At 35.1% G+C, this 576,716-nt stretch overlaps 10 protein-coding genes and 5 long non-coding RNA genes across 38 annotated transcripts in view; 8 read left to right on the top strand and 7 right to left on the bottom strand.

The window, feature by feature from the left end:
* Positions 1 to 282, top strand: part of LOC141380496 (uncharacterized) — an 11,180-nt gene extending 10,898 nt beyond the window's left edge. For both annotated transcript variants that reach the window (XR_012398549.1, XR_012398550.1), the window contains exon 6: positions 46 to 282. This is a non-coding gene — a long non-coding RNA (uncharacterized lncRNA). The remainder of the gene's footprint in view (positions 1 to 45) is intronic.
* A 1,886-nt stretch (positions 283 to 2,168) lies between these two features.
* On the top strand, positions 2,169 to 3,912 carry fitm2 (fat storage inducing transmembrane protein 2). Its single transcript, NM_001020498.1, is given in 2 exon segments — positions 2,169 to 2,389; positions 2,596 to 3,912. Coding segments are annotated over 2 exon segments (759 nt in total). The 5' UTR covers positions 2,169 to 2,210; the 3' UTR covers positions 3,176 to 3,912.
* Positions 3,913 to 7,284: 3,372 nt separating this feature from the next.
* LOC110439122 (uncharacterized) lies at positions 7,285 to 18,792 on the top strand. 4 transcript variants are annotated; one of them, XR_012398547.1, is made up of 9 exons: positions 7,285 to 7,400; positions 10,878 to 10,969; positions 11,072 to 11,136; positions 11,282 to 11,335; positions 11,714 to 11,753; positions 14,277 to 14,314; positions 14,402 to 14,511; positions 14,880 to 14,972; positions 15,104 to 18,792. It is a non-coding gene; the product is annotated as an uncharacterized lncRNA (long non-coding RNA). The 4 variants fall into 4 exon arrangements; XR_012398546.1 differs by having other exon boundaries at positions 10,878 to 10,984; positions 14,402 to 14,492; positions 15,104 to 16,829; XR_011008479.2 differs by having other exon boundaries at positions 10,878 to 10,984; positions 15,104 to 16,829.
* Positions 18,793 to 20,266: 1,474 nt separating this feature from the next.
* On the top strand, positions 20,267 to 30,511 carry senp1 (SUMO specific peptidase 1). The gene is made up of 18 exons (XM_021473699.3): positions 20,267 to 20,803; positions 21,482 to 21,534; positions 22,894 to 23,090; positions 23,227 to 23,299; positions 23,383 to 23,566; positions 23,758 to 23,905; positions 24,236 to 24,354; positions 25,152 to 25,435; positions 25,523 to 25,586; positions 25,663 to 25,701; positions 25,784 to 25,868; positions 25,941 to 26,084; positions 26,752 to 26,883; positions 27,422 to 27,625; positions 27,840 to 27,919; positions 28,060 to 28,144; positions 29,156 to 29,251; positions 29,350 to 30,511. The coding sequence occupies exons 1-18, from the start codon at positions 20,667 to 20,669 to the stop codon at positions 29,413 to 29,415; spliced, it is 2,190 nt and encodes a 729-aa protein (XP_021329374.2). The 5' UTR covers positions 20,267 to 20,666; the 3' UTR covers positions 29,416 to 30,511.
* Positions 30,512 to 31,497: 986 nt separating this feature from the next.
* rbms2b (RNA binding motif, single stranded interacting protein 2b) lies at positions 31,498 to 91,484 on the bottom strand. 2 transcript variants are annotated; one of them, XM_009296843.5, is made up of 14 exons: positions 91,349 to 91,484; positions 65,232 to 65,398; positions 57,594 to 57,652; positions 54,672 to 54,763; positions 43,525 to 43,682; positions 43,359 to 43,438; positions 43,168 to 43,268; positions 43,038 to 43,084; positions 42,823 to 42,916; positions 41,052 to 41,102; positions 40,863 to 40,973; positions 37,697 to 37,777; positions 37,523 to 37,610; positions 31,498 to 32,551 (listed from the first exon to the last, which is right to left on the bottom strand). In XM_009296843.5, the coding sequence occupies exons 1-13, from the start codon at positions 91,418 to 91,420 to the stop codon at positions 37,530 to 37,532; spliced, it is 1,194 nt and encodes a 397-aa protein (XP_009295118.1). In that variant the 5' UTR covers positions 91,421 to 91,484; the 3' UTR covers positions 31,498 to 32,551; positions 37,523 to 37,529. The 2 variants fall into 2 exon arrangements, with proteins under 2 accessions (XP_009295118.1, NP_001003541.1); NM_001003541.2 differs by having other exon boundaries at positions 31,503 to 32,551; positions 43,168 to 43,277; positions 91,349 to 91,451.
* Positions 91,485 to 112,888: 21,404 nt separating this feature from the next.
* Positions 112,889 to 348,911, top strand: lrp1ab (low density lipoprotein receptor-related protein 1Ab). Of its 2 annotated transcripts, XM_021469971.2 has the most exons (90): positions 112,889 to 113,459; positions 150,270 to 150,392; positions 190,655 to 190,792; positions 207,259 to 207,378; positions 207,496 to 207,624; positions 208,037 to 208,291; positions 233,164 to 233,326; positions 235,481 to 235,703; positions 236,757 to 236,946; positions 237,566 to 237,709; positions 239,297 to 239,533; positions 239,617 to 239,797; positions 242,936 to 243,158; positions 244,661 to 244,850; positions 245,703 to 245,831; positions 245,951 to 246,091; positions 248,401 to 248,526; positions 248,941 to 249,057; positions 249,139 to 249,219; positions 249,302 to 249,469; positions 257,968 to 258,150; positions 260,208 to 260,405; positions 262,408 to 262,653; positions 263,648 to 263,845; positions 266,502 to 266,706; positions 267,665 to 267,829; positions 267,914 to 268,158; positions 270,330 to 270,461; positions 274,828 to 275,055; positions 275,917 to 276,097; positions 277,505 to 277,599; positions 277,686 to 277,835; positions 280,624 to 280,767; positions 281,367 to 281,492; positions 281,591 to 281,722; positions 282,225 to 282,359; positions 282,443 to 282,572; positions 284,416 to 284,542; positions 284,710 to 284,861; positions 285,283 to 285,407; positions 285,482 to 285,856; positions 293,551 to 293,740; positions 294,380 to 294,584; positions 294,739 to 294,928; positions 295,396 to 295,521; positions 295,615 to 295,743; positions 298,023 to 298,142; positions 298,233 to 298,346; positions 298,820 to 298,969; positions 299,078 to 299,200; positions 300,580 to 300,705; positions 303,630 to 303,758; positions 304,813 to 304,935; positions 305,049 to 305,189; positions 308,343 to 308,530; positions 308,627 to 308,810; positions 309,640 to 309,725; positions 309,813 to 309,932; positions 310,262 to 310,449; positions 312,436 to 312,641; positions 315,528 to 315,716; positions 315,795 to 315,943; positions 319,304 to 319,397; positions 319,480 to 319,596; positions 319,686 to 319,805; positions 319,900 to 320,022; positions 320,422 to 320,547; positions 322,218 to 322,334; positions 324,037 to 324,143; positions 325,461 to 325,593; positions 325,689 to 325,811; positions 328,515 to 328,637; positions 328,715 to 328,843; positions 329,227 to 329,364; positions 329,476 to 329,595; positions 331,911 to 332,197; positions 332,282 to 332,460; positions 334,626 to 334,732; positions 334,809 to 334,928; positions 335,406 to 335,582; positions 336,214 to 336,354; positions 338,070 to 338,234; positions 339,032 to 339,193; positions 341,173 to 341,341; positions 341,449 to 341,550; positions 341,650 to 341,720; positions 341,839 to 341,932; positions 344,122 to 344,160; positions 344,769 to 344,913; positions 347,368 to 348,911. In XM_021469971.2, the coding sequence occupies exons 1-90, from the start codon at positions 113,363 to 113,365 to the stop codon at positions 347,503 to 347,505; spliced, it is 13,689 nt and encodes a 4,562-aa protein (XP_021325646.1). In that variant the 5' UTR covers positions 112,889 to 113,362; the 3' UTR covers positions 347,506 to 348,911. The 2 variants fall into 2 exon arrangements, with proteins under 2 accessions (XP_021325646.1, XP_005162276.1); XM_005162219.5 differs by lacking the exon at positions 344,122 to 344,160.
* Positions 140,091 to 144,211, top strand: LOC141380494 (uncharacterized). The gene is made up of 2 exons (XR_012398542.1): positions 140,091 to 144,018; positions 144,078 to 144,211. It is a non-coding gene; the product is annotated as an uncharacterized lncRNA (long non-coding RNA).
* LOC137489127 (somatostatin receptor type 3) lies at positions 287,366 to 290,403 on the bottom strand. The gene is made up of 2 exons (XM_068216907.2): positions 290,075 to 290,403; positions 287,366 to 289,595 (listed from the first exon to the last, which is right to left on the bottom strand). Exon 2 carries the CDS (start codon positions 289,398 to 289,400, stop codon positions 288,387 to 288,389), a length of 1,014 nt encoding a protein of 337 aa, XP_068073008.1. The 5' UTR covers positions 289,401 to 289,595; positions 290,075 to 290,403; the 3' UTR covers positions 287,366 to 288,386.
* Positions 348,912 to 351,597: 2,686 nt separating the features above from the next.
* Positions 351,598 to 445,731, bottom strand: fmnl3 (formin-like 3). Of its 10 annotated transcripts, none has more exons than NM_001346154.1 (27): positions 445,053 to 445,731; positions 403,830 to 403,913; positions 401,135 to 401,215; positions 398,669 to 398,745; positions 388,672 to 388,755; positions 388,240 to 388,374; positions 386,313 to 386,421; positions 386,004 to 386,080; positions 382,736 to 382,829; positions 379,933 to 380,007; positions 379,745 to 379,855; positions 379,176 to 379,325; positions 376,515 to 376,616; positions 374,274 to 374,625; positions 371,977 to 372,060; positions 370,199 to 370,323; positions 369,909 to 370,111; positions 369,593 to 369,827; positions 369,016 to 369,084; positions 368,845 to 368,925; positions 368,625 to 368,754; positions 366,009 to 366,169; positions 365,817 to 365,918; positions 362,223 to 362,315; positions 359,633 to 359,756; positions 357,688 to 357,821; positions 351,598 to 353,828 (listed from the first exon to the last, which is right to left on the bottom strand). In NM_001346154.1, exons 1-26 carry the CDS (start codon positions 445,164 to 445,166, stop codon positions 357,730 to 357,732), a joined length of 3,144 nt encoding a protein of 1,047 aa, NP_001333083.1. In that variant the 5' UTR covers positions 445,167 to 445,731; the 3' UTR covers positions 351,598 to 353,828; positions 357,688 to 357,729. The 10 variants fall into 10 exon arrangements, 9 of the variants coding, with proteins under 9 accessions (NP_001333083.1, XP_009295205.1, XP_005162274.1 ...); XM_009296930.5 differs by lacking the exon at positions 357,688 to 357,821 and adding an exon at positions 356,950 to 356,998 and having other exon boundaries at positions 445,053 to 445,635; XM_005162217.6 differs by lacking the exon at positions 357,688 to 357,821 and having other exon boundaries at positions 445,053 to 445,635.
* On the top strand, positions 437,229 to 440,774 carry LOC108181437 (uncharacterized). Of its 3 annotated transcripts, none has more exons than XR_012398539.1 (4): positions 437,229 to 437,292; positions 438,134 to 438,222; positions 439,032 to 439,171; positions 439,689 to 440,774. It is a non-coding gene; the product is annotated as an uncharacterized lncRNA (long non-coding RNA). The 3 variants fall into 3 exon arrangements; XR_001797398.4 differs by having other exon boundaries at positions 439,686 to 440,281; XR_012398541.1 differs by lacking the exons at positions 437,229 to 437,292; positions 438,134 to 438,222 and adding an exon at positions 438,458 to 438,635.
* Positions 445,732 to 446,623: 892 nt separating the features above from the next.
* Positions 446,624 to 450,666, top strand: LOC141380495 (uncharacterized). The gene is made up of 4 exons (XR_012398543.1): positions 446,624 to 447,352; positions 447,395 to 447,955; positions 448,700 to 449,525; positions 449,697 to 450,666. It is a non-coding gene; the product is annotated as an uncharacterized lncRNA (long non-coding RNA).
* A 2,932-nt stretch (positions 450,667 to 453,598) lies between these two features.
* Positions 453,599 to 492,689, bottom strand: esyt1a (extended synaptotagmin-like protein 1a). 2 transcript variants are annotated; one of them, XM_690519.8, is made up of 31 exons: positions 492,192 to 492,689; positions 488,681 to 488,722; positions 485,385 to 485,519; positions 485,172 to 485,245; positions 482,898 to 482,970; positions 482,735 to 482,824; positions 482,587 to 482,642; positions 482,130 to 482,250; positions 473,166 to 473,342; positions 472,744 to 472,826; positions 472,596 to 472,644; positions 470,457 to 470,546; positions 470,277 to 470,378; positions 470,120 to 470,191; positions 469,940 to 470,026; positions 468,050 to 468,199; positions 467,821 to 467,979; positions 465,202 to 465,378; positions 464,951 to 465,033; positions 461,924 to 461,972; positions 461,710 to 461,799; positions 461,517 to 461,612; positions 461,368 to 461,439; positions 461,199 to 461,285; positions 460,632 to 460,778; positions 458,868 to 458,989; positions 458,657 to 458,755; positions 457,286 to 457,417; positions 457,104 to 457,209; positions 454,454 to 454,503; positions 453,599 to 454,374 (listed from the first exon to the last, which is right to left on the bottom strand). In XM_690519.8, exons 1-31 carry the CDS (start codon positions 492,531 to 492,533, stop codon positions 454,347 to 454,349), a joined length of 3,240 nt encoding a protein of 1,079 aa, XP_695611.3. In that variant the 5' UTR covers positions 492,534 to 492,689; the 3' UTR covers positions 453,599 to 454,346. The 2 variants fall into 2 exon arrangements, with proteins under 2 accessions (XP_695611.3, XP_073795121.1); XM_073939020.1 differs by lacking the exon at positions 482,130 to 482,250.
* Positions 492,690 to 494,095: 1,406 nt separating this feature from the next.
* Positions 494,096 to 495,201, bottom strand: si:dkey-151g10.6. The gene is made up of 4 exons (NM_001423401.1): positions 495,166 to 495,201; positions 495,026 to 495,052; positions 494,490 to 494,512; positions 494,096 to 494,403 (listed from the first exon to the last, which is right to left on the bottom strand). Exons 2-4 carry the CDS (start codon positions 495,035 to 495,037, stop codon positions 494,361 to 494,363), a joined length of 78 nt encoding a protein of 25 aa, NP_001410330.1. The 5' UTR covers positions 495,038 to 495,052; positions 495,166 to 495,201; the 3' UTR covers positions 494,096 to 494,360.
* Positions 495,202 to 499,223: 4,022 nt separating this feature from the next.
* pa2g4b (proliferation-associated 2G4, b) lies at positions 499,224 to 508,788 on the bottom strand. 2 transcript variants are annotated; one of them, XM_073938069.1, is made up of 13 exons: positions 508,010 to 508,788; positions 507,237 to 507,954; positions 506,885 to 506,990; positions 506,733 to 506,802; positions 506,555 to 506,647; positions 505,004 to 505,067; positions 504,842 to 504,920; positions 504,677 to 504,755; positions 504,428 to 504,561; positions 502,135 to 502,229; positions 501,749 to 501,876; positions 500,086 to 500,139; positions 499,224 to 499,994 (listed from the first exon to the last, which is right to left on the bottom strand). In XM_073938069.1, exons 3-13 carry the CDS (start codon positions 506,911 to 506,913, stop codon positions 499,929 to 499,931), a joined length of 891 nt encoding a protein of 296 aa, XP_073794170.1. In that variant the 5' UTR covers positions 506,914 to 506,990; positions 507,237 to 507,954; positions 508,010 to 508,788; the 3' UTR covers positions 499,224 to 499,928.
* Positions 508,789 to 511,851: 3,063 nt separating this feature from the next.
* erbb3b (erb-b2 receptor tyrosine kinase 3b) lies at positions 511,852 to 568,455 on the bottom strand. Of its 5 annotated transcripts, NM_001014826.2 has the most exons (29): positions 568,056 to 568,434; positions 549,607 to 549,758; positions 549,344 to 549,524; positions 544,849 to 544,974; positions 544,146 to 544,208; positions 542,771 to 542,889; positions 542,510 to 542,651; positions 539,537 to 539,650; positions 539,306 to 539,423; positions 537,061 to 537,134; positions 536,867 to 536,957; positions 535,012 to 535,020; positions 532,039 to 532,247; positions 530,001 to 530,133; positions 529,824 to 529,917; positions 527,920 to 528,077; positions 526,399 to 526,452; positions 526,173 to 526,314; positions 524,613 to 524,732; positions 524,431 to 524,529; positions 523,662 to 523,847; positions 522,363 to 522,518; positions 520,866 to 520,941; positions 520,638 to 520,784; positions 520,448 to 520,545; positions 518,415 to 518,597; positions 517,776 to 517,847; positions 515,777 to 516,023; positions 513,035 to 513,937 (listed from the first exon to the last, which is right to left on the bottom strand). In NM_001014826.2, exons 1-29 carry the CDS (start codon positions 568,132 to 568,134, stop codon positions 513,090 to 513,092), a joined length of 4,290 nt encoding a protein of 1,429 aa, NP_001014826.2. In that variant the 5' UTR covers positions 568,135 to 568,434; the 3' UTR covers positions 513,035 to 513,089. The 5 variants fall into 5 exon arrangements, with proteins under 5 accessions (XP_073794515.1, XP_073794516.1, XP_021325477.1 ...); XM_073938414.1 differs by lacking the exon at positions 535,012 to 535,020 and having other exon boundaries at positions 511,852 to 513,937; positions 536,859 to 536,957; positions 568,056 to 568,455; XM_073938415.1 differs by lacking the exon at positions 535,012 to 535,020 and having other exon boundaries at positions 511,852 to 513,937; positions 520,454 to 520,545; positions 536,859 to 536,957; positions 568,056 to 568,455.
* Between the last annotated feature and the right edge of the window lie 8,261 nt (positions 568,456 to 576,716).

Below are 576,716 nucleotides of genomic sequence, written 5' to 3'. Positions count from 1 at the left end.
ATTAGTTTTTACTTCAGTGATTGATTTTGCTGGTCATTTTTGCAGGATCATCAGAAGTGCTGCTGCCCTTTTTCACTGTCCCTTTCCACATCATTTGGCCTTCATCATTTCCTGTCTTGTAGCAGTATTTTCACCTGTTTTTAAAATTGTAATAATTTTTGATGCATTAATTGTTGACTGGTTTTAATGATCAATTGTTTATTAGTGTTCTGTTGCACTGTTATATTGAATTATTGCTACTGTTTTAGTTGGGTTTACATAATAAACCTTTATTGTGAAGTTAAAGTTTCAGTTTCTTTATTTTTCTTGTATTTCTTGAACAGGTAAAATAACACTTGTGCAATTTTTGAACATTTTTACCCATTATAAAGTAGCACTATTAAATAAAATAAAATAACATTTAATAACTGTAAAATACTATACAGTAATAATGAAAGTAACATTAAAATACCGTAGTTCTTCATGGTAAAAATGTACAATAAAATACTGTTTTCAGTTTTGCAGTATGTGTATCACTACTGTAATTGGTGTTACAGTAAAAATCAACAACAGTAAAATGATGTATTACATTTTACAGTAAATGTAATACTAATGTAATTAGTATTACAGTAATGTTACTGTTTTATGAAATACAGCAGCTACTGGATAATTGTTGCCAGTAACTTACTGTTAATTTAACAAGAAATCGTTTACAGTGTAGATATGATATGATATAGCCAGGCACATCTGTTTCTGTAATAGTTAAATTGCAGTAAGTTCATGCATCTAGCTTATTATTTTATAGCTTCTATTATAACATGCTTTATCAATTATTTACGATATTATTTAATATTATTATATTATTATAAATCAACTTTATTCTAATGGAAATACCTAAAATGGCTGGATAACACATATAAACCATTTATTGTGGCAGTCGTGTAAATGACCAGTTAAAGCCTTTTTTATGTTTATTCAGATCTTATTTTCATTCATTCAACTACAGCAAAAGCTGGATTCCTTCATCCATGTTAGGGATTTTCCTGGAATGTTCTACTACTTTTGTGAGGCATCTATGGAATTTCTGCTCAAGTGTGAATGAAACAGGCATTACATGCATTTAAAGTGCTACAATGCCCACATCAACCTATTTTGAGGAAAACTAAAAAAATCTCCCTCTAAAGACATTTAAAGTAAACTTAATTGTTAATATATCAAAAATAGTAGTCTTTTAAATATCAATATTTTGTGAGGTATTGAATTTAGAAATTCCAGTATCTTGACAAAACTAAGGGGCTAAGCCCCTTATCCCTTTCGACCCTAACAAGGCCCTTGATTTTGCCACAGCCCAAAGGTGCTCAATTCAACTTTTAGTGAACTCTAGTAAAGACTTACAGTATTTAATTAATGTTCAGTATATATGTGGTAAGTTTCTTTATTCAGGAAAAAACGATGTCAATTAGGAAAAGTCTCTGTGAAAATGTGCTTAAAAATTGTAGCCTATATTAATTTTTCAGTTGGGTACATGACGTAACTATCCATGCAATCAGTTTTAAAAATGAATTACATGGTAAAGGTTGTCCTTGGATTGTAAATATTTAGACACATTCAACTAAAAATGTTTTCAAGATTACCTGCTGTTCATAAAAGTCTTATCTTTAATATTTTTCACACTCGATTCCTAAATGTATCCAGGCAATGATTAAAAAGATTTTCGTGACTGTGTTATAGTGCCACCTATTGGATAGTTAAAATATATATTTTAAAAAACTGTTACTCTTTCTGGAAATCTACATGAAAATTAATGTTGACAAAACGTATCTTGTGTTTTTACATTTGTATTTAATATCTTAAAACTTTTAAACATGTTCATTCACATTTGATTCAACCAATGTTTTTTTTTCTTGTTGTCATTTATTATGCTCGTTTTGTGATACAAAGATTTGAATACACACTCGTATATGTGATGGCGACTCTAAAGTAGCAATTCACCTGATTCTCGATTGTGAAATATTACGCAACTCATACAAGCCTACTGCTAATACTAGGGCGAAGGTTTTGCTCATGAATAATAATAGGATAGCGCTGACGTTGCTTGAAGATTCTCCAATGGCCAAGGTTTGCTCATGAATATTAAATATCGTGTCACCGTTGAAGAATTGAGCGTCGTGGTTTCTGTTTCCGCATTCATATTACACAGTACACACTCACAACACAGCACACAGAACAACATGGCTGCTGCCGTTGCAGGCAGCTTAGTGGACAAATTGGTTTGTCTTTGGAGACAGCCTTATACACGTATTTATTTGCCGCATTTATTCTTTTGTATTTCGTTAGTTGGCTCGGTTTTGAAAAATGCGGAGCTCGTGCCGGAGAGCTACTTCAGTAGCAGTAGAAATGTTTTAAATCTGTGAGTACAAGTCTAATACCTAGCAAGAACTGACTAATAACTATGTAAAACTAAATTAGTTTCAGTAGATATATGTTATATTAGTGTGTTCTATATAAATGTGTAATAATACTTCGTAATACAATCTTAAATGTCATTGACAACTACTCATGACATTGATGTTTGACTCAAAAGTCGTTTAATGTTATAACTTCTTTTTTTTTCAGTTATTTTGTGAAGGTTTCTTGGGGATGGACCATTGTTTTGCTTCTGCCTTTCATAGCTTACTCCAACTTTTACATCAAAAGCCACATGTTTGCTTTGAGGCGGCTGACGTCATTACTGGTGGCAACCCTCGTTTGGTACATCTGCACTGAGACCTTTTTCTACATTGAAGACATTACAGGTTCGTGCTATGAGTCCAATACCATGGTAGTCATCCGTGGTGAATTTGACACAAAGGCGGCATGCAGGAAAGCTGGCTTCTTCTGGGATGGTTTTGACATATCAGGACACTCGTTCATCTTGAGCTACTCTTCACTAGTTATTATGGAGGAAATGGTGCCCATGTTACACATACAGCCTGCCTACAGAAACCCTCCTCTTGATTGTCTTTATCTAGCTCTTAATGTGATTGTGGCCATCTGGATATGGATGTTCGGATGCACGTCAGTGTATTTCCACGATATTATTGACAAGATTCTAGGGACCTCTTGTGGGATATTGGGATGGTACATGACCTATAAGGTTTGGTATCTGAAGCTTTTTTCTCCTGGTCTCCCTCCACAGCCGAAACAACATACTTAGTATGAAAACTAAACAAACGCACTACAACAAGCTACACATTTCAGCTTTGTTATTGTTTTGTTTGGTCTATAAGTAAAGCGGAGGGCAGCTGGTGTTTCTAAAAAAACAATTTGTAATCTGAGAGGTCACATCTAAACCTGCTGAAGTTTTGTGGCTTCAAACAAAGCTCCAGTAATTTACCTGACAGTACATTCAGCTTTCACATTAGTCTGCTGCTAGCTTTAGTAAACAACCTACAATCATCAGCTGAGCTGCCTTTTTTTTGGAAGACACTGATATTTTACATATTTATAATTGGGCTATTTATTGATTTTAAACGGTTTGAGTTGTTAAGCTCTGTAATCTGTACTTGCACTGTGGACCATTTAATGTGTTCAGTCTGAATGCCAAACTGTTGTGCCATTGTTAAATTAGGCATTCACAGTTGTTGATTCACAGATGAATGTCTGTTCAGTTTTCCACTGGAAAACTGACACCACCTTTAAGTGGAATTTAAAAGTTTCATTTCATATGTAATATTATAAGACTAGGTTGTAGTTTGGGTTATACATTAAGATAAATATTTGACTGCATTTAAAGGGGTAGTTCACCCAAAACTTATTTAAAACCTATTTGAACCTCGTAGATTACAAAAAAAGATATTTTAAAAATGCTGGTACCCATTGACTTGCATAGTAAGTACATCTATTGAAGTCGTCTTTCTGCATTCTTCTAAATATCTTTTGTTTTCAACAGAAGAAAAAAACTTGGGGAAAAAAAGGGTTTATAACTAGATAAGGGAAAGTTAATAATGAGGTGATTTTATGGTTTTGGGTGAATTATCCATTTAAGAAATTCCTATGGGTTCGAGGAACAATTCAGATGTAAATGAGTTCTAAAAACCAAACATGCTGGTTGCGGAGGGCACATCCATTAGTCGTTTCATTCATCTCAATTAAAGCATTATTTTGGTGATTAACATTGCAATTGTGCTTGTTTTAATCCATTAGTATTCCAAAGAAAAACAAGTGTCAACATGATATTGTGTTAATTTCAGCTGAATATGATGACACAGAGATCCTGTTATTGTAACAGCACATCACTGTTATTTGTATTTAAATCATTATTGTGAATAAATAGCTTAAAAGGAAACATTTTGATCTGCATTTTATCTGCTTTAAGTAGGGCTGCATCATTTGGGTTATACGTCTTGTTGCATTGTGTTCTGGTTAAAATGCTTTAAAATGTTTTTTAATAAGATATTGCTATAACGTAGCATTACAGATCGTTTAATTTTATATTTAAACTAGTCGTTAAGAATAATTTATTAAAATAATTAGAATGTAATGACAATTGTATGATTATTATTAGAATATAATAACTTGATGTGACAAACTGTAGGGAGACCAACAAGAGGAGGCTACTAACGGTAAAATTCAGGTTTCAAGCATAATACAAGCTGTTTTTTTATTATACTTGCATATAAACATAGATAGATAGATAGATAGATAGATAGATAGATAGATAGATAGATAGATAGATAGATAGATAGATAGATTTTATCTATTTAATTTATCATGAAGTATTAATAAAAGTACACTAAAACAGAAGTTTTTGTTCACTAGATTGTGCCCTGTTTATTTCGGAGTAAAAATTGGCTTTATTTAAGAGATCACACCAATATCACTCAGTGTAAAACTCACTCACTCACTATCCTTCAGCTTAGCACCCAACTTTTAAGGGATCGCCACAGTAGATTGAACCACACAATGCCCTGGCATATGTTTTATGCAGCAGATATCACTCAGTGTACAGTATATAGCAGATTTTAAGGATAAAGTATAAAAATATTGTTGAAAAGTCACAGTGCAGCACCAAAATACTGTACTAATTAATTTTTTTAGAAATCTTTATATTAGCTGTACTGCATACCAGTAGATTTTCTAAGCACTTTTGCAATCATTTAAAATATAAATTTTAGTCTTTGACGTTATCAATTGTAGGGATAGTTTACAGTTTAACCCAAAGAATGACCAGTCTGGTTGATGAAGAAGCGCCGGAGTCAGAGATTTTAAAAAAATAAATTAAGTTTACTGAAGATAGTTTGCAGTTTCATTCGCAGAAGCCAGCTTCAACACTCTCAATGAGTTCCTAGGCCGCTCTGCTTACAGTTTCAACAATCAAACAATTATACTCTTTACACAAGTCCAGAAAGGGTGGGATCCAGGTAAACAGTTCTCATTGGTTACAACAGAAATAGACAATTCTAAATACATGCGTCAAAGAAACATAGTATCTACTTCCAGATATGGATGGCCTTAGTGTGTGCGTCAAAGAAAGCCTTGTATTTGTATCCAGATATGGATGGCGACCTGATGCCTAGAGGTGAGGTCGCCCTAAGTTATTAGGAACTGATCTCCAACCTGTAAAAAGCTAAACCAGGAACACAATAGACACAAAAGACCATCTGTGTTAAAGACTCAAAGATGTTTCTTGTACGTTCAGCTGTGTTATCAGGCTGGTTCAAGACTGTTTCCATCAACAGTCTGCTGCAATATCTTGGCTACACACAGTCTGTCTCCACACAAAAAGGAATTACATTACTATTAATTATACTCAAAAACAGATCAATCAAACAGCTATAAAATTATAGGCAATATATCAGGACAATAAAACAGGTGTCTTCTTCTCCTCTGTATTGGACCTCTAATCATAAGACCAGATGGAGAGAGAGAGGTCTCCATGACCTATGACCTGGTTTGTGTGTCTCCTGAAAACCAAGTTAAAATAGACAGGCAAAAAGAGAAACAAGGACACAGAACATTCTTGCAGTAAGCAGTTTTAACTTATTCGTTAGTTAAAATCAATTCACAGTTAAATACTGAGAAACAGGATGATGAAAAGGATAAACGTTGGTCCATGATGAGACGGATTGGAAAGCAGAAATCCGAATCCTTCACAATCATAAGGTATTATTATAACATATAAATAAAAAATGCATGACTTATGCATCAATCAAGAGGTAATGCCCTTTACACTTTAGTAGAGTGCCAAATGCATATTTTTACTTGAAGTTGAGAGAGGTACTACGTTTCACAATTATTCTCTAAATATTAATAACTTAACCACCTTTTTTATTTTCTGTTGGAAGCAACTCAACTACATTTTTATCATTGTGTTTTAGTGCTGTAGAACAGCGGTTCCCAACAGGGGGGTCCAAACAGGGGGGCCTCAGCAAGATCTGTGGGGGGTTGTGTCATATTTTATTTTTATTTTTTTTTTAGCAGTGAACATTTAGGAGAATGATCATGTTGCCTTAGTTCATTTTATCCCCTAACTGACCAAAAAATGGACAAATTTGTAGTCTCACTGATTCGCCTTCGGCAGCTAATAGTTAAGACCCAAGCATACAGGTGAGAAAGCTCCAAGCATTTCAGGTTAGCAACACTAGCAATATTGGAAACACAAAATGCAGGAAATAATACCTAGATAGTTACCTGAACTATGGTTTTATTCTATTTTCTTGAAGCAAAGAGTCCCTGACCCAGCCACAGTGCATTATCTGCATCAAAGTTCTTGCTAACAAAAGCATGAGGCCTTTCAAATTCTAAAGACATTTGCAGACGACTCATCCCCAATACTGCAAGGTGCACTCAATACAAATGGCCTACTGATTTTTTGCCTTTAAATTTTACATTAGGGTATTATTTGTGCATAAACATATCTAGATATAGTAATAAACATAGATATAGTAGTAAAGTTTGAAAACAACCTTTTTTATCATACCTACTGCAAACTTACATAAGCGATAATATCATTAAATGTGGAGAGGGGCCTTACAATGTTTTCCAGGGGAAAGGGGGTCCCAGACAAAAAAAAGGTTGGGAACCACTGCTGTAAAAAAAAAAACCTCAGGATGTCTCTGGAGTCTGGACAAATGTTGCAATACTGATGCACAGCTTAATATGCATCATATCAGGATAGGCTGCCACCCCCACTTCAGCCAGTTTAATTGGTACAGTCCAAGCCTCAGTCAATGGCGTTTTAAAACCTGCATGTTGCTAGAATGCCTTTCAGAGTGAGGGAGGGGCTCTGAGCTTTATTTCCGCAGTACAGCATCATCACCATCTATGTTTAGCATCATAGGTTCACTATACACAGTCTCTTGTACAGTACAGCTCTTAACAGACTCCCAAAAATTTTGTGAAGAGTTACATTCAGAATTGTGACCATGACTGTGGGAAAGGTAAGTGCTTTTTAAAACGAATATATTTCTTTACTGTGTTTTAAGATTTGATCATTTATATTTGTCATAATTGCAGATTAAGCTGAAGCAATAGTTTTTGTTGTCTGTGGTTGATATGAATGACTGTAAGTTCTTAAATATGTTGTCTTCTTCCTTCTGGTTTTATCTGTTTATCTCACATTAAATAAGGCTTTGTCATGTTTTATGCATATGTTTCTATGCTGCCATATTCTAGAGCTTTCATCATAATCTTTTTACACATTAATAAAGTAAAATAATTTGCACATTTATTTTCATGTTCATAATACTCCTGTCCTGATTAAACCAGTCGATTTTTAGTTGTTTTGATTTAGTTGAAATTCTGTGGATTTAGTGCTGCTCTCACATGCTAGAATTGAATTCAGCTTCTAATCTTTTCAAGTGGCTTGTGATGTCATTTACATTCAATAAACTCTCCAGTTACAGTAAGTCAGTCCTTGATATGTAACGGCCAGATGAATTACTCTCCCCAGTTACGTAGCACACACTTTTAGATGCCATTATGCTGTCAGGTGTCCATGAAGAATTCCTGATGTAGATGTATGTGACCCTGATCCACAAAACCATGTGTACTTTTGTAGGAATCGTAAACAATACATTGTAGGAGTTCAATATGATTGATTTTTATTTTATGCCAAAAAAATCTTTGGTATATTAGAGTCCCTATTATGCGGTTTTAAAAATGACCTTGCATGCAGTGTGACACAGCTGTAAGTGAATGAAAACATCAGCTGAGGTTAAAATCTGAAAATCCACTGTTTAAAACTACTGATTCTTAAAATAGAGTCGACTCAAGAGTTGAGAATATGAATCGCCCTCTGTTTGTATTGACAATTGACCCTTCACTAATTCCCAACCTCCTTAGTTACTGTTGTTACGCCTGTCAAGCTTTCATGCCTGTCACGTCTATTACAATATGTATTTAATTACAAATTTTTGGCAAACAGGTGAGATATCTAAGAAAGCCAGACAAAAAGGACTGCAGTATGTATTACAGGGGTATATTAATAAACACACAACCAATTAGAAAATAATTTCCGCAATATTGAAGCTAAAGCCATAGCTGCTTCATACACTGACCATTCAACAGCTTGGCTCATGCACAACAGGAAAGGTGAAATTTAAAAATAATCTAATAATAACAAATTAAACTGTGATTTCCCTTTTTTTTTTTTTTTTTTTGCCAAAAATCCTGATAGACTAATTGTTGCGCAATGAAATATAGTGTTACTAACTGACAAGAAAACACACATTGACTGTGCTTCTACATAATTTATTCATAGAAGAACAGCCAGAAAGGTGAAATTGATGCATTTGTGCCAAATATTAGCATCATTGACCCATACCAATGTACAGTACCTATAATTATAGGTACCTATACAGTTTGTTTGTATGCTTCTTTATCCAGTTTCTATTCTAATTTGCAGTTAAGTGGAAGAAATAAATGAATTGAAATACGAATAAAAGTATAAACAGCAGATTTGAACTAATAGATTTTCAGCAAATAATAATCCGACACAAAAAAATAGTAAAGCAGACACTAACACGATATAACGTCGTCACCAATGACTAAATCTCCAAAAGATGGACAAAAATATTGTAGCTCTGACATGGGCATGAGGGATATAAATTACTGAAAAATAGCTGCAGGTGAAGTTGATTGACCGCAAGTGCTCAGTTTGTGATCACATCTATGTTTTGTTCTGTTGATATGTCGTCCAAAATTTTGTAGCTTGAAACGGATGGAAAATTACTGAATTGTGCTGCTTTTATGGCCCCTCAAACATGCCATGCTGGGTTTTCTCAGCTTGGGTTTCAGGTTTTGGAAAGGGAAAAAAATTCTACCATCCTTCCTGTCCAAACTTTTAGGATACCGGGTATTAGATTTGCACAGTCCATATGCACGACGCTTTGGCTTGTTTACCTTGCTCGAAAGCTTGACAGACCTCCTACTCGTAGCTACACTTGCTTAGCCATGATTGGTGTGTGGCTTTTTTCGGGTGTGGCTTAGCAAAGGGTCAATTGGATATATCATCATTGGAAGAGACCGCCACTTAGACAGTAACTTTTTGTTCAGACACCTATCTCGTAATACGTTGATGGTATTCTTTTGGAAATATACATAAAGTTGACTTACACAAAGTTTTTATTGCACAAATTTCAGTAAATGACTAGTTGACTTGATTGCACATCATACTGAATAGAAATGTCTTGTGTATGCATATACTTTATTTTCCTGATTTGGTTTAGTAGTTTGTTCAAATTAGGTGTTTGTTTAGCCAAGTAAGTTACATGTTAAGTAAATTCACACAATGCAATACAATGTAATGATAAATTAATGAATGCAATTTTATTTGTGTATATGGCTCTATATGGCCTGTTTAAAAGAGAGAGAGAGAGAGAGAGAGAGAGAGAGAGAGAAAGAGAGAGAAAGAGAAAGAAAGAGAGAGAGATGTTGCTCCGATAACCGTCAGGCGGTTTTGCTATTTAAGTACTTCATATATGACAGTATTTTATTATCCGGTTTTTTAGCTGTTACTACTCATTTTATAGGAATGGAGAACTTAAATTTGCACATAATGACAAAATAATTTTGAAGAGAGTATGAACAGATTTGCCACATGCTTTACTAAATCGTTTGATCGAAAATGGTTAAGGGTCACATATTTGCTAAAGATTGCTGTCCTGTCAGTATTGTACTGCACTTTTACAGCAAATAACAATAGGTTACTTAGCAAATAAACCTATAGTCTTATTAAATGAATGTAAATAATTGTACATTTACCATAAACTGAATAGCAAAATTGATTTGTTGCAGGTTTCAGTAACAAACAAATTCAACATTGGCTCAGAAGTTCAGCCAATGGCTTCAGCTCCACCAAATAATGAGGAGGAAACTGCTGATAATAGCCTTATTACTTCAGTAAACATCTATTCTTTTCACACTCTGGCAACAGCTATCAAAAATGGTTGTCAATTTTTTAAAAAGTTTAAGTACAGACAAGACAACAACATTGTTATATTGTTTTTTCACCTGATGAGGGATGAAACAAAATCCTTATTTGCCTGAGCATTTTAAGGGACAGAGGACAAAACATTTTCTGTTGAGCACATAAGAAGATATTTTGAAGAATGTTAGAAACCACCAACCTTTGACTTCTATAGTGAAATACTAGAAGTCAACGGTTACCAGTTTCCAACCTTCAAAATAACATCATTTGTGTTCAACAGAAGAAAGAAACTTAAACAGGTTTGTGACAAGTGAAGGGTGAGTAAATGATAACATAATTGTCAGTTTTAGGTGAACTATCCCTTTATTTTAAAAGCTTAATGATATGCACAAAGTGTGTTAAAATACCTGTGGAGATTTGGGGGTCAATGGCATCTAAAAGTTCAAAGCTCCTCAAATCAACATGTTAAATATTTTCATTTGTTTAGAAGGGGGGCGGCCTAGTTATGGTGTAGTTGATCCACCTGGAGATGGTGAGACGCCTTCAGAAACCAGCTCTGATAACCAAAACATCAGGAAGGTATTTATTCTAAAGGTATTGTTGCGTTAGTTTAGTGATCCTACTTTAGAAACTGTAGTGTGAACAAAATAGAGGAATTGAATAATAATAGTTTTTCTACAGATGTACATTTCCTTGATGATCCAGCTTTCTGTCACAGTTTCCTTCATGGTTATTTGCATTTACTGGTAAGTGTGTGTGTGTGTGTGCATGCGTGCGTGCGTGCGTGCGTGTGTGTGTGTGTGTGTTTCCGTGTGTGTCCGTGTGTGTGTGTGTCCGTGTCCGTGTGTGTTAGTTAAGTTTAACAACAAATTTGTCTTGTCTATTTTATAGTGGACCTGTTAAAGAATTTGTTTAGACCAACTATGGCTTGTTCTGGGCAACATAGTAAGTACAATTCAATATTTAAAGAATATCAAATACTGTAGGATTCACCATGTTAGTATTTCATGTTAAAATTAAGTTGATTAATCTTTATATGTTGTAACACATTGTCAACCATTTCTAATATTAATTGTTTTGATTGTCTTTTTTCTCTCAATAGTGTAGTGTTTTGTGCCATATGTCTGATCTCGTGCTGCTGCCGTGAAGCTCGGTTATAATATAATATAATATAATATAATATAATATAATATAATATAATATAATATAATATAATATAATATAATATAATATAATATAAATCTTTTATTTATAATATATATATATATACATTTTTTTAACAACCCAAATCTCAAAAAAGCTTCTCTACGTCTCTTATTACAGGAGGCGGTTCCCTTGGAATCTGATTCTCTTCATAATCTTTGTGAGTATTAATAATAATAAAAATAATAATTCCTTACATTCATAAAGTGCTTTTCTGGACACTCAAAATACTTTACAAATTTTTGGGAGGATCTCCTCATCACCAACAGTGTGCAGCATCCACCTGGATGATGTGAAGGCAGCTATATTGTGCTAGACCGCACACCACACACTTTGGTGGATTGGTGATTGGTGGAGAGGAGACAGAGTGATAAAGCCAATTATGATATGGGGATGGCCAGTGGGCCAGTGGGCAAATTTGGCCATGATGCCGAGGTTGAACCCTTTCTCTTTTTAGAAGGACATGCTGGGATTTTCTAACGACTACAGAGAGTCAGGACTTTGGTTTAACATCTCATCCAAAAGACAGTCCTCACTAAGCAGTATAGAGTCCCCATCAATATACTGGGGCATTAGGACCCACACAGACTGCAAGTTGAGCGCCCCCTGCTGGTCTCACTAACACCATTTTCAGCAGAAACCTAGTTCCCCTTCGGATGGGGAATGGAAATGCTATGTGGAAAATCTTCCACTATGGGGTTTTCGACAGAAACCCATCATCTGAAAGAGTATAAAATCGGGGCAATGAAATGCCAAATGAATTGGCGGCGTCAGCATGCACAGCTGGCGTAAATGACAATCAGTCAAGTATATAAGACGCGGCTAGTGCAATGCTCGACATACTTTTCGCTTTCAGCACGAGCTTCTGAGAGAGTCTTTGAGGATTCTCCAACCTGTGTCTACAGAGAGAGATTGAGAAGCAGCTTCTCCCGGTCCAGAGCGCGTATATGCAGTGGCAGACGGTCGAGCTGGCATTTGTTGGGTCCGGTCCTCCAAGAGCGGTTTGTATATGGGAAAAAAGCTTTCCTAAAGAGCAACACAGTTTTGCAGCGCGTCTTTTTTAAGACGTCGCTTTGACCGTGCGTTTCTGGATGCTGTGATTTCCTATCCCCAGATGATAGGCACGAGCACAGCGTTTCATGTCTGGGGGTCCAGCATGTTAATGTGGTGCTCGCGGGCAGTGCATGCTGTCTCTTTGATGTCATGTCTGTTGAGCAGTTAAGATCGCGGCTCGCTCTTGCAAAAGAGCACCCAGCCCAGTTGTCCCCTGCACTGCGGTTGACACTCGGGCAGATCTGAGGATTACAGTGGGAGTAAATCCGCCGCCTTCGGGCTGCAGACCTCTCGCTCCTCCACGCTCTTTATCCAAGCTTCAGGTGAGGAGAAGCGCTCCCTTTCGGATGGTCATTTTCTCACTTGATGACACAGAGGATCAGATGTCCATCACTGCATCGGAGGACATTGTCTGATGCTTTTTCAGTTTCGTCAGTTCAGTTCCCTGTTCGGTGAACCCTACAGAGTTCCTCCGAGGCCCCCAGCATCTGACTCAGCGGAGTAGTCAGACGTTGGCCCATTACGTTGTTGGTATAGGTGCCTGCTATGCGTGATCCCCTGCGGGCGATCCCATAAGCTCACTCAACCACGGTTTAGTCCCCCTGTGTTAAGACGGGCTTGTGTCTTTCCTCCCCGCTAACCATCCTCTTTGTAGACTCCCCCCCCCCCCCCCCACCCCGTTTACAGAGCTGGGCCAAAGGATGTCACCAGGTCTCCCCTCCTTGCATAGCAGGTGACCTCCTCAGCGTCCTCCCTAACGGGACTGAATGCTCTACCAACATACTGTCGTATTAAAAACCTTTTACTGGGTTATTTTCGACTCACCAAAAAATATAGCTTAATCTGAACAGGTAAGTAAGGTGAGTAATGTCCAGGGGACATTTTGGAAAACTCCATCTCGCGGCATTGTAGGTGCGCTCGCTCTACTGCGTGGTGCACCCTTTGCCAGGGACGCGGTAAGGTGCTTTTGCTGTGGCATTTTCCATAGATTTCCCAAAAGTGGAAGGTTTTCCACATTGCATTGGAGTTCCCCATCCGAAGGGGAACGATACGGTTACTAAAGTAACCCTTATTCCCCGAGGGGTGGAATGGAAATGCTATGTACCTTTGCCACAACGATTGTCCCTTAGCTGTTGAGCGTGAAAGTTTCCTCAGCTCAAAAGTATGTCGAGCATTGCACTAACTGCGTCTTATATACTTGACTGATTGTCATTGACGCCAGCTGTGCATGCTGACCCCGCCAATTCATTTGGCATTTCATTGGCCCGATTTTATACTCTTTTAGATGATGGGTTTCTGACAAAACCCCATAGTGAAAGGGTTTCCACATAGCATTTCCGTTCCCCCCCCTCGGGGAACGAGGGTTACTTTAGTAACCGTAGCGTTTTCCCATGTCATCTCCTATCTATGTATTGACCAGACGCAGCCCTGCTTGGCTTCGGTGGGCGACTATGTGAGAGTTGCAGAGAGTTAGCTGCCGGCTATTAAAACGATCAGAATTATTTGAGTCTTTTCGGTCACCTCAGATAATATTTGACTATTAGAACTACAGCAGGCAAATACTCAGGAACAAGCCTGCATGTTATGAAAGTCTACTGTTATTTAAACATGTAATCTCACTTTTTTCCAGACTCTATCTTTTTCTTACATTATAGGAACACTGGTCAGGTACAGTCTCAAGTATTTTGCTATATGCTAACAACAAACTTTAAGCAGGTTCAATATATATTAAACATTTTCCCTTTATCTTTATAGCTCTGACTATAACATTGCAGAAGTCATCTACTTTTAGGCTATTACTGAGCTGGTGCAGCTTGGTGTTGCCACCTCTGCTGTCCAAACCAAGGTAAGTATTTATTTAACAAGTGGATGGTTCAGCCAAAGATCAAACTTTACTCATATTTTACTTAAGTGGTTCCAATCCAAAGTTTCAGAAGTTTCTTTTTTCTGCTGAACGCTTATAAGCTATTCTAAATAATGTCGTAAACAGTGACCATTGACATAAAGAAGTTTTTGCCCTAAAGAAGTCAATGGCTACAAGTTTCCATCATTCTTCTTTTTTTTGTGTGCATGTTCAACAGAAGAAAAAACATTCAGACAGGTTTGTAACAAAAGGATGGCTAGTAAAAAGATGACAGATTTTTCATTGTGGGTTAAACTGTATTGTTAATTTAATGAATGGAATAATTTTCCATTGAGATTCAAATCATACTAAATGTTTCTCATTTTTCAGACCGACATCACTCTATGCCAAGGTTTGATTTTTGTCATCTGCTCAGTGGTGTTTTGTATTGGACTTGTAATGGTATTCTCTATTATATATTATGTAAGTACTGATGTCAGCAGTTGAACTATTTATCATTTCTATAACATAATTATATTAATTTTAATTTTAAATTTCAGCTTGATTATTCAAGGAAATGAGAATACATTTTCACTAATATTTCTCTTCTACAGCTGTTTTGGCAACCTATTTTTGCTTTTGCAGGAGCAGTATTGTTTACCATGGTAACTATAAAACGTTTCTCAGATCAATATTAAACATGTACTGATGAATTGCAGCCATGTAAAATCAACAGTGCTTGAAGATTTTCTGAATTACTGATTACTGAAGTGACACACACACATAACACTGAAGTGAGTTCTCTTTTTTTCATCTTCTTGGGCTAGAATGAACAAATTCACTCAAATTATGTCCAAACACATCTTGGTGAGGATTATGTTTTGTAAAAGAATAACAAATAACGGGTGTAATATACAATAACATACCGGCAGTTTGTGGTTGCCAGAAGTTCACCGAAAAATATAAGGTTACAATTAGCAATGCTTTACACGATACTTTTTGATAATCCATACATTTGACAGTTGACAAATGAGGTTTGTTTAAAGTAACCTAAATAAATCAAACCTACTGTAAACAGGTTTATAGTAATTTTCTTTAAAACCTATTGCCAACCTAACTACATCCTATTCCCGTAATAAACATAATACAAATGTATGAAACATAATAGTGTTTTTGGTCACACTTTATTTTAATGGTCCGTTTGTTGAATCTAAGTTGCATTGCATCTACATGCCAACTAATTCTAATTAGATTATAAGTAGACTTTTAGATTTGGGTAAGGGTTGCGATTGGGGTTATGATTAATGTTAGTTGACATGCATTTGCAAAAGTTTCTTCTAGTCTGTTAAATATCTGTTGAAGGAGCAGTATCAACAGATATTAAGCAGAAAGTCTACTAATACTCAAATGTGAAATGCTCATTTAACTCAGACTACCAATCTGCCAATCACAGATTAACTTAACAGATTGAAAAAAACGTGATTGACTCTGCTCCAGACTGTCATACAGACTTAAGCCTGGGCTCATTTAACTCAGACTACCATACTTGAAACATGCTAGCAATATACTAATCCATGCTAACAACATACAAATCCATCCATACTAGAAGCATACTAACACCGCATACTAATCGAAGCTACAAACATAGCAACATTCTAATTTATACTAAAATCATACAAGAAACATGGTAATTCATACTTAAATCATGCTAACAACATGCTATTACATAATAAAGCATGCTAGCAACATGCTAACAGCCTGTTAGAGGAAGCAAGAAATATGTCAATCCATACTAGAAACATGCTAACCAATATCCACTTATCTATATATGCAAATCTTTTTAACCTTATTATAAACTACTGCAATTATTTGAACTTTAAACTACTTTAAGCTTTCTGTCTAAACTTCATCAAGCCAGCCTAAAGTTTGCCTTGACAATTTTTTCTAGTTGTGAGTTGATCTGCTAAAAAATATGAATTTAATAAACAGTTTTTTCATTCACCATAATATTTTCAAGAATTTTCTATTCATTGATTTTGTTGACTGGCCTTTTACAGTCATTGACTTGATTGAGATATGCTTTTTATTGTTTAGGCCTACTGTGTAATCTGAAATCTTTTTTTATTTTAAATATTGCATATTATTCCATGTCATATGAAATTTTATATATTTTGAGAAGAATGAGTTGGGAATGATTTTGGGTGAATCTAAAATCAGTAAGGTTAGCAGAATTGACTAAAATAATGCAAAACCGCTGTATTTGGTTTAAAGTAAATGTATTTTTTCCTGTTTGTTGCTTTTAGAATTGAATTATACAGTCAATAAATGACCATAAATGTTAAAAAGTGTTTTCTCTTGATTATTAATTAAAGGAAATGAATCTGAATGAAAGTACTTGAGTTTCCTTTGAGAACAAAAGTATATGAGCAATATTACATGAGTAGCAGTGCGATATGGCTGTATATCGCCACTTGTGAGGGGCGTGCATTGGCAGGAGGCCGCAGGCCGAAAACCTTTGTGTCCCACTAGTGACGATATACAGCCATATACAGAGTGTGATATTGTGTTTATACAATAGTTCAAAGGCATAATCGTGCATATATTATATAAATTAAACAATGAGAGTCTAAAAATGTTTTTGTATGAGGAACTACTTTCTTTCACCATTCTTTCACACCTGCAGCTGACGTCAGAACAGCAGAAACCAGGCACGTGCACACACAGGGCTCAACCTGAGCAGTGCACATGCCCTTTTTAGTCTTGGATAGAAAGTGCCCTTCCAAAATGATCAAAAGTGCCCCTGCGACACACACCCCTCCCCCCTTCAGTAGGAGCGCAACAACACCGCTGATCAGAACGCGCGCAACAAAACCGCTCTTCAGTACGCGAGCGACGAAGACGACGTTCACCAACATCACTTCAGACCTAGTATTTTAAAGATTCTTGATAGCGTAATGTCTAAAGTGATGACAAAACAGGTGGTTTTGCTGACATTTTAAGCTTATAAGGCCGAATGGCATTAAATGCCATCAGTCTATAGAGACAATTCCCAGTATTTCTCTGTTGCAATTGGGATATCACAATAATTAACCCCGAAAAAGCCAAAGCAAAGCCAACACTACTGAATTACTGTTGTATCTCTGCTGTATCTCCAAAATTAAAAATATTTAAAATAGGCACTATCCTTGTAAATAAACTGCATAGTTGCAACTAAACAACTACATTTTTGCCTAAAAAAGCCTCAAAAGTACATTATGTTGTCCAACAGCAGCAATATCTGTCAAACTGTAGTTTATTGATCTGCTGTCACTTTACAGTGCATCTGGAAAGTTTTCATAGTGCTTCGCTTTTCCACATTTGTTTTTGTTACAGCCTTATTCCAAAATGGATAACATGTATTTATTTCCTCAAAATTCTACACACAATACCCCATAATGACAATGTGAAAAAAAAGTTTTTTAATTGTTGCAAATTTATTAAAAATAAAAAACCTGAAAAGTCACATGTACCGAAGTATTGACAGCCTTTCCTCAATACTCTGTTAATGCACCTTTGGCAGCAATTACAGCCTCATATCCTTTTGAATATGATGCTACAAGTTTGGCACACTTGTCTTTGTGAATTTTGGCCCATTCCTCTTTGCAGTACCTCTCAAGCTCTATCAGGTTGGATTGAAAGCTACGGTGTACAGCCATTCTCAGATCTCTCCAGAGATATTTAATAGAATTTAGGTCTGGGCTCTGGCTGGGCCACTCAATGACATTCACTAAGTTGTTGTGAAGCCACTTCATTAATATTTTGGCGGTGTGCTTCAGGTCATCGTCCTGCTGGAAGACGAACCGTCACCCCAGTCTGAGGTCAAGAGCACTCTGAAGCAGGTTTTCATTCAGGATGTCTCTGTACATGGCTGCATTATTTTTTCCTCTATCCTGGCTAGTCTTTTAGTTCCTGCTGCTGAAAAACATCCCCACAGCATGATGCTGCCACCTCCATGCTTCATTGTAGAGATGGCATTAGCCAGGTGATGAGCGGTGCCTGGTTTTCTCTAAATGTCATGCCAGGCATTCACTCCAAAGAGCTAAATTTTACTCTCATTAGACCAGAGAACTTTGTTTCAGATGCCTTTTCGGACTGCTATGTGCCCTATATTAAGAAGTAGCTTCCACCTGGTCACTCTACCATACAGGCCTGATTGGTGGATCGCTGCACAGATGGATGTTCTTCTGTAAAAGTATATATTAAAAAAATATATAACTTAGAAAATTAAACTCAACAAACATTCACAAAACATCTTACATTTTTCAAATAAATCAAACAATAAAATGAATAAAAAAATTTTAAAAAACGATCGATACATGTAGCTTGTGTGGATGCTACTGCGCTACTTGCTTAAAATAATAGCCTCGCTACAGAAAAGCTATTCAATTTAGAAAATAGCGACGCTACTGCCAAGCGACTAAGAAATGTAGTTAAGCTAGTAACGTCACTACTTGTAGCAACGCTACTACCCAACTGATTTCCAGAATTATAAATATTTAAAATAGGCTCTATCCTTATAAATAAACTGCAAAGTTGAAAGCTAAACAACTACATTCTTGCTTAAAAAAGCCTAAAGAAAGCATTATGTTGTCCACCAGCAGCAATATCTGTCAAACTGTAGTGAGTCTATTTATCTGCTGTCACTCCATGTGGGCGGAGTAATACAGAAGGGTGAGAAGGCTGTAGAAGTGCTGAAATTGCAGAATATTGCACAGCTATCGGCCAATCAGATTCAAGAACCAGACAGAACTGTTGTATAAATATACACAGACATTATTTATATATATATATATAATTATTTATAGTGACGCAGTGGCAACAAGGAGGTTGCTGGTTCGAGCCTAGGCTGGGTCAGTTGGCATTTCTGCGTGGAATTTGCATGTTCTCCCTGCGTTCGTGTGAGTTTCCTTAGGGTGCTCCGGTTTCCCCCACAAGTCTGAAGATATTCGATACAAGTGAATTGGGTAAGCTAAATTGTCCGCAGTGTATGTGTGTGAATGAGAGTGTATGGATGTTTCCAAGTGATGGGTTGCAGCTGGAAAGGCATCTGCTGCATAAAAGCGTGCTGGATAAGTTGGCGGTTCATTCCGCTGTGGCAACCCCAGATTAATGAAGGGACTAAGCTGAAAAGAAAATGAATAATTATTTATGTGTGTGTGTGTGTGTGTGTGTGTGTGTGTGTGTGTGTGTGTGTGTGTGTGTGTGTGTGTGTGTGTGTGTGTGTTATAAAACAGATTAACAGATGTATCTCCTTTGTGTCTGTTTTGTTTTAAGAGAAAGAGACATTCGGGTGTTTCATCCAGAAAATAAACAATAAGAAATAGTTTTGTTATAATTATTTATGAGGAAAATTACTATAATGCTTAAAAGTCCTTCTGGACACTATTAATATTAATGCAATTTTTTGCATTACATAGATTAAAACTTTAAAATGATTCAATAACACACACAAAATATTTATTACTAAAGTTACTGGCATACCCATAATATAACCTGCAGAAAGAGACACAGAACGGCTCCCTAAACGGTTTAAATCAATAGAGTGACTGAGATTAATTAATTCCTAGCACCACAAAAGAGAATCTGAAGTGAGAGCGTATGTAAACCACGGACACACAGTGCACTTGATCCCACCATTCTCGTCTCAAAACACTGCGAAGTGATGACGCAATTCCGCTCCCCTCATCCAATGGGAAAGCTCGGTCTTTACATGTGGGCTTCGGCCATGTTCTTCTTTTAAATAAGGAAGAAGCGGGAGGCGTTAATGAAACTTTGTGTACTCAACATCTCATTCACGGAATCACCTGCTGTTTCTGAGAAAGTCGAGTCCGTTAGAAAAAGATAGCTACAACTGATACTAACACTCGCGGGCAGCTCGCCGGAGCTCGTTAAGCACAGTTATATTTAAAGCTGAGCTGTTTTCTCGCGTGTTAGCTGTTGGTTAGCTGGTTGAGCTAAAGATCAGCGCTGTGGGTTTATCTGGACTGGTTTAGTCGTGTTCACCTAGAGGATTCAGCTACTTTTATCTCAACAAAGCTGGTTAGCAGTGGCGTGCGGATGAAGGGCAGGGGGAGCCCGCGTTTGGGACTGCGCTGACAGCCCTGAGGATTTATCCTGCTCATAATCGAGGCTTTCAACATGTTTAATAAGATCTACGAATGGTTTGGAACCGGCTTCGCTAGTCTCAGAAATGGAGCTCCTGCCGGTGCAGTCAATGCTGATGCCGCGAGAGTGGATCAGGACGGGACGTCACGGAGAAAAAGATCCATAAACTGGTGAGAGATTGTTTACGTGTGCAAAGCATAGTAAGATATGTGCTTAACTTATATGTGTAATAATTGGTATGTTTATGCGTTATCGGGCAATACAATAGAAGTTTAGGTGTTTAAATGTTTATTTTTAGTCACATGTAACTGTGTTTTGGTTGGGTCATAGATGGTGTTTTGGTTCGGCCATTTAACCGCGAACTGCTCTGATAGGATGACGCCAGGGACACCGGGAAATATACCTTTTCTGATTTTATGACCCCATTTGTGCCTCTAACTTGCCTTAAAGTTTGCTTAAATTCCTGAATTTGTGTTTTTGTTAATGTTAACGTTACTTAAGAAAACAACATGTTGTTTCTAACTGGGAACATTTAAGTTAAACTGCCTCACTTTTACTCAATCTACAAAAACGTAACGTTACAATTTTTGCTGTTTTTATGTCTAAACTGTTGTGTATTTCTTTTTTGTTTGTTTGTTTGTTTTTTTAGCTTATCTTACAGTATTTTTACGTTTTTAATTTGTCGTTACATTTTTTTGTTAAGTGTACTTGGCAGTAAACTGATTCTGGACTATAATGTTAATATTGTGGGTGCAGTTCTGTTTTGATTTAGGTAAAAATAAATTGTTTAATGTTTTAAAAAATTCACTATGATATTTATCTCTCAATGATTCTGTTTTCCCACATAGTTTAAATGATGGAGACCAGGAGGAGGAGAGAGTGGTGAAGAAATTCAGAATGGGTAAGTTAGTCTATTCTAAAACCCTGACAAAAAGTAAACTATAAAAAGTACATAAAGTGTCCAAACAATTTTGGTGTGTTTGAAACATAAGGTATGAAAAACAGTATTGCAAAAGAAAAGCATGTCAGAATACAGTTCCTTGATTACCTGCTACTACTGCTGATATTCTGAATATGCATTCAGTGAACACTGTTGTATTCCATGAGAGTACAGGAAATTATCTCAGGGAATCAATGCGGACTGGTAGCTCACGTGACAGCACAATATTGCACATTTAGTATGCTTGAATTTCATTCATTCCATGTAGAGCATTTATTAGTTTCTACACTTCTCCATCTAGTAGTAGTGGTATAAAATAAGTTTAATAGTCAGAATCTGTATTGCTTTGAAGAGCTTGAGCATTTAAAGCATGATAGATGATCAAAATGCATAACAGCTAATGTTATTGTGCAATGGTGTGGGGGCTAATGAGCATTTCCAGCTTTATGGATGTAAAATTCGCAGTAAAAACTCAAAACATAAATTCACAGAGAAAATATATGTCAACATTATATTGAAACATCTGTTTATATTTTCCAAAACTACTAACCACCGAGTTATGTGATCAGAAAAATATCAATCTGTAAACATTTTTAATATTCTAATTAAGGGAAATAAACATGCATTCTGGATGTGACTAAAAAAGTCAGTATACAACATACTTTGTAGAAGTTCTGTAAATTTAAACTGCACAAAAAAAAAACAGAAATGTGCACACATCTCGAAGGCAGCTGCTCGATCAAAAATAAACACTGTAGCCAAAAGATCAAAAGAAAATCGGCACACTGCCACTTTAACTCTTAAAAATCTTTAATATCACTGACAACGTTTCGACCAACCTGGTCTTCACCTGAAGAAACTATGCTAATCAAAAGGATAAGAGTTGACTCACTATAGAACATATTTATTTTACAATTTATTTTACATTTATGCATTTATGAGGTAAAAGCTTGGATATGGATGTGTGTGTGTGTATATATATATATATATATATATATATATATATATATATAGACTCATGTGACATTGGCACTTGTGTGACTTTGGTAAATCTAATATAATTGTTTGAAAACACTGACACAGACATCTGCGTGTATTTTTACTGTTCTGTAAAATGCAAGCCTAAAAAAAAATATTTGAAATGGTTTTGCTATTTTGGTTTTTCCATTGCAAGGTTGATATTTGCACGGAATAGCTCTAATATAAGTTTTGCAATCGTTATTATTTATAAAGATTATGTTCATGGTGTGAGCAAACATTTATTATCATGTCAATAAGCCATGAGTCAATCAAGAAAACATTGATCTCTTGTGTTTTTAGGAGATATTATGGATACGGTGAAAAATGCAGCTGAAGGAGTAAAGACCCATGGTTCAAATGTTGCATTTTGGGTTAAGAACAGTGTGAGTGCTAATTCGAGGAACATGCTGCCGACATCACCAGGTCCTCCTCAGTCAGGAATACCATCAGGACCTGCAGCCAATTCTACATCTACATCTTTGTGGACAGAAGACAAGGTGCTTTTTGCTCATCAAGATCACAGTTTTTTTTTCTTTTGTCATATATGTGACATCAGGTACAACAGTAGAGATGACCTGTGTATTTTAAAGTGCATTCTAATTCTTTTCTAATTCTTTTATGTTTTGTGAGCAGCCACATGACAGACTTCAGGACACATTTGTGGCCCCATCTAGTTCAGTTGAGTGGAGGACAGTCACAAAATCTGGTATGGAAAAAATATTTACTTGTCTGCTTTTCTTTTTTTAACGTTGCATATATTGGCATTACAAGCTTTTTGTTATTTGTCAGACTCCTTAAGGACTGAGCACTCAGTGACCATATCAAAAACAAGCAGAAGACAAGTTTGTATGGAACATCCACCCCATGAGATGTACAAAGCTAATGGACACTCTGTAAATTTACCATCTTCCTCCACGCCAAAACCATCCCCATCTCCACGCTTGGGCAGGTCCCTTTATCACCGACCACAAAGGTTGAGTTAAAAATATTCACCTTACATAAATGGACTACAGCATCACTTTTTTGTTAGTAATTGTTATAATTATAGAGATTGATTTGTTGTAAAATGTTTTGCTGTGAAGAAAAAATAACATTTTCCACTTTCAGAAAATAGTGTAATGAAGTGCAAAGATGTGGAATTGAACGAGTTTGTTTTTGTGGTAGCATACTGTCATCGCCTGAAACCAGTTCAGGAAAAGCCACGTACACCAGCCTGTATGAGAAGACCTTTCCCATTCGAGTGGTCCAGAGTTCTTTACCTGGCAGCTCAAACCGTCTTCTCCGGGCCAGAGCCCGCTCTACAGCACAAGAGGTCAGTCCTTCATTATTCTTCAATACGCTTAATATTTTATAAGGATAACTTACTGGTCAAATTATAATTGGAATTCTGCAGAATATCAGAATTAACTATAGCATTGGTATGGTGGTTTAATTAGCAACAGACAGACTGTATTTGTGTGCTTTTTCACGATGAGTCTCGTATTGATTACATGTTGGATCAGTAATATTTTATGTAATTTAATTGTGATCCCGGTGTGAACAGTGCCAAAGTTAAGCAGGGCTTGTGCTTACACAAATATATTAGTAATGAAGTTCTAATTAGACTTTGCTTTGACTGATTTTGTATCTGTGGTATTTACAGTCAGTACGTGAGGAGGAAAAGGAGGTTTACAGGCAGCTGCTAGTCATGGTGTCTGAAGGCCAGTCTTCTTTCCTTCATGATGGAAGTTCTCACTCCAGCATTCGCTCGCATCGAGATTTGTGAGTATCTGTTTTGTGTAACTGTCTAAAAATGTGTTGTCTCGGTTTAAACCTCGGCTGCTTGGATTGTTCTGTTCAGCCTAAGATGAAAATTGTCATCTTTACACACACTCATGTTGATTTAAAACCCACTTTTATAACAGAGTTCACTTATTTAAAAGTTTGTAAAGACATTTCATAATAGTAATCCATATAAATCAGTTGCTTTTAAATGAATGTTTGCATTAAGAAATTCAGTTGATTAATTTAAAATGGATTACTTTAGTTTTATTCAAATATAAACATTTAGTTAACATCCATAGAGCTTATCAAATATATACCAAGGAATCTGCTTGATTTACACGCTTAATTTTTACAATAGACCCTTTTCACATTTCCGCATCTATCAGCAGCAGACGTCGTCATAGTTGGGTAAACTTAGAGCGCAGTAAATAGGAGAAAACAACAAATAATTTTTTTACAGTCGTGTTTGCTGAAATAATAAAAAAAAATTGCCATGAAGATTGGTGACTTTCGTTTTTTGTATTTTGATGCAGAGATGATATAATACATTCATGAATACATATAAATGTTTATATGTTTTAAAAAAAATCTAAATATTAAAAACTTTCAGAAATTTAAGATTGATGACCATTAAGCGCATCATAACAGTCTTGTGAAAACGGTTTATAACTATGTTATCATCCACCTAATAGTTTGCATATTTTTGTAAGCAAATAATGACGGAATTGTAATTCGAGTGAGATGCTTTCAGATTGATTCTCTCACTTACAGCAAAAAATTTGGTCCTGTTTCAGCTCCAGCTTTCTGTCGTCCAGTCGAAGTCTCCTTCATTGTGCCTCTCCAGCAGGCTCTGGTGCTGGTGTTTCATCCTATGGGTTGTCCAGTCCACCACCGAGTCCCCAGCCTGGCTCAAGCCAGACCTCCAGTGCTCTGCCCAGTCCTGGTGCAGCCTCCAGCCTAGCAGAGCCTCCGCTTTGGGCCCATGACCTTGAGCCCAGTGCTAAAGGACCAGATGTTCCCTCCGCTCCTTCTCCAGCGGCTCTTCAGGATACCTCTTCTCAGGACACTCAGTCTTCAGGTGTGGCTCATTTATTCTGCTTTTTAATGCTTGTAATGTAATCCAGTCTCAAAGGTTGGGGTTGATGTGTTCTTTCACTTTCTTCAGCTCATGATGGAGATTCAGTCATTTTCGTGAAGGAGCAGCAGGGAAAGAAGCCAGAGAGCTCAAGGTAGGAGAACATTTTGTTTCTAGTCCCCCCATTGGTTTCTTTGTTCTTTTTCATAACCCTCTCTTACACTTTCCAGTGTGCCATGCTTCCAGGCTGAATTGTGGATCAAAGAATTGTAAGTAGTACTTCTCTTTTTATCTACTCTTTAGTTTGTTAAAGTGAGTAGCTTCTCAAATAACTGTGTATTGTGTTTTCAGGACAAGCCTCTATGACTCTCGAGCTCGGGAGAGACGGAGGTTGATTGAAGAACAGGAGGCTCTGGCCTCTCAGCTTCTACGCCAGGTCAGTTTTTATTTTTAAAGGACACATTGTTTTTCTGTGACCAGCCCATTCATGCTGTCATTTCTTTGTCAGCGCCTCTCTGGAGAAGGTCGAGCTTCCCCAGCAAGTGTTGAGCTGAAAGTTCGGGTTCCACTAGAAAAGGAGGTTCCTATTGCTGCTGTTATCAAAAAACCTCAGCCAATTAAGGAGGAGCCTGAATTCCCAGAGTTAACAGAGGTCAGTGATAAAGGCATAATGAAAATTATAAAGAGTGATATGAAGAGAATTCTGTCATCTTGACATTTTAAACTTGCAGGATGCAAAAGTAGACATTTTGAGAAACAGTTTTAGTCACCACTGATTTCAGTAAAACAGTACTATTTTACAGTAGAAAGTCTTTTATAAAAGTTTGTAATGATGTGGCATTGTTTGCTTTTGCGTGAAGTTCCACTTTGAATTCACTCGTTTCAATAGAAATTACATGTCCAAGAGTATTAGAGAAAATGTTGCATGTTTGTCTCTACCAAAACTAAAATCTAAAAATTAGTTTTATCCAGTATGGTTTCAGATGTTGTGCATTTACCTGATGTTGTGCACAGTGGTCACAAATTCTATTAGCATTTCATATTTAAAAATAAATCGTATGGTGTCAATATATATATATATTTTGAAACATAAACAAATTGAATATTACTATTTTATTGTATTACAAAATTATTTTATGTTGTGTGGAAAACTGATTTTCTGTGAGATCTTGGATGAATCATAAAAACTGAGTCTATAACATGTTGCTAAAAATAAAAATAAAAAATCGGTTTCAAGATGCATTACCCCCGCTTCTTGGGAAGCTGTGCATTGCAGGGTTGTACTTTACTGCTGTGTTTCTGGTTTGCATTGTTCACAGGAAATGGAGAACGATGTGAGCAGAGCTCTCAGAGGTGGCAGTCAGGACGAGATTCTCAGCGAGGGCTTCCGACTCACCATCACCAGGAAAGACCTGCAGACACTCAGCCATCTCAACTGGCTCAATGACGAGGTCAGAGCTGATCCACAACGACATAGTGCATATAAAGTGCCCATATAATGCTATTTGAAAATTAAATAAATGCTTATTGTACAGTTTACAATAACCATACTACTACATTAGAGCATCACTTTTTTGTATCAGAAATGTGTTCAACTCTCTAAACCAGTGGTCACCAAACTTGTTCCTGGAGGGCCAGTGTCCTGCAGATTTTAGCTCCAACTCTAATCAAACACACCTGAACAAGCTAATCAAGGTCTTACTAGGTATATTTGAAACATGCAGGCAGGTGTGTTGAGGCGAGTTGGTGCTAAACCCTGCAGGGACACCGGCCCTTCAGGAACGAGATTGATGACCCCTGCTCTAAACTCTTCCATTATGAGAGCCTGCTCTGATTGGTTCAACTCTATTACACACTCCACAATGGGGCACTCTTAAATGGTTTCTAAAAAGAGCCTATTGCAATAATCTAAAGCTGTTTTTCTGTGGCCAATGAGATATTTTTGATTACATGAATGATATTTTAAGTGAAATATTTTTTTCTCTTCAGGTTATAAATTTCTACATGAACTTGCTGGTGGAGCGCAGTAAACAGCCCGATCTGCCATCCGCTTACACCTTCAACACCTTTTTCTTTCCCAAGCTGCGGAGCTCTGGTTACTCTGCTGTCCGCCGCTGGACCAAGAAAGTGGATATTTTTTCTGTAGACCTCATTCTGGTGCCTGTCCACCTGGGGGTGCACTGGTGCTTGTCTGTAAGTTGAAAACCAGCACCAAGGTCACATTAAGGACACGACACACGCATGGAAGATGTATTGTGTTTCAATTTTTACAATTAAGAATTAATAGTACAATTAGGTTAATAGTACTATAGTGCTTTTAATTAAATTAATCAATAGATAAGTCTGGTTTGATGTGGGTAGACTTCTTCCTGATGTAGCAGTTTCTATTTTTTTTTGTCTTTTGAAGGTGGTGGATTTCCGTAACAAAAGCATCACTTACTTTGATTCCATGGGAGGAAACAACGATGAGGCCTGCAGGATTTTATTGTAAGTGCAGCCTGAGAATTAGATGATGAAACATGTCTGCAAGAAGTGCCTTTTCAAAATGAGTCCCATGATAACCCATTGCGAAACTAACTGCATGAATTATGCACAAGAAGTATCTTAATTGTGATTCTGTATTCCAGAAATTATCTGAAACAAGAAAGTGAAGACAAAAAAGGACAAAAAATGGAAACCTCAGGATGGAGCCTAAAAAGTAAAAGACCCAACGTAAGTTTCTCTTTCTCTCTTTTTTTTTTTTGTCTAGACCAAAAAAGCCTTGACCTATTAAGAGATTAGCCCCTTTCACACGTACAGACCTTTCTGGAAAGTACCAGCAATTGTCTAGAAATGTCTGTATGTGTGAACGGGCCCTTTTTGAACATACCAGTTAATTCGTTCTGGCAGTTTTCCGGAAAGAGAAGTTGTAACATTACTGCTAAATGACTAAATGTAAATGTAAATATACTGGAATGCTGCTCTGTGTGAACGCAGATGGAACATTGCCAGAAAGAGCCCATAGATGCTTAGAACGCGCCGATGTGAGACCTACTTTAGCCAATCAGAGCATTCAGATGCATTCACATCCACGCTGTTTATGAAAGCCTTTGAATATTTTTCCAGACACATTTAGCTGCTAGATGTTAGTCAGATAACATTTCTGTTCCTTCTTAATGCCAACTGTGTAAAAGATTATTTATAAAATGCTTAAGATAGACCTATGTTAGTTTGCTTCAGTTGCATGATACGTGCATGTAAAGTGCTTCGTTGAGCGCCAGGACACACACATTATGTACATGTCGACATGCAAAAGTGTTCCTCTATTTGTTTTCATCGAAGTTGTTCACAACTTATCTATCCACAGAATTTGTGATGTTGTCAAATTTGTAAAAATAGCTGCGGTTCACGCTTCTGCCTTTGGATGTTTCTGGAAAAAAGCAGCTACAAGAATGCTAAAGCTTTTTAATAAAAGTGAAACCATCAACAAAAGTCTGACCTCTATTATGTTTACAAATACATGTACAGCGGTTTATTGGCCATGTCTGGCTAATGATATCAGAATTTACCAGTATTTTGGAATGGATGAGTGAATGATCTTTTCCGGAAAAATTTCAGAACATCCTTGCCTGTGTGAACAGTGCTTATTTTATTTACCAGTAAAGTCATTCTGGATTTTTTTTCAGATATTTACCGTAATCGCTGCATGACAGGGGCTATTGTTTCTTTTCTCTTAATCTTTAGGAGATCCCTCAGCAAATGAATGGAAGTGACTGTGGAATGTTCACATGCAAATATGCTGAATACATCACCAAAGACCGGTCAATCACATTCACACAGGTGAGCTTCCAGTATTGCAATTTTTGTATATATTGTACTTGTATTACTGGTCAAATTTTGTTTTTATTGACTTGAATTTATTTTTTTTTTTTAAACAGAAACACATGCCCTATTTCAGAAAGCGAATGGTATGGGAGATCCTGAACAGGAAACTGTTGCGATAGGATTTTTTTTTTTTTTTTTTGTACAGAACATATTTTTGTGTTGTATTGATATGAGAGATACCCAAGACGAATATGAGGTGCACTCATTCACTGGTCATTTCTATGCTATCTGAATGAAGTTCTCATAAACCTAAAGGACAGTTTCAGTCTTTAAGAGTCAGGGCAGTGCTTTTATGCTCCTTTATATTTCCTTATAACTTGACGTGGATTTGCTCAGCCAGCGAATGTTGTTTGACTGACAATGGAAGGATGCTGTTTTCATATTTTTAATCTTTTCTTGTCCTGCCATTCATTTGCATTCTCTGTCAATTTGAGGCCTGTCTTAAGATGACTACAAACAATTACTGTTGGTTGGCAGGACTTAATTTCCAATCATCTGAAGTCTTAAATGTTACAGTAATATGATTACTGATTTTTAATGCCGATATCTTTTTACTCCGGTACTTGTAAAACACCTGAAATTGACAATCACAAACTTGCTCAGTATATTTGTAATGGAAAACATCCTCAATATTTGTGACATTTTGCTACCTATATTTTTAAATATGAATGCTGTCCAGGTAAAAAAAAAATGAAGATGATCTTTAGTTGTGGATTCATATTTTTTCAAATATGTGAGATTTGTGGTTCTTCCTTTTAAGGGTCATGAAAAGCTCTTGTACTGCAATACTTTGGACTTCAGTATGTTTTTGGATTTGAGTTGTGCCATCACAGTCATATTTCAATCTATCAGTATTTAGTGGCTTTTCAATTACTAGAGGAGTCTTTCATTTTTGGTCCTCTTAAAGACAGGCTGCACTTACTTTTTTTTGGTGGCATATTCTTTACAAACCAGCGTTGTCATACATCTTGCTTTTTTATTGTTTGAGGTTACTCTATTCTTCCTTTTTGTGTAAGAGAAAACTATTTTTGGCAACTGTTTCTAGATTTTGTTTAGTTCTTGCAAGATATTGACAATTATTGTATATACAGTGACTATACGGTAAAGTTGAAGACATATTTAATACTCATTTTGTACCTTTTATTATCTGTTTTTGTATGTGGAACAGATCTTTCTGGAAATAAATTCCTGAGGTTGCGTGTATAAGATGACAAATTGCACCATTTTAAGCGAATTATTGATTTTGTGAGTTGGCTAAATGACGAAGTCAAATCGATTCACAAATAATAAATGAAGTCATTGGGTAAATGAACAGCCTATATTAGATGATAGTTTTGGGGGTAAAGCTATAACTATTTGCAATGATAAAGGTGAAATGTGTTAAGTTCGTTTGAGCTAAATTTTGATTCGTTTACTCGTCGGATTACGTGACAGTGCCTCTTTCGTCATCTTGACGTAACGTTAAACTACAACGTTTTGAATTGCTCAACTCCAGTGTGGACGACTACCTAGAAAGACATTTCTGGCTAATATGGCAAGGTACATGGTGAGTTTACTGATTCGTATTTTTTTTAATTACAAACTTGAGTAAAATATGATTTGTATTAACGTTATTATCATCAAGCGATGGCTTCAGTTAACGTTACTGAAACTACCTCGTCTTTGCTGAGAAGACCGCAGCTCTGCATAGTTTAGCTTTCACCCTAATTAGACACACCTGATCAAACTAATGAGTGCGTCGGGTTTGTTTGAAACCTACAGGTAATGACTAAATTCACAGATGTAGCCTACATTACTCAAAATAATACGTTAATTCTATAATATGCTAAGTTGGCTTTCATTAGCTTTTTTTGGACACTTGTGTAGGCTGTCGTGAAAACTCAATTTGTGAATATTTAAAATGTGTATATGGTGTTTTATCGATTATATTTTGCAAGCAACAGACTTAATTACATTTTAATGCTAATTTCGATTCATAAGAGAATTAAGCCTGTCTTAATCCTAATATATTCGGATATGCAGCATTTGATTTCATACATCACTGAACTGTTACCATGTTCAGCAAATATAAATGTACATTTCAGCATCTTGAATTTATATGTTCCTCTCGCCCAACACAATCACTATTCTTGTCACATAATCTTGTAATTCAGAAGAAAACAAACTGAGGGAGTGTTCTACTAATAAGGGAAGAACTCTGATTTCATTATATTGCCATTTTTATATCCCAGGGGACACAGCCCAAAGAACACGCTCCTCGCTATTAAAGTTCACCAAGGCAAGAAAAAGTCATTTACAGGCCTACATTACAACATTGGTGGATAACTCCTTACAGTGCATAACAGAAAAGACAACCAATGTGTATGAAGGAGCAGGACAGAACCATTGACATGAAAACAAAGCCATAAAAAGTTTATCATCCAAACAGCTTCTCTTTGAAATTTACTTTTAAAAAAATGATCTTCAAATACAAAAATAAATCTCAAACATTTAAACAGAGCATAACCTAACTTACAAGAAAAAGCAGCATTTTGGAAGAAAATGACATTTTTTTGTAGTTGTGAAGGAATATGAGGTCTTGGTTTCAGAATTCAGTCTCATCTTGCTGGACACAAGCTTGCTCGAAACAATGAGGGCATTTACAACACTCTTCATTACAGTACATTTTTCTGTAGATCTATCAAAACGACTTAACTGCTGGTTTAAGCGGGTTCATCCGGATTTCCTTAAATTGATATTCAAGAAAAATGCAGCAATATCTTTGCAAAAAACAGTTTTATGTACAAAATTCCTCCGTTTGCAGCAGACAGTTCAAAAGCAGTCAACAAAATCTTGAAAGAATTTTACAAAAAACAATAATTCAAATTAAAATGACACATGGTGCTGTAACATCGTAGTTGATTCATTCTGGCTTTGCAGAATGTTTTAGAAAATAAAGTTGCTGAAAAATATTTCTCAAGGTGTGTTGGAGTGTGTGTGTGTGTGTGTGTGTGTGTGTGCATGTATGTGAGTCTTTGTGTTTAAAAAAGCTTACTTTGCTTTTTGTGAACCTCCTTGTAGTCATAGCTTTCTCCATCCAAGTCTTTCGCTCACTAAAATAGCTTTAGCTTCATTATCGGTTGGTCTTCTCCAAGAAAAAAAAAAGTCTGCTTTCTTCAAATTGGAAAGAGACGTGCTTCTCAGTTCCTTTTCCAATGTTCGTTTCTTTTTATTTCGGGTTCAAAATCCAAGTCCTCCATCATTCCTATGAATGTACTAAAATAAGAAAAATGAAAGATCATTCAATCAGAATTGAAGCTTTTGTAAAGAGGAATAATGACTAGTAATTTAGTTTAGGTTTAGTAGATACAGTGCTCAGCATATATGAGTACACCCCATTTTGAAAATGAATATTTTATAAATTTCTCAGTGAATATGGGTAATATATATTGGTGCATTTAAACAAAACAGATTTATTAAACATATATTTATTAAAATAATATTTTAGTCACCGTACATCTTCAGAAATGGAAAGATAATAGATTTAAATTCATGCAAAATATTGCAAAAGAAAAAATACAAACTACAACATTTCAACAAAATTGTATATATTTTCTGTTTCTCTTGATTTTTTTTTCTATTTTTGAAAATTTTATTTTACATTTTTTCCCAAACATAAAAAATTTGGGCTACTAATTTTTGAACCATTGTAAGTTATTTTGTTAGTTTTGGGTTCAGATTTAGCTTCAGTACTGACTAATCAAATGTATATCCACTAATAAAAAAATTGTAAAGCATACTATTGAAAATAATCATTTAAATGAGAGATTTGTGATATATATGCTGAGCACTGTATGCCAAGATTATAATTAACTTAATATTTACTTACCCTCATGCCTTAAAGACTTCCTTTGTTTAGTCACAAAGAAGTTACGGTTTTTAAACAATCCAGGATCTATGTAAACCATTTTTACCATCCGAAAAAAAAAGCTCAATGCCAACCATATTTTGAAATATTTTTTGTTAACAGTTATCATAATGTACATGGCTATGTAAAGATCTTGCTGCATGTATACAGAAGTAGGGCTGCACGATATTGGAAAAATGTGATATTGCAGTATTTCATTTTTCTGCAATAAATATTGCGATATGAATACAGTTTCACAAGATAGATTGAATTGCACTATTTGACGTTTTTTAATGAGTCTAATATTATTCAGCTACAGAATTTGAATAATCACAATGAAAAAAGTCCAAATATCAAAAAAATTCTTAGAACAAGTTCAAATATTGTTGTTTTCATTTTCAGAAGAAATAAGTCATAATTAAGAGTTTTTCCTCAAAGCAAGCTAAATTATCTGCCAATGGGGTTAGTAAAATAATCTTGTTTTCACTTTGAAATGTTGATTTTTGTGCTAGAAACAATACACAAATTTTATATATATATATATATATATATATATATATATATATATATATATTAGGGATGTAACGGTATCAGAATTTCACGGTACGGTAATACCTCGGTATGAATGTCACGGTACGGTATTTATTGAATCATTTACAGGAAAAAACAAAACTTATGAAAATACTCCAAAAAAGTGCCAAAAGTGTCAATGACATACAAATTAGCCATCTATCTGTAAGCTTTGAAACAGGAACTTCAATTTTAATAACAAAAAATTATTAAACCATGTAAAAAAAATAAAGTTTCAATTTAGTATTGTTGAAAACTCATCACATTCAACATTTAATCACACTCAGCCCATCTACCCAGATGAGAGCTCTGCTAGTCGGACTTCTCATCAAGCATCTCCCGCTGGATCTAATCTCACTATATTTATTAAACGGGATATTTCATTTATCTTGTTGTCTTTATCTAACGACATATTCCCTGACTTTGGGCATTGGAATCTATTACTTGTTCTCAGGTAACGTGTTTTGGCTGAGCGCAAAGATAAGTTAATGATTAATGTAACCACGTACATTCTGTATATTGACTGATCGCTTGCCTTTATTTCCTATAATGTAAAAACTTATTGTATGTTATACTTTTAAAATGGCCATTATCGATTCTTAAAACTGATACTCAGCAAAAGAGAGGGTGTGTTTCGTATTTTCACTGAAATTGAAAGGAGGCAGTTGTTATCGGCTCCGTTTTGTTATAAATATCCACAGTGAAGATGACGCTCATGCAGCACGGCGCCTCAACATTTCTGCTGTCTAAGTTGCTAATATTAAAATGAAAATAGGCAGTTCCTTAAATCATGTTTACATTTTATTGTTGAGAAAGTGAAACAACGAAGCCAGGGTGATGTGAATGAAGTTATAAAGTACACTGTTCCCTTTGAAGATTTACCCGTGTCCTCGGTATAATCTGCTTTTCCATATCAAACTGAGAAGAAGAGACTGCAGCCTTGATCAAACTTGCGAAGTCTGAACTTACACGGAGAGAATGCAGGACTGAACTGTGCGTGTAAAGCAGGTCGCACACCAGAAGCGACGCTCGGCGGCGCGCCGCGCAGCGCCACGTATTTTAGAATTCTAAACATAGGTTTCTATCAGGATACACACACCGGCGCCGCAAGTCGGCGGCGCCCGGCGACGGCTCAGGACGCAGTTCATTTTTCAGCCGCGCCACAGAGTGCCATCTGATTAGTTTCATGTTAAATATCATTCGAATGTGCGCGTCTGGTGTGCGATACTTTAATCTGTCATGTACGCGCCGTGTCGCGGCGCCGAGCGGCGCTTCTGGTGTGCGACCTGCTTTAGAGTTTTCCAGCTCTTTTCATTCCCGCTTCTAGCAGCACACTCCATTTCCGCATTACTGGATCTGTAGCAACAACAGACCGCAAGGGATGATGGTCAAGCATGGGCTGATGGCAATTGTAGTTTTCGTTACCTCCCGTTCGCTTCATTCGCCTGAGCAAATTTTCTCAGAAGACCTATAGTTTTACCGAGTCATGCGACTTCGGTAATATCGAAAAAAATTAATATTGCGGTATGACGGTATTTACAATACCGTTACATCCCTAATATATATATATATATATATATATATATATATATATATATATATATATATATATATATATATATATATATATATATATATATATATAAACTGTAGCTCCTAGTCAACTATTGAACAACAAATTAATTTAGACTCTACATTGCATATCTTGCGATGTGTCTTGTTGATGTGCATATTGCTATATCAATGCTGAAATGATATTGTGCAGCCCTAGTCAGATGCCCATATAGCAGAATGAAAAACAATGGTTTTATTGACATTTATTAAAACCCTGAATAGATCAAATATTACCAATATTTGATTCATAATATGGTTTCTTAGGCGAATTTTCATGAAAACTTGTGAAATTAAGTTCGTTACTATCTCACAAAGTTTCTTTACATTTAAGTAAAGTAAAGCTAGATTACGTCATACATCAATTTGCATATTGCTGATATCATCATGTCCAACGGTTTCTGAATGTTTAACAGCCTATGGTTATAAAAGGGGTATTTATATTTGCACTACGCTTTATGTTTGCATGTGAACTTAACTAAATTTATAGCTGTTTGAATACAGTATATTAGTATAGATGTGTAGTGAATTTGCAGTAATCTCTCGGTTCCGTCTGTAAAATATACTTCATTGTGAACAAGAAAAGAATAAACGGTCAAGTTAAACTGTTTAATATAATACAAAGGAAAAACAGATCAGTTTAACTGTACAAGGGAAATACCTCACACTTGCGGTACTAAATCATTTGAGGTCGGTATGCAGAGGAGTGATCTGCTCTCAATACGTTTATTTCATGCGGCCACCATTTTAAAACACGAAAGCGAGGCTGTGGTGGGAAGAAACTGAAGTGTAGGATTCGCACTGTGAATATTGCAACAACATGCTGTGCACTACAAACCTCCAGCTGCTGTTGCTATTTCAAAATGCAGAAATGGTGTAAACATCACTGTAATATCATTCAGTTCAATTTAAACAATTAAAAGCATCAAGGCATCAAACAACATCACAGTCTCTTTAAGAGTAATATGCTTAAGGCTTCAGTTCATGGCACTAAGTAAACACAGTGGAGTCGCTTCCCTGCTTCAGCCAATGTAACCCGGTGAGTGATATAACACTGCAGTCCTCTGTAGCACATCTTCCTGTTGTCTGTAATAGTGTTGTCCCAGTACTGAAGTTTTAAAAATGCCCATTTCCTGCTATCATTTAATATCCGCTGAGCGCGTTCTTTACAGATTGCAAACACAGATAGACAATGGAGCACTTTAAAGCCGTGAAGATCAGTCGAATCCTCAGCAGATCGCTCGTCTGTGGTTGCGATCGGTAATGTTAAACATCGGTGAAGTGCGGTGAACTGATGACCTACACGACCAATCACAATCATTTATGTTGAGCATGTGAACACAATGGCAAATCAGCAGTGTTTAAGAACGCCATTAACAGTGCTTAAATGTTAACGGTAAATGGACGTTTTTTTTTTACATTTCAGTACCGAAATTTTGTATTGTGACAAGTCTAATATAGTGAAAGAATCGGTTCATTAACTTGAGTTTGATAAATGGCATCTAAAACGTGTGTCTGGTAAAAGAAAATATTTGCTAGCTAGAGCCATTTCCCTCAACTCAGAACAGACCTTCGGCTCACTCGGAAGGCAGTGAAAGTATAAATTTGTGTCACTTTCTCTTCTCTAATAAGATAAACAGCCAGGTACACAACATTACTGTGTGAGTGAGGCAATAATTCCGGGTTTCTTCCCACCGCAGCCTCGGTTTCACTCTATAAAATGGCGGCCGCGTGAAATCAGTCTGTTAGTGGGAGAGACTGCTGTACGAGGACTGGACCACCTGTCAGTGCTCTGGGGTGGGGGAGGGACCAACGCCATTACCCGCAGCTCGTGAAGAAGAGTAGAAACGGTAAAGTACGGACACACAAGTGTCTACAGAAATCTCCAGTAACACCCCAAAAAAAGTAGCTAGATTTGTTGCTAGACACTTTTTTTGAAAATTTGTCGTTAAATATAGTGACAGTCGCTAAGCTGGCAACCATGATTAATGAAGCTGAAAGAGAAATAGATGTTGAAAAATGATATTTTGGACCATGTACTACTCTGTATGTAAGTGCATTGCTTTAATTAATTATCTAATGGATAAACATTGTTTTCACTCTCTCATTCCATTACAGATCACACCATTTCGAAAGCCACAGGAAGTGCAGCAGCTCACCTCCTCTTCATTTGCCATGCTGGTAGGAGTATGTTGTGTGGTCTGTGGGCGTCTCTATGCCAACCTGCTGCTGCTGCACGCTGTTTTCCTGCAGTGGCATCAGGTTACATTACCGATAATGCATTGCAGGGATTCAGGCTTGAAAACATAATTTAGCACGTAAGCGTTTCCTACCTCGGCTGTAACGCTTGAAGGAGGCACTTGGGCATATTGTGGTATGTAGGTCCCTTGCATAGCTGTGTTTGCAGGCATATACTGAGGACAGATGGACACATGTTGACAAATGGGTGATAAACAGACTGTACACATTAGAGGAATATTTCATTTGGCAGATGAACTTCTTGCTCATATGGTTATGCATAATTTCTGAGATTTTGTAATTTCAGGCTTTACTTGATTACTAGACTTTGTCATGAATGGACTTGATTGAAATGTATACCTTTCAAAACATTCTTTAAAAAGAATAAAAAGTTAAATATATAATATAATATATAATTTTCTTAAAAGCTTTTCTGGATTGATTTGGGATGATTTTCCAACAATATGTTTGCATTTACATGCTTTTTATTGATTATGAAAAATTATGTTTTGCCTGGATGACGTGTAAATCTATTCCTAGGGATGTAAAATTTTGGATTAGACTTGAAAAATAATTCTTCACAATACCCAAATCAAGCTACAAAATTAACAGTCTCTTATTAAAAATAATTGTCATAGGACACATTTCCACTGTTTTTGAAATATTTAATATGACCATAGGACATAGTAGACTATGAATATTAAAAAAACAAGTATACTGCATATTACTATTGCACAGTAAAATAAAAAAATAGTCTTTAATATAAAAAAAACATTATGAAATAATAATAATGTTAAATGTAAATTTCTACATTTTCAAATATGTAACTGGGTATTTATTTTAGCAGATTTCTAAAAAACAAATGTAATTTGGAATCTAAATGTTATTTGTAATAATCTTTGATTAACTAGATATATTAAATATATCTTCTTGACCTAAAAATTGAAATGAAGAACAAATGACAACAGTGAGTTTTTGCTGATACATTTCCTGAGAAACTTTGTTAGATATATATGATAAAACTAAAATAAAATATAAATACTAGAGCAAATAACTAAACCAGGGGTGCCCAAACTTTTTCTTAAAAACTTTTAACTTGATTGAGGGCTGTGGGTGGAAGGTAAATATACCAAACTGCACTGTAAAAAATGTAGGGTTTTATACAATTCAGGTTGTCCCAACACAAATCGATTAAGTTAACAGATTTATGTAGATTAAACATAAAACAATTAGGTTGTCCCAAAAAGATCTCAAGAATTGTATTGTATGAGCTCATTTTACATGGGTAGGTTGAACAAGCAGCAAAAACAAAATCTATATTATTAATAAATAAATTTAATCATATGAAATAATGCAATAGATTTTTTATTGAAATTATTACAATAAAAACACAATTCCTTTTTTAACACAAGGGAGATTAATGCTAAATACACTAGTAAGTAGGGATGTAACGGTATCAGAATTTCACGGTACGGTAATACCTCGGTATGAATGTCACGGTACAGTATTTATTGAATCATTTACAGGAAAAAACAAAACTTATGAAAATACTCCAAAAAAGTGTCAATGACATACAAATTAGCCATCTATCTGTAAGCTTTGAAACAGGAACTTCAATTTTAAAAACAAAAAATTATTAAACCATGTAAAAACAATAAAGTTTCAATTTAGTATTGTTGAAAACTCATCACATTCAACATTTAATCACACTTAGCCCATCTACCCAGATGAGAGCTCTGCTAGTCGGACTTCTCATCAAGCATCTCCCGCTGGATCTAATCCCACTATATTTATTAAACGGGATATTTCATTTATCTTGTTGTCTTTATCTAACGACATATTCCCTGACTTTGGTCATTGGAATCTATTACTTGTTCTCAGGTAACGTGTTTTGGCTGAGCGCAAAGATAAGTTAATGATTAATGTAACCACGTAGCCTACATTCTGTATATTGACTGATCGCTTGCCTTTATTATCCTATAATGTATAAACTTATTGTATGTTATACTTTTAAAATGGCCATTATCGATTATTAAAACTGATACTCAGCAAAAGAGAGACTGTGTTTCGTATTTTCACTGAAACTGAAAGGAGGCAGTTGTTATCGGCTCCGTTTTGTTATAAATATCCACACAGTGAAGATGGCGCTCATCTTATGCAGCACGACGCCTCAACATGTCTGCTGTCTAAGTTGCTAATATTAAAATGAAAATAGGCAGTTCCTTAAATCATGTTTACATTTTATTGTTGATAAAGTGAAACAACGAAGCCAGGGTGATGTGAATGAAGTTATAAAGTACACTGTTCCCTTTGAAGATTTACCCGTGTCCTCGGTATAGTCTGCTTTTCCATATCAAACTGAGAAGAAGAGACTGCAGCCTTGATCAAACTTGCGAAGTCTGAACTTACACGGAGAAAATGCAGGACTGAACTGTGTGTTAGGCTACTTAATATTCAGGAAAAGCCCCAATCAGAGAGGCGAACGTCTGCGTCTCCGTTTTCCATTATCCACACTGAGACATTATCCACACATTTCGAAACGCTCCATTTTCGGCGCTCGAGAGCTCTTTTCATCCCGCTTCTAGCAGCACACTCCATTTCCGCATTACTGGATCTGTAGCGACAACAGACCGCAAGGGATGATGGTCAAGCATGGGCTGATGGGTATTGTAGTTTTCGCTATCTCCCGTTCGCTTCATTCGCCTGAGCAAATTTTCTCAGAAGACCTATAGTTTTACCGAGTCATGCGACTTCGGTAATATCGAAAAAAATTAATATTGCGGTATGACGGTATTTACAATACCGTTACATCCCTACTAGTAAGCTTCACCTGACTCTGCCGATGTCTTCTGCGTTGTCTTCTGTTCATCAGTGACAGTGTATTTTTTTTTAATCTAATCATTTACAACATTAAATTGAAACATTTACAGTTTGCTTTTTTGTAGCTCAACAATAGCTCTTTTTAGATTGGATGGTGGGGCAAATGAAAGGTTACTAAGAGCCAACTTTGGCCCGTGGGCCCTAGTTTTGGCATCTTTAAAGTAAATCTTATCTGATACTAGAAAACTCTTAAAAACTAAAATTGACAATGAAAAAAAGTAAATAAAAAAAACAAAGTCAAACTTAAAAACCAACATAAAAACTTAATAAAAAACATTTATGAAAAATGATCAGTCCAGTACTTTTCTGCCAGACATATTGAAATAGTCTAAAATATTTTCCACTAGTTGGCATTTGGAATGAAATGTGTGTTAGACGTACCGTGCCTGTGGTGCCCAGGGTCAGATGGCTGAGCTGCTGTGTGAGAGGCCCTATTATGGCAGTGGGCTGGATGGTCATGGTGTGGTCGACCGAGGGTGTGAGGACGGTACCCTGCAAAAATGAATGACGATATTAAAAGAATTACTCAGGCACTTTAAGAAATGGAGCAACAGTTAAAATCCAACTTACTGTAGGCTGCATGAGGTAAGACTGGTGATGTATCCAGGAGGGATTGTGTACCTAAAATCCAGAGGAGACACTTGATTAAGACCAAAGAATACTTCATTTTTATGTGCAAAAACAAAAATAGAAAGATTAATTCTAATCAGGTTTCTGCACATTTCACTCCAAAACTTGTGTGTGTTATAATTGTCTTTGCATATTTGTTTTGCATAACTTTGTATATGCATAAAAAACCAAACACTTTAAGCTGTATTATATACCATTTAGATAAATATATTTAGTCTTAAAGTGACAGTTCCTTCAAAAACTGTCATGGAAACATGATTGAAGCTATTTTGAACAGTGGTGAAAACCTATAACTATTGACATCCATAGTATTTTTTTGCTACTACATTGTAAAAGAATATGACAAAAAGTCATAACAATAAATGTTTTTATGTTACTTTATGATATTTTAATTAGGGCTGGATGATTTGGCCTAAAATCAAAATCACGATTAATTGAACGTTTTAACTAGATTACAATTAATGAACAAATTTATTATGTATTTATTACATTTTCTTACCCTCATAGTTCAATGACAAGTTTTGGACTAAATATGCTCACATATTACAAGTGAGAATTTTTTGAATGAAGGGTGCGTTATTGATTTTAAAATGATTGAAGGAAACACACACTGTCTACTATTTATGATTATTTATTGAACATCAATGTTGAACAATCGAAACACTTTGTCTAAAACCAAAAGTCACTCTGTTCTTATAAAAAATGTAAATAAATAGCTTGCACTTTTGGAAACAAATAAATAAATTGTTTTCAAATTTTTTACATTCAAATAAGCAATGTCTCTTCAAAATAAAATAACTCCTGTATATCCAGTAAATATTTTTTAAACTGCATTTATTGCATATTCTGTAAACAAAGATTTTAATGTAAATAATAATTTAATTGTAATGGAAAACATGCCATCTTAAGGCATCTCTGGCGCAGCATCCAGTCAACGTCAATGTATAGTGGTGCAGACGTGCGACATGTAGCTACATTTTTTGAGATGTGTGCTGGTATGCAACCATGTGAAGGCTGCACCAGATCATACCTGTGCATTTGACGCAGAAGTATAAATCAGCCTCAACAGAGCGGGGTCATGTGACTTCACAAGCAGTACGGTAAGTAATTTATCTAAATTAGATAAACTTTAGGTTCTGAATGTATTTTAATTACTTTTCGATGAATTGCCAGCCCTAATTTTAATCTAATCAGGTTTCAACTTAATATTTGTAGTCAGTTTGACTGATGTGAGTTAAGATGACTAGCAAAGTTTGCTTGATTAAACTAGAAAATTTTTGGCAGCAAGATTTTTTTACAGTGTACCAATGTCAGTGGTTATAGGTTTCCAACCTTCTTCAAAACCTTTTTTTGTGTTAAAAACAACAACAACAACAAACTCCAGTTTAGAAGTAAAAGATTGCAGAATTTTAATGGACTTTCGCTTTAAGAAGAAGGGTGGGTATCAATATTTTAATAAATAACTTAAATATCAAAGAGTTATGTTATATAATCAAAGTGTGAAACATCAAACATGAGCTGAGTTATATTGACTAAATTTCTGGTAGTTAGATTTTTTATTTAATTTTTTTTAATTAAAGCTTTATTTTGTAACTGTTGTTCTGTCTGTGATTACACAAGGTAAAGAAATAATAAATAAATGAGTTTCAATTTTGCCCGAACTGTTTAAATCTACACGTTTAGTAAAGAAACATACATAAAGAAAGTGTACCTGGTATGTGGATACAGGCGAGTGCATGTAGGGAGAAATAGAAGTCTGAGCAATAATTCTGTTCGGAGCGATGCTGTAGGAAGGAGAGTAAAACCTGCAGGGGGCGACAAACACACACACACACACACACTATTTTATTTCATAAAAAAATCAGATTTAACCATGCTGTCAAAACGAAAGTGCAACAATTTTTTAGAAATCATTTGTGAACCCACCCATTCTGTAAAGCAGGAGTAGGGTCATATGTTAACGTCATCCCGCCCTGTGTGCGTGCAAACATAAGACAAGCTGAGTTAACACTTGGAGACTAGAAAATAACTGAAAAAAACACAGAGAAACTCTTACAGTTTCACCCTCTCTCGACCACTGCCGTCCGTTCTGGTGATATTTCCCCTGATTCTGACGTTTCTTCTGTCCTCCGTCGGCAAACTTACACAACAATGGTTCTGTAGGCACTTGACAAACATGTCAGTCGTCATTATTTATCTGTTATAATGATAATTAATTACACAGTCTTCTTTACCCATATACAGTACCTGCTACTCCAGGAGGAGTCTTGATGTATTTGCCATTAAAATGTTGAATGATGGCTTCACATTTTTCAGTCGATTCCATCCTAACGGAGAGTAATTGCAAATGCATTATTGATGGCATATTAATGATAAAAATGTCAGGTTATTAGTGTGAGAGTCGGGCGGATACCTGGCGAAACCCACTCCGCGGCTGGTGCCGTTTGCGTCCCGTAAGATACGTGTGGAGATGACCTGGCTGAAGGGCTTGAGCATGCTCTCTAACTCCTGTTCGTCCATAGACAGAGGCAGATTGGAGATGTACAGATTGGTGGGGTCCTGTTCCTGTTGCTGCAAAGAACAAAAAGTATAGTAGGTCTGCATGATATTGAAAATATCAAACATTTCAGTATATTTTTTATTCTGCCACTACAATATGAACACAATTTTACTAAATGAATTGAACCATTTGGAAAGAATTTCTCAGTTTAAATTGATTGAGATGATTCTGTATAGGAGAACATAAAATATAATAAACAATCTATAAGCGTGAATTGGGTAAGCTGAATTGTCCATAGTGTATGTGTGTGAATGGATGTTTCCATGTGATGGGTTGCAGCTGGAAAGGTATCCGCTGTGTAAAAATGTGCTGGATAAGTTGGTGGTTCATTCCACTGTGGCAACCCCAGGTTAATAAAGGGACTAAGCTGAAAAGACAATGAATGAATGAATCTATAATTTTGATAAGTTCAATAAAGTAAAAGTTAATTTTATTGTTTTCCAAGGAGTCAAACTGTTCAGGTATACAGTAATTTAAAAACCAAATGTAAAATAATACTGAAGCAGTTCAATAAAATGTATTGTTAGTAGTTTTTCAAAGTTACAAATGGTACAATTTCATAGGCCTGAATGCTTTTTAAACCATCACACAGTCACAGGCCTCAAAAAAGACAAGCAAAATGATCAGTTATAATCCAGACTCAGCATTGTGTGTCTTTCGGTGTGATTATTGCGAATGATCACATTGCAATACCGATGCTGAGTCTGGATTATAACTATTCTGGGTTATTTTCTATATCTGAAGTACTAAAACTATTAAAGCACACAACAAAATGACTTGCATGCTTTCCTTCAGTTTAATCTCTAAAAGAAACTAAGAAAGAAACTAAAATCTTAAAATCTAAAAAAATCTCATAAAATTAGTACAGACACTACCAGTAAAAAGTTTTTGGGTCAGTAGGATTTTTAAATGTTTTAAAATAAGCTTCTCCTGCTCACCAAGGCTGCATTTAATTCAGCAAAAATAAAATACAAATTTTAAAATTGTGAAATGTTATTGCACTATAAAATAACTGTGTAAAAGTAGTTTATCATTTAATTTAATCATTTATTCCAGTGATTTTTAGGATGAATTTTCAGCATCATTACTCCAGTCTTCAGTCGCATGATCCTTCAGAAATCACTCTGTTCATTTATTTATTCATTCATTTTCTTTTTCGGCTTAGTCCCTTTATTAATCTGGGGTTGCCACAGTGGAATGAACTGCCAACTTATTCAGCATATGTTTTAAGCAGCAGATGCCCTTCCAGCTGTGACCCATCACTTGGAAACACCCATAAACTCCCATTCACATACATGCTGTACACTATGGCCAATTTAGCTTATTCAGTTCACCTATAGCACATGTCTTTAGACTTGAGGAAATCGGAGCACCTGGAGGAAACCCACACAGAAATGTAAAGGGACCCATCCGAGGCTCGATTCAGCAACCTTCTTGCTGTGAGGCGATCGTGCTACTCACTGGCTGTGCCACCGTGTCGCCACTCTAATATTAATTATTAATGTTATTATTATAAATGGTAATAAAGTAATAAAAGCAATAATGACTGGAGTAATCATTTCATTTGAAACAACATACAAAAAGAAAGCAGTTATTGAAATATTTTATAAATAATTTCTTTTTACACTTAATAAATGCCGACTTGATGAATAGAATAATTGTTTTAAAAAATAAATAAATAAACTGACCCCAAACTTTTGACCAGTAGTGTAAATGATATTGTTATATACATACAAGTTTATTAATAATATAATAAAATGGGCTAGGCTAATTGAATTAAAAAAGTAATTCATAAAAATGCAACCTGAAAAATATTCAAAGCACATTACAAAATTTCTAGAACAACAACAACAACAACAAAAACTCATTCAAAATGTATTTAAATAAAATACAAAAATGATGGGCTTTATAAGGTTCAAAGAATATTCTGGTCTATTTTCAATCAGTTTATAGAAAATTGGAAATGCTGTCGTCATTTTAGTGAACAGAAACATACATTTAAACATCATAACACAAAGCAATAACATAAAAAACAAAAAATAGTAACATAAAAGACATTACAAATGCAGAAACAATGCCTGAACAGAAACGTATACATTTCAATTGTTTTTTTCCTAAAAGCTATAGGACTGTATCGATAAAAATAGTGTATTAGTCATTTGGGTTGATATTATGATTCTTTTAGGAGTTATTCACATGTGGAATAAAATAAAATCAAGTCTAGAAGAGCATTATTAAAACAAGTTGGATGCAATATCAAAAGACTGGAGTGAGCACAATGGTTAAACTTCTGTCCAGCTCACACAGAAAACAATGTAAAAGAAGTGCATTGGGATGCAAAAGCCTACTTTGTGTGAACAGCCCATTATTTTTTTGTTATTTTGGGTAAGGCCGGCAGTCCTCATTCACCTCTGGTGAGGTGTAAGTGACATACTTCCTGTAGGTGCCCTGCTTTGTTTCTGATGAATTGATCAGTCTTACAGGCTCAGTAAGGTTAGGATTATAGGAAGGTGAGGTTAGGGCCTTATCAGCCTTTTAGACACAAAGCAGACCAGCCGCTTTACAGATAGTTATGTCACATCCTTTCCATGACCTTCCCAGCATGCTCACATACAGATACCAGGATACAATTAACCAGCTTTACTTTTGTAGAGTCTGAATAATTACTATTGTGTGTGTGTGTGTGTGTGCGTGTTTGTGTATTTGTGTGTGTGCGTGTGTGTGTGTGTGTGTGTGTGTGTGTGTGTGTGTGTGTGTGTGTGTGTGTGTGTGTGTGTGTGTGTGTGTGTGTGTGTGTGTGGGTAATCAACAGTACACCACAAACCAAAAATACCTTATACATGAATATTAATCATTGGGCCTTAATATTCCAAAAATTGCATATTTAAAATATACTGACAGTCAAAAGGAAGACTGTGAGTGAGTTCATGTTTACAGGTAGGACAAACTGCTGATCCAGCAGGCGTGTGCACTGATGTGGTACGTTTGTGTGTGAGATCGGAAAGATAAGACTTGTTCGGCTCCTGCCGACTCCTGCTCATGAATTCAACTGTGAAATATGGAGCTTATTTTGTGGAAGGTCAACTGAACATGTCATTTAGTATAGAGGCTTATTTCTGCCACCAAATAATTTCTTGCAGTTGAGGTTCTCTAAGGTTTCTCTCTGGGAAACATGTTTAATTTTTTTAAGTTATAGTTAGATTCTGGTAAACAAAGAAAACTCAAAATTGTAAGATTTGCTTATAACATAGTCAAAATGGCAAGATTTAAATGTAAACTGAGTAACTGATGTAAACTAAGAATTTCAAATAAATCTAAATTGTGGTCAGAACCACAACGTTTAAACACAGTTCCATAAAGAAAATGCTAAATTGTGAAAGTTAAACCCAGATTTTCAAAAATTGAAGCTCAAATTCTTTAAAAAAAAAAAAAAGGAAACAACTGTAAAAATGTCTGTAAATTAGCAGTTCTTCGTATTTTGTGATTTTTATGTTTTTAGTTTTATTTAATAACAACTGTTAACCTTGAAAAGTTTACTTTTATTAACATGTTTACTAGTTTAAAGTGATATATTGTCTGCATTGGTGTGGTATATTTTTGTAATGTACAAAAGTACTTACAAAACTATAAAGTTTCTGTTTTTTTACAGACTTTTTTCTCTCCATATTATTTCTTATGTGCATATTATTTCAGTCCAGTCCACAAACAAGCAATCAACATCCCATAAAGCAATTTAACATCTCATAAAGCAATTTAAAATCACAGATTTTCTTAACAGTGTACAAGAAATAGGCTCAAAATTCCAAATAGTCAAAAGAGCAAGATTTCAACCCTGAATTATATTTTTTTTAAAAAGAGTCAGAACTTTGACACATAAACTCAGAAATCTAAAGAGACAGGACTGTAAAATACCAGCCTGATCTTACGAGAAAACGTAAGTATTTTACGTTTTGTCAGTTTAGTGGCTAATTTGTACGAGTTCATACAAGTTTGTACGAAAATGTATGATTTTTAAAAGGAGGCGTGGCACCCAACCCCGCCCCTAAACCCAATTGTTATTGGGTGATGAGCAAACTGTACTAAATTGTAGGAATTAGATTGTACAAATTCATAAGATTTAGCCACTAAATCCAAAAGTTACGAATTGCCATGAGATTGCGTTGGAGAAACATAAACTCTGTTGGATAAAGTCTGAATCGATTTAATTTAAATACAAGAAAAATGCAAAAGTATTAATTTACTACTTGTAAAATAAATAACAATTAACCTTTTCTGATTAATTTGTGCAAACAAGACATTCCAATATTAGCTTTGTATTTTTCTCTCCGAAAATACATTCATAGAAAATATTTAAAGAACAGAAAAAAGACAGAATTTCTTTATTTTCTCTTCGTTTTGCATAATTACTCAGGCATTTTAGACATTGAATTGTTTTTTAAGAAAAGGCGTCAAAACCAACTGTTTTCAAGGCCAGCACAGAGTCAACTCATTATCATATAAACACCCAGTTAGCTTCATTTGAAGCTGCAGGCATGACAGCAAATATGCATACAGTAAAAATCACACCTTTCCAACCTCAAATTAACAGATGCAAAAAAACTTGTGCTTGCTTGTCTACTGCAGATTACCCAGTTCCTGCATGAGTTTTTTTTTCTTTAGGAACCCCCTTAATCATATTATGCAGCTCAAATTAATTTAGCTCATTATCATTGAAGCCTGAGCTGTGAGTTTCTTGTCTAAACAAGTCACTAAGACAGTAAAGATACCTGCAAGACAGCAAACCTCCAGCTCACCCCGCTGCTGATTTGCATATTCATTGCTTTGGTGTGCAGATGAGATTAAATTGTGAGCTGTAAATGCATTAGCAGTTCATCTCGCCACCATGAATAATGAATGTCTAATTGCAGTGACCTGCGATGAAGGTGATTTTTGCACTGATCTAATCGTGCCGCGAGACGGTGCCTTCTTCCACAGAGTGAATAGGAGGAGGAAAACCCACAGCAATTGCCTCAACAGACTCTTAAATAGGTCAGGTCACTAAAAGACTGGAAAATGGCTGTAATTAAGACGGGTGCTCGGTGATGCTCTTGTGTAAAGAGGTTGCCCTTTTAACGCTGATCTACAGATTAAATGGGGGAATCTCACAAAATCTTTCTCTCAGAATTGAAATTCTGTATTGTATTGTATAAATTCTTGTATTGCAAAATAATTTTTTAGCACAATCAACTGTTTACATTTTTCATTATTGCAGTAATTATATTGTAGAGAAAAGATTTTAATGTTTAAATTATGCGTATATTTGTGGTACTCTTCTTAATTTGATTAGATTTTTTTGTATGTATTACATAGACTACGTTTACTTGGACATCAGTATTCAAATTATTTGCCCTAATCTGAATAAGACAATAATATGATTAAGGTGTTTACATAAGTTGCTTTTTAAATGTTCCTTTCATAATCCCATTTTACATGTTATATCACATAATTCGATTAACGTCATTGTCTCCACATGCTATCCACATTTCCTCCAGAGTATCTTGTAATTTCAAGTGTTTCATTTTTAATTTGTTGACTTTACCTGCAGTTTGGCACTTTCACTTTCATTGAGGAATTATTCATGCTTGCCCCCTTTGACAAATGAGATATTGGATGAAAGAATGAACTGCTGGAAGAGTGTTTTTTAATAGAATTTGATACCACACGCCAAATGGGGAAAAAAAAAACTGCATTTCGCAATGCAGGTGTCTGTGGTCCTTCACTGATTCGGTAGGTGCAGAGAATCGCTGTTTACATCGTAACCTCTTAATAAGAGTATTGTCTTAATCCAGGGGTCGAAACCATTTTTTCAACAAAGAGCCATTTCTGATTTTTTTTTTAGCAAATATCTTTTTTAAAGAGCCATTTAGATGTATATTTATCTCAAAATGCCTCTTTTAAACATGCATTTACTACTGTATTACTTCTATAAATAATACAGGTTTAAACAAAACCTTAACTTATATCCATGCACAACTTAAAAATAAACAAATATGAAGCATTACATGTTGAGCAAGTGCATGAATGAAAGAACATCCTTTTATTGTTAACAGTTCTTATTAGTTTTTCTGTGAAAAAAAAAAAAAAAACTACAATAAAGAGGGAATTGTAATTGTATTTTCGATAGGAAACTGATTTCTAGTGATGGTTGTAATTTTTAAGCGGTAAAATATTATTAAAGGAAGACAGCTGGAGAGCCACGTATTTTTGGTCAAAGAGCCACATGTGGCTCGAGAGCCATAGGTTTCCTACCACTGTCTTAATCGTATTAAAATCAGATTATTGGTGTTCATGTAAATGTGCTCACTGTTTTTAGTATTATTACATTATTTAAACATTATTGCAATTATTACAATTTTGTCATGTTTTCCAATAAACACAATTAAAATAATATTAAACAAAAAAACCTGAAGATAAAAATATATATATTTCAAACTTGGGAAGAGGATAAGACTTTAATTAAAAAGTCAACAGTTGGCAGGGTGTCTGCAGGGTCTTAAAAATGTTAAATTCATTGAAATGTTGTCTTGTAAGTCTTAATTCATTTTAAACAGGTATTTTCCTTGTTTATGTAAAGCTACCCAATCAATACAACACACATCCAATCACCAACAATACATCTCAATAAAACTTTGAGCAAAACTATAGTTATAACTAATATTATAACAGCCTGTTGTCCATACATTTTGTTTTTAAAGAGTTTTTTTTAAGTTAAGTCTGTATAAAACTGCTTGTTTCTACACTATTTAAAATGTGTGGCTAACAAATAGCTAATTAGAATTAGTTTTTTGTGATGGGGCAAGCACGTTTTTTCTTGCCGGGCCATAAACAAATCCTTAGCATTTACCCCTAAATAAGTCAGAAATTTTATTCTTTGTGGTTTTGAAAAGGTCTTAAAATTTGACTTTTGAAACCTGCAGAAACCCTGGTTGGTTAATAAAAAAGTAATGATCATTAAAATATTATTACAATTATAAATAATAATATAAGTAATATAATATTTATATTATTTAAATAAAAATGTTGGTCATTTTCTTTTAATTTTGCCGTGAAATACATTTAAAAAATGTTTCTTTATTGACATTAATGGTTTCACAAAGAACCTTGTGCATCCATGAAACCTTTCAGTTCCTCCAATGGTTCTTTAAATCTTAGACATTTTACATGTTAAACTAAGAAAAGGATTATTTCAAGAAATGTGTGCTAAATGGTTCTTTAGGGAACCATAAATAGTTCCTCTATTGCATAGCTATGAAAAACCCTTTATTTTTAAGAGTGTATGATCTGGACACGTTTTTTGTGTGATTCCCCCAGCGGGTCTACATAAGCTTCAATAGGCCCATAAAAAGTAGGTGAAATAATGAGAGGGTCTGAGTGTGAGTGTTTGCCTGGGACAGGAGCAGTGCTGGCCTGCAGGGCCCAGTCCTCTATGGAGGGAGTGCAGCTCTACCAGCCAAGCTGCTCAGACAGTGACTCAGCCATGGGTGAAAGACAGAACACACAACCTCTTTGTAGAGCCGGAGCTCCACGCAGGAGTAGAAACGGGACAAACACTCCTCAGGCACTTGCTTTGAACTGCTCTCAATGGCAGATCTGCGTGAGCCTAATGGGGACACCAGCTCCATTTTCATGGCTCAACACCCACAGACAGGTCAAGTGTGCTGAAATAATCATGCCGGCCTACGCTAAAGTAAGTGCCGATATTTACTTTCAACGTTGATTAGCGCCCTCTTAAATCAGATAATATTGTGTTATTGGTGAGAATATCAAAACGGAAAAAAGTTACACAAATACGAGTGCATATCTGTACACTATAATTAAAAATAGACTACAACCAATAAAACAGTTTTTTCCAAAAATTCAAGATCTTTTTTTAAAGGAATAAATAAATGTTTCCTTGAAAATACAGCACAGTAGTTACACTAGATACAGAAAATCTGCATATTGAAATGATTTATGAACAACTATGTGTCACTGAAGACTGATGCTACAGGAATAATTAAAATTATAACATATATTACAGTTACTTTAACATTTTTTTACAATATTATTGTTTATTCTTTATGGTCAAATAAATGAAGCCTTAGTGAGCACTTTTTATAAAAAAGCATAAAAATTGTACCAACCACACTTTTTTTGACAAATCGTCACCTTAGATTTATTAGGTTCTATCTGACATTTTTGTCAAAATTGAGTTATTCTTATTAAATGACAACTTATTTACAATATGGCCTATTTTTTTTTATAAGTTGTTTACATTTTAAGACTTTTCATTTAAAAAAACAAATGTTACACACATACTATTTGCTATATGGAATGCAAAAACTTTAAAGCTCAATTTCTCAAAATCATTCAGAACGCAGATACGTAGTTAGTAGTGTACATCATATATGTATCTTACTAAAAATAAGTATCTTATTACAATAACTGTTTGTAAGAGTGCAGAACTCATTGAGTTGTTTGAATGTTTTAAGTGTTACTATGCTGGTTTATTTTGTCTCATAGACTTATTTAATTGCTTCTGATTGGTCATGACTCGTCTGTGATTGGCTACAGTGCTACGCTTCCAAAATAGCAGTACATCACTAGCAACGCCAAGGTTGTTGGTTTGATTTTCCGGGAAAACATGAACTAATCAAATCTGTACCTTCAATCCAATGTAATTAGCTTTGAATAAAAGTGTCTGCCAAAAGCGTAAATTCAATGAAAAAATAAAGAACAATGTCTAAATAGAAACCTTTAGCCGCTTTTACACTTTATTGGCCTAAACAGTTCTCATTGCTTGACCATGACCATTACTTTGTCAACAAAAGTGTACTGTAACCAGCTCTATGGACCATGATCAGATATTTCTGGTTTGAGGCCTCCTTTCTTCTGTTCACGAGTTCACCATAATGGTAATGTTATAACGAACTTGACTATCTTACCTCAAAATGGCTCGACCATCCTGAGGCTCGAGGCCTGAATTGAGCTATGCATTAAAACCACGTTTTGCGTGTAGTTCTAAAGAGAAAGACTGATTAGGAGGAGGTGGGAGGTGGTGGGATTCCGGACGAAAGATTTCAGCTATCACATTGCAATGGTTGCTGCTTATAAAGCCATGTGATATTGATTGACATGCCTGAATGATTAGACTCCTCTTGAAGCTACATTGTAAATTTTGTATATTTACTTAATTAAATAACAGAAAAAAAGAAATAGCATGCTTTCATTTGGCAGGTTTGAAGAAACTGGCAGCCTGCCAACAGAGTGGTGATGTCACATGCACATGTGCCTAGAATTACGGGCTGAGAAGAATGGTTTGTAGTTGATGCCAATATCCTAGTGGTTAAGTGTGCTGACATGTAGCATTGAGGTGCTCATGTGGACCCGAGTTTGATTCCCACCTCAAAGTCTTTTGCCAATCCTTCCCCTCTCTCTGCTTTCTATTCATTCCTGTTTTCATCTCCTCTGTCCTATCAAACATCAGTGGAAAAAAAACCCTGTGTACTGTGCAAACGTTCTAAGCACTATACAAGACTTTTTTCACAATATATTATCATCAATCGGTCTCTTTTAAAAACAAACAAACAGTAAATATCGGAAGTATGTCCAAAAAACAACAACAGCACAACATTTCCTCTTCAAGCTAAAGTCTATGTTTAATGTGCTTCCCTTGGTACCAAGCACAGCTTAAATTGTTTTGTTCTAATTGCCCTGACATTTTCTGAAATACTGTGCTGTGTAATTTCAGGCTTCTTTTAGCACTTTCCATAGTTATTTTTTAGATTTAGAGTGTTATGTATTTCTTTTTCTGTTCAAGTGATCTCATACAGCCTCTAAAATATTCAGGTCTGGACCCTGTGGAGGCCATTTCATGACTCTCTGTTTCAACAGCTGTTTTCTTTCTCCAAATATGATTTCACTTCAATTAGGGGATGATTATCATCTTGAAAATGAAAACTAATGAAAGAGAAAACTTTTCGACATTCACAAATCTCAATTCAGATAATATTGCTAACAACACTGGTAGAAATGCAGCTCAAACCAGGACAAACAGCCTCTCTCCAACATCATGTCTTTCACATGTCTTAAACGATTAAACCAAAATAATTTAAACACTAACCTAAACTAACTCCTATCCCAACAAACCACACATCAACTGAATGATCCTTTATTCACCCTGTATAAATATACATTTCAAAAAATGACAATAAATGTACACTTTTGACTGGTTTCTTGGTTAGGAGTAACATATATCCATTACACTATCAGTAAAACAACAGATTTAATATTAGCCTAAAACACTTGCACTGTTCTCTATATAAGGGGTGCCCAAAAGTAAATCCTGGACGGCCGGTGTCCTGCAGATTTTAGCTCCAGCTCCAACTAGACACAGCAGAACCAGCTAAACAAACTCTTTCTAGGTATAATAGAAACATCCTAGCAGGTGTGTTGAAGCAAGTTTTAATAACTAATCTCTTTAGGACATTTAGGAGTTTGGGCACCCCTGATATATATTTAAAAAAAGAAAATGGTCTATAGATCATTGGTATTAGAGTGGAAAAGCCGTTTTTGATAGAACTGGAGTAGATCAGAACAGAATGCTGTAGAAATGATAACGGCACCACAATGTAAAAGCAGATTTTAGTGCAAGTTTAACCTGACAGATGAAATTCTAATCTGTTTTTTTATATTCTGTTAAGCTTCAGTCCCTCCTCCATTGTAAATAAAGACAACAAGCTGTTAAGAATTGTTATAACATGCTTCCTCATCAATCTTCATGAGCTGAGATGTTCACGTGTGTAGCACAAATGGTACGTGACGAGTTATGTGCCAAAGTGGAATTCTTTAGCTTATGGGTTTGTTCATATTCCAAACCTAAGTATGACAATTAATATTATAGTGATGTTCTTGTGTTTCAAAGTGCTTCAGCAGATTTGTGTGGAGTATGGGCAGGGTGTTTTACTGCCATTGTTTCTTACCTTTGCCATCTGAGCCTGAACTCCACTGGCCTTTAGCGCTGTCACTGCTTTCTGTGCAGAGGCCGGGCTGTCGAAATCCACAAAGCCATAGCCTGACACACACACACACACACACACACACACACACACACACACACACACACACACACACACACACACACAGGGGATCAGTGATCACTGCTTAGAGTTTAGTTGTTAAGCCAATAGCGTTCCCTATCACTCCTCTGCACCTTAGCTCACACTGGTAATCTCTCTGTACCACACGAGAAAGGAGCTATCATACCAATTTAACTATACAGTCGTGCACACACACAGATAGACACACACACACACACATGCACAGATGCACTAACACATGAATGTAATAGCGTTGGTCCACTTGACAGATGCAGGGTTATGCAATACCAATCTCATTGCTGTTACATCAGCACACATTTGCTAGAGATAAAATACCGTAGATGATGTATATTTAAAGCACGCTCACAAGCTGAAGTTTACCTAAAAAAACGAAAAGTAATTTAATTTGTTTTTAAATATGTTTTTTTGTTTGAGCTTTTTTATGCGTGGAACACATACACACACACAAAAGATTTTTCAGGCTGATTCCAATGTAAGTGAATAGCGACCTGGATTTTGTGCTAATGATGACCAATATCTCAGTTTGTTTCTTGTTTAAGCTATTGTCAGTAACTTGGTCATATGTAGGATCACACCGAATCTGCATGTGCAGAATTTAAGCCCATTGTTGAGCCAATTTCTTTACTTGTGTAAACACGTGCAAATTTATTTTTAATCAGTTTTTAAATTAATTTCAGTTACATTACTGACTCATATGAAAGTGTTAATATGATTTAATTACACTACAGTATGTAAAGTAACATTTTATGGTTTTTAGTAGAGATATTATAAGCGACTTGCTTTGTTTACCAAATAAGTGGATCTAATAAGATTTACACTAAATAAAGGTATAACAATTTTTTTAATTGTATTTCATATTTTATTTAATTTTTAGCTATGATAGTTCCAAAATTATTCCACATAAGTCTGCAAATTTATTTTTTTTTTTTTTACAAAATTCTGTGCAAAAATAGCAAAAAATGTCAGCAGATTCTGTCTGGCCCAAGTCATATGGAACACTTATGTGGCTTTTTAAAAGCATTTTTGGAGGTTGCCAGCTCTTATATTAAGAAATAGAACAGCTTGTTATGTATTTTTCAGTGAAAGAATGTCGTACAGGTTTAAACAAATTGAGACCTTTTTTATTTTGAAGAGAACTACACAAAAAAGATAACATATAAACTAGTTAGAAGATCCATATTCCAACATGAATACATCAAATTAAGACTAATACAACTTCCAAAGAATTGGAAGTTTATGCTTCGAAATGTTACTTTTTTTCACTCAGAATTTTGAGACATAGACTTGTGAAACAAATCTGAATGCACAGATATAAACTTAGTTTTGTATGAATGGCAAGAAAGCTATAAACCTGCATTGCAATAAGTAAAGCTGCAATTCTGAAGGATGAAAGCAGAACTATAAGATTGCAAATCCAAGTTAATAAGAATAAGAATATATAAGAATAAGAAATAATAATAAGAATTTTGAGTTTGTCTTAATTCTGATACGTTTCCTTTTTATCTCAAATGCTGGAATTCATAATTCTCAGAATTTAATCAGTTTTATTTTGTTTCATGCAAATAAAAACAACATTTATGTCTCTAAATCAACTTCATTTAATTCATACAAACAAAATTATTTGTATGGCCTAAAAATGGTTTCAAAAACTGTCCTCTAGTTCTGCACGATATAAAAAAAATTAGATTGCAATAGGGTTGTCCCGATACTGGAATTCGATACCAATTGATATTGTAATTTGAGTGAGTTCGGCAAACTGATGAACTTCACAGCCAATCACAGTCATTTCTGTTGAGCATGTTATCACAAGTGGTAAATCAGTGGTGTTTAAGGATATGCTCAACAGTGTTTAAATGTTAGCGGGGAAGTGGACGTTTTTAAAGTTAAAGTGGCAACCCTACATTGTAATTTTTATGCTTTTGCTATATACATCGCAATATGAAATATATTTTACCATATGTACTGAATAACTGTATTTGTGAAGAACTCTATTTGTGGGGAAGGCATACAAGTAAGAGGAAAAAAGTGCTTTATATTTGTCAGTTAAGTCTGGCAGTTTGACACAAATATTTAAACATCTAATGTAAAATGGCAGTCTTTGCTATAAAAAAAAAATATTTAATTAATCTTAAAGCTACAAATGCGATTGTTTCTAGTGCCTGAATGCATTAAACCCACTTGATTTGTTTGACAGAAAAAACAAAACAAAAACAATTGTGAAATATAAACTTAAATCCACAATGGTTTGTGGTTGTTGCTTGATCAGATATGTTTGCGGCCAGAAGTTAATAAGAATTATTTCTATTGTTTATTAAATTTCCCATTTATTGTATTTTATTAACGTCTACCCCCACCACAACACCTAACCCTCACAGTAGCATAAAAACAGTAGTTGTACCGAGTATTATTTATGTTATCTATTAAATTACCCAATAAATTGTATTTTTTAACGCCTTCTCCCACCCCAACCCTAAATCCAACCGTCACATTACTGTAAAATATTATTTTTGTTATACAGTGTCATAAAAAAATGCAGCTATATAAATGTGCATATCGCACTTCCGGCCGACCGCAAATCCGATCTAGACTTTACCCAAATTTGCCAGTAATCTACAAGTGACAACAATAATCCTTTTGACATTGAAGATCCTGCAATGTGACTATTAAAGATATGCACATTCCTGAAAAGATATATTGTGCAGCCCTAAACTAAGGTATGAATTGCATGTTACCACCTTTTTACAATGTATTCCTTTAAAGATAAATAAATTCAGCACATCTTACCTTTACACTTGTTGGTGGTCTTGTCAAGTATGGCCTTAGTTGACACTATTTTTCCATAGCTGTGCGTTACAAAACAAGAACAACAAGAAACATTTGGTTTAAATGAGCGGCTAAACACCTTAAACAGCATTTAACAGCTTAATAATAACAAATATGACCAAACTCATAAGACTTGCTGATGTGAATCTAATATTTTATAAGGTCAAACACAGTTTGGAAGAGCCAAAGTAATCTAAGACTGTAAACAGCCGAGCAGCAGGGGCACAAAAACCCATAAACGCAGGGCACCAGCGCCGCTCTATTCACAATGCACCACTCAATGGGCCCCATATCCAAAAATCATTTGCATGAAATCTTCATGAGGGTGCCGACGTGGTGGAGAAGCCCTGATCAAATGGTAATGCACTTTGAATAATGGATTCCATACCGTGTTCATGTTGCTTTGCATAACTTGGGGAGAGGAATTGGCGCAGCATGATACAGGTATATAGCAGCTGCAGGTTTCTATGGATTACTGGAGGCTTGCGGTTGTTGGAGGGACGAGGTGGGGGGTAGGTGTTCTTTCTCCAGGCATGTGCTTGCAGTGTAACCTGAGAGTTCTCCTTGTCTGCCCTGTACAGCTTTGGCTGAGATCCACCACAACAATCAACCTACAATACAACCTACAGCTCCTTTCTCAAATATGATTCTGAACTAAATCTAGATAAACACTCAGTAGTTATAGTGAAGATGCAAATAATATGCACTATTTAAACCGTTTTTATTATTATTTCACCATGCAAACATTAAAGGGATAGTTCACAGAGAAATTAATATTTACTGTTTATTAATTATCCCAAGATGTAGGTCATTATTTTCAGGAGGTTGTTAAAAAAAGTTTTTATTTTATAAAACAAGAAGTAAACTCCTGTTGCATATATGGTTATATATATATAAAAAAAACTTTATTGTTTTCCAAAAATATATATCTTCTAGTCCTACATCATAGTAAATGAACAGATAAACTTTATTTTTGGATTTAGTACTTCTTTAAAACTTGTTAAAGAGATAGTTTGCCCAAAAAGTTCTTACTTAACCTTCGCTTATTTCAAAACAATCTGAGTGTCTTTCTTCAGATGACCTCAAAATAAGATACTTTGAAAAATGCTGGTTGAATTGAATTCCATAGTGATTTTTTTTCCTACTATGGAAGTCGACGGGTCCCACAGTGCTTCTTACTGAAACACTTTTTGCCCACATAAATAAATAGTTAATGCGACAAATAAAACAATTAAATTTTTAATAATAACTTAATTATGTGACTCTACACTGTTTCTTTTCAATGGGTTAAAGTAAAATCGAATGTCGAAATAAAAAAGAAATCCACTAATTCTCTTACTTTTATGTTATTCGGGAGCCATGTGCACCCACTGACAGATAATCTGCTTCTCTCTCTTTCTCAAGTTCAAAGCAAACTTAAATGCCAAAGTGAAATGCATATAAAATATGTAATAAATTGATAAAACTGATAAAATTAATCAAATATACAAGGTGCATGGTGGCACAGTGGGTTCGCCTCATAGCAAGAAGGTTGCTGGTTCGAGCCTCGGCTGGGTCAGTTGGCGTTTCTGTGTGGAGTTCTTCCCGTGTTGACGTTGGTTTCCTCTGAGTGCTCCGGTTTCCCCCACAAGTCCAAAAACATGGTATAGGTGAATTGGGTAAGCTAAATTGTCCATAGTGTATGTGTGTGAATGAGTGTGTATGGATGTTTCCCAGTGATGGGTTGCAGCTGGAAGGGCATCCGCTGTGTAAAACATATGCTGGATAAGTTGGAGGTTCATTCTGCTGTGGCGACCCCAGATTAATAAAGGAACTAAGCCGAAAAAGAAATGAATGAATAAAATATACAGCAAATGACAAGTAAAGGACAGAAAAAGGAATAAAAACAATTATAACAATTATAATTATAATACAAGATTAAAATGTGTAGATTATTAAATGCGTTGATTAACCATTACTATAGTGTATGTATATTTTGCAGCCAGTTAAGGCCAGTCATTTCGTTCTCTCCGAATACATAGTAAAGTTTTTCTAAATCGTTTAGATTGAATTATTCAATGTTTCTCTCGTGACTGTGTGTGCAGTAAGCTGCGAAGCCACGCGAAAGTAGGCTTAAATAAAAAGGTAATGCAAAAACGCATAACCACAGCTTTAGAAAGCGAAAGCAAAAGCCGAATCCCGGACATTTTAGAAGCTTCATAAACCCCGGCTAGATGACTTTTATAAGTCCCAAAAGGGCTCTCTGTGGGTCTGCAGAGCATGTGAGATTACCTATGGGAGTGTTAGTTCACACTCGCACAGTAAGAAACAGGTAAAAAAAGAGAACATTTTTCAATACTTAATCAATGGCGGGTTTTCGGTTATATTGGGCAGATAGAGAAATGTGTAAAAGGTTGATAATAATAGTAAAAAAATGTGTCACTATACTTGGGCGGAAATCCGTTGATATACCTAGTAAAGTCTATAGCCGCTTTTCCAATATCGTGCTGAATCGTTCTTTAAGCAGAACTGTTCCATTCCGTGCCAAACCGGGCCAGACAGCACGGATACGGTTTCATTTTCCACTGTCGTGCTGCGACAAAGCTCTTTAAAACATTACACAAACCGCATCAGTAGTTGCCTTGGTAACGCAATGTAAACGGCTCCCTTTGTTCAATTAAAGTTAAATAAGAGCCGAAACTAGTTTTTTTTTTTTCATAAAAGCGAAAGCAACCATGTGACTAAACACTGTTATACCGCTCTATCAAATAGGTGCTAAATATAGGTACATGCACCCTTATTTATCTATACCTTGCGCAGCTCTGGCTAAATTTATTTGGAGGGAAAATTACGAAAATGTACCGTGATGATTGAAAATAATTGGAGGGGAAATAAATAGTATTTAAAATCTCTGAACATAACAGAAAAATAAACAATGATAAGACAACAATAATAGTGCATTTGCATTATAGTGGCAGAAATATAATTTTGGACAGGCCTTGTCAAAGGTAAGCGGGCACTTTCACTAATAAAAACACAGCACATAAATTATTTCATTTTTAACAATTAATTAAATTACACTGCAAAAGTTGATAATGATATAAAATATATTACATTTTTGTTTTACTATTCAAACATTAAATAACGAATGCAGCAAGTGAAATAAAAACGAATATGAAACACATATATATAGCAGGATTTAAAGCATATAAAGCACTATTATATTTAGCAAAATGCTGCTCTATTATCTTTTTATTTTGATCATTTTATTTTTATTATAATTATTTTTTGTGTTCATAATTAACTAACAAGCTGTAGGCGAATTATTACTAGACGTTTTAGAAAATATTTGCGTAGCTATATTAAAGATCACCAAGAACAAAAAAACAAAAACACAGAAACATGTTACATGCCTCATAAATGTCATATAACTTATGTATAACTGAATCATTTAATTGCCTAAAGCTGAAATGATAAAAATTGCTCATTTTATTTTTATCAAACATTTGTCAAAACGTATTGATATTTTTTGAGTAAAAGCAATACTGACATTTAAGAATCCATATTTATTTAATTCATTCATTCTTTTGACTTGTTTATTAGTGCATATGCTATAATATAAATCATACAACAGTACCTTGGACAGTTACAGTGCCGCTCCGTAAAGCTTTCAAGCAATGTCTTTTGGACGGCCGACATTACAACACGAACACGCCGTCCTTCGGGTGGTCTCGCCGGTATTAACAAGCTGTCCTGGCTTTGAATTAAAAAGTGCAATTATTTCCTCGTTGTTAAAAGAGTCTGCAAGTTCGTGTTCCATGGATATGGTGATGTTGTTGTGGAATTTGGACATCGACGATGCGAAGCGTGACTTTATTCGCTTTATTCGATGCGCAGCAGGAAAAAAAGTCAGCAGCGCAGGTCGCTGACATGTCTCTCCCGGATCCGAGCGAGTTTTGTGCTTTAAAATACAGCGCTGCGTGCAATAAACTCACATTCAGGCAGGCGAAGTAGGTTTGTATTCAAGTCAATGAAATAATAACTTTAATGAATAAAATATCTTCGCAAGAATGTGATGAGTTATTCACTTCTCTGCCAGATAGGCTATATATACTGCTCTATGGTTTAAAACCCTTTTCAAACTGTATCGTTTAGACCTGGATCATTATTTTATATTAAATGTACTGTAGTTTATTGAGGATGTCTGATGACTAGCGCGCTTCTGCTGAGCCAGCTGTGGTAGCTTAGCAACCGAGTCGCGACGTCAACACACAGAATCTGTCAGCACAGTTCAGCACGGTTGTCTAACCGTGCCGAGAATTCCGGGCCGAGAACGGTTTGTAATCGTGCCGCGCCGTTCCAGGCTCAGTGGAGAAACAACCGTAACCGTACCGAAGTGTTCTTAGAACGGTTTGGCACGATAGTGGAAAAGCAGCTTATGAGTGAGAAGCACTGGGTTCCATCATCCAGCATTCTTTAAAACATCTTCTGTGGACAACAGAAGAAATAAACTTATGTGACAGAACTCACATAAATTTTTAATTCCACATGAGGGAGAGGGGCAGCACGATGGCGCAGTGGGTAGCACAACTCAATCGCCTCACAGCAAGAAGGTCGCTGGTTCGAGCCCCGGCGGGGTCAGTTGGCATTTCTGTGTGGAGTTTGCATGCTCTTCCTGTGTTCATGTGGGTTTCTTCCGGGTGCTCCAGTTTCCCCCCCCAAGTCCAAAAACATGTGCTATAGGTGAATTTCATTTCCATCATAGAATGTATTTTCATATTTGGGTGAACTATCACTGTTATTGAATTTTATTTTATTTATTTTTTTACATTTTTTGAGTTTGAAATTACTCAAAACATTTGCTGTGACCAAATAAATATGTTGAGTGTATTTTTTAATTAAAAAAAACACAGATGGATGCAGATGGCAACCCAACGCAACTAACATAATAAATAAGTGATATACCTAATGAATTACAGCACAAGAACCAAATAGTCTTAATTTGAAAAGGGTAAAAAAAAATGTAAATGCTTTATTATTAACATCTGCAAAAAAAATTGACCTGAAAAAGCCAAAGATGCAAACAGTGTTAAGAGAGTTAAATAATTATATATGCGGCTGTACTAGTTCTCAATGTTCTTGATTGTGATATTCACAGCATTCACCTCATAAATCAAGCTCTGGTGTTCTGAAACCATTTGATTTGCGTTCTGCTCTCTCGCTTTCTATAAAAGTAACAGGAATTACCTGACCAAACATCCCCTCTGCCAACAGCTTCTTTGCTAAGGAACACCTGATATATTTGACTAACTCTTATCTCTCTCTCTCTCTCTCTTTCTCACACTCCCCAAATCGCAGTTTCTCTCTCCCCGCCCCCATCGCCAACAACTTTTGGTCTCCTCTCCCTCCCAGCTGTTGCCCTTGTTTGTCTTTCCCTTTTCCCCTGGGCTCAGAGTTTCCTGTAGGGCTGGGCAGCTTCATCTCAGCCACTTCTTCCAGAATGCTCAGAATGAGAGGGCCTCCTTCTTTAGTACTATACTTTTTCAAATCGGTGCGCTTTCTTTCTACCCCAGCTTTAATTTATGTGCAGTTCTACGTAAAATTTAATAGGGAGGGAATGTTCTCAAAACATTCTGTGACATTCCTTAAAAGCACATAGCATTATTAAAATAATGCTTTTGGAACATTCTTCGCTCAAAAAATGATTTTTGCTGCTCGATTAAACTACTGGCTTAAAATCAGCTGAAACAACTAAACTTTTGAGTTTTTCAGGACATTTTAATTGTTTTATGATCAATTGTTAGTTTTGCAACATTGCCAGTATTAATGGAATGACCTAATAACATTTTTATAATAATGTTTTAAGAATATTAATATAACATGAAAATTAAAACATCATAACCTCATTAAAATTGAAAAACAACATTATTACATTGTTTAAAAAACTTGCAGTTACTCATACTAATATGGACCAACGATGTTAATGACATCACTCTGCACTTCACCTTGTCATCAGATCTTCTGACCAATCAAATGCTTTCTAGAATCTGAAATGTTCTGCCTCAACAAGGTGCTAAATCTGCAGCTTCTATTCACACAATTACTGTTTTCAGTTTTGTCATTGGCAAATATACGAGCATAAAAGAATTAAAATTTCGGATTCAGTGTGCAACAACCTTTAGAGTATGAATATACTTTCCATTGGAGTAAAAGTGGACAAGCTTCAGCATCAACGCTTGACAGAGGGTTTGTCTAAAGTTGGGGCTGACGCGATCGTCATAGCAGCGTCAGCCAATAAAATTAGTCAGCAATCTACTGTCTGAACTGGTGTATTTGCATACAGCGATCTGATTGGCTGACACTTCCATTGGTGTTTAAAAAGTTGAGAAAGTCCCAAGCTCTGCAGCAAGCAGACGGACCCACAATTCAGTTCCGCAACACTTGACGTCACCCTTTCAAAGTGAATAAAAAGCGTTGACGCCGACGCCCTGTATGAACGGGCCGTCAGACTCTTTGGTTTTGCCCCCTCAGTGGAAATTTATTATAATACTTAATACCTTAATAAACTGAAGAATATATTTAGAGTTGCAGTTATTCTTGAGGTAGCATTATTTAAATACTATTACAGAATTTGTGAAAAGTTTTTAATGACATTTTATTAGGTTGCAGTTTAAGCACAAACAATTAAAGATTTACTTACTGATGAGTGTGCAAACCTTTCTTCAATTATTTCATTCTTTCGTTTTTTTGTTTTGTTTTTTTTGGTCAATGCGCCTATTAGAACATTTTGGTTAGTTTTTGGTTGATTTTTTATCTTACTGTTGAAGACAAATTAAATCAAACCTCTAACACAACTAATTAAAATATATAATGTCAAACTTTTGAAAAGGCATGAACGGATTCAATTAATTTTGTGTACACTTTGGAACCTGTAGGTGCGCAGGAAAAGCAAAAGCAATAATACCTCTTTAAAACCCTCCATAACTTTTGTCATCCCTAAAAGGAAGTGAGGTGCAGGCAGGGAAAGAGGCGAGGAGGGGAACGTCAAGCCTAGTTCTTGGAAACACTGCAGTCGGTCAACCAAAAAAAGAGAGTTTTGTTTGAAACCCAAGCCTCTGTTGAGTTTGTGTCACTACATTCCAGCAAAATGTCCTCTAACATGAAAGCACAGATCTGATAGTGACAAAGCGTTATGAGACCAATTCCCTATCTACTAACAAAAACACACGGACAGAGATCCAATGGCAGGATGAAGAACGAGCGTCCCCCAGGCACTGCACCGAAATGTTACAAAAATATCAGAAAACGCTTCATGAATAGAAATGCATGATTTATACACAACGTCTACTAAATCTAGATGCTGCATGGGCCCATCTAAAAACACTTTAAGTCATTTGCATTCATTTCAACACGATCTGCCAGCAAGACATTTCTAACCTCCTCATGAAGGGTCAAGTCAGGACGCTCAGAGTCTGTGTTTTTCTCTCCCACACACGCCTTCTGTTTTTTTAATGCATTTCTGGTCATATTATACACCCTGAGTTCCTTTCCAACTGCTGATTATGAACCTGACCTCTCTTGCCTCCACCAATCCTAAAGTCATGAAACAAGGACACTCACGGTTGACAGAGTTTGACCAGATCCTGGTCTGTGGTTCCTGGATGGAGTCCACGGATGTACAGGTTGGTTTTGCTCAGCTGGTCTCCACCGCTGCTGCTTCCATTACTACTGCTGGTGGTGTTGGGACTGGGCGGCGCCATCTGCTGGGTGGAGGATGCATACGCCTGCTGTAAAAACGGAGATAAGACAAGATTCAACTCTTATTAGATTCAAATCCCAAAGGTCTTTCCTTTAAAACATCCTCTGCGAATTTTAGGGAAGGAGTGAATCATTTCTAACCATTAGTGACTCAGTCTTGCCACATGTAGAGCAAAACCCTGCATAAACCAAGCGATGATATAGATAAACAAGACAATTTCACACATACTTAACCTTTAAAGAAGTAATTGTAAATTGTGTTATTATTAGTCAGCCTCGTGTCATTTTAAAATCCATATGCTTTTTTTTTTGCACACTGGGATTCAATACATTTTCATGATACAATTCTTCATAATGACAAATAGGATCCATGTGGTCGATACAAAATAGAGGTGTAAACGGAGTCTTAAGCATTTTGAGCCTGTCTCTTCTGCCATTTCCAAAAAAAAAAAAAATGCATTCGATCAGATTGAACATAATTATTATGGGATGTAGAATAGTGTTTATAATATAAGAGGGAAAAAACCCAACACATTCATACCCAGTGGTAATAGTAATGCATCTCGGCTGAATACTTGTGATCGGATCATTGAAAACAAATGATGTTTATAGGGGGGAAAACAGCATGATGTAATGTAATGTAATGTGTATTTATATAGCGCATTTATTGTGAATGGCCGTACACCCAAAGCACTTCACAATCATAAGGGGGGGGGGGGGGGTCTCTCCACACCACCACCAGTGTGCAGCATCCACTTGGATGATGCAACGGCTACCACAGGACAACGGTGCCAGTGCGCTCACCACACACCAGCTATTGGTGGATAGGAGAGACAGTGATAGAGCCAATTCAGTGGAAGGGGATGATTGGGAGGCCATGATCGTAAGGGCCGATAGAGGGACTTTGGCCAGGACACCGGGGTTACACCCCTGCTCTTTCACGAGAAGTGCCATGGGATTTTTACTGACCACAGAGAGTCAGAACCTCGGTTTAATGTCTCATCCGAAAGACGGCATCCACTGACAGTGTAGTGTCCCCTTCACTTTTACTGGGGCATTAGGACTCACACAGACCACAGGTTGAGCGCCCCCTGCTGGCCTCACTAACATCACTTCCAACAGCAACCTAGTGTTCCCTAGTGGTCTCCCATCCAGGTACTGACCAGGCTCAGACCTGCTTAGCTTCAGTGAGTAACCGGTCTTGGGCTGCAGGGTGATATGGCTGTGGTATAAAAAACGAAAAAACTAGCTTTGGTGATAACTTGGCAAATGTTTAATAACAACAAATAATACTTAATTAGCCGTCATTACTAGTTTTTTTGATAGAAAGGATACCAAAAGTGTAAAATGTTGGTCAAAAATGTACATTTAGACAAACTAAATACCAGTTGCAGCATTCAGATTATATATACAGTATATATGTAAATGTCAGAGTAAGGGCCAATCATAATTATACTCCTTACGCCTTTCCCCTACCCCTAATTTTGTGCAGTCAGGTGAAGGGATAGGGGTGTCCCAGTTCTCATTAGCTTAAAGGCGTAGGGCTAATGCCTAGTTCAGACTGCATGATTTTAGCCCAGATTTTGACTCGACGACATGTTTTGAGAAATCGCTGACAAATGCCTGAAATCGCAGGCAAATCGGTGTTTGTTCATGCGGGTAACAATCTCACAAAGTGAACTATCAAAGATGCGATCTGAGAGAATCGTCAATGAGTCGCCTATGCCTGTCAGATATTTGGCATGCTAAATATCTAGATCTGTCTGTGATTCAAATCATGCTGTGTGAAATGAGTTTTTACTGAAAATAACATTGGCGATTACCTACAGCCAATGAGAGAGCAGCGTTCACTAGTTTTTAACTGCAGGCCAGAGGGAGGCTGGGGGAGAAGTTAAAGCATATATTGTCAGTTTATTTGGACCCAAGAAATGGAGGGAAAACTAGTGTAAATTTGGCTGGAGCACGAATGTCTGTTTGACGTGTCATCTGAGCAATATCACAACCGGGTTCAAAAAAACGTTGAGGAGAAATTGTTAATTCCCTTTAAACCCAGGTGAGCAAACATGCACATTTTCTTCCCCATTAAAGGCTTCTTTCTAATTATGTAGTTAATAAAAAAATATATAGAACATGTTTTTAGTTGTGAGATGTAGTTTGAACAAAACTGTCTGCGATTCTTCCTATTGTAAAGTTATGCAGCGTGAAACCCTCTGTCGCCGATTCATCTTGCCGTGTAAACAAAGCAGCGAAAAAACGTTAGCCCAGATAGTCATGCAGTGTGAAAACATTTGTGACACGATTACTTTAAAAATCATGCAGTCTGAACTCAGCATGAGGGGAACGGCTAAATAGCTCTTGAAATTAAGATTTCTCAGGACCACACTCTAAACCAAGGGGTATGAAAATTTCCCAGAAATCACCATCTACAACGACAGCATGGCTGCACACAGAAGTAAGGAGGTCCACAAATAAGTATTTTTGTCATTATTACGAATTTTTACAACAAACAAGCACGTCTTAATACATTCATTACCGTCATGCTTAGTCTATAACTCCTGTATAGTATAGTGCCATTTATAATCTATAACTCCTATATAGTAATCCCACAACATACTTTCATATCTGTCACTCGAGGACACTCAAATACCCTATCAAAAATGCCTAGTGGCTGGGAATGAGCATTTTACAGTGTCTGCTATAATGTAATGTTGTTTTCTTGTGTTTAGATGGCCACGCTGTAAATGCAAAGTACAGTTATGAGCTTATTGCTACATCATATAATTATGATAACATGATACTGTTGCCTTTAGTGATTTCCTGAAGAGAAATACCTAAAAAATAACGCAACTGGAAAAACTACAGCCGTCGCCATCGTCAAGCGAGAGATCGCAATGACATATAATGACGTGGTTTAGTGCTTACCCATTTCTTAGATGTAAATTTTGAAGCCCTTCCCTTCACACTCTATTTCAAGGGCCGAGTGGAAGGGGTAGAGGTAAAAAAAAAAATTAATTGGGATTGAGTGTTGCATCTGTGTTATGCTAATGAACATTTTTAAACACATTTAAATGGTTTACTGTCACAAAAGTGGTTTCAAACTTAAATGTAGACTTATAGACACAAAAAATAGAAGTTAAGTGACAATCAAAAAGTCCACGCAATGCATTTAAAAAACCTGCATTTTGATTGGTATTGCCTTTTATGCATATTTTCATGCAACACGAGTCACTATAGTGTCAATATTTTTGCACCTGCTAAATGGCACTTTACTTTAAACACTCTGAAGTAAAGGTACGAGAGCTGTCACTGGGGTGGTACCTTTTCAAAAGGTACACATTTGTACTTGAAGGGTCCATATTGGTACCTCAAAAGTATACATTAGTACCTAGAAATTTTAAGAGAAACACTTTTGTATATTTTAAGTACTAATACGTACCCATGAGGTATTAATATAGACCTTTTAGGTACAGATTTGTACCTTTTGAAAAGGTACCGCCCCAGCTCTCGACAACTCTCGTACCTTTATTTCTGAGAGTGAAACGTACGAAACTATAGGTCGTAAAAATAGAGACTTTCACATATCAACTCCCGTATTGCAGATAATGGTGCGATATGTAACTTGTTTCCACCTCAAAAAAATGACTAAATAGGTTGTCGTGTGTATGTGGTGCAGGATTAAACAGTTTTACAGAGTGAAATTAAATACTGCAGCAAACATTAACTCACTGAACAGGATGTGACAATCGTTTGATTTAGACGTGCTTTCTTGTCCTCCTACCTCTGCATGAAGGCATTTTTCAGCTTTTTGACACCACCAGTGTCTCAAAAGAATGATTAAATGGCGTCTGATTGATCCATTTCTCACTTATTCAGTGATTCAGCTTTGCACTGTACAGGTTCGCAACAACATGATGAGTAAACAATGACAGAATTTACATTTTTTGATCAACTCTCCCTTCAGTATGTGTTGTGGTTTACAAAAACAAGCGGGTTCTACTAAAGAACACATCTCCGATTGTTGTTGTGTCCAAAGCCAGGGGCTTTCCCTCTCCTGAGAGGTTGTGTGTTAGTTTTCTAATTAACTCCTCATCAGTCAGAGGGGCAGGCAAGAATGAAGTATTTCATTAGTCAAGCCTGTGAAACCCAATCTCAGACAGGGAACAATAGGCCAGTTTAATACATGCCACAAGTTCACTGGCTTGGCTGAGATTGCTGGAAGAAAAGAAAGAGGGGCACATCCTGAAGTGCCCACACAAACGTCATGTCATATATAGGACTCTTCTCTTTTGCTCTCTCCTCTTGAGCCGGTTGAACTTAGTTATAGAAGCCTGTCTAATTGAGATTTGAGCTTGTTAGCGTTGAGCGCTAATCCCTCTCATGTGCTGTGTGCAGTCAGAAAGCGCTGTCTCATTAGGACTGCTCGACTCGGCTAACTCTGCCTCTGCATGGGAAACAGATGACTGAACCACTGCCCCCCGCTAAGCCCATCTGCCCTGCAACGCTGTTCAAGGTTGAGCGCTGCTGCACACCTAACAACACCAGTCTTCCTCACACAAACACTACAGGCTAAAAATAACAACACCCCCTAATGACAACAATCCAGAGAGATGAGTTGTGCAAATCAAAGCATATTAATTAGCAATTTTATCCAAAAATATCATTAGTTTTGTGTATATAATTACCACGTTATAACTATCAAATGCATAGCTTTTTCTACATGTATACATTGGAATGTCTCACGTTGAATTTTATTTTCTTTCTGAGCAAAAAATAAAAGCAGCTTTTAATTTTACAGTGATTTAAAAATATTTTCACAAAAATGTAATTGTACATGAACTTTCAATCTTGTTAGGTGTTTTTTAGAGCAAGAATTATTTGATGATATATTAAAAGACTCTTTCAGGAGCATGGTGCAGCCTCAAAATACTAATTAATTGTCTTTTTAAATATTTATACCTTTCACTATACTTCAAACCACTCAAAATTAAGAGAATAGTTGGAAATGCTATATATTTCCTGCAAAGAACTTTTTTCCCAATTTAAAATATATTCAGAGCATAAAATGACAATTGGTAAAAATAACAACAAAAAAATAAAACATTTCTTAAATTCTTACCTAGTAAATTAAGTACATACATCCAGAGAAACTAATAGTGTTAAAGACTTTTTAAATTTATTTTTCCATAGCTGTACATTAGTATTACGCTTGTTTCTTTGGTTTTAAATTAGGTTTATAATTTATTAAGCCATAATGCTAAATTAATTGCTAAATTGATCAAAAGTGACAGTAAAAACATTTATAATTAAAAATATATTTATATTTCCAATAAATGTCTTTTTGAGCTTTCTGTACATTTGAATAAACCGGATGAACATTGGCCATAAGAAATCTTTCATGAACACCAAATCAGCATTTCAGAGTGATCAATTAAGAGGAGTAGATAAAAATTCTGCCTTTTTATAGATTATATATTGTAAAATATCTATTAACAATTATGTCTCCAATCTATTCTAAACTGTGGTTGCATTCCGAGAAATTAAAGCCAGCTATGCATTTTAAACATCTTGTTTAAACTAAATCTTTATACTACTCTCATGACTTCTCATATGAACCGCACACAAACAACTCCCATTCATGTACATCTGTTAAACCTACAGCCATAATTCCAGAACATGCAAAGCATGTGATATATTAGGTCTAGACATTCCTCCGTGTCCTGACAGTGATTCATGCATCGCCACCGTCCTCACATGCTCCATCTGCCCTGTTTGCTTTGGTGTACCTGAATGCAGAGCAAACCCTTGTCAACAACTAATCAATACCAGCAAAGCTGCCCTTGAACATCTCAGTTTCACTTGTCCACATTTTACACACGTGACTACAGCATTTCAAATTATACTTTGAACTGAGAACCACTATTCAAAAGAACTGAAGTAAATCATGTTCAGTAACAAGGCTGCGCTGCAAACAATCAATACAGTGAAAATCGAGTAAAGCATGATTGACTTTGTGTTTTATTTTATCCATCACAAAAATAACATTTCACTTGGTATTTTAACGTGACATTAGTATCACAAGCATATCCAAAGCTTTTTTCAGATCACTGTGTATAGTTCCTGTTGGTTTTTCCTACATTTCATTAACATTCAACTGAAACATTGCTGCAGAGAGACTTGATTCGAGTTTTGGGATTATAGTCGACTGAAAAGTATTTTGTTAATACTAATAAGTGGCCTTTTAGTAATTGATGGTTGAACTGCGAGAAGAATAATGACCTATACTCAGTTTTAAAAAACCTTCATTGATTCTTTACAGTTTCACCCATTAACTGTTGTCCCCACTATTTGAACATAAACATAAAAATTGTGTTCGATTAAAACAAATGCCAATCCTTAAAGCTTTGGTGATTTAACCTTGGTCTCATTTTAAAGAAGACACTTGTTAAATTATGGCTAAAGTAAAAAAAAAAAAAAGTTAAAAAAGTTAAACAAAAAAACTAAATGTCATGTGCCTTTAAGTTTATGAATATAAAAAAATAATTAATGTATAGTTTATTTTGATTTCATACAATATGTATTTTACAAAACCAATTTTAGCCCAAATTTGACAAAAAAGTAAATAAATAAAAGCTAAATATCTAAACAAATTAAATTCCAAATTTGAAGTTGTTATCTCAAAAAACAAGCTTTCAGTAAGATTTTGTTTGGCCACGTATCAAACATGTCCACCAGAGCGCCCCCTCTTTTTGTGTATGCTTTGAGGAATATGAATTATACTTTTGACAATATTTGTAAAGTAGGTATCAAATTCTAAAGTATTATGGACAGTTTGGTGGTATTTGATTTAACTTTACCTTCTAAAAGCATAAAAAATGTAGATTGCTGTAGCAAAGTATTTTTACAGCTCCTAGTTGCATCTTTTGCATCATAGTCTCAAATTAATAAAAAAAACTGTTGCTCAATTATATCATTCAAAAATCAGCATTCAATTAAGCTTTTAAGTGATATTTATAGTTAATCATGATTGCTTTATGTTTAGACTATAATATTATGGCTTAAAAATGTAACCAAATGGTCTCACAGGTTAAAGTGTGACAATAAATGTATTTTGATCTATTACTCTTCCTAACTAATTAAAGACATAACAACAACAGTAAAATATGTATTGAGAAGAGTTAGACTTGTCCAATGATATATAGTTTGTCATGATTAGATTAGGATTTACCTGCAATATAGTGAAGTAAACTTAAGCATCACACTATCAAATCGGTGAGTTAAGGGGTTTTAAAGGATGTTACTCTTACAATTCACTCTAGAGCTGCACAATATATCGATTTTGCATTGACATTACAATGTACGCATTTCCTATAGACACATTGCAGGATGTGCAATATAGAGTCAGGGTTATAGTTGAGCTAACACAACAGAGCCAAACACATCAATGGAAAGTTTAACCACAATAGAGTGAAAGTTTATTATTTGCATGTCTTATTAACGCAGATGACTTTGAAAGCATTTTTAAGTGAATTGTAAGCATGCAGGCACATTGAAGTATAACATTTGTAGCTTTAATAAAGATTAATTGTATTTAGACACGTCATATGACATATGTGGAGATTTATGAACTGTTTGTAAAAATAAATAAGAAGAGGCAAAGTCTCAAACCCTTATAAAAAATTCTTATAAAAAATTATTTTTATAAATCAGATTCGACCTCCATAGATAATAGTATGCTATGAATATGTAATAATGATGATATTTTTAACTGTCAGCACTGCTTTGGAAGCTGATATTGCAAATTTGTTACAGGGTGTAACATTTTTGTTTCACACTTAACTGCCTAACAAGAAACATCCAAGTCCATGCAAGAAACATGCTAACATATATTTAATATAAGCTTTTTTCTAAGCCACTATGAAGTTTGTCTACGCACTTTACTTTTCTAGTTGAATTTTGTTGCAGTCATGTTCATTTTTGGTGAATAAATTATTAAAAAACTGTTTTGCATTTATGATTGATTATTTGATTTATAGCACTGCTTAAAATGTATCATTTTAAATAAATTCTGGTGTTTTATGGTGTGTGTGGGGGGGGGGGGGGGGGGGGGGGGTTGGGGGGATTTGACAGTAGCTGGAGTGTCGGAAAAAAATTGTGAAATAACATACGTTAAACAGACTTTTTTTAATTTAACATTCGTTATTTTACAGTAAATTTCTGTAATTTAATGGCTGTTATTTTATGTTATTTTATTTCCGGTAGCTAGAGTGTCCGAAATAAAATGCTAAATAACAGACGTTAAACAGGTGTTTCTGTATTTAACATTCGTTATTTTATGGTAAATTTCTTTAAATTAATAGCCAGTGTTTTTTTTCCAGCAGTTGGAGTGTTGGACAAAAAAAAAACATTAAAAAAACATACGCTAAACAGACGTTTCTGTAATTTAACAGCCATTATTTTATGGCAAATTTATGTAATTTAAAGGCTGTTATTTTATAGTTTTGTTTTTTTTCGATAGCTGGAGTGTCGTAAAAAAAAAAGTTAAATAACGCACGTCAACCCGACTTTTCTGTAATTTAACATCCGTTATTTTATGGTAAATTTCTTTAATTTAATGGGCATTATTTTATGTTTGTTTTTTTCCAGCAGTTGGAGTGTCAGAAAAAAAAAAAAATAATAACAGACATTTCTGTAATTTAACATCTGTTATTTAATGGTAAATATCTAGAACTTAACGGCCGTTATTTTATTATGTTTTTTCCAGCAGTTGGAGTGTCAAAAAAAACATAAAATAACGTATGTTAAATAGACGTTTCTGTAATTTAACATCCGTTATTTTATGGCAAATTTCTGTAATTTAATGAATGTTATTTATATTTTTTAAGGCACCCAAGCTGCCGAAAAAAAGTAAAATAACAGAATTTTTTACAGTGCACGCTATGGCTGGCCAATAAGAGCACATCACACTTTTTTTGAAGATTTCAAAAAGACGAAGCGTAGACGTGCAACAGTAATGTTTGGTATGAGGAAAATGTGTTCTTAAGCCTTAAAATGCATAAACAAACACATTACATTATAACATCATACAACCCTTTAAATATTTATATATTGAAGATTACTGTTCAATTTCTGTTCCTGAATACTGTTAAGACTCTCAAGAAAACAAAAAGCACTGTTTTTTTTATTCAGTGCTATGCTGCCAATTAGTATTAGATGCACTCCCCTACAACATCCCAATACATCTAAAACTGAATTATTTCTAATAGGGTTATTCAAGTCATCTGGTGAAATAATTGCATATTATATTGCAGAAAAATAAATATTGCAATGTTTTTTTGTTTTTTTTTTCAATAACGTGCAGCCGTATAATTCACGCAAAGCATCTTGGGCCATGAGGAAAAAGGTGGATAATGAAAGTCGAGAGCCTCCCCTTATTTGCACTTGAGGACAGCAGTACTGCAGTGGAAGCGGCTTCTTCATTTCCATAGATATGCGCAGTGTGGTAATGAGAGCGTGGCAGGGTTTGCACCTCTCTTGATTACTCCATTGCAGTGGCACTAGGGCAGGCTCTTGGGAAGGTTTGCAGAAATAGAGGTCACGGGAGGCAGCGGAGGGTTAGCAGGAGATCTGCCTCTAAAGGGCTGGGACCAGGTGTGACTGTGAATAGAAATAAATGCTCCAACCCGCATAGCTTGCAGTATCGCGAGCTGTGCTTCGGGTTTTGCTGTGGAATATGGACATTTAATGACCTGCCGGCACACACTGCGGCATAATGCAGACTGATGTTGCATGCAGAAGTAACTTGCACATGGATTTCATATATAGGCACTGGTAGAAATGAGTGTCAATGCGGCGACAGTGGTCGGGTTTTTGGTTTTTATAGGTAATGATGTATGAGATAAAAGTAAAATGCACATTATTGAGTAGGTTTTAGTTTAGTAAAATAGAAAATAAAACATATGCCTCAGTAATAGGTGGTTCAATCCGCTGTGGTGATAAATCAGGGACTAAGCTGAAGGATAGTGAGTGTGGAAATTAAATGTTAAATTAAGCTATTTTGGATGTTGTCTTGCTGTGATTTTTCTTCTTGTACACTGTAAAAAATACTATTTGCTGATGATTTACAAAAAAAATATATTTTCAGAATGGTTAATTCAAAAATCTGATTTCGGAAATGATTATTAAATTGAACTTTTTGCTTAAAAAATAAATATTTAAAGGTGTGTTCATCTATGGATATAATACATTATGCTAAATGATTTATTATGTTTTAATTTTTAATATGCATTACTTTTTATTTTATTTTATTTTATTTTATTGAGGATCAATAAAATGCAGTAGTCAAAATAAACAGAACATCTAAACTTAAAATCTAAAAATGTTACCCTTTTTGCCAAATATTCATGAAACATGCAGATTGGTGCTCTGAGCACAACAACCATCTAATTAAGTGAGTTGTAATGCTTTAATCCACTTTTAATTGTAATATATGGTATGTATATCTCATGTCTTCTGAAAGTCATGCCTAGCTTTTTTTTTTTCAAAGAAAAAATGACATAAATCTTCTTATGATGGCTCCATTCTATGGTTTATATATAGCATAAAAACAAAGTCCCTTCAAGGCAAGTCATTTCACTTGGCAGCCATCTTTGAAACACCTCTTGGGCAGTATGCTTGAGCATTCTGTCTGAATGGGGAAACATTTAATTCTGCAAAACTGTTTGCCACGCTTACGATTACATTAAATATTTGGAATCAGCAATAAAATTTAACAACAACTGTCCCATAAGTTTAGTTTCTAAACGTTAGAATCAATCAAAATCAGAATTTTGTTGGCCAAGTTAATGCGCATGCGTACTCGAAAAGAACGAGATCACGACACCAACCTTATTTATGGCAGTGTTACACATTATAATCCTATGATGAGTAATGATTTATCAGATCGGGCTGGTCTTCAGAAGTAATTCACAACTTGGTCTTGATGGCGAATCTCCTCCAGAAATGACAGCAACTCTTTTTTTACAGGTTTGTGAGGCGCTTGAGTAGTTGCTGTCATGTGATGTGAGCTTGACAGGACGGACTGTACCTTGCTTTTGTTTCATACAAATTCCAGCGTTATTGTTGACCACAAAAACTGTCTTAAAAGCGAACGTCTAGTCCAAGATTCTCCCCCGAACAAATGTCAGTCTATAGTAATCGATGATAGGTGGGGCTTCACTCGCCATATTAACCATTACAGATTTACCTTATTCAAAACTATACGAGTGACATATGTTGTATACTCTATAGTCTTTGATAAAAATGACTCGGTAAAGAATTGATAGTTTTTCGGGAATTGTACAGGTCAATTTAACAAAAACAACAGAAACCTAATAGTTTCGGCCATCATTGTATATACAGTCATGGCCAAAATTATTAGGTTTTAGTTGTTAAATGTTAAAAAATGTAACAACAAATTTATTCTCAGCCTTAAAATATTAAATAAATAATGCATTTTGTGTACAGTTATTTTTATTTTATGTCCAGTTAGAATATTATTAGAAATTGTAATTATTGCAATAAACAGTTAGGTCCATAAATATATTTTGTAATTGGGATAATGAGGGAAGAACACACATCAGGCCATGGAACAGCTTTAAAGCCAATTTTTCAATTACTTTTGGACCCGTAACAAGTGGGAGGGACATATACAAACTGTTGTAATTCCTACAGCCTTCACATTATTTGGGTGTAAATACCCTCAAATTAAAGCTCAATTTAAAGCTGACAGGTGAAGCACATCTTGTTTGTTTCATTTCGAATCCATTGTGTTGGTGTATAGAGCCAAAAATGTTAGAATTGTGTTGATCTCCAAATATTTATGGACCTAACTGTGTATATACAGTCGAAGTCAGAATTATAAGCCCCCCTTCGATTTTGCAAGGAAATTTTCACAGTATGTCTGATAATATTTTTTCTTCTGGAGAAAGTCTTTTTTGTTTTATTTCAGCTAGAATAAAAGCAGTTTTTTAATTCTTTAAAAAACATTCTAAGATCAAAGTTATTAGCCCCTTTAAGCTATATATTTTTTTCGATAGTCTACAGAACAAACCATCATTACAAAGATTTACCTTATAACTCTAACCTGCCCAGTTAACCTAATTACCCTAGTTAAGCCTTTAAATGTCTTCTATTCGATAAACAAAAATTGGGGAAAAAATAAACAGGGGGGACAAGACATTGAATAGTATTATCATATAAAATATAGACTATATAAACCATCATTATCATATATAAATTAAATATATTTGATATTGAGATTGTATACCCTAATCCAGGTATACCTCAACCCTGCTCTTCATTCCTATTTCCCAGAGAAATGAGAAGAGCCCTTGTGTCTAAATCATGTATATATATGGAGATTCTTGTGAGATATGCCACTTTCCCCCCAAACACGGCTCACTGGATTAAACAAGGAGAAAAAACCCCCACAATTCTTCACTTCTCCGCCCTTTACAAGTTACACTCACAAATCAGGATCACATCTTGTCAGGCGTTTTCTCAGCCTCTCGGTCTGTATATATCGTTTGGCTGATCAACAGTGTCAGAAAATCACTTCGAGTAGAAAGAATTTGAAAAACAGTCTTTGCCACAGATGCAAGCACAATGTTTGAGAAGGGAATTCCAGGAATTCCAGGTCATTTATCTGAGAAATCTGCATCTCTGCCAAGAGTGCAGGAAGGAGGGGAACGATTCTCCTATGAGGCTGCTTGCTTTTCAGAGCTGTGTCTTTCAGCAGTCATCCGTCCCGTGAAGGAGGATTTCTGTGAGAGTGAACGCACATTTCTGTGGCGCTACCAACAGAAACAGAGCCTGTGTCCAGAAATCTACAGCACGTACTCCTGACTGATTCAAATAGCTCTCTAAAATCACTAACTATATGAGTAAAAGTGCACATGTTACAGTAAAAAGTATTTGTTTAAAGTAAAGTGTTTATTTACTGAAAAACTTCTGTGTTGCTTTTATTATTTTAAATTGTGCCTATTTTTTATCTTTTCATTTTTATTGTAAACTTGTGTCTTTTTAATGACTTCATAATGTTTTATCAGTTGGGTTTTAGATAATTAGTTTTCTCAATATATTTGACCACAATTTTGGGATGAAACAACACAGCATTTTACAGAGTGCGTATTTTATATTTTATTATTTTCTGCATAGTTAAAAAAAAATTCATTAACTTACTATATGACTGTAGACTATAATATTTAATAAAATAATAATATATATTTATATTTAGATATTTATACAACAGTTCTGTCTGATTCTCGAATCTGATTGGCTGACAGCTGTGATATATTTAAGTAATATCAGCACCTGTACAGCCTCTTTACCCTTTGTGTATTACTCCGCCCACATACAACCAGTAACAAGCAGACACCACAGATCTAAAGTGACGTTAGAATCATTAAAAGATGCTTGCTCAGCTGCTTTACTGTCAGCTTATGATTTGAATCCAACGCGGAAGAAAGTAGTTCCTCATACAAAAGGGTTTTTGAGAATTTCCATGTTTCATTTTGTTTTTATATACACAATTATGCCGTCAAACTGTTGTATAAACGCAATATCACACTCATAGCAGTGTACGTCAAATACGTCCCAGGAGCAATGTTTTTTGCAGTTTTTGTTTTCGCAAATCCACCAGAGCCTGCTTTGTATGATTTTTTGAGATCTCACATTTCTCCTGCAAGTACCATTCGTGCCTGCTCCTCTCGCATAAATCCACCAGAGGCTGCTGTCAACTTACTGACTGACTGAATGACTGACTGACTGACCCACCCAGCCAAACACCCACTTCCCTAGACCCAACCGACAGTTTTTAAAAGCAATGCAGAAAATGAAATCCCCTTGCCTGATTTTTCCACGTTTTCAAATTTTATCACATTCTCATTATCTCGTTATTTACTTGTTTATTTTACTTTTCGGCTTCTGTTTTTGTCTTCCCCACTTTCTGAAACCGTTCTTCACCAGACTCAAACACCTTCATAGTCAACTCTTCTCTGCATCTCAAGTTCACAGACATACATGGCGAGCTAACTGGACAAACTAGAAACAGCAGTCAAGCCATCCACGCAGAGGTAAGCGTTCAGCTGGTAAGCATGAAAAAGACTGGCGACATACCGCCCTGTAGCGCTCGTTTCAAAGACGAAATGGCTTCTGGGTACACAATTCGCAATCTCAAGAATGTCCAGCTTGTGTTGCAACCAACTTTATATTTTAAACTCAAAACAGTGAATTTTTTGCAGTTGTTTATTTGAGCTGTATGTGTTTTATAGCTGTTTTTATATATGTTCTAGACTGAGTGATGCTGAGAAGAATAACAAAGAGTTTACACCAGACAAATCAATGCCACTGAAGACACTAGAACACATTATAATCAGTGTTATATCAATGTTACAGAAATCTCAAAACTGTAATCTCCACATTACATTACACTGGATGTAATCCAGTTTCATTACCTGAAAGGTCACGGAATATTTGGGAGACTCTAATGAGCTTGAAATATTCATACTCTGTAAAATGATTTGCCTCATTTTGCCACCCCACAGAGTGTGATTCTCCTGTGGGTTTCATTCAGGCAGAGCTGACAGCAGTGCTTATAGCAGACATGCAGGGCTTACCAGGCCTATCTGAGTTTGGGCCACTTAAGGAACAAATTAGAGACCAGTGGCTGCACGCTTTCACAACTCAAAAAATCAGCAAAAATTCATGTCCCCTGATAACTCATAAGCACAAGAGCTGTGGAAGTAGAGCTTTTTCCACACCAAGAGCGAAGATTCACATTAAACTTTCAGAATGAACGAAAGCATGTGAAGTTGCATTTTGGCTGAATTGTCTTATCGCAGTAGGTAGGTAGTGCTGTCGCCTCACAGCAAGAAGGTCGCTGGGTCATTGGTTCGAGCCTCGGCTCAGTTGGTGTTTCTGTGTGGAGTTTGCATGTTCTCCCTGCGTTCGCGTGGGTTTCCTCCAGGTGCTCCGGTTTCCCCCACAGTCCAAAGACATGCGGTACAAGTGAATTGGGTAGGCTAAATTGTCCATAGTGTATGAGTGTGTGTGAATGTGTGCATGAATGTTTCCCAGAGATGGGTTGTGGCTGGAAGGACATCCGCTGCGTAAAATCTAGCTGGATAAGTTGGTGGGTCATTCGGCTGTGGCGACCCCGGATTAATAAAGGGACTAATTCGACAAGAAAGAATGAATAATAATATTAATAATAATAATAAAATTTGCGCTTACACTTTTTTAAAGGTGCCATTCTGGCTATTAATAAACAATTAACTATGACTTTTGTCATAATAAACTCCTAATTTGCTGCTTATTATTAGTTATTGAGGTAGTAGTTGGGTTTATGTATTGGGTAGTATTAGGGATGTAGACGTAATACGATCATGGGGAATATGTACTTTATAAGTACTAATAAACAGCCAATATTTTAATAATATGCAGGCAATAAGCCAGTAGTTAGCCAAAACTGGTACTTGTATTCAAAGTGTTACCATGCACATTGAAAACACAATGTGCAAGAATAATCAGCAGGGAAAATGTGAAAAAGTCACACAAAAGTTCTGAGAAGAATATAAAAAGAAATAAAATGAAGCCAACTGAATAATATAAGTGTGCAAAGACTAACAGTCCTTTTGCTTAGCTTCAGCATCAGTATCAACAGGCCCCTCAATGGCCAGACTCAATGAGAGCTGCAGTATGACTGCAGAAACACTGTTTGGTAGTTTTACCCACACCTGACATTCTCCCTGTGCGTTTCTACAAAGCCACAGCAACTAAAAATCAATATACAGGCTTTCTTTAGCTTTACAAAACTATGACCAAGACTCTTATAACATATTCCAAATGGGACTGTTGTCCAATCTGGTTTTATCATCCAACTTTCTGGCTCAAGCCCAAAGTCTACTTTTTTTGTTGAACACACAAACTTTTAAAGTATATACTCCATCTGACAGTGTGCAAAACACAAGCAAACGACACATGCACACTAGAAATATTTCTTTTTCTTTTTCAGTCTGTGCTTGTTCAGCCCAAAGGTTATAAGACATAAAGATGTCTTTGCACTCGTTTAATATTGAGATGTGGTTATTATATTATCCCCTCACTAAAGTATATATATTGCTGTCTGTGGGAGATTTTTTTTGTTTCTTGTTGTCAGTTACTTTTCTGACAGTGAAACAATTGCTTGATTTAGTCCTAGCCCACTGGTTAGTTCGCCGAAATACAGTATAGTGCAGCAGTGAACCAGGCGTACCAAGTTCAAATCCCGGCTTGTGGCCCTCTGTCTTTGTCTTGACTACATGTCATTCTACTGTCCGGTCAAATAAAAGCAAAATGTCAAAAAATAAAAGTGTTAACACTTTGGAAAAAATATGGCAGTCCAATATATTCAACTATGGCTCATTCTGAAAATGTATCGCTATTTAAATTTCTGTAGAGTGCCTAATACGTCCCAGGAGCTACGTTATTTTGCAATTTTTTTTTCGAATCCACCAGAGGCTGCTGTGTATGCTTTTTCAGATTTGAAATTTCTCTCACAAGTGCCATTCGTGCCTGCTCTTCCCACGTAAATACACCAGAGGCCGCTGTCGACTGACTGAATGACTGACTGACTGACTGACTAACTGACCAATCAACTGACTCATCCTTCTCCTTCCCTAAACCCAACCGATAGTGTATTAAAAAGTACCGATTGACCAGCACTCACCCACTTCGCTAAACCTAATTAACAGTGTTTTCAACAGCAATGCAAAAAAAGAAAAGCCTTTGCGGCAGCCTGATTTTTACCACGTTTTTAGATTTTAGCACATTCTCCCCCTGTAATTTACTCTTAATTGTTGGCTTGTGTTTTTGTATTACTAGCTTTGTGGAACTGTTCTTCTCCAAACTCGAACCCTGTCGTGACGGTCAACTCCACTCTGTATCTGAAATCCTCCAACGTTCACGATGAGTGACTGGACAAACTGGTAACAGCGGAAAGCCGTCGATACTGAGGTAAACGATCAGCTGGTAAACACAAAAAGAAACAGCGTCATACCGCCCCGTAGCGTTCTTTTTAAAAATAAAGTGCAGTCATATCACACTGTAGGACTGGTTACTCACTGAAGCTAATCAGGGCTGAGCCTGGTCAGTACCTGGATGGGAAACCACATGGGAAAACTAGGTTGCTGCTGGAAGTGGTGTTAGTGAGGCCAGCAGGGGGCGCTCAACCTGTGGTCTGTGTGAGTCCAAATGCCCCATTAAAAGTAAAGGGGGCACTGTACTGTCAATGGGCGCTGTCTTTCTGATGATACGTAAACCGAGGTCCTGACTCTCTGTGGTCAGTAAAAATCCCATGGCACTTCTCGTAAAGAGTAGGGGTGTAAACCCGGTGTCCTGACCAAAGTCCTTCAACCGGCCCTTATGATCATGGCCTCCCAATTATCCCCATCCACTGAATTGGCTCTATCATTGTATTTCCACTCCACCAATAGCTGGTTTGTGGTAAGCGCACTGGCGCCATTGTCCTGTGGCTGCTGTCACATCTTCCAAATGGTGTGGAGAGACCCCCCCTCATGATTGTGAAGCGCTTTGGGTGTATGGCCATACACAGTAAATGTGCTATATAAATACACATCACATTACATTACATACATACTTCTGGCTACATAATTCGCGATCTCGAGAAATGTATATAGAGCTACATTTTCAGAAGGAGCCTATGTTGAATGTATTTATATTAGACCCTGGCCTAATTTCTTGGTTAGTTTGATTTGTTTGGACACTCAATTTGTTTGGATTACTTTGCTAATGCCTCTTGAAATGAACTGGGGTTTAACCTGGAGGAAAGATAAAGTGAAATATCTTGATTCTTGCTCAGTAATACAACAACAGCTACAAATGGCTCGTTTCCACTGACTGTTACAGTACGGTACGGTTCGGATCAGTACGGGTCACCTTTATCAGGCTTGCATTTCCACTACCAAGGCTACCCTTTTGGTGGGCGTGGTGTATGACAGAAAGTTTCAGTCGCATCATTCTCAATCGAGGAACTCTCGACAGTAAAGCTGTACCGCTCCCATATCATATGAAAAGCACTTCTCACAAACAGATACTTTACACACATAAATACTTCTGTATGAATGTTTATTACTAACTTCAATGAACAGGATTTGATTATAACTGCAGATCAATGACACGCCTAAATAGCCTACTGTAAAGTCTGTAATTATATTAAATAAATAAATAAACATATATGAACACATACAGCCTTTTACAGTCTCCGATATGTCACCAACTACAGAAAAACTACACACAGCAGACATTTCGTCCCTATTTAGGTTCAAAACAACATAAAATATAGCCTACAGTCAGTGAAAACCTCTTATCTGTGTCTGTATTCTTCAGCAGCTTGTGTAACCTCTGTTAGAAAGTTATTCTATCATTCCAAGTTCATATTAGTCCAAAAGGTGAAGACAAAAATTAAAACAAGGTAGTTTGTTCACGTTTGCTGAAGAAATAATGTGCGTTTTTTTCCCGCTTCTCCTTTTTTTCGCGCTTCACTCTCGCGTTTGTCAGTGTCTGACGGGATCGGGTTTTAAAAGCACGTCAATAATCAATAATCAAGGGCACGTTATTATCATCAGCTCAAGAAGTTTGTTATTTCAAATATGGACACGCGGCGAACGCAATCAAGAAAGCTAAACGGCTCGCGCTTCATACTGGCTTGTAAAAAACTACGAGGCACAGGGTAGATTCAGCTGTACTCCATGCCTTTGTGACTGTTCATCAAGTGACGACAAGGTTTGTTTGAGCCCGGATCGACCATGGCTCATTATTATATATAATTCCGCTGTAAAAGATCTCTCGGCTGTGTGTGTATTTTAAACATGGCAGGTTTTTTGTTTTCATCCTGGCTTTTTGCTTAGCGAATGACGTATCTCTGTAAACCAATAGTGTTCAGCTGCGTGTCTAGCTCCGGCTTTTGGTACCCTTTCTCGTGTTTGGTACCCTTTCGTAAGGGTGCCGAAAAAGTGGTATGGTACGGTTCAGATCAATATGCCTTTTGACAGTGGAAATGGCCATAAAAGCGTCCCCAAACCGAACTATGCCGTACCGTACCACTTAGTGGAAACGAGCCAAAAGAAATACAAAGCACAAAACATATGAGCTAAATCACAGAATAATAACAGATGTGCTCTGAGCAATGAGATGAGAGTGTGGCAAGTTTTGATCCATTTGCATTTGTTTCCTCTAGAATGAGAACCAATCCATGAAAGCAATAGTTTTAAGTCCTGCATCAGAAAGAAGCAAATCAATCAACGAACCCTAAGGATGTGCATAGGTTTGGTTGGATAAGAATGGACTTGATAAAAAGATAAGATTCTTGTTTGTGGGGTTTAGTTGAATTAATGTAATGCTGCCATCTGAACGTGTACAGTATCTATCACAAAAAAATGACCATATAGAGGAAAGAATGCTACAGCATACATGTTTTCCCATAATACTTGTGTTACAGTTCAATGCAGCTGTCAGAGATGCATTCCCTTGGAGTAGTATGTGTGCGTGAAAGAGAAATCCCTGGTGCTGGTTTGACTCCTGTACACATTTCATAATCTCCTCACAAGTTCTCAATTAAAAAAAAACTGCATCATACATACACATGACATGAACACTAGGGGTGTGTACCTACACTGGTCTCGTGGTTTGGTTAAATTACAATAATCATGTCACTGATTTCATTTAATTCAGTATCATGATGCATTGACGATTCGATGCATCCTAAATTTTGAGTTTTAATTTGTGTATACAGTTTTGCCATTAAATTCAAGCAGTTAGATGATGAACTGTACCTTTTATTTCACCTTCTCAAAGAAAACAGTTTAACAATGAACTATAGGGGATCTTGAGTTCTACTCTACCTTCACAGTGTCAGTGAAAGACTGTCTCAACAAAGAAACTTAAAAAGCAGCAAAAAGTACCCAGATGTAAGCTTTTAAAATAGTTGGAGCATGTTAATTACTTACACACGTTTCTCGCCACCCTCACCATAGTTTGCTGCTCATGTCCCGCTTTCCTCACCTCCAAAAAATCATCAGTACATTATAGCCTGTTAAGGGCTGTCACTCAACCAATACCGAATTGTCCTCATCTGCATCACAATGCACTATAGAAACAATTAATTCTGACATCCCTAATGAAAACAAGCTAACATTTTGAGAGCAATCAGTTCTACAGATGGTGGCATCAACACCTGAGAGGGTCGTGCTGCACATGTAACCATTTGATTTCATAACTATTAAGTTAATGTAATTATTATCTCTACATTATTATTAAGTTTTGTCTTATAGTAATGCAGATTTCGTTACTCTCTACCTTATCTTTTATATATTTGTAAATCACAATAACCACAAGCACAACAACCTAATTACAAAAACTAAATATTAAATATTATGATTTTAATGACACCTCTTATGAAAAACAAATAACCTCAAGACTCATTACAAATAAATGCAAAACTAATATGACTTAATAAAACAAGTTTTTAATACATTCATTTATTCATTTTCGGCTTAGTACCTTTGTCAATCAGTGGTCGCCCAAGCCAAATGAACTGCCAACTTATCCAGCATATGTTTTATGCAGCGCATGCTCTTCCAGCCATAACCCAACACTGGGAAACACCCATACACTCTCATCGAACTGGCAACCTTCTTGCTGTGAGGCAATTGTGCTACCCACTGGGCCACCGTGACGCTCATTTTTAATACATTATAATACAATTCAATATACAAGTTTATTTGTGTAGCGCTTTTTTTTTTTTTTTGCAATAATTATCATGCCAGCAGCTGTACAAAAAGTGCACATTATTACTACATTACAGTCAAAATTAGAAAAGTTAAAGAGTTGTGTGTACGGTGGACAGTATATAAACATAGTAAGCCTGCTGTTTTATAGTACACTACCTGGCAAAAGTCTTGTTGTCAATCCCAGTTGTAGAAGAAAAAAATAATAACTTGACTTCTAGTTGATCATTTGGAAAAGTAGCAGAAGGTCAAATTTCCAGATGAATCATCTGATGAGCTGCATCCCAGTTATCACAAATACTGCAGAAGACCTATTAGAACCCGCACAGACCCAAGATTCTCACAGAAATCAGTCAAGACTGGTGAAAAAAAGATGGTTTGGGGTTACATTCAGTTTGGGGGCATACAAGAGATCTGCATAGTGGATGGCAACACCAACAATCTGAGGTATCAAGACATTTGTGCTGCCCGTTACATTATAAACCACAGGAGAGGGCAAATTCGTCAGCAGGATAGCGCTCTTTCCTTCTTCCTTTCTTGTTTTGTTCCTAAAACAAAAGAAGGTGAGGGTGCTCCAGGATTGGCCAGCCCAGTCACAAGATATGAACATTAAGCAAATCTGGGATAAGATGAAGGAGAAAGCATTGAAGATAAATCTAAATATTCTTGATGATCTCAAGGAGTCCTGCAAGAAGGCTTTCTTTGCCATTCCAGATGACTTCATTACTAAGCTATTTGAGTCATTGCAGAAATGTATGGATGCAGTCCTCCAAGCTCATGAGAGTCATACTGTACACAATATTAATTCTTTTCCCACTGGACCTTGACCTTATATTCTAAACTAATCATTATTTCTGTTAAGTTAGGTCTGTCTTTATTAAATAATTAAAAATCAAGGCATGATCTAATTTTATTTTGGTAAAATAAGCACAATCTAGAGCCCTTTGACTTTTATATAAGCCACTTCTGATACCAAATGATCCACTATAAGTCAACTTATTATTTGTTGTACATAAAACTTGGATAGACGACAAGACTTTTGTGTATGTAACGTAAGAAAAAGAAGTTGTCTATGTGCAAAAGTTGTCTATGTGTAAAATACATGTTCAATTAAATGTATTTGTGTAATATCCCACATATATTCGGTTATTTTTACTACAGAAAATCAATAATAATAGTTGGAATTTTTATAATGCAAGGAATTCTAAACTGATCTTTCATGATCACAATGTTTCAGCTGTTACCAGCTCCTCTAACAAAAAATTTATAGCACTGGCGAGAAAATATAGTCATGCATCCATTTACTCACAGTCTGGAGCCCTGATAACCTACTCAGCTGATACAGCCGCCTCCAGGCTTTTGGCCTACAACCTCTACTCAAACCCAATAAATACTCGTTCATCCGGCCCATTCCAGCAGGTGAAGTGCAACCTGACATCACAAGGCTATTTTTCATTACAAACAGATGCCCAGAATTCAATTCGGTCCAAAATGACTTCCACAAACACAGTCTACCCCCTTCACCGGCATCCCTGGAGTGATTGATAGCATAATATCCACATTCCATTGGCAACATACGACCTTTTGAAGATGACAAACATGTCTTCTTCATGGCCGAGGGATATGGAGCCCACCTGCCCAACACGGCTGACTTCCTCAGCTACTACCTACACTTCCACCTCCAGCAACTCGCCCCGCTGTGCAAGTTATTGAGAAGAGATGCACCATGGGCTCGGACACCTGCCTGCTCAGCGGCTTGGTTGGAGGAAGCACAGCTATCAGTCATTTCAATGTTTCTAGAGCAACACTTTATAAGCACAACATGTCTTTGGTTAAAAAAAATCTACAACAAAAGGACAATGGGAATTTGTGGTTAAACATGCAACCGTGATTTCCAATAGCTGTGATCTTCTCTTATTTCTTCATAAACTACAAGGTCGTATGAAATCAGTGACCCGACAACCGCTTGCATCTATGCGTTGCTCTTGGATTCTGCCGTGATCATGGGCGTGAAGCTGAAATTTAGAGAACATTTAGAGAGCCAAGCTGGATCAGATCACAGTGTGTAGGCTTATGAAACTGTTAATGAGTAGATAGACCATCGTTGTCAAAGATTGCTTTCCTATTCATCTGTTCTCCCTGGTTAAATGTTATCGGCCAGTTATTCATAAAATGATCAACATGTTATTAGTTTTGCTTCAGGTTGTACAGTAATTTTCGTATCTATGATGATGACCTTGTAAGGGCAATGAAGATGGCAGATGATACAGATGGAGAATTTTCATTAAAGCGCACCTGATTCATTCATGGTTTATATAGTGGGCAATTTTAGCTAGTTATAAAAGATGAAAGAGGTTTTCAGTAATGTAACAACAAAAATTAAGCTTATATTCTCAGTACATTAGAAGGTGTTCAGTTTGAGATTCTTTATTCGTTTTGAACTTGAAAAATAGTGGAATTTTGCCAGAATCTCAAAAACAACATATTTTTTACTTTGATTTGCAAAAGACAGCCACTAAGTTTCTTTGTAACAATGGTTTTCATCCTTAAAAAAAGTAATTTTCAAACTAAAAAAATAATGAGTATGGGCATATTTAGACAACCCAGGCTCATTATGAAAATGTATCACTATATACATTTCTTGGAGAGCGCCAAATACGTCCCAGTAGGTTCTTTTTTTTCAGTTTTTGTTTTTGCAAATTCTCCTCGTGGCGCTGTGTACACTTTTTAAAATCTCAATTTTCTTTCACGTGTACCATTCAAGCCTGCTCGTCTCACGTAAATCCACCAGAGGCCGCTGTCGACTGACTGACTGACCGACTGACTGACTGACTGTTAAGCTAACCCACCCTCCTTCTTCCCTAAACCCAACCAATAGTGTTTTCAAAAGCACAGACTAAGCCGCCCACCCACTTCCCTAAACTCAACCGACAGTTTTAAAAAGCAATGCAGAAAAAACAAAGCCCTAGCCTGATTTTTAACATGTTTTCAGATTTAACACATGCTCACGCTATTATTTACTTGTTTATTTTATTTTTTGGCTTCTGTTTTTGTTTTAGCAGCTTTCTGGAACCGTTCTTTGTCAGACTTCATGGTAAACTCCTCTCTGCGTCTCAAGTCCACCGACAACATGGCAAGCTGACTGGACAAACTGGTAACAGCGGGATAGCTGTCCATACAGAGGTAAGCGCAAAGAGAAACTGTGTCATTGAGCCCCGTAGCATTTGTTTTAAGGAGGAAATGCAGTCATACGAACTTCTGGCTACATAATTTGTGATCTCCAGAAATCTATATAGGGCTACATTATCAGAATAAGCCTATGTTGTATTTAGAACAAGAATTTGATTATAAATTGTTTTGAAAACTATTCAACAATCACACTGCAGACCCAAAATTATTTTAAATATTTTGCCATAATTCTTCAAAATATGTTTTACCCTTTTGTAAGCAATAGATTTTTATTATTTTTTATATTATTTAAAATATAATCAGTTTGTATGATCTTTTATTATTTTATATGTTTTATTAAGCACAGTTCAAAATAAGTATACGCTTACATTTTACATAAATTTATATGTTATGCTGAATGACTATGGAGCATTCTTTCAACTATATTTTAACATCTTCAAAAAAGTTATCTGAAACAGTATTTTCCCCATGTGTTATAGAAATCAGGGCTGCACGATATTGTAAAAAACTGACACTGCAATACTTTTTTTCCTGTAATACATATTGCAATATTGAGAGCAATTTCAACAAGTCACTAGAGTAGATCTGTTTGGGGAAAAAATTTTTATAAAAATAATTTTAGATTTTGTAGAGGTGTGCATCTGCATAAAATACAATAAATCAATCACAGATGTTGATAAATACAGTAAAGCAAATATGCAAGTGAAATAAACTGTTTTCTGGGATTGACCCCCCTACTTAACACTTGATCCCCACTGAAGGACATGAAAACAAGATGTATAGGAGGTGAGCCTCTAAATAGTAAGAAATAGCTTTCTCTAATCTATATCTTAAATAATAATAAATAAAAAGATATAATATAAATATACATTTATATTTACATTTTTATCATTTATTATACTTATAATTATACTCATAATTTGTATATTTTGACCTACAGTAACCTCTAAAATAGTCACTAAATAACTGAGGTGTATTTATTTTATTAATAAATTATTTGTAATTTAAATACATTCATAAATTTGATTCATTGAAGAATCTACTACTGAAAAACTTGACCTCCCCCGATCAGCAAAATATAATTTGCACACTGGTTATTATTGTATTATAAACAGTATTATAACATATTCAGAAAAGGCTACGTGTCGTGTTATGTTTTTAGCATCATTTATAACCTAGTCACTTTGTGTTCAAACTAATAAAATTAAAGCTACTTTTGATTAGGAGTAGGTTAATTGACAATCATAAAAACAATCATAACTAGGCTAATATCTATTTATAATATGATTTTTTTCCAATACTCAATAATACATTGCACGTAACCTTTCATCAAACACATCGGACAAGCGTTCATTTCCACAAATATATGCGCTAAAAGCAAAATTCGCAGCTTTTCGCCTTACTATTTTAACCTTTGTCTCTCCGAAAATAAACAGTCGATAATTCAAAGGCATCCTATGTCGGCTTCATTGACTTTCTGTCTCTGCAAAGTCAATCCGAAAGCTAAATGTTTCCCGTCATAGTAGTGGGATTTATAGGGGTGGGGCAAATGACTCAACGTAAAACTTGCTTAAACTAATTTTCTTTCCCCCCTTCAAGACCAATTTTCCTAAAAAAAAATGCCACAGGATGGTCCCGATTAACTGCAACGTATCCTCAAGCGACGGCTTCACCATGAATAAGTATCTATCCGCGAACATTTCGGACCGCAAGTTCACTATGTACAGTCTGTGACTTCTCAGATCTACATTCAGATGGCCACTTTTTAAATACACCCTCGCGTTAACATCGCCGCTTTATCCGGCACGATCGTGCGATCATACACTTCAGTATTTTCACGCTTCCACTTTCAAGGACACTGCAGCTCACACTCATGCAATTACACACACAACAGAGATAAGGCTCGGAAATTTGCGTTTTCCGCCGGCCAGAGCAGCTGACGGCGCCGCGCATTAACAGAGCTTTTACCTTTTTACCGGTTCTGCTGGTGTAGCCGTTATACGGGTTGATTCCTGTCCTTGGCGGCACCGAGAGCAGCATTTTTACAGCAGCAGCAGCAGCAGCGCGCTGTGTGTCCGGAGCGCCTCGTACAGCCAAAACAGTCAGCTGACGTCACCGGGGACATTCAGCCTGGAGTCTGTGGAAGAGATTGAGCTGTTCTTTACACACACGCGCACACACACTGCTCTTCAATAGCACAGTGGGGGGAAAAGGTTATACTATTGAAGGCTATAATACTCTTCCAGTACGAATTTCATATAAACTTTTTTCTTTTGAAAACAAGGCCATCAACTGAAAGACCCTTTCGTGAACTCGGTTGATATTCTATGCTGAATTCTCCCAGCTGTATAAATACTAGCATTGAATATGATATTTACTGGTCACATGTGCACCTATGGAACTGCTGGGGTTTATGTGAGAGCATAAATTCACATGTATTCTGTATTGTGACTCTCGGTAAAAGAATTACAAGTGTGCATGACTGGTGCATCACATCTCATGACGATTACAATTTGCTAACACAAAAAAATAATTAAACAATACTTTGTAATATGCAACACGGTGGCTCAGTGGTTAGCACTGTCGCCTCACAGCAAGAAGGTTGCTGGCTCAAGTCCCGGCTGGGCCAGTTGGCATTTCTGTGTAGAGTTTGCATGCTCTCCCCGTGTTGGCGTGGGTTTCCTCTGAGAGGGGTCTGGCTGCATCTCTGAGAGATGCAATCTCAGCTTGCATCATAAAGGCTGCATCAAGATACTATATTGTTTACTCCGGGTGCTCTAGTCTCCCCCACAGCGCAAAGACATGCGCTACAGGTGAATTGAATGAACTAAATTGGCTGTAGTGTATGGGTGTTTCCCAGTACAGGGTTGCAGCTGGAAGGGCATCCGCTGTGTAAAACATGTTGGATAAGATAGTGAGTCATTCCGCTGTGGCGACCCCAGATTAATTAAGGGAATAAGCTGAAGAAAATTTCATAAATGAAGACTTTCTAATAAAAATGGAACATTTTAACCAATTAAGAATCTCTCCATCATGTTACTGTGTATGTTCTCATGCAAAAATTGAACTTACATTTTGTCATTTAGCAGATGCTTTTGTTCTTTTCGGCTTAGTCCCTTTTTTTAATCAGGGGTCGCCACAGCCGAATGAACCGCCAACTTATCCAGCATATGTTTTACTCAGCGGATGCCCTTCCAGCCACAACCCACTCTTGCATCCACATACACTACAGCCAATTTAACTTATTCAATTCACCCATAGCACAAACCGGAACACCTGGAGGGGAAACCCACACCAACATGGGGAGAACATGCAAACTCCACACAGAAATGCCAAGCTTTGCTAAGCTAACTCTGTAAAAACCAAGTTCTCCCTTTGCATTGAACTTTGAGCGTCTTACATTCAGAGATGCTGTTTATGTTCACACAGCTACATTACACATCAACTACAGTTTAAAATATGAAATCGTAGTGGACCACCCCTTTAACATGAAGCTGTCAGCATTGTCACAATTGGGGGTCTCCAGACACATTTTCATTGTGGTCTGCGCAATTTGCACTGCATTTCTGCATTTGCATGTGTTGTCCAAATTTGAGTACATGTGTTTAGTCAAACTGATGAAGATCTTTTCTCAGTTTGTTAAAGTTTTATTTTAGCATGTGTTTTCTCATCTTGCAGCACATTTGAGCCATCTCAGCCACCGTACTAGACCAGTGAGGCAATTGGTATGTCCCAGTTAGCATATATTACATGCTTTTTTGTATACTGTTAAGAATAATGAAAAACTTCCAGACAGCACATTAATGCCATGATGATTTATTTAATTAACTGGAAAAAACAGAGTGTGTTATGATGGAACTGCGACTGCTTAAATTCGGTTCTTACCAGAGTGGGTGGGGCATACAAAATAACCTCATAAACTTGCTACACTAGACACTTGTGTACACACTGCGTCATTTAGGACAGCCGATGTCTGTGATGGTTGTGGCTGTGGCCTGAAACGCCGTCACCAAATTTTTTACGAGAATACATTCTTAACCACACCTGCCATTTAACCATTTTCTCATTAAAGTGTAGGCAAAGGATCAACGTGTAGCCGACGAAGGCCAGAAGACACTTGGGATGATGAGTCAGAAGCCAGTCATCCAGCAGTAAGTCATCTGATCTCCTCCAGCATCACCGACACTGTTTATCTCAGTTCAGATGAGTGTTTAAATGTAGGAGGAGAGATGTTTAAAACTCTTTCTTTGTTTGACCACTGCGTCGCTTCCAGTTTTCTGTCTGCAGGTCTTCGGCATTTGCTCTTGTTTATGTTTGGATAAGCGTTACGTGCCACATTCCAATAGTGTTGGCACAGCGTTTAATACGTCGAGACGTATTTACACGTTTTGTGTATTTTAATGATTAAAGCCATGCTGGGTGTTCTCAAAGAAATATCTCGGATCAAAACAGCACTGGAAATGTATATCTCCATTTTCGGGAATTATTTATGATGTGGCAAGAGTTCATTTGGGTTCAGTCTTGCAGTTGATTTGAGCTTGGGTAATATCAGAAAATTGGGTTTTAGGGAGAATAATGAGAGTTTGCAGAGCCTGTGAGCTTTTTTGGACAAATGAAGGTCACTGAGCTATTGATTTGCATATGTATACAAGATGATAAACAGTTTGGCCTTCAGCAGTGGAAATCCAGCACTAGAACAGGAATTCTAGTGCCCCCCACCCCCCCTAAAAAAAAATCTATTATGTTTTAAAATGTAAATTATTTATGTGATGGTAAAGCTGCCTTTATTTCAGTCTTTATTCTCAAGTGATAAGTTAGAATGTATATACCTAGGAAATATGTTAAACCTAGAAAAAATATTAAATATAAATATAATTTTGGATATTTTTATTTGTATAGTTATAGATACCTTTCTCAATATTAATAAAAGTAATAAAAAAATGTATTGTTTTTTTAACCCTCATGTGCTGTTCAGGATCTTTTCATCCACACTGAGAAAATTTTGTGTCTTCATTTGGCCATTACTTTCTCTGTGTTTCAGCAAATGGAATTAATTTTTGGTGACAAATCTTATTTTGGGGAAATACACCCTGAGCAAATTATCTATCTTTTTTGTTCTGTTAGTGGCTGTTTTTGCCCCATTGACTTCCATTATAAGGAAATTTTTTTGATTGCAAATCCATGACACCATATAATCATGCATTCTTGATTGCTGCTGGTTTTTTACTGTTGATGATCAGTTGCAGTGCAAATAAAGCTTAGCTTCTGGATAAAACATTATATATATGGTTATATGAAGTATAGTGCGAGTGTGTGAGAGAACACTAACCTTGATGTGTTTGAGAAAAAAAAGCTGATTTATTATAAATATATATTAGCTATAATTATAATAAATATATTTATAATTATAATAACTAATAATTATAATAACTATAACTTGCTGTTTTACGCTATATAACTCGCTATAAAAATTAGAAACTTTTTTGCACAGGCATATCTAAAGAGTTAATGCTGCCAGCTGATGTTCAACAGTAAAAATGAAAAGTTTCACCTCTTCCCAACAAAGAAGAATACCAACCATCAAGAACGCATGATTATTTGGTGTCATGGTTTTGCAATCAAAAATGTCATTATAATGGAGGTCAATGGGGCAAAAACAGTTATGAACATAACAAAAGGGTTGTCAGGAGTACACAAGGTTTAAACTTGAATTTAAAAAATGTGTTTTTAAAAAATAATCACATTATCATATAATTATATTATCATCGTTAATTTAAATAAAAACGTCTAAATTATTGTTTGTGTTTATATTGTTTGTGTTTATTTATAAACCAAAAAGTAATATATTATTATTATTATTATTATTATTATTATTAGTGGTAGTAGTAGTATTATTAGTATTATTAATGCTGATGTTGAAACCTGGAAAAATATTATTTATATAAAACAAAACTATTATTTATATACTTGGAAAAACAGGCAAGGACATATTATTAATTATTCTTGTTTTTGTTGTTATTATTGTAATTATTATTATTTATTTCCACTATACATATTTCACAATTATTATTATTATTATTAGCTATTCATTCATTCATTTTTCCTTCAGATTGGTCTCTACTTTAGATCTCGCCACAGCAGAATTAACCGCCAACTATTCTGGCATATGTTTTACACAACGCATGCTCTTCCAGCCGCAACCCAGTATTGGGAAACACCGATATACACTCATTTACACACACATTCATACACTACAGCCAATTTAGTTTATTTAATTCACTTACATTGCATGTCTTTGGACTATGAGGCAAACTGAAGCACTCCAGAAAAATCATGCAAACTCCACACAGAAATGCCACCTGGCTCAGTCTGTACTCAAAATCAGCAGCCTTCTTGCTGTGAGGTGACAATGCTAAACACTGAGCCACTGTGCCACCATTATTAGCAATACAAAAATATATATTATATTAATATAAGGTCTAATGTAAGGCTACCACTCTACACTATACATATTGTTTTCTGAACAGCTATAAGAACATGTATAGTGACCAAGCCATATTTAAAGTTGTACGTACATATTCTGTGTATTTATTATAACAGTGACTTCAATGTAATAATTGATGTATTTCATTACATTTAATATACAGTTTGCTTGTTTTTCACCTTTAACCCAGCTAAGTCTGAAATGTTGTCGAGATACTGTATGTTGCAGAGGGATCGATGGGGGTTGGGAATTCCTCTGGTGTTTGTGCATACCTTGAATTCTTCAGGTGTTGTCAGCATGGCCATTGCCGTAATTATCACCCCACGAAAGCCTTCCTTACTTCCTAACCCACTATTTAGGACATCCTCCTTTGAAGGAAATACCTTTTCTGGACAGAAACATCATGCATTGCTAACATTGGGTTGCATATTCACTCAAAAAATGACATTTGCTGTTTGTTCAAGCTACTTGTTTAAAATAAGCTAAAACAACACAATTTCTGAGGTTTTGAGCATTTAATTTTACTTAAATTTGTAAAAACTAATAAGTTAAATTAATTCCTTCATGGTGTCCCAACACAAATCGATTATGTGTAACCTAGCATTTTTTTTACAATGTACATTTAGCTTTGTCTCAGAATTTCTATATTTTGTTGCAAACATTTTGTTTACCCCTAACGGGACACGACGAAGCCATCTTTCCAATGTCAATTTTGGCGAAGGCAATCACATTCTGAGCTCAGTGACATCTGCAGTGCAGGGCCGGGAGATTCACAGACCTGATTTATGCAACTATCCATCTTTACTCAAGGCTGAGGGCCAGAGGAGTAATGTTGGCCTAGCAGACGTCCCACAGTCCAAGATGTGTGATGTAATTTACCCAATGTTCACACGCATACACAAACACGGACGCACACTAGAGAAAAGGTCTCGGCTGCTGCCAATTATTCATAGTGCGCTCACACATAAATGAGTGATGCTCAAAGGTACCGGAAAGCAATACAATCTAGTACTGAGACTCATATTTGTGCCTTCATTGGCTAGTTAAAAACTAATTCCATATATACATACATACATACATACATACATACATACATACATGCATACATACATGCATACATACATACAAACTTAAATACATGCATGCATACAGAGGCCTTTCAATAAAAAGATTTGAATGGCTTTTTTAGTGAATGTGGACAATAGTATTCAGTATATTGTATGGTAGCCGAGAGAGCTTAACGTGCTGCAATTTGAAAAACGCATGCAATTATAAAAAAAACACCAGCAAATAAGGAAAAGATCTTCCTCCATTTGCCAGCATACATGCTCTAAATCCTCACAATGCAAACAATTTAATAAAACATGCTGCATTTTCACACAACGCAAACTAATTTTAAAAAGTGCTGCATTTTCTCACAACGCAAACAAATTAATAAAACGCGCTGCATTTTCTCACAACACAAATAAATTAGTAAAACGCGCTGCATTTCTACACAACACAAACAATTTACGGAAACGGGCTGCATTTTCTAACACTTGCAAAAAGAACGAAACACAACAGAAATGTTTCAAAGGAACTAAAAAATGACAGAGGCCACTGTACTGTGACTATAGCTCAGTGAAGTTGTAGGTGAGCTTTGAAAGGTGAGTTTTTTTGTTTGTTTATTTTAACATCTTGATTCTGTGTCTTTAGTATTTTATTAGCCTAAATAACAATAACCTAAATAGCCTGGTCCATCATATTTTAGGGCCCCTTTAAAACATTTCCGTTGTGTTCTGTGCTATTTGAAAGTGTTGTAACAAAATGCTGTGTGTTTTCGTAAATTGTTTAAATTGTGAGAAAATGCAGTGCATTTTCGTAAATTGTTTGTGTTGTAACAAAATGCAGTGTGTTTTCGTAAATTGTTTGTGTTGTAACAAAATGCAGTGTGTTTTCATAAATTGTTTGTGTTGCAAGAAAATGCAGTGTGTTTTTGTAAATTATGTTGTAATAAAATGCAGTGTGTTTTCGTGAATTGTTTGTGTTGTAAGAAAATGCAGCGTGTTTTCACAAATTGTTTGAATTGTGAGAAATTGCAGTGTTTTCGTAAAAATCATTTGTGTTGTGAGAAAATGCAGCGTGTTTTCATAAATTGTTTGTGTTGTTAGAAAATGCAGTGTGTTTTCGTAAATTGTTTGTGTTGTTAGAAAATGCAGTGTGTTTTCGTAAAAATCATTTGTGTTGTGAGAAAATGCAGCGTGTTTTCATAAATTGTTTGTGTTGTTAGAAAATGTAGTGTGTTTTTGTAAATTGTTTGTGTTGTTAGAAAATGCTGTGTGTTTTCGTAAATTGTTTTTGTTGCAAGAAAATGCTGTGTGTTTTCATAAACTGTTTGCATTGTAATGAAATGCAGCATGTTTTCACATAACCAAAAAATAATAATAAAATGCACTGCATTTTCTGCAACGCATTTTTTAAAAATGTGTTAGCGTTGTTACGATTTGCAGCATGTGTGCTGTCAAACAAATATAGATCTTTTCTTTAATTGCTAGTGTTCTTTTTAATTGCATATGTTTCTTAAATTGCAGCACGTTAAGCTCCCTCGGCCACCATAATATTGTTTAATAATATATATTTATTTTTACAGTTCATACTGTTGTAACAGATACAGATTCTAGTCGTCTAACGAGAAGCTGCAAACTAACGGCAACCTACACAATAAATGAATTATATATTTTAGATTACCTCCTTGATTTTTTTCTGTTTATTTTGTACAGTATAAAAGAGTGATAGTTGACTTTTATTTTAAAAATAAATGAGTAAACCCATTGCTTTAAAATTATTAAGTTAATGAACTGTGTGCTTTCCCAGTGTTGGGTTTCAGCTGGAAGGGTAGCCACTTTGTAAAACATACAGTATGCTGGATAAGTTGGTGGTTCATTCCGCTTTGGAGACCCCTGATTAATAAAGGGACTAAGCTGAAAAGAATATGAATGACTGACTTAATGAATGAATGAATGAATGAATGAATGAATGAATGAATGAATGAATGAACTGTGTGCATAATTATCAAATTAAGTTAAATCAACTTAACAGTTCTAAGTTACAATGGGTTTACTAACTTTTTTTGTAAACTTGTTAACTTGTTAATTTTAAAGGGATAGTTTACCAAAAAAGTAAAAATTATTGATACATACTGTATCAATCCACAGACTGACGGCCTTGTAGAGAGGTTCAACAAGACGCTGAAGCAGATGCTCCGCCGGGTGGTGGCAGAGGATGGGCACGACTGGGACCTCATGATCCCATACGTGTTATTTGGAATCAGAAGTTCCCCAGGCATCCACAGGTTTCACCCCCTTTGAACTGCTGTTTGGCCGCCAACCACGTGGGCTATTGGATGTGGCTCGTCAAGCCTGGGAGCAGGAGCCAGCTCCCCAGCGGTCGGTAATTGAACACGTACGGGACATGAGAGGACGCATCGAGAAAGTCATGACCATCGTCAAGCAACATCTGACCGAAGCCCAGCGCGCCCAGCAGAGATTATATAACCGGCCCGCCCAACCCAGAGAGTTCCACCCAGGGGACAAGATGATGATCCTCATACCTACCACAACTTCAAAGTTCCTCGCATCCTGGAAGGGACCATATACGGTGGTAGAAAGGGTAGGGCCGGTAAACTATCGAGTCCGTCAGCCGGGACGAAGAAAAGAAGAGCAACTTTACCATGTCAACTTGATGAAGAAATGGGTTGCAGCTCCAGGTCATCTAGTCGCCTTCTCAGAAGAAACTTCTCCCGTCGTCCATATAGGTGAGCAACTCTCACCGAAGGAAGGAGGAGCTGCAAGCCTTGGTCGGTCAGTTCAAGGATGTGTTCTCTGAGAAACCGTGCCGAACCACCATCATCCAGCACGACATCATCACCCCACCTGGCACCATTGTCCGGCAGAGGCCTTATCGAGTACCAGAAGCTCGTCGGCTGGCTATCAACGAGGAGATCCAAAAGATGAGGAAATTAGGAATCATCGAACCATCTCGTAGCCCGTGGTCCAGCCCCATAGTGATGGTCCCCAAACCCGACGGCACCCTCCGCTTCTGCAACGACTTCAGGAAGCTCAATGAAATCTCAAAGTTCGACGGGTACCCCATGCCTCGGGTGGACGAGCTGCTGGATAGGCTGGGTGGAGCCCGATTCATATCCACGATCGACCTCACCAAAGGCTACTGGCGGTTACCACTAAGTGAAAGCGCCAAGGAGAAAACCGCCTTCTCCACTCCCGGTGGTCACTGGCATTACCGGGTTCTTCCCTTCGGGCTCCACGGGGCCCCAGCCACATTCCAACGAATGATGGACATCCTGCTGAGGCCCCACCAGCCATATGTAGCAGCATACCTCGACGACCTGATCGTCCACTCCGAGTCATGGGAAGAACATCTATCCCGGTTGCGGAGGGTGCTCCTAGATCTTTGAAAGGCTGGGCTCACAGCTAATCCCAAGAAATTCCACCTGGGTCTAGCAGAAGCCAAGTACCTTGGATTCCACATCAGAAGAGGTCTCATACAGCCACAAAAAGCAAGATCAAAGCACTACAAGACACTCCACAACCCACCACAAAGACCCAGGTACGTGCATTTCTGGGGTTAGCAGGCTACTATAAATGTTTTATGCCTAATTTCTCATCCATAGCCAGCCCTCTGACAGACCTGACCAGAAAGGGGCAGCCGGAGAGGATACAATGCCCTGAAGACGGCCCTCACATCCTCACCGGTACTGCACGCACCTGACTTCGGTTGCCCCTTCATTCTACAGACAGATGCTTCCGACTCGGGCCTGGGCGCGGTCCTCTCCCAGGTCCACGGCGATGAAGAACACCCCATCATGTACTTGAGTCGGAAGCTTACCCCTGCAGAGACCCGGTACGCAACGGTGGAGAAGGAGGCCCTGGCGATCAAGTGGGCAATCCTGGAGCTCAGGTATTATCTCCTTGGCAGGAAGTTTACCCTGGTGACCGACCACGCTCCCCTACAGTGGATGGCTACAGCGAAAAACAACAACGCTCGAGTCACCAGATGGTTCCTGTCGCTTCAGGATTTCAACTTCGACGTACAACATCGAGCCGGGGCCTCCCACGGAAACGCTGACGGTCTCTCAAGGCTCTGGTCAGGATGGGCAGGTCTGTCAAGACATTCTACCCCCCCTCTCAATACTTTACCTTTCCTCCGCAGGAAACCCAGGACCAGGACGACACCAGCTGGACCATCATCAGCACTGGATCGCTCACAGCTGGACGTCATCAAGCGGAGAGGCATATAAACCAAGCCCACGCAAGAGGAAGACGAGCTTCATTCAACTAATGACTCCCTGCGCTAATGCTTGTCTCTCTGTCTCTCCCACAGCAGACTCCAGCTCGTGACGATCCAACACCCGACTACTCACTGTCCTTCACCTACTTCCCGGAGCACCAGAGCACCTCACCTCTAAGAAGAGCACCGTATTCACACCCTGCACTTTGTAAATAAAGCACCCTCCGGGGACTTGTCTGTAAACTTTACCAACTGTGTCAGTGTTTTCCCTCTGCCTCGCTACAATACTCACGATGAAGTGGTTCCAAACAGTTTCCTTTTTTCTATTCAAAATACCAAAATAATTTATTCTGAAAAATGTTTGAAAGCTGTATATATTGACTTCAGTAGTAGAAAAAACTAATAATAAAGGTTCCCATAAACAATGGTTATAGATTTTCAGTTTTTTAAATACATTCTTTTGTGTTCAACAGAATAAATAAATTACAGTATAGTATATAATTTTTTTTAAATAAAGCAATATAAAAATAGTTCCAATTTTATGGCTGGAAGGGCATCTGCCGCATAAAACACATGCCAGAGTAATTGGTGGTTCATTCCTCTGTGGCTACCCCTGATAAATAAGTAAGTGAGTGAGTTAGTGATAGTTCCAATTTCACCGTAATTTTATTACAAACAAACCAGATTCGCACAAGCATCCCATCGTAAAAAAGAATATCATTCAAGTTTTTTCTTGGAAATATGTAAGGCCGTTTTCAATCATGCTGGCCACTGTACATAAAACGATGCATGCAAGGAAAAAAAAAAAAAACACGAGGGAGTGATTTGATTCGGTATATCATTAGTTTTTGTAATTTGGCCTCTTGTGCTCGTGACTGTCTGCGGCAGGTTGGTGGAGTCTGGGAACGCAGTCCAGTCCTCTCTCTCTCCCCTCCTCTATTATAAGCGGCTGGGTCTCCGGCTCTGTGGATGGTGAAGCGGGGGATTGTGTGCAGATGTGCTTGGAGACTGGCCAGGCGCTTTGCCCTGAGAGAACATGTGGTCTGGGACTGTTTACGCTGGCACTGTCTCAAATCAACCCCCACACAACATGCTAGGCCTCACAGGACACCACACACACACACACACACACACACACACACAGATCCTTTTCCCCCCTGCTGCTGCTCAGGAGCCATTCTGTTAACTGATCCACATCAATCTTCATGTTGATTGTTGAGCGTGAGGAGCATCCATTGCCTGAAATAAACCAAACGCATTTAAGCGATGACCTAATTTGGCCAAAGTTGGCGTAAAAATCTATTTTGTGTCTATGTGTGCTACAAATCTCATTGGTAATTATTCATCAAGGTGTTGTTGCTGACTCTTTATTGGCATCTGTGGTTCAATGAAAGAGCTTTAACGTGCATAAACCAATCAAACGCAACAAAAGCTTTTAGTGGATATAGGTTAATTGCTCTTCTTTGGGAACTGTTTGTTGAAAGGATCTCTGAGTGGAATCTCAAAAATGGGATCTCTACAAAAAACAGTGTTTGGAAGCTGTATTTATTGTGAGATAAAAAGGAAAACACTTCTTTTAGGTTCATTGAGGGGCATTTTGTAGCAGTGCAATAACAGAACCATTTCTGCAAGTGAACTTTTCTTGAAATAACATTTTCCTCTAATATAAAGAATGTTTTAAAAATCTAACTAAAGAATCTTAGCAACACTTTATGCATACCAATTCTCACAATTAACTAGTGGCTTATTACCTGCCTATTATTAAGGTATTGGCTGTTTATATGTAAAAGCTCATAAATCGCATATTCTGCATGATCTTATACACCCCTAATCCTACCTAATATCCTACCAAATAAATTCGCGAAAACAAAAACTGCACAAATACATACCTTCCGGGATGTATTTCGCAGTCTTCAGAAACGTCCACAGGGCTACGTTGCCAGAATGAGCCTGGGTTGAATAATAATCATTGGTGCTGCTATGTAGTATTTCTCACAAACATTATGTGAGATCTGCTTCCGTCATGTCTGTCACTGTGCTGTTTATCTGACGCAGCCAAGGCAGAGATTGAGGCACAATCTGACAGGCATGTGGGAACAGTAAGCAGGAAGAACTAGTATTAAAGGCACAGACCACAAAAAAAACAGCTATACTGTGTTCAAAGCAGAGGATTCCAATGTTTTGGAAGGTATAATATATAATCTGATGGGTGTTTTGAGCTGAAACTTAACTGACATTATCTGGAGACAAAAGACTTAACTTAAATCTTGAAAAATAGGTGCCCTTTAATAACTTTTAATAAGCAGCAAATTAAGAATTTATTAATTAATGGTTTATTAATAGTGAGAATTGTGTCTTAAACTAAAGGTTGACCAGAGCTTTAACACTCTTAAACATAAAGTTTCTTTATTGGCATCTTTAGTTCAGTGAAGAAACTTTTAACATACATGGAACTTTTTGATTGCGCAAAAAGGCTCTTTAGAGAGTGGAAAATGGATTCCTTTCATTCTTAGAATGCTTCTCACACTGTGGTTCTTTTAAAAAAATCATCACAGTCTGCGTCAAGCTTTTGAAAATCAATATTTCGACCCTTTATATTTAGTAAGAAAAGGTTACGAGATAATTCATACCCCTTGCAAAGCCAAAGGTAAATAAAAGCAAAAAAAAAAGTTTTTTTTTCCCCACAATGACGCCTCTTGTACGTTGCTTTATTATCTATTGGAGAGGACTGTGTCATTTCCAGACAAAAAAAAAAAAAAAAAAAAAACTTGCTGGTTGAATTAAAGTAACTTTAGGTCAGAATTTGCCAGGGGTATAAATAATTTTAGACTTAATTTTAATAAATGAAGGTTCCAGATTCTCCAGCTTTTGTAGCATTGTGATAGAGGAGCCTTTTTGTTTGTTTTATTACAGTGACCAGTGACAATCTGTTCTTTTAATAGCTTGGAACACTAAAAAATTGTACTTCCATGGCATCACTGAACAATAAGCTTTAGGAAGCTTTATTTTTAAAGAGTGTTTCCATGAACCTTCATTTTTACACTCTTTAATATTAAAGGGTTAGTTCACCCAAAAATAAAAATAGGTTGATCGTTTATGAGTGCACTGCTGTTTACCCCAGATGCCTGTGCATGACTTCCTCTGCCTGAAACAAAGCACAGGCACATCAGAGGTAAAAATAAAGTACTCAGGGCTCTCGTGAACATGCGCACTATATTGACACTGAACAGAAGAAACCTACACAGACACATTCTGAAAACGTAGCCCTATATACGTTTCTAGAGGTCGCGAATTATGTAGCCAGAAGTACATATGGCTGCATTTCGTCTTTAAATTGAACGCTAGAGTGGTATGACGCAGTTCCTTTTCGTGCTTACCAGCTGACTGCTTACCTCCGTATGGACCGCTCTACTGCTGTCACCAGTTTGTCCAGAAGCTTGCCTTCGTTGGTGGACTTCAGACGCAGAGAGAAGTTGATCACGAAGACGGAATTCGATTCCAGAACGGTTCCAGAAAGCAGGTAAGACAAGCCAAAAACTAAAATAAACCAGTAAATAACAGGGTGAGACTGTGGTAAAATCTGAAAACGTGGTAAAAATCAGGCGAGGGCTTTTTTTTTCTGCATTGATTTTTAAAACTGTCGGTTGGGTTTAGTGAAGTGTGTTGGGCAGGTCAATCTGTGTTTTTGAAAACACTATTGGTTAGGGTTAAGCTGTAACCATGGGGAGTAACACCAACAACTGAGGTAAGATCCAATTTGCAGGTTTATTCACAGTCAGGCAAGCGGTGGTCAACACAGGTGCAAACAGGTGTATGAGGACAATCCAGAAACACAGTCGAATACAGGCAAGAGGTCAGAAAGGCAGGCGGCAGGCAAAGACAAAGAGGCTAACGAGGCTAACAAGGCTAACGGTCGGTACACAAGATAACTAGACTGGGAAACGCGTTGTAATGCTACTGTGACAGATAACAAGACTCAGCAAACTGAAGGGGTGAATGTGTGGCTTAAATAGTGTGTGTTAATCAGTCTCTGACAGTCCTCAGGTGGTGTGAATGTAATCAGTCTAGATGAAGAAGCATGTGTGAGTGTGACCGGAGTGCATGTATGAATATGTAGTCCAGAAATGGCAGATTTGTAGTCCATGGTTATTGTGGGTGCAAACCAGCGATCTTATGTGAAATGATCGCTGGTAATCGTGACATAAGCAGTGCTTAATTTGTAAATTGCGAGGTCCCGAAACAGATTGCGTTTCAGAGGGTTGCAGAGTCGGAAAACAGAGTTAAGAAGGGGGAGGAGAGGGATAGGTAAAATGAGGTGCCTGGTCAGACTTCAGAGGTGCTGAATCCAAACCTGGCTTTTTCTGGCACATATTAAACCATGGGTTTAGGGAAGGAGAAGGATGGGTCAGTCGATCGGTCAGTCGGTTGACAGTGGTGGATTTACGCGAGAACAGCAAGAATGTTGGAATGACATAATAACATAATTTTCAATTTTGCATAACTAACCCTTTAAAGTTCCAATAGATTTGACATTTTAATGTACAATATTTAAATACTGGCATAATCTACTACAAACTTCCTTAGGTTATTTTCTTCTATATGAAACTCAAAAGGAGACATTCAGCCACATGTTCACACTGCTCTTTTCCTTCCATGACACTGGAGAGTGACATTTTGGTATTTTCACTTGTGTTTGCATTCACAGGAAGAGAATCCTATATTCAAATATACCACATCAAAATGTATAGCACCAAATGACTCTGTGGCATGATTGAATGACTTTGTCACAATTATAATAATTAAATCTGCATATTCAAATCCCACAACTATGTTTTCAGTGTTACAATGTAGAGAAAAATGACTTCAATTTCTAACAAGCCTCTGCCTTAATGTGAGAAGAAAGAAATAATGAATTTTGTTTCTGAATCTGAATTAGTCTGGTCCTCATTCACTTAATGACTGATGTAGAAATAAGGCAGCATGAAAATTCTACTAAATATCTTTTTTTCTCAATATGGATGAAAATCAAGTTTATAAAAAGATAATGATGATGGCTAAATAAAGACAGATTTTTCTTTTTGCATAAACCTTCCCTTCAGTGGAACTCTTGGATGAGATCACATGTTTTGATGTAGGATGGCATAATAACCCACAGATTCGAGATGACAAATCTAATGGAACTGAAAAAAAGAAGTCTGCTTTACCCAAATTGGCGGCCAAAGCTTTTTGTGCGGGGTGGGTTTCAGACGGAGACAGTCAAATGCACAGATTGTCACAGATGCCTGGGGGGGAAGGAGGTCATTAAGCATGCATGGTTGTCATGCTGTGTCAGAAGAAGAGCTTGTTGGATTTATACCCCAATGTACAATGAGCTTTATCACCACCCCCAAGCCTATTCTCCCAATGAAGCATGGGGGAATGAGGGAAGATACATGTCGAGGCACGTGGACGGCCAGACATCCCTGCTATGCTGCTCCCAGATGCTCCACATAGCCGGAATACTGTTCTCCGTCCGCAACATCTGCCGGCTGCACTGCCTCCCAAAAGACTTGACAGGAATGGATGTCCCCACATCACACACTGACTCGTCTTGACCTCTCTATGGGTTGCAGATGTCATTCAGATCAAGAATCCTTTCTGTTTAGTTGTTACTCCAGTGATGAAAGTGGCTGATGTTTAATCAAGATTAAAAGCAGCAGTTTAAGACACTGTAGGTGAATAGGGCAAAAAAATAACTAAATTCATCAGTATATATTTAAAAAGTTTATTAAGTTTTCTGAAATGTTGTTAAAATGCGCAAAAGAGGCACTTGATAATTAAATATGAGCTTTTTTGTGTATATATGTTGATTTCCTTTATTTATTTATTTGTCACCATAGTCAATCATTATTAACAAATTTTCACAAATATATTTATACACTACCGGTCAAAAGTTTGGGGTCAGTAGGATTTTCTACTGATGTTTTAAAATGTTTTAAAATAATCTTCTTCTGCTCACCGATGCTGCATTTTTTTAACCAAAAATATAGAAAAAATTGTAAACAGTACATTTTTTTGCACTAAAAAATAAATGTTCAAAAGTAGTTTATCATTTAATTTAATCATTTATTCCAGTGATTGTAAAGATGAATTTTCAGCTTCATTACTCCAGTCTTCAGTCACATGATGCTTCATAAATCACTTTAATATTAATTATTATTAATAATATTATTATTACTGGTAATAGTAATAAAAGAAATAATGACTGGAGTAATCATTTCATTTGCAACTACATACAATAAGAAAGCAGTTATTTAAAACTTTAATAAATATTTAACAATTAAATTTTTTTTTTTTTTACATTTAATAAATGCCGCCTTGATGAACACAATAATTTTCTTTAAAAAAAGGAAAGGAAAAAAAACTGACCCCAAACTTTTGATCGGTAGTGTATATATTGGTGCTCGACATATACAGTATAAGGACACCCCTGACTCTCTCATTTAAATTCATATTTCCTACAGGATCATTAATTCATTCATTTTCTTGTCGGCTTAGTCCCTTTATTAATCCGGGGTCGCCACAGTGGAATGAACCATCAACTTGTCCAGCCAGTTTTTACGCAGCAGATGCCCTTCCAGCCGCAACCCATCTCTGGACTGTGGGTGAAACCGGAACACCCGGAGGAAACCCACGCAAACGCAGGGAGAACATGCAAACTCCACACAGAAACACCAACTGAGCCAAGGCTCGAACCAGCGACCCAGCAACCTTCTTGCTGTGAGGCGGCAGCACTACCTACTGCGCCACAGCTTTGCCCTCCTACAGGATGCTTTACAATATTATATTTGTGCATATAGTCAGTACTGAAGCCAAATATGGAGCTAATCTAACAAAATAACTTGCAATAATGGTTCAAAAATTAGTAGCCCAAATTTATGTTATAGAAAAATAAATAAAATTTTCAAAAAATAGTTAAAAATCTAGAGAAACTAAAAATATATAACATTTTTCTTGCAAAATTTTGCATGAATTTAAATGTGTTTTCTTTCCATTTCTAAAGATGTTCTATGACTAAAATATTATTTAAATAAATAAATATGTTTAACAAATCTGTTTTGTTCAAATGCACCAATATATATTACCCATATTCAATGAGAAATATAGGTAAAAATATTAATTTTCAAAACGGGGTGTATATATATATATATATATAAATAATGTTGTATAATCAGACAAATTATGTATGAACGGATGTTTCTGTAAAATCTTCAGGACATAAATAAAACTATAAAATTGGTTTTGGACATTTATCGCTCAAAACAGCTACATAAATAAAAAATAAGATATGTATTAATTTAAAATTTGTTATAAAAACAGTACATAGTAAATTATATGCTATTTCAGAATGTATTTCTCACCCCAACATTTATTAAAGAGAAAATCTTCGAAATAAGTTCCCGTGCATATATTAGGCCCACATCGAAATTCCAAACGTCATCTTTCCAAAGTATTCGATCTGTTTACAGATTGCCTGAAAAGGGACCACACATTTTATTTACAGTATTTATTTATCACCTCTGATATGTTATTTTAATCACACTTATCGCTTTTTTTTTTTTTTTATCTATTGTGGAAAAAAGGGTCATTTGCTATTTTTCCATACCAAAGCAAAGCCAACACGCCAAAAGCCCCAACTCCCAAAATATTAACATTGCATGGGAAAAGAATGTATTTTTTGCCTTCGGGGTCTCGCAAATTCTGTTCTAGACTAGCTATCAAATGTTAATGGAATGTTCATTAAACGCTGACTCATCTGATCTATTAGATCATTTTAAAATAAGTCCAGGCGGTATTAGATGCCTCATACTTTCTTGGCTGTGGGTCTATCTTTTACAGTCTATGCTGTAGATGTGAACTTTATAACTAGTGGACACACTTACCGGGGCTTGGACTTCGCTTGGGTGGAAGCTGTAAAATCTTCAAGAACTGTGTGGTGTTTTGTTTAATGTACTAACAGTGTAATGTATTTGAAAGAGAGAGGGGTGGATTAAAACGCACCGACTGGGAGAAAAGGCGAACTTGCTTGAGGACGCTGTAGAGAAAAGTTTTTAGGCTGGTGTTTAGCGCCACCCAGAGGACAGCACACTGACAGAATAAATCCAACATTTATTTTTACTTTAACTGAACATGTAATGTACTGATACTCTTGTGTTTGCCTATTGTGACCAGTATAATAATAATAATAATAATAATAATAATAATAATAATAATAATAATAATAATAATAATAACAACAATTTATTCTTTTTCACATTTTTATATTTCAATTTAATTTACATTTGATCAGAGATCAGCTTTATAAATTGTTTTTAAATCGTTTTTATTTTATATAATAACAACACTAACTTGTGAGTAACATGAGAAAATAAAGCTGAATTTTTTTTTGAAAGATAGGAGGGAAGGGACGCTCTTAATGAAAGTTTTATTGGATTAAATATAATAAATCATTCAATCATTTATTTATTTATCTATCTGTTTAATAAGTTTAAGTTTAATAATTTTAATAAAATGTCTAATTATATAAATATATAATTTATTAGTTTAAATATTTGCATACATACACACACATATTAATGCACACTTTGTATCTCCTATTTACATACACAGCCATTTCCAAGTGTAATAATATGCAACTGTTTGTAGATCAAAAGCATAGTTCACCCAAAACGGAAATATATGTCATTATTTACTCACTTCTTACTTGTTACAAACATGTGTAAGCTTCTTTTTTCTGTAAAACACAAAAGAAGATATTTTGACGAATGCAGCCATTGCTATTTAATGTATTTTTGTTCCTTCTTTGGATGTCAGTGGCTCCACGTTTTTCTAAATATCTTCTTTAGCGTTCAACAGAAAAAATAAATGCATACCACTTGTTTAAAACCACTTGAGTGTGAGTAAATATGGTGAGGAAATGTTCATTTTTGGGTGAACCCTTTAATGTGGTGTTATAAATGTAATAAGTTTGGTTTAAACCCATATGGACAGATCCATGATCCATACATTTTTGTAACAGGATTTTATCAAAATCATTCATTTATTTTTTTTTTGGCTTAGTCCCTTTTTAATCCGGGGTCGCCACAGCGGAATGAACCACCAACTTATCCAGCACATGTTTTACGCAGCGGATGCCCTTCAAGCTGCAAGCCATCTTTAGGAAACATCCATACACAATCATTCACACTCATTCACTAAGGACAATTTAGCTTACCCAATTTACCTGTACCACATGTCTTTGGACTGTGGGGGAAACGGGAGCACCTGGAGAAAACCCACGCGAACACGATGAGAACGTACAAACTGCATACAGAAATGCCAACTGACCCAACCGGGACTCAAACCAGCTTCTTGCTGTGAGGCGACAGTGCTAACCGCTGAGCCACTTTTTGTCACCTAAGTCAGAGGTTTTCAAAGTGGGGGTCGGGACCCCCCGAGGGGTCGAGGGACAATGAAGGGGGGTCGCCTGGTGATTTTCAAAAATCAATTAATTTTTATTAAACCTTAAGACTTAATGTATTTTATCAATAACCTACTGATGAGAAAAAATAGTCGTTTATACTTACTATAAACTATATAGTTACTATAGTAGCTTATAGTTACTAGTTCTATTGGATTGCGACTTCTCGGGTAATTACATTATACTAAAGACACAGCATTACTGTCAGATGCAGCAGATTTTGTAACACCAGGTTAAACTTTCTAGCCCATTTACAGCACTGACATACATAAAAAAAAACAAAGAATAGACTTGGGCCTATTGGTGTGTGTGCGTCATTGCATACAAGGTTTCTGTATTTATAACCACCACCTCAGAGAATATTGGGGGTCACGAGTCACTGGCATTCTGATTTTGGGGGTGGCGGGCTGAAAGGTTTGGGAACCCCTGACCTAAGTCACTAAGTATATAAAATAATAGACATCTTTAAGAATATAATCACATACACAATGGTACTGACAACACCGTGGTGCAGTAGGTAGTGCTGTTGCCTCACAGCAAGAAGGTTGCTGGTTCGAGCCTTGGCTGGGTAAGTTGGCATTTCTGTGTGGAGTTTGCATATTCTCCATGCGTTGGCGTGGGTTTCCTCCTAATGCTCTGGGTTCCCAGACAGTCCAAAGACATGCAGTACAGGTGAATTGGGTGGGCTAAATTGTCCATAGTGTATGAGTGTGTGTGTGAATGTGCATGTGGATGTTTCCCAGAGATGGGTTGCGGCTGGAAGGGCATCCGCTGCATAAAAATGAGCTGGATAAGTTGGTGGTTCGTTCCGCTGTGGCGACCCCGGATGACTAAAGGGACTAAGCCGACAAGAAAATGAATGAATGAATTAATGAATGAATGTGTGTAAATGAGAGTGTAGGCTATGGAAAGGCATCCACTGCAAATGCTGGATAAGTTGGCGGTTCATTCCGCTGTGGTGACCCCAGATTAATAAAGGGACTAAGCCAAAAAAATGAATGAATGAATAAATGGTACCGAAGAGATGTATTATCTGCACTGTGTTCAACAAATGTTCATCAGTCTTTCCTGGATTTTCCTTCAGATCATTCCAGGTTGTGCAGAGGTTTATGTATCTGCACTCTGTACTGTGAACTCCAATATGCTTCCTCCTGGATTAAAACAAATGTTGATTTAAGACCGCAAACAACGATGAATTATTATTTGTCATTTTTTTTGTCTCGAGAATTAGTAAATTGTTTATGAAGTTTTGCATTAACATTTTTAACCACTAGATAGAGCTATTCCATTTGTGCAAGAGAAGAGACAAAAGAAACGGTACCTGAAGATGAACAAAGAAATCCCTAACCATATCGATTTAATTTAGTATGCTATTAGCAACATCCAAAAACAGTGATCAAAAACTATATATTATATAATGTACATATAGACAATTATTGCAAGTTGACTTGCTAAAATTAAGAATGCGTTATTATAGTAAACTGATAGCTAGTAACACGTTTTTGGCGAACTGATTACAGGAATTGGTTACAGAATATATAATCACAAATGTACTTCAAATACAACGATTAAACTATGGTTGTGGACGCAAAACACAAACATGTGCGGTTACTCTGATTTAACTAGAATAACCATGTTTTCTTTGATTTATTTGCATTAAAAACACAGTATGGACAGGCCCAGCCACATAACCTATTTCAAAAGCTGGGAATAATACATCCCGACAATAATATTGAGAATACTTAAAAAAAACAGCAGTAATATAATAATAAGAATAATAATGTATTTTATATATAACTTTAAAAACACTTTACAGAAAATTATCATTATTTAAATTATTGGTATGTTTAATGATTATAAAACTAATATGCCATTTTATAATTATTTTTGTTCACATTCGTCAGCTTTATCTATCATGCTATACTGATACTAACAAAACACACCTTTACAAAAAAAGGGGGTGGGACACAATTTAAATTGATCTGTTCCGTTATGTAACTGTAACCAACTACTTTATAAAATAAAGGCTAGTCACTGAACACACTTACTACGACAGAGCCAAGATGGCTGCCCTAGCGGGTTCAGTTTCCAATGAATGAGGGGAAAACAAATAGTCAGCCGTAAGCTGAGAGGAGCATGCGCAGAATCACAGTGCCGCGTAGAGCACTCGGTTTTTTGGACTCCTGTCGAGGCGGGTGACGTCATGCAGCAGTCCAGCAGAGGCTCCACTTTCCCCCTCACTCAAATTGTAACCACCAGCATCAGAAGATCAGAAGCGGTGGGGCACCGAACAGAAGACACTTTTTTTAAAATAGATTTATATCTTTTTTGTTTATTTGCAGCGAGGACCGCCAATTAACGCTCTTCTTTTAGCATCCAGATCTCACTAAAAGGAATAATTTGATCACAGAAGAACCCGCTTTGATTTTTAGTGCATGTTTTAACCAACCCCTGTTTGCATGCTGGTGTTCAGTAAGCAATATACATGAGCGTGCCATTTTACAACACCTCGCCTGTTTAGGCTGAAGAAGCCTCTTTTTTTTACATCTGTATTTTAATGACACATTCTCTACTGTGCATATTGTCTGCTCAGCTACATTTGCTAGCGTGTGGAGGGCGCAAGAAACAACAGAGCACGGCGGACAATCGTGGGGTTTGGATGAGGTGTTTGAATCCAGCCTTACGTGAACAATTGTTAAGATTTCCATAAGCAATGCCATCTTGCAATGCAAACATGCTGGCTGTTGGATTGCTCTACCTGGGATTAGTTCTTGCACTGGAGGTTGTAGATCCCACCAGAGCCATTGAAGGTGAGTAACCGCGATCAAACGTGTTATTTTCTCCATGCATGCATTCAAGAGACAGTGCGTAAAGTTTTCAGACATGGCCTGGTAATAGTGGCCAAAGCTTACAGTAACGCACTTGTGGGCTCCTGCTCTCGACACCCGCTCGATATATGATCGTTTCAGGTTTGCAGGATCGATTTTGTATAGATAAACACGCCGAGAAGGGCATTTGCGCAGTTTTGTTATCACCTGTGTTTGTTATCTTCGTCCAGACTCGCGCTGTTTATTTATTATCATGAATGATTCGCGTTTGTGCGTTGAAGCCGCGTTTTTAACGACGCGTTTGTTTTTGTGGGGTCAGATTGAAAATGTGGGAGTTGAGTTATTTCATAACAGCTTCGCAGGCCTGTCTGTGTGCTCGCCCGAGTCGTTTATGAAGGCAAACGCCTGTCAGATGATGTTCTGCTGCGTGAATGAATTGTTTCGGTGTGAGTGGAAGCCGAGCTCGCCACAGGTCTATTTTGCATGCGGTGGACATGCTCCATATTCCCGCATATTCTCGGCGGTCTATTCAAGTGCAAGGAGAGGGAAGCACATCCTCTGCTGGCGCTTCGTGCTCGCCCACTAAACATGTCTTGACGGTCCTTTAGTTTTTGTTTTGCTTGACGTTCCGGTAAACATGGTTATTTGAGTAATCCTGAATCCGTTCCATTACTTGCATTACTTGGCACAAGTTTGCTCAAATAGTTTGAGTAGAAGTGACCTGAGCCTTTATACTATGTTTCTGTTTCTTCAATAGCTTTGCTTCAGGAGCCTGATTTAGTCATTGAAAAAATCAAGTGGCATTTCTGTTTATTTAACAAAATTAGGCATTTTATTCTTACATTTTAAAATATATTTTAGTTTTCAAGAAAATTATGAATTGCACAGATTGTTTCTCCTACAAGCAAGTACATTTTCTTCACATTTTAATGACAAACAAAACTTATGGGAAGCATTTTACCTCCCTTTTACAAGTTGTCAAGCCTCTTAGTTATATTTTAATATTTGAATAAGTTATGTTACAAATATTATTACAAATATGTGATTCACAAACTGAGAAGTAGATTACATTATTGCTTTACACGTAGCGGTACACATTCTTATTTGTAGATGTTTTACTCCAAATCCAGTAATCTTGAATCAGTTCCATTACTTGGCACAAGTTTGCTTAAATAGTTTGGGTAGAAGTGACCTGAGCTCTCATGCTATGCTTATGTTTCTTGAATAGCTCTGCTTCAGGAGCCTGATTTAGTCATTAAAAAAATCAAGTGGCATTTCTGCGTTTTTTAACTAAATTAAGCATTTTTTCCCCCCTTAAATTATATTCAAATATACAGCAGTCAACATTTGAAGTGGATCAGAAACTTTCATTACAGTTTTCCTATATCTACTGAACATCAACCATACTTGTCTTTGGACAATTTTAAAAAAACATTTTTTGATCCACTTCTAATAGTGACTGCTGTATTTTAGTTTAGATTGCTTGGATTGCTTTGGATTAGTTTGAATTCTGGATTGCACAAATTATTCTGGCATGTTTTTCTTCAAATTTAGATTACAAACAAAACTTACGGGAAGCATTTTGCTCCCTTTTAGAAGTTGTCAAACATTTTAGTTAGATTCTAATATTTGTATAAGTGATATGTTTTGCCTCTTTATGATGATCAGGAAAAATGTGTGACCCATTTTTGGCTTGTGATTCACAAAATGAAAAGAAGATAATAGTAGTGCCTGACATGTACAGATAAAAATCCTTATTTGAGGTTATTTCACTCAGTATTCAGTAATTAAGTTTGCTCAAATAGTTTGGGTAGAAGTGATATGAGCTTGCATACTACATATTTCATAACTAGCTTTGCTTCAGGACTCAGGTATTTACATTTAAATGTGAAAGTCAAGTGGCATCTTTGTTTATGAAACAAAAAAAGCAGAATTGTCTTATGTATCTGTGTTAGTAGAAAATAATTAATGTCACAGTTTTGACAGCTAATCAAGCTATGTTTAATGTAGCCAGACTTTTTTTTTTAATTGTAGCCTTTGTTATTTCTGAGTACAATTTATTGGGTAATGAATTGGGTAGGCTAAATTGTCCGTAGTGTAAGAGTGTGAAAGAGTTTGTATGGGTGTTTCCCAGTGATTGGTTGCAGCTGGAAGTGCATCCACTGTGTAAAACAAATGCTGGATAAGTTGGCGGTTCGTTCTGCTGTGGCGAGCCCTGAATAATAAAGGGAATAAGCTGAAAAGAGAATGAATGAATGAATGATACAAATTTTGATATCATACAATAGCTTCTGAGAAGCTGTCAAGGCCCCTTACTTCAGTTGTTTTGGAATATATGTATTTATCATTGCTTTCCCCCATCTCTTAATCAGAACAGATCTGTGACCCATTTTTGGATTGCAACTCACCAATTGAGAGCAATTAAAGGGAAAGTACACTCAAAAAGGAAAATTGCCAATTCATTACTTGTCTTAAATCAGCTTGAGTTTCTTTCTGTTGGACACTAGAAAAGTTATTTTAAAGAATGTTGAATGTCGGTAACCACTGACTGCTATGTTTTTTTTCTTTTATCTTCAGCAAAAAAATATGATTTCCCTGTTCATGATTGGTTTGTGATCTACAAATTGAGAGCCACTGAAGTAGATTATAGTAATGTTCTCTGACACATCTCAGGCTCTGTATCGGTAACTCTAGACCACAAAACCAGACATAAGTCAATTTAAAAAAAAAATGAGGTTCATACATTATTTGAACACTGATTAAATAAGGTTTACTTTAATGCTTGGTTTGTGGCTCTTTTGTTTTATGATCAAAATGAATGAGTAAAATTTGGAGTCAAATTAGAAAAGTAGTTCAAGAACAAATATGTAAAAACAGTATATTTAATTCTACTTGAGATTCATGCACACTTTAAGGGTGATGAAAATAAGTGTTTTTTTTTTTGTTTGTTTTTTTTTACTGACAAGATTGACGTTAAAAGCAGCAAAGGTTGCAAAAGAAAGCAGATTTTACAAACAGAGCTTCCAGTCTGTGAAAAAATAACTTGATGCTGCTGCCATCTTTCTGAGGTCATTTTTGTTCCTTGGTAATTTGGCTCCAAATCTCAGGTAAAAATGGTCATTTTGGCGCTATTACTTAAAGGTACACCAATGACAATTAGTATATTGACTATCAAGGCCTTCTGAAGAAAAGTGTACTAAAACATTTTAATGTTTAGATTCAGTTTAATTTTGCATTAAGCATTCTGTTTTACCTTCCTATAATCAAGTGATCTGTCACCCATTTTGGATTGTGACCAATCAATTGAGAAGCTGCTAGGGTAGATTAATGTACAGTCTTGACACATTCGATTCTTCCAAGGTAGTTTAGTTTTTTGTGCATTCATGACACACATGTGTGATAAATAAAGCACAAAGAACTAACCCAGCTATTAATATTATTGGAGTTGTTTTGTAATATGTAATGGTAAGAATCCAAATAAATGGCAAGAAACTGTGCCTACAAAGCACCCCAAATGCCTTTTAAATGAATAATCCACATAGTTTTCTGTGACATATGAATAAATTATGCAACAGTCCTTTGAGTATGGCTTAGAAAACTGACCTACAAATGGCCCACATTTTGAATTATGCAGATCTAAATGTAATGCTCATGCCAGAGAAATAAGTGCATAATGTCGGCCTGATTATAAGACTTTGGTGAATTTTTTAGTCACTTTAGACATAAAATGTAATAGACTGCCATCATGTCATTCCAATTTCATGTCTTCTTTGGAATATCCATGGTAAATATCTATATAATGAAATTGTCCTTATTTTTTGCTGACAAACACTATTTAAATGAAAAAAAATATATATATTAATTTAAGTAAATTGTCTTGACTTTCACTTTTAAATGGATAGTTCATCCAATAATGAAAACCCTTATACCATTTGCTAGGGCTGGACGATATGGCAAAAATTTCTATCACAATATATTTCTTAATTTCGGTCGATACAATATAATTCTGATATCGATATGGACAATATTAAAAGCACAGAAAAAAACTGCCAGACAATAGATGTTTGTACCTACAAATCTCTGCAAAGTGTATATGCAAAGTATAACTTTTATATGCAATATATATTGATATCGAATTATTGTCCAGCCCTACCATTTACTCAACCTCTCAAATCTTTTTTTATTTCTTTTTTTTTTTATGTTGAACACAAAATATGTTGTTTTGAAGCCATTTACATTAGGCCTGCACTAGATATCGTTTCAGCCTCGATATTGCAATGTGATCATTTGCAATAGCCACATTGCATAGATATGGGATTATATTTGAGCATAAGTCAAGAGTTTAAAAGACAAGATTTGTGGAGTTATTGCCGAGTTTAACCTTAATAGAGTGAAATTGTATAATTTGCATCTTTTAAGGCCTGAGAAAGATTAAAGTATTCAGGCACAAGACATTTGACCAATTGAAAGTTTAATAAAGAGTAATCACAACGTATGCACTGCTTATTTCACTTTTGTCTTCGCTTTATTGCAGTGGTCCTCAAACTGTGGTACGCGTACCACTTGTGGTACACAGGCTTCCCTCTAGTGATATGCAGAAGAATTGCTAATTAATAAAAGAATAAGATGAACACACTTTGAACTCTTTGACGTGAATTATAACACTGAGACTCATGTGATCAGACAGAATTGGCTGTTCCCTGAAGCGTACGATTAATATGAAGAGCTTAGAATGTTTACTACAGTGCATCGCGTCATCAGATGTTAAATAGAGCCACAGGAAGAGGTTCGCGGCGCTCATGGAGCAGATACACAAGCGCTAGAGAAGCCCTTCTGCAGACCAGTAATGTTGTTTGGGCATTTCAGTTACTGCAAACTCAGGAATTTCCCCAGGCTGCATCATTGGTAAAATAATTATTACAAATGTGTTAAAACTTTTGCTTGTAGTTATTTTGTAAAGTTGTTTGTTTTGTAAAGCAGCGTAGCTTTCAGTTTAGTTTGTTACCTCAGATTTAAACAAATTATTTTGGATGTGATTTAAATGGCGCAAGACACAGAAGACTCAAACTTTGCCATACTTGAAGCTTAGAGGTAGATTAAAGTTAGTCTCCATGTGCACAGACAAGAGGGATGGCGAACTCTATAGGAGTCTGCTTGGAAACAGTGGTCAGTGCTCGGTAAATGCAAACATTTTTAGGTTTTGATGAATAAGCTGTACATATATTTTATTAAAAGTTTAGCTGTTTTCTTTTTTACTTTTAAAAACAGTGCTATTTGTAATTAATTTAATTAATTACTGCCATTTTTTTGTTGTTTGCAAGCACAGTTAATGTTTAAACCATGTATAATGTTTAAAGTGTCTGACAGTAATACATTTACTTAAAAATAGTAATTAATCTGCCTGGTTTTTGAACTGTGCAGTGCTGTAGCTGCTTAATTAGGCTTACTACGCTACTGTATTTCAATACTGCTCATTATGGTGGTACTTGAAGAGACCATTTTTTATGAGGTGGTACTTGGTGAAAAAAAGTTTGAGAAGAACCACTGCTTTATTGTATTTATCTATGCTTGAAAATTAATACATTTTATGCATGATTCACTCCCCTACAGAACCATCCCAATCAAAATGAAAACATTAGGTAACACTTTAGGGACCATATCTCACTATTAACTTGATATGGTATACATATTCTGCATGGTCTTTTTCTACATCCCCAACCCAATAACTAAACTTCCTTAATATCTATTAATAAGGAGCAAATTAGGAGTTTATTGAAGCAAAAGTCAGTTAATGATTTAAATAGCAAAAATTGAACCTTAAAATAATGTGACTATAGTGCTATTCAATCATTTGGTAAAATTGTATAGATACAGTATCTCACAATGTATATCGCAGAAAAATAAAATATCGCAATGTCAGTTTTTTTAATCGTACAGCCATAATTCACATCCATAGTGAGAAAGATTATTGGGAAAGTCAATGGCTATTGATTTTCACCATTCTTAAAAATATCTTCTCTTGTATTCAGTGGAACAAAAACAACAACTAGGGGTTGGAGATAAAATTGATTCATCAATGCATGGGATTCTCTCTCTAGTGATTGTGTTAAAAAAAATGTGTTAAAAACTTTCCAGTGATTCTGTGTTAAAAAACAAACAAAAAAATTATTTTCCTCCAGCGTCTCGTTTTTAATCTTTAAAGTTTTAATGCTACATTCAGAGTTTGTTCATCCTGAATATATCTTTGTTAATACAATAATTTTTCAGATGGCAGTACTGTCATACATATAATCCATATAAATTATAAACAGAAGCCTTAAAACTTCAGTTTTGGTTAAAATGTCAATTCAAATGATGTTTTTGCACAGCCGAAGTAATAGGAAAAAAATTAGGTAAAGAATCTTATTAGGACTCTCAGAATTGAATATGGTGAAGTCCCTAAAGATTCCAGCCCCTATTTGAAACAAGTGGTGGGTGATCAAATAACAGAATTATAATTTTTTATTGAGTTATCTTTGATCTTTAATAAGGCTGCACGATATTGCAAAAATTTATATTGCAATCTTTTATTTTTCTGCGATACATATTGCGATACAGTTTCACAAGATAGTTGAAAGGCACTATTTGAACAGTATTCAGGTACAGAAATTGAGTAATGGCAATGCAATAAATGCTGTTCTTACTTTGCTTTGTCCCGTTTATAGTCCAAATATCTAAAAAAATCTTGAATGTAGGAATGCACAATATATCCGCGGCCATATCGTTATCAGCAGATAAATGGCATTTTTAATGTTATCCTTATATTTAATGTAATATTAAAATTTGGCGGATATTCGTTTACGCAATTGTACAGAACTGCCTGCCTCACACACACGGGCGGAAATTGTTTAGACTTTTCCTGTGCACTATAACGAAGTCTTCCTCACATTACTTATACCTTCAAAGTCTGTCCTTTCTTTGTGTGGTATTGCTGTGCGTTAACAACCATACAAGTAGCCATGTTACTTATTATTGTAGATATGTTTAATAGTGTCATTGTGTATTGTGCTATAAATTGCTGTCAAGTTGCATGATATTTGCTATGAAGAAAAGGAAACAATTAATTTTTTATCATGCTGATTCATGTGAAATCGCGAATATAGGTCTATATTATCACTTCGCAATTTTAAAATAATTGCTATTTTTGCTTTGAGTAAGCTATTAGGTTAATTAGATCATTTCAACCTTTTACTATAAAAAACTGTTGTTTATAAAAAATATAACATTTTAAAATATTTATATTTATCGGCTGATATATCGGTTATCAATCTCCAAATCTTAAGAGTTATCGGTTATTGATACCGGTCAAAAATCCATATCGGTACATCCCTACCAAGAGTTTTTCCTCAGAACAAGCAAAATTTTCTGGCAGAGTTCACTTTGAAATGTAGATATTTGGACTAGAAACAAAGACAAGTTGTTTTTTTGCATTAATCATATACTGAAAAAATACAATGATTAAATACAATCTTGTAGCTTCTGGTTAGCTATAATTTAGACTTAACATTGCTGCATATCTTTGGAATGTGGCTACTGCAGAATTGCACATTGTGATATTGATGCTGAAACGCTATATTGTGCAGCCCTAATCTATAACCCGTCAAGACACTTTTGAATCATTTCAACTTCCAAAAGGGACAACGAGTTCTGAACAGTTATGTTGTCAACCATATGTTTAAATCGTTTTTACATATTTGACCCACATGTCATTTCGTCAGACGGCCTGTCAGATGATTTTGACTGTCGCAAATGAGTCACCTCTGCCGAGCTCTGATAATAGGTTTAGTTGAGGCCACACAAAAAAAGAAGCAAGCGATCTTCGGCAGACCTCAAATGAACCTTTATCTTGTCTAGACAGGATTTGGTGCCTTAGGGATGTGGGTATTTTTATTATACTGGAAAATAAAGATAGCAATCATAAACAAATATTCTTTATTTGAACACAACTCATCATTGCACACTTTCGAAAGTAAGGAGACAGGACTTTCTTGGTGTGTAATGGGAGTAATGGAGGATTTCTGATAGACAAATGATCTGGAAATTTGTATGGAAATAGTCTGTTGTGTTGTTGTCTTGCTCCACCTCCGCCTTGTCTAAAACATTTGGATAAAGGAGAGCCATTACCCTAGACATTCTGTATAAAAGTTGAGGGGAGGATTGGGAAAGCAGACCATTAGAGACTGCCTTTGGCCCTAAATGATTCAAAATATGTCTACAGAGGCATTCCTTCACTGTTGATTCACATGTAAAGCTAAGTGTTGATAGTTAATGTACATGCTTGCATTGGCTTCATGGATTTTGAAGTGACCCTTGCAGTGGTTCAGGCGTAGGTGGGTGAGTGAGTGGGCCTAAGCTGGAAATGCTGCGCTTACTGTCAGTGACTTCAGCAGAAGCTTGTGGCTTCATGTGGATCATTATTGGAGCAGGGAAACTCTTGCTATTTCTTTCTCAGAGTAGAGTTTAGCAGATGTTTTTCTGCTTTGGACCAGGCAGGAATGTCTATGTGTATTTTGTTTGTTTGTTTGTTTGTTTGGGTTCAATATTTTTTATTCACTGTTAAGAGGATTTGTTTATTACAAAATGAAAATTCTCTCATCATTTACTCACTATTATGTTGTTGCAAATTCCATAAAAATTTTGTTTATCAAATGAACACAAGTGAAGATGTTTTTGATCCAATCTGAAGATTTCTCATTTGCCCCATACACTCAAATCTTTAAAACATTCATAAAGAGATCACAAAATATATCCATGTGAATCAATGGGTTTAATCCAAGTCGTCTGAAACGACAGGACAGATAAGATGGACAGATTTAATTGTATGCTTTTATATACTAATTTTTACAAATTCACATGCTTATTTGTAAATAAAAGTAAATAGACCTTCAGTGGAGGGACCAAAATCTCTCAGATTTCATTAAAAATATCAGGTTTTATTATGGACTGATCTGAACCTTTGTTTTTATTTATAGTATTTTTTAAGCCTCTCTTCTAGGTGGTGCTCAATAAATGTGTATTGGGTACCATATCTCACTTTTTTTTTATCTGACCAGTTGTAAACCAGCTGCCTCATCAAAGTCACTTTTAAAGCAAGTAATTTCACTCGGCAGCCATCTTTGAAACGCCTCTCAGGCAGTATGCTCATGCATTTTGTTTAAACGGGGAAACATCAAATTCTCAAATTGCTTGCCAAGCTTACGATTAAATTTAATATTAGGTATCAACATTAAAATTAAACAACAACCTTCTCTTTAGTTTCATTTCTAGACATTCGAATCAGACAAAATCTGCAGAAATTTGCATCTGGTTCCGGAGACTTGTCAGTCTATAGCATTCTGATGATTGTCTCCTGTACTAGAAGGCGGGGCTTTATTTGACCTTTCAAAGAGCTTAGAATCTCCAAGAGGCGACACTCAATAGAACTGCAACAGCAGCGCCTAGCCAGAGTTCTGCGATTCTGCCATTTTGGAGTGAAATCGATAGGCCGTCCACTGGATCTTATTGCTGTCGCGTTGGCAAGCAGCTGCTTTGTTTTTTATTTATTTGTTTATTTATTAAAAAAGTGCATCAAAGCTGAGATACAACTTGAAAGATGGCTATACAACACTTACTATGACTATCATCAGCACTTTTAATAGTTTTTTTACAGACTTATAACATGCTGTTGTTCTATTGGAATTTTCATTCCAAAATGACACTAGCGGCAACTAGGGGCTGTTTCCTAAACAACAACAGAGTGTCACCTCTTGGTGAATATGCTCTTTAGCCATATTGACTTTTGAAAGGTACCTTTAAAAATTCTATCTCTTATTTGATTTTTTAAAATAGATTTTTTATTATTATTTCAGCCTAATTTTAGTTAGCAAAACTGATTTTAAGACTGCCAAAGTTAATGTGGAAACTTTCACAATGTGGACATTTTCACACTACAGAAACTTTTCTTTTATAGTTTCCACAACCAATTCACAAGTTAACCATACTTGTATTTGTATATCCCAAACAACATAGTTCACCTAATGTAGCATTTACTGTACATTTAAGCTTTACATTTCTCAATAGTATGTGCTTTAACTCATTTGCTCATTATAAATCTATGCAAACCAATTGCCTTTATACATCAAGCGACTCCAGCCATCTAGTAGATTACAGGGAGAATACCAAACAAATAAAACTCATACAAATCGGTATATCTTAACTGTGTTTTTTTCAAAGTAATACAAAGAACACAAACAATACAGAGCAATAAATTGTACATCAAGTTATACTTAACCCCTTGATTAGTAGGTGGCAGTTTGTTTCAGTACATAATGTTTTGGTCTAAACTTGAACTTGAAAGACTAAACGTCACATTGCATATGTTGTATCTTTCAAATCTGAAGTGTTGTGACATTTAAGGGGGTAAATGGGCATTTTTGTATTTAACAAAGACTGTATACATTGTTGCTTAACGTTAATCAGTTTTGAAATAATTTTAATTAATTCCCTTTGTAATCTTCATCTAGTTTCCTCTGTACATTGTTCACAGCATTGACACTGGTTGTAGCCAACCAGTCTTTGTGTGTTCTGCATGATCAATGCAGCATCTGATGTCCACATCTGTCTTTGTGGTTCAGATACTCCGGAGGTTTCTTCAATCCTTTTCTAATCTGAATAAGTCCATGAATCCTCCCACATTCATACATTAATACATGTGTTCATACATTCAGGGTTCATTCAGCCATTGGTTTCTCCCACATCATTTGATGAATGAATAGAGTTACGTTGTAAGCCTCTCTCTAACAGTCTCATTCAGGCTGGGATTTCTTTAGTTGTTGTTGTTCGTTGAAGAGCTTCGCAAAGGCAGAGTCTTTTATGTAAACTTTTATTTTGTGTAAATGCTGATGTGACCACTTACTTAAAGGAATACTCCATGTTAAAAAACTGAAAGAAAACATTTTACCCTACTGGTTTCCTCAAAACCATTTGAGGTGATGGTCGTGTTATCATGAAATGCTTGATTATGCATCTGTTTTTCTAAAAACTTGAAAAAGACATTTGATCAACCTAGACAAATTACTTCACTAATTACTTTATTAATTACGTAAAACAACATTGAATTTTTGACCAATAACCCTATAGATTTGGAGGCTGATATCCAATATTTTTGTCAATATACGTATTTTTTGCATGATTTCTGAAAAACAAAGTGCAAACTGTGAACAACAGATTTTATTTAAAAGTTTAACTTTAGAAAAGTTTGAACTGATCTTTATGAACTTTATTAATCAACTATTCTTTTTTATGACCAACAGATATTGGCTTGTTTGTTTTTGTCTGACAAAAATACACAAAAATATGAAGAAACCAACTCACTGAACATTAACCAAAATCAAAATGCCAATGAAATAAAACATATAATACAGAGATACTACCTAATTTAGCTGCTTGAAGATATGTTTGTCATCGGACCTAAAAGGATAACATTAAAAATTGCATTTATCCAACACCGGTTCATTGGGAAAATGTGCCCTGGGATACATTTTTGAGAACCGAGAAATTTGTGTTTGTGGGTACATATGGGTGAATTTTGTGTGTAAAACAAATTCTATGGAGGTGTAGAAATCCTGGACATTTCTGGTCCTGACAGATTTTCTCGATAGCTCACCACAAATGGTGTCAGACCTGGGATGGGGAGTGGAGCAAGGTTTGAGTCCGGTGAAGAACGGTTCCAGAAACCAGGTAAAACGAAACTCTAAAAAGCTGTGTGACGGCTATGATGGATTTGTTTCTTCTAGTTTGCCTTCGAAAACACTATCGGTTGGGTTTACAGAAGAGGGTTCTTGAATGACAAGCCGACCGCTTTCTCTCACAGACATGCGCGAGGAGAACATTAAAATATGCAGAAATGTACACAGAAGCCTCTGGTGGATTCATGAGAAAACGTGCCCCAAGTAACATATTTGAGATTGTCAAAAATGTACACAACAATGGATTTGTGAAAACCACAACTGCACGAAAACGTAGCCCCTGCTACATATTTCTCAGTTCTCCTAAATTTATTGGTGTGCGCATAATTCCAGTGAGCATTTGTTATTAGCATTTGCATTTAATGGCTGATAGGATATTGTTGATATATACAGATACAGTTGAAGTCAGAATTATTAGCCCCCTTTGAATTTGTTTTATTATATTAATATTAAATGTTTCCCAAATTATCTTTAACAGAGCAAGGAGATTTTCACAGTATATCTGATAATATTTTTTTCTTCTAGAAAAAGTCTTATTTGTTTTATTTTGGATAGAATAAAAGCAATTTTTAATAAAAAAAACATTTTAAGGACAAAATTATTAGCCCCTTTAAGCTATATTTATTTCAATAGTCTACAGAACAAACCATCCATATACAAAAACTTGCCTAATTACCCTAACCTGCCTAGTTAACCTAATTAACCTAGTTAAGCCTGTCGCTTTAAATGTCACTTTAAGCTGTATAGAAATATTATTTACTGTCATCATGGCAAACATAAACTAAATAAGTTATTAGAAATGAGTCAATAAAACTATTATGATTAGAAATTGGTTGAAAAAAATCTCTCCGTTAAACAGAAATTTGGAGAAAAATAAAGACTAGTGTGACTGAATTGTATTAGAGAGAGAGAGTCACCCAGAAATGGAAAATAATGTCATCGTTCTCTCACTCATCCTCCACTTGTTCCAAATATATTTGAACCTCTTTCTTTTGTTGAACAGAAATATACATTAAGTAATAATAAAATATGGTAGCCATATTTTCCCCTGATATGCATGTCAATAGCTATTGTTTTTAAACAATTTTAAACATCTTTTTTTTGTGTTCAGCAGAATAAAAATATATATAATAGTTTGGTATAATTTAAAGGTTAGTTCAATGTTCGTATCAGTTCTTTCCAGTGTGGCTCAAAAAAGGTTACTTGCATTTATTTGCAAATATATGCTCCAAAATAAAATGATAAAAGAATAGAAGACAAATAGAATAGGCAGACAAATCTGACTTTGTTTACTTAGTTTTTTTCTAAAATATTCAGACCATAAACTGATTTAAATAATTCAGAATTTACAATGCTAATGAAAAGGGATAAATATAATCTTTATTATGTAATTCCAACACTAATTGAGTTTGCAGTAATTCTACAGACCTAATAAGGTAAAAAAAACTTCAATTTTAAGTATTTAATAGCGTTGCAAGTGTCAGTATTTTTTGTCAACTTTTTGTTTGTTTCAGATGTTGTCCGCATCCTTTATTATACCCCTATTTGTTCTTTTGTTGATTATTCACGCCGTTGACAGAAAAATCGGAATAATTCTTTGTCGCCATATAAGAATTGACTCTTGAAATCAGAAAAGCCCAATATAATAGCATTAGATTGCTCAGCTGGAATCTCACCACCCAGGGCCTGTGGAGGCTCTAATCTCCGTCTTTTGACCTTCCCTCTGCCCGGGAAACACTGTAGACTCCTCTGTGACTGAAGGATAAACTCAGATTTGCATAACTGACTAGTACGCTCCTTGTGCGAGTGGTTGGAAGCTATGGATGAAAGGACATTGTTGATGGTAGCGAGTTGAGTGTGTTGTAATTGGTGTTTTGGGCTTGGGTGTTAATTTGTACCACTGCTGCACCCCAGAGGAAGAGACTGCATGTAGCAAAACAGAAGAAGGTGCTGCTGTTGAAGTGACACTGACAGCTAACATCAGCGTGTGGTTAGCAAGTTCTTCTGTCAACTGCTAGGACATACTCTTTTGAAAGTAAAAAGAAATGACAGAACTAGTAGGTAGCTAGGAGAAGATAAATAGGAAAAACAAAGGCAAACTACTAATAAAACCTTTAAAAAGTGCTCTGTGAACTAAAATGATAAATGTTTATATATGTGTAGGAGTTTAGTAAATGATTTGGCTTTCTATGGCTTCTTTGCAAGTGGCTTTCGATAAAAGATTCAGCTAAATGAATAAATATAAATTTATTGACAGGAATTGTATTTTAAGGTAGGCAATTTTGATATCATCAAACCTCCTCCCTATTTTACCTTGGTATACGGTATTACCGTGAATAATAAAAAAATTATGACGCAAGGCTCAGACAGCGTCACCAAACTGTTGACTTGTGCCTAATCCATTCAGAAACTAAATACGGAAACAATGACAAAGTAACATGCACACCAATGTTAATAACTTTTATGAGCAACAAAACAGCGAATATAATAGTCAAACTGAATTGAATTAACATAAACATCCTGGGGTGTGTTTCTGAAAACCATCGTTAGCCAACTAAGTTTGCAAGTTGTTTTGTTACAAACATAGTTTGTTGATTTGGCATTTTTCAAATCCGTCGTTCCAACGAACATTCGCAAACTGCATCGCAAACTTCTACCATTGCAACTGCACCTCTGGAGCTGTAGTTAGAAACGTAGTTCTTGGTTGTGTTCTATTCCCAGTTATCCCACCTATGCCCTATTCATTTAGAACATTCTAACATTTAAAATTAGAATGATTAAAAAAAAAAACATTAAAGTCTTAGGTGTAATTTGCTTTCCAAGTGTTTTTACAGTTCAGTTTTAGTGATCGTCATGTTTACAATTGTGCTCCTCTCGCAGTGCACTTAATAAAACATTGATGCCATTTTGAACACCGCCTCATGGTGCAAGCTATAGGTGACCTATTATTTAAAAGCGGAATTTATGTTATGTCTCCAAAGCTTTTGAAAACAAAAAACATTGTATACATTAATGCTTTTAATTTGTAGTAGGTTATTGCTTAAGTATCTGTACTGTATATGAAATGGGCCTGTTGGTTAGAACATGTCTGCTGTGGTTTTAATGTGTCAGTTGTAAAAGTGGACTTTAAAAAACAAAAATTATAAAATATATAAACAATATCCTTCTTAATAATAATATGAATAATAATAATGATATTCAGTAGATTTTTTTTTTCATTTCTTAATAAATAGCCTACTGTAAATTAGTCCTACAACCATTAACGATTTTTATGATTTATATGTGAGATTAGAATACATGTTAGCTTTGGTTTTATATGAAATTGGCCTATTCTTAGTAATATTTGTAAAGGAAACATAAATAGGTCCTATATGTGCCATTTATATATGTTTCAATTAATGCATGTTGTTACTAAAACTAATATTGGTTTTAAAAAGAAATGTGTGATCATGTAAAACAGTATAATTTGCACATAAAATTATGTTTTTTTTTCTCTTATTGAAGTAGTTACTCCTCCTCATTTAGAGCATCATTATGGGCGTTTTTATGTTATAACTAACGTGGTTCAAACGATGGATATATGTGCTGTTTACATATATTTCAATTAATATGGAAAGCGAGTGCATGTTTTTACCAAAACTAATATTGGATTTTATTTAAATGCATGTGCGTGTAAAATGATATAATTTGTACAAAGAAATAATGAGGTTTTTCTCTAAAGAAGTAGTTCCTCTAACCTGTTTAGAGCATCATTATGGGCGTTTTTATGTTATAACTAACGTGGTTCAAACGATGGATTCGCGACAGAGAAACTACGGGTTTTGGTGAAACACTCATCACTACATCGTTTTTTCCCAAGGGATGCATTATACTATGATAGTTCAGCCACGAGTTATGTCGTTGTTTGGGAAACGCACCCCAGAACAGAGACGTGCAGACAAATCAATTAGAATTTACCATGTCCTTAAGGGACTTTTTTTTTTACAGTGTGTGGAAAGAGACCATTTTCTTTGCCAAGTATTTTGTCATTGCGTCAGTACAGGTTTTCCAATGGAGACTGTCTCTTTTGAACTTTGTTGTTTTGAACTTTGTTGTCATTATCTTCGGTTGCCTATTGGTGGTGGACCTTGTGTTCAAGGTATTTCCATCTCTCGCGGTCACCTTTTTGTTGCACAATTTGCAAATTGTCACCTCAATATTTTCCGCCTATCCCTTCTTGTTCGGTTAAAACCTGTAGTACTGCAGAAGTTGTGTTCTTTTTCGAGACCAGTTCCATTGGTGCTCAAAATGAGTGCTTTTAGGCATTAAATATTTTTTTTTGTAATGTAATCTGTGTCTCCTAAATAAGTGCGTTGTTTTTATAACGGTTTTGAAAATTATATTGTTGCTGTTTTTAGATACCATGGTATACATATTACCGCCCAAGCCTATTTTCGGGTGACCTTTTCTTTTAGTACTCAATTCTCCTGTATTCTTTCTGTAATAACCCAGATGAACTCAACCCACTAAGACTTCTGTCAATTGTTTAAAATTATTTCTCTTGCATTTGGACATCACAGAAACTTCTCAAAGCCATTTCTATCCAAATCTTTGGTGCTAAAAGCTGGTCTGTATCACACCCAGAGCTGTGAAGAAATCAGTGCAGTTACTCATTCTGGAGGTGAATGGCAGTTTTACAGCAATGCATTTGATGGTCATGAAAGTGACTCGGGCCTTTATTGTGCTCGGGGCTGACTTGTAATCAGCCATTGTGTTGTTTATATGAAATGACCGGTATTAGGAAAGAAACAGGTGTTGCGTGAACATCATAGCCGCCCTATAATAGTTCTATGGGTGGCTTACGTGTGGTAACATGCTTGGGCAGCTCCTCCAATCTCTGTAAACCCTGTTTGTAGCTCTGAGTGTTACATATAAATGTATTATGGCTAGAAGCTCTTTGTGACTTTTGTGTGTTTAGTGAATAGGCATAAATGAAGGATAATGTATATTAACTGAAAGGAAGTCTAGGTAAATAGTAATTACGTGTTATAATAAAAGGAAATCAGTTGATCAACACAATGAGGAACAGTGAGAGACCTTTTATGAATGGATTATTTGTGAGTACAAAGGAGTAAAAAACTGAATAATATAGTTTTCTAAATGTACCCTCAAATGGCACTGGGTAGACCAGGGTTGGTAATGTAGGATAGCGATGGATATGCATGATCTTTACCTTTAACTTTGGAAAGGTGCACAAAGTTTGCTTTGTGTGCTTGTTTAAATTAAAGAGGTTATAAATAGCAGTCCATTGCCCTCAAGATATTATACATACTCCAAGCAAAAGAGGTCCTTCACTTATATTTCAGTGACCTTGCATTTATATTTCAATAAGTTTCTTTTTTACTAAAAACAGAATATGAGCAGAAGGATTGGGCAATAATCTCATTTCCACTGAAGATTACAATATAATTACTTTGACTTTTATATTTAATTGACTTGAAACCTAACTACAATGTGGTTGATGTTAATAGGGGTGCAACGGTTCAATCTATTCATGGTTCGGTATGCATCAGGGTTTTAGGGTCACTGTTTCGGTATGATACACTTTGTGCTATGCTTAAAAAACTGCCTACAGAACAACTCAAACAACAATAAACATGTTTATTGGGTAGCAGCAAACACCTGACAATACAACCGCTTCACACATATGACTGTAGATTTGCATGTTCTCTCATTAAGTAAATAAAAGTAGGGCATTTAGAAAACTGTTCTAATAAGTTGCTCGAAAATAAAGAGAACAGGCTTCAATTTCCCCTTTTTCTATTTTGCATCTCGACTTGACAGTCTCAACCACTTATCCAGATAATAATTGTCAACACATCTCAATAATTGAGCACTTTAAAAGTGTTGATATCTTCTGTTTACAATATGCTTGCATTACCAAGGCAACAACATAACAAAATCATACATAAAAGTGTGATTCCAGTAGGCTTGGGCGATATTACGGTATTATGGTATACCGCGGGATCTAAAAATAGCAACGGTGTCAGTTTCAATACCGTTATACCGTCATAAAGTATTAAATATCCTTTATTTAATGCCTAAAAAACGTGTGTGATGTTGTCATCACGGGACAGTGTGGAGGAGAGAGATAGAGGGAGGGGGAGAAGGTGAGAGGGAGAGGGAGAGAGGGACAGGGAGACGTGACGTGACGAGTCGCGCTTCAAAGTGTCCTGCAGTTTGGCAGTTTAGACTGAACAGAAGGGAGACGTGGTTAATATGAACGAGAGGTCTGCATTAGAGCTGAAGATCTTTGCCCGAACCCGGCGAGACCCGAAAAAATCCAAATCCCTGCATTAAAATCCATCCCTGCAAAGGTGAAGCAAATTATGACGAAGTAGTAAAAAAAGAGAATTTTGACGGCGGTCAAGCCAGTCAGAAAGAGCGGTTATTCCAGCCGCAGGTATTTAGCGGTCGCTCATACACTGCGTATTACGGTAGAGCCCTAAACAGCAAGCTGACAGGTAAAATGACGAGGCCACTCGCTACCCTGAAACTACGGTCATGGAAAATTAAATGGATGTTCCTGACTGGTATAAGATGAATAAACAATCCTACCTAAAACTTGCAAAATCAGCCAGATCAGAACTCTGCATCTCGGCCTGTAGCAGTAGCAGTGAAACGGTGTTCAGTGCTGCTGGACGCACATGAGCGCAAGACTGCGCTAAAGCCAGTGGATTTAATAATGTTCCTCCACAAACACACGTAGCCTAATCTTGGTGAGTAAAGGGTTTTAAATTATAAATAAATATTAATTAAACCATATAATCATAATGTAGACAGAGTATACAGACTAATGGTGGCATTATTCTTTTAATATTCAGCTTCAATTTAGTTACTGCCAAAATACCCGTCATCATTTAGAGTTTATTTGATTTGTTAAGCAAGATTTCTTTTCATTGGTGTGTTGGCCAATTTAAAGGCTAAGTGCATGTAGACCTATAGAGTGCTGAGATGTTACGATGTTACAGAGGACTTATTTTATTTCTTTGTTCCAACTTTCAAGTGGGATATAGTCTACGTTTGTTACGAATAAATGCTGTTAAAACATATAAATAACTCATTCTTGAAAAAATGCATTAGAGCTGTAAGGGCTCGGGCTTTATAAAGCTGTCAATCAAAATGTACGTGTCGGACTCGGGACCTATCGGGTATAATTTTTATGGCCCGATTACAGCTCTCTGCATTCCCGCGGGAGCCGGCCAGATTTCTTACGGTGTGGGAGTAAATTTCTGAATAAATCGCAGGAGAGATGTGTGTGTGTTTGTGTAAGACAGAGAAAGTCTCTCTGTCTGTCTCTCTGTCTCTCTGTCTGTCTGTCTGTCTCTCTCTCTCTCTCTCTCTCTCTCTCTCTCTCTCTCTCTCTCTCTCTCTCTCTCTCTCTCTCTGCCTAAGGTCGCATAGAAGGTATTCAGTTTCTGAATGGTTCAGGCTCAAGCCAACAGTTTGGTGACGCTGTCTGAGCCTTACGTCATATTTTTTTTATTACGCCGGTAATACCGGGGTAAAATATGGAGGCGGTTTGACGGTCTCAAAATTTGGACACCGCCCAAGCCTAGATTCCAGAGAGCTTCGTTTCACTTATCAGCACCATCGTAGTAAATGAAATTTAAGCAAAGAGAGCGCTCAGCTCTCAGCGGGATCAGCAGGTAAATATCAGGAGTGATCGGGTGCGGAAGAACACCGAGCAGGAGCGGGACTAAAGTAACAGACCTGCTTTATGTCTGCGTCAGTATGGGATACTTCTGGGTCAGGACATGGACCTCGATCCGCCTGTTTGTGCCCACTGATCTAGGCTGTCTTTGCAACAACAACAAAAAATGGAATTCATTATGTGCTTTTGTTTGTCTGAATTTATATCGAGTGTCTGTTGAAACACTGACAGCAATGCGCTGTCATTTGGTCTCACCTGCGCATTTGCGCAGTATCTCCTTCACTTGCCCTGCTGAAACAGAAACTAAACACACACACACACACACACACACACACACACACACACACACACACACACACACACACACACACACACACTGACACGTGAGGAAACGTGATGTCAACAACAGATTTACATATTAATGGGTGAATGGACTGGTCTTCTCAGTCAATTATAATGCATATTCTGAACCACAGATCATCGGGCGCAGTGAACCATGGAAGAACAATGGGACAATACAGTTTTACAAAGAACCTTTGGATCCCTAGACGTCACATTCTTTGCATTTTCATCAGCTGCAGGCACTGCGGACACAGAAAGCACTGCGCAAAGGCAACAATAGGACAATATTTGGTCAAGATAAAACTAAATCTGAACATCTGCAATCAGTTAAAAATGTCTAAATATTTTGGACAAAGCTGTCTAAATGAAATGTTTAGCAATGCATATTACCAAATCGAAGATTGAGTTTGATATACTTTTGTAAAAAAATGACAGTGTCTTCATGGAAAATGATTTTCTTTACTTTAAAATTCAAATGCTGCTTTGAAAAATCAATCATTTTGACCCACGCAATGTATGGCTGCGGTGGTCCAGGGTCACAAATGTGGTCATTCTGTTGAATTGTTTTGGTTTTCTGCAAAAAGCATTTAGAATTTTTCGTTTCGGTCAAGAATTTTCATTTCGGTGCATCCCTAGATATGCAATAAATGTATATGTGTGATATTACTGAAATTATTTATAATTGTGGCTGATTACAAAATATTCACAATCTGCTTTGAAGAAATATTGTAATAAGTATCGTTCTACTGCATAGACATTTTATGAGTTGTTTGAGTTCAAAAACATTCAGAATAACTGTTCAGAAGATCTGGCCACATTACGTTTGAGCTGCAATCCAGTACATGGTCTCAACGCTATTCCATGGCAATTTGTAACATTTTGATTTAGTGGCTAATTCATATGAATTTATACAATTTATAATGATTTGCTCATTTCACAATGATGGTTGGGTTTAGGGCTGGGGTTTTGTGCCGTGCCTCCTTTTAAAAATCACACGAATAGTTACGTTTCCTCACTAAATTAGGCTGGGTCTCCCAGTATTCACTGAGCTCCCCCTCATTGTGCTGTTGTGTGGGCTCACATGCTTGAGTTTTTATGGACACTAGTGTGTTTTTCAAGGTTATTTTCTCTATTTCAAAAGAGGTTGGCCCTCAACCTGCTCAGTGTGATGTTTCTTAAACAGGTCACTGGGCTGAGTTTGGCACTGGGCAGAGAAATCGAGCTCTCTGAACACAGAATATAACCTAATTGCTTTTCCCTTCACCATCGGGTTAACCCATATCCCTTCATAGCGGGCTTTACCTTTTTTCACACTGGAGTAACTTTTTTTGTTGTTACAAGTGCTAATTTTTTGGAAGTGTGGAAGGCGCTTATGTCTGTGTGTAATTTGTCGTATGTTGTTATGCGAAGTGAATACAGACTTTGATGATGAAGCGTTAGAAAATACCAGATCAAAAAAAACAACCAGTATTACAATATTGTTGAGAATGTTTGTTAGACGCGACACGGCTTTGTTTAAAAAAATTTTTCTTTGAAACAAATTTGTGTGTTTTCAGTCTCAAAATTGACATTGTCTTGTAAATGAGCTGGCAGGTTTACAGTTGTTTGCAGAAAGTCTACAGTTAATTTGTTTAATTGTTGAATTAAGACGACAAATTGTTCCTCTACAAAGTTTCTGAGCTTGATTTTACTCTGAAATTGGGCTCGGATGGTGTGATTTACACTCTGTGTTTAGCTTCCACTGTCACCTGTAGGTCTGTGAGGCAGGCGGACATTCCTAAAGGGAGGAGAGCAGTGAAAGCTTGATGAGAACCAGCCTTGCTTCTGATCTCTCCTTTTCTTTTGGTCTTTGTCATTTCCCCCCCTCTCACTTTTTGCATGTTTTCTCTGTATTTTAGGCTACAACTTCTAATTACAAACAGGACCTTCTGGAATTTCCCTGAGAATGTAGAAAACACAAGAGTTTAAAGAGATATATAGCAGTCTTTGGAGAAACCTCTTGAAATTTTCTGCACTGTAATAAAAACAACCCTTATGTACTTGTCATTTAGAACGAAAAAATCTCAACTTTCTGTTCCAAAATTCCATTGTGGGCTCCAAAGACCCAAGTTAAACCCAAGAACCCGTCTTTTACAAGCCCATATCCTCACTGATGACGAGTGTACAGATGAAATCAATTAAAAGGTGCTGGAATGTGTGGCCGAGGCCTGGATCTGATTTGGAGGGGCGGTGCGCTGTATGGGGGGAAGCTGAGACCGAGGGGCTGAAAGTGGGTCACCCTTCTCACAGCTGGCCTCACTGCTGCCACCACATAGAAAGGTTACAGCAGCTGTTGAGAATAGGGAACTCCAGATGAGACGAGCCCAGAAGGTCCTTCTGCCTTTTCCTGTCTGTGTCTACTGTAGTTTCCTGCCCTTTATATCATTCGCCACCCACAACTCAGTGTTGTCTTTCTTCCAGATTTTAGATTAGCAAACTTCTGACTAGGAATGTGTAGAAGTCCATACCTAATAGAATGGCCATATTGGTGATTCTGACTATTTATATAAGACTGCTGAATAGACTTTTTTTTATCAATTCAAATTTACATTCAATGCTACTATGGAGATTTTTGAACTAAGCTTTGAATATGTTGTCAAATGTTTTGAAGTCATTATCCTAAAAATACAATGTTTTTGTAATATAACCTATAATTGTGCATGAGTAAGTACAATAAAAAGATGTTTGCTTTTTGTTTAAACTGCTTATTTAAAATAAGCTAAAACAACACATTTCTTGAGTTTTTTGGGGGACAACTTAATTGTTTTATGTTCAATCCACTTAAATTTGCAAGTTAAATTAATTCCTTAATGATGTCTCAACACAATTTTTTACAGTGTAGACTGCCTGTGAAGGTGTGCACCTCGCTTTGTCTGCCAAACGGGAGAGCAAAATTTGAGTTGATTATAACTTTCAGCAAAGTCTGAGTTTCTAGGCAGGTTTTTAGATTATGCGACCTACTTTTTTTGGTTGCATAATTAAAAAACAAGACTAAGCATATGTTCTTAATTTACAATTTATTTGTTTTAGGGCATCACGGTGCGGTGGCGCAGTGGGTAGCAGGATTGCTTCATAGCTAGCAGGTCGCTGGTTTGAGCCTCGGCTGGGTCAGCTAGCATTTCTGTGTGGAGTTTGCATGTTCTCCCTGTATTCGCGTGGGTTTCCTCTAGGTGCTCCGGTTTTCCCCACAGTCCAAAGATATGTGCTGTTGGTGAATTAAATAAGGTAAATTGGCTGTAGTTTGTGTGTGTAAATGCCAGAGTGTATGGTTGTCCTAGTGTTGGGTTGCGTCTGGAAGGGCATTGGTTGCGTAAAAACATGTGCTGGATAAGTTGGCGGTTCATTCAGTTGTGGTGACCCCTGATTAATAAAGGGATTAATCTCAAAAGAAAATAAATGAAATTAATGTATTCGTTTGTTTTGTATATCTAAGTATTTTTAACACAAATTTAATACAATTATTGCGGTCTGGTGTTATACGTTTTATTGATTAAAATATATATAAAAGCTGCAAAATTAGTTTTTTGAAAAATGCAATATTTATTTTAAATTTTTTTAATTAAGTTTATTGCATTTTTTAAAATGATTTAAAAGCCTTGAGCGAAGGTATAGTTATTATTCAACCCTTTTTATTTTATTTTTATAAAAAAAATTTAAGATATTATTAGTTTTATGATGATGATGATGGTGGAAAAAAAGTCTTTATTTGTCAAATACACTGTTGCATGCAGTGAAATTGGTCCCCTCTGACCATTGAACACCTTTGACTATTAGGGCATTGTTTTGTCGGGGCTAGATAAGATTGTTTATAACGTGTGGGTTGCTGTAAAATTCTATTTGCAAGAATAAAGATTGCATGTCAAAAAAAGGTGCAATATTTATGAAAATTAAAGTAAAATCAAAGAGCTGTTAAATGTTATAAACTTGTATGTTTTCATTCTTAAAAAAATACTATTTTTAAATGCATGTCTTTGAAAATCAGTCACTTGGGTGTGAGCAGAGTAGAATGAGATTTTAATAATTCATAATTGGCCAGCAGTTTGCCATAAAGTAAAACAGTTACGAATTGTCTTGAGATTAAGATTGTATTAAATATCTATTTGGACTAATGATTTCAGTATCTCAGATTTTGAACATATGTACTATTTTATATTAATCCCCAAGTGATTTTATGTAAATAAAGGTTGATTGTTATTTAGTCAATTAATTTGTTTTTAAATTAATCTGCACTTTTTTTCACACATTTTTTAAAAATCATTACACACTTGTTGGCTTTTCATGGCAGAAATGCACTGTAATTGCTGCTGTTGTTTATGGTCTCATATTTGGCACAAGAAAGTCAGCTTGAGGTTTCCAAACAAACCACAATGAGCAAAGGCCCTTTTTTTCTGATCTTCCTGAAATTGTAGGCAAGTCTCTTTTTCACAATCTGATAATGCTTTCCAGCAAACAAGTGAAGGTGCTCCCATATTCCAGCCATATAAGTAACTGGACCAAATTTGTCATTTATCAAGGCAAGATTTGTTTGTTTTCGATATCACATTATCTCTTAACTAGGAGCAAGCCTATATGGACACAACAAGAGATAAACAATGATATGAATTTCTCTTTAAGTCTTTGAAGTGGAGTGTGCTTAAATGTCAGTGTTGTTTTGGGATAAAACAGGCTGAAATCCTTTTTACAACCCTAAACTAGCAACATGCTGCCAGTTGATGACTTTTTCCTCTTATACATTTTTTTTCTATCTCTCCAGTCTCTTAACCCTTAAAGACCTAGAGGTATTTTGTGGGCACCTAATGGGCCTATATTATTATTATTTTTTTAAAGCAGTTTTATTTTTATTTTAGCAGTCAGACTCAAGTGTCATATATTATTTTAAACAGGAGAACCTGTAGTTTCAATCTGTATCATTTAAAGGTCCAGTCTAAAACTTTATTTGGTCCAAAAACATATGAACAGACAGAAAATATTCCAGAATTTTCCAGAAACGATTTTTAAAAAAAGTGGCATTTTCTAGTTATTACAAACAAAACCTTATGAAGTTTGTTTTTCTTTCTTTAGAAATACATATTATGATGTTTTATACTTCCAAAATAAATTTTGTCTACATCCACCATTCCCTGAGCAAGTTATAGCAATTTATTTCAATGTTATTCCAAGGCGTTTTTCAATGGGGGGGAAAAAATGCATTTATTTACTGACAATGTATTTGCCCAAAACTTCTGGGAATGAACTAAACAGAAAAAAAAATGTTACAAAATAACAGAACACTGAAGCAAATTTGACTTTTTCCCAAAAAATATATTTTTAGTTACCATAAACAACACCACTTATAATAAACAAATATAAAATAAGAAAATAATAAATAATGCGTCAAAGTCCAAATAAACATGGTGCAAATCCTCAGTAAATAAAATAGATATAAATATTTACTATACTATAAATAGTTACATAACTAAACTAGATTCAATATGGACCATCCTTAGGTTTTATGTGCCAGCATGGATATGGTTGTCTGCGGATATGTATATGGTTCGCGTGCAATGCAGACAAACAGCCCAACCTTTATTTGCGTCCTTTGAAAACAACAAGAGCAGCACTTCGTCTTTGCTGTGTCACTGTTTTGTCATGTTTTTGTGCTGTTGTGCATGCAAAAGTACTTAGTATGAGAATTATTTCATGCAAAACTTTTTTTTAGCGTTTTATTTAGCCGCGCGTAAATGTGCAGCCTATCTCTCATTCCGTGTTGTTCAAATAGCTGATTGTTGGTTCACAAAGCGAAACCTATGCTTATTGGTTGAGATAGAGCGAGTTTGAACCAATCTGGGCATGGAGGAGGGACAATACATCCAAATATCATGTCTGGTTTGTCCGGAGAGACAAGTGACGAGCGTTCCTTTGTCAAATCAGCGTTGTCAAAGTTTGATGACGTAACCACACTGATTCCGGAGCCTCTGAAAGTCCGTGAATGTAATGTGATACAGCGATGGAAAGCTGAGATTCTCTTCTTTATGCCAATCTTTGAATTGTATGGATCGGATCAGCGGATCAAAAGTTATTAAACATTTAAGAGCAATACTTATTTTTAGCCGCGGGCGGCTGTCTCGGTCTTTAAGGGTTAACATGACATATTTTTACGTGTTATGAAAAATGACTGTTAGTATTATTGAACATTTAATGACATCAATATATGAATGATTGGTTTTAGGCTCATGTCTTTTGGAATTTCACCTAATTAGAAACTGGCCTCATTCTGCAACCAAGATTTGTCCTAGAAAATTAACATCAGAGGAAAAACTTGTAAATCCTCAGCCAGATTTCAGAGAAAAGACCAATGTTTTGAACCTGATGGCTAGATGTAAAACAGTCCCTTTTTTACACAGCCAAAACAATGCGCAAGTGAATGAGACGGAAGTTTCCTCAGCATTGGCCACCTTGTGTGGAAACCGCATTTGTTATAATGGGTCTGTGGTATTTAGAAAGACTGCAGTGAGATGTTGGGAGTCCTGGCTGGTGCACCTTTTTGTGATGCTCCTGATGTTTTGCAGTTGGGTGCAGGCCCAGAGGGACAAATAAAGGCCTTCTTCTTTCACCACCATAGACTCAGACGCTTTGAAATGATTAACAGTCCCCCTTGATTTGCACCTTCAAAAACTTGTCAGTTGTTTGGCTGTGCATTTGGAAAAAAAAGGCTCTGAATTAACAATCCGCATCTCTGTCTGAAATATTTGTGCACTGTGAATGAAGGCAAGCGCTGTGGGAAATGTTGCTTGTGTATTTGGTTTCCCTCATCATCCCCAAAACCTCCAATTAGAGTTGCAGGCTCTCTATGCTGCTGCTTCTATGTGATCATGCGTTAAATTTAGATGCTGAATGTTTTTTTATTGTTGCTTTTAATGTACAATTGGTGGCCTGAGAGAGTTGAGAAGGCAGTAGTCTGGTTAAGAGATAAAGAGCTTAGGAATGCTAAGTCAGTAACAGTGGTATAGACTAGGGCTGCTCGATTTTGGGAAAAATCATAATCACGATTATTTTGGTCATAATTGTAATCACGATTATTTAAAACGATTATCAGTTGAAGTCAAAATTATTAGGGCTTCAGAGAATTTTTTTAAAAATAAATATTTCCCAAATGATGTTTAACAGAGCAAGGAATTTTAACAGTATTTCCTATAATATCTTTCTTATAGGCTTATTTGTTTTATTTTAGCTAGAATAAAAGCAGGTTTAAATATTTTGATACCCATTTTAAGGTCAATATTATTAGCCCCCTTAAGAGATATATTTTTTGATTGTCTGCAGAAGAAACTACTGTTATACAATGACTTGCCTAATTGCTCTAATTAAGCCTTTGAATTGCACTTTAATCTGAAGACTTGTATTTTGAAAAATATCTAGTCAAATATTATTTACTTTCATCATAGCAAAGATAAAAGAAATCAGTAATTAGAAATAAGATATAAAAACTATTATGTTCAGAAATAAGTAAAAAAAAAAAAAACTTCTTTCCATTAAACAGAAATTGGGGAGGAAAAAGGTTGCTAATATTCAGGAGGGCTAATAATTCTGACTTCAACTGCATATATACAATTATTTTCCACCCTGCAAAGGAAAGAGAAATAAATACAATAGAATAAAAATATGAAACAAACTGTGCTTTTAGCATCTTCACTGTAAGAAAAACACTTTAGCTACAAAAATCCTTCAGTCAAGAGCAGAGAGGGATTTTCTCGTTTTGTTTGATAAATGATAAAAACAGGCGGCACAGGAACATCACCATGTCTCTTTAATGGTTTCTCTTTCACGTGTCTTTTAGTACACAACTTGTTTGTTTATTATACAAATGAGGGTTAATATGAATAATCACTAAACATTGCGTTTTGACACTTATTTGACCATTAAAGCGATCACGTTAAGATGACTTTAGATGTCTGCGCTTCTCTGCTCGTCTTAGTGTGCGAATGAGACCGAATGCTGACTGGCCGCATGCTTCTGGCTGTGAGTGCTTGCCACAGACACACATAAGCATGCGATCTTTCACGCTTTTAAGAGCAACAAACGTGAACAGCTGGAAAGGGGATGGTATATGATGCAACAATCGTTTATCTCGATTACTGCTTTTTCATAATCGTTTGAAGCCAAAATCGAAATCAGATTTTCGATTAATTGCACAGCCCTAGTATAGACAAGACTTTAGTGCTAGACCGATAAATGATATTATATGGATTCGTGATAAAATTGATTTTAATAACAATGATTAGCAAAGCTCTGGACTTTTTTTTTACTCTATATTGATCTACAGTAAGAGCCAATCACACAGCAGAAATGTGCAACAATGGGAATCTAAAAGTGTGAAAATATTAGAGATGTACCAAATTTTTGGCCACCGAAAAATTATTGCCTGAAAATCTTATGCCATTTAATGGACCCTCAAATTTTTGTGGCTTCAGTCATTGTTAAAGTACTCTTTTAAATATTGAAGCGTTTACAACTCATATTGAAATATACATCGTTATCATTCAATGTGGAAAATAATTATCGAGAATGCATTTTTGCCATTATGCCCAGCCATACAAGACATAGACAAGTACATCTCAATATCTAGAATTTTTGGCTACATTTATTTTGAATTTGTACTATTTAAAAAATGGTCTTTTCTGTATAATTAGAAGTCAGATTTTCTGAAATTGGCATATATAATAAAGGGTTGGCTGGTTTGTTGGTGTATTTATACAAATATGTTTTTAAAATGTGTATAATACCTTTTTTACCCTGACCGCATTTAGTGTATTAAAGAAAGAGAACCTATCTGTTTTATTAGCCGATGCCTTAACAATTTACCAAAGCAATTAGCTTACCAAAATGTTTATGTTAAGAACATTAGGTCAGTTTGACCTTGTTGAGATTCAGTACAGTTCACCAAAAAATCAGTTGCACTTTTTACAGAGAACAGCAATATTGGGCTAAACTGTTACTTTTACAATAAAATGTGTTTTATATGTAATGTGTTTTTTTGCACACATTCCACAATGCCCAGAATGTCAGAAGAGTTTAAGAAATTATCAATGGGATAACAAGTATTTAAGAACTCAATTTTGTGTACAGGTCAAATTAACTCACAATTTAATGTAAAGGTAACTCAGCACATGTTTTTCATTAACAGTAACACCACTTGTAAATATTTGGCACTGATGAAAGTACATATGCTGAAATTGCTGGTCTCATCACCAGCTGTTCTGCATATTTGAAACTATCTCTTTTACAGTCCTCCTCCACCCTACAGCCTCTGTTTGTGGCTTATAAAGTTTTATGCACTTTCCACTTTGTATCCATCCTCCTCCTAATGCTGCTGACCTGATCTCTGAGAACTCATCTGGTGCACTGGAACAAAGCCTGGCTCTGTGAGCTTGTTTGGAAAGAGATAAATGTCCTAGATGTTGACATGCATTGTGTTTATAGGATTTAGAGAGAAGTCCTGTAGGCACTTACTTTATTATGCTTACTTTATTATGGATTGTACAACCAAAATTCTTCCATGTATACAATTATGACACTCCCTGATGGTAAATGCGGTTGTATTTATGACAGTTACTTGGTATTTTAGAAATATATTTAACAAATCTGGTACATGTTAAATGTCGCCTGGGAAACAATTAGAATTTCTGGTTTGTGAAATTATTTAATGTTTAATTTGTAAAGACACAAGTGTCACTATGTTAACTTAGCAACATGCTAACTTCATAAATTCTAAAGTCATTTGACAATAGAGTCTAAATTCATGTAGAATTTTCTTAGTTTATTTAATTACACATTTCTATTTACATTAGAAACACTCTTACAAGATAGCAAAGCAAATATGGAAGCAAAGATAAAGCTTATAGTCCTCGTTTCACTAGTTAACTAAATGCCCTTTATAATTTCATCCACTTTATCTTTATTATTCTTGGTGGTCTCATGACGGAGATCATCCTTCTACAGACATACAGCTTGAGAAGTGACAGTCATAGAATGGAGGGGAAGGTTCAGCTTTCTCAGTATTTTGATAATGTACCGAAATGTGCCTGAAGCTGCGCACTACTCCCTTCTCTCTTGTGATTGCAGTCACATCCTCTCCCCTTTGCAGCTTTCCCCCTGGTTCTCTTTTTCCCAAAACACCTCTCCTCCTGCCAAATGTGGAGAGAGGTACATGTCAGAGAGATGAAGTCCCGCAGAGACTGACAATCAGATGCTTACCACTGGGCTCTTCTCTACTTAACTGATACTTCACATATAGTGGACACATTGCAGTCACTTTATGGTTTTGGTAATGTATTGATCAATTACAGTAGAGAAGTATGTCCCAATAAATCATAATATGCCTCTATATGGTGGGATTTTGAGGGCCTGTATTATCTAAGTTTAAAAAAAGCCCTGTCAGAGCTGATAAAGTAACACAAATTACAGAAGCATGTACCTTCATGTATTTTGTTATAATCCATGTTGTGCTGTTCTCTATTGCAATTTGTCTAGAATGGAAACAAACTCTAAAAGCTGTTCCCTATTGAAATGTGCACATACTATATTCAGTGAGTTCTGGGAAGTTTAGCTTTTCGTTTATGTATTTATTTATTTTTGGCAAGGACATACCCATAGTTACCATGAATGAAAAGAAATAAGGTTTTGTAAAAATCATCTTTCAATCTGATGCTTGACTGTAGTGGGTGTAGCAATTGATAACAAAAAGCGTTAAACAAGATTAATGGTGTATGCTTAATTTAACAGCAACTTAAATTAATCATGATTAATCTTGCAAAAGAGGTTGCTGTTTTTCTCACTTAGATTTTTCTTCATTTGTTCTTCAGTCCTACACAAACGGCAACCAAAAAACTCAATAGACCACTGTCAAAACCCAAAAAGTTAAACCCTTTGAGGAAACTGATTGCAACAAACCATTTAAGTTCAAAAACTAATCCTAATGAGTACTGTGAACTTAATCCATTTGAGTAAATAAAGCAATTTAAGCACAGTAAAACCCAATAAATGAAGAGAACTCAAACCAACGGAGTGCTGTAAATCCCACTGAGCTAAGACAACTCAAATTGTTTTAGGAGACCGATTGCTACAAACCATTTGAGTTTAAAAAAAAAAACTAATCAATATGAGTATTGTGAACCTACTCCATTTAATTTGAAGTGGTATTTAAAGCTATTTGTTGCTAATGTTATTTGTATGTAAAATGTTAATTGCTTTGTATTCTCAATCCTGATGATAACATGCCATTTCAATTTCAAACAAATATAATGAGATTTATATTATTCATTTGGGGAAAAGTTAGGAATAGCAGTAAATATAAAAGGTTTTCAGATCTGTAGTAAACACTTTTTTTATATTACACACATTTAATATTTTAACTAAATCGATAGTTCACCATTTTACTCATCCTCTTACTTGTTCCAAACATGGTTTAGTTTTCTTTTTATTTGATTGCAAATGAGCTAGAAAAAAACGCTTCTGAGCAATTCTAGCGGTGATGTGAAATTTGCAGTAAAAACTTGAAACATAAATTCACAGAGAATGTATATGCTAATGTTATATCGAAATGTCTGTTAATATTTTTAAACAACTAACGACAGAGTTAATGGATCAGGGAAATCTCAAACTGTATAATTGTGTTTTATATATTAATTTAGAAAAATAAACACGCACTATGGATTTGACCAAAAAAGTATGCAAGTTTAGTCATATTTTGTAAAAATTCTGTGAATTAAACTGCACCACCCCCAAAAATATACTAATCAAAAGGATAAGAGTTTTCTGTCTATAGTATGGGTGCCCTAACTTTTTCTTTTGAAGGGCCATAATCCAAGCTTGATTGAGCGCTGTGGTCTGCAGTAAATATAGCAAACTGTATAACATTGAAGTTTGCATGTGGAATTTCCTAATTTATTTCCTAATATTTATAAATAAATAGAAAAAATACTGTATAATCGTATTTACTAATGCATATTTTTTTTTTTTGAAAATGTACATGATTATAATGAACTTACAACAATAAAACCATTTTAAAAATCCATTTATAAAACAATGTAGTTCAATTCTGAATACACTAGTCATGCTGAAATTGCCTTTGCCTTAATTTGCACACTGTTTTCTTCTGCTTCTTCGTTAAGTGACCGTATATAATAAAAAAAAAAATCTGATTTATTTACCACATTTAATTAAAACATTTAGTTTCAGTTAGCTTTTTCTGTAGCTCAACAGTTAAACAAGCAACACATTCCCCAACCCTTTCCACTCGTTTACCCTTTGGTAGGCCAAATTAAAGAATAAAAAAGGGCCAACTTTGACCTGGGGGCCCTAGTTTGGCCATCTCTGCCCTATAATATACATTTTAGTATTTTATTTTTGTATTTAGGGCTAGGCAGTGGTGCAGTAGGTAGTGCTGTCGCCTCACAGCAAGAAGGTCGCTGGTTCGAACCTCGGCTCAGTTGGCGTTTCTGTGTGGAGTTTGCATGTTCTCCCTGCCTTCTCTTGGGTTTCCTCCGGGTGCTCCGGTTTCCCCCTCAGTCCAAAGACATGCGGTACAGGTGAATTAGGTAGGCTAAAATTGTTCGTAGTGTATGAGTGTGGGTGTGAATCTGTGTGTGGATGTTTCCCAAAGATGGGTTGTGGCTGGAAGGGCATCCGCTGCGTAAAAAACCTGCTGGATAAGTTGGCGGTTCATTCCGCTGTGGCAACCCCGGATTAGTAAAGGGACTAAGCCGACAAGAAAATGAATGAATTTTTGTATTTATATTTTTAATAATATTTATGGGGAAAAAGCATTGTTAATATAAATGTGACATCAGTCCATTATGGATGTGAAATTGGCACTTGTGGGACTTTGATTAATCAAACAAAGTTGTTTGCATTCTTGAATATTTTGCCTGAAAGTAAAGGGTTTTTTTCTATTTTGGTGAAATTTTTTTTTAATGGCAAGTTTGAACATTTGGAATTTGATAACAATACTGCAGTATTTTTGTTCATAGTATTAGTACTATGGATGCCAATGGCTGCTTTTTCCAACATTCTTCCGAAGAAAGAAACAAATAAGTTTAGAACCACTTAAGTGTGAGTAAATGGTAAGAAAATTTTCATCTTTGGGCAAACCGTCTCTTCAATATAAGAGAATCATTAAGAAAAACCAAATATTCCCATTTTTTCCTGTTTGATTCTTTTATATAGCTGCTATTTTGCTTAAATCCATCTTTTATAAAATCATAGGATAGTCTGCATGTGCGTCACGTTGGCTCAGTGGTTAGCACTGTTGCCTCATAGCAAGAAGGTGGCTAGTCAGTTGACAATTCGGTGTGAAATTTGTATGTTCTCCACGTGTTTGCGTGGGTTTCCATCGGGTGCTCCGGTTTCCCTTAAGACATGCGTTATAGATGAATGAAATAAACTAAAAATGGCCATAGTTTGTGTGATGTGTGAATGCCATAGTTTGTGTGTTGTGTGAATGCAGCTGGACGAGCATCCACTCTGTTAAACATGTTGGGTAAGTTGGCGGTTCTCTTAGAAGGTTTGCTGTGGTGACCTCTGATGAATAAAGGGACTAAGCCTAAGGAGAATGTATGTATGAATGAATGAATGAAATCTTTGCATTTGTCAGTGCAGCCAGTGTTTTGTATTTGGACAGGCCTGTGGTAAGTTGTATATGTTCTTGAGCTGCACCCACAGGAGGTATTGGATCTGCATGTGTGTTTTACTGCAGGGACAGACAGACTCAGAATGGTTTAATTACAGCAGAGGTTTTGCAGAGGATCTCTGACTTCTGGCTGAGCGGACCAGTGTCAGCAGCAGGGCAGGACCACGTTACCCAGAGTCCTGAGGCGCTTCTGCGGTTTACCTCAACAATCTCATCAAACTGACTGAGCAAAAATACTCTTCAGATTGCCGGGGTTACACAGAAACTGACACTTACTGTAACCTGCCACCGGTAATGAAAAGACCTCTGTCCGCACATCGAGAGAAAACATCTCACAGGTTATAGAGGGCAAAAGAAAACCGCTGTTTGTGGGCAACACATGGGAAATAAACAAACATAAAAGCACCTATGCTGGGTTAATATTACAGCAAAATTAGTTTTCTTAGAATATATAAAGTGCTCTTGTGAACCTGGTGTGACCCAGCTGTGTTGAAAACCAGCTATCGTTGGCATGAGGAATGATAGATTCAGCAAAGCTTGCGACCGCATCCACAAGGGTTTTCTTCTAAAAGTTTTGTGCTGTCAGAGTCGAGGTGTCTAAATAATTGAGGTATTTGCGCATTTCATAAATCTAGATGTTCTCCTCAACAAAAATATGACTTAGTATTGCTAAAGCATTTAGTGGTTGACCAATGTCGGTTGTTCAGTGGCTGATATATAGACAGGAGACTGGACGACGACTGATTTTTTTGCTAATGTTATACATAGTAGGGTTCAGAAGGATGAGTTATGCTTGAAATAACATCTACTTTTTCACTTTTTGTTGTAACATTTCTTAATAACAGCATGTTTAAAACATTGATAGTTGTTAAATATGTTGTTTTTTTAATGTCCGGGATTTAAAAAAAAATACCATATTTTCTATTACCAGTATATCATGCAACACTAATAGTTTCTTTGATTCAGCACTTTAAAAATATGAAGAGTTCGGATGCAAAAATCTCTAAGTGCCATCTGGAATTTTCTTCTACATCAGCCACGTTTCCAATCCAATTTGGATATGCGCATAAAAAAATCAGTTAATGGAAACGGCAAGATGCACATAAATTTTGAAATTGCGCATAAAAAACATGTGCGCAACAGAGTAGGATAAACGATGAGAAATCGATAAGGAAAGATGCGGTAAACTCCGATGGAAATGCTTGTTCTGAACAAATTGCATTTTGTGCAATAAACAGGTCATTTGATTTTATTATAATAGGGTGTTGGCGGGGTCTTAAAGTATTAAAAGCTTATAAATCGGTTATTAAAGTATTAAAAAGTCTTAGGGTGCTTTCACACCTACACTTTTGTTTCGGAACGTATCTTGTTTGCCCAGTTAGCGCGGTTCGATTGGCATATGTGAACAGGGCAATCGCACTCTGTTCCACGCCAAAGTAATCGCTTCGAGATCGCTTGAGTGAGGTGGTCTCGGCTCGATTGAAACGAACCCTGGAGCGGTTCGATTGCAGTGAGAAAGCGATCCGATCCGAGCGCGGTTATATTACAGTGTTTTATGGATATGTAATAGGCTTACGGCTACATGATGAGAGAATTATGAGTAGGGCGGGAAGTTTCGCGAGTCTCCGGATGCCCGCAAACGAGTGATGATAAGTTTCGCGAGTCTCCGGATGCCCGCAAACGAGTGATCATCTCCCGGTAATCTCGCGTCTCTCTCCCAGTCCTCAAATAGGCATCGTCGCGCACCCTTCTCACCCCTCCCCACCGTGTCTCTCCTCAGACACGTCACGCGCGCGCACCTTGTCAATCACCACCAAACCACCACCTCCTGACAGCTGAGCGGGACGCTGCAAAATAAACCCTGACACTCTGACCAATGTAAGGAGAGTTTACTCGCACGTGACTTGTTTTAGCTCTTTTGGTCCGATTAGAAACTTTGCAGTGTGAAAGCGAACCGCTCCAAGAGCAAAGAGCAACAATGTAACAATTTTAATCTCTGTTTCGGAACAACTGAATCGATTCACAGGTGTGAAAGCACCCTAAATCACATTTTTATAAGGTCTTAAATTTTGTTCAAGCGTTATCCAAAGTGTTTGACTCAAAACAAGCATAAATATATTTAATTTTCTCCGAAAATTGACAGCGGCATGCTTGATCCACGTGACTTGTTTGGACCGGGGTGCATCCAGCCAATCCCCTCCGTCTGGGTAATGTCACATAATTTGTGACAAACAGGGGAAGGTTGTGACGCTCTCCACATGTAGCAAAACCACAGAACGAAACAGATGGGAAAATGTGAAAATGTACGTTTGCACACTCCTGGTTGGAGAAAGACGAGTTTAAACATTGGCTGAAACCTGCCGCTGAAACCGCATAATTTATTCTTTCAAGCTTTGTTTCTTTCGAGCTTATCTGAGTTCTGTTGCATGGTTGTGCTCTATTGATTTATTTGATTACAACTGTTTATTAAGTTAAAGGTTTGATACTGATTAGAACTTGAAGTGGCGATGAGGTCTTAAAATATTCAGAAAAGGTCTTTAAAAAGTCTTAAAAAGGTATTGAATAGGATTCCTGTATATACCCTGTATAAGAAATCATGTGATGCTAAAAATGTGTTTGAATGGACAAACCAGCAAGCTGAGCACATTGTAAAACATCTGAAATGTTAGTTTGGTCATTCTAAAACAGCAGTATTAGTGTTATTATATTATTAATTACCTCCAGAACTGTTAAGAGTGTCTATGTTCTGCGTCTGATGCCTTCAAACGCTACTGTGCGTTCAATGCGTGTCGGCATACTGCCCTCTTATTTGATTTAATCTTTAGATGGAAACATAGCTAATGAGTATTTTCCTTAGCCTCTTATGTTTGTTATTTCATGCCCAATTATTTTATATTAAAATTGATGAAAATTACCTATTCTTTGCCATAAAAGGGAAATTACTCGATCAAGAAATAGGAGCTTGAGAAAAATGGTAATTTTAGAAAAAAATCTCAGACGGTATTAGCATTTGAACTCTTCATATGAATGGTATAATAATAATTATTATTACTGTAACTATTATTATTTAATTATTTTATTGGTGAGTTTTTTTTTTTTTTTTTGCACTTTTCTCTTTTATTATCTGTTGGAATTTAAATTTTAATCCAAGCTTTTTTAGTGATATGACATTTTACATACTATTACAATTCATTACCAATCCATGTGGTAAATAAACCCCGAAATGACTGAATATTAATTGATTAGTCTGAGAAATCTATGTCACTCTTATCATTTCTTTCTTTCAGCCCCGAAGACATGCAGTCCAAAACAGTTTGTATGCAAAGACCAAGTAACCTGCATCTCCAAAGGGTGGCGCTGTGATGGGGAGAAAGACTGTCCAGACGGCTCTGATGAATCTCCTGATATATGTAAGTGCTGGAATTTATCTGTCTCATCATGACACATGCGATGCGATACTTTATCAAGGCAGAGCTGAAATATTTTGACTGTCTCGTTTTGCAATGTTATTAACTGAAGCCAGACGTAGATAAACCCGCAAGTACCTCAGACTTTATTTTGTGTGCGCGCGTGTGTGTGTTTGTGTGTGTGTTTTTTTTTTTTGTGTGTGTGTGTTTGTGTGTGTGTGTTTGTTTGTTTGTTTGTTTGTTTGTGTGTGTGTGTGTGTGTGTGTGTGTGTGTGTGTGTGTGTGTGTGTGTGTGTGTGTGTGTGTGTGTGTGTGTGTGTGTGTGTGTGTGTGTGTGTGTGTGTGTGTGTGTGTGTGTGGAAATGATTTATGAGATTTAATCTTAAGAGCATATGTTTATGGTATGGTATGCATGGTAGGTACAATATAACTGTCAGATAAACTGGGTGGAATAGGTAGTATTGACAGTTATGCAATTAACAATCAGTATTGCTAATAATGGGAAATAACTTGATTAGGGATGTTTTGTTATTTCTGACAGATACTGATAAGCTAATAATTATATTCTTACTAATACACGACCAGTACTAAATACTTGGTTTAGCTTGAATAATGTTAAACTTAAACAATAGAAACTAGAAATTTACTGATATATCACTATGTCACTATTGATAAAGAAGAGATTATTGATGAAGCATATCAAGGGCATAGATTTGCTCTTGATATTTGTGGGGGTATACATCCCTAGAGCGCATATAGAACAACACAAATTCTATTCCGCGCTTTATAAAAATTCAATAAAGGTTTTAAACACTTAATAATAAAAATAACATTTAATGAAGCGTGTCTCATGCTGTGAAAGTCAATTTACATGATTTCACTGCAATCAGGCTTTAAGAGATTACACTGCAGATCTTGATGGTCAAATCGGATTTTGTGACTGTATCCGTTTTTGTTTTGATGACCGGCTTACATCATCTTTTAAAAGTGACTCATATCTTATTGTCTCCATTTACACAGCACATAGCAAAGGCGCAGTGACCAGGAAATAAAAAGAGCGGGAGCTGACTGAAAGCTGATAATAAGAGTACTCTTTTCTTCATTCCTGTATTTAATCTGTTCACAGGGTTGAATTTTTTCATTTCTTTTTGACCAGTTCTTTTACTTTAGTATATGACAGAAAGGTTCTCATTTGGCCATCTTCTTTTAAGCCAGTTCTTTTGATACCAGTAGGAGTTTTAATGTAATGTTCCTGGTGTGATTTATGCAATAGTTTTATATCAGTTTATATTGGTTGTGTGGCAGATATTGCTCTCTCTCGTTAACATGTTTAAATGCTAGTGCTACATGACGATATAAAAGCTTTTTTGGTTTTCGTGTATGAGATTTAAGGTCTGGGCAGTCTGTTCTGAAATTAAGCATCAGACTTGACGTCATTCACTATGGTTTTTTAATAACGCGCGACTTACATTGGCAGGTGAAAATTCTATTTTCCTGCTTACACTGCAGACATGACGGTTGGCCCTGTTTATACATTTCCACATATAAACAGGGCCTGAATCTGATTTGAGTAAATCGTATCTTTTAAATCTTTTAAAATGATTTTTTTCTTACATGTGCATAGGTCATATCCGATCTGTGCCACATGGGGGAAAAAAAAAATCGGAATTGAGTCACTTGAACCATGCTGTGTAAATGCAGCTTTAGAAAGGCATGTGACACAATTTAACCATTTTATCCCGATTTTTGTTTTTTATAATCATGGAGACCAAAATGGAAACTGAATTTCAATCCTAACGGAACTACAGTTGTCAGTCACTTGACGGCCCAAAAACTGCCATCCAATCACACTGTCCTGGGGCCTCATTTGCAGAGGTGTGGACTCGAGTCATGTGACTTGGACTCGAGTCAGACTCGAGTCATGAATTTGATGACTTTAGACTCGACTTGACAAAATATAAAAAGACTTGCAACTCGACTTGGACTTGAACATAAATGACTTGGACTTTGACTAGGACTTGCCCCTATTGACTTGTAAAGACTTGCTGCTTCCCATGAAAAGCCCAACGATAAAAAAGTATGTTGACATGGACCGCTCTCTCTCTCTCCCCGTTTATGTGTGCGTGTGTGTGACAGCATGCGCGCGTGTGTGTGAGCATGCGCGCTTTCGGCATGACGTCCAATCGAAGCACGGTAGATTGTTTTGATTCGACAGTATCCAACGTGACTACTATGAGGCACCAGAGTGGACAAAAGTCAAGCGAACGCAGAGAGAATTTGAATTTGAACTTGAGATCGAGCCAATACTCGCGTGCCAATACTCGCTCTCTCTCTCTCTCTCTCACATACAACATACACCTCTCTCTCTCTCTCTCTCTCTCTCTCTCTCTCTCGTGCATTCAGTCTCTTTGCGTTCGCTTGACTTTTGTTTACGATGGCGTCTCATACCTTTAGTGCTTTTGCTCTCACGGGATCCTTCTGTTAAACTGACCCTTCGCTAAGCCACGCCTAAAAACCGCCACCCACCAATCGCGGCTTACCAATCGTAGCTACGGACAGGGGCTCTGTCAAGCTTTCGAGCGAGGGAAACAAGCCAAATCGTTGCGCCATTGGATTGTGAAAATCTGACACCCGCTATCCTAAAAGTTTGGACTGGGTGGTGGGATTTTTTCCCTTTTCAAAACCAAAGCCCAAGAGGAGAAATGCCAGCGTGGATCAAGCTGTGTGAGGGGCGGTAAAGGAGTTAAGCTAAGTTGGTTTTGTTTTCGATATTCACATTCAATGATAGGTGGCAATAACTCACACTCCTCTTATCCTAAACAGATCTAAACTGTGTTTCTTTTAAAAAACAAAAAAAAACAAAAAAAAAAAAACAAAGCAGGTTATGCTTCCCAGCGGTCTTTTTCTTTTTTTTCCACTCGATATTATGAGCCAGGGCTCGACAATAAGGACTGTCCGATGGCCCGGGGCCAGCGTGCGAGACACTCGGGCCAGTGTACAAAATGTTACTGGCTCGATCGGGCCAGCTGCTGCCTTTTTGCCTGCCAGATCGAGCCAGAGCTGCGTGCTGCGACTGTCTGTCAATTGTGTGCAAATACAATCTTACGGTGCATTCACACATAGACGTTTGTTTCGGAATCTGTCTCGTTTCACCCGTTAGCGCAGTTTTTTAGCATATATCCAGCAGTTGCGCTCGCTTCCGCGCCAAATCAATCAGTCCAAGATCGCCTGAATGAGACGCGGTCTCTGTCCTATTGAGCGTATCGATTGTAGCGAGAAAACAAAACAATGCAACAAACTAACGACCCAGGCTATATCACAGTGTATCATGATCGTGTAATAGCCATATATACGGCTATATGAAGAGGGAATGATGAGCAGGGCGAGATGTCATTACCGGTAAATGCGAAAGTGAAAGCATGCTGAAATATTACCGAGAGCTGTTTGTCCAGCCTGATCTCGGTTTATCCGTCAGGAAAATTGACCGAAATTACTATCTGTTAATTTTTCCATATTTTAATCGTATAATAGGCCTAGGTTGTATTAGGCCTGTTGTTTTGTTCATTTCCGCACTGACAGCTCGAAAGAAAGATTTACATTGATCTGATGCAGTCTCGGTTCATCTGCTACGTCTCTCTATAATTTAAGCCTAAAATACAGAATTATAGTCAACGTTTCTTTAATAGATTGATTAATTCAATTGATCGATTTCTACAAAACCTGACAATTGAAATGAGGCTCTGTATATATGAGAAAGTCTGACCTCGATTTGTATGTGGTGACGATGTCTGTGGGTTGTTAAAATTAAAGTGCACATTTTCACTTATAAAATATTCTATACACAATACACAAAAGTTTGGGGTAAGTGTGATTAAATATGTTAAAACAAGCTTCTTCTGCTCACCAGGGCTGCAATTATTTCATCATAAATACAAATTGTGAAATGTTGCACTATAAAATAACTGTTCAAAAGTAGTTTATCATTTAATTTATTAATTTATTCCAGTGATTTTAAAGATGAGATTTCAGCTTCATTACTCCAGTCACATGATCCTTCAGAAATCACTAATATTAATTATTGTTATATTTATTAATGGTAATAGTTATAAAATCAATAATGTCTGGAGTAATTATTTTATTTGAAACTAAATACAATAACAAAGCAGTTATTTAAAATTTTAATAAATATTTAACAATTACACCTTTTTTACATTTATAAATATAGCCTTGATGAACTGAATAGTTTTCCTTAAACATTTTAAAAATTACCGTAAATATATATACAGATTTATTAGCCCCCTTTTGTTTTTTGTTTTTTCTTTTTAAAATATTTCCTAAATGATGTTTAACAAAGCAAAGAAATATTGATATTTTGTCTGATAATATTTTTTCCTCTGAACAAAATCTTATTTGTTTTATTTTGGCTCGAATAAAAACATTTTTTTAACCATTTTAAGGTAAAATTTATTAGCCTCTTAAGCTAATTGTTTTTCAGACTGTCTACAGAACAAACCATCATTATACAATAACTAGCCTAATTACCCTAACCTGCCTAGTTAACCTAATTACCCTAGTTAAGCCTTTAAATGTCACTTTAAGCTTTATAGAAGTGTCTTGAAGAATATCTAGTAAAATATTATTTACAGTCATCATGACAAAGAGAAAATAAATCAGTTATTAGAGATGAGTTATTAACACTATTATGATTAGAAATGTGCTGAGAAAATCTGTTCTCTGTTAAATAGAAATTGGGGAAAAAAATAAACAGGGGTGCTAATAATTTAGGGGGACTAATAATTCTGAAATCAACTGTGTGTGTGTGTGTGTGTGTGTGTGTGTGTATACACACACACACACACACACACACACACACACACACACACACACACACACACATTCAAATAGCGATTAACTTCTTTTTTTTTTTTTGGTGGGGCCAGTGAAAATTTGGGCTGGGCAAGTAAAAATCAGAACCCAATCGGGCCAGTAGAAAAAATCCTTAGCGTTGAACCCTGTGAGCACTGCTTAGTTTAAACCCTCGCTATTGTAACGCATATAAATACATACACTAATATTTGCTGGTAGGAAAAATCTATTTGTTCACTTCTGTTATTTATACTTTAATGTGCATTTCAATTTTTTTCTTCCACTTAACTGCAAATTTGAATAAAAACTGGATAAAGAGCACACAAACATGCTGACAGTAATAGGTACTGTACACTGTTATGGGTCAATGATGCTAATATTCGGCACAAATCCATCAGTTTCTTAGGTTATTAGATTATTTTATAATTTCACCTCTCCTGCTGTGCATGAACTATGCTGTTGAATGTTCAGCGTATGAGGTGGCTAGGCTAACCTTGCTTCAATTTTGATAAAATTATTTTCTAATCAGTTGCTATTATGTTGTGAATATACCCCTGTAATGTATACTGCAGTCCTCTTTTGTCTGGCTTTCTCAGATATCTCACCTGTTTGCCAAAAATGACTAATTAAATCCTTGGGAATGTCTGACACCAGCGCATACACACTGTAATAGATGTGCCAGGCATGAAAGCTTGACAGGCGTAGCAACAGTAACTAAGGAGGACGAGGCTTAGCGAAGGGTTATTCCAAGAATGTTGATATGGTTTCATTCTTGCTTTACTATTTATTAACAATACACAAAAAACTAAAAGGTTAAGGTAAATTCTTTAATAAATTCTAGTGTTTTTGAGTATTATACTTGTTGTATACTTGTATTATACTTATGTTTTAGGCTAGTATTATTTACGACTTGTTAATTAATGCTTCATAATACAGTAGTATTACCAATAGTGAACAGATAAAATAATACAAAGTGTAGTTTTACTACAGTAAAGTATAGTGATTTGTAGTATAAAATACCCTATATTGTAAAATAATACAGCACTGGGTAATTTGTTTATATTACACTTGTGTTACCATAGCAACTATAGTATTACCACAACTGATCAATTGAAGTTCTTTACTGTAGTAGGCTACTGTTCAAAACACATTACATGCCAATATACGTGTTCAGGGGCCCTGTGGAACAGCTTTCCTCAAAATGAAGAGGATGACATGGAAAATGTCCTCCACAATCTCATCAGCAAAGTGGAAGCCAGCAGACACTAGTTTACTTTATTTTAGCTGCCATGATAAAATGAGATTGATAGTGAGATTTATTTGAAGAGTGAATAGTACAGTAGGCTATAATACCTTATCAAGTGTTTCCTTATTTTATCACAGTTACATTTCTGCTTGCATTAGTTTTTGTTTAAATGCTTTTAAAATAAAATGTATTCTTTACATCCAACATCTATTCCAGAGGTGCCTTATAGTGGTGTAAACCCCTTTACAAGGGGTGTTACCCCTGTGTAAACTCTAGCCACCCCTGTGGCCAACCCGATATGATTTTGCTGTTGACATTATTTATTTAAATCTACTTACATAAATGCAATACAATGCAATATTTCAATAAATAAATAGCAGCCACTAAATTATTGTGGATTGATTGGTGCCACTGACGTAGCTGGCCTCTTCTGGCCCCCCTTAAGCAAATTTTCAGGGGGGCACCACTGGTCTATTCTCTGTCTTTAAGTGTTTGAAACTGAAAATATCTCATCATATAAAACAACCAAAAATGTTATGGTTTATTAGATTAAACATTTAATATGTAAGTCTATTTTAGTATTTTGGTTATTGTTATTAAACAGTGCAGCAATATGAATCATATCAAAAAGCATGAAAGGAAGAGGGAACACGACACAAATTGTGAGTTTGCATATAATCTCTGAGAGTGCTCAAGAAAATTTGTGTGTGAGCAGTGCATATTTGAGAGCGAGAGAAAATTTGAGAACTCGCAATCAGTTTTGTCCACAAACAGAGGAAATCGGTGCACGAGCATCACACAAGGTAGAGAGCAAAGCTCTTCAACGTTATGTGAAGAAAACAACGTTATTGTTTGTATGAAGTAGCCTACTTCATTAACAATATGTGCTACCATTTTACATTGCTGCTAGACGGATTTGCAACTCCATCTCTTTAGCACACACGAGATTCAATTGACAAAATTCCAATTTCACTCAATTTAACTTTGCAGCATATACAGGAGTTGTTGGTCTACTGCTACCACATTGAGGTTATGTAATTTTGGTTAATCACAAGTTGATCACCGAAGACATAACATAGCACAACTAAACTTAAGGAATTAGACAGCAGTAGACCTGCAATTTCTGTGTGATGTGAGGCAAAATGGAGTCTTTTTTTGGTGGAACTCGTTCTTGTGCATTATGCTGTGGAGACGAGACGCAGCACTGTTCAGTACTTTTTCAGAAAATTGCATTTGTATTTTTATATATCTAAGCAATGTTCTTTAATAAAAAAAGGTTTGTTTAATTAATACAGATCTTACAACCATACCTAATCTGTATATATTTTATTTTTCTGTTAAAAAGACTCGAAAAGACTCGAAAATCAAACTGCAGGACTTTGGACTTGACTTGAGACTTGTTGCCTCTGACTCGGGACTTGACTCGGGACTTGCCTGTCTTGACTCGGGACTTGACTCGGGACTTGAGGGCAATGAATTGAGACTTACTTGTGACTTGCCAAACAATGACTTGGTCCCACCTCTGCTCATTTATCAACGTTGCGTACGCACAAAAACTTTGCGTACGCCAGGTTTCACGCTCAGAATCGCTCACGTTTGGATTTACTAACGATGAACTGAACGTGGGAATGTGCGCAGCTTCACGGCAGCTTTCTGGCAGGCGTACGCACATTTTTTGTGCGTGTCTGTTTTATTTCCATTGGCGACTCCTAGAGGCAGTTGTATTAAATTCCTCTCTACAAAGTGTCTGAGCCTTGCAATGGCAGCTGTATGAGACGGGTTCATCTAGCAGGTAAATAAGGTTTCCATGCCATACAGTTAACAAGCCAAACATTAAAGCACAATTTGCAGCGGTCGCCTGTTTTCCCAATGTAATCTCAGCTATCTACTGCACGCACATTGCTATAAATACACTATCTGAAGATGAATTTGCATTCGTAAATCAGAAACATTTCCATTCAATAAATGTGCAAATAAAATATGATGCACAAACTTATTAATGATTCCTACTTGTCTTTCTCGTGATAAATAGTGGGCAAAATCTGATATGTAGCGGGGGAAAAAAAGAAGAAAGAGTTCATCAGACGCTGGATTCGAGCCGAGTTCATGCTCGAACGTGTCAAAACATGATCACATGTGTCTTACGAGCCCGCCACTGAGACTGTTAGAAGTGCTGCAACATTTTACACCTATAAACCACAATATTTATTTTTTTAATGCACTCAGTGCGATGTTCAGACCCAACTGTGTTAACCGCATCAGCTAAACTCTCCCACTCTATTTTTTTTCTTTTGTTGTTAATTCCGGAGAACAAACTTGCAAATAACACCGCTTTTCTCTGGTCTACCTCCGAAAGCAGCACCTCCAATTCACATTCTGTTCAAAGTTTCTCTTTTTGCTTGATTTTGCCTTTGCTTTTTCGTTGGGTTTTGCCATTAGCATAGTCATTAGCATATTCATACGGGGAGGAGGCAGGGAGGGGTTTTGCGCTCGTGCATGTTGCGCTCAGTTTCACGTTCATTTGGATGTACAAAAGAATATGCGTGAGATTCGGCGTACGCAGTGTTTCATACATCTGAATTTTTTTCTGCGTACGCACATTTACAGCTTTGTGCGTATGCAATGTTTTAGTAAGATTTCCACGCAAGTCTTCGTACATAAGGCCCCTGGTGTGTTTAGGGAGGGAGTACCGGAGAAGATAATGTGATTTAACCCTAAGCACATCTAGGTTACTAAGGGTTGATGGAGCATTATTTTATTTAAAGGTGATTAAATTATTGGTAGGGACATTTCAGTAATTGGTGGATATTGGTGAAGACACATCCTCTTCGCCCATGCCAATTCTACACTCTTGAAGAAACTCATTTACAGCTGATAATGAGGGCTAAAACAAACCGATAGTTTATTAATAACTAATAAGTAGGCCCACACAGAATCTAAACATGCAGAAATCTGCAGATTTTTAGCCCATCATCGAGTCTATTTATTTACTTGTGTAAATGTGTGTACATTTATATTTACTCAGTTTTTAAAATAACTTCATTAATATTATTGACTAAGATTAAAATGTGCATATGATTTATGTACAATACAGTTTGTAAAGTAATATTTTCTGTATTTAGTAAATATATTATAAAAGACTTGCTTTGTTTACCAAATAAGTGTATCTATTTAGATTTGCATTGTAAACAATAAATAAAAGTAAAAACCATAAATGTTTTTTATTTCATAGATTATGTTTTTTGTTCCGATACTCCCAAAATCAATCCGCATAAATTCGTAGATTTTTTTTTTTTTTTTACTAAATTCTCAGGAGAAATTGCAAAAAATGTCTACAGATTCTGTCTGGTCCTACTAACTAGTTATGTAATTATTTATTGTAGTGTCTGTTGCATATTCCATTGTTTTTCTGTGATGATTAAATACTCTGTTGGCCTAGTTCAGCTGAATTTAGAGTAGCAGCAAATATTGGTATTAGTTCTTTATTAAAATTGCTTCATGAATCAGCCAATAGTTGTTTATCAAAATTGTTCAATCATTGTTTATTCAAATCAGTATCATTTTTTGGCAGTATTTATTAAAATCAGGAGAAAACTGTATGGTAAAATAGGCCAATAGATGTAAATTAAAATCTGTATCAGATTAGTTATATATTAAGAAAATTCAGTTGTTGTTTATTAAAATTGATAAGCAGCCAGCAGTTGCGTATTAAAATTGCCCAATATTTTTATACAAATTAAATATATTTAAATAAGCAAGTATTTGTTTACTAAAGTCAGTCAGTAGATTTTTTAAAATAATATCAGTATTGTCCAATAGTTGTTCATTGAAACCAGCTTGACTCCAAAGTAATTTACTAATAATATTTAAGAGTTGTTTACTCAAATCTGCCCTGGAATCAGCTATTTTTTTTATATAGAAAATTTTATAATTATATAATTTTATAATTTTATAATCAGCCATTTATTGTTTATTAAGTTTAAATCTGTGTCAGCCAGCCAAGCAAATAAAAATATTGGTGCATCCCTAATACTTGCCTTCCTCATTCAATATCTGTATCCAATGAATCTGTTTATTGTACTGCAACTTCACCTAAAAGTTTGCATGGCGTTATGTAGCTCATGGCGGTTAAAGAGAACAGCAGAACAAAGTGTGTGTTTGAAGGATGCTCTGTGTGCCTCTTCTGAGCGATGGCACTAATTAAACTGCTCTGTTTAGTCTGGCTGAGTGCACACAGTCCCGTCCGGTCGAGTGATCTGTGTGTGTGAGCTCATCCCAAACACAAAAACAGGAGCCTGGCTCTTTTTGTTGAATGCTGACCTGCTCCTAAATGTTTACGCACACACACACAGACCTAATGAAGCCGGTTGCTCTGCACCTCTCTTCACATCTGTCACACAAGCCAGACAGACTCCCAGCAGGCGGCCATGATGGTTCCTCCATCAGCATTTGGGTAGTGCTTTACTGTCCAGCAGGAGAACAGACATAGCAAGTTAAGTGTTTACATATGGCCGTCTGTGATGTAATTGCTGCCGGCTTTTCATCCTCACAGGCTGATAAACAAACCACAAACATGCTCTCTTTGCTATGTACACTCTTCTGTGTTTCCAGCTAATGTTTTCCTTAATTTAGCCTCTTTCTATGAGAATTTAATGGGGAAAGTCGTGGCCTGCTCTTTTCTTTTTTTTTTTTTTTTTTTTTTTAGCTTTCAAGTTTGTCTTACTGTAATTTTTGTAAAGGTGACATCGGATGGCCATTTTACACAAGTTAATATAATTTATTTTGGGGTCTTAATGCAAAGTCTGTAACTTACTTTGGTTACATTTTTCAATGGTACTATAAATTAACATCTTTTACCCAGTCAAAATCACCCCAGTCCACAGCAAGCTGTTTCGATTCATATCTCTTTAAATGCTAATGAGCTACTGCTCACCCTGTCCTGTCTGAGGCTGGATCACAAATGGTTACAGTATTGATCCATTCTTGAGGAGCAGCTAAACCTTCACAGTACACACATAGCAGTCAACCAAGCCTTGAGCTTCTGCTGACTTTTGTCTGTATGACTGACTTGGAGTATTTGATGTTGTTTCCACATTATAATAACCAAATGCTAGTTTGCGCCAGTTTTTTTCTCATGCGCGTAATTGGCAAGAATAATTTCTCATTTCTTGACACTACAGCCTGCCATTATCTATGTAAAATGTATTCAAACAAACATGTATACTTATGAAGAGTTACACTGTTGGATTAATCAAATGTTCAGCTGCACAGTTTCTAAGCTGTATACACTACCTGACAAAAAGTATTGTTGTGTATCCTAGTTGTAATAGCAGCAAATAATAACTTGACTTCTAGTTGAGCATTTGGAAAAGTGTCAGAAGGTGGATTTTTCTGATGAAGCATCTGTTGAACTGCATCCCAATCATTACAAGTACTGCAAAAGAGCTATCGGAACCCATATCGACCGCCAAATCAGTCAAGTTTGGTGAAGGAAATGTCATGGTTTGGGGTTACATTCTGTATTTGGCATGCAAGAGATCTGCAGAGTAAATGGCAGCGTCAGCAGTCTGAGGTATTAAGACATTTAATGCTGCCCGTTTCATTACAAACTACAGGATTAGGCAAAGTCTTTAGCAGGAGACCGCTCCTTCTCATACTTCAGCCTTCACATCAAAGACTCTAAAAGCAAAGAAGGTCAAAGTGATCAAGGATTGGCCAGCCCAGTTACCAGACATGAACATTATTGCGCATGTCTGGGGCAAGATGAAGGAGACTGCATTGAAGATGAGTCCAAAGAATCTTGATGAACTCTGGAAGTCCTGCAAGAATGCTTTCTTTGCCATTCCAGATGACTTTATTAATAAGTTAAGTCATTGCAGAGATGTATGGATGCAGTCAAAGCTTATAGGAGTCATACACAATATTAATTCTTTTTCCACTGCACCATGACTTTATAATCTATACTGTACATTATTTCTGTTAAATGACAAGACAAGTCAGACCTTACTGTCCTAATTAACCGATTAAAAATCAAGACATGATCATATTTTATTTTGGTAAAATAAGTGTTATCTAGAGGCCTTTCCCTTCATATAAGCCACTTCTGATACCAAATGATAAACTAGAAGTTTTTATTTGCTGTTCCTAAACCTTGGATTGGCGACACCACAACACCACTCTGACAAACACAGCTCTGAACATCAAGTATGATGATTTGTTTCTAAACACTAGTGAACTAAAGCTGGTGTTTGATAACCAAAGAAAATTTGTAGTTAAATGTGATTATGATGCATATTGCGTTATGTCTTTCCTATTACCGAGATCTGGGCAATAATCTTTTAAACACACAAGCTAAGTTCATCATGGGAGATTCCCTTCATGTATAAAACTAATCCATTTCACTTTTTTCTTTAGGCTGTATAAAGGTACCTGTAAAATGTTACATCTGAACAGACGCATTTATCGCTTTATTATTACGTTGAGTACGCTGAGTTTATATATTAAGAGGTGGGCACATATGAAGAAGTAAATGGTTACGTTTCAACTGGCACGCAATTCAAACAGACCAAAAGTAGACTCCGAAGTTATGGTTTCTTTAACTTATTTAGGCTGGCAGACACAGCAGAAACTAAACCTCAAGAGTTCACACTTAGATATTGTTTGACAAATGTTAGCAGGTTTGGCATTCTGTCCCGGGAGAGAACCCTGAGCTCGGAGATAGTTGAGCCTAGGGCTCCCGCCTGGTCAATAGAGCATTTAAGGGGAGTACGAGATCAGGTGGTTCTCGAGAGCTCCCCGTAGTAAAGGAGGACAGGAGGAGAAGGGGTGGATGGGGGTTTTCTTCCGAAAAGGTAAGGAAGTAGTTCTAGCTAGGCTGCTTATAGTGAGTTTGGATAAATCTGATTGGCTAACTAATGATCGTAGATGGGTGACCAGCTGCAGTCGATCATATCACGTGCTCCTCTCGAAATTAGTTTGTGAAACTTCACAAAAAATCTCAAGTAAAACAAAACTAAAAGTTTTGAACGAAACAAAAGTAAAAATTTCATTCAGTGTCACTTGTGACGTGCTGTAACAGCAATATGAGATCTTATTGTAATACTAGTCATGGTTCTTTGATTTAGCTGAGAAGTGATTCCAGTTCCAGTTGTTTTATTTAGGCAAATGAAATCAATCATTTTAAATAGTCGTTTTTTTTCTTGACATTGTGGCCGATACATCCGACTGCTAACTGTTTATGTTTAGAAGTTAGATGCAACTAGCATTTTGTTTTTGTTATCTGTCAGAAAAACGCATATCAACATGTGTTTATCTTTCTACATATCATTTTATCGACTTCCAAATATTAGCAATTATCTTTTAATAGTACTGCAAAAGCCTTAAAGTACAAAACAAACACATGTATGTACACAAAGTACATTGTAAAATGATACATTCTCCAAATGAACAACCCATCAATTAGATGCCTTACACAGTCTAACCCCTTGACGTTTTCAAACAAAGTACTCAAAACACGTAAACATCACAGAATTTTCCACCTACAAATAAACGTTCTACTGCAATCCCACCATCTGCCACTCAAAAAGTGCCACTAATATAATTTCAGTGGCACTAATGCAGTTTGGCTCAACACACAAAGGGGGCTTTTCATTAGATGCAAGCTCTGACCTTCTGATTTATCGTGATCTGTTTCTGCCAATTACACACATTAGACACTTAATCCTCTTTGTTAAAGCTATTTCCAACACTTTAGATTCAAGAGAAAGACTTGTACCGGCTGTAGATGCCTGAAATGAGAGTACAGTTTAGAGTTAGTGTGAAGTTTAATCCCGGTCTTAACAGTCATTTTGTTATTAGAGCCTTTGTGAAGTCACTAGGTGGTGTCTGCCGGATGCATTTGATTGGAGAGGATTGACAAGATGACAACAGACAGTTTGCAGAAACTTGTTTACACACTCATGTTGCTTAGGGTTCAGTCGAGACTTGCCTGGTTTTGCAGTTAAAGGTGTGCTGCTGTGTGTTTGAAGGTTGTCCTACTTAGTCTCTCTGGTTCAGGTTAATTTCTAACTAACAGACAGTTCCCACCAGTGCCAGGCTGTCAATTCACATAAATCACTCCCTCTTTTCCTTTTGTTTCCCTCTCACTTTCTCGCTGGGTGTAAATCAGAGATTTCAGCAAGCCTGGCGCCCAATATACAGCCTGTTTATACCCTTAAGTAGGTCAGTATATCATTAAAAGCACAGAGATAAGAGACGAGAGCACTAAGGAACTCCTGTTCTCAATAAAAAGATGATTGAGAAGGGTTCGGCAATGTTATCTAACACAAATCCTAATGCACCTATTGAACTATTGTGTCATTTCTAAATTCAAAGATAGGGCTGTATGTGGAATTAGTGTTTCAGAGGTGTGTTAAGCATGATTGTTTATTATTTCTGCCTAATTACTTAAGATAAAACAAATTACATTTTGTACTTTTAAATAATATTACATGAATACATACAATAATAGTTAAATGTGACCATGCATGGACCACAAAACCAGTCCAAAGAAAGTATTTACACAATGTTTGTGTATTTTCACAGAAAAACACATGAATTGGAGCAAATAGGGCCATACGTTTTAGGCCACAAATATATTAAAAAGTCCCTTCCCAATCCTGAAGGAATAGACAAAATACATTACATGAGTAAAAATCAACTGTTCTTTTATGCCCAAAATCATTAGAATGTTAAGTAAAGTTTATGGTTCATGAAGAAATTTAGCAAAAATCCTGCTGTAAATATATCAAAACTGTATTTTTGGTCATTTGAAGTAGTAAGTTAAATAGTACGTTAGTAATGCATACTAAGAGCTTAATTTGGACACATTTAAAGGTGATTTTCTCAGTCCTTTTTTGCACTATGATTTTTAAATAGTTATCTCTTAGCCATATATTGTCTTATCATAAAAAGTGTACATCAATGGAAAGCTTATTTATACAACTGATAATGTGTATACAATGTTTCATTTCCCTAAAAAGGGACTCTTATGACTGGTTTTGTAGTTCTGGAACACACATTTCAAAGCATGGTAATGGGATGGTTTATAAACGGCTGAAAACCGTCAAGCTACAAACAAGACAAACAAGTGTTTGCATGGCTATACAGACCAAGCAGAATAATATAATGAGAAAATATCAGTTTGCAACATGAAGAGTAAGGTCAATACATTATTATGCGAAAGGTACTATTCTAAATGTTGGTACTCGTGCCAGTCCTTAGTATGTAAGCAAATTTCACAGAGACAGCCTTAGAGGCATTTCATAGTGAGTCACTCTGCTTTTTCATTTAGTCTTGTCTTAATTGCATGACTGTTCCCAGGTGTCTTACCTAAGTTGCAATTACCCTCCAGAGGTAAAGGCAGGCTCTTTCAGTCTGGACAGTCTTTGTCAGGGCATCTTGCTGCCCACCCGTCCAGCTTATCTGACTCATCCTTCCGAGACTGACTCAAAGAAACTAAATGAGATTTTACATTCTGTTTGAAATATATTCTTCTCCAGTTTTTGTCTTTTTACCTCTTTAATTTGTGGCTTTTTTCCATTTGTTAATGTGTTTGTGTTCCGAACCCTTTAATTCCACTGGGCATTGTGGCTGGTCTAAAGTGGTGAATGGTAATAGGGCTGCACACTATATGGAAATGCAATAATGTTGATGTAACAGTATTTCTGACAATATAGCTTGCAATAATAATAATAATTTATTTATGTTATGGTCAAACTAAATAAAGCAGGTAATAGATATTTTTCTAAACTAATTAAATACAAAAAAAAAGTCATGGTGCAAACATTTAGACTTTAAACACCTAGCTAGGTGGCATGGTTGTGCATTAGGGCTCTGTGATATTGAAGAAAAAATGCAGTATGTAAAAGCATGCTATAGTGTTATATTCCAAGAGTGATTAAAAAAATAAAATTATATAACCAACAAATGTTTTGTATTACTTAAGGAAAGAGAATGCAGTGCTTTCTACATCTGTTTTTGCAGTGTCCACAGTTGGTTTGAAAGTGAAATGGTGCTCATTATTTCAGCCATTTTTTTCTTTAAGACAAAAACGAACATTTTCAGCTGATCCTTTTGGGTGGCAGCGCATTCTTATTTAACAGAAGCCAGTAATATTTTTCAAAATAATTTATTTTTTATTTATTTCTTTTTTTTACTTCAGAAGGTACTCATTAACCCACTCAAGTCATTTGGTTACTTGATACACTTCCAACGATATTTATAAATTACGTAGTGATTTAACTGTAATATGAAATGTGCTTTACTGTCGGGCAGTTATGCAGTATGTTGCTGTATTCTAAATTTGCCTTGTGAAAATTACTGTATATTTTGTAGTAGGGTTGGGTGATCTGGCCTAAAATCAAAATTTCGATTAATTGAACATTTTAACTCTATTACTATTAATGAACGAAATTTGTATTTTTTTTTGGCCTCATAGTTCACAGCTTTTGGACAGTAAATATGCTCACATATTACAAGTGAGAGATTTTTAAATGAAGGGTGCGTTATTGATTTTAAAATAAGAAACACACACTATTTACTTTCTATAATCATTTATTAAACATCAACAGTGGATACCTGAAATTTAAGCATTTTGTTCTTATAAAAAAGTGAAAATAAATAGCTTGCACTTTTAGAAACAAAATAAATTATTTTTCATGTTTTTCAGATTAAAAGTAAAAAATAAGCAGTATATTTTCTAAATTAAAAAATAAAATCTTGTATATCCTGTAACTAATATTTTAAACAGTGCGTTCCTTGCATCTTCTGTAAACAAATATTTAAATTTTAATAATTTTCTTGTAGTGGAAAATATGCCGTCCCAAGGCATCTCTGGCGCAGTTTCCAATCATAGTCAGTGTAGTGCAATCATGCTACATGCAGTTACATTTTAACAAAAACTGCATCGGACAATACCCATGTGTTCGAGGCAGAAGTATAAATCAGCCTTAACAGAGCTGGGTCACGTGACTCCACAAGGGAAGTCGGGAAAGTAATTGAGAAAGTTGACCTGGAAAAATTTGATCGATCATATGTTCTGAATGTCGGTTTCGATTACTTTTCGATTTATTGGTCAGCCCTATTTCACACTAAAGATATACATGCACTTCTGTAAATACATTTACAGCCAGATATATGGTGCTGTACATGTAAATATAGTGTTTTTGCTGTAGTTGATTTACAGTAGGTTAATACTGAACTGCTGCCTGTAAGTTACTGTAGATTCTACTGAAAATTGTTAACAGATGCACATTAAAAAATATCAGTGTTTACTGCCATTACAAAGCTTTGGAAAAAGCAGGATAATTTGAATACATATCTGATTGTGTTCATCTGAGAGATATAAGCAGTTGTTGGCTTGTGGGTTTATAAATGAGGGAATGATTCTATTTTGTTTGTCGAACTAATCCTCTAAGGCCAGGCCTGCGTGTGTCAGTTTTATGCATGGAAGAGAAATAATTTTGGAGAGAATACCAACTCTACCAAATGTATTGGTAAATCAGCACTTTTTGTTCCAGAAGTCTGTGGGGAAAGCAGAGGGCTCAGCATGGGGCCATATTGGTTTGAGTGTGTATGTAAATGCTGTCTTTTCACATTCAGATGCTGTTTTAGACTCTTTGATTGAATGGATGAGGAGGAGTGATTATTCACTGTAATTTGCACTTGTGTGAGGCTGTTGCCACCCACAGCCGCCCCAAGGAGACCGATATCTGTCCGGGCCGATACAGCGTTTGCTTGGATTTAGAGAAGTTCATCATTAGGCATGTGACCTGCAGGAAAAAGTGAAAAATGGCTAACTAATTTTATCCCATGTGTGATTTTTTGCACATTGATGATTGTTAAAGAGAGATGATAAATTTTGCTAAGGGTGTTTTTTAATTTAATCATCTATAAATAAAAAAATATATATTTTTGTTGTTGTTTATGGATCATATTTCTAAATACTTTAACTACTTTTTTTCCCTAAAAATTATTGACGGGTCACTTTAATTTTTATTTATTTGTTAATGGCCATTTTAATCAGGGTGTCTGCAAGGTCTTAAATTCTTAATGTCTTAAATTTCAAAAATACAATTTTAGGCCTTGAAAAGTCTTGATTTCACTGAAATATTGTCTTGTAGTTCTTTAAATCATTTTAATCAGGTCTTAATTTTCCAATCAGGCCAACACTCGTCCAATCAGCCACAATGCATCTCAATAAAACCTTGAACAATAGTCAAATTTATTAACTCAGTTTTTTGAAAGTCTATGTAAACAACCAGAGTTTGCTTGTTTTGACACATAATTTAAAATATGTGGCAAAGAAATAACAAAATTTTGATTTTTTTGGAAGGGACCATTAAAAATCGTATCTACTGAACACTAAGCAAAAAAATGCTTAATGTTTAACTCTGTATAAGTCTGAAATTTTATTCATAATGGTCCTAAAAAGGTCTTAAAGTTTTAAATCTGATTCTGAAACTTGTATAAACCCTGCTAATAATTACACTGTAAAGAATTAAATGAAAAAAAGTCATTACAACAGATGTTTTTTTTTTTTTTATGTTGCTTTACCTTAAGTTAATCAGGCTTTAATTCAATTTTTGTATAGCTGTATAAAGTTTAACAAAATGTTTTAGTCAGTTTGACGGATTTAAGTTGAAACGACTAGAAAAGTTCACTTGATTCAACTAAAGATGTAAGCAGGAATAATTATTTACAGTGTGCATCCCTTTACAAAAATCTTACAAAGTTTATCTAATAACTACAGCAATGTCACAGTTTATTATGTTAAAGTATTTTTTGTTTGCAGGTTTTTGAACCTCTCAGAAACAAAAAGCTCAAATTGCAAAGCACAATAAAAATATTAATGTCTTTTATTGCTATAGAAGTCATAAAACAATAAATGTTTATTTTGTTTTATCACTTATTTTAATGTTAAGGTTATCTTTTTATGGTCACAAGCCTTTACTTACCAAGGTCCTGCAATGCTTTCAGTTGCCTTAGGACAAACACATTGTATTTATTTATTTTTGTTAGAGCTGTATAGGATTCTGCCTAAATTGCAAATTGTAGTTTAATTGTTTATTTATTTTGTAAATAGAGATTATAATTCTCCCACAATTCTGAATAAACAACATAATACGGAATTTAGGCTACAGCCTATTAAAATTAATAATAAAAAAGCAGTGTGAAATAATGACTCAAGCTTCTTGTTTCATTTCTGTATGAATCAGCATTCATGAACAATGTCTTAATTAATGGATAATTAAAAATATTTTATTTATGTCATTTATTACCATCTACTTGAGAAACAATGCAATTCATATTTTTAATGTTAGAAGTCAAGTAACTGTGAGTTGATTATTTCACTTGGTTTTACTCACTGTATTTGAAATCAGTGTTAACATTAACTATAAACGTCTTTTCCAGTAAATAAAGGCATATGCCATTTTTAACATTTTATTATAGGTATTTATTTATTTATTTAATGTGTATGACTTTTTTTTCGGACCATTTTTACAATAATCACAATCAGTACTTTGTATTGAGTCGCGTTAGTAGTTGTTTGTGTCTGTTTTAACAAACTTAGATATACTAATACACATGATATTTCCCCAACTGTCACATTAAAAGTTGCATAAACATTATATAAAACCTTGTGTGTTTTGTTGAACCAAAAGTTGAACCACAGTTGAACCAAAAGAAAACTTAGTGCAACACTTTAAATCTCTTTTAAATGTCTTGTTTGTTATTGCTGGAGTAACTGAAGCACTGTATATCTGTATAGGCACTGCCCTCTTCTTCAAAAGGGCAGAGACCAGCAGCTCATTTGCATTGAAAAAAAAGACATACGGACAAGATATTTTAAGCTGAAACTTCAAAGAGGACACCTAAGAATTGTTTTTAAATTTTTTTTGTAAATAATTTACAAAGGCAAGAAATTCATGAATGGAGAGAAAAGGTGTAACAAAAGAATATGTGCAGGAGCGAACTGTGTAAGGTCTGACCTTGGTAGCTAATGGATATAATGAGCATTCTGGATAGCAGAACAGAAGATCAGAGGCGCATTTCAACGCCTGACCCGATTCATCTGTTATTGGGAACAGAGAACAGAAGGTTTGCAAGGACACTGGGTTAATGGTGTGTCGTTGCTGCCACTGGATCAGCTGGTCAAAGACTGCATAAAATTAAGTGTCAAATAAAAGACTTGGTGGCGGTGAAGATAACAGAAGGTCGAGGACAATTTGTTTAAAGAGCCATTTGCTCTGGTCTCAAGCTTTTTTAGTGAGCGCAGGAAATAAATAAACAACCTTTTACTAAAGTAAACAAAAGTATAAACTTAATATAATTATGATACTCATTACCACACAGTTGATATTTGTTATTTCAACTTCATTTAGTCAGATGTCTTTCACACACACAGTGAAACTCTTCTAAATCTTTAAACCAAGTGAAGGCAAAACTTTAACAAGTCTTTCTCTTTACATAAAAACCATTATTGTTTTTAAAGATTTTCTCATTGTAAAGGAGTTTAAATGTTGTTTTTTTAAAATGGATTGGTGTGTTTTTGTAACAGGAATATTTCAACTTTTTAAATGCTGAACTCCAATCACTGATTCCTGCCAAATTACATGTTATGCGCAATTGATTGTTGCTAAGTAATATACTGTAAAACGTTATACAGTAGAAATTAAATGTATTTTTATTTAACAGGAAAATTGCTCATTAATAAACAGTAAAACTGTAAATAAGCCAGAGTTAGGGCCTACTCACACTATACCATCCATACCGTGCCCAGGCCTGTTTCCCAGATCGTTTGAGAAGTGTGAGTGCGCTTAATCAGGCTCAAGTACAGTTCACTTGGCCGGCCCTGGCCCGGTTGGAAGAGGTGTGCCTGAGCCCGGTTTACTTGGGCTTTGGCGCGGTACGTTTGTAGTGTGAGTGCAAAACGTGCCAAAGCCCGAAACTGAAAGCGAGACGTGACTTTTAAGGCACTGTTTCATATGAATTTATTAAGAATTCTTACTGTTCAGTGAACGCAAACTGCAGTAGTTTATTAAAGACGCAAACCTCTCACTGCACGACAGCTGCGCGCCTTCAGCAGACCTCCTCATTCCTGCAGCACGAGAGCTTTATGATTGTTTATGAGCACCAAAAGTGGCAGATCTGTTCGGCGAAATATCTGACTGCGTATCCCCGCATCTCTAAGGACTGTTTGGCGAAAATATTTTACAGCATATCAAACGACTGAAACTATATATATAACTAATGAAATCTCCACTGTGCTGCTGAGTGAGAGAGCGCTTCTCACTGAACAGCGCAGCAGCGATGACGTAAGTGTGCAGATGCCCGTTTGTGGTGTGAGCAAGGGCCGTCTGGGGAGACGGGAGGGGGGACAAGCGTGCTTTGGCCCGGTTCGAGGCAACTGTACCTAGTGTGAGTACGGCCTTAGCCACAAGGGCTAGTTTTTATCTGTTTCCCCCTGCCAGATTTTAAAAGGCAATCTAAAATCAAAAAACGCATCACATTTACAAAAACAGTAAAGTTATATATGACAAAGGGATAAAACATGTAATAATAATTTCTTAAAATGTTAGACAAAAGAATTACACAATTACAAACTTGATTTACTTTTAGCCAAATACGGTAACACCAAGTCAACTAGTTTTCTTGTGTGTTGTCATCTTTTGTGTTAAATAAACTGTATGGTAAGCGGTTTCTGTGAGACTCGCCTATTGCTGGAGCTTTCACCACGAATGTCTTAGCCATCAGTTCTTACAAAATTCTAAAATACTGGTTGCCCTCGGACAGGCACTCTTCTGTTTTTGGTAGCCCGAATATAAAATTAATTAGCCCAAAGAGAAAATAAATTATTTATTAAATAAAAACAAAAACATACATTTACTAAATAAAAAATACATAATGCCATTTTATAGGCTATATATTCATTTTTAAATAGCCAAAATTGTTGTCTTTTTAAAGTTTTTATTTAATTATTTTATTTATACAATAGAGTCTTCCTTTGTGGTCATTTTGGATTATTTTTTTATATAACTAACTTACTGGTGCCTGTAAAATCTGAATGATTTGAGCTCTGAGGTAGAGATGACACAAATTAGGTACAAGACACAATTCACCCAAACTGGAAAGGGTCATTATTTTCTCACTCTTCAGCTGTTTGTGTTTCTTTCTCTTTTAAACATAAAATGTCTTCTTTAAAATATCTTTATCTGTGTTTAACAGAAAGACTGTGTGAAGCAAGGGCGCTGTAGGTAGTGCATGCCACCTCTCAGCAAGAAGGTCGCTGGTTTGAGCCTCGGCTGGGTCAGTTGGCATGTCTTTGTGGAGTTTGCATGTTCTACTCGCATTTGCATGGATTTCCTCTAGGTCCTCCTGTATCCCCCACAAGTCCAAAGACATGTGGTACAGGTGAATTGGGTAGGCTAAACTGTCCGTAGTGTATGTGTGTGAATGAGTGAGTATGGATGTTTCCCAGTGATGGGTTGTGGCCGGAAGGACATCCGCTGCATAAAAAAATGTGCTGGATAAGTTGACGGTTCATTCCGCTGTGGTGACCCCAGATTAATAAAGGGACTAAGCCGAAAAGAAAATGAATGAAGAAAGGAATGAATGAATGAACAGAATGAACTTTAAGAATCCCTTTTAGTTAAGTAAAAAAAAAAATAATCAGACATAAACTAAAACACCCAATAAACTTCCTACCACAAGCTGACTGCCAATTGTTTACCGATCCTGTTGAATAACCGTGAAAAGTAGGCAGAGGACATTAACTTAGCCTTAATTACAGTAACTTATCATGTGTATTCTATCTTTCTTGAGCATGTGTGTTTGTTCTGCACGCTCTCCAGTATGCACTTTTCACGGTGACGTGCGCACTCGCATAGTTTAAAAATGAAAGGTTTTTCGTGACGGTCTAAATGACTAACATATCTTGATCTTAATAATTGCATAAAATTGTATATTTTTTATTTCGCATAGCTTACACAGACCTCATCATGTGAAACGGCTTGTTTACGAGCCCAAAGAAAGATGTCCTATTAAGTTTTACAGTTCTGTACAATTCTGAGGTAAGAAAATAATGTGTTATAAATCATTTGTTTATTTTTATGTTTATTAATTTTAATTGTCCCTGAATAAATTTAATGTTGTAGACGTTGTTGAAGTCATTATTTGGTGCTGGCATGTAAGGGAACGGGATGAATCAGGATGTCCTGTTTATGCTGTTGCTATAGAGACAATACCGTGATTTAAATATGAAACATATGGATATTACATTTAAAACTTAGCTCAGGCATTTGCTGTGTCTGACTTCTATGTCAGTACGATTTCTGAGTGAGTGACGAATGTTTGTGTGCTTCAGTGCCGCGCATTAAGTACAGAACAAGCGATTAAACTGACAGAAACATTGCGTTATGTTATTTGGGAGGTAGTTGATAATGTTGTGGCTTTTCTCCTTTATTATCAACAAGTGAATTTATTTCTGCAGTTTCAGCAGCACAGCAAATACAATTATCAACTTTGTGAGTGAATGTAAAAGCATTTAAATATATTTTTCCTTCCACTGGCCCGCTGGCAGGTGGAAATAGATTTTGGTAGCCCAATGTCCCAGGGCTACTGATTTTTTTAGTTGGGCTACTAAACTCCATCTCCACCTGCCCAGCGGGCCAGGAGGAAAAATAGATCACCGGATTTTGTGAGACCTGGTCATGCTTCATATGTCTTACATCCGCCGGAAGTCAATGATTGGAGAAATATTTCTGTTACACAAACACATCGGTCTGCTTCATAAGACATCTCTCAATCATGTTGGTGGTGTTTGGGTTAGTTTGGCGACAGATTTATGCTCTTTTGAAAGCTTCAAAATAGAAGCCACCCCATTAAACAGCAATGGAAGAACCAGGATAGAAAGTTTAATCTACTCCTTCTGTGTTCGTCTGACAGGAACAAAGTCATGGTCACACTGTAAAAAATATCTGTTAATTAAAAGTTTTCCAATATATTTACGGCTGCAAACTGCTTTATAAGACCTTGATCTCTGCTCTGTTAACTTTTGATTTGAAATTTTTATTAATTTCACTCTACAGTTTAACAAAGTGACTTTAATTGACATTATAGTAGATGAAAATACTAAACGAGACTTTTTATTTTAGTAGAGACTTATTATTATTTTTAAGAGATAATATATAGAGAAATTCGTCTGTAAAATAAAAGAAAATGTACTGGAAGTTTATTACAAGGTTTTTGTACCGTACAACTTCAATATGTTGCATTAAACTATTAAAAATGTTAATAAAAGTCACTTTTTCAACTTTCGAAGGTTAAAATTTGGTGGAAGAAAGATCAAGGTGCAATTAAAAAGCATAAATAAATGGTAGATAAGAGTAATTTAGAGTAAGCATTAAGCATTTTAGAGTAAGACTTATACATGCATCTAAAGTCTTTTAGCATTTATTTGACATGACTTTTGAAAAATGCGTGTAATATGCAAAGGAGTGTTTGGACATTATCGGGGCCGTTGTGTGCACAGACATTGTGCCAGTCAGTATTCTGGGTTAATGTAGGGAGAATGAGACATGAGAGACAGAAACAGGCCCCTAAAGTGGGGGAGGAAATGGTGCATCTTGCATGCACCCAATTAACAAAAGCACAACAGGGAAGCCAAATGGAAGGTCATTATGTAACAAGGGGTAAGGACAGGGTAAGCTGAGTTTAGATACACATATACAGACTGCTCACATAGTATTTAGACTCCCTGCGGCTCCGCTCAAGTGCTTAAGTACAGCTCATCTTGACAGCATGAACTCGAGCTTCACTCAAACTCATCTTTTCCAGCCCTGGGAAAATGCAGAGTTCATTATGATGAAAAAAAATGTTGCCAAAAATAAGAAATATTTTGGATATATTTATGAAATCATTTTTTTTTTCATTTATTTGTTGAATTGATCTTTGTTTATTCATTAACTTGCTTTATGTTTAAATTATAATAAGTTTTTGCATTGTTATTTTTACATGTGTATTATCATTTTCTTTCTTTCTTTCTTTCTTTCTTTCTTTCTTTCTTTCTTTCTTTCTTTCTTTCTTTCTTTCTTTCTTTATTTTTCTCTTTCTTTCTTTCTTTCTTTCTTTCTTTCTTTCTTTCTTTCTTTCTTTCTTTCTTTCTTTCTTTCTTTCTTTCTTTCTTTCTCCAAGGATGCTTTCACACCTAGATTTATGTTTTGGAACCTGTCTCATTTGCCCAGTTAGCTCGGTTTGTTTGCCATATGTGAATCCAGCAGTAGCGCTCGGATCTGCGCCAAATCAATCAGTCTAAGATCGCCTGAATGAGGTGTTCTCGGATTGATTGTAGTAAATAAAGCAAAACCATCAAACGAACTAACGAACCAGGCTATATCACTGTGTGTTATGGTTATGTAGCCATATATACGGCTATATGAAGAGAGAATTATAAAGTAGGGCGTTTATAGCATTCCTACCAACAAATGGGCAAACAAATTCACGAAAGTGAATGAATGCTAAAATATTACAGAATGCTGTTTTTTCCGTTTGGCTGAAATTGCTTGAAATTGCAATCTGATAACTCTTTCATTTTATAATCTTATGATTAAAAACATTTTTGTATAGTTTGATTGATTCAATAGATATCGAACCGCACCAAGAACAAAAATAAACATTGTAATTTAAAATCCTCTTTCAACAAGTTCTTTCTTTCAGTCTAACGTTAGTATCAGATGCTATTCATTTGCTTGCTTGTATTGTATTATTATTTTTAGCAATCCATATTTAATTAAGTAACTAGTTAATTTATATATTTACCTGTTTTTAATACAGCCATTATATTTTTGCATTTTTTTTTGTGTATTATACTTTTATTTATTACCTTAGTTTCTACTTTTTTTTTTTTTTTTGCTTGCATTTTATTTAAGCCTTAATTAAAGTTTAAATTAGCAAATTTACTAAATGATTATATAAATATTTTGAACAAAAATTGTCTACTTTACCTAGAATAATTATTTGTTATGGTCATGAGAAATTGAATGCTGCTTAATTTAGTCAAATATTGTGTTGTGTTTGCAATGTACAAAAAGTCTAAAAACACTCCTTTTTATTAAGCTAAAAATGTCTTACTTTTTTTATTTTGGGTTGAAAGTAAATTAACCATATTCATTTTGGTTCATAAGGTTTATTTACTAACTTAAATGTGTTTGTTCAAATGCTAGCTGATTAGATTAGTTATTTAAAATGTTTATTTTCATTACCAATAGCCTTGTATTTGTTTATCTCTGAAAATCCACCCCATGTGTTCTCTATTCTTCCCTCCTTCTCTTGTTTTTTTCCTCTCTCTTTCTCTCTGGTGTATTTAGTGCATGTGCTTCAGGGTGTCGGTGACAGTGCAGGAAGGAAGCAGTCGTCGCCTGTATGAGAGCGAGCTCCTGTTAGCAAACGGCCAACGACTTCCCAGTTCACTCAAAGATCACAGAGATCTGCCCCCAATTCACCCACACACTCTTTTTCAGAACATCCGTGTGTCTGCTTCCCCAGAGTGTTTCTTTGCCTTTTGTGTGGCAACATCGCCCCTTGTTGTTTTCTTTTCCATTTCTTTAAACAATTTGTTCATCTTTTAGCAATTAGTGATTCTCTCTGAGCAGAATTAGCTGAGTTATGTGGCCAAAAGAACCCCTTGTTGTTCTCTTTTACACTTTTTAAAATGTTTTGGGCAACTTTGAGGAGTAGTTTTGTTTCAGCAGATTTAGCAGAATTGTATGCTAGTATAATCTCATGTTTTGCTTTCCATTTGTTTAAACTTACTGCTCAACGTTTTTGACTTGGTAGTTTTGTTAGCAGGATTATGTGCTAGCATTGCCGGTTGTTGTTCTGTCTTCAAATTCTTTAAATATTTAATTCACTATGAGCAGAATTAGCTGAATGTTATGCTAACATCACTTCTTGTTCCCTTTATCAATTTCTCTTAACTTACTGGACAACTTTTTGAGTCATTAGTTTAGTTTGAGCAGAATTAGCAGAATTGTGTGCTAACATTGCTGCTTTGTTGTTCTCTCTTTTAATACTATAGAGTTTTTGGGCAACTTTAAGGACCTAGTCATTTTCTTTGAGCAGACCTTTATGCTAGCATCACTTCATGTTCTGCTTTCCATTTCTTTAAACTTACTGGAAAAGTTTTTTGAGTTAGTAGTTCTGTTTGAGCAGAATTACCAGAATTGTTTGCTAGCATTGCTGCTTGTTGTCATCTTTTGAATTCTTTTTATGGCACTTTTGAGAGTTATATACTCTATTTGAGCAGAATTGCTATTCTTTTTTGAGTTTAGTTGAGATCGCCCTCTTCTTGTCCAGTCATAGAATCTTTTAACTTGGATTTTCAGAGGAGTAGCATGCTGAACAGACATTTGAAGCAGGATTTAGACTGTGCTTGAATTGTTATCTCACCAGCAAACTGAGTGGGAAGGATCTCAATTTTTCAATATGAAAAGCTCAAAGGCGGTGAAAAGGTCAGAAAGACAGACTGTTGAAACTCTTAGTGGATATTTGTTGCTTTAAGTTTCCTATTTTCACCAAGTCTGCATTTGTTGTATTAAGTACATTAAAAGAATAATATTGTAAAATTATTTTAAACAACTTTTTTTGCTATAGTTTCATGAATGTACACAGTTCTAAAGAACAACATTGTTTTGAATTAAATTTTTTATTTTATTTTTTTTATTTTCTTTGGTCAGTTCAGTGCATTCTTTCTAAATAAAAGTATTAATTTCTGTAAAAGAAATGGCGCAGATTTTTGAGCCATAGATTATGTGGGCAGACAAATTGTGGCTGGAATCTTATCACATCATATCAGTTTACGACACAGTGTAAAACAATATTTGCTCGAGTACTGTTGTGTTTGAGTTACGTGTTGTATAATTTTTGTCGTAGTGATAGGATTCTCAATTTCATAGTCATGGTTGGATCAAAAATTATGTTAGGATGTCTTGATTAATATAATCATCTAGAAAATGTTTCTGCGGTTTCCTGCACAAAGCCTAATTTTTATCTTAGCTTTAAAGGTGCTTTTCGGGGGAATAAAAAGAAACAGAAAGTAGACCAAAGTACATCACAGGTGTGTGTTTTAATGGCACTGCCTGACCCACATGACGCTTGTGAAATAATATATTTGTCCACTGGGCCTTTGCCTTCCATTTACTCTATGCCTGTCTAAAGTAGGCCAAACAATGAGGATGATTTGAGAGAAACTTTTGACGTTCAGGAATAAATAACTTTTAAAAAACACATTTACCAGTACATTTAAAATTAGTAAATAATAGGGATGTAACGGTATCAGAATTTCACGGTACGGTAATACCTCGGTATGAATGTCACGGTACGGTATTTATTGAATCATTTACAGGAAAAAACAAAACTTATGAAAATACTCCAAAAAAGTGCCAAAAGTGTCAATGACATACAAATTAGTCATCTATCTGTAAGCTTTGAAACAGGAACTTCAATTTTAATTAAAGCTGCAAGCAGCGATGATAGGGACCTCGCACCCGGGCTCACCGCCGCCCGGTGGCCTCAGGATGACAGAGAACAGCGAACAGTAATAATTTAAGCCGATATATTTAAAAAATCTGAGAAAATAACAGATTTATGCCAAATTTCCTCCTGTCAGCAGGTGGCGCTATAACTATGACTCACGATTGGCATGTAGATGTCTTCAGGAGAGGAAACTTATCAATCATGTAAAGTTTCAGGCAGATCGGACATTGTTTGGCTGAGTTATAAGCCAAACTGCCTTTTGTCAGCAGGTGGCGCTATGACAGACTCAATGTTGTTATGTAGATGTGTTCAGGAGAGGACTTTTATCAAACTTGTGAAGTTACAGCCAGATCTGACTTTGTGTGGTTGAGTTATACTGCAAACTACCATCTGTCAGCAGGTGGCGCTATAACTGTGACTTAAGATTGGCATGTAGATGTCTTCCGGAGAGGAATCTTATCAACCATGTGAAGTTTCAGGCACATGGGACATTGTGTGGCTGAGTTACAAGCCAAACTACCTTCTGCCAGCAGGTGGCGCTATGACTGACTCAATATTGTTATGTGGATGTGTTCAGGAGAGGACTTTTATCAATCATGTGAAGTTTCAGGCAGATCAGACATTGTGTGGTTGAGTTATAAGGAATTCCTGTTCCATGGCGAAGCGTTGAGGTTTGTCATGCCACCACAGACACGCCCCTCTGCAAAAACTCTAGATCTTCACAATATATCATCGCTAGAGCTTTCAGATGACACCACTCTATTTTGGTGCTGATACGGGAAAGTTTGTGGGAGGAGTTTGTTAGAGTGTCAAACATGTCATTTCCTGTGGCCAGCAGGTGGCGCTATAGCTGTAACTGGATATCGGCACGTAAACCTGATCAGGTCAGGACTGTTATTAAATGTGTGAATTTTGAGGTAGATCGAATATTGCATGCTTGAGTTATAAAGACTTCCTGTTTTGTGGCGAATCATCAAAGTTTGCGAGGCTGCCACGGACACGCCCATCGATGAAAACTCTAAAGCTTCGCAATTTAACATCACCAAGGCTTTAAGATGACAAAACCCAATTTTAGTGTTTATCAGATAAAATCCCTAGGAGGAGTTCGTTAAAATACAACGCCTGGAAATGGCAAAAACGCCACTTTTTCGCCACAGGAAGTTAAAAATATCCGACTTCCTGTTGGGTTTGAGATATGGCTCCAAGAGACTTTTTCGTATGTTTTGCCATGTTTGAGGTGTGTGCCAATTTTTGTGCATGTGCGTGATTCGTAGATCGGGGGCTCGTCCGTTTAATTTTTCTAGGTGGCGCTGTCGAGTCATTTTGCCACGCCCACTTCAATATTGTTATGTGGATGTGTTCAGGAGAGGGCGTTTATCAACCATGTGAAGTTTCAGGCAGATCGGACATTGTGTAGTTGTGTTATAAAGACTTCCTGTTCCATGGCGAAGCGTTGAGGTTTGTCATGCCGCCACGGACACGCCCCTCTGCAAAAACTCTAGATCTTCACAATATAACATCGCTAGAGCTTTCAGATAACACCACTCTATTTTGGTGCTGATACGGTCAAATTTGTGGGAGGAGTTTATAACTCCGTAAATCATGTCATTTCCTGTGGCCAGCAGGTGGCGCTATAACTGTATCTGGATATTGGCATGTAAACGTGTTCAGGTCACGACGCTTATCAAACGTGTGAATTTTGAGGCAGATCGGATAATGCATGCCTGAGTTATAACGACTTCCTGTTTTGTGGCGAATCGTCAAAGTTTGCGAGGCCGCCACGGACACGCCCATCGATGAAAACTCTAAAGCTTCGCAATTTAACATCGCCAAGGCCTTTAGATGACAAAACCCAATTTTGGTGTCGATAGCATAAAATCCCTAGGAGGAGTTTGTTAAAATACAACGCCTGGAAATGGCAAAAACGCCACTTTTTCGCCGCAGGAAGTCAAAAATATCCGACTTCCTGTTGGGTTTGAGATATGGCTCCAAGAGACTTTTTCGTATGTTTTGGCGTGTTTGAGGTGTGTGCCAATTTTCATGCATGTGCGTGATTCGTATATCGGGGGCTCGTCCGTTTAATTTTTCTAGGTGGCGCTGTCGAGTCATTTTGCCACGCCCACTTCCAAAGTCCATAACAAACGTAAATTTTCGCCACTTCTGACGCGTGTGCAAAGTTGCGTGAGTTTTCTGGCATGTTTAGCCCCTCAAAACCGCGATTCATTCCGCGGAAGAAGAAGAAGAAGAAGAAGAATAATAATAAACGGAGCAATTCCAATAGGGCCTACGCACCGTTTCGGTGCTCGGTCCCTAATTAAAGCTGCAAGCAGCGATGATAGGGACCTCGCACCCGGGCTCACCCCTGCCTGGTGACCTTACGATGACACAGAACAGCGAACAATAATAATTTAAGCCAATATATAAAAAAAGATCTAAGAAAATCACAGATTTATGCCAAACTTCCTCCTGTCAGCAGGTGGCGCTATAACTGTGACTTAAGATTGGCATGTAGATGTCTTCCGGAGAGGAATCTTATCAACCATGTGAAGTTTCAGGCACATGGGACATTGTGTGGCTGAGGTATAAGCCAAACTACCTTCTGCCAGCAGGTGGCGTTATGACTGACTCAATATTGTTATGTGGATGTGTTCAGGAGCGGACTTTTATCAACCATCTGAAGTTTCAGGCAGATCAGAGATTGTGTGGAAATTGTGTTTAAAGACAAACTATATTCTGCCAGCAGGTGGCGCTATTAAAGACTCAATATTATTATATACATGTGTTTAGGAGAGGACTTTCATCAACCATGTGACATTTTAGGCAGATCTGACATTGTGTGGCCGAGTTACAAGCCAAAATTCCTTCTGCCAGCAGGTGACGCTATGACTCTGACTCAATATTACTATGTAGATGTGCTCAAGAGAGGACTTTCATCAACCATGTGAAGTTTCAGGCAGATCGGACATTGTGTGGCCGAGTTACAAGCCAAACTACCTTCTGCCAGCAGGTGGCGCTATGACTAACTCAATATTGTTATGTGGATGTGTTCAGAAGAAGACTTTTATCAATCATGTGAAGTTTCAGGCAGATCAGACATTGTGTGGTTGAGTTATAAGAAATTCCTGTTCCATGGCGAAGCGTTGAGGTTTGTCATGCCGCCACAGACACGCCCCTCTGCAAAAACTCTAGATCTTCACAATATATCATCGCTAGAGCTTTCAGATGACACCACTCTATTTTGGTGCTGATACAGGAAAGTTTGTGGGAGGAGTTTGTTACAGTGTCAAACATGTCATTTCCTGTGGCCAGCAGGTGGCGCTATATTTGTAACTGGATATCGGCATGTAAACCTGATCAGGTCAGGACTGTTATTAAATGTGTGAATTTTGAAGCAGATCAAATATTGCATGCCAGAGTTATAAAGACTTCCTGTTTTGTGGCGAATCATCAAAGTTTGCGAGGCCGCCACGGACACGCCCATCGATGAAAACTCTAAAGCTTCGCAATTTAACATCACCAAGGCTTTAAGATGACAAAACCCAATTTTGGTGTTTATCAGATAAAATCCCTAGGAGGAGTTCGTTAAAATACAACACCTGAAAATGGCAAAAGCGCCACTTTTTCGCCATAGGAAGTTAAAAATATCCGACTTCCTGTTGGGTTTGAGATATGGCTCCAAGAGACTTTTTCGTATGTTTTGCCATGTTTGAGGTGTGTGCCAATTTTTGTGCATGTGCGTGATTCGTAGATTGGGGGCTCGTCCGTTTAATTTTTCTAGGTGGCGCTGTCGAGTCATTTTGCCACGCCCACTTCAATATTGTTATGTGGATGTGTTCAAGAGATGACGTTTATCAACCATGTGAAGTTTCAGGCAGATCGGACATTGTGTGGTTGTGTTATAAGGACTTCCTGATCCATGGCGAAGCGTTGAGGTTTGTCATACCGCCACGGACACACCCCTCTGCAAAAACTCTAGATCTCTACAATATATCATTGCTAGAGCTTTCAGATAACACCACTCAAATTTGGTGCTGATACGATAAAATTTGTGGGAGGAGTTTGTTACTCCGTAAATCATGTCATTTCCTGTGGCCAGCAGGTGGCGCTGTAACTGTATCTGGATTTTGGCATGTAAACGTGTTCAGGTCAGGACGCTTATCAAGCGTGTGGATTTTGAGGCAGATCGGGTAATGCATGCCTGAGTTATAACGACTTCCTCTTTTGTGGCGAATCGTCAAAGTTTGCGAGGCCGCCACGGACACGCCCATCGATGAAAACTCTAAAGCTTCGCAATTTAACATCGCCAAGGCCTTTAGATGACAAAACCCAATTTTGGTGTCGATCGGATAAAATCCCTAGGAGGAGTTCGTTAAAATACAACGCCTGGAAATGGCAAAAACGCCACTTTTTCGCCGCAGGAAGTTAAAAATATCCGACTTCCTGTTGGGTTTGAGATATGGCTCCAAGAGACTTTTTCGTATGTTTTGGCATGTTTGAGGTGTGTGCCAATTTTCATGCATGTGCGTGATTCGTATATCGGGGGCTCGTCCGTTTAATTTTTCTAGGTGGCGCTGTCGAGTCATTTTGCCACGCCCACTTCCGAAGCCCATAACAAACGTAAATTTTCGCCACTTCTGAGGCGTGTGCAAAGTTTCGTGAGTTTTCGGGCATGTTTAGCCCCTCAAAACCGCGATTCATTCCGCGGAAGAAGAAGAAGAAGAAGAAGAAGAAGAATAATAATAAACAGAGCAATTCCAATAGGGCCTACGCACCGTTTCGGTGCTCGGTCCCTAATAACAAAAAATTATTAAACCATGTAAAAAAAATAAAGTTTCAATTTAGTATTGTTGAAAACTCATCTCATTCAACATTTAATCACACTCAGCCCATCTACACAGATGAGAGCTCTGCTAGTCGGACTTCTCATCAAGCATCTCCCGCTGGATCTAATCTCACTATATTTATTAAACGTGATATTTCATTCATCTTGTTGTCTTTATCTAACGACATATTCCCTGACTTTGGGCATTGGAATCTATTACTTGTTCTCAGGTAACGTGTTTTGGCTGAGCGCAAAGATAAGTTAATGATTAATGTAACCACGTACATTCTGTATATTGACTGATCGCTTGCCTTTATTTCCTATAATGTATAAACTTATTGTATGTTACACTTTTAAAATGGCCATTATCGATTCTTAAAACTGATACTCAGCAAAAGAGAGGCTGTGTTTCGTATTTTCACTGAAATTGAAAGGAGGCAGTTGTTATCGGCTCCGTTTTGTTATAAATATCCACACAGTGAAGATGACGCTCATCTTATGCAGCACGGCGCCTCAACATGTCTGCTGTCTAAGTTGCCAATATTAAAATGAAAATAGGCAGTTCCTTAAATCATGTTTACATTTTATTGTTGAGAAAGTGAAACAACGAAGCCAGGGTGATGTGAATGAAGTTATAAAGTACACTGTTCCCTTTAAAGATTTACCCGTGTCCTCGGTATAGTCTGCTTTTCCATATCAAACTGAGAAGAAGAGACTGCAGCCTTGATCAAAACTTGCGAAGTCTGAACTTACACGGAGATAATGCAGCACTGAACTGTGCGTGTTAGGCTACTTAATATTCAGGAAAAGCCCCAATCAGAGAGGCGAACGTCTGCAGCCCCGCCTCCGTTTTCAGACGTCTCCGTTTTCCATCATCCACAATGAGACGGAACAGCAGCGTTTCAAAATGAAAACAACCTCTCCTGCGGTTTCGAAACGCTCTGTTTTCGGCGCTCGAGAACTCCGGCGTAGTGTGGACGGTTGGCGTAACCGTAGCAAAACTTATGCGTTTTCAAACTAAAACGCATTAGTGTAAACGGGGCCTTAGAGTTTTCCAGCTCTTTTCATCCCCGCTTCTAGCAGCACACTCCATTTCCGCATTACTGGATCTGTAGCGACAACAGACCGCAAGGGATGATGGTCAAGCATGGGCTGATGGGAACAGTAGTTTTCGTTACCTCCCGTACGCTTCAATCGCCTGAGCAAATTTTCTCAGAAGACCTATAGTTTTACCGAGTCATGCGACTTCGGTAATATCGAAAAAAATTAATATTGCGGTATGACGGTATTTACAATACCGTTACATCCCTAGTAAATAAACATAAAACAAAATGAATGCCTTTGGCTACTGATAAACCTTTGAGGTCAGCATTATTTACCAAAATAGTATTGCTTTGGAAAGGAAAATATCCGAAATCCCTTTTGTAATGGCGCAAGAGTCAGATTTAATTTTCAAAGTTAACCCTAAAAAATCCCAAGCGTGCATTTTCATGAAGTGGACTTAAGTATTCGCATGTAGGCATATACCCACAATAACCGAAGGGTTTCAAGAGTTGCCGTGGTTTGGAATAGTTTAACATTTTCTGTTATGCCACTCCTAAGGTTTGTCTTTTTTTTACATGTTTGTTACGACATGTATCTCTAGCAGAAAATAGCCTCCACATATAAATCTACCCCATGATTCAGGAAACATCTAAAAACAACAAATATAAGGCTGTAGACCTGAACAGTGCAGGGGCTTTTCTTTATATCCACACAAAAGAAAGATATTCAAAAATACTTTGTCAAGTTGTTAATCTGTGTGTGTGTTTTTTTTATTAATGAAGACAGCAAAAGTCAGTAATTTACATTAATTATTTAACCTGACATGCTTACTGTTACAAAATATTTGTAATTGTTTTTTAAAATAAAATATACTGTGTTCAATAGGGAAAAAATTAAGATATTTTAGAGCAGCAATCACCATACCATAAAATCATAAACTTTTTATCCAAAAATCTTTTTAACCAATTCGCACCAGTAGGTTATATGCAATTTCAATGATTAAAATATGCAAATAGTGACGAATTACATAAAAATGCTTGATGTGTTTGCCACAAATGTGCGACATTTACCTCAATCACATCTACTACAGTACAAACAAATTCTACTTGAGCTGAAAATTTGCGTGAAGTGAAAAACACCCTGTGAGTAAACAAGTGACGCAGTGCTCCATGTTTGGTGTGAACATTTGAGCGGCTGTCTGTAGTATTGGTACTAACTTAGTTACCTACAGTAAACAAGACAAGCATAATGGAAACAGCTGATAAGTCACATGGGTGTAATGTTCGCTATGTCAGCTTATTTGACAAATGTGTTTCCATCTTTTATTATTCGCATTAACGTTAAGTCCAATGCCATGTCATGCATGAACGCATCTGTATCTTGAATTGTACCTTCAGGAACCACTGTATTAATTTAGTTTTCTCTCTTTTTTTTGGCATGCAAAGTGCTAAAAACCATGAACTTGCATTTTATTAATCCTCAAGGACTACAATTTCAGATAAAAATAACCTTTTATGTTATTCTGAATAGAGTTGCCTATATCACAGAATGCACTAAGGATGAATTTTATTTCTGAGTGAACTATACCTTGAATAAAAACAATTATGATTAATATATGATTAAGTTTTTAACCCCTGGTCTATTTAAAGCTCTGATGTGTTTCTGCTTTCACTTCCCTCAGAACGGCTGATAGATGGAAGCTGTCATATGATATGAATCAGAACCCTAATAAATATGAGGCTGGAGTGTTAGTAAAAGAGGAAGTTACATGCAGTTCCTTCCTGAAATTTAGTGGAACAGCTGAAAATAACCAGAGCCCTGTTTGGAAAGATTGTGGCTGGTTTTATTGGTGTTGCTGGGAATGTTCGGAATGACAGTTCAAATATTCATTGTGATTTTTCAGAGTTACAAAATACAAGATTATACAGTTATAGAAAGATATTCCATATTTATTGTTAGCATTATTCATTAGGGATGCTCCGATCGATCGGCCAAAATGATTTAATTTTAACGACTTGATCGGTACTCATCAATCTGGCCAGTCTCATGAATCCATCTGCATTTGTTTATAAGGTCACAAGCAGAGAAAGACGCACATGCGCTCCCATATATTATGCATAGCCTACAGCAGCCGCAAATAGTGAGGAGGTATATGATGTGTGGAGGCGTGAGCAATCGATGCGCTCGCGTCGCAACAGCTAAAATATATACAGCCTGGAAGCTCTCCCGCAAGGCTCTCACATATTTGTAGTGTCTCCGTGATCCCCCTAATTTTGTCAAAATACCCAGAAAACTAAAGATATCAAGTGCAAATCCCCCCTCTCATTGAAAGATTTGCTGTCAGTATTGGAAATTAGCAAAAAATTGAAATGATCTTGCATGTATTTAAGCTTTTATATTAGGCATGGGATGATAACCGTGTTTAAGGTTTATCGCGGTTTGGAAAAATCAAGGTTTTAAACCCGTCAAAATTTTCTGCAATACCGTTCACAAGGTATGAGTACGATTTTTTTATTTTGTTTTGGACAACAGTGTCTCCAGCAGAAAATATATCCATCCAAACATGCCGTTTTTAATAAGTCTGTGTTTTTGAAACAAATGAAGACAGCAGAAGTCAATAATTCATTTAAATTGTATGTATATATATATTTAATAATGTTGAAAAACATGTTAGATTCTTCTTCCATCATGTGCAATATTTCCAAATTGCATTCTTTTAATTTTTCTTTGTATTTTTTACATCTCTGTTATGACATGTCCACACTAATGGTTAAAAGAGATGTTTAAGATATTATATGCAGCATCCTTAATTTAATCTAATGTGCTTAATGCATTGTAAAGCTTGAAGCATTAGTATCAGTACTTGGTATCGGTTGATCACCATGACAAAGAATCGGTACTCTTTATCGGCTGCAAAAATCCTGATTGGAGCATGCCTATTATTCATAACGCATTTGCCTATTTTCTTCTTGTGTGGGTTGTTATAAATACCCCCAATCGCCCACTTTCTAGTCAAATCCTAGTGGATCATTTCCAATCCAGCTCTACATAATCTACAGTAAATATCTTTCCATATTAAATTGTCACCTTATGTAATTGTTTAAGCTTTGCAGTGTTGTCTTTGACAGTTAAATCAATGTTGTTTTTCATTGAGCTTCTATTTGATTTCTTGAAAGCACAATTTGAGCTAAAAACGAGAGCTTCATGGACCTTTTCCAATAGCTAGTGAGCTACACAAATAGGCTATTGCTTATTTATTGCTAAGAAGCTCACAATTGATTCTAAACATTCTACATAATCTGCTTCCTACATAGGCAGCTCGCTAGCTTTTGGAGCAGAGCTGTAATGTTGCCCTTGGTATAAAATTAAAGCTCTATTGGGGCCTCCCACAGAAACATTTTTCCAGTCTGTTTTTGCCAAGCTTTAATGAACCAAATAAGCATGTTGGCCCCTTCATTTCCGTCTCAGAAGATACTCACACACACGTGCTATTAAGAGAGCAGAGAAAGCTAATGGACCTTCAAAAGAGGCTGTGTTGTGCTATGTTAACCCAGCTAAAAAAAACCTGGCTTTACTTCTTTACAGGAGGTGAATTCCTCCTCCTTTTTTCTTGTGTTTTTCTAAAATGGGTCAGCAGATGTTATGAGTAGAGGTGGAGGGGAAGAGAGAAAGAGGAGGTGGAAGAAAGAAAAATATCCAAGACAAACAATTTGCTTTGCTGTGTGGGCCGTGCAAAGAGAACAGCTCCAGCTAATAGCAATGGTTTACATTTTTTCTTTTTGTTTAGTTTTTTCTTAAAGAGGAAGGTTCTAATCTTATCTTGCCAATTACGTTTTTAAACAGTTTTTTATTGTCTTCTTTAGTGTTAACTTGTGGTGTTGTGTTTTATCTAAGCGTTCTGGAAGGCAGTTTGGTTTTTGTTTAGCTTGGTAGTGACTGAGGATGTTACTGGTACTAAACATGAATATTTAATAAGACCTTTGACAATAACAGTAAACATTCAAAGGGCAGTAGGAAAAGTTTATTTTATACTTTCATGAGCTATTAAAAAGTTTTTTTTTTAATTGAAATAAACTAAAATAGATCTGGAAAGGAAAAAAATAAACAACAATAAATACATTTTAAATAATACCATGGTGACTTGAAATAAGTTGAAGCAAATACAAGTTAAAATAAAAAAAAAAACAAACATTAAATCAATGTAAAAAAAAAAAAAATTAAACTAAATAAATTGACCTAAAACTAAAATAATAAAAGCTAATTCAATTTATGAATGCATATAGTATTATAATACTCATCTTTGTTATACGTTACACTTTGTTTACATTTTACTTGCTATATTATTTAACAGCAAATTGTGCATTAGTGCTCGTGATATCCCAATGCCAAATTTAGAAAGTGTATATATTGTCTATTACTCTGTCTTTACATTTATTGTTACTTTAATACAAAAGCTCCATAAAATAAAGTGTAGCCGGCAACATATTAATTTAGAACAGTTACATAACATTTTAAGTGTTTTTCCTTATGTTTTTTTTTTTTTTTAAATATGGACACATTTGTTGATGTAGTTACAAGCGGACAATTCAAAATCAGTACATGCGTAAATGCTTTCTGTTGTCTTCCTTCATGTCCATATATAAATTAACTGAGCTTTTTCCGCAATATTAGATCAAAAATCTGAAAAGACCTCTACATGCAGTTACACTAATTAATTTAGGCGACCTTGGGTGTACAGAAAGGCACCATTTATAAATAAAATTAATTATTTTAATGATTATTTATTACATCATGGAGGATAATCTTGGAAAATATAAGATGGTTGGTATAGACATTCAAACTAGGACTGCACGATATTGGAAAAATCTGAAATTGCGATATTTTCGTTTTTATGTTATAAATTGCTACATGAATACAATTTCGTCAGATTACTAGAATAGCTCTATTTGGAATTAAATCATTTAGATTGATTGGAATTTTCTTGAATAAAAAAAATTGCAAGCATAAAAAAATTTAGCAAAATATAGTGAAATAAGTAGTTACTTAGTAGGTACAGTAGTATGACGATACGATATTATGATATTTTGCCCCCGGGTAATGATACATCAAGATACCTGCAATATATCACAAGAAAATAATCTACAATATGTCATTATATCTGTAAATGAAGGGGAAAAGTGCTTCAAAAACTTACAAGATGTATTTAGTTCATTCTTAGCACTTACAGTATATTTTATAGAATTGTATCACGAATGCATTTCCGATTCTCCGTTACGAGAAGCGCCACCGCTTGTACTGTGATAAAGGTAGCAGTGCAAGGATGATAAATTAATTCAGATCTTTTGCACCTTTAAATATCAATACTTTGCTACATGGATATGATATCATGGGTGGAATCATCATGATAATTCAGCTTATCGATATTTGATCACATTCTAAAATCTTGCAATGTGACTATTGTGAATACACACATTGCGATATTGATACTGATATGATATATTGTGCAGTCCTAATTCAAGCCAAGTGATCTGAAACTTAAGTTCACATGCCCTCGCATTGAAACATTATGGATCTGTTGTTAGAGAATCTCAGGTGGTAACTTAGTTAATGTTCTAAAAGGAATAGATCTTGTTAAACTAGTGTCTGAATGGCGCCGCATGTCTTTGTATCGTTGCAATGTGTTGACTTGTGTTTGTTTACTGTGTCTCTCTGCAGGTCATCACACACAGGTGACACAGTGCCCTCCCAATGAGTTTGAGTGTCGAGGAACGGATGTGTGCATTCACCTGAGCAAGCTGTGTGACGGCGTCCCAGACTGCACCGATGGACGCGACGAGGGCCCGCACTGTCGAGGTATCGCATATACGACCACATAATTAACAAGACACTTATTTTAAAAATAATATAAATATCTTATAGATTTTCAGTACCTTAGAGTTTTTTTTTGCAGTCAAATGCACAGACTTTCAATGTATACTATATTTATACATTTATAAATGTGCACAAGAGATTTATGAACTATAAAAATTTTCAAACTAAAAAAATATCTTTATGTTTGTTTGAGGTAGAGGTGTGGATACCTGTTAGTCCCCTCACACAAAATCACACGAGCACTCATTAATGCAGGCATTTGTTGTTTTGTCTTAAGTAGTTTGTTGGTATTTTTATGTTATCTTTTCAGTTTTTTTTTTTTTTTTGACTGAAATTTGTTTGTGTATTGATGCAACGTAGTTGCTGAAAAAAATTTATAGAACATGATGGAAGCACTTTATTTCTAAAAATGCATTAATGCATGCTAAAAATAACATTAACTACAGTTGTTAAATGTTGTACAAATATTGTTTATTTTGGTAAACATCTTGGCTAACATTACCAGATGACTCTCAGGAATACTTGATTCTGATTGGTCAATCATGACATGTTATTCTCAGATAACAACCACTGAAACTAATTACACAGGCTCCTCTGGGTACCACAAATCGTCTTGACTAGGGTATCGTACAATGGCTGAGAGAGCTTAATGCTCTGCACTTAAAAACACCAGATAATTAGGAAACAATGTTCATCAGTGTGACAGAACATGTGTTGCAAATTCTCACAACACAAACAACTGAAGAAACTTGCTGTATTTTGGGCTGATAATTTACAAAAAGCAGTGGAATCGTGTAATCAGAATATTAAAATAAACAAAAAAACTCACATTTCAAAGACCACCAACTACTTCACTGAGCAGCAGTCACAGTATGATAACGCATCTATATCTCAGCAGGGTCCGTCATGTTTTTGGGTCCCCCCGAAACATTTCCGTCATGTTATGTGGATATTTGCAAGTATTGTGACAAAATGCAGCACGTTTCTTCAGTTTTTTAAATGCATGTGTTTTCTTAAATTGCAGCGCTTTAAGCTCTCTCGGCCACCGTAGTATCGACCTACTAATAGCATTGACTTTAGTGCCTGTCAATACAGAAAGTTTGAAAATGTCAACATTTCAGCACTTTTCTGCTGATCTATCAGCGGATTTTTCATATATCTGCTTATAGATTGATCAGCTGATAGACACGACTTTCAAATGCTTTAGTCTCCATATTTCTGTTCTGTTCATGCTTGGTGAACAACAGTAAAGCAACAATAATAATGTGAATGCAGAGACCAATTAGCTGTGTTTAAGAAAGTGCTAAGCAGCGCTCAAATGCTAGTGAGAAATATATAATTTAAAAGATTTTGTATGAATTGGTATCAAAGTTGATACTTTTAACAAACATAACAACATTGTGTCACTGCTGTAGTTTAGTTTTTCTTTCAAGCTTTCTTGCTAGCTTTACATTTAATTAAACAATTAGTAAATTATTGCAGCCAAGATCACAGTTTTCTGTCTAATTGTTTACTTTTGTAACTCTAGTCATGTAATAAGTGTAATAATGTACATCTAGCTAGCTGTTTTTTCAAAGAGTAAAGCCCTTCAGTCTTATATAACAGCCCTCTGCCTCACAAATAGGCTATCAGTATGCTAATAAGCCTGTCAGATTTTGTTCTGTGTGAACAACCGGCTAGATGTATATTAACTATTACTTAACTGTATAGAACTCTGGCACAATGACTCCGTGGTTAGCTCTGTCACCTTACAGCAAGAAGGTCGCTGGTTCGAGTCCCAGCTGGGTCAGTTGGCATTTCTGTGTGGAGTTTGCATGTTCTCCCTGTGCTTGCGTTAGTTTCCTCAGGGTACTTCGGTTTCGCCGATTGCAAAGACGTGCACTATAGGTGAATTGGGGAAAACAAAATTGGCTGTAGTGTATGAGTGCGTGTGTGAATGAGAGTGTATGGGTGTTTCCAAGTGCTGGCTTGCAGCTGAAAGGGCATTCACTGTGTAAAACGTATGCCTAAATAGTTAGTGGTTCATTCTGCTGTGGCAACTCCTGATAAATAAGCTAAAGGAAAACAAATACATGAAAGACTAATGGAACCTTACTGTAAAGTAGAACCAAAATATCAACTAAAACTAAGGATCATATTATTATATATTTTGAATAATGTTAAGAAAAACACTGATTTTAAATTCATATGGTGTCTTTCTTTCAGACAGATATATCATAATTAGATGCAAGGATCTGAACCTGAGGGTGCTGGTTAGCATCATCCTCACATACGTTATCAGACTCATCTTGTTAGTGCCCAAACTCTTGAGAGTCGCCGTTTCATCCAGCTGACATATATCTTTAATGAAATGATCTGCCCACTTAGCAAGTAATTGAAAGAAATTAGACTGACAGTTAAATCAAATTTCAAAAGGGAAGGCTTAGATTGGAGGGTCAAAACAATCCCTGTGATGTTAATCCCGGTCTGTTCAGCACCATATTTCCATACTGAAGGAATGCCAGAATGACAGACCTTAGGTTTTAAAGGCCGGATGATAAACAACGTGCCTTTCTGATCTGGCCCCCGTCTGACGCTCACACACTTTACTTGTCCTCCGGCTCAAATCCTGACCCTTTGAACCCTGAGGTAAACACTCGCCCGCTCTTCCACACACACGTTCAGCACACAAAAACATACACTGGGATGTATTTTCCTGTTGGTGTTTGCCCGTTTCCACTTTCACAGAATGGTTTACAGTTTCACAAGCTTTACTGTGTTTTCACAGAACAGACGCGGAGATTGTGCAAGAATCTCAGCTGCAATGTTTTCAAAACATATTTTGTCAGTCTATATTTCTAAGTAATTAGAGTTGTTGACAAATGGGCAGAGAGAGGGAGGCAGGCATGAGATTATTACCGTGCGATACGTCTGCAGGATAGAGAAATCAGTGATGGGAATGCGAATAACCAAGCCTCCCTCTAATATTAGCCGTGCTTATGCTAGTCTGGTTCCTCATATTCTGGGCTTTGCAAATTCCCTCCCTTGCTGAGCTGGAAAGCGTCTCAATGCCGGTTTGATTGTGTTTTCCCTCTTGGCTGATTTAATTGACTCCCCGCAGTCTTGATTTAATCATTCTGCACTAAAGCCTCTCAGAGATGTTTCAAGGTCTGTCCAGTTTCTCCCACTATGAAGACACGGGCCAAACTCTGTCAGTACCTCTCCAAAACAGCTTTCTGATGAAGATCTTGAGATTTAGAGCTTTCAAACTTGGAGCGGCGATGACAATTTGTACAAAAATGTCTCTGGTCAGCTCTCGTTGCGCCATATGCACATTTCCAACATTTTTTAAAATTAACATTTTTTCTTTTTACTCTTTAAAATGGGTTATTTCACAACAGAGTGGAGGAATATGTTTTATTATAGAGCTATTTCCCAACATCTGATCTCATGTTACTGGCAGTTGATTGGTGATTTTTCTTTTTTTATGGCTTTTAAAAAGGAGGCTGATTTTTTTATTTTTTATTTTTTTTTTGTGAAAGGCATTTTAGTTTTTTGTTTTCTAGCTGTTTTTTTTTTTTTTACTTGCTAGTGAAATCCTCTTTTAGAAAGTTTGATTGTTTTATATAGATGTTAGATATTTTATTAAGTAGTGAAATTATCATTTACAGTTTTGAAGTTTCATTGGCTTTAGTATTTTTAAGGAGTTAGCCATTTCAATCAGCAGTGGAAATTAGACTTACAGTTATGACTAGTTTACTATTTTGTAGCTGTTAGCAATTTTAGTTAGCATTAAAAATCTCATTTACTGTAAGAAAGTTTGATTTGTTTAAGCTTTTCGCAAGCAGTGAGCTCAAATTGCTGTGAAAATCAAATTTAGGGTTACATATTATGATTCGGTTTAGTTTAGTTAGCCTATTTAACCATTAGCCTGTTAGCTTTTTCGTTTAGCAACAGTCTTCACAGTTACAAATTTTATTAATTCAGCATATTAAAGCAATTTTTCATTTCAATAAGCATTACAAATCTTGTTTACATTTTGGAAGTTTACGTTTTAATTAGCTTTTTATCTAACATTAATTGATCAGCAGAGTTGGGTGTTACTGTATTCTAATTACATTTTCAAGCAACGCAGTAATGTAACGATTTACATTTTAAATTTGTCTAATTTGATCACAGTTACTAAAGTAATAGTGTTACTTGCGTTACAAATATAGTTTGTAGAAGAAACTGAAATAGTTGCTGACAGGAGTGGTTGGTGCTTCAAGTGCAAATACAGACAAAAGTTTGGTTTCATTTAGCATAAAAACAAAAATATTGCTATGAAATGCAGTCTATATCCAGTCTCTAAAGAACTTGACCAGCAACTTATTCAAGCACTTGAAGAGAAAGCATTCTATGTCAGCACTTGCCACTAAGGAGGACACCGGCGCCCAATACCATGGTGGTCCAACTCAGCCTAAACAGGCTAAATTGGATTTTTGTGCAGGATAGAGAGTGAAGGTATCTTCTGAATGTGAAGCTGCTTTTGGGGTCGTTCCCATGTTGTGTCTTTTGCTTGCACAAGTTCGTTATTTCCAATGGATTTGTGTGGCTCGAGCTCGCATTTTCCAGGCACACCAGTTGAAAACTGCGAGTCACATGACAAGAACTGACCGATCAGCTTCATACTTTGTTTGGAATATACACATTTCAACACCCAAACCACTGGAGTGCTTTTTTATACTATGGATGTCAGTGGTTACAAGTTTTCAGTTTTCTTCATGACTTCTTTTATGCTAAAAAACAAAACAAAACAAAACACAGGTTTGGAACAATTGAGTGATGAGAGAATGTTAAGTTTTGGACATATTCTTCAAGTCCTTTGAATATATCATGCTACTGGATCAATCAATTGTAATGTTTTTCAGTGAATGTTGAATTTCTAAAAGAGCTACAGTTTAATTTGTATTTGTATATGTATATTTTATGTTTTAAAAGTAACTGCAAAGTAAAGTAATTAGTAATCTGATGACTTTTACATGAAGTAATTAGTAATGTAATCACATCACAAATTTCCAGTAATAGTCTGTTATCTATTACTTTTGTAAATTACCTTACACACCACTGTTGATCAGGTTACAGTAAAGTTGTCAACTTACCCTATAGCATTCAGTCAACATGTAATCAAATTGATCATATTTACTTTTTAAGTTTGGAAATTTTTCACATTACAATTTAAATGCCTTTTTAATGCATTTTTTTGTTGACTTGTGTGCCAACATGCCCATGCTGCCAGTGTTTATCTAGTGTTATGCCTCTGTTAGCTTGATATTAGCTGCCTGTTTCTCTGTTTGCTCATGTTTAGCTGACCTATTCACACAGGAGGCTGTGCACACACACACACACACACACACACACACACACACACACACACACACACACACACACACACACACACACACACACAAACAAACACACACTCGAGTAAATACACATCACTTACAAGAACGATTAGCCCTTTAAAATAGAACTTTGCACTGGTATTGGCAAACGCCACTGTGCCTTTCAACTTTTATCTTAGCTCAGCTTTGGCAAGAGCATATCACTCTGGGCAATGGCTTATCCATTTGTTTCTATTGCGCTGTAGGGCTTCACAATGTTTTCACTGCACTGATGGATGAGTTTGGCTCCGATCGCTGCGTATTATTGTGACAGAACAGGGAGTGCGATCAGGAGTATTGATTGGATAGTGTAGCGCTCAGATAAATAGGATTCCTAATGTTATTTTTTCATTTGTTTGAGTTCATCTTGAGGACACTCTCAAATGAAACGCGGAGAGAGATTTAGTCATGTTCGTAGGCAGTGAACTTCAACGTTGGTGGGTTTGTGTCCCATAAAACTGCTTTCTGAAGAAAGGTTCGGTCCTATCTTTCCCCATCATTACTGAACAAATAAACCACACACACAGACCAAAGCTGAAGTTCATCAACCCTCTGACCTGACTAGAACTCTTGTTTTCAAAGAGAAATGTTCCACACATTCTCAATTATTTCTGAAAACACAGATATATAAACACAAGTATGTAGGAACCTGCCACTAGACAGAGTGTGAGAGCTCAGACATGGGAAATATTACACATAAACATGCCACAAAGCGTATTACGAAGTGTCATAAGTGGTTGAAGTTTTTTTTCTATTGCATCTTGCTCTTGCATAGTGGGGTAATTACTTTCTTCCACCATAAAGACAATGCCATCAAAATATACTGTATGTATTTTTCTCTAAACAGTGTGCAGTGATTGCATATAATTAAACTTTACACATAGTCTTAAAATGTGATCAGTAAAAAGTAATTTTTTTGGGAAGAATTTTATACTTTTATTTAGCATGGATGCATTAAATTGACTAAACGTGTCAGTAAATGCATAAAAAATGTACAAACTAATATTTATTTCTTGTTTATTTCTATTTGTATTCTGAATAGTGGTGTAGTGGATCACAAACCTCATGGTTCCATTTTTTTATTCACGGATTGGACTATTTTTCAGATCAGCCAAAAAGGCGAGGAGACAAATGTAATTTGCTTTTCACTTATTACAAAAACAGTTCTGTAAGACACTTTTGGTTTTAACAAACAGAACTGAGAAGCTGTCTTTTTATTAAAAATAAATGAAGAAAGAATCAGCTGAATAAAAATAAATTGTAAAATATTCAGTGCTGTGAAAAATTCACTGTTTCTACTATTGTTGCTGATAATGCTAAATGTATAAATCCAACATTATAATTTTGTACAACTAAAGCTGCACGATTAATTGAAAAAAGATCTTGATCTCGATTCGACCCCATAGACAATCACTTCACCAGCATTTCTACGATTCTGCCAACTGTTTTCAGGAGTTCAGGAGAGGAGCAAAGGCAGCCGCACAGTCTTCACGTTGTTTTACATACGTTGCTCAGCGACATAGACACCTCCAAATGATGTTGAAAGAGTCACAGGCTGTATTTATAAAAATATATTTTACCCAAAAATGTCATTGCTGTCTTCATGTAATGATGTATTTATGGCCGTGAAATCACACGTGATGTGAGCTGCTGACCGTGAGCTGTTACCACAGAGAGGGCGGGTGCCCCCTAATTGATAGACACGCGTGCGTCTATTTTAATGAACAGATCCAGCATAGACTGTGAATAACAGGTAATAAAATTGTAAATAACATTCAGTTTGTGGCACAGAGTGATCGTTTGGGAGCCGTTAGGGAAGTATGAACTGCAATTAGCAGTGAAAATTAAACCGAAAGCGGTCACATCATTTAAATGATCATATCGCATTTTAGAGGTATGATTACGACAAGCATTTAATATGTTTTGCATTCATATTGAACACAAGTGTTGTGCATGAACTTAAATGTTTAACGGTGTCAGTATAACTACTCTAGCCTATATAATGTTGAATATAATGCAAGAACGAATCTGATAATGACAAATGTCTGATTTTACCAGTGAATAAATGATAATGTTGTCAAAGACAGATTGCAAGCATAAAAATTCAACTTCAGAATTATGAATAGCTGTATTCTGATGTCATCACTTTACTGTGCATTAATGACCAGGAAAAATTTAAATCTATTTAAGACCACTATTCATAACTGAGCATTTTAACCAGCAGTAGACCTACACGTAGGGCTGGGCGATTTTTCAGATTTTTTCGATTAATTCGAATTTACGTTTTAAGACTATTTAATTTTGAATCAAATTGAGAAATCGCGATTTTTAAAAATATATAAATTTAATACATTATAATGGCACCAATGCGCTTTGGTTCACTCTATGAAGAAAGAAGCACACCAAAAGCGCCTCTCGGCGACACGCCGCGCAGCACCACACGGCGCCATGGATTTTAGAATTCTAAACAGGTTTCTAAACACACACAGGCACCGCCCAGCCACGATTCACGAAGCAATTAATATTTCAGCCGCGCGACAGAGCGCCATCTGATTAGTTTCATGTTAAATATAATGCGAATGTGCGCGTTTGGTGTGTGATAGTTTAAACTGTCATGTGCGCGCCGTGTCGTGGCACTTCTGGTGTACGACCTGCTAGACTGCCTGTTAAAGTGTGAAGTCATGTAGGATTTTACTTGTTGCACGTCTGTGTGGATTGTCAAGACATATTCTCTCATCAAGTCGATAAACTCGATTTCAAAATGTATAAAGGACGTAAAAGCCTGCCATGTGAAAAAGCGCACCGATCTTTTGGTTTGAACACGAGCAGAGGTGAGGGCCTGTAGCAGTGAAAATGAAAGTACCCGCCCCCATGATGTCATTTAGCGGACCTAGTTGAAAACCAGACAAATCAGGCAGCAGAGAGTAGAGCAAATTCTCATTTTCGATATGTGATTCAGTTATTCACTCATACATTTTCATGTTTCATTGCTAGATGTGTTATTTTTGAAGAACTACTCAGTGGCATATGTTTAATGGCTGGCCTATTGGTTAAATAATTTTATTGCTGCCTACAACTTTCATTTTTAAGCGCTATTAAATGCATATGACATTGATTTTAATCCTTACCATAAACATCATTGGTTCATCTAAACTATAAGCTGTTATCCCAGTACTTGTTATTTGACAGTTTTTAACCTCATAACTAACTCAAAAGACAACAGACTCTCTTTTGAGTCGTTTTCTTGATTTTTGTGTTTTTCAAACATAGATTTAAATGCAGAGAACTGAAGGATTAATAAACATGCAAATCCGTATCATTTACAGTTCGTTGCGTGGGTGTTGAGATTCTGAACTTTAATGATGAATCGCGCAATTTACATTGAATGCATTAATGCAGGATAAGCAAGTAGTGACAGAAACACCTTCAAAGAAACCCACTACATTCCGAATAACCTACCACATCTTCCTCCATCATCATTGTACTTAACAGGAAAGCCTAAATGCTTTCATACATGTGATTTGAATGACGCAAGAGTCATCTCTCTGTGGTCGTTACAAACGTAGGATTGATTTACCAGTGAAAAAATGTATTTATCGGTGGGGCATGTGTTTTCCGAACTGTGGGTTGTAATCTGTATGAATCGCAGATCAACCTTGATCTGTTACACCCCTAATTCCGATCAAACTCTTCGTCCTGTTCTTCAGACAATACTGAAAAAACAAGCCACTGTTTCCACTAAAATATTAAGCAGCACAACTGTTTATAGCATGGATAATAAGAAGAAGAAAAGTTTCTTAAGCTGCAAATCAGCATATCATTTTCATTTCTGAAGTGTCGTAAGTATAATGTCTGTACTATTTGACAACATGGATCTCAATATGTTATAATATTGATGCTATATATTTTAAATAAATGCTTATGTAAAAAGATGCATGATGAGTATTAGAAAGCTAGTCGTGTAATCTTTCAAATCAACCCGTCAACCAGTACGTGCAATAGACTCACAATAAATGGCTTGACTTTGTTTTGTTTGACATTTCCGCAAAGTTTATTGCCCCAGTTTGTGCTTTTGTAAGGTTCAGTGATTAAATGTGACAAATAAGGTGATGTAGCATTTTGTTATGCTACTTGTTGTAAACACGTTTTGTTAGCGTTTACTGGAACAGATGTGCAACCTACTGACTCACTACTAAGAAATGTTGCTAAGTAAATAGCATCTCCCCAAAGTTGGCCTGGTCTCACGATTGTCTGCTAAAATATAAATGGAAATCACAAATGCCAAAATAAAAAGCATTTTTAGCCACTTCCTGCTCTCCCCATGAAGCATTCAGGATGTTTATACCAGTTCTTTGCTTGTGCTTATTTAGTAACATGTTTTTGAAGGAGTTTTCTTGGTCTAGACATCAGGAACAGAACTGACCCTGGACCTGCTGTAACAGGTTGAGTGGTTAGCATATGGTGCGGTTGAAGACTGATTTTCAGCCTGGCTGCCAGTATTTTTGTAACTGTCTGCTTCAAGAGATTCTGTGGTGTGGCATTAATTCTTCCAAACCTCTTTTACTTTCGGTCTTACTTGTTTTTTTTTTTCAGCACTTCACTGTTAATTGTAATGGAATGTTGGCTGCACTTTTGATTGCTTAAATGATGTTTGATGAATCATTTTTGTTGCGCCAATAAACCACAAACATGTGGGTTACATACCAATCTAAAAACCCACAAGGCAAGGCATGGCTGTGGGAATCGGAGACCGCACTTGACAACTGGAAGTAGATTCCTGCTTACAGGATTATTCCCAGGGTTGTGATGGGTGTGGAAAACCTGGAAATGTCAAGGAATTTTTGAGTGCTTTTGGAAAAATCATTAAAATGAGGATGATTATACAACCTTTTTTACGTCAGGGCCCTTCATTGGCTACAACAATATTTAAAAGCCGTATGACTTTACACTTTTTCCATGACTTATTCCATAAGGAATAAAAAATAAGGACTTTTATTTATGTATTTATTTGTTTTTATTTATTCAATTTTGTTTTTGTTTTACTCAATTATTTTCACAATTTCTTCATATTTTAAAGCTTGGTAAATATGTAGCTATGTACATTCAGTCAAAAAATATATAATTATTTATCTATTTATTCATTTATTTATTTATTTATTTATTAGAAAGCCTCGAAGTTCCTTGGAAGTTTTTCAGTGGTCCCTTAGTTCCTGGTTAGGAAACAATGGTCTAATGGCCGTGACATACCAATGTCAGTCCATCGTTGAGCTTTCGTCAATCCTGTAAGTTAGCTGTTAGCACACACAGCCGAATCAAGGCGACTCAATAGTCAGATATCATTGTGATCCCTAAAAGTGCATCCATTATGAGGGGCTTTTACACTGGAGGAACATTCATTGTTCATAAAATTATTGACAGAGGTATACATTTTTGGTGTGTTTACATTACAGGAACTAGTAACAATTTTGGTTATAGGAACTAGTTTGGGGATCTAACTGACCTTTAAAGTAGGGCCTAACCCAGGGGTGCCCAAACTCAGTCCTGGAGTCCTGCATAGTTTAGCTCATTCCTTCAACACATCTGCCTGGAAGTTACTAGGCTGCGTCCGAAATAGCATACTTCATACTATATAGCACGCTAAAAACAGTATGTGAACAGAGTAGTATAGGATGTGAGAATTAGCTGGATGACTTACTACTTCCGGCGAGATTCTGAATTGTGCATCCTATGCACTCTGCACTAGCCCATGATGCCCTGTAAGAGAATTCATGAATGTCAAGTGAATCAATGCAACTGACGTGGGTAGGTCACGTGATCATGACAAAATGGCGGATATAGTATGTTCTAGTTCCATTCATACTACTCACATTCATACTGTATAGAACGTACTTTTCTAACGGCTGAGTAGTACTTTTAAATTCAAATGCTGTACCTACTGAGTAGGAGGCGCTTTCGGACGGAGCCCAAGTATACCTAGAAAGAGCTTGATTAGCTGGTTAAGGTCTGTCTAATTGGGGTTGGAACAGAATTTTGCAGGACACCAGCCCTCTAGGACAGGGTTCAGGCACCCCTTAGGAACTCCTGCACAATAGAAGCAACATGTGTTGTAAACATTTGTAATCATCATTTGTAATTTAGTGCCTTCACTTTTTGCTCTTTCAGTCGCAAACTTGTTTACATTTCACTCTGTTATTACAAACCCTCAACACAACTACAATAGTTCTCGAGGGAGATAATGGCTAGTTCATATAACTAACCCCATCTGTCCATATATTCTAATATCAGTCAGCACCTCAAATTGTTTCAACTTGTATCTCAGATCAAATAACAAACACTTCATTGCTCCAGAAATTTCTATACTAAATACTGTCAACTGTCAATGCATTTTCAGCTTGTTTTAACAAACTCTGCTGTTGAATTTGCATGTAACCCACAGCATTCCTTTAATAATATGTCACGAGTACATCCATGTGGAATCTACACCTGCAACGGTTCATGCTTGTAAAGTTTTAATTGGTTAAATTCCATAACACTTTACTGATTTAACTACTCAGGAGAGTGTAATACAGCACACATAATTTACCATAATTAATTTTACAAAATGACACTTGTATTTCCTGAAAATCAGTGTATGAAATACAGAAAGCATGTGCAGACTCTGTCTAGACCTGCTTATGACTGACAGCCTTTAATGGCCAGTGTTACACCCCGAACGCCCTTGGCTGTGTTTGGAGTAGTTTGTGGGTGTGAGGTCAGTGTATGAGCTGGGGTTGGATGGTAAGGGGGAATTGATTCGATACAGGCCGTGGTGTTTTGCCTGCACATCTTCCTTTCTACACATTGCACAAAAGTTGCATTGTAGTGCTCTGTGCCACAGGCTTTTGTGTGATGAGGACTCTCATTGTCCCTGGGCGTACATCGGTGTGGTTTCTCTTAGTCTCCTTCTCCTACTCTCTGCCCTCTCTTTCAAAGTTGCAGTGGATTGTGGGCTGACTAAACATCAACTTTGTGGGCTCTCCAAATCAGAGTCCCCTTTTGGAATGTAGTGTCTGCTGACGTCAAGAAAAAGTCAAGTCAACGAATAATTTTATGTTGCTTTAACTTATTTTAATCAGTTAATTAGGTTTCAACTAAATTTTATACAAAGTTTGGTTAATATTTTTAGTCAGTTCGATGCAAGTTGAGATGACTTAAGGGAATTTGATTGAAAAAAATTTTTTATGGCAGCAAGGCTTTTTTACAGTGTAGCTACATTTCAATCCTAGTCCACAAATGTAGCTTGTGCACAAAACTAGAAAATTAAAGGAATTATTTTTAAATGTACTGTTTTCATTATCTGTTCAGGGAAATTGGCACAAAAATAAAAAAATTAAAGTTGCTGCAGCTGGGGAAGCCTGAGTTTTGTTTTAGTTTTAGTTTTCGTTTGTTGTTTTGTTTCATGTTTCATGTTTAATCTTAAATTTTTGTTTTATGTTTTGTTTTCGTTTTGTTTTTTGTTTCATGTTTTGCTTCTTTTGTTTAGTTTAGTTTTTGTTTTATTTCGTTTTTAGTTTTTGTTTTGTTTTGTTTCGTGTTTGTTTTGTGATGTTTTGTTTATTTTATTTTTTTGTTTTTGTTTTGTTTTTTCTATTTTTTTGTTTTGTTTTTTCTTTTCTTTTTGTTTTGTTTTTTGTTTTGTTTTTAGTTTTTGTTTCATGTTTTGGTTTTTATTTTGTTTTTTGTTTTTGTTTCATGTTTTGTTGTTTTTTTGTTTTGTTTTTTGTTTCATGCATTTTTTGTTTTGTTTCGTTTTTTATTTTGTTTGTTTCGTGATTTGTTTTGTTTCGTGTTTTGTTCAGTTTAGTTTGTTGTTTTCATTTTTGTTTGTTTTTTAGTTTAGTTTTTTGTTTGTTTTTTTGTTTTATTGTTTTTTGTTTTATTGTTTTGTGTTTTGTTTTGTGTTATGTTCAGTTTAGTTTTTTGTTTTATTTTGCTTTTGTGTTTTAGTTTTGTTTTGTGGTGTTTCATGTTTTGTTTTGTTGTGTTTTTTGTTTTTGTTTCGTTTCATTTAATTTTATATACACGATTTGAGTTACATTCAGAGCGCAATGTAACATTGTAAAACAGTTATTTCAGAAAACTGACAATAATTGTGATGACAGAATTTAATTAATTAATTATTAAACATTAAATCTTACAGAACATTTAACCTACATTCTAAAGGCCTTCAGCTGTCACTAGCAAAATTTGCCTAGGATATGCTTTCAGTCTAGGCTTTCTCAAACAAATAAAAACATATGTCTATTTAAATAGCTTTTTGATTTTAAAAATAATAGTTTTAATTTTCAGTCTAGGCTGTTTGTACAAACTTTTCCAATCTAGTCCACGATACTAATATTTTATTGCATTTTTGATCATGTTTTTGAATGGTAATGTGCACATCTCAAATGTCTCTAAGATTTATTTTAAAAGGTCATTATTATAAATTTTTCTTTATTTTTGAGACTTTTAAACTTCTTAAAATTAGTTTTTATAGTAAAAATGCCCCATCACTCTTTTGCAATTTGAGCAGTTGGATCATGTTTCATCTGGCAAGATTCATCAGACTGTATTTGCACTGTATTTAGTGCTGTTGACTTGTGATCATATCAACTAAGACGGATGTACCAAGCATAAAAAAAATCCCATAGGATTATGGAGGAGTTCCCTAAGTAAACATTGCCATTGTTATTTTGTGCTTCCTTGAACCGTTCCCACATTAACATATCAAACCAAATCACTGTTTTGATGATTGTGGTTTTCTCAGACCTGTGTGCATCCGGTGGGCACGTGGAGACTTGTTTTTTATCTGAGTGGAGCCGCAGTCTTGAGTTCATGCAGAGGTTGGTGGACAGTGATCCAGTGTTTGGCAGCACAGCAATACCCACAGTATAAAACCAAGGGCACTCATCTGTGTCCACACAAACCTTTTAATCATACGCTCTTCGTGTGTATGTGTTTTGGGTTAGTTGAGCAGTGAAGCCCCTGTTGTGCTTTCATATTTTGCCAAGATGTCCTAAAGGCTCCACTAAGAGCATTAAAAGCTTTTCACTGTACTCCTCGTGCATGGAAATCATGATTATCTCTAGGATAAGTGTCAAGTTTGCACAAAAGAGACACTTGTAACAGAGTAAAACTGGTTTTAGTTGGTTGATCAACTGGACAGCAAGCTGTAGGCATTGAGGTAGACTTGCAAGTGGCCAGTAAACAGCAAATAATTTTTGCAAACAATCCTAATGGCCAATCAGAACTAGCCTAATAATATCAAAGCTCAAAATATGCAAATGCCCATTTGTAACATACATAATTTACCTCACTGTATGCATTATACATGAATTTTTCTTTGTTAACCACTCAATATTAGTAATTATAAAGATTATGTAATCATAAAAAATCATACCTTTTGACATATGATGACACATTACTACCAAACACAAGTGTCAGAACTCAAACTTTTGTGGTTCCTCTGAAAACAGCTTACAACGAGGGCAGTCTGTCAAAACCACAAGTTCTGTACTCTATGATGTAATAGTGTATAAGCTGCACTCCCATAGAAGATTCACCACATATATCACTGCCTATTTAGCAGCGTTAATATACAAAACTGTAAGTCAATCAGGGCAGTTGGAGTTTACTTCTGACTGTACAATCAGCCACATCAATTTGTACAGATTGTTCTGACGAGGGGTCAAAAACTGGATCAATAATAGTCAATCACTTTTAAATGAACATTTTTTGGAAAAATCTTAACATTATTGTGGATCAAAATTACTTTAAATTGACTGACTTTTTAGTAGATTTTTTAGATATAGTTTCACAATAGTTTTCGACAGTTACCATGGAAACAGAAACACACCCCCCCACACACACACGCACAAGGTCTCTCCTCTAGTATCCCTGCACCTCATAAAAGGGTTCTTACTTTTTTTCGGCATCCTGGCACAGCATTTTTCTCATTGGTAATGTAATTATTGCATATGTCAACCCTTTAACCCACCAAATTAAAAAAAGCAACCCAAGAAGCCCAATTAGACAAGAAATCTATGAACTTGGCAACCCTGCCTGTAAGTCAGCTTGGTTAAATGGATGGAGGTCTGGTTATGTGGTTGATTGCATTCTAGATTAAAGGCTTAAAAAAGCTATATGACCTGCTTACAAAATCTGTCTAATGTGAAATTGTAATATACTCTTTTTCTTTCGTTTTAATTGTTTTTTAACAGGATATTAAAATTTAATTAGTAACATCAATATATTTTTTTTGCTATATTGTCTTATTGCCAATTTTTTTTTATTGTTGTTGTATTGCTTTTTACACTGGGAAACACCTATACACTCTTGCATTCACACACATACACTTTGGCCTATTTATCTTATTCAATTCACATATACCACATGTCTTTGAACTGTGGGGGAAACAGGAGCACATGGAGAACATAGGGAGAACATGCAAACTCCACACAGAAATGCCAACTGACCCAGCTGGGGCTCGAACCAGTGACCTTCTTGCTATCAGGCGACAGTGCTACCCACTGTGCATCGTGATGGCCATATCATATCATATCATATATCATATCATATCATATATCATATCATATCATATATCATATCATATCATATCATATCATATATCATATCATATCATATCTAATCATATCATGTATCTTATATCATGTCATATCATGTCATATTATATATATTACAATATATAACAAATATCGTATCGTATTAGATCGTATCATGTATCATATCATTTCATTGTCACATCATATCATATATTATATCATATATATCATATTATGTCATGTCATATAATATCAAAAAATCTATCTTAAAAATTCTGACTTAATTTTTTTGCCTTTTTAAGGCTTATATTGTCCAGTCCTTGTTGCTGGCTTTTTGCTAGATTTTTTTATTTTATATTAACAATAATATTTGTAATATTTATTTGTCTTTCTTTATATCTTGTGCATTTGTAAGTGTATGAACTTCTATCAACAGTCTGTTCTTGTTTGTCTTGTATTTTTTTAGAGCTTGCTAGTAAATGCTCAATCATGGACTGCCAGTACAACTGTTCGGTGACTTTGTCCGGTCCAAAGTGCTACTGCAAGAATGGCTATGAAGTGGGAGAAGATGGAAAGACATGCAAAGGTGACCTGTCAATCAATTATTATTTATTTGTGTCTATTATCTGATATAACGATAGCTACAAATATTGGTCTCCTTTCCTATGACTTTTTTTTAACCATGAGGCTTTCTCTACTTCAGACTTTAACGAATGTGCCGTGTACGGGACTTGCAGTCAGACCTGCACAAACTCAGAGGGCTCCTACACCTGCAGCTGTGTGGAGGGTTACCTGCCGCAACTGGACAACCGCTCATGCAAGGCCAAGAATGGTAGGACACATTTCTTTCTGCTGGTTCATCTTGCTCTCTGTCTGCTCTTGCTCTAAAATTGTCCCCTATGACTGGTTTTGGGGTCTAAGGTCACATATTTGTAATCTATGTACATCTCTATGTATGTGTATGTCTATGTACTGTATGTTCAAAGTCTCTTGACTTCAAAAAATGTATCATATTATGACTGCTGATTTCATTCATCTGAAATGCAGAGGTGGGTTCTCACGCCCTTACTGATCATATTCAGAAATATCAGTAGATGTATTTGTATTGATTCTTTATTCAGACTATCAACAGTAGAATCAGATAAAGTGTTTGTTAATTGTAGTCAAATTAAATTTAAAAATCTGCTTCAACTTCCATCCCTATAATCCAAAATAATGATTATTTATCCTTATCTATGTTTAAGACCCAGTGGATCGGCTCCCGTTCCTCCTTATAGCCAACTCCCAAAACATCCAAGCCACCTCTCTGAGTGGAGCAAACCCTATTACCATCAACGACAAACAGACCACCACAATGGACTTCATCTACGCCCAGGAGACCGTGTGCTGGATCCACATGGGCGACTCTCCCACTGCCTCGCAACTCAAGTGTGCCAAGTTTCCCAATGCCAAGAGCTTTACGGAGGAGAAGACCATTAACATCTCCCTCAGCCTGCACCGTAAGACCATCTTCATATCTGTGTGTTTTAAATCAGTGTCAGCTCTTCATTTGGGATGAAAAATGATTCAATGGAACTTATTTAGGAGGCTTTGAAACTTGTTATGGGATTTAGTTGTTTTTAGTTACCTTACAGTAGTGCTCTGGGGGTCTGACAAACTTTTGAAAAACACATTTTTAACATTGAATGCTCATTTTTTCAGGCCTTCATGGTTGACAAGAAACAAATCAAAATCAGTCAAGCTTGATTTCTAAATGCTGTTACACGTTTTTTTGCTGTAAGAGGAATGGTTTCAATTTAGATTAAGTTTGTAAAGTCGTTCGTTTCAAATGTGTATGGCTTACAGCACCAATCAAAAGTTTGGGGTGTAGATTACATTTAAAAACTTCTGAAAACTTTTGAAAGTCAAACAAAAAATAAAACCATGGCCGCAATTTTCAACTAATGAACAACACCAACAGTCAGTCACAATAAATCTTGCTTTAAAAAACAAACTAGAGCATATAAAGCAGCAAACGACAGGCTTTAGTGTCACATGATGAAAGAAAAATCTTACTGCAGCAAAATCTTTTAAAAATAACAGATGTCTTTTGAAAGGAGAGATTTATAATAATGGACTGGATGCCCTTTTACTTGCAAGCACATAAAAAGGAAACCAAAGCTTTTAAAAAATCCCAAACATCCTAAAAGGACAATGAAAGGATCACTAAAAGTGGTAAATGACTTGCATGCTGTTTTTTAAGCGTTTGTGAGGAACAGACTAGTAAGACAGACCATTTCTGAATAAGGGAAATTTCATTTAAACCAGTTTTGTTACCTGGATAAAGCAATTCATTGAGGAGCTCTGACTCAGAAGAACTACTTGGAACTAATCGGATGTTGTTACTTTTCTCATGAAGGAATTTGAATGAACTCCAAGAACAGTGTGGGCGGAGATGTCCAACTTTTTTTTTGAAGTTTGAATTTCACTTGAATATATGGATCAAATTGAACTTTATGTGAAATTTTGTTTAGTTACATTTGAAGGGATAGTTCACCCAAAAAAGAAAATGTACTCCTTATTTATTCACCCTCAAGTGGGTTCAAACCTCTTTTAGTTTTTTTTCCTTTAAGGAAAAGTAGGAAAAACAAATACTATGGAAGTCAACGGTTAGAGGTTTTCAGCATTTTATGTTATAAATATATCATCTTTTGTGTTTAACAGAAGACAGAAACTAAAACAGGTTAGTGGCAAGTGAAGGTTGAGTAAATTAATTTTCAGTTTTAGGTGAACTATCTCTTTAAATTGTGGTCTGTTTCTGAAATGTAGTAGTGATAGAAGCATATGGACCACTTCTAAAGTCAGTGCTTTTTTTTGTCATTTTGGATCTTATAAACTCCAGTTTACATTCACTTTTTACATTCACAACTTTGAAAGAGGCCAAGAAAGGTCTCAGGGTTAAGTATCAAAACCGGTGCCATTATGGCACTGGTACCTTTGTAACTGGTATTCAACCGGACCGAATCAGATTTGAATTTCGGTGTCTAATTTCGGTGTCATTGGTGCTGTGACAAGGACGTAAGAAGCATTAGAGGATACATCAAAGGCACACATAGGTACGCGTTGTCACACCATCTCTAAATGTTTAATCCTTAACAACTCTGAGGGATATGGACACCATCGGCGATGTCAGGTGCTCTAACACACTTACCTGTAGGTTTCAAACAAGCGGGAAGGACTCAATTAGTTTGGTCAGGTGTATTTAATTAGGGTTGGAGCTAAACTGTGCAGGGATGCGGCCCTCCAGGAATTGAGTTTGACATCCTTGCTTTAGGGAATGCACACACATAGGCAACACGTGCAGTACAGCGCATCCGGTGTGCGAATTTCTTCAGCATGATTGCATTCATCAAATTTGCTTAAATTTGCTAATCGCTCTTAAGTATGATTATCAAATCAAATCACTTTTGTTTTCACATCATCAGCAGCAGAATACTGTCAGAATACAGACAGTGCAAATACAACGACAGTGCAATATACAACAGCATACTCCCAAAAAAACAGGACAATGTAAAATTGACAATGATATGTACAATAAATAGGTGTCCACATAGTTGTAGGCAGTATTGTTTCAAGTATGTTTTTTTTTTTTACATATTGATGGTGTGCAGTGAAGGGTATGGAAGAGTCTGTGTGGGGTGTGTTTAGTGTTCATCAGCCTGATAGTTTGAGGGAAGAAGCTTTCCTTCAGCCGGCTAGTGATTATATTTTTCAAACAATGTTTCTAACACAGCAATGTGAAACAGATGCTTTACAAAAGTCGCATGTAAGGGGGAAATCACATCAAACTTAACAAGGCAGAGGAATGCAGTCTTCGACAACTTGCGTCATCATCTGGCACTATCATCGATTGGGTTTACATGGACACTAATACTCCGATTTTAATATGATTAGGACAATACTCTGATTTAGAGTCTACCATGTAAACATTGATTTTTGATTACCTTAAAGGACCACAGACACCCGCGTCGTGAAATGCAGAGTTATTTTTTTTTTACATTCAGTGTATGGCATCAAATTCCAATAAAACTACCTTCTTCCACCAGTCCTTACTTCATATTTGCATTCAGTACTTCAGTTTGTCACAGGGCATTAACAATCAGCTGCGGAAGGAAAGTGAAACTGTCAAACTGCAGTTGAAAAATTAAAAGTGAAACAACAAAAATTATACATGAATCTCCGGAAGAAAACGCGGATAGCGTGATGACGCAATGATGTTAATTGATCTATGTGCTTTACCATGTAAACATTCAAAAAGCAACTCATGTAAACACCTTACTCATATTATTGTCTTATTCACATTAAGGCAAATATTCAGATTACTGATGTCCATGTAAATGTAGTTACAAGCCCCAACCACCGATCTATATAGAGAGATCAGTGGCCCCAACCCTAGAAAAAATGTGTTCCCTGATTTTCATGACAGCCTTTCCACAGGTTAGTAGTAAGCTATACTACTAACTATAGTGCATAGTGCAAATCTTAAAGTTATGCTAACAAGCAAATAATCAAAAGAAATAGATTAATGCTATTCAATTGACCCTTAACCAAGCCCTGTCCTCCTTAGTTACTGTTGCTCCGCCTGTAAAGCTTTCATGCCTGGCAAGGCTTTTACAATGTGTATGCGATGGTGTTAGACATTGCCAGGGATATAATGCCATTTTTGGAGAACAGGTGAGATATTCGAGAAAGCCAGACAAAAATGGACTGCAGTATGCATTACAGGGGTATATAGGCAACCGATTAGAGAATAATTCAATCAAACTTGAACCTAGCTTAGCCTAGCCGCCTCATACGCTGACCATTCAACAGCTTAGCTCATGCTCAGCAGGAAAGGTGAAATTTTAAAATAATCTAATAAAAACAAATTAAACCTTGATTTCTCTATTTTTAGCCAAAAAGCCTAATAGAATAATTGTTGTGCAATGAAAAATAGCATTACTAATCGACGAGGAAACACTCATGATTTTACATAATGCATTCATATAAAGAACAGCCAGGAAGGGAAAACTGATGGTTTTGTACCGAATATTAGCATCATTGACCATAACAATGTACAGTAAGTTACCTATTACTGTCAGTATGTTTTTGTGCTCTTTATAAATTACTAAAAAAACAGCTGCTGGTAAAGTATATTGAACGCAAGTGCTTAGTTTGTAACCATATCGGTTTTGTTTTGTTGATTTGTAATTTAATTTATTCGTAGCTTGAAACAGATGGAAATACGAAGTTCAGTAAAGTTAGCAACAGATTCACAGATTCGTATTTTCCGGATCAATAACTCATGTCATTATGACCTATTCGCTATTAGTATGACTAACGTTACTATGACGAAGGCTTAAACAAAGCATTAAGATACTCATAATATCTAGCGAAAAAAAATAAAAAAGACAGTTATTAAACATAACCTGCTTTGCATTTTTGTAGGAAACACAGTTTATATTTGTTAAGGGTAAGAGGTGTGCGACTTATTGCCATCTATTACGGAATGTCAGGAATATCAAAACAAAACCAACTCAACTCTGCTCCTTTAGCGCCCCTCACACAGCTTGATCCACGCTGGCATTTCTCCTCTTTGGTTTTTGGTTTTGAAAAGGGAAAAAATTCCACCATCCCGTACAAACTTTAAGGATACTGGGTGTCAGATTTGCACAATCCATATGCACAACACTTTGACTTGACAGAGCTCCTGCGCGTAGCAACGGTTGCTAAACCACGATTGGTGTATGGTGGTTTTTGGGTGTGGCTTAGCGAAGGGTCAATTCAAAAATACAAAATATGAATTAACCTATACTTTAAACTTTAATTATATTGTTCAATCAAAATGATTAAAAGTTTTTTGCCAAATAAAAGATTTTTCCTAGAGTTTTCCACCATAATTTTGTGGCTCAAAAGTATCAGACACAGTTTTGGCACCTGTAACGTTTTAGAAGGATTTATTTAGCACCGCTATCGAAATAACCCCAAACAACACCCAACCCAAAACTCCAGTGTAACATTTTAGAGTAATATCTGGCAACAGCACTTAGTTTGGTTGCTTGTCTCTTAGAAATGCACATTTGAAAGTAGTTTAAGCTGAAAATAGCAGGAGCATGAGGATCTAAATGTAAATGATTTTTAATTAATAAAACAGTACCATCTGAAAAAAAAACAAAAACAAACCTGTAATAGCCTCATCGACTACATTTATAAATAATAATAATAACACTGTCATCTCAGTAGTTCACTTTGCAGCTTAAACGCTTTACCAAATCAACCTTGTTATCTGAGAAATCACACCATCGATCATTTTAATCCACCTAAACATGACTATAGTCAACACACTCTGAATGATGACAGTTTTAGGTGATTATGTGCTGTTTGCCATCAGCAGAGACAAAGAAAAGACTTAATTTGTCTGTGTCCGTATTTATTACTTTTAATTCAGCTCAGTCTATGATCAGCCTTAATGTTTGTCTGGAAAACATATAATTAGTGTCTCATGACGCGGTCTTCACAGTGACATACCGGTGACAGTGACATGTTTGTTCTAGATTGTACAACACAATAACTATGATTTACGATGTCAAGGATACGCTGTTTACCGCCCAAACCGATGTAGCAATTGCTTCGACACCTTTCATAACGTATAACATGAAGCGTTACATCACCTAGACATTCCTGCCCCGTGGGGAGTTTCAGCATTATTAGTTCTGTGTCTTATTTACCGCCCGGTCTGGATTTCTTCCCACTGTAGCTGTGTTCAGACAAGATTAAACAACCTGCAGCTTTTGTAGCTTCCAATGTGGGAAAATATTTCTTTGACAGTTTACTGGTAAAAAAAAAAAAATAAATAAAACGGTTTTCCACAGTTTTGACACCCCAGTCTGCTGGTGCTTAAATGAGCTCAACCACAAAGTGCGTCATGAACATGAGTATTGGGAACAGAGGGCTGCGATGACCTGTACTTCTCCATATAACTTCCTTCCATTGGAATTGCATGCTGACATGGCATTAAATAACGCAATCCTGCATTTTGCATCGTGGCTTATTGTCAGCAAGTACAACGTATTCATGTATGCATGCATGCAAATTTATGCATGGTAGGCAATAGGTATAGCTCATCCAGAAATTCATTCAGCATTTCTTCACCCCAGTGGTGTTCCACACTCTCAAAAATAAAGATGCCAGGAAGAATCAAACATTTTTATTTACAATGATGCTATAGAAAATCTTTAATTTAAATACCAATCTCACTATTACCTCCCTATTGTTAGGAGATTAGTTGATAATGCCAATAAAGAACATTTATTTTTAAGTGTGCATTGCCATATGCTTTTCATTCTTTTTCACATCACACATTTGCTTTTAATATAATAATAAAAATAAACATAGACTCAAAATCAGTTACTTGTTGAAAAAACCTATTTAAAATGAGTTTTTTAGGGTCATATTGATTGTTTTATCATCACCTTGGAATTATAAGGTTCTGTCTGCAGTCTGTATGATTTTGAGATGGTAAGCTTCAAAGTTTTTGCGTTCCATAAAGCAAACAATATGTGTGTAACAGTTCTCTTTCATACAGTAACATTCTCATTCTGAAAAGTCATTTTCCACTTGGAATTATAAGGTTCTGTCTGGCAGATCATTCATTGAAGCATTACTTATCAAGAAATACAATCAAAAAATGAAAAATGTTGTTGTAGAAAAATGTTGATGCTTGAAATTTAAGTTTTCACTTTCTATAACATAAATTTAATGTTTTAATTAATATTTAATGTTTTTTCATGTCCAAATTTAACATACAAGGCTGTGCTAAATGTTTTGTCTAGTGCAGCTGATCATTTTATGTAATTAAAATGGTCATTTTTATTGAATTTGATGCTTTTATATAAGCTATTGAATTTGTCCATTCAATTATTTGTCCTTAAGGCTTAATATCATATTTAAAAACTTTAGTTCAAAACAGATTATGAGCAAATGAGTTTAATAAACACTGAAAACTGTTTCACAGATTATATTTACACAAATAAAAATATTTCACATTGAATAAATTACATTTTATTAATAACTGTTTCTTATTTAACAATGTAAAGTTTAACATTTTATCTCTGTGTCAAAAATGCGTCTACATTTTTATTGTTTTTGTAAAGAAAAAGTCCTGAATTGTAAACAACTTATAAAAAAAAGTCACAATGTAAATAAGTTGTCATTTAATAAGAATATGTGAATAACTTCATTTTGACAAAAATGTCAAATAGAACCTTTTAATTTTAAGATGATGTTATGTTCAATCCACTTAAATTTGTAAAAGTTAACTTGATTGATTTCTTACAGTGTATCTTAAACAACATTCTACTTCTACAATCTCAACAAACTGATAAATGATGTAATACAGTATTTCCTGTGGTTGAACTGGCGCCTCTGTGACATAGTGCAAAGCAAACCTGCGCTTTACAAGAGCTAATGCTGCTTGAGTGAGAATATAAGATGTAAGTGGTGTGGGAGTTTTTGTCATGATAAGCAAGATGACATAGATATACAAGAAAGACAGACTTGTGTGTGAGAAAGCTCAAATGCTTCTCTTCATTTAAAAAAATAATACCACTCTTACATTCACAGATGAAGTAGCCAGAAAATCCTGTGGTATCCCCAGTTGACCTTTTTGTTAAAAATCCATACAAAGTCAATGCTGTATAAGAATAAAATAACATTTTATTTATTGTATAAATTATAAGTATTTTGATTTTGTTTTGTGTACACTGACTTTATTTACTTTATCTTCATACATTATTTTTTGTCAGGCAATATAGTTTATTTGAATTGAATAGTTATTAGTTAAAAGTTAATTTCTCAAATTCAAAGATTCAAACTTAAGAGATTCAAAGTTACGGTTTTAGTTAGGAATGGCTTTTGTTTTTTAATCCTGCAAAAAAGAGTTTTAAAATTATCTATTCATATTTATCTTCCTAAACATCTGCCTCCAAATCAAAGAGTTATTAAATATCAGTATCGGTTAAACATTCCTAATTGGTGCATCTCTAATGTAAGCTACTTACAACTAGATAATATGGAAAAAGTGTTGCAGATGCCTCTGAAAAGAAACCACCATTAGGCATTGTTTAAAGACACAAGAGTATTACAGAATGATTCCATAAAATATGTTTATGTGTATTCCAAGTTTTCAGAGAAATATGATACGGGGTTTGGTGGAAAACAATCTAAAATGTTATCATTTCACTCAGACTCTTTTTTTTGTGAAGGCAGTTCTCAGTTGTGTGAAATAAAGATTAGTAGAAGCACAACCCAAAATACAATCCATGTACTTTCTTCTTTGAGGTAAATATCTTTTGTGCTTGCCGCAACAAGTTTTCATGGTCATCTGTCATTCTTCTGACAACCAGATATTCAACTCTGCGAATAAACTACATGGATACTTTTTAAGGAGTAACTGGCGTTGAATTTCATGTTGCGTTTTGACTGATGTGGATTTATCAAAATGGTGTACTTGTGTGCTTTTCTTGGCAAGTCATAGTGAACTGTGGCACAAATAGAGGTTGACGTGCACAAAGACACACAGGATTTCATTTAAATATTATATATATTATTATAACAGATAAATAATACATCCGTGTTTGCTTTTTAACTTTTATGTACAGCATGCGTCATATTGGATTATTCTGTTATTTTTTTTTTTTTATATACAGGTCACTTTTCACAGCCATTATGGGTTTGTTTAGCCATTTAAAAAACAAAACAGAAAACCTCTATGGCTTCTGGCTAATTACAGTTGAAGTCAGAACTATTAGCTCTCCTGTATATGTTTCTTCCCAATTTCTGTTTTCAGCACATTTCTAAACATATGATTTTGAAAAGTAATTTCTAATAACCAACGTTTTCTTTTATATTTGCCATGATGACAGTACAAAATATTTTTCTAGATATTTCTCAAGACACTAGCATTCAGCTTAAAGAGACATTTAAAGGCTTAACTAGGTTAATTAGGCAAGTTAGGGTAATTAGGCAAGTCATTGTATAACAGTGGTTTGTTCTTTAGACAATCGAGAAAAAAAAAAACTAATACTATTGACCTCAAAATGGTTTTAAAACAATTAAAAACTGATTTTATTCTAGCCAAAATCAAACTAATAATACTTTATATAAAATGTTTTCCAGAAGAAAAGATATGATGGGAAATGCTGTGAAATAATTTCCTATTTGGGGAAGAAAAAAAATAATTGGAGGGCTATTTTGACTTTAACTATATTTACTGAAATCCACTATTTGTTGCATTTAAAAAATGTTTTAAAAAGAGTACTAGCATAGTCACTATGTAAACTGTCACATAAAAAAAGAACTTTAATTATAATGTAACTAAAATAAACATGATATTATGCACATGCAGCTTGGTGGCATAATGAAACAGAGTATGTCTCGGTTACTGAAACATGTGAAATCAGATCAGTTTCATCCCCAAAAGTGAGGTATAATAGATATTTTCACATACATGTTGTGTCTAAAAGTTCTAGATTCAGTGTATCATGACTAGTGTTGGGTATCGTTTGGGGTTATTTTGATATCGGTGCTAAATTGATACTTTTTAAACGGTACCTGTGCCAAAACAGTGCCTGAACTGATATTTTTAAGCCACAAAATTATGGTGGATGACTCTAGGAAAATTTTATTTGACAAAAAATTATTTTTATAATTTTTATTAAGCAACATAATTAAAGTTTAACGTGTACTTTAATTCATATTTAATGGATTTGGATTGAATTGCATTAATCTATTCCTTTTGATCATTTGCTTGTTAGCATAAATTTAAGATTTGCACTATGCATTTAACATTACATTAGCTTACTACTAACCTGTGGAAAGGCTGTCATGGAAATCAGGGAACACATTTTTTCTAGGGTTGGGGCCACTGATCTCTCTATATAGATCAGTGGTTGGGGCTTGTAACTTTGTTTACATGGACATCAGTAATCCGAATATTTGCCTTAATGTGAATAAGACAATACTATGACTAAGGTGTTTACATAAGTTGCTTTTTAAATGTTCCTTTCATGATTCCGTTTTACATGTTTAAGCACATAGATTGATTAACATCATTGTGTCACCAGGCTATCCATGTTCCTCTGAAGTTTCATGTAATTTTGGATGTTTCACTTTTAATTTGTCAACTTTAACTGCAGTTTGGCACTTTCACTTTCATTCAGGAACATATTGTTGATGGCCCGTTACAAACGGAGGTATTGGATGAGAATATGAAGTAAGGACTGGTGAAAGAGTGTAGTTTTAATGGAATTTGATACCGTAAGCCGAATGGAAAGAAAAATATCTCTTAAAGTTGTTTAAAATTAAATGATTATAGATGGTGTGACACAACACATATCTATGTGTGCCTTTGATGCACCCCTTGATGTTTCTTACATCCTTGTCACAGGACTAGTGGGACCAAAATTATGCACCAAAATTCATATGATGATTCGGTCTGGTCCATACCGGTTACATAAATTTCGGTGCCCAACCCTAATTATGACTCCATGCTGGACATGTACTCAGAAAGATTTCATGTTCTTCATTTGTACAAACCGTCATTTCATCAATGGCGTAACCTTTTAACAATTATTCACTGGATACTAAATACTGCACTAATGTGTGCATGTTGTTGATAAGTGCTGGACGTTTGTAGTGATCAATACCTGCTGAAAGCCGCTCAGACTAAATATTAGCTCCTCTGATAAAGACGTTGCCAAATGTGGTTGTGTGTTCACCAGAAATAAAGAAAGAACGCATGCAGAGACTGAGGTCTGAGATGTAAAACGGTCATGTGTGAGTCAAGGAAGCAGTTTTTGCATGAATGGCGATCAGGGTGGGACGGCGAGTTAGTGCACAGTAGTTTATTGTTGCTAGGAATAATCACACCGTTTACTCCTCAGGACGGATGCAGCTAACACCGTTACAAATTTCTCAACGTTAAACTTTGGCATTTAAGTTCACATGCAGAGCTCTTTTCACAATTTTTTAGATGCCATAAAAATAATAATAATAATAATAATTGTTGTTGTTGTTGTTGTTGTTATAATTATTTTTGTTAGGGTTGTTATTAGTAGTATATGTAGTAATAGTGGTAATTAATAGTTAATTAGTTTTTGTAAATTTACTTTTAAGAATTTTACATTACTGTTTTTATTAAATTTTTTTTTTACTGATTTTAATAGTTTGTCAAAGTTTCTTTATTGTTAAAATAGTTTTATTTACTTTTCATATATTTATTGACATTACAATAATTTAATAACAATAATTGTTGATATTATAACTGTGTAATAATAATGTTATAATTTAGAATATCGCTTATTCATTTTTAATTATCAATAATTGTTATATTACCTTATATAAATATGTGCTTATTACACACATTGAAAGAAATGTTAATAATAAATAATAAATTAATAATTAATAATACTATTATTGAATTAAATTAAATTATTATATTATATTATATTATATTATATTATATTATATTATATTATATTATATTATATTATATTATATTATATTATACTTCATATTTTACTGTGGACACCAAAGTCAATTTATATATGCCTAATATATTTTATCCAACAATAATAATGATTCATTGTTATGCATTTGTCTGATTCTTAACATATTTAAAGTAGATCAAAGCTCTCATATCTGACAGTAAGGCAGCGCACAGGGTTTTTGAATAGAGCTTATTGTCTGAGAGAAGTTTTACAGGAAGTCTGGACCCTCTTATTTCAGAGTGATCGAGTCAGTCGAGAGGAAATCAGCAGTCTGAATCCCCCTCAGCGTTTGTGACTTTGAATCTCTGCAGGACAGTGGTTGAGGTGCAGGTCCCCAGCTGGATGTCTGTGACTCAGAGATCTCGCCTACACATCCACTCCTGGTATGGTTGTGAAATTTCCGGACAGTGGTGTGATTTGGAGATGAGATGGGGTCAGCAGCCTGGACTCATTCAGCTCAGGCTTCAGCTGTTAAGCAGAGCACACAAGAATGTCCAACACGGATTCACTTTTCCACTAGCAGCCAGATGGGTGCTTATGCAGGATTTAAAGGAATATATTTTTTAACAATGAACACTATGTCATTGTTGAATGTGGGAATTTTATAATAATAATAATAATAAATAATAATAATAATAATAATAAAAATAAATATTGTTGTTGTTGTTGTTAATTTAATTAAGTTTCATTATTTAATTTAATTAATTATATATATATATATATATATATATATATATATATATATATATATATATATAATTATTTTTTATTTTAATCTATTTTATTTATATTTTATTCTATTCTTTTTAGTCTAATCTGTTCTGTATTTAATTTTATTTTTTATTCTATTTTGTTCTATTTTATTTTTTATTTTATTTTATTTTTTATTGTATTCTGTTCTGTTTCATTTTTATTCTATTCTGTTCCTTTTTATTATGATTGTTTTATTTCATTCTGTTCTATTTTATGTTTTATTCTATTTGGTTTTATTTTATATTCTATTTTATTTTTATTGTATTCTGTTCTATTTTATTTTTTGTTTTATTAATTTTTTTATTATTATAATCCTTAAAAAATATTATGAAAAATAAATTAGATAAGTTCGAATCTGGTTAATTCCCTTTTTATTTTGGACATTAAGTTTTCAGCAGGCGTTTTTATAAATGTTAGTAGTGGTTTCCAGTTTCTTCACCAATTTGTTAAGAGTTATTAGATGTTTGCTTAGTTTTTTGGATCATCAGGGATTTTATTTTATGCTATTTTTATGAAACTGCTGATCCTTTTCAGAAACGTGTCTGAATGTGTTGCTCATAAGTTGGTTAAGTCATTTATCCAAATTCAAGGACTTCGTCATAACAGATATAATTATTGTCATTTTATAGCAACCTGACATTTATATAAATGTTCTAAACAGAAGAAAATAAATTGTATGTAAAATCTATAATGTTTAAAGATTTTACATTTAAAATCACACAGTGCACTTGGAATGTTGTTTCTTGCTAATGACGCTTTTAGTGTACAAGAAAATACTGTATAAAATACATAAATATGATTTTATGTTAGTATTTTCATTTATGTTCTATAACTTATTTGGAATTTATTTACACGGCTGCAGTAATTATAATAATAATAGAAAATAGTAATATTCAGCATCTTGAAAATTTAAAATTATTAATACATTTAAAAGAATTAAAAAATTTATGCAAAGTTTTTTTTTATAAAAGTGCTTGATATTCATCACTTAGCACTTAAGATACCAAATTGTACTAAAATACCTCTTAATATACTACTACTACTTCTAATAACAACAACAATAATAGTAATACTTTATAATAATAAATGATTAATAATCAATAATATTAATAATAATCATGTTTGAGTTTTACATTTAGTCATTCATGGTTCCATACTGTTCATTTAGTAATTACATTTTGTCTTAAGTCTGCAAATTTTGCTAAATCAGTTGGTAAAATTTGTTTTACAAAGCTGATTTGCATGATTCATTCACAAACTCACTGATCACACAGATCCATTCACAGAAGGTAGCAGCTCAAAATAAAAATAAAAATGTTCAAAACTGAGTCCAGCATGACCTTATTAAAAAAAACATAAACTCTTGGAATGCTTTGTCATTGTCCTCCTTTTGACACGTCCTCAGACTCCTGTCCTCTGCTTCACTGTAGCTTCGCTGAGCACCTACACCACCAATTATGTAGCTTCCAGAGCCTTTCACAAAACCAGCCACAAAACTTCCTCAAAGAGGCCATAAATCAGAGCATCCTCATTCAATTACGCTACGTCCAGAGGCCCTGCACCACCAGGCCTGAGATAATTATATGTTATCAAAGTTCTGATCTGATTCTAACTGGACCTATAAATCAGCAGCTTCCGCTATTCAGTGCACAGGACGACTGTTATTACAGCCACACACCTAATGACTCTGTGTGGCTGTTTTGCAGGAGAAATGGAAGGACAGTTCTTTTTAATGAGCACATATTTGCCAGATAGTCCTGTGAGGCGGAAGCTTTATTTATTTGAGATCAAAGAGAGGGAGAGTGATATAATATATATATATATATATATATATATATATATATATATATATATATATATATATATATATATATATATATATATATATATGAATGAGATTTTTAATCTAAATTGAATTATATAACTTCGAAATTAGCAGAAAGAAAATAGTCTGACTTTAGTTTTGTGTAAAACTATTGGTGAACTACATAAAACATCTTTGAACAAACCTGTAGAAGTGAGGCAAATTCATTTTCTGCCAGTAGATGAGCAGTGTTCATGTAGTGTTTTCAGGGTTACTTTTGTAAACAAAGCAGCCCTTCACTTATGAACACTATTTATTGTCAACATCCCTTTAAATGTCTTTAAAGTGCTTCGAAATGTGCATTTTTTTTTTTACGTTTGAGGCAATTTCAACCTAAACACAAAAAGAGGGTGGGACATAGTGTAGTTCCTCCCCTTTAGAAAAATCAGCCAATAGTGTTTTGCATTATCACCGCTCTGCCAGTGAAAGTGGTTGATCTCAAGCGCTTCAAATGTGAAGCATCATGAAGGGGGCGGAGCTTGTCAGATATTAGAGAGCATTTGATTGGGTAATGAGAAACTGAAGTATGAGGTGACCTGGAAAAAAACCTTAGATCCGTTTAGATGGATGTGACAAACTACAAGCGTTACATGTTTATATTAGTTCTATATCTTCTAAACACAGATTTAGTGCACACTAGATAATAGATCTCTTAAAAACAAACAATATTGATACTAACATAAGTTGGTAGTTCATTCCTCTGTGGCGACCCCAGATTAATAAAGGGGCTTAGCCGAAAAGAAAATGAATGAATGAATGATACTAACATCTAAAAAACTCTACCTTAATTTCATGGGATCTTTAAGGCAAGTTGTTTCACTCTTCGCATCAAACAGGCATTCAGTTTGAATGGGAAAACATAAATTCTCCAGAACTGCTTGCCAAGCTACAACTAAATTTTATATTTGGAATCATCAGTAAAATTAAACGTCAATTGTCTCTTTAGTTTCATTCCTAAACAGTAATTAGTCATTTTTAAGTTATGTAAAAACCTTAACTTTTCTGATTTTGATTGTAATGCAGTAATGTGCACATTTTATAAAGCTGCTTTGAAACAATATTTATTGTGATAAGTGCTATATAAATAAACTTAAATTGAATTTAATTTAATTAAATAAAATCCACATTTTACAGGTTACCCAAGCTGATGCACACTCGAAGGGAACAAGGTTTTAAAACAAGCCCCTTTATGATCCTTTATTGTTTACATTTTATACAACATCATGGTCATGCTGATCATCTGAAGTAATTCCCAACTTGGTCTTTATGGTAAATCTCCTCCCAAATAGTCAGCGACCTGTTTGTTTACTATTTTGTGGGCATTCGTGCAGTTGCTGTCACGTGATAGGTGTTTGACGGAACGGACCTTGCGTTTGTTTCACACAAATTTCAAAACCAGAGAACATTTGTTCTTTAAGTGTAGATGGCTCGTTTAAAGGAGGAGATTTTAAGCTTTATGTGGATCTATTTCTCCTGTGTGAAGCAAGAGATTCCAATGTGTTTGCTGACCCCAGAGGAATTATAACAACTGCAGAATCTGTTGGAAAAATCCTGATCTCATGAGAAAATGTTACTATTCTTTATGTTGGTCTGTTTAGAGGCTAATTCATACGAGTTCAGTTGTTAACAAATGTACGGTTTTAAAAAGGAGGCATAATGCTCAACCCTGCCCCTAAACCCAATTATCATTGGAATACGCAAATCGTTCTAAATTGTGCAAATGAGATCATACAAATTCTCACGATTTAGCCACTAAATCAAAAAGAAACAGGTTGTCATGAGATTATTTTTGTAAAATGCGGGGTTTCATTTATTACACTTTTCCTTATTCCACTACACTTTTAGTTTTTTACAGTCTATTTACAGTTGAAGACAAAATTTAACAGAGCAAAGAATTTTATACAGTGTTTCCGATAATGTTGTTTCTACTGAAACAGTAAGTTTAGTTTCTTTTATTTTGACGAGAATAAAAACAGTATTTGATATTTTTAAAACCATTTTAAAGTCAGTATTTTTAGCCCCCTTAAGCAATAGTTTTTTGTATTGTCTACAGAACGAACCACTGATATACAATGACTTGCATAATTAACCTTAAGCCTTTAAATGGCACTTTAAGCTGTATAGAAGTTTCTTAAAAATATCTTGTTAAATATTATTTAATGTCATCATAGCAAAGAAATCAGTCATAAGAAAGAAGTTATTAAAACTATTATGTTTAGAAATGTGTTGAAAAAAATATACAGGAGGTCCAATAATTCTAATGTTTGTGCCCGATATAGGCAAGGGCCGGTATAAGATTCTGATGATATGATAACCTTGGATAAAAATATCACGGGTTCATGATATCACAATATCGTGCTCAGTGCTTTAAAATATATTCTTTTTCAATTTTTCAAAACAAATTTTTTTTCCCCTTTGAAAACAATTTATTAAATTTTTTTGAAAGATTTATAATTTGGAGCAGTAAACATGTTCAAAAGATTCATTAATAATTCAAAAGATTAATTGACATCTGCTGTCTTAACTTGTTTCAAAATCACAGTTTTCTTTACGATCTAAAACTGCATCTTTGGATATTTTGTTCTGCTGGAGATACTGTTGTCCTTAAAAAAAAAAAAAAGTAAATCCTTGACTTTTTCAAACCGCGGTATACCTTAAATGGTTATCGTCCCATGCCTAGCCTGATAACACCGATATTTCATTATCATTTTATTATTATTTGTCAATCTGTTAATATGAGGAAATGGGTGGGTCTTTTTAATGACTGAATATGTAGCAGGCAGTACTGTGATGCACAAGGTTTATGTGATGCTGCAATGGCTGTACTGCATTCACTTGAACGGCCCAGTTAAACACAGAGGGAGTGATTTATAACTGTTGCATGCTGGGCAGATGAGCTCTCCAGATGTGCCCCGTGACCGCTCTCCCCCGTAAAAAGCCTGAAAGCCGAGCAGGACACTCATCTTCATTGTGTTTGGAGGGGTGTTGGGCGAGTGGATGTCCCTGCTGTGACTTATGAACCTAAATGGTGCATATTGCTTCTCTCTTAGTCATGCTTAAGGGTGTCATGATGCTTCATTGGTTCAAGGCGTCCTTGCCGCTGGTTGTGTAAGAGCTGTCCTGCAGTTTTAATAATGGTCTACATCTAGTCCAGATGTATCCGAGTGCTCGAGTCTGCTGGTGTGTTCATTCAGTCATGAAGTGTGACTGATGTGTCCTCACATACATTTAGTTGAAGTCAGAATTATTAGCCCCCCCTGCCTATTTTTCCCCAATTTCTGTTAATGGAAATTAGATTTTTTTTTACACATTTCTAAACATAATAGTTTTAATAACTCATTTCTAATAATATATTTTAAGATATTTAATATATTTTTCAAGATACTAGTATTCAGCTTAATTTTGTATAACATGTCTTTACAATAATTCAAACCCCAATACCCAAAACCTACACAGACATGTTTAGGGTAAAATAAAAATTAACAATAATCCTGATAAAATAATAAATGTATTAATTAATATAAAAAAAGAAATCTAATTAGGCACCAATTCACATTCCACAGCTTCAGACTTCCAAAGCTTCAATAGCTCATTTTTCACAAAGTTCACACAATTCAGAGGAGTTTTTTTATTATTGAATATGTGAGCTTTTCAAGAGCCAAACATGTTATAAGGTTTCTCAACCAAAGTTTAATAAAGAGGCGAATAACATTTTTCCAACATTAAAATTAAACATAAATCAATCAATTTTCTTTCTTTAGTAGACAAAGCACATCTGTGTTCTTACATATTCAATATACATAATCCAGGACTTAATTAAAGTCCTATTTAAAGGTTTCACTATGTTAATTAGGCAAGTTAGGGTAATTAGGCAAGTCATTCAATAATAGTGGTTCTTTCTGTAGACAATCAAATTGAGACAATCGAAACAAAATAATGCTTAAGGAGACTATTAATATTGACCTTAATGTTTAATTTTTTAACTGCTTTTATTGTAGCCGAAATAAAACAGAAGAAAAAAATATTTTAGGAATTACTGTAAAAACTTCCTTGTTCAGTTTAACATCTTTTTGGAAATATTTGAAAAAGAAAAAAAAGGAGGAGGGTTTATAATTTTGACTTCAACTGTATCTCTGGTGTGTTTTTTTTTTTTTTTTACTTTCATGAAGCCTTGCTGCACTTGAGAAATGGCCTACATGTGCTTTAACTGTTGCGGCAAAAGCTAAACTCTTGTGTGGTGTTTTGATAATAAACAATATGATTGATGGGAGTTTAAATTGGATGTTAATAGTGTCGCTAAATGAGCCTGGTGCCTGGCAGCATATTAGCGTAAATTGTTTAGTCAAGTGCTAATCTGCAAATCAGCTGTTGATTTTGTTTGTTTTTGTTTCAGTCGTTGCTTGTGTTTTTGTTGATGAAACAAATGTTGCTGGTGTATTATTTTTGCAACAGTCAATCCCCTTGGGTTTGCCTCACACACTGTAAAAAATGCAGGGTTCCACAGACATGGGCCGGTACAATTTTCTGACGGTATGATTACCTTGGATAAAAATATCCAAGATATGTTTCCCAGTATCACAGTTACTGCTCTAAAATAAGTTATTTTGAAATGTCTTAGTAAAAAAACAACACTAATATTTCATTTTAGGAAACATTTATAATATTTTGGAGCAGTAAGCCTAAATTATTAAAATAAATAATTGACTTCTGCTGTCTTCAATAGTTTCAAAAACAGATTTCTTTAAAACACCTTTACATATATCTTCGGAAGGGTATATCCTAATATTTTTGCGGTTTTATTACCTTGAATTTTCCTGACCATGGTAAACCTTTAAACCGGTTATCACCCCATGCCTAGTAGTTCCACACAATTCATTCATATTGTCGATAATATAATCAATTAAGCTAACTACAGGTTTAACAAATTTAATTGGATTGAACATAAAATAATTAAGTTGTTCCAACAATAGCTCAATAACTGTGTCATTTCAGCTTATTTTAAATAAGTAGTTTAAACAAGCCACACAAATAAAATGTAACTTTATATAATAGTTACAGTAGAGTTTGAGTAGTATTCATATGTAGATGTTGTTGTTTTTAACAATACAGATTACTTGCATGTTTATGTCCCACTAGGTAACAGATATATAGAACCAGTGGTGTTTTTGATGTGCCTAATAACATATACACAGAACTGATATTTCTTTAAGATTTGAATACAATTTTTGGACAAATAACCACAGCTCTGAACTGAACATGCTCTAAATATTTCAGATTTTATGCAAGTACTGTTATTCTGATTTTGTAGGTTATTTTAATGATCTTAATAACAAAAATGTATTTATGTGAGTTGTCAAAAATGTACAATATTCATGTTACAAATTGAGACATTGATTATCAGTAATTTTCTAGTGTATAGTATAACAGATGCTAACACATGCCACAATAAAAAAATTATTTGACATTTACACACAAAATAAAATATTGTCATTATTACTTAATATTTAACTTGAAACATGAAACAATGAAACCTATACTTAAATAACATATAAGATGAATAGGTAAATGGCTAACAGTTAAGCTAATTTTAAGATGGCAGCTTGATTCTTTAATAAAGTTCTTCTTACACAGTAAAAAGTGATGAGTAAAATCATTGCTTTTAAAATCATTAGTTGACTACTTAAAGTGAGTAAACTTCTTCTCAATCTGATATAAAATGAATAGTAAATTAAGTTAAGTCAATTTAATAGTTCCATTTTTTTTACATTTCCCCCCAATTCCTTTTTATTATATTTTAACATGTGCATGCACATTTCCATGTGTCAGATTTAATATAAACCAACAAACAAAATAAAAGGCTTCTTAGTATTTTTTCATAAATATATGCTTCGTCTTTTTTAACTTAATCTCCTTGGGATATAAGTGAAATAAAAAAAATTAAAGGAGACATTGGTATATTAACCTCAAGAATATTTTTTACAATTTCTTTCACGCCTTTCCAAAAGTTCTGTATTTCTTTACATTCTCATATACAGTGATACAACGTTCCTTTATGGCCCCTGCATCTCAAGCAAGTATCTGGAATATTTTCATTATATTTATGCAATAAAACTGGAGTTCTGTAAATCCTCATCAACCATGTATATTGTAACAGTTTCTTTTTGTTTCTATGTATGTCCCCACTAACCAATACACAGTATCAATATTTTTAACATTTAGATTTTGTTTTTGACCATCTGTTTATGTGTCTAATAGTGATAGACAGAACCAATGTTTTTTTAACATAGTTTTTGACAGTTTCCGAGAACCGATGTTCAGTAACAATATTTCATAATAGCTTTTTACATGGTAGCAAGATGATTATGCACACACAATATACACATACCCAATTCACTAACAGGGAAAGTATTAAGTGACTTTACAGTTATTTTACTTTGCACGTGGCTATTTGTGGTGTTGTGATGTGCATTATTTCTAAGACCCTGTTTTATGCACTTTTATCATTTTGACTGATATATTTTTTATATATTATATATTGTTATTTGAAGCATCAGCATTTTATATTCTATACATCTGAGAGCTTCTGTAACTCTTGTTCGTTCACAAGAGTCCCTGCAGCAGCTCCCAGGCCTCAAAGACACTCAACGCTTTGTTCTGCTCAGCCTTCTTATATATCTTGTGTTTCTGTTACTGATATAGTTAAGCTTTACTTTACTAGTAGCTTTGGAACATTGTATTAACTTCCATAGTTACACTTTTATATATTCAGTCACATGCCTGTATCGGCACCCGCTTAGCAAGCAATCGAAGCAATCTTTACTTCCCCTAATCTGTTTTTCCTTACATTTCTTCTTTCAAAATCCCTTTAGCTTTAATTTCACAACCAATCTCAGTTTATAACCACGTTTGGTACCTTTCGCTTTTACTAAAATCAAATATATATTGATTTTATTCTTTGCAAATAATACTGTTGGTTTGACCGTCATGCATGAACACCTGTAGCTGCAGAGTGCGACACACAGGCTAGCTAGACACCAGGTTGTATCTATTTCCCTTTCATCAATCCCCACTTTGTCACAGATGACACCTACCATTAGATTTTAGAGCCAGGATTTACACTTATTGATCGCATACACTACCTGACAAAAGTCTCGTCATCGATCCCAGTTGTAAGAGTAACACATAATAACTTGACTTCTAGTTGATCATTTAGAAAAGTGGCAGAAGGTAGATTTCTTAGATGAATCATCTGTTACATCACAATAATCACAAATACTGCAGAAGACCTATGGAATCCGCATGGACCTGAGAATCTCACGGAAATCAGTCAAGTTTGGTGAAGAAAAATTAATGGTTTAGGGTTACATTCAATACGGGATGTTTGAGAGATTTTCAGAGTGGATGGCAACATCATCAGCCTGAGGTATCAAGACATTTGTGCTGCCTATTGCATTACAAACCACAGTAGAGGGCAAATTTTTCAGCAGTATAGCGCTCCTTTTCATACTTCAGCCTCCACATCAAAGTTCCTGAAGGCAAAGAAGGTCAAGGTGCTCCATGATTGGCCAGCCCAGTCACCATACATGAACATTATTGAGCATGTCTGGGGTAAGATAAAGAAGGAGGCGTTAAAGATCAATCCAAAGCATGTTGATGAACTCTGGGAGTCCTGCAAGAATGCTTTCTTTGCAGTCATTGCAGATATGTATGGATGCAGTCCTTTAAGCTCATACACAATATCAATTCTTTTTCCACTGCACCACGTCTTTAAATTTTATACTGATCCTTATTTCTATTAAGTGACAAGACTTTTGTCTAAGCAAAGTCAGACCTTACTGTCCTGATCAAATAATTGAAAATGAAGGCATGATCCTATTTTATTTAGGTAAAATCTAGAGGCTTTGATAGCAAATTTGTTCCTAAAACTAGATTAGGCGACAACACTTTTGTCAGGTAGTCTGTTTAAAAGCTATGTTTTTGTATCATCTTTTCTTAGAAAGACATATGTTTCTTAATATATGGTGTTTCTAGTAAGAAAGAGAAAAGTTTTATAGAAATTAAGGTTTTAGTAATAATAAAAATAAAATTTTCCACCACAGAGGACTAATAATATTGACCTTAAAATGTTTTTTTTTTTATTTAGAAACTGCTATAAAAAACTGAACTGAATAAAACAAATAAGACTTTTTCCAGAAAAAAAAATATTATATTAAAAAGTGTGAAAAATGTCTTGCTCAGTTAAACATCATTTGGGAAATATTTGGAAAGGAACAAAAATTCACAGGAGGGCTCGTATTATTGACTTCAACTGTATATTTGTAAATGATTTAATGCTTTCATTCTGAAGAAACAAGGGGTTACAGGAAGATGAGTTTGATTTAGCAGAATGAAGTGTCCTGTGGAATAGCATGTCTTGTACAGTTTTGCGCAACAGGTACTGTGGGTGTTTGTTTTGCAGTGCGAGAGGGAGGAGGGTTTCATGTGGCCTGGAGGTAGCTTCGTATTTCCCGGTAGGGCTGCCTTTTACTGGACTTTGTAGAAAAGTGTGAGAACTGCTTATGTCTAAGGATCATTAGTGGATGCTTGCAAAAAAAAAAAAAACTCCAGTCAGTAACAGGAAGTACGGTGGCAGCTGTTGCAACACTAAGCATCATGGGAGGCACCGCACAGCTGGAGCTCTGCACAGCCCGCGCAGAAAGAGTCTTATTGTTGGAGATGAGAAAGAGAAACTCAGTATTTTCGGTGAATTACCATTTCAAACTCTTTTCCCAGAAATGGGGATATCTGTGCAGCCAAGTCCAGCCTCCCTGTGTGGGGAAAGGTGCAGTACTGCAGTGTCAGGTTTTAACAATATACTGTAGCTTTACACTTTTCATCGTATTGTCTTGGTATAGTTTTTGCTTCTTTTCCTCCCACTAGCTGTCTTTTTAATTGCTGTGATGCTAGAAATGGGAAAGAAACACAGAGTGAGTAATTGTCTTGTGACAGTGAGTCAGAGTTTCTCACACAAACACACACACAGACGCATGCATTTGCACAGACATGCATAAAAACCCACTGAGCCGTATTCGTAAAACACAAGCAGAACTAGTTTCTGTGTAAATCATGTGTACAACAGTTTGTTACATAAGTGTTGCATTCAGTTCGGTGCAACGTTTGACGTAAGAATGAATTGAGTGATTTAGATTAATTGGTTTTGCTTGTGTTTTGTAAGCTGGGCTTGTTAATGTTTTTATATAAAGCTTGTCGTGTCAGACTATTCACGTGTATTTACTTTTAATTTGGTTTATCTATTGAAATGTTTGCTGTCATTAAGATTATTTTATTTAACAGGGATGCATTAAAATGGCAAGTGAGATTAAATACATTTCATTGGGTTTCCAAATACTTCAGTTTAAAATAAAAAAAAAATTAAGCAGCATGACTTTTTTTTGGTTTATTATTTATTTATTTATTTTTGTTTATTATTAAATGTTTATTGAACTTTTAGATTTTAAAATTATTATATGACACTGAATTGAAGACTAAAGAAATGACTGTTGAATAAAATAAAATTACTGAATAAATGAAATTTCAAAATACATTAAAAGGATTTAAAATTGTAATGGCAGTGCACAAAATGAGTATTCACATAGTTACTGGAAGCAGAGGGGATATCAATTGAAATGCATTTAAAAATCTTGCTGAGCGCACAATTTAAAAAAAAAAAAGTCACTTTTAAGGAAAACAAATGAAAAAATATGAAACAGAAAGAAAATCACAAAGTTCAACGTGACAAGATTTCAGTAAATGTTTTTGTGGTTTGATTTTCTTCAACATGACATGTAAGTGTTGATTTATTCACTTATATTTTAACCTTAATAATAAAATAGTGTTTGAGAGAAATCAAATAAATCTTAATGAGCAAGTTAATAACCCTTGTTTTGACAAGTATTAAACACATCGTGTTTTTTTCCGGGGAATAATATTTCTAAATAAGCTATTGACATAAATTGACCCACATCTTGGTAAAAACCCAAACAAGACAAACATAAAACGAGTTATGTGTAATAACATTGACACAATTAGAAATTACTGAACTACTGAGGTGTATTTGATACTTTATATAAAAGGTTTTTTTTAGTGAAGGAAGCTTAAAGACAACTGTCATAAGTCCTGTGCATTGCTCTGGTGTGAGAATGTGTAAAAATCTTGATGGTTCTGTGAGTCTCGTCTATCAAATCTGATCTTTAATTTGTATTTTATATTGGATTCAAGTCAGGTGATTGGCTGGGCCGTTCTATAGATTGATTTTCTTTCTCTTAAGCCTATTCAGAGTTTCCTTGGCTTTTGGGTCATGTTCTTGCTAAAATGTTTACTGTGGTTTCATCTTCATCATCCTAGGAATGTAGATGTTTTGTTGAAGCGGCTAATATTCATTCACAATGATGAAGAGCAGAGGGCTGGATAACTACTGAGAGATTTGAGAGGGGTCTGGATGCATTCCTGGTGCAGTGCAATCTGAGTTGAATCAAATGCTTTTTAATGCACGTACCTAATGCACTTACCTAACCCAACCCGTCACCGTGACATCACTCACGTCATTGAGTGCACTGGGTCTGACATTGAATCGCTGATCGATGCAATCTCATCCTGCATCATAAAGGCTGCATCCAGATACTATTGAGAGATTTCAGCTGCTGTCTGGGCTTTCACTGCCTTTCTGCCCCTCCCTTTCTTCATGTGTTCAATACCTTTTCTCTGCGTCATTTAATTTTATTACACATCACTTAATTTCCAAATAAATTAATCTTGTTTTCTTTGCATATGTGTTCAATACTTATTTTCTCACTGTGTATTTTTACAAAAAATGTGTCTGTTAAATGTAAAAAGATAGACATTTTGTCAATGTAGAAGAAAAAAAGTCTGACAGGCTTAAGTTAGTACCATGGAGATTGCAAAGCACAGTGAATGTATCTGTCGAACTTTTCCTCTGATAGTAGCCTGATAATGGGACTTTATTTCACACTCATACACAGATACAAACAACCTGAAGCACTTCTTAACACATACTTCTTCTTGTTTCCTGAGATTTGTGCTCCTTCATGATGCAGCATCTTTCTGCTGAGTCGGACAGGAGCTGCAGTTATGACTAAAATAAAGCAAACTTGTCTCAATCTAACAAAACTTCTCTTTCTTTGTCTTCTAGATATGGAGCAGATGGCCATTGACTGGTTGACCGGAAACTTCTACTTTGTGGATAATGTGGATGACCGCATATTTGTATGCAGTAAAGACGGCTCCATCTGCGTGATCCTGTTGGATATGGAGCTCTACAGCCCTAAAGGAATCGCTCTTGACCCTGCCATGGGGTAAGATGCTGCTGCAAAAAGTGCCACTCACTTTTTCACTTTTGCTCTCTGCACTGTCTCAGCTATGTATTTTTGGTTTGGTGATGTGATGAATTGGCAACATCCCAGTATCAGTTCCTCAACTGGAGATCCTTTTTTCACGATAAAAGCATATGGACTTCTTTAGCTTCCTGTAATAATTAGATGAGTATAAGATAGTTCTGCAACAGAGTCATCTCTCATAGCTCCGCCAGTTCGTGGAAAAAGGGTAAAAAGTCAATGACAAAGAAAGAACAGAAAAAATGAAGAAAGAGAAGCATGTTTAAGCTAAAAACATAAGATGAAAAAGGTATCTTGCTAATAAGTATCAACAGCGCTTAATGGAATTATTATTATTATTATTATTATTATTATTATTATTATTAAATCTAATTTAGTTATTAATTTTTTTGTGTCAGTTAAGTAGTTGAAGTTATTTTAAAACAAATCATTTGGTATTCTGCTAATTAAAAGATATTGGGGTAAAATAATGTTTAATAAAAATAATATTATTAGTTTATTAATTAATTATTTTTTAATGATGATAATGATGATCATTATGATTAATAATATTATTAAAATTATTCATTCATTTATTCATTAATTTTCTTTTTGGCTTAGTCCCTTTATTATTCCGGGGTCGCCACAGTGGAATGAACCACCAACTTATCCAGTTGCAACCCATCTCTGGGAAACGTCCACACACACACTCATTCACACTCATACACTACGGACAATTTAGCCTACCCAATTCACCTGTACCGCATGTCTTTGGACTGTGGGGGAAACCAGAGCGCCCGGAGGAAACCCACGCGAATGCAGGGAGAACATGCAAACTCCACACAGAAACGCCAACTGACCCAGCAGAGGCTCAAACTAGCGACCTTCTTGCCTACTGTGCCACTGCGTCACCTATTGTTATTATTAATATTATTATTTCCTTTATTTCACCAGGAAAAAGCACATAGAGATTAAAAATCTCTTTTACAACAACGTCCTGGTCAAGATTAAGCAGTATACAGTTCACATGTGTTTAACAAACAAACAAACAAACAAATCAACAAAAAAACTGTAACATCATTCATCCATTAAAACACATACAATGACAGTTTAAACTAGTCAGAAAAACAAATTCCAAATCATTTTAAATCTTTAAAAAAAAAGTTTTTTTAAAAAACTTTTTTTTTTTTAGAAAATAGTTAAAAGCCAGGAGTGAAACCAACTCTTTAAACTGCAACTTGTTTGGAGGTTATTCCATGCAAGAGGTGTTGCCTATTTAAAAGCCTTTTCCCCAAATTTCAGTATGCGCCATATTGTTCCTATAATAAAAAATACAAATAAAATTTCTCAGAGTCCGAAAGCTATAGCTCGAGACAGTTTGTTTATTTATTTATTTATTTATTTATTTTTTACAAATTTAAGTTTACAGATATGAGGGGAGTAAACCCAGAATAGATTTAATGATACACTGGGTCTGGACAGAATGACTTTAAATCATATCATGAAAAGTGAAGTTACTAAATGTTTTCTAAAAGCAATGTAAATTATTGGGGAAAAAACTAAATAATAACCAAAAATCCTAAAAAAAAATATCGGGTCGACACGGTGTCACAGTGGGTAGTAATGTTCCTCTACAGCAAGTAGGTCACTGGTTCGAGCCCCGGCTGGGCCAGTTGTCATTTCTGTGTAGAGTTTACATGTTCTCCCAGTGTTGGCCTTGGTTTCCTCCAGGTGCTCCTGTCTCCCCCACAGTCCAAAGACTTGCTTTATAGGTTAATTGAATAAACAAAAATGTCCGTAGTGCATGTATATGTGTGAATGAGAGTGTATGGGTGTTTCCTAGAGCTGGGTTGCAGCTGAAAGGGCATCCTTTGCGTAATACCATATGCTGGATAAGTTGGCAGCTCATTCCGCTGTGGCAACCCCTGATTAACAAAGGACTAAGCCAAAAAGAAAATGAATGAATGAATGAATCTTGAAAATAGAAAATGTTTCACTGTCAAAATTGAGTCATTATTTATTTATTTTTTTAAATATATATTTAAATTAGATTTATTTATATTTCTGTCATGACTTGTTTTTCTTCAATTCCCTAAAGCATACACTTCATTCATAATAATTTTTCTTTTCTTCCAGAAAAGTGTTCTTCACAGATTATGGCCAGACCCCAAAAGTAGAGCGCTGTGATATGGACGGGCAGAACCGCACCAAACTAGTGGACAGTAAAATCGTCTTCCCTAACGGCATCACTCTGGACCTGGCCAACAAGCTGGTGTACTGGACTGATGCTTACTTAGATTATATTGAGGTGGTGGATTACGAAGGCAAGAACCGGCACACCATCATTCAGGGCTTACTGGTATGTCTGAAGTGTCACACTTGTGTGTCTTTGTGAACGCCAAACACATGCCTGCTGTAAAAGATGTGTTTGTTTGGAGCCTTGACCTCCATCTCAGTATGTTACTGACATCGACGTCATTATCACTCATGAGTTTGTGGAACTGAGAGAGTCACACGATCATCAGGACTGAAAGATCAGCATTAGATCATCCGAAACATTGTGCAAGTGCATTGTGTCTGGAAACATTTCAGTCCTGGTTTACATTCAGTGTATCGCCAAAATAAACACTACTTGTTGTACCTTGCACTGTTAGTGTTACAATTGTCCTACTTAAGTTAATATATTTTGCTCTTTTTTATTTTCAAATACATTTTTTTTCCTTAAATATTTCCCAAGTGATGTTTAATGGAACAAGAACATTTTCACAGTTTTTTACTATCATATTTTTTTCTTCTTGAGAAAGCAGTTTCTAAATTTTGTAAACAATTTTGAGGTCAATATTATTAGCCCCCTTAAGAAGTTCTATATTTTTTTGTTAATTGGCTACAGAATTAACTACTAACTTGCTTATTTAATCTAATTAACCTACGTAAACGCTTTAAGTTCCACTTTTAAGAAAATATTATGTTCTGTCTTCATGGCAAAGACCAAAGAAAATAGTTATTAGATATTTTTTATTAAAACTTATGTTTAAAAATGTGTCTCCTTTAAACAGCACTTGGGAATTAATTTGAAAAGATTTTAAATTTCAATCATTTTAACATCAACTGTATCATATCATGAATCAGTCAGTTAATAACACTGAAGATACAGAAACCAAATGTCTCAAAAGCAATCTAGAATTTTTCTGTTATGCATTAAAATATTCTATAAAAAAACGAAGCATGGATTTTAAATGCTTTGAATTGATTATTGAATTAAATTGTCATCATCAATAGTTTGAATTGGTTTAGTTCAGTTTATATTTATATATTTATTTCATTTTTATATGTGGTGTGGCAAACACTATGCTCTGCCATGTATTTAATTAATATATAAATTTTAATCTTTTAATTCTGCTTGTTTTGGCAGATTGAGCATCTGTATGGTTTAACAGTGTTTGAGAACTATCTGTATGCCACCAACTCTGACAACGCCAACATGCAACCCAAAACCAGCGTCATCAGAGTCAACCGATTCAACAGCTCTGACTTCCAGGTGGTCACGCGTGTGGATAAAGGTGGCGCTCTTCATGTTTACCACCAGAGACGCCAACCCACAGGTACAACACAAAAATGCTTTTTTTTTTCAATTTCTAAATTCAAAAATAGGGAAGCATTTCAAGCAGTCTATTCTGTATGTCATGTTTTTTATATTTGATTTTATTGAAAAGTTGGAATTTATTTATTTAAATTCAGCTTAATTTTTATTGCATTTTGGCACAGAATGTTCATAAATGGCAAAAATATTTGATCTTATTTGGCTACTTTTGGGCAAGGATGAAAATCTTCTTTCTGCTGATTGGTCAACCAAAAATCTGACCGTACAGTTCTACATAACAATTTTAAAAAACCTGTGTACACTTACATTTGTACAGGCTATTTTTTTTGTTTGTTTGTTTTTTTACAAATGCATTTAATGTCTTTCACAAAAATTAGACTGAATAATGGATGGATACAAATCGGCTTGACACACTCATTAAGATGTGTACTTTTCTGTACTTCTCCAACTGGCTCTTTTAGTGTCACATTAATTTATTTTATTAAATTTTTTAAACACGCTCTGTAATTTATTAAATACTGTAGTCAGAAAAATCCCAAAGATATTTAGCATTTTATTTACTGTGGTTTCTCCATTGGTTCCTTATGGCAAAATAATGTGTTCTGTCTGTTTTCATGCAGTGCGCAGTCACGCATGTGCTCTGGATCCGTTTGGGAAGCCTGGCGGATGCTCTGATATCTGCCTTCTGGCTAACAGCCACAAAACCCGAACCTGCCGCTGCCGCTCTGGCTTTAGCCTTGGCAGTGATGGAAAGTCCTGCAAGAGTGAGTAAAATGTCATTCTGTCCACCCTCAATTAGTTCCAAACACCATAACCTTGTATGCGTAGTTGACAAATAGGCAGTTTTTTTTTTTTTTTTTCTATTTATGTTTGAAGTCTGATGTTATAAAATGAAATATAAGAAGTCACTATCTTTATCAATTCTTTTAATGTGTTGGTGTTAAATTGTCCTACTTAAGTTAATATATTATATATTTTGCCGTTTTTATTTAAAAATGTTTATAACTTTTTTTATATTTCCTAAAGGATGTTCAATGGAACAAAAACATTTTCACAGTATTTCCTATCCTATTTTTTTCTTCTGGAGAAAACAGTTTCTACATTTTGTAAACAATTATGGGGTCAATATTAATAGCCCTCTTAAGATGCTCTATATTTTTTTTGTTTATTGTCCACAGAACCAACTACTAAACAACTCTTAATAATATAAAAATTGGGTGAGAGTGATTTCTCTTCATTGTTCTACACTTCTCTTCATATAGTGCTATTTATTTGAAATTAAATTATATATTTATATTAACAAAAATATTTTTATAATATGAAAATATTATACAAGAATAATATTTTTAATAATATAAAATTAAAGTAAAAAATATTCAAATAAAATAAATTAATTTTATTTTATTAATTTATTTTTTTAACCTGGTGGTCATTTTCAATAAATAGGCATGTCAAACCAAAGGACAACAGAACTTAACTTTATAGTGGTTCCAAAAAACAGTTAAGACTAAAACAGGTGCACGTTGTGGGTTTTTCACAGGGCTTCAGTCACAACTTAACACAGTCCTTGAACTAATTAAAGTGACTGCCATTTACAAAGATTGTAGTTTGTATGGTATTTATACTGTGAATTATTTGGCTTTTCTTATTTTTATTTTCTTATACTTGGTTTAGCAGTAATCAGATTGTTTTAAACCTGTTTTGCTCATCTATAAATGCCAATTTGCAATTGATGTATTATTTATTATTTATTTATTATTTAATTTATGTATTCATTTTCTTTCTTTTTTTGTCTCTTTTGTTTGTACTGTTCTTCACATTTGTATACTTGAGCAAATGTTAGTAAAAAAAAATAATAAAAAGATAGCCAATTCTAAAATTAGGCCTGAGGTGTTAATGATTTTATGATTCTCTTTTTAATTGATGCTTGAGACTGTCGTAGGACGGTTTTAAGATTTGACTCAAAAATGTAAAATATTTAGTAACATTGTAGTTTTTATAACAAGAGGTCCATGGAAGAGAAAGTAATGTTTAACTGTTTACTAAGTATTAAGTGATTCATTTATTCATTTTCATTTCGGCTTGGTCCGTTTATTAATCTGTGGTCACCACAGCGGAATGAACCACCAACTTTTCCAGCATATGTTGTACGCAGCGGATGCCCTTTCAGCCGCAACCTAACACTGGGAAAATATTAAGTGATGACAATACAAATTATATTTAATTTTGTCATGTGTGATGGTGAAAATGCAATGTCTCTTTAACAACCCATATATTATTGTTATATAACAGTATTATCCATTACAGCTATTTTATTTTTCCATTTATACTTTGTTATATATCCTATACAGAACCAGAGCATGAGCTGTTCCTGATCTATGGTAAAGGCCGGCCTGGAGTCATCCGTGGGATGGACATGCATTCTACTGTTTATGACGAGCACATCGTCCCCATTGAAAACCTGAATAACCCGAGAGCGCTGGACTTCCATGCAGAGACCGAATTCATCTATTTTGCTGATGCCACAAGCTACATCATCGGCAGGCAGAAGCTTGACGGCACTGAGAGAGACATCATCGTCAAAGATGGTGAGTGATGCTGGATGTTATTATTAGGTTGAATTTGATAGACAACTCCTCCACATCTCTTCTTGCACCTCTCTGCTCCACAGGTATTCACACAGTAGAAGGTATAGCTGTGGACTGGATGGGGCAAAACCTGTACTGGACTGATGATGGACCCAAAAAGACCATCAGTGTGGCCAAACTGGAGAAAGCCTCTCAAACACGCAAAACTCTCATTGAGGGCAAGATGACCCATCCGAGAGCCATAGTGGTGGACCCGTCTCATGGGTAAGACCTGATGTCACTGCTTAATTATATTAATTCTAATATTTTATTGGGTATAGGTTTTTTGCAACATTAGTAGGGATGGGTACCAAAACTTGGTACTTTTTCGATATCGGTGCTACATTATAAAAGACTGAAGTATCGATAAGCTCTGACGTTAACTTATAGTTGCATAATTGAACTGATCAACCTTTTCTAATTTGCTATATTTAATATTCGTCTGCACAGTTGGAAATCTCACATCATTATGCCAGCAGTCGATCACCTAAATTAGTAAAACATTAATAGTTAAATAAAACAAACATTTGGTTACAATGAAAACAGCATTTTTTCTGCAGTAGCCTAAATAAATCTTAAACATTAAAAATGCTTTTACATCAGCTGTATTTACAAATATAGCCTATGAATAGTCTAATTAATAAACTATGCTCATTAAAAAATTGTAAAAAAAATAAAAAAAACAGCTTATTTTTACATTGCAAGATGCTCCAAAACTGTATTAAAAACACAGTTAACTCCTAAAACACCATTAGCTCATTTGTGTGAATGCGTTAATAAAACAAAATCATAAACATTATGTCAGGGTTGGTGAGGGGAAATGGGGGAAAAAAGAGCGAGGACTCAAATGGAGGGAAATGGGAATGTATTAAATAATAAAAATAAAATAAAATGCAAATAAACTACCCCGAGGGGGAAAACATTAACAAAACAAATACATACACATACAAACAGGACTGGGCAGGCTGGCAAGGATGAGGACTGGAAACACGACAGGACTTCAAACAACGACATGTGATGACGAACTGGCAAAGGACAGCAAACATGAGGGGTTTATAAATTGTAGGAAATTAACACAAACAGATGAACATAATTAACTAATAACGGGTAAACAAGGAGGGTGGGACTAGACATAGACGGGAGAGAGCATGACACAAAGAGACAACACAAGCCATGCGCCCACATAAAACAAGACTAGAACACACAGCCAATGAGAGAACTCATTAACCGCGTATTCATAGCACCAAAAGCACGCGGTGCATGTAAACACGCACCACGTGCTAAACAACACACACTGAAGACTGAACGAAAGACACAAGTACACGATGAATGAAAACACTCACCGTGCACTCACACACGCAGCGTGCATGTTTCCTCCCAGCGCCAACGAAACTAAAACCAACTAGACTGAGACACTGGGAATGAAACACCACGCTGCAGACAGATGAAAACACAAACACGAGTACAAGAGCACGCGCGTCCGAGGCACGCAGAGCCCGCGCGGCTGCATCAAGCGGGAGTGCGCACACTCTGAGTACACCCACGTGGGCGCGCGCACACACAGAGACACACAATGACAGAGCTAGTGTCCGAGCTCTGCCACCAAGACCAGAATTTACAAGACCAGAGTGGCAGGACCCTGAAACATTATGTCATTTACTGCATTTTGCAATGCTAAGAGGGTATTTTCGACTGCAGGGATGCTTGGTTTGCACAATAAACCACGAAAGGTCCCGACTTCTGCCAGAAAAGGCAAACATGTTGATTTTTCTCCAGAAGAGTGGTTAAAAACTAATTCTTTTACAGGAAAATTATAATTTTTTTTTTTTACAATTACTGGTTTAATTTTATTTTACATAAAATATGTAATAATAAAATAAAGTCTTGTTAATTCTGTTCAATTTGTTTTTGTTTGTTTCATAAAAACACTAAAAAAAGTACCAATAAGAGAACAGTTAAAGTAACAAACTGATAAGTAGTATCAATAAAAGTACTAATACTGTCAAAACCTTAATGGTATTCATCCTTAAATATTAGCAAACCATTTTTACAATATTACACATGTATGTATATTCATCTATTTGTAAATATCTGATTCTAGTTAATAGTATATTATGCTCATAGTACACCCATTTGTAAATATTACCCATAGTTTTCTATAATTGCACTTTTAACTTAATACCTACAGTTGAAGTCAGAAGTAGTAGCTGTCCTGAATTATTAGCTCCCTGTTTATTTTTTTTCCACAATTTCTGTTTAACGGAGAGCAGATTTTTTTCAACACATATAAAATCATAATAGTTTTAATAACTCATCTCTAACATCTGATTTATTTCATCTTTGCCATCATGACAGTAAATATTATTTGACTAGAAATTTTTCAAGACACTTCTATACAGCTCAAAGTGACATTTAAAGGCTTAAGTAGGTTAATTAGGTTAACTAGGCAGGTTAGGGCAACAAGGCAAGTTGTGGGTAACGATGGTTTGTTCTGTAGGCTAATGAAAAAAATATGTTGCTTAATGGGGCTAATCATTTTGACCTTAAAATGGCTTTTAAAAAAATAAAAACGGCTTTTATTCTAGCCAAAATAAAATAAATAAGACTTTCTCAAGAAGAAAAAAACGTTATCAGACATACTGTGAAAATGTCTTTGCTCTGTTAAAAATCATTTGGGAAATATGTAAAAAAGAAAAAAAATTCAAAGGGGGGCTAATAATTCTGACTTCAACTGTATATCCTGCACTTGCGCTCCTGGTTAGACTTAAACTGTATTTCTTTTCTTTGTTCATGTGTAATGACAAAGTTGAATATAATTTAATTTAATCTAATCTGATGTGCTATTCTGTGATATTTTTAAGCTCTATAAATGTCACTTTAAAGGATTAATAAATAGTTTTTGAATTGTTCTGAGTGATTCAAGTAGATTCCACAATGATTCTGTGAATCTATTATTATTTTTCCAAGGTTAATTGCTCGTTCTAAATGGAGTTGGCCCAAAAATTACACTTTGGCTCTGTTTACACTGACAGTTAAATGTGACCCAATTCTGATTTTTTGCTCATATGTGAAACAGATCGGATCTGTTTTATGACCATGTAAACACACAAAAATGCATGCATTTGGATATTCAGAGATCGGTTTCAGGCCTCCTTCATATGTGAAAATAAGATATAAATCAGATATGTGACAATGCAACTATCATGTAAACAGATATATTTCAAACCTGTGGGAAGCACTGTATGTCAAAACTAATTTTTATTTTTATTTTGGATGTGATTAATCATGAGTATTTTTGCCTCAAAAGGGCCAAAAACGTTGTAAACAGATTTGTCTTCATGAATATTGTGGTTTTGTTTGCAGAATGATGTACTGGAGTGACTGGGAGGAGGAGCCTAAGGAGATGAATCGTGGTAGTATCAGGAAGGCATGGATGGATGGCTCAAATGCTGGTATACTGCTTACATCTAAAACTGTGCTCTGGCCCAATGGCCTCAGCCTGGACATCCAGCAGGGTCTTCTGTACTGGGTGGATGCATACTACGACCGAATCGAGATGGTGCTTCTCAACACTACAGAGCGCAGGGTGAGGAAACACACAAGCGTTTATGACATGACTTAATTCTGGAGAAATAATACTTACACTTTAGATGGGTAGAAACAAGAAAACCATTTTTTTATGTGTCAAATTGGCATGGGTGCTTAAAAGGATAGTTTACCCAAAAATAAAAATGTACTTACTGTTAACTTGCCTTTAAGTTGCTCCAATCCCTAATGAGTTTCTTTCTTTTGTTGAACACATTTGAAGAGTGTTGGTAGCTAAACAGTTGACGGTAATCATTGACTTTCCAAGTATTTTTATCTTACTATGGCAGTCAGTTGCAGCCAGTTTCTTACATTCGCAAAAAACGTAAAACACAAAAAATATGAATCCACTTGAGGGTTTGTAAATGGTAAATACAAGTTTAGTTGAAATATCCCTCTACTTTTTACATTTACATTTAAAAAGGATTTATTTATCAGAAATTATTAAATCTAGGTTAAAATAACCCATCAAAGTGATCCGAGTTCTTATTTATAGTTTGCATTTGTTTTTATTTAATTTATTTGTTTTGTTTTTATTATTTATCATTATTGTTTTTATTATTTGTTTTAGTTGTTTTGTATATAAATATTGTATATGTAGTTTTTTTCATTGTACATTTGTATTGCATATTTTCAGTCTTCTTGAAAGTACCTAATAGGGCTTGATTTTTCAGACATATGAATCCAGGCCTGAAAAGTACTTTAAAGCAAACATAGTTCCTTAAAAGTGCTTGAATTAAAATTTTATGGTTTTATTTCAACAATTGTACTGTGCTGCATTCAAAGGCTGAACGTAAAAACTATGAAATTCTTAATTTAAAAATCTTAAATTTCAATCTTATACATTTACTATGACGAATAATGCGTTTTATCAATACTTCAGAAACTGCATTTGAATACTGACAGAATAGAATTCAACTATATAAGTAATAAAGTTCTTTGAAAATTTCTTTGAAATGGTTGTTTAAAATGGTCAACATTTTTAAAAATGACATTCAAAACATCATCATTATGACATTTTAATGTAAATATTAGGTGTAAGTGAAATGTTAAGTGCAGGAAAGACTTTTATGGCACTGCATATGTTGGGGAATTACAAAGGTGCTTGATTGAAAATATCAGTGATTTAAAAAGTCCTTGAATTTAGTGTCCATGAAAGGGTGCGAACCCTATACTGTATTTTATAAATATTATATATTTTTAATGTGTTACATGAACTAATTATGTTAGATTATTGTTAGAAATGTTTTCTGAAGATATTTTTCCCTGGTGACTACCAACGATAATAAAATCTGTTTAAATTGTCTATACATTACTGTTCTTTTACGGCTAATGTTTATTTTGACAAGTAGCATGTTTGTATTTATATGGTTTTGTTTAACTATATTAATCTTTAATACATCACTTTTATCAGCTGTAATTTTAGCATCACCATATTCCTAAAAAAAAAAAAAAAAAAAATAATAATAATAATACTTAAATACAATTTTTCTCTTAATCCAGACGGTGTATGAAGGACAGGAGCTGAACCACCCATTCGGCCTGTGCCACCATAAGAACTTCCTGTTTTGGAACGAGTACCGCGGTGGAGGAATCTACAAGCTGGACCAGAACACCAAGAAAGCCACACTGTTACGCAATGAACGACCGCCAATCTATGAAATTCGCACCTATGATGCACAACAACAGCAAAGTACTGAACACCCTGAGCTTCTTTTTTTTTCTCCATAATTATTTGTATGAGTCATATGTAACATGCAAGCACAAGCTGGCAGATCCAACATAGACTTAATTATGCTGTTTTGCATGTTAACATGTCTGAACAGCTACATCATTTACATTTCTGGTCAATAGTTTGGCACCAGTACTTTTTATTTTATTTATTTATTTATTTATTTATTTATTTGTGTATTTATTTATTTATTATTATTATTATTATTTTTATTTTATTTGATGCTATTTTATTTAATTAAATTTTTTATTGTTAAGTCTCTTCTCATCACCAAGATTGTATACTTGTTCAAAAATACAAATACCATTCAGTAAAATATTGTGAAATCTTTTACATTTAACATGACTGTGTTTGATTCCTCTGATTTAAAGCTTAATTTAATTTACAATAAAATCTTGTGTGTCTACTGCCACTTTTAAGCAGCTTAATTTGGTCTTGGTGAATAAATTTAATACATTCTTTACTTTTTAAGTGGTGCTATTTCAGTTTTTGGACACTTTTTAATACAGATAATAAATGTTTTTTGAGCTCAGTTCATCTCACTATAATAATATCTAAAGGTTTGTGTGGGATTAAATTTAGCTTTATGTGACAGGAATAAAAATGACAATTTAAATCACATTCAGTAAGAAAACAGTTATATTAAATTGTAATAATAGTTTTTTATTTTGATCAAATAAATGCAGTTTTGGTGAGCAGAATGGGCATATTTTTAAGTAAGATTTAAAAGTCTTACTGATCCCAAACTTTTAAGCAAACAACTTAATTGATTCAATGTTTCACAGTTGTATTGTTTGTTTGTGATTTGTGCAGTTATAGGCTCTAATGTGTGTCGTGCTAATAATGGTGGCTGCAGCAGTTTGTGCCTTCTGACGCCCACCGGACGATCCTGCGCCTGTGCTGACGACCAGATACTAGACACAGACAACAAGACCTGCAGAGGTGGGTGTGCTTGGCTTTAAGTTACCACAAACACCCTGAAATGATTCGAAAAAGGCCTGCTGAGATTTGGTGGGATTCGGAGGTGTTTTATTTTTTTTTCGTTTGTTTGTTTTCTGCAGCAAATCCTTCCTACGTGCCTCCTCCTCAGTGCCAGCCTGGAGAGTTTGCCTGTAAGAATAACCGCTGTATTCAAGAGCGCTGGAAGTGTGATGGAGACAACGACTGTCTGGACAACAGCGATGAGACCCCCGATCTGTGCAGTTAGTGTGCTTTTGTCTCATTTTTTCTAAAATATATAATTTAAATAAACCCTTCAGAGGTTCGACGTTGGTAAAATGTTTAGATATATTTAAAAGTAGCCAATTTTTCTTTTCTTTTTTAAAAATAAATGCATGCATGTTGTTTAATTCTTTCGCAACAGCCATGTTCGGTGTCATTTGATCAATCAGAAATCCTTCAAATATCCTAATTTGATTCTCAGGAATGTAATTATTCTGTGGAATAGGTGATCAATTATTATGAGGATTTTTAAGGACTGTTTAAACAAACATGTTTTGGAAATATACAGTGCGTCCAGAAAGTATTCATAGCGCTTCACTTTTTTCCAAAAAAAAAAACACAGTCTTATTCCAAAATGGATTAAATTCAATTATTTCCTCAAAATCCTACACACAATACCCCATAATGACAATGTGAAAAAATATTTTTTGAAATTGTTGCAAATTTATTACAAATAAAAAACCTGAAGAATCACATGTACAGATTATTCACAGCCTTTGCCATCAAGCTCTAAATTAAGCTCAGGTACCTTCTGTTGCCACTAATTATTCTTGAGATGTTTCAGCAGCTTAATTAGAGTTCACCTGCTGTAAATTCAGTTGATTTGACATGATTTAAAAAGGCATACACCTGTCTATATAAGGTCTCGGGGTTGACACTGCATGTCAAAGCACAAACCAAGCATGAAGGTGATCAATAACCCGATGGTCAGGTCTGAGCTTCGGCGTTCTTCTATTGAGAGGAAAACCTTACAGAAGGAAAACCATCTGTGCAGCAATTTACCTATCAGGACTGCATGGTAGAGTGGCCAGATGGAAGCTACACCCCGCCTGGAATTTGCCAAAAAGTATCTGAAGGACTCTGACCATAAGAAGCAAAATTCTCTGGTCTTATGAGACTAAAATGGAACTCTTTGGAGTGAATGCTAGGCGCTACGTTTAGAGAAAACCAGGCACCGCTCATCACCAGGCTAATAGCATCCCTACAGTGAAGCATGGTGTTGGCATCTTCATGCTGTGGGGATGTTTTTCAGCAGCAGGAACTGGAAGACTAGTCAGGATAGAGGGAAAGATGAATGCAGCAATGTACAGACATCCTGAATGAAAACCTGCTTCAGAATGCTCTTGACCTCAGACTGGGGCGATGGTTCATCTTCCAGCAAAACAATGACCCAAAGCTGCCAAAATATCTATGAAGTGGCTTCACAACAACTGTGAATGTCCTTGAGTGGCCCAGCCAGAGGCCAGACCTAAATCCTATTGAACATCCCTGGAGTAATCTGAAAATGGTTGTACACGTCGCTTCCCATCCAACCTGATGGTGGAGGTACTGCAAAGAGGAATGGGCCAAAATTCCCAAAGACAGGTGTGCAAAGCTTGTGACATCATATTCAAAAGGACTTGAGGCTGTAATTGCTGCTAAAGGTGCATCAACAAAGTATTGAGCAAAGGCTGTGAATACTTTTGTACTGTACATGTGACTTTTCAGGTTTTTTTATTTTTAATAAATTTGCAACAATTAAAAAATAAAAAAAAATCACATGGTCATTATGGGGGATTGTGTGGAGAATTTTAAGGAAATAATTAATTTAATCCATTTTGGAATAAGACTGTAAGATAAAAATGTGGAAAAAGTCAAACATGAATGCTTTCCGGATGCACTGTAAATCTTTAAAGAGTACTACAGAAATGGACTGATACCATGAGGAGTGCAAATCCAACAAGAACCAACAATTAGACGAGACAAAGTTGAATTCTGTAAAAAATAGAAAAAGTAACCATTTAATTAATCTTAATGCTTTTGATTATTTGAATTTACAAAGAAAGAAACAAGATCATTATCTAAAAAAAATATTAAAATGTGTTTCCTAAAAAATGTAAAATAAAAAATCAACACGAGCATATTTGTATGTGCTCCGATCACTAGTTTCTGAAGTATAAATTTTTGAAACATAAATATGAGAAAAGAAAAAATATGGAAAGAAAATTTCCTTACCGCAAGGACTGAGAAATATTAGTATTTGCAGTTTGATTACATATGTGTAACTTTAACTATTCCAAATTTGAACGTGATGCAGTAATATGCATCTTTTATAAAGCTGCTTTTAAACAATAAGTATTATAAAAAAAATAGAATTATTATACAAATAAACTAGAATTGAACGTGTCAGAAAAAAAGCACAGATACTGCCTGAACATTGAAATAATTGTTTAATTCATGTATAGGTAATTAGTTTCTAACAATGCAAACCAAACATACAGAGTAAATAGCCCTGTTTGTGACGTTTCAGACCAGCACACTTGTCCTGCAGACCGCTTTAAGTGCCAGAATAACCGTTGTATCCCTCTGCGCTGGCTTTGTGATGGAGACAATGACTGTGGAAATGATGAAGACGAATCCAACAGCACGTGCTTGGGTAATGTGGAACTCCTTACCTACAGTATACTATAACAATTTTCGATAGCATTCTTTAATGCCTAATGCCGTCTAAATTTCTTAATTTTCCAGAGTTAAAACCTCAAAAATGAATCAGTGTTAACGATTTGAACTAGTATTAATGCTGAGGAAAAGCGATATTATATTGTTTCACATTTTCCAGTATCCAAATTTTGATACTTATTAATGATGATTTTTTGCTTTTTCAAATGAATGTGTGTTCACCTGGTCATGAAGTGAATCTAACATTTAATCGAATCAAATTTCATTGTGACTCGAATCGTTCAGAATTTACAAAAAACATTCAAATTGGAAACATATGAATCTTGATTGTATGTACCCAAAGATTCACACTCCCACCTGTAAATTGACTATGTTTTCTTGTGTCTTCCAGCACGCACATGTCCTTCTAACCAATACCCATGTGCTAGCGGTCGCTGTATCCCCGTCTCCTGGATGTGTGACCTGGATGATGATTGTGGAGATCGCTCTGATGAACCAGCATCCTGTGGTATGGCAATCTGAACCTCTTTTTTTGTCACCACACCATGCTGAGTTAGTGGTTTCCTTTATCTTTCTTTATTCTTTTCAGCGTATCCCACCTGTTACCCGCTCACTCAGTTCACCTGTGCCAATGGACGCTGCATTAATGTAAATTGGCGTTGCGATAACGGTGAGTTTACCATACCACTTAAAAGACTTTCATGTCCCAAGTACTTCACTAAAAATGGTTGTCCATGTGTGTGTTTGTTCAGATAATGACTGCGGGGATAACAGTGATGAAGCCGGCTGCAGTCACTCGTGCTCCAGTGTACAGTTTAAATGCAATAGCGGCCGCTGTATTCCAGAGTACTGGACCTGCGATGGCGACAACGACTGTGGAGATTACAGTGATGAGACTCACGCCAACTGTACTAATCAGGGTAGGCTTGGACATTCTCATTCCAAAGATTTTTCTTTTTAGATTTTGGGAAAAATTACTTCAATGTTGCCACTAAGAAACCATCAAATCTCACAGTTATCGAATGACCACTGTTTATATTTATATATATATTTTGTAGATTTTTTTTACTTTACTTTCAGAAGTTTTTATGAAATCATAACACCCAATAGTGTACATCATGTACTGTATATATGTTAACAAAATTATCTCAGTATTGTTTCCTGATAACAACTAGAACATGCACCAAAACACTAGTAAATAGGGTAACACTTTACGATAAGGTTCATTAGTTAATGCATTTACTAACATGAACTAATCATGAACAACACTTGTACAGCATTTATTAATCATAATTGAAAATTTACTAATGCAATATTTACATCCAAGTCCTAGCTGGTCAACATAAGTTAATGCACCTTGAGTTAACATGAACTAAAAATGAACAACTGTATTTTCATTAACTAACGTTAACTAACATGAACATATATAGCAGTAAATGTATTGTTCATTGTTTGTTCATGTTAGTAAATACATTAACTAATGAACCTTATTGTAAAGTGTGACCGTAAATAGTACAGCAGTTGTACAGCACCTTCAAAAAACTCAGCCAAACTAATAGAATACGAAACAAAATAGAATGACATAAAAAAGAAAGGAGAAAAAAATTATTACTGAAAAGAAAATAATTAGTGACATTATTAGCATATACATCTAAGGAAGGGGTCCCATGTTTTATCATGCATCTTCTGTTTGCTAAATCTAGAGAAACGTAACCTCTCCAGCTTGAGGGCAGAAAGTATTTCAGCTAACCATTTCAAAAAAAAAACTTAAAGGTGTCGTGGATCACTCTCTTGGCCAGCACCATGCCAAAAATAATTTTGTAGATTTGTTTTCATTTTATAAACTGTGTAAAATAGTAAGGATGCTCCGATCAAGATTTTTGCCGCTGATACTGTGTACTGATTCCTTGTCATGGGGATCGGCCGATACTGAGTACAGATTCTGATTCATCAAGCTTTTTTATAACTTTGTCATTGCATAAGTACAATTACCCTTTAAGTATGTGATCTTGCCTTACCTAAGATAAAAAATTATGGCCCAGTTTCACAAACAGGGCTTAGATTAAGCCAGGACTAGGCCTTCGTTAAATTAGGCTATTTAAGCCAAATTTATAAAAATGGCCTTGGAAAAATATATTATTGGTGTGCACCTGGTGAAAAAAATGACACTGATGTATTTTAAGACATCTCACCGCAAGTTATTTTGACTTGAGAAAGCTCAAACATGTAATTTAATATTGACTAGCCTTAAACCTTGTTTGTGAAACCGGGGGTAAGGATGTTGCATACATGTAATGGTCAGAAGCAGCTTTACAAAAAAAAAGAAAAATTACTAACGATGCAGGTTGGAAACATTGCTCATGTGTTGCATTTGCCCTGCTGATGCATAACCCGAGTGTGCATGTGCATCTACTTCTGCTTGTAAACTTGTAAACAAACACTTGAGATCTTCCAGATCAACAAGTACCGATCTAGTAAAAAAATGTGATTATCGGCCAATACCTATCTCTGGCTGATTGATCAGAGCATCCCTTGTAAAAATTACTTTAAAGTATGTTTTTTGACAATTTATAAAAGTTAAGAATTAATAAAATAAGTAACTAATACATAAAATAATACAATTAAACAAACATTGTTGAACGAGTTTTGTTATTTTCTAATAGCAAATATCAATTGTAAAATAGCAAATAGAAATCGAATTTAATTTGATAAAAATAAAGAATCAATCCACTTGGGAAACTTAGTTTAATTTTACTTATATGATAAGTGTACACTTTTGATTGGAAAATGAAAAATAACATAATTGGTTTCTTAATTTTTTTTTATTTAAGAAAATTTGAAAAAAAAGTAAAAGTAAGTAAACCAATTCTGTTATTTTTTTTTTACTGAAATAACAGAATAGTTTTACAAAAAAATCTAAACATATATTATTCCCAACAACTCACCATAAAAAAAATTAAATTACAATTCCGAAAAAAGAAATTATTAGAAAAATGGAAAATGCTTAAAAAATAAATACAATTTAAAAAAGCATAGTGTCAATTACTGTGTGTATAAAATATATTTTAAATCATTAACATTTAGAAAAAACCCACGTACAAAGTACGTGCATCAATAAAATAAAGTTATGAACTTAATCCACAGATACTTATACAAAATGCTTAATTAAATTTCTTTGCAATTAAACACCCTAAAGCTTAGATTTATAGTCTGTAGAAGTACTCAGAAAATTCTTAGCAATCCTTTACTAATCTTGTTTTCTTTTGGAAAATATAATTGTTATTTATTCAAGTTTCATTATTAATTTGATAAATTGAATTATCATTTTTACATTTATAAACCCAAATAGAAAAGGTGAGAAATGCCTTTAAATATATGTTTTTTCTTTTTAGACCCTTTTCACATTTCTATGTTTTTCAGTAGTGGAAGGCATCATGGTCGGGTAAATGTAGAGTTCAGTGAATGGGAGAGTACAACAAATAATTTTTTTACAATTCCATTTGCTAAAATAATGAAAGAAAAACTCCTTTGATGTTATAGAAACTTTTAGAAAAAGGAAAAAAATAATGTTAGACTGAAAGCAGCCAGAGGAGAAAATAACAAATTTACTTTCAGCCCCTAAGAAACACCTTGCATAAGCGGTAATTCATTTTTGTAATTTGACGGAAAGATGATAGAATTCATACATAAATGCTTCTAAATGTTCATACATTTACTAAAAAAAACTAAATATTAAAAACTTTCAAAGATTTAAGATTATGATGACCATTAAATGCATCATACCAGTCTTGTAAAAAGGGTTCATTAGCAAACCCGATTAAAAAAGGTGAAATAATTTATCCTCTATGAGTGCAATTTCACCTCCTGAAAGGAATCACTTTTTTAGACTTATTTTTAATTTAAAAGAAAAATCTATGTTTTTTTATTATACTGGATCAGGTTTTATTTACCCTGTTTGTATTACATAAGCTGTCAGCATTTATTCTCTGAAGCTATTTTTGTGGTGTGGGCCTTCTTGAAGTGTCTCTAGATTTTGAGTGAAACCGCAATGACTAACGCAACCGTCAGGCACTTCATTAACTGGAGTAAATCACGATTTCGCAAACGGGCCTGTCATCTTTCCTCTTTTTGTGGCCTGTGGTGAAACACGTAAACCACAAGATCCTGAAGAATGTCTGAGAGGAGCGCAGGAGAGCGAGAGCAGTGTTAATGACTGCCGTCTCGAGGGATTAAACAAGCGCAGAGATGTCAGAACGCTTGACATAAGAGCTGCTCCGCTGTCCACACACACAAGCATTTTTGGGCATCGCTCTTGCTCCCCTTCTCTGTTCCTCTCCACATGTGCCATTCATGTTACTTCATCATTGTCAATGGGAGAGTACACCCAAAAATGATTTCATTCATTATTTTAAAAGTCATTTACTCTTCCTCAAGTGGTTCCAAACCTTCTGTTAAACACAAAAGAAGATATTTTGAAAAATGTTAAAATGGCTATCAACATTCCTCAAAATATCTTCCTTAGTTGTAAATCCTGATTTAAATATTTGAGAAATAATTCATTATTTCATAATTCAACTTGGGAAAGCAAACACTTTCTTTGACTAATAATTAATTTATAAGAGAAACCTATATTTGAATATATTCTATCAGTTTCTATTTTCCCCTCTCTTTGTATTACATAAGCTGTCAGCATTTATTCTCTGAAGCTATTTTTGTGGCCTGAACCTTTTTGTAGTATTTTTAGATTTTAAGCTTTTTGACTCTCAAAAAAGATTCATATTAAACAAAAAACAAGTCACTTAGGCTCAATCCCTTCTATTCTTTTTTTGTACCCCTACCCCTTCCCCTTCCCCTTGGCTCTTAAAACCGAGGGTGAAGAGGAAGGGCTTCAAAATTTACTCCTAAGGATTGGGACTGCACTACAGCTTCTGCACACATCATCATATGCCATCATGATCTCTTGCTTTATATGAGATCAGACGATCGCGACTGCTGTAATTATTCCAGCTGCTTTATTATTTAGTATTTATCGTCAGGAAATCACTGAAGGCATATATTATGTTATCATAACGATCCAATGTGACAATTAGATCGTTATACTGTGCATATAACACATCATCTATGTAAACGCATCAAAAACAATATTAACATTATAACAGACACTGTAAAAAGCCCATTCCCAGCCTCTAAACTTATCTGACAGGGTATTTGAGTGTCACCGAGTGTCAGAATGTTGTCTGACTACTATACAGAAGTTATAATTATGGATTATAAATCGCGAAATGTAGCTTTTTTTCTTTTCTTTTTTTTTTAAGCATCACGGTAAAACATGTACGCTGTTATGAATATTATAGAGCATTTGTTTGTTTGTTGTAAAAATTCGTAATAATGACAAAAAATACAAATTTGTAGATCTCCTTAACTCTGGGTGCAGCTATCCTACCGTTGTGGCAGGTGTATTCTGGGAAATTTTTCTACCCCTTGGTTTCGAGTGTGGTCCTCAAAAATCTTCATTTAAAGGGGAATTTACCCCTTCCCCTTAGCCCTACGCCTTCAAGCTAAAGACAATTAGGACACACCTTCCCCTTTAAGAGAACGCGCAAAATGAGGCGTAGGGGTAAAGGAAAGGGCTAAGGGGTAGAATTGTTTACAAACCTTCTGTTGAACACAAAAGATGATATTTTGAAATATGTTGGTTAGCATTTGTCTTCCTTGGTTGAAAAGAAAAAATACTGTAGGAGTCAATGCTCCAACATTTCACAAAATATCTTCTTTTGTGTTCAACAGAAAAAAGAAACTCAAATATAATGACACAAAATTACATTTTTATTTTCATTTTGGTATACTGTACCTGTCGAAACAACACCAAAGAAAATGCAAATAAAAAAGTTTTTTTTTCATTCACCTGCCCATTTTAAAAATTTGGGTTTTTTATTTGTTCTCTCTCTGGTGGAAAAAAAACATCCAAAATGTACATTTAGGTGTTTGTTTTATTGCTCTTTGTTGATATGTTTGGTAAATTTTCAATAACTGTGCAGACTTTTTTTCTCAAAGTTAGTTTTTCTCTTGCACTGAGACACAAATCTCGACTTACTGCAAGTAAACCTTCACATTCATATCTATATTCTGAAGGTTTTTACAGAGGGATTTGTTAATAAGTAATTTGTCTAATTATACACTTAGCGGACACTTTATTAGGTACACCTTACGGGGTCGGATTCCCTATTGCCTTCAGAACTGCCTTAATCCTTCATGACATAGATTCAACAAGGTACTGGAAATATTCCTCTGAGATTTTGGTCCATATTGACATGATAGCATCATACAGTTGCAGCAGATTTGTCGGCTGCTTATCCATGATGCGAATCTCCCGTTCCATCACATCCCAAAGGTGCTCTATTGGATTGACATCTGGTGACTGTGGAGGGCGTTTGAGTACAGTGAACAACTCATTGTGACAACTCATTGTCACAGTCAAGAAGCCAGCCTGAAATGTCACATGCTTTATGACTCATAAAGTGGCCGGTGAGTGTAAATAGTTATAATCTGCAGTAAATATGAAAAATGTATTTTTGTTTTGGCTGTGGCTTGTATTGAATTATAGACTGATAAAACATTCCCAAAATCCCATCCGTAGAACTACTCTGCCAAAAAAGAGAGAGAACTTTTAACCAATGTTCAGATTTTTGTGCTAGAAGTTCATTCTTAATGAAATAGTGTCTCATTTGCATATTGAAACAAATTATAACAAACTTAAAGTACAAAAAAGTTTGCACGAGGTAAGTCTGCAGATAACCATCTTTTTAAACTTAATTCACCTGCATTTCCTTGCAGTAATTGGTCAATTTTTGGCCGGGCCCTTTGGGGAAGTATGTTTTTGGGGTCTGGGCTTCTGTCCTTCACTTCTCTAATCCCCATGGCATGCTGCTGCTTAATAGACTCTCAGAATCAATGCAGCAGAACCAAGCCAGAGGCCTAATGAGAGTGCAGGGCCTTATGGGAGCCTGGTTTGTGGCTGTGTGAGGGATGTAGATGTGGTAGAGGACAAGCCTGCTTCAGTTGTGAAGGATAGATGGTTCATCATGTCATTGACTGGAAGTTTGCTGTAACTTAGTGTGGGAATGTTTGTTCAAAAGAATGATACGTTTGGTGCAAAAAAGTTGAAGGTGCTGTTACTTTTCAAGTTCATATTTGAAATCAATATGAAGGTTAATATTTAGACACATAGTATAGATAACTTTTTTTTGCAAGTTTGTTTTTAAAAAGAGATACAATTCACAATATCAGTAAACTTTCCAGCTTAAATTCTCTAATCAGGGATAAAAGAAGAAACACAAATTTCTTCATGACAGTAACAGAACAACATTTCCATCTTACATCATTTATACCAGCACTGTTTACAGAAGAAAATGGTGTGGAAGCAATATTTATGATAAAAATAGAAACGTTTTTTGTTGTTATTTTTAATGAAAATAATTAAAAACATGCTATTTACTTGTTAGGTTCAACTTTATTTTCAACTTAATTCTAGAGTACAAGTACGAAGCCAATGAAATTGAGTGAATCAGTGTAACTTGATTAAGCATTTATATATGTAAAAAAAGAGAGATTTTTATATCACATGACCCTAAATTAATAGGTTTTATAATGTGTTAGGATTGGACAATATTCCTAAAACAATATAACTTTTAAAATATGTGGAATTTGTTGGTAAAAATAAATAAATAATATGGTAAAAATAACCTTTAAACTTGTCCGAATTATCTTAAAGTCCCAATGAAACGGAAGCTGCGATCGTTATTTTTTTTTTCGTATTGTGCTGCAGTTCCCTAGAAAAACATAATTTAAAATGAGCAAGCTGTGGGCGTGGCTTGTTTTTTCTACCGTAGACTGAATGGATGTACTAAGGTAAGCATTTCATTCAGAAAGATCAGGAAAGCGGTTTTAAAAGAGTTATTACAACATAACAGACCTTGCCCATTATTTCAAAATTACATGATCTGATCATTTAACAAAAAAACAAACATGAAGTGCATTTTCAGATTTCAATTAAACAATTTTTCTTAATGACATGCTTTGAGAAATGAATTGTTCACCACAAAACTAGCAATAAGTTTTTACAAAATCATATAGTTAGTTTTGATTCCTTGGGGACTTTAAAATGTCTCAAATTTCAAAGACAAAATTTTAGTCCTCAAAAAGCCTTAAATTCACTCAAATATAGGGTCTTAAATCATGTTAAACAGGTCTTCATTTCTCTATGTACAAGTAAAGCTACCCAATCGGGCTGGCACTCAATCACCAATAATTCATCTCAAAACCTTTTTTGTTATATATTTAAGTTTTTTATTGCAAAGAGATACAATTAACAACAGCTCTTGGATATTTTTACAACCATTTTTTTCTAGTTAAATTCCCTATTCAGGAAAAGAAAACTAAAGCAACACATCCCTTTACATGATCCTCCATTAATACGAAACTATTTACAAAAGTAACCAGCCAATTAGAAAAAAATCTTAGTGTTTAGCCCTGTATAAGTCTAAAAATTCATAATGGTCATGAAAGGGTCTTAAAAAGTCTTAAATTTGATTTGAAGAAACCCACCGAAATTTCTGTATTAGCTGTCCATATTACTAATATAAAATTACATAGATTTATTTGCAATAAGAAATTTACAAATTATCTTCATGGGACATGATTTTTACGTAATATTCTAATGATTTTTGGCATAAAAAAAAATCAATAACCATTTTACAACAATCCAATAACCCAGAGAATGTATTTTTGACAATAACTAAAAATACATTGTATGGGTTATTGATTTATTATAAAATGACTATTGATATTTCTAGTTTATTTTTAGTTTTTTTTATTTGACAACTCAGTTATTTAAACATATTTATAAATAAATCTATACGTGTATATACTGTAATTGAAGAAAATCTGGGAAAATTAAAATGTTAAATGTAGCATAATAATTAAAACTATTCAAAAACACATTAAGTTTACAGTCAGACTTATGTATGGATATGAACTATGATGTCATTCAGGCCAGTTCACCCCAGCAGATCCCTGTTCTAGGACACACTTCTCTCTGTTTATGGGACAAGCGGTGGTTTTCCGCTTCCCCCGTCTCCTCTCAGACTCTGCCAGACGCGAACCTTTGCCATGAGGGAAAGCCTTTATGTCCGATGCCTAATGATGACCGTCACTGTGCCAGGCCTGGACCGCTGTTCATGAGAAAGTTTGCTTTGGATCAGAGTTCAGGGTGGTTGTGCCTCACACTAGTTCCACATTTTATCCTTGGGAACAGATTTTTTGACGTCAGGAAGCCGAGCGCTCATTATCGTCAAATAATAGGTTAATAATAGTGTTCTCATGACTGCATTGTGATTGGATTTTTTACTTTTTTTTGCAGCCACGCGGCCTCCCGGCGGTTGCCACACGGATGAGTTCCAATGCCGGATGGATGGTTTGTGTATTCCCATGCGATGGCGCTGTGATGGAGACACGGACTGCATGGACCTCAGCGATGAGAAGAACTGCGAGGGTGTCACGCACATGTGCGATCCTGCTGTTAAGTTTGCATGCAAGGACTCAGGTTAGTAGGTGTTTGTGCTGAATGTTCCTCACATTTATATTCACAGAAAACTAAAAAAATATTGATGATGCACCTTCACACATCTTGTATTCACCCATTTTTGTGTTTCCCCTTTAAATCATTTCACCTACCAATAAATATATTGATGATTTACTTTTCAATCTTCAGTGCTAATGCGTGTTTCTATTTCTATATATATATACACAGTTGAAGTCAGAATTATTAGCCCCCCTGAATCATTAGCACCCCTGTTTATTTTTTCCCCAATTTCTGTTTAATGGAGGGAAGATTGTTTCAGCACATTTCTAAACATAATAGTTTTAATATCTCATTTCTAATGACTGATTTATTTTATCTTTGCCATGATGACAGTAAATAATATTTTACTTAATATTTGTCAAGACACTTCTGTACAGCTTTAAATGCAAGTGACATTTAAAGGCTTAACTAGGTTAATAAGCTGAACTAGGCAGGTTAGGGTAATTGGGCAAGTTATTTTATAACGATGGTTTGTTCTGTAGACTATCGAAAAAATTTTTTTGCTTAAAGCAGCTAATAATTTTGTCCCAAAAATAGTTTTTAAAAAATTCAAAACTGCTTTTATTCTAGCTGAAATAAAACAAATAAGACTTTCTAGAAGAAAAAATTTCCTTGCTCTGTCAAACATCATTTGGGAAATATTTTTAAAAAAAGAAAAAAAAAGTCGAAAGGGGGCTAATAATTCTGACTTCAACTGTATATATGAAATAGTGTATATAAAAATAAAATTGTAATGTACTTACTATTTGCTGACTCTCAATTGGTTCCAAACCTTTTTGGATTAATTTCTTTTGTTGAACACAAAAGAAGATATTTTAAGGAAAAATGAAAACTGTAACAATTGACTTCCATAGTAAAAAACAAATAGTATTAAAGTCAATGGTTACAGGTTTTCAACATTTTTCAAAGTATCTTCTTTTTTGTTCAACAGAAGAAGAAAAACTCGTAAAGATTTCGAACCACTTAAATCTGAGTATGTGGTGAGTAAATTTTCATTTTTAGGTGAACCATCTTTTTAATGAAAAATCATCCAAACTAGATATGAATTTCTTACTTCAGCTGAAGAAAAATCTATGCTTTACAGTAAAACATTCCAGAATATTGTGGAAATGCTTGATACAAACAAATGAAGTTGGCATTTCATTAAAGGGTCTAAAATTCATATTTAGACAACTTCAATATAATCTGTATGACCCTGTCTGACTTTTCCAGCAAAATCTATAATTATTTTAACTAAAAATTCACCAATGAATGTAGAGAAGCGAAAATATTCAGGTTGGTCTCTTAATGTTTTTTAGATCTGTGTACATATACACATTCAACACTGTGTCTTTCACAACCTCTTGTGAACAAAGTCTAAATTCTAAATGTGCATCCTAATATGTCACGACAATCATATGGAGCACTTTGAAACTACCTAAAAATGGATCGTCATTCTCAAAAGTTATCCTGTTCAATTTCATTTGAAGGAAAAAAATTTTGATATGTTTTCCTCTAAAATTGTGGCAGAAATAAGGCACATACCTCTATAGTTTCTTTTGGAAAGCCATTTGTTTTGTTATGAAATAAACAAAAAGCTGTTATTTTGGGTTAGTTATGTGTTTATGTTACAAACATCTGACTTTGCTGATGCTTTAGTTTGCAATATTGTAGTTAAATTTCCAAAAAATGAGATAGTTTACCCAAAACTTAAATTTCATCATTATTTGCTCTTTTTGTACTCACTCTTCCAGTCATATATTTGCATTTTTTTCTACTGTTGAAGATAAGTGAAGATAATCAGAGGAAAGCTGTAAACCTGTAACCATTGACATCCATAGTATTTGTTTTCACTGCTGTGGAACTCGATAGTTACATGTTTCTAACATTCTTCAAAATATCTTCTTTCTGGATCAGCATTAAAAAAAACAACAATTAAAATGACTAAATAGTTAGTAAATTTTCATCTTTGGCTGAACTATCCCTTTAATAGAAACTATTTAGCAAAATAATCTGACTTTTTTGTGTGTGTGTTTTAGCTCGTTGCATCAGTAAAGCCTGGGTGTGCGACAGGGACAGTGATTGCGAGGATAACTCCGATGAAGAAAACTGTGAGGCTCTGGAGTGCAAGCTCTCCCATCACGTTTGTGCCAGTAATGACTCCATCTGCCTTCCTCCTGAGAAACTGTGTGACGGGAAGGATGACTGCCCTGATGCCTCAGATGAGAAGCTTTGTAGTAAGGCACACACACGCTTCACAAACAAGGCCACTTTTAAATGTGTTGGGTGCAATTTGTGTCATTTGAAATTCAAAGATTTAGGCTCAGTAATATATTTAATTAATTAAACTTTTTTTTTTCACCTTTGCTTCATTAAATTGATAAACAAATATATTTTTATAATGTTACTAAAGGTTTTATTTTAAATAAGTGGTGTTTCAACCTACTCTTCATCAAGGAATCGTTAACATGCGTTTACATATTTTTACATTGATAACAATAATATTTTCACATTTTTCACTTTCAATAAGAGTTTCTTGAGCACCAAATAGTCAGTTTAGAATGATTGTGAAAGGATGGTGTTATCATGCAAAACTTTAATAAATTAATAATGATTTAATAATAACTTTAATAATAATAATAATAACTATTATTATTTTTTTAAATAATAATAAATTAAATAAGTGAATGAATTTATAAAAATAATAATAAATTACATGAAATGTGCAGAAACTAATTTTAAAAACTATGTATTAAGTAACTCTATATATATATATATATATATATATATATATATATATATATATATATATATATATATAAAACTATATTTTAATAACTTTATATTAAAATCTTACAAACCTCAATGTTTTAAACAATGTAGATTATCATATAGAGACAATCTATAGTCTCTACAGCTTCAAGCTCCATAAACGTCATATATATACATGTACACTACCTGACAAAAGTCTTATTGTCAATCCCAGCAACAAATAATATCTTGACTTCCAGTCGATCATTTGAAAAAGTGTCAGAAGGTAGATTTTTCTGTCGAATCATCTGTTGAGCTGCATTCCAATCATCACAAATACTGCTGAAGACTTATTGGAACCCGCATGGGCCCAAGATTCTCATAGAAATCAGTCAAGTTTGGTGAAGGAAAAAATCATGGTTTGGGGTTGCATCCAGTAAGGGGTGTGTGAGAGATCTGCAGAGTGAATGGCAACATCAACAGCCTGAGGTGTCAAGACATTTGTGTTGCCTGTTACATTACAAACCATAGTAGAGGGTAAATTATTCAGCGGGGTAGTGCTCCTCATACTTCAGCCTTCACATCAAAGTTCCTGCAAGCAAAGAAAGTCATGGTGCTCCCGGATTGGCCAGCCCAGTCACCAGAGATGAACATTATTGAGCATATCTGGGGTAAGATGAAAGAGGAGGCATTGAAAAGGAATCCAAAGAATCTTGATGAGCTCATGGGAGTCATGCACAATATTAATTCTTTTTCCACTGCAGCATGACTTTTTCAGTATATTCTATACTGATCATTATTTCTGTTAGGTGACAAGACTTTTGTCTAAGCAAAGTCAGACCTTACTGCCTCATTAAATAATTAAAAATCAAGACATGATCATATATTTTTAAATAAAATAAGTGCCATCTAGAGGCATTTGCTTTTCAAATAAGCCACTTCTGATACCAAATGATCAACTAAACGTCAAGTTATTATTTGTTATTTATACATCCGTACAAATTAAAAATTTAATTAAAAAAAATTAAATTCTAGAAGATTGGTTCCAAGTGATTTGTTCTCACTATTTTGTATAACAGCTCCAGAAGTCTTGATGATACAGTCCAGAAGCCATACGGACTGCTTTTTATATAATTTCATTTCATTTAGCCTTTTATGGATCTCGACCGCCCACAGATCTGGTAAAAGATGATTTAAAAGCTTAGATATTGTTGTGTTCCAAGAACGAATGCCATGAGGGTGAGTAAATAATTCCCCAACTGTCATTTTTGTGAAAGCTATTCCTTTAAATCTTTCACAGTTTGCACAAAGCTAACTCGACTTGTGTTTCCCATTAGCGTGAGACGCACACAAATTTCAGGCTCGGATTCAAATAAAATAAGAATGTTCTCTCCATTGTTTATTTCCTTTTTTGTTCAACAGTCTTGTTACTCACAAACACCCTTTCAATCCCGACTTTCCCTTCTGTCTCTTTCTCTACTCTCCTAGATCTTTGCACGGTGGAAAATGGAGGCTGCAGCCATAACTGTACCATCGCTCCCGGTGAGGGCGTCCTGTGCTCCTGCCCAGCTGGCATGGAGCTGGGTACTGACAACAAGACCTGCCAGATCCAGAGCTTCTGCGCCAAGCATCTGAAGTGCAGCCAGCGCTGTGTGCAGGAGAAGGCCACAGTCAAGTGTGCTTGTTATGAGGGCTGGGCACTCGGGCCTGATGGAGAGAGCTGCAAGAGCACGGGTAAGAAAGAAAAATTATTGATGTATTACAGTATCCCTGTTGTTTTCATTGATTTTTCATTCAGGATTTTTGTATATTTTTATATAAAAATGTATGTGTTTTATATTGTATCTTCATATAGTAGATCACAGAAGTGCTCAAACTGTTGAACCAATCTGCAGTTTCAAAGGGCTTCAAATGATCCTAGCTGAGTAATACTGTTGGGGTCTTACCTTATAGCTAAACAATCTGTCATTTTCTAAAAATAAAAGATAAAAAAGTGTTCCTCAGCTAGAACCATAGGTTTTTTTAATCAAATTTTTTTATGGACAAAATCCTGAATTTTTTTTCTTTGCTTTTTTTTTCCCCAAAAGCATATTTTGAAGACATGTACATTTAATTCATATAAAGCACATATATTTTTGTATTCCAAAACAAATGCCATGAGGATGAGTAAATAATTCCCTTTTAGTTACTTTTTATTCCCTTAATAATTACTTTTCATTTCATTATCATTTTTGCAATTTATTTATTATTTTTAATTGATCTTGTCTTGTCTTGTGACTTTCTGGACTTTGTGAATTAGAACCAATTTAAAACATTATCTATAGTATATGACGTCTAAATCTGCCATCTCACTGTTACTTTTTCAATATATCTTTGTTGAAATAAATGCAGTGATGGAGAACATTAAGATACTTTTGAAAGTATTTACAAATTGATATTGACCATGACACTTTATTCACTCCAGAAAGGAGAAAAACTAAAAGCTGCACAAAAGACAAATTCATAAAAACATATGTGAATGAAAAAAATCAGTGCAGAGGTCATTTGGAGAACTTTTTGCTAATTATTTAATCATGTTTTGTCTTTTGTGGAGCTGTACGTCCAACAGATTTGTTGAAGAAGATTTAAATGGATAGATTTTTGTTGTGTTCCAAATTGTAATTTTTTGTTCTGTCTTGTGGCTTTCTGGACTGAAAAAATGACATATTTTCCTGTCCTTGTTTTTTAGATCCATTCAAGCCCTTCATCATCTTCTCCAACCGACATGAGATCCGTCGGATTGACTTGTACAAGGGTGAGTTCAGTGTGCTGGTGCCAGGACTGCGCAACACCATTGCCCTGGACTTCCACTTCAACCAGAGCTCCCTCTACTGGACCGATGTGGTAGAAGACAAGATCTATCGGGGAAAGCTGTCAGAAAACGGAGGTAAATTAGTGTTCTAGAAATGTCCTGCAAGAGTGGATGTTCCTAAACCAAAATGATCGCTGTTTATTCTTGGTAAAATTAAGCTTACAGCTACATGCTGTCAATTGCAATAGGTGATATCACAACTGATGACTTTGCTTATTAATTTAAAATAAAAAAATATTATTTAGAAGTATATTGGTTTAAAAGATGCTATGTTTTTCTTACAGTACATGTTTAAATTAAAAGTATATAGCATCAATGTTTTAATCTAATTGTTAAGAAAATGAAACAAATACATTTTTAAAGTTAACAATAAAGTTTGGGGTAAAGGAACTTCAACTGTATTCTCTTCTTTTAAAGCTTCGCATCAGCTTTGTTGTTTTTCAGTGTTTTCCCACATTGTTCTGTTTCTTTCAGCATACCAATGTAGTCAGTAATTATTACAACTGCTTTTGGTTCACAAAACCACAGCGTGTGTCTAACTGAGGCTGTGTGTGATTCTAGCACAGGATCTCTCTGTCTTTACCCATTTGACTCATTCCTAGTTTGCGTGACTAAAGGCAGAGTAAAAGTAAAGTGTCAGAAACACCATGCTGCTTCCAAACACACACCTACCTCTCTCTGAACAGCTCTTTCCATAGATACGATACCACTGTCCAAGTTCTAGATCCCTGCTGTCGTCTTTGACAGAGTAAAAATATGGCTGTAAAGGCTGCCAGCGCTAAAACAAAGTAACAAAGTGTTGTTTCTCAACCCCCGTCTGAGAAGCTTTGCTGTTTCCAGCCCAACAGAAAGCTGTTCTGGACCTTTAATTACTGCTCTGTATGAGTGTCTCTCTCTCTCACACAGATCAGAGAACTGCTAGCCTTGATTGAGAATGATTTTTTCTTTTCCTTTTTCTTCCACATGGCTGTAGCTCAGTGTGGGGGAATATTTATTGCAGCTTCGACTTGTATGGCTTTCAGCCTGGAAGCAATCAAATGATTTTTTTTATTCAATATACTAACTTTTGGCAAAAAAGCTTCTAGTTTGCAGTTTTCTATTTTAAGGAGGCTGTTTGATGCTATTGTAAAATGCATGAAAATACCTATTTTATTTGTATTTTTTTAGAACAAAACTTTTACCTGCACTTACAGATAAATAACAGACTAACAGTAAAAAGACTAAGCATTATATGTGAAGACTAAGCATGATATGATTTTAATACCTTTTTTAATTTTTATTTATTTTTTTCAGTGTGAAATTGTAGCTTTTTCATTTTCATTTATTTTTCCATTTGGTCTACCTTTACAGCAAGTAAATTTAAAAATTGTTTTAAGGATGAATAATGTAATAATGTTACATTTAGACTTTATCAAATATCATAATACTAGTGTTTGATTAAATACACATTTTTATGTACATTGTTATGTTTACAAGTATTAATGTTCATTATTATTAGCAAATTTATCATTTATATTTACGCTACAATACTGTGACCTATTTAATTTGTAGTAGGTAAAAAGATTAACTTACACTGAAGTGTTTTATAAACTACTGGTCAAACGTTTGGCATCAGTACAATTTTTAAATGTTTTAAAATAAGCTTATCGTGCTTACAAAGGCTTAGGGTTGAGCGATGTTGACCAATTTGGCATTGTACGATGTCTAATGTGAAACATCGCAATGAACAATGGCATCGTCGTCGTAGGCTGCGATGAATTAATTATTTATAATTATTTTATTAATTCATTACAAATTAATTAATTGTAGCCTACAGTTTCAACTACCTGACCCGCATGGTCTTTACCCATAACCAAGTTACACACACATTGCCACCTGTCAATCAATATTTCTGCGCAACTCTGGCATGAATAGGCAGAGTGAGCTGTGTCATTGTAATAGCGTCGACAAACTTAGTTGGTAAAAAAAGGTGCACAACCAACAGTATTCAAGGTTTTTGCTAAAATTACTAAGTACAAGCATAAAAGTGAAAAATTGAAGCAGTGTACTGACACAGCGACACATTGCCTAATAAATTCAGTAGACAAGATAGAGATGAGATGAATTAAATATCAAGTTTAACAACTATAGTGAGACCCGAACCAGCAGTGCATCCTTGATAAACTGTCTGACGGTCACTGCTCTCTGGGGTTGTGTGCTTTAAGCACCTTCTGATTGATGGAGCAATGATGGCATTGTGTATTGACCCTATCGTACCAAGGCTGCATTTAACTCATCAAAAAATGCAATATAAATTGTAAAATTGTGAAATGTTATTGCACTATAAAAAAAATGTTCAAAAGGACTTTTATAATCTAATTTAATCATTTATTCCAGTGATTTTAAAGATGAATTTTTAGCTTCATTACTCCAGAATGAAGATCCTTCAGAAATCACTCTAATATTAATTATTATTATTATTATTATTATTATTAGTATTATTAGTATTTTTAATGGTAATGGTAATAGTAATAAAAGAAATGACTGCAGTATTAATTTTATTTGAAACTACATACATTAAGTTTGCATTTACTTAAAATTTTAACAAATATTTAACAATTTAACTTTTTTTACATTTAATAAATGCCACCTTGATGAACACAATGAAAATAAAACAATAAAACTGGCCCCTGACTTTTGACCGGTAGTGTGTATATATAAATATATAAATTTTCCATGTCTTGTGTTTCAGCTCTGACCAGTTTTGAGGTGGTGATCCAGTATGGTTTGGCCACCCCAGAGGGATTGGCAGTGGACTGGATTGCGGGAAACATCTACTGGGTGGAAAGTAACCTGGATCAGATCGAGGTGGCCAAGCTGGATGGTACCATGCGCACAACCTTACTAGCTGGAGAGGTGGAGCATCCACGTGCCATTGCACTCGACCCAAGAGATGGGTAAAACACATTCAGCCTTTTGATGTTGTTTTTCAATGATATTAATGACAGAATAACATTTTTAAGTATAGAGTCATTAAAAGACATTCAAAGACTCTCATCATCTTATTGCAAATGCCTAAGAGCTGTGTTTGACTCAAAAAGAACAAGTTGACATGTTGCTATAAAAGAGCTGCACTGTATTTTCAGTCATGCAGTACCATTATTTCTGTTACAAAAGTCACATAAGTACTCTGATAAAGTGAGTAAATTGAGTCATTGAATCATTCAAGTGATTTGCTCAAAAGCACGGATTCATCCAGCAATGAAGAAACTGCTTAATTATCTGTAATTTTATCCTTAATTTAAGAGATTAATTCAAAAGCATTGTTTATTTGCAGAACTACAAGTCTATGTTCGTAAATATTGAATCGTTAACTCATTAAAATTCCCACAAAAGCACTCATTTATTCAGTAATGAAGCAATTGAAGTCTTGATTGAGTCTTTAAATAATTAATTCAACAGATTTATTCAAAACTACTGATTCATTCCTTTAATGACGCAACTCTCTTTTTGTATGAGTTATTGAATCATCATGTAAAGAGATGTGTTCAGAAGCACTGATGCATCCAGTAATGAAGTAAATTGAGTTAATTGTTAAGTTCAGATCTACTGATTTATTGAATTGAAATCTTCGAGATGGTCATTAAATCATTTATTTGAAAGATCCAGCAGTAAAGCAAATGAAACCTTTATTAGAGGGTGAGTGAGTCATTGAATCATTCATTCAGGACTTTTTTCAAATCACTATTTTATTCAGTAGTAGTCAATACAGAGTTCCTTTAATGAGCAAGTAATTAAGTTATTTATGAGTTGTTGTTTTTTTTGTTCGTTAACTGGGATCTTTATTTTAAGCAAACAAGCAAAAAAAAACTAAATAAAAAAAGATGCTGGTACAAGTAATGTCTCTTCTTCCAGAATTCTGTTCTGGACAGACTGGGACGCGAGCTCACCCAGGATAGAAGCTGCATCTATGAGTGGGGAGGGTCGTCGCACTATTCACAAAGAGACTGGGATTGGTGGCTGGCCCAACGGCCTCACTGTTGACTACCTCGAGCGCCGTATCCTGTGGATTGATGCCAGGTATGCACACTTTATTGCTACTAACATATGAAGTAACATACATAATGTGATGTATGCGATTTTTCTAAAAATGAACATCTTTAGATCTGATGCCATCTACTCTGCTGCTTATGATGGTTCGGGCCTGATCGAGGTGCTGCGAGGTCATGAACACTTGTCTCACCCTTTCGCCGTCACCCTGTATGGAGGAGAAGTGTACTGGACAGACTGGCGAACCAACACTCTGGCGAGGGCCAACAAGTGGACGGGACACAACGTGACTGTAGTCCAGAGAACAAACACTCAGCCGTTTGACCTTCAAGTATTTCATCCATCCAGACAACCTCAGGGTGAGAAGCAGCAGGAGTTGGTTAAAAAAAAATACATTGAAATAAAGACGGCTCTTTATTTGCACATGTTTTGCTTAGGAATGCCCATTTGTGTTAATTTTGCTAACCGACAACCACTGCTCGTTAATCGAATATTAACCATTAATTGGTTTAAATTATTATTTAATTAAAAAAATAAAATTGTGTCTATTTTGTTTCTGACACATAAATATTGCATAAAATACTGATTTATTTTACATCGCGAAGATATTAACAACAGAACATTTTCAAGCACCTGCAGTTTTTCCAACATCATAGAAAAAAAAGAATAAACTAAATAAAAATAATAAAATAAACAGTTCTGCCCTAGATATATTTCACTTAAATGACGAATTTAGATTAAAAAACAAAAAACACTGACTGATCCTTTTTAAGAACAGCCATAGGTTGTTTTTTCTGTATGTTTTTTGTCTTCCGTCAAATAATAATAGGGGGCTACCTTAAAGCGAGCGATCCATGGAAAATAAGCATTTAGTTAATGCCCTGCTGCTATAATTATACCACAAAACCTTTTTACATTTAAGTACAAAATCATTATTTTAAAGATTATGTCTTGAGTGTCTGGTTCTACTTTCTGAGCTTCAGCTTTTTTTTTTCCTCTCACTCGCTGTTCATGAGCGCACGCATGTAATGACAAACAATGACAACGCGCGCGTATGTTGACTGTTTGTAAACAGTTTTGTTTTGTACATATGATATTGCATTAATTTGCATGCATGTTTTATAAGCTGTAAAATAAATGCCTGTTTGGAGTTATCATTATGCAAAAATCAGGAAAATCTTTGGATTTGTTTGATTCGTTTAAAAATGCAATTTAAAAATGAATATTTTATAAAAACACTTAATAACTGTAATTTTATCAGCATCAGAGGCGATCAGCATCAGCGCTGGTTTGGCTGCATTATTCAACTTCCGTTTTGCTATTCTGGCAAAATATGTCTGTAGGCATGTTTGGTTGCATGTGTTACCGTCCCGCAAATTAACAAATATTTGTTGCAGTTGCACATTTCGGGGCAGATCACAGCGAACACGATTTTACGTTCCAAAAACACGAGATGCATCACACTGCCTTTATCTTGTTGATAAGAAATAAAAGTGTGAGGTGCTCTTTTTTTATGTCACTAGGCGACGACTGAATCTGCTAGGTATTGATTGTGCAGAAGTCTCACTTTTTATGTTGTTATAATTGTACTATTTAATAATATCGTAAAATTTAAGATTTGTATATTGATACAGCCCTGGATAACTTTAAACAGTGGGCAAAAACGTGAGGAGCGCATAAGCAGTGTGCAAAACACTTGCGGGCGTTAGTAAACTATTAAAAAGATGCCCCTCTCAATGCAAAAAGTGCATTCGGTGTGATCAGCCCCTTATGCAGCCAAACTTAAAAAATTGAAAGTTTGATACCAATACCGATAATACTAATACCATCAATCGGTTAAAAACGCACCCTTTTAGTTAACGGTTAATCGGTTATTTTGAGCATCCCTATTTTGTTCCATCTGTAAGCATTGCAAATGGAACAAAATCTTTGAATGAATCTTTATTAATCTTTTAAGAAATATTCACAAATTTAAAATCTTTAGTTAACATAACTGCTGTTATGTTAGCATTTTAAAGATGTATTAAATCAGTACAGTACAATCACGATTAGAAGGTTTGTTTTTGGAGCATAATGTAATAGGAATATAAGTACTAAAATTATTGTATCTAAAAAAATTACAGCTAAATAGAAATGTAAAAATAAAGAACACTGCGAGAACCAAACAACACATTTCTTAAAACTTTAGATAAAAATAAAAATTTTAATAAAAAAATTCAAATTAATTTAAATTAAAGGGTAGTTTAATATATTAATAAATGTTATGCAGCACCCTGATTTTATATATATATATATATATATATAGTAGTTTAAATTAGTATAATTTAAAGATTTCTGTGAATGTGTCTGTGAATAAATGGCTAATTTATTTATTTATTATTATAATTTTTTTGTAAGCTGATTTGTCATCTCTGCTTTTTTTCTCACAACAATGTAATATTAATTTATATAATTAATTTATATGTGACTTATATTTTGCAAAATGCTAAATAAAAATAACACTAGTTAACATGCACTTCTTTCTTTGCAGCTCCCAACCCATGTGCAGCAAATGACGGGAAGGGTCCATGTTCTCACTTGTGCCTCATTAACTACAACCAAACGTTCTCCTGTGCCTGTCCACACCTCATGAAGCTCAAGGCAGACAAACACACCTGCTATGGTAGGCTGCTGGATCCAATCAAATCTCATGTTTTTTTTTGTTTCTTGCTGGAATACCGATTCTCTAATTACAGAGTACAGCACAGTATATTATGTTACCCATGACCTTGGCATTGCAAGCAACATTCTCTGCTGTTTGAGCCTCGGGAACAATATGACTAATGTACCTTGTGATGAAAAAAAATAGTTGGCAATATTCCATGATAACCATTTCAATCAAAATACATCACATGATCTCACTACGCTTTATCCATCAAGTGCTACTATAGCTGCTCCATATAAATAATTTTCATTTTAATCCAACGTAATGGAAGATCGAATCCAATTTATTTTATTATACAGAAATACATGTAGACGTATATTTAATATTGCGGATTTTACCTGTAGATATATGCTAGTAAGTTATTTCAAACAAGTCCTAAGTCTGTAGTTCAAACTTGAGTGATTAGGAAGCTTATTTATGGTTTAATGTATTTATATATATATATTTTTTTTTCCAGATTACCAACTGAAATAATAAAAAGTAAAAAAACAAAATCAGCTAAAGACGAGATCAAATAATTAATTTAAAATTTAATATAAAAAAAAATTACCTACAATCCAATTAAAAACTTGTGGAAACTTTAGTCTCATTTGCTATTTCACGTTTTATTCACTCTATTACTTTGTGTTTGTTTACTAGGAATTTCTAATAGAAAGTTGTGTAAATCTGGAGTTCAGATTTGAGTAATTAGTAAGCTAATTTGCACCATACAGTCCTTCTTGCAGGGTCTTGTTTGTGTTAGCATATAGTTATTAGCATTTCAGTATTACTTCACCTTAAATGTTCATCCGTTAGTATGTTTGTTAGTCAATTTATGAGAGGTGTGCTTCAGCACTGCCGATGGCCACGGCGAGGGCTATGCGTCCATGCATAGGCTACGTCGTACAGTAGCATATGCATGCGCTTGACGCAGAAGTATAAATCAGGCTTAAAGGACCGTTCACACCAGCATGCTTTTTGCTCTGTTTTTCATTGACATTTAACACCTAATGACTAAACAAAGGGCGCTAATGTGATTGTGCAAAACGCCAGCCATAAAAGTGTCATTTTTAAAGAAACCCCTCATGTTCGTTTTTTTTTTTTTTTTTGACCCGCCACATCAAAAACTTTTCCACCAATCAGATTGCCACTTTTGTTCAAGTGCCTGGAGCTACTGAAGTAACAGTAAACACTATTAATCGACATTCAAGCACAAAACAGTGCTGGTGATTCCACTTTCACTTTCATTCATTGAACAAAATGATGCACAGAGGCAAGATTGTGGAGCTTCTTTTTTATTAGTGTCTGAACACAAAGAGCTGTATGATAACCGCAACCACAATAATGTCAGTAGGAGTGGAGAGTAGCAAATAGTATTTGATGGTGAGTTTAATTTCACTTTTCATCATTATTTGCAAGTTCATTAAACGCCAACTAATGTCAGGGGGTGGTTTTGCGTGTTCACTCTATTTAACACCAATGAAAATCACCTGCTTTCGAATGTAGAAAAACATCTCAATAAACTAAAAGCAAAAACAAAGCAAAAACAAAAGTGTCCCGGTGTGTACAAGCCTTTACATTAGTGTCACTGAATAATTATTGTAGTTTTTATTAATCATTTTATTCTGTCTTTTTATTTTTTGTGGTTTAATATATTTATTTTTTGTTTGTTTGTTTGTTTTTCAGATTATTAGCTGAAATTGTAAAAAGTAAAAAACTAAATCAGCTAAAGACGTGATCAAATATCATTAAATATAATAATCTAGTCCAATTAATAACTTGTGGAAACTTTAGTCTTATTTGCAGTTTCATGTTTAATTCACTCTATTACTTCCTGTGTTTGTTTACTATGAATTTCAGATATAAAGTTATTTTTACCCCTTATTTCAGTAACTTTTCCATTTACTATGTTTTTAAATGATCTAATTCTTAACTCATTCTTGAGGACAGGTTGTAAACAATTTTCGACACATCCTTCTTTCAGATTCCTCTCACGTTAGCAATAGATCCCTCAGTGTTGGGTGTTTTTCTTGCTCTGGCTCAGAGTATGTCTGCGCTCTTGTGTGGGCTGTAAATCTCGTTTTAGAATCAAGAAAAGAGCAGCGTGGCATGTCTTGCCGCCCAGATGCAGGATCCGTGTTTAGTATTCAGCAGCACAGCCTTTATTCTGACTCTGAGGAGAGCAGGGTGATTGGAGGAAAGACCTGTAGCTGCACTGATGAATTAACACTGATGTTAGAGAGTGGAAAATGCTTTTAGGTTCTGCGTTCTCTCTTCAGGCTAATCAGTGTGGAGAAAACACATCAGCATTTTAGACAAGACCGTAGTCTCCATTAATCATGGTAAATAAATAAATGAAGGCTGCATTTGATTGATTAAACGTATAGTAAAAATAGTACTGCTGTGATATATTATTAGCTTTTGAAAGAACTGTTTTCTATTGAAATATATTTTAAAATGTCACTTAATGCTTTGAAGGCAATTCTGCATTTTTGTAAATACTATTCTTCAGTCTTCCATGTCACATTATATGTATGTTGCTTTGTTAGTTTTATGATCATGACAAAATTAATTATGTGTTTTTTTCTGCTTCTTTTTTGTTGTTGTTGTTTGATGAATCCTGAAAAAAAGTCATGGTTTTCTTAAAAATATAAAGCTTATATAAGGATGTGTATGGTTTTGATCATATAAATGATCCTCAAACATTTGCCTCAAACCAGGGTTATTATACGTAGTTAAAGGTGCAGTAGGTGATCTGCCAGAGTGCTAGCATCAGCATAATAGCTTAGAAATTTTCAATCCCTCCCCTGTCGTCCAAAGTCACGCCTTCTTAAGTCATGAACGCGCACCTATTAGATATAACACTAGATCATGTCATTCACCAGTTTGAAAACTTTATAAAGACAAACACTTAATCGAGCACAGTTGTCGACAGGCTTCAAGAATCAAAATCAAACTTTACCTCAGTAAAGCTGGTTAGGCGGAAAAGCACATTCACTTATGTTTTGTTATTAAACTAAATCAAAATAATATCAGAAAATAGGAGTGCTAAAAACAGAAATACCCTGTCTTCCTTTTACATTACACTTACATTACCTAGCCAACAAGTGACTTTTCATTTTCAACTGTGCTCGCTCATCCTCAAACATCGCTTGTTTTCATTTCCTTTAACACTTGAACAACTTAGGTCTATTTAACTGACTATATTATTGATGATGTAAAAGGTACTTTATGAACTTGAAAATAGCCAATCTTTTGTTTTCAGTGGCTGAACAACACCCATTCATAAACAAGAACACAATCTACATCAGCTTTGCGTGGCTAAAATACTTTTAAAACAGACCTGTTTAAAAGTAATACTTCAGCCGTGGTGTCATCCTTCAGGTTGTTGTTTTGAACTGCATAACGACATTTCCTTCCAGCAATCAAAAGTAGTTCTGATATTGATTCAGGGTTTAGAAAAGTTTCCGAATTTTTGGCAGAAGCCCTTTCAAAAGCAATCTTTCTTTTCATGGAAACAAGGCCACGCTGGTCTTTCAGAAGGAAGTTCAGGTTGATGCAGAGTTTGCCTGATGTCTCTCTGTCAGCTGTAGATCCGTGCTTTACGTGTACGCGCGAATGATGTATCTGTAGAAATTCAAATTTAAATTTGTTGACAGACAGTTTGAGATGCCTGTCTTAATTGAGTTATTTGTTGGTCCGACAATATTTAATTGGATGAACAGTTTTTAGTTTTATGCCTTACCCAGAATATAAAAATACAAATACATACATTTAGATTATTTACTTTAATCAATAATAATGGAATGTGAAGAGACTTTCAACCAGCACAACTAAAAATATTTCTGAATAGAAATAGCTAAAGCTACAAAAATAGTTTTAATGTTGTTTAAATAATCTTTAGTTGAAGAAGTAAAATTAAATGCAAATTAAAAACTAAAAAAATATTTTTGATAGTTTTAGATTAAATATTTTAGAATTATTATATTTTAGATAGTAAGATTTCTGTAATTGGCATGTAGTTTAGTTTATTTCCTCAAAACTAAAATTATAATTACAAATATATGCATAAAAACTGATAAAGGTGACAAAAACATAAAATTGCAACAGATTCTGACTTAAAAAATAAAATCTGATTAATGATAATAAAATAGCACTCTTACACATAACAGATGACTTTTAAAAAACAAAATCTGAACTTTCATCCAGCACTGCACCGTATATTTGTGATGTACAGTAAATGCTGTTTTATTAACCATCAATAAAATGATTTGTTTGGCTCATTTCTTCAGATGTTTACATTAACATTTGTAGTGATGATGACTCTTGTGGTTTTTCTGTTCAGAGTATCGTCAGTTCCTGCTTTACGCTCGTCAGATTGAGATCAGAGGGGTTGACATTGATAATCCCTATTACAACTACATCATCTCCTTCACTGTCCCTGACATTGACAATGTGACTGTGGTGGATTATGATGCTCTGGAGCACCGAATCTACTGGTCTGATGTTCGCACGCAGACCATCAAAAGAGCCTTCATCAATGGCACTGGTGTGGAGACGGTGGTGTCTGCTGGTGAGATTATAGCTTAAGTTTCAACTTCTCTTATCCTGAGAAAATATTAGCCCCAAAACTATAAATAAAAATGTAAAAATGGATAAATGTCTTTATTTAGAAAGATAAATGACCTATTTTTATTATGTGTGGTATGAAGTAGGGTTACTTTAGTGTCACTGAATACTGAATACCTGGTATAATTTTTATTGATGGTTTGGATTAGTATTTTTTTCATGACTTTAAGTCATTTTATGTTTTTTTGTTTTTGTTATTTGTTATTTGTGGATTGTTTTAAATTATTTTGTTTAAGAATTTTTAGGATTTTAGTTTCAATTAGCTTAAATTGATAAGCATATCCTTGGCAATTAGCTGAAGTAATAAAAAGTGTATATAAAAAGAAATAAATAAACAACAAACCTAATAAATATAATTAAAAAATAATTTCCTATAATCAAATTAATTGTATATGCACATTTTAAAAATATTATTTATTAAGGAATTATTATTTTAGTAATTGTTTTATTTAGCAAGAATTTATTAAATTGACATTTATATTTTATATAAAGTTAAAAAAATATTTAAACTTTTTATTTATTTAATTTTATTTTTACACCCGTTTGTATCAGCATGAGATGTCATTAGATGTTAAAATGGTAAAAAAAAATAATAATTATTGCGTGACCCAAGCGTTTAAACTATAGGGCATATTTGTCAAATTTTCCTTAAGGATAAATTACATTAAAATTATTCATACATTACATGTCCTTTTACTTCCCCACATTTCCAGGAAGATTAAAAACAAATAAAAATACAGTTTAGTTTTGCATTGTTGCATCAGATTTTTTTTGCATCTTTCCTTTTTTTCTTTTTCCATGCCAGATCTCCCTAATGCTCAGGGTCTAGCTGTGGACTGGATCTCCAGAAACCTATTCTGGACCAGCTACGACACCAATAAGAAGCAGATCAACGTAGCAAGGCTGGACGGTTCTTTCAAGAATGCAGTAATTCATGGTCAAGGACTGGACAAACCTCACTGTCTGGTGCTGCATCCGATCCTGGGGTCAGTACAAGTATATACACATGCGTATTTGATAGTTTTGGCTTAGCATTAGCTTTTTTCTTGACATGTTAGCCACTTTTCCTCTCAGCTTGTTTAGTAAGCTCCATATGGAGAGGAGCAGATGTTGTGCCAGTTTGCTGCTGGCAGAGATTATAAAGGGTGTAAATGAGAAATGTGGGCGCTGCTCATGAGTGCCCTTAATTTGCACTCTTCAGTCATTTGTCGTGTGGAAATAGACATGACCAGGTTGTACATACGAGATGCAGAATCAGACACTCAAGACTTACGCATGCATATTTATTGAAAGGGGAAGAAAAACCTATTTGTGACTTGTGTAAGAATATTTTGACGATAAAACATCTTTTAATAGAATGTGTATTTTTAAATGATATTAGAGAACATTTTTATTCAGGAAATATTTTAAGTGAAATGTTTGAAAAGGTGCCTTCGAAGAACTTTTAGAAGATTTATCTTTAATCACACAAAAAGATTGTATATGACTCTTTTCAGTGTTGTTGCTACTTGTATACCTTTTTTTGTTTTGTTTTTACAATGGATGTTTGTTAAGAAACTAATTAGATTTTATGATTATATATTGTATATTTATTAATATATGTTTTTGCCATGAATATAGCTAATGCTGCTGATATGGCACTAAAACCTAAATAAATAAATAAACAAACATTTGCTGTGTGGCTAGTTTAAACCACATGTACTAGCATGCTAGTTTCCATACAGGTTAGGTTTTGATAAATGGAGTGAGATGCAAACTGTAGAAACTTGACTGATTTTTGATTATTTGTTTTATTAATGTTTATTTCTTTTGTTTGACGTTAATATTTAAACTATGCTTCTTCTAAATAATCATCGACTGTCACATCACAAGTCAGATTAAATATTAATGTTATGGATGCCTTTAATTTTTATTTCACAAAATTCCATTTTTATTATTTAATGTTGTGTTTTTATGCTTGTTTTTATCATATATTAGTGTATGGTTTTGTATATGTTGTTGTATTGTAATTCCTAAAAAATATAAATATATTTAAACTGGTAATTGCATAATAAAGTAATAAATAATAAAACAATAATAATTAATGTTTTTTTATTCAGAAAATTTAATAATGGGCATAATTTCGTCACCTTAGAATTATAAGGTTTTATCTGCGTTCTGAATACTTTTGAGATATTGAGCTTCAAAGTTTTTTTTATTATTATTTATTATTCATATTAGTAGTAGTAGTAGTAGTAGTAATAGTAGTAGTATTTCATTAAATATTTAGTTATAAAAATAATCAATTAATTATTACAATATTAGAATTCCTTAGCTGTACGATGACAAGAATGTTATTTTATCAATATAAATCTTTTAACTACATATTCAATCCATAATAAATTTAATTACAGGAAACTTTATTGGCTGGATGGAGACAACATCAGCATGGCCAACATGGATGGCACCAACCACACACTGCTGTTCACCAATCAGAAAGGCCCAGTTGGTGAGTGAGCTGTCTTACATACCTTTTGTTTGCCCAAAGCTAAAAGATGATGCTTTACACATTGATTTTTTTCATTCTTGTGGTAGGCTTGTCCATTGACTTCGACTCAGAACAATTGTACTGGATCAGCTCAAGGAACAGCACCATCAACCACTGTAAGATGGACGGCTCTGGGTTGGAAGTCATTGAAAGCGTGAAAGGAAAACTCACCAAAGCTACAGCCCTCGCCATCATGGGTGAGAGAAAATAGTCAAGCTATAGTCACCAATGCTAGAATAAAGTCTGTTGTGTTAGATTGCCTCAAAGTCACAAGTTATTTGTAACTCATACGACTAGTTTTTTTTTGAAGGTGAATTTATATGTAAAATTCACTTTGTAAGGTGTTTGAACACAGATGTGCGTCAACACTTTGTAAAAAAAGGCCTGCAATGGTAAAAATGCAGCCACTTTTTATAATCCCCATAAATGTGTGTTTCCAAACACCAGAATTGTTTTTATACTGCACCAATGAACATATGACTTTCCAAAAACTCCTGAGCAACTGAGGAAATTGTGGTTGAAATAAATTTGTAACGGTAATGTGCCAAAGAATATTAGTAAAGTGTTATATTTGTGCCAAATCTTTTTTACGCCTGACTGCTTCCCCCAACAATGGCCAGTTCAGAACAACCTCATATTTAAATCAAAAATGTCACCTCAAATTTCGAGAATTCGCTTACTGCATGTGCTTTTTTAACATGCTATGTTGCTAATATGGCTGAAGTTTAGTCTCTTCTCTGACTGATTTTTCCAGTGACCAGAGCTGTGCTGTTTATTAACACACTTTTATTATGAACTATACTGTCCGGGCCGCTGCTGGCCAAAAGGGTGCCCTATGTGAAATTATACTGTGGTGGAACAAAATCACACAAACATATGTGTTTAAACATGTACTTATTTATTTATTTATTTATATATGCATATAGACACTCATAATTATACTTAAACATTTAAATATTTATACATGTGTTCTGCAGAAACATTCCTAATTTTCAACATTTACAAAAGGTAAGGAATCAAACCCTCTCTGTACCCGTAAAGATGGACGGTCCTCAGTGCTTCATCCTGTGTCTGTACCTGTGCAGCTGCTGGTGTCTCTGGAGCAGTTCTGGTCATGCCACAAATTTCAGCATTTAATCTTTAAATTAGTCATTTGAAGAAAAACTCATAACACACCATTAAGACAATGAGTTTATCAAGCACTCTTCATAATGTGTCTAAACTATAACCAAAATGTGGATTTAACCTGCACTTTAATCTATGGTGACAAAAGCTGGCCCTTGCTGTCAGTATAAATCAAAGATATTTGTGGTTTTTAAGAATTAATGAGTGTATTTTTAAACAAAAAACTTTGTTAAAATTCAATAAAAATAATCATTAATTAATTCATGCAATAAAAAGGCCTGTGGCTTTCAGTAGTTTGACTCATTTTATATTATTGATCTTTCAGAAAGCACAGAATATTAGTCAGTTTTGTTATTCCATATTGTAATGTACAAAAATGAAAAACCGGCATAATAAAAACACACCAATCCACTGATATTAAGATTAAAGACACTTTATTGTCATCGCAGTGACATAAGCAATAACAACAGCAGCAATAAGAAATGTATAGAAATAAACAAAACAATAAACAATGATAACTGCAAATAATTATATAATGTATAATCTTATAACATAATAACTATATAATAATAAAAATACATCCAGTGTAATAATTGTGCAGTGCATGTTTATGTACAGTAACTGGTGTGCAAACAGAATTGTAAAGTATTGCACAAGTAAGTTAATAAAAATAATTGAGTTTGTGTAATTATCAGCAACATGGGGAAGAGGGGCAAACGCGAAAAGTCATAGATCATGTCCTGTCATAGGTAAAAGCATAATGCACAGCAGCAAAGCAAGAAACTGAACGTAAACAACAACAAATAAGGAAGGTTTGATACAGTTGTGGAGGAGTTTGAACATTAGCCTCACTAATTTACTTACTAATTTACAACCAAAAATATGTTTTCAAGATTCATGGAAGTTTCCTGAAAGTGATGGACGCGATTCATCTTGTACTTTTTTCCTCTTCTCGGCTCCAGACTGCTGTTGTCTCTTCCTGGGCATATAGCTGCAACTTGCATCAATTATAATTATATGCAGCTAGCAAATGCAAAGCTAATTCGACCGGGCTGCGTGCTCGCGGCTATGCGTGTACACGGAAAAACATTACGTCATGTTTTTTTTCGCCTATTATACAATTATTTTTTAATGTATTTAACAGAATATTATTAATATGTATTTTATTTACACTCAGTTTATGTTGATATTACTTAATAAATATCAATATTTTTTTGAGCAGCCGAGATGGTGCCCCCCTCTAGGCCCTATGCAGTCTGCGTATAGGGAGCGGCTGTACTGTATACCGTATAAATAGGTGACAGACCTTGACGTTTTTAGGAGGATAAGTGAAATTTACTATAGTGTGATTGTGGAGAGGTTAGCATGATCGAACACCCAATGAGGGGGGAGTGCATGCTCAGAGCCCGGCGGCTAATCAGCAGGCCAATCAGAAATAATAAATAACACCTGTTTATTCTAGTGATTGGGCCGGAGAGACTCCCTTCTTAAGGAGAACGGGAGGAGCAGTCGGGAGAGGAGGGAGAGAACACACACACACACACACACACACACACAGCTACTGGTGTTGTGCACTTATATAAAAATAAAAACTTCAACTTACCTTATATCGCCGACCCTGTCTTCTTCTTCCCACACAACAACCAACTTTTTTTGACATTTTATCTGCATGAGATTGGCTTGCTGTGTTGTTTCTGGAGTGTCAGAATAGCATACTCCGCAGCTCCTTTGCATTTAAAGGGGCACAATTTAAAATGCCGTTTTTCCTCAAATCCAAATGTATCTACTTCAAAGTTATGTAAATGATTATGTCATTTAGAGTGACTCACTGGCCTTTATTTTTGTTTGTTCTATGTGTAGGAGATAAGTTGTGGTGGGCCGATCAGAGCACAGATCAGATTGGTACGTGTGACAAGAGCGATGGAGGCAACTGGAAGGTTCTGCGATATCACACCTCACCCATGATGCATATGAAGATCTACAATGAAAGCGTGCATCAGATAGGTCTGTTTGTGATATTTTTGTCGTATTATGTTGTATTTTGATGATGTACACCTAAAATTAAGGTTTCTTTTGGTAAAAAGCTAATTTTTAGAGGTAAAATAAATAAAATATAAATTTAAATAGAAGTAAATAATTATTTAAAATAATAGTATTATTATTGTTTTTATTATTACTTTTTTATTGTATTATTATTTAATTGATTATTTCAAGCATACAATTTTTTGTAGTTTTCAAAATGTGTTATTTTCATTGAATTTTTAATTAGTAATTATTAAACCCAATAATATTGACCATGGTGATGATAATAATAATAATGATAATTAATTGTTTTGCTATTATAAATTATAATATTTAAAAATAATATTTAGATTAATATTTTAACTAATATTTTATTATTATTAAAATAATAATCCTGTAGTTGTTGTTTTTGCTATTGTCAGGAGAAGTAGTAGTAATATTCAAAATTACAATATATCTTTGTACATTTGAATAAATTCTACCTATAGATTTATACAAGCCATAGATCATCCTAAAATATAATGCCAATAATGTAATGAAAAATTAAATAATTGGATGTGTTTGTTTAATATCTCTTTTAGGTACCAACCTCTGCAGTAAGAACAATGGCGACTGCTCTCAGCTTTGCTTGCCAACTTCACCCTCTACTAGAGCCTGTATGTGTACGGCTGGATACAGTCTGAAGAGCGGCCAACAATCCTGTGAAGGCAAGATCTCCTACAAACATTACTAACGTAATCTTCATTAATATATGCTTTTATATGAGCACATTTTAACATTGTATGTTTTGCACTTGTTTATAAAGGAATGGGCTCGTTTTTGCTCTACTCTGTGCATGAGGGCATCCGTGGCATTCCTTTGGACCCATCAGATAAATCTGATGCCCTGGTACCAGTATCTGGTACCTCTCTTGCTGTGGGCATTGACTTCCATGCCGGTGAGTGTACAGATATATTTGTGTACAAGTTTGTGTACAAATTAACATTTTCCAGACCTGCAAACTGTCTGTGAATTGAGAAAATTGATTATTATTATTATTGTTGTTATTTGTAGTCATCATTATCAATATTTTTATTTTATTATTAATTTTTTTATAAAAATATTTATTTATTTTATTATTATTATTATTATTATTATTATTATTATTATTATTATTATGTTGTTATATTATTATATTATTTATTCAAATTATAAAAACAAAAATTAAGATTTATTTTATGATTACTATGATTACTATGGTTTTATGATTACTTATGATTAAATATAGCTGTAGTACTATTAAACTGTGAGGTATTTCATCATAATTTTAAAATATTTATGTAATAATGTAAATTGGTATAGGCTCACGTGACACTTTTTGCTTCTAGTGTTGAGTTTTAGGCCCTTTATGCAAGAATTCAGTCAAACTAAAACTAACTTGGGTGTTTTTTTTTCTGTAGACAATGACACCATCTACTGGGTTGACATGGGCCTGAGCACCATTAGCCGAGCCAAGAGAGACCAGACGTGGAGGGAGGACATTGTGACCAATGGCATTGGACGTGTGGAAGGAATCACTGTGGACTGGATCGCAGGTGTGCAAATGTGCAAACAAAACCATTAACAGCACATTATTACATAAGCCATCTTACACATTGCACTGTTTTGTGGAAAACAGGCAACATCTATTGGACTGATCAAGGCTTTGATGTAATTGAGGTGGCCAGACTCAACGGCTCTTTCCGCTATGTGGTCATCTCTCATGGGCTGGACAAACCACGGGCTATTGCTGTACATCCAGAGAAAGGGTAAGGAAATAGGCCTGTATTTGTAGTAAAGATGTGTTTGCATTAGGGATGCCAATGATTAATCAATGAATCAGTTGTCAGTAAAATTGTCAGAATGGACTTCATTAAATTGCGTATATTTGAGGCATTCTCAAGGTATATCACTATGTCCTATACATATTTGGGAAGAAAATATCACACTTACTTACTGTAAATGGACACACACATGCTTAAGTTGTGAATGTTTACATTTTAGAAGGTGCTATAGATACATCGTAAACGAGTCATTACATTTAATCATTTAATGGTTCCATTAAATTGTCCTTCATTGATTTTGATGGAGGTTTTTTTTTTACAGTAAAACAATTTCTTTTAAATAAAGATACTTACGTTTTGAATGTCATTTGCGCATCCTGTCATACATGATAATGTTATTAGGTAAACTGTTTTTTAAATCAGTGGTTTGCAAAGTGGGGGTGATGATTTCCAAAAGTTAAATCAATTTTAGGCCCTGTTTACACTAATACGTTTTTGTTTCAAAATGATGTTTTAGAACAAAAATGATCCACACTGGCGTTTTAATTAACATTTCTGAAAAGCTCTCCGTCTACACTACACCGCTCAAAACAAACATAACGTGACCACACACACACACTCTGGTGTGTGCTGAAAGCTGCTTCAGTGTATTCTTGTGACTGAGCTCCAGGCCAGTCCATCCCGAATCTTCTAGTGGACCTCATCTCTCTGTTGTTAATTGTGATCTATAATTCATCTTGTGTAGACCTATATCTGACGAGTCGGTCTTTTGAATCTATTAGCCAACTTGTTCTCAGGCTCTTAAGTTAATAGCTATTCATTTATTTAACCACATTCACGGATTCTGCACGTTTGACCGATTACTTTAACTCATTGTGCTTTTATACTCTTATAATTATTATTGATTATTAAAATTGCAGCTGACTGATTATTATATTCAGCAAAAGAGACAGCTATTTCATATATCATCATGGATTTCCTCTGATAATCTTTATTGTGTGCATAGCCTAAGCTTAAATTGCCAAAACCACACAGTGAACCTAATGTTTTCAATGAAAATGAAAGGAGGCAGTTGTTGGTTGGCTCCGTTTTGTTATAAATTTGCATACAATGAAGATGATGGTAATATAAACATGTACATGATGCAATATGTAACTTTTAAGTGTCTGTTTTGTTAATATAAAAATTAAAAGAGAAATTGTTTCATGTCGTATTTTCATGCTATTGTTTACCCGACATGTCCTCCGGGGTTCTTTACAAACTTAAAGTCTGAACTTACAAGTAAAGGATGCAAGATGGAACTTTGTGTACTTTATATTAAGAAAAAGCCCTAATCAGATAGGTGAATGTCTGGAGCCATCCCTCTATTTTCAGTAGTCTCCTTTTTCCCCAAATCCACGCTGACATGAAGCAGCAGCGTTTTAAAACGAAACAGCCTCTTCAACGTTTCCAAAACGATCCGTTTTCGAGGCTCGAATACTCCTGGCTAGTGTGGACGCAAGGCATAACCATTGCAAAAGTTATGTGTTGTAAAACTAAACTGTATTAATGTAAATGGGGCCTTATTAAACTATTCGAATTGCCATATTTTGTTCATAACCCACAGAAGAAAAAATTGGTAGTTAATAGTTACATAAAGAATGAAAATATTTGTATATTTATAACCACTTCTGAGGAATGTGGGGGCCGTGAATCACTGGCATTGTTATTTTGGGGGTCACAGGTTTTTGGGAGCCCTATACTTTAGAATCTGAACGTGTGAAAAGAATGTATTTGTTGTTTTTTTAGTCCTGTGGGAAAAATGGTCTTGGACTGTTTGTGTGTCCAGGTATCTGTTTTGGACAGAGTGGGGTCAGTATCCACGAATTGAAAGATCTCGCCTGGACGGTTCTGAGAGAGTAGTTCTTGTCAATGTCAGCATCAGCTGGCCTAATGGCATCTCCATTGATTACCAGGTTTGTACATAAGCACACACTGCCTTTTTGTCAGCAAAAAGTTCAGTACATTTAATTAATTTAATTATTTTTTACTTAAAAGTTCAATCAATCAATTATTTTTTTCACTAAAACCCATATTAGGCAATTGTTCAGAAATGACTAAAGATGTATATAACTTTACATAGGAGGGCCTGCTGTATTGGTGCGATGCCCGAACTGACAAAATTGAGCGCATAAATCTGGAGACTGGAGAAAACCGTGAGCTGGTGCTGTCTAGTAACAACATGGACATGTTTGCCGTTTCTGTCTTTGAGGATTACATCTACTGGAGTGACAGGTACAAACTCCTTGATCTGTACTATTGCCTATTTCCAGCAAGCATTTTTTGTGATTAAAAGAAGTCTAATCTTGGCTAAAACAAGACTAAATTTGGTCTGTCACTGGAAATCTAATGTCTAAGAATAACATAAAACTAGACTAATTATCAAATAGACTGAAATGAATGAACACATGTAAAGTTTGTCTAATATGTGTATTGTATTATTTTGGGTGGTTTTTTGACATCTGTTAGATTTTGACAATATTTAGCCTTGTTTTAGTCAAGATGTCTATTTTAGACGTCTATTAAATGCATAATTCATTGGTATGATATCACCCTTTGATTGTCATTTCCCTTTATTGATAATAATCGAAGTTCTTTTATGTGTTAATCCTATATTTTATGTGTTAATCTGCTTTATATCTTCTCTTTCCAACAGGACTCATGCCAATGGCTCTATCAAGAGAGGAAACAAGGATAATGCCACAGATATGGTGTATTTGAGAACAGGCATTGGTGTACAACTCAAAGACATTAAAGTCTTCAACCGCGCAAGGCAGCAAGGTGTGTATCTTCCCAAACTTGTCTCTAAAACTCAAAAAATAGTTTAGTTTAAATTGATTTGATATGATGTACAGGAACCAACGTCTGTAAGGTGAACAACGGTGGTTGTGAACAGCTGTGTTTGTTCCGTGGTAATGGAAATCGCACTTGCGCCTGTGCACACGGCATGTTGGCAGAAGATGGTCACAGTTGCAGAGACTACGACGGCTACCTGCTGTACTCGGAGCGCACAATACTAAAGAGCATTCACCTGTCGGATGAAACAAACCTCAACGCTCCCATCAAACCCTTCGAGGACCCAGAGCACATGAAGAACGTTATCGCTCTTACCTTCGACTACAGGGGTGGCGGGGGAAAGGGAGCAAACCGCATCTTCTACAGTGACATTCACTTCGGTAACATTCAGCACATTAATGATGATGGCTCCGATCGCAAGACTATAGTGGACAGTAAGTTTCATTCATTTTTTTTCTTTGCTCTGTATTGTGCAGATCACCTAATAGAAGGTAGCAAGTACTAGCAGTGAGAAATTATAATGAACCAAGTAGTACTTTAAAAATAAATGAATAGTATTTTGTCCAATGCGTATACCCCATTTTAAATTCATATTTGCCTTTGTTTCACCTAGATGCAAATAATGTTCAGATAAAAAAGTGCTTTATTTTTTTTTATGCATAATGTATAAATGCTGAATAAAAATACATTAAAGAGCCCCTATTATGCATTAAAAAGGGTCATATTTTAGTTTTGGGGGTTTCCAACAACAGGCTGATATGCATGCAAGGTTAAAAAAAACACTTCATTTTCTTATAATATGCATTTATTTTTATCTATTTATCTCAATGACTCTCGTATGATTAGTTCAGCGATGCTAATCTGTGCTGATTGGTCCGATGACAAACTCTATTGTAATTGGTCAACTGCGTTCAGCGTGAGACAGTGAGAAATGCCTATCACGGCTTATAAACTATTTTGAAGTAGTCAGAGTGCAGTGTATGTGAAAGCCCAATGCAGGAGTGCATTAAAGCAATACAGTTTAACATCAGCATGTTGCTCTATTCTTAACCATAACACACATTCAGTATTAATCCACACAGCAGCAAAAGCTGAACTATTTGAAACTTGACTGCCCTACGTGTGTAGGAACAGCTGACGGTTGGCATAACAACGACAAACAGCAGTGGATCGCGAGCTCACAAACGCATTTAAATTCATAAACAAATCGCAACACGTCGCATTTTCAACATGGTTTTAGACGCGATATGAGAATATAAAGAGTTAACCAGATACAGTATAAGCGGTTACATGTAGCAAAACACAATTAAATACACAATTTGCTAGCTAGAGAAAACAAGGAGGGAACCATTTTAATCACACTTACTTACACTTGTGAAATGGAGGAAGAAACTAATCCATGAACCGTATACTGTAACGTTTCTGTCAAGCTCTGACAAAGTCCTTTATATTATTAGTCTTCTCTGATCCTTCCTTTAACAAACAGCCAACGAATCCTCCATTGTAAGCATGTAGCACTCGTCAGAAAAATGATAAAAAATATTAATATTAATAATTATGTAATATTTCACAATAATGTTCTAGAAATGTCTTTTTAAGTTTAAACATTTTGAATAAAATATTGGAGACAACTTTAAAATTCTAGATTATGATTTATAGTTGTTTATATAATATGTTTGAGTAAAATGTAATTTTATTTTTCTTTGTAAACTACTGATGACATTTCTTCCCAATTGGGTGTATGCACAGGGACTTAAAATTTTCAGTAAACCAGCTCAAACACTTCTGTTGAACTCTCATGATATTATAAAATAGCCGTGTTTAAGATCTAGTTTCTTTGAAAATTGATGATCTTCATTCCCTGATCGAGATACAATATAAAGTGGGTATCAGACTGGACAATGAGCACTGCATTAAATAGCATTGCTCCATGACATGTCTTTAAAATAAAATTTTATTAACCACAGTATTTTCAATGGTGTTTCAGCAGTCACCTGCTGCACCTGACAATGTTTTACACTTGAAAAAATAGATTAACTGACTTTGATTTAGTTATATTTCATTATTGATGCTGTACATGTAACCTTAAGGGTTAAAAAACACTTGTGCACTATAGCCAGTTTTAATTAAAAACATTATCACTTAGAAAAGGTTTTTGCATAACATGACAAAAGGTATGATTTAGATGCTTAAATAGTTTTGTAGACAACTAAATACTAATATTTTAACTTCAAGAGTTAGGAAATCAATATTTGATGGACTTTGTGAAAAAATGTGCAATTCTGACCAATTGTCATTCTTCGAAGAAAAATTCTCTAAATGACAATATTTTTATCTGAAATTAGGAAAAAAGGTTCTCAGACTTTTATGGAATATAATATTTTACTCAAACCAATACCTTATAAATAAAGTAAAAAACTGACGATTTTAAATGGTCTTTTTTCATATCTTTGTGTCATTATTTCTAGATATCAGAGATTGATCATTTACAATCAAGAATCAAATATTCCAAAGAGCCATTTAATAATATCTACATTGTGTTTTATTGATTATTGAAAACTGGTGTGCACAAAAACAAAAGCATTGACCCTCTATGTAGAAAATGTGCCTTGCTTTTTGTCTAGACATTTGTTCCCAGACACGTCTTATAATGATTGAGTAAAGAAATAAACCTGCATTCATTCAACAGAGTTTTGGCATGAAAGTTTCACATTTACTAAAGTAAATTTATAAGAGTGAATGATTGTTATACGGTTCCACAATGACCTATGATTGTGTAATATCAGTGATGTGTTTTCATATGATTCAGCCTTCTATATCTGGCAGAGCAAATCAATGCAGTTCAAACAAAAGCCTGATATTTATTGTCTTTATCTCCATGGATCATTAGTCCCATTACTGGCTTTGCCATTCATAACTAAAGCACATACAATGCTTCTGCGTGGATGCTCCAGGACTTTATCCTCAGGGCTGTGGAGGGGTTTCGAAATCCACGGGGTTAAAGGGCTGCACAATTGCTCCTCCTGGACACATAACGCACCCACACCCTTTACAGCACACCCGTCCTAAAGACAACAGCTCTCTGCGGAATTTGTTTGACATAAAAGCGTATAACACAGGATTGGCTACAACTGATGAGGTTGCTAACAGTCTGGCGATTATAGCGAAGTTGTGAAGACGTGCTTGTGAATTGCTACTACTATTACCAATGAGCAAGAACATAAGTGCATAGGCTGGCAGCCAGCAGATGGTGAAAACTAACACCAACAGGACAGATGTCTTAGTCACTTGACTCTGATAGCGCTCCAGTTGTGGTGCGCTTCCTTGTAGGCGCGTTTTACGTAGAAAGATGTAGAGTTTGGTATACATGACGATAATGATAATCAGAGGCAAAGTAAAACCAAACAGGAACAGAATGGCACTGTAGACCAGCTGGCTGAGGTCTGATAGAAAGGCAAAGCAATAGATGGGCACAGTTTTGATGGGCACAGTTCTCAATTGTCGAAAAGCGAATTGAGGTGCTGCAAGGACTACCGCTGGGACCCATATGAGAATAACAATAACCCGTAGACAACGGCCCATTCGAAAACGATATGTCCATGTGGGATACACCACAATCAGGTAGCGCGTCACCGCTAATGCAGCTAAAGTGAATACGCTGGCGGAGTTACAGGCAATGCCCAGGAAGCTGATGAACTTGCATAGGTTGCTGCCAAATGGCCAGTAGCCTAAGGCTATAGCGGCGGTGTGGAAGGGCAGACCAATGAGCAGAAGAAGATCTGAAGCACTCAAAGCTAAAAGTAATGTATCTGTGCCTTGATGAGACTGGAATCTGTTTTTCCTCCTCCGTCCCGTCAGGATGTAGATGACTAGTGAGTGACCTACAAACCCGATCACTATGACCACTGCGTCCAACGTTGGGGCCAGAACCTGTGTCAGCTCCCACCTCATAGTCCCAGAGTCATGGCTAACATTCATACTGCTCTCTAAAGAGTGATTCACTTTGCGTTCAACTCTGACTGATCAGTATGAAGATTGCTGTCTGCTTCAGGCCAGTAATTAGCCCCTTTTGAGTGTTAATAACTTCCAAAGCATGATTGGGGTGTTTACTTCAAGTGGCTGTTTCCAGGGTGGTTGTTAGTGTGTAGCATTTGCAATTAGGGACGTGTTCTCCTGGAAAGTTGAGAATATATGTTAATGCTTTTGTACATAGAGAAGACAGAGTTTTACTTTAGAGCAGTGGTGTCCAAACTCGATCCTGGAGGGCCGATGTCCTGCGTATTTTAGTTCCAACCCCAAATAAACACACCTGAACCAGCTAATCAAGCTCTTTTTAGGTATACTTAAACTTCTAGGCAAGTGTGTTGAAGGAAGTTATAGCTAAACTGTGCAGGACACCGGCCCTTCAGGACCGAGTTTGGACACCCCTGCTCTAGAGTTTACTCTGTGGAGTAATTCAGAGTTTTACTTCACACAGAAATGCCAACTGACCCAGCCGAAGTTTGAACCAGCAACATTCCTGCTGTGAGGCGATAGTGCTACCCACTGCACCACCAAGCTGTCCCATTTGTTATTCATAATTTTAAAGATGTATTCTTCTGTTCATCAACTAATAATCTTAACTTTTTATTTAAAATGTGGTGGGTGCTTACCTTACGTCCATCCATGATAGCTGTTGACTTGTATTGAGTGAAACCAGGCAACACTTCATAACACGATTCCATGCATCTGTCAATGACGGCCACATTACACACAGTCAATTCTACTTGAATCTAAGTGCTCGCTGCGACATTCCTCTTACAATCAATTGGATGACTCTTCAAATTCACTTCAATTCCTTTATCGTCCGTCCCCAAAGAACGCAACACAACTCTCCTCAGTGTGTCCTATTACAAGTTTTCTCAGATAAAGACAGATGAGTACTAGGAGGAGCGACACACACCCAAGTGATTCTCTTTAAGATCCAAACACGATGTGTGGTAGTTCTCTCTTTTGATCATGTTTTCTCTTATGATGACGTCTCATAAATGAAATGGGCAGTGCTTGTTACGTAAGAGTCTTGTTGTTCTTCCTTTGACCTAAAGACTGATGTGTTCTGCAGGATCGTTATTGGTTTTTTAGCAAAAGTAAACAGCTAGCTTGAGTGTCCAGCCTGTTTTATGAGGGAGTAATTGCTGTTGTAAAGTGATGCAAAAGGATGCTGCGAAACCCCTCCTGAGCTTATTTAATTACTGAAGAGCGACTGTTGCTGACTTTGAGTTATTGAAACTTTCGACAGCTTTTGCTTAAGCTCATTTCTCCACATTGCTTCCCAGTGTTGTGTCCGAGACTCATCGGGCAGTCGTCTCTTTGTGGAAGAACTAGTCAGCGTGGTTAAAGAGATTCACAGAGGGAGGGTCTTGTATGCACAGGCACCCATCCATGAAATGACCGGATGACACTAAGCCACAAAACACACACAACAAGGCCCTTTCACAACCCGCTGAAAGCTGCATGCACACGTAGCATAGGATTAAACTTCTCATTGGGATGGGAGAAGTTTTAAAATAAATGGTTTGGTCTTGTTATATGTTGATCAAAGAATTCATTTGCTCTATGAAGGATGAGATATTAATGCTGATTGGATTGCTATTCTGAGAAGTTAAAATGCTGCACTTTTTATGTCTGTAGAGATCTTTTAAGCATTGGAAATACAGGCATCAGTTTGTTCTATGAGGCGAAATTATGATAAAAAAAATTTGAAGCAACTTGGCTGAGGAACAGAACACAGAATTGTAATTAGGTAAAACAAACTGCATACAGTGATGTTGTTTTTTTGATCAGAAACAAGCAACATAAATATGGAGTCATTGTGCAGTTTCTTAGGCTATGTCCAGAAGACAATGATTGTTTTTTGTTTTTGTTTCTCTTTTGGAGATTCAAGCAGTGTAATGTGTATGCTACACTTATATATGCCATTGTGAACAAATACAGACTGCCGCATATAATAATAAAATCACAGAAGATTCTGTTTACATGTGCATTAGGTCCATGTTTTTCAACGTGTTGAGTATAGACATACTGTAAACAGGAGACCAGGATGGATTTAAAAATACCTGATGTATTTTACTGTTATTGCCGGCAGCTAGCTTTCTGCAACTTTCAAATAGTCGCCTACTAAGGTTAAGTCAAGCTGCGCCCAGTCAGTACCTGGATGGTAGATCACAGGGGAAAGTTAGTTTGTTGCCGGAAGTGATGTTAGTGAGGCCAGCAGGGGGCACTCAACCTGCAGTCTTAGCGTCCAAGTACACTGATGGGGACTCCGTACTGCTCAGTGAGCGCCGTCATTTGGATGAGATGTTAAATCGAGGTCCTAACTCTCTGTGGTTGTTAAAATTCCCTGATGTCCTTCGAGTAGGGGTTTAACCCCGGCATCCTGACCAAATTTGCCCACTGACTTCTGTCCATCATGGTTTGCTAACCATCCCCATATCATAATTGGCTTATGCCAAGTTCAGACTGCATGATTTTAGCCCCAATTTTGACTCGCCGATAGATTTTGAGAAATAGCTGACAAATGCCCAAAATGACAGGCAAATCAGTGCTCGTTCACATAAATGTCAATCACACAATGTAAACTATCAAAGAAGCGATCTGAAAGAATCACAGATGAGTCGCTGATGCCCGTGAGATATTTGGCAGGCTAAATATCTGGAGCTCTCGCCGATTCTAATCATGCTGTGTGAAATGAGTTTTGAATAAAAATAACATCGGCGATTACCTACAGCAAATGAGAGAGCAGCATCCACTAGCGCGGGTACCTGCAGGCCAGTGGGAGGTTGGGGGAGAAATTAAAGGTCTCGTTTTTAGTTTATTTGAACCCAAGAAATGGAGGAAAAACTACTGGAAATTTGACAGGAGCACCTGTGTCTGTTTGACGTGTCATCTGAGCAATACCACAACCGGGTCAAAAAGAAAAAAAGTTGAGGAGAAATTGCTAATTCCTTTCAAACCCAGATGAGCAAATATTTACATTATCTTCCCTATATATATGTATGTATATATATATATATATATATCATGTGTGATTGGTTGTGAGAGAAATTTGGACGAGGTTGTCAGCGATTCTTCCTATTGTAAAGTCACGCAGTGTGAAACCCTGTCACCGATCCCGCCTACAGTGTAAACAAAGCTGGTGGGCGGTCTGGCGCAATATGGCTGCTGCCGCGTCATCCAGGTGGATGCTGCACACTGGTGGTGGATAAGGAGATTCGCTCCAAAAATGTGTAAAGTGTTTTGAGTGTCCAAAAAATTGCTATATAAATGTAAGGAATTATTATTTATTATTATTAATATTATTATTACTACGTTTTTGCTGCTCATCTAGTTGATACTGCATTACCAGGTGTTGTTTTTTGTTTTGTTTTACTAGTGATAATAAACTCAGCAGAGCCTACAGCAGTAACACAGTTCTGTAGTCTGCTATTGTTGTTGTTACCGGTTGTTGTGTGTGGATTTTATTTTCCTTTTGGTAATGGAACTGTGATGTCTTTCTATTCCAAAAGTAGCGTTTTGCCTGTCTACAGTAACACATAACGGCAGTGTTTTGAGTTTTTTTTCACTATATTATTTTAAACTTTTTATTTAATAAAATATAATATTGATATTTAATTTTTGCAAAAAGACCTAATTCCATTGCCATGTGGATGAGCTTTTAGTTTAACCCTCATGTTTTATTAAAGATCAAATTCAGGATACAGAAAATACATTTGTCAGAAATGTTTGTTAAACTAAGATATTTAAAGTCTCCTGACATTGTTTTTAGTTTTTGGGTTTGGCAGATGCTTTTATCTGAATAAATATAGTTTTGTTTTTATTACTTTAAACATGGTCATTAGGCTGGGAATTAAATCATTGATCTTTGGGTTGTCATGCTAATGGAGCTTTACAAAAGCACACAAATACACACATACAATTAAAAAATGATATAAATACAGCTAAAGCAATATCCATATATGTATAAAAATGCAAATATTTCTTTGACTATTAATGGGCAGGCATATGAATTAGATTGTTGCAGTGTGAAAATTGTACCCAGAATTTGATCATATGAGTGCTAAGTCCGCTCTTCTTTTCATTTTTTGCACAGATGTAGGATCAGTGGAAGGTTTGGCTTATCACCGGGGCTGGGACACTCTTTACTGGACCAGCTACACCACTTCCACCATCACACGACACACTGTAGACCAAAGCCGCTCTGGTGCTTTCGACAGAGATACTGTGGTGACTATGTCTGGGGACGACCATCCCAGAGCCTTCGTTTTGGATGAATGTCAAGAGTATGAAAATTCTGTTTAATGTTTTCCATGATGCAGTGTCATATTTTAACTGCACTACTGTACGTATAATAAAACTAAACATTTTATTTTTTTAAAAAAAGGTGCAAACTTTTTTCTTTGTTTTGACCTTCAAAGTGATTCTGAAATTATTAATTATTATTTACAAATTTATTATTATTCGATTTGATTTATTTATTTTGTATTTACATTTAAAGTTAAATTATTTAAATTATAAATAAATAATTTTTAATTATAATAATTTTAATGAGTTATTTTAATCTAGCTATTTAGAATTATAAGATTTTAATGATCATTTTATTTAAAAACTAATATTTTTTATTTTGTTTTTTTAGTATTATTAATTTTCAATTATTTAAATTAATAATTATGATTTAAATCATATACTAATGAACCATTATTAACTGATTTGTTTATAATCTTGTTTCAAAGTGAATACCATAAAACCACAAAAGTGATTTGTACATAAAATGTTTTAATAGTTAATCATGTAAATTAATTTTTTTATTTAAAAAAATTTAGTGTAAAAATAAATTTGTATTTATTAATGTAAAATTGTTGAATACTTCAATAATATCTTTATTTCTATATTAAATTGTTCTGCGTTTCTCTTCACATCAGCCTGATGTTCTGGACTAACTGGAATGAACAGTCTCCCAGTATCATGCGAGCATCTCTTTCTGGTGCGAATGTCCTGGTGATCATTGGCAATAACATACGCACCCCGAACGGCCTGGCCATTGACCACCGAGCAGAGAAACTTTACTTCTCAGATGCCACATTTGACAAGATTGAACGCTGCGAGTACGACGGCAGCCGACGCTTTGTGAGTGGTTCTGTTTTTATGTGTGTCCATTGATTTCTCAGTAGATCTTAACAAACAAGCTTGAATTAACATAAAAAGCACACATTGCTGAAATCGTGCATATGTTGAATCAGTTTGCAGAATAAGTGAATCCGTCTTGTTTTTGTGTGATCAGGTGGTGTTGAAGAATGAACCAGTTCATCCGTTTGGTTTGGCTGTGTATGGTGATTATATCTTCTGGACGGACTGGGTGCGCAGAGCTGTGCTCAGAGCTGATAAATACGGTAGAGACATGAAGGTCCTGCGTGCTGACATTCCCCAACAGCCAATGGGCATCATCGCTGTGGCCAAAGACACTAATAGCTGTGAGTTTTGTGATTTATCAATCAAAAGAATTGTGCTGTAAGAAACAAATCATTATTTACATAATTAGGGATTGTTTTTTCAGCATTTTGAAAATATTCTATTTATAGCTTGAAACTTATTTATTTATTTGCACTATAAATACTTATGGGGTTATTTATAATATTTATTTACAATTTTTATTTATTTATCTCTAATTTTTATTTATTTATCTGTTATTTTTATTTTTTACATTTATTTATTTATTTTATTTATGTATTTTTTTAATTTTTTAATAATTTATCTACTTTTAATTATTTATATATACATTTTATTTATTTATTTTTTTTTCTTCGTATTTTACTATTGATATAAATAATAATAAAAATATAAATAAATAATTTGACTTTATTTATTTTTTTCATATTCAAAACAAAAAATTATGTTTCTGATGAAACATAAATATGAATGCGTGTGCATGTGTGCTTAGGTGAGTTTTCTCCATGCCTCACCAATAACGGAGGCTGTCAGGACCTGTGTCTGATCACATCTGAAGGTCGAGTGAACTGCAGCTGTCGTGGAGAACGCAAACTGCTGGGAGATAATACCTGTGTGGGTGAGTAGCTAAACTAAGTAGCTAAACTTTCCTTGTACGTTTTCTGCGAGGAGGGCAGCATAATATGAACATGTTTTTCTCTCTGTATTTCAGCTGAAAACACAACTTGCAACAGTGTGGATGAGTTTGAATGTGGAAATGGCGACTGTATCGACTACAGTTTGACTTGCGACTCTCTGGCTCACTGCAAAGACAAGTCTGATGAGAAACAGGCCTACTGCGGTAAGAACTATACTGACCTTTTGTCCTGGATATTTTTTTTTTACTTTTCCTGATCTGTAATCTTTTTAGAATTCACAATATCGGCTTATAATCCTTCCATTCATAGCACTGTGTCTCAAATAATAGATTGTAGTAGATGTCTTTAATTAAAAAAATTTAAAAAAACTTATTTTATATAAAGCTGGGGTGAGAAATAGTTTGTGAAATTGTTCTACATCAAAAGAGAATAGGGATGCCTTTTATAAATCTCAGAATTGAAACAATTCTAGGCTTAGTTTTAAACAGCAGATGTACTCTAGGCAGGTTTTTTAATCAGACGTTCAAATGCTCACGAGAAAGAGCAAGCTCATAAGTGTGTCTGACAAGTAATGTTGGCTTTTATACCTTGAGATTTGTGTAAACAGCTCACTATGAACAAGCTTAACTTTCTTAATGATTTTTTAAGGTTTATGTGGTACATATATGGCTATTTTAAAGAGTACAATATTAATAATAATAATTCATTTTATTTGTAAATGGCGCCTTTCTAGATACCCAAAGGTCACCTTATAATAAGCATCAACAGCCATGCTAAAACAAATTAAAACAAATAATAAAACATTAGAAAACAAGCATTGACCAAACAAATGTAAACACATCACGAATATAAAATAACATGATAAAAAACATGATAAAAAATTGTTAAAGGAAAGCCTGCTTAAAAAGATGGGTCTTTAGACGAGATGTTAATATGTTAAGACTATCACTGCTCCTTAGATCCACGGGAAGCGAGTTCCAAAGCCAAGAAGCCATAAAGCTAAAAGATCTGTCTCCCATTGTGCTCAATCGAGTGCGAGGTGGTACCAGGGAGAAGGAGTTGGCTGATCTAAGGGTGTGAGAAGCGATGTAAATATGGAGAACTTCGGTGATATTGGAGGAGCAAGATTATAAAGTGCCTTGAAAGTTAGAAGTAATATTTTAAAATCAATACGAAACTTGACTGGAATCCAGTGAAGCTGATAAAAGAGTGGTGTGACATGCTCCTGAGATGGAGTCCTAGAGATGACACGAGCTGCATGGTTCTGAACCAGTTGGAGTTTAAGGAGAATTTTGGAAGGAAGCCCAGAAAGAAATGCATTAAAGTAGACAAGAAGTGAAGTAACTAATGCGTGGATAAGAATTGCTGTGTTATTGGTTGTGAGAGAAGGGCGGAGACTAGTGATATTATTATTAGTGGAAATGTGCAGTACACGTAATATTATTGATGTGACCTTCAAATGAGTGTGTGCTACCCAAGATGACACCCAAACTCTTTACCTGCACGGAGGGAGGGAGTGAAAGGGAGGAATTGTGCTATTATTAATGCCTATTGTAAAATTATCAGCTTTATCCAGAACACGTTTGGTGCCAATGAGAAGGGCTTCAGTTTTGTCACTAGTTAATTTAAAAAAGTTACTTGAAAAGCCAGATTTTTATTTTAGCTAAATATCTGCTCAAAGTAGGAGGAGGAAAAGAACTGGGGGGCTTGGTGGACAGGTAGAGTTGTATGTTGTCAGCATAGCATTGAAATTGTATGTTGTATTTTCTAAAAATGTGACCAAAAGGCTATAGATATATGATAAACAGGAGTGGATCCAGTAAGGAACCTAGTGGGACACCAGTAGTGACAATCTGAGATCATCTGCTGTTAAAAACTAAGCTCAGAATCAATTTAGGAGAAAAAAGCAGAGCCTTTTGGAAAATCTTACAATTAATTTTTTTTAATTTAAAAATAGATTTAGATAAGAAACATTAAATAGTAACTTGATGAACATGCAGTACCATACCTGAAACTTTGAAATATTGTTCCCTCTGTACTTCAGAAACTGTTGGTTTCCTGCATGAGAAGACTTTCTTTGACAGGTTAAACGACACTAACATACTGCCAGCAGGGATCACTCATGCTTCGTTAAACAAACCTGAACTACACGATACAAAAATTGTACTGTATATCAATAATAACATTATGAGTTATTGCTAGGGGATTTGCACAGACTCACAGATGTGTGAAGAGGTCTTTGTTGTAAATAAAAATGGCTCATTACCAGTCACCATCAAATGTGATGAAATGATATTGTGAATATATATGTAAAATGTAATACCCTAGTGGGTCTTTGAATACGACTTTTACAATACAACTTGTAATACAACTGCAGACTTAACCAGGTCTTACTTGAAGAAGAGATAGTAATATTTCAGCGTGATCCCTGCTAAAAAAGGAATCATATTTTATGATATTCAAGCCTTTTTTCTGGTTGCAGCAAACCGCATGTGTAAGAAGGGCTACCGGCGCTGCATTAACGGACGCTGTATCAAACACAGCTCCTGGTGTGATAGCACTGATGACTGTGGGGATGGTTCAGATGAGCTGCCATGCAACAGTAAGTGATATTGGAGTATGGGACATGCAATGCTGAAATCTTTCGTAGTTGACTAAAAAAGTCTTTACTTTCTGCATTTGTGTTCTTCAGTGACTCTGTGCAGCGCTGCTGAGTTTCAGTGTAAAGACGGCTCCTGCATCACTAACTCAAGCCGCTGTAATCAGGTGGTGGATTGTGAGGACGCCAGTGATGAGATGAACTGCAGTGAGTGTTACTCAAAACAGATCTGTTTCCAACCAAAAAGCTCTCAGTGCCAAAAACACTTTTTAATTCTATTGTGAAATCATGTGAATGGGATCCTAGAAGCTCTAAATCGAATTTTCGATCTAAACTGAATTTCGATTAATTGCATAACCTACTGGTTGCTTTGTAAGGCAAGTTGCAGCATTTTACTTATTGGTAAAAAAGAAAAAATAGACCTATGAACAATAAATATTTGTTTGTGAATTGGTATTGAAATGCTGAGAATTTGGTTAGAAATTTGTGAATCATAAAATTATAAAGTGGAATGCTTCTTTATTTATTGGTCTGTTTCGTATTCGAGTATCCAAAATAACCAACATCTACACAATTCAGTGTATGAAAGATAATCCTTTGACTTCTAAGTTTAATTTCTGAAGCTGTTACACATTCACTTGCACAAAAACTTTATAATTTTCTGTTTAATTCTGTTTCAGGCCCCACGGACTGCTCCAGTTACTATCTGCTTGGAGTAAAGGGTATGACGTTTGAGCGCTGTGAGTTCACTACCCTCTGCTTCGCCCCCTCCTGGCGCTGCGATGGCTCTAATGACTGCGGAGACTTTTCAGATGAGCGAAACTGCCCTGGTCAGACTCTTCACACATCAGACACGCTGACACACAGCCTCGTTCTCACAGCAGATCAAACCTGTGGTGTTGTGTAATGAGATTGACCTTTCACTTTTTGTCCCGCAGAAAAAAGGCAACAGAAATGTTCAGAGAACAACTTTGCGTGTCCGAGCGGGCGCTGCATTCCCATGAGCTGGACCTGTGACAAAGAGAACGATTGTGAGGATGGAGCAGATGAGGCTCACTGTGGTTAGTGAACATTTACACCTCTTACTTCAATTTCATTTAACTCTCTCTCCCTCTCTCTCTCTCTCCCTCTTTCTCTCCCTCTTTCTCTCTCTTTCATTCTCTTATTCTCTGACTGCATAAGATTGACTTTTTTCTGTTAAAGTTCTTTTATTGCTTTGTCTTTGGTGTATTTCTCATTCTCAAGACTCAAAAGTGTCGGAAATTAACCATTTTATTACATTTTCAGGGCATTTAGCATTTTATAAGCATGATTCTCATAGCAATAATTACTATTAATAATAATATTATCATATAGTAATTATATATTATAATTCATATTATAAAATATATTATTAATAGTAATAATAAATATGATTAATTTTAAATATAATCGAGTATAATAAAATATTTTTTTACAAAATAACAAATTATTTAAAAAACTGTTATCATTGCAATATTGTTAATAAATAAAAAATGAAAAAAAATAACATGATTAATAAAAAATAATCCATTAATATTTAAAATTTTAATTAACAAACATTTGAACATTTATAATATATATTTACATTGATTTAATTATTATATTTATTACAATATAATATTTTTATTTATATATTTTTTAAGCCTGCAATTATTTTATGGCATTTTTTGATTTTATAAAAATATTTAAAAATTAGTTTTAAAAAATCAGATTTTTTTTATTTTTATAATAATAGGTGTACAATTAAATGTATTATTATTATGATGCATGGATTTTTATAAAAATGTTATTATATAATAATTGTTAATAATAGGTGTACAATTAAATGTATTATTATATTGCATGGATTTTTAAAATAAAATTATTTAATAATACTAATTGTTATTTTTTTATTTAACATTTTATTGACAGCTGTGCCTGTTTATAATACAAGCGCATTACTAGAGATGCAACAATTAAATGATTTCAATATTGAATGCGCTTTAATTTGTCATGGTTGATTAATTGTAAAGGCTTCTCAACAGCACACACGCACACACTAGATTAAAGGCTAATTTTAACTGTGGTTGAGGCTGAGGCTACTAACTAAGTGGCATTGGCATATACCATCTTTTGTATGCGCAAGTTCGTTATTTCCAATGGAGGAACACAGCTTGCGTCTATATTGGCAGTGACATGCACATGGTGCATAACTCAGACTATAATCGTACAACCAAAAACTATAATCGTTCCATCCCTATGCAATATGCAAATAGTTGTAAAAATGTAAGCTAATAGAAAATAATTTATTTTAGCACTTTGAAAATGAGATATTCAGTACTACAACACTGGTTGCCTCCTGATCACATAAATCAAAATGTATCAAGATAAAATTCGACCTAAATTGTTTTGACAGTATGTTTTGCATTTGTTTTTTTAGAAAAGTTTTTCCAGTTCTGTGCATCTAATCAGTTTGAATGTGGAAACCATCGCTGTATCTTCAAAACCTGGGTGTGTGACGGCACTGATGACTGTGGCGACGGCACTGATGAGGACAGCAGATGCAGTGAGTCACATAACAACCTTCAACAACAAACAAAAACTCTGCTAAACCTCTCCTAAACCATTTTTATCAATCAACCTTCATCTAATGATGCACTTCTACCTTTGTTCATGGCTTTTGAGGATAACAGCAGATCACACAATCTGTCCATGTTGGCATCTTGCTTAATGTGCCGAGTTAACAACATAAGAATTTACACTACTGTTTGTTTGGACACAGTACATTTGACGTCAACAAAACAGAAGATACGGACATATTTTGCCCCTTTGTAAAGGCAGTTTTCTGGTGATCACTGCTTGATTTTATGGTTAGCTGCGTTTTATTATTTGCAATAAACTTGTTTTTTACCCTCACATCTAGGAGGAAGATGTGGTGGTGATGGCCTTTTTATTTTATTTAAAGAAAGTAAATGTGTAAGGGATTTATATGGGACTAAGGATATAAAGAAAAAAAACCTAGTATTTGTATTAGGAAATCCTAATACATGTCATAATATTTTGTATATTCAAAATGGGAAAATCTTTCTTGTCTTGTTTTATTTACATTAGAATGACATGAATTGCATACATTTCAATATTCCCAGTTCACATTTTTTAAATGTGTCCAATCGTTAGCATCACAGGATATTAATCAGGTCATTTTACATTGCTGTCACAAAAGATTTATTAACTATTAATTAACAATCTCTAAACACATATTCTTTCTCTGTATTTTTTGTGTTTGGTATCTGTAAATTGTATAAAGCTCAGTCTTCTTTCATTTAATAGGCCATCTTAGTCCTGTTGACATTTATGAGCTTTGTTAGGGGCTGTTCACACAATGTGTCTAAAACCATGTAAAAAAAAAACAAAAGGAGCGCCACTTATTTCACCAGTTTCAATGTCCTTCCAGGAATGCACTCCTGTGGAATCTGTCATTGCTAGGCAGCCATCAGCCACGCTCTCCGAGAAACCGCCTCTGACTTGAAATTAACCTTTTTACTTGATAGCACCAGTGCTCCCAACTTTAAACATTTAATAGCACCAGAAAAAAAATTATGAGCACCCACAAAAAATAAGCATCACTAATAATAATAACGAATTTATTATATTTAAAAACAACTTCAACCAGGACTGCCAAAAACTGTAAACAGCTATCTAACTAATACTGTGACAACTTACTAATTTAATACTTAATACTGTGAGCAATAATTCTAAAATGAGTGTCCATGAGTGGCCTTGAATATGCTTGAATGAGAGTTATCTGCTATTTAAAAAAAGTCCTACCGTTTTATAAAAAAAATAAATTATGGTTTGCATCAAACAAAAATGAAGCATTGCAGTAAAGAATATACGTTTTGTTATGTGTTGATTTACATATTGTTGTATTTGTGGAAAAAAGCAGCCGAGTCAACCGACCCAATGTACAGATATGGCTACTGAGAATGCGCGTGTGATTTAAAGAAAAATCGCACATTTATATGTAAATAACCCGAAACTACTGTATAGTATAGTAGCCTTTAGGCTGTATAGTATGAATGGGGCAGAGCAGGATTCTTGTGATGACCACATGCGCAATACCGTTCTTTTTCATGAGCCACAGTATCAATTAAAACTTGGTAATGGCGAGCTTTTAAATTTTACATTTAGCGGCCATTTGCTCTGTACACACAGTGAATGCATTGCATCAAGATTCGAGCCATCAAACAGCTGATCAACTCCGAGACTTTCAGCACTCTTTCCGAAAACACGCTCTTGACTGGCTGATCAACTTTCACCACATGAACGATATCATCAGCGCCATTATTTGTAACTTTAGGTGGGTTTGCAAACCTGTGAGCCTAGTTTTAAATGTGTCTTCCTTAAACTTCAACTTTGCATTTTCTGCGGTCATAAAAACTCCCCTGTCATCAGACAGCAGAAAGCATTGAGTGATTGGAAGCTAATTTGAACCAATATCAGATCTATGCAGTAGGGAAGACAGATTCAGCATGTTGTTGGACAAAAAACAAAACAGGTCCCACTACAACCATTATGCTCCCAAATATATTATGAGGTCGCATAGATTAAATTTCGGGCACATATGTAACCAAAATTGTTGCAATTTCGAGCTCTGCAAACCCTTGCTGTTGCTCTGACACATTTTATTTATGGCAAAAATTAAGAAGCACTGCAGTGTTTGATTGTTTGTGGTAATTAGTCTATCTTAGTCCCATTTAAATTCTTTACTGTTCTTGTATAAGTGATTTATCACAAGGGGCGCTCTATTATCTGTTTCTCAGAGATTCTATGGATCTATAAATTGTGTAGAAGAACTGGAGGTTTTTGCATGCTGGCATTCCTTGCTGGTGAGCTTTGATGCTAATAAACCTGTGAAAGTGTAACTTCAGGGATCGAACTCTTCATGCTTGCTTGGACAAACAGTGCACTTACACATTTAGTTTCTTTAAATAAAATAAAAAGACCATTACAACAGCATCTCCAGTTAGGAAAAAACAAGTTTATTGCAAATAATAAAACGCAGCTAACCATAAAATCATGCACTATGATGAGCAGACAACAGCCTTTAAAAAGGGACAAAATATGTCCATATCTTTTGTTAAGTTGATGCCAAACATAGTAAGTCAAACAAACAGTAGTGTACATTTTTTAAAGTTCTTATTAGTGGGTTCATCAAACGAAATGCTCACAAAGTTGTGATGTTTTCAACTCGCCTGAAAATGCGACCATATCACTCCCCATTTTAATGAACTTATGAAATAATGAGCACCCAAAAGGTCTGTGAACAGCCTCTTCGATAGCAACCTTAATTTTTAAATCTTCATCCTCTCATACAGATGCAGCTTCTGAATCAGATATGAGTTTTTCTGTGTATTTTTCATCATGAATCTCAGTATTTGTCTGGATGATGAAATGTTCAAGTAACACTGGTTTATGTACCACTTCCAGAGGCAAAGACTTGCGGTCCAGACTCTTTCCAGTGTCCGGGTTCCCATGTGTGTATTCTTCAGCGCTGGGTATGTGATGGGGATAAAGACTGCCCTGATGGAGGAGATGAGGGACTTAAGGCTGGCTGTGGTGAGTTACATAAGAAATCTCTTATTCTGGAACATGTTTTGTGGCAAAACAAGAAACACGAGCACTGAGAAAAGTTGTGTTGTCACATTTCACTTGCTTAATCTGCGCCAAAAAGCCACACTTGAACTTTTTGCTGAAGAATTGCAGGTGTCTGTTGACTAGCATGTCTACAGTATATCAACAGTTAACATACCTCATTCAAAATGGATTACCAAAATCCGGACTTACTGTCTAGACTTAAAAGACACAATTGACTTTAGGCTAGAAAATGTAAACTTATGTTTGTGTATATGAAAGCATATAAAGTAATATAAATGCTATTTATAAAATTGTATTCTTTTCATGTAATCATACGTTTTACTTTTTTGTTAAGAGGTACTTAGAAGGTTTCTTACCTTTACTGTTTTTTTGTGTTTTATATATGAATTTTTCAAAGATGTTTAAACAAGGTCAAACGAGCTTTACCAAATAGATGCAAAGATAAAATTAAAATTTTGTCTGGAAAAACTGAAAACAAAATGAACTAAAATTGAACTAAATTCAAAAAGTAGTTTTACAAGTAATGTAATGTGTATTTATATAGCGCGTTTATCATATATGGCCATAAAGCGCTTCAAAATTATGAGGGCGGCCTCTCCACACCACCACTAGTGTGCAGCATCCACTTGGATAATGCAACGGAAGCCACAGGACAACGGCGCCAGTGTGCTCACCACACACCAGCTCTAGGTGGAGTGGAGAAACAGCAATAGAGTCAATTCAGTGGATAGGGATGATTAGGAGACCATAAGGGCCGATGGAGGGAAATTGGCCAGGACACCGGGATTACACCCTAACTCTTTTACGAGAAGTGCCATGGGATTTTTTAATGACCACAGAGAATCAGGACCTCTGTTAAACGTCTCTTCTGAAAGATAGCGCTCACTGACAGTATAGTGTCCCCTTCATTTTACTGCACCAGACCATCAGCTTAGTGTGTCGCAGACTTAACATTCTATGTTTCCTTTGCAAATTCTTTAGTACATTTTTGCTAATCTTTGTTTTCTCTCCCAAGTGTTTAACAAGACCTGTGATGACACTGAGTTCCAGTGTCAGAATTCTCAGTGTATTCCCAAAAACTTCATGTGTGATCATGACATTGACTGTCGCGATGGCTCTGACGAGTCGCCAGAGTGTGGTAAGCATGTGGTGTAGACTTGGTGCTTTTTAAAATTATTATTGGTCATGTTTACTGTACCAGCAAAGTGATCGCAGAGTGTGTCAAATGTTGTCTATTCTTTTACAATGTAGAATATCCTACCTGTGGGCCAAATGATTTCCACTGTGCAAATGGCCAGTGCCTGAAGCAGAAAAACTGGGCATGTGATGGAGAGTTTGACTGTAGAGACCAATCAGACGAAGCACCCAAAAACTTGCAATGCACAGACACAGGTAATGTAGGAATACTTTTAGGATGAAGGGAGGGAAATGGTTTAATTTCAAATTAAAAGGTATAGTTCATCCAAAAATTAAAATTTGCTCATTATTTACTCACCCTAAAGTGGATATAAAGCTTCATGAGTTTCTTTCTTCTGTTGAACACAAAATAATATATTTTGAAAAAAAAGCTGAAAACTTGTAATCAATGACTTCCATAGTATTTGTATATTATGTAAGTCAATGGTTACCGGTTTTCAGCTTTTTCCAAAATATATTTCCAAAAACATATGTGTTTAACAGATGAAAGAAAGTCAAACAGGTTTTGAACGAGACAAAGATGACTAAATAATGACAGAATGTTTATGTTTAGGGTGGACTGTGCCTTTAAGAATTCAGCATCTTCCTTGATTTTCAGTCACTACAAAATAAAACATTTATTACTCTGACAAATTCTGACAACGTGACAATAATTTGTAAAATTTGGAAGATAAATAAATATTACAATTTTACTTAAACCTAAAATATTTCAATATTCAACAATAAAAATAGATACTTGCTTTTTAAAAACACATGCAGTGCTAATCCCTCTTCTGTTGCTCTTTCTACACCCTTTGTCATAACACAATCTTGCCTTTGAATGCAAACGTGTGAAATTGGAAATCACAGGGTTATATATCACAGTTCTACGTCTAACAATAAAAAGCTGTGGTAATAAATGGCTCTTGTGGGTTCTGGAAGTGTGCCTGGTGTGTAATGTAGTGTGATAAAGCAGCTTAATGCTGTTCAATTCATTGCTTCATTTGAGTCACAACTTCCTGCTGCAGTATTAATTCTGGATCGTTGACTGAATGGGGAGTGATTTTATCGATATCTGGTTACGGCTGACCTCTTACAACACAAATTGAACTTTATAAATCTATTGCATTTACAAAACTTCCAAAAGTACAATGGTACATGAATAGCATAATCTTTTACTACCATGGTATTTATCAAAAATGCTAGATTACCACCAAATAGATTAAAAAAATAAACACTCTATAAATGGCAAATGATTCATGATCGATTGATGTATTACAGGGTGTATATATGTAATTTTTGACACATGACATAGACTGATAAAACTTTTCATTTTTCTTTTAAAAACAGATTTTAACACCATATCATACAGTGTTTCTTCTTTCAGACAGATTCAGATGTTAAGTCAGACTGTAAAATAACCACCTTTCATTAACTTTGAAACATTAAAGGCCATTTTAATGATAACTATAAAAATAGTGATTAAAATCGAGTTCTAAATATTGTTCTGAATATAAAACAAAATAGTCCAGAACACCACTACATTTGAAATCAGAATTATTAAACCGCCTTTGAATTTTTGTTATGTTTTTAAATGTTTCCCAAATAATGTTTAGCAAAGCAAGGAAATTTTCACAGTATGTCTGATAATATTATTTCTTCTGGAGAAAGTATTTTACCATTTTAAGGTCAAAATTATTAGCCCCTTTAAGCTTTTTTTGATTGACTGTCTACAGAACAAACCATCATTATACAATAACTTACCTAATTACCCTAACCTGCCTAGTTAGCCTAATTAACCTAGTTACGCCTTTAAATGTCACTTTAAGCTGTATAGAAGTGTCTTGAAAAATATCTAGTCAAATATTATTTACTGTCATCATGGCAAAGATAAAATAAATCAGTTATTAAAACTATTATGTTTAGAAATGTGTGGAAAAATCATCTCTCTTTTAAACAGAAATTAGGGAAAAAAATAAACAGGGGCTAATAATTCTGACTTTAACTGTATAACAGTAAAGATAATGTTAAGAAATTATATCATTGAGATCGCTTTCAGAACATCTTTTTTCTCAGCTGATAAACAATAAAACAGTATCAGCTGATCAGAATCCATTAAAATATAAACGGCTTAAAAAGCTGCAGATGACATTATGAAGAATCTGCTTAATGTTAAGCCCTCTTTTCAAAGACTATTTAAAGGTAATGTCTATCTAGAAAATGGTTATACTATGACAAAAGAATGCTAAAAATACATGGAAGTCATGTAAGCCAGTCTAGCAAATTATTATAAAAATAAAAGAAACTTGGGTATCCAGTTTTTGTGTTTCTTCCCTTTCTCCCTGATTAATTTTTATTAGATTAATCTAGTTTTAAATAGTAGCAAATCTGCTTAATGCTATATGAAAAGCGTAAATTAAAAGTAAACTGATTTTTATCGTTTGTCAGTGTGGATGGAATTATATTTATCATCATATTTAAAGTTATTGCGCTTGGTGTGACGGGGCTTAAAACTCTAGTATTCACCAAAATAGTAGGTCATCAAATATCATGAATTTTCCCATCTTCAGCCTAACTGTAGTTGTGATACAAAATTGATTTTACACCAAAACTGAGAATCAGTTTTTCTAATTATTAAAAAATTCTGCGACTGGCTTTTTCTTTGATATGTATTTTTTTTTTTTTTTTGTGGTAACAAGACTCGCTTCACCAATTTTCTGCATGTTTCTAAACTACTCTAATAGCGTGTATAATATTGGCCTTATATAGTTAAACTGGACAGATTGCTTTTTTCACCATCTAATATTAAAAACCTCATATTGCTTACTCACTGCAGTTGAGTGTCAAATAAATATTTTTGTGTCTTGGACCCGCTTTATTCATAGCACCTTTGCTTCTTCCGAACTCTCTCTCCAAGTGCTGTTAAAGGTCCCGTGAAGTGCTTTGAAATGTGCAATTTTATTCAATGTTTGACGTCATCTCAGCTGAAACATGAAGAGAGGGTGGGACATAGTGTAGCTCCTCCCCTTTCCTGGAGGGCCACAGACCTGCACAGGTCAGTTCCATTCCTGCTTTCACACACTTACCTGAAGGTTTCAAACAAGCCTGAGGACTCAATTGGTTTGATCAGACTGTGCAGGGCTGCGGCCCTACAGGAACTGCCTTTGACACCTGTAATTTAGACAAACTACAAGCTTTATATGTTTATATCAGTTCTATATCTGCTAAATGCGAATTTTCTCACTGTTTTTGGAGCACACTAGCAAAAAAGCTAACAATACTGATGCTAACATCTAAAAAAAATGTATTTTATAAAAGCTTTCATTTTTATTGAGAATGATTTATTTATACTTGTTCTGTTTTTTTTAGAGAGCCGCTGTAATGACACTGCATTCCTGTGCTCCAGTGGCAAGTGTGTGAATGAGACATTGCTGTGCGACAATAATAATGACTGCGGTGACGGCTCTGATGAAAACAACTGCTTCGTCAACGAATGTCTGAATAGTAAGCTTAGTGGCTGCTCACAGCTCTGTGAAGATCTGAAGATCGGCTTCAAGGTATGTGCTTAGTTTTCTTTATCTACACTACACATAATAATAAAATGAATCAATTTACAGTACAGACGTGACGTGCCTCTCATCTGCCCTCTACAGTGCCGGTGTAATGCAGGTTTCCGCCTTAAACAAGATGGGAAGACGTGTGTGGATCTGGACGAGTGCTCCACTGTGTACCCTTGCTCTCAGCGTTGCATTAACACTCATGGTAGCTTCCACTGCCTCTGTGTTGATGGCTTTGTCCCACGTCCTGATGACCACACTAGCTGCAAGTCCACTGCTGGTGAGACTCTTTCATTCTGGGATTTATAGCTTAATTATAAAGCTTTGGAAATGTGCTGTTTTTTTTTCTCAGAGTAAAAATGGAAATGTTAGATTTTTACATCCTATTAAGTTAAAATACGATGTAGATGAGAATTGCATTAACTTAGTAGAATTCAAAGAAATTGTTGCCAATATGAATATGTATAAAAATGTAAATTCTGTTTGGAAATGTATTTAAATTTTCAAAATCCTAACCCTATAGGTATTAAACCAGGGGTCGCAGGCTCTTTATTATTGTTACAATACATTTTTATTTATATTGCTACAATACATTTTTATAATAATAACTTATATTGTGAAATTAAAGGTCCTGTTAAGTGCTTTGAAATATGCATTTTTGGTTCGATGTTGGATATAATCTCAACTAAAAAACGTAGAGAGAGCTCCTCCCCTTTTAAAAAAAGCAGCCAATAGCGTTTGTTTCATCACTGCTCTATCAGTGCATCAAATGAAAGGCAAATGAGAAGCATCTTGCAGGGGGCGGAGCATGTCAGATACTAGAGAGCATTTGATTGGTTATGATTTAATGAGAAACTTAAGTATGAGGTGACGTGAAAAACCTTTGATCCATTTAGGTGAAAGTTACAAACTGCAAGCTTCACATGTTTATATCGGTTTTACAACTTCTAAACACAAATTTTGTGTACACTAGCTTATAAATATCCTTGAAGACTACTATAGTGATACTAACATGTAAATAATGTTATTTTAATCTCATTGGACCTTTATATTTAGTATTCTCCTTTCAAAGTCTGCTTGTACTATAAAAAAAGATTCTTCAATTATAGAGGAGGAACCTTTCCTCATCTTTGCGAACCGTTACTACCTGAGAAAACTCAACCTGGATGGTTCAAACTACACGCTGATTAAACAGGTGAGCTGGCCATCATTATAAAAGGCCAATTAGATGATTTGTACTGTACTGTTGCTGAATTGTCACTGATTGTGTACGTGTTAACAGGGACTCAATAATGCAGTGGCTCTGGACTATCATTACGCAGAACAGATGATCTACTGGACAGACGTGACCACACAAGGCAGCATGATCCGGCGCATGCACATCAACGGCAGTAACGTGCAGGTGTGTGTGCTTCCAGAGCCTGTGTGTTGATTATTCACACATGTTACCCTCTATTACAGTTTGGCTTTTTGCAAATTTGAAAAAAATTGTGACTCTGTGATTGGCTGTTTCGCTAATGGACTAGTGGAGCTGCTCATCAATGGAGTTGGTGTTTTGGTTTTCAGCAGACATTTAAATGACACTGAACTGAACTAAGATGTGACCACTCAACTGAAGCAGTTTTAATTTTCTAGAACTTTATCAATGCTAAGCTGCTTTGACGCAATCTACATCGTAAAAAGCGCTATGGAAATGAAGATGAATTGAAAAAAAATGGCATTGTTATACAGGTGCTGCACAGAACCTCTCTGAGTAACCCTGACGGTCTGGCGGTGGATTGGGTGGGAGGAAACCTGTATTGGTGTGATAAAGGCAGAGACACTATTGAGGTGTCCAAGCTGAACGGAGCTTACAGAAGTGTGCTGGTCAACAGTGGCCTGCGGGAACCTAGAGCTGTGGCTGTGGATGTGAGAAATGGGTAAGAGTCTTTAAAAAAGAAAATCCTCTTGTGTCATTGGATTTACCTGAATATTTTTTATTTTTTTATTTTTTATTTTTTTGATAGAACTTCACAAAATAAATGTTTGGTTTCCTAGACGTTTTAGCTGCTACATTTAGATTTATTCTGGATGGGCGTTTGTTTTTTCATGGTCTCTTCAGAAGTCGAACCATCATCTAAGAGAAATATGATATGGTGTCATTGAAAGGTGACACAATAAAACAAACAGCCTCACTGTTTAAAGTGGCATATTTCTATAAATTTAAACAGTGTTGGAAAAATTTGGCATGATTTAGTGTCAAAGTTCAGCGAAATATGGTGGTTTATGATGTAAATGATCAAATAATTTGCCATTAATAGCATATCAATAATTTTTATTTAAATCATCCAAATCAATTTGTTGAATCAGAAGATACTTTACAAATTGTTTGAATTTTTGAAACAATTCTTATTGTAATTAATTTTAAATAAGTGAACATGCTAAATTTAATCATTTTATTTATTTATACATGTATTTATAACATTTTAATTTAATAAAAATATAAAAAAATTATTTTACATTTTATTTAATTTTTGTAATTTTTTGTCTAGATTTATCATATTTTCTACTGTGATATTTTATCATATTTTTTATCATTGATCACAACATTTTGAAATGACATTAAGAGCAATAAAAATAACAGTAAAGCATCCGTGTTCATGTCACTTTTTATCATTAAGACTTAAAAATTGTAAAATTGGCTGCAAACTTTTAAAAATATTATAAACTTGTATTTTACTTCATCTCATTCACAAGAATTAAAAATTAGCAGTCTTCACAAAGCAGTCTTTTCAGTCATATACAAATTATATATATATATATATATATATATATATATATATATATATATATATATATATATATATATATATATACATATATATATATATATATATATACATACACACACAGGACTTGACATTAACTTTTTTGATCACCAGCCACTATGGCCAGTAAATTTCCAACATTACTAGACACTCGCCATTTTCACTATCCACACTTTTCTTATTGGGAAAATGTATTTTATATGCATAAATTTGACTTTGACATGCTAAATGACTTTATTTAGATGTTGTGTTTTGTCCACATGCCTCTAATTGTGTATTAGCTTGCTCAGTGTGCATGAGCAAATGGGTTGTTGCAATGCAATCAGTTTATTTCACATGACTTTTCAGGGCTCAAAATTAATTTTTTACCAAATTTATCTCTAACCACACCAAATAAGTATTTCTCAGGCACAATTTTTTAATGTGTCAAAACAAGAAATTTTTTTTATAGGTGCACTTTTTAATTCAACAAAACTTTTTTTTCAGGATGATCACTCACAGGGTTAATATAGGCCTGTTCATAATCTGTTTAAAGAATAATTAAAATGAAAGCAGTGACCGCTGCTGCTTACAAAAGAATATGTGTATTTTTTGCTCTTGAAAGCAGTAGGACTGTCGGTGCACGATCATCGCTGTTTGTCCAGTCTATTTCAAAGGAAACCGATTGCACCAGTTGCGCTTCCTCTAGGCACGGTTGCACGCACAAGTAAACGGGAGCGTGCACGCTTTTTAATAGTCGCGCGCATCACATCACATCACCTGTGTGCCCAAGTGATTATCCTCTCGTTCTGTATTTACCTTTTTTGATGTTTTGCTCACGCGAACGCAGTTATTTTTGTTAGTCATGCTGCTTTTAAGATTACATTTGCACGAATATAGGGCCATGCTTATTGTCGAACCCTAATTTTAAGGAAACTATAATTTAAAAATTATTTCTGACCAGCCAAAGTGGCTAGTGGAAGTGTCTGTCTAACCCGCCAGAGCTGAAATCTATCCGCATTTGGCGGGTGTAATGTAAAGCCCTGTTTATATATACAAATATATATATATAATTTTCACATCTAATGAGCTAATCTGACGGTGTTTTATTATTTTCAGATATCTGTACTGGTCAGACTGGGGTGACGTGCCTCATATTGGCCGCATTGGCATGGACGGCACTGACCGTCAAATCATCATTCAAGATAAGATCACATGGCCTAATGGTCTGACGCTTGACTTTATTAATGACCGCATCTACTGGGCAGACGCTCGTGAAGACTACATCGCTTTCGCCAGTCTGGACGGGTCCAACAGACACACTGGTGAGAGCAAACACACGCACAACCATTTATAAATGAGGCAATTTGTCAGCCAATTACTTCAGAAAAGTGACACATGCTTCATGTAGCCAATAGATGACATTACAGATGCACTGAATTGTGTAATACTACAGTCGCCTATTGTTTTTGTGGAGGAGCTTTATTTCATGATGAATACCTCATATAAAGAAAGCTTATGCAAGAGCACATTTGTGCCAGATTCACTTTGTACGGTGTCCACTAGGACTTAAAAAGTCTTAAAATGTCTTAAGTTTCAAAAGCTACATTTTAGTTTTTAAAAGTCTCAAATTTATTTGAAAAATTGTGTTTTACGTCATAAATCATTTTACACCGGTCTTATTTGTGCTTTTCCCAAAAAAAAAGCTATACTCAATTGGGCTACAAATCATCCAATAACCAATTAAACCTTATTTTTGTTTATAGTTTTTTTTTATTGCAAAAAGATACAATTCACAAAGCTGTCAGACATTTTACAGCAAACTCCAAAAATTAAATTCCTTAATCAAGAAAAAACCCAAAAACAACTCCACAATAATACCAGGCCATTAGGAAAAAAAACCCTGGATAAGTCTAAAATTTCATTTTTAATGGTCCTAAAAGGGTCTTAAAAGGTCTTAAATTTGATTTGATGAATTTTTAGTTATTTTTTATTGCTTTATAACACAATTACAATAAAGCAAAATTCGAATAACAACTATCATCTACATTTATAGAACAGAGCACAAATAATAAAGTCAATAAAATAGTAATACAAAAAGATACACTTAAACCATAGAATATACACACAAACACAACAGAAAGAAAGAAAGAAAGAAAGAAAGAAAGAAAGAAAGAAAGAAAGAAAGAAAGAAAGAAAGAAAGAAAGAAAGAAAGAAAGAAAGAAAGAAAGAAAGAAAGAAAGAAAGAAAGAAAGAAAGAAAGAAAGAAAGAAAGAAAGAAAGAAAGAAAGAAAGAAAGAAAGAAAGAAAGAAAGAAAGAAAGAGACATTTACACCGGGTCTTCTATTAATTAAAATTTTTTCCATAAACTAAACAGTCTTCTTCCACATTTTGATTGTATCAACTTTAAAGATTTACAGTATATCCAAAATTCCTTTTGAAAAACTAAAAATAGTGGTTTTGTTTTAAGGCACTTGCATTTATGAATATAATATTTCCCTTAAAATTAGAATATTGTTCAATACAAATTGAATATTAACATCTTTCCCTAATAAACCAAAGAAAGATTTGATGAAACCTGCAGAAATCCTGCTTTGAGACCTCAGGGTTTTTTATGCTGCTAAAATAAATTGGTGGCATATTATAAAAAAAAAAGATTTTTTTTTATCACAAATGTATTAATATTTGTAAACTAAGGTTTTTTTTTTTTTTTTTTTTTTTGCTAAATAATTGTAGTTGTTTTTATTAACTCTCTCAGGGAAATAGCTTATATTACATACATGGTTTTAAAATGAATGATTAAGAAAAAAAATTTTTGTTCCATGTAGTTTAAAATTTAAGTCTTTCATGTTTGACACAATTCAAAAATATATGTTATAAAAAATAAATCTTTGTTTGAACTCATTTGTAAGTCATTCTTCATTTTCAAGATTATGAAAGAAAAGCAATTACTTTCAGCTTTCAAAGCCCAATAAAATGTGATTTGTAATATTAAGTCCCACCCTGTTTTGGGTGTAATTAGTTACGAAGGAACTAGTTGCTGTAATAAAATTACTGTTTAGCTGAAAATTTTAAGTAAAGGGGTTCTTTTTTTATTTTTAGATAAATTATTCACAATTACTTAAAATGTACTCGACATAAATCAGGGTGTCTGCAGGGTCTTAAAAAGTCCTAAAAGTCTTAAATTTCAAAAACTCAATTTTAGGTCTTAAAAAGTCTAAAATTTACTGAAATGTTGTCTTGTAGGTCTTAAATCATTTTAAAACATGTCTTAATTTTCCTCTCTTCATATAAAACTACCTATTCGATCCAAAACACATCCAATCAACAACAACACATCTCAATAAACCTTTTAGCAAAACTACTCATAGCTTATATTATAACTGTAGTCCGTTGTTTGAACATTTAGTTTTTAAAGAAAAATTAAGATAAAAATGTATGTATACAACTAGGGTCTGCTTGTTTTGACAAATTATTTTAAATATGTGGCTTAGAAATGACTACTTAACTGTAGGTTTTTTTTTTTTTTGCTGGGGCATTAAATAAAATCCTTAGCGTCTAGCCGTATACATGTCTGCAATGTCAGTCTCCATGGTCTTAAAAAGGTCTTTAAAAGATTTTTAAAAATTTGAATCAGTGAAACCTGCAGAAACCATGTGAATGCTGTACATACATTCAACGGTTCAATACAAATCAATTCAGAGAAGCAGAGTAATGTATATTTTGCAGAATAATTATATTTTTTAACTAAAGAAGAACATTCATTATTTATCAAGACAATTGCACACCCTTTAGAAAGAAAAGATTGAGAAATTAGTTCATGACGATTCATATCTGTTAGTCAGATTTTTGCGTAATAACTCAATATTTCAACTAAAGGCTTTATTTGTCTGACAATGGCACGCGCTTGAGAAACAATTAAATGTTTTAGTAATGTATGTCAGTATATGAAGTATAATGTAATTCATTTTAAATGTTTTTAGTTTTCATATGTATGTGTATTTTATCAATTTAAATACACATCAACTCACATTAAGGTTTAATAAGTCTATAAAATACTTTACCAAGTAAATTACTTAATCAGTAAATAATTATTTTTCAAACAGAATATCTAGAAAAACAATTTAAATACAGTTTTAATGATGTAATTAAGTGCTTTTTTTTGAAGTTTTTTCTTTAATTAATGCAAGTCTTGTTGTCTTCCGCCCAGTTCTGAACCATGACATCCCTCACATCTTCGCCATGACTCTGTTTGAGGAGTTCATCTACTGGACCGACTGGGAAACCAAGTCCATCAACAGAGCTCATAAAACCCTGGGCACCAACAAGACTCTGTTGATCAGTACCCTACATCGTCCCATGGACATCCACATCTTCCACCCATCCAGACAGCCTGAGGGTGAGGAGAGAGACACCTGTAGTGGAAACTCAAATCTTTTTTCTGATGATTTTTAAGTGTTTTTCTCCTGTGTTTCAGTGTCTGGTCACCCGTGTCAGGAGGACAACGGCGGCTGCAGTAACCTGTGTCTGCTCTCTCCTGGAGGGGGATATAAGTGTGCCTGTCCCACCAACTTCTATCTGGCTGCTGATGGAAAACAGTGCCTGTCCAACTGTACTGCCAGCCAGGTGTGTGTGTGAGGGCTGGATTGGCACAAATAAGGCCACATTTTTACTACAAAATTGATAGATAATACATTGTTTTCTTGCATTTTACATTATACCTTATTGTTTTTCAATAACACTTTACAATAAGGTTGCATAAAGTAATCTTAATTTCTAATAGGAATGAGCAATGCTTTTAGTACAATATTTTATCATCTTTGAATGTTAGTTAATAAAAATAAAGTTGCTCATTGTTATTTCATGATAAAAGGAACCTGTTATGCAAAAATCCCTTTTATAAGGGGTTTTAACATGGTTGTGAGGCAACGTTGTGTAAATACAGCCAGCCTCTAATGGTCAAAATGAATTAATTATATTTTTGTATAATCATTCTTCTTTAAAAAAAAGTATTTAGACATTCTTCCTTTGTATGCATATCATTAGAAAGGGAAAGCTCCGCCCATTAGTGACGATCTATTCCTTATTACCATCAACAGCCCTGAGTGAGAAGCACTTTTAAAAAATTATAAATATATTTATATATGCTGTAAGTATTGAAATGTTATTGTTGAGCTTACGTTTTTTTCTTAATTTTTTTCTTTTCTTATTAACAGTTTAGCTTATTCAAATCTAAACTTAATTTTTTTATTAAACTAAAATATTTTAAGTACAGTCAAGATTATTTATTTCTACATTATGTAAATCATGCACTGCAATCCATTTATTTTGGTGGAAAGAGTACTGTATATCATACTTGGGTGAAAATACTATTACTTGCCAAAAAATGTCGTGCAAGTAGAGTAAAGTATCTGTTGTAAATATTACTCAAAGTATGAGTAAAAAGTAGCCCTTTTAAAAGTACTTAAAAGAGTAGTGAGTATTACACTGTAAAAAGCTGATGCATTTCTGTGTTATTTGTGGTTGTGTGTAAATGTAACATTCTGTAGTGCATTTAGTTATTGCCTAGCAAGCACAAAACGTCATAAGACATTAATATTAGGTTGGATTTAGGTTGTGATAGACAAAATTCAATGTCTAGCCAGCGTCTGAGGACAACATTATTTTGATGTTCGATAACAACGTTAACCCTGTGATGCACTACATGGGTCTAAAGTGACACGTCTAAGTTTATTTATTCTATATCTATTGTATAGCTTGTGCATCAAAGGGTTAAATGACGTTGATGTTTGGTTGATTTTAGGTTGGGTTAAAAAGTGACCAAAATCCAATGTTGAGCCAACATCTTAAACCAACATCATATTGACGTCAAATACTGACATTTATTCGTAATTTATTATTTTGGCAACCAAAATCTAACACATGATAGATGTCATCGTGGTAACTTCCACACAACGTCAAGCTGTGTTATCATTAGGGGCCCTATCATACACCCGGCGCAATGTGGCGCAAGGTGCGGCGCAATAGTCTTTTGGTAGTTTCAGCTTGGCGCAAGAGTCGTTTTGAGGCGTTGCGCTACGCTGTTTAAATAGCAAATGCATTAGCGCTCATGTGTGCCCATAGGCGTTCTGGTCTAAAAAGGAAGGCGTTCTGAGGCGCACTGCAGGCGCGTTGCTATTTTGAAAAACTACAATAGATTTTTCATTAGACCAAAACAAACCCGGTCTAAACTCCGGCGCAGAGTTGCGCCTCGCTTACGCACGGCTTAATACGCACAAGAGAGCAATAGGCAAATATCTTTACATATGAAAAAAATTTAATATTAAGGATATATATATAGGATATAATAAGAGTAGATATTGGATATAAATATAAAGGATTAAAATATTACAAAACATATTATTTTCTAGCCTACATAAATATGAAAAATCACTGCTTTTATGTCTTCATCTCGGGAGGCTTTTTCAGTTCATTCATAACATTTTGCTTTTGTATAATGTTATTATTATTAGCAGTATTATTTATTATATCCATATGTATATTTGTTTTATTAAAAACAAGCTTAGATTTGTCCACCTGTCAGGTTTTAGACCATATGGGGCACAGCATGTGTTTTAGGATATAACTCAGGTTTTTGAGCACATTTTGTTATTATTATTCTTTTATTCGTTTGCTGAAAATTAGAACTGAATTTAGAAATAGTTTTAAAACGAATATTTGCGCTTAACAAACAAAATTATTTATTTATAGACTAATTGATGTCTGTGCTTAAAGGTTTCCCTATCCAAGAGTGAATGTGAAAGTACATCCATTATCTCTCATTCTCACGCAGTAGATGCTCTGTTTAACAGTTTTCTGTTAAAAAACTATTAACTGTTTGCTAGTAAAAGGCTCATTTTTTACACTTAGACTTACTTTGCATCCTGTAAATAGCGAATGCGCTCTTGGCACGACGCAGCTGGCTCTTAAAGGGAATGGGAGATGAGACTCTAATTGGTTTATTCTCAAAACACACCTGTAACTCATTAAGAAAATAAACTCAACCCTTTTAGACCATGCGCCACTGCGCAAAGCAGATTTTCCCATCCTTAAATGAGCAAAAACGCGTTCTGATACGCCCTGAAAGCGTTTGCACCCTGTGTTTTGCGCTCTGCGCATGGACCGTCAAAATAGAGCCCTAGACAATAATATTTGGTTGATTTCAGGTTGGACATTGACGTCAACCTGATGTTTGGTTCTGACGTCAACACGATTTTAATTTCCAAACAAAATGCAACGTCTGTCTGACGTCATGTTGACTTCTTGTGCCTGCTGGGTGTTTGAGGTCATTTTAGTCATCATACAGTAAACATCCGTCATCCAATCATCAGTAACATGCTTCTAAACAGTCTCTGGGTCAATGTGTGTAAAGATTTTGGACACACTTCATCTACTTGGACACTTTTAATGCTTACAAACAGTTGCAATTATAAATCGGCCATGTCTTGAGGTAGTTCATTATGATGCAATTTACCTTCTATATGCGATTTGATTGGACGAGAATCACAAGACTGATTCTAATCCCCATAGACAGGAAATAATAAAGTAGTGACTGCAGGCTGAAGGAAAGTAGTGGAGTAAAAGTACTAATACTGCACTAAAAATGTACTCAAGGGAAAGTAAAAGTAAACATTAACTACTTAGTAAATTAAAAGTTCTAAAAAAAAAACTACTCAATTACAGTAGTTTGGGTATTTTACACTACTGCTTTTGGCTGCTTTTAATGAAAAAAAAAACTAAATACATGGATCTGCAAACTTGTGTTAAAGTTATTAGAGAAAGTGCCAACAGGCTTAATAAATACATTTAAATATTGGGTTTTACTTGAAAATGAAAGTCTTAAATGTCCAGGAATATATATTTATGTGGAATATGACCTGCATATGTTCTTGTCAGTGATCACTCCTCTGACTGTCTGTTTCTCTATCTCTCCTTTTCTGACCATAGTTTGTCTGTAAGAATGATAAGTGCATTCCCTTCTGGTGGAAGTGTGATACTGAGGATGACTGTGGAGATCGCTCAGACGAGCCAGCTGATTGTCGTAAGTGTATTTTCCGTAAATAATAAAAGAGAGAAAGTTTCAGACAAACACACCATCCTCATGCTCGTGTTCTTGTGTCCAGCTGAATTTAAATGCAGACCAGGTCAGTTCCAGTGCGGCACGGGTCTTTGCACAAACCCTGCTTACATCTGTGACGGAGACAATGACTGTCAAGACAACTCTGATGAGGCCAACTGTGGTATGATTACCAGCCTGTTGAGTGGAACTAAATGTATTAACTTACTTGATTCCGTTTGCTATATGAATACCCTCTCTTTTGTCATTCAGACATCCATGTTTGCCTGCCCAGCCAATTCAAGTGTTCACATCCTAGTCGCTGTATTCCTGGAATCCTGCGCTGTAACGGACAGAACAACTGCGGTCAGGGAGAAGATGAGAAGGACTGTCGTAAGTCTGCTTATTGGTTAAACTTGATTGTTATGAGTTTCACCAGTGTTTTCCAATGTGCTGATTGGCTGAGTGTTTCTGTGATCTCTTTTAGCGGAGGTGACCTGCGCTCCTAACCAGTTCCAGTGTGCCATCACCAAACGCTGTATACCCCGAGTCTGGGTGTGCGATAGAGACTACGACTGTGTGGATGAGTCTGATGAACCAGCCAACTGCAGTAAGTCCCACATACTGTAGTTCCACTTAAAATAGTTTTGACATTTAGGGCATAACACTTTAATTTCTGTTTGTTTTTTGTCTCCATATTTAATTCTTTTTACTTTTCTGAAAATATAAAGGATTGTTGTGAAGTGCAGGAAGCTAATTTCCTTTTGTTTCAGACAGCTGATAGTTTGAATTATACTCTAAAATGTTGCTTATATCCTTATTTGCTTTTATTTTTGTTATTGTTTTTAACAATGCAATTTTGTCACAGTGTGACTTTTTTCCAGGAAATATTATATATAGCATAATAAGCAAACATTTGAGCATGTTAAATGATTCCTAGAGGAAAAACCAAATCAGTATAACATGCACATAACAGCTGTTTCTGTTTTTTTTTCTTTTCTTTTTACAGCTCAGATGAAGTGTGGTGTAGATGAGTTCCGCTGTAAAGACTCAGGCCGCTGTATCCCGTCTCGCTGGACATGTGATGGAGAGGACGACTGCGGCGACGCCTCTGATGAACCCAAAGAGGAGTGCGGTATGACTGACTTTTTCTTTATTCCTTTCATTTATGCCTTTTTATTAATTCTACATTTATCCATTTTCCTCTTTCTCATTAAAATATTTTATTATTTTTTTAATGTATTGTTATTCAATTAATAATAATAAATATTTAATATGTAATCAGTGTTATGTGTACTTATTTTGAAAGTATCTAGTTACTTTAATTAGATTACTTTTCCAATGAAAAAGCAAATTAAGGGTTTATTTTTAATTTTAAGGTTATTTAATTGCAGTTACTTATAATGTATTAACTACTGCAAATAAATTAATCACTTCTGTATGAAATAACTCACTTTAAAACAGTGTAATGGGATATTTTGTTGTTTTTAGTTCGATATTTAGCATAATAACTCAATGGAGGTTAGATTAATCTGACTATTGCACTTGCTTAATGGTGCAATATGTAAGTTTGACACCCAGTTGTTGAACTAGGACTTGCATTTCTGGATCAAACAGCCAAATTGCTCATCACTGCAAATCCATCACGTAGCGTGTTGTTAGGACACGGGGTTAAAATATAACCTGCTCACCTAATGTTTACGTTAGTAATATTTATAATTTTTGCTAATAAATAACCTTATGTGGAACTCTGAATCTGCGTCTAATTTCGGAGTCTGCTACTGTCCACTGGAGGTCACATTTCAGTCACGGGTGCATGCTTCGAGAGTCGTTCTAAATGAATGAATGAAATACGCGATTTTCCAACAAGGCAACCCAGGGTGCTGAAATATAATTGTATAAACTGCCATTGGGTGGGTTTAAAGAACCAAAACAAAGACAGCAGCACAGAACGCCCATTTTAAAAAGCAGAATATTGACTTCAGCATTGTTTTTCAGATAAACAAGAATGTTCACCTGGCACGTTTCTTAAATATTTGCAAACATATTATGGTATTTTTATGCTTCAGAAGAGTCAAAAACGTACATACAGCACCTTTAAAGTGAAAAATAAAAATGTGCTTACTATTTAATCCACTCAAGTGGTTCCAAACCTTTGAGTTTCTTTCTTTGGTTACACACAAAGAAAGCTGAAAACCTGTAACCATTGACTTCCATCGTATTTGCTTTTCCTTCTATGGAAGTCAATGGTTACAGGTTTCCAACAGTCTTCAAAATATCTTCACTTGTGTTCAACAGAAGAGAAAAACTCAAGTAAAGGGTGAGTAAATGGTGACAGAATTATTATTTTTTTGTGAACAAGCCATTTAAGAAATTGTAATATATTCTATTTATGAAATATGGTGTCATTATACTGGATGTTTTTTTTTGTTTTGATACATAATGTTTTTAAAAAATTTATGTGAGTTTTTAAAATAAAACTAAGAATCTGGTTTGATTCAAATTTAAAGAATTAAAATAATCTTTATTGTGTATGCATTGAGAATTATATATTTTTAAATAGTATTGGGTGAACTAATTAAATTACTTTTCAGGAAAAGTAATTAGAAACGTAACTTCAATACAATTGTAATGATGTAAATAGTAATTAATTACTTTTTTGAAGTAACTTTAACCCAACACTGTGTGTAATGATAAAAATACAGAAGTCATTTATGTTTGATCCTCTTTAGTATGTTTTATTTTATAATTAGTAAACTGTTTATTTAGATAAAACTGATTAATCATTTGTTTTTCTTATGGCAGATGAGAGAACATGTGAGCCTTACCAGTTCCGCTGTAAGAACAACCGCTGTGTGCCGGGCCGCTGGCAGTGTGATTATGATAATGACTGTGGCGATAACTCAGATGAGGAGAAGTGTGGTACGTATCTCAACAGACAGACTGACTTTAGCATTCCTGCTCACCTTAATGCACCTGAGACTGCATGTACCACTACTGTACACGCACAACGCTGAATCTAGCAGCTTCCTATTATTTGTGCCCGTTACATTTGTCTGTGGGAGGCATTGTGGGTATTTTGTCCGGTGTCATAGCTCACCCATGTTGCTCACTGCTGCATCTCACTTCATGTTGTCTCTATTCTTCATTTCACACTGACCCATTGGCTTGACTCAGAGGTAGGTCTCCAACCCCTTCAAACCTCTCCTCTCTTCTCCTCATTTCCCCATGCTTTCATTTGTGTTTTTGACAGAAGTGGCACAGCTTCTGCCCTCTAGTGGCGAAATTGTAGAGTTCATTTTTCCTTCTTTAAATTAAATACAGTGACGCTTTTAGCAGTTAACATGCTAATATTGTTAGATTTTTCCTACATTTAGATTTTTTTTTTTTTATATATTAACAAACATATAGTTTACAATTTTACATAAAAATATTGGTAACGCTTTGCAGTAAGGTTGTATTGCTTAATATATTAGCTAATGTATTTACTGGCTTGAATAAACAGTAAACAATAGGTTTATTACAGTATTAATTTGATTTGTCAACGTTAGTAATTGAAAATGAAGTTGGATTTTTATAATGTTTTAGTACAGGGGTTCCCAAACTTTTCAGTCCGCGACCCCCAAAATGACAATGCCAGTGACTCACGACCCCCAATATCCTCCCAAGTCTATTCTTCGTTTTTATTTTTTTGTCACAGCTATGAATGTGCCAGAAAGTTTAACCTGGTGTTATAAAATCAATCTGCTGCATCTGACACTTTTGCTTTCTTTAATATAATGTAATTACCCCAGGGGTCGCAATCCAATAGTAACTATAAGCTACTATAGTAACTATATAGTAAATGGTAACTATAAACAACATTTTTTTTTCTCTTCAGTAGGTTATGTATAAAATATAGTAATTCCTATGGTTTAGAAAAAATAAATAGATTTTTGGAAATCACCAGGCGACCCCCCCCTTCATTGTCCCGCGACACCCACTTTGAGAAACATGGCTTTAGTAACTGTTGAACTATAATGATTAAACGTTGTACAAGTATTGTTCATTCTTAGTTTATGTTAGTACATACATGAACTAACATTAAGTAATGAAAAATGATTGTAAAGTGTCATAAAAAATGTCAAAGAGGTTATTCCAAATTTATAATAAAATACACACATACACATGTATTTATTAAATATGTGAAATATATTGAATATATTTATAAAATGTATACATTTACTTCAACACTATATATGAAATTGAATGAAGTACAGTTCTTAAAGACGTATATTTTGTGTGTATGTTTCACTGCACTCAATTAGTAGTGTAATTTACATACATTTCTAAATCTCTATACATGTAAACACAAGTAACTTGGAAGTTATTAAAGTAAAAAAGGTATGTCACAAAAATGATCATCAGGTTTGGGATCTCTGAATTTGATTATTAGATGTACAGTATGTGTTAAAAGTGTTTCCTTTTGCCCTCACTCTTTAAGCTTTACTATAGCCCTTGTCTTAAAATGTGTCCCTTTCTTTCCTCTTATGTTTTCCTTGCAGTCACCATAGTGTATTGCTGGCACATACAGAATGTCTATGTTCAGTTTCAACATTTACTTGTCTTGTTCTGTCTCTGTCAGTGCCGCGTCAGTGCTCAGAGAGTGAGTTTGCCTGCTCTAATGGCCGCTGTATTGCTGGAAGGTGGAAGTGTGATGGAGATCATGACTGCTCAGATGGATCTGATGAGGTACTGCAGTTCATTACCTCCCTTCACCACCTGTAATGCAAATTGTGTGTAGCCAATTGAAGAAGTGCAATAATCGATGGACCACTTAATCAAATCTTCACTTAACTGCAACAATTCTCCATTCAACCATGAGTTTCTGCTAAATCTAATCATTTGTTAAAACATCCTGAAAGCACTGGATTTTGTAATCGCACCAATATGAATTATATAATTTTTATATTCTATTACTTATAAATTCTATTTAATTTAGTCTCTTCTATTTGCCTTTTGATCTAGGTGTATGTAAACAAATATAACACATTCATGAATATTAATTTATTTGTAAAATTGTAGGATATTAATGAGCTACTTATGTTTATCTAGCATCCCAAGATACTCTCCATTATTATATTATATTACACACACACACACACACACACACACACACACACACACACACACACACACACACACACACACACACACACACACACACACACACACACACACACACATATATATATATGTGTGTGTGTGTGTGTGTGTGTGTGTGTGTGTGTGTGTGTGTATATATATATATATATATATATATATATATACACACACACACATTTATTTATATATATATATGCGTGTGTGTGTGTGTATATAAATAAATATATATATTTATATATATATTTATATATATATTTATATATATATATATATATATATATAACAAATTGATTGCATTTACATTCCATTCACTTTACTGTGATTACAATTACTCAATGTGTCTACTAAATGAGTTATTGGCTGTTAATTGCTCTGTATGGATATTATTATAGTTACAACCCGACCATACTGCAGTGTAATACTATAATTTTAACAATTTGCTTCACATAATACCTATTAATTATTCATTTATTTTTACCTGTTTTAATTATTCATTTATTTTTACCTATTATGTATTTGTAGTACATTTTAAACTTATATGTAAGTTATATAAATTAGATTGACACCTAAATTGTACATACTAGTGATGTTTCAGTTTGTAATTGTAGTTTTTAATACCACAATAAAAATCCTACCTGAACTAAACATTTTTAAGGACAAATAAATGAGTATAATTTAAGGACAAATAAACATTCTGTATTAAAAATTAAAACTAAATTGCAGAAATTGCTGTGATCGTATGCTGTATCCCTAATCAAACATATTTTGTAATGCTTTATTTATTGAATTAAATATTTTGAATGTGTTAAATTTTATTGTTTTTATTTAACACCATGTGTTATGTTAAGTGATATTACATGACAGTATAATATATGAATCTTTATTTCTGTGTGTGTCTGTTAGGATGGCTGTGATCTGAAGTGTGAGGAGGATCAGTTTCAGTGTAAGAATGGTCACTGTATTCCGCTCCCCTGGCGTTGTGATGCTGATGTGGACTGCCTTGATGGCAGTGATGAAGAGCGCTGTGAGATTACTGGTATGCGTGTCTGTTTATTGCAGGCTTATACATGTGTATTCTTGTTAAGATTGGTCTAATGGATTGATCTGATTTTTCTACTCCTGCTCTCTCAGAGGTGCGGCACTGCTCCAGTGAGGAGTTCCAGTGTAATAACACTCTGTGTAAACCACTGTCCTGGAAGTGTGATGGAGAGGATGATTGTGGAGATAATTCAGATGAGAACCCTGAGGCATGCAGTAAGTATACACACACACATACACGCACACACACACACGTTTGTTTTTATAAAAAGTGGGGACATTACATAGGTTTCCATACATTTTATACATCACAAACCGTATATTATATTGCCCTCACCTTGACTTACCCCTAAACCTAACCATCACAGGAGACTGTGTGCAGCTTTACTCTCTGATTAAACTCATCCTGTGGGATTTATAAGCATTTTGAGAAATGAGGACATCACCAATGTCCTCACATTTTCCTCCTTTTTGTAATACCTGTGTCATACCTATGTCATTATACAGATTAGTGTCCTGATATGTCACAAAACACGTAGACAAACACACATACACAAACACACACACACACTCAACAAAAAGAGATTGGGGAAATTTGGCTTTTCTTATAGTGTTTGTTTTAGTCTATTGTAAAAAAAATCATCCAGAATTTACATTTAACTGTTACATTTGTCAAACATTATCCATTTGTATCTGTAGATTTCAATAACAATGTATATTTTTAATAAAAGCATTTTAATTTAGGAGCATTTACTTCATTTACACCACACTTCATGGTTATATTCATATTTATATTTTGAAGGCTTTGACAGAGGAACATGCTCATGCATAATTTGCCTGAATATATACATTTAATTCTACAAAGTAATTGTGAAAATCATTTTGACTTTAATATGTCCAAAAAAGTTTAAACCAAACCTTTTTGCATGCTTTATGATGTAGTTGCTTGTTTGCATATTTAAATATAGCATTTCAGAGAATGATATACATCAGAATGTTTGTAATTCTTAATGTAATCAATAGTGAAGTATAATGGTATTTATTTATTTTTTTTATTTACCTGCCGGTATCTGTAGTTTATTAAACTTTCGCCGTTTGCTAGTTAATTTATGTAGGAAATTTTAAATAGTGTGTTAAAATAGGATTTCTGGTAACACTTGATTTTTTTGTCACAATTCACTATTAACATATTAAAGGTGCAGAAGGTGATCTGCCACAATGCTAGCCTGTTAGCATAAATCTCTAAAACACCGTCCCTCCCCTGCCGTCCAAAGCCACGCCACCTGAAAACACAAGCGCACGAACCTTAATGAAGATGACAGCAGAACCCTCTCTCATGTGTTGAGCTAAAGCTTGGCCGGCGTCGTGCAGGAATTACACTCATTATTACACTCAATTCTAAGCTGTACTTACATGCTACTTCTGACCGAATATTCAGAGTAGCGGTAAACACCATAGGAAGCGCGTCGCACGTTGTCAATGTTCAAAAATTAACCAATATGAATATAAAACCATCTTAAGCTAAGTAAAGTAGGCTAGGCGGAATAGCGTTATTTACTGATGTTCTGTTGTTAAACTAAATAAAATCTACATTATTAATGCTGTAAAAGGCCTTTATGAAACAGAAAATAGTCACATCAATCTTACACCAGAAGATTTCAGTGGCTAAACTACACTTCTGTGCCTATAACTCAGTCATAACAACCCAGTCTACATCAGCTCTGCGTGACAAAAATAGTTTCAAATCATAACATTACCTGTCCAAGAGAAATACTTGAGCCATGGTGTCGTCCTTCCTCCAGCATGCGAAAGTAACTCCAATATTGATTCAAGATTTTTAAAAAGTTTCGATTCAGCATGTTTTTACTGCTCGCTCTCTCTCTACCACTCTCGTGAACGCGCATGCACGTGTGTCCACAAATGGAAGAGCTGCGTACAAACAGGTGCGCAGTAACTTAAATTTGCATTTGCTGACAGACAGTTTGAGCTCCGTATCAGAATTATGGGAGATGTCAGCTCGACATTTAAATTGGACAAACATTTTTTAGTCTTATGCCTTAACCAGAATATAAAAATACATAAAAATACATTTAGATCACTTACTTTAATCAGTACTATTTGAATGTGAAGAGACTTTCAGCCAGCACAACAAAAAATGTTTCTGAAGGCAGTCACCTACTGCACCTTTAATTAACAGTCCTAGCTTAATAAACTAGTAATTAGCTTTTTATTAATAGTTATTAAGGTAGAAGTTGGGTTTTAGGTATTTGGTAGGATTAGGGATGCAGAACAAGATTATACTTCACTTAACTTCTAATGAACAGTTAATATCTTAATAGTAGGTAAGTTATAAGTAGGCCTACATGGAAACACGCAGATTTATAGCCCAAGTCTATTTATTTGCTTGTGTAAATGTGTTTAAATTTATATTTATTCAGCATTTAAATTATTTTAGTAATATTATTGACATATGAAAGTGTTATAAAGTAATATTTTCTAGTTTTCAGTAGATATTATACAAGAGACTTGCTTAGTTTTCAAAATAAGTGGATCTACTGTAGATGGATTTGCATTGTAAATATTAAATACAATTTAAAAGCTTTTATTTAGAAAATTTCATATATTAAGTTTTAATTTACGATACTCCCAAAATAGCAGAAATAGCAAAAAAAATGTCAGCAGATTCTGTCTGGCCCTAGTTAGCCAGTAGCTAATAGCACAAATTGTCACCTAAGCTAAAGTGTTACCAGACTTTTTTACTATGTCTGTATGGTATTTATTTCATTTATTAGTTATTAAAAAGTCTTTAATTTGATTTTAAAACCTTCTCAGTTGTCAATGTTTTGGTTGATGATGATACATTTAAAACAGAATGAATGCACTTAAAGCTAAGATTAAATCTTCTCTGCTGTTATTCAGGACACTTCCAGTGCCCACCGACTAGAAATTTCCGCTGTCGTAATAATCGTGTGTGTCTCACGAGAAGCAAGCTGTGCGATGGAGTGGACAACTGTGGAGACAACTCAGATGAGGCCAGCTGTGGTGAGTTTTCAGCTCTGCTGTGCATCAGTCATTTATCAGCGAGTGTTTGCATTAACTGTTGTGACGTGTTCATACAGACTATGAATCCACATGTGATAAAGACCAGTTCAGGTGCACCAATGGCAAATGCATCAGTGCCAACCTGCGTTGCAACTTTTTCAACGACTGTGAAGACTACGGCTCTGATGAGATCGGCTGCAAGACAGGTGAGATGCTGCTATCTGTATAGTACAGGTTTGTCACAATCAAAAATGTAAATTATATTACAATTGTATTGTTTTAATAATTATATCATAATAATAATTATACATTTATATCTTGTCAAAGTGCAAAATGCAAATAGAACTAAAAAGTGAATGAGAAAAGGTAGAAGTTCCAGCGAAATATTCTCTGAAATAATTGAATGCCATCCTTTTATGGTTTTTATTTTGTATTTTTATATATATATATATATATAAACATTGTAATTCAAATGAGTTTATTTTAATGTCCCCATCGATCGTTATGGATAAAATAAACGTTTTAATATTATAACTTGATATTGAAGTGCTCTAAATTTCTTTTTAAATTTTTCTTTTGTTTTTTGAAGACACCATGCTGAACGACTGTAAGAGTAACAAATCTCTGTGTGGAGACGGCGATGAGGCTCACTGTGTATCTAATGGCACAGACACCTTCTGCTCCTGCAAACCTGGTTTCCAAAGTGTTAGACACAACACCTGTGAAGGTACTGCCTGCAGTCTTCATAAGACCCAAAGAGACTTTATTACTCAGCACGTTATATCAGAACCTACAGTGTGCGTATTAACATTGTTAATATTGTTGCGTTTTTTTTCAGATAAGGATGAGTGCAAACAGTTTGGCGTATGTTCTCATGTGTGTAATAACACCAAAGGCTCCTACAAATGCAGCTGCCACAAATACTTCACCAGGATTAACCACACGTGCAAGGCTGATGGTACGTACTTTAATTCTTGATTCCAAGTCTGAGGTTGTCTTTAAGGGCAAAAATAACGAAATTCATTTATAAATCATTAAAGATGATTTTGAAATGAAAATTGGGGTCCTTGGAGACTTGTAAAATGCAAGTCAATGCCTACCAGCATTTTGAAAAGAAATAATAATAATAAATTATAATACCTAGTGGCAACATCCCGCTCTCCCTCATGAAGCCAATACAGAAGTAACTGAAATTACAATTTATCAACTTTCCTTTGGGGGCTCCAGGAACTCCAGATGTCCACTGACTGCAATGCTAAATTTTACAGCTGATAAAGACATGTTTATAGCCTGGTACAAAAGATGGTTTTGATGTAAATAGCCAATATTACCTTTTATAACAACTGTGAGGGGGGTGAATTTTTTTTCTATAACTCATCCGTTTAGTTTTTATTAAGTTATATTTAGTCTGCATAATTAAGGGCGTGGCCACTTAATTGACAGCTAGATCTCACTGGTCACGGTCATGCCACGTCAGCTGATTAGCCGCTGAACTTGGCATATAAATCGTATTTTTGTTTTGTTTAATGTGGCTTTACACAGTCAATGGCCTTTTGGAATTATTTCTTACAATTATCAGATAATATGGCATGCTGTGTGCACTTATTTGTGCTCACAAATCATTTAATTGGCCTCCATTTCCCAGGTGAGTGAAATGATCTGTTGACTTCTCTCCATCTGACAGATTGATTAACTGTAGGCAATAGAACAGTCATTGGAAGCATTATCATACAGTTTTATGCCTAGATTTCATAAATAGCTTAGCAGTTACTAACACAGATTATATTTGAAGAATTTGGAAGCAATTTGCTTTTTCCTCCTGTAAAAAAAACTGTATAAAAACAATGCTTAGTGGCTCAATGCTCCACTGACGGTGCAATGACGTGCAAACAAAATGGTGACAGTTGGCCATGCCTACTTGTAGCTTCATTTGTGCTCTTCAGAAACTTCTGGGTGACGTCATGGATACTACGTCCGTATCTTTTACAGTCTATGAATAATGCATGATAAATAAAGGTTTTATGAAGTCAAATGAGTCTGTGCCAGAAACTGAATGTTATTTACAACACACAGAAACCAATTTTATTGTGAGCTGCTCACGGCAACAGATTGAGATCCTGCATGTAAGATTACAAACTTGTATAATTAATGGAGTTTTTACAACTTATTAGGCATTTAAAAAAAAATAAAGGCATTGTTAAAATTATTTAAAAAGTTACCACCCATCTGGTGACTAGCACTGTTACATAAACTTAATTACACCTATTTTTACTCTCCAAGTAGGGCTGTGCAATATGACCGTATATATGCCATATGGACAATATAAAAAAGTCTACACATAATGCTCTATTGTTTATTTTGTAGTGTCACAAAATTCATTGTAATATTGTTTAATTATTTAAATGAGCACCATATTACACATCATTACAGGAATGTAGACAGAAACATTAATAACAGCATCATGAGAAATTTGTAATCTTGAAAGTACTTTTAATAAATTTAGCTATTTTTTGGCAATATTTGTTTAATGTTGGACCTGTAAACATAAGTTTTTGAAAAATGTTTTCAATGTTATTCATTTTTTTTTTTTACACATGCTCTGATAAAGTCAATAATATGATCACATCACACAAAAAACAAAGCCAAATCATAGTAAAAACAAAGTCATTTACATAAATTAATTAAATGTATATATGACCTTTTTATCAAAATTACTTCTATTGTGATATTAGATTTTTATCATGTCACCTATCTGGGCTCAACAATAAGGACTGCCCAATGGCCCAGAAAATTAAGTGATGTTTTGCACAGTTTGCCGTCAGTTTTCAGGAAAAACAGACAAGTCGGGAGCCTTTTTAGTAGAAAAAAGCAATTACCGAAATCAAAACTTTGAAGCTCACAATAAAAGTGGCAGCATTTTGAATTTTGCTCATACATTTAGTAACATTTTTTAAATACTGAGTCTTAGATTCACAGATGTTATTTTTAAGGAAGAAGAAGATGGCTTGAATAACAGTGTAAATATTGTTAAATGCATATATATTATAAAACATATTTAAAACATGCGGCTAGGAAATTGCTAATAACTTTTTTTTGGTAGGGCCAGTAAATGTTTTGGCAGGGCAAGTAATAATCTGAACAACTGGCAAAATCGGAAAAATAAGAAAAACCCTTAGCTCTGAACTCTGCCCATCCCTCCAAGTTTTAACTTTAGGCCATGCTTAAAAAAAAAACACAAACACTAAGTTTGAATGTTTTTGTGTCCATCTTCAGGTCAAAACAGCAATAAACAGGTGCTTTATATTGCGGATGACAATGAGATCCGCAGTCTGAATCCTGGGATGCCCAACTGGGTTTACGAGCAGACGTTCCAGGGCGATAATAACGTCCGTATCGATGCAATGGATTTGCATGTCAAAACCAATCGTATTTTCTGGACCAACTGGCACACCTATGGTATTTCCTGCTTCCAGCTGCCCTCTCAATCCTCAGCGTCAGGCCCCACATCAAACTCTCACCGTCACACTAGACAAAGCGAGGGCACTGTCAGCAACCTCGAAGTAAGTCAACAGTCCTTCACTTCACAATATTACACTTCATGCTTTACAAAACCTTTTCTGAATTTATTCCTGCATCTTCCCTAGATTCCAGGTTTGAAAATGCCACGTGGAATTGCAGTCGATTGGGTGGCTGGAAACCTTTACTGGACTGATTCGGGACGGGATGTGATTGAGGTTGCTCAGATTACAGGACAGCACAGGAAAACATTGATTTCTGGCATGATTGATGAACCTCACGCTATTGTGGTGGATCCTCAGAGAGGGTATGATACCTTGTGTTCTTGTACTGTTTGTTTCAGTGAGTTTAAAGGCCAAAGAATACTTTGATTTGTATATTTGATAACATACACACAAGTTTTTGTGCTTTTTCTCTACAAAAATTAGGAAAAAAGGTCCTGTATGTCTTTAAAATAGAGTTTCTGATATCATTTTACCCTCTCAAGCTAGCGCTCATCATTTGTTTTTGCTATAGACCTTTTTCATAGAACCCAAAATTACCCATTATGCTTTGCGTATATGCGTAAGGAGTATGCCTTGAACTTCCAGTCAGCAGCTTGATGCGTATAAAGGGTCACATTAGGACAGCTTTGAAGCGATAGTTTTAATCTCTTTTCTTGTGTTTATCGTCTTTAAACTAATACTGCTGTTGATCAGCGCCATCTCCTGGACTGATAATTTAAAAAATGCCATCTAAAGCAAAACCTTTTAATATGACCCCAGCTTTGTATTTATTGAATCTTAATGCGAACAATCTTTTTGAAAAAGATGCATTAAAGTTATTTATTGTTTTGGTATATTTAGCCAAAAAAAAAAAAAAAAAAGTGTTTTGTTACTTGCACCACAGTATATGAAATATTAAAATATGGGTATCACAAATTGCTACATGGCTACCATTAGAAAAACTTACCTATGACCAACATTAAAAATCTGACAGATTTTGGTCAATTTGATCTCCCCTTTGGGAATACTTAAAAGAGCTCTCTTAAATTACACACAGGATCCTTATTTATTTACTTACACTTTTGGATTAATCTCCATTGCTCTAAAATGGTGTGATTGTACGTTATTGTATTTTTTTTATCTATTTAGTTATGTTTCATATTAATTTCTTTCTTATTTTCCATTTTTAAGACTGTACACTCTGTAACACATTTATACATTTTGATTTTAATATTTTGGAATGTAGGCCAGGACTCCCTGGTAGAAGAGATATTGTGTCTCAATGGGACATTCATGGTTAAACGATTAAATAAATAAATGAAATCAATAAAAATAAAATCAAAATTACAAAAAGCCATATAATAGGAATGGAAAACAACTGCTCAGAGTCATTTTACCCTCTACAAAAGACTGCATCTTGTGTTCAACGGAGCATCGTCATCACTAAAGTGATCATTAAATATAACCAACCCTTAACAAGTAATTCATCAAAATGCTTGACACACACATGTAGCTTACTGTTCTGTCCCACTAACACACTGATTGAAAAAGCAACACAAGGTCAAAATAAAGTGGCATTTTGAAATGACAGAAAAATGCATACCCTAGTAAATACTACACACAAGCTAACTAAATGAAACTGTTCCCAATTAGAAATAACCTGTAAATCAGCCAGCCGAGTATCAGCAGCGTACTTGTATTGGTAATTTTTGGAAATTACGTACATACCTACTAGTTTCATGCTAGTAATATGGTTTGCTTTATGCAGTGATCTATTGTGTGTGATGTGCATTGAAGAGCCGCTAAGCGCAGTATAACAGCTCACAGGTCGGGAACACACACACACTGTATTTCAGCATCTTATCTGATGGCAGACTCTTAATTAGAAGAACGTTTTTCTCTCACGCTTGAATCACAACTGATAAAGTATAATGGCTTTAACACACTTTTTTTAAAAAATGAAAACTGTGCATCACAAAAACACCCCCTCTCAGACTGCAACTTATCAGTTGTAAATGCTGTAAACGGAAGTTCTAAGCATCCTACTGGAAGATGCTTTCCTGAAAAGGTTTATATTCGGTATATAAAATGAAAAACAGGTTCTGTGTTGCCCTCTTGTGGACAAAGTAGTTTAAAAACAAATCAAAGTGCACGACTGAGATGCTCAAGTGTTTTAAAAAAGTAATAATAAAGCAGTGTTTTTAGTGTACATACAAACTGTAAACTGAAGCATACTAGAACTTAAAGATATAGTTTGAAAAGTCTGTAATTTACTTGCTTGATTCAAACCTGATTTAAACTCTTTGGAGAGAGTTTAAAGGTGGAAGTCATTATCTTTCATTATATTTTTTTTCCGACATTAAATGTCACTGGCTTCTGGTTTCTTCTTCAAAATATCTTCTTTTGTGATAAGTGTACATTTTAATGGGTGAATTGGCCCATTAGGATACACTTATGATATATTTTGTTGTTTTGTTTCTCATCTCAGAACCATGTACTGGACTGACTGGGGTAATCATCCAAAGATCGAGACGGCAGCCATGGACGGGACTCTCAGACAAACTCTGGTCCATGAGAACATCCAGTGGCCTACAGGTCTTATCATCTGCATCTATGAAATCTTCAGTGTATTAAATCAAATGCACGTGTTAATGTGTGTTGTCTGAAACAGGTCTTGCTGTGGACTACTTCAATGAGCGTCTGTATTGGGCTGATAGCAAGCTTTCTGTGATCAGCAGTGTGCGTCTGGACGGCTCTGACCCGGTGGTGGCAGTATCCAACTTAAAAAACAGTTCAGTAAATTTGTTTGACAAATGAAACTCCGGTATTAACGGTCATGCATAAAATATAATATTAATTAAGACATGTAATAGTATTTATATACAGCTACTCTCAGAATATTTCAAGTGCTTTTTCATCATCACTTGTAAATCGCTTATAATATAAAACATAGATCCATAAACATAATACACAGTTCCATTAAAAAGTATTCACTAACACACTATTAAAACATGAACAATGTTGAAATGAATGTTGAATAATTATCCAATGTTAACAAGTGGAACCTTACTCTAAATAAAATGTATAAAAAATATTTATAAGAAGCAGCTTTGTCATAATTATAGCAGAACCTATTTATGAGGGAGCATTTGAATGCAATGTTGGACAAAAAATGGGCTTTTGTGAAAGAAATGTTGAGAATCAATTGTATAGCAAAAAGGTGGTGTTGTGTTCTGGTTTTTGTTCATCTTCTCTTTCTTTCTTTCAGATCTTCTCCGCCCGTACAGCATTGATATCTTTGAGGATTACATTTATGGGGTTACTCACACTAACAATATAGTCTTCCGGGTGAACAAGTTTGGCAAAGGACAGGCGGAAAATCTGACCACTGGCATCAATCACGCAACTGATATAGTGCTCTATCACCGCTACAAGCAGCCAGAGAGTAAGTGTCTGAGGAAACACATGCTTTAAATGCAGTTTTCAATTTTTTATTTTATTTTGAACAAAATGTACAAATGTATAAATACCGTAAAATATATCAAACCCCTTTCTTGCAGTTTCATACCGTAACAGTATATCTTCAGTCTTTACATCTATATTCTTATGTCAAATATTTCTTACAATATTAACAACATGCCTTAAACTAAACATCAACCTTAATTGAATTTTCAAAGTAAGATTATATATGATTTCAAATGTACATGTTTTTTTAAACCAATATTTACAATCAACTCAATTTGTTGTGAAGTATTTTTGTAAAATTAAATTGATCAAAATCAGTATAATTCAAAATATATGACTTTAAAAATAAAGACAGTGTCTGTTCCATTTGTCTAACATTATCAATGATCCTTATTCCTCTCATTTCTAATATATTGACTGTAAATGTAGTTATTTACCCAAATATCCACACTAACTGTGGATAGTTAAATATGGTATTATGAGTGTATTAAAATACGCATTTATTTATTGTTTAATAAATTATTTATTTATCAAATTTTTTTTTTTTTTTATGTTTATCTACGGATGTGATGTGTTTTTTTTAGTCTGATATGTGTTTTTTTCCCCCGCAGTGACAAACCCATGTGATAGGAAGAAGTGTGAATGGTTGTGTTTGCTCAGTCCCAGCGGGCCTGTGTGCATCTGTCCCAATGACCATGTCCCTGACAATGGTACCTGTGTGAAGGTGCAGCCGCCGGACCAGTTCCCCTTTTGTAAGACCCTCCATCTGATTCCGCTTTTAGTCTTTATTCTCATTTTCTAGTACAACCTAGAGGAATACTCTCAAGAAAATATAACAGAAAAATATTCATATTGCATAGTGGAATGTAGTTCTTTAAGTAATTATAATAGTGCAGTTTATTAAAGTGCACAGAATCTGTTCTACTGTTTGACTGTTTGGTTCAACTTGAAATTATAACAGGAATTGTTATTATTATTATTATTATTATTATTATTATTATTATTATTATTATTATTCAGTGCTCTTCTCACACAGACTTTACTTGGGCAAGCCACCCTGGTATATTAACTGTTGCCCAAGTAAATTTAGTGCCATTTTTTAAACATTTATATTTTTTTTATTATTATCATCCTTGTATAGTTTTTTTGTATTCGCCCATTATAAACAAACATCCACAAGCGATTAAGTAGTGGAAAATCTTTTTATCCTTTACATTTCATACTGCTCGTTCTGTGTGCACGAGATCTGTCAACACTCACCATAAAAACTTTAGTAAATATTCGGAGAGGACGAAATCACATCTAAATTAGCTGCAGAATATTTGTACACCATTAGAAATGGGTAATCAATTCATTTGTTTTATTTAAATATTCCACACATTTTATTCTTGTAATTATTATACTTTTTAGAGATTTTTTTGTTTGTTTTTTTGTGTGTCATTTATGTCTAATTTGCTGCATATTTTATTAATTTGAAGATGTCAATATATTACATATTTTATACATCTGAAATGCTTTGGCAATACTCTACAAAAAATGTCATACTAATAAAACTTGAATGAGAGATAGAGAGAAGCAGATTTGACCTGTCAGTGGGTGCACGCGGCTCCTGAGCATAAAAGAAAAATAGTGGATTTTTAAAAATTAAAATTCTTTTTTTTGTATATTATATTACAGACAATAATAAAAAATAGTGTTTATGTTTTGTTTGTTGCATATAGTTAACTATTTATGTGCTGTGAGCAAAAGGTGCGTTTCAATCCGGCTACCACCGCAAGTATATTTCAAACCTGTGAGAAGCACTGTTATTACTTAATCGAATGTTGTATAATGAATAATTAACAAAAAATAATGATTATTATTATGTTCTCAATATCCCAATTTTGTCCGTGTTTTATTTTAAATAATGTACTTGACAAAAAAATTATAGTTCTAAAACATTGCATAAATTGGTATTTGTATATGTAGATTTTTTTAACCTTTTTTGATAGTACATTTGTATTTGACATTACATTTTTAATGTGCTAGATTTTATTTGCAGTCTATACAAAGATTACTGACTCATAAAGTATCTTTGTAAATTGTCATTTATTTTTCATCATGCCTTCTGATGTTTTAATGCTAAACCTTTAGCTGTTAAAATTACAACAATGTTAAATTAGAACATGTTTTTATATTAAAAATGAGAAAAAAACATAAGCTATTGGCGATTCTTATTGGGGAACAGATGCACTAAAAAATACCACAAAATAAAAACTGAGAGAAAAATAATGTCACAGTGATCATCATTTACTTGCCTAGCCACAACTGAAATATAGTACAACAATAATTTTTTAATTCTTATGACCAAATATTTGTTCAATAAACAGACATTTTTTTAATCTCTTCCAGCACAATAGATTATTTGTAATTGTAAATGTCAGAAATGCTCTTCCCAACAATCATCTTGAACAAATTTCTCTTCTAGCTCCCACCTGTGACTTGCAGTGCCAGAATGGAGGTAGCTGTTACCTTAACCCTTTAAAGAACCCCAAATGTCGCTGTCCCACCAGTTACCGCGGAGAACGCTGTGAAATCAACCAGTGCAGAGACTACTGTCAAAACAGAGGAACCTGCTCCCCGTCTCGCACTGGTAAACACACTCATCCATTTCAATACGCTTCTTTTCCATAGTTTTTTTGTATAAACTCGATGAACGTGTAATTATTATGTACATCTCACATGGATTCCAGTGCCTCACATATGAGCATTGCATTTTTTTAAACACTGTGTCAATTGTGACACATTTCCTAGAGGAACTGAATATTAAATGTGTAAACAGTGGCTTGTTTTTTCTACTCCGAGCTGATAGGATGTAGTAAATTTTATTCGTAAGGATCGGGAAAAAGGTTTCGGGAGAATTATTACAACCTTCTCCTCTCCATTTCTGTTTGTTGTCAAAACTGACAGTTGGAGGGCCATGGTTAGGTATGTTATCCACGCCCAATACCTCAGACAAACGTGATCTGAGAACTGAAATGAAAACAAATAGAGTGCATTTTTAGATTTTCATTTTAGATAAAAAAAGCAAACTATTTTTTTAATGACATTTACAGATAAATTGTTCACCACAAACTACCAATGTGAGAAAACAAAATAATATGGTTAGTTTTCATTTAATTTGTACTTTAAAATAAAAAAGGGCCACTCATTAATGTCAGTTCCAAAGCAGTGGACCAATCAGAAGAAATCAAAGATCGAGCAAGCGTTGCGTGTTTCTGTTTACATTAGCATGTTGGCATGAAAATTGTTTAATTTCCAATTAATATGGTGGAGAAGGTGCTTTTTTTTATCATTCCTAAGCACATTCCTAAGCACATTATGAATGGCACCTTACACATTTATCTTTATTTCTGCATGAGCAACACACTGTCTGTTTCCTCCCTACAGGAGCGCCTACCTGCCGCTGTCAGACTGGATTCACGGGGCCCAGATGTAACCTGTACATTTGTGAAAACTACTGCCAGAATGGAGGCAACTGCGCCGTCAGCCTGGGCAACCAGCCGACCTGCCGCTGTCCACCAGGGTTTCTGGGTGACCAGTGCCAGTATCGTAAGTTCATAAATGTGTATGGTTTTAATGTTTCATTAAAATGTTTCATTTATTTCAAAGTTTCATAATAGTAGTAATCATTGTTTATGTTACTTCATTCCCTAATAGTTCATTAACATAAGCAAACGAAAGCTTTTTGTTAACCTTGACTAATTTTAGAATTAAGGCCTTTGCACACTGAAGGTATACATTTTTGTATGCATTTTTTTCATATTCATATGAAAAATTTATCTATAAACTGATGCTTGTTAAATAATCCATTATGAAAAAATGCTAAACATTTCAGATCCAGTTCAAGCAGTAATACTTTGTTCTCTCTCTTTTCCAAAGTAGAAAAAGAAAAAGGAATAGGCTACATAATGTGCTCATTTAATGCCAGCCTACATAAAGAGGAAGGAGAGTTCTCCTCCTTATTAAAGAGCTGCGCCATTTTGAGGGATGTAAACAAAAACCATGGTCCTAACCTAATTTACATTTTTTATTTCTATAGCTTCTGAGAATCCAAAAATAGCCACATATTGATAAATAATGTTCTGATAGCTGTTTTAACATTAAGTTGTGATTGAATGCCCTCTTGTTACAGTTATGAAGTAATTTGATGACAAGCAGGAAATGCTCAAGGTCCAATAACATCACCACATTGAAATGGTCTATCCCGAAATGCAAAGTTTATTTCAGGAAATCAGTGGAATTTTAATACATTGCTTGTGATACTTCACACATTCTCGTACGTAAACAAATCCTGAACTGAGACTGCCAGTACCTATTGACATTATAATAGATGGCGGCCTCTTTGACGTGTCGACGCAACAGACTGAAAGCAGACCATGCTTTCAATTATAATGTCTATGAGCAGCAGTGCGTCAAATGTATGGACACGGACACACACACACACACACACACACACACACACACTAAGCAGCCGCAGGGGAGATGTGCGCCAGTCACGGAATCCAGCATATAGCTGTCCGCTAAATTGTGTTTATTTTACGCACTGTTTTTGTCATTTAGTTATCTGTGGCTCAAGGGACGACATTCTGTATTTAGCTTTTTGCTTGTATGGTGACTCTGAACTGTCAACACACCTCTCAAAGCACTTTTTCAAATGCAAAAATTAAAAAAAAAAAAATGCATTTTTTTTATGATGGACAAAATTTATATATTTTTATTTTTTTTTTATTTTTTGAAAAAATAAAAAATATATATGTTTTTTGAATATTATATTTTTATTTTCTTAAAGCAACACAGAGCAATACAAAAAGCTACAACAATTATAAAGACAAATAAAAAAAGACAAAAACAGGGTTATACATTCAAACTGTTATTTTGGGCATTTGACAAATAGTTGAAAAGGGGTTTCCAGGTGGCTTTGAAGCCAGCAATGTAAATCAGAAAGATTGTGTTTTAGTTTCTCTAAATGTAAAGTGGTAGAGAATTCTGAAAGCCAGGATTTAAAAAGTGGTATTGATGCCTTTTTCATAAATAAAGAATTTTTTTTAGCTAACACCATTCCATATTGAACAGTTTTTTATGGAAAAAATTTTTGGCTGCAGTGTGTCAATAAAATTCACACATTGTGAGGTCGAATTTATTTGTTAACGTGTAAAAATCACAGACAAAAATTTTGCATTCAGTGTGCAATAACCTTTAGGCTTTTACATGTATTTAGGTGGTAATTAACACTCCAGTATTTGGTCAAACTTAAAGATATTATGATCCCCATATTGCCTGCGCCCACTGGCCTAGATATATATGTGTAACATTGTTGACCCATGTAAAATATTGAAGAAACTGATGTAATAATGGTTTTACAATCTTCTTTTTTATTATAATATTTTTTTATTAATCTTAAGGCTCTATTAGAAGTTTGCTTCTAAACCCCCAGCCCCCGGTGTTTGTTTCATTCCAAACAAAAGCCTAATAAATAGATGAAATGTACTCGATGAGATGGAATGAATGCTGATAATCGATGTGTGCAGGTCAGTGCGAGGACTTCTGTAAAAATGACGGTCAATGTTTGGAGCTGAACAACGGCACTAAACATTGCCAATGCTCTGATAAGTTCTTCGGTCCACAATGTGAGCTGGACAAATGTGAATACTGTGGCACGGGCAAGTGTGAAAAGCTACAAACTGGAATTACTTGCAAGTACGTACCTAAACATTCAACTGAATAGTCTTACTTAGATTTTTCAGGATTAAGATATGTAGCTGTTTATATAAAGATTGTAATAATTGGTGTTCTTCTATGACCAGATGTGCTGATAACACGAAGCGACCCACCTGCTACACCTGTGATGACTTCTGCATCGAGGGCCAGTGCTCTGTGGACACTTATACTAATCTGCCACAGTGCAGGTATAGTCAGAGCAAATATTTGGTCTGTTATTAATTGTTAAAAAGCGGTCCTAAAACCGAACCTTGTGGTATAAAATGTCATTTTTGTGTGCTATGCAGGTGTCACACAGGCTGGTCAGGATTTCGCTGTGAGCTCAATGTTGCCCCTGTTCAGAACTCAGACTCTGGAAGTAAGTGCTGGCTTTTCTTTTCCATCTTTCTCATTTCGAGAAAATCTTCTTGCTATTCATTGCCAATGCTTCTTTAAGTTTTTGCCTCTGTTAATGATCGTTTTTCCTATTTGTGTAGATACTCCATCTGTGGTCATCCCGGTGATGTTACTACTCTTACTTGCACTGTTGGTGGTCGCTGCCATCTTGTGGTACAAGAAGAGAATGCGTGGGTCAGTACATAAGCCATTTCAGAGTGTAGAAAAAGACAGTTCAGGGCTTAATCATTCTTGAGCCAAATTTATTTTGTTTATTGGTCAGAATTTTTTTTTTTTGATCATCTCCTTCATTGTTCTGTTGAGCAGGGGTCTTTAACTTTTTTAATGTAAGGATCTTAATTAAAAGGACATATTTACAAAAGTTCATTGTAAATGTTCAGTTGCTTGTATGCTTTTTAAAAAATCTTATCTGTAAGACACAATGACTTTAGACTTTACATCAATTATATGAATTTGTTTTATGTATAATTCATATTACCCATGGATTATCTATAAGAGAAAATTATATACTTAGCTGATAATATACTTAGCTAACCTTTTGGTTAGAATTGAAGTTAGCATATTTGTATGTAATAATATCTCCACATAATATATATATATATTTTTTTATTTGGAATAAAGAAAATATTTTGACATTTTTAAATAATGAACATGATGATTATATATGATTATTTAGTTATTAATTAGGTTTTAGACCATTTTTTTTTATTTCTGGTGAATGAAAATTTGTTGAAGAAATCCTTTTAAAAATGCACGTACAAGAAAATAGTTTTATAAAATAACCATCTACCAGAGAAGATAGTAAAGATATAATTATGTGTTATAGGTTAATAATTAAGTGGGGGTAAGTACTTTAAGTGATAATTATATGTTGTTGTGCTTTGTTCAAAAATTTGTTGGCGAGCAGTTGAAGGTTAATAATTAATAATAAAATTTATAGTTAACCTAAAACCATAAACTGTAACAATTACTTGATACTAAAAGAATCAGGGTTGCACGATATTGGAAAAAAAAACTGACATTTTTACAATATTTTGTATTTCTGCGATTTAGTGTAAATTGTGATATGAATATAATTTCACAAAATGACTTTAGCTTTTTGGGAAGAATTCACAATTTCGCATTGATTGGGATGATTTTGTAGGGAAGTGCATCTGCATAAAATATCCAAAAATATATATATATAAAAATATTAAAACACAGATAGAAAGGAAATAAACTGTGTTTTTTTGGTGGAATATTACAACATTGAGGTAAATAAATTCAATTATTAATTCTAAAATAACACTTAATTAAATAATAATTAAACATAATTAATCTTTGTAATGTGGCAAAGTTTATAATTTTTGTTCCCATATGGTTAAAATTTGTTTTCAGTCTTACTGTCATGAGCCTTAAAAACATATCTGAGTAATTAAAAGCGCACACTAATAGATTATTGTTGAAATTCACAATGAATTAACAAATTATGTGTACTGAGGCTACAACATATTAAAAATGTTTGACATATTTTGTATTTCTGCAATATTTGTTGCAATTTATATACAATTTCAGAAGATGAATTAAATAGCCCTAATTGGAAACAATGTATTAAATTTCAATCAATTGGCATGATTTTGTAGAGGAACAAATCATGGATGAAATGTAATATGCAAATTTAAGAGTGAAGTAACCAGTGCTTTATGGTTTTCAGGGTAAAGTTAAATCATATTCGGGTATAGAAAATGTAAAAAAAAAAAAAAAAAAAAAAAGAGCCAAACTTAAAATAACACTGAAAAGACTTTACTGTTTAAACGTTCAATAAAATTATGTTTTTCTCTTTATGCTCTTAGCTGCTTAAAACATGTACAAACAAAAAGTTTTACTCCATTAAGTTTAAACTCTGCAGTAACTCCACAAATGTTGTGTATTTTGATCTTTGGCAATATAATTCCAATATAACAATATATATATAATTCTAAACTATATAATCTCAACTCAACATTGCTGATCCTGTGATGTGACTATTGTGGATGTGCACATTGCAGTATCGATGCTGAAGGGATATATTGTGCAACCCTAAAATTAACAAAGACTTACTTTGTGTATTTATTTTTTTTATAGAATAATTTTTCACCCAGTTTAGCTTGGACCACTATTCCTCTTGTTAACGACCCCTGCTTTTAGAGCATTAATATCTTCACATTACTCTTTAATTTAACACTACAGCTTCCAGCTCTCTTCTTTATCTATCTATCTATATATCTATCTATCTATCTATCTATCTATCTATCTATCTATCTATCTATCTATCTATCTATCTATCTATCTATCTATCTATCTATCTATCTATCTCTGTTAAACTGCATCTCTCTGTCTCTCAGGTCTGTGATGCGGGGCAAGCCCAGCTCCAGATGTTCGCGGTAACTCTGACTCTATAACAGCAGGGACCCATCATCTTCTCCATCCTCTTTTCCTCTCCATCATCCTCTTCCTCTCTTTCTCCCCGCTTCTTCTGCTTGATCCTGTGCTGTAACTGTGCTTATTCCTGGGGTTCTTACCAGTTTCAACACAGGGATCTATTGTTCAACAACTAAAATAGATCAACTGGCTGGTCCAGGACACAGCATTGGGCCGTGTCCTGTTCCTCTCACTCCTCCATCTTGTAGACGTGTGTCCGTTTATACATATTTCTGTCCGTGAGAGCAGTGTTGCTGTGCTTGAAGTGTTTGGCCCCCTCATTGACCGTGCTGGACCATGTCTTGTGGATATCCAGCTTTCTCTAAGATGCCTGAAAGCAAATGGATGGTTCCTCAAAGTGTCATGGCTCCTTGCACATGTTTATATGGCAGGAGATAGAGAGACCCTGGTGGATGTAGCTGTGTCTCTGTGTTCGTGAGTTGCTTGAAGATTTAGGCTATTTTGTTTGCGCGTGTGTGTAACTTCCTGTGCCTTGGCTCAGTCTGCAGAGGTGTGTTTGTGAAGAAGTTGGGATGAAGATGTAACTGCTCGTCTGTGTTTGTGTCTGCAGTGCTAAGGGATTCCAGCACCAGAGGATGACCAATGGAGCCATGAATGTAGAGATCGGGAACCCGGCGTACAAGATTTATGAAGGAGAACCCGATGATGATGCAGGGGAGCTGCTGGACTCGGACTTCACACTGGATCCAGACAAGGTGAGGCTTTCGTTTTCTCCCTTTCAAGGCGCGAGGTTATTTTTAGTGTGTATGTATGCATTAGTTATGACCAATAAATCCTTGGCCATATTGATATATTTGATGGTCATAGTAACAGTGGTCATGTCAGTAGATCAGCAGATTTTTGGAAATATCGGTTTATTCATGATATATTGGTGGCCATATTGGTGTATTTATGACATATTGATGGCCATATCTGTATATTTATGATAAATTGGTGGCCATATCAATATATTTATGACATATTGGTGGCCATATTGGTATATTTATGACATTGGTGGCCATATCTGTATATTAATGACATATTGGTGGCCATATCTGTATATTTATGATATATTGGTGGCCATATCTGTATATTTATGATATATTGGTGGCCATATCTGCATATTTATAATATATTGGTGACCATATTGGTATATTTATGACATATTGGTGGCCATATCTGTATATTTATGACATATTGGTGGCCATATTGGTATATTTATGACATTGGTGGCCATATCTGTATATTAATGACATATTGGTGGCCATATCTGTATATTTATGATATATTGGTGGCCATATCTGTATATTTATGATATATTGGTGGCCATATCTGCATATTTATAATATATTGGTGACCATATTGGTATATTTATGACATATTGGTGGCCATATCTGTATATTTATGATATATTGGTGGCCATATCGGTATATTTATGATATATTGGTGGCCATATCGATATATTAATGATATATTGGTGGCCATATCGATATATATTAATGACATATTGGTGGCCATATCAGTATATTTATGATATATTGATGGCCATATTGGTATATTTATAACACATAGGTAGCCACATAGGAATATGTATGATAGATTGATGGCGAAATTTGTATATTAATGACATATTGGTGGCCATATCTGTATATTTATGATATATTGGTGGCCATATCGGTATATTTATGACCTATTGGTGGCCATATCAGTATATTTATGACATATTGGTGGACATATCTGTATATTTATGATATATTGGTGGCCATATCTGTATATTTATGATATATTGGTGGCCATATCGGTATATTTATGAAATATTGTTGGCCATATCGGTATATTTATGATATATTGGTGGCCATATCGGTATATTTATGATATATTGGTGGCCATATCGGTATATTTGTGATATATTGGTGGCCATATCGGTATATTTATGATATATTGGTGGCCATGTTGATACATTTATGATGCATTTAAGGGCCATAATAAATCTATAAAATATTCATACATTTTATGATATATTGGTATTTTTATGATGTGTCAGCTTATCTGCGCATGTATTATATATTGGTGGCCATATCGATATATTTATAATATATTAGTGGCCATATTGGTTTACTTGTCACATATTGGTGGCCATATCAGTATATTTATGATATATTGGTGGCCACATAGGAACATGTAAGATATATTGATGGCCATATCTGTGCATTTAGGATTTATCAGTGGGCATATCAGTATATACATGATAGATCTGTGGCCATGTCATTATAATTATCATATATATGTGGTCATATTTAAATATGTATGCTATTTTGGCGGCCATTTTGATACATTTATGATATATTGGTGGCCAAAATGATATATCTATGATGGATTGATGGCCGTATTGATAAATTCTATGATATATTGGTATATTTATGATGTGTTGGCTCATCTGCGTACTCTATGTATGATGTCATATCAGTAGATTTATGATATATTGGTGGCCATGACGGTATAATTATGATGTAGTAGTTGCCATATCGGTATATATACACATGTTATATTGGTGGCCTTATCGGTATATTTATGATTGGTTGTGGCCATATCGATATATTTACTGTATGAAATATTAGTGTCCATATTGGTATACTTATGATGTATCAGTGACAATATCGGTATATATATATATATATATATACACAAATATGTTGGTGGTCATATTGGTGTATTTATGGTTTATCATTAGCCATATCAATATATGAATGATACATTAGTGGCCATATCAGTATAATTATGATATATCAGTTGCCATATTGATATATTTATGATCAGTGGCCCATGTAAGTCTCAATACCAATAAATAATTTTTTAATAATTTTTATTATTATTAGGTCTAGTAATGACATTAAATATATAATTTAAGCACATAAATAATCCATTGTTCCTGGCTGTAAGGTTTTTATTGGTGCTCTTCCTCAAGATGGAACACATATTATGCATTTTAGAAGAGTTTAAAAAGAGGAATATCTAGTCTTTGCAAACACTAATAATTTAATAACAAAATTAAAATATAACAACAAATCTTAACATTATTTATTGTGGTTATGTAAAGTTGTAATGAAAACTTAAATGCACTGAATATTTCAGATTAAAACACTTATCTATATTGTTTATCTCTCTCCCAGCCCACAAACTTCACAAACCCCGTGTACGCCACGCTCTACATGGGTGCACATAACAGCCGTAACTCTCTGGCCAGCACAGACGAGAAGAAAGAGCTGCTGTCTGCAGGAGACGATGACATGGGAGACCCGCTGGCGTAGATTACCGGCCACACGCCACCCTCACGCAGACCCATATGCCTTTACATGACAGATGAAAAGCAACAAGAGCGGGAACACTGTACAAAATGTAACAAAAAAAAAAGATAGGAAAAAAGGACACTTTTGTATGTGATTGCAGTATTATATTTTATTCTTCAAGAAATCCTTCTGGTCAACAAAAGAAAACTTTTTTTTTTTTCAATGCTTTTATTTTCCCTCCATTTTCAGATGTTTGCTTGCTTAATTTTTTCGCCCTTCCCCTCCATTTAGCCACTACCTCTGTGCTCGACAAAAATATGGGAAATCTGTTTGTTTTTTTTTTGTTTTGTTTTTTTGGTTTGGTTAAGTTTATTTTTGTACGAATTGTATAGTTTGTTTTAGGAAAAACAAAATTGCCAATTGTTGCTATTGAAATCTAAGGGAGGGGTACGATACAATACGATACGGCCGACTGAATGATACTGATGCTGACTTTGCCCATGTGTGATTTCAGATGGCTGAATAAGGATGAATCTGTGTGCGAGAGTGAGTGGACAAGTCAGCATCGCTTTTATTTCTATACTGTTATCTCAGAGAACAATGCTTACGATGATTGTCATACTCCTTGCACAGATTGATTTTATATATATTTACATATATAATTAACAGAAGTGTCTTGACAAATATACCCAGGAATACAAGCGGACACCCGTACGAATAGCAGTATATAATACCTGTCTTTGTTTTAGCTTTGTTTTAAATGGATGAAAGGAATGAATGGCGGTCAATGTAAGAACATTCCAGAAGTGTTTCCAGGGTAACATTGGCCTTGGTGTTTGTACGTTAGCGGTACGTCCAAAGGATTGATGGACAGCAGGCCTGATCTGACACCATGTCTTCCAGTGGGAAACGGCCAGGAGATGACTGGATCGTCGTCTGCTCTCGCTTTTCACCAGAACTGTTTTGGTTGGAAGCTGTGTCACTTTTAGTTCACTAGTTTTGTGTCTTCTGGACTTTTAATGCTCAGTGTAAGTGCATTTCTGTGAGGTTCGTGTGGATCCAGTAACAACTCACTGCCTTGCTGCTACTCTTCTCATTCTCATCCGCCTGAGCTTTAGAGAGAGAAAGACACCCACCGCTTCTAATGGAGGTAACCGTGCGCCCCGTAGGCTAATGCATGGATTCAACAGTGCAAAAAAAAAAGACTCACGTCGGCTCCACGAGATGCATCTTAACAGTATTCATCCCAAGCATCTGGACTTAACGTCAAGTGTCTGCTCCGTTTACGATCAAATGTCATTTTAGTGCGGCCCTTGTCAGCATTTTACTGTCACAAAAGACTAGTGTCACGACCCTGCAACCGTTTCTGTAGTTTTGTTTTTATTTTTTTATATACAAAATAATTAAACTGCTTTTTATAGTAGAAATGCATGGTGGCTCAGCCCTTCTTTTGAAGAGATGAGAAACTTGATGATTCACAGACCATAACACGCATTTTAAGAAATAAAAAAATGTGTACAGAACTGAAATATAAGTGGTTTGTGGATTTGGTTGTAGTTTAGAAGTTAGGGGGTCTTTAGGGAAATGTACTAAGTGAAGTTTATTTATGAACTTAATTTCGAGAGGATCAAGTGTTTATGATTGCTTGCAGCCGGTCCAGCATTATTCAATTTAGGATTCACCAATCAGAAGATTCCTAAGCCTCTATAAATACCCTAAGTTTCATATAACAGCCATCATCGTTTGGAAGAATTTCCCCTTCCACCCCTACTTTTCCTCCTTTTCTAGATGGGTGGCACGGTGGCCCAGTGGTTAGCACTGTTGCCCCACAGCAAGAACGTCACTGGTTCTAGTCCTTACCAAGCCAGCCGATGTTTCAGTGCTGTTTGCACGTTCTCCCCGTGCTCACTTGGGTTTTCCCTGGTTTCCTCCCAATGTTCAAAAACATACAACTTAATTGGCTAAACCAAATTGACACCATAGCTCCTAGTAAGTGGTTATCTCTTAAGAAGCAGTCACTATCTGTTCATTAGCTACTACAGCAGGGGAGTTCTCGAGATCTACCTGAGCTCAAACTCCCTTCTCGCCTTGCAAACGGGAGGGAGCCCTGGGCTCGAGGATCTTATGAGCTCAGGGCTCTCTCACGTGACAGCATGCCAAACAAGCTTTATAATCAATTATTAGCTAATTGTGAACTCTTGAAATATATTATTTTACAGCACAAAAATCAAAAGCTTGTCACTGACTTCCATTTAATAAAAAAATTAAATACATTAAAAAATGATAATAAGAAACTAGATGAAAAAGATTTGAAGTTTGTTAGTGGGTAAATGTTATTTGTTTTAGTTTTATTCTGTAAACTAGTAATTTACAGGTTTTCAGACATGATTATATTAATATAAGGTTTTGTAAATTTGAATTATTTTAAAATTTAGAGAACACTAATAACCCAGTGCACTGTTTAATTTTACTACCCTTTTGCTATATTTGGGTGAAAACATTCACTAAGTTAAACTGCTGTAAAAATGCATCAGATAAATATTTCTTTCAAAAAGTTTGCATAAATCTGTCAATCAACCTCATCCCTGATCAAAACGACTTAATGTTTCTAAAACTTACTGGGTTTTAACTCTAATTGCCAAATTCACAGATGATGTCACTGATTTGGAGAGAAAAACACACAAAATGACATTTTCAATCAAAAAAGTAACTGGACTGGAATTTTTTTTTAACCTTTTATCACAGTCTTGGACATGTGAACGATTAGTAACAACATTGGTTTTGATTCATTGTTTGATTTTAATTTTTTCTCCCTGATTTACTGTTGGTGGCTGTTTTTGGCCCACTGACTTCCATTATAAGCACATTTGATGGTGCATAAATACACAGTCTTTGTTTTTGTTTGTTCCATGTAGTTCTGAGAGCTGAGATGTATATTATGATTTTCTCAAACACATCAAGGTAAGTGCACAAAGGTCACTCTCACACACTCAGACACAAATACAAACACTCTAATTTGCTGTTATACTCTGTATAATCCAGAAACTAAACTTTTTTTTTTGCTCAGGCCTATGAAAATGTTACATCTTCCCAACAGGGAAAGCACCAACATATAAAGATGCATGATTATATGGGGTCATGGCTTTGTAATAAAAAAGTGGTTATAATGGAAGTCAATGGGGCAAAAACAGCCACCAACAGTAAAATGGGGAGAAAAAAATAAAAAAAACAATGCATCAAAGGCAATACTGTTTCACATGTTCAAGACTGTGATAAGAGGTGAAAGGAAACCAGTTTAAAATTAAGGTTTATTCTGAAAGTACATCATTTTGTGTTTTTTCACCAAATCAGTGACATCATTTATGAATTTGCAATTAAAAAGTTAAATTTCAGTAAATCCTGAAATTTTCCTAAATGATTTAGTTTTTTTAGTTTTGATCAGGTCTGAGGTTGATTAACAGATTTATGCAAAACATTTAAAAAAATATATTTATCTGGTGCATTTTAACAGCTGGTAATTTCAGTGAATGTTTTTATCCCAAACATAATAAAAGGCTAGTAAATTTGCCCAGAGTGTATTGGTGAGTAAAAAAATTCTAAGCATTTTCTCAAAATACATGTCAAAATAAGATTAATCACAAAAATCATTCCGCTAGCTGAAACAGAGAAAGTAATGGCCAAATTAAGACTCTAAATCTTCCCAGAGTGTATAAAAACATCCCCAACAGTAAAGTTTACATCTTTTAGGTTTGTTTATGATAAATGTTATCAGACATTTACATTAACAAGATGTTTACTCAATCATATAGATAGCAAATTGAAATTACATGATGATTTTCTAGAAGTCTTTTAATGTTTGTCATAGCTATTTATATTATGGAAGTCAGTAGTGATCAGAGACTGTCTTAACAATACGTGTTTAGCAGAAGTACATTTTTAAAATGTATTTGGAACAACTTGAAGGTGAGTAAATGCTGAAGGAAAATTTGAGGGGCGCTATTATTAATAGATAAATAAATATTAAATACATAAATATGTCTCAGTTGAATTATTAAAACTCAGCAGCAGTACAGTATATGCTGTTAAAACAAAGTTGATGGAATTAAGACAAAGTTGATTCTGAAATAATTTTATTTGCCACTTTAACAGAATATCCAGTTAACGTTTGCATTCATTGGTCCATATCAACCAAATAAATTGAAAACTTTGGTACATTCAACTTGTGCTTTGCTTTTCCTCCCAAATGGCTTTATTTAGTTTATGCTATGGTCCTAAGTATAAAAAAGTTCAGTATAAGAAATGTATAAAAATTAGTGTTGAATTCATATTTGTTCATTTCTCACAAGTTTGCAGTGTCATACAGTAACGTCCCTTTTTTAATAAATGGATTGATCATGGTTTCTAATTGGTCAGAACATCATTCCAGTAGCTATAATGTAAAATACCTTTTCATAACACTGCAGAGCCAAAGGTTGCTTTTTGTTGCACAGCAACATCCTGTCATGTATGGAAACCAGTTTCTGCCTTTGGGATGAAAAACAAATTTAATTACACAAACATGATATGTTATTATTATCATTTCTCACAATTTGCTCATTTTCACATTTGACAATTCAGAATTTTTACAGCTACAATTTTTTTCCCCCGAAGAATTCTGAGTTTGCTTTTGACTTTTTCCTCAGAACTTTGAGTTTCTCTCAATATAATTTTTTTTTTCTTTAGAAACTTTTCTTACTCAGAATTGCAACTTCAAAACTGTAATGGTAAAAAAAAGTTGACAAGTTTAAATTTTAAGGCAACAAACTTCAGGACATTTTTGTGTTTACTCAACTCAAATCGAGTCAAGTGAAGTAATTGGGATGAAAGTTGAGTCGACTCAAAAATGTCCTGAACTTTTTTTTTCAGCAGTCATTTCTAACAATTGTGACTACAGAAGCCTGAAATCTGAGGCAATCTCAAAATTCTGAGAATTTCCATGTAAAATGTTGTATACCTTCATCTTCGTTTAAGGCAGAAACTAGCTTTCATAACACTTTTCTACCACAAAACTTATTTGCTTTATATTTGAAAAATATTTTTTCCTTGATATTTTTCAACATGAACTGCAAAAGCAACACAAATGAAGCTGTGCTATATTGTAAAGAAAATCAGATGCAAAGCAAAGCTAATATTTACAATAAAGCACAGCCTTAAGTTCATTACTTGCAGCTCATTTTTTTAGAGCTAGTAACTAGCTGTACAATCAGCTCTTATTCAATGATTGATAGTGCAAAGAGTATAATAATTACATGAGGGCATGAGAAACAACTGTAAAACGTAGGCTAAAACCACCTATTCTTCGATGTGGGCTACTGATTTAGAGTTTATGACTTTAAATTGCACACCCAAAAGATTCTGTTTACAGTCCTGGCTAATTCCCATTTTAAAAAAAAAGAAGAGTAAACCGCATTTATATACATTATAAATCTGTAGGTTAAAAAGAACGGATATTCTGAACATTTTCATGGCATAATATAACATTATGTACACTTTGTTGTGATACATGCACATTAGCTAAACATACAGGCACCATTAATAACAATAACAAGGCACACGGTCAGTCAAACAGAGCTCTTATTCTCTTCTGTTAAAGCTGCAATGCATTTTTGGGGGTAATTGCATATTATATTTACACAGAGCATAACGATTAACACTTCGATACATAAATGTTGACTATTAGAAATAATACTGACTCGACAGAAAGGCACTTCTTTGTAATCGTAGCCCTGGTTCTGGGTTAAAATACTAACTGAACTAGATTAAGTTCATAGTTAATAAAACAAAACTGTCCAAACAGGCTCTGGTCAGGAAGTCTGTGACCTCAACGCTCCCACTTGACAGAAAGTCATGCTTGCATTGCACAATAAGAGGAAATCCACATGAATGGACGTCAATGGAAGGCTCTTCAGGGTCAGCAGGCTAACGTTAGTGTTAGCGCTGCCTGCGTATCAACCACAGCCATTTTTTTTCCAAGTGCCAACGCAAGCTTTTAGTGACGCTCCTCTGGATTTTTGCTCATGAGGACGGCCATTAATGTCTGTGCTTTTTATGGCTTTAGTAAAAAGAGCCTCCAGTGCAGAGTTTCCACAAATAAATAACAACTACCACTCCCGCCCTCCCCTTTAAACCAGCGGCAGTGGTTTGGTCCTGTGCTTCCCTCGGCCACTGTGAATCGCAGGAAGACACCATTTGAGGAGAAAGCAGGGGGAGAGGAGCAGAGGGTGAGTGAGTGAGGGGTCTTTAGGGTCGCTTCCACCCGTTCCGGATGACCGCGTCAGCTCGCAGGAAGGGCTGGTTTCGGAGATCTATGAGCAGGGGAACGCAGAGAGTTAAGAGTTAGATCAGGAGACACTCAGGGCCGCAGGGGTCACTCAGCACTTCACTTGACTGCAAATAACAATCATTTCTTAAAGAAAACAAAGGTTGCTTTACTTTGTACGTTCTCAGAACTTAAAAAAAGAACAGTTCACCCAAAATGAATGTCATTTAACTGGCCTTATGTCATGGTTTTCAGCACAATGCTGACAGCAAAAAAAAAAGTTAAATCCAATTTTTAACAAAGAAAACAAGTGAATAAGATACAGACATAGTGCACATGAAGGTATGGTTACAAAAATGAAAAAAAAATGCTGTTGATTTACTCACCCTCTGGCCAAACAGTCAGTGTTTTTTTGTTTTTTAATATATAATAAATTTTTAAGGAAATTCTTTAATGATCTACTGTCACCTAGTGACAGTAAAATGTCACCTAGTGTATGTCTTGGGTGAGTAATTTACTAGCAAATTTTCTTTTTTATTAGGTGCACTGTCCCTTTAATTAAATTGAATTTAATTGTAATTAAATGTAAATATATAATAGTTTAAATTAATGATATAAAAATAAAATTACATAATAACATATAATATATTTTAAGCATTATAGTTGTAAAAAATGCATTACAAAATAATTATAACGAATTTCTTAAATTCATATTCACTACACACAGTTGGTCAGAACTATTAGCTCCCCTTTAAATTTTCTTTCTTTTTTGAATATTTGCCAAATGATGTTTAACAGAGCAAGGACATTTTCACAGTATGTCTGATAATATTTTTTTCTTCTACAGAAAGTCTTATTTGTTTTATTTTGGCTAGAATAAAAGCAGGTTTTAATTTTTTAAAAACCATTTTAAGGTCAAAATTATTAACCTCTTAATAACTTGCCTAATTTCCCTAACCTGCCTAGTTCCCTAACCTGCCTAGTTCCCTATACAACCTACTTAAGCCTTAAATATTACTTTAGGCAGTATAGAAGTGTCTTGAAAAATATCTAGTTAAATATTATTTACTGTCATCATGGCAAAAATAAAATAAATCAGTTATTAGAAATGAGTTATTTAAACTATTATGTTTAGAAATGTGTTGAAACAATCTGCTCTCCGTTAAACAGAAATTGGGACGAACCAAATGCGAACATGTTAAACAGCAGCTTGGTCATTCTACAAAACATGTCCATTCATGTTACATGACAGAAATAAAATCATTCGCATTTCAAAAGATATGTTTGGGTGAACCATTCATGTTTAAAAATATGCAGTTCCTAATACACTGGTTATCAACCTTTTTTTAGAAACTAGGAGTGTCAACAATTTAAAATAATTATACTATTTATAAATAAATAAATATTATTAAAAATGTAATCATTTCAGAATGAATCTTAAATTGACCTTGGCAACTTTACAAATAATGAATTTGACTTTCTAACTTTGTTTCAAGATAATGCCAATAATACTGAATATATTTTCTAGTTGTTTAGCCAATTTTATCATTTGCTTTTTTCCAAAATACGTCATGGTTAGCAACCACTGTTCAAGTATAGACATCTGATGGCCTGATCCTATAAAGAATACACAGTAAAACATGAACAGACACACGACAAAATGCACTGACTGCAGAAAGACCATTTAACACACCACAAACACACATGAACTGCTAGACTGAGTGTTCAGTAAGGCTTTGAGTGCATGATGAAACACTATATGAGCTTTCCATGTAGATCTTGCTGAAGAAAACACAGATTTGCATGCATGTGACAACCGACATGAACATGTTAGCCAGACAAACAGCAGACAAACACAGCTTTACATGCAACAAACATGACAAGAAATAAAACAGTCTTCATTCAAGGATACTCTCCTAAGACCTAGGAATAGATGCTAGCTAAATAATACTGTAATTAACATTTGTAGTGGATCAACAAGTTTTTTTCTAAAATGTCCCAAGACAAGAATGGGTGTTGTTCAATAGTTTAAGGACGACTTTGATAAATGGTTTTGATCGACTTCAAATAGTGACTAAAGTTGTGTAACAACCAATGTTTTCATTGCAAAAATATTTTGTATTTTGCAATACTATCTCTACAATTAGGTGCAATCAAAAAGGTTTAAGGATAAATTATATTATATTTATTCAACACCGTAAACTACATGTCATAAAATACAACCCTAATTCCAAAAAAGTTGACATTTTTTGTAATACAGTAAAATCAAGAATATGGTTGGTTAATTATTTTTCATTTCTGCATCCCCAGTTCCCAAACTATTAAAAATTGCTATAGAAAGGAACATTGTGTTAAACATTCCACTGACCCATTTTTTTCTGCAGCCATCGAAATGTGAAGAAATTGATGTTTGTTTATTTTTACAGAATACAATTACCTTAGAACTCTTTTCTTTGAACTTTTTTTACACAACAAATATCCGCAAATTAAAAATGTTTTATTGTTATTATAATAATTATTATTATTCATGCTTATAATATGATTGTGAGGCCTTAACCTTTCTTCCAACTACTTTTGGGGCCCAATCATATACTCAATAAGTGTATGAAGCGCAATAAGGCCTGAGCACCGCCTGAATTTAGAGCGAGTTTTAAAACAAATCTTTGCTCTTAACAAACAAATAAATAAATACGAGGCTAATGTATGTCTTTAGTAGAGTGAGTTTCCACCGTTTCCTTATGCACAGAAGTAAGGAGTAAACATGAAAAGCCGACAGAGCCGAGATCAAGGTCCCATAATTTATAAACGGAAATAAACGGAAAACACCTGTGTGTCACAAAATGTGGAACCTGTCAATTAACTGTTATTTTTTTACAGTGTAGTTCATTTCAGTTTGAAGATAATTAAAAAAATCACAGATTCTAGATTTTACTTCTTTTTTTTTTTTTTTTTACAAGTCTACCTTATTCAGAATTAGGGTTATATCATAAACTGTGCAAAAGAACAAAACAAAAAAAAAACAGCAATATTCAGTTCAAGACTATTTGGCCGCATAAGCTTTAGCAATGTAGCATTTTGCAAAACATAACACTGCTAAAGCCATCGAGCCGACGGTAAAAAGGCAGACAGGAGCGAAGCGAAATGAAGCTCCATGATGCCTTTCTTACCCTCCAATAATTTTGTGCTCAAATTTACTCAGACGGATCCCCTTTTGTGCTAGAAAGGTAAAACAGAAAGTTATGGGAGAAAAGATGAGAGTTAGCAGATGACAAACCAAGTGAAACATTACAAGGACTGTTTTACAGGCCAAATCTTTCTGGACAAAAAGACAAATAGAAATTAATTTGATTTAATTTCATTCATTCATTCATTTTCTTTTTGGTTTGGTCCCTTTATTAATCTGGGGTCGCCACAGCAGAATGAACTGCCAACTTATCCAGCATTTGTTTTACGCAGTGGATGCCCTTCCAGCTGCAACCCAACACTGGGGCAATTAATACAATTTTTTACTTTTATTTAATTGTATTTAATGTTATTTTAGTAATTTCATTTCATTTTGTTTCATTTCATTTCATTATTTTATATATATATATATATATATATATATATATATATATATATATATATATATATATATATATATATATATATATATATATATATATATTTTTTTTTTTTTTTTTTTTTTTTTTTTTTTAATGTTAGTTTTGTTTAAGTCTATTTGTCATAATTCCCCCATGAAAGATTTGGCCAGTCCATGTTTCAGATCCCTGAACAGCCAGAGGTTTGGGTTTCCTTCTACCCTAGTGTTGTGCTCAGGTTAGTAGAGAGTTGTGGGTAACCGGAGAGGCTCATGCGAGTGGTTGTATGCATGCAGTTTGCGATTGGTATAAGAACGGGACAACCTGCGGCATTAGGGTCAGTTTTGGGGGGTTTGGGGGGGAGGGCTAGCAGATGGACTCGTCGAAGAGGTTGGCATCGCAGAAGAAGCGCGAGCCCCGTTTGGCCGTGCGGGCTGTGAAGGGCACACTCTTCAGCACTGAGGAGGAGGAAGGAGGGCAGATAGAAAATATCACATCTGAGGTTAGGCACGAGCAAACTGGCTGCTCATATAAGAGTGCACAATATACTCAATCCTTTTTAACAGCCATAGAATAGTCGCAGGAGTCACCTTGCTTGCCGCCTGTATGGCTGGACAATTTTGTATGATCAAGTATCAAAACATCACAAAATATTCTAGGTACAATACTGTTCAGACGTTTGGGGTCAGTATAATTTTTTTCTAATTATCGTCTATTTTGTTATGCAGCAGGGAAAATGATAGATATACAGCCAGAAGTTATTGGCAATTATTCAGATAATTTATTAAATTACCCAATAAATTGTATTTTATAAACATCTACTCCTACCCCAACGTTCAAAAGATTTATTATTAATGTTACATATTAATATTGTTGTACAGTGTCACAAAAAAATTATGCAATATTGATGTATCCACAGCTGTATGCCATCTAGACTTTACCCTGAATCCCTTCATGAAAACAGAATTTGCTATAACTTGGAATGTTATGGAATTTGCTACATTTTGGATGAGTAAAATAAAAATAGTAATATATACCTTAACAAATCCGAATTGTGGACTAGGTTCTGTGAAAATTAATCTGGATAAGTACTATATAAATATGATTTATTTCAGTTTAACCAAATAATAATGATGATGATGATGATGATTCTTTGTTTGCTTAGGAATCATTGCAAAAAAAGGAAAAATACAGAATTTGAGAAAAGGTCAAACTAATTTAGTGGGTTAAATTATTAATTGTTATAAAATTTTAGAATGGTTTTTAACAATTAAAATTTAGTCTATGAAAACTGAAAAAAAAATCAACGAACATTACAACTGAATTTAGGAAGAAATGAAATAAATTTCACAGGTACGAAATTGACCACTGATTATTAGTGTTACAAAAAATAGCTTACAGTGATTTCTGGAGCTTCAAATCATCATATAGACAGCTGAAAGATTAAATGACTAATTAATAGTGACAATCAAATTAATAAAACACATTTCAAAGTACAAAAAAGATATTCCAAAATATGAATATCCATAAATAATGTTATATTAATAATTTGCATGTTTTGAACAAATAAATGAAACATTGGTCAGAATGAAATACCTTTAAAAGCATTAAACGTTTAAAAGCCTTTTACCAACCCCAAACTTCTGAACAGTATTGTAAACCTCAGATTGTGAAATATGATTATTTTAAGGAAGAAATATTAAATATATTAATCAATGATGCCCCTGGACACAGAAGACATGGATGACCTTTAGGAATAAACCATTATGTTAAACATATATACACATCAAAACAAAACACAGGTTATGACGAAACTACTTAAATAGGAAGCATTAATGCAGATCAAATCCTGAATTCTGTGGCTGAGGAGAACAGGAGAAATTATTATTCGTCATTTTGTCAGTAATATAAACTATGGCTTCATTAAGGCTGGGATATTGTTTATAATTAAGCTATACATTTCTGTAAGCATGTGCACAATCTTTACACTACATTTTTGGCTGTATTTCATTATCACTACATGAAAAATCTGTATGATTTATTGACACTTTTAGTTAGTGCTTAATATAATTAAGTGAAGATCCCTAAGAGTTGAATCACAGTCTAAAGCATGATTTTTTGCTGATGTGCACTTGTAATGTGTGGTCACGGAGCTTTAAGGGCTGCTGTTTGACATAACACAGAGTACACTGCTGACGGGGAGAGCTATGGACCACCACAGTGATTCTGGAGCCCTGGCTGATGGGTAATGTAGTCCTGCTCGGCCCACCTGTGATGATGTCTTCAATGGTGCCATCTTTGCCCTCATACACTGGCCGGTGGTCTTTGGCTTGTCTGCGACGCAGCTCCGCGATCAGTTCCTGCTGCTGGTGACGCTTCTTCTGAGCCTGGACCTGCCATGAGGTCACCAAACATATAGTTAACACTTGTTTTATTCAAAAGAAAAACCTATTGAAGGAGGTTTGGGGCAAATTTGCTACAATACAATGCTAATTAAGCACAGTAACATGAAAGATAAGTTAGTTGCATTTAATAATGTAATGATTCCCTTCGTTTAGAATTCCACTAGGTATTTTATGTGTATATATATATATATATATATATATATATATATATATATATATATATATATATATATATATATATATATATATATATATATATATATATATATATATATATATATATATATATATATATAAATAAATATATATATTTATTTATTTGTTCCTAACAGGGTTGAATTTTTTAATTCATCCATTGAATTTAGCACATAATTGCTTACATTTATATACCTATGGTTAATCAAGATTTAACTAATTTATTTCTTTACAATTTCTTTTGGTGTGATATTATGTTGTAGATTCCCCTACATCATTAACTCATTCATTCATTCATTTAATTTTCTAAATAGTCCCTTTATTAATCAGGGGTTGCCACAGCAGATGTTTTATGCAGTGGAAGCCCTTCTAGCTTCAATCCAGAACTGGAAAACATAACTAACTAGCTTACATAACTAGCTTACTTACTTACACTGTAAAAAATGCAAGGTTCCACATAATTGATTCATGTTGACCCAACACAAATCCATTAGATTAACTTAACACTTTTAACAAATTTATGATTGTACATGAAAAATTAAGTAGTCCCAATGAAATCTCAAGAATTATGTTGTTTCAGCTCATTTTAGTTAAGTAGTTTGCAGAAAATATAAATTTTGAGTGTATTTATTTATTTATTTGTCTAAAAGGAACAAAACACCTGGATATATTCAAATCTGGTTTGATAAACAACTGAAAATGGGGACAATTAACAATACAATTTTCTTGTGATCATTTCATAATGACAGCATAAAAATATTAATAATTCATCATCAATAAACAATATTCTAATGCTAATAATTTGTTGAAAAATGTTTTTCATGCTATTTTTACATGTAAAACAAAAATACATTATTGATATATACTTCTCATTGAATTACTTATACACTTACATGGTTGATCAAAAACATTTTATTTTTATTTTTTGCCAAAAACAAGAAACACTGTATACCAGGAATGACCCAAATCCAATTTGATTAACAATGTGTGTATACAGTGCTCAGCATAATTGAGTACGCCCCATTTTGAAAATGAATATTTTTCTTCATTTCCCAGTGAATTCAGGCAATGTATTTTGGTGCATTTAAACGAAACGAATTTATTAAACAGATATGTTTATTAAAAGATTATTTTAGTCATCTTTAGAAATTGAAAGATAAAACAATTAAATTTAAGCTAAATATTTTAATATTTTGTACATAATATTTTTTACAATATTTTGTAAAATTAGTACAACCTACAAAATTTCAACTAAATCTTTCAATTCTTTGCTTCTCTTGATTTTTACTTTTTTTATTTGTATTTATTATGTTTCTATAACAGGGGTGCCCAAACTTTTTTCATGAAGAGTCGAAAACCAAGCTTGGTTAACTGGTGAACATTGAAAATGCACAGTAACTTCCCAATTTAATAATATTTAAAAAGAAAAAGAAAAAAATACTGTAATTATATTAAGTGAAAGACAACATTTTGTTATTTTATACTCTACTTATAATACAATGAACCATAAATGATCTCATTTACAACACAACTGTTCAATGCTTTTTTATTTAAAAACATAATTCTCTTGATAGTGAAATATTTGTGTCCTATAAGTGTGGTTTTAGCAACTTAGCAACTTGCTAAAACTTTGTCAACATCTAAAAAAGTTTAAGGATTTCATGACCCTTTAAAAATCTGATTAATTCACAACATATTATTGAAACATTTGATTTCATTTAGCTTTTTTGTAGTTCATTAGTTAAACAAACAAACATAAGGTTATGTTTAATTAGAAATGACGATCTCTGTTGAAGGCATTCACCCCAACCTTCCCCATTATTCTTCCTCTCTTCTCAGATGGGATGGTGGGCAAAATCAAAGGTTATCATGGGCCAACTTTGGCACGCGGCCTCTAGTTTGGGCATGTCTGTTCTATAACATAAATTTGGATGTACTCATTTTTGGACCATTATCATAAGTTATTTTGTTAGATAGCTCCAGATTTGGCTTCAGTCCAGACTTATCAAATGTATATGCACACATATACTATTGTAGAGCTTCCTATTAAAAATATGAATTTTAAAGATAGATTTGTGAGGAGTGTACTTATATATGCTGAGCACTGGATGTGTTATTATTATTATTATTATTATTATTATAAGATATGTATTACTATTATTATTATTTCATTGTTTCTATCTAAAAAACAACAATGTTGTAAAGCACAATTTAATAATTAATGATTTTTTTTTTTAATCTCAGGTTCTCTGGCTTCACCTTGGGGTCGTGTTGTTTGGCCTCCTGTGCGAGTAGTTTTTCTCTCATGGCTTCCTCCTGTTTCTTCCTCTGTTCATTTTCCTCCACAGCCTCCTATAGAGAACAACAACCATCCGAGTAAAGAGGTGAGTGTGACACTACACAAAACACAGGCTGCGACCTCACAATCCCAAACAATCCCAGCAACCTCGGAGAATCCGGACACACACAGAGATCTTGTAGCAGTTTCGCGGCTCCTCATCTAAACTCATAAATCCACTGTCTGAACAATGTGAGGAAGAGGTTTGTGTGTAAGTGTGTGTGTGTGTGTGTCCGGGTCAAAGGCGTTGAAGGCAAACCCTGTCTAAACACAGCAGCTGCCCTTAAATCTCAGCCCAGCTGCCCTTTCCTGTTATTCACCCTCTGCTCCACCCTGACGCTCCAACAAGGAAGACATTAAAACAAAGATGGCCAAAGGATATAAACACACACAGAAAGTTCAGGGTTTAAGGCAAGACACTGCAGGTGAAAAGCGTCATTAATGGACTAATAGTTACCACCTATTAAGAATGGCAAACATTTTTTTTTGCATTGCATTTTTTGCAAGTTTTCTAAAAATGTAAAATGTAAATATCCAAATTAGGCATTATTTAATTAAATATGCACTAATTTGCACATGCTTTTGCACAAAAAAGAAGTGAAGAAAAAGAACGTTTTTTTTTTTGTTTTTTTTACATATTAGAATCACAGGTTTCTACAGAAAGGATTTTAGAAATTGTTTTATCATGCAAAAATTCAGAAAATACATTTTCACCTTTTTTGTAGTATAAAGATGTTGCATATAATCAGGCAAATTATGTATGAACAAATACCTCTGGACAATGATCCAGGTATAAAAACTGAAATATGAAAACTGTGAAATTCTATGTATTTTACATAAAGTGGAAATTTAGGGCTTTTTTTCTTAGTGTAGGGGAAAAAGCTATTAAGAGATCAAATCTACAGACATAAATTGAAAAAGTGTCAAAAGAAACACTTAATGGAGTATGATCAGGGCTTTAACACACCCCCACTAGCCCCTTTGGCTGGCTGAAAATATTTTTTAAGTTGCCAGAGCTGCCTCATCCTTGAAGATTACAATTTTAGTTTGACCGTTTGTCAATATGCGCGCAAATGTGATGTTAGAACTGAAAAGCAGCACAATTAATCACTGTTCGCGCGAACAAAAGAAAGCATACAGTGGATACCGAGTGATCAGGAACACGGTGAGACACAGGCGATTTTCGCTTACTGACGTTTTGAGCAAGGCACAGTTGATATGAAGCGCGTGAGTGTTTAAAAACTCCCAATTCCTTACACAAAACAACCATGTTTGAAAACGCAACTGGTGCGATCGTTTCTCTTTGAAATAGATTGGAAAAAAGCGGTGGTCGTGCACCCACAGTTCTGCTCCTTTCAAGACATTTTCAGATCTTTTGTACAGTATGCAGCAGCTGTTGCCGCTTCTGCTTTAACCATCGTTTGAACAGATTATTAATGGGATTATTAATACTTAATGTTAACCTCGTGAACGTGATCATCCACACTGAATAATTTCCACCTACTTTTTTTTTGCTTGCAGTTATTTTTGTTAATATGGTTGTTATCATCCTTTAAAATAACATTGCTTTAATAGGAGATTAACTCTCCATTTATCTATACTTACCTAATGATCTTGGACCTTTAGCTTGGAAAAACTACTGTTTAAAGTTTAAGATACATGAGAATTATTTTTTAAAATGTCGATTATTTTTTAAGAACATTTTTGTTGAATAAAAAGTGTATATACACAGCTCGTAAATCCTTAGTGTTGAGCCTAAAAAGTCATGTAAAATGAAAAAAAAAAAACGTTAAGGTGGCATGGGGACATAACATCATTTAAATCAAGTAATTTTAGCATGTCAACGTCAAATTTATGCATATAAAATATATTTTCCCAACAACAAATTGTGGCTAGTGAAAATGCAGAGTAGCTGGTGATCAAAAAGACCTCCCGAAAAAACCTTCACACTTTGGCATAAAAAGTTTAAATGTCAAAATTGACAGTGCATAAAAAAGCAATGTTTTTGCCTGCAGTGTTTATGCAGCTTTTCAGTTTGCAGAGCAAATCTTTCAGCACTTGGTGTTTAGTAAACATGTCAGATAACAGATCACGTGGATGGCTCCTTCCTGTCCTCCTTAGTGACTTAAAAGCAGGTCGGGTTCACCCTACATCCCCCATCCACACATTTTTGGCCTCATCTAATTCAATAATTTCAAGTCCCTGTTAATGAGCTGATTAATTGAACTGGGTGTTTATTAGGAAAAACATACAAAAATGTGCAGAGTTGTAAGCACTGGCTTTGATGAAATTTTTGATGTAAATAGGTGCTAGGCATTGTCCAATAAATATCAAAATAAATATAAATTCAATATAAATGTGGTGAGTCCTTGTGCACAAAACCCTGTCTTAAAATTTAGAAGACATGTATATAGCTTACCTGCAAGAAAAAAATTATGCTTTATTTGAAAAAAATTAAAAATTGTTTCTTTTTAGTAACCTTTTTCTCCACACATTATTTTGTTTATATATTCACAAATTTATTTACTTTACATTTGTTATATTATTTGTATTTTTTAAATTTAACTTGTATTTATTTATTTGAATTAAATGTTGGATCATCTAAATATTATTTAATAATTTTCACTCACTTTTGCAGGTCTACACAGCAGAATAAACTGCCTATTTAATTATGTTGTTGTATTATTTTATGATGATAATTTGATTTAATGATTTAATAATATTTATTATATATAAGATAATTATATATATAATATATATATATATATATATATATATATATATATATATATATATATATATATATATATATATATATATATATATATATATATATATAGAATTATTATTATTATTGGTATTATTGGTATTATTATTATTATTATATTTTGTAATACAGTTGAAGATAAAATTATAAGCCTTTAGTTTGGCTAATATATATATATATATATATATATATATATATATATATATATATATATATATATATATATATATATATATATATATATATAAATTTAGCTAAACTAAAAGAAATAGGACTTTCCCAAAAAGAAAAATATAATAGGAAATATTGTGAAAAATAAAATAAAATATATATAATGTAATATAAAATATAATGAACAAACCCCAAGCACAGAAAATACAACAGAACAAATACACAAGTAAAAAAAGTGCTTCATGAGCCTGAGGAGAGCAAATGAACTGTAGAAATAAAGATTACCTCATTAAAAACTGCATCAGAGCTACAACCAGCCCACTACACACTCGGACAAAAAGAACCAGTAAAATTTCAGATACTCGCCAGCCAGTTATCAAGTAAACACATCCACAAAGCCTGCAAAGTTGGCCAGATTTTTTTCAAAATTACCTCACAATAGTTAGAAACTAAAAGAATAAATATTTCTGATGTTTATAAAAAGCAACAAATAACATTTTTCCATCATAATTTAAAGAGTCATAATACTTCAGTGTGTCTAAAAACAGTAAGTGAATAATTAAATAGATTACAGTACCTTGTAGGCTCTGATGAAGCGCACAAACACTGGGAAGAACACAGAGGGCGGTGTGGTTTTAGGACTCTCCCCGAAGTACAGCACCACATTGTTAAAGGCCTCCTGCAAAGTGATTCAACATGAGATTCAGAGAATGCAGTTCAGTTTAATCGCTATAGGGTATTTTGAGAAGTAAAAGAAAAACAAGCACACCTCCGCTGTCTTTGCATCTTTGGCCAGTTTGTCCAGTTGAGTATCGCTGGTCTGGGCGAAGCCTTTGAGTACAGCGTGATCATGCAGACTGCATTCTCTTCTGACCAGATCCATGCCCTTACCAAGCTCCTTCACGTCCAACAACACGTTCTCCAGAGACACTGTAACACAAGAGAAGCCAATGTAGCTACAGTTACAACGGCTGCAGATCAATTAGCTGTGTGATAAGATGAGAATATGGTAACTACATGGATTAAGGTTAGGCTCAGGTGTAGTTTAAGGGACCAACCAGCATATTAAAATGAATTGCGAAGGATCATGTGACATTGAGAAATAAAGAAATGATGTTGAAAATTCAGCTTTGGCAACACAAAAATAAAATCGATTGGAAAATATATAAAAACAGAAAACGGTTATTTTAAATTGCTAAATTACTCAGCAATATTAATGTTTTTACATTTTATGACCAAACAAATGCAGCTTTAAGGCTCTTTATTCACAAACTTTATATTATAAGAATTGAAGTCAGATAGTTACAATGGCTCCACTTTAAATCACTAAGTGTACTTAGCTTGTAAATTATTGGGGTTATATGTAGTAACTATACATGGATTAAGGTGTACGTTTAGGGATAGTACCTATAGTTATTATCTAGTTTATATCATGACTAGAATAAGTACATATCATGTACACACATGGAAAACATGGTGAGGTTGCTTTATTTTATGGTGTCAGAGCTAACTGTAACTATTCATTTATCTATTAGGTAAAATAAATTAATTACATTACCATATGGTTAGGGTTAGAAGGTGAGTAAGGTTTATTTTAATTCAATTATGCATATTTAATTGTAATTACTACAGTACTTGGAGCGTGCAACACGGACACCTTAAAATAGACACTGTTTTAACCATGAATTAAGGTAACCATACACACAACACAAATGCTGTATTATTTGCATAAATATTAGACAGTAATAGTGGGTTTAAAATGAGCAATAACTCATATAGAAGCTACTATACAGAAATTTTTCCAAAGCTTTACAATAAGGAATTAATTTGTTAACAACAGTATAAAATACATGTGTCATAAGCACCAAACCAGATTAAAATGATTTCTGAATGATCATGTGACATTGAGGACCGAAGTAATGATGCTAACAACTCAGCTTTTTGGTAACGCAAAGATAAAACCGATTTTAAATAGTTATATTAAACTAAAATTTCTTACAGTAACATTATTGCGGTTTTTACAATACCAAATAAAAATAAAAAACATCAACATTTTGAACAATACTCACTTCACAAACTTTATACTATCTCAAGAATTGAAGTCAGTGTAGACAGTTACAATGGCTCCACTTTAATTCACACTATGTGTACTTAGCTTAGAAATTATTGGGGTTATATGTGGTAACTATACATGGAAAAAGGTTAGGTTCAGGATTAGGTTTAGGGATAGAACCTATAGTTATTATCTTATTTATGTCATGACTAGAATAAGTACATATCATGTACACACACAGAAAACATGGTGACACTTAATTTTACGTGTCAGGGTTAAATGTAACTTTTCATTTGACTATTGGGTAAAATAAATGAATTACATTACTTACTACATGTTAGGGTTAGAATGTGAGTTAAGTGCATCTGATTATGCACATTTAATTGTAATAACCACAGTACATGGAGCGTGTAAAAAGGACATCTTAAAATAGGCACTGTTTTAAATGGAGTTAACTTGTAAACAAAGGTTCGGCAGTGGAACCACACCTCACTTTGTCTCCTTAACCGATCATCTATTCCCTTAAAACTAATTTAAGGCAGACCAGCCCTCTAGCACTGTTTTTCTTGTTCTCTCGAACCCACCCTCCGTCCCTCTATTTCCTCACTTCCCATTAACAATCCTATAACCCTCTCCTGACTCCTAGGTTGAATCGGGGGGTCCAATCACTCTAACAAAATATTACAGAAACGTAACTCCCACTCTAAGTCTCTGGGAATCATCAAACGACGTCCGGTCAACTTACCTACCTGTTTACTGTTTATCCTCTTACTTCCCTTCTCCTTCATCCCACTGTTCCCTTACCATCTCTTTCATCCCTAGAGTAAAGTCTAGCTCAAAGTGTGGCGTGGTCCATGCAGGTTAACTATGAAACCATACACCCTATGTAAATGGTAAACTATGTAACCATACACACAACACAAATAATATTTGCATGAATATTAGACAGTAATAGTGGGTTCAAATGAGCAATAACTCATATAGAAGCTACTATACAGAAATTTGACCAAAGCTTTACAATAAGGAATTAATTTAGCAACAACAATATAAAATACATGTTTCATAAGCACCAAACCAGATTCAAATGATTTCTGAATGATCATGTGACATTGAGGACCGAAGTAATAATGAACATAATTAAACAATTTATGCTTCACTAATTTCACAAATTAAGAACTGACTCATCTTCTAAATAAAGCCAAACAACACAAACCTGTCACACTGTGTTGACTGATGTATTTCCTCTGATATTTAGCTATTACATTTTTGAAAGGCTAATTAATGTAGTCCAAACGTTCAGTTTAACATCCTATAACACAAAATAACACCAACCTGCTGCGGCCTTATCCACAAAGTGCAGTTCATTGTAGAAGTTAGCCAGTTCAGGATATTTCTCTTTGACGACCAGAGCAATGTAGTGGAGCAGTGTCATCTTCCGGTCAGTAGACTTAGTATCTAGCAGCTGAGAGAGGACAGAAACAACATCATGAGTAAAATCAGCACTATAATTGAACAACACCTTCACTGAAACCTTTTCTCCCTCTCAGCTCACCAGATCCAGACTCTGAAGTTTGAAACCATACACTGAACCTCTTTTACTGCTGTTCATGTAGTTGCCCAAGGCCAGAATGATCTGTGTGGAGGCAAAACAAAAGGATAATTATGCAAAATAGTAGATGATTTTGGGATGAATCTGAGCCTTTATAATAAGGTAGATATTTACTTCAAGAATCTTCTTTAACTTTGGAGAGGACTTCACTGAAGCTGATGCTGCGATGATGGCGTTGAGTTGCTGTGGATTTAAATAAGAAATGTCATTTCAAAATATGAATTATGTGGTATTGTATCAAGAATATGTTTCTTTCTAAGGCCTTAACTGATTTTATGATACATTTTCATTGATTCAATCACAACTGTAAATTTGTTGTGAAACATTTTGAGCTTGTCCACTGTCAACCACTTTTTTGAAAACATTTAAAGAGACTGCTTTTTGAAGAGTAAACATTTTGTGGTCAAATGCTTTTTCAGAAAGGTAAATCCTACTCTCTGCCTACTGACCTGATTCTTACACATTACAGGACATGTTGTTGACGCAGACTAGCTAGGTTGGATTTAATTTTTGCCACATGAAATAGTCAAAAATACCAGTCAAAATACCAGGTTTTGTGGGTGCATAAATAAAATTCCAGGAATGTTCGTCCATATCAAACAAACAAACAAACAAAATCACTTGATGAACATCACTGAAAATAAATTTTTCTGAAACCCCACAAAGTTTCCCAACACTTCTATTTGCTCACCGGAGTCAGCATGTTGACATTATCATTGAAGTTGCCCACAAACGTGATGATGCTCATCCTCTGAGTGAGCCGCTCGATTTTGCTGAAGAGCAGCATGAAGCGGTCTTCCTCCGCCAACTGGTCCAGCGGTCTCCTCTCCCGCTCGTATTGACGCAGCAGTTTACTCTCGGCCTCTGTGGGCAGAAACCGCATCAGGCATTCCACAAAATCCACTGGCAGTGCCTTCAGATCAAACCTTCAACACAGAAATAGCACATATTAATCTCAGAAGAGATGAACACAACATATGTAGAAATACTTTTGTATGTGTGCATACGTTTGAATGGCTTTGCAAATCTCCTCTGTGGTCTTGTTGGCCTTGCGTAAAGTGATGGCCAAGTTCTTTGATCGATTGGCATCTAGCAGCTGAACTTTGTTGATGACCTTCTGGGAGACCTTGCTCTTTGAACATGACAGATCCACCACGGGACCCTGAGCTTTCGTCTTGAACAGCTCCTCAAACTTTTCTAAATCCAATTCCTGTATGTCAAAACAAAAGCACATAATCTGAGTGGAGAGCTTAATGAAGGACACTCTCAAAATAACGTAAATCATGCTCAACATCACCTCGAGAACACGGTCATCATCAATCTCGTTGAAAACGGTGCCATTGATCTGGTTGGGTTTCAGTGCAGTCCAGTTAAAGACAGGCAGGCGGAACTTTGTTTTTATAGGTTTCTTAATGCGTATTGCTAAGAGAGGAAATAAAAACTTTACAGTCAGATTATTATCTTAACTAATATATGCATTAGGTAAAGTTACCTTTAAAAGTAATTTAAGTCATTTTTAAATATGTTACTAGGTTACTTTTTAAGCAAAGTAATGTGAAAGTAAGTGTGCTACAGGTTGTTTTTACATGACGTCATTGATGCTCAATTCAGATGAAGGGCAGGAAGTGATTCTTCTGCATTGGAATCGCTATCCGAACATCAAAATGTTTATATGTTGTTTATAATTGTTTAAATCAGCCAAATCAAGATTGCCGCAAAGCTTTTATAGACTTGCAGAAGCTTTTGCTCATAAAGGGAGGAAAAATTCAAGAAACTAGCTGAAAAATTGAAGAAAAGGCAGCATTTTTTTTCAATACATCCATGTGTACAAACTTTTTTGAATGCGATAATTCATTTGACAGCACCAATAAAGATTATATAAAGGCCTAGCTATGTGTATAAATAGGTTAATGTGTTATATGAAAATCAGATAAAAACACCACCACACTTATACAAAATCCAGGAGAATATACAGTAAAGAACACACCCTGCAATGTAATCGCTGCAATGAAATCTCTGTCTCGTTTTGCAATAATCCATTTCTTTACTGGCATCTTGTCAAAATAAACAGCCATAACATGAATGTTTGTTGATGGTAAGTTCGTTGACAAAAAAATAAATAAAAAATGCAACCCTTGTGACAAAACTAGACGGTTATTATTGAGAAGCACTTTTCCCCCTAACAAAAAAAAATAAATAATAATGTAGACTATGTGTCCACACTTTTGTATGCTTTTATCTGTTATTTTGTGATGTCTGGAAGATATCCGCATGGGGGGAAAAAACTATAATTAATTAATAAACATGTTAATAAGTAATTAATAATAAACATGTTTTTGAACCACATAGTAAAATGTATAATGTGTACAACTATTTGTTTATGAATGCTAAAAAATACTGCAGCATAATAAACATAAATTGTAATAAATAGTTTAAACTGTGGTGTATTGTGTATAATTTTAGTGTAGAAAACTGAAGCCTAATAAATATATTTTTTATTATTACAGTTGCGTTGTACCACAGCAACAATATAATTACTACTAAAGTATTCAATTAATTCAAGTAATTATCTATAGTATGCTTCCAAAGACTATAGTATTTATTTACTATAGTATTTTTTCATGTTACGTAATAGATCATACAGTATCTACCGCCTTGATGACAGTCAGATATATTTTAGTTCAGTAGAAAACCTGGCTCTCTTCATGATATAAAGATCATGCCCAGCATATGTGGCTATTTTCTATTTATATCTTCTTTGAAATGTGGTATAAATCACAAAAATACAGACTTTTTTCTATCTCCCATTCAGTTTTTACTTCCCGCCCTTCCTGAATTTCGCGCGTCATCAGAACCACATGATTGCAAACAACCTATAGATGTGTTTTTCCCATTTTTAGATTGAGATAGGCTTAAGATTGTTAATATATACATTTTTACAGTAACTTTACCTAACACAAGATGTATGACAAGATTCTCAAAAGTGATGACATTCAATTTGATCCTTTGTTGTCAATAACTCAGAGCTAAGATGGTACAGTTTCTAGTATTATTATTTGTAAAAAAAAATATTACCTGATAATCCAACACTAAGAATGACCGATGGTGATGGTCCAGGTAGAGGTGGAGGAGGTGGAGGAGGAATAGGAATAGACTCAACTGTGGAAAATAAGAGAGATTTGATCAATTAATACGTGTTGAATTGACATTTTACTCTTAAAAAGTAGATTATTCCCAAATAACTAGAAGAGCTAAATGGGTATTTAGTGAGTCCCAGACCAGCTGCTTCCTCAGTAGAAACCTCTCCTTAGCTAAAGGAAACACCCTTAGCTTTTCCTTTTCCTGCTGGGCTGAGACATTTAAAGCTCTGTAACTCAGAGGGAAATGACTTTTGTTTTTGTTTATAATCGCTCTACAAAATCTCTAATAAAATCTCTATAATCTGGAGCGTCAAGGGAATCCTTATATATCCGCTTTTCATTGACAGTGGGCTTGTGACATACTTCCCACTGTCTGTAGGAAATCAAATGATTTATTTATTAACATTATGTTGCTTTATATAAACTACAGATGAATGAGATTTTTTCCTTCATCACAGTAATAACAAATATACATAAACAGAGCACCAGGATTTATTTGATCAGCAAATATGTAAGGTTTATTGCACAACTTTTCTTCATTTTTCTTTTATTTAATGTTTCTGTATTTCAGATGTTGTTGTTCTCAAAGAATCTTCCAATTTACTTCTAATTTAGGGGAAAACATATTTAATGTTTCATTTAATGTAAAGGAAAAAATATTCATTTTTAATTTGGATGCCTACTTATAATTCAACTCAATTCAATAAACTTTATTGTCTATCCCACAGGGATAATTTTTCCCACAGGGGTTAGAAATTTGTCTTTAGACATAGGCTCACACACAACAACAAAACATAAATATACAAAAAATTCTATTTAAAAAAAACATTGGAAGTGGGAACAAATTTCTTGTACTTAGCCTTTTTTGCTAAAGGGACTTTATACCATCTACCAGATGGAAGAGTCTTCCACAATAGTGGAGGTTTTTCTTTTTGTCGCTGCTATAAATAAATCAGTGAGAGGTGTTTGTCTCTCACCAATTATTTTACTCGCTACGTTTAACAACCCTAAACGTTTACTTTTGCTTTTAACAGAGAGGGAGTTAAACCAGGCTACAATATTGAAATAAGGACAGAATCAATAAGTGATTTATATCAGACAATCAAAATGTCCTTTATCAAAACTTCTCAGTTTTCTCAACAAACTCAACCGCTGCTGAGGCTTTTTAAAAATATTCTCTGAGTATTTATTAAAAGGGAACTGAAAGTCAATTTCCCCACCTAAATATTTAAAAGAACTCACCTGTTCAACTTCCTCCCCATTAATTAGCAAAGGGTCCCAAAATGTTCGTATTTTGTTTGTCCCACAACACATTGCTTTCATCTTACTGTTAAGCTGCAAGGAATTCTCTGTCCAACTTGTGATAAAATTGGCAAAAATTTAGAAAATTATCCAATAACTAAGTATCCTTTAAACATCCAACCAATGCCATGTAATCTGCATACTTGATAAGTGTCAGATTTTCACAATTGTTTTACAACCAGCAGTGCTTAATAAGATAAATATTGAAGCTTGATTAAATGTTATGCTTGATTAATTTCTGACTTCTGAGAGTAGTTCCAGCTAAAATTTAAGTATAAAATGTCTATTATGTTTGAAATTATTTAAGACAGTTAATTACTTAATAAATAAAAATATATTTTCTGAAAGTTGGTCATTCTAAAACAAACAATATATACATGCTTAAATCAGTATTTTTACATTGTACATTGCTTGCCAATAAACTGTAATGCAGGTGAATGTATTTTATATAAATCAAATAAAGTGATCATGATCAAGAGCCATCAGAAACATTTTATTAAACAGCTTGATTGATTGATTGATTGATTGATTGATTGATTGATTGATTGATTGATTGATTGATTGATTGATTGATTGATTGATTGATTGATTGATTGATTGATTGATTGATTTGGTCAAACTTTAGTTTGATGGTCCGTTACATTGCATCTACATGTCAACTGATTCTCATTAGATTATAAGTAGACTGGTAGGTTTGGGTTAGGGCTAGTGTAAGTTGACATGCACTTGCAAAGTTTCTTAGTCAGTTAAATGTCTGTTAAAGGAGCAGTATCAACAAATATTAAGCAGACAGTCTACTTATACTCAAATGGACCATCAAAATAAAGTGTTACTACTAATTCCTTTACTCATTAATTGCAGAGTTTTGTGTAAACAGACCTTCAATGGAGGGTCAAAAAACACTATACATTTCATAAAATGTAGCTGTACCTTCTGAAGGGAGTGGTGGGGCAGGTGGAGGAGGTGGTGGAGGTGGGGGTGGTGGTGGCGGTGGAGCAACAGCTTCAACAGGTACAGCTGAAGTGCCACCCAAACCTCCAATGGTGCTCATGCCTACAGTCAATGATCTTAGGTCTGTCAGAGGAGTTCCAGCCACTGCTCCAGCACCCAGAGTCTCGATGGCAATGTCTCCATCAGGCTGCTTGCGTAAGCGGATGGTGCCCTGCTGCTCCAGCTCCAGCAGCTGCTTCTCAATGTTGTTGTGCCTCTGGAAGGCGGCGTCTTTCTCCTGGATCATCCGCCGCAGTGTGTGCACCTGTGTGCTGGCTGACTCATACGTCTCCTGCAAAAGTGTGAGTGTGAGTCCAGTCAATGATGTTGCCAAACCTACATTGGTGCTTACTCCTAGCATGGCATCTAATAACACTACAGAACATTTGTAAACACCCCTCACCCCCCAAAATAAACAGTTACATGGTGTGCAGATTTATATTTAAATTATTCGGATCTTAAATTAATATTTTCTAATATCCATTTACAATACTGTAAATAATATTTACAAATTGCCTGTATTAACAATTCAGTTGTGTGTTTAGGAATTTATAATTGTTTTGTTCTAAACTTCTTAAATAAATTTAAAAAAAAAAATTGAGCAAAACCAAAATGTGTCATGTTTTCAGACATGCTTATTTTATTTTTATTTTTTTAACACAATACCAACATTTAAACATTGGAAACTATAAACTGTTTAAAAAAAAAATCTAAATTTCGAGAGAAAAAATACAACTCAACATATTTAAACATTTGTTATTGTGATGTATTGTGTTATTTTGCCTAAGCCAAAAAAATAAATGCTCATAATAACAATATTTGAATCTGAACATTTTAAGAAATCATAGCAACTATAGCAATAATACCATAATGTTAGCATTGTAGTTAAGCCCGGCAGGCCCAGGATGTAAACATGACATTAGACTAACATTGTACCCCGACTTTGTGGGAATGTTGCATTTTTGTTTGAAAATTAAAAATAGGATTGACGTCAGAACCCAACCACAGGCCGACATCTGTGTACAATATCCAGCCTAAAATCAACCAAATTTCAACGCCTAATGATGTTACAGCTTGACATTGTGTGAAAGTGACCACTACAACTGTGTCTATCAGATGTTAGATTTTGGTTGCCATACATGACAAATAATTGTCAGTATTTGACGCCAATATAACGTTGGTTTGAATGTTGGCTAGATGTTGGATTATAGACATTGGAGTCTTCTAATTTACTTTTTAAAAAAGTAAAAAAAACACGTAAAAAAACGTTTAATGTTTAATTTTTTTTATTTGGATACCTAATTACAATTGTTTACTTGCAAATCCCTTATAAAAAATTTATGAAGTTTGATTAAAGGTTATGCTTGATTAATTTCTGTCTTCTGAGAGTAGTTCCAGCTAAAATTTGTCTGTTAATTACCTTATACAGGGTTTCTGCAGGTTTCACCAACTTAAATTTAAGACATTTTAAGACATTTTTAAGACCATTATGAATAAAATTTTAGACTCATGAAGGGCTAAAGAATTTTTCAAAGGGCCCAGATGGAAAATATTTTTATTTGCCCAGTCAAAAACAATATTATACTTTAATATTTTTAATAATACAATAATACAATAATATTACCACTATGACTATGTCTATCAGACTTTGGATTTTGGTTGCCATACCTGACGAATAAATGTCAGTATTTGATGTCAATATGATGTTGGTTTGCAATGTTGGCTTGACATTGAATTTTGGTCACTTTCCAACACAAACTAAAATCAACTAAATATCAACGCCATGATCATTGGATAAAGTTGTTACACGGTGTTAACATCACAACCTAAATCTAACCTAATAATAACGTCTTACGATTGTGTTCCTGCTGGGAAGTACCTAAAATACAAACAAGTGAACAACAAACAAATAATATAAATACTAAATCACTTACACAATAGCACTGCAGTGCAATTACAAATAACCAAAAACATGGTATTTTATTTATTTTATCTGACATTTACTGTAGATATTAACAATAAACAACAATCTGTCTTTCCTAGCAACATATTCTTCACTGTAACGGTCACTGTATGGCTCATATAACTTTTTTTTTTATATTACACCAAATTATTTATGAGCTATTTGCAAGTCACGCTCATCAGTGACAGTGAAAAAGTGGAAGCGATTGTGGTCTATACCTTTATGACTGCCAGCTCCTTGTCTTTGTGCAGCAGTTGCTTCTCCAGGTCTGCCACCTTCGTCATGGTCTCATTCTCAACATCCAGAAGCTTCTCTGTCACCTAAACCAACAGAATAAAAAACAAAGCAAGAGAGAAAACATAACGGCGTGAGAGGTGGACAAAGCAGACAGGCAGTTCCGAGCACTGATCCTCTCATTCCCTTTTAAGCCTCCTTCAGTGTCTCTCACTCTCTTACAGATCAATAAAGTGAACATTTCCAGCAGTATGACAAAGCAGATAAGACAGCAGCACTTTCACTTTTGAAGCACCATTGCATACAGGAATATTTGGGGAATTCTTTCCTCCACCCCCAGCGAGAGCAGAAGGATTGATTGTTGTGTGATGCTCTGGCCATTTCAAGACCTTTGGCATGAGCATAACTCAGAAAGACCCACTACTGTGTCCAGATCAGAGGAACAATCTGAGGCTTGTTTTCACACTGCCTGCATACTCTGATTTACAGGCTAGTATCTGCTAAACAAAATAACTTATATTAAGTAGTCTGCCGGTCAGATCATATTTTTTAAGATTCCCCTGTGCCAAAAGTGAATTATTAATCTATGTTGTGGGTAAATACTAGGAAATAAGCATGATTTTCCTGAACTCATAGTGAACTCTGATATGGATGAAGTCATTGAAATACTGAAAGTGACTGACAAGACTTATTGGATTGTTAAAAGGTAGATATGTTTTTTGCTGCTTGTTCAAACTACTTATTTAAAATAAGCTGAAAACAACACAATTCCTGAGACTTTATTTAGGAAAACTTAATTCTTTTGTGTCAATTAACTTAATTTTGTAAAAAACAGTTATGCTCACTTAATGGATTTGAATTGGGACCACATGCAGGAATTGTGTGGAACCCTGCATTTTTACATCGAAGGAATGTACATTTCAAGACGTTTATAAGACCTTTAGAAGATCATTCATTCATTCATTCATTCATTTTCTTTTTGGCTTAGTCCCTTTATTAATCTGGAGTCGCCACAACAGAATGAACTGCCCTTTATGAGATCAATGGATTTTATTAAAATTATCTGACAGGATCACAATGTGTCAAAAATTATAATATGTACACTGACAGGGAGCAGTATTTATTTAAGGGAGGGAGAAAAGAAATTTTGCTCAGATCTACATTACTTTGAATTGTTTTTGCAAAGCATTAGATTAAGGTGTGAAAAACTCTGCTCTTAAACACTACAATATGGAAATAATGTATCCTCTTATCACACAGAAGCGTGTTGTTTTATCAAGATTCAATTATTATAAATATTGTATTAGTATAAAACATGAAGTTTATGATTAAAACATGAATAAATCTCTGCCAGTGGACTTTCAGTTTCTTAGAAAATCATTAAATTATGTAATTTGTAAATGTACATGCAATGGATTTAGATTTCAGGTTTGGTTTAAACTTTTTAAGGCCTTATTAAATATTTTTAACATTTGGAAAAAAATAAAATGCTGTTTTGAATATTCTTTGAATTAAATAGAAATAAATTAACAACTAAAATACAGTGTTCAGCGTAATAAAGTATGCCCCATTTTAAAAGTGAATATTTTCATCCATTTCTCTGTGAATATAGGCAGTGTATTTTGGTGCATTTAAACAATACAGATTTATTAAACAGATATATTTATCAAAAGAATATTTTAGTCACCAAACATATTTATAAATAGAAAGATAATAAAATTAAATTCAAGCAAAATGTTGCAAAACAAATTACAACCTTCCAAATTTTCAACTTAATATTTTTTTTCTGCTTCTCTTTATTTTTACTCTTTTTTTTTAAATATGTATTTATTATTGTTCGAAAACATATACATTTGGCTGTACTAGTCTTTGGACCGTTATCGTAAGTTATTTTGTTAGATAAGCTCCAGATTTGGCTTTAGTACTGATTACTCTGATGTATATGCACAAGCATATTATTGTATAGCTTCCTATTAAAATCTGAATTTAAAAGAGATTTGAGAGGGGTGTACTTATATATGTTGAGCACTGTATTGAGCAGCACATTGTTGTAAACACTGATAGTAAGAAATATCTGTTTCAACATATAAAATGAGGATGTTAGAATGTTTTCTGAAGGACTGTGTTGACATTTACGCCTCGAATAATGAGGCTGATATTTAAAAGGAAAAGGAATTCATGAATTAAATTATAATATTACAATTTTTATTAAATTTGTTAAATAAATGCTGACTTGTTGAGAATATGAGACCTTTCAAAAATGTTAAATAAAAATAGTAGTGCAAAGAATTTGTTAATTATTAAAGTTTTACAAAATTTAGTGTGAACTTAAAATGAAAAGTCATGTTTATTGCAGTATTGTCCATAAATGTTTTTTTATTAAGTTAATATTTATTATCATTTTTATTTTCTCTGTATCGTTTACATGAAAATGTATGCAGTAATTTTAGCTGGGTTTTTTCTGGTTCTAAGACTATTCTCCTCTCCGTTACATTAAATCTCTACTGTAACTAATACTTCATTACTCATTGTTGTTCATTTATCACATTTAGCTTAATTTGTGTATACAGTGCACATAAATGGGATATTCTTTTCTATTAGTATTTTACTTTTTTTAATGAATGGGAATATTTCATGTTTCTTACATGTGACAAATGCTCTTCCAGTTCCTCCACTTTCTCCAGGGCCACATTCTTGGTTTCTGCATCCTCCAAAAGACCTCCAACATCAAACACATTATCCAGGTAAGCCTGGATCTGCACCGACAGCTTATCACTCTCTGTGTGCTTGGATTTCTGAAAGAGAACACAGGGGATTTCTTAATGTTTTATTATTTAATTACTCTTAGAGTTTAGATATGTTTCCAAAATCCTGAAAGATTGAATTATTTAATTTTTCAGTAATTCAGAACAACATTTTGTTTATATAGTTTTAAACACAACATCTACACAGTGAACATTACAATAATATTCCATTAGTGTTAATTAACATGAACAAACAATGAACTATTTATTAGAGCATATACTCATCTTTAACGTTAGTTCATGAAAATGAAGTTGTTAACAAACACTGCATAAACTAATACAATATAATACTAATATAATATAATAGGGGATGTTCATTTTAGTTTTAAATGTTAAATGAACAATTGAAACCTTATTATTAAGGGAGAGCAATGAAAAGTCTGGTTTTCTTGAGTATTTTGACTGAATACCTCCAGGAAGTCATCAAGTCCCAGCTTTGTGAACTCGTACTGTAGATGCACACGGAAGTTCATGTCCTCTACCGAATGGACCACAATGTTGATAAACTGCATGCAAGCCACCTGACATTTAAACACACAATTAATTACTTAAAAAAAAAACAGGTACAAAAATGACTACAGAACTTTCATACACCTACCATGAAGTCAATGTTCCCATCTTCACTACGGAAATACTCCATCAGCTTTTCAAAGCGGTGCTTCTCCTTACACACCTGCAAGCATATTTACTTTGTTCATCACAGGAAAACAGAAAACCCTGAGTATAGTATATGTATTATGTTAAAATTACCAACAATTGCCAACAGTTTATTTAAAAAATACAACTTGGGGAATGCACTTTCTGCAACCACATGAAGACATTTTTCATTACTGTAAGCATGACTGGTGAATGCACAGCAGCCCACAAATGTGGTTAATTAAAAATCTATTGTTGCCAATTATTTTTATTATTGTTTGTACCAGCCAAGTTAAAATATGGTGGGGTAGTTATACTGCTTTTTTTTTAAAAAAACAAACATACTTTGAAAAATACAATGATTAAACAGAGAAATCCAATCATTATTTAAAAAAAAAACTCAATTGATGGACAAGAAAAATATATAGACGAGTATCCTATTGCTTTTGTATTGTATTTAATGTAATTGTAATGTATTGACTTATTTTTTAGTTAATTTATGTATTAATATTATTATTATTATTGTTATTATTATTATTATTCATTTATTCATTCATTCATTCATTCATTTTTTTTAACTTAGTCACTTAATCAGGGGTTGCCACAGTGGAATGAACCACCAACTTACCCAGCATGTGTTTTACGCAGCGGATACCTTTCCAGCTGCAACCCATCACTGGGAAACACCCATAAACTCTCTTTCACACACATACACTATGGACAATTTAACTTACTATTATTATTATTATTATTATTATTATTATTATTATTATTATTATTATTATTGTAAGTTTTGTTAAAGTAAGAAAAGTTCATTTTATTCATAAGTTAAAAAAGTATATATATATATATATATAATCCTAGATACAGAAACAATAGGGTATGAGGTTATTGGGTTCAGTGAAGTTGAGCCTGATGGAGAATTCACATCGCAGTCCATTCCAGAAGAAAGACAGACTTATGGAAAAAGAAAGGGAATGAAATAACAAAGGCGCTACGTAATAGGAAACGTATAAAATGCTTTTAGCAAAAGATATTTTTGAAAATTCTTTAATGAGAGTTCCCAATGCTCTGCACAATGAAATGGGGAACATTTAATTCATCCGTTTAAATTCAAAGTTAGGCTGCAGCCACAGAGCCTTTGAAGACTAGTGCTCCAAGTCTACAGCCAGGATTTTATTTCAGTCTCTCTCACAGCATTGTTGTGACTGCTCTGTTCATTAGCTCTCAGAGTTTCCCAGGACAGAGTTAGACAGTTACAGAGTAATTGGGCCGTTTCCGGTATTTACATAAATGACTAGACAAACAAAACGGAGTGAACGGTTGAGCCTGTGGGCAATTTACTCTCCCAAAGCCTTGATCCTTATCAGAGACATGGGTTTAATGCAATGACTGGCTTAAGAAGTAGTGTTTTCCCACAAATGCAACTGGGAAGAGAAAAAATGGCTGGCTAATTGGCTTTATAGAGTGCCATTCACTAATGTTCGCACCCTCTGTAAAAATAAGCAATTGATTTATTGATAAAATTTGTATCTTTTGTTCAAAATATTAAAGGGTCACTTCACCCAAGAAATGTAATGTCTTTAATTAATTAATCCCCAGAGATATTTGTTCATCTTTAAAACACAAGTTATAGATAAGATAGTTTACATAAAATCAGAGAGCTCTAACCATCCAAGGTTCCAAAAAAGGAACCACAAACATTGTCAATATATTCCATGTGACTTTAGAGCAGGGGTGTCAAACTCAATTCCTGCAGGGCCGAAGCCCTGCACAGTTTAGTTCCAACCCTGCTCCAACACACTTACCTGTAGGTTATAATCAAGCCTGAATGACTCAATTAGTTTGATCAGGGGTGTTTAATTAGGTTTGGAACTAAACTGTGCAGAGCTGCGGCCTTTTGGAACTGAGTTTGACACCTGTGCTTTAGAGGATCAACTGTAATCCAATGAAGCTCCAACAAATGCATTTGTATGCCAAAAAGTTTAAAAACAATTTTGTTCGCCTATGTCTTATGCATTAGATCAGGTTGAGTGTTTACTATGGCAAATACAACACTTGCATGTTACACTGCTGACTCTAATGCCAATATACTGTATTGCCCATAGTAAAGGTGCACACTGACCTGATATGGGAGAGAAGATACTGTGTAGGCAAACAAATTCCAATATACAGTTTTGTGCTATACAAAAGTGTTCTTGGAGCTTGATATGATTACAGTAGAACTGAAGACACAGAAAAATTTGACAATGTTCGTGGCTTCTTTTCTGGAATTTTGGAGGGTCTAAGATTTCATCTAAAATATCTTAATTTGTGTTCTGAAAATGAACAAACAAACACAAAAACTCTCTCATTGAGAATAAACAATTGCAAACACAGCACACGCACTAAAAATGCTGGGTTGTTGTAACGTCGAGTCAAATATGGCCAAAACACAATGTCAATTCAATTTAAACAAGCAGTTGCCCATTTCCATATTTGACCTAACCTTAGGACAATCCTAAAATTTTTTATAGTGCAGTTTTATCAAAAACAAATATCTATATTAAATATATGTGTGCCACAATAATTCACACCCCTATGAATTAACATGGGCAGAATATTTTTGAAGTACAGTCTTATTGATATTTTACTTTTGGAGTAAACCTGGAGAACAGGTTGTTGAAAATGTTCACAAAATACAAAGTTTTTTAAACAAAAAAGCACTGAATGTAACATCCATTTTTTTGTGCCACACTTGCAGGTGTAAATATCCCAGAATGTACCTCTTTGAAGTTATCAAATGCTGAGAGGATGATTTCATGGCCTCCTCGTACCAAACACACCGCAGCCAGCAGCTCCAGGACCAGCGCCTTTGTTCTGTAACGGGAACAAAAGCTTCAGTGAGCATCCAAACGGGCAGAGCAGGACTCGCACAATAAGACGGCTAACATTACCAACTTGACAGGTCATTACCCACCCACACCTGCTTAGATCTATCCTTCAGGGAGAACTGCAGCTTTGTGTCCATTGTTGCACAATTTAAAAAAAAAAAATCAGAAACACGATAGCACACTTTTATCTTGAGCTTCGCATAGGGGTCATATCTGATGCTGACTATATGAGCACATGTAGGTGGGGTAATATTTTGTTGTTGTTGGTGGTGTTTTAAAAGGACGTAATAATCTTCCCGGTGCAGTTTAAGGCTGTGATTAAGTGATACGTTGGAGCACTGATTCACTGAGGAATGACGTGGGGGTTTCCATGCTTTGGTGTGAATTGAAATAAGCTTTGACTACAAATGCATCTAGTCAGACTAACACTAATCTGCTTTAAGGGAATCATTCTTACTAAACAAAAGTACAACTCTAATCCTTAACTCGACAGCACAACCAAAACTAAAGGCTACTGAAGGTATTGGATTACATCGGCTTATTAGGGATCTTTTTAGGTAAATAGCATACATGGAATTTCTAAAATGTGTCAAATTTAGATTGTTTTGTTGAGTGAGTTTTACTTTGCTTTCTTCATTCAAAGTACATTTTACTCTATTTGACTTTGATATACTATATAGAGCTTTTTCTTTACAAGGTGTTTATGAAGAGGTTTTTCAAATATTTTAAAATATATCAAATTAAAAATAATTTTTTATATTTAAATGTAAGTTGACTCCAAAATTAAGAAAAAAAAAAGTATTACCTCACGATGTTTGAAACACACGTCTTAAGTTCATAGTTTCGTTATGAACAAATTACGTTTTTTCAGACACTTTACTTGAAGTGGTGTTTATAAGACTGCCATGATTCCTTTATAATCACGTCATGAATATGAAGATTTTATGCATGCATATCACAACTGTCATTAATGTAATGTGTATTTATATAGCACACTTATTGTGTATGACCATACACCCAAAGCGCTTCACAGGGGGTTTCTCCACATCACCACCACTGTGCAGAATCCACTTAAATGATGTGACTGCAGCCACAGGACAATGGTGCCAGTGCACTCACTACGCACAAGCTATTGGTTGAGTGGAGAAACAGTGATAGAGCCAATTCGGTGGATGGGGATGATTGGGAGGCCATAATGGGTATGGGCCAATTTGAAAAGACGCCGCTCACTGACAGTATAGTGTCTCCTTCACTTTACAGGGGCATTAGGGCTCACGCAGACCACAGGTTGACTGCGCTTTGCTGGCCTTACTAACACCACTTCCAACAGAAACCTAATTTTCCATCCAAGTACTGACCAGGCTCAGCCTTGCTTAGCTTCAGTGAGTAACTGTGTCATTAGCTCAATTATGTCATTTTAAATTTAAATGTGACATTGTTCAAGATGACATGACAACTTGACATTACCAATGCAACATAACCTGTCATAAACATGATTGTCATGAGGCCATTATAATTGTGTGACTAAATTCTATAAGTTTCATTAATGTTCCTAATCTGTAATATTCATGAACCTCAACTGCAGTAGAACACATTTAAATTGTCATTGAAATGTAATGAAATGTCATAAAACATTGATAACACTGTTATAGAATTATAATTTTTTTTTTTTTATAACAAATTCAGTTTGTTCCACTGGAAAAAAAAAGTTATCAGAAAAAATATCCTTGACACAATTATACACAATTGTGTCTTACGATAAAGTGACACAAACATCTTTAAGACAAAATGACAATGACAATGACAAGTAGTGGAAATGTCACAAAGTTTTCACAACAAATAAAGGTTGTGATGAATGTATTATTTTTGCTCTGTAATTTGCCATAAAGATGAACACATTTCTTATGGCATCGAAACAGAATACTTTTTTTGCATTCAACTACATTGCTTTTCCATTGCTTTCTTTATACAAACAACTAAACATAAATGCGTTTAGATTGTGTAGAAGGGCTGTGCGATTTGGGGAAAGTATCTAATTGTGATTTTTTTGACACATATTGTGATTTCAATTTGATTTGTAATTTAATTTTGTAGTCAAGCTTCAGCTCAATATTTAATTATATTAATAGCTTTTGTTCAAATTTGTTTATAAATATTCAGAAATAAACACTCGTTTTTCTCTAAAGCAAACAGTAGTGACTTATGGCGTTAATTATCTCCTAGTGCCTTCGTGATGTTTTTTCAAATGGTGTAACAGCTGCGAACAACTCTGAAATTGTACTTTGCTGTTACTAGCTACTAGATTGACCGTCACAGGCAATACTTTTAGTTGACTTTTTAGCAAGACACTCTTCATATAGTGCTTGTGGTGCTTTTTTGGGGTGCTGGTTGTTGCATTTCCTCATGCTGTGGCAAAAATTGTGTGACAGCTCTTACAAATGACCTATTTCTGTTTAGTGTCTGTGATTTTGAAACCAAAATATTTCCATATTACTGACATGCTGTTTTTCTTAGATATTGATTAGTCTATTAATGGCAACGCAGTGGTGCAGTAGGTAGTGCTGTCGCCTCACAGCAAGAAGGTTGTGGGTTCGAGCCTCGGCTAGGTCAGTTGGCGTTTCTGTGTGGAGTTTGCATGTTCTCCCTGTGTTTGTGTGGGTTTCCTTTGGGTGCTCCGGTTTCCCCGTATTAATAAAGAGACTAAGCCGAAAATAAATGAATGAATAGTCTATTAATGCTTCTGAAGCGACAGACACTCTCATCCTACTTGTCCGTGCTTTCCGCTCTTTTTTGTTTTATTGTGGGCTTTCCACATAGTTGGGTTGCGCAATTCTGATAGGGCAGAACAAAAGTGTGCTCACTCAATTGGCTAGTAAGACCAATTTGTATTTGCTCTGGGTGGAGGAAATTATATAATACTTGTATGCATGTATAGATGTCATTTTGAAGACTCAACGATTAGCGAATCACATTGTTTTAAATCGTGATTTAATTCAATTTCAATTAATCGCACAGCCCTATTCTGTAGCACATTGTGCATAATGTTATCATCTGGGAACACATTTTACTAGTAAATAGTAGTAAACTAGACCACATATTTGCCTCCTATTGCCAAAAATCTCATGTTTTAAAAGCATATTTTTAAATTCTTACTTCTTACCTTGGGTTCTTATTGTTCAAACTCAGAGCAATCTCATTGACTGCATGTGCATGAGACATGACAAGGTTGAAGCCATACTAGGATGAAAAAAGAAAAAAAAAACAATGTAGCTTTAAGTATGAATTTTTTTTACCAAAATGTAAAGGTGAGTCAATAAAAGGTTTTATGCTTAAACAGAAAACATTTTAATGAGTGATGTTTTAGTTTTCATATCTGGAAGAAGAGTTAATTTGCTTGTTTTCTGTTAACAATCAAGTCAGATGACTCTGAGGTTTTTTTTTGTGACCATCAGGTCTGTGCATCCAGTACCTGATAGTTCATGATGGCTCTGAGGCACATGATGCACACATGTACATCGTCCTTTTGACTAACCAATCTGGAGTTCTTGATGGTTTTGCTGTTAGAAGTTGAGCCATAGCTGAAACAGAAAGACAAAGTCAGCAGTTCACCAGAGTTGTGTTTGATTTGACAGAACACTCACGCACCAGCCATTACTCAGACACGCTATATAAAGATGTACTTTCATTCGCGTGTGTTATCAACCCTCAGGAAATGTGGCTTTGTCTCTGTGGGCAAAATAATGCACGCATGCGACTCCTTGTTTCAGTGTAAAGCACTAACATTCCTGTCATTGCATGAACAGACATTTACTGAATAACAATAACAACTGGAACAATAGTTGATACTTTTAACAAATAGGCTCAAACTGCTTGTAGAGACACAATAAAATTCTTATGTGGAGACTAGTTACATTTATTGGATAAACTATTATCTAACATAAAAATAAATATATAGGGTGAGTGGTTAGTTTAAAACATGTTCCTATTAAAATGCTGATTTTGACATGTACTTTTTTAGAGGTCTGGATATTTTCATGTTTTCCCTGAGCAAAAACATGCCTAAATATTTGTTACTTTTGCTTTTTTTTTTTTTGAGTTACAGTTAGATATCAGGAACAAAATTGTTTTACAAAAACTTTTTATTTTGTATGCAGCTATTTAATTAGTCAAAATCAGGATCAAACAAATATGGATTTGTATTGGGATAAATATTGGCTTGTAATCAGAGTATTTCCTTTAAAAAGAGCCTGTATTATATACCTTCAATAAAATATTGGGTTGTTTTAAACAAATGTTGGGTCAAATAAAGTTGGGTTTATCCATATTTAACACAACAGTAGGATTAAACAATCCAGCATTTTTAGAGCATGTGTAATATAAACTCATTATTGAGTACAAGCCAATATTTGGCCCAATACAGCTTCCTCCTGCAAGTGAATGTAGGTCATATCCTGTTTTATTGAGCGCTGTAGGGTTTTATTTTAATAATGTTATTTCAGTTTGTATGTTTTGCTAATTTTGAATGTTAATTGATCGTTTATTGCTACAAAAATAACACATGAACCATCCCTATAACCCTTTAACTAACCCACCAAGAAAAAAAAAATGTTTGGATTGCATTTCTTAACTCCTAATGTTGCTAGTTAACACACTCAATGCATTTTTCTTTCAACATATACCAAATTTTCTAAAATATTAGCCTTTACCAAATGGTTGATATGTCGGTTTATAGTTAAAGTACCGGGCTTAATACATAAACAATGAAAAATCTGAAAATATTAAGTGTAAGACCAATTTAAATAAAATAAAATTCGAAATAAAAAAAATTTTAATTACTAAATCGCATTTTTTTAAAGTATGTCATAAAATATTTCAGATTCTAATTGAACATGTTTTATTGTTGTTGTTTTTGTTTTTTTTACAAATAAACCAAAATCAAGTGTAGTAGTGCAACAGGATGTTTGTTTGATTTTTTTTTTTTTTTTTTTGTTAACTAACAATGCTGTGTATGCAATCCATTATTTAAAAGTCATTCTATAACAGTCATTATTTAAAACTGTTAAAACATGGTCAACCATTTGGTAGAGGGGCAGTCAAAGGGTTAAAGAGTTAGTAACAGCTAGAAAAACAGATCTTTTTGATTGCAACAATATGAAAAATGTAAATGAAAGAAAACATTACTATTATTATTTAATGCTCTTTTTTTATACCCCTTTCTTGGAAAGTGTTTGTTTTTGAAATTTCAACGATGTCTAAACAGTGCATTTCATATTTCTATTCAGTCATATGCGATTAGCCTGAACAAAACCAAAGCAAGTTTTCACACAAGCAAACATAATTTGAAAGCGATGCTGAGCGCAGCAAGCACAAGCAGGCCAAACACACACAGTACATACCGGAGGACGGACTGCCGCGCAGAGCGAACCAGCGTATTGCAGCCGTTCTGGTGCAGATCCTCAATGGACCTGCTCCAGGACTTAGCCTTGTCCAGCGAAAAGTCCTCGCCATTCTCCAGCCCTTCAAAATCCAACCTGAGTCGCGAACACAAGGGTCCGCACATGAGGAGAGCAGGGGTAAGGGTGGGAGGGTTAGCAACAGGTCCAGGGTTGCGCAGACAGCAGCACATGACCGTCCAAGCACATTTCAGCAAGGCATAACAAAGCACAAACCAAAATGCAGCAGGCCTACATTATGGCATTCAGCGTATTATTAAAAATTAAACAATATTGGATTCATCACAGCCTGTATTGTCTTATTATAAGGTGTCCTACAGATGGTGCAGTGTGTTGTGGATGACTGTGGCTAAATGTTTTTAGAGTTTTACTCACATGACGGCACACTGGGCGAATGACAGATACTCCACCAGGATGTCCAGACCTCTGTTCTCATCATTGAGGAACTCGCGAACCCACCTGCCACATTAAAAAGACAGAGGTCAACATCCCACTGAAAACAAACACACCCTATATTCACTACTGTTCAGAAGCAAGGGATTAGTAAGAAGTTTAATACAGTTAAAGGACTCTTAACTGATCAAAAGTTAGAATAATAACGTTTATAATATTACAAATAATTATATTTTAAATAAATGATGTCTATTCACAGAAGAATCTCAAACTAGAAAATATGAATGTTATTTTCAACATTGATAACGATACAAAAAACTCCAAAATCAGAAAATTATTAGAATGACTGCTGAATAATCATGAGCTTGAAGGATGGGGCAATAGATGCTGAGATTTATGATTTGACATCATATGATATGAGTAGGGTTGGCATGAGTAGGCATCGAGATCATTCGCCCCATTCCCATCACAGCAGCAACAAGCTCGCGAAAAATACACCGCCCTGTTTCCACTAATACATCTTAGTTTTAAAATGCCATGTTAGAATGAAAACGATCCACGTCCACACTGGCGTTTCATCTAGCATTTCTGAAAAGCCCTCCTTCCACATTATACCGCTGAAAACGCACATCACGTGACCACACACAAACAAACACACACTCTGTCATGCACTGCAGCGTTGTACGTGCATATCTGAGCTCTAGCAGTCACGGGTGCTTTGAGCACAAAACCTCAGAGAGCAGTGCACGTCAGACAGTTTATCAATGATGTACCGCTGAATTGTGTCTTACTATAGTTGTTAAACTTGATATTTAATTTGTCTTGTCTCTATCTTCGGTCTTTAATCTATCAGGTAGTGTGTCACAGTGCCACTACACTGCTTCAATCTTTTGCTTTCCCGCTTGTACTTAGTCATTTTAGCGAAAACCTCAGACACTCTTGGTTGGTTCCTGTTGGTTGTGCACCTTTTTACCAACCAAGTTTGTCAACGCCATTATGATGACACAGATCAATCTGCCTATTCATGCTAGAGTCCTGCGGAAAAAGTGATTGACAGGTGGTAATTTGTGTGTGACTTAGCTTTACTTTTTATGATTTGTTTATGGTTAAAACAAAGACCATGCGGGCCAGGTTGAAACGGTAGACTACAAATAATTCGTTTAAAATAAATAAATGTACAAAAAAATCATAAAACTATACAATTAAAATGGTATTTGACAAAAAAGTTTTTTTTGTTAGTTTTTTTTAAATACATATATTATATTAGTATATAGACATAAATATTTAGATTATTTGTATATATATTAGTTTCAATTAAATGTTAATATTTTTATAGGGGTTTGATAACATTTTCCATACTATTTGCGACATATCTACTTCTTAGGTGTGACGTCATACGAAGTGGTTTCCAGGTATCCAAATCAAACTGTATGGGGAGGTTCATCAAATGGTAATAATAAAGGTTTACAAAGCGATGTAATGCCTTTGAAAATCACGATCGCAATATATATGTCCATGCCTAATATCCGATGACCACAAAGTGATAAAGTTTTTTTACTGTAAATTGTTAAAATATTAGTGTCGGTGATGCAACAATCCAGAGACTGTTGTGTGCACCATGATTTTATATAAAATTGACTTTAATGTGTGATATGACTAAAAAGTGGTCATAAACAGATATTTTCTCAATTCAAATGAGTAGTGGCTTGGACCTGGAAACCATATTTCATTATGACTTAACAAGCAGATTAACTTCATAAAAACCATACCAAATGTTCTTCTTTTGTTATAAGATGGAACAAAACAATCCATCACAACTAATAATAAAGTTTAGTTTGTAACAACACATGGTCATGATCCAACCAAATGCTGATGAATAAAATCCAATCCTGCCCCTTTTATGCTCGATACCTTGTTGCATTAAATACACCAAGGTTGCTTCATGTTGACTTTAAAATCCTTTAAAAGCCTTTTTTTAAACCTTGAGGCTTCTTTGACTTGGCAGGCCTGAGATGGAAAATCCAGAATAGAGGCTAGTTTTAGATTTCCTTCATTTAGCTCCAGATTTCTGGGGGGGGGGGGGGGGAACTCAAAACGAAAGGAATTCCCAGCACACAAAGTACAGGAACGTGGAGATCAGAGCTGGAAAGAAGAGGTTAAATGTCTGACAGAGCGAGTGTTTAGATGGCCTCCCCTGTGCAAACATTCACTCAAGCATTCTTCTTCTCTGCCCCTTCTTTCTCATTTTACTTCTCAAACACAAACTCTAATGAATCTTTCTCTGTTGGTAAAAGGCACATATTATGCCCTTTTCATAAAATGTCAAATAAATCTCTGCTTTCCCTAAAATGTTTTAGCTAAAAAAAATGCTTCACAGGTCATTTATTAAAGCAGAGATGCCCAGCTAGGGAAGGCGGGCCAAAGTTGGCCCTTGGTATTTTGGCCCGCCATGCAGTCGTAGAAGAGAGGTAGCTTTTTTTTGGTAGTTTGTTTTATTGTTGAGCTACAAAACAGCAAACTGAAATTAAATCTTTCAACTAAATGTTGTAAATGGATCAGATTAAAAAAAAACACTGTCACTGATGGATAGAAGACAATTGAAGACATCAGCAGAGGCAGGTGCAGCTTTACTAGAGTTTTCAGCATGGATCTCCCTTGGGTTAAAACAAGAATTATGTTTTTATTATAATACGTTAATTATAAAATGTAAAAAAAAAATCTAAATTGAAATTTAAAAATCTATTGCATTATTTGATATGATTAAATCTATTCATTAATCAAATGAAATTAAGAAATTACCCATGGCAACTTTAATGTAATAAACACTAAAAAATATTTTGCTGCTTGTTACTTATGCAAAATCAGTTTAACTTAATTGTTTAATTGTTTGATGTTTAAATGTGCTAACTTTATCGATTTGGTTTGGTACAACTTGAATTGGCTGTCCCAAAACAAGTTACTGGATCAATCCTAAAGTCTGTGTGAAATCAAAATTTGGTCATTCACTGAAAATATAACAAGTAGGTATCACTGCAGCCAAGAGACCTCCAGTGGGAGTTATTTAAACCGCAAGTAGGCTGGCTTTAGGGTTGGTGTAGGTGGACATTAATGAAAAAACAACCCAGGCTCAATCCGATTACATGCCCCTATATACGTTTTTAGAGAGCGCCCAATATACCCCAGGAGCTACGTTTTTTTGCAGTTTTTGCAAATCCACCAGAGGCCGCCTTTCGCGATCCCTTCACCCTCCCCTTCACTAAACCCAACTAATAGTATTTTTAAAAGCACAGATTGACCCGCCCACCCCCTTACTTAAACCGAACTGCAGTGTTTTGAAAAGCAATTCAGAAAAAGAGAAGCCCTAGTCTGATATTTACTGATTTTACTACACTCTCACCCTGCTATTTACTTGTTTATTTTATTTTTTCGCTTCTTTTTTTGTCTTTCCTCTTTCTGTAACCGTTCTTTGCCTTTGCCCTGCCGTCGCAGTCAACTCTGTTCTGCATCTCAAGTTCACAGACGTACTTGTCGAGCTACCGGACAAACTGGTGACAGCGGAAAAGCCGTCCACATGCAGGTACGTCATACAGTCCCATAGCTTTCATTTTAAAGATGAAATGCAGCATACATAGCTCTGGCTACATAATTTGTGATCTCCAGAAATGTACTGTATATAGGGCTGCGTTTTTAGAATAAGCCTGTGTTTTCAAAAGGCCAATAAATAGGAAGGTGTAAGGTTGGAGGTGTGGCTAACTGGGAGTGTACAACTTTTTGACTTTGAATTTCAGCTGTTTTATTTGTTTTCTAGTCCAATTTACATGTGGTTTATTTATCTAAATAATGATCTATTTTATACGTCTCTATTGAAGAAATAAAATTGTCCTTTTTTAACGTATTTTATCTCATGGCTTTTCCACAACAAAGCATCAAATGATTTCTCAATTAACATCAAATATGGTGAACAAAGGAATTCAAACTAGAGGATAAATTGCTAATACAGACTCCATGTCACGTATAAGACATTCAATAAATGAAAACTCCGGGAGGTTTGTAAAACCAGCTTGGAGCTCAAGTCCCACCTACTTGGAGCTGGCTTGATGCTCCTTTTATACCCTTCTTCAAAAAAAATGACTATTCGCTTCCACGTTTGGATGTCAGTCGTGATATCAAAGCGGCCATTGATGTCAGTTTAATGACTTCGGCCACAATATTCTTATCTATGCCCCTTTTACAGTTGGTTTGCTACAAGAGAATGATACACAAAAAAACAGCTCCGGCCCAACTCAATAGTCCACTTCATTTATAAGTACATCAACATACTGAAATAAAAGTCTCAGCAACTTCTGGTTCATGTAGACTTTCATAATATGTCTCCTTTAAATGGTCGTGGGCAAATCAGTGGAGAAAGCTACCAGACTCCTAAAGTTGCATGAGAAATACAGACCAAAAAAAAAGTGAGCAAGAGCTAAAAAGGTGGTGCACTCACTCCATCATCAGCTTCCTGTCTGCACCTCCCCCTCCTGCCCCCCTTCAGACTCTTTTCCTGTCCGGCCAGATGCTATTTCAGATTGTCTTGGCAAAGCAAGGAGCAGCACATCGGAAAGAGGCCAGGCATCGGACACATGCAATAAACAGCACTCTGTTCAGTTTCATCCAGCCCCGAAAAAAGTCTTGCCTATTCTTTTCCTTTTGTTTTAATGAGAAACACATTACCTCCAGCTCATATTAATGCTGGAGATCAGTCTATTGGTGATTTATGGCTCTCAATGAAGACAAAGGAAGTCATTCAAAATTAACTTTTAACACAGCGTTTTCTGAGATTTTATCAGCATTTTTAGGAATCTATTGTTTGCTAATCTAATTCAGGTAATTGACTACTTTTATATAATTGTTAAAAATTGTGTAAAATGTAAAGACCTTATAAATATTAAAAAGCTAAAAATGCTAATGTATATTTTTATTAAATAAATGTTATTATTTATAACAATGTTAACTAATAATGCATATAACTGTAATTAACTTGAAACTTGTATTATTTGTACTATATTAAATTATTACAAAATAAAAACTCATTTAATTCTTTATTTTAACTGTATAATTTAAACTGTAAAATTGTTGTAATAAAATATTGTTTAATCATTCATTTTCTTTTCCGCTTACCTTTAATAATCTGGGGTCGCCACAGCTGAATGAACTGCCAACTTATGCCGAGTTCAGACTGCATGATTTTCAAAGTAGTCATGTCACAGATGTTTTCACACTGCATGACTATCTGGGCTAGCGTTTCGTTACTGCTTTGTTTACACTGCAAGATGGATCGGCGACAGGGACATTCACATTGCATGACTTTACTATAGGAAGAATCGCAGACAACTTCGTCCAAACTACATCTCACAGCCAAAAACACGTAGTATATCTTTTGTTATTAACTACATAATGAGAAAGAAGCCTTTAATGGGGTAGAACATGTACATGTTTGCTCACCTGGGTTTAAAGGGAATTAGCCATTTCTCCTCAACGTTGATAATAAACTAATTTCTTTCTGTATGAAACGTCAAAAAGACACGGTTGCTCCTGAGTCCTGTCAAACCCCCACTAGTTTTTCCTCCTTTTCGTGGGTCCAAATAAACCGGAAAAGAGCGCTTTTAACTTCTCCCCAAGCCTCCCGCTGGCCTGCAGCAGGTATACACACACGCACACACAAGTGAAAGCTGCTCTCTCATTGGCTGTAGGCGATCGCTGATGTTATTTTCAGTCAAAACTCAATTCACACGGCATGATTTGAATCGCCGACAGCTCCAGATATTTAGCATGCCAAATATCTCACAGGCATCGGCGACTCATCAGCGATTCTCTCAGATCGCGTCTTTGAAAGTTCATACTGTGTGATTGTCACTCACGTGCACGAGCAGCGATTTGCCTGTGATTTCAGGCATTTGTCGGCGATTTCTCAAAACCTGTCAGCAAGCCAAAATCAGGGCTAAAATCACGCAGTCTGAACTAGGCATTATCCAGCCTATGTTTTACAGATGCCCTGTCAGCTGCAACCCATCACTGGGAAACATCCATACACACTCATTTACACACATACACTACGGACAATTTAGCTTACCCAATTGACCTATACCACATAGACTGTTAGGGAAACTGGAGCACCCAGAGGAAACCATGTAAACTCCACACAGAAATGCCAACTGCGATGTCCATTTTATTTTTTAGTGCCTGCATGGTGGCACAGTGACTACCACGTTCACCTCACAGCAAGAAGGTCGCTAGTTCAAGCTTTTTTTTGCTGTTTTTTTGTGGAGTTTGCATGTTTTCCCAGTGTTGTCGTGAGTTTCCTTCGGGTGCCCCGGTTTCCCCCACAAATTCCTAAACATGTGTGGTACAGGTGAATTGCGTAGGCTAAATTGTTTGTAGTGTATGTGTGTGAATGAGTGTGTATAGATGTTTCCCTGTGATGGAAATGAACCACCAACTTATCCAGCACATGTTTTACGCAGCTAATGCCCTTCCAGCTGCAACCCATCTCTGGGAAACATCCATACGCACTCATACACACTTATACAGTACGTACAGTTTAGCCTATCCAATTCACCTGTAACACATGTTTTTGGGCTGTGGGGGAAACCGGAGCACCTAGAGGAAACCCTTGCAAATACAGGGAGAACATGCAAACTCCACACAGAAACGCCAACCTACCCAGCCGAGGCTTAAACCAGCGACCTTCTTGCTGTGAGGCAACAGCACTGCCTACTGTGCCACTGCGTCACCCCATATTATAACTTATATAACAAATTTGTAAATATACAATTGTTATAAAATTTAAAAATACTTTAAATTATAAGACGGTTTGTTGTTTCAAATGTATAATTTAAAATATAAAAACACATTTTGAAATTTAAAAAGAAACTATTCTGTTCCATTAAATAATATTAATGAAATAAATATTCCTACTAATTAATATATAAAAGTGTAAATAAGTAATTAAAGCCACAGTTTGCTGACACAAAACAATGATCCCAAATAGTTTAACCCTAATAAACCAGTATTTTAAACCAATATCTGTTAAACTAAAAAGATAAATTCAAACTAATGATATACCTAAGGATGCAACCTGATTTATAACAACTAACAAGAGAATAATCTGAACATTTAACCACAAAAAAAAAAAACAACAACACTAAATCAATTTCTTTTATGTGGTGACTTCAATCACTACTTTGAACTGTTGATTTTATTCTATTATTATAGCCTTTATTTTACCAGGAAAAGAAATCGGTTAAAAATGCGGTAAAGTTAGTAATTACTTTGTGTGTATGTTTTCATCCTACTGGTACGGATGTACTGCACCACACATACTGTATGCACATCACAAAGCATGCATTTGTCTAACGCAGTTGTGTGTAAATGCTTTCACAGTTCCACAGCACATTGTTTTCTGTATTCATACACATTAGTTTGTGTCTGTGTGCCCTTACAAAATACAAACAGTGAACAGATTTCTAGTGTTTCATTGTGCTGCAGCCTCATGTGACAGTGTTTTGTCTGCGCTCATCAACGTGAGTTATAAAGCTGTGTTTGCATATGAGTGTACGTGTCCTTTCACACACTACATTGTTGGATGCTTCAGGCTTCCTGGCTCTCCAACACACACACAACTCCAGCTTCCTGCTTGCTAAAGGGTGGTGTGTGAGGGCCGAGATGAATAAAAACCATCTGGAGGTCTATAGACAGCACTATGTAAGCATAGGGAAGCTGGCAGAACAGGCCAACAGCAGGCAAAGACTGCATCTAGCTTTCTACAACAGGAAGAACAAAGAAAGAGTGATTCCTTGCAGGGGAAAGGCAAACAATAACACAGCTTCCCTGGCCAGACCACTAGCAGTGCTATTGTTCCCTGCACTGTATACAACTTTTTTAGCATGTGAGTACCCATGCGGTATTAATGTAAAAAAAGGGGGAAAAAAGGGTTAATAATATTTTAATTACATGCTTAAAAATGTATTTGAATTTGCATGCATTTTAAATGTAAAAAAAATTAAATAATATTTTAAATATATACAAAATATATATGAGGCTCCAATTAAATATATTTTTCAAATTGAATGTCATCCTTCATATTACAAGCTATATTTAAACATGTATTTCAGGGTAAAAAAAAATCAATAAATTGCCAAACTATATATAATATAGTTTATTTATAATATAGTATATATATAGTGTATATAATAAATATATATATATATATATATTTTTTTTTGTGTCAATAAATAAATATATATATATATATATATATATATATATATATATATATATATATATATATATATATATAAATATATATATACTTTATTAGGTTATTAGGTACACCTGCTACAATAGCTACAACTGCTCGTTACCGCAAGTTTCTAATTAGCCAATCACATGGCAGCAACGCAATGCATTTAGGCATGCAGACATGGTCAAGACGATGGCATGGTTGTTGGTGCCAGACAGGCTGGTCTGTGTATTTTAGAAACTGCTGATCTACTAGGATATCATGCACAACCATCTCTAGAGTTTACAGTGAATGGTCTGAAAAAGAGAAAATATCCAGTGATCGGCAGTTCTGTGGGTACAAATGCCTTGTTGACGCCAGAGGTCAGAGGAGAATGGCCAGAATAGTTTAAGCTGAGAGATAGACAAAAGTAACTTAAATAATCACTTGTTACAATCGAGGTGTGCAGAAGAGCATCTTGTTGTACAATGAACCTTGAGACAGATGGGCTGCAGCAGCAGAGGACCACACCGGCTGCCACTCCTGTCCACTAAAAACAGAAAACTAAGGCTACATTTCACACAGGCTCACCAAAATTGGACAATAGAAGACACTAGAAGATTGGATAAGATTGGAGAAGATTGGATGGTCCAATCCGGTACTAGTAATGTGTACCTAATAAAGTGGCCTGTGAATGTACATATATATGTGTGTGTGTGTGTGTGTGTGTATGTGTGCGTGTGTGTGTGTGTGTGTGTGTGTGTGTGTGTGTGTGTGTGTGTATAAATACTGTATATACACACAAAAAGTAAAATATTTATTTTTATATGTTTAGAGGAACTGCACTTTAAAATAGTTATATCTTAACTATATAACAGAATATAAAACAGACCTTTGGTACAACTCTGCAAATTATGTACAGCTAAACATAACTGTGATTTTTGTCACAGCTTTTATCTATTTGTTTATTCATTATTACTTAGTCAAGATTCAAGGGTTATTTATTTATTATTTTTATTTCATTTATATAAAAATGTAGAGTAAGTTTCATGCTTTAGATGTTTTATACATCAAATAAACATTTTCTTTAAATGTCCCACATCATAAAAATATCGGTACATTCACACTTTTCAGTTAATTACATGTATGAATTATGTGACCCGTTAACAAGGTGCCATTATGCAATTCATAACTGTATATAACAGAATAAATAAACGGAAAACTCTTGTGAATCATAAAATACGGAAATGATTGATTTATGTTTTTTTTTACAGTACAATAATACAGTATATTTTGTAGGAAAAAATAATTACAATTTAAAATGATGAAGATTTTGACGACGGTTGTATACAAATAAGATGTCATGAAAACTGCGTTAGAGTACAGTAATATTAAACAGTCAATGATATTGCTATGGAAGGAATTATAGTATAATTATATAATTATATGTAGTTTACAGTATGCTGAAAGTCATTTGTTAATTGTAATAAGTTGCCTTTTTTGTAAAGCACTTCATTGTTGACACTTTAACCAGACAATACTCCCATAATCTACGCAAAGCATCATGGGATGTAGAAAAAGTGTGTATACCAGAGCCTTATAAACTCCCTACTGCAGGATTATGGGATGGTGTTTGCTGGGAGGGGTTTTTATAGAGATCAACTCAAGAAACAAAGATGCAGAAGAGGGATTAAACAAGAGGAGACAGGAATTAGTCACCCTATGTGATTGGTCCTCAGTGAAATCTCCAGCTCCCGCAAGACTTTGGTGGATTCTTGAACCCTCCTGCGGAATTTCTGCACACAGAGACAAGATGATGATGATGATTATGGCCATGTTCAGAAGAAAATGGCAAGCTCAGCAGAATACAGTTCATTTACACAATATAATGAAGTAGGGTAGAAGTAGTTTATTTTTCTTATTTTAGGTCTCAAAAAAATATTGATATAGGAAAATGATATTGTGATAATGAGTTTATTTTTCCACATTATGTTAATATTAAAATTTCTTAAAATTATTAAAACATTAAATCTGGGTGTCACATTAGGCAGCCATTTAACTTTTGAAAATCATATATCCCATGTCACAAAAACTGCCTTTTTTTTCATCTGAGAAATATCCCCAAGTTATGAAGTATGCTATCCATCTCAGATGCAGAAAAGCTAGTCCATACTTTTATGACTTCTAGGCTGGATTACTGTAATGCTCTGTTCGCTGGTTGCCCAGCATCCTCTATTAACAAACTTCAGCTTGTAAAAATGCAGCTGCGAGAGTTCTTACCAGGTCTAGAAATCATGATCATATCACCCCAATTTTATCCACCTTACACTGGCTGCATGTTAAGTTTCATATTGATTTTAAAATATTACTTCTTACATTTAAAGCTTTAAATAATCTAGCTCCTGTTTATCTAACCAACCTCGCTACAGTCCAACCCACTCTTAAAGATCTCAAAACTCAGGGCTTCTGGTAGTACCCATAGCAAATCCAAGGAAAGGAGGTCGAGCCTTCTCATTTATGGCTTCTAAACTCTGGAATAGCCTTTCTGATAATGTCCGAGGCTCAGACACACTCTCACAGTACAAAACTAGATTAATGACCTATCTTGTTAGTAAAGCATACACTCAATGCATCACATAGCAGTATATGATACATAATGTGCTCCACGCATCTCTTTTATATGCACTATGGACAGCAGGTATGCTAATTATTCTCTTTATTCTCTATTTCCACCTGGGGGTACTCATCCCGAGGACCTCAGAGATTATGCAGTGCCACTGATGCGATCCAAGACCTGTGAAGAGATGATACCAAGGTTTCCACAATCCCGGACCAGGCCGTATCCTGAGCAGCTGCTAGTGGTCATGGAGGAGTAGAGAGCATGCGTCTGATTCCAGTGAGACTCCAGGGACAAACGAATCTTCGCTGATGTCCAGCGTTCTCCAGCTTCCGGCGACTAGATTGCAGCTCTGCACAAGACGTTTGGCCATAGGAAAAATGGTCTGCCCAACAGAGACTGGTTTCTCTCGAGTTTTTTTATCCTTCACTGTCAACAATTTGGTGAAGTTGTTTCCTTGTCATTGTCGCCACTGGCTTGCATGGTTCAGGACTTGTAGAGCTGCGCATTGTTGGATTGTTCCTAATTGTTTGGACGGACACTGTTTCAATTCACAATAATCTTCTATGTGAAGCGGCTTTGACACAATCTACATCGTAAAAGCGCTATAGAAATAAAGATGAATTCAATTTGGTCCCCACAATTTAAGAAATGCAACACACATACACACTTGTAGAGTTTCCTTTATGGGGACCTCCTGAAAACACAAGCTGCATCCCAAATGGCACACTATGCACTAAAGTTTTTTTACTAAGTTGGAAATTCAAACCGTTGTCTAACGACAATTGGCGGTTGACAAATTAATAAAATAAATGACCAAAGTACCAAATAATACCTGCCATCAGTTTAACCGCATTCCCCATCGGGAGATGGCATGATCACTCTCGTAGGAGAATACTGTTTTCACAATCCAAAATAAATAAAGTCATCCAACATGAGTGCCCAATAGCTTCACCCCTTCTCACCGCTAGGTGAGCAAAGCAGCGGCTGTTGAGTGTGAGAAATGTCCATCATTCAACACCTATTTTTAACAATTGAATAGGTGCATCATCAGAGTAATTAAAGTGCACTTATTATTTTTAGAGTTTTCAGTGTGTACGCACTACTTACACTATTTATACTACAAAATGGTGTAGAATAGTGCATAAGTATGTGATTTGGGATGCACCTACAGTGATTTTTCTACTGCACAGACTGTATATTCAAACAAACAATCTGCATTTCCTTTTTTTCTTTTTCAAAATACTTTATTCTTTGATTTTTGAGCCATTTTCCTCAAGATTTACTGGTATTACTGTAAATTTACAGTTCCCACAATTTAAGGTATACAAGACACATACATAAATGATTCATAAACAAGCATGAGTTATTATTATTTTTCATCCATTTCTTTGGTCTTTGGAAGTAAGTAAAGCTTTAAAAAGATGATCACGTTTCCACAAATGTCCACATATTAAACATTTTGAAACAGCTTCATGTAGAACGTATGTGTCAACTATAGTAAGTCATGATGAAACCCATTTGGATAATAAACATTGCTTTCATACATTCAGGAGTATGATACTGACCTTGCGTGTGACTTTGGGGTCTAAATATCCCCGTAGTTTCTGGATGTATGTATGGGGAGGGTTCTTTACTTGGAAACGCTCCTAACACACAGAAGACAGGGAGACAGGGGTGTTATATACAAACAGAAAACATCAAACACCTTCAACAAAAAGATGAATGTTCTGTTTTATTCAGCGAATACACATATTCTTAATCATCTCGTGTTGTTTGTTTAAAAAAGCTCTTACATTAATCTTAAAGTGTTTTACTGTTGTAAACTATGAACTCCCTTTTTCAGCAGCAAAGATGTGCCAAAGATGCACTAGACAATCATAAATAGTAGTTTCTCAAAACATGCATGAAATGTAGTGCTTGAAGTCATCCTTGTGCATTTTCTCTGCTTGACCCTGTATTTAGCAGGATGTGTCAGTTTACTGAAAAAGACAGCTCTTTCTAAAAATGAAAATGTCTTCTCTTCCTCACCCTCATTCCAAACCAGACTTTCCATGCAATTACAATGAGGACTGGAAAGCTTCAGATCCCATTTATTATAACTGCATGCATAGTGTAAAAGAACGGCCAGGACAGTGCTCAAAATGTATAATTTTAGGATTACTATAGGGTTTTGAAACAACATGAGGTTGAATAGCCAATGACTTTTCAGTTTTTGTTAAAACTTTCCAATGAGACACTAAAAAATACTGAGTCCCACACAATTACTTCATGTTGTCCCAACGCTAATATATTACAGTTTTACTCAGTCACTCTGGAATATTTCTCAGATCAGAAATGAAACTTTGCAAAAGCCAGTCTTGCTTAAAATCTTTAGTTTCCCTTCTCTCAAAAGTAAATTTCTGTGTCAATGAATGTTTCAGTGACATCAGAAAGGCAAGTCCTGCTGTCATTGTGTACAGATAAGACAGTGAAATTATGCAGTCATGTTGTCAATATAACAGTGCACTCTGGAGGGTTGTTGCATGTAAAAACTTATGCCATAAACAAGACATAAAATGTTGTGAGGGTGAGACAATTCAACAGAGACTAAAATAATACATTTTGATCAACATGACAAAAGCAACTGATAATGAAGGAAACATCAGGGAATTGCGCATAATCATTTGCATGGATGTACAAAAGCATTTGCAACTTCTTCAAAGGACTGAGAAACTGCGTTTTTGATGTGCACAAGTGACACAATGATCTGAAGATTAAACAGGTAGCTTTGAAATTCAGTTCTGATCTGAGAAATGAACCAGAGCGACTGAGAAAACCTGTAAGTTAGCCTTATTGTTTTTGCAAATTTAAGTGGATTAAACATAAAACAATTTAAGAGATTTTGTGATTTGCAAGGCTTGTGCATCCGTGAGGTTCCTCAGGGCAAATCTAATGTTTCAAGAAGTACAGTACAGGGGTCAGCATAAATGAGTAGACCTTCTTTTGAAAATTAATTCTTTTATCTATTTCGAAGTGAATATAGCCTTACACGCAGGCTTTTATTTATTATTATTTAATTATATATATAAACAAAGTTTACCTATTCTATCATTTGATCCACACACAGTTAGCAGGCTTACATTCATTGCGTATGTATAATTTAAATAAAAACGTAAATCAGCAGTATTCTTAGACATTTGTCATTAAAATAAGGTCATAGTTCACTGCCAAGCTTCTTGCTGCTGTGCACCTGATGCTTAGCAAAGAAAGCCATTTCCGAGCAACACCTGGTTTACATGATTGTTTCAGAGCTATTGTAGGCCTAAATAATAGCCTACTCTGTATAAAATAATAATTTATTATTTTTATTATTATTATTATTATTATTATTAGGCATATTATTTTTATTATTATTATTATTATTATTATTAACACATTGGACCCTGCATGGGGCTATAATAAATGGTACCATTTGTTTCTATTGGATTTTCTCCTATTTTAATTTAATATATGCCTTTAGCCTATTGTAAATATTTATTTGATAATTAATATTTTTTTATTGCAACGTCAAAGTAGGCCTGTCTTATTATTATTATTTTTTGTTATTATTTTGTTGTTGTTGTTGTTATTGTAGCAGGGACACAGCCACGGGTGTGCTGGTGTGCTGGTGCCACCTAAAGTGGCATCTTGCACCTGAAAATAGATGCCTTCGCGCTCAAGCGCGCGCAAAAAACTTGCACAGGCAAAAGTAATGATGAATGTGTTGGAGGAAAAAAAACATTCTAATTATTTGTTAATAAAATAGTGCAACATTATTCTCAGTCAGTGTAGGCTGAAAAAATTAAGATCGCCAGCATTTCAAGGGTGGTTTTATTTTCAGTTCATTGCTGTGACGCGCTATATTTCACTAAGGCTGCATGAGACTGAAAGCGCATCTTGCTTATTTTCTCTATTTCACAAAAGCATTGTTTGTTAATATATTGTTGTTAATATATATATATATATATATATATATATATATATATATATATATATATATATATATATATATATATATATATATACATATATTAATGTTGTAAATTGGGATAAGGTATGGAGATCATTTTATGAACACTGGTTGGCTATGTACTTGCAAAAATTAGAATTTGGATAAATTTTTAACAAAGTTACACAGCTTTAAATATTTTTAAAATCATGTCAACAACACCAATGTTCTTCAGGACTGCACTAGAACGGAAGGATGTGGCATGAAAGTGAGTCATGATAGTGGTGTAGTACCTGGTCACAGATGAGGTCCCACTTCTTCTCATTATCATACTGGCGGAGGAGTCGTGCTTTATCCGGGGGCAGGTTCATAGAGTTCTGCAAAACACAGCATTTGTGCATCAGAAAAAACACAGGAAGCCATGAACTCCTCCAAGCATCCATGGCAACGACCTTGTAGAGTTGTCTCTATGCTTCTCTTCCTCTGGGTCACAGCGGTTTCTTGTCTGACACGAGAAACCCTGCAAACTCACGTCCTGGGCTGACACCTTACATCCTGTTCAAAGCCATATTTCTCTTCAGAGCCTGAGTTAAACATTATGACAGTCTTTTACTATCTTTAACACTCCTTTTTACAAAAACATTGCTTTCAAAAGTTACACAGCAAGCCAAATTACATAATGCATCACTCTTGTTCTAAGCACAGAGTGTAGGATTATCATTTGATATACTTTCATGTAACTTTTGTAGCTGCATGAAAAAAAAATTATATATAAAATAATATATAATAAAAATAAAGGGTCCTTCAAAATAATGTGCTAATGATCTACTAATATTCTAATGATTACTAGTTGACATGTAGTTACAAAGTTACTTACAGTTAGTAGAATGTCTAAAGTGGGACATTGTCTAAAGTTGTTACATTGACAAATGTGACAATTAACCCTTATCTGGCTTTATGAAATGTACTTAAAAATGGTTAAAATCTGTCTTTTATTGTAGCTAATGTTACATTTTCCCACTCGTGAACATGGTGTTAAACAAAACATATTGTGATTGGTTGCTTTAGATGTCAGTCAGACAGCCTCTTTGATGGCAGTCCTGGGTAATAAAGGATGAAAAAGAGTCCAAACCTTCTGCTGTCAGTCTGAAGGTCTGGCTATGTGCAACTAAGCAGACCAATACTAGAGCTTTTCTTGACAAGCAAATATAAAAAAGATACTTTAACAGGATACTTAAATCCACAATTATGACATATTCTGTTGAAATTCTTGATTCTGATTGGCTGAAAGGTGTCCAAAAGTCATTTAATGCACAGGTAGTTCCAGACAAATTTGATCACAATTCAAAATAAATGCACTTCCCTCAAACATTATACAATATTTGTACACATATTAACTCAGTGACAGACAGTTGCCAGAGCCTTCATTCATCTTGATATGCTCAGGAACCTATAGATGTGTGCTTTACCAAGGAGTCGATGGAAATCAACAAACTTTGAAATATGTCTAAAAATGTTTGCGAAGAGGTAGCTAATACATATTGCTATGAGCTATTAGATATGCCCAGGTCGTTTACATGCACAAAGTCAGGGCCTACTCACACTATGCTATCCAAACCATGCCCAGTCCCGTTTCCCATTTGAGAGTGCTCTGAATCAGGCTCAGGCATGGTTTACTTGGCTGGCCCTGGCCCAGTTGAAAGAGGTGTGCCAGAGTGCGGTTCACTTGGGCTTTTGGTGCAGTACACTTGTGTGTGAGTGCAAAACGCGCCTGAGCCCGAAACCGAAAGTGAGGCGTGACTTTTAAGGGACTGTTTCATTATGGATTAATTAATCATTCTTATTGTTCAATGAATGCAAACTGTCGTAGATTATTAAAGAAACAAGTCCCTCACTGCACCACAGCTGCACATTTAGCAAACCTCCTAATTCCTGCAGCACGAGGACTTTATGATTGTTTATGAGCGTCAAAAGTGGCTGATCTGTTCTGAGAAATATTTGACTGTGTTTCACTGCATCTTAAACGTTGAAAACGATATAACTAGAGAAATCTTCACTGTGCTGAGCTAAAGTTCTTACAGAACAGCGCATCATCAATGACGTAAGCATGCCCAGGCCCGAATGTAATGTGAGTGCGGGCTGTTGAGGGAGACGGCTGTGTTTTGGCCCGGTTCAAGGCAACTGCACATAGTGTGAGTACGCCCTCGATTTCTTTTTTGTGCTCTCTCTGACTCTGCGAAAATAGGGAGATCTAACATGCCATAACTAATGTAATTTGGTCAAATATTGTGCTACCAAGACCACTAGGCTCAAGTATTAGTTGTATCTTGTCTAAACCTTGTCAGAGGACCACAATATATCCATCGTAATTAACGGTTTGTCGTGTCTTAAATTACTTCAAATGCACTTCACGTTTAATGGTGGTTTACTTCCACCTAATCCCATATTAAAAAATATCACGGCCATTTATAGCTTTTTTTTAACCATACTATTACAAATAACTTAAATTAATCTGTTGTGGTAATACTATTATGTGCAATACAACAAAGCTTACTGTAGTAAAACTACAGTATACATTACCGTATATTTATTAACTATATTTAATTCTAAAATATGATGTAGCATTTATAGACAAAGAGATATATTGTAGATATGGTTAAAAAAATTGTATTTAAAATACATTGTTGGAGTATTTGTTTGTGGAATGCAATACGTTGACTGTCGTACAAAGTTTGGGGTCGGTAAAACATTCTAATATTTCTAAATTATGTTTCTTATACTCACCAAGGCAGCATTTATTTGACAAAAAATATAGTATAAACAGCAATATTGTGACATTAAATAATAATTACATTCCTTTTTAGTCAATTCAATGGACCCTTGTTGAATTATTTTTTAAAACATAGTCCAAACTTTCAAACATTCTTGCACATTTGAGAGTTACTCACTCATGATTCCCATTTAAATAATAATAATAATAATAATAATAATAATAATAATAATAATAATAATAATAAGGCACTGCGTTTGAATCAGCTTGAGCCAAGGAATCAGAGGAAAAAATCATTTTGATTGTAGCCCATTTGGTATAAAAGCTATAAAGATAAACATAAGTGAAATTATTCCCTTAGTTAGGGAGTCTAAAATTATTGTGGATGAAGATCAGACTGTTCTTTATCAGTGTGCCAAAGTTTGCGCAATTGCCGTAAATGCTTCATAGGGCTCATAAGAATAAGATGACGGAATAATACAGTTTTTATTGTTTGCTTTGACCTGGTTAAAGAACTAGGTTCCACTTCATTTTCATTATCACTATCCCAGCAGAGCAAAAGACAGATCTTGCAAATGTGTAAACCCTTTCTCATTGGGTTGACACATTTTCCCCACCATTTTTCAAAACAGTTAACACGGATGTCATTCAAGCAGTCCAAACTCCATTGCTTTAGCTATGGTGACCAAACAGAAACCATCTATTCCTAACCATTAGAAACTACCAAGATCGGTGTGAATTCACTGAAGCACCGGTTTGACACTCCACACAAATCTTCAATTAGCAATCAGTCTGCAAACGGTAGAAGGTCTGTGTTGTTCTGTGGTAGGATGGATGGAGTAGGTCAATAGTGGCTATGTCCTATACTCCCAATAGAATTGACTATATATTGGTTTACATGTGTTTTCTCTAATATTTACAGTATTTTATTACTTTTGTCTGTTTTTTTTAACAGTATTTCAGTTTTCAGTCACAGTTTGAAAAACTTCATGAATTCAAAATAAATTTAATCCCAGCATTTCTTATGCTGGATTCAATTATTTGCAAAAAAAAAAAAAGCAGATTTGACAGCCCAAATAGAAAAACAACAAATGGCATTGGCAATAGGCTACAATGGCAAGCAATGGTGCACTGATTCATACTGAGTTCAGTATTTTGTTGTCCATTGTGTAATCATTACAGTTTTTCTCGATTGCTTGGATGCAGTTGTCAACTGAAACTCCACATTTTCAAAACAGTTAACACACAGGCCTAAACAGCGGCACTCATGGTCAAAATGACTCATTTTGCTTGCAAAAGGCACATATCGTGTCAAAACATTTAACATATGCAACAAAAGCTAGTTTTACCTTCAAACTACACAACTTGCAAACAAGTATATGAGCTCTTTCAATTAATCATTACACAATAGACAACAAAATACAAAATACAGAACTCAAAATGCACCACCATTGCTTGCCATTGTAGCTTATAGCCAATGGCATTTGTTGTTTCTATCTGTCAAATTCGCCTTTTTGCAAAGAATTGGATCAAGAATAAGATGTGCTTTGATTGAATATATATTGAATTCATGACATTTTTCAAACTGGCTGAAAACTGAAATACTGTATATAAAAAAAACAGACAAAAGTAATAAAATACTGTAAATATTAGAGAAAACACATGTAAACTAATATACAGTCAAATCTATTGGGAGTATAGGACATAGCCATATTGACCTCCTCCATCAATGCTGGCACAGAACAACACAGACCTTCCATCGTTTATATAAGGTTTGCAGAATGATGGCTAATTGAAGATTTGTGTGAAGGAGTGTCAAACCGGTGCTTCAGTGATTTCATACTGATGTTGGTAGTTTTTAATAGTTAGGAATAGATGGATTCTGTTTGGTTACCAAAACTAAAACAATGGAGTTTTTACTGCTTGAATGGCATCTGTGTTAACTGTTTGGAAAAATGGTAGGGAAAATGTGTCAACCCAATGAGAAAGGGTTTACACATTTGCAAGACCGGTCCTCTGCTCTGCTGGGATAGTGATAATGAAAATGAAGAGGAACCTAGTTTCTTTAACCAGGTCAAAGCAAACTAGAAAAACTGTAATTGAAAGAGCTCTTATACTTGTTTTCAAGTTGTGTTGTTTAACACAAGGTAAAGCTAGCTTTTGTTGCATATTTTAAATGTTTTGGCACGTTATGTGCGTTTTACAAGCAAAATGTGTAATTTTGAGCATGAGTGCCACTGTTTAGGCCTGTGTGTTAACTCTTTTGAAAATGTGGAATTTCAGTTGACAGCTGCATCAAAGCAATCAAGAAAAACTGTAATAATAAAAACCGGAATGGATGCAATAGGTGCCTATGGACCTTCAGTGCTTGCCCCTTAATAATACAACAACAAAAATAATAATGATAATAGTAATAATAATAATAATGCTACTGTTTGAATGACAAATAAATCATTCCTTCACCCACTTCTCACAGAGTGCTGCATTGTAACAAGTCTACTCTCCAATATCAGCTCATGTTTGCACTACAAACAGATCTGAATGTGAATCTCTTTAATGGTGGAACCCACACTGAGTCGACAACTGTCTCCGATCAAACACTCATTCTCCCTTTATTAACCTGAGACTCTGAGCTATGATTACAGATAGTAGGCTCCGAGCCAGACTGTCACAGCATGTTATAGAGCTCTCAGTGGGTTTTCCCTTTGAAGATGGCAGAGGTGTTTGTTCTGAAGATGCCATTCACACCCATATCAACACCCACCCATGACCATCACCCCCGCGAGGGATTCAGCCAACAGCTTCACAAACTATTGCCAGGGTAGCATATCATCTGAAATTACATGACCACCCTATTATAAACAAAACGGTTTTTCCAGTGGTATTGACTCCATGATTTGTGGAAAGTGAATATTGTGTGTGTTGAAAGAATGAGTTTTATTTTGTTTCCACTGTGAAGTGATTACACCTTTTCCACAAGCCCGTATGAATCATATTCTGTGATATGTCTGGGAAAGACTGGTGGTGAACGTAGTCTTATAGCAGTGTTTCAGAATGTTTTCCATCATAGTTCATTCAGACCATGTTTCCACCGTGTATTCACATGCACTTTCAGCCATTTTGCTGTTTTCTATCAGATATTAAAATGCATCTCTTTTGGCTAATTGTGCTCAGATTTTGTTAAAACTGTTATTTTGTCACATTATACATCACTTTTGTTTATGTTTTGATCTAAGAACAAGCTGAAAAGCATGTGAGGACAAATGTGGGTGCAGATGCCAACAATTTTGTTCATAATCCATGTGTTTTGGTAAACAAAGCAAAGTCTGAATACCTTGTTTTTGTGTACTTTATCTTAAAATATCTGAAAATCTGCATTTGGTGGAGAGTCTTTTGAGAGAACTTCTTGGTTTGAAAAGTGGACAAGATCAAAACATATCAGACCCTGGATTTGTCACAATGATTCAAGATAGTTTATTTTATTTTTTTATTCATCATATCAAGCAAATTCTTTGTTCAAAAATCAGCTAAACAAAATTTATTTTTGCTTTAAAATCTTAGAATTCTGAACAAGACTAAAAAATGCACAATCTGTGTAAAATCTATTCAAAATTTGCAATGTTGATTTTGCCAGTGCACATTGTTATCCTTTAGAACAGGGGTGGCCAATTTTTTTTTTTCAATCAAGAGGCCACATTAGACTCTGGTTGGATTTAGAGGGCCAGTCCAATACAGTTAAGTTGGTTAAAGAAAAAAAAAACATTCTGGGAAACTATTAATAAAAATAAAAATAAAAAAACACTAAAGTTTAAAAAAGTTTTTTTTTTTTTTTTTTTACACAACACATACTTTTTGTACTTTTTGACCAGCCTCACAATATCAACTTTATATAAATGCCATGGGGTTGTTTGTTTGATTGCTTTACTGAACAAATGCACTGAAGTCTGGTTGAATGTGTGGTGGATAGGCTATGTAATGTAATGATCATCACTGAGCGAGGATCTGTATCTGGATTTGTTAAATCGTAAATCTGAGGTAATTAGTCTACCTTTATTATCGTGTAATTCCACATAAAGTGTGAAGCTACCTGGTAGGTTCCTGTCACATGACTCGTGGCTCGCTTGTGAAATGTTTTTCAACTCGGGGCGCCTGGAAAACGTGAGCGTGACATAACGCATGTGCATCCCTTCCTATTTGCACGCTGAATTCCGCACGTCTCCATTCGAAATAACGAAGCTGTGCACACAAAAGGCACTATATGTGAAAGTCCCCTTTTGATGACTTGCAATATCAGACCTGTGCATTGCAAGGCCCTTTTTGCAGCTGAATTTAAATTAAATAAATACTTTACACGGGTCATAAAATGCACAGGTCTGCTTTAGGTAAACAATAAATCTAATAATTACAAAAAAAAAATTGTTTAGGTAATCTGCAGTCAAAGATAGACCATTGCGTCTGCGTTTGGAGTGGTTGTCCAAGTCTGTTGACTTCAACCACAATATTCAAAGCCACAGCCCATTACCATTAGTTTGATAAAAGCGAATGATGCGCAAAAAAAGCCCCTTACTCAATATTCTGTTTCAGTTGGAAGTACATTAACATACTAAAATAAAAGTCTTAGCAACTTCCAGTATACACATACTTTAAGTCACACAACTTGCTTAAACACATTCCAATGAACTAAATCTAAATGCAAGATTTTAAAGCTTCAAAAAGCAGTTTTAAAACATCTCTCTTTATGTAGAATGCTTTTTATGCAGTTTTGAGTCATATGGTTAAAAATGTGGGAAGCCATCAGTGAAAATCTGTCAGTGAGTTAAAACTTGTCTTTAAAATAAATGAACATTTTATAAAAGTGAGTCATTAATCATGTGTTTCTCAGACAGTTCAGCTTCCAGCATTTAATACAACAGCAGACAGACTCAACTGACCATGTAGTAAATTTGTTTTGTTTGAAACCACATTCGACTGGAAGACAACCAAATTATAACGACTAGGGTTTGTAATGTCTGAAAAGCTTACACCATTTAAGCAGAAATGACAATGTGTAAAAGAGGCCCTGGAGAATGTAATTTGGCTCTGTCTGGGAAGATTTCAAGCATCACAGTCCCCGCCCACAATTCCCCTTTCCAATGTTTTCTTTTTTCCCCCAGTTGTGACCTACGTTGTGCATTCCAGATGTCCACAGTTCCAGAAGGAATGTGTCCTGTTTATAACAGTAATGAATTTAGCTATAAATTATCCCACTTCATCTTTTCTATCACCCAGTTTTTCCTCCATTCCCTGCTCTTCGAACAGAGTGTATGGATTTTGGGTTGGAGTTTTATCCAGCTTATAGGATAAAAGTTTTCTCTTTTTCTCTCCAACTCAAATGTCAAAGATGGAATGGGCGACTCCTACACTTGTTAGCATGCATGGCATATAATACATGACGTAAACGGCAGCTCTCTCTGATGAGCTCATTGCTTCCCAACATTTCACACACAAACATCATCCTTTGTTTTTGAGGAACATGGACAGAAAGTCTACAAAAATATCAACCTCCTTGCTGAGTCAATATGAAAGAATCCAGTGTCAGAGGAAATATGGACTATGCTGCATTTTAATGTCCACAGCAAAAGAGATTTTATTGTGTATTCAAAAATGTACTATCAATTTTCAGTTTTAGAAGGCTTGAGGTGAAAATATCACCAAAATTAACAAAATTACAAATTTAATATAATTCCCTGCATTTTTTAATAGAATTAAATATTGTCACCTTGGAATTATAAGGTTCTATCTGTGTTCTGAATGATTTTGAGATATTGGGCTTCAAAGTTTTTGCATTCCATGGCAAACAAAATGTGTGTAACATTTCTTTTTTAAATAAAAAGTCTTAAAATGTAAACAACTTAAAAAAAAAAAAAAAATCCCATAAAGTAAATAGTTGTCATTTAAGAAGAATATGTCAATAACTCAGTTTTGACAAAAATTCTAAGGTGAAGATATATTGTAGTTGTCACAATTAAAGTTACAAATGTACAAATGTAAATTAAATATGTGTTTATTTGTAATAAATATAAGTTAGAAATGAGTAAAAAGAGTTGATTTGCAATATTTGATTTAGATTTTAGTCATAATATTGCAGCCAAATACTGTACCTGAAAAATCTAATATTGCAGTGAAAAGGTTTTTTTAACAGTAACTGGTTAAATTCAAGTATCATAAAGATTGTAAATGTGATATTTAAGTATCATAAATGACACCACATATTAATAAGTTAGTTATTTAAAAAATAAATGCCCTTTGAAATGTTAAAAAAAACACCCTTGGAATTTCAGGGGGTAAACATTGACCCTAATGGAAAAGGATGTCAACAATTACCTTATTTGTTTGTTTTTGTTTCCTATAAGCAACTTAGGAGAAGCATCTGACACACAGTTGATAGTTAAGGAGCTTCAGTCTCAAGTGCCTGAACCTGTAAGCAGTGGTGGAAATAGTACTAAAACATCATACTCGAGTAAAAGTACCATTACTTGCCCAAAAATGTAGTGCAAGTAGAGTAAAAGTATCTGTTGTAAACATTACTGAAAGTATAGTTTAAAAGTAGCCCTTTTTAAAGTACTCAAGAGTAGTGAGTATTAAACTGGGAAAGGTTGATGCGTTTACATGCAATTTGTGTACATGTGTGTGTGTGTATTTATAAAAGTAACATTTTGTAGTGCATTTAGTCATAGTTTAAGGCCATTCGGTCATCATACAGTAAACATCTGTCATCTTCTCATCAGTGACATGCAGTCTAAGCAGTCTCTGGGTCACTGCTCGTAAAGTATCTTTTGCTGCATGTTCTAAGGGAGTTGAGTATGATGTGATTTACTTTCTTTGTGCGATTTGATTGGACAGGAATCACAGGACTGATTCTAATCCCCATAGACAGGAAATAATAAAGTAGTGACTGCAGGCTGAAGAAAAGTAGTGGAGTAAAAGTACCAATACTGCACTAAAATGTACTTAAATGACAGAAAAAAGCACAATTTCAAAACCACTAAGTAAATTACAATTTCAATTGAGAAAGACTAATCAATTACAGTAATTTGAGTATTTGTAAATTGTTACTTTACACCACTGCATGTGAGCAACAAAATTGTCTTCAAAATAGAGAGTCAGAGGTTGGATCTGGCCATATGTCTGCTGCCAGGTTGCAAGAACTGCCTAGTGACCATTTGTTGGTCTGTTATGTAATTAGGGCACTTAGAACACAGTCCTCCATTCACATGATGACCCGCGATCTGGTGCCACATCACTGATAACAGCGGCTGCAGAGGGCTCAGAGGAGCCTTTATCTGATCTACAGAAGCTCTCCGAGATTTAGACCTCTTTGTTTCTGGTCTGGAAATGAATGTCTCAGCAAATAAGTTTAAGATTCACTTTTCTGATTCTGCTGTGTCTGCTCTTAGGTTTTTTTTCTCAGGGCCCCAAGAGCTTCCTGAGCAGATATTATTAGCCAAACCTCTGAAGACCAAAACTGCCACAATGAAATGAGGCCTGCATAGTACAAAAAAAGGCCAAAGAGCACAAAAAGAGCATTTGAATCAAAGGGAGAGCCGCCAATGCTAAAACCTCACTGAAGTAAGATCAAAGAAAACACTATGAAGATTTGGATATTTATGGAGCTGAGAGAGGAAAAACTAGCTTGTCCACTCCAGGCTACTATCAAAACAGCAGTCTGAAATAGCAAAACACTAAATACTGTCCTAACCACTGAGAAGGCACACAGTTCAATGGGATGAAAGCGCTTTGTCTGTTCCTGGAAAAGAAGAACAACTTGTTTTGGTATAAAACAAATTCCCACGCATTCAGAATGAAACGACTGCAAATAGTATACAATTACAATATAAAAGGTCATTTCCAAAAATATTAACGCAAACAAACACTACAAAACAAAACGGATTTGTTAATTCTGTTAATTCATTTTCCTTCGGCTTATTCTCTATTTCAGATGTTGCCACAGTGGAATGAACCGCAAACTATGTGTTTTAGGCTTATGCCCTTCCAGACACAACCCAGTATTGGGAAACACCCATACACACATATTCATACACAATAGACAATTTCAACCCAGGCTCTTCTGAAAACATACCACTATATACATTTCTGGAGAGCACCAAATATTTCCATGGAGCAATTTTTTTGCAGTTTTTGATTTGCAAATCCACCAGAGGCCACTGTGTACGCTTTTTTTTTAGATCTTAAATTTCTCTTGTGAGTGCCATTCACGCCTGCTGTTCTCACATAAATCCACCAGAGGCCACTGTTGACTGACTGACTGACTGAATGACTGCCTGACCGATTGACTGACCCACCCTCCTCCTTCCCTAAACCCAACCAATAGTGTTTTCAAAAGCACCGATTGACCCACCAACCCACTTCCCTAAACTCAACCGACAGTTTTAAAAAGCAAATCCTAAAAAGAAAACCACTCACCTGATGTAATTCCCACATTTTTAGATGTTACCACATTCTCACTCTCTTATTTTCTCATTTATTTAATTTTATTTTTTGCCTTCTATTTTTGTTTTACTCGCCTTCTGAAACCATTCTTCACCACACTCAAACCCTATCACCGTGGTCAACTCCTCTCTGTGTCTCAAGTCTGCTGACGTACATGATGAGCCACTGGACAAACTGGTAACAGCAGGAAAGCCATCCATTCGTAGGTAAGCAGTCAGCTGGTAAGCGCAAATCGGAACGACATCATACCGCCCCATATCGCTCATTTTAAAAACAAAATGCAGCCATTTGTACTTTTGGTTTCATCATTCGTGATCTCCAGAAATGTATATATGGCTGTTTTAAGGATGAGCCTAAGTTGGACAAATTACTTTATTCAATTCACCAATGGCGCATGTCTTTGAATTGTGGGGGAAAACCGGAGCATGCAGATAAAACCCATGCGAACACGGTAAGAACATTCAAACTCCACACAGGAATGCCCACTCAAACCAGCGACCTTCCAGCTGTGGGTCACTGAGTCACCGTGCCGCCAAAAACTGATTTAATTTAAAACAAAAAAAAACTAACACAGGCTCATTCTGCAAACCTAGTCCCAAGGACGTTTCTGGAAACCGCAAATTATGTAGTGAGAGATATGTATGGCTGCATTTAATTTTCTAAGCAAACGCTACGGGGTGGTATGACGCCATTCCTTTTCTCGCTGACCAGCTGACCGCTTACCTCTGTGTGTAGGGCTTTCCCGCTGCAACCAGTTTGTCCAGTTAGCTGGTCATGTACGTTGGCAGACTTGCAACGCAGAAAGGAGTTGACTACAATTACGACGACCGAGTTCGAGTTCAGGGAAGAGTGGTTCCAGAAATTAGGTAAGACAAAACACAAGTAAATAACAGGGTGAGAATGTGGTAAAATACGAAAACGTTGTAAAAATCAGACAAGGGCTTTTCTTTTTCTGGATGGCTTTCGTAAATCGTTGTTTGGGTTTAGGGAAGTAAGTGGGTGGGCAGATCAATCAATAAAATTGGTTGGGTGTAGGGAAGAAGGAAGGTGGGTCAGTTGATTGGCCGGTCGCCCAGTTGGCCATTCAGTCAGTCAGACAGACAGACAGTCATTTGACAGCGGCCTCTGGTGTGTTTTCACAAGAACAGCGTGGGTGCAAACGTCACTCGCGGGAGAAATTTGAGATGAGAAAAAGCGCACACAGCGGCCTCTCATAAATTCGCAAAAACTGCAAAAATATGTACCTCCCGGGACATATTTCGGGGTCTCCAGAAAACAAGTCATGAAAAAACAATATAAAACTAAAAAGTTAGTAAGCTCACTTTCATTTTAAAGCGATTAGTTGACTTTAATTATGAAAAGTTGACTTAAGTTAGGTCAACTTAATTCCAAATTACAACGTTTGATCAACGATTTACTCACTTTTTTTTACTTCAGTTAAGTCAACTTGTTGCTTTTAAACAAGTTTACTCAAGTGACGAATCACTGTTTATATTATACTACGTCCCAAAACAAAACTGATTATCTAACCAAAAACACAAAAACCAAAACTGAAAATGCTAGCAAATGCTTTACCCAACTGGCAATCCCTTACCTAATTTTGCTAATCTCATTTCACTTCCCCTACAAAAGTCCAGTCTTGTTTTCCTGCCAAGGTGACGTTAAATAGAGACCCAGATCCTAAATCTAAGATGAATATAACAATATATTTTAAAGCAGCATCTATCTCTAAAAATAACACATAAAATCAACTGCCTAAAAGCTCTTTACTTACAAAATAATAAGATGCAACCCACCACACAGACAAAAGGAGCTTCTGTTTGATCCCAGTATAGTTTGTGAAAGGGTGACTGTGTGGACACAACAAAAGAACCATTCCCTTTTTCTGGCACGTTGAGTCTTTTGGTGAATGAACATCTTGAACAATAGACTGTGGGTACTGGTGCTACCCAAAAAATGAGGAATTCACACTCACTCTTAAAACTAAATGTACTGCAAGTATTTTAAATTATAGGAACTTACATTTAACTATGACACATCTGGAGATTCCTCTTTCTAATATTACAAGACGAAAGAGAAAGAGAAGTGTGGGAAAGAACAGATATCATGACATGTGAAAAAACAAAAAATGAAAGTAAGCAAAAAATGCTACAAACAGCAAGTTTAGTCTGCAGATTTACCAGTAGTAATTGGGAAATTTGGCTGATGCATCAGTGGGGCAGGCGAAAGGGGAGATAATGGTAAGTCTTGGAGAACAGTAGCTTGATTTGTTGTTGAGGATCAGATTGCAGTGAATGAAAAGACGTGAAGAGCCCGAGACAGAGAAGAGAAGGGGTGAACAAACCCCAGTCACGCACAGCCCTCCTCACAAAACACAGCACTTGATTGAGAGCACAGGTCAGATGGGAAGACAACGTACAGTCAAAATGAAGCCAATCTGTGCTTTCTCAGCAGGAGAAAAGGTCTCTTGTTTAGGACTTACTGCACAGCCAGAAACTCCAACCCAAACTATTTAGTGAACATAAAACATGAATTTTGAATCAGTGATATCATAGAAATCTGTCGTGTATTGGAGATTTTAAATTTGTTTTATTGACTGATTGGTTTGTTTGTTAATTTAAATAATATAGCTCAACCCTCAATCTGGAGGACCAGGACATACACAAATACACTATGGACAATTTAGCTTACGCAATTCATCTATAGCGCATGTCTTTGGACTTGTGGGGGAAACCAAAGCACCCGGAGGAATTGTTGCTTTATAATAAAGTACATGCTGTTGTTAAAATAAATTATAAAATTGTATTAACATTTATTTTAACAATAACATGTACTTTATTATAAAGCATTCATTCATAATTCTAGTCATATTGAATTGTTATTTATTTCAATTTAGTTTATGATAAATAAGTCAAACTCAATGTTTTAATCATTTTAATATTTACATTTACTAATTTAGCAGATGCTTTTACCTACAGCGACTTACAAGTGTGGATAAAAGAAGCACTTTAAATCAATAGAGAGTTGTAATACAGTATATCAATGCTATGATAAGATTTTTATTTATTAAATATATTTTTGTTGCTTTTTTTTGCTCATAAGAAGGTTTCTGGTGCAAATTGAGGAAAAAGTGTGTCATCTACAGGTGGTTTGTCACTCAAAAAAAAAAAAAGTGCATTTTCAAAAACATGGAGTGTTCATAAGATAGTGCCTGGTGCACATGGAGAGGAGAGGCTTACTATTATTTACTTTATTTCAAGGCTGTTTATATTGAAGTTGATATTTAGGCACACCATGTTGGTGTTTCGTAAAATCTATATTTTACAAGGTCTACCCCCAATCTTGAGGACCAGAACATACACACTATGGACAATTTAGCTTACCCAATTCACCTATAGCGCATGTCTTTGGGACTGTGTGGGATACCAAAGAACCTAAAGAAAACTTTATTTCAACCTTATTTTATCTTTGCCCCGATGACAGTAAAAAAAAAATTTACTAGATGTTTTTTAAGACACTTCTGTACAGCTTAAAGTGACATTTAAAGGCTTAACTAGGTTAATTAGGTTAACTAGGCAGGTTAGGGTAATTAGGCAAGTTATTGTATAACGATGGTTTGTTCTGTAGACTATCAAAAAATATACAGCTTAAAGGAGCTAATAATTTTCACCTTAAAATTGTTTATAAAAAATTAAAAACAGATTTTATTCTAGCCGAAATAAATCAAATAAAACGTTTATTTATTGATACTATTATCAGACATACTGTGAAAATGTTAAACATCATTTGGGAAATATTTAAAAAAGAAATAAATTAAAGGGGGACTAAAAATTCTGACTTTAACTGTATGTATATATGTATCATTATTTTTTGTTTGTTTGTTAGTTGTGTTACTATACACTTTACTTTAAACTAATGAAGAATTTACAGTTAATTTTGATTTCATGTTGACTTTAAGAGTCAGACCGAAGACGATCGTCATCAAACAACCACCACGAAGCAGCATACAACCGACTTTCATGAAGTGGTCAAATATTAGTCCCCACCAAGAGACACAACTATGGCATGTTTAAAATCAGGCCACACACTTTTACAGCCTTATTTGGCTGGTTCTCCATCCGCTCCGAGAGGGCAGTGGAAGTTCATGTGAGCGAAAAATTCTTAGCTGCATTTATAAACACAAACAACACAAATACACTTTTCGCCCATCCACAGCTACAAGCGTCGGCTCCCATGCCTGAGACCCGACTCTGGGAGACATCCAACATAAACTCTTCTAAAGCCCACTTAAACCTGCAGGCTTAACATAATTTAAACCCCAAAGCCAATAAGAGTGGTTTACAAACTGATCTAAATGGCACTTGGGCTACTAAGTCAACAGGTAGAGACTCCAGTTTTAGCAGTAGCCTCTACTGTACTACAGGAAGAATGAAAGGGGAGTTTGGGATCTCATATTCTTTTCAATGGGTCTAGCATGTGTCAGCAGAGTCAACTAGACTGGAGCAGACGACCAGACACACACACACCATCTCACCATCTGAGCGCGTCTCCAGCCTTCAGCTACTGACGGAGCTCCAGCTAATGAGTCCCCAGAGCCGAACGTCAGCGCTGGACCTGAGGAATGAACAGCAGACCCGCCAGACACTGTGGACTGAAAGCTTGAGTGGGAAACAATAGATCCTTCAGAACGTCATGCCGGCCTGCTGAAACAGTTTTCCTCTCATTCTTTTTTGGAAGAAGGTGTGTGTTAAAACCCTTCTGTACAGTCACTGTTAAAGAGATTCACCCAAGAGTTCATCCCAAAAATTAAAAATGCTGTCATCATTTACTGAGCTTCCAATTGTATCAAAGTTTATTTCTTCTTCTGATATTGTAACCATTTCACTTAAAATTGCGGCTTGCTTAAACTAAACAACTGAATCAACACAATTTCAGTTCTTTGGGTGGAAAACTTTATGCTCAACCCACCTAAATTTGTAAAAACAATCAAGTTAACTTATGTTGCGACAATATGAAGGAATTGTGAGGGACCCATTATTTTTACAGTGTGATTTCCATTGTTCTGTGGATGTCAATGGGTACTGTTTTCAAGCATTCTTTAAAACATCTTATTTTTTTGTTCAACAGAGGAAAAACCCAACGATTTTGAACCACTTGAGAGTTCATGGCGAGCAAATTTTCATTTTTGAGTTAACCATCCCTTTAAAGCTGTAAAACTGTTCAACCATTCTTTCCTTTCGACAAAGCTCTGCTTCACTGCATTAAACTCAAGGAATTTGAATATTTCTTCAAGCATGGTGAAGACAAAAGTTCTCTCTTTCTCCCTCCTCAAAAGAAAACAAAAGAACTTTGACCCTGGATATGCTATGGAGTGGTAAAGCTAAGAACATCTTGTACACCTGCATTAAGCATCATCCACATGTAATCAGATTGACAGAAATGCTTTTTAATACATTGTGTAACTGTTAACAATGTATATTATTAGCAATAATAATTATAATGTGAGTTAGGTTTAGGAATAGTTCCTTGTAACTATGCCCAATTCACTGTAATTGCTATAATTAGTGCATGGAATATGCGAAAATAAAAAGTGCTACCACATTTTTTGTTCTGCTGGTTGAACATATTTTCACATTCTTTGTAATCCTTAAATAAAGTGGAACAAATGTATTTATTTACATTGTATTTCTATTTAATCTCCCCCGCCATATCCTTAAAATGACAGTTTACGTTGCCCCTTTCAATGGAGGTTCTGCGCTCGCCTGCTGATACTGATGGCGCTAGCTGTTGCACAGTCTTTCACACTTGAAGAACTAAATGAATGCTTAAGTCTATTTAACTGAATGTAATGTAATTACATTACAACATCAATGCTGTAAAAGGAAATTGAAAACAGTTACATTAATATTTTACTGAAAGGTTATCATTGGCTAAAAAACACTAGCTGTGCATATAGCCCATTGGATACCTCTGCACGCAGAAAGGATTACATCACTGGCACGTTCATGCAGTTCAGACAAAGCATGACAGACAAACATCAACAACCTACCTTCTTTTTTAAGTTTGGCACTGTAATTGCTATCTGTACTAAAACGTTTTCTCTCTGGTGAATGTTAAGTGATATATTGTAGTGATGTTGTCTAGTGCGTTCAGGAGGCAAGGCTTTAGATGCCAATTGCAGGGTAGGACATAGGCTTTCAGTGCTATCAGGCTAACATTAGCATTTACCAAGGTCTCATATTGCACTTTTAATATACTGGAACAGATTGCTATTAAGTTTCAAATGAACAATTATAACATAGATTCATGGAATATTAAATAGGTTTATATATCTGAATGATAAAGCTTCACTCAAAAAAAATGTTTTGCTGCTTGTTAAACCACTTATTTAAACCACTTGTTAAACCACTTATTTAATAAACCACTTATTTAAAATGAGCTGAAACTACACAATCCTTGAGTTTTGTGGGACAAATTCAATGATTTATGTTCAAATCACAAAATCCACACGTTTGTTAAGTTGACTTCGATTTGTGCTGGGACAAATACTTCTACAATACTTCTATTAAACATTTTCATTTCTTGATTTAACATTTTGCTTTCTTCACCTTTTTGCGTCTTGTACGTTTTGGTTAACTTTCATTGTTTGGACAAGACACTGAAAACTCTGAAAACTAAAGAACCTTTGAAGTAGCGCTAACCGAGTTTTGACCAAAGAAAAAGACCATGAGCCTCCAATCACATTTCATTTACATAGTTATGACTGATTTTCCAAATTTGACCAAACCACATCAGCACAAAAATATTGAAGCTACTGTTCCTCCTATTCTTTGCTACAATGCAAAAAAAAAAAGCACAGAAACCTCAATTGTCAGAGGTATCACAAGGCCAGGGGGACTTCCAGCTTTTAAACTTAGTCAAAAAGTATAAGAGTTTACTTGAATAGAAAGAGCGCTGGGATCTACAGGATCTCCTGACACTGAGCAAGATTAAATGAGTGTGAGAAAATGTTGTCCTCCATTCACTGCCCCTGACACCTGATCTTCAGTCTTAACCTGTAACCTGAAGCAGGCAATCACAACAAAACAGATCTACAAAACAGAAACACCACCACAACACTGAAGAAGAGGGAGGTCAAGACACACCATCCCCCATCAACTGTTTACATTAGAAACACAAACACAACCCACTTCACCCCAGCCCGGATACGCTCCAATAAATATAACAAAATGTACATAAAAAACTATTTAATATTTGCAAAATACTTGTAATATTTAAATTATTAATAATAATATAATAAATAATAATATTAAATAAGCAATATTAAATACACAAGTAAAACCTCTGACTGCCTGAGATGTATTTTCATAATAAGTGTGACTTTACTCAATCACAGCATAACTTTGTTTGTTTATAATGTTTTTTTGTGTGTTTTTTTGTATTAATTATTAAAAAAAAACAGTTATGACTTTTGTTACTATACTTGTGTTTACTGTTATCTTTGTTCTTTTTGTTTTTGTTTGCATGTTGATTAAAACCAATAAACCAATAAAATAAAAAACACACAAGTAAATAAAGAAAATGTGAAAATAACATCAAATAAAAATATAAAATACAAAATATAAAATAAGCAAAATGTAATTCATTTATAATATTACTACTACTGATAACAATAATAATAAATAAAGAACAACAATAAAGAACAATAACAATAATATATATATATATATATATATATATATATATATATATATATATATATATATATATATAAAGAAAGAAAGAAAGAAAGAAAGAAAGAAAGAAAGAAAGAAAGAAAAGAAGAAAGAAACAAAGAAACAAAAAGAAACAAAGAACATTTTTAGTTAGTTCAAATTAATACACAAAAGCGGTAATGATAATATCATTTAGCTGTAGATTATGTTACTTTAGTTTACATGCTCCTGGACAAACCACCACAATCAGCTGTGAAAAGAAAACAAACTCAATCATCGAAAGTAAAAACAGCAGTGCAACTTGAACTTTTCAGAACTGAAATGAAACACCCAAAATTATCGGCACATGAAACTTCCCACACAAATACTTTATAAAAGCACAGAGGGGTAAACTGGTAAACAGAGACGCTGTAAAGTCCGACAACATCATGATGATTTGAGCATTAACACCTCTTTGCTATACAGCCGTGATGTTTATAGTGCACTGCACTCTTCTTCTCCAGCTAGCGGCTCCCTGAGGATCAGGACGTCCTCCATAAATCATCAATCAGCTCAAAAACACACAAACACATTTCATTTTTAAAAGAGAAAGTCCAGAAGCTTGCAGAGACAACCTGACTATTCTTATTTATATATATAAGCAACAAAAAAGTAGACTTCCAGTTTTGAAGCATGTTGTGGGAACCTCTTTCAAAACATTACTAGATTCAATGATCAGAACTGCACAATTTAGCATTGAAAGAATGCAATCTTAAATCTACGGAGCCACTTTAAATGTCCTCACAAAGGGACATTTAAAAAAATAAATAATGAAAACATTCTCGTTCACTTGACAAAGCTTTCTTGTGCAGAGATGATATAGAAAATGTATGTAGTGCATTTTAAACAATACCTTTCCTTGATTCAATTGTCTAACAACAAAAAGTCTCTAAAACTGTATCTGTTTGCAAATCTTTTTCTATATTTAATGAGCAACTTTTAATATATGTTTTTATACCCCCTGTGTTTAGTTGTTTCTCCCTTTTTTCTTTGTTTTTATTTCTATGTTTTTGATTTGTTTTTGTATATACAGTATATGCTCATATTGTACACACTGTGTTGGGCTTATTAAAAAATAAAAAAAGGTTGCTGTGGACATGAGTCTTCATTATTATTTTTTTAAATGTCCCAATTCAAACATTCATTAGTTCATTTTCCTTCAGCTTAGTCCCTTATTTATCAGGGGTCACCACAGTGAAATGCACCAGCAAATATTCCTGCATATGTACCAGGAAACATCATATTCACACATGCACTCATACACTATGGCCAATTAAGTTCATCCAATTTACCTACTGTATAGAGAATGTCTTTAAAATGGGGAGAACATGCAAACTCCACACAGAAATGCCACCATAACCACTGAGTCACAGTGCCACCCCCCAATTCAGCAACATGATTATATTTCTACATACATACAAACAAACAAACAATTCTCGGTTTATCCAAAATCACTCTGTTCTATTGGTAATGCAGTCTCTGAGAAGACCTGTGAGCAATCCTCATTTCAGGAACTCCTGAAGATCCTGATTAGGCTTCCAGATGTGACACTCCAGATTCCTTTTCTAGATCTGTGGCACGTTAAGCACTTATAAACACTCTCAAATGCTGTCCTGATCAAACCCAGCTCAGTTATTAAATATGTGCAGGATTAATTATATCCATTTGGAGTCATAAAGTCAGATTTGAGTGTATGGTGATACAAATATAAACGTTCTGCGATTTAATTGTATAATGAATCAGGGGCTTTGGCTGACACTTAAAAAGAGGATGTCCTGTTTGCGTCTTCCCTCGGCCACACAGGAGATGGAGAGGAACAGAGTCATAATAACGGATATACAAAAGCAACAAGAGACAGGAGACAGACAAATATTCATCAGTCTGCAGAACACACACTCCTGTAAGCATGTATTATAATAACTCTATCTAAAAGAAAATGATTCTTTTAAACATAATCTAAAAAATATTTTAATTACTATTTAATAATTGTTAAACACAGCATAATGCCTTTTTCTTTAATTCAAGCTTGTGTATTACCAACACAATCTCACTGTATTTTTGTATTGTTTTGATTTAGTGGCTAATTTGTATGAATTCATATGATCTCATTCACACAATTGAGTACAATTTGCTTATCCCCCAATGACAGTTGGATTTAGAGGCGGGTTTGTTCGCCACCTCTTTATTTTATAATCTCGTATTAATTCATACGAATTAGCCACTAAACTGACAAATCATAAAGTAGTTATGTTTTCTCGTGAGATCAGACTGGTATTACACTATAACAAAAATGTTTTAATTAAACAGCTCTGAAAAAAACACTTGAGAGTTCTCAGATTCTCTAGATTTAAAGTGTTTGTTAGGTATAGAGTTGGAGTTAAATTTTTATATGTTTTATTCTATAAAGCGACAATTACATGACAAGTGTTTAGAGCCTTTTTTTGCAAAAAAGAAAATGACACTTGGTCAGAATAACAAATGTTTTCATTTGTTGTCAAAATCCTGAAACATGCCTGAAAAAATGGCACTTTTGCCATTTTAGGCAAAAAATAAATGCTCCAAATGAAATTTCTTTACGTTTTTTTAAACAAATGTCATCACATGTACAAAATAAAACAAATAATATTGTATTATAATTAAAATATTTATTACTCTTATACACTATAGTTATAAACAGAAATCTTAATAGCTTATTAGCTTCATATTTACTCTTTATAATAGAATAGAACAGAACAGAATCTTGCTTAAAGCTTTTCCTGAGTTATAGTTATATACGTCCATAAATATTAAACATTCTCAGATATTCAATATTTAGATCAATAAAATCAGTCAATAAGATCAGTCAAATCTTAATATCCAATGTTGCTCCCAAAATAAATATATTTTATTAGATAAGTTATATACAGTTGAAGTCAGAATTGTTAGCCCCCCTTTGATTTTTCTTTTCTTTTTAAAATATTTTTCAAATTATGTTTTACAGAGCAAGGGAATTGTCACAGTATGTCCAATAATATTTTTTTCTCTGGAGAAAGTCTTGTTTGTTTTATTTAGGCTAGAATCAAGAAGTTTTTAACTTTTTAAAAACCATTTTAAGGTTAAAAATATTAGCCCCCGTAAGCTATTTTATCCAATAGTCTACAGAACAAACCATCTTTATACAATAACTTGGCTAATTACCCTAACCTGCCTAGATAACCTAATTATCCTAGTTAAGCCTTTAAATGTCCCTTTAAGCTGTATAGAAGTCTTACAAAATATATGGTCAAATATTATTTACTGTCATTATGGCAGATAAAATAAATCAGTTATTAGAGATGAGTCATTAAAACTATTATGTTCAGAAATATGTTGAAAAAATCTGCTCTCCATTAAACAGAAATTTGGGAAACAAAATAAACAGGGGGGCTAATAATTCAGAGGAATAATAATTCTGACTTCAACTGTATATAGCATATATTCATTCATTCATTTTCCTTCGGCTTAGTTTCTATTTCAGAGGTCTCCACAACGTAAAGCACCACCAACCATTCCAGCATTACCTTTATGCAGCCGCAACTCAGTATTGGGAAACACCCATACAGTCTCTCATTCACACAGATACACGAAGACCAATTTAGTTTATTCAATTCACCTTTGGACTGTAGGGGAAACTGGAGCGCCGGGAGGAAAATCACACTAACACAGGGAGAACATGCAATCTTCACACAGAAATGCCAACTGGCCCAGCAGGGACTCGAACCAGTAACCTTCTTGCTGTGAGGCCACCATGCCACCCTATATAGAATATATTTCTTATATAAATTTTATTGTTTTAATATTTTGACAAATACTGCTGCAAAAAGTATTGTTTTTATGCAGTGAATTCATAATCTCATTGTCAAGCCATGTTCTGTCACAGTATTTAACACGCAGCAGTAGGAATATCTATCTAAGAAAACGCCACAGTGGCTCCAAACACTGCCAGCATGGAAAAGTGTAAATTGCAGTGCAGAATCCTGAAGAAAGCCAAAGACAGCAGAAAATGTTTAGGCGAGGAGGCCTCCAGGCCTGTGTCATAATGGTGCGGTGAGTAAACTCACCCTGAGATAATAATAACGATGAGCTCTAGTACAGTCACCACCCACTCAGTCCTGCCAGCCTCAAAATAACGGGAACAACAGAAATACACTTTCTCTGAACGTGAGCATGAGAAAAAGTGCAGAAAAAAAGAGGATGTTCTGCTTCACATTTGTGTCTAAATAATGATTGGCCTGATATTGACAGAAATAAAACAATAATTATTTTCAGAAATCACATTCATCTGCAAGCACACACTCTTACAGCAGTTCCTGCGAGCTCTACATAGTAAAAGAAAGGAGCACAAAGGGCTCGGGGGGAGAGGCCCTCTCTCTAAAACAACACACACTCACAGAGCCTCCATTGTGCTGGAGAGGAAACCACTGTTCAGAATGGACCCTCAACACAGCTGCGACAGAGAGAGCTGTCTGACCCACTAGCACACACACACACACACACACACACACACCTATGGCCAAACGTAAACCGTACTCATTAAATAAATCCCATATAATGGGTAATATATTGAAAACAACACACTGCACACCTGGACTGCAAAAAATGACATCTTAAAGGAACACTCCACTTTGTTTGAAAATAGACTCAAGTTCACAAGAGTCAAACAGTTGTGATGTACCATTTTTGAATCTATTCAGGTGATCTCCCGGTGTGGTGGAAATACTTAGCTTAGCTTGGCATAGATCACTGAAGACCATTAGCATCAGGAGTTTTGATAATTTTCCTATTCAAAACTGGACTCTTGTGTAGTTACATCTTGTACTAAGACCAACAGAAAATGAAAATTTGCTATCTTCTTGGTCGATATCTGGCTAGGTACTATAATCTCATTCTCGTGTAATGATCAAGAAATGCTGCTGCTGTACCATGGCTGTAGCAGGTGCAATGATATTACACAGTGCATGAATTGACTTACTTCAGCAAATATAACCTACGTCCAAAAGGTGTAAAACAGGAAAATGTGGAGCAAAAACAATAACAAGTTTTGGAAAAACAAGCATATCTGTCTGTGAACTGCAAGACAAGGTCATAACATGAAGGGGGCATAACTTGAAGTAAGTTAGAGGCGCAACTTGCAACCAGATCTTGTTAGCAAGATAGCGGAATTACTTACCAGTGAAAATTTTTACCAAATTTCATCAGTTTTCTCCAAATTTATCCACAACCAATTCATTTGATCTATTATTATATCCATTCATTTAGCAACTCCACCATACAACTCCTCTCGCTGACTTCTTCATCTATTTTGTCATGACAGTTAGCCTATACTCACCGTCACCCCCTGTGGTTGCAAATAACAAAAGTAGGAAAACCTTTGCAACTCGTGGCTGTATGTTAATAATTGTGATGGTTGGGTTAAGGGTTGGGGAAGGTGTAGACATTAATAACTGACGGTTGGGTTAAGGGTTGGGGAATGTGTAGACGTTAATAACAGATGGTTGGGTTTAGAGTTGGGGAATGTGTAGACGTTAATAACAGATAGTTGGGTTAAGGGTTGGGGTAGGTGTAGACGTTAATAACTGACGGTAGGGTTAAGGGTTGGGGAAGGTGTAGTCCTTAATAACTGATGGTTGGGTTCATGGTTGGGGAAGGTGTAGATGTTAATAACTGATGACTGGGTTTAGGGTTGGGAAGGTATAGATTTTAATAACTGACGGTTGGGTTAAGGGTTGGGAAAGGTGTAGACGTTAATAACTGATGATTGGGGTTATGGTTGGGAAAGGTGTAGACGTTAATAACTGATGGTTGGGGTTATGGTTGGGAAAGGTGTAGACGTTAATAACTGATGGTTGGGTTTAGGGTTGGTGAAGGTGTAGATGTTAATAACTGATGGTTGGGTTAAGGGTTGGGGAAGGTGTAGACGTTAATAACTGATGGTTGGGTTAAGGGTTAGGGTAGGTGTAGATGTTATTAACTGATGGTTGGGTTAAGGGTTAGGGTAGATGTAGACGTTAATAACTGATGGTTGGGTTAAGGGTTGGGGTAGGTGTAGATGTTAATAAGTCAGGCTTTTCCGAACTGCATTGTGGATCCATCTACACTGTTTCAGTGGCGTTGCTCGCTGCAGAAGTTGGGACTTTCTCAACTTTTCAAACGCCGATGGAAGCGTCAGCCAATTAGATCGCTGTATGCAAATACACCATCTCAGACAGTAGCCAATTGCTGACTAATTTCATTGGCTGACAATGCTATGATGGTCAGATCAGCCCCAACTTCAAACACTAAGATCTGTGTGAATCAGCCATTGGGGTTAGGTTTAGCATATGTCTCCATAACTTAAAGTTACACCTCTAACGTAATGCAAGTTAGGCCCCTTCATGTTATGCCCCTGTGTTGCAGTCGACAAAAAGACCCTACTCAAAAATCAAGACACCAATCTTGACAAAACAATTGTAGTCACAGTTGTGACCGGTGTGATTAAATCAGTTAAAGAATATCTATAACTCCATTCTAAACAAGTGCAAAGACAGGTTTATCGCTCATAACTTTTGAAAAGAAAAACACAGACAATGAACAAGGATGAAACTTTCTAGTACATGTGCAAACTTCAAAAGGCATCACACTGAATCTGTCCAAAAGAAAACAAAGTACACTTTCAGCTTTAAACAGAACACATACATTTGAGTCTGTGTTTTTGTGTGTAGGACAAGGATGCCCACAGAGAGGAGCCTCAGATGTCCTGGTCCTGACTGTGACGGGGCCATTGGAGAAACAGATGTACACTCCCACAGCATGAGTCTGCGGCATAACAAACAAACAATGGCCAATTCCTCCCCACCTGCGGGCTTTTTAGAAACACTCAGGCCTGAAAACAGCCTGACCAGACACACAGAGCAGATAAACGAAGCACGGGCCAAACTAATGAAAATGATTTAGATTTAATGTCCCATAAACAGGGGCCACAGCTTGACTCCATTAGTTCCACTCGAGTGACATCTATCAAATACTGTGACATGACAGACAGCACAGTGTCAGGGGTCACACCGACAAGCAATGGGGCTGGAAGGGTCACTGTGTCGCCTCTTCCTGTGTGGCGCACATCATAAAATTTGGAATCGCTAAAAAAGAGAAGTTTACTACAATAACTGAGACGGCAAATCACTCTGTGTAAACTTCAAAGTAGACAAACAAAAAAATAAACCACTGAAGCAGCTCCACAGTACGACATTCTGTTTTAAGTGTTGGTAAAACCATTACAATGGCGCATGGTGGCAGACAGCCAGTTCAAAGGGAATTTTCCTTCTCTAAAGTTCTCCCGTGGCTTCGACCACAGGAATCTGCAGCAGCACAGTCAAGCGGGAGCACTTTGAAAGAGGATATCTCACATACATCTACTCTCGCTCCATCACTGCACCTCTGAAAAAAAATTACACCTCCTGTCTTTTTAACAAAACAGAGGCCCATATGGAGAAGTTTAGTCGGGAAGCCAGACCCCAACTTCAGTTTCAGAGGTGAAGGAGTGTTCCATTACCATAGAACGTTCCATATGGATTTAGAGTTCTGTCGACATCAAGCTGAACTGCGGGGGAAAAAATGAACAAAACTCTATTGTTGTACAGTAAGAATTATTACAATAATAATTCATGGTGTAAGTGGTCAGGTTGAAGTTGATGGAAAGTTTTAAATTGAAGTAAAAAAAGTCAAAGCTTGTAACAAAATTAAATTCAATCACCGTTTTAAAGGGCACCTATGGTGAAAAATCTACTTTTCAAGCTGTTTGGACAGACATATGTGTAGATATAGTGTACAGATTGTCATATTGAGGTGATATAATCACACCCAGTCCTTTTTTTTTTCAATTTAACAACATAAAAACGGTGGACCAATTGGAGCGGTTTTCAGACCAACCGCAACTTGATGTAGGAGTGCAGTCCCCCCACCCACTGAATTGATTGACAGCTGCACGTATTAATATGTCCCAGTAGTCACGTGTATAATCATATCAACAAGACCAGATGTGCGCAAAGCAGCTGGGAATAAAAGGTCTGTTCAGTTTGCTAGGATCATCAATCATCATCAAATATGATTAAGAGTGAGTTTCACATGTTTAAAATGTTTTAAAACAGTGCATGTGTGTAAAGAATTACAGCGATTTACTTCATCAGCACAGCCGTGTTTCAGAACAATTATAAAGGAAGACGCTTCAATCCCGGTTTGTGGACGTTAAATCAGATTTATTTTCTACATTAACATAACAGATATCCATACGGCAGTGGAGATTAACCTGTATCCTGTCACATATGCATGCAAAAAGAGTGTAAAGCTAAATGCGCGCTCTCTCTGTCTGTGTGTGTGTGTGTGTGTGTGTATCTGTGTGTGCACGAACTTTGTAACGACATTGTGTGTAACTCATCGATGCTACTGCACAACAAATACTCATTGGTAAAGTTCTTACTGTAATATTTCTCAAAAAGTTAAGTGAGATCTTCTTCTTTTAAGTCTGTCTGTTGTCTGACACAGCCGAGGGAGGAGATTTAGGCACGCAGAAATGCATGTAGAAACAGTAGGCGGGAAGGACTACCTTTAAAGGAGCAGTACGACAAAACAGCCCCTTAGTGCAAAAATGTAGATATAACCACTGATGTTTATGGTAAAGATTAAAATCACCATCATATTAGGGCTGTGCGATTTGGGGAAAATTGCTAATTGGAATGTTTTTGACAGATATTGGGAATTGATTTGCGATTTATTTCAAGCTGATTTTAATTTAATTCAAGCTTCAGCTCAATAATCTGTAGCAACAATTCTGTGACAGCTCTTAAAAATGTCCTTGACATAGGGTGTTGTGGTGGGGAGTCATAAGCACCAAATGGGCACCATGACACAAGATTCAATCGTTTCTTCTCGTATAATGGCATTGTTTACAACAACCGGTACCATGTCTGCGATGCCTCATGACACCATTGCAGAAAGTCTAGCATGCTTAATTTTCTGAAGCATAGCAAACTGGTTTTGAAGCACTTCAGATGTTATTTGTTACATATATATGTTACATATTATATTGCAGCCTCTTGTGATTAACTAATCACATTTTTTCAAATTATGATTCGATTTCGATTAATTGCAAAGCCCTACATTATATACATTCGACGACGCTCAAAAAAAATAGTTGTAGACAACAATTACATTATTTAACCAATAGGTGGCAACAACCAGACATTAAACATATGCCACAGAATAATACTTCAAAAATGACCCATCTAGCATTAAAATATGATTTTTTATGAGTGAATAACTGAATCATTTATTGAAAATGAGACTAAAAATAAATATGGGTTGTACAAAATATAGTATTAGATTCATAAATTTAGCGTTATCAGCAACAATAGTAGTAACAATGGATTTTTCACAGTAATGAATATTATTTATTTTTATTTAGCTGATTATTTCCTCATTTTATTTTTTATATTTTAATAGGTATTGTAATAAATGGAAAGCAAGTTACATTTGTCTCCTCCCTTTTAGGCTGATATGAAAAATAGTCCAATCCGAGACTAAAAAACCTTAATGTGATCCGAACCGTGAGATTTGTAATCGGTTAAACAACTAGTGACAGCCATAGCTAGTGGCAAAAACCAAAGAAAACATGGAAAACAATCACTACTTTTTTCCCAACATTCTTCAAAACATCTCCTTTTGTGTTTCACAAAACTTAACAAACTCAGTTTTGGAACACAAGGAGGCTGACTAAATGAATGATGACAGAATTAAACATTTTGGGTGTACTATCACTTTAAGCCTTCCTGAAACCTGATATATTCATAACTCAATCAAGATGTTGCCAATTTGAATAAAGAAAATCATAACCGTCTGAAGCTGGAAAGCTGCGCGACCAAAGCAAACCAATGCAGTGGTCCAGATTGAGAACATCAAGAAAGCCAGTAGCCAACGTCCTGATCTCTCCAGGCACCGCTGGAGAAACTGGCCACAGTTTCAGCTCTACAAAGCAATTTCCTTTCGCAAACGAGGGAAAAATGTCAGGCAGCTGTTTCCAGCCGCAAAGAGCAGAGTCTGAATCAGCCAGACAAAAGGAAAAAGAGCAAAATGATGCATACGGCACATGCGCTCGGTTAGGCCTGAACCTAAGCTTTTTATTAGTGAAGCTCATGCAGCCTTGTGATGTAACCCTAGGGTCTCGTCCCCTGATCCATCTCCCCCTATGTGTGCTGAGCTCCTGTAAAAGCCATCATTGCACGGATCTTACTGTGCTGGCATGGCCTTCACCTATGACATCATTATACACTGTCTGTCTGAGGGAGGAGAGATGGTACGAGCAGACACAACCTCAAACTGAGCTAAATGTGCACTACAAACAGATGCACAGAGGAAATCAAGAGCGGAAGTGAAGGAAGGAAGGGTTACATCACTGACTGCATGATGTATTTCAATAGAAACATGCATAAATAGGAGGCTGTGAGGGGATATTGTTTCTTTCAAATGTTTATTAAACAGTGGGGCCTTTGAAATCCTTGATTCTGATTGGCTGATGAACCAATGTGTCCAATATTTTTCAATCAAGCGCAGTGCTAAAATGCTTGCAGGCAGGTCTTGACAGCATTAAATTTGAATATGATTTTGACTATCAATGTAAGTTATTATTCAGAGCAGTGGTTCCTTGTTTATTATAATCCCATCTTGACATTGCAGAACCTGCGATGCGACTTTTGCAGATATCAGTGCTGAAATTATGTATTGTGCAGTCCTACAACAACCAAAATCAAATTAAAATAAATAAATAGCTCTGGATGTGATGTGTAATAAATTGGTCATGAGAACAAAAACATGACAAATGTTTTTAAAAGCAACATCTGAAAAATGGGTTCAGGTCTGGTAATCATAGTATAAGCATAATAGCTAACTCTAGTCTGTTAAATTAATAAAAAATAATGCACACCCAAGTAATCATGTGTCGTTGTGTGAGTGTAGTTCTATTCAGATTTAATAGCATTTAGATAGAAGAAACACATCTAACCTACTTGACTCTAATCAGTAATGCCAAAGACCTCTTTTCCAGAGCGATGGACACACACTTTGATGTTTCTTTATCTGCCGCGTGGGACAGACAGAACCCAGCCCATGCTGTCAGCCGATAACAGCACTGAAACTCAAATGTTACTCAGAATGTTATGCTTTCCCACAAACTGAAAGAAGTGAGAGGAAATCTGGCTGAACCTAAAGAAGACTCTCCACGAGGCTCTGAAACTGACCTCGGACCCACCCTGGGATGGTCAGTCTTTCCATCCTCAGTCCAGTATGGAGAGAATGAGGTCACTTTGATGTTAAACTACAACTCTTTGATCAACTATAAAATCAAAACATTATGTAAGTGGATGCAGGGAATGAAATCAATCAATCAATCCATCCGTCCATCCATCCTAAAAAAACATAGTAGCCAGATTAACTGTATAGAAGCAAATGCCTATTCCATCAGAGGAATTCAATCCATCTATCTATCTAAGAAATAACCTTAAAGAATAGCCTTCTATCTGCCTAGCAACTGCCTCACAACACCTGAGCAACCATATCACTACTGCCTATCAAATAAGTATAACATCAAAACAATTGTCATGCAATCACCTATCAACATTACAGTCAGGGACGCAGGATTTTATTCCAATGTAGGCACATATCCAGCACCACTCTGCCCCATCATCCCTTATTCTTATTTCAATCTTAAGAAACACTGATGCTTGCTGTCATAGGCTACATTATTTAAGAACATTCCCAGATAGCATACAGTTCTGGGCCACATCTGGGCCAACTAAGGCACATATGGCTCACTTCTGGCAATGGCAGGAGACATATGGGCCACATCTGGCCCATATGTGTCACACCGGGTGTAGTGTGAGTTGTGGCCTGCTGTATGTGGGCCAGATGTGGCCCGTGTGTGACACCCCGGGTGTAGTGTGAGTTGTGGCCTGCTGTATGTGGGCCAGATGTGGCCCGTGTGTGACACCCCGGGTGTAGTGTGAGTTGTGGCCTGCCGTATGTGGGCCAGATGTGGCCCATGTGTGACACACCGGGTGTAGTGTGAGTTGTGGCCTGCCGTATGTGGGCCAGATGTGGCCCGTGTGTGACACACCGGGTGTAGTGTGAGTTCTGGCCTGCTGTATGTGGGCCAGATGTGGCCCGTGTGTGACACCCCGGGTATAATGTGAGTTCTGGCCTGCTGTATGTGGGCCAGATGTGGCCCATGTGTGACACCCCGGGTGTAGTGTGAGTTCTGGCCTGCAGTATGTGGGCCAGATGTGGCCCGTCTGTGACACCCCGGGTGTAGTGTGAGTTGTGGCCTACTGTATGTGGGCCAGATATGGCCCGTGTGTGACACACCGAGTGTAGTGTGAGTTGTGGCCTGCCATATGTGGGCCAGATGTGGCCCGTGTGTGACACAGCGGGTCTAGTGTGAGTTGTGGCCTACTGTATGTGGGCCAGATGTGGCCCGTGTGTGACACACCGGGTGTAGTGTGAGTTGTGGCCTGCCATATGTGGCCCAGATGTGGCCCGTGTGTGACACAGCGGGTCTAGTGTGAGTTGTGGCCTACTGTATGTGGGCCAGATGTGGCCCGTGTGTGACACATCGGTTGTAGTGCGAGTTGTGTATTTTTAGTTCCGGTTTAACTATAAATGAACAGGAACCTTTGAAGTGGTTACAAATTATTAGAAATTGAAAATCAAAGTTAATTTGTCTTTCTAAGTCTGTACACTTTTGTTTTATGAAGTAGAAAATAAATATTGCAAATAAATGTAATGTAATGCAAGGATTTACATTTTTCCGATCGGCTACTTCTGCCTGTGGACTGCATACCTAATGAGTGGGAGGGGCTTGCTGCTCAAACATTACACAGACTCTGATGTGAAGCAGCAGCAGTTCTGTGTTTCCTGTGTTTTATTAACATTATTGTCCCTCATCAGGCAGTGAGAGCGCTACACCTTCTCTGAAAATAATAACATTGCATGTTCTAAATAAGACTTTTTGAGATTAAAAATGATTCTTTAGGTTATTAAGAATAGGAATAAGCCATTGCTTATCTGGGAAAGTATATGTTTGTAACCTTATCACGTATTAATTCAGTTTATTTCCTCAATAATGGATTTATTTTTACTTTAAGGCTGCTATGAATATAAATTTATATTATCTGTTATATGTAAATGTTCCAGCATGAGTAAAATTAATATTTTTTTTCATATTACCTGGTATGTCTATAAATGTCTATAAATGCAATGAGTTTCATCATTTATTATGTTTTGATCCATTAATGTTTTGTTCAGTTTCTCCATTTGAATGAATTAAGACAGTGTCCTACCGCCACCTACTGGGTGGATTTAATTTGCTATCAGTACTACTTTTTAATGAACAATTTTACAAATGAATTCATAATCTAATAATACTGAATTAAAGTGCTGTTTTCTTGGTGTTATTTTTTTGCAATTCTACATTTTTACAATGATTTTGTTTGATTAAATGCCACATACAACATTGTGCTTTTTTTATTTAATTTGAATATTAAATAGACATAAATGTTTTGTTTATGAATAAAATAACTATGTAGAAAAAAATGTCAGAGAACTGAGCAGTAGAAAGAATAACATGAATGTGTTCGTGAATAAGCTGATATTTGTAAACAACACAGTTTTATTTACTTATTCTACAGAACACAAAAAATAATAAAAATAAATCTGACCAATTTTAATGCGCACACCTAACCCCGCTCCTAACCCTACCCCTCACTTTGATGTCACTAGCCCTATTTGAGTGCATTGTTTCTGACATTGCATGTCAAACTGTATGTCTCAGCTTGCATATGCAAGTCTGCAATCAGATACTAATGCTTCTGCAACACAGCCCTGAGGGTACAATCCTCAGTGCTGGGAAACACCACACATTATCTTAATCACAAACTACAGCAAATTTAGTTTATCCAAAATTCCCTTATACTGCAAATTTTTGCACTATGGAAGAAACTTGAAACCAACAGAAACAACATGCAAACTCAACATAGAAAGGCCCAAAAGTCTATCCTGGTTCTGTGTGTGTGCACCTGTAACAGCGTACACAAATTTTATAGACAATATGCTATTAATAAGCATGTTAATTAGCAATTAGTTAATTGTAAATATATCTTAAAGTGTTAGTTTTTATATAACAAGCTATTGAATAATAAAAATAACAGTAAATATTCTAGAATTACAGCATGTTACATAACAGAGCAAGGACATGTTGACAGTATGTCTGATAATATTTTTTCTTCTGGAGAAAGTCTTCGATTAGAATAAAAGCAGTTTTTTATTTTTTTTAAAAAGTGTTTTAAGGTCAAAATTATTAACCCCTTTAAGCTATATATTTTTTCTACAGTTTCGGAACAAATCATTGTTATAAAATAACTTGCCTAATTACCCTTACCCTAATATATATATATATATATATATATATATATATATATATATATATATATATATATATATATATATATATATATATATATATATATATTTATTTATATTTATTTATTTAAAAACATAATCATAAACTGCCCCCTGGTGGCGAATATGTGTTTCGCTTCATCCTTGCATTACGGTGGAGTGGGCGGAGCCTCATGAATGACGGTTATTTTTTTCAAACGAGGAAGTGAAGTCAAGTCCGCCATTTCATCTTCTTCTTTATATCGGGTAAGTTATTATTTTAAAATCATATTTGTGAGATATTTGTCGTCAGGTAATGTTTTTATTTGTTAGAAAAGCCCCTGTTTTGAATAGTGAAAAAACTGTAACTTATATGTGGATAATATGGCTAAAAACGGCTAAGAATGGTGGCAGCCGTCAGTTCAGTAATCTGTTAAGTTGATTGTGCTCGGGGTTTTAACAAATTCATTTAAGTAACAAATGTCCTTTTAATCGCTCGTCATTCCCAATTAAATGATCAATAAGACGTGTTATATGAAGAACAGCGTCGAAACGGGAGCTTGAATGAATGAATCATATGCTGTCCGTTTTATACAGTTGTAATAGGTGCCGAGTTCTGCCTTTGTACTGGATTTAGCTCTAACACTGAACGAACAGTCTCTTTTTGGTAACGTTAATCCTAATGATCTTGATTTGCTTGTTAATGTGTGTTTTATCAAGTTTCAGCAAAAGTTTGCAGAGTAACGTTATCTGGTTCATGCTGGCCACTGTTGAGACTGGTCTGCATTAAAACATTTTTTTAAAGCCAAAACGTTTGAAAAAAAATCCACAGTTGAAACATGATGTGTTAAATGACTTATGAAGGAAATTAATTAGCTAAAAAGAAGGCTAAGTGTGTTATGAAATATTAAACCTTGTTAAAAAATATAATCAATCGTGTTAAATAAGCTTAAAATCCATATCTTATGTTTTATATTACTTCAAAACAGCCTGGAAACTGAATTGCACCATTAATCTTGTACATATGTATCAAGTCCAAACAAATGGTTTTGTGGCAAGTAAAAATAATATTTGTATAAATTTATTGTATTGTATTAATTTGTTACAGAAAAGAAAGGAATCATGCAAGCTGAAGGAAATTACAACTCTCACATCAGTGCATTACTAATTGTTTGACTTCATCATCAAGCACACCAGGTACAATATTGTACATATTTTGTAACTTGTATATGTCAGACTGGTTGTTGGGAACTGAAATAATATATTTTATGTTTTATTTATTATTAAAATATTACAAGATTTATTGGTGCTATTTTATCACTGTGTGAGATCATAGCTTATTTAAAAATCTAATAATGACATAATAATGACATCTTTTATCCTCCACATGGTTTAAAATATTTTTGTTTTGTTCTGTTGAACATAAACTCAGACGGTGCGGTGGTACAGTGGATAGCTCTGTTGCCTCCCAGCAAAAATGTTTCTGGTTCGAGCCTCGGCTGGGTCAGTTGGCATTTCTGTGTGAAGTTTGTATGTTCTCCCCGTGTTGGCGTGGGTTTCCTCCGGGTGCTCCAGTTTCCCCCACAAGACATGCGGTACAGGTGAATTGGGTAAGCTAAATTGTCCATAGTGAATGTGTGTAAATGAGAGTGTATGGGTTTTTCCCAGTGATGTCTTGCAGCTGGAAGAGTATCTGCTGCGTAAAACATATGCTGGATAAGTTGGCTGTTCATTCCACTGTGGTGACCCCAGATTAATAAAGGGATGAAGCTGAAAAGAAAATGAATGAACACAAACCCAGTTTTTCCTACTATGTATATCGATAGTTACAGGTTTCTAACATTCTTCAAAATATCTGCTTTAGTGTTGAACAGATTCAAACTGCTTTGAAACAAGTAGAGGATGAATAAATGGTGGCAGAATAGTAAACTATATCTTTAAATGTTTTATTCTGTATTTTATGTGTATTCATATTTGTCTTGTCTTTTGTCATATTGTCCTTCTAGCTCAGATTGTGATGGACCGGGAATGCGACACCAGTTACTCTTAAGTCAAGAACCAAATGAAGCACCAGAGTACAGATTATGGAGGTATCTGAAGTTGAACTAACTGGAAGCAGGGAACCATACTAATAAAGTTCCTTAAGGTAAAAGCACCTGCTTTATTTTGATAGGAAGTATTTTTTTATAGAGTTCTATTGTTTTATTCCTATTCTAATTTTATTTTATTCATATACTGAATGGAAGTCATTCAAATTTCACAACAAATGATTAGCAGATCGAATATAAAATATAATGACATTTTAATACATTATTTCTTTTGGTTATTCTTTACATCTATATATGGGCAAGTATTTAATCAATGATAATAATTTTAAACAACTTAACTAAACAAATTACTCTGTTGGACCCTAATATTTAAAATAGCAAAATCCTCAAACTAACACACACTCTTGTGAATGCATTCTCACATTCATACACTCAAAAACACACATTCATACAACAGTCTGTCTCAGTCTGACTCACACACAACATCCACTCTCACAGATTTTTCTAGCAAACCTCCACCACTAGCTTGTCCTTTTATGCTGCTTTTATTTCAAACATTTTAGAGCATGATATAGTCCAGGTTTTATCACTAAGTATTTTTTTTCCATTCAGCAGGTTCCTTGTAAAGATGAACCCAGGGAAGGATCGAAAATGGAGAAGACCAGATCAAGAAAGACTACATCAAGATCTGCGGTCAGTTCAAAGGTACTTTCACTAATTACCAAGATTTCAGACTATGAATTGATGGAGTAAACTTTGAGTGTCAGATCTTCCTAGCAAAAATTCTTCCCAGTGTCTTGTAGTAGAAGTGATGCAGTCAATCAAGTTTACATTATTTCGTTAATTGCTTTCCGATTTAATAAAAATATAATAACCAAACTTGATTAATGTAACAATTTTGATGAAAAGGGCATGTTTTACTAAAGCTTTTAGCACAAAGGCACCCCCATCTTGTAATATTGCTGTGTCTGACGTCACGGGGTTGGTATGCTGGAAACGTTTTTGAATGAGGTATTTGTATGATTTATACATAGTCTGTCTTAAAGCGTCACTAAATTGTACAGGCATTACAGGTCAAAGCAATCTGTTATTACATTTATCAAAATAAACAATAAGGCTCTTAAAACACTGCTTTGAAAAATGTAGAAAATGTAAAAAAATATTTCAAATACCTCAAATGAAATTAAGTCATTTGTTTTATTATTTTTAAAATATATATTTTTGTAAAGTCATTTGTTTATAATTATGTAAAAAAAAATCCAAGTACTATAAAAGTTATTTAAGCAACAAATTTGCCAGATTGTAAAGGCAGACACAGAATGAGCAAACAAGAAAAAACGTGTAAAATGTGTAAATAAAAGGCTACATTTTACATTTTTACATCTTTTCATCATATAAGTAAAACCTTCCTAAGCTTGAAAATATATTTCTTTAAAATAAACTTCCTTTGTTAGTGCAAATTTCTTTTTATGTAGTCTTGTAATTAAACAATTAAACCATTCAAACAAGTTTACACTTAAAAAAGGTCCGTAATGAAAATCCGATTTTTTTTTTTTCAAATGTAACTAACTAAAATAGTACCATGTACTTTTACTCTGTATTAGTATTATTTACTAAAATTGGTTTTATTTTAGCAATGTAATAGTATTTCTAGTCCTTTAATTTAATGTAATTTAATTTTCAGTTCTCTTTCCATCTACGAAAACATAAAAAAACAATAATTTCACAAGCACATTTAAAATAGGTTAAATACTATGAAATATTAATATTATTATTTTTTTATATAAATCGATAGGTAGTTCCTATGGAATGTTGTTATGTATTGCTGAGAATACATTTCAGGTGTTCAATACGTTGCTTGTCAGTCTTAAAAATAAAAATAGGTGCTTAAAAAAGTGCTTAAAAGTCTAATCGAGTTGTGCCTGTATGTACTCTGCAAACAGCACCTTTTAATTGTTGTCCTCCTATTTTCAGGATGTCTTGCATTGGACTGTTTTTTTTTTTTTTTTTGGCTTTGACCCTTGCTCGACCCTGACCTCACTCTTGGACTGCCCTGTTGGATTTTCAGTTTATTTAATTTAATTTATTTATTTATTTGGTTTTGGGTAAATGCTAATAAATATTTAGTTGTAATTATTTAAGTAATATGTTTTTGTTAAATATGCGATTTCTGTGTTTGTTCTGTCTACTCATACTTGTTTATCTTGTTTCTGTAATTATCATTTGTTTATTTGACCCTTGCCTCGCCTCTGATCTTGTTTTTGGATTGCCCTTTATATATCTTTTTAATTATTGGTTCTGGTTATATGGTTATAAAATATTTGTTAATTTAATTAATATGCATTTTATAAAATAATGTATATATATTTTCTGTGTTTATTCTGTATCTATTTATCTAATTTGTATATACATTTGTGTTTGTATGTTCTTCTTATTCTGTATATCCACTTACCTAATTTTAACTTTTATATATATTTATTTGCATTTAATTTGTGATAATTCTGTATGCATTTATTTATCTAATTCATATATTTATTTGTATTGCATTGATCAATCTGTTGTTGATGTTTTTTTTTTGTATGCATCTATTTATATAATTTATATATAAATTATATATTTGTATTTATCAATTTATATGCTTCCTTTAAAGCATTTTTTTAAATAAAGCAATTTAAACTAAGCATTCCTTTCAATGTGATTTATATAGCTACCAAATGTAGATGTGAGCCACATCTAACCCAAAAGTCAGCCGCAACTGAACCAGATCTGGGCCAGATCTGTAAATTGCATGGGCCGCGTCTGGGCCATATCTGAGAAACTGCATGGGCTGCATGTGGGCCAGATCTGAGAAAGTGCATGGGCCACAGCTGGGCCAGATTTGAGAATGTGCATGGGCCGCAGCTGGGCCAGATCTGAGAAAATGTATGGGCCACATCTGGCCCAGATATGGACCATGCTTTTTCTGAGATATGGCCCAGATCTGGTTTAGTTGTGGCTGACTTTTGGATCCTTATGTCAGCCACAATCAGGTTGAGTCATCGCCGTCATTCCGCGCGGTATGTGGGCCAGAAGAAAATGGGGGATGTGGGCCATATCTGGGCCAGATGTAATTTGCTATCTGGGTTCTTTCTGCGTGTGAGACGGAGAAAATGAAAGCACATCAGCACCAAATCAGATCCTCAAGAGTAATCTTTAAAATTATGACATATTAAAAAAATTGGAAATATTTGACAGAGGTTTGTGATACAACAATCACAGTGGAGCATTGATTAAATCTTTATTTTCCACAGAGCAAAACAAATCATCCACCTGCACAGTTGAGTAGTGGAAAATATCATTTGTATATTTTTCTTGAAAAAAAAAATCTTTTTGAAATAAAATTTGTTTGGTATAATTTATATCTTAATATATCTTAATATATCTTATATATATATATATATATATATATATATATATATATATATATATATATATATATATATATATATATATATATAGAGTCAGTTATCTACTAGATAAAATAGAAGAACGATTAACAGTGCTTCAAAACAAATACGCTATATGCTTCAGTGCCAAAACATGAACTGGTTTGTTAAATAAAATAATTTCACTGTTAATGACAAAACCTATTTAAATTATGTAATAAAAATATTAAATAAATAACTGAATTAATTCATGCCCTCTCATTGTAGGTACACACAGTGTGTACAGCTGCAGTCACCAATGACTTGAGTAACACCTTAGAACACCTGGAATTCTACCCTAATTGTCAAAAAATACCATAACAACATCCAGAATGTTCTAAAAACCTAGGAAACAGAACATCTAACAACACCCAAGCAACCATACCATAGCAACTGCCTACCAACCCCCTTTAATATCCAAACAAATGTTTAGCAACCCCAAAGCAATCATTCAGAACAATCACCAAGTAACACCAGCGCAAACATCTAGTAATGTAGTAACACCCAAAACAACAACTGTGCAGCAGCATGCAAGTAACCTCAATTCCTGTCTGTCTGTCTGTCCAGCCATATAATGTTTTTTAAACACGAATAAATGAATGAATGAATGAATGAATGAATGAATGAATGAATGAATGATCCCAGGGTTGCTGAAGGGGCATCCTTTACAAAAAATGACTGCAGTTTTTTTTTTTTTTTTAAATACTGCCATTTTTTAAAGGAATACTGGAGTTTTTGTTGTGCAGGTGTTTTGGACACGAAAATCTGCATTGTTTAAGTATCTTACAATATTACTGCAATACAACTGAAGTACTACAATACAACCAACTGCAGTACATCTACTGTAATACAACTAAAAAATACTACTACGGCACAACTGCCATATTACTATTGCAATACAACTGCTGTACAACTGCTACTTTTCCTGCTTGGTGGACAATTGTTTCCAAATGAGGTTACAGTACTTTAGTTGTATTGCTGACGTACTACCACAATATTGTATTGCACTTTTCTGAAGTATAACTAACTACAGAAAGGCATCTACAATCATCTATATTTGCAATATATATTAAAACTAAAGTGCACTTTTAATACTGATGTACTTAAGTGCAATAAATTTTAACATATAACTATATTGCCCCTCTCGGTTTATTTAATGTTACTTCAGTTGTACTGCAGATTGTACTGCTGTTGAACTTTATTGCGTCATAGTTCAACTGGGTTTATACGTTTATACCTTATTATACTGCAATTTTGCCACAGTTATCCTTGAATATAGGCTACTGCTGTTGTACTGTTTAGTTCACTGCAGTCATTTTTTATTTGTTTTTGCAAATAAACTCCTAAAATTCCAATAAGAAAATGACTTGAATCCAAAAAACATCCCTGAAAAAAGTACAAAATATTTTAGTAATGTTTACTCCAATTTACTGCAACTTACACTGCTGTTGAAATTGTACTGTATTTGAACTGTTTATGTCATTGTATTGCAAGTTAGGAATTGTACTTAATTTTACTGCAGTTATATTTCTATACACTGCTGTTGTTCTGCTGTTACTGCAAGGTAACTTCAGTTTACTGCAGTTAGCTATTTTTTGTAAGGGATACGCTGAAGAAAAAAACTTGTGTCAGAATAGTTGGCGTTTCATTCTGCTGTGGCGTCCCCTGATGAAAAAGGGACTAAGCTGAAGGAAAATGAATGAATGCGTTATTAATATGCAAATAAATCAACAGCTGGTAAAAAAAAAAAATCTGACTGTTTGACAGATCAGGGTGGGCGATGTTCCCAAAAGTTATGATGCTAGTTACCGTATATAAACACGTCTGATGACCTCATAATTTCAGATTTACATGACAGACGATCTTGCAAGTGTGTTTGTATTTTACATAAAAGTCCACTCACATCAGGCCTGGTACAGAGACGCGGAGAGAGCGAGAGAGGAGGCGGATCTTTCAACATCTCTCGCTCGTAGGAGTTTTGGGGGAATTCAGAAAATGCTGCGCTCAATGAGGAGATGAGTTACATTCCAGCCCTCATAAAATCATATTCTTTGCCTGTATGTTTCATTTTGCCTAACAAAACTTCTGTCCAGTAAAGTGAATTGTGTGTCTTGATATCGCATCATTTATCGTGATGCTTCACAGACAAAAGGGCTGAGGATCAGCGTGCGAGTTAACAAAATGGGGGTGGCGGGGAAACATTTGAGAAAGTCATAAAGCAAACGCGCTTCTGACATACGGAACACATCAGTGAAATGTCAACACTGTCTCTTTCGCTCATTTGTGCTTATCTGTTGATCACTGTGAAGTTTGAGTGTCAAACAGTATCTTTAAGAATACATTGGTGAGAAAGGGTTATGTTGAAGGAAACATTGTTAAAGAATTTTTTTTAATTTAATGTGCATATGTAAATTATGTTAATATTTTAAATGTGCATAGCCTTTTAAAGTTCCAAATATGTTTTAAAAGAAACAATACATAGCCTACTGTATAGTAAGACATAATGCATACTCACCAAAACTATAGCAAATCTTTCTTCCAGCTCTGTTGGGTCAGGCATAGGAACTTTCAAGGGCATGATATGATGCTTCATCTCAGATTGCCCGTCCACACTCTCAATATTCCCCATATTTAACTTTTATAATGTCGACCAGATGCAGGATTCAGATGCTCTGCGTTTAATTCACTCTCTGCCTCCCGGCGCCCTTTATAAATCCAAAATACATCCAGTTCGTGCGATCACATTCCACATGCGTTTTCTTTTGTCACAAAAGTTCAAAAAGTAAAAAAAAAAAACGATCCTTTTCTAAACCGATCCCTAGATTACAATATGATTAAATATATTATATTTTAGATGTAAAAAAACATGAATAAAACAGCCACAAAGTATCACTTCTATCCTAAGTTAGTCTCAGTTTTATCCTCCTCATGAAAAGTATTGTATTGCAGATGTGTGGACACTCCATGTCAAGCAGTCAGTCCCCTTTAACTCCTCGTTATGTTGTCTCTCTTCTCCTGTTGATCCTGTAGTTTTTGTTTATGTTGGATTTTGCGTGATCCAGATTAGTGCTCATCTGTTAACTCACAGCGTCCACAATGAAAACCAACTACATGCAACTGATCCCACCCCTCACGCAAATCTACAAACTGCGTAAAATGAATGGCTGGAGCTTCATTAACTCTATCGCCTCCTGCCGGCCGATAACTGAAATTCGCATCCCTAGAATTAGCATCATCCAGTAGTCCGGTTGCATGGCAAGCTTTTATTACATTCAATTAATAAACAATGGTTACTTTTTTAATGCTAGTATTTATATTTTAGATACTTTGTTTATTTTACAATGGATATGCATATTCTTTAAGTACTGTTGCCTGTTGAAACAAGTCTGTATTAATTACTAGTTTATACAAGTACCAATTGAATAGAAATATTAAACAAATTAAAATGTAGTAATGTTCAACTTAATTTGTTTTAATTCAGCCCAAAAAATGTTAACCACTTAACTTTAAAAAAAAATTCAGTAAATCCAAGCAATCACCTTTGAATCATTGTTTTCAGTGTGGATGTATTTATTAATTGAAAACTAGAAACTATCAAATCGATACATAGCCCACTGCTCACTTTAAAATGACTATTCTATAGTCACTGTAGCACATATGTCCTTTTACAAACACCTAATGAATAAGTATTACTATCCAAAAAAACAAAAAAACAAAACAAAAAAAACAGTCCACCGTATAAATAGCAAGTAGCCTAATATATAAAACTAGTATTTAATTGGCACTGTATCTAATGACTAAGCAATGGTAGTTTATCGTAATGTTTACTATATATCTACAATAAGAATCAGAACCTACTAACTAACTACTATATAAAAATATGTACTAGTCACAACTAAAATACACACTAGTGAAAACTGAATGGTTGATTTCTCAATGACAGATCCCAATAGAAGTCAATGGCAAAAATATGACATTTGTTACTAATAGTCTAACGAAAGAAAAGTAACAGTGTGCCTATTATAGTGATACATTGGCACAGTACATAGTATCATACACATATCTAAAATGTTCTACTTTAAAATTAACTAGATATTAAAGTTTGAGGACAAACTTTATGGTGGCTTGAAAAGCCGAATCTGAAAGTTTTAAGTGGTTTTAAAGTGTAAATAGCATGTTAGTATGATTTTAGCTTGAGTTAACATATTACTAGCATGAATTAGCATGTTAGTAGCATGATTCTTACATGAATTAGCATGTTGTTAGCCGATTCTAGCATGAATTAGCATGTTACTAGCATGATTCTAGCATGAATTAGCATGTTGTTAGCGTGATTCTAGCATGAATTAGCATTTTACTAGACGGTTGTTAGGGTGTTTAAAGTGGTTGCTAGGTGGTTGCTAAGGTGGTGCAAGGCAGTTGCTAAGGTGGTCTGACTAGTTGCTAGGTGGTTGCTAAGGTGTTGCTAGATGGTTGCTAGGGTGTTTTGAGTGGTTGCTAGGTGGTTGCTAGGGTGGTGCTAGGCAGTTGCTAAGGTGTTCTGACTAGTTGCTAAGTGGTTACTAAGGTGTTGCAAGGTGGTGGCTAGGGTATTCTGAGTGGTTGCTAGGTGGTTGCTAAGGTGTTGCTAGGCGGTTGCTAGGGTGTTCTGAGTGGTTGCTAAGGTGTTGCTAGGTGGTTGCTAAGGTGTCTTGAGTGGTTGCTAGGTGGTTGCTAGGGTATTCTGATTGGTTGCTAAGGCCTTACTAGGTGGTTGCTAGGGTGTCCTGAGTGGTTGCTAGGTGGTTGCTAAGGTGTTGCTAGGCGGTTGCTAGGGTGTTCTGAGTGGTTGATAAGGTGTTGCTAGGCGGTTGCTAGGGTGTTCTGAGTGGTTGCTAGGTGGTTGCTAAGGTGTTGCTAGGTGGTTGCTAAGGTGTCCTAAGTGGTTGCTAGGTGGTTGCTAAGGTGTTGCTAGGTGGTTGCTAAGGTGTTGCTAGGCGGTTGCTAGGGTGTCCTAAGCGGTTGCTAGGTGGTTGCTAAGGTGTTGCTAGGTGGTTGCTAGGGTGTTCTGAGTGGTTGCTAGGTTGTTGCTAAGGTGTTGCTAGGTGGTTGCTAAGGTGTCCTAAGGCGTTGCTAGGTGGTTGCTAGGGTGTTCTGAGTGGTTGCTAGGTGGTTGCTAAGGTGTTGCTAGGTGGTTGCTAGGGTGTCCTGAGTGGTTGCTAGGTGGTTGCTAAGGTGTTGCTAGGTGGTTGCTAGGGTGTCCTGAGTGGTTGCTAGGTGGTTGCTAAGGCGTTGCTAGGGTGTTCTGAGTGGTTGCTAGGTGGTTGCTAAGGTGTTACTAGGCGGTTGCTAAGGTGTCCCAAGTGGTTGCTAGGTGGTTGCTAAGGTGTTGCTAGGTGGTTGCTAAGGTATTCTGAGTGGTTGCTAAGGTGTTGCTAGGTGGTTGCTAAGGTGTCCTAAGTGGTTGCTAGGTGGTTGCTAGGGTATTCTGATTGGTTGCTAATGCCTTACTAGGTGGTTGCTAGGGTGTCCTGAGTGGTTGCTAGGTGGTTGCTAAGGTGTTGCTAGGTGGTTGCTAGGGTGTTCTGAGTGGTTGCTAAGGTGTTGCTAGGTGGTTGCTAGGGTGTCCTGAGTGGTTGCTAGGTGGTTGCTAAGGTGTTGCTAGGTGGTTGCTAGGGTGTCCTGAGTGGTTGCTAGGTGGTTGCTAAGGCGTTGCTAGGGTGTTCTGAGTGGTTGCTAGGTGGTTGCTAAGGTGTTACTAGGCGGTTGCTAAGGTGTCCCAAGTGGTTGCCAGGTGGTTGCTAAGGTGTTGCTAGGTGGTTGCTAAGGTGTTGCTAGGCGGTTGCTAGGGTGTTCTGAGTGGTTGCTAGGTGGTTGCTAAGGTGTTGCTAGGTGGTTGCTAAGGTGTCCTGAGTGGTTGCTAAGGTGTTGCTAGGTGGTTGCTAAGGTGTTGCTAGGTGGTTGCTAGGGTGTCCTAAGTGGTTGCTAGGTGGTTGCTAAGGTGTTGCTAGGCGGTTGCTAGGGTGTTCTGAGTGGTTGCTAAGGTGTTGCTAGGTGGTTGCTAAGGTGTCCTAAGTGGTTGCTAGATGGTTGCTAGGGTGTTCTGAGTGGTTGCTAAGGCGTTGCTAGGTGGTTGCTAGGGTGTCCTGAGTGGTTGCTAGGTGGTTGCTAAGTTGTTGCTAGGTGGTTGCTAGGGTGTCCTGAGTGGTTGCTAGGTGGTTGCTAAGGCGTTGCTAGGCAGTTGCTAGGGTGTTCTGAGTGGTTGCTAGGTGGTTGCTAAGGTGTTGCTAGGCGGTTGCTAAGGTGTCCCAAGTGGTTGCTAGGTGGTTGCTAAGGTGTTGCTAGGTGGTTGCTAAGGTATTCTGAGTGGTTGCTAAGGCGTTGCTAGGCGGTGGCTAGGGTGTCCTGAGTGGTCGCTAGGCCCTTACTAAGGCATTACTAGGCCGTTGCTAGGTGGTTGCTAGGCGGTTGCTAGGGTAATTTGGGTGGTTGCTAGGCAGTTGCTAGGGTACCCTGGTTGGTTACTAGGCAAGCCTCACATACATGCTTGATAAAACATTTATACTTAGTAAGCATTTCTAGCAAGTTACAGTACTTGGCTAGTCAATATTAGCATGTAGCTAGTCACTGCTAGCATGTGTAGCATATAGGAAGTTTCATTTGCTAGCATGAGTCAAATGAGCCAATCTCCAAGTCTCTACGATGTTCTGATGCTGAGATATAGCTGTTGATGAATGGTTGCTAGGGTACTCTGTTTTGTTGCTATGGGCGAGGTTACAGAGTTAACTTGAATGTGGTTGGTTGTCTTAGTCTAATGAACCAACCCCCGTGTCTCTATGACACTGCTATGCAAAGATATGCATCTTGGCCTATTTTAATGGAAGTCTATGAAATCAATTTGGGGGCGTGGCTTGTGAGCTTTATTATCATATTGAGATGCTCATTGGTTGTCTGAGTCAGATGAGCCATCCCCCGAGTCAATAGGACACTGCTATGCCAAGATATGCATGTAGGCCAGTTATTAACATGAGTCTAGTATGAATTAGCATGTTACTAGCATGATTCTAGTACAAATTAGCATGTCATTAGCATGTTTCCAGTATGAGTTAGCATATCATTAGCATGATTAGCATATGAGTAGCATGTTGCTAGCATGATTGGCATGTCATTAGCATGTTAGAATTATAAGCATTTGATAGCACAGCTAATTACAGTCTATAGGACAGTTGCTAGGGTGCAGTATGTGGTAGTTAGGGGTGTGGCTAGAAAGTTAAAAGGCCATCAGTGATTGGCTGCTGGCTAGACTGAGTTAAATGAGCTCAGCCATTAGTCTGTATGACAGTCTGATGCAGAGTTATGAGGTCACAAAGTTTGATCCCATGTTAAGTCAATGAGAGTCTTTTGTAATAGAAGTCTACGGGACAGTTGCTAAGGTGCAGTATGTGGTAGTTAGGGGTGTGGCTAGAAAGTTAAAAGCTCATCAGTTATTGGCAGTTTGGTAGTCTGAGTTAAATGAGCTCAGCCATTAGTCTGTATGACAGTCTGATGCAAAGTTATGAGCTCAAAAAAGTTTGATCCCATGTTAAGTCAATGAGAGTCTTTTGAATGGAAGTCTACGGGACAGTTGTTAGGGTGCCATAAGTGGTTGCTAGGGAGTGGCTAGTAAGTCTAAAGGTCATCAGTGATTGGCTGCTGGCTAGACTGAGTTCAATGAGGCCTGACTCTAGTCTGTACAACAGTCTGATGCAGAGTTATGAGCTCACAAAGGTTGACTCAATGTTAAGTCAATGGCAGTCTTTTACAATGGAAGTCTATGGGACAGTTGCTAGGGTGCCATAAGTGGTTGCTAGGGAGTGGCTAGTAAGTTTAAAGGTCATCAGTTATTGGCTGCTGACTATACTGAGTTAAATGAGCCCAGTTAGAAGTCTGTAGGACAGTCTGATGCAGAGATATAAGGTCAGGAAGTTTGACCCAATAGTAAGTCAATGGGAATTTTGGGAATTTTCCGGGTCGTTTTTCGGAAAACCGAAAGTCGGATCAGTTAGAACAGATATAGCAACCCGAGTCAGACCAGTTTGAAGGTTTGACGAAAGTTTGAGGTGTGAAGCTTGAAAAGTTTAGGAGGAGATACACTTTAAAATTAGTCTCAGAAGAATAAGAAGAAGAAGAAGAAGAAGAAGAAGAATAATAATAAGTTTACGTGAGATAACAGTATGTTGGCTTTTCAAGCCACCATAATAAGCACTAGAATAATATTATACAGTATCGAATGAATATGGATGAATACCTGTATCAAATAGAACCAACACATTTTTTTAGCTGGGTAATGAATAGGCTACCATTATCTTTTAAATATTTAATACTACCCAAGTATACCTAAAAAGTAGTATCTAATGGAAAATGTACTAGCTACTGCTATCTAAAAAGTATAGAAAGCATGGAATTAGATAGCACATTATTCATTCATTTTCCTTTAGTCTCTTTAATCATCAGGGGTCGCCACAGCGGAATGAACCAACAACTTATCCAGCATCTGTTTTAAACAGCGAATGCTTTCCAGCTGTAACACAGTACTGGGAAACATCCATACACTCTCACAATCCCATCAATACACTACGGCCAATTTAGTTCATCCAATTCACCTATAGTGCATGTTTTTGGACTGAGGGGAAAACCGGAGCACCCGTGGAAACCCAAGCAAACACAGGGAAAACATGCAAACTCCACATAGAAATGCCAACAGGCCCAGCCGGGACTCAAACCAGCAACCTGCTTTCTGTGAGGCGACAGTGCTAACTACTGAGCCACTGTGTCACCAATGGCACCTTATTGACACATAATTAAACGGTAAATGGCTTGCCATACCGCTCTGGTAGTTTTATTATTTCACTCACAGCTATTTGATAGTAGCGGTACTTTCTTTCCAGACGTTTATACAATATGGAATACCATCATGATTCTGAACATAAGATAAATAGCCAACCAGCTTAGCCAACTCATTTTTTTTTAATATAGACATACAATGTAGAGGCAAAACAATGAAACTTTTGCATTGAAAGTGCAAACAGCATATTTATTAAAACTGCAATACAAGCTCGAATAGGGTGCAGAAATACTACATTTCAAAGTAAAGTTTAAAAAAAAAAAAGAAGAAGAAGAAGAAAAAAAATTCGTCCTTTCGGCTGTTTATTTAACTCTTTCTCAGCAGTAACTAGTTCTGCACTGCAGGACACAACTCTATCATTTTGTAACATTTCTGAGTCTCCCAGAGACTCAATGGCACTTGAAATTTGAATATTCATGCTGCATTTTGGTTGAACCACAAACATAATTTTTCGGTTAATCTTTGGAAAATACAGACTTTGCACAGTGATTGAAACATTTTTGATATGTGTAAAATGAATTGTATACTCTCAAACATGTATCAAAAATATGTGAACTATATAATATAGAAGCGCTAAAAATGCTTTTCCTTTCTTCGATCTCAAAGGAAACAAAAACAATTTAATGAAATTCAATGTAAAAAAGAAAAAAAAGAAAAACAATGTTAATATTTTGTAACAGATTGTATGTTAAAGGAATAAATCAATTGCAAAACTTGACTTAAAATGTCAACATGAAATGCAACAAACACTGAAAAAAACACAGAGTAACAGAAGCTCCAACTTCTTCAAAAAAAAAATTAATCAAAAAAGTCATGAAAAAAAGTAAAAGCCACTAGGGGTGTGTGATTTTGATTAAAAAAAAATTATATAACATGACAAAATGTTATATATATATAACAAAAATGCTATTGATGATTAAACATAATATTTAGCCATAGTTGGTTTAGGTCTGTCAATGACAAATAAATTTAAAATGAAAGCTGCAAGTCACTTGATGAGTTAGGCATTCACTCATTCAAATGACTTGTACAAAACAGCGAACTGTTTTAAAAACCTTGTAAATCACTGAATCATTGACTCAAATGACAAAATCAAAAACAGACTGATTCATGAACTAAACACTGTTAATCTGAAATACCAAATGCTCTCCTCTGGCTTTAATTTGAACCATTTACTTATTTGAGGGGGAAAAGCAATCATGACATCTGTAATGTCACCTCAAACATCATTAAAGTAATAGTTCACCCAAATATAAAAATTAATCACTCTCAAGTGATTCCAAACAATTTTTTTCCCCTGTAAAAACGCAAAAGAAGCCATTAGACATACTAAAGGATGTTACGGCAATGATACGGTAGCACCGTATTATTGACACACACATAAAGGGCTCTATCATTCACCAGGCGCAATGTGGCGCAAGGCGCGACGCAATTGTTATTTGCTAGTTTCAGCGTGGCGCAAGAGTCGTTTTGAGAGTCGTTTTCTGTCACGGTGTTTAAATAGCAAAGGCATTTGCGCTGATATGTGCGCCCATAGGTGTTCTGGTCTAAAAAGAAAGGCGTTCTAAGGCGCATTGCTAGCGCGTTGCTATTTTGAAAACAATAATAGATTTTTCAATAGACCAAAACAGAGTGCGTTAGTTGTGCGCCTCGCTAACACACTGCTTAATAAACACAAGATGTAGAGCCAATACGCAAATATCTTTATATATGAAAAAGAATAAAAATATTAAGGATATATATAGGATCTAATAAGGATATATATATATATATAGGATCTAATAAGGATATATATATATATATATATATATATATATATATATATATATATATATATATATATATATATATATATATATATATATATATAGGATATAAATATAAAGGATTAAAATATTACAAAACATTTTATTTTCCAGCCTACATAAATTTAAAAAATGCCTTTATGTCTTCTTCATCTCGAGAGGCTTTTTCAGTTCATTCATAACAATTTGCTTTTGTATAATGTTATCATTATTAGCAGTATTATTTATTATATCTATATTCATATTTGTTTTATTAAAAACAAGCTTAGATTTTTCCACCTGTCAGGTTTCAGACCATTTGGACACAGCATGTGTATTTGGATGTAACTCAGGTTTTTGACCACACTTCGTTATTATTGTTCATTTATTTGTTTGCTGGAAACTAGAACTGAATTTAGAAATAGTTTTAAAACAAATCTTTGCGCTTAACAAACGAAATTAATTATGTATAGGCTAATGGATATCTGTGTGTACAAGGTTTCCCTATCCACGAGAGCGAAAGTAGATTATGAGATGCCTTATCTCTCATTCTCGCACTGTAGATGCTCTGTTTAACTGTTTCCTTGCTAGTGAAACGCTCAGTTTTTCCACTTCCACTTACTTTGCCTCATGTAATTAGCAAATGCGCTTATGGCGCGACACAACTGTCTCTTAAAGGGAATGGGAGATGAGACTGATTGGTTTATTCTCAAAACTTTGCGCATGGACCGTCAAAATAGAGCCCTAAGATTTTATGAAAGTAAATAGTTACCGGATTTCAATTTTCTTCCAAATTCTTCTTTTTTGTTCAAAAGAAGATATGAAGTCAAACAGGTTTAAGGGTGAATCATCACTTTAAAACAACAACTGTGGTATATTCATAAAAAATAAACATCACACACCTCTAGGAGTTACAAAATGAAATACTTAAAAGCGTAACATTGCTCCATTATGTTGCCTTCATAGCCTTCTAGTGCCAACATTATTAACGATGTTAACCAAGCAGGCTATATTTTGGGTCAAGGCTAGTTTGAGCAGTCTCAGTCCTGACTCCATCAAACTCTGGACACCCTGCTCTAGGAATGTTCCAACCCCCTGCTAGTGTCGGGACAAGTAAACATCCATGAAACCAATGTGAACAATGTCAACATGGGAAGGCCATTCAGTTGGTCTCGTGTGACAAGTCATACCTGAAATTATACAAATAAGATTAGATGTACACAAACACTATGTAATCTTAATGCATGTAGACATGAGTGCAGCACATACCATTGTGACACTCCAGTCTTGAGATCCAGCGGACTAAAATCTATCTGAAGCTGAAACACATTAAGAGTGAAATCGAGTGACTTGTTTTTTTATTTTTTCACTGAAATTACTATACAGCACTCAGCATATATGAGTACACCCCATTTTGAAAATGAATACTTTCTCAGTTGTATGTGAATATAAATATAAATAAATTTATTCTCAGTGATTATAGGTAATGTATTTTTTTGCATTTCAACAAAACGGATTTATTTATTCATAAAAATATCATTTTAGTCCCTAAACATCTTCAAAAATGGAAAGATAATGCAAATAAATTCATGCAAAATATTGCAAATACTGTATATATGAAAACTCATACAATTTCAACTAAACTACATTTAAAATTTATATATATTTATATATATATATATATATATATATATATATATATATATATATTGTTTCTCTTGATTTTTTCTACTTTTGAAAATGGTAATTAATATTTTTCCCTAACATATAAATTTGAGCTACTATTGTTTGAACCATTATTGTAAGTTATTTTGTTAGAAAAGCTCCAGATTTGGCTTCAGTACTGACTAATCTAATGTATATGCACAAATATAACCCTGTAAAGCTTCCTATAGGAAATATTAATTTAAATGAGAGATTTGTGGGGAATTTACTCATATATGCTAAGCACTGTACATTCTGCATACATTTCTATGTAACGGAGAAAAAAAGAACAAAACTTTTAAGTATTACATTATTTACAGCATCACAACTATTCATAGTCTTCAATCAATATAAAGAATAATCTGAAAGGTCCCCAAACTTCATAAAGAAAATATTAATATGCAGCTGAAGGCAAAATTATTAAAGCACCTGTAAAAATTTGAAGGTAACACTTTATTTTAAAGGTCTATATGAGTATTAGTAGACTGTCTGCTAAATATCTGTTGATACTTCTCCTTTAACAGACATATGACTATAAGAAACTTTGCATGTCAACTTACACTAACCCCAACCTAACACTTTACTTATAATCTAATGAGATTTAGTTGCCATGTAGATGCAATGTAACCTAAATTCAACAAACAGACCATCAAAATAAAGTGTGACCATTTTTAATTATTATTTTTTAATATTTCCCAAGTACTTTTCATTTATCATATATATGTATCATTTATGATAAAAAAAAAAAATATATATATATATATATATATATATATATATATATATATATATATATATATATATATATATATATATATATATATCATTTTATATATATTTCATATATAAAAAAAACAGAGGTTATTATATTAAAAGATAATAGTTTTAATAACAAATTTCTAGGAACCGATTTATTTTCGCTTTGAAATGATAACAGTACATAACATTTTACTAGCTATTTAAAGGCTTAACTTGGTTAATTAGGTTAGCTACATTAGGTAAATTAGGCAAGTCATTGGACAGCAGTAATTTATTGTAGTAACAGTAATAAGATTTAACCTAAAAGTTTTTATATATATATATTTATATATATATAAAGCTTTTATTCCAGCAAAACTAAATGTCTTTCATCAGAAAACAAACAAACAAGCAAAAGAATAAATAAAGGAAAATACGGTGAAAAATTCCCTTGCTCTCTTAAACATCACCTTGGGAATGTTTTGAAAATGTATTAAAATTTCAAGGGAGGGTTAATCACTTTCCCTTCACCTGTACGTTTTTTTTTCCCACTGTGTGCATATACTACCCATTTAAAAACAAATGATTTGTTTTGCTTGAAGAATACATATTTATGAATATATCTGACCCGGGAACACAAAATTAGTTATAAATCAAAATATCACTGTCCAATATAAGCTGTTCACTGGAAAGCAATATTTTTCTTAGAGTTTTTGTAACATTTTTCATCCAATTAACTAAATATTCTTAAATCAAGAAGTATTTTCTAGACGAGTAAAAAAAACATTGGTTTGTTTGCAAAATAATCATTGAAAATTTTTTTAAAAAGTGAGTTTTTTCATAAAACAAGCAAAATAACCTGCCAATGGGGCAAGCAAAATAATCATGTATCAAACCAAAAACAAGTTTGTTTTTCTTACCTCATTGGCAGATTATTCAGCTTATTTGAAAAAAAAAACTCTTGTCTAGAAAAGGCTTCTTGCTTTACATCCTTTTAGATATTTGGATAAGAAACTAGACAAGTAAATTAGGCAGTGTTAGGAAAAAAACTAAAGTTTTAATATATTTAACAGGAAATTCATTCATTCAATAATTTTTTTTTCATCTTAGTCCTTTTATTAATCTGAGGTTGCAACAGCGGAATGAACCGCCAACTTCCAGCCACAACTCATCACCAGGACATTTACAAAATATATTACTGGATAATTATCTTTACCTAATATTATCATGATTTTTGGCATAGAAGAAAAATCATTTAGACCCATACAATGCATTTTTGGTTACTGCCAAAAATATACAACATAAGACTGGTATTGTAGTCCAGGGTCACATTTAATCACTATAAATTAAACAAAAAGAGTAAAGGTGATAGTGGAATGTCATCAACAAGAATTGACTTCTTCAAATACCCATTTGATTAATTATGGTCAAAACAATATGGTCAATAGTGTCTGTGATGCTGCTGATGTATGAATACCTTGCCAAGAAGCTCTTTTTCTCGACTCATGAAGGAAACGCTGTTCTTAACTGAAACTTCAAGATGTTTCTGCTTTGCTTCTTCAAGTGACATGTCAAACTCAAATCTGTAGGAGAGAGCAAAAGATGGGTAACTTCCACTCTTGTGTGCAAAGACAGTAATTTATGAACGTTCCTACTAACATCTCATTGAACTCTGGTTTGAGGCTTTTCTTTTTAACACTGGTCTTCTTTTTGGTGTTCCGGTTCTTGTCCGGAAGAAGAATGAATGAGATGTAAGAGTCTGGAGGTTCCTTAGAGGAGGACGGCAAGTTCCTGTGAAGGAACATAGGTTTATGAAATCAAAATGAGGACTATAGTCAGATTTCTCAAACTTAAAATTTTGAAATTATTCCTTTGTTTAGAACAGCTAAAGTAAACTTAATTGTTTAGTTAAAAAAACAGTCACATTTTATAAAATTTTTGTTTCTGGTTCTAAAAGACATTGTTTAATAATATAATGTAATATAACAATAATGTAATATAACAATAATATAATATAATATAATATAATATAATATAATATAATATAATATAATTTCATTCTTTTTTTTTCGGCTTAGTCCCTTTATTAAGTCGAGGTCGACACAGCGGAATGAACCGCCAACTTATCCAGCATATGTTGCTGATGCCCTTCCAGCTGCAAACAATCTCTAGGAATATAATATAACATAATATAATATAATATAATATAATATAATATAATATAATATAATATAATATATAAAATAAATGCATTTATTCATTATAATCAGCAGCATTGGCAACATATGTATATAATATAATAAAATGTATTTGTTTTAATGGTATATCACCAGCATTGACTATATTCATCACATCACTTGACAATAAAATAAAAATATATAGATATATATATTAAATACAATTTTTAAAAATAAATTAAATTACATTAAATACTTTTGTACATGTGGTTTTTCAGGTTTTATATTTTTTTTATTAAATTTGCAACTATTTCAAAAAATCTTTTTTCACATTGTCATTATGGGGTATTGTGTGTAGAATTTTGAGGACATAATTTAATTTAATACATTTTGGCTGTAACATAAAAGTGAAAAAGTGAAGCTCTATGAATACTTTCCAGATGCACTGTAAAAATACAATTTGTTTTAATGGCATATCAGCAGCATTGGTTATATTCATTGCAGCACTTGTAAATAAAATAAAATAAAATAAAAAAATAAACATACTTATGCATTAATATCAACTGCATTAACTATATTATTATTACTATTATTATTATTATTATAATATAGCAACACTTGTGTATAATATAATATAACATAACATAATATAATACAATATAATTCAATACAATACAATAAAATACAATACAATACAATATAACATAACATAACATAATATATTATAATATAATATAATATTTACCAAAATAACGAGATGCATTTGTGATTTCTATCAATCATTTATAGCATAACGTCTATGTATCATGCCTGGAGTCTTCATTAAAAGTGAGAGTATTTGAATGATATTTACCTGCAAGCATGGACTTTGATAATCAATCGGTGCTCTTCAGATGAATAGCTAATAGATAGTTTAATTTGGGCTTTCCCAGTTGAACTGGCATCTTCCCCTCTGTATTTGCATCCACCCACACACAAAACACAACACGTGTCAAATATCAATTATTGTTCGAATCTGTTTATGGACACTATGAAATAAAATGCAGCTTGTCTTTGTTTCTTACCCTTGGACAGGTACATTTCTGTGTCGGAGCTCACTATTGGCTGCAACAGTTGGTTCTGCACTGGGAATCACATGACTAGCGTCCTCTTCATCACTACATTGTGCCAACTTGCTGTCTAGGAGCTGTTTAACAGATAAATGGTCCATGATTATTATTACTTACACTATAATGTGGTTGATTTAAAGTTCAAAAGATTTTTTTGAACTAGAAATCTACTTTGATGTTATAAATGACTGTGCCTTTGGATTAATTGAATACATACTTGATTAAAAAACATTTTGAAATATTTTGGGAATTGTGTTCAACTTGTTAGTTTGTGTTTTTGTCAGCAGTCCAAAACAAGTTCTATAAAGCACAATCATCCATTGTAAAATGTACCTCACTCTCTCTTCACTGGAAAAGGATCTGAATGCAGACCTGGTGCAGTGCAATCTGAGCTGCATCCAATGCTGTTTAATGTGCTCACCTAACCCCACCCGTCACAGTGACGTCACTCACTCCATTGAGTGAATTGTGTCTGACATTGCATCGCTAAGTGATGCAATCTCAGCTTGCATCATAAAGGCTGCATCCAGATACTATTGCTTCACTGTCACTGCGCATCTACCATCATTTCAACTGTGCATGGCATGCTCTTCACTCTCCAGTAATATAAAAATCCAGCAGATGGCGCTAATGCACCAAAAATGCACATTAAAAGAAGATGATAATGACAGAGGGCAGACACTGTAGATTATATGATATATATACATACATACATACATACATACATACATATATATGTATGTGTGTATATATATATATATATATATATATATATATATATATATATATATATATATATATATATATATATATATATATATATATATATATACATATACACACATACATACATACATACATATATATATATATATATATATATATATATATATACACACACACACATACATATATATATATATATATATATATATATATATATATATATATATATATATATATATATATATATATATATATATATATATATATATATCAGATAAAAATCAGCCGACTGTTGCCGTTGTAGAGGCCAAGATAATTGTTAAAACTACTCTGATTAAATTCAACAGAAAGAAGAAAGACAAATATACCTAGAATGCCTTCTGGGTGAGACAATCATTGGATCATTTTCGTTTTTTTGCGTAAACTAACCTTTTAATTCCCCGCTAAATGGATGGTTCAACCAAAAATATTCTCTCCTCATATGCCTCAACTGATTACAAATCAATTAATCAACATTATTTACCAGACTCAAGGTCCAATAAAAAAAGCCCACAAATACCAATAATACAAGACAAAAACAATTATACAATTAAGGGAGTTGTTTCCGTATTTTCTCATAAACGACACAGTAACCCTAACATTTTACAACAGCATTCTGTTTACGCCAGACAGATGGAGTCCAAAACATCAAATGTTTAAAATATCAAATGTTACAAACTTTTATGTCTTTTTGTTCAACAGAAGATATTCAATGGATAATGGAAACCAGTAGCCATTCACATTCATAATAGGGTAAAAAGTATCATGAAAGTTACCAGTTACCAGAATATCTTCTTTGTCTTCAACAGAAGAAAGAAACACAATCTAATTCGGAGTATATATATGAATGATAGAGTAAATATATGAATAATTGAAAATGTCTGTCTGCATTATCAGACTACATTTCAGCTGTATGTCAGTGTGTACATGTTAAATATGAGTATGCTTTTTAACCTTTAGTTCGGCTCTCAGCAGAATCTGACTTTCAGGCATGGCTCCATTCAGACTAAACCAGCGGTCTATCGTAAGATCCTTCTCCTCCAGCAGCTCTCGTACAGGAAGAACAAGTGAACCAAGAGCCTGACCCCAGCTGTGACTGACCTGCACATGCCAAACAGATCAAATACACTCCAGTTCAGAGAAAAAAGGTAAATATTGTCCTTTTACATTTTAAAATAATCAATGATGCCAGTTCAAAGCACAGCCTTTTAAATACATGAGAAATATAAGCTCTCTGAAGCATATGCGCATTCCAAAGATTCATCTTCATACAGTGTCTGCGTCAAGTCTCTGCAAATGTTAAGTAATAAATATTTTTCTATGCATAATGAACATGAATATAATAGTGGATATCTTTTAATTCATAGTGCAAGTGCTAATAGGTCTATTATTTTTGTTAAGACTGTAAAACGGTGATCCGGTTAAGTGTTGACCTCTTGTGGACAAACTAAGTAGTGCAAAAACAAAAGTCAATAGCACGCACGCACGCACACACAAAAAAAGAAAAACAATACAACTCACTTTGACAATAAGTGTGTCTTCTGTTGGATTATGAATCAGGAAATGAAGGGCTTCGTCCCATTGTGGAGAAGTGGAGCGATTCACAACCTTGTGGAGTAGAAATTGTTCCTTGCAACTTTTGATATTTTAATAACCTCAATATAAATGTGTCATGATTTGAGGGTCTTACTTTGGTCCTGTAAGATACATTTTTGAGTGACACTTCTGCTCCAGCTTTAGGCTCTTTTCCACTCTTCTTTAACTGCAGACAACATACATCATATTCATTGAAGGTCACTGAAACATAATACATTTGAATGGAAATAAAAAGAAACCCACAGGCAGCCCATGTGCTCTCTCAATATAAACAAACAGCAGTGCAGCAGAGGGAACTATTTTATTCAGGTAAGACTGCCTGTAGTTGTACTGTAGGATCTAAATAGAAAAAAAAAAACACAAAACCCTTCAGCAAAATGTTAATATTTAATGAACTCAGGTTAACAAAAAAACATTTTCAGAAACAGGATATGACCTGTTCAAGTCTGATGGGATCTGAAATTTTAGGCACCCATTCTAACACCAGATGGATTCTTCCGGTCTTCACATCATTCAGAGTATACCACTGCACCAGAAGAAGACATAGAAACAAGTGTAAACAAGCTCACGACCATATATAATGCAAAAAATATGATAAATATTATGTTTAAAAACAAACTAGTATGCATTTTTTTTAACGCTGAACTTACCTGATCAGTAAACTGAGCACTGATGAGGTCTCTCAGACTCACTTTAACCCTGCAAACAGTTAAATCACTGTAAATTACTACTTTATATACACCATTTTTAAGCAATGTAAACAAAAGCAATGGCCCCAATATATTTCCTGTTTTATATTTTTACTTTCTATAGCTTTCAAGAATCCAAAACGAGCAACATAGTGATAACTAACATTATGATAGTTGTTTTAACATTAAGTGATGATGGAATTGCCTCTTGTTACAGTTATAAAGTAGTTTGATAACAAGCAAGAAATGTTCATGGGCATATGACATGACCACATTGAAATGGTCTATATAAGAAAATATATATTAGGTATAAGAGACAGAAATATAATCACATATACTTAAAAATATATATTTTCAGCATTTATCACAAAGGGCTATACTTATTGTGTGAGTCTAATAACAGATTTTTAAAATGACACTTTTTAAAAATAATAAAATTATTAATTTTGCTTAAATGTCTTGTGAGAGAAACTAATAACAAACTTATTTTATTCAAAATAAACATTTATTACTTATTTTATTCAAAAACGGAAGTAGAAGATTGCATTCAAACAGTGTTCAGGTTTTTTTGTTGTTGTTGTTGTCGTTGTCTATTTGGCACATTGTTTTTAAATATTTATTTAATACCTTTATCTGGCAGGTGAGTAGAGCTGGGCGATATGGGAAAAAAAAATATCACGATAATTTTTCTCATATCAGTCGATATTGATATTTATCACGATAAACGTTAAATCTTTTTATCTATCAATTTTATATGATTTTCAGTAAGCCAATGGCTTTGTGCAGCTGATTTAACACATTTAGTTAAAATGTTTTATCTGTCTGACAATAAAAATAATAAAATAATAAACAAAAGAACAATCTAAATTCAGCTTTTACTGTTCAAGTTTTCAACAACCAAAGACATTAAAAGTTATTGGATATTATTTTTCAACATCAGAAAAAAAAACCTGGTTTGGAACAAGTAAAGGTGAGTTAATGGTCACAGAATTTTCAGTTTTGGATGAATTTGGATGTATCAGGGTGAAATATACTTTAATATATTTTATTTAGGGATGCTAACGATTACTTGATGAACTATTGATTGTCAATATCACTTTAATCAATAGATCTTATCGATGACTGATTAAACATGGACATGTAAAGGTTTAGTTATGCTTTGCGATGTGAGACACGTCCACGCATTACATAATCAAGTGTGTGCAGTTTACCTTATGCAGTCACCCTCTTTACATTGTATAAAGCGGGAACCATAAACCCAGTTATGCACAGATCTCTGTTATATCCGCGGGTGTTTTAACCAAATTTGTCTGACAGACTACAAATAGGTCTATGCAGACTCTTATTTTACAAATCGCGCATCACAATGAAAACATGCGGGGAGCCGTAAAGGTTGTATTTTTGCTTCCCGTTAGTGATGCGTAAATGGCGGTTATATCTGCGGGCGCTGCAGTTAAACCCCGGGTCGGGTAATAAAAAAAATACATTATATAATTGCAGGTTGGTTGCGGGTGTATAGCGGGACATGGCAGTGGATCAGCGAAAAAGCAGAGAGTCAGCTTAGCATTATTCACTGCAGTCTGCAGCTGGCTGCGTTTCGGAGGTGAGGCGGAGATGGCGCGGCCGCGCGGGGATATTAAAAGCGGAGATCGCGCTTTTGCCTTTGATCTCGTTGATCTCGTTTTTGGTGTATTTTGCTCACATGATTATGATTTTCGTTGTTTTTGCTTAACTTTCGTTTGGGTAAAATTATTTTGCATTACTTTTGCCCACTTTGAGAAATTTTGTGAGTTTTGTTCATTTTTATTTAGATTGATTTTTATGTAATTTTTTGCTCTTTGCTCTGCTCTTTCCCGGCAATATTGAGCTACCCTATAGGCTGATTTATACTTCTGCGTCAAACACCGGCGTATGCTACGGCGCTGACGCATAGCCCTTCGCCGTGGCCATCGCCGTCACTGACGTGCACCTCTCAAAAAATGTAACTACACGTCGCAACGACGCGTAGCGTAAGCTCTGTGATTGGTCGGCTTGGTAGCGCTGACGAGTCTGGGCGGGACCGAGAGCCGCGCGAATGGCGCGACGCCGCGCGAGCGATTGTTTACAAGTGTGGAGTCCCGTGAAGGAGCTCCGGATGGAAAGTTTTGTTTTGTATTTACCTCATAGTTAAAGTTGTTGCACGTCCGCCGGTTCCTGCCTCAAAATGAGCGAGTTTGAGCCACTTGTACATCCCAGAAGTGTTCAGGAAATGCAAAAAAGTAGCGAAGAAACTCAACACAGAGGAACATTTACACCTCACTGCCAACTAGCGTTTCGGAAGTGTTAATGCAGACCGACAGAGACAGCGCGCAGACCTGCGCCGTGGGTTACGCCGGTCACCTGACGCAGAAGTATAAATCAGGCTTGACTCCTCAAGTTCAATCTTTTCTCAGAGTAAGGTGGATAGGGAAGATGTCGTATGACTTCCATTTTGCCTCAGGTAAGAGGTGAATGTCAACTTTATATTTATTTTATTCTAAATGGGGAAGAATGTGGCGCACTGCGCTGAAGGACTTTTTTCTTTTTATCAGTTTTAGTGAGGTAAGGGGTTATTTATGAATTAGAAATGTTTTGTTATATTTCTTTCTTTTGTTTGGCTTCACTATCGTCCGCTTACTTGATCCTTTCAATTTGCTACTTTATTATATTATTTTTATTAGTGTAGATGTTGTAGTGTAAACATCCTTAATTCAGCCTGTAGAGCAAGCTTCAAGTGTTCATTGAGATGTGTTTGAGATTGTGTTGTCTGTCATATCTTTCGTCTGTCTTTTCGGGTTTTTTTTTTCCTAAAGCACAGCTTTCGAAAATAATGACATGAGACTCTGCTGGGTAGTTGCTCTGGTTTTCCAGCACTTGTTTAGGTCTGTAATTTCTTAGCATTTTCATAAGGGTGGTCTTAAATGATGAAACAGGCTTGTAGTGTTGGAAATAAAAAAGTTGCAGTCTCACCTGCCAAGAAAGTCATCCTGGTCAATGTCTTTGTCAAACAGGTCAAACTCTACCTCCTGACCAGGGAGCTGGGTCAAGATCACCTACAGTACAAACAGACACGATTTGCATTTCTTACAAATATCCAGAAGCAAAAACAAATGTTTGAATATGCAGAGTAGGTATGAAGTGACTCAAAGCAGAAATCATCTTTTGTTTTGATACAGTCATTCTACCCTTCCTGTTCAAAATACATAAATGAGTCGACATACCTCATAAAGCTCATTCCAGACAGGGTTGAGGTTCTCTTTAATGACCTGACTCTTAAAGGCCAATCCTCCCACTCTGATCTTCACATATGGGTCACTCTTTCCCTTCATCATTCCTCCCATTAAATTGTCCTTAGCGACGAGACTCTGTGCCTCCACCAGATGGATCCGCAGAACACCCTAATTTGAACATGTTAGAATTACAAACATTAGCCTTGTTTACAAGTGCACCCTTTTTGTCATTTTGATTGGGTATGGTGGTGAGTTTACATGAGACGCTATCTAATTCAATGTGGTGTTTACATGTGCCACTTTCATTTAAAATGCACACACCAGTCAGTCCTGCCTTTCTGTCAACATAAGGTTAGTTCAGTTATTTCTTATGCAAACGGATTTTACAGTAAAATGTGAAATAAAAATAAATCGAGCAATAGTATGAATTTGTAGGCATAAAACTTCTGGAAGGTTTTGTTTATAGGCTATAAGGAAAGGACAGGCATTGGGAAGCTGAGCTTTATGGTGACTGCACGAGCCTCTCTCTCCTCAGAAAAGCAGTAGTGTAGGCCTATAGCCAGGCAGGGTTTAGGTGGCTCGAAAGACCCCTCTCACTGACAAAAGGTCCAGAATTTGTTCCATACATGAGCTTATTTTTCCTATTTTGACTGCTATGCCACTATAGTGAAAATAACCTATCAATAAAATCATTAAGACCAAGCGGAATCATCTGTTGGCTGTCGCTTCGGTGTGAATTCTGCTAATCAGTTTTCACCAATGCAAACAATAATTTTTCATGAGTCCAACATCTAGATGTGCAGGAAAACATGCAATTTGACATAAGAGAAGTCATCTTTCTCTACTGTATTGTTTTAAATAGAGAAAACATTTTACAAGTACCTTTTCATCTAAATCTTGGACCTTAATCTTGAAACAGAAAATAACAAATAAAAAGGTGTGAAGCACCATAAACAGCCCATATTAAAATTGATTTAAATTCTATTTTGGCTAAAATAGTCAAAAAGTGTGGTTATGATGATCATCCGACACGCTAACTTAAAATAGTGCTTAAAATGTGACTAAAATGCAGGACTTAAATTTCATAATTCAATAGAAAATGAAAAGTATAATAGCAAAAAGGTCCACTTTTTGAGATAAAAAAAGAACCCTCTCTTTCACCAAGCTGGCTACAGATCTGTAAACTTCAATTACATGTATGTGCTCTCAACTTGTAATACTGCGATCAGATCTGGCTGCAAAGTGCTGAACATTTATTAGTTCAGCACTTGACTTGGTAGGAAAAGTAAACGAAAAAAATTGACCTGGAAAAAATAGATTAATTATAGGTTCTGAATGTCGATTTCAATTACTTTTCGATTAATCAGCCCTACTATAATATAGTAAGGGTGAATGGGAGTGGGAAATATTGCTGGGATTTTGTGACCTCGAATAGAAACTAAACCTTTGCACGAGTCATTATTCGCCAGTCATTCTTGCGATTGAATGGACTGTATGCTGTAACTGTCTAAGGTTGCAGGATGGAGAAATACAAGTTTGAATTATTCTTGCAATTATTCTTCTTCTTATTATTATTATTATTATTATTATATTTATTTAAAATTACTGCACTCACATCAAGTCATAAGTCATTCTAAATTGAAACGAATAGTTATGCTTACTGCTGTTGAAGGCTGTTATAGGAGCAAGAAAACAAAAATCATCCATTTTTTATATTTATATATATATATATATATATATATATATATATATATATATATATATATATATATATATATATATATATATATATATACATACACATTCATTCATTTTCTTGTCAGCTTAGTCCCTTTATTAATCCGGGGTCGCCACAGCGAAATGAACCGCCAACTTATCCAGCACATTTTTACGCAGGGGATGCCCTTCCAGCCGTAACCCATCTCTGGGAAACATCCACACAAACATTCTCTCTCACACACACTCACTCTCACACTCTCTCTCTCTCACACACACACACACACACACACACACACACACACACACACACACACACACGCACGCACGCACGCACGCACCCACGCCACGCACACACGCACGCCACACATACGCACGCACGCACACATTACTGTATCGCATGTCTTTGGACAGTGGGGGAAACCGGAGCACCCGGAGGAAACCCACAAGAAGGCAAGGAGAACATGCAAACTCCACACGTAAATGCCAACTGAGACGATGATCGAACCAGCGACCCAGCGACCTTCTTGCTGTGAGGCAACAGCACTACCTACTGTGCCACTGCGTTGCCAAAAACATAATAATCATGGCTATACTAGCTGTGTATGCATAAATAGGTTACCTTGTTGTGGCAAATGATGACATAGAAGCAACGTGACTGGTTTAAAGTGGCAGAATATTTTTTTTATTCAGTTTATTGAAAGGTTTATCCCACCCCTCTAACCGATTACAATTTAATTCAGTTTCATCATTTTTATTCAGATATTGGTGTTTTAATGGAGCATTTTGAATTAAAATTCTCACTGAATTAAAATATGTGAAGTAAATGCCCCTGCTAATACAGTCGATACTACTTTAGTTTTCAAAAAGCTTTGAACGTCTCCACAGGCTCACCTCAGATGCAAAATTGCTGTCTGGACTAGTGTGCTCAGGGCGTTTTGGAGTGGCGGTCACTTTTGTGGCTCCTGAAGACACTTCAGTTTCGCCGTATCCTTCTCCAGGTATTGGAGATACAGGAGAGGTAAGGATGGCGTCTTCATTCAGCCACAACACCTGAAACAAACATCACCAACGTTATGGGTCTTCAATGCTTTTAACAGCCAAAATTCGTCTGTTGTCTTACCCTCAGCATAGCTGTGATGTAGATACGACTGGCTGGTCCGGATTTTTCTAGCTGAAACCACTGATCCATGGTAAGCTCAGGGCTGGACAGCAGACGAGACATTGGGATATATAGGCTTCCCAGAGTCAAAGCCCTGTCATCATCCTTCACCTGAAATGATGAAAGCAAGAATGACACAATTACAGCTATGGAATTGTGATTACATGGATATAAACACAAGCAAGACCTTGGTATTTAAAGCACAGTATGTAATTTTTCTCTGCTAGAGTTCTAACACTTAAAACTAAGAAAGTCGTGGAAACAGAAGTTGTTGTATTCTTTACATCCTATGGGACTGAAACCATGTTCACGGATGAGCTAAACTATTAAAAAACTTATTATAAAATAATATTAAGCAGAGTAATGCTGAAAGCTATTAAAGTAAAACAAGATCATTGAAGTACAGTAATTGCTGATTAGAGCACAATAGCAGTGGATCTTTTATTATGCCACAGTAAACCACTTCTGCCTCTTCCTGTTGTGATTACATAATGCTGTTTTATACAGTGGTGGAAAGAGTACTGAAAAAACATACTTAAGTAAAAGTACCATTACTTGCATACAAATGCAGTGCAAAATAGAGTAAAAGTATACCTTTAAAAGTAGACCTTTCAAAAGTACTCAAGAGTAGTATTACGCTGTAAAAAGCTAATGCATTTACGTGTTATTTGGGGATGTGTGTAAACGTAACATTCTGTAGTGCATTTAGTTATTGTCCAGCAGGCACAATTTACTTTCTATGTGCGATTTAATTAGACAAGAATCACTGACTGATTTTTCTAATCCCCATGGACAGGAAAAAAGTATGACTGCATGTTAAAGGAAAGTAGTGGAGTGGAACAACACTGCACAATAAATGTATTCAAGGGAAAGTAAAAGAACACATTTTTAAAACTACTTTGGAAATAACAATTCCTGAGAAAAACTACTCACAGTAATTTGAGTATTTGTAACTTGTTACTTTACACCACTGCAGACTAAATATATATTTATAGGTTATTTTATAATGCTGCTCTTCATAACATATCAAAGTGCCTTTGGTGTTTCCCTGTTTTTTATAAAACAACACCAGAAATTGAGGGTGTGACATCATTAGAATGGAGGCACATGACACGTTCATGTCACTAGTTAAAATTTCTTGTTTTCCTGGATTTGAACAATCGTCAAAAGATTTGGGATAATGCTAGTAAATAAGTGAGCAAATATATAGAACATTGTTAATTAATAAAGACATATGTTAATTAACTGAATCATATGACATTTTTAGAAAATTACGTTTCAGCCAAAACATTCAACCATTACCATTACTGGCACAGTGCCACCTAATAGCCTGGAGATATGAAAATTGACCTTTTTGCTTATAAGCTCTAAATGCTATGGCTAAAAATTACCAAAATATATCTGGACTACATAGATTAACAATTAGCAATAGTTTTATTGCTATAAAAATCTTTTAATAGCAATAAAACTATTATTAATTATTAATAATAAAGTGTTATTAAAATCTTTTTTGCATGTGGATAGCTATGTTAGGGCTATTAACAAAATAGCCATGGCTAAAATCACTCAAAAATTCCTAAAAAAAATTGTGAAATTAAGTGAGCACATAGAACATGATTTGTAAATAAGCAATTATTTTTGCGGGATTGACCTGTTATACACATGAAAAATTCTGCATTTCTAAAGAAAATGGCCTAAAATGCCTTTTTTTCCTTTTTTTGATTTCAGTTATCGTATTCTTAAGAAATAATACACTTTTTAAACATACACTCAAAGGTCCTAAAACACTAAAAAATATGGCGTTGAAGTAATAGTTCAGATTCAGTATTTTACAAATAGCTTTGAACATACCTGAATGTCGATATCTTGTTTGCGGGGATCCTGAATAAAAAACGTGAAGGCATCCTCCCATGCTGGATTATTAGTCCCATACACTGTCTGGATGGAACATACATGCAATAGTCACTCCAGAAGGTATAAATATGCCACAAACGTTACATATGATGTGCAATAACAGTATTGACATCATACCCTGCTTTCTTTGGTGGTGTCCTGGACAGAGATCTGCACCATAGGGCTGGGGTCCTTGTTACCTTTCTTGAACTGAACGAAAATCATCTGACTCAATAATGCTAACATTTCAAGCCAAGAGATGCTGAAGAAATAGTGATGTGGGATATAAACTTACAGGTAGATCTTGTGCACGGTCAAGATACACAGTCAATACGGCAGCAGAAGGAGGATCTGCTGTCTTGCTAGGCACTGTAATGTTCTGATTTCTCTCCAGCACCTATATTTCATTAAAAAGGAGATTAAACATGTGCATTGGATAATATAGGTTTTTATGATCTGCTGATGAAGATCTTACTTCGCTGAGACGTTCTGCAGAGGGCAGCAGCGAGAGCCATTCTAACCTCAGATGAACCTGACCCGATGCAGCATCCTTTAAAGTGTACCACTAAAACCACAGTGAACAAGCATTAGATTGATAACAAACAAGGCAGACGGCAGAAGAACAAAAACAAGCTGGCATATTACACAACATCTAGAGAGTCTGCTGTGCCAGTTTGTATATCACAACTGTTTCTGGGTATGTACATTCAATTATTCAATAACCACTTTTTGTGCACAGTCACTTTTTTGTGTTAGAGAAATTTTGTTCTTTGTTGTAAATAAAATGTTCATAAAATATTTATGTCATAAAATGGCATAACATTTTCAATGGCCAACAAGCAAATCATATTCAATTCAAGCAAACTAAATTGAGGGCAAATGTTAAGAGATCCTGATAAATTGTATTTTATAAAAAATAAAAAACAACTGCTGAAAATATGTTAAAACAGTGGTTTGAAGGATTCATTTTCATTTCGGCTTGGTCCCTTTATAAATCAGGGATCGCCACAGCGGAATGAACCACCAACTTATCCAGCATATGTTTTATGCAGCGGATGCCCTTTCAGCTGCAACCCATCACTGGGAAACATCCATAGACACTCACACTCAGGCCCGTATTGTCTATTGAAAGGGGTGGTTCTTTTTTCTCAAAAAGTGGACCTTTTTGCAAATATTTGCCCTAATTTCTATTTAAAAAAGCTTTAAAGCTGAATTTTAAGAGGTTCAAATACTAGAAAATGAGGTTGTGGATAAGCTTGTTGGATGGTGAGCATACGGTTTGATACAACAAAAATATTTCCTTACTATACTATTTTACCACAAAGTGTTTATTTACAAATGTGCATTTTATTGTTAAAATTACAGTTTAATAAATAATGTTACGAGATTAGAATTTTTTTTTTTTAAATATGAAAAATACTTTTAAAATGGAAATTTATTATCAGCTATCATAAAAAAAAACTAATTGGTAACCTGTTAAAATTTTACCTTTGTTAAAATCGTTTTTAAATCAAAAACAGTAGCCTATAGGCATATAACAAACTGGCCAGTTTGTTTCCTCAGAATTTGTCCATTTGAATAATTAAAAATTAAATGCGTCTTAAAGCCAACTTTTATTGGTTCATTCATTTTCTTGTCGGCTTAGTCCCTTTATTAATTCAGGGTCGCCACAACGAAATGAACCGGCAACTTATACAGCAAGTTTTTACGCAGCGGATGCCCTTCCAGCCGCAACCCATCTCTGGTAAAAATCCACACACACAATCACGCACACTCATACACTAGGGACAATTTAGCCTACCCAATTCATCTGTACCGCATGTCTTTGGACTGTGGGGGAAACCGGAGCACCGGCGCACCGGCCAACACGCGAACCAGCCACCTTCTTGCTGTGAGGCGACAGCACTACCTACTGCGCCACTGCTTTGCCCCTCTTTTATCGGTTATTTTTGCAATTTATGATGGCATATACTGTCAAAAATGGGACAAATGAGCTTATTTCTGGACTTCGTCAGTGAGAGGGTGCTTTCTGGGCCAAAAATAATAACTAATGTAACCTTGTAATAATGTAATACTATAGAGAGCGATAGAGAGAAAGAGATTGTTTTCTCGTTCTTATTTCTGTATATATTTTTCAAAATTCTAATTGTGAGTGTGTTTTGTCTGTATGTATCTATATGTATTATACAATTACTATACAATAAAATTCATTGCTTATGTAATCTGCAATGCTTTGGGAATTCTTGACAAGACATTGAAATAAAGAGAGAGAGAGTAAATATCATTGCAAATATACTGATGATTATTATTATTAATAGTAGTAGTAGTAGTAGTAGTTGTATTTATCATTACTGTTTTATCCCAAAATGTTGATTTTTAAATATACAATTTATTCTGATTTATTATTATTTCTTTTTTTATTATTATTATAATTATTTTCACTACTATTACTATTTACTGTGTTTGCTATGTTTTGTAATACATTTTATTTTAAATGTAAACTTTATAAATGCTTTGGCAATACATTTTTAACATTTGTCATGCCAATAAAGCAATTTTTAAATCAAATTGAATTGAGTAAGATAGATAGAGAGAAAGAGAAGTAAAGCTTTACCTCATCCAAAAGAACTGCTTTCTTTACAATGCCTAAATCCAACTTCATTCTAGGCAAAATGCAAAAACAAAATACTTGAGTTCATAACAGCATCATAACATTATATAAATAGATTTAAGTTCTAACTTTAGTTATAATTATATTATACCTTCCAAGAAAGTCATCTTGGTCAGGGTCTTTATCAAATACCTCAAGCTCTAGCTCCTGACCAGGCACTTCATGGACAATCACCTAAAAAATAAAAGCAAATAAACACACACACACACACACACACACACACAGAAATTCACAAAGATTAATTTGCAGTGAACAGATGTTTCATTGAGCTTCTGCGTTTGCTCAATGCTCATCTGATCTTAGCACATGATAGTCACATCCTGCACTACCACACTTTATTTTTTTTCTTCTTGTTGTTGCCAGCAGTTACAAGGATCTCACATACACATACGTAAACATATAGTATAGTGTTATAAGCCCGAAAGAACCACAGCTTCCCTTTTTTAAAGTGTCGGAAATGTGACACATTTTCATCTAGAAGCACAAGCGACACCAATCACATGTTATTCTGACCTCGTACATCTCTCTCCACTGAGGATTAAGGTTGTTGTCCACGTGATGGGAGGTGAAGATTTGCGTCCCCACACGCAACACCGCATATGGGTCAGATTTCCCTGATATCACACCTTTCATGTAGTTATCCTTGGCGGGAAGGTTTTCTGCCTCCAGCAAGTGGATACGAACTATACCCTATGCCAAAACATACAAGTGTACAGGGGTAAGAAAAGTACAGGTGGCTTATTTGAATTAGCATATGCAAGTATGTACATGAGCACAGTTCAAGCAGGTACACTGGACAAACATGCACGATGAAACTATGGAGTATTACATTACATTTCAGGGTCAGAAATCAAAATCACTATTAAAATGGACAAAAATGCCTGTACATTCCTAAGGGTACACTGTAAAAATAAAATAAAATTCAACATAATTTTAACAGTTAAATACTTTGACCTGGCAAACAGTTAATTTCTTTAATATACAGTTGAAGTCAGAATTATTATTTATTTTATCTTTGCGGTGATGACAGTAAATAATATTTGACTAGATATTTTTTAAGATTCTTCTATACAGCTTAAAGTCACATTTAAAGGCTTAACTAGGTTAATTAGGTTAACTAGGCAGGATAGGGTAATTAGGAAAGTTATTGTATAACAATGTTTTTTTTCTGTAGACTATTGAAAAAATATATCGCTTCATTTTTACCTTAATTTTTATTTTTTTTTTAATTAAAAACTGCTTTTATTCTAGCCGAAATAAAACAAATGAGGCTTTCTCCAGAAGTAAAAAAAAAAATTATCAGACACTTAGAAAATGTCCTTGCTCTGTTAAACATCATTTGGGAAATATTTAAAAAAAGAAAAAAATAATAATAAAAATTCTAATAATTTTGACTTCAACTGTATATGGTTAATAATCTTAAACTGACTTTTTCAGAATTGCCTACATAACACTTCACTTTTTATGCCTTTTTGTTGACATTATTATGGTTCTTTTTAGTTTGTTTTCTTATCATCTAATGTGTGACATCTATTGTTGATAAATAACGTTTATTGCAATTATTCGATGTGTATTTAATATATATGTTAGTATGTTTCTCTGCTTCGGGGAAAAGTTGTTTGAGAGGACCTTTGTTTTATCCTTTGACTTTCTTATTGTTTTTTTTTTTTGTCTTTGTAACAAAAGCTATGATGTGTAGATGTTCATACTTCAAAACACTGGTGTACTATAAAAAAATTAAATATGGTAGTTTACCATAACATTTTGAAATTTATTTGACAGTTTCTACAATATTTTTTAACTGTAAAGTTCTGGCAAGCACAGCTGCCAGTTTATTCATTCATTTTTTTTTTCGGCTTTTTTTCAAAGGTTTCCACAGGAGAATGAACTGCCAACTATTCCGGCATATGTTTTTTATGCAGTGGATGCCCTTCCAGCAGCAACCCAGTACTGGGAAACTCCCACACACACACTCATTCACACACATACTCATACACTATGGCCAATTTAGTTGATTTAATATGGTATATCCGGAAATATGCGGAAGGACTTTTAATTTGTCAGTAACCTGGGTCAAACGCTTCCAGTGAATTGTATGCCATTACAAAATTGGTGTGTTTAAGGTCTGTTTTCTTTAAATATCAGCAATCTCCCATGGCTCAAGATATCAGATATAAAATGGGTCTCAGATTGTACAAAAAGCACTGCGTTCAATTACATTTTTCCACGCCATGTCTTTAAAATATGAGCATTTATTTTACCCCACAATAGAGCTTCTCCGCTAGCCTGCTAATCCTAATGGGCAATGTGCGTGTAAAGGGCTTTTCATCTCGTTTTATGCCTGAGCAACTAAATGAATGCTAAAGTCTATTTAACTTATTATATTTTAATTACATTATAACATCTATGCTGTAAAAGAAGTTTATCAGTATGGGAAGAAAAACTAGCTCTGCATATACCCTATTAACCTATAGTACATGTCTTTTGTACTGTGGGGGAAACTAGAGCACCCAGAGGAAACCCACACCAACATGAATAGAACATACAAACTCCACACAGAAATGCCAACTGACCCAGCCGGGACTCGAACCAGTGAACTTCTTGCTGTTAGGCAACAGTGCTAACCACTGGGTCACTATGCCGCCAGACACCGTTTTTATACTGGAAATATTATAGATTTTTGAACAGTGCTAAAAAGTGCCTGTGTAATTTACAGGTTTCATGATTAATGTGAAATTCAAAAATTGCAGTGTTACATTTAAATTAGTGCAGTTAACGATAAATCACAGGTTGAGTAGACACTTTTCCCATGCTACTAAAATAACCATTGTTCTAATGTGTAAAAAAATCTAACAAATCTTTTAGCTTGTTTTGTCTTTGCAGCCAGAAAACGATGTGATGGTTCCCATAAACAGCTTAACATTAAATGGTTATTTTTCCAAAAATGTACATTTCATCACCATTTACTTATACTCAAGTGAGTCTAAATTTGTATACATTTTTTTCTTCTGTAGAACATAAAACAAGATAGTCTGAAGAGGCAGCCGTTGACAACTTGACATACTTATATGGAACACAAAATACTATGGAAGTCAGTGATTGTATTTTCCCAACATTCTTCAGAATATATTCCTTTGAGTTCAACAGAAGAAATAAATTAAACAGGTACAAATGGAGGATGAGTACATAATAGCAATTATTTTTTTATTTTTGGGTGAACGAAACCTTTAACGAACATTATAATCAATTGTCTTGCTATTACATTACACAAGGTTGCTCTTGATCTAGTTTTGCAAATGCCCGTTGTTCTCTGTTCAGTTGTCACATACATTTCCATAGTTTTTTTATTTGTCAATTAATCCCACCTTTTCCCATCACTTTAGTTTGTGTCTTTTTAAAAAACAAAAACCTTGGCATTTTGGCCCCTCATTTTTTGGGACCTATGCATTCAGTGGCCTAAAATGCAAACACTGTTAACGGATTTCAAAGTGAAGATTTTTTTAAAATGATAACGTAACCATATCATCTCCACGTAAAAACTGTGACATCATGCACATGCAATTGTTCGGTCTGCATACAGTATGTTCATGTTGTTTCTTAACATAGGAACTCCGCTAACTACTGGCTTAGCATCATAACAGTTTTAGCTGTGCTTGTTGCTAGATCAGATTCGGCTGTGGCCGGAAGTTAACGGAAGTTACCGTCACCATAATGTAAAAATATGAATTATAGTTCAACAGTATCATAAAAAATGCTGCTATATTGATGCGCTTATCGCACGTCCGGTCGGCCACGTATTCGTTCTAGACTTTACCGTTACCGTTACCGTTAGCTGTTTTTGATGATTTGTGTGAATGGAATCAGAGTATGGTCCGTGTACGTTTTGTTCATTTGTTTTCCATTTTCAAACGGAATAAAGGAAATGGAGAAAACGGCCGTTTTTCCGTTTTTCCTTTTGCTCACGAGAAAACGAAAAAACGAGATTTTGGCTGGATTTTCGTTTTTTGGTTTAGGGTAGGAAAACAGATAAACGACTTTAAAATTCATTTTACACATGTAGGCGGTGCTGAAACGCCCACTTTCCTCTAACTGGTTAACCAAATCTGCGCTCGTGACGTCGTCCTCAAAATAAAAGCCTTACACGCAGGCTTTTAATTATTATTATTTAATTATATATATATAAACAAAGTTTACATATTCTATCATTTGAACCACACACAGTTAGCAGGCTTACATTCATTGCGTATGTATAAATTAAATTAAAACGTAAATCAGCAGTATTCTTAGACATTTGTCATTAAAATAAGGTCATAGTTCACTGCCAAGCTTCTTGCTGCTGTGCACCTGATGCTGAGCAAAGAAAGCCATTTCCGAGCAGCACCTGGTTTACTTGATTGTTTCAGAGCAAGGGCTTTATAATAATAATAGTAATAATAATAATAATAATAATAATTATTATTATTATTATTATTATTATTATTATCAGTTACTAGTGTTTTTATTGTTTGGTGTGTTTTTTTTTTCTTTTTAATAGTTGTTAGCAGAACCAGAATAAGAACACTTTGGGCCCTGCTATAAAAACAAAGGGTACCATTTGTTTTCATTTATTTCTTCCTATTTTAATTATATATTGTAATTATTTATTTGATAATTAATACTATTTTATTGCAACGCCAAAGTAGGCCTGTCTTATTATTTTTTTATTATTAAATTTGCTGTTATTGTAGGCTAGATGGCAGGCTTTAAATATTTTAAATAACATTTACTCATAACCTTACTAATACGAGAGCTGAACCTAAAAAAGTTTAAGTGCAATAAGCCTGTACAATAAAGGGAGCCGCAATGCATATTTCTAGCGCATTCTTTCACTCAACAATTATTGCTGGAATAATGAAATAAATTTCAAATTAACTAATTAAACACATTATAGTTGATAAAAAAATTGTGTCTAGTAGTTTCGACAAAAAGATGAGCTCGCTACATGTGCGTTGCGCTAATAATTTGACATTTGCTCTTCTTAAGAAAGTGCTACAGCGGGCCCTGCTATTTCACATATAAGGTTAGTGATACGTATTTTAAATTAGTATTGCACATTATTCATTCATTTTCTTGTCGGCTTAGTCCCTTTATTAATCTGGGGTCGCCACAGCGGAATGAACCGCCAACTTATTTAGCAAGTTTTTACGCAGCGGATGCCCTTCCAGCCACAACCCATCTCTGGGAAACATCCACACATACACACACACTTATACAGAACGGACAATTTAGCCTACCCAATTCACCTGTACCGCATGTCTTTGGACTGTGGGTAAAACCGGAGCACCCGGAGGAAACCCACGCGAACGCACTACACTACTGAATTAGACACACAATCTCAAAAAAAAACTTGATGCTTATTTACATTATCTAAAGTCATTTCTTACAAGGTAGGATCTGTTGTTGTATTATATATTTTCGTTTTAATATGCAAATAATTTTCTTTAATTTGTAATAGGCCTATTGTCCCTCATTGCATAAAATAACCAGCCTTTGTATTCAATATGTTTGTAAATTGTTTATCCAGTTTGACGCAAGCTAAACAACATTTTGGCCTGTTTTGCTTATTAAATGAGTGATTTTCACGGAGAAACAAATCATCCATCCACACAGTTTTGTATAGGACCTGTGTGAACAAAAATATACACTTCATCATAGCCTATAGGAAAATGTATCTGTTTAGAACCAATTTTGTGTTGTATAATTAAAAATATTAAAAATACAATAAAAAAAAAAAAAGGAATAACATTTGAAGTGCAATGCTTCAAAGATCCAATACGCTGCATGCAGAGCCAAAACAAAAACTGGTTTGTTTGTTTAATAAAATATTAATATGAAATTAAAGTGAAATAGTTCCATAACCTGTATTATAACTGTAGTCACCCTGACAAATCATCCTTTGCGCCGGTCAGTTTCACCTTTAATCAAGAATGTGCCAGAACCAAATGAGAATATTTACAGATTACCTCGGAATGAGACCTCGGTCTGTGAAGGATGCAAAACACAGAAACTCGTTGAGAATGGAGATGCATGTTAGATGTTTTATATCCCTTTAGATATTGTAAATAAACAAGTTTTTATAGAGATTGTGTCATGTCTTTTCTTTGACGCACGCGCTGAACAGCCCCGAAAAGGCGCCTTTATTTAGCCTGTAGCCTAAATAATAGTTTAGATTTTATAACATATAATGTTCCATTACTTTAAATGTATAATGTTTTTTAATATTTATGGATTATATAAAATATATAGTTTATATAAATGCGCTCTGATCATTCAAGGATCATAATGCGTTGCATATTCTTCTTATTCTTCATTAGGCTTGATCCGTAAATTGTGTATTTTATAAACTGATCGTTTATAAGGACTAAGCTATTAATAAAATTCCTCGAATGGAAAAGTCTTGATTAAAGAAAAAGATAACTTAATTTGACATATGCATATAGTGCGCTTATTTCTGCGCACATCGCGCGCTTTACCGAATTACCTTTTTTATTTTTTATGGACTATAAATGCATCTGGCAGCACCGAAAAGAGCAAATGCCAAGTTATTAGTGCAGCGCACAGACAGCTAGCTCGTCTAGTCTGAACCAGGGGTTTTCAAACTATTTATTGCACATCCACCGATCCCATTGCATTTTATTTAGGATAAACCACTTATTTAAAATTAATTAATTAAAAGGTGCGTACTTTCCAATACACCACTGAATTATAGTGTCATAATATTTAATAATTATAATTAACATAGACACCTGACCTCCATTTAATAAACAATTTATTTGCCATACTCTGTTAATTTGAAGTTTAAAGTTTAAATCATTTATGTTAAACTTAAATTATTTAAAAACTTAAAAAGACTTAAATTTAGTCATTTAAGACATTTCAGGTCATAAGTTTACATACATTGACCGTTGCATTTAGTAGGCCTATTCTGGTCTAAATAAGCTTTTTGCATCTTAGGTGTTTACACACACAAATTAAGCAGTTTATACGTACATTTAATGTTACTTTGAAATTACTTTTGATGCAATAAATAATCCTAAATAGTTGAAAGTGTTAACATATTCTTGAAATGTAGTTATTTTATAACTATGAAATTTATTACTAAACAAAGTGAATCATTATGAATTTGCCAAGAAATAATCCACTTTACCACTGTAAAGCAATGCCCCACACTCACTAGAACGGTAGAACCTGGACTGTATGATATGTTCTGTATGTAAAATAGAGAAAATAAGCAAGATGCGCAGTCTCATGCAGCCTTAGTGAAATTTAGCGCGTCACAATGAACTAAAAATAAAACCACCCTTGAAATGCTGGCGATCTTAATTTTTTCAGCCTACACTGACTGAGAATAATGTTGCACTATTTTATTAACAAATAATTAGAATGTTTTTTTCCCTTCAACTCATTCATCATTACTTTTGCCTGTGCAAGTTTTTTGCGCGCGCTTGAGCGCGAAGGCATCTATTTTCAGGTGCAAGATGCCACTTTGGGTGGCACCAGCACACTCTGCCACACCTGTGGCTATGTCCCTGCTACAATAATAATAACAACAACAACGACAAAATAATAACAAAAAATAATAATAATAAGACAGGCCTACTTTGACGTTGCAATAAAAAAGTATTAATTATCAAATAAATATTTACAATAGGCTAAAGGCATATATTAAATTAAAATAGGAGAAAATCCAATAGAAACAAATGGTACCATTTATTATAGCCCCATGCAGGGTCCAATGTGTTCTTACAACCATTGAATAACTAAGTAAATAATAATAATAACAATACTAATAATAATAGGCCTAATAATAATAATAATAGGCCTAATAATAATAATAATAATAAATTATTATTTTATACAGAGTAGGCTATTATTTAGGCCTACAATAGCTCTGAAACAATCAAGTAAACCAGGTGCTGCTCGGAAATGGCTTTCTTTGCTCAGCATCAGGTGCACAGCAGCAAGAAGCTTGGCAGTGAACTATGACCTTATTTTAATGACAAATGTCTAAGAATACTGCTGATTTACGTTTTAATTTAATTTATACATACGCAATGAATGTAAGCCTGCTAACTGTGTGTGGTTCAAATGATAGAATATGTAAACTTTGTTTATATATATATAATTAAATAATAATAATTAAAAGCCTGCGTGTAAGGCTTTTATTTTGAGGACGACGTCACGAGCGCAGATTTGGTTAACCAGTTAGAGGAAAGTGGGCGTTTCAGCACCGCCTACATGTGTAAAATGAATTTTAAAGTCGTTTATCTGTTTTCCTACCCTAAACCAAAAAACGAAAATCCAGCCAAAATCTCGTTTTTTCGTTTTCTCGTGAGCAAAAGGAAAAACGGAAAAACGGCCGTTTTCTCCATTTCCTTTATTCCGTTTGAAAATGGAAAACAAATGAACAAAACGTACACGGACCGAGTATCTTCCGTCCAATCCATATCCGTTTTCAAACAAAAAAAGGAAAATGAAAACGGCCGTTTTTCCGTTTTTCATTTGGTCACAAGAATTGAAAAAATGAAATATTGGCTCGATTTTCATTTTTTTTTAATGTAATTTAGGGTAGGAAAATGGATAAACGACTTCAAAAATTCATCATACACATGTAGGCGGTGCTGAAACGCCAACATTCCTTTGATTGGTTAACCAAATTTGAGCTCGTGACGTAGCCCTCAAAATAAGAGCCCTCTGTGGACAAGCACCCAGGCTTTTAAGTATTATTATGATTAATTATGAATTATTATTATTATTGACAATATTTTATTATATTCAATATTGTATTTTTTTTTCAACTTTTAAAACTACAAATAAATAAAACAAAATATGTGACTGTTGTAAAAGTTTTTCTTAATTCTTGGATAACACTTTAATTTAAGTCACAATTCACACTATTAACAAACAAAATTTGCTGCATATTAGTTTTTAAGGTAGTAGTTCGGTTTTGGGTAGGATTAAGGATGTAGAATAACCACATACTAATAAACAGTTAATAATAGGCAGAAAATAAGCCAGCCGTCAATAGCGTGGATTGAGGCTTGAAATAAAGCGTTTCCAATTCTTGTTTATGTAAATTTGATGAATCCTTGTGAGTATTTTTTTGTTAAATGTGACTGCAATGATTTGAGTCTGCTTTTACTCGTATTTGCAATTGCACAGCTGTAATGATTTCTTACTTTTAATTGTATCATTTATATACCTGTGTGTAGACTATTTACATTATGCTATTGCTGCATAAATACATCTATGTCATTGATCTAAGGCAAACTTAAAAGTCAAAGTATCAAAGAGGTAAAAATAACATTTAATTCCAGTGGGCTAATATTCCCCCTTATAGAAAAAATTAATTTCTGACCCTGGTACGTCTAATGAATCTAGTCAAAATGAAGAGGTTAACACAGATAAATACTCCATTAAAGCACAGTGAAGTGTTACCCGTGGAAGAGGGGAACGCAGCTGTGCTACGTGCAGATTGGCCACCAAAGGCACAGTGAGACGATTGGGGAGAACCAGGAAAGAGGCGATTGCATCCATTATCATAGTGTCCGACATGGCACTGGAAATGAATGCAAGGGGTTCGTACAGAAAAAATGGGACACAGAGGCACAGACAAAATACATTTAAACTATCTGACAGCATGGGTGATTATAATGGGTTAAAGTTATGATCAATATGAATGACTGCGTTTCCCTGCTTCATTTGAGTAGAGGGAAGCTCTGCAGACTTTGAATAATCAGACCAGCGCTTTACTGATTATCAATAAATGAAGCATATGAGAAGAGAGAGTTACTGTATTAATATGAGTAGTTGAACTGCAGTCTATTTCTACTGTAAAAATAAAATGAATGATGCAAAAAAAAAAAAAAAAAAAGCTAAAAACAACTGCACTCACTTCAAACCCGGTATGTCTAATAAATTGGTCATGCCAGTCCAGTTGATGTCGAGTTTCTGTGAAGGACAGAAGTAAAAACAACACTGTAGTTAAAGAAGAGGCTATTATAAAGTGATAATTGATATCAAATAGAAAACGATGGACTAACAGGCCTGCGAATGAAGAACATGGTGATGGCTCCCACGAGAGGAACATCCCCAATTAGAGGCTCTAAGATCACTCTCAACTTTCCATGCAGCTGAAGAGTGAGAAATTCACAGTCGGTGAGTTTCTTTGTTACTTTATTTCTGTTTTATATCATTCTTTCGTACCTGAATGCCTTTAACTCCAGCTTTACAGAAGTACTTCTTCACCTCCACATTAATCTCCACATCTCCAGCATAACTGCAACAGAGCGCAACATGTTTAAAGGGGACCTATTATGCAAAAAACACTTTTATAATGGGTTTAAACACAGTTGTGTGGCAACAGTCTGTGAATATAACCAGCTTCTAATGGTAAAAGTTTAATTTTATTTTTTAATAAATCACACTTCATAAAAACAGTCTGCAGAAACGCTCTGATTGACATTCTACCTTTGAACATGTCATCTTGAGGAGGAAAGCTCCACCCATTAGTGACTATCTCTCCCTCATTAGCATAATACATTAGTCTTGTTTTTGAATCTGCCACTATGCTGACACACACTGTAGGCTGCGTCCGAAATTGCATACTTCCATAGTATATACTATGCTAAAAATAGTTTGCGAGCCAAGCAGTTAGTCCGAATTCACAGAATAGAAAAACAGAATGCGAAAAAAAGTACACGGCTGACTTACTACTTCCGGCGATATTCTGAAATGTGCATCTATTGCACGCTATAATATCCCATTATGCCCCATGAGAGAATTGACGTGGGCAACTGACGTGGGTAGGTCACGTGAAATGGTGGATGTAGTACGTTTGAGTTCCATTCATACTACTCATTTTCATACTGTATAGGATGTACTTTTCTAACGGCTGACAAGTAAATTTAAATTCAAATGCACTACCTACTGAGAAGTAGGCGAGTTTGGACGCAGCCACAGGCATTTGTAGCTCCGCCTTTTTCTGAAAATGACATTTCAATTAAAAGCGACAGTCACCAAAATGGCTCAAATGGCTGGGATCAAAGCCTATAGGGAGGGGGAGAGGTAGGGGGGGTTGAAACAGCTATAAAACATTATGTATGGGTTATTTTATGAGCTGAAATTTCACATACACACTCCAGAGACAAAAATTTTAAATTGTGAAAAAAGGCATGACAGGTCCCCTTTAAAGGCTGTGCATGAACCGGAAGTTGCCCAAGACTTGTGTTTCAATTATTTCCAAGTAAAACTGAATATTGAGTCGGGGATGGGTTTTATTTTTCACGCTCCTCGTCTCATCTTTCACTCGCAGCAAGCAAATGGCTAGATTTTGATTAAAGATTACCAAAACAAGCAGCCCCCCTCCCCCCCCCCCCAATTCATTTTGGTCCAATACCGATTTTTATCCACAATGTTCTTAGAACTTCCTAATACTGTACTCACACTATGCACAGTTGCCTTGAACCAGGCCAAAGCACGGTTGTGTCATCGATGATGCACTGTTTAGTTTAAGAAGCGCTCCCGCTCAGCACAGTGGGGATTTCATTATATTGTTTTAGTCGTTTGGGACTCGTGCTGCAGCAATTAGGAGGTTTGCTGAAGGTGAAGCTGTCATGCAGTGAGGGGTTTGCGTTCATTGAAGAGTAAGAATGATTAATAAATCTATATAAAACAGTCCATTAAAAGTCACGTCTCATCTTCAGTTTCAGACTCAGGCGCACTTTGCACTCACACTACAAAGGTAAACCTACAACCAAGTGAACCGCGCTCTGGCACACCTCTTCCAACCAGGCCAAGGTCGGCCAAGTGAACTGTGCCTGAGCCCAATTCAGAGCACCTACACTTCTCAAACAATCCAGGAAACAGGCCTGGGCACAATTTAGATAGCATAGTGCAAGTGCGCCCTAATTTCACATATTTTAAAATATTAAATGTGACACTTTATTTTGTTCTTAAATTTATTTATCACGTCTTAATTATGCAAAGCACCCCTAAACCAATCCAAACACCAACCATATGAATTAATAGTAATCAGAATTGCATTGAATAATTTGAGTGTAACAAGGACAACTCAAAAAAATATAACCTTTTTATTTAATTATTTTTCAATATAAAATTATTTATGTTTTATTATTATTTAAACTATATATTTTATGAAACTTTAAAAAAAAACTATAAAATACAATGTAAAAAAAACTATAAGATATTATAGTTTATTTCAATTCTTTGATGCACAAGCTTTAAAATAGATATAGATATAATAAACTTAGACGGGTCACTTTAGCCCCATGTAGTGCATCAAAGGGTTAATAGCATAAAGCATTTTTTTCACACTATAAATAACATTTTCTAAAGAAATATGTTTAACTATATAATAAAAATACTACATTAAAATATACTAAATATAAAGCATTAACAAACAACACACTCAAGCATAAAAAAAACCTGCTGGCTAAAAATTGAGAGCAGTGACACTACCTGATGTACAGATCCAGTATAACCTGACGCCTATCGAACTCAGTGTAGGCCTTCACACCAACTACCTTCATAGCCTGTTAAAGAGGTCAAACAAAACAAAAGTAGGTTCAGACACCTTTGTGAGCAGACAAAGCAGAAATTGAGATGTCAATGTAAATGAGCAACATATGCAAATAAAGTCTTTCTATGATGATCACAAACGAATTTGTTTACCCTGTCACCCAAGTCAACTTTAGTGAAGCTTAGAGTCTGCAGATGAGCGCTGGTAGCTCGGATTGAAGGAGCGATAGTTTCCACCAGCAGCTTTTCCAGATACTGTCCAACAAACGGCCAGGCCTGCTGCAATATCTGTCAACCCAGACAATTACAGACAATTAGAATAGGCAGAAATTATAATAAACAATGAAGATATTTTTAAGCATATAATAGATCATAGGTAACATGGTGCATTTACCGGCATAAACAAACAATAAACAAAAAATGTATTACAGCACTCTTTGTTTACATTAGTTTATTAAAAGAAAGTCACTGATTGTTAGTGCTCAGAATGCATTAAATTACTTTAACAAGCTCAAGGTTGGATTAAAGTTATTAACTAAGATTAATAAATGCTGTACAGGATTTGTACTAACAGAATCTTAATTTAAAGTTAACCAAAATATAATGGGACACAATTTGCTCCTTGACACAAGCAAACATTAGGGCATCATATGTGTTGAAATAAGGCCATACAAAATTATTTGTCAAAATCGTATTTATCAGTCAAACCACAAGCACTTAGGAGGAAACCAAACACTTCTTTCTTTATCAGTTTGCTTAACTCTTTAAGATACAAGCACTGCCGTGTTGCGCAATATTTCTGTGCTTTATCATAAATAAAAACATCACAGTCAATCTTTTCATAAGCTCCAGACATGTTCACAAGTTTATAAGATGCAAATTTAAGTCAAGTCTTGTTGTTCTAGCAATATTACTTTCGGCTAAGTCTAATTAGTTTATGAGGCTAAATCAATTTTAAAAATATTTCTAGCCTACAGAATGACATGTTTGTTTATTCAGTGTGCCTAAAGCACACAAGCCTTTACTGAAATTGTCCATTTCATTATCCAAAAAAAAATACGGTTACAATAAACGGTTACAATTGATCTCCCTCTAAACAAATAAGTAAACATTTCTATATTTAACATATAATTCTGAATATTTAAATTATTTTGTCATTTATTTATATTTTTAATGCATTTATATTGTATAATAACTAATAAAATAATTTTATATAATATTAATAACAAAAATATCTGAAGGCATTGCTTTTTTTTTATTATTTCTTCACTGATGTCTAGCTAGAATGTTTAAGAAGAACCAGCACAACCAATCTCGACCATTTTTGTAAAATTCCATTATGAAACTGGAAACAGTAAAGACAGTAAAGTTTACCCTGCAGCTCGCTCTGCAACTCTCACTTGGTCGATCACTAAAGCTAAGCAGTGCTGCGCCTGGTCACCTGGATGAGAGACCACATGGGAAAGCTAGGTTGCTGTCAGAAGTGGTGTTAGTGAGACCAGCTAGGGCGCTCAACCTGCGGCCTGTGTGGATCCTAACACCCCAATATATTGATAGGGACTCTATACTGCTCAGTGAGCGCTGTCTTTCGGATGCGACGTTAAAAGCACTTTGAGTGTCTAGAAAAGTGCTGTATAAATTTAAGGAATTAATTAATTAACCGAGATCTTTAAAAATCTCAGGATGTCATTTGGGGAAAAAAAAAAAAAAAAAAAAAAAAAAAAAAAAAAAAAAAAAAGAGTAGGGGTATAACCCCGGCATCCTGGTCAAATTTCCCCACTGGCCTCCTAAACATCTTCATATCAAAAGTGGCTTCATCACTCTGTCTCCAATCAGCTGGTGTGCGATCTGACGCAATATGGCTGCCGTCGCGTCATCCAGGTGGATCCTGCACACTGGTGGTAAACTAGGAAATTCCCCCAAAAACTGTGTAAAGTGCTTTGGGTGTCTAAAAAAGGGTAAATGCAAGGAATTATTATTATTATATAAAGTGTAATTTGATTAAGTTGGGACATCCTATGTTTACATTTACATTTAGTCATTTAGCAGACGCTTTTATCCAAAGCAACTTACAAATGAATGTGTGTACTTTGTGTGTACTATGTGTGTACTTTTGTTTAATTTTGTGTTGGCTTTAGTTTCATTCTGATCTGTTTTTCTGTGGAACATGAGAGTCATAACTATAACATCTCATAACATGAGAAGCATGCTTCGTGTATTGAGTTTCCATCTCTTATAAACTCATATTACAAGGGACCTATTATGCCCCTTTTTACAAGTTGGAAAATAGGCCTCTAAAGACCCCGAGTGAGCAAATACCCCCAAAATAATGTTTTATAACTCTTTGAAACATCTGCATCCGCTGTGTAAAACATATGCTGGATGAGTTGGCGGTTCATTCCGCTGTGGCAACCCCAGATTAATAAAGGGACCAAGCCAGAAAAGAAAATGAATAAATGAGATTGTTCTTTTTCAAAAGAGGGTGAAGCTACAAATCCTCATAAGTCAACATAGATGCAGATTTAAAAATAAGACTAATGTCTTATGGTAATGATGAGAGAGAGAGAGGTCATCACCAATGGGAGTGACTTTCACCTCTGTGTACAAAAGGAAAATATCAACGTTTCTGCAGAAAAAAATAAAATGAATACATATTTACAGAATTTTACCACACAGCTGTGTTTAAACCACTCATAAAAGGGATTGCCTAATACTGTAGGTCCCCTTTTAAGACTGAGCGTCAATTAAATAAATGACTAATTTTTCTATACATTTGTGCCACACCCAAAACAGAAACATGCAGACTCAACTATAGTGAATTTGCAAAGGCAAAATTGAAGTACGATTTAAGGGCAGTGTGTGCTAACAGTGAGCTTTTTAAAAAAAAAAATACAAATAAAACCTCCCATACTCCACCCTCCCCAAATCCCTATTCAACCTTTAAAAGGTTATTAGAGGTAAACCTTTGAAAGCCTGAAAGCAAACAACAATCCTGGGGTGCAAGAAAACTCAAAGAACAAACTGTGAAATATCTGTCCTGGTGTTCACTCATATGTGAACTAGTAAAATCTCAAAGCCTGGATTTCATATCTCTGCAAAAACAACAAAAAAGCAGAAAGATCATGCGCTGGTGAGTCTGAAGCCTTGAGACTTTCACAAGACAATTCTCTTCCTGATAAAGTCTGTGTGGTCCGTGTGACCACTTAAAACGTTTGTAAGTGTTGCATATTTCAACAAAATTCTCTAGTCTGTGGGCTCATGTAATATAGTCTGCATTACTGCAATGACAACAGAAACAACCCTAACTTCTTATGCAAAGAGCGCTGGAGAGCTGCCAGACTGTTCAACTATTTATCTTCAGGGACAGCATTTAAAAACATACACGCAGTGCTCTCGGGAATAATGCTGGTCACGTGTACATTTGTGTGTTTGAATGTAGACTTTAATACCTTGTTGATCCACTCAACCTTTTCCACGTCAGGGAAGTTCACCTGTGGAAAAACAAAGAGCACGTTTTGACTGTCGATGTCAACACTTATAACAGATCAGATCTACATGCCGTCTGCAACAAGACCTCTTATTTTGCACACTAAGTAAATACTGTGAAGGTCGAGAGCTGTTGTTAACTAAACAGAAGCATTTTCTTCTGGGGAAAAGATCAGCTGTGCATACACAACAATGCAAATGTTTCCAGCTTTTAAAAATGTTGTTAATCTTGCACATACTTGTCAAGTTTTTATTAAATGTAAATAGTAATGGTTGATTATTAGAAATAATCAAAAGATAACATGACCTAATTGTGGGTAGAGCAGTTTGAAAGCAAATATTTAGTGGGAAGGAAACCTTGATTAAAGGTCAGTTCTGATTTCAGTCCAGATGTTAAATAACTTTCAATTCAATTCATGTTTATTTACTGTATATAGCACTTATACAATGTAGATTGCGTCAAAGCAGCTTAATATAGAAGTTTGATTCAATTGAAATTAAATTGATTGAATTTAGCTAAGTTCAGTGTGGTTTAAATTTCATTGCTGAAAGTCCAAACGCTAAAGAGTAAATCCATCAATGTGCAGCTCCATAAGTCCTAAACCTAGCAAGCCAGTGGTGAGAAACAAACTTTATCAACTGACAAAAGTAAAGGGAAAAAAATAACTCAAGAGAAACCAGGCTCAGTTGGGCACAACCATTTTTCCTCTGGCCAAACTTCCTGTGCAAAGCTGCAGTCTAGGCGCTGGAGAACGCTGGACGCCCATCAAGGTTTCATATTGATTATAAAATAATGCTTCTTACCTATAAAGCTTTAAATAATCCAGCTCCTGTTTATCTAACCATCTTTCTGCCTCGCTACAATCCAACCTGCTCAAAACTCAGGTCTTCTTGTAGGACACAAAAAAATTAGGCTTGTCACAATAATCAATATATCGACTTACCGCACAAAACACGGACATGACCTTAATCATTTTTGGTGATGCAGTATATATCGCTCACACACAAAAAACCTATTCTAGCAACATTTTAGCTGATTGCACTACATCTATATCTCTATTGGAGATGTCGATATGGCTTAAAAAACACTATAATATTTACTATGAATTACTATAGTATATTTTCATGTCGGTGCCTGACAACTGAAAATAGATCTGGTAGCAGATTTTACAGCCTCTGTTACTTTTTACCTGGCACTTTTTTGTCTTATTTATTTAGGATATTATGTTTTCACATTTTAAAATTGTAAAATTACTATAACTACATGAAATATTCTTAAGAATAAAAACGTGTGTTCTTTGGAAAAGTTTACTTGCATTGTGATGCTATTATATTGTGATTCTTGCATAATATAATGAAATAAAGTCTTAAAATGAAAATAATATTGTAAATTGCAATATTTTGATGCAATATATATCATACAACAAAAAAAATAGATATTGTGACAGGCCTACCCAAAATAGCAAAGTCCAGTAAAGGAGGTTGAGCCTTCTCATACATGGCTCCTAAACTGTAGAACAGCCATCCTTATAACTTATATTTAACTTTCTAGTTAACTGGTTAAAGTAATTAGTAAATAATAAAGATATGGTAACTAATAACCTTAACTTCTCTTAATTTAGTTATAATGCAATAATGTGCACCCAAAGCTGCTTTGAAACGATTATTGTGAATAACGCTATACAAATAAACTTGAAATAAATTTTTCTACGTCTGCAAAAGTGATCGAACAAGGGCTTGAAGATTTTTAATCTTTCATGGGTCATCATGGGTCTTTAAACAGGATGATGAAGCAGCCGTTAAAACCAAATTGTAACAGGATGTGAGTATATTGATAAAACACAAGTGTAAAATAAAACCACAATGCAGCAGTGAGATATATCGAGATATGTGTTGAAGGTAGGTGGCACTTTTCCAATTTTAAACTTCGTAATGTTTTCCATCACTCCCTCACTAAATTATTGCTGCAAAATGGTTCATTTTGCCATTTCGCTTCCTGTGACTCAGTCCCATGAGGTTGGCTACTTTAATGTCCAAATATAGCAAGGGCTGAACTGACTTTGGAATGTAATGAATTTACCAAGAGACAGGGGAAGAAAGGAGGACTGGGAGAGGAATATAAACTAAGATGCTTCTGAAAGAAAGAAATCTGTTAATCTTGAATGGCAGAGGTTGAATGCTACTCTTAGCATGATGGTGTTGTAATAGATAAACAGGATCATGCATTTAACTTATGACTGAAGATGATGGCACAATACAGTTATAAATACAGCACCAAAACTATGAGCAATCCTTTTCTGTAAGTATTACGGATTACAAGACTGAACACATACTTGTTATACTTACAAAAACCTTCCACTTGTAAGGACTTATTAACAGTATGCTTGCATTATAGTTTCATTTAAAATGTGACGTTAAAAAACATCTACTGTTTGAATTAAACCAACTGAAGATTAAGCACTAGTAACGAGTTTCTAATAAACACCGGCAACAACTTGAATGCATTTATTATAAACTCAGAATGTAAAACCAATTGGAGCCAGTAATGAATGAAAATCCTACTGGGAAAGTAGCAGACTTATACTATAGTATGTATTGAATACCAACTTATTTTAATCTTTCTGCATTTTAGAGAGTATAGCGAGAAATAAACAGCTGATCCCAATAAAATAAGTAAATACGACAAGTTACAATTGAAACAATCGCTTGGATGAGTCACAGGTATTCTATTTAAAATGTAATGGAAAGCCTATGGTCAGTGGTTAGATGTGAATAGCCATTAGCACGTATGAACAGACCTACTATTTAATTTGAATGTTTATGTGATTTTATACATTACTGCAATCCAGGCCTACTCCTCAGTAGTCAGAAGGGAAAAGTTGATATCTGAACTACAGATAAACGTCAATATTAATGCAATTGGTCACGAAATGAAATTTAACTTGTTAATATAGTAGAGTAGTTGCCCATCATAATGTACAGGTTTAGCCTTTTATCTTACAGAAATTCATACTAGTCAATTGTTTGATCATCAGAAGATAGACTTCAACAAAATACAATTTTGACTCTATTTATTAATGGCATAGTGACTAGTGGAAAGTGTATAATGTTAACTCGGGTTTATAATGTAACAGATGGTAAGCGCCACTAAAAGAAGGACTAAAAGAAACGCACAACTGAGTACTGCAAATAAAGAAATGTCCACAGGTTGTAGACTATTTTAGCCTATATAGTTATACTAACAAGTTTTACTGCAGAGGGTGAACTAGTACATTTTATGCAGTAACTACAACTTAATATCAAGCTGTCAGTGTCACCAGAGAACCTTTCACGCTGCTGCTGACAAAAACAAAAGCAAGAGGCGCAAGATTCTGCATCATTTTCTATGTGCGAGAGGATGCGATGCGCTGCGGACTGCACTTCTGTAGCTGCTAAAAACCAGAACGATACCAATTATGGTGTAAAACTCCTTACCCATGCAGGCAAATCCCGTTTACTTCTGAACACTCGTGTAGTTGTGACATCCTGTTCGTTCTCCAAAAAATACATCGCGCTCTGCAGTCGCGCTTTTTTCCCATCGCGACTGTGTTTCCATCCTATATAAACCAGGAGCCCGAGCAGAACTACACTGATACTGAAGCCGAAATAACCAGCCAGGTAGACCGGCAGGAAGGCGCCGACGCACTTTCCAAAGGACCAGAGAACGGACACGGCGTGTTTTCCAGCGGAATCGGTAGTCGGGGCCGCGTCCGCAGCCTCCGGAGCGGCACCCGCATTCGGCCCTGCATCATCAACTGACATCGGAGATTTCTGCATCAAATCCTTTCTTCTGCCAGCGGTTCCGCGCTAGACACCATTAACCTAATCAATACCGTTTAAAACGAATGAGTGCCACCTGAACGATTAAGTGTGAACGGGAAATGCCGCATAATTCGTTCAGTCTGTTTTCAAAATCAGCACAGACGTCAACTCATTTGCAGCGGAAAGTTGAAGATTTGTAGTTTGCTTGTGTGAAGGGCGTGAAGGGGCGTGTTTAAAGGCTTCAGCCCTCCTAAAAACCCACAAGCAGTCTTGTTAAAACCACTCCGAGAACCTTAAAAATAAGTGGTCGTTGTGGGTTAATGTGTTCAGCACGGTGTTCCTCCTGAAGTCTGCGGCTGTGATCTCGCTGTCATTTATCAGTCACCGAAAGTCCCCGTTATGTCAAGCGCGCGTCAGATCAGGTTAGAAGCGAAAACACACGTTAAAGCTTTGAAGTGGAGAATTATATAAAAGTTTCTTTAGCCTCAAGCAAACATTAAGAGCTCGAGTGGGTTTACATAGCTATTGCATCTCGCGCGACAACCAATGAAGCTTAAGCCAAAACACTGGGTCAGAAAATGGATTTTGCTAAATCATGTGTTAAAACAAACGAACATTTGTCTGCAAACTAAATTACAGAATACTCAGAAAGCTGCAAACATTGGTCATCTCCTAGCTACCGGTTTAGCCATGGTTGTGTGCAATAGCGGCTACGTCAAACGAAATATGCACTTAAGGGGCGGTTCACACACTTAATTCTTAACCTCTTCTATAACAGAATCAACAGTTTCTTCGGCTAAAAATATATTTTAAAGTGATGTAAACGGATTGACTACCTCATGAATGTTGACGCTAAGATTTCCTCCATGTTAGTTAAAAAGGTAAGAAAATAAAACATGCATTAAAAAAACGGGGCACAATACATGGTAGTGACGAGCCAGAGTCCTGTGGAGTTTAGCTCCCACTAACCTCAACACACCTGTCAGGGAGAACCAAAAGTGACGTCCTTTAGAAAAATCTTAAGCTTGCTTGGATGGTTGTTTAGGGCTGAAGGTAAATTCTACAAGACATAGGCCCTCCAGAACAGAGCACTTGACATCTTTAATGTGCTTATTTCTCAAATCAATAGTATTTCCCTTTATTGACCTGCCAGTTAGCCTTAATACCTCAACATTTCATAGCTAGATGATACTGCCACCAGTTACAGACTTTAATAAACTCAATTTATGATCCATTGCCTCAAGCAACTTTGCATAAGGCTTACTGTAACTACGGATTTTGATAGACCAAACACTACTTGGTTACCTTCCTCAAGATTCAGTTTCAATGTTTAAACTTGAGGCATAGATAGATTGGGACTTCAGGAGAAAATTTGGGCTGCAATGAAATTAATAATTTAAAACCTAACTTACATGAAGTATATTCTCTAGCGCTGGATACTTTAAAATGCTATAAAATCCTGTAATATTAGCCAGTGTATTACACCTAAACACTTCAAATAATCAGCAGAAATTGCCACATGGCATTTTGCCACATTTGCTCAGCCAAATTCACTTCATACAAGGACATTAGACAAAAGATTTTTAAACCAAAAAGATTTATTGTAGACATTAACAAAACCATGCTGAGCTGGCAAGTCTGAGGAATGTCCAAAACAGTTCACATGGTCATCAAGACCAGGATGCTTCAGCAGAACCAGGCGATGGAAAACCAAATCCTCATTCAGAAGAAAGCAGGCCTCGTAGATGTTGCATGAGTGGAGCTTCAGATGGGCTTCCAGCAGACTCTTGCAGAGAAGATCATACGGAGGAGCACGCTCAGCTGCAGCGAACAGGGTCCCGTTTACTTTGACCTCTGCCTCATCTTTCTCCTTTTACGCTTCAGCCTGAGAGACATCAACATTCGTTTAATGCCAAATTCAAAGCAATAGAGCCTATATTAAAAATGTACATCCATTTGATATCAGCTTACCTGCGCATACGCTTCTTTCGCCACTGAAAGGAAGCACAAATCATTAATAAAAGTTAATTACTTAAGCACTTTATACGACCAACTGAGCGGTTCACACAGACGAATGACTGAAGGGAAATACTGCACATGCGCATTAGCGCGTGTTTTTACAATGCAGCATGGCGTTTAGAAAGTACGTTAAACCAGAACGAAATGGATAAGATATACAACCTAATAGGTTAGCAAGTTAAAACGTTGACTTGATCAAGCCGACAGTTAAATAGAATAAAAACATGGGTGTCAGCTGCAAAATCAACGTGTTCACAATGACAAACAAGTTAGCAGGTTAGCAAGTAGGCCGGAGTATTATACTGATGAAAAAAAATGATAAAATTGTAATAATAGTCACGCACAAACAATAACTTAAAGCTGAAACATGCAACTGAACACAAACAGCAAGATATTGCGCAACAAACATTATATTAGCTTCCAGGTTGCTATCGTGACTAGCCAGACAAGAAACTCAAATTAATGAAATGGATGAAAAATTATCTTACCTTCGCTCTCATGATGAGAAGATGTTTCTGTAAATAAACAAATAGAGTTAAAGATACATGTGGATGGCACACCAACGTCTTAGATTAGGATGGATTGGATTGTATGGGATGGGATAGTAGCAGTGGAAGCGCTTTCTCACCTCGTCAAGCGATAGCAACGACTCCAAGAGAACGTCATGAGGGAGACGCGCTGTTTTATACCGCTCGATTGCGTCATTTCTCTGCGACCGTAAAAGAAACGCGTGCAACACCTGTCAGCAACCCCCAATAATCGATTTTAGCCTGTATATTCGTCTTGCATTTCCGTGCGTTTACAGTGTGCTTTCTTTGACAGTATTTTTTGCGGTTATTAATTTAGGTGAGGCATTAACAGTGTTTATAATGCCATGCATGAGCTAAATAGTATCATAATTATGTAGGCTACTATATGTAAGGTATTATACTAATATTCATTTTATAAAACAAGTAGTGTGCAGTTTCTATCACATCAAATGAAATTAACTTAATGTTTACAAAAAGGTACACCTTCCTTTCATTTAAAAACAAATTGGAGGCATTTACATTTTAGATGGATAAGATTGTTAATTTAGGTATTGTAGTCGAAATACTTCTGAATTAGTTTGAGATTGCATGACCCAACTCTCCAATAACACACACCTTTATTTTTTTATTTTATTAAATATTGCTTTAAATATTTTTGAATTTACCTCCAAAATTCAGAATATACAGGTCATACAAATGCGCGCGCGCGCGTGTATGTATGTATACACGAATGACAGTAAAATATATACACACACAGTAGTCAACATGTGAACGCTAACGAAGACGATGGGTGTTGTTTAATAGTATGATAGTAGTTTGTGACCTACTTGTACTACTGACACACACACACGCATACAATTTAATGAAAAACTAGCCCTCTTGTGAAACATTCATTTAAAACGTTTAACTTTTTAAAATATTCCCCAAATGCTGTTTAACAGATCTTTAAAGTCAATTAAAATATGTCTATATTAATGACCTTAAAATGATTAGATATTTTTAAAACTAAAAACTGCATTTATTCAAGCCAAACTAAAAGGACTTTCTCCATAAGAAAAAAAAATATTGTAATACTGTAAAAATGTCCTTGCTCTGTTAAACATCACTTTCAGTGATTTTGCCTTCAACTGTATTAATGAAATTTACATGGTATAAATGCTATGACATGAAACTAAACTTTGCAGTAACTTTAAGAATATGCTTACTATCTTACCTTTGTAGACTGCAAATGATTCCAAATTCAATTAAAAAAGATTATGGATCATGTCTGACTACTTTTGACTTAATTTGCCTATAACATGCAATTTAAATACGAAGTAAAAATATGTTCAGTCAAAAGGCATCGTTCAAAGGTTTATTTATAAATTGTCTTTCATTTGTAATCAATAAGTGTTTTTAATTTAGTGTAACCTAAACTTTACATTATTGCTACAGTATTTTATCAACCAGTTTAAAATCATTTTACATTAATTTCATGAGATGTAAGAAAGCAAAACGGCAGATTAAAACTCGCTGGCTGGATACATAATGATGCATATTTGACTAATATAAAAGAAAGTGACATGAGAATGTTATCCAACAACTTTTTTTTTTGCTTAAATACATTTCATAAAGGATTTCAAAATTGATGTACAATTGGTCTAAGACAGGGGTTTTCAAAGTGTGAGGCGCGCCTCCCCTGGGGGGCGCCAGAGCATGTCAGGGGAGGCGCGGGAAAAATATTATATAATAAAAATATAATTATTACGTTTAATTATTATATGTATTCTTTATTATTTTTAAACGTTTTAATTAAACAAAGCTAAAAAAAATAATAGGTCAAAAATAAGAAAACCTTTTTTACCCAGAAGGCCATAGCTGTGAATTCGCTTCTGTTTGGCAAGCCCACCAATACAGGTATTAGCCTGCTAATCATGCTGCTAATACAATGGGTCGGTTTCTAAGAACCCCCGATTCAAAGCCTTCAAGTTTAGGGCTTAAACCCAAAAGACGACGATGTGATGATCAGTATTTGAGTTTAGGATTTACGTGGACAGGACCAGCTGATGAACCACGACCTTTATGTGTGGTTTATCAAAATATTTTGGCTAATGACAGCATGAGACCCGCTAGATTTCTGGACACCTTGAAACCAAGCATGATGAGGTAGCAGGAAAACCTCCAGAATCGTGTGTGTGCGCATGTTTGGGAGGAGGGGGGCGCCAATGGATAAGTTGTGTCAAAAGGGAGGCCCACTGTCTTAGACTTTGAAAAACCCTGGTCTAAGAAGTATTTGGGCACTTTCATCTTTAAAAATGCATAAAGGGTTCACAGCATTATAACAAACACCATGTGTTACAATATGTTAAATCAGCATAACCACAGTACAAAGTACAATAAAGTACTTGAAAATTAGACCTTTTCCAGTGATGCGTTGCAGCTGGAAGGGTATCCGCTACGTAAAACATATGCTGCATAAGTTGGTGGTTCATTCCGCTGTGGAGACCCCAGATTAAAGGGACTAAGTCGAAAAGAAATTAATGAATAAATGAAAATTAAACCACACTCATAGTCAGTATGAACTACACTTGCAGAAACTCTACTATAGGCCTTCTGTTTAAACTAGAGAGGAAGTAAGCTCTCATATCCAGTTAAATTGCCTTGTGACCATCTGGTTGAAGAATTAGTTCACCAGGGTTCCCACCGGTCATGGGATTTCTGAAATATCATGGAATTTTAAAAAGTCTATTCCAGCAACACTTGTAAGTCTTTGTAAATGTTTGTATGTGATGTGTTTTTGTGCCCTGCGGAAGGCTTTTAAGCATTGGCTTTTATTTTATCTTATTAAAATGTTGTTTGGCATTTGTTTTATTTCATTAAAATGTTCTCTTTTTATTACCATTTTTACTATATTTGCATTTTGTCCAGACATCTTATATGATGGTTGAGTGCTTCAGACCTTTCCTTACCAAAATACCTATTCTAGACATTGAAAGTCAGGGAATTGTGTGTGCGTGTGTATTTAGTCCAGGTCATTAAGCGTCAGGGATTTTTGTTATTCATTTAAAATTCGACACTCCATTTATCAAAATGTAATTTGTCTATCACCTTTTTTTTTTTAAAGAGAGGCCCATGTTAGGTGGCACAATAAAATATAGCTCTATGTAGGTTGCGAGCAAATTTGTACCTCTTCATCCAGTGTTTAGTCACATATTTATAGACTTAGATTGGTGTAAAACTTTACTTAATGTATCAGTCAATGTTGTATTAACATTATAATCTCCTTGAGAAGATTCATTTTTTCTTTGTTTCAGCTTTAGCAGCGTCTCAACAGATGTGATGTGACAATACATGATTAAAGAAATATTCTTCTTTTTGCCTGCTCAGGGCTCCTAGATCATGGAAATTTAGCTTTTTTTAGTCAGGGCATTTGGCTTAGAGTGGGAACCCTGGTTAACCCCCTAATTTTTTAAAAATTGTCATCATTTACTCATCCTCCAATCCTGTTTGAGTTTCTCTCATCTGTTGAACACAAGGGAAGATATACAAAAGAAAGCTGGGGGAAAGCCATTGGTTTACATGGTAGAAACAAAAATACAATGAATACTATTTTTTTTTCTGACATTCTTCAGAATATTTTGTTTCGTGTCCAACAGCAGAAAGAAATTCATAAAGGTTTAAAACTTGTGAGTAAATGGTGAAGAAACTAACTTTTGGGTGAAATATCCCTTTAACAGCTAATGCAGGAATGCCTCGAATTATATTATCCAAGTAAAAAATAACAATTAGTTTGGCATTATGCATGTCATAATGAGATTGACACAATTTCTCTTTTTTAGTTCCCTGTACATATTACCACACTCAAAAATGTTTTGCTAATTATTCTAATTACTTTAAAATGATCTGAAACATAATTCCTGAGATATTTTTGGCACAACTTAACTCTCAAATCACTTAAATTTGTTATCTTAATCGATTTGTGTCGAGACAACATGAATCAATTGTGGAATCCTGCATTTTTACAGTGTACATAAAATGTGTGGACTAAAAAAGTGAATTCATCTTTATAATAAAAATAAATAAATAAATAAAATAAATAAGTAAAAAAAAAAAAAAATCACAGATTTAAAAAAAAAATTATCTAAATGCTTAGAAACAAACCAGGCTTTGATCCATAAACTGGCTAATTAAATTTATTAGATGAACGCTTATAAAATGGCAGGATAATTTGGTCAGTCAGTTTAGTGGATAAACAATGTTTTTAGACCAAAACACGCCAAGGGGAAGACCTTACATTAAAAAGAGAGACTTTGGAAAATGAGCATTTTTCCATTTTGGGAAATACTAGAAAACGAATGCTGAAGGTCATCTAACAGAAATCTAAGCTTTCCAAATTGATTAACAGTGCTTCCGTTGTCGTTGTTTTGCTTGATTTAAGGTGTAGTGAGGCAGTTACTGCTCCGAACACTCATTACATCTCATCACAACACAAACTATGATCATTTCCCCAACTGACAAAAACTTCAAACAGGGATCTCATCTGCATGGACATGAATGGCACTTTGTAGCAATGCTGCTTTAAACAGTGCCACCATTACGCTTTTTATTGTTCATGATGGCTTGTACAATGACAGAGTCAGAGAGTGGCCTTCTGTAAACGCGGTTGGACAGTTTGTACCTGTTCAGTCGTATGCTCCTCTTTCTAAGAGTGTCAGCCTTGCTCACAGACAAGCAAACGTGGTGGTGTCTTTGACAACTAAAAGAGGAGGTATTGAAAAATACAGAAGGCTTCTCAGTGGGGCAGGTCATAATTAGCTTTAACGGTTCTGTTCTTTGGGCTGTGCAGAGGCTCTGTCAGTCAGCTTCGCTTGGCAGTGAGAGTCTATGCAGCAGCTTCACTCTCGGCCTCCACGGGTTGTCCGGTAGCACTCTCCGCATTTTTGGATGCCTGGGGAAGAGTAAGATTATGCAAATATGATTTTATATGGCTTCAATAAAGCGCCGCTAGAAAGTGTGGAAAGAGTGCTGACACAACAAACCTTCTTTTTCTTCTTCTTCTGGGCCTTGCGGCTGGCTGAGCTTTGCAACAACGCCTGCAGAATTAAAAGTAAAAGTTAGAAATAATTTCAAAATTTAATTTAACATAAAGAAATGTTTCTAAATAAAATAAAATGAAAATAAAAGCTAATGAAGGTCTTACTAAATATACTTGAAACATCCAGGCAGGTGTGTTAAGGCAAGTTTGAGCTAAACCCTGCAGGGACACCGGCCCTCCAGGGACAAGATTGGTGACCCCTGGTCTAGGGGGTCAAATCGAGATCGCGATCTTTTTACGATTAATTGTGCAGCTCCAATACATACACACACACACACACAGTCACACTTTACAATTAGTTTCATTAGTTAATGCAGTGCTTCCCACACAGACATTTTACTTGGGTGAGCCATCCAGGTATATTAACGGCCACCCAAGGATATTTGGGGACATTTATTTTTTATTATTATCATCCTTTTACCCTTTTTTGTATCCGCCCAATAGCCAAACATCCGCGATCGATTAACTAGTGAAAAATCTCAACTTGCTCTACACATTTCCTTCTTATTGTATATGTGCAAGAACTGTTAACACTCACATAAACAATCTCATGTGCTCTGCAGAGACCCACAGAGACGCACCTTTTTGGGACTTAAAGATGCGTCCGTCCGGGGTTTCTAAATCTCCTAAAATGTCTGGGATTGGGCTTTTGGTTTTGCTTTCTAAGTCGTCGTCATTTTAATTTTAAGTCTGATTTATTTTCGCTTGGCTTCGCACTCACAGTGTCTGCCAAGCCGAAAGGCTGAAAGAAACATTATATAATTAATTGTCAGCAGCAGATTTCACCTGTCAGTGGGTGCACATGTTTAAATAAAAAGTAAAACAAATAGTGGATTTCTTTTAATTCAACAGTCTTAAAAAAACTTAACTTCAACCCATTGAAAAGAAACAGTGTATAACAAATAAAAATATATAAAAAAAAATCACTTTTTTTGTATTGCATGTATGTGCCATGGGTATAGGTGTTTCAATACGGCTACCACCGCAAGTATATTTCAAACCTGTTGGAAGCACTGTAATGCGTTTACTAACATGAACTAACAATGATATTACTATACTATACTATTATGACTACGATGAAATACTTGTACAGCATTTATTACTCAGTTTAACACTTACTAATGTATTATTTAAATCCAAAATCTATGCTTGTTATTATTAGTTAATGCACTGATTTAACGTTGATAATATATTTAAAATTGTCATATTTATATTATATGAATCATAAAAAAATTAACGGAACAAGTTTACACAAACACAATTGCATTTATATACAAAAAATTATTATTTTTTTATCAGATGCAACAACCATCCAATATTTTAACTATGAAAAAAAAAAAAGTTTAATGTAAAATATTTTTTTAAAATGATAATTGTAGTGTATGCATTTTATTTATAAAAGAGTTTGAATATTGAAATTATTCCAAATTGGCTTTTTCTTTCCAAAGAAAATTATGAAAATTCTATAAATACAAAAGTTTTATACATTTTTATAATGAATTAATTACTTATTAATTTTCTTCCCAATGTGACACTTTGGAAGCCATCTTGTGTTAATTATTTCCCCAACCACACAAAAACTATTTCCATGCATTAAAGTCTCTCACCTTGAGCTCTGGGTCTTGTACTTCATACTCAGACTTGTAAAGCTCTGGTTCAAAGAGTCCACTGGTGATGCGCAGAGGGCCATTTGCCATGAGCAGCACTGTGAATTTAAACTGCGCGACATGTTCACCTTGAAAGAGAAAAAGAGACAGAAGGTTTGACAATGTGACTCTTGAGACTGTGCTGATGGCACCCAACTCCTAAAATAGGAACAGTCTTTGACCTGCTCATGCGGCAAATGTGCTGGCTGCGCTTCTCTGAGCCCCGACGTGACAGGAAATTATTTTTCATTTTCATTTAGCAAAGCTTTAACCTTATCATCGTCATGCCTGGTTGAGCGTTTTACATATAAAAGTGACATTTTCTGATTGATGTGCTTGCGCCTCACCTTCCTTCTCATGCAGGACGCTGAAGGGCTGCAGCAGCTCGTGTTTGGCACACTCAACCACACCAAGACGAGCTTTACTCTCATCTTCAAATGCCCTGAAAAAACACACATGCAAAGTGAACAATTGTGGTGAGATTTTGTCTTGTGCCATTATCTGCTTTTAGTTCAGCTAGTAACAATGTCAAATGCATACTGTAGGTCTGATTGGAAGCAAATTGCACTTATACATACAGAAAATGTATATAGCAAGTCAAAATCTGCACATTTGACTGATCTAATACTTAAAGCTTATTTATTTATTCAATGTTTTTATATGAGTTATACTGCACTGTTTAAAAGGCTGTATACAAATATTTGAGGAACTACACCATAAGTTAGTAAGGTGCATTTAATTGATGCACTGTTGTTTTTTTGATCTCAGTATTTAGAGAATCTTAGTTTTTACAGAAAAGCATCATGGCTTCCACAAGCTGTTACCAAAATTGATAAATGATTGTTGAGTACCAAATGTTTTTCTAAAGTAATGATTTTCAAATTCAGCTGTCACCATTTCAGGAAAAATTACTAAGTAGAGAACAGTAAAAGCAGAGAACAAATTAGCCAATAGTAATACTTTTGATAAACATTCAGCCTAAATGTGTACAGAAGAACTTGATCTTATTAAATGCAACACTTAAAACAGTATTGTTTATTTACATTGTTTAATCAGGGTTTCTGCAGCTTTCTTCAAATTTAAGACTTTAAGACCCTTTTAAGAACATTTTTAATGATTTAAAATTTATACAGGGCTAAATACATTTTATAATAGCAAAGTTATTCCTGTAAGTAGTTTTTGTATTAATGGAAGATCATGTAAAGGGATGTGTTGCTTTAGTTTTCATTCTATGAAAGGGGAATTTAATAGGGAGAATTTTCTGTAAATGTTTAATGGCTGTTGTGAATGTTCTCTCTTTGCAACAAAAAACAAAACAAAAAAAAAAAACAAAAAAAAAATACAAATAAATAATGTTTTTAGGTGAATTATTGTTGATTGGGTTTCGGTCAGATTGGGTAGCTGTACTTAGACAAAGGAAAATTAAGACCTACAACACAATATTTAAGTGAATTTAAGACTTTTTAAGGCTTAATATTGTGTTTTGAAATTTAAGACTTTTTAAAGACCGCACAGACAACCTGTTAATATATTGAATTTTAAGCAGTATGGTGTGACAAATAGCTGTACTGATCAATCAAAAAACTAACACCACAATGAAAATGCGGTCGATGCATGACACGGAAAAATGATTAATACTCTTTCCACCTACTTTTTTTCTATACTATTTAAAAAATATTCACAAATACTCAATTATAAATTCAATAACAGTTTAACTTACACCCTTAAAAGTCCTCTGATCTTTGTTTTAACTGAAAAATGCAAAGGATCATTCTTTCACTGTTTCTGATATTGTAACACAATCATCTTCTACATCTTCTACAATCTTCTAAAAGAAAATACATTTTCTACAAGAACTTTTTAATAAAAATTTTTGTTCCCAAACACCAAGCATTTGTTTTTAATCTTGGTTTATCTGGCAAAGAAATGTATACTTTTATTGTGGTCATCTCCTCAGATACCCTCCTTTAAAATGTGGTTGTCTCAAGTATGTACGCTATTTCCACTTGAGAATCTCACCTAAGATATAAATCAAAAGTCTGATGATTTTTGGCAGCTATGGACACCTTTTTGGCATAACGTTAATAATTTCTCCTGATTTTTTATTCTATGGTGCATATTTAGCACCTAACCTGACTGTATTAACCCGTTTACTTGTTTGTATGTTTCCCAATATTTCCTACTGTAGAGCAGACTGTATTTGTATGTGCTGATGTATTAAACTAACTGACGATTAATAAAAAAATATATATAATAACAAAATAAATAAGTAGACAAACAAAAACAAGATGCGAGTTTTTTTGCTGTGATTGTCCAAACTGGGATATAATAGTAAATTAGTTTAATTAAACCGATTATGTTGCATATTTTTATTGAAATTGTTAATATAAGAAATTAAACAATTGGGTAAAGCAGGCATATGATGCAGTGATGCCAAATACTGCTGTGCTGATTAAAATTCTATATTACTATCAATGATTTTAAAAACAATTTTGCTTCAACTTCATAGGCGTAGAGGCAGTAAAAAAAAAAGTTATGAAAAGCCCATTTTACCAGTGCCGTTTACCCCTTTAACATTACTTTTTTTTACATTGTATTTTCTTCCACCATAAAAAAAACAATAAAATTATAAACAAACACCTCAAAGTAAATGGCATGGCATCAAATCGCCGCTCCACCTCACTGAAGAACATCCTGGAGGTCTTCATCTTCAGGCCGTACTGTTTACTGGGGTCTCTCTTGTAAACGGTGGTCCTTTGTCCAGAGTCTCTAGCCTGACCAGAGAAAAGAAAGAAATGTGATCAGCCATCTTTACTGAATGTTAGCCATCTTTAATGAATGCTAACGGCAGACATTGAGGAACCATCGGCTCTGATATGAGTGTTTCACCTTTCCTTCTCCAGTGCTAACAAGCACGTCCACAGCGTACACCTCATGCACTTCAAATTCTGCCTTCTCATGGTCCTTCCTTACAGTAGACAAGGACAGATAGCATTTAGCACAGAGGAACACTCAATCACTTGCAAAAACAATCTAGCGCTTCACCGTCCTGACCTTTGCTGGTCGGTGGGGTTCTGAATGATAGTCTTCTCTCCATCAATGACATGCTGCTTTAACTGATGAGACAACATGCCTGCGTATAAAGACAGAAGGACATTGAAAAATCACATCATGATGTTTTTGAATAGAATATGAGAAAGTCTTTGATCAGCTCACCTTCTATGGGCATGCACTTGAAGGACTGGGCAATCTTGTTCCAGGCTTCTGTGACCTGAGAGTTCTGAGCGTAACAGAAAGACAGACACTGAGTGTGTTTACATGCCTCATAAGCTGACACTGCAGACGGTCATTCTCATATTCTTTTTTCAGAGTAAGGTCATAAACAGTTTAAGAATAAAACAATCTTCACCGCTTATGTGGATTACAACCAGTATATGAACACATTAACCTGCTCCCTGTCAATGTATTAAAGTGTGTATTTTTGATATGTGACATACCAATAGCCTTAAAGTTTGCGTGAAAGGTTGTTTTGGTAATCCTCATTCAAAGTCTGTCCACTTGCGTTTGGAGTGGCTGTACTTCTCTGGTGATGTCAGTTTGATGACTTCTGCCACAATATTTTTAGCCACACTCCTTTTATGTTAGTTTGATGTAAGTGAATGATGCGCAAATAGAAAGCTCCGCCCCTGATTCAATATTCTGCTTCAGTTGGAAGTACATCAACATACTGCAACAAAAGTCTCAGCAACTTCTGATTCATTCAGACTTTTAGGCACCAGGATGATTTTCACTCGCATTTATCACAGATATTTAAAAAACAAAAAGTGTCATTTTTACAAAAAAAAGCTAACAAACTTTGGGCTCATTTTTATAGTTTGATACAGCACATTTAAAACTGGTTGACCAATGAGATTAGTGCTGTTCACATGCCTGGAGCTGCTAAAGTTACAGGAAACATGACTTCATTTGTGCTCAAGCACAAATAGTCTGGACGAGCACAAATTTCTCACAACAAAGATGCATTTAACCAAGATGTCTGTAGAGCAGCTCATTTAAATGGTGTCTGAAGATAAAGAAATGTATGATAAATGTGATGGTGACTACAAAAATGTTGACAAAAGGCGGTTGTTCTGGGGAGGAATAGCAGATTATTTAGGACTTGATGGTGCGCTTCATTTCACGTAAGCAGCATTTTTTGCAAGTTAACGCCAATCATCGCCAGTTAGAGTTAGGGTATGAATGGCAAAAAACTATTTAGGAAAAAAGGAAAGAGTGGAAAAAAAAACTGGTTCGCACAAGTCTTTACTGCAGATTTAAACATGTCCACATGGAGCAAACCCTTTCCAGTGAGGGAGCTAGAAATAAACCAAAACTTCTGATGCTTACTAGACCCAAAGAATGATAGAAGTTTTATCTTGAGCAGCAGAAGCTAAAGTGAGCCAGTCAAAATTTTGCATCTTGATTAAATAATATAAGAGCTGTAGGTTTCTGGCTGACATGTAGGATACCTCTTCTTTGGTTTATCTTTTTTATATATAACATTGATTAAAAAAAATTTGATAATTAGAATTAAATCAGCTAATTATTAATTTCTGACATCACTACCAGGAGATAGTCATTTATTAACACAGTCTTGTAAATGTGGAATGGACAGCAGATTATTTCAAGCAGAGTTGAGTTTGTGAGTTGTCAGCATATTGGTGTGTGCATCTAAAGATGCTCAACTACAATATCTTTTAAACAAGTTTGTGATTGATTCTAACTAACCTGATTTCCAGGCTTTACCAGCCGAAGAGCAGCTTCTGCACACAAATGGGCAGCTTTGATTACATCTGCTTTCCGTCCAGTCACTGGAGCATCCTAGAAGAATGGTTATTGAGATTTAAGTGAACTACCAAAAGAAGGGAAACTAGTTTTTTAGCGTTCATAATGAAAAGGGACGTACCTTGGTGGCACCAACCACAAAGCTGTGAGCAACGTTAGAGATGAAGCCGTCCACGTGTACTCCAAGGTCACTGAGGAAAAAAGTGCAACAGTGAGGAATTTGCTTTTATCCAGATATACATTTATTTCACATCAAGTAGAAATAAAACATACATTTTAACCAAGTCACCGTCTTTAAGCATGTAGTCTGGATCGCTCTTTATTGGTGAGAAGTGACACACACAGTTGTTCACAGACACACAGGTGGGAAAGGCAATTCCTGTCGCACAAAGATAACATATCATCTTGTACTTGTATACAGATTATATATATAAACAATAAAAAAGTTTTAAAGATAATAATATTTAATAAATAATACAAGTGAAATCAACATCTGAATGTAAATAAGTATAAATGATTTAGGATTTTTAGGAATACTGTTTTTAGAACTCAACCGGTGTTAATGTGAAAAAAATATATTAAAAAATTACATTTAAAAGTGTTGAGCTTTTAGAAGCATTTGTACCTTTCTTGATCTCCTTCTCCTTCTTGAAGACCTTGCTCGTTTCAGCAGCAATGAAAGCGTCTCCTTTCTCGCACAGGCTGAGCACAGAAACACCAGGCTTGGCTGCTTCGATGACCGTCTTCAAAGCCACTGAGGAGAAAGGGACGGAGGTTTCACATGAAAAAACAAAAGCTTTCTTCCTTAAGCACAGTGTGACATGATCTGGTCCGAAGGAGATCAATACACATTAAATCAGTAAAGCACTTCTAGCAAAAGCAACCGCAACGACTGACAGAAGCTAAAGCTTTCTCAGCACCTGTCATTACATAATGAGGTAAACTTGGTTTTATATTTTGCACATTCAGACTTTTTCCTAACAATATAATTTCAGAAAAGTATTTATTGCAAAATATAACGAGTACAATCATATTAACAGCCAACAACCATCAAAGTACAACAATGTTTAGAGTCAATTAAATAGTGCTAATGTTGTTTTCAAGTCAGACTTGCATGTGGTTTCAGTTTAAACATTCAAAGACCAATGGTAAATGACAGGAGTGGTCACTGAACCAACTTTACCTCAATTCATTACATTTATTTTCCCAAAAAAATGACACAACTACATGATAAAAGAAGAGATGCATTTACTGTTTAGGTCTTTTGTTGCATGGGCATACTTATGGCAATAGCCAAAAATACATTGTATGGGTCAAAATTATGTTTTTCGTACCAAAAAACACTACAGATTATGCATAAATCTCAAATAAATAAATAAAAAACCTGACAATTATTACTGGTTTTGTGGTCTAGGGTCACTCGAGTCACAAAAAATTTCATCAAAATATCTATAGAAATATAATAATTTTAGAGCTTCATAGCTGTATATTTACGACATACATCCACTTAACGTAACTTATATCTGTAAATTACATATTAGTCAAGATGACAGGATCGGTCCCCACTTGCTTTTATTCTGGAGACCAACATGAACTAAAAGTGACTGGTGACTTAGGTTGTCAGTCACTAAACATCTGTCAAACATTTCCCAGCGTGCTTTACAGACAGTTTTAGAACAACACGAGGTTGAGTAAGTTAATAATGACTTAGCAAAACTTCACGGTTCAATGCAGCTAACTAGCTAACCCGCTAGCCGGCTATTTATAAACACAACTAACGCACTTGAGAGTAAAACATCGCATGCTTATGCTTGTCCACAAGAAGGCAAGTTAAGTCAAGTCCAGTAAAAAACACAAAAAATAAACGGTATGTGCGCTTTTCTCGGTACGGCTCGCAGACACATGGCCGAGCGCTGAGCTGAAGCTCCACTCGGTCAAATTCAACCTTTAATCGCGCATAAAGATACACAATCAGTTCTTACGGTTGGCTATGTCGGCGCCCATCTTGTACTTTGTGACCACCAGGTCATCAGCAATGGTCTGCTCTTGCTGGTCGTCGTCTCCTGACATGATTGTCAGTTCTGAGGTTCAAACGGAGCTCGTAACTTTTTCCCTCGCTTCGCTCGTGGGATGATGATGATGGTGGAGCTCAGCACGCTTCACATCCAGTCTGCGCCACCAGCCGCCGTGGAAACGCGCAAGATGGCCGACCACGGGAGCGCGCTTCAAATTAAAAGTCACCGGAATACGAAACACTCAACAGTGACATCTGCAAGCCGTTTTAACATTTAATTTATAACCCGTACTAGTGCGGGTACAGTTTGACACGAGACGAGAGTATTCTAACTTGTCTTAAGAGTATATTAAAACGATTTTTATTTTTAAAATCTGAGATGGTAAGTCCTAAAACGTGTTTTAAGTGTAAAGACACGTGTGTTAAGTGTAAATAAGTTTGAGTGGTAGGCGATATACAATCAATAAATGAAATCTAGTAAAGCATGAATATTTTTATGTCTTATGAAACCATTTATTTTCAACTCAGTTTAGAAGTCTGTTTGCAAATATGATCATTCATCCATTTCCTTTGGCTTAATCCCTTTATTCATCAGGGGTCGCCACAGCGGAATGAACTGCCAACTCATCCAGTATATGTTTTACATAGCGGATGCCCTTTCAGTTGCAACCCATCATGGGAAACAACCATACTCTCTCATTTACACACATACACTACAGGCAATTTAGCTTATCTAGTTCACCTATAGAGAATGTCTTTAGGCCCGTAGCCATCCTGGTGAAAGGAGTGATTCTTTTTTCTCAAAAGGTGGACCTTTTTGCACTTATACGCCTCAGTTTGTAGTTAACTATGAGATTTCAATACTGCATTTTAGTGATTTTTTTTTTTTTTTGCTGGATTAGCTAGCTAGTGTCATTATAACCACACTTTTTCATGTACTAAACATATTTCCTAAAAAATTGCAATAAAAAAACTGAAACAAGACACATTTTTAAAATACTAATTTACTACATCATATATCATTAGGGAAAAATAGCTATCTGTTAAAGTTTTAAAGTAAACAAACTGTAGCCCACTATCATTTATTAGACAGAAAACAAACTGGCCAGCACATTCAATTGCCCTCAGTCACAATTTGGCCATTTCAATAAAAAAAAAATTAAAACATAATAATAATAATAATAATAATAACAAAAACAGTAACAATAACAATATTATTATTATTATTATTATTATTATTATTCATATGCTTAGTATTAATTATTATTAATTCTTCAGAATTTTTCTGGTCTCTTGGTAAAATTCCTGGATATCAACAACAGCCAAAATATATTCAAATTAATTTAACATGATCTGCTTCTGATGCTTCACACCTTTTTATTGCTCATTTTTATTTCAGGAATAAGGTCCAGATTTCGATTTAGTTACCTGTAAAATGTTTTCTCTGTTTAAAATCAATACAGTAGTGAAAGAAGACGTGTCTTACATCAGATTATAGTCCCACCGAAGCAACAGCCGACAGAGGATTCCGTTTGGTTTTAAAGCCTTTTTTGATGGATTATTTTTATTACTTATGATGGCATAGCAGTCAAATTTTTTTTATATTAATTTTGTCTGAAAATGATTAGACCTGTCCAGTATTATCTGGAATGCATCCCAGATCACATTCAGAAGTGGTTTGAGCAAATGGATTTATATCTGATCAAAATAAAACGAATGCAGTGACTAAACAGCCTCATAAACATGACGGGATCAGCGCCTTTTGCTGTGAAGTGACATCTGCAGGGGCGCTCCCAAGGGGTGGCCAGAGTTTACGGTGGCCACCCCAATATGATTTTGCTGTTGACATTATCAATTTAAATGTAGCTACTTGTGTAAATTCCCAATATTTCAATAAATGAATAAATAATGCAGCCACTAAATTATTGTTGGTGCCAAATGACGTACTGATTCAAAATACACACCGATAAAATACACGCCGTTCTTGCATCTTGAAACCGGAGTAACAGCCTTTTGTGCAGAGGTGTAGGTACACAGCGACTTTTGCAAGTCGACTAAAAGTTTATATAATATGATGATGATGTAACTAAGCATTGCTTTAAAGCAGAAAGGTGGGATAAAGAGTCAGGGAAGTAAGACTTCATAATGTTAATTCTTGGCCATGAGTTGGGTCTAAGACAACAGATAATTCTATAAATTTTTGTATTCTTTAGAATTGTCATAATTAATATTCATGCAAATGACCACCCTCCCCGATCGTCATTAACAGCACGCACACACCTTCAATAGACAGCAATGGCAATTTAATATTTACATCAAGTATGGATGTCGCATCAAAGATTCAAATGTGACCACTCAGGGGGTTATGACATGTGCCTTGTGGCTTTGAGGCTCCATGGGATTAGAATTACTGGCCATAGTTATTTAAAATGACACTTTATTACAATATATTTTAAATATAAATATAATTATATGAATTATACAATAAATATATTATATAATATTAAATTACATAAAATAATTAAAAGGACAAATTCTGGACCTTTTGGCTGTGGGGGTGGTTCAAACGAACGCTCCTGGCTACGGGCATGGGAAACCAGAACACCCGGAGGAAACCCACGCGAATGAAAAGGAAAAGAAAGACACAAACAGTGCGATCTGTCAGACATAGCAGAGTACTCAATCATAAAGGCAGAGCTAAACAGATAAGTCTTGATTTGAAAGTGCCTAATGTTGGAGCACATCTGATCATTTCTGACAGCTGGTTCCAGCAGTGGAGGGCATGAGGGCGGATTCACCCTACTTATACTGAATTCATGGAATTTCTAATTTACTCGATCCTAATGATCTGATTTAGTGATTTATAGACAAGTAATAATACTTAAACTTTTATTCTGAATGTTACTAGGAGCCAGTGTAAAGACCTGAAGACAGGCTCCTGCTCAGAATCCTGGTTAGAAGTTTATGCATTTTATTTCCAAAATGTTCAAAGCTTAATTTCCACAAAATATCATCCCCCCACAAAATCCTTTTAGACACGCCATCTTTAACAAAGGAAGTAATTTCGGTGCTTGTGTTGTTTTAATTTTTTAAAGCAATTTTTACATTTTTAATAAAAAACATATTTCATATAATGATACACAGTATGTTTTAAACAAATGAACAAATCACTGGTGACAGTAAAGTAATTGTACATGATAATAACAACTTCAATACGGGAGACAACTTCATGTTATGAAGATTACTTTAATCTTTAAGAAAATCAATATACAATTACAGTTTTTTTCCTCCCTCATCAAGATCCTAAACAAAGATCATCATCTTTAAAAACAGTCCATAAAAAAGCATGTGAGACAAAAAAATGTGGAGGTAGTCCAATCTTCAAAAAGTAATTTACACTATAATAAAGTATATTTTGTTGGCACATAGTATTATTTCATGTGTACAAATGCTAAACACACATATAGAAATGCGCTGGGCATGCCAGTCCATTCAATTTCCGTCACATTATTTTAGTTAAAGTCGGCATGAAATCAAAATTGCCTCTTCTTATTTTCAGATGTATATGTAGTGTTTGCTTTAAAATCTATCTGTGCACTTCATTATCTTGTAAATTCATTCACTGAATCAATCAATCATTTGCCCTCAAATTAATGGGTGGGGGGAAGGGGGTGCATGGGGGAATCAGTGAATCAAACATATGTATTTATTTAAATTACATATAATTTATTAATAAAATGTATTTTAGGTGAAACTATACAAACTCTGCATCTAATTTGACTTTACTTTTAGGCTTTATGTAGAAACAAAGACCCATTTTATGAGAAATCAGTCTTGTTAACTCTTACGGTGTCTGTCGGTCTATCTAAATCTGCTGCTTTATTGACTTGATTATGCATTTACAATGGTTTGAACCATTATAGGGGTGGTCAAATGGATATCTATTATTTCAATTATTAACAATATTATTTAAAATACTGATCAGAGTAAACTCTCTCTTAGATCCAAAGGGACCCCCCATACATCTTGTTTTGAATTCCTTCAGGGGGGATCAAGCCTTAATTAGGGGGATCAATCCCTCTCAAACCCCCTGTAATTCACACCCTGATAACCTCCTCCCCTCCTTCGAAATGACATTTCTTCACGTCTGGTCACATGGAATGCCTTTAGGACAGGGCTAACAGCGCAGGTCTAGTTTCTGCTCCAAGAATCTGTCATGAGAAATAGCAATATGGTGGTTACTAGGTTGCTCTCCTCCTCATGTTCTCTTCCATGGACAGCAATCCAACACAAACTGGCATTCAAATCTCCCTCCATTGAGTTGGAAATGCCCATCTTACAACCATTCAATCGGTTTCCAAAGACAAAATCATGCACCGACCAACATTTTTTCAATTGAATGTATATCACAATAGGGGGAAAAGAACAATTTTAGCTTCTGTTTCATGCCAACTTTAAAGATATTCATGTGCACACGGTGTCCTGCTTGTGGAAAAGTCTGCTGTGCCAGTAATCTGGGTTGTCAAAAGAAGTGTTTTGCGGCTCCACTCCAGCACACACTTTTATGTAAGATCTGAGGCCAGTATTTTGCGACTCCTCTCCCACAACAGGCCTTCCCTTTACCGGGACATTCTGATAATCTCCAACCTCACAGCCACTTCTCCCAGATGCCTCCATGTCCACATATTCACCGCGCCTCTGCATCGTATTGCCAGCAGAATCTGGATTTTCATGAAATCTTAGAGGCTGACTTATATTTTGATAAATCGCTTCCCTCTCCACCTCATTTGGACCGTTTGTTGTACGTTTGCCAGCTACATTTTGTTGGTGTTCATCTGTACGTATGTCCATGTATTCATATTCGACCATCGCCAATCGTGGCAGCTGTTCTTCATCTTCAGATTGACCACCATCGTTTAATGTTTCCGATCCAATCAGACAGTTTTCAGCAGACTCCAAGTTGTCAGGTTGAAAACTAGCATCCTTCTCTGACTCTTGGGTTTGAGTTGAGTCCGTTTCACTTTTCTGTGGTAAATTGTTCTCTTGGCTTTGTATTGAGTCTGTTTCTCTTTTCTGTGGTAAAATTTCATCTTGGGTTTGTGCTGAGTCCATTTCTTTTTTCTGAGGTAAACTGCTACATATGTGTGCAGAAACAAGGGATGCTGGTTTTAAATGGTCAGTGCTGTCTGTGGGCGAGGAGGAAAGTTTGTTTGTCTGTTTGTTCATTAGCTCGTACTCTTGCGTGGCATCTGTTTTTGGAGTGCTTTTGGAGTTTCTGGATGTCCTACCATGAGGAACAGCACTTCTGAAATCTAAACAAGAAGATATGTGTTAGAAAGGTAAACAAAGTTGGGGGTCTAGGGCTGGGTCAGTGTTTATGCACTTTGCCAGGGGTGCCCAACCCTGTTCTCTAAGATCTACCTTCCTGTAGACTTTAGCTGCAACTTTGGTCAACACACTTGTCACTTGTACTTGTAATTAGGGATGTTCTGATCAGATTTTTTTGCCCTCGAGTCTGAGTCATTTGATTTTAAGTATCTACCGATATCAAAACCCAATCCGATACTTCTATAATGCATAAAAAATAATAAAGAAGAGCAGAGAAACAGATCCTGGATGTTCCTTATTATTTATTTAATTCCCCTTATTTTAACATACAACAACTCTGTTAACAAACGGAGCACTTCTGTGAGGTCGCTTGAACAATCAAGTAATAAATAACACAAATTCTTCACTTTTGGACTTTATTGCAACAGTAAATATAAAAAAAATCTAATATAAAAAAATAGCTCTTCAACTTAAAATACCCAGCAGGCAATCCCGAGTTTACATATCTTAAAGTTTGCTATAGCTATGTTGTTATCATCAACTTTATAATACTTCTAGAGCGCAGACATGCTTGCACTTTCCACTTCAAGCTGCTTCTGCGTTTTACTTTGCCGGCATTTAACCAATAGGGTCTCTACAGCAAAGTGATGTCATGCCACAAGCGTTGCTTTTTCTTTGTGAAGTCAAGAAAGAGGTCTAACTCTGTGCCACCGCATAACTATAGATGAGTTAAAAAATAATGAAAATATATATAGATACATATATATTCGAGTCCTGATTGGGAGGTAACGTCTGATTCTGATTGAGTCTGAAATTGCGTGATCGGGTCTGATTTCCGATCATGTTATCAAATCTGGACATCCCTACTTTTAATTACCAAGTGCTCTTTCAGATCATAGCTCATTTAGCTGTGTTTGATCAGGGTTGGAGCGGAACTCTGCAGAAATGTAGATCTTCAGAAATAGGGTTGAACACCCTTGCACCGTGCAATCAATAATGCAATGACACTTTGAACACCAAAATTGGTTTAAAGGGAAAATTGATGTCTGTATAATAAAGTGTAAAACTACAATTTGTTGATGGGACTGTTGGATTAAAGGATTTAATTCATATTTAAGGCGACACTGTAATGAATTCTTAAAATGTATTAATAATTCTGTCATATTTACTCACCCGCATGGTATTTCAAACTTTTCAAATCTTTTAATCTTAAAATTAACTCCTAAAAAAATCTTCATTTGGGTTGTGAAAGTGAACAGGGATACCAAATAATGAAACATTTCTTCGGCATTTAATCACACTCAAGTGGTTCTAAACTTTTATCAATCTCTTTCTTCTGAAAAAGAAACAAGAAATTCAGAAGAATGTTGGAAAAAAGCTGCCATTGACATCCATAGTATGAAGGAAACATCCATCTATAACATACTGTACATAGTAAGGAAATACAATAGAAGTCAATGGTTGTTTTTGTCCAACATTCGTCACGATATCTCCCTTTGTGCTCAACAGAAGAAAAAAACTGAAACAGGTTTGGAACAAGTGGAGGATGAGTAAATAATGACAGAATTATTACCTTCCTGCCATTTTATAGTTGTAATGTCTTTGATACAACTTTGTTACTTCTAATATGAAAAAAGTCCCTTCCTTTAAATGAATAATAATAGACTATGCTAAACACAACAAAAATATATAGTTTACACTTTAGTATAAAACTGAATTGGCGGAGCATGATCATATCAATATTTACTTTGATCATTTCTGGGACAATATCACCCAGTCTCTGTCGAGTCTCAGTAATCACCCAGAGAGCAATAATGTTTTACCTCTTTCGGTAGGCAGCACGTATCCATAATGGTCTTCATCTACTCCCTCCAGACCAGGAGAGAATGGATCTGATGCGACAGACACTCCGCCAGATATGTAGGCACTGTCCATTCGACTACGTCCTCTGCGAAGACTGCCTGTTTGAGAAGTGATTTCAATGGCTTCAATGTCCACGATGGTCCCCCGTCCCTCTGAACACTCAGACTCTGTCCTCACTGAGCCAATCTTCCTCCTCTGGGCTCGCAACTGGGTGGAAACAACACATATATATTGTTTTACATAATGGGACTTGGAAACACAAAACCTCTTTTGAATGTGCACTTGTAGGAGATTCTCTTTCAGACACAAAATTGATGGGAGTAGAATATTAATGCAAGGTGATTTCCTGAGGTTTGTGATATATTTACGGGTGTTTGTGCTATCATTTAACACTAAAAATATTTTTGTGCCTGTGCTGTAAGTATGCCTTAACATCATCAACCTATTTTACACTGGTTTATGCACAGTGCATAAGCTGCGTAATGTAAAACTGCGTAATGAGCTTGTGTAGGATTGCTCTCACACACTCAAAAGCAACATGTTGTTGCTTGTTCAAACTACTTTTTTCAAAGGGGCTGAAACAATGCAATTCTTGACATTTCGTTACGATAACTTAATTTTGTTTGTAAAATCCACTTAATTTTGTAAAAAAGTTTAAGTTAACTTAACTGATTTGTGTTGAGACAATAGGAATGAATTGTGTAGAACCCTGCATTTTTTTACAGTGCATGTTAATTTCACTGTAAAAAATACTGGGTTCCACAAACTTCCTTCATGTTGTTCCAAAACAAATCGATTAAGTTAACTTAATAAATTTTAATTATTTTTAAAAAATTAAGTTGTCCCAAAAACATAAGAATTATGTAGTTTCAGCTCCTTTTGACTCATTTCTTTTACTTTCATTGACTATAAACAATTTTATTGGTTCTCGGGAAAATATCAAATGGAATACAGAATACAACTCTGTAAAGAATCAACATTTTACCCCATTAACAATCCTAACCCAAACTAATCCCTATACGACTTTAAGGTCCCGGCTAGGCTATCAATAAATACAGTTAAAGCCCCCATCTTTATATAATGGAGAGACAATTTAAATAAAATACAATAAAAGGTTCAGCCAATAACATATCACATTTACACTGTTACAATCAGAATATTTCTCACACATTTATTACTGTTCCATTTAAAACAGGTGAAGTACTGTACTTGGATAACTTTTATTGTATAATAATACAATAAAACCCCCCGAGGGGTCGCAGGGCAATGAAGGGGGGTCGCCTGATGATTTCCAAAAATCTATTTATTTTTATTAAACCATAAGAATTAACATATTTTATCCATAACTATACTGAAAATAAAAATAGTCGTTTATAGTTACTATATACTATATAGTTACTATAGTAGGCTAGCTTACTAGTTCTATTGGATTGCGACCCCTGGGGTAATTACATTATATTAAAGGCAGCAATAGCGTCAGATGCATTTTGATTTTATAACATCAGGTTATACTTTCTGGCACATTTAAAGCACTGACACAAATTTAATTGGTGTGTCTGTGTCATTGCATGCAAGGTTTCTGTATTTATAACCACCTCAGAGGATATTGGGGGGTCGCGAGTCACTGGCATTGTTATTTTGGGGGTCACGGGCTGAAAAGTTTGGGAACCCCTGGCTTATAAGTCGTTTTTTTTTTTTTTTTTTTTTCTTCAAAATGCGGCCACTTTAGGAAATTATACTGAACATTCTCGAAGGGAAGGGGCATCTTCTGTATTTCAGCTCCTATTAATTATTTCTGCCAATCCGTAAACTGGTTTGGACCCAGGATTTTATTCTTTTTTTTTTATTATTATCAGCATATTTTAGGACTGTCTAAGAGAACCTAAATAGCTTTGAGAGTAGATTTAGGTACTGTAAAAACATTTTAAATGGTCAAGTCACCATGCTGTCAAATCTGACCTGTCTAGGCTCATCTCCTGGGCCTGGGGTCATGGGGAGATAACCTATCGGTGCTGTGTGTTCTGAGGTGCTCTGAACAGAAAGAGAGAGAGAGAGAGAAAGAATAGAATAATAATTTATAATTTGATCAAAAATCAGATTCATATGTTTGAACAAAATCATCTCTGAAGCATCATGTGATACCGAAGTGAGTAATGATGCTGAAAATTCAGAAACAATTTACATTTTAAAGTTTATTACAATACAAAACATCCTTAGGCAAATTTCAGAGTGTTGCTTTTTTACTCTAATAAACAAAAACTTTCCTTAAGAGTTTTTGTCTTATTTCTAGTCAAAATCTAGTTTTATAGTTTTAAAATAATCTGCCAATGGGGTAAGCAAATTAAACTCATTTCAAATTGTGCTTTCCCCATTGGGGGATTATTTTGCTTGTTTTAAGACTTAATTAACAGACTTAATTATGACTTATTTCTGAAGACAAGACAATGTTATCTGCTTGTCTAGAAAATGCTTCTTGATTTAAGAATTATGAGCTATTTGGACTAGAGACAAGATAAAAAGTTTAAGTAAGAAAAGCTTTTTATGCAGTATTGTTGAGCCCAAACTTGTAAATGGTACTGTGAGCAACACATATTTTACCTTGTAGGAGGCAATCCGGACACGGGAATGACTTCTAGTAGGTGAGAGCTGGAGAGGAGGAGTCGCAAACCCAACCTGCAACCCTTCATCTTCATCATCGTCCTCCTCTTCCAATCCTACCTCTAGATGAGAGCTTTTAACATACCGCTGGCTTTCCTCTGCACCGCTGCCATTCTGAGCAGGCTACATCATAACAGAAATCAATGATTAAAAATGATAATTAATTAAATAATTAAAATTTAAAATAATTAAAAATGTATATACAGCAAACAAAATATACTCTGCTTTAAACTAATATTGGCACCTTAGGTAAATACGACTAAGGAAGACCTTAAACATTTGATCTTACAGCACACACAAAACACTCTGCTTTCATTAAGAACAAAAAATAATAAACACAGCACAGTTTCATATATATATATATATATATATATATATATATATATATATATATATATATATATATATATATATATATATATATATATATATATATACAGTTGAAGTCAGAATTATTAACCCTTATTAAAGGGGCTTATATTATTAAATTGAATTATTAAAGGGGCTTATAATTTTGTCCTCAAAATGGATTTAAAAAATTTTTAAAACTGCTTTTATTCTAGCCGAAATAAAACAAATAAGACTTTCTCCAGAAGAGAAAATATTATCAGACATACTTAAAAAATTTCCTTGCTCTGTAAAACATCATTTGGGAAATATTTAAAAGAAGTAAAATTCATTATATATTTGTTAATGTGCCGCAATTCATATGAGCAAATTCTTTCTACACACAATGGGTAAAACCAAAGAAGAGAGCTGTAATTTGCAGTAAAAGGTTTGTTGAGGTTAATAAAATGGGAAGTGGCAGTAAAAGAATGTAAAATCCTGAAATTGGCCATTTCTACTATCAAGGCAATAATAAAGAAATTGCAGTTAACTGTATGCGTTATAAAACCTAAAACCTAAACCCAACCTAAAAGAGGATGCGTGTCAAGTCTTCTCCACTGTCAAAATGAAGGATCAAGGAGCCTGAATATCCCAAAGCATGGAGCTAGAGAATCTTTTCTGATCAGAAAGTTTAAAAATTACAATTTAACATCAAAATGATTAGCCCTCATGAGAATTTTTTAATTCATTTTCAAAAATTTCTTAAGTGATGTTTAACAGGAACAGTATTTCCAGTATTTCACAGTATTTCCTATAATTTTTTCCTCAAGGTAAAGATTTTTTTTTTTGGCTAGATTAAAAGCAGTTTTAATGATTTAAGTTTTAAGTTTTTAAGGGTTTTGTTATTAGTCTTTAAGAAACACATTTATTATTATTTTGATGGTTCGTTTGTTGAATTTAAGTTACATTGCATCTACATGCCAACTTATTCTTATTAGATTATAAGTAAACTGTTAGGTGTTAGGGGGTTAGGGTTTGGGTTATGGTTAGTGAAAGTTGACATGTACTTGCAAAGTTTCTTATAGTGAGTTAAAAGTCTGTTGAAGGAACAGTCTCAGCAGATATTAATCAGACAGTCTACTAATACTCAAATGGACCATCAAAATAACCTTGTTACCTATACATTTTCACCAATTGGCTACATAACAAACTAATGTTGTCCAATTACTTGACTAATTAAATTTGGTTAAGTCTTTAAACTGCAACTGAAGCTGAAAACTATTATCAAAATAACTAGCAAAATATTACACACGTCATCATACTGTTATCATGGCAGAGATCAAATAAATGAGTTATTAGAAATTAATTATTAAAAGTATTATGTTTAAAGATATGTATTAAAAAGCAGCACTTAGCAAATATTTGAAAATTTACAGCAGGGCCCATAATTTTGCCTTCAACTGAAAAGCACCACAAATAAATTGAGAGGATTTCAAGGATGTCTCATATCCAAAAATAAACAAGCATTATACGCCTTTTTGTTAATGTTTTAAGCAGAAGATCAAACGGTTAAACTTTCATTTTAACTTTGCTTATATAATTACAAAGTGTGCCATGATTAGTGAAGGCCACTGTAAATTTCTTACCCTCACCACAAGGTAGCGTGGCGGGTCCCTTGCCATTCTTGTAAATTCACTGGCCAGTTCTTTAAATGTGGGTCTCACATTTTCATCAATCATCCAGCCTGTGGACAGAACATTTAAAATGAGTTTATTAAGACATTCAGTGACAAAAAATAAATAAATCTAGCTTAAATGTGTCACGCATTTGACTTACACTTGACCATGACCATGTAGACGTCTATGGTGCAGATCTGAGGTTGAGCCAGACGCTCTCCTTTCTCCAGCAGACCCGGCACATCATGAGGATGCATAGAAGCGTATGGCTCCGCTCCGTATGACATCATCTCCCATACCGTCACACCTGAAATACATGAGGAATATTCATTCTGATGTACTTCTTCAAACAACTGAAAGGGGTATATTTAATGGTGCTGAGACTCACCGTAGCTCCACACGTCACTCTGATGAGTGTATCTGCCGAAGAGGATGCTCTCTAATGCCATCCATTTTATTGGTGTCTGAAAAAAAGAGAGCATCTGAAATCCTTAGTGACCAGTGACCACAATAGATTATACATCCCTTTTATTATAATTATTTCTCATCAAAATAATAAATATCACCCCTACTCCTAATATAAAAGCATAAGGTTCAAATATGAAAAGAATTTTCCAAGCATCAAATTGATTTAAAGTGGACAAGTATAGAGATTTTGATGTTTGCAAATTCACTGTTGTAAATCTAATTTAATGCTGACACCAACATAGAACATTTTGTTTTAGACACATACACTCACCGGCCACTTTATTAGGTACACCTGTCCAACTGCTCATTAACGTAAATGTCTATTCAGCCAAACAAATGGCAGCAACTCAATGAATTTAAGAATGTAGACATGTTCGAGACAATCTTCTGCAGTTCAAACCGAGCATCAGAATGGGGAAGAAAGGTGATTAAAGTTACTTTGAATGTGGCTTGGTTGTTGAAGCCAGAAGGGCTGATCTAAGTATTTCAGAAACTGCTTGGCTTTCTATTTTCTTTGCAAACTTTGGGCCCATTAGTACCAATTGAGCATTGTGTCAACACCACAGCCTACCTGAGTATTGTTGCTCACTATGTCCATCCCTTCATGACCACAGTGTACCCATCTTCTGATGGCTCTTCCAGCAGGATAATGCGTTATGTCATAAAGTGTGAATCATGTCAGACTGGTTTCTTGAACATGACATTGAGTTTACTGTACCCAAATGGCCTCCACAGTCACCAGAACTCAATCCAACAGAGCACCTTTGGTATATGGTGGAACGGGAGATTGGCATCATGGATGTGCAGCTGACAAACCTGCAGCAACTACGTGATGCTATTATGTCAATATGGACCAAAATCTCTGAGGAATATTTTAATTACCTTGTTGAATCTATGCCATAAAGAATTAAGGAAGTTCTGAAGGCAAAAAGGGGTCCAACCCAGTATTAGTAAGATGCACCTAATAAAGTGGCCGGTGAGTGTATAGGTCTAATATTAATTTGATATATTTTGAAATACATTTTTAAAAGTATACGCATTACCTTTCAATGGTTAATTATATTTTTATTTTGTAGAAAATTAACACTTTTATTCAGTAAGGGTGCATTAAATTGATCAAGTGACAGTACATACATTTATAATAACACAAAAAGTTGTCTATTTCAAATAAATACTGTTCTTTTTAAAAATGTAATTAATCAAAAATACTTAGCAATATATAATTACAGATTTAAACACTGATAATATATATAAAAAAAATCCTAGAGCATTAAATCGGCATTATAAAAGAAAATTCATGTAAGAATAAAAAAATCACATTAAAACAAAGCATCAATTTAGAATTGTAATTCTGTAATGTTTAATAATGTAGTTATTAATGCATTAACACATTATCTTTTTATTCAAGAGAGTTTACCTTGTGTTCACTGTACACATATTTCTTATCATCTGGATAGAGCAGATCTGCAACCCCAAAGTCCGAGATCTGTACTATGTAGTCACTCTTGAGCAGTATGTTTCGTGCAGCCAGGTTCCTATGGGCCATGCAGTGCTCCTCCAGATAATACATGCCCTAAAATATACATATGCATTGAGAATAAATAAAGTGCACAAATATCTACTGGACAAACACAAAGGATTTCTTCAAAAATGAATTTTAACAGCATACATCAGTACATACATACATAAGTCAAAAGTTTGAGATCAGTAAGATTATTTCATGTTGTGAAATGAATAAATTAAATTATTTGAAGTTTGTATATATATTCTGAAATATTCTAAAGTGCAGCTGAACTTTACAATTATTATTTCATTTTTAAAGAATTGTTTTCTTTTTGTATGTAGTTTAAAATCTTTTTTACGATTATTTCAGATTTCACTGTTACATGATCCTTGCTGCTCAAGAAAGATTTGATATTATTATTATCAGTGTTAAAAACTGTTGTGCGGGAACACATTGTTATGAAAACTGTGATACAGATTCATGCAAAGACATTTAAAAATCCCCACCCAGTGCCTAGAGAAAATCACCATCATAATCCCTTTGAAATAATTACTTTATTTGTCATACAGCCTAAAATCAAATCCCATTTCAAATAACTCATCCAGCCTTTTATATGTTTTGGTAGCCTTCTCCTAATCTGTGCTTTATTCAGAAGGTCTTTTGAAGGCATGTGTAATGTGGGTAAAAGTACAGATTTTCATAGGGTTTGATGGGTTTTTTATAAGCACTGTTTATAGTTTTATTAATCAAGGACACATTCAAATGTTCGAGAGTGAAAGTAAAAACATTCTGTTTCAAATAAATGCTCTCATTTAGAATTTTTTTTTCATCAAAGAATCCTAAAAAGTAAAACCACATCAGAGTTTCAAAAAAGAAAGCATGAAAATAACATTGGCAGTTATGAGAATCATTATTAATGACTGAGTAGCAACGATAACTAATCATAATAGAACAGCAGGTCATTATATAATAGGACCATGTGACACTGAAGACTGGAGTAACGATGTTGAAAATTCAGCTTTAGATCACAGGAACTGTTTTTTTAAAGTGCGTTTGATAAGAAATGTCCATTTTAAACTGCAATAATATTTTGCAACTTTTAAAATCAAAATAAATGCAGCTTTTGTGAGAAAAATAGGCTTCTTTAAAAAAACAACATTAAATAAGCTTGCTGATTCAAACACTTTCTTTGTCAATTCCCAGTGTTCTCACCTTAGCGATCTGCACACACCAGTTGAGCAGCCGCTGAGGGTCCAGGCTGTCTTTGTGCTGGCGAAGGTGTTGAAGTAATGATCCATGAGGACTGAGCTGCGTGATCAACTGCAAACTGGCCCCAGGGCAGATCCCAATGAGACGCACTATATACGGGTGATCCAGGCTTCCCATTGAAAGCATATGCTGCCGACAGGTTAAAAAAAAGGTATAAGGGCATGAAGCAATTAATCCATGAGTGTGCATTTACTGTATTACCCATGATTAGTACAGATTTGCATTTTGAAATGAGATTTTATTTCAATAAATTTTTTTCAATTTGCTATAAATTTTAGTTCTGGTTTTGTTAGATTTTTATTTAGTAAATAACTATTCCAGAAAAGGTTTAATGTGCATTTTTGACGATTTCAAGTACGTTACTGTAGCACGTTTTCTCTTACGCGTCATTTCACGTAAATCCACCAGTGGCCGCTGTGGACATTACTCTGAATATCAACGGTCAGAACTGTTTTGATCTTCATTTAGTTTTAGTTTTCTTTCATTCAGTCATTCATTCATTCATTTTCTTTTCAGCTTACTCCCTTTATTAATCTTTGGTCGCCACAGCGGAATGAACCGCTAACTTATCCAGCATGTGTTTTACGCAGCGGATGCCCTTCCAGCAACAACCCGTCACAGGGAAACATCCATACACACTCACACACATACACTATGGACAATTTTATTTTCATTTTCCAAAAAACAAAATTGGTGCAAACTAATGACTCACATCAGTGATCTCTGTGAAGGTCTGCCGACTGCTGCGGTTCTGGATGGTCTTTATGGCCACAGGGATTTTTAGGGAGTCACCTTCAGGAATCCAAAAACCCTGAGAATAAAGCCACTTTACTTTATTCACAGTCCAAATAAGAGAAAAAAATATTATTAAATTGGCACACTTGGCCCTCTAACCTTATTGACGGTGCCAAAGACTCCGTAGCCCAGAAGTTTGCCCTTTCGCAGCTCCTGTGGTTTTAGGATGCGGGCATGCACTTTTGTCCCCTTCTCTCCTGGATCCAGCGGCTCCATGCTCTGCGTGGACACAGCAGAAAGACATGCAAACCATAAAATAATGTGTAGTAATGTATAATGTCATGCAGCAATGTGTAATGTGGCTATTAGCAGGAAAAATAGTTAAAATGTCAAACACTTTTATTTAGTTGAGGCCCATTCAGTCTAAGGATGAATCTAACATATTTATGGAAAATTATTCTAAATATAAAAAAGTAGCAAAGTCTTCTTATTATCAGTCTTTTAGAGCAATTTTGTGTCTCTGATAAATTAAAAATGAATGTCTGTACTATAATTTCTACAACTCATTCTTGTTCAATTCCTCTTCAAAAAAAATAAAAAAATAAAAAAAATAAAATAATAATAATAATAATAATTATTATATATATATATATATATATATATATATATATATATATATATATATATATATATATATATATATATATATATATATATATTGGCCCAAACTAAAAAAGAAAATGCACAGATTTAGTCCTTTATTGATTAGCATTCACACCAGAATTATTAAGCCTGAACCTAAAGATACTTGTTTTGTAACAAAAATGCGAAAAAAGATTACTTTTTGGCATGTATTTTGCGATAGAACTTAGAACTTAGAAAAATGCATAACTTCATTGATCTTCATTAATAAAAGTGACCAGAAATTCCTCTGTTATACACAAAAAGAATGAGACGTGTTTTTGATGGCTGTGTTAAAATAATGAATAACACAGTAAATATAAAAAAAACTCAGACATGAAAGATGATTGTTTTTGTTTTTTGAATATTAACCCTGCAATAGTTCACCAAAGACTAAAATAAGTAATAATGTTGTAACTTGTTCCAAACCTGTTTGAGTTTCTTTCTTCTGGTAAACACACAAAAAAAGAAAGCTTCTAAAGAAAGCTGGAAACCAGTACCCTCTGACTTCCATAGTAATGTTTATCCTTCTTTCTTTGGACTTTAATGGTGACAGTTTTACAGGTTTTCTTTAAAAAAATTTGTGTTAAACAGAAGAAAGAAAAAAATGATAAAGGTTTGAGGTTTGAAACCACCTGAGGGTATAAATTTAAATTATTGGGTGAACTTTCCCCCTGTAACTAAATTACACTAATCAAACCAAACCTTTCAAGTGTAAAAACACCCTTAATGACTAGTTTTTAGTTTTGTTAATCATTGTAAAGCCATTTAATTAAATCAAAATTGCATTAAGCCCTTTTTTGCTTTCATAGAGGTTGAACAAAGAGCCTTATATCGATATAGATATAGTTTTATTTAGACTTTTGAGATCCCCTTCAGAGATTAGGTCCAACCTGGATCAAAGTCATCTATCTGTAACTTTCTAGCAATCCTGAAGACACTAATTAGCTTGTTCAAGTGTGTTTGATTAGGGTTGCAGCAAAACTGCAGGAAGGTGGATCTGAGTTGTGAATAAGTTATGTAGACCATCTGACCTACCTCACCACTCTCTAGATATCTTCTCAGTGCTCTTTTGCGGCGAATGGCCAAGCCTCTGTGATACAGCATACCAAGCACAAACAGCGCCAGAAGCACAGTAATACCAGCAAACACGGCAACTGCTATACCTGCAATCTGAGAGCTGAGAGAAACATGCTTGTTGAAGAAAAACACATATGAAAGCGTTTGTAATTTCTCAAAGTAACCAGAAGAGGGCGCCACTAACCTGTTCACATTTCTGTCAGGATCAACACAGTCTCTCAACGCAGGGCCTGTACATCTGATGAGGAGACACATAAATCGACACTTTTCAGTACATAGTGGGAACATACACTACTGTACCAGTCAAAATCATTGTGATTGGGATCAGGAGTTTTTTGTTCTTTTAGGATTTCTATTATGAATTATTGGTACTCAACAAAACAAAAAATAAAACAACAAAAATAAATAAATAAATAAATAAATACAGAAGGTTCTAGTATGTTATTTTCTTGCTTTTTAGTTTTGTAAAAAGTGTGATATGCTTTGCTTTTTAGGATTAAAGATAGTTAAAAATATTATATTAAATATATTAGATTAAAATATGCAATAATGTCTTTAATTTGCTTTACTTTCATTCTTCACTTTTAAACACATTTATAATCTATCAGTTTTTTGTTATTCGTGATTAAACATTTTTTTAACCTAATGTTTTTGAACTGCATAATGAGACCTTGATCTTTCCTTCATCACTTTTTGACTTTAAAAAGTTATTAAAAGTGACTTCTATTGGCATTCCTAATAGTTTGAAATGATTTATTGTCTGGATTGGTCTTGTAAATTATGATATAAATACCTACCAAAAACTGCCAGATGTTTATTCTGTATATATTATTTCTCATTTTGTCACAATCATCAGCGATCCAGCCTGTGCAGATCACCAAAGAACTACAAATCTGTCACTTTAATAGACTACAATAACCATCATGGACTTAACTCACACACCTGGTCCATATCCCCCTTGACCGCTAACACACACAGTTGAAGCAGTTCAGGATTAATAAGGTGGCCCATAAACACATCACACACATCATTGCTGAGTCTTGTTATACTGTTTTGTTAACACTTTCATGTGTTTCCCTAGCTTTGCCGTGTTTGACATCTGTTTTGTTTATGTATTTTGCCACATGTACCAACCATTCGCAGGTTTACAGAGCACGATTTGGATTACTCTGAATTCACCTGTTTGTTCCTGTTTTGACCCTAGCTTGCTAGATGATTGTCTTAATAAAACTGCAATTGGATCCTCAACTCTGTTGTCCAGCATCCTCACATGACAGATATATCGTTTCAAACTACTACAATGTTTAAAAATGCAATTCACAACTGTAAAAATGTGCCCTTGATGGAAAAAGTTAATTGCCCTTTTGAATGTTAGCATAACATTTTTAACACTGCTAATAATAATAGGTGTTTCTTGAGCAGCAGAACATCATATAATTATTTCTGAAGGATCATGTGACACTGATGACTGGAGTAATGATGCTGAAAATTCTGCTTAAACCACAGGAATAAATGACATGTTGAACTACATTTAATATATTATTAACATTTATTTACATTTCTAACAATATTTCACAATTTTGTATGTATTTATCAGATAAATACAACTTTTTCTTCTTCTAAAAACATTTAAAAATCTAACTGATGCCCAACATTTGACCAGCAGTGTAAACAGAGTAAACATCTCTACAGAACATAGACTAACCCTCGTGTGCAGTTGAAGTGACAGAGCTCACAATGACCCGCTGCAGTGGAGTATTTAAATATGGTCTGCCCCTTTTCTCCATTCACTCCATTAGGACAAGAAGAAACACAGTGAGGGCCGTCCATCAGGTTTGAACACGCTACACACTGATCTGCACCCTGATGCACAAAGACGGAGAGAGAAGCCAGACTTATGTAAGTTACATATTAATAGAACAAATATTCCTGTCACTAAGCACCTGCACCAAGACAAACAGTTGAATGAATTTCTTTTTTCAAGTCACTGTTAATAGAGATGAATTGCGCAATGAACAGATCTGAAGCAAAGAGCCTGCAAAGCCTGTCAGGCAGGTTACTGCGATCATGCAGACATTACACAGAGAGTTTGTGTGGGTTGGATTTTTTACGGTAAAATAGTATTGTTCACATGGTTTTCGTAACAGCCTCTAGCGCTATGATATGCAGTGAGAACAATTTGAGAGGTTGATTAAAAATGTGTCATATAGGCAATGGAAAAAATAAAACAAAGACTTGGAGACAGTAGAGTTTAAGAAAAACAATGAAATGAACAAGAACAGAATGTTGGATGTAACCTTTAAAGTGTTTAGAAGAATTACTTCATGCCTAAAAGGGTTTTACAGACTGATGGATGAAATCTCAAAAGTGGTGGCGTTAAAAATGTCAATCATAATCAGAAATTAAGATATAGAAACAAACAAATAAGGATCAATTTTAAAGTAATTAGTTGTTTAATTTAGCTTTTATGCTATTTTAATCATTAAATGAATAGTGTCACTTTTAGGTCAGTGAAGTTTAGCATGATTTATTTACAACTATTTAGTGCACTTAATGTTTTGAATTCGGTTTTATTATTTTCAGCTTTCAGTTTTGACTTAGATTAATTGTATGTGCTGTTGTGTGTGTCAGTGTGTGTGTGTGCGTGTGTGTGTGTGTGTGTGTGTGTGTGTGTGTGTGTGTGTAAACTTAAAAATTAACTTTTACTTAACTTTTATCTTTGCCTAACTTAACCTTTAACTTAACATAACTAACTTAACATTTATTTTTACTTTTAACTTAACTTTTAACCTAACTTAACTTTCAACTTAACTTTTAACTTACATTTTATCTTAACTTTGAACTTAACTTAGTTTGGGTTTTTCTGCTTTTTTCCCCTCTTTCCATTAATATATAAAATTTACATGATAATAAAAACGTAACTAAGTTAACTTAACATTTAAATTAACGTTTAACTTAACTTTTAAATTAACTTCACTTTCAACTTAACTTTTAACTTAGTTTGGGTTTTTCTGCTTTTTATTTTTCTCTATTATTAAAAATATAAAAAATTTACATGATATTAAAAACTTAACTTTTAATTTAACTTTTAACTAAAATTAATGTTCAACTTAACTTTTAACATAACTTTTAACTTAACTTTGTTTGGGTTTTTCTGCTTTTTATTCTCCATTTTCTTTTTTCTTTTTCATTTCTAAAAATATATAAAATTTATATGATATTAAAAACTTAACTAAACTTAACTTTTAATTTAACTTTTAACTTAATGTTTAACTTAACTTTTAACTTAACTTTCAACGTAACCTTTAACTTAACTTAGTTTGTTTTTTTTTTCTGATTTTTATTTTCCATTTCTAAAAATATATAAAATTTACATGATATTTAAAACTCAACTTAACTTAACTTAACTTAACTTAACTTAACTTAACTTAACTTAACTTTTAGTTTTTTAATGAATATTTCTGTTTTTTTATTCTCCAGCTTTGTTTTAATTAACAAAACAACTTAAAACCTTTATAGTATAAGTTAACAGAAAACCCTGACTGGACCACCATAGATAGCAAAAGCAAAACTAAAAGAAGCGAAAATCAAAGTAAAACTGCTGCATACTTTTCCTAGGCATGTTTGTTTCCCATTCTGCAACAGACACTCTGAGTGACAAGCAAGACACTCCTTATTAGATGCTGCAAACTCCCGTGGCTCTCTGTGGACACAAACACACACACAATCCTTGAGAAGCCGACCCAACATTTAATAACTATAAAAAAATAACTAACTAACACTGACCCGGAGTAGAGGTTACAGTGAGACACACAGGTGCCGAGCCGACTGTAGTTCCTGCATGACAAACACTGCTCAGGCCCCGGGCCCCAACATCCTGCGTCTGAACACAACGGGTCGCACACATGGCCCTCTTCCTCTGTTTACACAAACACACAGATGCAAACCAACAGACTGTTTGTGTACAAGGTAATGGTGGATCACAAAATAACAAGATACATATGTGAAACAAATAGTACAAATCTGATCTATCAGTAAGCTCCGCAATCCCTTTAGTTACATACTGTTTACTAACTGTTTTACAAAGACGTCTGTAAGGGTGAAAACCATGTTCAATTATATTTTTGATACATTTTGGACATAGACAGACCACTACTTGTTGAGGTACATTCAGGACTTAAAAATGTACAGATAGATGCACATACAAGCAACCGAGGCTCGTTATTGATACATAACCATATATACATTTCTGGAGCTCGCAAAATACATCCCAGGAGGTGCGTTTTTTTTTTTTTTTTTGCAGTTTTTGTTTTCGAAAATGCACCAGAAGTTGCTGTGTACGCTTTTTGAGATCTCAAATTTCTCTCGCGAGTGCCATTCATGCCTGCTGTTCTTGTGTAAAGCTACCAGTGGCTGCTATTGACTCACTATTGACCGACAAACCGATCTCTCCACCCACCACCTTCCCTAAACTCACCTGACAGTGTTTTCAAAAGCAACCCAGAAAAAGAAAAGCTCTTATGACCGCCTAATTTTTACCATGTTTTCAGATCTTACCACACTCTCTTCCTATTATTTACTTGTTTATTTTATTTTTTGCCTTTTGTTTTCTTTCGTTATTCACTGGACTCGAACCCCATCATCGCAGTCAACTCCTCTCTGCGTCTCAAGTCTGCTGACGTACGTGGCGAGCTACTGAGCAAACTGGTATCAGCGGTAAAGCCATTCACACGGAGTTAGGTGGTCAGCTGGCAGCGCCATCGGTGGCATCCTACCACCCCATAGAGTTTGTTTTAAAGACGAAATGCAGCCGTACGTATATCTGTCTACATAATCCGCGCTCTCCAGAAATGTGTACAGGAGTATGTTTTCACAATGAGCCTGTGTTGCATACAACATATGCTAAAAATGATCGCTAACATGATTTTGATTAGGAAGTGATCTAAAAAGTAAGAGATCAGACGTGAGAAGTCTTGTGTTACTATCGTCACATTTAGGATCAGCACTGTTCATATATTGCAATGTAAGATTTAATTCATTTACATTTAACTCAATTTCCTAGTGGTGATTAGGTTCAGTTAGCATGAGTGGATCAGTGGTGGCTCATCTTCAAAAAAGTGGCTCAGTGGTTAGCACTGTCACCTCACAACAAGAAGGTTGCTGGTTCAAGTCCTGGTTGGGTCAGTTGGCATTTCTCTGTAGATATTGCTTGTTGTGCCTGTGTTCTTGTGGGTTTACTCTGAGTGCTCCGGTTCCCCAACAGTCCAAAGTTAAATTGGGTAAACAAAATTCGCCATAGTGTATGAGTGTTTGTGTATGAGTGGTTCCCAGTTATGGGCTGCGACTGGAAGGGTATCCGCTGTGAAAAACATATGCTCAAATAGTTTGCGGTTCATTCTGCGATGGCGACCCCCGATAAATAAGGAACTAAGTTGAAAGAAAGTGAATGAATGAATGAATAAATGAAGCATGAGCTAGCTAAATTTAGTGCTTACTATCTAACTTACCTGAGGCAGATGATGTGTTTCTACATACCAATGTGATTAAACAGATTTAGGTGACGCTAACTGACTTGTTTTGGTAATAAATTGAAATGAATTTTTGAAGGGACAAACCCTGACCATACTCTCAGGATACCTGGAATCTGTGTTAGAAATGCCTCAGGCACAATGTAGAACTATTACTACAGCACAAACATCACCAAATCCGAAGATGCGGGAGTTCTGCTCTCTGTGCAACTGGTACTCAACTGCCATTGGCTCATTCGCAATAGAGGGGAAGAGCTAACTGATACTGTAAGTTATTTGAGCTGAACTTAACTCACCACACTGGATCTTTTGTTTGTTTTCCTTGATGTCGTTACGTCTGCGTTGCAATTGGTTACGTGGGAAGATCTGTGTCCAGTTGATGGTGTGGTGATAACACAGGTTCATATTTTGAGTGATGTATACACTGCCGTCGCTGATCTCCCGCAAGGAGCGCAGTCCTAGAGATGTGAGGGAGGGAATCTTCATCACCAACAAAGAGAATGGCCTGGTGTGAAGAATGAAATCAATGAGAAATCGAGGAAGAATAAAGGAAGAGTGGTTTCCATTAAGAACTTAAGCCAAAAGCATCTTTTGGTTTTAATGTGTAGCCGATGCTAGACACAAACACAAACACATAATATACTGTGCTGCAGCGATGACGTCAATATCCAGAAGATTAAATTTCACTGGAAGATTTTTAAGTGCATTTTGTTTTGTTCATCCTCTGCATTTCTGTTCATTAGTTTTTACATTAGCTTCTGTTTTAATGCCTACATCATTATGCATCACAACTTTACTCTCGCATAATTAGATATATGGAAGTTATCAAACATGTACAATTTTCTTATCCCATCAATTTGCTTTAGGATTCACTTTTATGATGGATAGGTGGATGTATTGCCATTACATCTGCATCTCTGTCATTACCAAGGTGTTAAGAGCCAGGATTATATTTAATATTACATTTATATTTCATTTAGCAGATGATTTTGTCCAAAGTGACTTACAATTGAGAAGGTATTTAGCGATTTAACAAAAGAGGCTAGTTATTTAAAGTAACTTGTTTGTGCTCAGAGAATATTATTAATATATGGAGACTCATGAAGGACATGATGGTGGGAAAACATGGGTGAAAGAAAAAAAAACTGGGTTATAGGAAAATGTTTTGCGGAGGAATACAAAGATGTTTTCCTGTTTACTTCATACATGTCAACCCTCCAGTTTTTGCAGGGATTCTCCCACATTTTGCCATTCTATCTTGCTATCTTCCTATTATAAGGTATTTTCCCATATTTCTCCCATATTTTAATCTTATAAGCACATTGAAATTAATATGAAAATGTCTGCATTTGCTTTCTTTCCATTAAAGCTGTGCGTCAATTCTTGCCCTTCCAATGCAACCTCTGAATCAGTGAATGTATGTATAACTACTGACTGATGGATGCGCTCCGTATGATAAACTGATCCCTGATCAGCTTCTGCACAGGCTATTTAAAGAGGAGCTAACATACACTTAATGATATGTAAACAGGTCAGTCCTGCGTGTTTTCTTGTGAAGGCAACTAATTCTCTTGAGTGAGCGAAAACAGTTACTAAAGTAATCGAATGCTTTCATTATAGATCTGTGCATTCTTAAAGTGACAACTCTGCTATCAAACAAGTGAAGTGCAGCATATGAATCTCTCGTTTTTTTTTTGTTTGATAACAGAGGTGTCTAGAGAAGCTGATCTAGGGTCTGTTTCATAAAAGTGGTTTAGAAAAGCAGGGATTAAAGTAAAAAACCTGACTTCAATGAGCTGAACTAAACATCCACGCTTGAATTGGTTCCATAACAGCAAGTTAAAGATTTGATCTAATTAATCTGTGTTCAGTTTAAATAATCTAGATAACAGCAAGTGCATATTATTGTCGTGAAACCTTAAAGGTCGAGCATAGATGCATCAATTATGTTGTGTGCTACCATGGCAACTATGATGAAAGAGCAAGTAAAGAGTTTATTTAGAGATTATTAAGACATTATTAAATAAAATTTTAATTAACAGAAAATTTTTTTAAACATAAACATTAAAAAATATGAAATGTGGTTGAAATGTTGTAGTTTGTATTTGTTTTGTTTGCAATAACTTATTTGAATTTAAAAATATTATCGTTTTATTCCTAAAGATGTTTGGTGTATACATATATACTATTAAGTGACTATACAGTTTTAATCATAATTAAAAGGTTAAGTGAATCAAAATGGCATCAAAATACGGCAAGTGAACGTTAACATTACTTTGATTAAGCTTGAACTTAAGACTTAGCCTGAGAATTAACTTGCCCCGGACCAGGATAGTTTCCCAGGATAAGTTGCCTGAGTAACTGACTTTGAACTATCGTAAATTTGTTTCATGAAATCGAGTCTGCCATTAATAAACCTGACTTACCAAAAGAAGCCTGACTTTTTCTCTAAGCTTGGTTTATGGAACAGGCCCCTGGGATCAGTTTATCAAACGGAGCACGTCCGTCAGTCAGTGCTTATACATGCATTCACTGATTCAGAGGTTGCGTAAGAAGGGCGACAATTGACGCACAGCTTTAATGGAAAGAAAGTGAATGCAGACATTTTTATATTAATTCCAATGTGCTTTCAAGATTAAAATATGGGAGAAATATGGAAAAGTACTTAATGATAGGATGATAGCGGGACAGAATGGTAAAATACAGAAGAATCCTGGCAAAAACAGGAGGGTTGGACATATATGAAGTGAACAGGAAGTCTTTGTGGAACAACAGTTTTGCGAGGGAATGCAAAAAATGTAAAATAATAATTTTTTTAATACATGCATCACTATTTTTTTTTTCCTCCCACCTATATTGTTCCCCATCATCACATCATTTCTGCTTCTGTATTAATATTACTTTCATTATGTTCAATTGAAAGTAAAGAAAGGCATTTCCAACTCGAGACTTGACATTGTTTATTTTGTGTAGGTTACTCTTCTAACACTAAGGCTGCAGCACTGTATTTCAACACCCGCATAGGCACTCAGTGCAAGATCACAAATAAAAGCAGATGAACCATCTGTGACCTTCATCAGTTTGAATATGTGCTCATACATGCCCCTGTTATTCTTAAAGAAACATTTCACAACTCATCAAGGATACTGTCGTCATTATTTGGCAACAAAAGCAGGAAAAAAGACATTGTTTGTGAATGTGATTGAGAAAGTTGGCCATACAGATAGTACAGTTAGTTTTTTGCAGGTTGGAGGGATCACAGTACATACCTCTTAGGACTGCGGGGACAGATACAAGCACATGTGGAGAATGAGGGGAGTAACATACAAAACACAGGGAACACAAAAAACAACATTGAGATGCATGCATGATGTTAAACAATAATGTAATAAAACACAAGCAAACATTTAGTAGAGACATACTTTTTAAGGATTAATCAAACATGGGGACTATTGGGGAATATTGATTGGGATATGACACACAAAATAAAACATAGGGTCCAAAATGAATGAAAAAACAGATAAATTGATTATTTATAATCAATTCTGAAGCAATTTGAAGTTATGAATAAAATATAAAACATTTTAAAGCAACAATTGCACATTAGCATCACAAATGATGTTGCATTTTCTATTCTAAAGAGCCTGTATTATGGGTTTTTAAAAATGACCTTATTTGCAGTGTGTAACAGCACTAAGTGAATGAAGACATCCAGCTGAGGTTTAAATCTAAAAGTGCACCGTGTTTAAAACTATTGATTCTTCTAATTGAGTTTTGTTTGAAACTTTTGCTTGAACGCATCAACGTCAACATGGTACATCACCAAATATGTAGTTCCTGATCTGATAAATGTGAACACGCTTTCTCCTCAGACACTAGCGGAGCGCAGGGGATCACGGAACTGATCATGACACAAAGATGATGATCACTGACAGATGGAGATTCGGCTGCGGTGAATAACAGGTTAAATAACCAACCGTGTGCTGTGTTTGTTCCTGTCATTTTTCTGATTTTTGATACAATAATCCTCACTGCAGCACGTGATTTGCTGGCTGTTTGCTTTTAAAGGAAGGAGCAGCAGAGACTATTATGTAAGGGACTGTCAGACATTGACAAGGACTTTGTCAGTAACTGTTACAGTTTATATAGACCAGTTTCTTCTTCCTCCGGATCATAACATTGTTGCCTCGATTTGTGTAGTTTGCAAAATATGGTTAATTATGTGTTGTAAGTTGTAATCTACCCACGCGGCTTATAATCACTAATATAAATCAATAATAGTATCGTAATCTATTATAGATAAGTGCTTGTACTGTATCTCTCAGGTTAAATCTTTATAGGGCTGTTTACATATTGCGTCCAAAACCACACTGAAAATGTGCCGTGTGCTTCTACCTTCACCGATTTAATAGTGTTTTTGAACTCGCGATCCTCTGCCGTTTCTCTTTATTGTGGCCACCATCAGCCGTTCCTACACACACGCGCAGTGATAGCTCAACTTTTGCCACTGTGTGGAACAATACTGATTGAGTGTAGTTGTTTTTGCACTTGCAATCACAACAGACTGGGTCATCGGTCCAATCAGTGCAGATTAGCTTCTCGCTAAGGAGGGGTTTGCGAACAAATGAATCGCTGAACTAATCATATGGGAGTCAGGATAATTAGGCAAAAATAAATGCATATTATAAGCCATTGAAAGTGTTTTTTGACCTTGTATTCATATCAGTCTGTTGTTGAAGACCCCCAAAACCAAAATATGACCTTTTATAATGCAAAATATGGGCTCTTTAAATAATGAAAATGTTCTAAAATTACATTTACCAATGTTTTATTATATAATTAGTATATTATTAGTATCATATTATTAGTGCTTTTAAAATTACAGCATTAGTGACTTACAGTACATTTATGAATAAACGTTAAAAAAAAAAGAAATTAGTATGACAATATTGTTCCAATATTAGCCTGATCCAATAAACAAAGAATTGGTGAGAATTTTGTAAAAGAAAAAAAAATCTTACCAACTCCAAATCAATTGAGTGAATGAGGAATTGTTTTTAATATAATCCCATAGAAACATTACCACAAACTCACTTAATTCACATATTAAACACACAGTCTTACTTGTACAGAGATCTTCCCTGAATGGTAGTGAGACTAGAGAAAACAGATAGATCATGGAGTTCATCGGGCCAAGACTGAATGTTCAAAATACCTACAAATCAAACACACACACACAGCTGAGTCACAACCCGACGTAACAAAAACTACAGCAACAAGAACACAAACAGAGAGCAGTCGGTGTAAAGGAAGCATACCAGTAATTTCTCTGACTGTGTTAAACACTTTGAGTTTTTCAGGCTCCAGAGGTGGTATGTTATTATAGACGTCTCTGCAGAACAGAAGAGAGCAGATATTAGCATAAACAACCACCGTAATGGAGACCCTGTGGGCGCTCATCAATCTACTCTGTTTATTTTCCAATTACCGTAATTTCTAGAATATGCTGAGTTTTTTTTTATGCAACATGGAGTGACTTATATTCCAGACCATCTTATAGATCACAGTCCCTTTTAAACTATCATTGCACACAGTCAGTTGTGAAATTTTCTCCTATTGATAAGTAATAAAAATACACTGTCTTTGTAAATCTAAAGTCTTTGCTTATGTAATGCAAATATATATGAATGATTTCTGAAATGCTGTCAAATACACAAACCTGATGTATGGCAATATATGCAAATTACACATGTAACAAACAAGTTCATATGGATTTCTCATTATACAAAATATGAGATATATGCAACACATATTGTAAAACATTGTAAAAATGGCAGTTGCTAAAAAAAAAAAAAAAAACACACACAATTACTTGCTTCACTGGAAATTTCAAGACTTCATTCGAACCTCCTGCTGCTAAAATCAGCCTCCAGAAATGATTGAAATGATGAAACAATTAAGAATTGTGTTTCAGCTCATTTAAAAATAATTAATTTGAACAAGCAACAAAAGTCGTTTTTTTTTTTAGTGTTGGAATAGCAAAAATGTATTTATATGTTCAGATAAATTAGCAATAACTTCTAATATATTGTAACAAATAAGTAAATTTTGTAATTCCAGTGATTGAAAAACCATATATAAACAAATGTAAACATGTAAACATTCATACACTTTTCTTCGGCTTAGTCCTTTATTTTTCAGGGGTCACCACAGCGGAAGGAACTGCCAACTATTCCAGCATATGTTTTACAAAGTGGATGTCGTTCCAGCTGCAACCCAGTACTGGGAAACACCCATATTCTCTCACATTCACACACACACTACCAATTTAGATCATCCAATTCGCCTGTTGTGCAAGTCTTTGGACTGTGGGGGAAACCGGAGGACCTGGAGGAAACCCATGCAAACACGGGGAGAACATGCAAACTCCACACAGAAATTCTTCAGAAAGCGACATTCTTGCTATGAGGCGACATCGCTACCTACTGAGCCACCCAACCTATAAACGTGAAATCCAAATATAAACTTGTATGGCATATATGTAATTTTCATATGTCAGATTTATATATAGGATGAAAGTAGCCTGTCAATCATGGGTAAATGCCTAATTCAAAATAATAGATACATTAAAAATGAAATTTATGTCTACTTATAATGTTATCACAATGTTTACATAAAAAACTCAAGTTTTTATAATAATAATGTATAGAGTATGGTAGATTGACTCAACCTTTTTAACTTTTCAAAAATTGGAAAGACCACCAATATAATATTCAACACATACTTTCTTAGACAGACGCTGAGCGATTCATGTTAAATGCATAAATACTGAGTACAAATCAAACTACAAAGCAGCGGTGACACTTTATAAGATAAAATAAAGATAGTTACTCAAACTACTAGTGACAAAACTGCATTTTATAGAATATTATTGTGTTTCAGTTGCAATCTTTCTGAAAATCCAGTCGAATTGTTCACATAAAAATCCACTATTAAACAACTAAAATGATCCATGGTAAAAAATCCATGATCAAAAATGACTCTTGTTATTTACATACATACTAGAGCACTTATCGATGTGTGGAGCTAAACCGGCAGTGATATTCTGATATTGAAAGTATATGTTGTCAGTGCGAATGGTGTAGTGATTATTGTGTCGACACATGGCACTCATTCACGACGGTCAGAGTATGATTCCCAACTACTCTCTACTGTCCTATTAATTAAATCTGAAAACCCATAAAAATATTCATAAAAAAGTAGATGTTGATTTCATTCTGTGGAGGCAAAGTTTAGCCACAGACAAAATTAAGTGGCACATTCGCAACCTGTTATTTTAACCGATTGCCTTTAATATAAGCTGTTCATTGCTCTTAAGCTTTAGTACAATAACCTCTTATAGGTCAAAAGTTCAAGTGAATTTTGATTTCTCAGTCCATGTCCTCTTTAAAGTTGTTGATGACATTACAGGGTAAAGGTCTGGAATATAGGACAGTCTGTTTATGGCATAGTGTTGTTCGAGTCTGTGAGCACTTATCAGGTATGTTTATGTGTGTGTCTTACCCTTTGATACCTAAGATCAGAAAATGTAGACTTCCTTGGATCTTGGTACAATTGATAAAGCTGTCAATGTTACTGGAGTCCACTGTCTGTCTGTGATTGGCTCCAGTTCCCTCACATACTATACAGAGAATGAGAAAATAACACAAAAAAAAAACAGATTTAGTATTTTAAGTTTGCTGCATTCAGCTGCTGTAGTCCAGCAATCTAAAATAGGCTGGATGGACACTTTACCTTTAGGACACAGGCCAATGCAGGTCTCACACTGTTTAATTTGATTCTTCTCTATTTCTGTTTTACCGGGAGGACAACTGCTCACGCATGCACTGCCATCCACAACAAAGTGCCCTAAAGGAAAATAAGAGAAAAGGTCATTCATTTTATGTTCTGCACTGTATCTTTTTGAATGACTAAACATTGATTTATATACTAGTGGTATTAAAGAGATAACACATACATGCAAGTCAAGTCAAGTTGAGCTGAGCTTTTTTTGTCATTCCGCTACACGTGTGGACATACGGAGGAACGAAATGTTGTGTCTCACAGGACAACAGTGGTATATAAATTAATCATAAGTGCAGGATATTGTGCAAGAGATGTATTAAAGGTGAATATTGTGCAAAAGAGGTATTTAAGGTTAAAGCAAGGAGTGCAACATGATTGTGGTACATTTATAGTAAACAATGTTTTCATTATTATTCATTATTTAAGAGGGAGTTCAGATAAAGTGTCAGGTGCATAAGAGAGAAGAGTGTTTCTATAGGTGGTTTGTCAAGCCCACTTACCTGTATGAAGTACAATTTGAAATGCACAGTGTTTCCAGAGACATGGAGTGATTAAGAAAGTGTCTAAAGTGCAACTTGGTGCAAGAGGTGCAGAGCTGCTATGTGTGTGCATTGGATGTTTCCCCATGATAAGAGCGATGTAAAGTGAAATTGTTGGTGCATATTTTATACATATAAAAACACTATTTCGGTGTTGATAAATACAAATTTTACATTTCATTTAATAGGATGCTTTTTCTTTGTTAATAATTGAAGAGTTCAGATGCAAAAACTTCCAAGTTCCATCTAACATTTTCCTCTAAAATGTGCATTTTTCTCAGGTTCCTATGTGTAGGTTCAGTAATTTGACTTTTATGTTCTTGAATAGGATATATTTATTGCCTTTAAGGTGAAATGAAGGCAATAAATGGACTTGTAGAGGTGCGCATAGATGGATTTGCTCATCAGTATTTGGACTTTCAGCAGTGAAAATTAAACTGAATTGAACTAAACTGAACCTAAACTCTGAAAACTAAACTAACAATGTTTCAATTTTAATTGAATAGAATATCTATGTTAAGCTGCTTTGACACAATCTACGTTGTAAAAGCACTATATAAATAAAGATGAATTGAAAATAACAACATAACATTAGGTGGCTGAGAAAAATGCTCATTTTAGAAAAAAAATTAGATGGTACTTTGTGCATCTGAACTCTTCAATTTTATTATTTAGTAGAACATTCTGTAAATGTTGTTTCTACAGGAATTTCTTTTCTTTCAGTGTTAGTTTTCTGTAGAAGATTTTTGGCATCTCTAAAGAAAAAAAAACAAAATATAATTTAATATTTTTTTCAATCTTTTTATTTTGTTTAAGTAGTTTTCTGGATTTACTTTTGCTAGCTATTGACCTGTATAAATAAATTTACTAAGTTTTAAATAAATCAGTGACTACTATCAAGTCTACCAGTAGTCAATATATTTGCCTTAATCTGAATAAGACAATAATATGATTAAGGACTTTACATGAGTTGCTTTTTAAATGTTCCTTTCATGATCTCGTTTTACATAATTCGAGTTACGTCTTTGCATTAGCACGCAATCCTTATTTCCTCCAGACTTTCATGTTATTTTGAGTGTTTAACTTTCAGTTTGTTGACTTTAACTACAGTTTGGCACTTTCACTTTAATTCAGGAGCTTTTCATGCATGCCTCCTGTGGCAAAGGAGATATTGGATGCGAGTATGAACTGCTGGAAGAGTGTTGTTTTAAGAAATTTTGATGCCGCACGTCGTATGGAAAAAAAACTCTGCATTTCATGATTCAGGTGTCTGTGGTCCTTCACTGACTCGGTAAATGCAGAGAATAGTGTCAAACAGGCGTGTATGTATGTAATATCCAGTCGCAAATTTCGGCGAAAATCCTAGACGAAGGTAATAGTTTGATAGTGGTGTTTACATGTCTGTACTGCACTTCAATAATGCGACCAAAATCAGCATACTCCACATGTTTTATTCCGATTTCTGTTCAGTTCGATTATGACCTTAATTGGATTAAATTAATCATAAATCTCAGTTTACATGGTAGACTCTTAATCAGAGTATTGTCTTAATTGTAATAAAATTGCATTATTGGTATCCATGTAAACGTACTCAATGTTTGATCATTTACAATTTTAGTCTTTGTTTTGCTATGTAGAACTTAATGTAACTTCCTTTGTAATTGATTAAATAATGTAACTTATTGGCAAATTCTGAAAACATTTAACTATAATAAGTCTTTCAGTATCTCAGAAATAAAAATGTGTATATTATATTTCTAAAAACATAAATACTTTTTTTCCCCAAGAATTCGTTTAAGATATTTTTAGCTGTTATTTATGGTTTACACGTTTTGTATATTTCTTGTTTATCTAAATTGATCTGTTCATTTATTTTGTTTTATAAACACCAAAGTCAAACTAGCAATCACACATTGCAGTTTTAAAAGCCATGTTATACGTAATCATTCCTAAAAAAATCTCCAGACAACATTATTTACTCTCTAACGCCAAGGCAAGTGGTGTTTAGCGAGTGTTAATTGTGGACTCAGCAGCCACAAATTGAATCTAAAATTCAAACATGGTCAGACGAGTTGCGTAGTACCATTACATTCTGCTGTTTGTTTAAACTTGTGTCATGTTTACCATGCAGTTCATGATCCTCCATGGATACGGCACTGCAGTTCTGATGTACTGTCAATGAGGCATATCATCCAGCGTTCATCCACAGTTCACTTACTAGCCTACACATCAGTTCCACCAGGCTTACAACAAGTGATTTCTATAATACAATCCTAGATCTTTATCCACCAAGCTCCCATTACGTTAGAAATATTTTCCACCCCATGCTTTAGCGAAGGTCTGTTCTGTGGTGGAAAACTGTGTGTAACGGCTCGTAACTCACCGGGACATTTAGGAACACAGATGGAACCGAACTGATACATGGCATCAGCATTGGGCTCCACCTGAAAGGTCTGTTGGTTGTAGACCACAGGCCAAGGGCAGTGAGGGACGCAGGAGCCAGAGTAATTGACATGTCGACAGGCCTGTTGGGGGAAAATAATAAAAAGAAATAAAAGGTTTGTTTGACTTTCATTGTCTTGTCTCTTACAATAGATCTTGAGCAATGCAATCAGAGTGTAATGGCAGTAATGCTGGTTCTCACAAAGCAGTCTGTGTCCCTGGGTCCAGTGCAGCCTCCAGCACACTCGGGGTGGCAGCATTCATTAGGGTTGGTGCCGAAACAGTGGCCCAGACACTGAAGTGCACATACTGTTTTAGTCACTGAAACACACAAAGACAAAAATAACTCAGAATCATTGTGTATGACTACAGGTAAAGGGAAACCGAGACAATCTAATAAAATGAAACTATTACATTGTAATTTATTATGAAATGGAATATTTATTTATTTATAGAATTTACTCTGTAAAAGTGTTTTCTGTTTATTTACGGTTGTGAATTGCATTATGGGACGTCGATCTTTCTTCTGTCGACATTTGATGTTGAAAATTCAACTCTACACTTTAATAAAGTGACTTTTATTGACATTTTAGTACTTAAAAAATATAATGTATAAGAAATAATATATATATACAGAAACTAGTCTGTAACATAACAGAAAATGTACTGAAGGTTTATTACAAGGTTTTTGTAGAATAACATACAACACCAAACCAGACAAATAAATCACTTTGAACTATTAAAAATGTAAACAAAAGTCGCTTTTTCCTACTTTTTAAGGGTAAAGGTTGTTAAAGAAGGATCAAGGTCCTATAATGCAACTCAAAAGCATAAATAAAAGGGGAAAAATAAAATACAAACATGAATCAAAAATAAAACCACTAATTTACAGATATTTTTCAGTGTAATATGTAAAATCATTATCACAATATTCCTGTTTAATGAAATTTTAACTAAATAATAAATAATAACAGACCAGGTAAATATAAGAGATGGTAACAATTTTCAATATTGTTCCCTTGGTTAAAGTTAATGAACAATGAGCAGTACATTTATTACAGTATGAAACAGTACAGTACAGTAATGAAAATAAAGTAAATTCACACTACATAAACTAATGTTAACAAGCACAACTTTAGATTTTATAAATGCTTTAGTAAATGTTGAACTGTGATTAATAAATGCTGCACAAGTATTGTTTATTCTTATTTTTATAGTTAATACATTAACAAGTATTAACGGATGGAAAATTATTGTGTTGTAAGTGTTCTTTCAAAAACACTACATCAAAAAATTTGATATTAAAAATGAATAAAAAATATTGTAATACTTTGTTTTAAGTACCAATCCCCCATTACCTGCTTATTACCTACTTTTTATTAAAACATTTGCTGTTCATTAGTATTTACAAAGTATGATCTAATTCTACATCCTAATCTGAAAACCCAAATCAAACTATTAACAATTAATAGCACCAAGTTAATAGTTTATTGAGCTAAAAGTTTAAAGTTGATGGTTTGTTAATAAAATAAAGTGACCAAAATGAATAACTAAATAAATTAATACCAGTTACTCACATTTCTGACACTGATCATTACTTGGACCCCAGCAAAACTCTCCACATGCAGGATTGCAGGACCCTATAAAACACATAAAGAAGCCAAATATCTAAATGATGAACCTCAACAACAGATGAATATCTTCTCCTGATTTACAATGTTTGGCGTTTCTATTGGTTCCCTACTGTTTTTAGTGATTTTCAAGAGTTAACACTTAGCTAATAGTTGATAAGTAGGAGCGAGTTTGGCATGCTGTCCCGGGAGAGAGCCCTGTGCTCGGAAAAACCTCAAATCTTCCGTTTCTTCAGGTGAGAGGGGAGTCTGAGCTGAGGTAGGTCTTGAGAGCTACCCCCTATTTAGTTAAAAAAGAGAGGAAGGAGTAGGGGAGGATGGGGGGATTCTTCAATATGAAGTGGGCTAAGGCAAGGAGATCTGGCTCTTTTTAGTAATCATCTGATTGGTGTATCATGTGATAGCTAATGGGGGGCCCGCCATAGTCAATCATAAGCAAGTGATCCTCTCAAAATTTGTTTTCTATATAAAATTTGCGATTTTTTATAGAGGAAAAAAAAACTTAAACTGAAGTGCATTTTTTTTGATGATATCTTCATGGTAGCTCAGAACATCTTTATTTTGTGTGGGTTTTTTTCAGAATATAAAACATAATTTCCTGACACACATTTATCTCTCACACTCATACAATCAAGATGTGAACACAAACCTCTTCCTCCATTGTCCTGGATCTGGATGCGAGCGTCACCGTCTCTGACAATGTCCTGCCAGTTGATCAATGGAGCATAGCTGAGGTTCCTGTTGTGGACAATCTGTACTCCACCTTCCAAGATCTCTGCAGACACAGTGAAAATAAATCTGATTTATTTAATGCAGAAAACAAATTGCGCACAGGGGGAACTACACCGGTTTGTACTTATGCTTGTCTAAAGTATAGTCTAACATTTATATATGTTCAAAAATGTACAATTTATTTTACCTAAATTACTTAATTTGATCTTTGAAGCATTTTTAAACAACCACAATGGTAACCAAAGTGCTGTATATAAAAACACAACATACAAGTGTTTTAATTCTGAAATGTCTCCAAAGTAGGAGATATTACTAAGTAAGTAATATCTATTTATATAGTGCATTTATTGTGTATGGCCATACACCCAAAGCACTTCACAATCATGAGGGAGGGGTCTCTCCACACCAGCACCAGTGTGCAGCATCCACTTGGATAATGTGAAGGCAGCCACAGGACAACGGCGCCAGTGCACTACACACCAGCAATAGGGAGAGTGGAGAGACAGCGATAGAGCCCATTCAGTGGATGGGGATGATTGGAAGCCCATGATTAGTAAGGGCCGATGGAGAGAATTTGATCAGGACACCGGGGTTACATCCCTCAGAAGTGCCATGAGATGATCACAGAGAGTCCTCGGTTTAACGTCTCATCCGAAAGTCGGCGCTCCCACGCTGACAGTATAGCGTCCTCTTCACTATATTGGGGCATTAGAACTTACACAGACCGCAGGTTGAGCGCCCCCTGCTGGCTTCTCTAACACGAATTCCAACAGCAACCTTGTTTTCCCATGTGGTCACCCATCCAGGTACTGACCAGTCTCAGCCCTGCTTAGCTTCAGTGAGTAACTGGTCTTGGGCTGCATGGCTGTGGCATATTCTCGAAGGCAGTAGAAGATCATTCCAAAGTCTAAGAGCTTCCATAGAGAGCCCTTTACATTTCAAGCATGATTGAGGAACAGTCAGACATAGCTGATTCTTTTAGAGTGAAGAGATCTCAAGGGTTGATGTAGACTAATTAGGTCAGATATATACTGAGGGGCCAGTCTACACTGTGAAAAATGCTGGGTTCCACACAATTCACTTATTCTGTCCCAATACAAATCAATTAAGTTAACCTAACAAATTGAAGTTAATTGAGCATAAAACAATTGTCTCCAAAGATTCTTAAGAATTGTGTTGTTTTAGCTCATTTTAAATAAGTAGTTTAAACACACAGCAAAATAAATTTTGCAGTCCGTGGAGAGATTTAAAAACATATAACAACACTTTATACTGAATTTTAAAGCGGATCAATAACCAGTCAATTTAATTGAGTTTTACCTTTCAGTTTTCAGTCATGAGGGAATAAAAAATGTGTTGTTGTTCTTGGAAGTGTCTTAGAAGATTATTATGCATTGCTTAAAAATTGTAAGATACTGAAGACATATGTGGCTCTTCAGTGCACTTTGACATCTCTGATGAGTCTGAACAAGCCAAATTATATCAAATATGCAGTTTGAAATGAAGTGACCCACAAAACATACAGACATTTTCCTGGCAGGCTCAAACTCTTTTTGAGAGTCTGTCTGTAAAGCTTTCTGCTCTGTTGAGTGACAATGGGTGTGCCTGTACCTACAGTAATGCAAATGTGCCAGATTCCTAAACACTCCTACAGATTTCCGCAAAATCACTGATGTCAAATTTACTTACTGTCAAACAAACCATCATGATGTCCATTTGTTTTGAGAAGGCAAAGAATTATAAATGCTCCACTTAAAGGAAGCGCTCATGATTTAAATGACAAAAGTTATTTTTGCATGTAAACCCATTACAAATATATATTTACAATTAAGTCATTTTGCTGATTTTTTCAGGTTGGATAAATATATCAAATTATTTTTGAATCTCTACAAATTTCAGAGTTTCTTCCCCAGAGTTCAGAACCACTAATAACTTCAAATCTTCAGAGTAGTTCTTTGAACTAGTTAATCCTCTAAACACCGGTTTAAGAGATTTCTAAGTTTCCTAAAACTCATAAAGGTGCATATAGGTTAACTAAATTTATCAGTTAATCCTGTATTCGTATGCTGACGTTTTCAGACACACAGCACATAAAACCTGGATGATGTCTTTATTTGCATTGTTTAACTGCAATGTCTGTGTCACTGACTGGATGAATGCATGTGACCTGTTTACACAAAGACTCTAGCTTTACACATCATGAACTGAGAACTCAAAATGAATAATGAGCAATGAGAAAGGCAAAACAGGCCTGTGTAGGAACCATATGATAAAGATGCTCTAAAGAAATCAAGATGCTGTGCAGTGATAAGGTATGAGGGGAAAAAATACAGTCTTTGCATTGCTTTCCTTCTGATCCAGGCAATAAGAAAGAGTGGATGAACATTATTTTTAATGAAGTTCCAGAATATGTGACTTCTTTTGTCCACTTCATTCTCTTAAACCGCTGTTAAAGGGATAGTTCATCCATAAATGACTATTCTGACATCATTTACTCTCCCTTCACTTGATTTGACTTTCGTTCTTTGGTTGAATACAATAGAAGATATTATGAAGAAAGCTTGAAACCTGTAACCACTGACTTCCATAGTAAAGCTATAAAGCATAAAAATATTATAGTTACTGCACATTCGTCTTATTCTTTAGTACTCTGAAAAATGATGTATTTTATAAACTGATCATTAATACGGACTAAGCTATTATTAACTGTAATTCTCCAAATGAAAAAGGCTTGATTAAAGTCCTGTCATTTTTAAAGATTTTCTACAATTTAAGCAGAATTAGGTTTAAGAGAACTTAATTCAGAATAGTGCACTGATTTCTGTGTGCATCACTCGCTATACGAGCGCACTTCCCTTTTCTACTATTTCATGCAATAGTAAATGTATCAAATAAAATGCAAACAGTTGGCAGCACCGTACAATAGCCTATATGCAATATTTATATGTGCAATATGGAACTGGGCCCGCTGTAGCACTTCAACATTTATGCACTGGCTGCCAGTTGCTGCTCGCATCAAATTCAAAGCTCTGATGTTTGCCTTCAAAGTGACTTCTGGCCTTGCTCCTTCTTATCTGCTCTCACTTCTGCAGATCTATGTGCCCTCCAGAAACTTGCGTTCTGTGAATGAACGTCGCCTCGTGGTTCCATCCCAAAGAGGGAAGAAATCACTTTCGCGAACGCTCACGCTCAATCTGACCAGTTGGTGGAATGAACTCCCTAACTGCATCAGAACAGCAGAGTCACTCGTTATTTTATAACGACTAAAAACTCAACTATTTAGTCTCCACTACACTTCCTAATCTGCAATTGCCTCTCTGGATATCACACTAACTGTACCCAAAAAAAAAAAAAAAAAGTACTAATACTTTCCTTCTTAGACTTTACAGACCTGAAACTTGCCTATAGCACTTATTCATTGTTGCTCGTATAGTTGTGTAAGTTGCTTCCTTGTCCTCATTTGTAAGTCGCTTTGGATAAAAGCGTCTGCTAAATGACTAAATGTAAAATGTAAATGTATTTCTAACGAAGAGCAAATGTCAAGTTCACTTTTAGCGCAACGCACAGACAGCTAACTCATCTGTTAGTCAGAACAACAAGATATTAATTATTATGAATTATACGTATGTGTTTAATTAGTTCTTTTGAAAATTTGTTCATTAATTCACTGTTTTAGAATATAATAATTAAAAACCTGGCTGCTGGTCCACAGAGGCCTCTTATTTTGAGGGCACCATCAAGAACTCAGATTTGGTTGACCAATCAGAAGAAAATGGGCGTTTTATCACCGCCTACATGTGTATATTAAATGTTGAAGTCGTTTATCTGTTTTCCTACCCTAAATTAAAAAAACAAAAATCGAGCCGAAATTTATTTTTCGTTTGTTTTTTGTGAGCAAACGAAAATGGAAAAGTGGCCGTTTTCTTCATTTTCCTTTTTTAGTTGTTTGGATTGGATGGGAGATACCCTGATTCTACCTACTAGGTAAGTCAATCTTTCAAAACCTTTTAAAATCTTTCAAAACCACTTTGAGGGGGATAAATAGTCAGAATTTTTCATTTTGTGGTGAATTATGTGTTATGAGTCTGAAACTTTTCACTACCTTTGGCTGAAAGCAGAATTTAAAACAATAAAATTGGGATAAATATGTGTGAAAAAAAACCTTTAGGTTATTTTGACCAAATTTCCTCCAAAGATTTACGGTTACTACCAGATGTTGCATATTCAGTGATCTGATCCCAAGTTATTAGATAAGAAACATTACAATGAATCTTACAATCTTACAATGACATTTTGGGGTTACGCTTCTCTGATTGCTTACAGCTTAACAGAAGTCATGTGTTCCAATATTTGCGCAAAGCAACATGGAGCATAGGAAAAGGTGTATTTTTATATTCTGATCTCAATCTCACCTGTGAGGTTGGTGAGGCCCAGATCTTCCAGGCCAGTGTGAGTGTCAAAGTTATGAAAGACAGAAAGAGCCCATTCTTTGTCATACAAGCTGCTGCCACGAATCACTCTGAGCTGATTCAAAGGTAACTTGCGAAACTGGTTCATCGCAATGAGGATGTAGCCGGTGACCTCTCGGATACTCTAGAAGAAAAGTCAAGCATGTTATCTCAAGGCCAAACCAACCATTTAGCACTCCATACAGGTAGGTAAAACAGCTTCTTACTCCAAGAAAGGAGAAATCGAGGTCATTCTCCATCTGTGTAATCTCAAGATTGCCCATGACGATCTCACATCCGGTGTAGCGCTCTTTAAGGTTGTTGTAGTGCTGTTCTGGGGTGCCCGTGGAGCTCAGAGCATTTTTAGTGCCAGTACAAACTAGGAAAAGAGAACAATTACATTTGTTTATGACGTACTGTATGTGGGCCATTCAGAACTATTTAACAACTACAGCTGCACACTATATTATTTCAGCATCAATAAAATTTACAGTTTACAATCTACATTTCCCAAAAAAAATCTGAATTCTTACAATATTTCGTCAAATATTTCAGATTAAACTAGAAAAGTAAAGCTCGTAGACCAACTTTATGGTGGCTTGAGAAACCCTAGTCTAAAAGTTTCTAAGTAGATTCAAAGTTTAAATAATTGAAGAAGTTTTGAACAAGTTTGAAACAGTTGGCATGGATAGATAACTGCATACAGTTGAAGTCAGAATTATTAGCCCCACTTTGAATATCTTTTCTTTTTCAAATATTTCCCAAATTATGTTTGACAGAGCAAGAATCTTTTCACAGTATGTCTGATATTTTTTTTTCTTTCGGAGAAAGTATTATTTGTTTAATTTCAGCTAAAATAAAAACTGTTTTTTTAAAACATTTTAAGGTAAAAATTATAAGCCCCTTTAAGCAATTTTTTTCCCGATAGTCTACAGAACAAACCATCATTATACAATAACTTGCCTAATTACCATAACCTGCCTAGTTACCCTAATTAACCTAATTAAGCCTTTAAATGTCACTTTAAGCTGTATAGAAGTGTCTTGAAAAATATCTAGTCAAATTTTATTTACTGTCATCATGGCAAAGATAAAATAAATCAGTTATTAGAAATTACTTATTAAAACTATTATGTTTAGAAATGTGTTGAAAAAATCTTCTCTCCGTTAAACAGAAATTGGGAAAAAAATAAATACACAAGGGGGCGCTAATAATTCAGAGGGGCTAATAATTCTGACTTCAACTGTATGTTAGCATGTTTCTTGCTAGGCGGTTGCTAGAGTGCTCAAGGTGGTTGTTATCATAAATATCATAAATGCTATCATAAATTAGAATGGTTCTAGTTTGAATTAACATGGTTCTAGTATGAATCAGCATGGTTCTAGTATAAACTTGCATGTTGTTAGCATGACTTTAGCTTGAATTAGCATGTTGTATGTTTAAAAAATGAATTAGCATGTTGCTAGTATGACTAGTGAGTTTGCTAGTATGTTTCTAGTATGGATTGGTACAGTATATTGATAGTATGTCCGATGTAAAGTCAATGCCAATTTTTTACAATGGAAATCTATTGGACAGTTGCTAGGGTGCCATAAGTGGTTGCTAGGGTGTGGCTAGTAAATTGAAAGGTCATCAGTGATTGGCAGATTGGTATTCTGACTTAAATGAGCCCAACCTTAAGCTTGTATGAGAGTCTGGTGCAAATTTATGAGGTCACAAAGTTTGGCATAATGTTAAGTCAATGGGACTTTTCAGAATTTTCCGGGTCAGTTTTCAGAAAACCATAAGTCTGATCAGTTGGAAAAGATATAGAAATCTGAGTCAGAGCAGTTTGGAGGTTTGGAGGAGATGCATATAGAAAAAACACTCTCAGAAGGAGACAGATGAAGAAATAGTTTATGTAGTATAACAATATGTTGGCTTTTTCAAGCCACCATAGTGATAAGAGAATTTTTTAAATGTTACCACCCTTTTTTGATGGTGTATTATTAGAGAAAATAATTTCAGCACAGCCTTCGATCACACTTTATTTTGATGGTCCATTTGTTGAATTTAAGATATATTGCATCTACACGCCAACTAATTCTCAGTAGACTATAAACAGATTGTTAGGTTGGGGTTAGGGTTACGGTTAGTGTAAGTTGACATGTACTTGCAAAGACTCTTATTGTCAATTAAATGTCTGTTGACGGTGCATATCAAAATATATTAAGCAGACAGTCTACCAATACACAAATGGACCATCAAAATAAAGTGTTGCTCAGCCTTTAGTTTTAGCTTATGAATTGATTATTAAAACTATTAAAATTTATTGTGGTCACTTGACCTCAAGACTTGAAAGTGCTATTACATGCATTTTCATAGTCATAAACAGAACATTATGTATTATGCCCATTTACATTTCAAATATGAAATAAGCTTCTTTATGATTTACCATTCAAATATACAGCTGGGGAAAAAAGACACCACAATTTTATTTTGTAATGTGTTTGAATCAAATGTCATTTGTGTTTTGTTTTAGAGCATTGTATTATTGTTATTAATATTTAATGTGTTTATTTTGGCATAAAATAACAAAAAAAAAAGTTATATGTATTAAGACACGATCATGTTCACCTTCAGACAACACAATAGCAATATTTTAATTGTATAAAAGTTAAAGAAAGCAGTATCTGTTGGAATAACCCTGCTGTTCATTCATAATGAAATGTTTCTCTTTCGCAGCTTGAAAACGTTTAGTTGAGAGTTCACTTCTATCAGTACTGGATTACGAAGATATACTTTATATGCACGCACCTATGAATGTTTTTAAAAAATAGGATATTGTTTATCATAGTGCCTTTCAATTTGTTCCTGTTTAAGTGCACGCACACATCACTGTAATTCATATAAAATGACAGAATGGACCTCATTACAGTCAAAAAGAAAACAACATATCTTAGTTTTCATTTTTAAAGCTTTAGATGGTAAATTACCACAGTATATATCTACTTTGTTGTTGTACGGCTCAAATACTAGATCAGCACATATACTCTTACTTAAGATGCCATGTTTTCACACACAGTTAGATCGATCTGCATTCTCCAAGTATGCTCCATATGTTTGGAATGAGCTTAAAGAGATACTACATATGAAATCCACATCTATCGCTATACTTAACCATATTATAAACACTGTCACGTGACGTTAAAACAGTGCACATGTTTTAACAACTGATTATGGTTGATATTATTTTGTATGTGTTTATGTGTTGTGACATGTATTTTTTCTCCCTGGTGGAAGAGATAATGTGTCTCAATGGGACATCCCTGGTTAAATAATTAAATTAATTAAATAAAAAAATAATAATAATAGCAAACGAAAACATTTCTTAATTTAACCAACCGATACTAAAAAAAGTGATCTAACTTCACTTTATGTAATCAGACATTTATTGCAATTTAGAAATATCAACATTTTACTCAAACCCATGCAAATCCAGATAAACTGAGAATTTCCAAATGGTCTCTTAATTTTGCCATAGATGTATATTTCTAAACAGCACACAGGCACGAGAGACTTCTTGCAAAATGCAGGAGAACAGTCATCGTGGCTTCTGTACACAAATATAGCCCTTTTGAAGTGGCCACTTCCACACAAGGCTTCCACTCACAGCGCACACAAAGACTTCATGCAGTGGCCACAACACAAGGTCTTTAACATAATGAGGGCAAGGTCAGATGTCACCAAGATGCTGCAGGTCAGCATGTAGTACAAGACAACTGAAAGTGCCCAAACAGACTTAAAAAAGGACACGCATAATAGTGGGAAACAGCTTCAGACGGAGCTGGAATCTAGGGTTATTGGCCTGAGGTGATGGAGAGACATGACAACTGACAAAAAACTCTCTCTCTCTCTCTCTCTCTCTTGCTTTTTCTTTACTGCAACCATAAAATGCACAAGGGTCTCCCTGATGCTGAAGCCATAACTTTTGCATGCAGTCTCTTACACGCTGATACTTGACATTACACAGGATGTAGTCAAACATCTGTTGAGACCTGAAGATAAAATAATGTTAGCTATATATATATATATATATATATATATATATATATATATATATATGTGTGTGTGTGTGTGTGTGTTTGTATGTATATATAGGATAAATTGAGTATTAGTAAGCAACTTCATTTTGTAAAATGATACACTGCAAGAGCTACTTTCCATTCATTGCAGTTCTGCAGTCATTGATCAAAGAGTCAACAATAAAAAAATAAGTTTTCTGCAGTTATTTTTTGTCTCTTTATAATAACTGAGTTATACATTTTAGCATGCATGCAGTCAAAAATAAATTATTTGCATTTACTATTAATAATAATATTAATTCCTTACATTTATAAAGCATTTTTCTGGGCACTCAAATCACTTTTAAACATAGGGGGGATCATCCACCACATGTGTGCAGCATCCACCTGGATGACGCGACGGCAGCCATAATGCGCCAGACCGCACACCACACACTAGCTAATAGGTGGAGAGGAGACAGAGTGATGAAGCCAATTATGATATGGGAATGGTTAGGATGCCATGATGGACAGAGACCAGTGGGCAAATTTGGGCAGGATTGCAAGGGTGAAACCCCTACTCTTTTTTCGAAGGACATCCTGGGATTTTTAATGACCACAGAGAGTCGGGACCTCGGTTTAACGTCTCATCCAAAAGACGGCGCTCACTGAGCAGAATAGAGTCCCCTTCACTAGACTGGGCATTAGGACCCACGCAGACCGCCCCCTGCTGGCCTCACTAACACCACTTCCAGCAGCAACCTAGCTTTCCCATGTGGTCTTCCATCCAGGTACTGACTGGGCGCAGCTACATTGAAGACCTCACAATTATATTGAAGAATGGTCTCCCACTACTCACAGACTTAATTTACTCTCAAATCTCTGTTTTGTGTTCATTGTATCCATCAATTAAAAAAAAAAAAAATTCATGACTGAGTTTTTCTTCTTGGTCATTTCTCTTTCATATAAAAATTCAAGTTTAATGTTTTGATAACTTTATGTATTCACGACTTGCGATGCAGGTGTGTGTCATCTGTTATTAGTCACTGACTGTAATGTAATGCACTATAAAAAGGTGATTTCATAGGATAGTTATATACATATGCATTTATTGCAGAATTTTAAAGCAGTTTAATGATTTTTATTGGATATTACGTCATTCAATGCAACTACGCATGACTTTATGTAAAGCTTACAACCTACTAACTACGGCTTGCTTGAAGAACATGTGGTGGAACCGAAGTGAGAACAAATTTAGTTACAAACTAACTAGTGAGTGTTAAGCCCCTATTGTGGACTTTACATTTCAGTTTAAGAAAGAACTTACGAACAGCTGGTGCTACCCTATCCAGATGTTTTATATATTCTAAAATATAAATTGAGAGTGATCACTTTTACTGTACTACATTTGTGTAATTACAAGTCAGAATAAGCATTTTTGTTTTATCACATAAATATATCTGTTATGGTGAATTACAACAGAACATACTTTGAACAGACTGTAATTTAATATGCTTTCTGTTGATTATTTGATGCACTAAAGATGGGACATTTTGTTCAATAAACTGTAAACTGCTGCGTCAGTTTTCCTCTAAAAGGCAAAGCAAACTGGAACTGAAAAAATGTTGTCAAAAATGTATTTTATGACCGAATTCAGGTTGATCTGATAACAATCTCTACGCTTCCTGGAAGTCTTTGCATGCTTAAGCCAAACCTGTCCATCACAGACCCAAGCTCAGAAAATATAGTATAGTATAGTTACTTCGCTTTGCATGCGTGTGAATCATCCCTAGAGGTGGGACGATCCTGCCGCAAATATGTCAATGGGGCGTGAGTTTAACTTGGAAATATTCCTTCGGGAACACAGGAGGACTTTGAAAATGACATTGTAAAACAAACACAGCAAGTTCTGGCTGGTGAACCTGCTTGCGTTCGCATTCAATAAACCAATCAATCACATTAGCTGCTATAAAATATTAACAGCGTGCAAAGAACGCCCTGGACGAAACAAGTCAAAATCTTTAAATGTTTTGCAGCTGCCTGAGCGAGCCATAGAGTGCATTGAAGTTGCGAGGGGTTAAACGGTGTATTCTAGAGACTGGCAGAGTTTTAATGCTCAGCTGCATGTCTGGGGCCTTAGGCTGTATCTGGCTATGAGATCTAGAGAGGCATTATTAATGAACAAAGCACGGTATTGTCACTTAGCTATAAATGTGTGGCTCTGTTAATGTGTAGCTCTGATTGACAGTGACTCTGTGTGTGCGTGTTTGTATGTGCGTGCGGGCTGAGATCATACAAGCAGACAATAGGATGAGTGTGAGCGTAGTACTCTATCAAGAGGAGGGGGAGTCGGAAAGGGAGGGGATTGGGGGGGTGTAGGGACATAATCTAAGAATGAGCGCTGTTCTGTACACTGCTTCTTTCTATATATAACCACTGCATCCAGACATGTATGCAAGGACACCATTGAATGCCTTTACAAGTGTCAGTGTTAGGGTAATGCATTACAATTAAATTGAGTCATGTAATATGATTACTTTTTTAGTTCTCAAGGTGAACGCGTACCTTGGCTCTGAGGTTCAAACAACAGAAATAAGGTCAAGAATCTTGATGTTGATTCTGGAGTCAGATCTGAATTTCAATAGTCAAGTCAAAGCAATAAGTTTCAGCATATACTATCATCTCAAAACCATTACAAGAATTAGATGCTATGTGTTTCCAGTGAGGACTAAGAGAAACTTGTTCATGGTTTTATCACCAATTGGGTGGATTACTTAAATGGACTTCTCACTGGCCTTGAGTTTTTTTACTTCAAATTTCAGTTTTGACGTAAAAGAGCCTTTCATTTGTCAAAAGAGAAGCTTAATCTTATTGTTACCAACAAGCAAGCCAAACCAAGATGAAAAATATCAAACGAAAGTAACAACACATTCAGTTTCTTTATTTTTTAAAGTTCAGGAAGATTGTAATCCATTACTTTTAAAATTAACTTTTCCCAATATTGATGACAAGTACAGCAGTAAAACCTGCTAATCTGCCCTTTTCTTTGGAATGAGGAACTAGTTACTGCACCATGTGTTAAAAATGTGTAGAAATGTGCTGCTTCTGACAAGATTAGCCACATGTTTTGGTCTTGTCCAAGATTGACAGTTTTGGTATAAAATTTATTCATTCATTTTCTTTTCGGCTTAGTCCCTTTATTAATCTGAGGTCGCCACAGTGTAATGAACCTTCAACTATTCCAGCATATTTTTTACGCAGTGGATGCCCTTCCAGCTGCAACCCATCACTGGGAAACATCCATACGCACTCATTCACACACATACACTATGGACAATTTAGCCTACCCAATTCACTTGTACCGCATGTCTTTGGACTGTGGGGGAAACCGGAGCACCCAGAGGAAACCCACACAAACGCAGGGAGAACATGCAAACTCCACACAGAAACAACTGACCCAGCCGAGGCTTAAACCAGCGACTTTTCTGCTGTGAGGTGACAACACTACCTACTGTGCCAATGCGTTGCCTTGGTCTAAAATTTTTAATACTTTTAAAAAAACCTTTAACATATCAGCCACTTCAAGCCCTCTAACAGCACTGTTCAGAAAACCTTTCGGGACAAATTTGCCTTCAACAACACAGAATGTTGTTGATTTCACCACATTTTTGGCTAGGAGGCTTTTTCTCCTTCAGTGGAAACAAACATCTCCACCTTCATTTGACAAATGGAATATATATTTATATAAATATATATTTTTTTGTGTTAAAGGTTTTTATTAAGAGATTTATTTAAGAGGGTCTTTAAAACCTTTTTACAAAACATGGAAACCTTTCTTGAATTATTTTGACACTTTTAATCTTGAAACATAAGAGGAATAAAGCTTTTTCATTATTTCTTTTTGTTTATTTTTTGACTTTTATTATTAGTTTTTTTGTTATTTATTTATTTATTTGACATTTATTTTGTTATTTAATAACTTTTTGTTTTTATGGTCATTGGTTCTTACTTGTGTAAAAGCAGAACAGTGTATTACTTATTTTTGTGAGTATATGATATTGTATACACAAAATGTTAATACATATATGTGGCAAAAAAAGTGCTGCTTACAGGAAGCACATCCGCATACACATTCTGCATCTCAAATAAAGCGTGCCGTGCAAACAACTTTAAATGGTGTTATATGTTTTTGATTTCTAGTTTTCGAGTTATACATTAGCTCAAACAACTTTATCAGTTGAGATTAAACATTAATTCTGGTTCGGTTATCAGCCATTATCAGTTGATATTGGATATTTACTGACCAACTCTGAATATTTAATTGCAAACGGAATTTTCTGCACACTGAAAAAAATGATTCTGCAAAATCATTGCAAACAATTTATATGGGTTGAATTAAAAAAAAAACAAATAAAATTTTGTAATGTTCAACTAATTTTGTTTGTTAAATTTTAACCCAAATAAATTGTTTACAACTGCTTAACTAATTTTTTTCAGTGTTGTTATATATTTATTGCTGTCTAAGTGCACTTTTTTGTGTATAATACATATAAATAAATTAAAATATATTTATTTTTCTTGCTAAAACTTTAACTTAAAAAGATGCTGTAATAGATTAAGCACAGTATTGGAAAAACACTGTAAAAATTGAGTTCCACACATTCAATTTGTGTTGGGTAACATGAAGGAATTAGTTTTTAAAAACATAAGTGGTTTGTACAAAAAACAATTAAATTATCCCAACAAAATCTCAAGGATTGTGTTGTTTCAGCTTATTTTAAATAGGTAGTTTGAACAAGCGAAACATTTTCTGTTTTTTGAGTGAAGGCTATATATGATTTATAATTAATTCTAATTATTTTTCTAATTAATTTTGTCTAAAACAATCAGTTTTCAAGAATTAAATGTCCGAAAACATCTCTATTTTATTCATATATTTTATGTTATGTTTTTTACAGGTACTTGGCAGATATACAATCAGATTTCCTTTGCAAATATTATTTACAATCATAAACAACTACATGAAAGGTAGTATGTGAAATTTATATAAATAAAATAAATAAATACTAAAAAATAGAGCACTTAAAAATACCCCCAAATTATTTTTATTATTATTACTTATTTTGATCATTTTGACCCCTTTGCAAAGTTTTTTTCATGACTACAACATCCAGCTGTGCAAGAAAACTTATAATCTTCTATAATGTGAATTCATCTTTCACTACTATATAACTATTTTACCGGTAACTTTTATTATTTTTAAGTCTTTATTTGAAAGAAAAAAAATGACCAATAAAGATGTATGTACAATCAGTGGTGGAAAGAGTACTGAAAAATCATACTTAAGTAAAAGTACCTTTACTTGCTTAAAGACATAGCAAGTAGACTAATATTGCTCAAAGTATGAGTAAAAAGTAGCCCTTTAAAAAGTAGTGAGTGTTACGCTGTAAAAGCTGATGCATTTACGTGTAATTTGTGTATGTGTGTAAACGTAACATTCTGTAGTGCATTTAATTACTGCCCAGCAGACACACATTATAAGACATTAATATTAGGTTGGATTTTGGCTTGTGATGTCAGGTGACCAAAATTTAATGTCCAGCGCCTAAAGACAAACTGTCAAAGAATGACACCAAAGTATGTTGATGTTTGGTTGATTTTAGGTTTGGTTAAAAAGTTACCAAAATCCAACATCAAGCCAACATCTTCTTACGTCATGTTGACGTCAAATACTTACATTCATTTGGAATGTATTATTTTGGCAACCAAAATCCAACATCTGATAGAGGTCATAGTGGTAACGTCCACACAACGTTAAGCTGTAACATCATTTGATGTAGATATTTGGTTGAGTTTAGGTTGGACGCTGGACACTGACGTCGGCCATGATGCTGGGTTGACATATTGTGCCTGGTGGTTGTTTAAAGCCATTTTGGTCATTATACAGTAAACATCCGTCAACTTCTCATCAGTGACATGCATCTAAACGGTCTGTAGGTCAATGCGTGTAAAGATTTTGGACATCTTGGACACTTTTAATGCTTCCAGACAGTTTGCTGCAATGATAAAGCGGCCACGTCTTGAGGTAGTTCATTATGATGCAATTTACCATCTATGTGCGATTTGATTGGACAGAAATCACAGTAATAAAGAAAAAATAGTAGTGACTGCAGGTTGAAGGAAAGTATTGGAGTAAAAGTACAGATACAAAACTAAAAATGTACTCAAAGGAAAGTAAAAGTAAACCTTTTTCAAACTACTTAGTAAATTACAATTTCTAATAAAAAACTACAATTAAAAAAATAAAATTACAGTAGTTTGAGTACTTGTATATTGTTACTTTACACCACTGTATACAATAACATGTAAAGCACCAAAGATGGTCCATATTAAAGTTAATTTGAATAATAATTTGGCTATATTGTTGTTTTCTATGAATTGTCAAATTTACTTTCCTACAGGAGAGGCTAGAAAACCGTCAAGCACTACAATATTATTATTATGTTTTTTATTATTCAATGGCCAGATTCTAACTGAGGAAATTTGAATGTGCTGGCCAGTTGGTTATTTGCCTAATAAATGGCAATAGGCTACTTAAGGCTATTTTTTAAATTTAAAACTTAAACAGATTCCCTTATATATATATATATATATATATATATATATATATATATATATATATATATATATATATATATATATATATATATATATATATATATATATATATGTATATATATATATATATATATATATATATATATATATTTTTTTTTTTTTTTTCTGTTTTAAATATTTTCCAAATGATGTTTAACATAGCAAGGACATTTACACAGTATGTCTGATATTATTTATTCTTCTGGAGAAAGTCTTATTTGTTTTACTGCTTTATTATAAAAGCAGTTTTGAATTTTTTCATGAACCATTTTAGGGCCAAAATTTTTAGCCCCTTTAAGCTATATTTTTTTCTCGATAATCTACAGAACAAACCACTGTTATACAATTACTTGCCTAATTCCCCTAACCTGCCTAGTTAAATTAATTAGCCTAATTAAGCCTTTAAATGTCACTTTAAGCTGTATAGAAGTGTCTTGAAAATATATATAGTAAAATATTATTTACAGTCATCATGGTAAAGATAAAATAAATTCGTTATAAGAAATGAGTTATTAAAATTATTATGTTTAGAAATGTGTTGAAAAAAATCTTCGCTCCGTTAAACAGAGATTGAGGAAAAAATAAACAAGCGGTCTAATGATTTAGGGGGGCTAATAATTCTGACTTCAACTGTATGTGTATGTATATATATATATATATATATATATATATATATATATATATATATATATATATATATATATATATATATATATATATATATACCACCCCTTTCACCAGGCTGGCTACAGGCCTGAATATTGTACATCACAATATTGTAATGCCTAAATGTAAACCAAACAGTAGAGTTTTTAATAATGATCCGCCATAACACAGTGCATCCCTATTATCCGTCCAGCAGACAATGATCATGAACGCAGAATGAAATCTGAGAAACACCCTTATACAAAAGGCTATAGAGACATGCACACACCCACATGACTTGTACATATTTGCTGTTGCATCAGGTATTGTATAAGACAGCATGTGCATATTCATACCCACACACATACATGATATCTGGATGCTAATAGCATATGGATTTATGGGGTCCTATTCAGTCACACAGGTAATCTTAAGTCAACAGCACTGCAGTCATCGAGCAGAGGCCTCAATGAAGCATGCAATAGAATCCTGCAGCGCACAATAATTATAGTTCAAAGAGCATTAACAGCTTGACATCAGGGTGGAGACAGAGCATGTGTGACAGACAGAACAGGAGACAAAAAAACAGGGTGAGCGGAAGAACCCACAAGGGAGAATGAAGATGAATTAGACACACACAGAGAAAGAAATGAAACTGGTAGTGGTGTCAAACTGAAATCAGAGCTGGTGTGAGATTTAAAAAAAAGGACAACTTCTAAAAAGCCCATCCACGCCTATTCACGTGAACTTGTGCAAGTACAGACTGCTCTGAATCTGATGCCAATACTGTTAACTGTTAGTGGAAAGTGGGTATGGTTTCTGTGTCTTGCTTTTGGGAAATCTGTTCAATGATTTTTTTAAAACAAACCTACAGCCTCTTAAATGTATTTAGAAATTGATATTCATATTCCCTGTTCATTTATTCACATTCAGTCCATTACATTTTTTGCTTTCTTCAGGAGAACATTAAAAAAGTTTTTGGGATGATACTTTAGTTCTTGGTGATTTTCCAGATTTTCAAAGTACTGTAGTCGCGTCATGGATGTTTTCACACTGCATGACTGTCACAGTCACCAATGATCTAGCCCAGGGGTGTCAAACTCATTTCCTGGAGGGCCGCAGTCCTACACAGTTTAATTCCAACCTTGCTCAACACACTTACCTGTAGGTTTCAAACCAGCCTGAAAGACACAATTAGTTTGATCAGGTGTGTTTAATTAGAGTTGGAACTAAACTATGCAGAGCTGCGGCCCTCCAGGAATTGAGTTTGACACCTGTGATCTAGCCCATGCAGATCGCTGGAGAACTACAAATCTGCCAGCAAAAGAACTACATGTTTAGTCATGCACCACTCAAACTCCTAGCCTAAATCCCCTTGATTGCAAACAGACACAGCTTAAGCTGTTCAGGGCTAATTACACAGACTATTTATACACCTCTCAAACACAAAAACCCAAATAGCTGACTCTTATTGTATGGTTTGAGAATTACAACATGGTTCCTCTTACACTGCAAGATGGATCAGCGACAGGGGGTTTCACACAGCACCGATGGAACGACACAAACCTGCAAATGCAGGTCTGTGTAGGTCTACAGCACTGAGAATACAAGCGCCCTCTGAGCGAGCTGATGAAGGATCACGTGAGCTCTACTGGTGCTCCTATTGGCTGTCAATCAAGAAAGTCGCTCTTCATTTGAATAAATTTGAAGGATTCTCAACTTGGTTGTGTCGCTTGACAAACACACCTTGCGTAGACAGAGGTTGTCGGAGGTCGTTCACTCTCTGTTGATCACTTGAGGTCTACTAGAGTTCCTATTGGCTGTCGCTCAAGAAAGCCGATCTTCATTTGAATAAATTTGAAGGTTTCTCAACTTTGTCGCATCACTCGACACGCCCACCTGGTCCCCAACGGTCGCTGTTGCTTGCGTAGACGGAGGTTGCTGGAAGTCGTTTACTCTCGGTTAAAATCGCTGGTCGCTTTGCCACCGCGAGTCGCTCGTAGCGTGAATGAGGCTTTCCTTTACATGCCTAAGAGACGCAGGGCTTGTCATACAACCACCAAATCAAGATGGATCAGCGACAGGGGGTTTCACACTGCATGGCTTTACAATAGGAAGAATCGGCAACAACTTTATCTCGGTCCGCAAACTACATCTCACAACCAAACACGTGCGAGAAGTATATCTTCTGTTATTACCTACAAAATGAGAAAGGTACCTTTAGTAAGGTAGAACATTTACTTTTTTTGCTCACCTGGCTTTTTTGAAGGAAATTAGCAATTTCTCCTCAACCTTTTTCGACCCGGTTGTGGTATTGCTTAGACGACACGTCAAACAGACACTCGTGCTCTTGCCAAATTTACACTAGTTTTTCTCCCATTTCTTGGGTTCAAATAGACAGAAAATGAGTGATTTTAACTTCTCACCCAACCCCCCCTGGCCTGCAGATACCAATACTGGGGCTGCTGCTCTCTTCTTTGGCTATAGGTAAACCCTGATGTTATTATTAATCAGAACGCATTTCACACGCCATGATTTGAATCGTCGACAGCTCCAGATATTTAGCATGCCAAATATCTTATGGGTGTCGGTGACTTATCAGAAATTCTCTCAGTTCGTGTCTTTGATAATTCACACTGTGTGATTGTTACTTACGTGAATGAGCACCGATTTGCCTGTCATTCTGGCATTTGACGGCGCTTTCTCAAAAACTGTTGGTGAGTCAAAATCAGGGCTAAAATCATGCAGTCCGATTTCGGCATAAAATGCAAGTCAATGGCTGCCAGCATTTTAAGAGTCAAAAAACACAAAAAATCAATACACATTGTAGGGATGGACGATATACTGGTGCAACATACCACAAAAAACTTGCCCCAATAATAAGAATTATCCTCAATGGAAATATGTGCTTAAGCCTAAAAATTTGCAAAACATAAAATATGTTGCTCTGGGTACAACTCGTTGGATGTTTCAGATGACAAATTCACTAGAGGGCATTGTCTACATTTTTTGCAAATTCGAAATAGGTTATTTAGAATACTTTTGTTGTACGCTTTGGATACACATCCTTCTGCCTCATTCACACTAACAGTGACTTTGTAGCTGGCTGTCGCTCTGGGTGGTGAACTGCTGCAAATGCAGGTCTGTGTACGTCTACAGCACTGAGAATACAAGCGCCCTCTGAGCGAGCTGATGAAGGATCACGTGAGCTCTACTGGTGCTCCTATTGGCTGTCAATCAAGAAAGTCGCTCTTCATTTGTATAAATTTGAAGGATTCTCAACTTGGTTGTGTCGCTTGACAGACACACCTTGCGTAGACAGAGGTTGTCGGAGGTCGTTCACTCTCTGTTGATCACGTGAGGTCTACTAGAGCTCCTATTGGCTGTCGCTCAAGAAAGCCGATCTTCATTTGAATAAATTTGAAGGTTTCTCAACTTTGTCGCATCACTCGACACGCCCACCTGGTCCCCAACGGTCGCTGTTGCTTGCGTAGACGGAGGTTGCCGGAAGTCGTTTACTCTTGGTTAAAATGAACGGTCGCCACTGCGAGTCGCTCGTAGTGTGAATGAGGCTTTCCTTTACATGCCTAAGAGACGCAGGGCTTGTCATACAACCACCAAACCATTGATCTAAACGCAACCAATAGTGTTTTCAAAAACAAAAAGAAATAATTTACTTAAAAAACGTTATTTTACACGGGTTTTTTTCTCTTTTGTGGAACTGTGCAGACTCAAACACGAGCGCTCTGCATCAAGCTTAGAATGTGAGCAACAGAACTGGCCACATCAGAATAGTTGTCCACATCGAGATTCGTAGATAATGTGAGGCAAACGTATTTGGTAAAAAAATATTTTGACAAACTGAATTTATTAGGTGGAAACATACGCATGGGCAGTGTTAAAGTAAAGCTATAAGCCAAATATTTTACTTGCTTGACCAATAAGGCCGATTGATGATATGTTGTGAAAACTCTATAGTAATTTAGCTGATGTGTTTGCTCTGTAAAAAGCCTCTCTAGTGTCTTTATTTCATTCATTTTCCCTCAGCTTAGTCCCTTATATATCAGAGGTCACCACAGCGGAATGAACCGCCAACTATTCCAGCATATATATTTTTTATGCAGAGGATGCGCACTCTCGCATTCACATACAATCCTTCTCTACAGTCAGTTTAGTTCATCCAATTCACCTATAGTGCTTGTCTTAGGACTGTGGGGAAACTGGAGCATCTAGAGGAAACCTACGCAAACATGGGAAGAACATGCAAACTCCATACAAAAATGCCAACTGGCCCAGCTGGGGCTCAAACCATCACCGTGTTTAGTCCATAATTCCATACTCCATAATTTTCTTCTAAAATACATGAAAGTGGTTATTTAACTGAGAAAATGTTATAGTAAAATAAACCATGTGTATTTTACATGAAAATGCAAATGATCCTGTTATATTTAAAAATATTTATTATTGCCGTCTCCATAGACATCCGCCTGTATTTTACAAACTTCAATTTTATGTTTAGCTAGTAGCTTTGAATGTCTGAAACCATTAAAATAATTTTATTTGTTTGAAAACACTGACTAATTGCTATTTTTGACAATGTGCGTTCTGAGTTGACATGGTGGCTCAGTGGTTAGCACTGTCGCCTTACAGCAAGAGGGTCACTGGTTCAAATCGAAGGAAAACGAAAAAATGATAATGTGCGTTTTAACGTTTTAATCACACCAGTGTGATTGTACACGTGAAAGGGTTAAAAAGATTGATATGTTTACTTCTGTAATGTATATGTGGAGATTATGTGTGAGGTCACCCTCCAGCTGCCAGTATGAATAAACCAAATACTACATTTCTTCACAACACACCATTTTTGTAAAATAAAAAAATACAAAAATAGAACAATAAAATACTTTTCGAAAACAACTTTATTTTCTCCGAGCATGTATTTATGAATATTTGGCATTGATATCCTCGCAATAAATGCCAGAAAAATATTGCAATGTATAGTTTTAAGCCCATATCACCCTCCCTGGAGACTTCTGATGATAGACTGAGGACTTTTTGTATCTCAAAGTGCTTGCATTTTATGAATCACCAAGCTAAAAATTATATTTAACATTTTACTGACATCACTTACAACTTGAGAGTGTGTGAATTAAGAGCAAATTTGAATTTTTGGTTTTGGTTTGAAGTTTTGGCTTAACGTTGCAAATTCCACTCATCAGAAGAGTTTTAATATAGGTCAGTGCAGATGCAAACATTCAAAATCCTCCACTCCTATATATTCACAACGGAAGGAAATGCTCATTATATTATTAACTTACTCAGACCTCCATATCTACCGCTGAACTTTGGAGTCATGATTGTAAAGGAGTTATTAAAGAGTGGTTTATGATATGGCACTATAGTCCACATCTTATTCTGTTCACTTCACAAACGCAGTGAGGCTGGCGGCAAAAATAAGCATTTGGGATTGGCCATACCAGGAATCAGTGCTTAAAGCTAACGTTCTGTGGAAAAAGAGTTAGTGAGGGGAAAAAAAGAGCTTTGTGCCCTAAAGCTGTTTAAGTTGAGGCTGGTTTAATCATTTGAAGAGTGTCAATATATCAAGTAAACAGGACTCACCACTGTGCAGCAGTCAGTGGAGTGTAATGAACAACGCACATCATGTTTGATTATTTTATTGTATTGTACACTATATGGCAGTTTTTGTAATTAAAGCAAAATCCTACTGAAATTGTACTAAAGCCATTGTGCTAGATATATTTATCCTTTTTATATATGCACTCTTAATTTTTTTTTATTTGAGGTTCTATATAGGATCGTTAACATTTAAGGAATATTTTCATTTCAGAAAGTATTTTAATAGTAGGAAATGATTCTTTAGATTATAAGAATACATAAGAAATAAAAAAATGGTTCTTTGAAGAACTTTTCACTTAAAAGTTATTTAAAAATCCAGCCAGCTTTATTTTTAGAAGCATGTTTAGGCTTATTACACTCACACACCCTTGCCATTCTCAAGTGCAATTATGTTCTCTGATCTGAAGTCAATTGTTATCAGAGGTGATGTCTGGAAAGGACAAGAGGGCTAACATGACATGCAGTTACAGCAGTATTCTGCACTGTGACACTTAACTTCATATATACTTACTCCTAGGACAATTTTTTATATCAAAGTTGATCTTTAGCCACACCATATTGATGTTTCATAACATCTACTTTTATTTTTTATGAGGTGGGTTGTAAGCCCAACACTCAACCCCCAACCTGAAGGACCAGGACATACATGCATACACTACAGACAATTTTAGCTTACCCAATTCAGCATACAGCACGTCTTTGGACTGTGGGGGAAACCGGAACACCCAGAGGAAACCCACACAAACACTGGGAAAACATGCAAACTCTATACAGAAATGCCAATTGACCCAAGCTCAAACCAGCGACCTTCATGCTGTGAGGCGACAGTGCTAATCACTGCGCCCCATGTCACAAAACTTTATATATAAGTGATTATGTATGATGATTTCTACTTAAGTTTAAATTAGTACATGCAATAGATTCCTTATTTCCATACATAAATCAACCATGTTAATTACTATTATAAACGTGCAGTAAACATTGTTTTCTTCGTGCACTGATAACCGCTTGTATAGCCAAAGTTATACAACAAAAACCATGGTCAATCTATGGCCACTGAAGCAAAGTCAAGTTATCATGGATTAACCTACAATATGATTTGTTTTTTGCTTGTAAGAAAAGCATGACTTTTTTTGTTAAGGTTTGTGCTTTTAAATCTCAGTCAAATGACTATTTAAAGGGTCAGTTCAATGAAAAGAAAATTCTGTCATTTACTCACCCTTCATTTGCTTAAAACGTTTTTGAGTTTCTTTCCTCTGTTTCATTGGTAAATCTCGACGGGTGACAGAAGAAAGAGACTCATGCTGGTTTAAAACCACATGTCGGAGAAAAAATAGTTACCTTGCATTTTTGTGTGAACTAGCTATCACTTTAAGAGAGCTACTAAAAGCTGAAAGTGATTTAAAAAGCGCGACCATTCACAAAATGCTACATAAATATGAAAAAGGTTTTAAAATGTCTTACGGCATTGGTCAACTAGACAGGTAAATATTACATTCTGTTAAAAGGCTGTAAGGTGGGAACAGGTGGGAAGGAGTAAACCCAGACGGTGACCATGGCAAGGAAATCGGATTTTGGTTAATATTTCATCTCAAACAAGATTTGTTAAACGAGACAACGACATTTATATACATGCATTCGCATTATTCATAGATCTTACAGAACAATAACACAAAAACAAAACGCTTGTATACCTTCTTGTGTTTGTGAAGTGACAGGCTGAGGTACACAGAGGAACAGGAGAGCGCAGAGCGCGAGCACCTGCTGTCCCATCTCGACTCGTGAGTGAAGGATCTCTGTCTGTCAGGAGCGCCTTCAGACATGCCCAAAAATACACAAAAAGCGCGCTCGAGTGGTCAGCTCGTGGTTTATATTCCTCTGGGAAAAAGAAGGTTTATTCTGAAGTAAAAAAAAATATATATCCATGAAATAGCTACATCTATGTGTTTCCCTCGCGGAGTAATCCCTTTGATCAAAAAGTTCCGCTTCACAGTAGCGCCTTTCCCGTTGGATTTTCCCACTTAGTCAACGGATAATAAACTATTTACTAGGCTAAAACGAGATTAGAGGAGTGAGAAGGAAAGTTGGGAGAATGACGCAGGATCGCCACTCCCTGTGTATACACTTATGATGTGCTCATGTGGATTGGCCCGATTGAGCGCTGCTATTTACCAATCAGTGCATGAACGCAGCGCTTCCCTTCGCCTCTCCACCCTCCAGAACGCAGCGCAACAGCCGGTGACTCACAGCTGATCATGGGCGACTTTTTACCGGCCAGAGGGACACCTTTAATACCTGTAGGGGGAAGTGGGGACATTGCAACATTATGATTAAACTTTATATGCTAGGTAGATTTAATAGTTGATACTTGATACCTATTTAAAGCTAAGAAAACAGTGAGTTAAATTATACCAATCAATAATGTTTCACAAAAACATTAGACTAAGAGAAACGTAAAAAAAATATTTTTTCCCTTTATTTTTTTTCAAACCTCATATGGCTGATTCATTTCAGATTGAAGGCTGGTCAATCCTGCATGGACGAATAAGTCTTGATGCAACTCATGTTGCAATCGTCTCTACCCTAATCTTGAAAGAGGGGAACAACTTTAGATTACTTTTAAACCCACCCTTGAATAATGACAATATTTACATAATATCGGGTTGGTGTATTTTTTTATATATCAGAGAGAGCTTTAATGTTACAGGATCAAATTGTAACAAATAATGTATGTTGTTAACCGATTGTCACAAATTCTATATATTGTAAACAAATAATAGTGTTTATATTGTGAGTCATGGTAATAAACCACTCTGATTTTCTGTAAATAAGTTAACATTGACTTAATTGTTTATTAAATGAAAATGTTAAATACCAGAATACAAACAAATACAAATAGCATAAATATCAGGGGCTGCAGTATAAATGAAAATGGCTGCTTAGGTCAAATTGTTTTATATATATTTACTGTTTATAGGACAAGACAATATTTGTCTGAGAAACAACTATTAGAAAATCTGGAATCTAAGGATTCCCCCCAAATAAAAAACCTTAATGTTATTAAAAGTTTGTACACTACCTGACAAAATTCACTTATCAAAGTTTTAGGAACCACAAATAATAACTTGAATTCTCAGAAGAGGCTTACATGAAACACAAAGTCCTCTAGATTACTCTTATTTTACCTAATTAAAATATGATCATGTCTTGATTTTTAATTAATTAATTAGAACAGTAAGCTCTGACTTTGCCAAGACAAAAGTCTTGGCAAAGTGTAGAATATAAAGTCATGGTGCAGTGGAAAAATAATGACTATTGTTTATGACTCCCATGAGTTTGGACGACTGCATATATACACTTCTGCAATGACCCAAATAACTTATTAATAAAGTTATCTGAGATGGCAAAGAAAGCTGTCTTGCAGGACTCCCAGAGTTCATCATAATTTTTAATTAATCTTCAGTGCCTCCTCCATCTTAACCCAGATATGCTTAACGTTCATTTCAAGAGTTCACACTTAGCTGATGATTGATTATAAAAGCTTGTTGGGTATGCTGTCCCAGGAGAGAGCCCTGAGCTCATAAGAACTTCGAGCTTGCGGCTCCCTCTCATTTGCAAGGCGAGAGTGGAGTTTGAGCTCAGGTAGATCTCGAGAACCTCCTAGTAGTTAATGAACAGATAGTGATTGCTACTTACAATACTTCTACAATTACGATTGTATTACAATAACTACTTACCAGGAGCATGTCTATGGTGCAAATTTGGATTACTCAATTACCTTAGGTTGCATGTTTCTGGATGGTGGGAGGAAACTGGGGAACTCGGGGGAAACCCACATGAGCACGTGTAAACTTTGCACAGAAATGCCAGCTGGCTTGGTAAGGACTATAACCAGTGACATTCTTGCTGTGAGGCAACAGTGCTAACCACTGGGCCACCATGCCAACCATCTAGGAAAGGAGGAGGAATAGGGGTGGAAGGGAGGGGGGGTCGTCTTAAAAATGAAGATGGCTGTTATATGGAACTTAGGTATAGTGGCTTAGGAATCGTCTGATTGGTGAATCATAAATTAAATAATGCGGGACCAGCTTGAAGCAATGGGCAGCACAAATGTCTTGATACATTAGGTTGGTGTTGCCATCTACCCTCTGCAGATCTCTCGCATGCCCCTATAATGAATGTAACCCCAAACCATGATTTTTCTTTCACCAAACTTGACTGAATTCTATGAGAATCTTGGGTTCATGTGGGTTCTATTAGGTCTTCTGCAGTATTTGTGATGACTGGGATGCAACAGCTGCTTCATCAGAAAAATCTACCTTCTGCCACTTTTCTAAATGATCTAGAAGTCAACTAGAAGTCAAGTTATTATTTGTTGCTCTTATAACTGGGATCAATGACAAGACTTTTGTCAGGCAGTGTATGTTATATTAAACAATTATTAATATGTAAAAATACCTTGACTTAATATTCTAATGATTTTTGCTATAATTAAATACAAATGTACTTTTTGACTATTGCACAAAACTACATCTTTGGAGTATTTCTAATGGTAAATGTAACTTTAAATGCCCCATGACGTTCATTCACACTTCTTTGAGATCCTTCATTATTTGGATTTCTGCACCACCTTCTGCAACATATGATGATACATTACATAAACAAAGTTGACTGTTTGGCTACATATGTTAATGAATACAGGGGGGTAATTTTGTTTAATGCTTATTAGTTTAATTTAAATATATTTAGCTGCTATTGTACAGTACTTGGCACCATCCTAACTATACTGATTGGTTGTAATGAAAGTAAAACTTGCTGTGATGCACTCACCTGGTTTTAAACCTTGAAGCAGATGAGCTAGGGCAGCAGAAGACACTGTTGACACTCCTAACAACAGCAAATTAATTGAGGCTATAGTTTCCACTGGCTCAAAAACAAACAGCAGATTAGAAAAAGGTTGCCTGCTCTGATGAATCTGCATTTCAGCTGCAACAGTTGATAGGCAGGCTAAGATTGGCATAAGCAACATGAAAACATCGATCCATTTTACGGTTTAGGCTACTGGTGGTGTAATGTTGTGGTTGAAATTTCTTGCCACACTTTAGGCCACATAGCAAATTACCACAAGTATTGTTGCTGACCATGTCCATCTGACCAGTAATGACTGCTTTTAGCATAACGAGAGTGAAGTGGTGATTTACTTCATGGATGTGTAGCCCGCAAACCTGCAGCAAAGGTGTGATGCTCAATCTTTCATTTCAATTTGGAGCAAAATCTCTACAATGTAGATTCAATGCAAATCTAAAGGCAAATGGGAGTCCAATCCAATACTAGCATTGGGTAAATAAATACAATCTATCATAGCATATAATATATTGCAAGGACTGTAAAATGACATTCCACTGCTCTTATAAGTAATAAATACACGTTTTGCTGTCAAAAACATTCGCCAGATCGAAAAATTCCTCATTTAAATGTCCAATAAACAGCTTCCTTCAGGACATATAGCCAAGTAGGTTGGAGCTATGCTAATTCGGCTGGTGATAATTCTGCAGGTATCACACAGAGAGTCTAGTCAGACAGTTTTATAGCGGGTCGTCATCCGCAGGGGTTCTTGCATGGGTTTCTTGTTCACAGAGAAGAGCATTATTGTACTCGTGCCATCTCAACTGCTTAATCCCCTCATTGATGCATATAGACCGAGCGATAACAACAGGCACATTGTCAAGGCGATTGGTGACTTCTGAACCCGCAGCAGAACATGCCTGACCTCAACAGACTGTTCACTGTACAGTGCTAAACACTCACATCTGAAGAGAAGACGAGCAAACGCTTAGTAACACGCTTCATTAGTTGCATTTACTTTAATGAAGGCAGCAGCTGGCCAGTTCATCTTTTTGTACATTTCTGACAGCAAATTCCGCTTTCTTTTGGTTTTTAAACATTCCTGGAAATGTTCCTTATTGAAGGAGTAGGGGAATGTGCACTTTTTTGTCTTTGCATTGATGGTTATATTGTTCTAAATGAGTAAGTATTGTCTAAAGAGATGGTTATCATTGTCATATTGAGGTTTTAGAGTTTCTGTCTTGTTATAAACTTATATTAGAATATCAGGACTCTTGAGACCTCTACTGGTGATGCAGAATATTACAGGTAAGCGCATACTGTGTAATAAATTGCCAGTGGTTGAAATCATATTCAGGTATAAGTTATTATTTTTTAATTGTGTATTTTTTTTTTCTCCTGTTATGTTTTTGCTTCATTATCATTTCTGGTTGTTGCTATTATAACTATAGTAATGTTTTTGGATATAGCATATATCTGAATTGTTGTACTATTACTTTATGTAATGTTTCAAAGCTATATTAAAAAAAATATTCAGGTATAAGTAGCTTCACAAAAAATGTAGTTCAGGTAGTGTAAAAGTATCTGTTGTAAACATTACTCAAAGTATGAGTAAAAAGTAGCCCTTTAAAATAAGTACTCAAGAGTAGTGATGTTGTGAAAGGCTAATGCTTTTATATGCAGTTTGTGCTGGTGCGTGTAAACGAAACATTCTGTACGTTTAGTTACTGTTTAAGACTATATTTGGCAAATTTCAGACCGTCTAAACAGTCTCTGGATCATTGTGTGTAAAGATTTTGGACATCTTCTTGGACACTTTTAATGCTTTGAAACAGTTTGCTGCATTACAGTATATAGCGCCCATGTCTTAATGTAGTTCAGTATGATGCAATTTACTTTTTATGTGCTATTTTATTGGACAGAATAGGACACCGAGACCTCAACTGGTGATGCAGAACATTACAGGGAAGTGCATACTGTACAATAAACAGCCAATGGTGGAAAGAGTACTGAATAATCATACTCAAGTAATGTACTATTACTTGCCCAAAAATGTAGTTAGAGTAAAAGCATATGTTGCAAACATTACTCAAAATGAGTAAAAGGTAGACTTTTTAAAAGTACTCAAGAGTAGTGAGTATTATGCTGTGAAAGGCTAATGCTTTTATATGCAGCTTGCGCTGGTGTATGTTAACCAAACCTTTTGTACATTTAGTTCTTGCAATTTTCAGACTGTCTAAACCAGGGATGTCCAAACTCAGTCATGGATGGCTGGTGACCTGCAGATTTTAGCTCCAATTTGCTTCAACACACCTGCAAGGATGTTTCTAGAAAGCCTAGTAAGAGCTTGATTAGCTAGCCCAGGTGTGTCTGATTGGGGTTAAAACTAATCTTTGCAGGACACCGGCCCTCCAGGACTGAGCTTGGACATGCTTGCTCTAAACAGTCTTTTTGGGTCATTGTGTGTAAAGACTTTGTACATCTTCTTGGACACTTTTCATGCTTTTAAACAGTTTGCAGCATTTATATAGCACCCATGTCTATGGAATCACAGGACTGATTTGTGTACTCTGTAAATCACCATAGACAAGAAAAAATAAAGTGACTGCAGGTTGAGTAGTGGAGTAAAAGTACCAATACAGCTCTAAAAATGTCCTCAAGGAAAAGTAAAAGCATACTCTTTTAGAAACTACTTAGTAAATTACAATTTCTGAGGAAAAACTACTCAATTACAGTAATTTGAGTATTTGTAATGTGTTACTTTGCACCAGTGTAAACAGCAGCGATATTATTATTCACCCAGAAATAAAAATTCCCTCATCGTAACATCACCACGACTCATTTCCAAACTAGTTTGACTTTCTTTATTGGGTTGAACACATAATACATTTTGAAGAATGTTAATACTGGAAACTATTGATTCCATAGTATTTGGTTACCAGTTTTTAAAATTATTCAGAATATCATAAAAATAACAAAAAAAAAAAAAAAAGACAAATGGTTTGGAACAAGTCAAGACTGAGTAAATTATGATGGAATCTTCATTTTTGGTTAATTTTTGTTTTGTTTTTTTGGTTAATTTTTTTTAAATTAAAGTGCTTTAAAAATACACAACACAACAGTTATGGGCTTATATCATTTTAGATTTTAATATGTCATTTTATTTTATATAATTTTGTTCAGCAAAGATAAATTTAACAGTCCTAAAAATGAAAGTAAACAACTGTAAAAAAACAGTTTTTGTCAAAGTTTGTTTTTAAATACTCCACTAATTTCTTTTTTATATTTATAATTATTGATCACCAGACAAGTATATGAATATAATTTTAAAGGATCACTGGTTATTGAAAACTGTAGTAGTGATCCTAAAAATTCAGCTTTGTATCCCAGGAATAAATAGCATTTTAGAATAAATTTAACAAGATAAGTTATTGCTAATTGCAATAATATTTCACAAAATTACAATAAGTATAAAAATTTATACATCATAAAATGTGGGATTCAGTCTTTGTTTCTAAAACTCCATAAAGACTTACAGTGTTGTTTAATTTCTGAAGATTTGTAAGTTTGTTTCTCTCTCTTTACATCCATTGCAATGTCGTTTTCAAACGTTTTTGATGTCACCCTTGTTTCATTCTTTATTTCACATTTTGCACAGATTATTGTTTCATGATGGGTTTGTCTGTCTGTTCCTTGTTTTTGATAAAAAGCTGTATATATATATATATATATATATATATATATATATATATATATATATATATATATATATATATATATATATATATATATATATATATATATATATAAATATAGTTTTTATTATAGTTTATGCAAAGACAAAAATGTCTTTGTGTACATATACATCTTTATGTACATATACATATATATATATACATACTGTACATGGCAATGACACTTTTTTTGCATGTGGTCACGGCAAAACAATTCTTTACACCTTTATATTTACTGTAACATCTGATGTTTATTTTTGATTAGTTACAAAACATAAATAGAATCAACAGTTGAATTAGTTACAATTTACAGTCGCTAAATCACCAGCAATAAGTTTAGTCCTCTAGAGATTATTTTCACTTAAATAACCTTTAATTATTGGTGGTCAGTTGAGTAATTCTGGGGTCCCCCTGGTTTTACCGTACAACTTCACCCAAAACACGCTCCACTGTGGAAATGGTTTGGCTTAAAATATTCCCTATCACTTGTATCAAATTAAAATCCTTCTTAAACTGCCACAATGTTAGTAGAAGAAACATGTAAAGTTGGAAGCCAGGGGAACTCGAGAAACTGTTTAGGACCTGTGTCTTACCAGATAACCACAGCTTTCTGAACACTGATCAGTACACAATTTTACATTTTTACAACCCCCTTTTTTAAATACAAAAATAATGCTTTCTTTTTAGATTACATTTTGGTAACACTTCAGCAGAGGGCCATCTTTACATTTCTTATTTGTACAGCTCAAATGGATAATGTTTGAGTTTTCTCAGACACAACAGCCTTTTTTTATTCACCACTACTACACTGTACTTTTGCTTTTATTGTGAGAATGTGGGTCTTGTCTAAAAAAAAAGAAAAAAAAAAGACATAAAATACTGGAAACTGAATGATCACAACCCTGTTTAGGCAGCAATTATGTTGACTCTCTTTTATAACATCCACAAGCATCTGAACAATTTAAAAAAACTTCACAAAACAAATCGGTTCCTCATTTTTTGTGCACTTACAATACATTCCATCCTGTCCGTCTTTCACCTACTTACTGAAAAACAGTTATACAAAGCCCCCATTACTTTTTTTCAACAGAACATTAACAAACACAGTCAGTTTTCTGTATATGGGCTTTGCAGGTTTATGAACGACACTCGATGAGAAACTGCTCCTATAAATCTATAGTAGTCTGACAGAGTTATGTAGCTGCTGATTTAAAGGCTAGGAATTAAAGGCTTAGTTCACCAAAAAAAAAAGATGATGTAATTACTCACCCTCAAGTCTTTCCAAACCAGTTCATCTTTGAAACACAAATTAAGATTTCTTTTTAGGTGAAATCTGAAAGCTCCATTATCCTCCATAGACAGCAAAGTTCCTGTCCTGAAACATATCAAAACACATTCTCAAAGCCGACCATATGCCTTCAGAGGTTCAACTGAAATAGTATCTAGCTATGAGAATACTTTTGTGAAAGCATTAAAAAAAAAATTAGATCTCGGTGTCAGCATAGGGCGCGTTTAAGAGCACAGCTCTCTTGTACTGACACTGCGAATCTGAGATAAAGAAACTATTGAATAAAGTGATTATATTTGTTTTGTGCACAAAAAGTATTCTTGTAGCTTGATAATATTCTGATTGAACCACTGAGGGCATATCATTTGTGTTATTAGGCAAATACCTTTTTGACATTTTTCTGTACTTTGAGTCTTGCTGTCTCTCTATGGAGGATGAGCGAGCTCTCAGATTTCACCTAAAATATCTTCATTTGTATTCTGAAGGTG

The sequence above is a fragment of the Danio rerio genome, chromosome 23 (genome assembly GCF_049306965.1).
Source record: "Danio rerio strain Tuebingen ecotype United States chromosome 23, GRCz12tu, whole genome shotgun sequence".
NCBI classification, from domain to species: domain Eukaryota; kingdom Metazoa; phylum Chordata; class Actinopteri; order Cypriniformes; family Danionidae; genus Danio; species Danio rerio.
The sequence above is the reverse complement of the archived record's forward strand: the minus strand, read 5'-3'. Positions and strand labels throughout refer to the sequence as shown.

What these genes read in the sequence shown, in the direction of transcription:
- lrp1ab (XM_021469971.2), top strand. Translation starts at nt 113,363, where the DNA reads ATGCCATCTTGCAATGCAAACATGCTGGCTGTTGGATTGCTCTACCTG. An exon ending in TGATGGAAAGTCCTGCAAGA is followed by an intron (nt 237,710 to 239,296) that starts GTGAGTAAAATG and finishes TATCCTATACAG; the next exon opens with AACCAGAGCATGAGCTGTTC. An exon ending in AGACAAACACACCTGCTATG is followed by an intron (nt 270,462 to 274,827) that starts GTAGGCTGCTGG and finishes TTTTCTGTTCAG; the next exon opens with AGTATCGTCAGTTCCTGCTT.
- LOC137489127 (XM_068216907.2), bottom strand. Translation starts at nt 289,400, where the DNA reads ATGAATGTTAGCCATGACTCTGGGACTATGAGGTGGGAGCTGACACAG.
- fmnl3 (NM_001346154.1), bottom strand. Translation starts at nt 445,166, where the DNA reads ATGGGGAATATTGAGAGTGTGGACGGGCAATCTGAGATGAAGCATCAT. An exon ending in TCTTAGTGTTGGATTATCAG is followed by an intron (nt 370,324 to 371,976) that starts GTAATATTTTTT and finishes TTCCTCTCTTAG; the next exon opens with CAATACGCATTAAGAAACCT. An exon ending in ATGTCAACATGCTGACTCCG is followed by an intron (nt 369,085 to 369,592) that starts GTGAGCAAATAG and finishes TTAAATCCACAG; the next exon opens with CAACTCAACGCCATCATCGC.
- rbms2b (NM_001003541.2), bottom strand. Translation starts at nt 91,420, where the DNA reads ATGCTGCTCTCGGTGCCGCCAAGGACAGGAATCAACCCGTATAACGGC. An exon ending in CTGGTCAAACTCTGTCAACC is followed by an intron (nt 57,653 to 65,231) that starts GTGAGTGTCCTT and finishes TGTAACGCACAG; the next exon opens with CTATGGAAAAATAGTGTCAA. An exon ending in CTTACCTCATGCAGCCTACA is followed by an intron (nt 40,974 to 41,051) that starts GTAAGTTGGATT and finishes TCATTTTTGCAG; the next exon opens with GGTACCGTCCTCACACCCTC.
- esyt1a (XM_690519.8), bottom strand. Translation starts at nt 492,533, where the DNA reads ATGCAGAAATCTCCGATGTCAGTTGATGATGCAGGGCCGAATGCGGGT. An exon ending in ATACTGGATCTGTACATCAG is followed by an intron (nt 482,971 to 485,171) that starts GTAGTGTCACTG and finishes GCTCTGTTGCAG; the next exon opens with TTATGCTGGAGATGTGGAGA. An exon ending in TGTTCTTCATTCGCAGGCCT is followed by an intron (nt 482,643 to 482,734) that starts GTTAGTCCATCG and finishes TGTCCTTCACAG; the next exon opens with AAACTCGACATCAACTGGAC.
- erbb3b (NM_001014826.2), bottom strand. Translation starts at nt 568,134, where the DNA reads ATGGGACAGCAGGTGCTCGCGCTCTGCGCTCTCCTGTTCCTCTGTGTA. An exon ending in CATTGGCCTGTGTCCTAAAG is followed by an intron (nt 539,424 to 539,536) that starts GTAAAGTGTCCA and finishes TTCTCTGTATAG; the next exon opens with TATGTGAGGGAACTGGAGCC. An exon ending in CTGATCTTAGGTATCAAAGG is followed by an intron (nt 537,135 to 539,305) that starts GTAAGACACACA and finishes TCTGTTCTGCAG; the next exon opens with AGACGTCTATAATAACATAC.
- si:dkey-151g10.6 (NM_001423401.1), bottom strand. An exon ending in CGAAAGAAGCGTATGCGCAG is followed by an intron (nt 494,404 to 494,489) that starts GTAAGCTGATAT and finishes GATGTCTCTCAG; the next exon opens with GCTGAAGCGTAAAAGGAGAA.
- senp1 (XM_021473699.3), top strand. Translation starts at nt 20,667, where the DNA reads ATGTTTAATAAGATCTACGAATGGTTTGGAACCGGCTTCGCTAGTCTC. An exon ending in AGAAAAAGATCCATAAACTG is followed by an intron (nt 20,804 to 21,481) that starts GTGAGAGATTGT and finishes TTTCCCACATAG; the next exon opens with TTTAAATGATGGAGACCAGG. An exon ending in GAATTGTGGATCAAAGAATT is followed by an intron (nt 25,702 to 25,783) that starts GTAAGTAGTACT and finishes TTGTGTTTTCAG; the next exon opens with GACAAGCCTCTATGACTCTC.
- pa2g4b (XM_073938069.1), bottom strand. Translation starts at nt 506,913, where the DNA reads ATGCTTAAAGACGGTGACTTGGTTAAAAT. An exon ending in TGGTAAAGCCTGGAAATCAG is followed by an intron (nt 505,068 to 506,554) that starts GTTAGTTAGAAT and finishes TGTTACGCTCAG; the next exon opens with AACTCTCAGGTCACAGAAGC. An exon ending in AACCCCACCGACCAGCAAAG is followed by an intron (nt 504,756 to 504,841) that starts GTCAGGACGGTG and finishes GTCTACTGTAAG; the next exon opens with GAAGGACCATGAGAAGGCAG.